Genomic DNA, 564,293 nt, shown 5'->3' with positions numbered 1-564,293 from the left:
TGATACAGTGGAGACAATGTGAAGATTATTTTTTCCACTTTATAGATACAGAAACTGAGGACCAGAAATATTAGAAGTTTTGCCTAAGATCAAAGAAAAGAGAAAAGTTTAATAATCAGCTTTTGCACTTGGAGCTTTTCATTAGGCTTATGAATTTATGTTGTTGGCTAGTCTGTAAGTCGTGTCTGACTCTTTGCAACCCTATGGACTATAGCCTGCCAGGCTCCTCTGTCCATGGGATTTCCCAGGCAAGAACACTAGAGTGGATTGCCATTTCCTTCTCCAGGGTATCTTCCCAACCCAGGTATCAAACCTACATCTCCTGCATTCCAGACAGGTTCTTTACTGCTGAGCCACCTTGGAAACCCTATACATTTATAGCTTAGCATTTTATAATACTATGTATGTCAAAATTTGTGTGATCTTTCAAATATATAACATAGAGTTTTGATGGCCAATAAATATGGACACATGGGGGAAGACAAGACTCTACATATTTTGAAGCAGCAATGGAGTAATTGAAAAATAATTTTATTTTTCATTAAAAATCATTGAAAACTTTTTAATGAAACCAGCATTTGAATAATTCAATAACTGTGTCACATAGACCCTTCTTTTCTCTCCTTTTTTAATGTTTTGTTTGCTTTTAGGGATAAGAAGGTCAGCGCCTGTAAAACGTGCTTGTAAAAAAGGGATTTTTCCTTTTATATAAAAATCAATGTCGGTTAAGGGTTAAACTGAATATGATTATTTATATTGTTTTCGAATGTACTTAAATATGTGATGTGGACTCACCAGACCACAAGGCACACTTTGCCAAGAAGTGTGATGAAAACGCACTCAGCAGAGACAGCCACAAAGCGGGTATGGCCCTTGGAGGTGGAGAACCGCAGGAATGGCAGCCACGACCCTGGAACAAAGCGGAAAGCAGAGGAGTCCTAACTCGTGCTCTAAGCTGACTGCCCAGGGCCAGTGGGATTAGCAGAAGTCAGAGCTTAGAGATCCCCTGATACAGACAGAAAATAAGAAGCCAAATAAGGAGATACTTGCAGGTCATCAAGAAGAAGAGCCATCTTCCATGACTGCTGCTCTCATTCTCCTCTCATATTTAGAGGAGTAACCTGAGACTCAGTGGTGAGAGGAGAAAGTGGTGAGTGCATCTTACATCACTGCCAAGATTTCTGAGCTCTTCCTGCGCTTCTCCCATCTTCTCCAGGGGCAAGTGAGATTGACTTTTCAGCCAACATGTAATGGCTTGGACTTGAAGCTTGGCCATACATCCCCATGATGGGTCTCTTGCTTGGTTTGCAAGGGTCTATCATTGTATTATGAAGAGAGATGTAATGGGCTTAGATCCAGAAATTCTGTTTCTGCCCTTTCCACCTGTAAAATCTGAGACCAGTTCCTTAACTTTACATGGTCTCAGTGTTTTCATCCCTTTCGTGAGGTTAATATAATAGTTTCTACTGTGACACCTTCCCACAGTTTATGAGGATTAAATAAGATGGAGGGTATTGAGGTTTATAAGCCATGAAAGACAACATAGGTGTTAATAAATGCCATCTGTTCCCAACGGGACATGGAATAGGGGTTAGAAGCCCAGGATCTACAACTAAACAAAGTTTCTTCAAATGCTGATTCTCTGGTGACTCAGATGGTAAAGAATCCTCCTGCAATGCAGGAGATCCAGGTTCAATCCCTGGGTCAGGAAGATCCCCTGGAGAAGGGAACGGGCTACCCATTCCAGTATTTCTTGCCTGGAGAATTACATGGACAGAGAAGCCTAGGTACACAAAAACAATTGCCCAAGTGTTCTTTTGAGCTAGTCCTTAATTATCCTTGGGACTTTCTTTATTACAATGGGCAGTAGGAATGAAAAAAAAAATCAAAAGGATATTTTCTTTCCCATGTTTTCTTACTTCTGTATTACCTCTAAGTTTTTTCTGGGAGGATAATGAAACTTGGGGTAGTGGTGATTGTGGGAGAATATGAGGAAAGGGAACAAGATTGCAGAGATCACCAGATTGCTCTAAGTAAAGGTGTGAGCTGTCATCTCAGGATTCTCACCTGAGAATTCCAGGTTTCCACTGGTGAAAGGGGAAGGTAAGATTAGAGTTCCTCAATGTGATAAAATAATCATGATAAAATATATTTCTAGTACAGGGTTAGTACTATGTAAGTAGTCAGTTTCTGGCATTTTCCTTTTTAAAAAAATCTCCAGCTTGGATATTCAGTAATTTTAAGAATGTGTCTTTTGGGAATTCCCTGGTGGTCCAGTGGCTAAGACTCTGAGCTCCCAGTGCAGGGGGCCCAGGTTCGATCCCTGGTCAGGGAGCTAGATCCCACATGCTACAACTAAGACCCAGAGCAGCCAAATAAATTAAAAAAAAAAAAAAAAAAAAAAGAATGTGTCTTTTGGCAAAGTGAGACCCCTTTGCCTTAGATATGTTGAGGTATTCAACATAAGGGCAGGACCTAGTGGAAAAGGTCCCAGGAAATTAGGAGGTGGTTTCCTGGTCTTAGAAACTCTTTTCTAGTCTACCTCAAAGGTTGTTTCTTTAATAAAAATTTTGTGACGTCCTTATGGTTGAGGTCATGACACTATTGGGCACAAAGCAGTGTGCCCAATTTAGTCAGTCTCTCCAAGTGGTGATCAGTCACTTGGTGCCATTATATACAGAGTGATCCACCAGAGTCCTTGGAAACCAACGTTTATGAAAGCAGAATGAACTGTACTGAGCCAAGCTCTGCAGACCACACAGAGAACTGAACTTCGAAGCCTCACCTAATTAGTTGCTCTAATTGGCTTTGCTAACCAGCCAGCTTCACTACAGAGATATTATCTCTGAGAACTGAAAAAAGATTTTAAACACCCTCTTTAATCAAGCTCGTCGTTTCTGGAGAGAGGAAGAGGGGTGAGAAAGTACAGTGACTATCTAGAGTCAGAGATCAGTAGAAGAGGTAGCACCAGAAGTTAGATCTCCTGACTCCTAGCCGCTAATCAATGCCCCTGAATAGTTCCAAGGGATAAAGAATAAATTTTTCTCCATGTAAAACTGAACTTCTTGCCACCAAACTTTCCAGTTCTCTTCTAGACACTCAAGTTCAATAACCCAATGGATAGTGTTTTGTATTCCTTAAATGAAAGGCACTGCAGAGGGTGTTTAAAGTGGCCGAGAGACTGAGCTTGCTGCTCTTGCATGGGGTCAGTCTTTGCTCAGATATCACTTACTAAATGGAATCTCAATGCATGGATTTCAGTTTTGTCCTGTGGCTTCATTTGGTTTATTGTCCCAGCTGTTGGGAGTACATGCTACGGGTCTCTTGCCTCTGTTGCCCCTCTGAAGAGACTTCTGCTGGGTAACGTCAGGGCATGAGTCCTGCAGACAAGGTGTGAGGTCACTGGGAGGCCTGTTGCCTGGTGTGACAGATTTATGGAGAACCCTGAGGAAGGTGAGCAGTGTTATGCAAGTAGAGCAAAGACTGTCAATCTGGAGCACCCAAATCACCTAGAAGGTTGGTTAAAACAGATTTCGGGCCCTACCCTCAATTTTCTGATTCAGTAGGTCTGAACAGGTCTCAAAAAAACTACATTTCTATCCATGTCTTTAGTGATGCTAATAGTATTCATTTGAGGACCACACTGAGATCCATTAGGCTATAGCACAATATGTTGATACACACAGCTGATGTCCAGCCACACACAGCTGATGTCCAGTAACTTGAATGGAATATCAAGAATTCTGGAGGCTTTCTCCGTAATGGGTTCCCTGGGTAAGGACTTCAGTTTTTCCTTTGGGTCAACTTGGGTCTTTAACGATCTGGCTAGCATCTAGGAAGGCATTTGATATTCTGGTTTTAATGTAAACACTTCCCACCTGTCCCAAGTATTTGTATCCCTTTCCAAGAGCCTCAATATTTCTGACATTAGCAGAACCCTAATCTTCCCTCTCCTCCCTTCTTGCTCTCTCCCTCTCTCCTGGCCAGCATCTGTTCTTTTTCACAGCTGTGGCCACTTCATTCTGTCTGCCTCTTTCTCCTCTTGTCTCCAACCTCTCACTGGCCCCTCCCCCCTCTTGGATCAAAATACTCTGTTTTTATTTATTTACTCCACAGCTGTCAGTGTTGTGTCTGGGTCATTGCAGTGCAACTTGCAGGGAAATGTGATCCGTAAAGAGTCCTTAAAACTGCAGATACTTGTAGTCACTAATGTGACCACTCTCAATAACACAGATACCTTCTTTGGTCCCTGGGTCGATCTGAAAATGGCTGGCTTAGGGCTGTGTGTCAGGGTGACCCCAGGAGGAATGAAGCCTAATAGTCCTTGGAATTTACACTAGGCCATTTAAAGGTACTGAACAATTCTGAGTATTTAAGACTTTAGCACTAGAAAAGGGGATGGAATTGTTTAGTGGAAAGAGCTCTAAATTAGGAGTCCAGAAACTAAAGTTCTAATTCTAACTCTGCTTCTAATAAGCTGAGTGAACTTGAACCATGAGCCCTCCCCCCTCTCTCCTTCTCATCCTTAAACTGAAAATATTGGACTTGATAATTTTCAAATTCCCACCCTCAGTAAGTGTAAGTAATAAAAATATGAAGACTCCCTTGAACGTTGGATTTCTATATAGTTGTTCCACATACTGTGTACCGATCCGAGAAAGATGTGGATTTTGAGGCAAGAGACTAGGACAATGAGAGCAATATAATAAATCAACCAATGAGGATTTATTCAGCAAGTAATATGTCTAAAGGAGATTTGAGAGAGGCAACTTGACATGTATTTATTTCACCAGTGGTTGAACAGACACTGAACTGGAATAGATATAGGAAAGGTGAAGTGAAGTGAAGTTGCTCAGTCATGTCCGAATCTTTGTGACCCCATGGACTGTAGCCTATAAGGCTCCTCTGTCCATGGAATTTTCCAGGCAAGAGTACTGGGGTGGGTTGCCATTTCCTTCTCCAGGGGATCTTCCCGATCCAGGGATCGAACCCAGGTCTCCCACATTGCAGGCAGTCGCTTTACCATCCGAGCCCCCAGGGAAGCCCATAGGAAAGGTAATAGATATGAAAGAGAAATCAATGTGATACAGAAAGAAAGTGATCAGATTCTATAAGTCTGCTCTCTTTTATCCTTTATATCCATGTTCTGAGGTAAACCAGCCTGAAGGGTGAAAAGCACAGAATCATGAGACAACAGTGGGGAAATGACCTAATGGATGAAATGAATAATGAATACTGCTTGATAACATTTTTAATTCAGTTGCACTGGTTTCTCACATTAGTAGGTAATCTTTCTGGGAAGTTCTTAATGTCATAGTTTAAAGGAAAAAAACATTTTAGTGTCCAAAGTGCAACCTTGTGTAAATTTATTTTCTCTTATTTAGTGCCATAATACTTTTCTTCTTTTTTACTAAGTGGTGACCACAAAAAAAGATGAAAAATTGAATTAAATAATAATTCATTTTTAAAGCCAGTTACAATAGCATCCTCTTTTCCATTTGATTGATACAATCCGTCTGTGAGATGGGTAGGTAATCACTGTTATTCTCCTTTTTCACATTAGGGTGTGGGCTCAGAGAGGATCATTAACTTTGATCATATGGATAGTAAGTGTAGTAATGCCACCAAAGCACAGACCTTAATTTTCATTAATTAGTTTAAAAGCATTTAATATGTCTTAGCAATAGGGCTAATCTGAGTTTATGAAGATAGGTATGTTTTCTGTCCTCAAATACAGTTCAGTGGGGAAGGTCAAGTGCGTGAAGAAGCAGGTGCAACCACGAGTTCTAGGTACTGTGATGAAAGCCCTAGGTCAAGGAAGTGAAAAAGTTGAAAGCTTCAGGAAAGAAATTCATATGGGCTGGTCTTAATCTCCAGGTTATAAAGGTTCCTGCCTGACAAACACTTAGACTGCATTTTATTATGACTGATTCCTTCACATTAAACAATTTGATATGTAGTGTGCATACTAATAAGAATTTATGTTGAATAAATACCTTCTAGAAATATTGGATCTGATGCCTATTTCTGTAAAACAAATACAATTTATTATTTCCCATAAATTATAAATCAAACATATTTCCATGATGATAACCATCTCAGAGTGTAATTTTGAAAATATTTTGCTGAAGAAGGAGTAAATAAATGACCAGTTCTAGGCATTCTGTGCAATGTTAAGCTATTGGTCTATAGCAGTCAGGTCACCTTTCCATAGGACTTTCATGACATTGCAGAAACTTTTTTAAATGTTATTCTTTAATCGGAGGAAAAGTGCTTTACAACATTGTGTTGGTTTCTGCCATACAACAACGCAATTTAGCCAAGAAATTTTTCAATTTAAGAATTTCCCAGACATTTTGGTCTTTCTCCCATCTTCACTTCATTACCTTTCATTTTATATTTTCCATGTTGGTGAATCTCAGGCTAAAAATTCCTTTGTGAATAGAAGTCGTTTCAATAGGGGGCTTATTTATTTTTTATATTATTCTTCATGTCTTTGTCTCCTTTCAGAACTAAATGTGTATATTTATTACTATAGAGCACTAGGGCATAACCTCACAAAGATTACATACAGTATAGTTGTTTGTAAAATAGATCAATATGCTTAGTTAACATTTCCTCATTAATTTCTTTCAATGAAAGACATGCTTTGAACTTTACATGATGAAAGAATCTTTCACTGAACATATGTGCAAAATTCTTTTAATAAATACTTATTGAGCAGGAACAGTTATGCTGGTTGAACTAGTGGAGCTCTCAGAGGAGCCTTAGGAATGATTTAATTAAATACCTCTATTTTAGAGAAGTTCATTAAATACCAGAACTCACCCAGCAATTCAAGGGCTTTACTGCTGGCTTAGTGGGTAAAGAGTATGCCTGCAGTGCGGGAGAACCATGTTCAATCCCTGGCTTTGGCAGATCCCCTGGAGAAGGAAATGGCGACCCACTCCAATATTCATGCCTGGAGAATTCCATGGACAGAGGAGCCTGGTGGGCTACAGTCCATGGGGTCACAAAGAGTCAGACACAACTGAGTGACTAACACCTTCACCCAGCAATTCAGAGGTAGAGATGGCACTAAAGTATTGCCCTGCTGATTTCCATCCTCAGGGGCTGTTTTCCTATAACTGAGTTAAGGTCAATGGTATTTTCAAGCATGTAATTTTCCCAGGCCTAATCATTTCACCACAACTTAATTTAATCATAGGTTTTTAGAGACTTCTAGTGCATCAGATTTTGTACCAAATTCTGTTGAAGCTTTTTGAGAACTGATCCTTAAAAACTTCAATCAGATATTTGCAGAGTTTCTGAGAAATTAATTGACAGTAGTATGCTATAGTGCAAAGATTTCTGGTTTGTTAAGAAGTAAAGAATCCTACCAAAAATTTTTGGGAAGTCTAAGCCTAAGCAAGTCCCTTGATTTGTCTAGGTCTTCATTTTTCTTTAGTTATGAGACTAGCTTAATGATCACATTTTTCCCTTACTCAAATTTGGCAATTGTATAGATATTCAGGATGATAATTACTAGATGAGTCCCTTTATTTTAAAGGGTATTTCACGTCTCAAAAATTTTGGTATCTCATTTTTAATTGATTTAAGTAACTTTATTTTATATAGAATTCTAGTTTTATTTAACAGACATATATGACATATGTGTGTGTCTGTGTGTATATATATATATATTTATTTATTTATTCATCAATGTATGAGGATTTTGGAATTTTGTTTATCCTAAAGTAACTGTAATATGAAAGAAAATGGCTTCAGAAATGTCACTTTCATGGGAAGCCAGTCTGCTTAAAACTACCTATAAATAGACCATTAACACCTCTATGCTTTCATTTATGAAACTGACAGAAGTTTAGCCTTAGGTAAGTAAAATCAGTTTAGCACACAGAGAGATGAATGTGGTGGCCTGCACCACCATTGGAGAACAGACTAAAAATTCTTAAGTGGCCTGCAGTTGGAATAAATTACTTTGTGAATTCTTTCCATATCCAATTCTCATGATTCTGCAATAACTCTACTTCCTGAATGTAAAAATAGACCGTTAGCAGAACAGGGGAAGGGTGACTCCCTCCCACCCTAGGAAGGAAGGGTCTCTTAGGTGAATAAGCACAAAGCTGACCAGGTCCAGCTCACAGCCAGATTCACCTTTTTTTCAACTCAAGTGAAATACCACTCTGACCTCTTTTTGTAAACCACCTAAATTTTGAGGGCCTGATATGACTGAAAGTACCAAGCTGTAGTGGACACATTCTTGGAAGTGAAAGGTACTCTAAAAATACAGATATCATTGACCTGGCATCAATAGGCTCTTACTCCATCCCTTCCTTCCCCTCCCCCACCCCTGCAATCTATCTTCAGTAAAAGTGCATCCAAATATAAAGGAGATGGGTCGTGTCCCATTCCATGGGATCTTGAAATGTCTGTACTTAAAATGGGATAAAGCTAAAGCTGTGTTTGAAGTGTCCCAAACTAGGGCACCAGGAGCAGCTGGTCTTATTTCCAGCTGGATCTCTTAGCCTGGCAGAGAAGAAGGGCAAAAGTTACCTTGATAAATTCTCAGTTCGAGGCATCTAGAGATTCAGTTGTGGAGATTGCTCAAGGTAAAAAGCTGACACAAAACCTAAAAAAAAAAAAAAAAAAAATCAGAAAACCAGAATCAGAATAATAATAACAAGAATTATTCCCTGGTTTTTAATGGAAAGCATCTATTTAGAGTGTGAATAAAACACACTATAATCTATGATTCAAAATGACAGATTTTTATATCATCCTATAGCTTTGCTGTTTCCAATGTTTGTAGTTGTTCATATTCACGATGAGAAGATAGGTGTTCAAAACTTTTCAGGTAGATTTTGATGACTACATTCAGAAGATGAAATATATTTGTGTAGAGGCATGATCTATAGAACCTGGCTTCAAGTAATGGGGGGTGATTTATAGTTACAGAAAAACTCATCATTTGCATTAGTATTACTACCTCTCATTTATTGAGATTCTATAAAGTCTGTCTTTAAAAATACTACATTGTGAGGCAAGAAAAAAAAGTTGAATTTATTAACTAATACTTTTCTTCCTTAACTCTGGTGCTCCCTTTAGTGCCATGATGTTACTCAGTTGAACTAGGTACATCTAAATTTATTAATTAAGGAAAGAGATGGCGGAGCAACACCCATATTTTTAAATTATATCAGATAATTCAATTCCTAGCCCATGTGGCAATAGTGGTAAATTTGCCTGGCAATGCAGGAGACACAGGTTTGATCCCTGAGTCAGGAAGATACACTGGAGAAGGAAATGACAACCACTCCAGTATCCTTGCCTAGAAAATCCCAGGGAGAGAGGAACCTGGAAGGCCACAGTTCATGGGGTCACAAAGAGATGATCACAACTGAAGTGACTTAGCACACAACACAATTCCAAGTGGGCTTTGTTGAGAGCTTTCTTAGAAGCCTTAAATTAATGTTTTGTACATAAAATTTTCAGTTCAGTTCAGTTCAGTCGCTCAGTCGTGTCAGACTCTTTGAGACCCCATGAATCGCAGCACACCAGGCCTCCCTGTCCATCACCAACTCCCGCAGTTCACTCAAACTCACGTCCATCAAGTCCGTGATGCCATCCAGGCATCTCATCCTCTGTCATCCCCTTTTCCTCCTCCCCTCAATCCCTCCAAGCATCAGAGTCTTTTGCAATGAGTCAATTCTTCTCATGAGGTGGCCAAAGTACTGGAGTTTCAGCTTTAGCATCATTCCTTTCAAAGAAATCCCAGGGCTGATCTCCTTCAGAATGGATTGGTTGGATCTCCTTGCAGTCCAAGGGACTCTCAAGAGTCTTCTCCAACACCACAGTTCAAAAGCATCAATATCAATTCTTCGGCACTCAGCCTTCTTCACAGTCCAACTCTCACATCCATACATGACCACAGGAAAAACCATAGCCTTGACTAGATGGACCTTAGTCGGCAAAGTAATGTCTCTGCTTTTGAATATGCTATCTAGGTTGGTCATAACTTTTCTTCCAAGGAGTAAGCATCTTTTAAGTTTTAAAGGAGTACAATTCTGGCAGAAGAATAGTGCTTGACCTGGGTCTTTGCAGTTTGAGTAGAATTTTGTGACACATGGGGTGGGAAGAATTGGGAAAGATATTTCACAGTGGAAAAAAGCACCAGTGAAGTTTGAAAGAAAGAGAATGTAGAAAATTAACAGGGGGGCGGGGTGGGGGAGTGTGGTGGTGGAAGTTTCTGCCATACCAGTGTACTCAGAGTTATGGCCAGGTTGGAGAGTAGACCAGGGGTTTGGAGCTTGCCATGGAAAAGGGAGTAATTGAGTTAACAGTAAAGGAAACAAACAATGGTATGAGCTTGGTGGACTCAGAGTCTCTTATAATCAAATTTTGGCAGTTAACCAGATCCCTGTTTGGAAAAATACGTTGTCCACATGTTTCAGTAGTGTACCTAAGCATGGGAAAGTGATAGGGAGGAGTTTTATCTGAGTCCTTAAGGAGGTAAATGAAATTGGGTTTAGCTTCACTGGGAATATTAAGTTTAAAATTTGAATTCAACTAGATACCAAATTAGGACTGGGAAGATGCTGGCTCCAAGCCAGAACACAGAAATACAATGGTAAATTAACTTAAAGTGGTTTAAATCATTTTAAAATAAACTCATTTGCCCATAAGATCTTGAGGGCTGTGTAAGGGCCTGAAATAATTCACAAGTTTGCATTTTCACAGTGACAGGAGCAGCTGACAATGTCTACTCTGACTTTCCTCCTGAGGGCTTATTTTAACACAGTCGTATTTTCTCAGCATATAAGGTTTAACTTTTGGTAATGAAAGCTAATAGTCAATTCTAAAAAATGACACTAGGTTTTTCAGGCTCTGGGGCTTTTGTCAGCCTCCATCTGTATCACCTCTGCTTTTATTATATCTGGATGGTACTTAACAAATAACTATTGTCCCAAGGGAATCATTTATGCCATGGAAATAGAAAAATAAATGAAATCTACATGCTTTCTTATGATAGCAACTGATCTTGCAAAAATTCACTCCATGAATTTTTAAATTACTTAAAATAATGTATAAAATAATATGAACTCTGGCTGTGGAGACCAGTGAAAGTGAAAGTGTTAGTTGCTCAATCCTGTCCAACTCTTTGTGACCGTGGACTGTAGCCCACCACTGTACCCCACCAGGCTCCTCTGTCCATGGGATTTTCCAGGCAAGACTACTGGAGGGGGTTGCCATTTCCACCTCCAGGGGATCTTCCTGACCCAAGGATCAAACCTGGATCTCGTGATTGCAGGCAGATTCTTTGCCATCTGAGCCACCAGGGAAGCCAATTGGATTTTAATTATACTTCTACTACTTTCTTGCTCTGGGGCCTTGGCAAACAATTTTTCTGTACTTAGTTCTTCATTTGTAATATGGAGATATTAATAGGAGCTATCTCATAGAGTTGTTTTGAGAGTTAACTGAAGTATCATATGCAAAGAACTTGGAATAATGCTTGACAGAGGGTGGCATCAGAAAAGTGTTATATATAATAAACACAATTTTAATTAATTTATTTATAATCCTTGCCCAGCTCTTCATACCCCAACTACACTGGACTACCTGTTCTTCCCAGTCAAGGCAGGCATGTTCCCATAACTTTCCCATCTCTTTATTTATGCTGGAATCATTCACTTTGATAAAATGAACTTCCCTCACTTCACCTCCTGATGAAATATTCTCATTGTTTAGCTTTGGATATGGTGACATTGCATTTGTGAAGTCTCCTCACACCATGCCCTTTAGTAGCGACCCTTAGCAGAATTCACCACAACCTCTTAGTACTCCCGTAATATTTTTCATGTTATTTCATTCTTACATATTTATCCTCATTACTAAAGTATGAGTTCCCCAAATGTTGCCCTTTGACTTTTTCTTTCCAGAGCCTTAAACAGTGTTCTGTTACAAATAAGCACTGTATGTGTGCTTTAGTTGCGCAGTCATGACCAACTCTTACAATCCCATGGAATGTAGCGTGTCAGGCTCCTCTGCCCGTGGGATTCTCTAGGCAGGAATACTGGAGTGGGTTGTCATTTCCTTCTCCAGGGGATCTTCCTGACCCAGGGGTCAAACTCGGGTCTCCTTCATTGCAGGCAGATTCTTTACTACCTGAGCTATGAGAGAAGCCCGCTGAATGTATAGTCATCAAATTAATTAATTAGATGGCACAGTGCATATTGATAGCAGAAAAAGTAAAACCATCAGAAATCATAAGAATCCAACAAAGATATCACTGGTTTGTTGAACTTTCTAGATGTAAGAATTTAAGTAAATGAATACCACATGTAGGATTACAATGGATTAAAAAGAGGATTTTCAAGAGTGTGTTTTTTTTTTTTAAGTTAATGCCAATTAATTTTTATTCAGTGTGAAAACAATTATGCTGTTCCCCCTACAACCATCAAAACAAAATTTTTGTAAAATTTTGAAGATTTTTTAGCATGATATATTACCATACTTCAAAAGCTTTTCAGTCCACCAGGTTTTATTTCTCTAGTCCTAAATGTTGTAAGTTGTATTTATACACACATTCACATATAAACACACCACCAGTACCACTGCTATCATTCCACTAATCCAGTGCAATCTCTTATGGATCCCCTCAGTTAATTATTAACATTATTTTGCATTGCTGAGCAACATCAAATCCTTTCTTAGCACCTTTGGGGATTCATGAAGTAAAAGTACTTCTAACACTGATGAGTCTGCAAAGTAAAATATGTCATATAAATCAGAAGATAGTACCTAAAATACAAAATGCAAATCAATTGTTTTAGTTAAGTGGAATTAAGAAAGGCACAATGACAATACAACATAATGATAATGATAAAAGCTACAACCCAACAAGAACAGAGGACAATCATAAACTTGCAGTTGCCAAACAATATTGTCTCAAAATACAAAGTTCACAAAATGAATTGGACAAATTCATAATCATTGAAGGCAATTTTCAAAACACATGTTTCAGAAACTGATCTATTGATTGAACAAAGTTTAACACTGAATATGGAAGATTTGAAGACAAAATTAACTAGTTGATCTAAATATCTAAGCAGTTGGTCACAAAGGGAGTTTCACCAACTTTCAAAGAATGAATGTCATGTTCTTGAACTGAAGTGGATCTAAATTAGAATCATCTACAAAAAAGAATGCCCACAATGGTAATACATGTTTGCAAATAAAGAAATACATTCTAAAATAAGTCATAAGTGTATGAGCAAAACATATTCAACTCAAGAAACTGCAAAAGAGGAACTGTGTAAAACTAAAGAAATTTGGAGGAAAGAAATGTAAATGAGAAGAGCCAAAAATGATTTAAAACAAAAAATAAACAGCAAATCAAAGGCTAATTCTTTAAGAAACAATAATTAATTAATTTTAGCTGCGTAAATCTCTATACAAACTACTCAAGAAAAAGAGAAAAGGCAATGGATGTGATAAATGTACTGCCTATTCACTAATTAGTATTACATTTCAATAAGTAATTTTAAATTGTCAATAAATCTGGGCAATAAGAATAGATGACTGTTTTGTAGAAAAATGTTAGTTATAAATTTGAATCAGCAAAAGTAATAAATGCATTAACTGAACGGCAATTATAAAAATTGGGTTTGTCAACTACAAATGGGCACTTACCAAGAGCATTGCCAATGAGGGAACAAGGCCTTTGCCACCTGCCTCTACTGAGACTGAACCCTGGGCTGCTATAGCTGTTGATCTTCAACAACCCCTGAGGGAGTTTAGGGTGGAGTGAGGCACTCTGTGCTCTTAGGGACTCTGGTGGGACAGGTCTTTAGATAGTTGGATGTTTTTAGAAACAGATTTTATTATCTCAATATTTGCATCTCCTCATATCTAGAGAAGCACTGAACCCCTTCATGGTGACATCAGACCCTCAGACTAACAAAAAGCCTTCTGTAAATTGAGTGCTCCATGGTATTGAACTTCCCCTTCACCAAAACCTTATATATTGACTTTCTCTGACTGCCCTTTTGGAGCAGTCTCTCAGAGCTATCTGAGATGCCGCCCCCCGGGCTGCAGTCCTCATTTTGCCCCAAATGAAACTTAACTCACAACTCTCAAGTTGTACATCTTTTTTTAGTTGACAGGTTGATAATCAGATATTATCAGTATTTCCTTAAGAATATACAGAGCTCATGCTTTTAACATTGATTTTTACCAAATCCTTAAAGAATATGTTACATGTGTATTTATATATATATATAATATAATTTTATATACATAAATATATATATTAAAATAGAGACTATATAGCAAAAGCAACTCAATTCATGTTATGAAGTAGATATTACCTTAGTCTCAATACAGTAAGTCCCTTATATACCAAAAATTTCTGATCCAAGAGTGTATTCATAAGCCCAGTTTGTAAGTTCAACAAGTTAGCCTAGGAACTCAATTACACAATTGGCTATATAGTACTGTACTGTAATAGTTTAAAATACTTTTGCACAAATAATATATAAAAATTAAACAAAAAATAAAGAAAACATTTTTAATCTTATAGTACAGTATCTTAAAAAGTATAGTGGTAGCAGCTATATCATTGTGGCTTTTATGCTTGCTTCCAGACCTTCTGGGCTTGAAATAAAGATACTATACTTGAAGGCAATGGCACCCCACTCCAGTACTCCTGCCTGGAAAATCCCATGGGTAGAGGAGCCTGGTGGGCTGCAGTCCATGGGGTCGCGAAGAGTCAGACACGACTGAGCGACTTCACTTTCACTTTTCACTTTTCACTTTCATGCATTGGAGAAGGAAATGGCAACCCACTCCAGTGTTCTTGCCTGGAGAATCCCAGGGATGGGGGAGCCTGGTGGGCTGCCGTCTGTGGGGTCTCACAGAGTCGGACACGATGGAAGCAACTTAGCAGCAGCAACAGCAACTACTGTACTCTATACAGTGCTATACAGTAAAGTATACAAAAGCACAGCCACTGGTAGAGGCTGCATGCATGTGATTCCAGACACGGGAATCAACTTATGTGACTGGACATGTGAACTCAGGCACATCTTTGAAAGTTCGCAACTTGAAGATTTGTATTTAGAAGACTTACTGTAATAGCAAAATGTATATGATATTTTACCATTATAACTGAGCAGGACCCTATGTTGCCTTCCCAGAACAGACTCCCCCATGTCTCCTGCCTGCTTCTTGTTTGTAGATAAACTTTAGCCTCCTAGGCCTCTAAGTTTCAAATAATGAATTTTATCAGAGAATTGAAAAATGCAGAAACAACAGAAAACAATCAAGCAAGACAAAAGAATAATTTAGCCAGTAAACAAAGTCAAGGACCTTTCATTCCTCCTCAAGGGCTATAGGTAATATCCTGAGCCATACCCTTTAAGCTATTTGGCATGCACTGAAACTCCCACGTGGTGAAAGAAGTTAACTATATGCTGCCCACAAGCACATAGACCCCAGACCAGTTGAAACCAGACTGTTGATGATGTCCACTCTCAATTACCTCCCCAATAACCAACAGAAGAATGTCCATGAGTTAATCACATACCCCCAAAATCTCTCCCTCATCCTGCCTTTAAAAACCTTTCCCCGAAATCCATCTAGGAATGCCTTCTAAGCACTAGGTGCCTGAACAAGTTGGGCTTCCTAGATGGCTCAGTGGTAAAGAAGCTGCCTGCAATGCAGGAGACCCAGGCTTGATTCCTGGAACAGGAAGATCCCCTGGAGGAGGACATGGCAATCCACTCCAGTATTCTTTCCTGGGACATCCCATGGACAGAGAAGACTGGCAGGCTACAGTCCATAGGGTCACAAAGAGTCAGACACATCTGAAGCGACTTAGCACGCATGCACGCCTGACTCCTTGCTTGACACCATGTAATAAACATTGCACTTTCCTTGGCCACAGCCTTGTGGCAGTAGATTGGTTTTACTGCACACGGGCCAGTGAACCCAAAATGGTTTGGTAACACGATGTGTTACATACTATTTTAAGAGTGAGTGGTAAGAAAGGAATCCTTCTACACTGCTAGCAGAAAAATAAGATTATACAATATTTTAATAGATAGCTAATAAAGCTGAGTTCAGTTCAGTTCAGTTCAGTCACTCATTCGTGTCTGACTCTTTGCAACCCCGTGAATCACAGCCCGCCAGGCCTCCCTGTCCATCACCATCTCCAGGAGTTCACCCAGACTCACGTCCATTGAGTCTGTGATGCCATCCAGCCATCTCATCCTCGGTCGTCCCCTTCTCCTTCTGTCCCCAATCCCTCCCAGCATCAGAGTTTTTTCCAATGAGTCAACTCTTCTCATGAGGTGGCCAAAGTACTGGAGTTTCAGCTTTAGCATCATTCCCTCCAAAGAAATCCCAGGGTTGATCTCCTTCAGAATGGACTGGTTGGATCTCCTTGCAGCTGAAGATAAACATATTCTTTGACGCCTCAATTTCTCCCCAAGAGATGCTCTCGTATTCATGCCCTGAGAGACACGTATAGGGATATTCACTGAGGTGCTACATTAATAAGGAATTAGAAACAACACAATATTCATGTTCTTAAAAAATGTAGAGTTAATATTTATAAACAAAAATCATGTACATTAATAAGACTGCATCTCAAAAACATAATATGGGATTTGGAAAGTAAAAGTAGAGCAGTCTACAGAGATTTGATAAAACACGAAGTCAAAATAGAGATTCTAAGGAGATAAGGGGTGGGGTTCAAATCAGGAAGGAAATTTTAAGTAGCTAAATTGGATCTCTCTGAAAAAGAAAGAAAATAGAAAACATCTGAAGGAAAATCATAAAGGAGTTGTTCCAGCATCTAACAGAGAAAGCCGATCTAAAAGCTGTAAAAATCCAGGCCAAAATCAGACATTGCTCCAGAAACATTCAATTTTGGATTACAACAGAGCAGTGTCTTCAGGCATCTAAGGAAAGAAACTGTGAAGGATATTCTGCTAGTTGAGATTCATTCACTGTAGTGAGATAAAGGCAGTTATAGGGCGACATCCTCTCACATGAAAAAATCCAGAAAATATAAGTATGCCTGAGTCCTTTTGAAAAACATTTCTTGACAATAATTTCTAGCCAATTAAAGGATGACTAAAAGTACGAAATTTCATTTCATTTTCATTTCAGAAGTGAAAAAGGCATGATTTTTAAAAATAATAAAGGTGACTAATAAGCAGTGACTCCACTTAAAAACAGACAAAATGGCAAACAATTTGCTAATTAGAAGAGAAAGTATATTTTATGAGCATTAGTGGTGTAAAACTAATAGAAACCACAAGCTACGAGGAGGAGTTTGATGTAGTAATTGTCAGAGCTCTCAAATATTTAGTGTTGTAGCCAAAGGATTCACAATCCTGTCTACATTCAAAGTACATAGGTAAAATATAATGACTTCGTCTATTTTTTCATAACTAATTTTTTAAATTTAGAAGCTTTTTACAAAATAATATTTCTTGTAGCAAAGAAAAAATCATCAACTTCAGATTAATTTCACTTTCTATTGCCTCTGCTAAATTTAAGTAAAGCACTTATAATTATTGTTAGCACTTATATCACTACATACTAATTATTATATTAATATGTACTACTAATTATTATATTGTTGCTGTTGTTTAGTTGCTAAGTTGTATCTGACTCTTCTGTGACTCCAGGGATTGTAGCCCATCAGGCTCCTTCTGTCCATGGGATTTTCCAGGCAAGAATACTGGACTGGGTTGCATTTCCCTCTCCAGGGGCTCTTCCTCATCCAGGTATTGAACCTGTGTCTCCTGCATTGGCAAGCAGATTTTTGTTGTTGTTGTTTGTTTGTTTTAATCACTGAGCCACCAGTGAAGACCACTAATTATTACATTAAATAATATACTAATATACTACAAAATTATACTATATTTTTATATTATCACTTGAAATATCATACTTTTTATTTAAAAAAATCTAATTCTCTGTCTGTTTCTTTTGGTCAATAGCTATACACAAAAAATTATTTGAAACGGTTTCATCTAGCGCTATCTGTGGTCATAGGTAATTATTTTATTATCCTGCTTTCCTGAGTAATAAGTAAATTGAAACTTCGCCAGTTTTACAGAAACAATAATATGATTTTTATTAAGAGGTAAACCTAATCACTATCTTTTCTTGACCTACTCAAAAACCTTAATTTCCATCCATTCTCTGCCCATGATTTTCTAACACATATAATAGAAAACAATTCAGATGTTACTTTCAAATATATAATTTTTAATAATAGATAATTATCGATATAGAGATTATAAGTTTATTGATTTCTGTGTTCAAATATATATATATATATATGTGTATATATTCTTTGTAACTCACATCTTCCTCTTGTTTTCAGCTTTTATTTTGTGGAGCACATCAACCAATAATTCTTTTTAGAGAAGTTATGTGATGGTAAACTCTCCAAGTTCTTACATGCTGGAAGTGAATTTATTTTGTTCTTACACTTACATAATAGTTGATTATCAAATTAGAAGATCAAAATAACTTTTTCTTATATTGTAAAGATGTTACTCAATTCTAGTGTCTAAGATGGATAATTTTATTCTTGTTTCTAAAGTAAATTTCTTCTCTCTCAAAGATTTAAAGTTTTTTTTCCCCCCTCCTATTATTCATTTTGATGTTTCTAAATTGTGGACTTGTTTCTTCACCCTGCTTAATGATTGGTAGGCTCTTCAATATAAAGAATTATGTCTTCAGTTCTGGGAATTTATATTAGCCATATATAAAAAATAAAAAAGCCATATAACAATAGCCATGACAGTATTTTTATTAAATTATTACTTCCATTGTCTCTAAGTTTTTTTGAGATGATTATTAAAGTTTGCATATTCTCTTTTTCTCTTAACTTCTTCATGTACTTTATCACTGACATTTCCCCTGTTTTGGGAAGAATTTATCAGATTTATCCCCCCTTATAGCTATTTTACTATTCACTTAGTTTACTGTGAAAGAATTTACTGTGGTTTTAATTTTGGTAATCACATTTCACATTGGTAATATGGTAAACTCTCATTACTCTGAAGATATTAATTATAATTTCAGGGTATCTTTTTGAACTAGGAACTCTGTTTCCTTAAGTGTCATTTCTCATGTTTATTGACATTGGTGACCATCTTTATCCTTCATTATTGGTTTTCCTCAAATATTGACGATTCTGATTTGTTTCTCCCTCTTGGTATTTGTGAATGTTTAATCCTTTAACAATTACTTCTTTATTTCCTTTTGGTTGAGCTGGGTCTTTGCTGCCGCGTGGGCTTTCTCTAGTTGTGGCTACTGGGGCGACTCCTCCTTGTGGTGACCTGGCTTCTCATGCGGTGGCTTCTCTTGCTGTGGGGCATAGGCTCTAGGCGCACGGGTTCCAGTCATTGTGGTGCGCAAGCTCAGTAGCTGTGCTGCGTGGGCTAAGCTGCTCCATGTCAGGTGGAATCCTCTTAGACCGGAAATCAAACCTGTGTCTCCTGCACTGGCACGTGGATTCCTATCTGCTGTTCCACCAAGGAAGTCTAAGAATGTTTAATCTTTTGAGACTATAATTTATGTATTTTCCAGCCTGTCATCAAAATTGTAAAAGAACGAAAAAATGTGCTGTTTGTAAGGTTATACCAATAACTGGCCTTGAAAATATGAAAATTTCCTCTTCTTTTCAAAAGTAATCAACCATTCACGGTCCTACCTTGTGCCTCAGGTTTAAGTGTTCATAGTTACTGATTTTATTAAACAAAAGCACATTTTTCTCTATTGTTTATTTCCTGGGGAGTGAGAGATGTTAAGAGATCTCTTTGCATATTTTCCTGAAGTTTTCCCCCAAAGACTTCCCTTCTTAAGGATCTATTACCTTCAAACTTGGCAAACACACATCCAAAGCCAGCTTTACCTTTTATAGCAGTGCTCCCTTTTAAGTGTGCTGATCTGTGACTTTTCTCAGGAATCAAATCCTCTACGTGTGTGTGTGTGTATGTGTCATATATATACATATGACAAAGATCTAGTATAATTTTAGTTAAATGGATGTGAATCTTCCTTGTTTTCAGCACTGTAACTCATTAACATTGATTCAAAATTCATATATGTTAATAATAGATTCCTAATGCATAATGTCAAGTACTTGATACATAATTATTATTTATAATTTTGCATATAAATACATACATACATTTAGTGATTTTTTTTAATGTAAAAATTAGAAGGAGGTAGATATATGTTCAGATTTGATTCACTTCACTCAGTGTCTTTTTAATTTGGGAACATAATCATTTTCCTCTGTGGGGTCTCCTGGTGCACACAAGGTTTTGTTTGAGCCTTCTGAGTGTCTCTGGCAGGCATGAGGTATGATTCTAACTGCAATCTCACCCCTCCTACCATCTTTCTGGGGGCTTCCTCTTTGCCCTTCGACGTGGGATATCCTTCCTTGGTGGGGTCCAGCATTCTCCTGTCAACAGTTGTGCAGCAGTGAGTTGTAATTTTGGAGTTCTCACAGGAGAAGTTGAGCTCACCTCCTTCTCCTCTGCCATATTGTCCCACAGAGACTGAGCCAGACCTGCCTTTGAGTGTTTGATTGTCTCCTGTGGAGGCACAGGTCAGCAGTGGCCTGACACAGGAGCAGGGGCTCTGGGTGCAGCAGACCTTGGTATGGCATAAGCCCTCTTGGAGGAAGTCTATACCAACCCCATTATAGAGCTGCCAGAACATACAGAGGACTGGGAAAGCAGACTATTGGAGGGTACAAGCAACACCTTGTGCACACCAGGGCCCAGGAGAAAGGAGAAGTGACCTCACAAGAGACTGACCCAGACTTGCCTGTGAGTGTCCAGGAGTCTCCACTGGAGGAACGGGTCGGCCAAGGCCTGCTGCAGGGTCAGGAGCACTGAGTGCGACCTCCTTTTGAAGGAGGTCACACACAGCACCGCCCATCAAGGGAAAATTGGATTGAAGATTTACTGAGCATGGCCCCACCCATCAGAACAAGATCCAGTTTCCCCCTCAGTCAGTCTCTCCCATCAGGAAGCCTCTTATCCTTATCCATCAGAGGGCAGACAGAATGAAAACCACAACTGCAGAAAACTAATCAAACAGATCACATGGACCGCAACCTTGTCTAACTCAATGAGTCTATGAGCCATACCGCGTAGGGCCACCCAAGACCGACAGTCATGGTGGAGAACTCTGACAAAACGTGGTCCACTGGAGAAGGAAATGGCAAACCACTTCAGTTTTCTTGCCTTGAGAACCCCCTGAACAGTATGAACAGGCAAAAAGATAGGACACAGAAAGAGGAACTCCATAGGTCAGTAGGTGCCCAATATGCTACTGGAGAACAGTGGAGAAATAACTCAAGAAAGAACAAAGAGATGGAGCCAAAGCGAAAACAACACCTAGTTGTGGATGTGACTGGTGATGGAAGTAAAGTCTGATGCTATAAAGGACAATATTGCATACAAACCTGGAATGTTGGATCTGTGAATTAAGGTAAATTGGAAGTGGTCAAACAGGAGATGGCAAGAGTGAACATGGACATTTTAGAAATCAGCGAACTAAAATGGACTGGAATGGGTGAATTTAACTCTGATGATCATTATATCTACTACTGGGGGCAAGAATCCCTTAGAAGAAATGGAGTAGCCATCATAGTCAATAAGAGTCCAAAAGGCAGTACTTGGATGCAATCTCAAAATGACAGAATGATCTCTGTTCATTTCCAAGGCAAACCATTCAATATCATAGTAATCCAAGTCTCTGCCCCAACCAGTAATGCTGAAGAAGCTAAAGTTGAACGGTGCTATGAAAACCTACAAGACCTTCTAAAACTAACACCCAAAAGATGTCCTTTTCATTATAGGGGACTGGAATGCAAAAGTAGGAAGTCAAGGGAGTAACAGGCAAATTTGGCCTTGGAGTACTGAATGAAGCAAGGCAAAGGCTAACAGAGATTTTGCCAAGAGAACATGCTGGTCATAGCAAACACCCTCTTCCAACAACACAAGAGAAGACTCTACACATGGACATCACCAGATGGTCAACACTGAAATCAGATTGATTATATTCTTTGCAGCCAAAGACAGAGAAGCTGTATATAGTCAGCAAAAACAAGACCAGGAGCTGACAGTGGCTCAGATCATGAACTCCTTATTGTCAAATTCAGACTGAAATTGAAGAAAGTAGGGAAAACCACTAGACCATTCAGGTATGAGCTAAATCAAATCCCTTATGATTATACAGTGAAAGTGAGAAATGGATTCAATGGATTAGATCTGATAGCCAGGGTGTCTGAAGACCAATGGATGGAGGTTCATGACATTGTATAGGAGGTAGGGATCAAGACCATCCCCAAGAATGTGAATGTGAATGTGAAGTTGCTCAGTCATGTCCAACTCTTTGCGACCCCAGGGACTGCAGCCTACCAGGCTCCTCTGTCCATGGGATTTTCCAGGCAATAGTACTGGAGTGGATTGCCATTTCCTTCTCCAAGGGATCTTCCCAACCCAGGGATCGAACCCAGGTCTCCCACATCGTAGACAGACGCTTTACCGTCTGAGTTACCAGGGAAGTGGAGGTAAAATGGTTGTCTGAGGAGGTGTTACAAACAGCTGAGAAAAGAAGAGAAGCAAAAGGGAAAAAAGAAAAGGAAAGATACAACTATCTGAATGCAGAGTTCCAAAGAATAGCAAGGAGAGATAAGAAAGCCTTCTTCAGTGATCAATGCAAGGAAATAGAGGAAAACAGTAGAATGGTAAAGACTAGAGATCTCTTCAAGAAAATTAGAAATACCAAGAGAACATTCTGTGCAAAGATGATCACAATAAAGGACAGAAATGGAGTGGACCTAACAGAAACAGAAGATATTAAGAAAAGGTGGCAAGAATACACAAAAAAACTATGCAAAAAAGATTTTCATGACCCAGATAATCATGATGGTATGATCACTCACCTAGAGCCAGACATCCTGGGATGCGAAGTCAAGTAGGCCTTACTAAGAATCACTACAAACAAAGCTAGTAGAGGTGATGGAGTTTCAGTTGAGCTATTTCAAATCCTAAAAGATGATGCTGTGAAAATGCTGCACTCAATATGGCAGTAAATTTGAACAACTCAGCAGTGGCCACAGGACTGGAAAAGATCACTTTTCATTCCAATTTCAAAGAAAGGCAGTGCCAAAGAATGTTCAAGGTACCGCACAATTGCACTTATCTCACATGCTAGTAAAGTAATGCTCAAAATTCTCCAAGCCAGGCTTCAACAGTACATGAATGGTGAACTTCCAGATGTTCAAGCTGAATTTAGAAAAGGTAGAGGAACCAAAGATCAAATTACCAGCATCCACTGGATCATTTAAAAAGCAAGAAAGTTCCAGGAAAGCATCTACTTCTGCTTTATTGACTATGTCAAAGCCTTTGACTGTGTGGATCACAATAAACTGTGGAAAATTCTTCAAGAAATGGGAATACCAGACCACTTTACCTGCCTCTTGAGAAACTGTATGCAGGTCAAGAAGCAACACTTACAACTGGACATGGAACAACAGATTGGTTCCAAATCCGGAAAGGAGTACATCAAGGCTGTATATTGTCACCCTGCTTATTTAACTTATATGCAGAGTACATCATGCAAAATGCTGGGCTGGATGAAGCACAAGCAGGAATCAAGATTGCCAGGAGAAATATCAATAACCTCAGGTTCGCAGGTGACACTACCCTTATGGCAGAAAGTGATAAAGAACTAAAGAGTCTCTTGATGAAAGTGAAAGAGGAGAGTGTAAATGTTGGCTTAAAAGTCAACATTCAAAAAGCTAAGATCATGGCATCCAGTCCCATCGCTTCATGGCAAATAGATGGGGGAACAATGGAACCAATGAGAGACTTTATTTTGGAGGGCTCTAAAATCACCACAGATGGTGACTGCAGCCATGAAACTAAAAGACACTTTCTCCTTGGAAGAAGAGCTATGACCAACCTAGACAACATGCTAAAAAACAAAGACATTACTTTGCCAACAAAGACCCATCTAGTCAAAGTTATTTCTAGTAGCCATGTTTGGATATGAGAATTGGACTATAAAGAAAGCTGAGCACCAAAGAATTGATGCTTTTGAACTGTGGTGTTGGAGAAGACTCTTGAGAGTTCCTTGGACTGCAACATGATCCAACCAGTTCATCCTAACGGAAATCAGTCCTGAATATTCATTGGAAGGACTGATGCTGAAGGTGAAAGTCTAATACTTTGGCCACCTGGTGCAAACGAATGACTCATTGGAAAAGACTCTCTTGCTGGGAAAGATTGAGGACAGTAGTAGAAGGGGACGACAGAGGATGAGATGGTTGGATAGCATCACTGACTCTATGGACATAGGTTTGAGTGAGCTCCAGGAGTTGTTGATGGACAGGGTAGCCTGGTGTGCTGCACTCCATGGGGTGGCAGAGTCAGACCCGACCGAGCGACTGAACTGGACTGAATCATTTTCCTGGTTTAAGAAAAAGTTACGCTTAGAAATTTCAGCACAGGTCACACTGTCTGTGTACGTAGATTAAAGGTTTAAAATAATTCTAATGTAAATAAATATCACTAATTAATGTTCTTTTTATTAAAAAAGTAAAGTTCTAAATTGTATCCATCATATTCTTTTTATCCATATTAAGATACTTGATATTAGACTTAAAATTTTTGAAAGTTTAATTTTTAATTTCAGAAAGCTGATGAGCTATTGGCTTTTCATAACATGTATATTAATAAAGATATAAATAAATGAATGTCTTATTATCATATATAGGTTTCACAATTTAAAATATTAAGTTAACTGCAATATATCATATTATTGACCATTTTCTATGGTCAGTTAACTTCACTCTGCATCTGTTTAATGGCAGTGTTGTTAGTGATGTGAGATTATCATGGTTTTATTCCATAGAACTACTAGGTTTGACTGGAATTACTACCTCACAGCTTCTTATATGAGATAGAAAACTCTTTATTGGTTAAATTACTTTTGACTGGCTCTCTGTTATTGCAAATAAAAACACCCTAAGAAGGAAAAAGAATTATTTTTTTAAGTTACTGATAGAAATACAATTTTCCCTTTAGGAAAAAAGTTTTTAAACTTATAAGCTGATACTGTTTTATATAAAAGTTAAATTTTATTTGTAAATATTGTTTGCTTTGTTTTTTGCTGCTGTCTGATGATGGTTAAAATCCGTTTTATCCTGGCTTCCATGATTTTAAGAGCAGTTCCAGAATGGAATTAAATGTTAACCTTCACAAACAATTTAGCCTAGCTCTCAGGCACAATGGTTGAAATGAACTACAGTATTTAGCCCTGGCAATCTATTTTTCAGATTACATAAAAATGAATTGCTATCAGACTCACCATTTGATCCAGGAAGATAAAACTGTTCTGATTGTGAACTTTTAATTATTACATATACTTGCATTGTTCATACTAAGTTGATTCAGTCGTGTCCAGCTCTGTAATTTCATGGACTGTAGCTCCCCAGTCTCCTCTGTCCATGGGATTCTCCAGGCAAGAATACTAGAGTGGTTTGCTATATACTTCTCCAGGGGATCTTCCTGACCCAGGGGTCGAACCCTCATCTTTAAGTCTCCTGTATTGACAAGTGGGTTCTTTTCCTTAAGAAATGGTTTGAAATGTGCCAGAAGTAATATTTAACCTATTGAATTTAGGATCAGAACACCTAGGTTTATGTTTTCATTTGTTGTCTTTGAGACTGCAGGCTTCAGTTTCTTGTCTCCAAAGAGGAGATAGTAATAGTAATAATGACAGCAATTTGTTCCAAGGAAAGGTGAAAATAAACGAGAGTTAAGTATTGTGAGAATTCTCCTTAAATGAGAAATTTATTCTCTGTCTATGGGACTCTCCAGGCAAGAATACTGGAGTATGTTGCCATGTCCTCCTGCAGGGGATCTTCCCAACTCAGGGGTTGAACCCATGTGTCTTATGTCTCTTGTATTGGTCAGTTCTTTACTAGTGCTATCTGGGAAGCCCATAGAAATTCTAAGTGTTCTGAAATACTGCGTGATTGGCCATGTAAAATATTATCTTAAAAAAAAAAAGCAGATGGCTTATTTAATACTCATTCTGAGAAGAGTTCTGTTTACAGCTTTTACTTTGGGGCTTTTTTATTTTGTTATCTGGGATTACCCAAAAGTCATCATTTATTTTTAAGTTCTTAACCTATTGCACGGGTCAAATGTTTCTTGGGGAATCCCACAAGGCCATCTTTACAGAGTCATATCAGCACTGGAATTGGAATCTAGGAAATCTGGGGTCTGTTTACAGCTGTCACATTAACTGTGTGGCTTTAGGCAAATCGCTTTAACCAAACTGATCTGGGGCAAACCCCGAGTTTCATGAATAACAGATGATAATTTGAAAGTGTTCTGTTAACTGCCTCTGGTCCCCTTTGTGAATCTGAACAAACTGAGTTCGCTCTGTGCGCCTCGGTTTTCTCATCCATAGAATAAGTTGAACCGAATCATTTTTGAATTCCTTTTAGTGTTTCTATTAACTCAGTCTATAATTCACACTGAAAGAAGTGGATTTTAATTTTTCAAGGGTTTAAACATTTTTGGGAAATGCTAAAGCCTTAACGTAAATATTTGTTTTTGTCACTGTCCGAGTAGGAAGATAAAACTGGTGAAAGGACAATATCAGGGTCTGCCAATGTGTTTTATTCTATTTTCTCCAACTTGCACCCTTCTCTCTTCCTGGGTATCCAGGACTATGATGACAGGATGCCTGGGGAATACAGACAGAGAGAGGCCGCACAGGCTGACTCTCCCTTCCTCTGTTTTTTGTCTTTAGGAAGCTCAAATTCAATGAAACAAACTCTCCCAAGGATTTGTGTTATGAGCACTAAAAGACTGGCCCAAGTTTAGTTCAGTTCAGTTCAGTTGCTTAGTCGTGTCTGACTCTTTGCAAGGTGCACCACACCAGGCTTCCCTGTCCATCACCAACTCCTGGGGTTTACCCAAACTCGTGTCCATTGAGTCAGTGATGCCATCCAACTATCTCATCCTCTGTCGTCCCCTTTTCCCCCTGCCTTCAATCTTTCCCAGCATCAGGGTCTATTCAAATGAGTCAGCTCTTCGCATCAGGTGGCCAAAATATTGGAGCTTCAGCTTCAACATCAGCCCTTCCAAAGAACACCCAGGACTGATCTCCTTCAGAATGGACTGGTTGGATCTCCTTGCAGTCCAAGGGACTCTCAAGAGTCTTCTCCAACACCATAGTTCAAAAGCATAAATTCTTCTGCACTCAGCTTTCTTCATAGTCCAACTCTCACATCCATACATGGCTACTGGAAAACCATAGCCTTGACTAGATGGAATTCCAGTTGAGCTATTTCAAATCCTGAAAGATGATGCTGTGAAAGTGCTGCACTCAATATGCCAACAAATTTGGAAAACTCAGCAGTGGCCACAGGACTGGAAAAGGTCAGTTTTCATTCCAATCCCAAAGAAAGGCAACGCCAAAGAATGCTCAAACTACTGCACAATTGCACTCATCTCACATGCTAGTAAAGTAATGTTCAAAATTCTCCAAGCCAGGCTTCAGCAATACATGAACTGTGAACTTCCTGATGTCCAAGCTGGTTTTAGAAAAGGCAGAGGAGCCAGAGATCAAATTGCCAACATCTGCTGAATCATGGTAAAAGCAAGAGAGTTCCAGAAAAACATCTATTTCTGCTTTATTGACTATGCCAAAGCCTTTGACTGTGTGGATCACAATAAACTGTGGAAAATTCTGAAAGAGATGGGAATACCAGACCACCTGACCTGCCTCTTGAGAAATCTGTATGCAGGTTAGGAAGCAACAGTTAGAACTGGACATGGAACAACAGACTGGTTCCAAATAGAAAAAGGTGTATGTCAAGGCTGTATATTGTCACCCTGCTTATTTAACTTATATGCAGAGTACATCATGAGAAATGCTGGACTGGAAGAAACACAAGCTGGAATCAACATTGCTGGGAGAAATATCAATAACCTCAGATATGCAGATGACACCACCCTTATGGCCGAAAGTGAAGAGGAGCTAAAAAGCCTCTTGATGAAAGTGAAAGAGGAGAGTGAAAAAGTTGCCTTAAAGCTCAACGTTCAGAAAACAAAGATCATGGCATCTGGTCCCATCACTTTATGGGAAATAGATGGGGAAACAGTAGAAACAGTGTCAGACTTTATTTTTGGGGGCTTCAAAATCACTGCAGATGGTGACTGCAGCCATGAAATTAAAAGATGCTTACTCCTTGGAAGAAAAGTTATGACCAACCTAGATAGCATATTCAAAAGTAGGGACATTACTTTGCCGACTAAGGTCCATCTAGTCAAGGCCATGCTTTTTCCTATGGTCATGTATGGATGTGAGAGTTGGACTGTGAAGAAGGCTAAGCGCTGAAGAATTGATACTTCTGAACTGTGGTGTTGGAGAAGACTCTTGAGAGTCCCTTGGACTGCAAGGAGATCCAACCAGTCCATTCTGAAGGAGATCAAACCTGGGATTTCTTTGGAGGGAATGATGCTGAAGCTGAAACTCCAGTACTTTGGCCACCTCATGAGAAGAGTTGACTCATTGGAAAAGACTCTGGTGCTGGGAGGGATTGGGGGCAGTAGGAGAAGGGGACGACTGGGGATGGGATGGCTGGATGGCATCACGGACTCGATGGACATCAGTCTGAGTGAACTGCAGGAGATGGTGATGGACAGGGAGGCCTGGCGTGCTTCGATTCATGGGGTCGCAGAGTCAGACACAACTGAGCAACTGAACTGAACTGAACTGAACTGAATAGATGGACCTTTGTTGGCAAAGTAATGTCTCTGCTTTTTAATATGCTCTATAGGTTGGTCATAATTTTCCTTCCAAAGAGTAAGCATCTTTTAATTTCATGGCTGCAGTGATTTTGAAGCCCCCAAAAATAAAGTCTGACACTCTGTTTCCACTGTTTCCCCATCTATTTCCCATGAAGTGATGGGACCAGATGCCATGATCTTCGTTTTCTTAATGTTGAGCTTTAATCCAACTTTTTCACTCTCCTTTTTAACCTTCATCATGAGGCTCATTCGTTCTTCTTCACTTTCTGCCATAAGGTGGTGTCATCTGCATATCTGAGGTTATTGATATTTCTCCTGGCAATCTTGTGTCCAGCTTTTGCTTCTTCCAGCCCACTGTTTTTCATGATGTACTCTGCATATAAGTTAAATAAGCAGGGTGACAATATACAGCCTTGATGTACTCATTTTCCTCTTTGGAACCAGTCTGTTGCTCCATGTCCAGTTCTAACTGTTGCTTCCTGACCTGCATACAGGTTTCTCAAGAGGCAGGTCAAGTGGTCTGGTATTCCCATCTCTTTCAGAATTTTCCACAGTTTATTGTGATCCACACAGTCAAAAGCTTTGGCATAGTCAATAAAGCAGAAATAGATGTTTATCTGGAACTCTCTTGGTGGCTCAGAGGGTAAAGTGTCTGCCTGCAACGTGCGAGATCTGGGTTTGATCCCTGGGTTGGCAAGATAACCTGGAAAAGAAAATGGCAACCCACTACAGTACTCTTGCCTGAAAAATTCCATGGATGGAGAAGCCTGGTGAGCTACAGTCCTTGGGGTTGCAAAGAGTCAGACACGATTGAGAGACTTCACTTTCACCTTTCACCTTTTTGGAACTCTTCTGTTTTTTCGATGATCCAGCGGATGTTGGCAATTTGATCTCTGGTTCCTCTATCTTTTCTGAAACCAGCTTGAACATCTGGAAGTTCATGATTCAAGATCATTAGCCAAAGAATTCCTCATCTCTTTATGAGAAAGGTGGGTCTGATCATATACATTTAACTTTCTTCAAAGGATGTACTTGAAAAGAAGAAACTACAAAAGACATACAAGGTTTTAAAATTCCTTAATTTCCTATGGTTTCTAGCACACACACAAAAAAGTGCCATTTACGACACTTCCAAATTTTCAGATGCTTATTTCAGGAGGAAAGAAAAGGTTCTAAAGGACATCAGAGAGGAGAAAACCATGGCCTTTCACATCATGTGCTACCATGGAAGGAAGGGTTTCCTGAAGGACAGGATATCATGGATACTGCAGGATTGAGATATATCCCCAGAAATTTGTTCTGGAAAAGATGCTCTGTTCCACATTTTGAAGGCCCCTAGTGTCCTGTGGTCATTTTATCCCTTTGTGTTCTCACTCCCTGCCCTCCTGGACTCTTAGAGTCTTCACCTTCTGCTTGGGGAAGGTGGGAGTGAGACTTTCCAAGTAATCCAGATTAAAATCCAATTTCTCACACAAAGTTGGTTGTATTTCATACAGCATTATAGGTGCATTATGGGCTTCCTAGGTGGTACAGTGGAAAAGAATCTGCCTGCCAATGCAGGAAATGCAGGTTCAGTCCTTGGTATGGAAGATCCCCTAGAGTAGGGTGCTGCAGTCCACGGGGTTGCAAAGAGCTGGATGTGACTGAGTGACTGAACTGAACTGAACCAACATGCATGCCATGATTCACAAGAGAAATTCAGATCTCAGTTCCAAATTACTACTCAGTCTCTATATTAAGGAACACTTGAAGATAATTTTTTATGCCCTTCCAAGTTGAGGTTAAGAGGTATATGAGAAATGAGGTTCCACTCTAATTGTGTTTTGGTGCTTGATATCACCTGAGTCTTGGGAGAATCAGTTGCTGGTCTCTTGAGCTTCCATTTGCTCAACAACAAAGGCAGATGGAAAATTTCTACAGTGAGTTGATAGTGATGTGCTAAGCATCTTCACAGACACAGGGCACAGACTTGTGGTTCCAAGTATATAGAATGAATAAACAATACAATTCTGTTGTATAGCACAGGGAACTATATTCAATATTCTGTGGTAAACCATAATGGAAAGGAATGTGAAAAAATATATATATTTTTATTGTTCTTCAGTTGCTAAGTTGTATCCAACTCCATGGACTGCAGCATACTAGGCTTCCCTATTTTTCACTGTCTCCCAGAGTTTGCTCAAACTCATTCCCAGTGAGTCAGTGATGCCATCCAACCATCTCATCTTCTGTCACCCTCTTTTCCTCCTGTCCTCAATCTTTTCCAGAATCATGGTCTTTCCCAATGAGTTGGCTCTTCACATTAGGTGGCCAAAGTATTGGAGCTTCAGCTTGAATCTTTCCAGTGAATATTTAGCATTGATTTCCTTTAGGATTGACTGCTTTGATCTCCCTGCTGTCCATAAGTCTTTCAAGGGTCTTCTCCAGCACCACGGTTTGAAAGCATCAATTTTTCAGTGTTCAGTTTTCTTTATGGTCCAACTATCACATCTGTACATGACTAATGGAAAAACTATAGCTTTGACTATACAAACCTTTATCAGCAAAGTGATGTCTCTCCTTTTTAATATGCTTTCTAGTTTTTCAGAGCTTTTCTTCCAAGAAGCAGCTATGTATGTATCACTTTGCTGTGTAGCAGAAATTAACATGATATTGTAAGTCAATTATACTTGAATAAAATAAAAAATAAAGTATCTTCTAAAAATCCTTTTTACAATTTTTATTCTGTACTCTGGCCACATAGAATTATTAATTACTTAGAACAGCCACTCTATCTCAGACCTCTGACATTATGCTCCCTCTGTATCCTTAAAGATTCAGATTAAACATCATTTCAGGGAAACCTTTTTGAGCACCGCATACATGTGCAACACAAACACACACAAGACAGTCCTCCTGGAATTTCCACACATCTGTGCTCACTACCATTACAACATATATCTCACTGTGTCGAATCTGGCTCTTGAACTGCCATCTCTCACTTTTTGAGAACACAGGTCACGCAGTTTGCCTTTGTGTCCCTGAATATCTGCATACCTCCTGGCATGGTAGGAAATACATGACTATCTCTTGGACAAATGAATGAATGCATAAAAAATGATGAGGATGTGTTCCTGCAAAAGCAAATCTCTCTTTTCATTTTTTGTATGGTGAGAGATGACCCTCTAATGCACAGCTCAGCTTACCTAGGCCAAGCCTATCTTAAGTTGAGTGAGTAATTGAGGCTGCTCCCTGTCCCAGAACTCAGCAGCAGAAGCCCTGCAGGGTGAAACCACTCTCCTCCCCTCTCATTCATGCTGACACACCCTTCCTTTGGACTGTATCTCAGCCCCGCAGGCACCAAGTGTTCTGCAGTCTGAGTCAGCCACTTCTGCCCATCCACATGCTTGACTGCTGTCCAAGACTCGGATGAGAAACCACCCAGGTGCTCAGCCTCAGAAGACCAACAAGGTGGTCGGGGCCAACAGAGGCCAAACTAACTGAGTGCAGACGTATAGAGGAAGCAAGCCCTAGCCGAGAATCAGGAAACTTGTTCTAGTTTCTCTACTGATAACCTGTACAACCTTCAGGCTACAATCCCTTCTCTTAGGGCCTAATCTCATCCTTTGGGAAGTAAGCGGGTTAAACCCAATGAGTTCTAAGATCTTGTCTAATTCTCACATTCTAGGATCTGAAATAAAGAGCAGCCTAAGTATTTTCCCTACCTGAGAGAATAATGATTATTTGCTGTAGCAACTCTATCCACAGGGGAAGGGCCAGGAGCTCAAGTTCAGGATCAGTGCTGATTCAAAATGTACATTGGACATGACTTATTGAGTAAACAGCAACAAGTAAACAACACTGTTCCCAAGTCCTCTTGGTGAATAGTGCAAGGGAAGGCACACATACACACATACACACACACACTCATTTTATGCCTATTTTTATTTATATACCTACTAATTATCTGCATACCTACTTATCTATCTATACTGAAAACAGTGAGTTCACATTTTTATCTTCAATTCTAATCTAACACCATACTTCTACTTATCTTTTTCTTTTCCGTATTAGTGACTCCCTTCTCTAACACTTAAGACACTTGGCTCCCATAATACTTAATAGTTCTGCTTACTTGATTAACCCCTCGGATGTTAAAAAATCTTCCTCACTGCTAACATGTTCACCCACCTTCCCCTGTCAGGATTCCAATGTTCCATGTAGATCATCCTTCAAAATATAGACTTCTAGAACTAAATCAGGAGAAGCCAAAGCACAAATTGGCCCTCATTCTATGATACTAGATTCTAAGAAAGTTTAGTTTCACAGCCTCTATATAGTGGTAATCCTGTACTAGAACCAAGCAAGGGCCATGGTCTACTTTGCATCTGCCACTTAAACAAGCAATTCGAGGGACTTGCCTGGTGGTCCAGTGTTTGAGTGCACTCCCAATGAAGGGGGCATGGGTTCGATCAGCCTTAGTTCCTTAGGTCAGGGAACTAAGATCCCAGACGGCGCGCCCCAAAACTCCAGAATCAAACCAACAGCCTAGTCACTTACTGTCCCAACCCACACACTCTGAGTGATAGTACCATGCCTTCTGCACCATCTATCTGCAGAGTCCCCTCCAAGCATTGCATTTGTGGCCTGTAAATAGGCTAGGATCAAGTACTGATTTCTTTGACTAGAGCAATAGGAATAACAGTAATACAAGCAATACTACTACCAAGAGTACTGCCTTTTATTCAGTGTGTAATGTTTCCAAAACTTGAGCCGTATGCTTTATGTGTTGACTCATTTCGTTCTCATAACCACTCTGTTTAGGAAGTATCTTATTATATCCTCCCAATACAAAATACAAAAGAACCCCAATTCAGTGTTTAAACAAAATGTATAAACTGAGAAAGACAATATGACAATTTCAACCCCTCACAGGTGGATAGCATTTAAGCTTATAAAGGCCATTTTGAAACATCTTTCAATTTGGTTTTTGCTGTGATGTAGTGGCTGAGTCATAATTGTTTATGCTTTAAGGAATGGAAACTTGAGGTGAGGTGAGATGATAATTCAGGTCACTTGATTCACAGTCTTGGGCTTCACCAAGAAAACACCTATCTGTGCTGGATTCCTCAGAAGTAAAGAGGGATTAAAGGCCATGGGGTTTCCTGGAAAACTGACCTGAGGTCAGATACATGGTTTGAGGCTGAATTTCTGGAGTTTGGATTGAAATGGTGGATGAGATCAGGGTATGAACAAATGTAGAGATGGACAAAGGACAAGTGGAGGGGAATCATTTTGTTCATGGTATCAGGAACCATGCACAGATAACGCCAACACTGCACAGCCATAGCTATGCTGAACTCATTTTCAGCAGCACAGAGGAAGGTCCCAGAAGGTAGTAAGAAGAGAGGTCATTATGGGCGGAGATATTTTTGTTTCCGCAGGGGCTTTTGGTGCTTATTCAACTTGAAACTTCTAAAATAACTCATTATGTGTGGAATAGCAGATGTTCACATTCAATACATTTGCATGGCCTCATGTTATCTGCTGTTCTATGGCAATTTCTCTTCTTTTCTTTTACCTACTGTCAGGTCATTAGTCAAACAGAGTGAATCATGCATAATGTTTAGAAGGGAATTGTATATATGAATCCTTAGGACAAGGGAAATTGACATCTCAGCTTCTGGGTGGAATTAGACTTGCCAAATAAAGCTGGTGGTGGCCATTCTGTCATTCGGTAAAAGCCAAAGCTTAGAACATTCAGGCTTGCTCTTCTTTTGCGTATGCTTGGTCTCTAAGTGGTGTCTGACTCTGTGACTCCATGGACTGTAACCCACCAGGCTCCTTCTATCCATGTGATTCTCCAAGCAAGAATACTGGAGTGGGTTGCCATTTCCTTCTGCAGGGGATCTTCCCCACCCAGGGATGGAGTCTATGTCTTTTGTATTGCAGGCAGATTCTTTACCTGCTGAGCCATCAGGAAAACCCCAAAAGAAGGATGGATGAAATTCACTTTAAGAAACTAGGGGTTCTATTTAATTTGTGCTTTGGCTTCTCCTGATTTAGTTCTAGAAGTCTATATTTTGAAGGATGATCTACATGGAACATTGGAATCCTGGCAGGGGAAGGTGGGTGAACATGTTAGCAGTGAGGAAGATTTTTTAACATCCGAGGGGTTAATCAAGTAAGCAGAACTATTAAGTATTATGGGAGCCAAGTGTCTTAAGTATTAGAGAAGGGAGTCACTAATACGGAAAAGAAAAAGATAAGTAGAAGTATGGTGTTAGGTTAGAATTGAAGATAAAAATGTGAACTCACTGTTTTCAGTATAGATAGATAAATAGGTACGCAGATAATTAGTAGGTATATAAATAAACATAGGCATAAAATGAGTGTGTGTGTGTGTGTGTGTGTGTGTGTGTGTGTGTGTGTGTGTGTGCCTTCCCTTGCACTATTCACCAAGAGGATTTGGGAACAGTGTTGTTTACTTGTTGTTTACTCAATAAGTCATGTCCAATTCTTTTGTGATCCTATGAACTGTAGCCCACCAGGCTCCACTGTCCAGGGGATTTCCCAGACAGGAATACTCAAGTGGGTTGCCATTTCCTACTCCAGGGGATCTTCCTGACCCAGGGTTCAAACCCCCTTCTTCTGCATTGGCAGGCAGATTCTTTTCCCCTGAACCAACGGGGAAGCCTGGGAGCAGTGGTATCCCTATATGAATGAGCATAATTATCACTTCATTCATGGTGTTCATACATAATTCTCCACTAAAAGAAACCAGGCATCTTTGAAGGAATGGTTATTTCCAGCACTTGGACAAGAAAAGCACATGATGGACTTGGAACATTTTGCAATGGTGAAAAGTAAAGAGATACTTTTAGAATGATAGGTACATGTCGAAAGCACAGAGATGCTAGCTTGACAAGCCCCTCACTGGCCAAATCTGGGTCAATTTAAGCACCCAAATAAATAATAGGGTTGGATTATAAGCATAGAATAAAATAAACATCTATGAATCCAGAAAATATGAATAGTAAGCGGAAATTCTTAAAGTCACGTGAAGTAGAAAATTTAAAACAAGGCAAAATGTGCTAAGGCACCTATGCTAATAAAATCTGTGGTTTTAAACAAAAAGTATCAGCAAATCCTTGAATTCTACTTCAGTTATACCTTAAATATCATAGACTTAACCTCCATTGTATTTAAGTAATATTATATTTGGCTTCCTTGGTGGTAAAGAATCAGCCCGCCAATGCAGAAGACAAGGGTCCAATCCCTGGGTCTAGAAGATCCCTTGGAGGAGGAAATGGAAACCTGCTCCAGTATTCTTGCCTTAGAAATAACATGGAAAGTATCCTGATGGACTACAGCCCATGGGGTGGCAAAAGAGTCAGACACGACTTAGCAACTATGGCTATAAACCCTATCAGCCCCAGCTCCTTAAGGGACCCTCTCCTGCAGCTATATATCATGCCAGGTACTGGCAATTGCTTCTTCCACCTGCCCCTTGATGTAATGCATGTACTTTATTATCCCTGACATTTTTTTCCTAAACATGGTCCATAGTTTTCTAAATTGTTGTTCATTAAGCTTTCTTCAACAACACTGTGTCACCTGCTTTCTACTCAAACTCCAACTCACACGTTATCAAATGACTCCCTCCTATGAAAATTATACTTCCTCTCACCATTGACTCACAAGTTTATAGATCTTAATTTTCTATTACTTTGCTAGATACCTTTTTAATTCTAAATAACAGACTGTAATTTCTACCTATTTATACATTTTAGATATCCATTGACTTCCCAAAGGAAAGATGAATAATTTAGCACCCCTGCAGTTACTAAGAGAGAGGATTTGTCAGACAGCAAGGAGCCGTGCATTCTTAAAATTATTAATAGAAAAATATCGTGTTAAAACTGCCTTTGACTTTAGTCTTTCAATCACTATATCCTCCATTTCAGCCAGAACTTTATCTTCCATTGTATCTAAAAGTCTATTTTTACTTTATATATGATATTTAATATATATAAAATCATTTCCCCACTAATATATAATGTATTAAATCATAATTAGGATATGCAAGTATCTCATGAAAGAGAGTATACAATTTAGAAAACTGGGACCCACCTTTATGCAGATAACCGTATTTCGACATGACCTTTATAGAAACAGGCTTTTTTCATATTGAAATATCTGAACAGCCATTTGTAGAAATCTGATGCCATAGAATCCAACAAGGTATAGCACATGTGTGCTAGACTTGGGCTAGATAATGCACTGGACAGAACTCCGATTCCTTCAAATTCTTTGACTTCAGCTGTTAATTGTCATCAATGAGCTGGGGCACTGACTATTGAAGGAGTGTGTGTTGCAGATGCTCCCTCCACAGGCTCTGCCAGCTCAAATGATGGCAACACCATCCTTCCAGACCCTCTGACTGATCACTTCAAAGTTGTTTTTGATACGTCTCTTTCTCTCACCATTGCATTCAATCCATCAAGGTATTCTGTTAGCTTTTCCTTCACCGTTTATACCAAATGACAGGTGAGTTAGAGTATTGATTTAATGTTATTTTGAGACTGGAGAGACTCACGGAAGTTAATGTTGTAAGACTAAAGTAGCAGGGCATAAATGTATTCTGACAAATTAGAAGATGTAAGCAGAAAAATAATCATCCACACAGATCCCTCCTGCCCTGCAAATCCTATTCTTTAGGGTCACATCAATAACACTTGTTATAATGATGTTTGACTATGCTTTATGTTAGAAAATGTTGATGAAGGCACTTTCTTATTTATAAAAACATCCCCTTTTCTTAACCATAAGATACAACTCTTAGTCTCAGAAACTGAGTCCACGGTGTTTAAATCTGTTTCTGAGTTACACTGTTGGCATTTTTACTTGTTATTTCACTACACTTTTACCAAATACTCATCCTAAGAGTTTTATTTTTGAGTCTGTTTAAATGGATTATAATGGGTGAGGTTTAATTAAAAAAAACTTTATTAAAATAATGTAGCATCAGCTTACGTTAGCTATTATTAAGTTGATCATGACTAGTTTGAGAACATATTTCAGGTTTGTCTATGACAAAGGCAGTTCTCACTGTCCTTCATTTGGTTTGTATGTTTAACTAATACTTTTGTGTCTTTGTGATTTGGCTTGTTTGGATAAAATTCCTTTGTTATTCCTGAATCACTCCTGCATTTGTTTACTTTTATATTTCCAACTTGTTTAAGTAAAGGAGGTAATGAGAAAATTATTCTATCTCCTTTATTTTAGGAATATATTGAAACTCTGTTAAAGCAACCACTTTTCTCTCTCTCTCAGTTGAGCATATGGATAAATAAAAATGAAAAAATATCAAAGAAATAGAATTGTGGGAATTTAATAAAGCAAAAATGGTTTAAAAAAAGTTTTAAAATAATGTATCAGTAGCAGGTAGTTTTGGAAAGCATTGGAGGTAAGAAAAATAGTTTATGAAAATAAGGAATCCATTGACAAAAAAATTCAAGTTATAAATGTCTCTTATATACATGTAAGAGACATATGATATGTCTCTTATAACCTGCGCTTTAATTGGTGGGAGTTGTCTTAAGAGTTATGTAAGGCAATTCACAGTACATCTGATAGCTGATGTGAGGTGTAGTATGAAAGCAGAGAAAAAGTTTGGATTATTTCTAGGTTGGAGGTTTATGTTTCTTAACTCTTAAATTACAAATCGGACAGAGGGGTTAATGTGACCTAGTTTAGATACCTGGATTCTAAGCCTGGCTCTATGAGAACTAGCTCTGCCACCTTGGAAAAGTCATTTCCTCTCTGTAAGACTCAAGTTTTTTTGTGTGGAAACTGGTCCTTTAATCTATCTTATTCTACATCTTTCAACTGAGCAATATTCAGATTGGCTGAACTGTCTGAACTAAAATGTCAGAAAATCCTATTTGTAAATATTTCAATGCTTCTAATTGAATGCTTACTTTTGCAAGTGAATAATAAAGGTTCAGAAGTACTTTAGTTTAGCCTTGCCTTTTAAGGGATATGATAGCCTTCAGAATAGCATGCTATTTTGCTAAAAAAAAGCATAAATGTTTATTTATTTAGACATCTAAGTAGCAGATTTCATCTACAAGTTCATAAGATAATCTAAAACTATAAATATGAAAGTTACAATATATAATCATACTTCAAACCATAGCTATGAATTATTGAACATGTACTATATGCCAAAAATTTGGATACTTCACCTGTAGTTGAATTGTAAGAAGTCTATAGAGCCTAATATTTTCCCCAGTTACAGATAATCCTTAGAGATGCTTAATGGTTGCTGAAGATCAAAAATGCTAATAAATTACAGAATTTATTTATTTCATGTACTAAGTGAAAAAGCTTTTAAGACATGAATTAAAATATGGATTTGACTAATATTAAAGTATATACTCTTTTCCATAAACTAAATTGGTAAGAAAATGAGCTGAAAAATCCCATTTTTCCCCAATAACTTACACTGTCACATTGACCAAAGCATTTCCTTTCTCTGGATCTTGGTTATAATCACCATAAATGGAAGGATTAAACCAAGTGATCTCTATTTGTCTCCATAGTCTTAAAATAACAAATTATAAAGGCACTTCTCTGGACTTGTATACCTTTTTTTCTCTCTCCATGTATGTACAAGTTATTGTGAAATCATATTTTTAAAGCCTCATGATGTGCTTTTTACTCCTAATGTTTCCTTTTGGACTCCTCTTCCATTCATCCAGGTAGGTACTCTTTGTATTGCCTCAAAGAAGAGATGACATAGCAGAAATAAAAGAGAAAACTAGAGTTAGCTCTTGGTTTTTGAGTTTTGAGAGTCTTAAAGTTCACAGTGATGGGTAGAATTTACATGCTTCAAATGAGATTATGAACAAGATGGAGTGTGAGGGAGAAGAGAGATGCTTCCCCTTCTGGAAACTTCAACAGATCCCTTGAGCTGTGGGACAAAAGATGTGGTGAGTGGCTGTGCTGATGTGGTGAGTGGGGACCGGAGTAGGTCCAAATTGACCTTGAGGGGCACAGAGGGTAGCAGCATCAGCAGCTAAAGACCTCTGAATCTCACCCATGCACCTAAGATAGAACCTTTGCTGGCTGGGGCTTAGGAGCCACATGAGAACAGAATCAGAGCCATGACCACTCACTCAATTTTCATTAGAATGAGAAATGGACATTGCCTGGGTTAGGGGATGTAGTTATCTATCTTTCTTTTTGGCATCCAGTGAACACAACAGTAACCAGCAAGATGCCCAACAGAAGTGTTATCCTGCCTGATGCTTTGTTTATTCACGTCTGACTTGCTCCGCGAATGGACTCTATTTTAATGTGCTAGAATATTTATAATGAAATATTACAAACTCTTCCACTGTAGATGGAGACTTAGATTAGGGGAAGTAGAAGGACTGAATGAAGTGTAAGACAAAGTTCCTTTGCTCCTCAACCAAACATTCTTATTTGTATATGGGCAGGACCAAATGCAACCAGCTCTTGGTCTCTTCCACAAATTGATTCAATGATAAAACATTATGTCTGTGTGTGTGTGTTTTCAGAGAATATCCCATGATTCACTATTCCCAAATGGCATTTGTTTATTGTTTGACATCCCAGGAAAGCATGCTGCTGCTGCTAAGTCGCTTCAGTCATGTCCAACTCTGTGTGACCCCATAGACAGCAGCCTACCAGGCTCCCCCATCCCTGGGATTCTCCAGGCAAGAACACTGGAGTGGGTTGCCATTTCCTTCTCCAATGCATGAAAGTAAAAAGTGAAAGTGAAGTCGTTCAGTCGTGTCCGACTATTAGAGACCCCATGTGCTGCAGTCTACCAGGCTCCTCTGTCCATGGGATTTTCCAGGCAAGAGTACTGGAGTGGGGTGTCATTGCCTTCTTCCAGGAAAGCATAAACATATGTAATTCCAAACACTGAGCACAACAAGCACTGAGTAACAAAGAACTTAAAATAGTTATACATACTCCTTCAATGTACTGCTGGTGATGTGTACATATTGCATTGAAAGAACAAGATGAGATCTTTGCAAAAGAGAAAGATCTGTCTTTGGAAACTCTCTGGGATGAGGATATTGACAACTAAAGACATTTAGATGTAAGCTCATGGTACAACCTATTGTCCATGGCATACCTTTTTATCCAAGGTCATAATTCAAAGGGGCCAGTTGAGGGCTAGAACTTTGGCGGTAGCTCAAGTTAACTTTTATGTTCCAACCAAGAAATATTACCATTATGTTCTTGTTGCAGAAACCTGGAAACAAGGGGTCACCAGCTTCATCCAGTTTCCACCTAATTGCTCTATTATTCATCAAACACATTGATTATCTATGTGAGTTGTTTTTCTGTGCGAGAATTGGCAGGGTGCTGTGAGATGCTGAGGTACATAAAACATGGCTGCTCCCCTCAAATTACTCTATCTCTGCCTGGGAGAGAGGGACTCGGAGTCATAAGATGCAAGTATCCAATCCAACCACTAATTTTATGATCTTTTCTTGTGATATTGTATGTTTCTAGCAATTAAATACCTTATCAAATGATAAACAGTGATGAGCTGTTTTATTAAAAATATATTTGTGATGAACTACCATGTACCAATTATATGCTAAGTGCAGAAGATACAGGCAAAATTGAAGACTGGACTCTTAATGAACTCATAGCCTGGTAGCTAAGTAAATTGTTAATAATGTACCATAGACTAGATATGATGCCCAAACAGGAATTCTAAATGTGTTTTGAATAACAGTAGAATTACTAAAATACCTAAAACTTCTTAAAAGGCTATTTTGAATGGACAAAAATAAATCTATGTTTATTTGGAAATGTGATTTCCGGTCTGTTTTGAAAAAAAAAAAAAAAACAGCATAGCAAGATGCAAAAGACTCGGTCCTTGTAATTCTAGGATCTGGCTTCTAGCCCTATTCTTTCTGTATGATTTCAACTCTTATCCACTCTAGGCCTTAGTTTTCTGTGCTGTAAAATTAAGAAGTTTGACAGATTAGTTTCTGACATCTGGGTCAATTCAATGACCACAATTGCATAGAAATCACAGACTTCTTTGATTTCTGTCTGCAAGGTCAATAGTGAAAAAAACCAACCTTGTTGGTCTAAAGTTACAGGACCAGCTGTATTAAGAGCTTCATAAAATGAACTGAGAGATGGAATGCAGAAACCAGAGGGACTTCCCAGGGAGCTGGTGAAAATCCCTTCTTCCCCACAGCCCAGTTCCTAGCTTCCATTTCAGAGATAACAGTTTTAATGAAGAGAAAGCTCCTGAAATGAATCTGTTTGAGAGGCAAATTCTTAAAGATCCAAGACATCATAATTCCTTGACCTGAAGTTGTACTGAATAGATGGATTAGGGTATTTGATGTGAAAGGTGAGACATCCTGAGGTTAGAGTCTCGAGGTGATATCACTGGTTTGGCCCCTTGCTTATGAGACCACAGGCAAGTTCATTGCCAAGATATGGGAGATTTTCTCCTTATTTGGTCTGTGATAGGTACTGGGCAATCACAAGACTTATCACAAACAAAATATGGAGAAAACAAAACAGCTGTTTGTTTGCCTAGTATTTTCCCTTGAATCACATTGAAGGGATGGTACAAATACACAAGGGGCCATTTCTAACAGCTTTCTTATGAGAAATCAAGTCCCAAAATGTGAACTGCCTTTGTCTGGTCTACCTCATTTCTCCAGCTATTGATTTTGAGTTAATCTTGGCAAACTATTATTACTACTTTCTCTTATGAATGTATATTACTAAATCAAAAAGTTGTATTCCTGATATTTTTGGTTCCTTAGTATAAAAAGCCAGTCTTACGAACATTTTACATAGAATAAATAGAAGGGAGATTACTATTTTTATGTATCTTCTCACTGGAGATTATCCTATTAAATGTTTATGAGACTGGCTGATCATTGGTCTGGTTCATTATATCAAAGACTCCTGACTATCCAGTTCTCAGACAGGCCAAAAAAAGCCTGCTGACTATTAGTTCTCTCAACGCAAAGAGAAACACAGGATGAGCTTTGCTCCTCTCACAGACTAACACAGAGACAATCTTTCTAGAATTATCAAAGGACCAATATATTCTCTTTTCATTTCTGTATTTTTTAGCCAAATGTTTTTTCTCATGTGCCACAGGAGACTGCACGATGCAAAGGTTTTAGTCACTAGAGGGAGATGTAATCACAAACTGCCTTTAGCAGGTTGGAGTCCATGGGACAGATGGAAAGGCAAACAAGCCAGGAAATTACTTGGTCCCATATCCTGCCAGAAATCTCGGTGGTAACAGAGCTCCAATGGGTATCTCATGTTAAGCTCACTCTCTGGTATTCTGATGGCTACTTACCAGAAAACAGCTCATCCATCCAAACCTATCAGGACCTCGCTATTGAAAAATTGGCAGTCTTAAAGGACCACAATTTCCATCTGTGTTTAAATAAACACCTGTTACAGTTAGATGTCCTAGGTTGTTGAATCCTGGCCTACTTAATATTATCTTGAAATGTATGTTTTTATGACTATTTATGGACCCTGTAAATACTTTTCTTTTTAAAGAAACAGAGTCTGGAATTCAGAGGGTATAGGAAACAAACGTGATTTACTCCCCTCCCCTCCGTTTACAGATAAAGAGACCGGATCTCACAGGAAATTTGTTCAAAGACACTATCTGGTAGCTACTTACTGGACTAGAATCTAAATCTCCCAACTCCTAATTCAATGTTCACTTTACCACCTTCCTTTCCATATTTCTTGAGTACTTTCTATTTGCTGGGTGCAATTAGTTATGCGAAGATGAGTGAGACCTGTCTCTCACCTAAAGGCGTGTATGATTTAGTGAAGGAGGCAGAGTATAGTAACAATTACTAGAAGACTATGTAAGTTTCTACTGTGGAGGGACACACAAAGTCTATGTAAAAACAAATGAGCTAATTAGTATACATGGTTTGGGTTGCTTGGACACACCGAAAAGAAAATTTTTCATTCAGTTTCAGTCTCTAAACCTTCCATATCTGAGCACTTCAGCATCTACTGCTCTTTTTTGAATTAGTATGCTTTTTTAAATATTAGTAAATGCTGTTCAATGAAAAAAGTATACAGAAATATAGGTCATCTAATTATATAACATATGAGTCCAGAAATGAAATTAAAAGGATGTAGAATAAATGTTAACAGCACTTGGCTTCTTTGGGTTCCTATTATGGATGGGTTTTATTTTTCTGGGCTTTCCAGGTGGCACAGTGGTAAAGAACCCACCTTCAATGAAGGAGACTCTAGAGACACTGGTTTGATCTCTAGGTCAGGAAAATCCGCTTGAGGAGGGCATGACAACCCACTCCAGTATTCTTGCCTGGAGAATTCTATGGACGAAGGAGCCTGGGAGGCTACAATCCAAGGGGTTACAAAGAGTCAAACACAACTGAGCACAGTCGTGCTTTATTTTTTTATCTTTTTATTTATTATTATAGATATAATAGATAAATGTATTTTTAGTATAAAAATAAAATATGAAACTTGAAACACTAAAATATTTAGTAGAACACATAGAAGGTTAGTGATATTGGGATTAGGAAGGACTTCATAAGCAAGTCCCAGAAGGCACAAAGCATAAAAGAAAATATCAATAGTTGTGACATTGAAGGTCAGGAACGGCGGCAGTAAGGAGATACCTCTCGACCAAGGTAAGGAGCAGCTGCTGTGCTTTGCTGGAGCAGCCGTGAAGAGATACCCCACATCCAAGGTAAGAGAAACCCAAGTAAGATGGTAGGTGTTGCAAGAGGGCATCAGAGGGCAGACACACTGAAACCATACTCACAGAAAACTAGTCAATCTAATCACACTAGGACCACAGCTCTGGCTAACTCAATGAAACTAAGACATGCCCGCGGGGCAGGTCTGACAGAAAGTGGTCCACTGGAGAAGGGAATGGCAAGCCACTTCAGTATTCTTGCCTTGAGAACCCCATGAACAGTATGAAAAGGCAAAATGATAGGATACCGAAAGAGGAACTCCCCAGGTCATTAGGTGCCCAGTATGCTACTGGAGATCAGTGGAGAAATAACTCCAGAAAGAATGACGGGATGGAGCCAAAGCAAAAACAATACGCAGTTGTGGATGTGACTGGTGATAGAAGCAAGATCCGATGCTGTAAAGAGCAACATTGCGTAGGAACCTGGAATGTCAGGTCCATGAATCAAGGTAAATTGGAAGTGGTCAAACAAGAGATGGCAAGGGTGAATGTCAACATTCTGGGAATCAGCGAACTAAAATGGACTGGAATGGGTGAATTTAACTCAGATGACCATTATATCTACTACTGTGGGCAGGAATCCCTCAGAAGAAATGGAGGAGCCATCATGGTCAACAAAAGAGTCTGAAATGCAGTACTTGGATGCCATCTCAAAAACGACAGAATGATCTCTGTTCGTCTCCAAGGCAAACCATTCAATATCAGAGTTATCCAAGTCTATGCCCCAACCAGTAACGCTGAAGAAACTGAAGATGAATGGTTTTAATGAAGACCTACAAGACCTTTTAGAAGTAACACCCAAAAAGGATGTCCTTTTCATTATAGGGGACTGGAATGCAAAAGTAGGAAGTCAAGAAACACCTGGAGTAACAGGCAAATTTGGCCTTGGAATGCAGAATGAAGCACGGCAAAGACTAATAGAGTTTTTCGAAGAAAATGCACTGGTCATAGCAAACACCCTCTTCCAACAACACAAGAGAAGACTCTACACGTGGACATCACCAGATGGTCAACACTGAAATCAGATTGATTATATTCTTTGTAGCCAAAGATGGAGAAGCTCTTTACAGTCAACAAAAACAAGACCCGGAGCTGACTGTAGCTCAGATCATGAACTCCTTATTGCCAAATTCAGACTCAAGTTGAAGAAAATAGGGAAAACCGCTAGACCATTCACGTATGACCTAAATCAAATATCTTATGATTATACAGTAAAGTGAGAAATAGATTTAAGGGCCTAGATCTGATAGATAGAGTGCCTCATGAACTATGGAATAAAGTTTGTGACATTGTATAAGAGACAGGGATCAAGACCATCCCCATGGAAAAGAAATGCAAAAAAGCAAAATGGCTGTCTGGGGAGGCCTTACAAATAGCTGTGAAAAGAAGAGAGGCGAAAAGCAAAGGAGAAAAGGAAAGATATAAGCATCTGAATGCAGAGTTCCAAAGACTAGCAAGAAGAGATAAGAAAGCCTTCTTCAGCAATCAATGCAAAGAAATAGAGGAAAACGACAGAATGGGAAAGACTAGAGATCTCTTTAAGAAAATTAGAGATACCAAGGGAACATTTCATGCACAGATGGGCTCAATAAAGGACAGAAATTGTCTGGACCTAACAGAAGCAGAAGATATTAAGAAGAGGTGGCAAGAATACACAGAAGAATTGTACAAAAAGATCTTCACGACCCAGATAATCGTGATGATGTGATCACTAATCTAGAGTCAGACATCCTGGAATGTGAAGTCAAGTGGGCCTTAGAAAGCATCACTATGAACAAAGCTAATGGAGGTGATGAAATTCCAGTTGAGCAGTTTCAAATCCTGAAGGATGATGCTGTGAAAGTGCTGCACTCAATATGCCAGCAAATTTGGAAAATTCAGCAGTGGCCACAGGACTGGAAAAGGTCGGTTTTCATTCCAATTCCAAAGAAATGCAGTGCAAAAGAATGCTCAAACTACCACACAATTGCACTCATCTCCCATGCTAGTAAAGTAATGCTCAAAATTCTCCAAGCCAGGCTTCAGCAGTACGTGAACCGTGAACTCCCTGATGTTCAAGCTGGCTTTAGAAAAGGCAGAGGAGCCAGAGATCAAATTGCCAACATCTGCTGGATCATCGAAAAAGCAAGAGAGTTCCAGAAAAACATCTATTTCTGCTTTATTGACTATGCCAAAGCCTTTGACTATGTGGATCACAATAAACCGTGGAAAATTCTGAAAGAGATGGGAATACCAGACCACCTAACCTGCCTCTTGAGAAATCTGTATGCAGGTCAGGAAACAACAGTTAGAACTGGACATGGAACAACAGACTGGTTCCAAATAGGAAAAGGAGTACGTCAAGGCTGTATATTGTCACCCTGCTTATTTAACTTCTATGCAGAGTACATCATGAGAAACACTGGACTGGAAGAAACACAAGCTGGAATCAAGATTGCCGGGAGAAATATCAATAACCTCAGATATGCAGATGACACCACCCTTATGGCAGAAAATGAAGAGGAGCTAAAAAGCCTCTTGATGAAAGTGAAAGATGAGAGCAAAAAAGTTGGCTTAAAGCTCAACATTCAGAAAACAAAGATCATGGCATCCAGTCCCATCACTTCATGGGAAATAGATGGGAAACAGTAGAAACAGTGTCAGACTTTCTTTTTTTGGGTTCAAAAATCACTGCAGATGGTGACTGCAGCCATGAAATTAAAAGATGCTTACTCCTTGGAAGAAAAGTTATGACCAACCTAGATAGTATATTCAAAAACAGAGACATTATTTTGCTGACTAAGGTCCGTCTAGTCAAGGCTATGGTTTTTCCAGTGGTCATGTATGGATGTGAGAGTTGGACTGTGAAGAAGGCTGAGCGCCGAAGAATTGATGCTTTTGAACTGTGGTGTTGGAGAAGAGTCTTGAGAGTCCCTTGGACTGCAAGGAGATCCAACCAGTCCATTCTGAAGGAGATCCACCTTTGGATTTCTTTGGAAGGAATGATGCTAAAGCTGAAGTTCCAGTACTTTGGCCACCTCATGCGAAGAGTTGACTCATTGGAAAAGACTCTGGTGCTGGGAGGGATTGGGGGCAGGAGGAGAAGGGGACAACCGAGGATGAGATGTCTGGATGGCATCATGGACTGGATGGACGTGAGTTTGAGTGAACTCTGGGAGATGTTGATGGACAGGGAGGCCTGGCGTGCTGCGATTCATGGGGTCGCAAAGAGTTGGACACGACTTAGTGACTGATCTGAACTGAACTGAACATTAAAATTTAAAACTTAAAATTTTTTCATATTTATTTATTTTTAATTGAAGGATTACTGTTTTACAGTACTGTGTTGGTTTCTGCTAAACATCAACATGAATCAGCCATAAGTATATGTATGTCTCCTCCCTCCTGAACCTCCCTCCAACCTCCCTCCCCATCCCACCCCTCTAGTTTATTGCAGAGCCCAGGTCTAAGTTTCCTATGACAGGATGCTGAGAATAAAAGCAAGTCAAAGGTGGAAAGAAAACTCTTGCAACTCAAATAAATGGTAATACATGATGAAAACTCTGTCCAGAATTTATAAAGAGCTTTTAAAGTTAATGAAAAAATGTCAAATAACCAAATAGAAATATGATCATATATTAAATATAGGAATTTTGAAGAAAGAGAAAACAGAGGTCAATAAGTATCTAAAACTCTTCTAGCAACCAGAGAAATGTTCATTAAAATCACAATGAATTTCACAATCATCAGACTAGCAAATTGAAAACTTAGAAAATATCAAAGGCTAATGTGGATGTGGTAGAAGAAAGCTTATATACTGCTCGGGGAGAGCAAATTGGAAAAATCACTATCACCACAAATTGACGATAACAAACATTTGAATGTGCTATATTCTATGACTTAGAAATTCATTTCTAGGCATATTACTTAGAGAAATACTCACATATCCACTTGAAGAAATATGTTCAAGAATAATCGTTATGATAGAATTGAAAGACTGACATCAGGATAACTTAAACATCCATCAATGAAAGCATAGACATACAAACACAGTGGAATTCTAGGCAGCAATCTAAAAAAAATGAGCTTCATCTTCATGTATCAAGATGGATAAATATTAGAAACACAATATTGATGGTAAAAAGACAGTGGGATACGTACAATATGCTAGCATTTACATTTTAATTAATAAAAGATTATTTGCATGTTCTTATGTATGTATTAAGCTTATAATGCATAAGATGGAAAGGACATATATTAACAGAACAGATACGATCTCTGGGGAGAAATAAAAGGAGAACAGAATTTTAGAGAAGTGTAGGATAAATGTCTATCATGAACTTTTGATTCCTCAGCAGTTTTACATCTTTAAAAAAACATTTTGTATTTCTCAAAGAATGACTGTACTTTTTTTTCCAAAACTATGTTTTTGTTTCTTTAAAATTCTGAAGCCAATATGGCAAAATACAACAACATATAAATCTGGTTGGTATTTATGTGTATGCCTGTTAATTATTTTCCATAATTTTGTATATTTTCAATATTTTGCGACACAAATTAAAACATTAACAAATCTAGCACATTGGATAATGACTTTGACAAATTGTAAAATAGTGCATTTATAAATCTTTTGTAATATTGAACATTGGATATTTGATGACATGAAATGATTAATTTAAAAAATCTGGATGATTATTTTGTAACATAGTAAAATGTTACAAAACACAAAATGTTACAAACATATGAAATACTTACAGATGATATTATGCCTAAAATTTTCTTCAAAATTATCTATAAACAGTGAAAATGGGTAGGAGTAGAAATATAAGATTGGCTTTAAGCTGATAATTATTTAAGCTGAAACAAATACACATGGGGGTTCTTTGCAAAGTTTTAAAAAAGAGATAAAGTTATAGGTGAAAAAAAGCAAAAAACTATGTACAGTGCAAAAGCCATACCACACCGATGTCAAGTCCAGACCTAGTCCCTGAAGTCCTTTCTGTATTTGTATCTGTAGAAACGGAGCTGTGTGCTCCTTATACATGCTATCACACTGAACATATTCTGTTGCTTTCTCCCCTCACCAACAATGCTGACAGTACAGTTGTCCTCATATAATTATTAACACTGAATTGAATTCCATATAAGGACATGCCCCATTCTCTTACCGATCTACAGGTTTTAAGTCCAATTTGAAACTTTGTGAACGTCCTGCAACTAACATCCTTTTGTAAATGTTATAGACATTTACCTGTGGCAGATTCATGTTGATGTATGGCAAAACCAATACAAGATTGTAAAGTAATTAACTTCCAATTAAAATAAATAAATTTACATTAAAAATTAAAAAAAGCTTTTTGATTTTTAAAAGTTCTGCAATTGACATATATTTATAATATTTAAAAATTATATGCACATCATGAAAAACAAAATACACAAAGGCTTCCAGTGACAATCACCATCTTACCCTTTAACACTGTCCAGGATATTTCCTTTATTATGCATTAAGTTCACCTGCCGGTTACTTCCAAAACCTTAAATAATGTGCTTACTTATACCTCAATTATTTTTATTTGAAAATATTATATGACATCTCTGGATTCTCTAATTTTGCAAGATGAGAATTTAACATTATTACACGATTTTCATTTTTTCTCAATGTTTAAACTGTTTTTGTATTATTTTTCCTTCTCCTATTGATTATAAAAGTTGGCTTAAAGCTCAACATTCAGAAAACTAAGATCATGGCATCTGGTCCCATCACTTCATGGCAAATAGATGGGGAAACAGTGGAAACAGTGTCAGACTTTATTTTTCTGGGCTTCAAAATCATTGCAGATGGTGATTGCAGCCATGAAATTAAAAGACGCTTACTCTTTGGAAGGAAAGTTATGACCAACCTAGATAGCGTATTGAAAGGCAGAGATATTACTTTGCCAACAAAGGTCCGTCTAGTCAAGGCTATGGTTTTTCCAGTGGCCCTGTATGGATGTTTAAGAGTTGGACTGTGAAGGCTGAGCACCAAAGAATTGATGCTTTTGAACTGTGGTGTTGGAGAAGACTCTTGAGAGTCCCTTGGACTGCAAGGAGATCCAACCAGTCCATCCTAAAGGAGATCAGACCTGGGTGTTCTTTGGAAGGAATAATGTTAAATCTGAAACTCCAGTACTTTGGCCACCTCATGCAAAGAGTTGACTCATTGGAAAAGACCTTGATGCTGGGAGGGATTGGGGGCAGGAGGAGAAGGGGACGACAGAGGATGAGATGGCTGGATGGCATCACCGACTCGATGGACGTGAGTTTGAGTGAACTCTTGGAGTTGGTGATGGACAGGGAGGCCTGGTGTGCTGCGATTCATGGGGTTGCAAAAAGTCGGACACAACTGAGCGACTGAACTGAACTGATTGATTATATTTGTAGCTTTAAATGTAAACTACTTAAGATTTTATAATGTAGTATTTACACCTCTGTTTCTCGTTTCACCAATTGCAGACAGTGCTGCTTAGCTGCTCACTATGAAAAGTGAGGAAATTAGTGTTCTTGTCTTTATTTTTATACGTTCCTTTCTAGCTCTCAATTCCTGCTGGCTGTACCTTTCAAGGTTAACATTTGTATTATGTTAAATAATTGTGAAGTTAAAGATAATGACTTTTGTACTTTGTATATACACTGACTCTAAAAGTTGGCTACAGTAAGCAAATAGCATCATTACCATTCTATAAATCTTGGTCATCTCAAAGCTAAACATGCCAAAGTGTTTTAGGATAAATTTTCCTGTCTAAAAATATAAAACAATGATCCCCTTGTGCTACTTGGTATATAATTTTCTTAGAATCTGTGTTAACTGGATTCACTTTTATATATCCTATCAATTGCTTAAAGTCATGGTCTATTTAATTTATTTTATATTCACATCATTATTCTATATAGCTTTTAAAAAATAGTACCACCTCTTTATTCTTAAGAATCAATAGCATGGCTTCACCTTATCACCACATTTTTCAGGCTCTTGATCACACAGTCAATTACATGGAATTCTCCTTTCTTCCTCTTTATACCCTTGAAATCTTCCCTCGTGGACTCTCTGATGTCCCACTACAATCAGGACTGCTTGTTCTCTATGCTTACTTGCAAAGGTATTGTCCTGGAACTTCATTGTGTTTTTGGATCAGAACCTCTCTTTGCTAGATTTCATATTTTCTTCTTTCTTCAATACATTCCTGTCTTCTTGGACAATTTTATCAATTGACTTCCTTATATAAATGTGTAGGAAACAAATTTTGCTGTTACTACATATCAGAAAATCTATTTTGTAGCAACATGGTACTAACAACTTGTTAGGATAGAGAATTCTCTACTAAAATACTCTCCCCGCACAGCTTTAGAACCTATTTTTCCACTGTTTTCTAGTTTATAATGCTAGATGATGAGATGTCTGGGGCCAGTTTTCTCCTCATTCTTCCATACATTTCTTTCTTTTTCCCTCTATCCACTTTGGGGATTTTAAGATTTTTCTCATATCCTTGATATTCTCAAATTCTGAAGGTATGGGTATTCGGTATCTTATTAAATTTATTCCTACACTGTCTACACTTTGAGCCTTCAAAATATGAAGACTGTTGTCCACTTTTACTTCTGTGAAATATTATTCTGTTATTTCTTTGATAATATGTTCCCACCATTTTTCTATTTTCTCTTTCTGAAACTTCTTTAGTGGTTACCATGCTTCTTGATTGGTTTGCCCAGTCACTTGTATTCTATTTTCTATCTATGTTTCTTTACCTCCACATTCTAAGAATTTCTTCCTTCTAACTATTCTTTAAATACTTTTATAAGTTTTTATTCCTATGAATTTTTAATCTCCAACAAGTCTTTCTGATTTTGTTATTACTGATCTATTTTTTTGCCTTCATTCTTATTTAATGTGTGAACAGTGTGAACTGTCTTCTCAAATCTTTGCTTCTGCTGCTGCTAAGGTGTTTCAGTTGTGTCCAACTCTGTGCAACCCAAGACAGCAGCCCAGCAGGCTCCTCTGTGCCTGGGATTCTCCAGGCAAGAACACTGGAGTGGGTTGCCATTTCCTTCTCCAATGCATGAAAGTGAAAAGTGAAAGTGAAGTCGCTCAGTCGTGTCTGACTCTTAGTGACCCCATGAACAGCAGCCTATCAGGTTCCTCTGTCCATGGGATTTTCCAGGCAAGAGTACTGGAGTGGGTTGCCATTGCCTTCTCTAGCAAATCTCTCTAACAATATAATTACAAATAAAAATTTTATTTCTATTTCCTGTCATTCTTGTGTCTTTGGGGTCAGTTTTTCTTTGTTCATCTTTTGCCCTTTCTGATGGCATTTTCTACAAGACTTGTTGCTACTTTGTTCTGTTCATAGATAAATATGAAGGATTTAATTAGATTTCAACTGGTTATTTGGGTTGATGAACATTCTTCAGTGGATCAACAGGTCTCACCTGATGGGAAACTCTTTTCCACATCATAAAAATTATTTCTGTAAATAAGAAATTCTTAAATGCAATGTGATACCTTGGATTCAGTCTTGGAACAGAACAAAGATATTAGTGTGAAAACTAGTGAAATCCAAATAAAGTCTGAAGTTAAGTGATAGCAATATGTAAATGTAGGTTTCTTGGTTTGAACCAATATGTAAAATGTTAACATTGGAATAAACTGAGTGAGAGGTATAAGAGAACTCTCTATTATATTTTCAGCTTCTCTTTAAATCTAAAATTACTTCAAAATAAAGTTTACTACTCACACACACGGAACTCTATGCCCTCTGTTTCTTTTCTTGGCTCAGGCTATTTTATCAGAATTGTCAAGACTTAAACTGGCTTCCGAGGTGACACTAGTGGTAAAGAAACCACCTGCCAAGGCAAGAGACATAAGAAACATGAGTTTAGATCCATGGATTGGGAAAATCCCCTGGAGGAGGGCATGGCAACCCACTCCAGTATTCTTGCCTAGAAAATCCCATGGACAGAGGAGCCTGGTGGGTTACAGTCCATAGGATCATAAAAAGTAGGACATGACTGAAGTGACTTAGCACACATGCAAACTTCTTTAATATTTATGAAGCATCTACTATGTGTCAGATATGGCAGTAGATACACGGAGGATATGGGGTCGCTAAGAGTTGGGCACGACTGAGAGACTTCACTTTCACTTTTCACTTTCATGCATTGGAGAAGGAAATGGCAACCCACTCCAGTGTTCTTGCCTGGAGAATCCCAGGGACGCAGGAGCCTGGTGGGCTGCCGTCTCTGGGGTTGCACAGAGTCGGGCACGACTGAAGTGACTTAGCAGCAGCAGCACATGGAGGATATAAAGATGCATAAGGTGTTTTAATTTATATTTATGGAAGTCAGATTTAAAGAAAGACATGAATGTCATTTATAATTTTGCATTTATATTTGCCAAGCTGCTAGATAGCATATTCAAATGCAGAGACATTACTTTGCCAACAAAGGTCCATCTAGTCAAGGCTATGGTTTTTCCAGTAGTCATGTATGGATGTGAGAGTTGGACTGTGAAAAAGGCTGAGCACTGAAGAATTGATGCTTTTGAACTGTGGTGTTGGAGAAGACTCTTGAGAGTCCCCTGGACTGCAAGGAGATTCAACCAGTCCATTCTAAAGGGGATCAGTCCTGGGTGTTCTTTGGAAAGAATGATGCTGAAGCTGAAACTCCAATACTTTGGCCACCTCATGCAAAGAGTTGACTCATTGGAAAAGACCCTGATGCTGGGAAGGATTGGGGGCAGGAGGAGAAGGGGACGACAGAGGATGAGATGGCTGGATGGCATCACTGACTCAATGGACATGAGTCTGAGTGAACTCCAGGAGTTGGTAATGGACAGGGAGGCCTGGCATGCTACGATTCATGGGGTCTCAAAGAGTTGGACACGACTGAGCAACTGAACTCAACTGAACTGAAGCTGGTAGCTTTGCCTTTGTAGAATGGAATTTCAAAGGGCCCACTTTCTAGGTAAAGAAGTAAAACATGTTTTATCGTTAAGATTTTAGCTATCTAAGCAGTTTCTTGTTTAGAGTAGATACACATGAAAGATGAAAATAGTGCTCTATTTGTGGAGGTAGGGATAGCCTGTGATTCGGCCTTAGTGCCTAATGCAGTGTCGTACGTATAGTAGGACTTTGAAGGTGTTGAATAAAAGATGAATGTATTCAATAAGTACACAATGCATGCTTACCATGACCTAGGCATCGCTTTTACATTTGAAGAAAACACATGAGTATCAAAGAGGAGAGGTGATTTGTCAAAGGTAAATGTTGAAAGCAAATGGGTGACAAATGTAACAGTACAGAGAATACCTGAGATCCAGAATCAATAAACTTAGGTTAGAAACGGGTTCTGTCACTTACTGTCTGCTGTCTTTGTCATCAGATTTGTCTTGTGCCCAGTGGGATTTATAATATTCACTCTTGCAATGTGTTTGTGGTGTCTTCAGTAGCTTAGTTGTGTCCGACTCTTTGCAACCTCATGGACTGTAGCCCGCTAGGCTCCCCTGTCCATGGGATTTCTCAGGCAAGAATACTGGAGTGGTTCGCCATTTCTTACTCCCAGGGATCTTCCTGACCCAGGCATCGAACACAAGTCTCTTGTGTCTTTACAAACAATATTTTGTGTTTTAACATAACAATATATCTTAAAACATTTTGGGAATAAAGCTGCTAATCAAAGTAGGCATTTTAATATACAAAGATCCAAATTAAAGTAAAACCAGTTTTTATTATTTAGTCCCTTTAAAAAATTTTTGTTCAGAAAAACATCAATAAATACATTTGGAACCTATTTTAAAATATTTTTAACAAACTGGAAGTCGACTTTTGAAGCTTTTTTTAGCACTGTCTGTAATAGTGAGTCTAAAAAATTTCAATTTTATATTTTAAGAAAAGTGTTGACAAATAATGACTTCATTTCAAGGTAAAAGTAGGTTCTGGTTTTTTAATTTTTAAATTGCTATCAAATATGTCATGCATCAGCTTCACAGACATTCTTTTTCATGTCTTAGAGTATGCTCTCCGTTGCTACATCAACCCCCAAGTGTGGTGGCCTTGAACAACTCCCTGGTCATAAAAAGTTGAGAAGCATGGTAACCAGCAGCCTCTTCAAGGTCAGAAGGTTCAATTCTGAAAAAGTCAGTATTCCTTCACTTAATACAAAGACTGTGTGATCTCACATAAAAGCAAAACAAACAAGACAAAAACAGACCTACAGAAACTGAACTTGTGGTTTTCAGAGAGGAGGAGGGTGAGGCTTTGGGTGAAATCAGTGAATGGGATTAAAAGGTACAAACTTTTAGTTATAAAATAAACAAGTCAGAGAGATGTAATGTATTGCACAGAGACTTTAGTCAATCATATTGTAATAATTCTATGTTGAGACAGATGGTTACTAGATTTATGTGGCAGTCATTTTGTAATATATTTGACGACTGAGTCACTAGGAAACCAGCATAGTATTGTACTTGACTATATTTCAATTAAAAAAAATTAAAAACCTAAACTTATATAAATAGTGATCAGTACCAAGGGCTGGAGGTTAGGGAAGAGAGGAAGGAATTGGAGAGATGTTGGTGAAGGTATGTCTGCTTGCTAAGTAACTTAGTCATGTATGACTCTGTACAACCCTATGGATTGTAGCCCATCAGGCATCTCTGTCCATAGGATTCTCCAGGCAAGAATACTGGAGTGGATTGTCATGCCCTCCTTTAGGGGATCTTCCCAACACAGGAATTGAGCCTGTATCTTTTATGTCTCCTGCATTGGCAGGCAGGTTCTTTACCACTAGTAGCACCTGGGAAGCCCCAAGGTGTATAAATTTTCAATTGTAAGATGTGTAAGCTCTGGGAATCTCTGTATAGCATGATAATTATAGTTCATAATATTGAATTATATACTTAAAAGTTACTAAGAGAGTAGATCTGACATGGTTTTCTTTTTAAAATCAAAATATTATGTACACAAAGACTATATATATTATATTTATATGGCTTAAAGAATGCTGGACTGGATGAAGCACAAGCTGGAATCAAGATTGCCAGGAGAAATATCGATGACCTCAGATATGCAGATGACACCACTTGCGGCAGAGAGCAAAGAAGAGCTAAAGAGTCTCTTGATGAAAGTGAAAGAGGAGAGTGAAAAAGTTGGCTTAAAGCTCAACATTCAGAAAACGAAGATCATGGCATCGGGTCCCATTACTTCATGGCAAATAGATGGGGAAAGAGTGGAAACAGTGGCTGACTTTATATTTTTGGGTTCCAAAATCACTACAGATGGTGACTGCATCCATGATATTAAAAGATGCTTGCTCCTTGAAAGAAAAGTTGTGACCAACCTAGACAGCATGTTAAAAGCAGAGACGTTACTTTGCCAACAAAGGTCCGTCTAGTCAAGGCTATAGTTTTTCCTGTAGTCATGTATGGATGTGAGAGTTGGGCTATAAAGAAAGCTGAGTGCCAAAGAATTGATGCTTTTGAACTGTGGTGTTGGAGAAGACTCTTGAGAGTCCCCTGGACTGCAAGGAGATCCAACCAGTCTGTTCTAAAGGAAGTCAGTCCTGAATATTCATTGGAAGGACTGATGCTCAAGATGAAACTCTTTGGCCATCTGATGCGAAGAATTGACTAATTTGAAAAGACCCTGATGCTGGGAAAGATTGAAGGTGGGAGGAGAAGGGGGCAACAGTGGATGAAATGGTTGGATGGCACCACTGACTCCATGGACATGAGTTTGAGTAAACTCCAGGAGTTGGTTGTGGACAGGGAGGCCTGACGTGCCGCAGTCCACAGGGTCACAAAGATTTGGACACAACTGAGTGACTGAAAGAATGATAGCACAGTTTTTGCTCTTAAATCTATTCTATTCCAAATTTGAAATTCCCCAAGTGCTCTTTGTCTTTTTTTTAAATTTTATTTTCTTTTATTTTTTTTAATTTTATTTTTACTTTATTTTACTTTATAATACTGTATTGGTATTGCCATACATTGACATGAATCCACCACGGGTGTATACAAGCTCCCAATCCTGAATCCCCCTCCCAGCTCCCATCCCATATCATCTCTCTGGATCATCCCCATGCACCAGCCCCAAGCATCCTGTATCCTGTATTGAACATAGATTGGCACTTCGTTTCTTACATGGTAGTATACATGTTTCAATGCCATTCTCCTAAATCATCCCACCCTCTCCCTCTCCCTCAGAGTCCAAAAGTCCGTTTTTACATCTTTGTCTCTTTTGCTGTCTCACATACAGGGTCATCATTACCATCTTTCTAAATTCCGTATATATGTGTCAGTATACTGTATTGGTATTTTTCTTTCTGGCTTACTCCACTCTGTATAATCAGCTCCAGTTTCATACAAGCAACTTATGCAGCTCAACTCTAGAAAAATAAACGACCCAATCAAAAAATGGGTCAAAGAACTAAATAGGCATTTCTCCAAAGAAGACATACAGATGGCCAACAAACACATGAAAAGATGCTCAACATCACTCATTATCAGAGAAATGCAAATCAAGGCCACAAAGAGGTACCATTTCACACCAGTCAGAATGGCTGCGATCCAAAAGTCTACAAGCAATAAATGCTGGAGAGGATGTGGAGAAAAGGGAACCCTCTTACACTGTTGGTGGGTATGCAAACTAGTACAGCCACTATGGAAAACAGTGTGGAGATTCCTTAAGAAATTGCAAATAGAGCTGCCTTATGACCCAGCAATCTCACTGCTGGGCATACACACCAAGGAAACCAGAATTGAAAGAGACACATGTACCCCAATGTTCATCGCAGCACTGTTTATAATAGCCAGGACATGGAAACAACCTAGATGTCCATCAGCAGATGAATGGATAAGAAAGCTGTGGTACATATACACAATAGAGTATTACTCAGCCATTAAAAGGATACATTTGAATCAGCTCTTCATCTATTAAGAATCTTGTTCCCCCTCATCCAGAGTTTCCACTATCCTGAACGTTAATTATTCTTTATTCTCTTCTTTTGTAAGTTTCGCCACAGATACATGTGTCCCTAATTATATATTGTTTAGCTTTTTTGATCCTTATATAAATGAAACCCTATTATACATAGTCTTCTGTGGTTTCTTTTTTATTTGACATTATGCTTTTGAAATTCATTGCTACTGATCCATGCAACTGTAGTTCATTCATGTGAGTATATTTGAGTTGCATCTGGTTTGTTTTTTTCTATTGTAAGCAATGCTCCTGTGTGCGTGCTTTCATGTGACTAGTAGGTGCACACATACAGTATTTACCTTTGTTCAAGAATATTTAGGTATAGAAATGCTAGGTCCTAAAATACAAAATCGCATCTTGAAGTATAAAACCTGATCAAACTGCTTTTTAAAAATGGAAGTGAGTGTTACTCAGTTGTGTCTGATGCTTTGTGACCCCATGGACTGTAGCCTGCAGGGCTCCTCTGTCCATGGAATTCTCTAGGCAAGAATACTGGAGTGGGCTGCCATTCCCTTCTACAGGGTATCTTCCCAACCCAGGGATTGAACCTGGGTCTCCTGCATTGCTAACGGTTGCTTTACCATCTGAGCCACCATGGAAGCCTTCTAAAATGAGTGTACCAAAATTCTCCCACCAGCAGTTTGTATGTGTGTATGAGACAATTTCAATTACTTCATATCCTTGAAAGTAGAAGCCATCTTTTTCATTTATATGTCCTGATATCCTAGCATAACACTTGGGCCACGGTGGGTCCAGTGTAATGGTTGTTGGCCAAAAGAATCAATGAAGAGAGATGATGCTTAAGTGAAACCTCAGAAAGAGGACATGGATTCTTCTAGGCTTTGTTATAGAACACATACTCTTTTTTCTCCCAATGGAAAGTGACAGATGACCTTATTGATAAAGAAGGTATTTGTCGGCAAAATTTCTTTTCTTTCTTTTTTTTTTTTTGTATATGGTAAATGCAGAGTTACTTACAGCTTGTACTCTGATTCTTGCTAACATTGTTCCTTCCATTCTTCCTGGCTTGAACAACACTTTTTCTTTTATCATTTTTAGTACTTAAGCAATGAATGTTCATGAGAATTGAATAAGAAACTATAGTTAAAGATAGTTTTTGTACATCTGACATTGCAACATTATGAAATAACCACTGTCAACATTGTGTGGATGCACCATGATCTATTTAATTATTCTAAGGTCATTTTGATGGTGACTTCAAGGCTAAAGGAAGTAGCTTGGGGGAATGTGCTTATTCACATGGAATGCATATGGAATGACACAACTCTGGTTTTAAAAGTAATTCAAAGCAGCAGCATGGACTTCAGAACATCAGAGCAGGGAGAGAATTACAGAACATTTAAATCATTCCATCAATTTCCAGAAGAGTCAAGAATATTAACCTCAATAATAATGGTTACACTTCTTTCCTCTGAAACTTCAGATTATTCCTAAAGTTCTAAAGAAAGGTCAAAGTCTTCAGTTGGGCACGCAAGAACTTAGTATGGTGCTCTTTCCAGTATGCCAGATTCAGTTAATACAATATGTTTGCTACCTACTACATGCTAAGCTCTGTCAGAGTCTTTTTACTCATGTCTAATAAGAACAGTGATGCAGCTGTTTATTGCTACCACCAAAACCCACTTGCTTTTACCAATGAAGAAATTGAGGCTGGACATTCAGCCCTTCTTGCTGAAATCTCAGAATAAATCACCACAGTGCCTGCAGAAGTCAAGTGTTCTGATCCGCAGGACACTACACTGAGATAATTCTATTCTAGGGAGTATCAATCACTTAACACATTCTACTTTCATTGAACCGAGAGCAAGTGTCAGCTAGATTTTCCGCCTAGCATTATCCTTACCCATCAGGCCTGTCTCTCTTCAGTCACTCCCAGGGGGCTTTGATTTCTTACCTTCAACTTGTCTCCAGCCTGACATGTGGCTGTGACACAAGAAGCAAAGAAGGGTGGGGACAGAGGTGGGGAGTGTGGGGGAGGGCTGGGGCAATGAAAAGTGGATGACTGGGTGCTGTTTTTGCTCTGATATTATTGTCTAGTTAAGATCCAAGATGCTATCCCTCTTTTGTTGCTGTGTATTCTTTGCTTTGTAACTCAGAAGTGTTTATCACGACGAGCTGTGAGCAGATGGACTGGAGAGAGGAGAGAAATTTGACCCAAGAAAGATGTCACTTAAACAGCTGAGGCTAGTATTTCACCAGATGTCCAAGCATTTAACCCATTAATGGCTTTATGTAGATCAGTAGCGACGCTTCCACTGGCTGAATTATTAACTATTTTTTCTGCTTAGTTAATGGTATTAAGTATTTGCCTGTTATAAAACATATTTTGTTTTTAATGGCATTTGTACTTAGCATTCTTTTGGATGCATTCATCAATCCAGAGAGATGGTCACGATAAATATCATAACTCTATCATAAGTTTACAAAAAAGGCAATTGAGGCCCAACATGTCCAAAATCGCATGGAAGGAAAAGAAGAGTTAAAGCCACCAAAGGAATTGGGAAGTTGAGAGGGAATCTCTCAGCAAGTACCTGGTCCAAAACCCAGACTCAACAGATGAGGGAACTGAGGTCTAAGGGGTGAGTGATTTGCTGAGGCTACCCTAGTACACGGGGAGCTCATATGGGACTTGAACCCAGGCCTCTTCTTACAGCCCCAGGGTCTCCTTCCCCAATTTTTCAATCCCTGCCTTTACACTGTTCCAACATGCTTTCCTTACTAGCTGGCAAAAAAAAAAAAGCAATTCAATGTGCTGGCTGAAGATGAAGGGAAAAGGGACTGCCATGTTCTGCCTTCAAAAGCCCTACTGATTCTTAATAAGTAAATGGATTACCTAGAAAGATTGAAATCAAACATTCCTAGTAATTTTGAGAATTGCTTAACTTTCTGGGCTTAAAAAAAAAAAAGTTCATCTCTGACTTAATCATTCTGCTAACATTTGGGGGAATGGAAAAAAAAATTATGATTTTAAATTTTCCCTAAAGTAAAAAAGAGAACTGAGAAAATTAGTATGGAATGAATAAAAGAATAATGGATTAATAGTCAAATAACTAGGATCTGAATTTCAGATTTGTGTTCCTCTGAATGTTACTTTGATTCTCTGAGTCTCAATTTTTTTCTTATGGAAAATAAGAATTAATAACAGTCTTATCTACTTCCTGGGATGATGGTGAGAATCTGTGGCTAATCGTTGTGACTGCTGTATGTAAATTTAAAACTATGCTACACTAATATAAAGTAGTGTTAAAAATAGCCTTAATGGCCATCTCTCCTTTGGCATAATGAGAGAGTCAGAAGAGCTTAGCAGCTCAGACAACAGACTAAGGAGTTATATTATCTGGGTAGAAATTACAGTTTTATTATTTACCATCTGTGTGACCTTAGGCAAGTTATTTAAGCTCATCGGTAAAATATGGGTAATAACAGAATATCCCCCCACTGCTTTGCTATGAAGATTAAATGGGTTAATGTAAGTAGAATTCTTAGATTAAAACTTTTTGTATGTTAAGTGCTATATAAGTGGTAGTTAAATAAATAATTTTTAAAATATATTAATTACTTCAAGACAAACGTTATGTTAGGTACAATAGGGGTGTTTTCTTATGGTTTCGCTTTAGCTGTCTTCCTATCTCAATTTCTAGCCACAGGCCATTACTTACATTACATAAATAACATCTGACCATCAGGGAACCTTACATGAATTCCTACCCAAACTCCTTCAGTTCAGTTTAGTTGATCAGTTGTGTCCTACTCTTTTGCGACCCCATGGACTGCAGATCGCCAAGCCTCCCTGTCCATCACCAACTCCTGGAGTTTACTCCAACTCAAGTCCATTGAGTCAGTGATGCCATCCAACTATTTCATCCTCCGTTGTCCCCTTCTTCTCCCACCTTCAATCCTTCCCAGCGTTAGGATCTTTTCAAATGAGTCAGTTCTTTGCATCCGGTGGCCACAGTGTTGGAGTTTCAGCTTCAGCATCAGTCCTTCCAATGAATATTCAGGACTGATTTCCTTTAGGATGGACTGGTTGGATCTCCTTGCAATCAATGGAACTCTCAAGAGTCTTCTCCAACACCACAGTTCAAAAACATAAATTCTCCAGTGCTCAGCTTTCTTTATAGTCCAACCCTTACATCCATACATGACTACAGGAAAAACCATAGCTTTGACTAGACAGATCTTTGTTGGTAAAGTAATGTCTCTGCTTTTTATTATGCTATCTAGGTTGGTCATAACTTTTCTTCCAAGGAGCAAGTGTTGTTTGATTTCATGGCTGCAGTCACGATCTGTAGTGATTTTGGAGCCCAAAAATGTACTCTGTCACTGTTTCTGCTGTTTCCCATCTATTTCCCATGAAGTGATGGGACCTGATGCCATGATCTTAGTTTTCTGAATGTTGAGCTTTAAGCCAACTTTTTCACTCTCCTCTTTCACTTTCATCAAGAGGCTCTTTTGTTCTTCTTTGCTTTCTGCCATAAGGGTGGTGTCATCTACGTATCTAAGGTTATTGATATTTCTCCCAGCAATCTTGATTCTAGCTTGTGCTTCATCCAGCTCGGGATTTCTCATGATGTACTCTGCATATAAGTTAAATAAGCAGGTGATAATATACAGCTTTGATGTACTCCTTTCCAGATTTGGAACCTGTCTGTTCAAATTCTGTCCAGTTCTAATTACTCCTTCTTGACCTGCAACAGATTTCTCAGGAGGCAGGTAAGGTGGTCTGGTATTCCCATCTCTTTCAGAATTTTTCACAGTTTGTTGTGATCCACACAGTCAAAGGCTTTGGCATAGTCAATAAAGCAGAAATAGATGTTTTTCTGGAACTTTCTTCTTTTTCAATGATCCAACAGATGTTGGCAATTTAATCTCTGGTTCCTCTGCCTTTTCTAAAACCAGCTTGAACATCTGGAAGTTCATGGTTCACATACTGTTGAAGCCTGGCTTGGAGAATTCTGAGCATTACTTTGCTAGTGTGTGAGTGCAATTCTGCTATAGTTAGAGCATGCTTTGTCATTTCTTTTTTTAGGGATTGGGATGAAACTGACCTTTTCCAATCTTGTGGCTACTGCTGAGTTTTCCAAATTTGCTGGCATATTGAGTGCAGCACTTTCACAACATTACCTTTCAGGGTTTGAAATAGCCCCACTGGAATTCCATCACCTCCACTAGCTTTGTTCATAATGATGCTTCCTAAGGCCCACTTGAACCAAACTTCTTGAAAAGCTGCAATTAGATGACCTTCGTTAGAGTTCCTGAAGGGGTCAGAGTGGCCGGTCTTCCCAGGTCTACGATAGACCAGATGGCCTTGACAGGGTCTGCTGGATCAAAACACAGAGTCCATAACACTGGGAACACTGCCTAATAATCTCAGCATTGCTATGCTGACTTTCAGGAGCAGGGAGGCTGTACCCTGGGAAGTCTGAATCTCCTTTAGTTTGAGACCCATGGCTTGTCCCCTATAAACCAAGACGCACAACATCTGCTCTGGGCTGAAACCTTATATTGGCATTCTTGATGCACTTGGTAATGTTTATTCTTCTCTGAACTGCTGTCTCCTGACTCTTGGTCTAAGAATTTAGTATGTATTCACTTATTTTTAATGCTTAAACTTATGAGGTAGCCACTATGATACAATTCACTTTACAGATGAAGGAACTGAGGTATAAAGTGTTAGATAACTTGTTTAAGGTGATACACTAGGGAATCTAAGCTTGGAACCTAGAGAATCTGGAATGCTTGGAGTAGCTTAGATTAATTCTACACTCATTTCGATCATTGGAACTTAGCCAGATGTCTCCATCTAAATGCAAAATGTGCTAGGAATTCACTTTCCAGAAACAACCCCACCCTATGGAAAGGGAGCTTGAAAATCAGGTACAGGAACCGGTTTCCCTTTATAAATCCATATTTCTTACTAAATTATTTAGAATTATTTTCCCAAAATATAAATAACTATGAATGAATACTTTTATACATTATTGAAATTTGCTTTTCAAAGAGTTCAAAATGTAACTGTTAGACGTGCCTATTTCACTGCACTGGATAATTTTATGAATTGTCATTAAAATGTTTTTAAGTTGGTGGTTCAAAATTGTATCTCATTTTAGATTGCCTTTTCTGATTACAAGTGAGAGGAACATATTGCCCTGTGTGTGAGCTAACTTTGTTTCCCTTTTTGTTATGTTTATTTTCCCTCCATTTAGTTTAGTGTCTTTTTTGTATTAATTTTGGTAGATCTTTATCAGTATCTGCTTCTGTCAAATTTTCAGAAATGGGTTTTCCAAGGTTATTTTAGTCTTGTTTACTGCTATTCATTTTGTACTTTAACTGTATGAAAATATAAAAACTATTATCTATTTCTCTATGCAAGTTCATAAAATACACTTGTACTTATATTTAACCATGATTTTATTCTGTCTTTACAAATATTTTTAAAGGTTTAACTCTAGAAGTTAAGAATTCACAGTATGAGTAGGAATCTAAATTATTCTTATCCAAATGGCAAACATGTTTCCCAATTCTATGCACTGATTAGTACATTTTCTATGTTTGATTTTCAATGCTTCTCTTTTTTTTCTGTAAGCTATCTTTATCTATAATGTGGTCTACATCTGAATAAATTATTCTGTTTCATTGAAATATACATTCTTTTTTTAAAATTTTACTTTATTTTACTTTACATTATTGTATTGGTTTTGCCATACATCAACATGAATCCACCACGGGTATACACATGTTCCCAATCCTGAACCCCCCTCCCTGAAATATATATTCTTATGCTAATATCACATTATGACTTTATAATATATTCTAATAATGAGTAGGGGTTTTCCCTCTCATATGAATCTAATTATTCATAATTTTTAAAAATCTTGATTTTTTTTTCCTTCTAAATAAACATTAAGGAAAAGTTTGTCCAGATAAAATATAGAGTTTGATTTAACATAAACTATAAATAAATATACAAAATTAAGTATTTACCAAATATTTAGTACTAAACTAGAACTAAGTTCTAGTAGAGTTCTAAGTCCTTAAGGTGGAGGGAATGTGTCACTTGGTGCTTTAAGAATTACCAGGAATTTTTAAGGCAGAATAAGATATGGTCATAAGGAAAGGCTTTAACATTATAAGTTTATAATACAGTAAGACATCAGAAATAATCACAATACAATTAATTAGATAGCATTATTAGATATGGAGCTTCCTAGGTAGCACAGTGGTAAAGAATCCACCAGCAATGCAGGAGCTGCTGGAGACATGGGTTTGATCCCTGGGTTGGGAAGATCCCCTGGAGGAGGAAATGACAACCTCCTCCAGTATTCTTGCCTGGGAAATCCCATGAAGAGAAGAACCTGGTAGGCAATATTCCATGGGATTGCCAAGAGAGGGACACAACTGAGTAATGCAAAATGGCTACTGATGGGTGGAATGGATTTTTAGATAAATATCCAACTTTGAATACAGGAAAAAAGTGCTTTCTGAAGTCTTCAAGTATCATTTATAATAACAGTTAACTATTATTAGTAGTATTATTAGTAACTTTTTTATTAATAATAGTAAAGGAGAAACTGCACTATGATAAACAAATATAAAATGATAGCATTTAAAAATTATTAAAATCTTTCATCTAATTAAATATTGGGTAAAGGAAAAAGCAATTTACTTATTTGTTAATTTTTACTGGAGTACAGTTGCTTTATGAAGCAATTTATTTTTAAAAAAGCCTATGTAACAATACTTGCAATTTAGACAGAAATACAGAGATATACTACGTGCTTGTATGTGTGTGTGTGTGTGTGAAAGTCTTCTAAGTCCTCAGAACATGGCTATATTTTCTCTTTTGCTACAGAATACATTCATGCCTTTCAAGTTAACTTATGTTTCTATTTTCCTTAAAATGAAGAGAAATCTCCATGGTTCTTATGCAGGCAAAAATTTAGTATGATCTGAGTTTAGTTTTTACAGGTCAGTTGACTTCTGAATTAAATAATAATAAAGGAAGTGTATGAATTAAAGAGAATAAAAATATGTATATCTTTTCAGAAAGTTTTTCAGAAACACTTTTTCAGTTTTAATATATGTACATACATACACATTAAATAGATCATATTTTGTAGTAGTGCCCACTAAGCCTTTTTGTAGTTTCAGTATCTTTACAGTGAAACAAAGATATTATAAGACACTTGTGAAGCACTCTGAATGCAAGAATTAAAAGCTTTTATAATTCTCTCTCCCCACCTGAGTCTTTTACCTGACAAGCAACTAACCTGACATTTTTTTAAAGCAACATACCTTATGGAGTTTTCCAAAATACGCTACTTATCATCCAGAGAGAAACAGAGATTTGATTTACATTTGTATTTCATTAGTTACCTAATATTTAATTAAATCATATTAAAAAGAGGAGACTCAGAAAGATATCTGGAAGCAAACATATCTGATCCTTGATAACTCAATTGGAAGTATTCACTGGACTAGTGACCTAGGAGAATAGATCTCAAAGAATGGTCCCTGGACCAGCAGCATCAGCCTCATTTGAAAACGTGTTAGAGATGCAAATAAGAGAGTCCTTCTGAAGACCTACTGTATCAGGAATTTTGAGGTGAGACTCAGGAGTCTGTACCTCATTTGCATTTTTACATTTCTACATACTTATATTTTATTGTTGAACATTATCTTTCTGATTTTTAAAATCTAATAAGCTTATCTTTGTGGGTTTGTATATGGGTAAGTATGTCTCCCAGAGAAGGCAATGGCACCCCACTCCAGTACTCTTGCCTGGAAAATCCCATGGGTGGAGGAGCCTGGTGGGCTGCAGTCCATGGGGTCACTAAGAGTTGGACACGACTGAGAGACTTCACTTTCACTTTTCACTTTCATGCATTGGAGAAGGAAATGGCAACCCACTCCAATGTTGTTTCCTGGAGAATCCCAGGGACACGGGAGCCTGGTGGACGCGGGAGCCATCTCTGGGGTTGCACAGAGTCGGACACAACTGAAGCGACTTTGCAGCAGCAGCAGCAAGTATGTCTCCTGTGGCTCAAATGGTAAAGAATCTGCCTGCAATGCAAGTGACCTGGGCTCAATCTCTGGATGAGAAAGCTCTCCCAAAGAAGGAAATGGCAACCCACTCCAATATTCTTACCTGGAGAATTCCATGGTCAGAGGACCCTGGTGGGTTATAGTCCACAGGGTTGCAAAGAGTCAGACACAAGTGAAGAGACTAACACACATAAAGGTTAAGAACCACTTGGCCTCAAGTTGGCCTGAGTAGTCTAGCAACTGGGAGATTGTTGTGTGGCAGACCGGAAGAAGTCTGTTTTATGTCTCAGGCTAAGTAAAGTCTTCTCACTCTCACTGAAAGTTGGCAGGTCCTCTTTATAGACTGATGCTTGAGACTTAAATGCTATGCACAGGCTTACCAGAATTCCCAACTCTGACCAAACAGTCACAAAATACTTGTTTTCATTCTTAATAAGGGAGGCTTTTCTAGGCCTTCAGGTAAGAGAAAGAACTTTCTTCCAGGGCTCATATTGCAGAAAGAAGAGGATGGGGTTCAAAGGCAGCAATACTAGACATTTTGCTTGCTCTTCCCAGGTTCTACCATGACATGTGGGGTAAAAGGATCAGGCTCCATCCACCCTTACTCTATTTGTCATATTCTCATCTCAAGTGAATAAAGCTTTGCTAGTCTGAAATGGAGACCCCTCTTCCTTTCCTGCTGCTATGCCATTTGAATGTCACCAACAGACAGATCAAAAAAAGCCTCTTACCTATCTGTCTGCTCTGTTTACTGGGTCAGTGCAAACAGCACTGTGCAATGAGGCTTGATGCCCATTTTATTCTGCATGCAGTTTCCTATGTGTGACTGGAATTGCCTGGTTGAAGGCAGTGTTTGCCCAGTTTTCCGTACATTTGAATCACTTGAGAAGTTTTTGAAAAATATTAGCTGGTTCATTCAATCAGAATTTCAGAAGATGGGACCCTATCAAAAGTCTTTACAGAAAGCGTATCAAGTGATGCTATTATCTGGCTTGGGCTGAGAATCATTTATCGAAGAAACTCAGTAAGAAAATTCTATCAGGGTCCTTATGTTGCCAGTTCACAGGTGAGCAAACTGAGCCCCAGAGAAGTTTCATTGCCTTGGGCCACAAGTAAGTGGCAGGATTGGAATTCAAAGTTCCTTGGACTAAAATCTCACGCTTTCTGCAATCCACAATGTTTTATTAACTAGTACATTCACAATCCTGCCAGTTCAGGCAGTCACAAAGATTTCTTGTGGAAAAGTGCTACATGAATACCAAGAATGGAATAGTCAGTGATAAAAATAAAAAGTCCAAAGGAGCACACATTCAACGGAAGGAGATTTTTAAGGCATCCAGGCTTTTAATTTGAAATCCCAAAGATAATGAGAAAGTGTTCTTTTTCCATGAGTTAAGTGTTCCTTAATGGCTCCCCAAATGGAGTAACTTTTAACTAAGAGATAATTAGCAAGTGCATGTTAGTGATCCGATTAATTAATTATCAATTTCCCGAGAATAATCTCTTAGCAAAATGTTGTCCTTGATATCACTAATTTTTGATTCTTTGCAAAACTGAGTACCCAGTATTCCAGCTCAGGAGGAGTTTCCTTTAGTTTTTCTTGTCCTCTTTTCTTAATAGAAACCCTAGTTCCTAAAACAACTCATTACTGAGGCAATTATACCCTCTGTCTCTGTAATCAGGGCCTGATTATCCCAAAATCTGTTCTCTCTCTCCCCCTCCAAAAAGTAAGAAACACAGTAACTCTCTCAAAAGTGTAGTTTTCTCTCTTCTCTCTTCTCCTCTCTCTCTTATAAGAACAGTGTTTCTGAACTTGGAGTATTACACTGGAATGTCTCCAGAAGCTTTTGAAGATATGGGTTCCTTGTCAAAAGGAGGGTTTTTCTTTTCTGGGTGATGAGGACAAGGTTTGCGGGAATGGGTATTCTCAGTTCAATTTGCTCAGTGTTCAGGGAACCACCTTCTTCTTCTGATTAAAACCCTTTGATGACTTCCTATTACCTCCAGGTACCTTTGGCATTAAAGGCTTCTGCTTTGTCTTCTGTCTTCCTCTGCAGCCTAACCTTCTGGCACATTTCTTTTCCTTTTAAAACTCTGTTCCACTTACTGGAAGTGGAAATCTGTACATCTCCTTGTCCAGTATGACTCTCATCTTCAGTCCACGTGATTAACTCCTTTCTGCAAATTCAGTCATTACCTCTCCCTGGAAATTTATTCTGCCTCTTCTAATTCTTCTAATTCTCTTTCAATCCCTACCTCACCCTTGCCCACATACAAAAGACATACATGTATATATATGTGTGTGTGTATGTGTGTGTGTGTGTGTTGCTTTTGTTTACTGGCTAAATCATGTCCATCTCTTTTGTGACCCCATGGACTGTAGCCCGCCAGGCTCCTCTATCCATGGGATTTCCCAGGCAAGAGTACTGGAGTGGGTTTCCATGCCCTCCTCTAGGGTATATTCCCAACCCGGGGGTCGAACTTGTGTTTCTTGCTTGGCAGGCAGATTCTTTACTGAGCCACCTGGGAAGCCCATGAATGTGTGCGTACTGTGTGTGTATTTATATTTGACTTAGAATCTTCTCCGTGTTTTTATAACAGCCTGTACTGTTATATTATTAATATTTTATTTTTCCTCTCTCTCTCAGTCTCTGTAAACTGTGAAAGATGGTATCTTCTTTGTCTACCATTCCTTTCATATAACCCCTTGCCTGATACTAAAGAGGATCTTTAGACTTAGATTCATGTTGCAGAGACATGAAGTATGAATTCCTTAGATGTGTCATGGGTGGTGAGGATACTCTTATCACTCTTTGATTCCTACAGTCCTGTATTCTACCTACTAGAAGCCATGTAATAGCCATTCATCTAGGTGTTCACTACTTCCTGAAGGATATCGATCTAATCTTTCTCTAAATGGATACAATAGAAAGGAAGAAAGACTGAAATTAATAAAATAAACGTATGTAATTAAGAGAGCTTCCCAGGTGGCCCTAGTGGCAAAGAACCCCCCTGCCAATGCACGAGACTTGAGACATGGGTTTGATCCCTGGGTTGGGAAGATCCCCTGAAGAGGGCATGGCAACCCACTCCAGTATTCTTGCCTGGAAGGTCCCATGGAGAGAGGAGCCTGGCAGGCTACAGTCCATGGGTTCTCATAGAGTCAGACATGACTGAAGCAACTTAGCATGCATGTAATTAAGGCAACACTCTCGAAGTCATATAACAGGTAAGATCCAAAAACTAAGCGACAGTAAACTTCAGTCCTCCATCTGTGACAGTGCGGTGTGAGTTCTCCCGATTATATGGCAATCACTATGGCATCAGGTACCTAGGCCCCTTTCATCTTGCTGCTTGCTCTGCTGTAGGTTCTCAGAGTGGTCTCCCTCTGGCAAATAGAGAAAGAGAGGCAGACATGGAAAGAGTACATGTAATTATTTGATGAATAAATCCTGGAAGTAGAAAGCTAAAATTTTCCCTAAGTTCCGTTGACAAAGAGTCAGTCATATGTCCAGCCATATGATATTACAAAAAGAAACTAGGAAATGTAGTCTAAAATGTGGCCAGGGCAATTCTGGCTCTCATCACTTCTGTTCACCATGGTGCCAGAAGTCTCAACTGGTGAAGCAAAAGGCGAGATAAAGAGAGAAAAGTTAAAAGAATTGAAAACAAGCAGTTAGAAAATAAATATGCCATTCACTGTATTATAAAACAATAAATAGGCTGTACCTCAGAATAAAGCTAGCAAAAGATGCACAAGATGAAGAAAACCTAAAACATTTTGAGTGACATGAAGGAAGATATTAGTGAGTGGAAAAAAAATTACATCATGTACTTGAATTTGTTGTTGTTCAGTCGCTCAGTCATGTCTGACTCTTTGCGATCCCATGAACTGCAGCACGCCAGGCTTCCCTGCCCTTCACCATCTCCATACTTGGATTAGGAGAGCCAATATTGTAGCAATGTCAATTTTTTGCAACTGATCTGGTGTTTCAATAGAATACAAACAACATCACAAAAACACTTTCTATAATTTACACAGAAGTAAAATAGATAAGAATATACAGGTGCTCTTGAACAAAAGAGAATAAAGTGGAAGAACTTGTGCTACCAGATACTGAGACTCATCATAAAGTTACAATAATTAACACAATGTTATATTGATACTTGGTTATTCAAATAGACTAATGGAACTGATGTTTTAAGAAGTTTTCACAAAGGAAAAGATAAATTATTATGTAACCATGAAAACAACCAATTCTAAGCTTGTCCAAATAAGCAACAAAAATTTGCCTTAGTGAGCACACTTTTGTAGGCCAACAAATTTGGTATCATTCTTATCATCTGAAAGTCCCCCAGTTTGTGATGTATGTACTCTAACAACCTCTGAGTGCCAATCAGTCAATAACAGTCTTACCTGAGTTAAGCATGCATTTCCAGATTATGTCAATTCTCTTAAATTTCTGAAAGTCCACATTTTCCAAAAACCCCAAATAAGTCAAGTCTGTTCTTTCAGAGATTGTTCTCTGAGAACAAATCTCTCCCTTACTCTAGTAAATAAACAGCACAGCTTTGTCTTTTATGTTGAACTATGATCTCATCATCTCTTGGATGAAGAGTGTAAGGAGTTTAGAAACAAATCTCCACATAAATGGACACTTGATTTATAATGGAGATGGCATCACAGGTAAGTAAAGATTAATGATGTTGAGACAAAGGCTGATCTTTTATTATATAACATGCACAGAATGAATTTCATGTGAATTTAAAAAAAAGTATAGAAGTCAAAGTTTTAAAGCTTTTTTAAAATAGAATGTCTTCTTGACCTCATTAAGATATAAGGTCTGTTAAACCAGTACCCAGAAAGTAGCATCATAAAGGAAAATGTGATGAATTTATATTAAAAATTTGAACTTATATCATTCCAACACTATTAAGAAATGAAAGCCACAGATGTTAGAAGAAAATATTGGTACCAGTGTCTGAAATAAGTACACAGAATATGTAAAGAGCTCCTACAAATAAACTTTAAAAAGCAGACAACTCAATAAAGAAACAGGCAAAATATTTAAACAGGCAGATCACAATAGAATTCATCCAGATAGCCAGAAAGACATACAGAGATCTTTAATTTCATTAGTAATCAGAAATATGCAAATTTAAAAACATGAGGCTGTCTTCTCAATTGTTTAGGAAAAGTTTAAAAGTTTAACAACACCAAATATTTCAAGAAAGTATTAGAATGGACAATATCAGATGGTTTTAGTGGAAGGATTCATTGGTATGGCACTAAAAAAAGATGTTTGCTATAGTAAAATTAAAAATAAACATGTTTTATGATCCAGAAATTCCCCTCTCTGTATATAACCTAGAAAGTATTTTGGAGATGGGTGCTAAGATATCTTTATAAGAATGTAGATGTCCAAATTTTTAGTCTCTGTCCCAAATTAAAACAACTCAAAAGTCAACTAATTTACCTTTACCTGTTTCTGAACTTTATATAAGTGGAATTGTACTCTATGCAATATTTTTTGCCCAACTTCTTTGTCCACTTCTATGTATGGATGGACATACATATGTATATAGTGGCATATTTGTGAAATAGAGTGCTAAGCAATAATGCAAGCCAAAAAAAAAAAAAAAAGGAAGCTTTACATAATAAATTGTGTCACACGGAAATGGACAAAGAAGCTAGGTAAAATAATGCATAGAGTATGATTTCACTTATGTAAATTTCAGAAACAGGCAAAGCTAAACTTGTTGATTAGGGATGCATGTGTAGGGGGTGAAACTATAAAGAAAAGCAGGAAAATGTTTATGAGAAAATTTTAAAGAGTAGTCATCTTTAAGAGTAGCTGGCAGGGAGGGATTGTGCTTGTGAAGAGGTCCCTGTTGGATGCTGTCAATATTTTATTACCAATGTGGGTGGTGATTTGGGTTTGCTTTATTTTTAATTTTTAAATCGTAGTTATAAGTTTTACCTTCTATTCTGAATGTAATGTTATTGTTGTTCAGTTACTAAGTGAGGTCTGACTCTCTGCAACCCCATGAACTGCAGCATGCAGGCTCCTCTGTCCACCACCGTCTCCCAGAGTTTGCTTAAATTCATGTCCATAGAGCTGATGATGCTATCTTACCATCTCATTATCTGCGGCCCCTTTTCCTTTTGGCTTCACTCTTCTGTGTGTATATCATAACAAAAACTAAAACAGAAAAAAGTAATTGGAAATGTATGCCAGGATAGTAGTAGGAACAGAAGTCTCATTTTAGTGGGTAAAGAGGAAATATACTGTGAGTCAGTAGAAGACACTGCTCATAGGCAGCCAGGCCAGCAGAGTACATCTGGATAAGAGTAAACAGATGAACCTGAAGCAAAGCACCTGAAGCAATTTAAAAAAAAAAAACATTCTCTAACATAGTAGCAGTTGGGTAACTTGACTTCAGCTCCTTATGGCAGGAATCATTTCTTATCTCTGCAACTTTGTTCCTGCATCCTTGCATGTGCGGTTTCTGTCATTCCCAGGGTTGAAGTAAGATGGCTGAAATGTTTACAAGGATCATGCTTGACTTCCTCTCTCCTTTTTGATTTATAACCATCCAGGAAGACTTCTCTCATACTGTCCCACACAATGACTTGGCTAGTTCAGCATCACATGCCTATTTGTGAACCCATTTTTACTAAATAGGAATGGGATTAGTTCTTTCTGATTGAAAGCATGTTGGTGAATGTCACCATAACTACTATGGAGAACTGGGGAGGATCTGAGATTTTGCTTACAAGCTATTAACTTCCCACAGTTTATGGGTGCTGGAGCTGACATTAGGTCAGTGAGGTCATCTATTAGAGCAGTGAAGAAGGACAGTTTCTGCCTCACATTCTGTGTGCCAGCCATTTGCACAGGTTTCCTGAGGCCTGCCTCCCAAAGGGCAGAAATGTGCCAGGTGACACCTGCATACAGTTAGGCACATTATAGAAGAGGAATGCTGAGTTTAGGGAACTTGAATATTTTTTAATGACCTACAAGCCTTCCCTTACTCACTTCCGAAGCTCTTCACCACATGAAAATCCTTGAAAATATTCTGGAATAAAGAGTAGTTCATGTTTTGCTTCGAGGAAGTACAGAAATGAGGGAGACATAGACAATTGTCTCCTAACAACTAGTGCAACTTTTCTATCTTGAAACTGTCTATGGGTGGAATGAGGGCAGGCCCTTGGAGACTTGTACCATATTCGACTTGCACATATTTCAGCCAAGTACTAATAATTAGAAGTAACAATTAATCATTAAGATATTTCCTGAGTTCAGGAATGTTTAGGTCAATAACTGTTTCAATCGTTTATGTCTTTTATGTTTTGCTATTTCTACAGTGAGCATTTCCTTTGTGAAAACTTTTTAAAACATCAGTTCCATTAGTCTATTTGAATAACCAAGTATCAATATAACATTGTGTTAATTATTGTAACTTTATGATGAGTCTGAATATCTGGTACCACCAGTTCTTCCACTTTATTCTCTTTTATTCAAGAGCCCCTGTATATTCTTATCTATTTTACTTCTGTGTAAATTATAGAAAGTGTTTTTGTGATGTTGTTTGTATGGTATTGAAACACCAGATCAGTTGCAGAAAATTGACATTGCTACAGTATCGGCTCTCCTAATACAAGTATGGAGATGGTGAAGGACAGGGAAGCCTGGCATGCTGTAGTTCATGGGATCGCAAGGGCAGGTTGGAAATGCTTGATTCAGTGTAGAGGTAGGCTCTTTCTCTCAACAAAGCAAAGGTGTCACTGTTTCAAGAGCAGATGCTTAAAGGAATCTGGAGGAAATCTACAGTCATCAGAATTCAGAAGCCTAGATATTTCCAAAATGCATACTTACAAATTTAAAGTTTAAAAAGAAATGTTAATGCCTTATTGTCCCAAGAGATATCTTGTCCTGAGAGAATACATTTTTTTGAGGAGAAAGCTAAATCTAGAAAGGAATAGTCCAGTGAATTAGAATATATAAATACTCACTGTAGAAATAGCAAAAGATGATTGAAACAGTTATTACATTCAGGACCTAAACATTCCTGAACTCAAGAATATCTTCATGATTAATTGTTACTTCTAATTCTTAGTACTTAGCTGAAATAAGTGCAAGTAGAATATGGTGCAAGTCTCCAAGGGCCCTTGTTCCTCATCTGTAAAATGAAAATGTGGAATAAGTAATTTCCAAGGCCCCAACAGATCTGAACTGATATGGCTATCTTTATTCATTGAAACTTCTCATTTCCAACACTCACACTCTTAGCATTTTAATTCACAATATATATATATATAGCCTCATCTGGCATTTGTGAAACTATAAAAAGTGCAAGCATTTTGAAGGTTCCAACTCTACAATGAGGTAGACATAAGTGGTCACTACAGTTCAATGAAAAAAAAGAGTACCCAGAGGGATCAAGTGAATTGCCTACCGCAAACATATTTTAGACCAAATATACATTTAGTAAGTAGCTGACACAGTTGTCAGAGGTTCTGAGTTTGAATCCTGGGACTTGATACCCTCCTATGTGATTGTTATTAGAGAATCCTCAAATTTCCTTCCTGCATATCAGGAAAACTGTCACCAAGAAAGTCATATCCTGGGTGACCGTGATGGTGTGAGACATTCCAGAGGATGAGAATCCAGGTGATTTCAGGAATGACAATAATTATGAAATTAAGTGGAAACATTTTTTCACTCTGGTTACTCAGTTTCATCAAGGGTTCTGGGGACTTCCCACAGATTGCCTCTTTCCATATGAAAGACTAACTGTAAACGAAATCCAATGAGTAAACTGTATTATTCTTGTGTCTTGTATGATAGCTCTTCTTTAATTGATGATTACCCATGTAAAGTCTATCTCTATTTGAACTTTTCTGCATTAATTTGCTCCTATATGAGGATGTGCAAGGGCTCTCCCTCTCTCTCTCACACACACACACATTATGAGGAAAAGGGAAACTTTCATTTGATTCTTAACTGGAAGAGTCATTAGAGATGATCATATTGAGTTATTATTATTTGTTTGTGTCTGTCTCCCCTACCAGATGTCACAATCCTTGAAGCTGGGATCATGTCATCTATCTCTATAAGATTAACACTCAGCATGTGACTTGGCATTTGGCAGGTTCCAATAAATGGTAATTAAATAACGTAACACAGAAATTATCCAGTCCAGTCTTATTTTTATAGATGAAATGCATGTGACTCAAAAAGATGACAAGTCTAGCTTAGACAACTAATTAGTTGCAAAATCACATACATAATATAACTTTTGACTATTACAGCACACTTTCTAATAGTCCTGGTGGGCACTTTGCTATTTTCAAATTATATGAGAAGTGTTTTCTTTTAAAATGCTATCTCCTATGAGGATGAGGTTAACTGTACACAATCAAATTAAGGTGTGAGAAACACTGGATGCCTTTAGACTGGAACAAAATCACCACTTCATTTAAGATTAGATGCAGTGAGTGGGATGGGGCACGTTGATTATACACTGCTGTTTACCTTACACTGAGTTTGCAAGGAAGCAGCAGCCCCAATATTGCTTTTAAACAGGTACCTAGTACATGACTACATCCAGGAAAAATAAAATCCCTACTCAGCAAAGCTCCTCCTTGACTATAAGAGAAATACACTAGCAGGAAAGATTTAAGTAAAAGAAAAATGTAAGAGAATGCACACTTGAAAATAAAGTGGAAAATAAGTTTGATTTGAATGAAAATCATTGGAGCATATTGAGGAATTGAACAATGCAAATTAGAAATATGACATTGCATTTCAAAAGAACATTTCCTTGCAGATGTTACAACTGAAACTCAGCCTATTTTCTCCATGTCAGATAGTTTGCAGAATCATTAAAAAGAGCTGGATAAAAATCTGTAGGATGAGATTTCAGAATCTATTCTCAAGTCTCTACTGCAGAGCCAGACTATTAAAGAAGCTGCTTCTCCTGCCCTCATCAGGAAGCTGTTTGACAAATAAGGAAGCGCTCACTACACATGTGGATGTAGGACTGCCTCAATCTGAGCTGCTAAATTCGCTACAGTTACTGGTTCTAGAATAGTATCATCATGCTCTGATCAAGAAACCTCATGTGCAAAATTGGAAGCCACCATTGTAACTTCAGGGTCCTCCATTATGCTACCTTTTCTACTATCAAGAAGTCATTTTCTGCTAAGTCAGCAACCCTGAGAGACAGAGTTTGGCACCAGAGCCATGCCCCATTTGCTATAATCCACATTGATCAAATACATGCCCGATATCCCATTTATTTCAGCTCGAATTTCAAGTCTCCTGTGATTACATATGATATGGAACCTGGATCGAACTTGGATCACCAGCTGCAAATGAATTGGACATATTTTGTTTTAGCTTTCTGCTCTCCACAGGAAAGATACAACACATGAGAACAAAATCAGAATAGATATTCTAAACCCAACCTCCATAACTGCATTAGACTTCACTTTTCTCCAATTTAAAACTTTTTTTTTAATACAAAGAATTTGGTCCATCTTTATGCATAGTCCCAAAGTCTAGAACATTCCTACTGTAAATCGGTGCTTAATAAATGTCTATTCAATTTTTTTAAAAAGGAAAATTGTGTTAGACAGACTGGCTTGAAACTCAAGATTTTAAAAGTACTACTCTATACTTTGTGGAAAGTATTCTCACTTCCATCATTAACTCCTTTGATGTACACACACACACACACACACACACACACACACACACACACACACACATGGCCTGTGGAGTAGGCAGGACAGCTATTAACAACCTCCTTTTAAGGAAGAGAAATTTGAAGTTTGGGAAAATTAAAGTATAGTGTTACCTTTTCTTAAGTCACCTTAGTTGTGCTTGACTCTGTGTGACCCCTTGGACTGCAGACTTCCAGGCTCCTCTGTCCATGGGATTCTCCAAGAATAATACTGGAGTGGACTGCTGTGCCTTTCTCCAGGGGATTTTCCTGACCCAGGGATCAAATTTAAGCTCATTTAAAAATAAATGGTTCTGGAATAGCATAGAAACATGTATATTATCAAATGTGAAATATATTGCCAGTCCAGGTTCAATGCATGAGACAGGGTGCTCAGAGCTGGTACACTGGGATGACCCTGAGGGATGGGATGGGGAGGGAGTTGGGAGGGGGTTCAGGATGGGGGACACATGTACACCCATGGCTGATTCATGTCAATGTATGGCAAAAATCACTATAATATTGTAAAGTAATTAGCCTCCAGTTAAAATAAATAAATAAATTAATTAATAATTAAATAATTTAAAAATAAATAAATGGTTCTCTAGGTTGTTTCACTTCAGTTCAGTTGCTCAGTCATGTCCGACTCTTTGTGACTCCATGAATCTCAGCATGCCAGGCCTTCCTGTCTACCACCAACTCCCAGAGTTCACTCAGACTCATGTCCGTGATACCATCCAGCCATCTCATCCTCGGTCGTCCCCTTCTCCTCCTGCCCCCAATCCCTCCCAGCATCAGAGTCTTTTTCCAATGAGTCAACTCTTCACATGAGGTGGCCAAAGTACTGGAGCTTCAGCTTTAGCATCATTCCTTCCAAAGAAATCCCAGGGCTGATCTCCTTCAGAATGGACTGGTTGGATCTCCTTGCAGTCCAAGGGACTCTCAAGAGTCTTCTCCAATACCACAGTTCAAAAGCATCAATTCTTCGGCGCTCAGCCTTCTTCACAGTCCAACTCTCACATCCATACATGACCACAGGAAAAACCATAGCCTTGACTAGACGGACCTTAGCCGGCAAAGTAATGTCTCTGCTTTTGAATATGCTATCTAGGTTGGTCATAACTTTTCTTCCAAGGAGTAAGCATCTTTTAATTTCATGGCTGCAGTCACCATCTGCAGTGATTTTGGAGCCCCCCAAAAAAAGTCTGACGCTGTTTCTAGGATCAAGAATTGCATGTAGTTCTATCACTAACTAGTTTTCTGACTTTGGAGCTGTTTGGTAGTTAGAATAGGGAAAAGGAGTCCAAAATGGCGGTGGCTAAAAGACAAGGAAGGGAAAAGCCCAGGAAAGTAGAACAGAGGAAGGTCAAAGGAAGGTCCAAAGATCAGAGTGAGGTAGAACAGCACTCCTGAATAAGCCCAATTTGCATAGGGCAGGCCCAGGGGCAAGAAAAAAACATAAAAAGAGGAGCCAAAGAGCTCTCTCTCTCCCTCCCCACCCCAACCCCCTCCCAGCATGCATGCTAGCATGCTCCTCCACTCTCTTCTCTTCTTTGAGGATGGATTCTCCTGCTATCTTCTAAATAAAATAGAGCTGTAACACTGATTTGTCTAAGAGCTATGACATGGTTTGCTCAAGACCCGAGAGCTGTGATGTGCTGAGGGCTTTAATGTCCGTCGCTTCAAATCATTGCTGTGACAAGACAAGAACCTAGAAGCATACACTCGCCTGATAGAGCAATTTTCAGATCATACAGTTTTCTTTCCTTATCTGTATAGTGATAGCTAACTGCGATGATTGAAAAAGAAATGCACCGCATACGCCTAATAAATGGTAGATGTCATATCCTCCAGTTATGTCATAAGCATTGTGTGAAGATTTTATCAATAATATTTGCAAGAATCCCTTAGGTTCATCAGAAGAAAGTTGTCATCATTTAATTTTAAAAAATTTTATTGGAGTGTGGTTGATTTACAATGTTGTTTTAGTTTCAGGATTATAGGAAAGTGATTCAGTTGTAGATATATTCTTTTTCAGATTGTTTTTACTATAAATTATTACAACTAGTCATTTTTTCTCAAGCAGCAGTATTATTTGTGATGAAATTCTCACAAGTACTTCCTGTTGTAACAATTGTTTTTATTGAAGATTGGTACCTTGTGGGGGTGGAAATTGTGAAGGTGAAAGGGAAGGATTACTGGTGGCCTAGATGATGAGGCTACATATTTGCATAAGAAAAGCTGAAATCAATTGAAAAGTTAAAGCAAATCCTTAAGAAAGAAAAGTAAAGTTTGTTACAGTAGCAACAGGACTTATTGCTTCCATAATGCAGTTCCACAAAGCAGCTCTATTAGCAAATAAGCAAAGAGGACAATGCGGTCTGCTAACATGTCCTTTATAGTGGTAGGCTGCTCAATATGACCAACTTATGCAGTATAAGGAAATAATGTTCCAAATACCTCCCCTTCCTACTACCCAATCTGGGATAAAAGTCATAGGACACATCCTGATTTCCCCTGGTTTCCCTGCTTGCCAGATATGTGAGTTTAGCCAACTTTACAAATATTTCTGAAAGCATATGCTCATTTGTAAAATAGGGGATAGAACTAGTACTTCAAATTTAGAGGCCAGTTCTGAGAACTGAGTGCAACAAGGTATACAAAAGCAAGCAGTATGACACATGGTGTACAACTATTTCTCCAAAAGTATTTCCTAAAAGTTGTATGGCTATCTGTCCCTGAATTTTAAAGCAATTGCCACATATTTGGATACCATAGATTTTGTTCACTTTTTAATATAAATATAAAAATATGTATTTATAGTCATTTGATTTGTATCAGATATTAATAAAGATGTATTTTTAAAAGAAAATTAGTCATGTTATGTGCTTAGTTACTCAGTCATGTCCAACTTTTTGTGACTGCATGGACTGGAGCCCACCAGGCTTCTCTGTCCGTGGGGATTCTCCAGGCAAGAATACTGGAGTGGATTGCCATGCCCACCTCCCAAGGATCTTCCCAACCCAGGGATCGAACCCAGGGATTGCATTGCAGGTGGACTCTTTATCATCTGAGCCAGCAGGGAAGCTCCTTATGTTAGGGGAAGCACACTGACTGAAGCTGCCCACCCTGGCCAGGTACCATAGTAACCATTTGCATGAGTTGTTTTACGACAGGAGGTCCCGGTAAGGAACACAGGGCTAAAAAGCCACCACCAACCAGAAGAGTGCAGGACAGGTCAAAAGGAGACCCCACAAGTCCGACCACCTCCCAGAATCATCCTCTCTGGCATCCATCTTGGCTGAATAAGGCGTGTACCACCAGGAAGGACTCTGAGTCAGAATGATTGGCTAAGGACAACCCAGAAACTAATCCATGACCATAAAACCCGAGACTTCGAGCAACATGGCAGAGCTGTTCTCCGGGGTTCCCTTACCCTACTGCTCTCGACCCAGGTGCCCTTTCCCGATAAAATCACTTGCTTTGTCAGAACATGTGTCTCCTTGGACAATTCATTTCCGAGTGTTAGACAAGAGTCCAGTTTTGTGCCCTAGAAGGGGTCCCCTTTCCTGCAACACTTACAACAAACTATAAGATGTTATAATAGTCTCTTTATGTATTATATTATTAGTTGATTAATGACTATATGTTTATATATTAAATATATACTAACATTTTGATATCAAAATTATAGATTAAAACTTATTTAAAGTCATAAAACTTTGAAAAAAAGTTTAAATGAATGTTTCAGTACAAATTTAATGAAAATAAATGGAAAATTATGCAAAGATGACTAACGAGCTAAGCCAATTCCTTGGCTTTTAGTAAATGTCATAGAAAGCAGACAATTTACTCCCAGATGCTAGGATTTCTGTTACCTAATTTTGGGAATAATGAATTTCTAAAATAAGGAAAAGACAAATATCTAAGAAGTAAACTATAAAAATGATCAGTGCAATTAAGCTGAATAACTAATCATGGATTATCAAAGACCAAACTTTATTTCATTTGTACAAAACTTTCTGCAGCGGTAGCTGTAGTGTAGGATAAGTGAAATTATTTGGAGCCCTGTGTAATCTAGAGTAACTGACAAACCCTGACTTGGCTTTTTTGTTTCTTTGGGCTTTTTTTGATCTCGATTTTTTGGTTTTTGTTTTTGATTGGTATGTTTTGTTTTATGGGTAAGATAGTGATAGTTATACCAACCATACAAAGTTTTTATTGAGCTTGAAATAATGTGTGTGAATAAAGCTTGTAATCTGTAAAATAGAATACAAAAACAATTGTCTTTCCCTCACTGTAACTTGAATGGTTTCACATGCATGAAGCATCATATCATTAGAATTTGACATGTTTTCTCATTCATTGTAAACACTCACAAAACAAGCATGAAATAAGAACACCAAATGGAGTCCAAGTTCATTATATTGAGTAATGTTATCTCAAGATTCGGCTGGATGGATCACAAGCTGGAATCAAGATTGCCCTGAATAATATCAACAACCTCAGATATGCAAATGATACCATTCTACTGGCAGAAAGAGAAGAGAAACTAAAGGGCCTCTTGGGCCCAGTCCATCCTAAAGAAAACTAGTCCTGCATATTCAAAGGAAGGATTGATGCTGAATCTGAAGCTCCAATACTTTGGCCACCTGATGCGAAGAACTGACTTATTGGAAAAGATCCTCATGCTTGGAAAGATTGAAGGCAGGAGGAGAGGGGGACAACAAAGGGTGAGATGGTTATATAGCATCACTGGCTAGATGCAGATAGTGAAGGACAGGGAAGCCTGGTGTGCTGCAGTTCATGGGGTTGCAGAGTCAGACATGACTTAGCGACTGAATAACAACCTCAAAATCATCCTTGCAACTTCAATTATGTATTCCTTAGCGACTCTACTTGAACTAAATACAAAGAAGGAAAACAATTTCAAAGTCCAATTTTCTCCCACTTCCCTTCCTGAAACCCTCCCTGACCAACCCCACTAGAAACATTATCTTTCTATTCTGAAGATGCTGACACTTCCTGATTATATAGTTCCTTTAATAACTGCTTATTCATCGTTTTATGTGTACATCTCTCATTTACTTAACTAGATTATAAATCTCTGGAGGTCAGTCAAGTGTGTTTGCACCCTCCATAGGGCTTTCCTTGCCCACATTTATTAAATGAAATGAAGTTTGTGACACTAAAGATCTGAGGCTTGTCCCCTTCTCAATTTGAATCAATAGAGTCAAGGCACCAAAACCCAATAACCCTTGTCTTCCTGTAGTGGAGGGCTAATCCTCTTGTATTCTCAAGTCACACAGTGGTAAAGAATCTGTATGCCAATGCTGGAGAGGAGACATAAGAGATGGGTGTTTGATCCCTGGATTGGAAAGATCTTCTGGAGGAGGAAATGGCAACCCACTCCACTATTGTTTCCTGGGAAATTCTGTGGAGAGAGGAACCTGGGGGGCTAGAGTCCATGGGGTTGTAAAGAGTTGTATACAACTGAGCATGCAGGCAACCCTCTTGTCAGTTCACTAGTTGCTAGCCTCCTCAACTAGTTCTTTTTAAATTGCTAAGATTCAGCTCTTCAGCCTAGTCCACCGAATAGAACCCTCTACTCCCCTTTCAGTTATATTCTCTTCTAGTGAGGAAAGATTCTTTTACTGAAAAGGAGATTAAGTTGATCTACATAATAAACAGCCTAAGAAAATGGTATTATACTAGTTGCAAGATTAAGGAAAGTGGCTAAAATTATGTTGAGTGTTGCTCTGGTTTACTTATTTGGGGTTCATCTAAACTCCATACATGGATAAAAGCAAAAAATGAAATACCTTTAATTGTTTTCACCTGCTGAACTCTGCTAGTTGAACTTGACCAATCTTATGTTCTGATCCACATGGGTCTCTGTGTGCTTTAGAACTGTAATTAAAGGGGTGAGTGAAACTGAGGATCAATTAAAGTCTGAGAGTCTCAGGGTAGTTTGTTTAATAAGCAGGAATTTTGGCAACAGTAGTCTGTGGGCTCTAATGAGCCCAAGGAACTGGCAGTTACAGTTTCAGTTCTTTCCTTTTTCACTCTTCCTGAGCTTCCCAAACCTCTCTTGGATATGTTGGCTAAATCTGAGAAAACAGATTCAGTGCCATATCTCACAAAGTGAAAAGAGAATTCACTCTAAGAAAATCAACATGAATACACACAACAGAAGAAAAGATTGTGTACTAAGTATTTATCCTGATGTTGTAGGTGCTAACCAAGAAATAGATCCTAATGTACAACAGAATATAACTACAAATTTTGTTGTAGATTTATAATGTAGTACTATGTGCAATAAGTAATTATGCTGTGTAAGAAAATTTACTAGTATGAAAAAATATTTTAACATATATCTAATTAAAAATTGAAAAAGTGAGTGAAGTCGCTCAGTCGTGCACGACCCTCAGCAACCCCATGGACTGCAGCCTTCCAAGCTCCTCCATCCATGGAATTTTCCAGGCAAGAGTACTGGAGTGGGATGCCATTGCCTTCTCTGAAAAATTCATAAACTGTTTATCAAATGATCCATTAAATGTTTTGTATACAGACATATGTATATATATACACGTGTATATATGTACATATATATATACATAAACAGGCATGTTTATATATATATGCATACATATATATGTATATTTATGATCACATATTGTTGTTTAGTTACTAAGTTATGCCTGACTCTTTGCAACCCCATGTACTATAGCCCTCCAGGCTCCTCTGTCCTTGGGATTTCCCAGGCAAGAATACTGGAGTGGGTTGCCATTTCATTCTCTAGGGAATTTTCCCAACCCAGGGATCAAACCCATGTCTCCTGCTTGGCAGATAGATTCTTTACCACTGAGCCACCTGGGAAGCCCATGGGTACATATGCATGCCTATATAATAAAATATCCAAAATTTCTACAAGCCACACATTACTTTGTGTCTAGGAAAAGAAAAAAAAATATCATAGAAGGGGAGAATGCATTGCATACTTATTTCTAAAGATCTAATGTTGAGAACTCAGTATTGAAGAAAAGTATACCTTAATCAAAATTCCATAGACTCTCTGTTAATATTCAATTTATCCCCACCACCCTCCAAGAGAAAAAACCCTTGCCTAGGGCCAGGAGAAAAAGAAGAGGCCAGAGAGGGGAGGAGGAAGCTGAAGGGTACTCATGTGTCCTGGTAAATGGAATCTGCCTGAGCATGCTGTGCTTAAGCTGCCAAATATCTCTCAAAGAAATATTGAGGAGCTGCTGCAACGGCTGATGAAATCAACCTGACCTGTTCTTTTTGTCTGCCTGCCTCCTCCACCTCCAGTACATTGTGCAAGAGAAAGTTTAAACCATCTTCCCGTCAGGTGGAACGAGAGGATAAGCACCAGGTGGCCATGCTCCTGGTCCTGGGGCTTGGGGAGCAGCTGCTGGGTAGAGGGCCAGGCCCTGCCCGGGGGCACAAGCTGTCCCTGCACTGAGGGCTGGCTGGGCACAGTGCACTCACTTCCTGTGCCAAAGCCAGACTTTTGTGTTTGAGGAACCAGATTCCTATTCTGTGGGGTTGAATGACTATTAGGAATGCAGGGAACAAATTAATTATTTTGCAAAAGGAATTTTACCTGGCAAGTACAAGTCAGAAACTCAGTAGTGACTATAATGAAAGCTGCGACCTGTGGAAGAGCTATGGAATAGAAGAAGGTTACATCAATTCAGTTGACCATGGATTGGGTATTTAATATGGCGAAGCACCTTCTATGTATTATGAGACAAACAGGGACTCTGCCCTGCAGGACTTTTCAGTTTCTGCCTGGGAGACAGACATATAAACAATTCATTGTTGTTGCTGTTAGTGAGTCGCTAAGTCATGTCTGACTCTTTGTGATCCCATGGACTGCAGCACACCAGGCCTCCCTGTCCCTCCCTCTCTCCTGGAGTTTGCCCAAGTTCATGTCCGTTGAATTGGTGATGCTACCCAACCATCTCATCCTCTGCCATCCTCCTCTCTGTTTGCCTTTGATCTTTACCAGCATTGGGGTCTTTTCCAATGAGTCAGCTATTTGCATCAGGTGGCCAAAATATTGTCACTTCAGCTTTAGCATCAGTACTTCCAGTAAGTATTCAGGGTTGATTTCCTTTTGGATTGACTGGTTTGATCTCCTTATCATCCAAGGGACTCTCCAGAATCTTCTCCAGCACCACAGCTCATATGATTTGACAATGGTGAAGGGAGACCCTGCCATGAGTTTTAGGAATCCAGCTGGTCACCTGTTTCTCTAAGATCAATACAACTTAAATATGGACACTTGGTCTTCTGCCTTCTGGTGTAGTAAGGCTGGTAAAAAGAATAATAGTAGATATAGGATACCATAGATCCCTGGAGAAGTGGTCCTAACACTGGTTTAGCAGCTTACTGAAATTTGTGGTTTAGGGTGAGCTACTACTTTGCACTGAATTTCAGTTTTTTCTCCAACTCCATTTGGTTCTCATATTTTCTTTCGGTCCTAAAAATAGCATATCTGTGGAAGTCAGTGAAGTATAGCCATGTTAACACCTGAATCCTCCCAGCTGAAATCACAGAATAAATCATAGGTAAAAGACCATTACGGCCCTTGATTTCTTTCTTCTCTTTCTTGAACCTTATCTCTTTTATTCCTCACTGAAACCCCATTCAAATCTGAGCTGCAGTGAGCTCTTTTCTATGTCATGTTCTCCAACGATGTTCACAAACATGCAGCCTGGAATCATAAAAATGACTCTGGAAGTGTGCTCCCGCAAGTAAACCAGAAAGTCAGAAGTTGGCTTGACAAAGCTGCCTCTCCTTTGACTTTGTATCCAGTTTCTTTCTGCTTGACCATGTGCTATCCATGTTGGTCTGCTTCTAGTCCAGCCCAACTCACTCTTGCTCACCAAGAGTATGCTGGTGAGAAAAGTATAGACCTTGCTTTTGGATTATTGATAGTCTAGCAGAAGAGCAATGACAAGTTCACAAACAACCAAGTAATAAAGCAGAAGAAGATCAGTGCCCTTTCTTTCTAGAAAAAGACAAACCTTTGTGGCGTTGAGAAGATGAACACACATTCAACCCGAATAAGGCATTGATGTGGTGGAAGAGGAGGCATTCAAGGTGCACCTTTGTGGACAGAGTTGTGTTTTAATAAGGATAGTGTGGAGAAATGAGGTAGGGCAAGCTGAATGACTTAACAATGATACAAAGGTATTTATGGGGGAGGCATGCGTGGAGAATGGTATACCATTGACTTAGTGGAATAGCTGATGATGCTGGATTATGGAAGATCTAAGATACCAGTGTTAAAAATATGGTCTCCGTGGTAGGCAATAAAGAGACTGAATGTTTCAGATTGGAAATGTGATGAGATTAGAAATAAACAAACAAAACAAAAGAAACAAAAAACATGCATGGTGGAATAGCTCACAGTACTTAAAAGAATTAAGTAACTCTCTAAGAAAGAAATGATGACAACTAAATATTACAGGGGGGATACTGCAAGGCGAAAATCTGCTGGACTCAGCCAGTGGTTAACAAGAAAAGAAATCAGAGCTTAATGGTAAATTTCTACCGTGTTAACAAGGCAGATGCTGGAAGAGCCAGAGAGGTCAAAGAGGGTGCTACTATGAGGGAATGAAGTAAAGCCATAGTGGGTATCTTGTGCATCAAGGACATGCTGCAGATGTGGGGTAGTTTGGTAAAGTAGGTTGGGAGCTGAAATTCCAGTTCAGATAAGAACACCTGAGTTGGTTACCATCATGGCTCAGTTCAGGTCAATTCAGTAGCTGTTGTGTCCGACTCTTTCCGACCCCATGAGCTGCAGCACACCAGCCCTCCCTGTCCAACACCAACTCCCGGAGTTTACCCAAACTCATGTGCATTGAGTCGGTGATGCCATCCAGCCATCTCATCCTCTGTCGTCCCCTTCTCCTCCTGCCCCCAATCCCTCCCAGCATCAGGGTCTTTTCCAATGAGTCAGCTCTTCCCATGAGGTGGCCAAAGTATTGGAGTTTCAGCCTCAGCATTAGTCCTTCCAATGAACACCCAGGACTGATCTCCTTTAGGATGGACTGGTTGGATCTCCTTGCAGTCCAAGGGACTCACAAGAGTCTTCTCCAACACCACACTTCAAAAGCATCAATTCTTTGGCCCTCAGCCTTCTTCACAGTCCAACTCTCACATCCATACAGGACCACTGGAAAAACCATAGCCTTGACTAGATGGACCTTAGTTGGCAAAGTAATGTCTCTGCTTTTCAATAGGCTATCTAGGTTGGTCATAACTTTCCTTCCAAGGAGTAAGCGTCTTGTAATTTCATGACTGCAATCACCATCTGCAGTGATTTTGTAGCCCAGAAAAATAAAGTCTGACCCTGTTTCCCCATCTATTTCCCATGAAGTGATGGGACCAGATGCCATGATCTTCATTTTCTGAATGCTGAGCTTTAAGCCAACTTTTTCATTCTCCTCTTTCACTTTCATCAAGAGGCTTTTGAGTTCCTCTTCACTTTCTGCCATAAGGGTGGTGTCATCTGCATATCTGAGTTTATTGATATTTCTCCCGGCAGTCTTGATTCCAGCTTGTGCTTCTGCCAGCCCAGCATTTCCCATGATGTACCTGCATATAAGTTAAATAAGCAGGGTGACAATATACAGCCTTGATGTACTCATTTTCTTCTTTGGAAACAGTTTGTTGCTCCATGTCCAGTTCTAACTGTTGCTTCCTGACCTGCATACAGGTTTCTCAAGAGGCAGGTCAGGTGGTCTGGTATTCCCATCTCTTTCAGAATTTTCCACAGTTTATTGTGATCCACACAATCAAAGGCTTTGGCATAGTCAATGAAGCAGAAATAGATATTTTTCTGGAACTCTCTTGCTTTTCCATGATCCAGCGGATGTTGGCAATTTGATCTCTGGTTCCTTGCCTTTTCTAAAACCAGCTTGAACATCTGGAAGTTCATGGTTCACATATTGCTGAAGCCTGGCTTGGAGAATTTTGAGCATTACTTTACTAGCATGGGAGATGACTGTGATTGTGTGGTAGTTTGAGCATTCTTTGGCATTGCCTTTCTTTGGGATAGGAATGAAAACTGACCTTTTCCAGTCCTGTGGCCACTGCTGAGTTTTCCAAATTTGCTGGCTTATTGAGTGCAACACTTTCACAGCATCATCTTTCAGGATTTTAAATAGCTCTACTGGAATCCCATCACCTCCACTAGCTTTGTTCATAGTGATGCTTTCTAAGGCCCACTTGACTTCACATTCCAGGATGTCTGGCTCTAGGTGAGTGATCACACCATCATGATTATCTGGGTCCTGAAGATCTTTTTTGTACAATTCTGTGTATTCTTGCCACCTCTTCCTAATATCTTCTGCTTCTGTTAGGTCCAGACGATTTCTGTCCTTTATTGAGCCCATCTTTGCATGAAATGTTCCCTTGGTATCTCTAATTTTCTTGAAGAGATCTCTAAGTCTTCCCCATTCTGTTGTTTTCCTCTATTTATTTGCATTGATAGCTGAGGAAGGCTTTCTTATCTCTCTTTGCTATTCTTTGGCACTCTGCCTTCAGATACTTATATCTTTCCTTTTCGCTTCTTTTCTTTTCACAGCTATTTGTAAGCTGAGATGGACCGCGCAGAAGCATGGCAGAGAGGGGCTACTGCACGTCCAAGATTAAGGGCTGCGACTGAGAGCGCCAGGCTGCGACGGCGCAGGAGCAGCTGGGAGGAGCTGTCCCACTTCCGAGGTCAGGGGCGGCGGCTAAGAAGATCTACCCCATGTCCAAGGTCAAGGGCAGTGGCCGAGAGGAGCAACCCCACATCCAAGGATGGGCGGCTGTGTGGGTGCAGGAGGGCCAAGAGGAGCTACTCCACATTCAAGGTCAGGAAGGGCCAGCTCGTCCAAGGTAAGGAGCAGCCATGAAGAGATACCCCACATCCAAGGTAAGAGAAACCCAAGTAAGATGGTAGGTGTTGTGAGGGGCATCAGAGGGCAGACACACTGAAACCATATTCACAGAAAACTAGCCAATCTAATCACACGAGGACCACAGCTTTGCCTAACTCAACGAAACTAAGCCATGCCATGTGGGGCAACCTAAGACAGATGGGTCATGGTGGAGAGGTCTGACAGAATGTGCTCCACTGGAGAAGGGAATGGCAAACCACTTCAGTATTTTTGCCTTGAGAACCCCATGAAAAGTGTGAAAAGCCAAAATGATAGGATACTGAAAGAGGAACTCCCCAGGTCGGTAGGTACCCAATATGCTACTGGAGATCAGTGGAGAAATAACTCCAGAAAAAATGAAGGGATGGAGCCAAAACAAAAACAACACCCAGTTGTGATGGAACTGGTGATAGAAGCAAGGTCTGATGCTGTAAAGAGCAATATTGCATAGGAACCTGGAATGTTAGGTCCATGAATCAAGGCAAATTGGAAGTGGTCAAACAGGAGATGGCAAGAGTGAATATCAACATTCTAGGAATCAGCGAACTAAAATGGACTGGAATGGGTGAATTTAACTCTGATGACCATTATATCTACTACTGCAAGCAGGAATCACTTAGAAGAAATGGAATAGCCATCACGGTCAACAAGAGTCCGAAATGTAGTACCTCGATGCAATCTCAAAAACAACAGAATGATCTCTGTTCATTTCCAAGGCAAATCATTCAATATCACAGTAATCCAAGCCTATGCCCCGACCAGTAATGCTGAAGAAGCTGAAGTTGAACGGTTCTATGAAGACTACCAAGACCTTTTAGAACTAACACCCTAAAAAGATGTCCTTTCCATTATAGGGGACTGGAATGCAAAAGTAGGAAGTCAAGAAACACCTGGAGTAACAGGCAAATTTGGCCTTGGAGTATGGAATTAAGCAGGGCAAAGGCTAATATAATTTTACCAAGAGAACCCACTGGTCATAGCAAACACCCTCTTCCAACAACACAAGAGAAGACTCTACACATGGACATCACCAGATGGTCAGCAATGAAATCAGATTGATTATATTCTTTGCAGCCAAAGATGGAGAAGCTCTATACAGTCAGCAATAACAAGACTGGGAGCTGGCTGTGGCTCAGATAATGAACTCCTTACTGCCAAATTCAGACTTAAATTGAACAAAGTAGGGAAAACCACTAGACCATTCAAGTATGACCTACACTAAATCCCTTATGATTATACAGTGGAAGTGAGAAATAGACTTAAGGGACTAGATCTGATAGATAGAGTGCCTAATGAACTATGGATGGAGGTTTGTGACATTGTACAGGAGACAGGGATCAAGACCATCATGGTTAGGCAGTGTTTAAGTCATAAGTGTGTGAGAGAGGTAGTCAGTGAAAATCGAGTAAAGAAGAAAGAGAAGAAATGGCTTCTCCCTGAAACGTCCCTTGAACTCTGGGGGGTGGGTCTGACCAGCACCCATACTAGCACAGATCTGTGGGTTCTTGGACACATTCACACCAATGATTAGTGCGTCCCAAAGCCCCAACTGTTGGTTTGGATCAGAGTGTGACCACAAGAATCTGCTCTCGGCCAGAGTAAACTCCAGAGGCTAGAGGTCAACTTTGCTTCAGAGATGGAGCGGAGTGGAAGACTCCTCAGTTCACCTTGCTGTCTCTTCAATATGGTCAAGTCCCAGTTGTAGAATTGCAAAGTTGAAAGCACGGTTTCATTCATACACATATGAATAATGCATCTATAAGTGCTTTACAAATTATAGGTTATTGTTGTTGCAGATAGTATAAAGAAGAATCATATTAAAATGATAAATTGCTCAGAAAAAATAAATTCTTAGCAATAAGTCTGTTGGGCCCTCATTTGTTAGTTGAGATGACCAAGAGGAGACCAGCTTGCTGACAGAGCCAGTGTAGTGCTCAGATCTCTGGCCTTTCAATCAGGTCTTCTTTCCTTTTTTGGACAAGTGAACTCCTCTCCCCACCCCTGATATTTTGCAATCTATTTAACACAACATCATATTTAGCAGAGAAAGGTGTCATTTTCCCTCTTCATGTTTAATTCTAAGCTTTAAGGCATTTTGCAAAAGTTGCCAGCAAGTTGGAAAATGGTAAAGAGTTGAAGGAACATCAGAAGAACTGAATTTCATTCCATGATCTGGATTGAGAATGTCATATAATAACACCTTTTCTGGGTGCTGTGGGAGATGAGGAGATCCAGGGGGCACTTCACTTCCCTGTCGGGGAGACAGATGTTAGCAAGCAGCTACGGCAGAGCTGGAAGAGCGAACTGCCAGAGAAGAAAAAACTAGCAATATTTTTGGTTCTGTTCACTTCCTGAATGGATAAAATCCTGGAAGCTCTGATGTTTGGCACTTCCTGTTACATGCTATGGGAGGAAAAGGTCAGCTTTAGGCAGACATGGGCATAGTGCCAGGCATTCTAGGGTCATTTATTTGAAAAAAGTGGAACAAACCAATCTTAGACTCCAGGAGCCTCAACAGTAGACTCCAGGAAGTGTCCTCTGACCCACCACACCCAGGACAAGAAGCTATGGGGTTTTTGGATCACTGCCAAACTGTGAGATGAACCCGATAGGCTTCCTAAATAACAGCATGGCCTCAGCCTCCGGCCTGACTTCATGCTATTCCAGTCGTGTGACCTGTCTGCTCCACTGATCTAAGATAACACTTACCAAAGCCTGCCTTGGAATCAAGTTACTTGTGTGTGTGTCTGCTTCTGCCACCAGAGGAGAGAGCGGTGACCAGGCATCACTCAACTGTGTCCCCCAGAGCCTGTGGTCCAGGCCCTGAAGGTCCATAGTGCCCAGTAAGTGTACAGGGTTGGATGGAATTTTGGCAGGCCTCTTCATTTTTCATTGTTAAAAACCTATTGCTCTCCACTGATGCCCTGCAGATAGGTTCATCAGTACCATCTTTCTAGATTCTATATATATGCATTAATATACAACATTTGTTTTTCTCTTTCTGATTTACTTCACTGTGCATAATAGTCTCTAGGTTCATCCATCTCATTAGAACTGACACAAATGCTGACATAGAGAACAGACTTAAGGAATGAAGGGAAGGAGAGGATGGGATGAATGGAGGGAGTAGCATGGAAATATATACATTACCACGTGTGAAGCAGATAGCCAGTGAGAATTGGCTGTATGACTCTGGGAGCTCAGGCTTCCCTGGTGGCTCAGAGGTTAAAGTGCCTGCCTGGAATGCAGGAGACCCAGGTTTGATCCCTGGGTCGGGAAGATCCCCTGGAGAAGGAAATGGCAACCCACTCCAGTACTCTTGCCTGGAGAATCCCATGGAGGGAGGAGCCTGGTAGGCTACAGTCCATGGATTCGCAAAGAGTCGGACACGACTGAGTGACTTCACTTTTCAGGGAGCTCAAACCAGGGCTCTGTGACAATCGAGGAGTGGGATGGCATGGGATGTGGAAGGGAGGTTTAAGAAGGAGGGGCCATATATACACTTATGGCTATTTTGTGTTTATATATATCAGAAACCAGCACAATATAGTAAAGCAACTATCTTTTGATTAAAAATAAATAAATTAAAAAAAAACCAACTTATTGCTCTTCTCATCCCTTTTGAGGAGGAGAAAATACACATTGTGTTGGAAGTCTTGGATAATTTCAGAGACCAGGACTTTAAAAAGAATGCAGTACGAAATTTGCTCCTCGTGGCACTCCATACCACTCCTATCCCCTTCTACTCCTATGTTTCTGAAGGTGGTTAGAGAGATTAATACGTGTTATTATTTTAGTTCTTTTTGTGTGATTCTGTTATTTTGTTAGATAAATTCAAGTGTAAAATCCCTTTGGGTTCAATTTTTTTTTCTTTATCTCTACTGATCCTTGACAAAATAAGATACAAATTAGTCAGATATTGTTCTAAATGTAAAAAGATTTATTTGTTTAAAAAGGAGTGGAGTAGAGACATCTGTGGTGGTCCAGTGGTTAAGACTCTGTGCTTGCAATGCAAGCGGCACAGTTTTGATCCCTGGGTCCGGGAACTAAGATCCCACATACTACATGATGGGCTAAACAGTAAAAAGGTTTTTTAAAAAAGCAGAGAATACTGGAGTTTACAGTACAAGACACTTGCTCCTTGGAAGAAAAGCTGTGAGCAACCTAGACAGCCTATTAAAAAGCAGAGACATTACTTTGCCAACAAAGATCCATCTAAAAATGGCTATGGTTTTTCCAGTAGTCATCTATGGATGTGAGAGTTGGACTGTGAATAAAGCTGAGCACTGAAGAATTGATGTTTTTGAACGGTGGTGTTGGATAAGACTCTTGAGAGTCCCTTGGACTGGAAGATCAAACCAGTCCATCCTAAGGGAAATCAGTCCTGAATATTCATTGGAAGGACTGATGCCTAAACTGAAGCTCCAATACTTTGGCCACCTGATGCAAATAACTGACTCCTTGGAAAAGACCCCAGTGCTTGGAAAGATTGAAGGCAGTAGGAGAAGGGAACAGCAGAGGATGAGATGGTTGGATGGCATCACTGACTCGAAGGACATGAGTTTGAGCAAGCTCTGGGAGTTGGTGATGGACAGGGAAGCCTGGCACGCTGCAGTCCATGGGGTCACAAAGTCAGACAAGACTGAGTGATTGAAATGATACAGTCTATAGAATTACAGTCCCTGGAATTCTCCAGGCCAGAATACTGGAGTGGGTAGCCATTCCCTTCTCCAGGGAATCTTCCCATCCCAGGGATCAAACCCAAGTCTACCATGTTGCAGGTTGATGCTTTACCCGCTGAGCCACTGAGGAAGCCCAAGAATACTGGTGTGGGTAGCCTATCCCTTCTCCAGTGGATCTTTCTGACCCAGGAATCAAATCAGGGTCTCCTATATTGCAGGCAGATTCTTTACCAGCTAAGCTACCAGGGAAACCCAAGAGAAAGAGCACTGCATTATTACTGAATGAGAATAATCATTAATTAACAAGTTCTTACCTTTCACACTCTGGACCGAAAGTCTCTTATGAACATGGAGATATGTGTTGGTTGTTACAACCCTGAAGTGAACTTTGTTAATCTTGATTGACAGATAAGGATGCTAAAAAGTCCTCCAACTAACAGAACCCATAAGAAAATCAGAATTACAATTCAGACTGACCTTCTTTTATACTTCTCTGCTCCTTCCATCCACTGTGAGAAAAGCACTTAAGATCTTTGGGTCTCAGTTTGGCTATAATATGGAATTGATAATACGTCATGACATTGATGAAAAATTAAAATCATATGTATAAAATAGCAACTTTGGAAGCCTGAAAGAGCTAAGCAAATCAAAGAAATTATCACATTATTAAATAGCCAGTGTGGGAACTTCCCTGGTGATCCAGAGGTTAAGAATTTACTTTCCAATGCAGGGAGTGCATGCTCCATCCCTGGTCAGTGAGCTAAGATGCTGCTGCTAAGTTGCTTCAGTCGTGTCTGAATCTATGCGACCCTATAGACAGCAGCCCACCAGGCTCCTCTGTCCCTGGGATTCTCCAGGCAAGAATACTGGAATGGGTTGCCATTTCCTTCTCCAACATCCCACATGCCTTGCAGCTAAAACACCAAAACATACAACTATAGCATGGGAATCCGAGCCTTTTCTCCTTGCACTGCTTGTCATCCATTGATTTTTGATAACATGGTAATATTTAAGATCTATTTTGCAGATAAACCTGTTTTACAATGATGTTAAACTTTTTGTAAAGGAAAACTATACACTTTGTTTGCATGTCATTCAAAATCCGTTGGAAGGTTTTGATTTAAGTGCTTTTGGATAAATATAATGATTGAAAATCAAGTTAATAAACAGGGAGATGTTGAGATTTATCCATATAAAAGCAAGAGTGAAACAAAACAAATTAAATGATGAAAGTTCAAACTGTAAAAATTTTAATTTTGGAATTATGTAATTGTGCTTTAAAATATGTAAACTTGTAGAAAGAATTTCAATAAAACTCCTGATATTTAAATAAATTTGTACTGTTTTAAAATGGAATAAAATAGAGAAAGTCTTTTTTTGTACTATATAAGTTTGGTGAAACTTTCAAATGAATGAAAAAAGAGATGACTTATTTAATGAGCCTTGACTTGTAAAAATATTTATCAAAGAAAGATATTCTAAATAGAGGTAAAACATAGTATAGAAGATATTTGGGCTGAAATACTTATACATTTTTATATAAAATGTATTATAATAGAAGATATCTTCCATTTTACAAACTTTGCACTGTTTATCAAATACTTCAACTGCTATGAAGAGAACATTTTCTCAAGTAAAACTATGCCTATAGAGAAGATTCAGTTGAAAATGACAATTTCAAATTTATTAATTTTAAAATGTAATTTTCAAGAAATATTTGTCAAATGTCTGAACAAATTAAAATAATATCATATTGAAGAATGCATTCTCCAAAAAGCATCGGTGTCAAGGCTTTTAGAAACAAATGTAACTAAGAAAATTAGCAAAGTTTGTGAACACAATATAAAAAATGGTCATTCAGTTGGATTGCTAATTTCAGATAATTAATATGAAAACTTTTTTCCAGCTTTAATGTATATGGATATATGTTATTTAAAATTTTTAGTGAAAAAATATTTCAGTTTTCTTTTGGAATATAAGTTTTGAGTAGTAGGTGCATCACTGTCATATAATATTTTATAGACTGATAAAGATTTTTAAAATGTTTATAATTAATTTTAATTTCCCTTTTTATTCTCAAAATTACTCTGGATAGAACATATTTTGTGATTACTCTAGATATAGCTGAGGAATTTCTCCATATTGCTGCTTCACATACAAGTCAAAGACTAGAGACAAAACACAATTCCATTTTTAAAAGTACAAGGAAGAGACTATAAATATTTTTTTAAAGTACTAAAATGATTGTGCTAGGTAATAGAGATTGTGAATTTGTTTTTCTTCTCTAATTTTCATTTTAAAACTTGACATCGTTATTTTTACAAGGAGTGGTTATGCTAGAGAAAAAGATAAGAGCAGAAAGTGTTTAGAATTTCCTGGAGAAAGAAGGCACTTGGGTCAGGATGGCTTCCTGTGCCAAGAGGACTCTGAGGGCAGCAACAGTAAAGATGTAGGCACCCCATGCCAGCTTCCTCCACGTGCCTCTCCCGCATTTGTCAGAGCATCAGCTGGTCAAGATGTTCTTCTGTCCTTGCCCTCTAGATCCAGCCAAGGTAGTACTGACAAATAAGGTCAGATTTGGGGGCTGAGGTGAGTGAAGCACTTTATATTTATATCCACAGTCACACACTCCTGTGTGTGTTCCGGTGACTTCAGGGGACTTTCCACAGCCACGGGTGTCCTGTGTCTGGTGTGAGGTAACTGCCTGGCCCACTTAGCGAAGGGGTGGGCTCCAGGGCTTATGAACTGAGGTGTAAATGATATCTTTCTCAATAACATTTATCTGTATTCCGTATTATCTGTTCACTATGAAAATAATTCATAGGTAGGATTTTTTGGTAGGGTGTTTTATTTTCCTCTCTCTGTGACTGGTAGGTCCTAAGACTAAGGATGCATAAAATATATGACTTCATGACTTTCAGGGATTTGGCTGGGGCTTTTCCAGGTGATTACTCTGATTAATTTAGCCAGGGGGACTACACATCACACAAATAGAAGAGTGCTTGGCACGAAATCAGTACTAGATAAGGATTGGTTATTGCTTTTGACATTTTATGGAAGAACAAAGCGTCTAGAAGCAAGAGTTTCAGTGGAGACAAGAAGATGCTGAGGAACAGTATGAAAAGCAAGATTTAACAATTTCGGATATACGTCAAGCCCATATTTTGTAGAAGGGACTGGCTGAGACTCTAGGAATAAAATGATAAAGAAAATTCCTGCCCTAAAAGAATTCACAATCAGATGATGACATTTAGCTGAGCTAAATGAGTGTAATGTCTCTCATTTTCCGCAAAATTCTAGCAATACTTGTATGTAGTTTCTGATATGTGTGTTTAAAGCAGCTAAAAAAAAAGAAAATGCTGACCAAAATTTAACCAGTTGAGGGAATGGTGGACATCTTATCAGTTATTCAGAGAATAGCATCTGCCTCGTGGACTCTTTTTTTCTACCTAATATCCTTTAGCACAAAGAAATGGCTTAAATGTAAAAGAAGTACAGTGTGGTTGCTATGGAAGACTGTTAGATTTCCCATCTAGCGGTTTTTTCCTATTTATTTTTTGTTAACAGAATTTGCTTCTGTTGGGCTTTGCAGGAACAATATGCTCAGGAAAGGTGACTCCCAATCTTCAGAAATATTTAAAGGGTTATCTATCACTAGTTTAAGACAATGCTTTTGCCAATAAATTGGTTTGGAGTGGCATGCAACCCTCTTCTGGCTACTAAAAGTAAGGGAAAATTACTTAAAGTGTTGGGAATTCTAAATACTAAAAGTATTGGGAAATTTCAAATGAAGGAGTTTTAGAATGAAAATTAATATGACAAATCCTTTGACATCACCTTGGAAACAATAACTTTTCTGTGGCCTCGAGCTGAATGCTTTATCATTCTAGGTCTCAATTTCCCTATTATATTTATCATTCTTGCCCTGTCTAGTTAATAGGGTTATGGTTAACATCGAAATTAATGAATGTTAACATGATTTCAAATTGTAAATGCCAATATGTACATAATTACTGTTAATTATAAGCATGGCATGCTACAGTTCATGGGGTCACAAAGAGTTGGACATGACTTAGCAAATGAAAAACAACAATAAATTACTTTGAAATCTTTAGATTAAAACAGGTAAACAAATAAGGTGGCACAGTGGTAAACAATCTGCCTGCCAGTCCAGGAGATGCAAGAGATTCAGGTTTAATTCCTGGGTTGGGAAGATCCCCTGGAGTAGGAAATGGCAAACCACTCCAGTATTGTTCAGTATTGCAATATTCTGCAATAAATGTATTTTTTCATATTTCCTTGAATAAATATGAGAACATTTCTCTAGAGAAGTGAAGATTATCTTCTAAGTTGTAGCATATACATGACTCTAAACTTTATTAAATGTTATTAAATTCTTCTCCAAAGCAATTTTGTCAATTTGCAAACTCACTTACACAACACGATAATTCCTTTACACTTTTCTGCTTCACTCTTTGGCATTATGCATGCATGCTGACTCACTTCAGTCATGTCTGATTCTGCAACCCTATGGACTGTAGCCCTCCAGGCTCCTCTGCCATAGAATTCTCTAGGCAAGAATATTGGAGTGGGTTGCCATGCCCTCCTCAGGGGACCTTTCCCACCCAGGGATCGAATCTGTGTCTCCATTGGCAAGCAGGTTCTTTATCACTAGAGCCACTTGGGAAGCCCCTTTGGCATTATGGAATTTGTTAATTTTGTCACTATAATGGTAGGGGAATTCAAAGTTACTGTTTAATTTGCAGTTCTCTTTTTAGAAATCAGAATAGCTGAAAATAGGTACGATGGCAATCAAAAGAATTCATGATAACAGTGATTACATAATTGAGGTTTATTTTTCTCACATAAGAAGTTGCTAGCATCGCTTTTGCAGATCATTAATGTAATCAAGAAGATTAGGCCCAGCCATCTTTCTGTTGCATTATCCTAAGTATGTTGTCTTTTCTTATTCATGCTTATAATACTGTGGTTGCAAGATGATTGCCGTGACATCGCTCCAATGTTTAATAGCAAAGGGGGAGGCAGAGAGATGGCTCATATACTCTCGTGTTGAATCTGTTCCCATTTATCAGCAAAGAAAAGATCCCTAAATCCTCTCTCTAACAGACTTCTTACATAATTTTTGCACAGAACTGTGTGAATTAGCCAACATTGCCATGTTGTTCTTGTAGCTTTCAATATCCTAAAAAGAGGTAAGAATATATCCCTTATATTTTTTTCTTGTCTCAAATTGTCTTAACTTTTCAAGGATCTCTATTCTTTATATGCCTTTTAGAATTAACTTGTCATGTTTAATTTTAAGATTCCTATGAGATTTTTATTAGAACTGCATTTTTTAAATAGAAAATAATAGAGATCTTTCATTTTTTTTTAAAGATATTTACCTTTCTGATACTTTCCATTCTTTTCTGAAGATCTGGACTTCCATCTGATTTAATTTCCTTTTCTCTCAGAGAAATCATCTTTAACATTTCTTACAGTGCCAGAATAATGATAATGTATTTATAGTACAGAATTTATTCACCCTAAAGAAAGCAAGGAAATATTAAGAGAAAATCAAGAACAGATTACCAAGATAGTAGTCTTAAAGACAATTATATCAGTCATTATACTAATGTAAAATGACTAAACATTTCAATTAAAAGGCAGAGATTGTCACAGTGAATTTAAATGTAGGATCCACAACTTGCTGTTTACAACATTATAAAGTTTTAAATTCATCTAGTTAAGGGCTACAGTTAAGTAGCACTAGCTTCAGAAGTACTCCTGCCTGGAAAATCCCATGGATGGAGGAGCCTGGTAGGCTGCAGTCCATGGGGTCGCTGAGGGTCGGACACGACTGAGCAACTTCACTTTCACTTTTCACTTTCATGCATTGGAGAAGGAAATGGCAACCCACTCCAGTGTTCTTGCCTGGATAATCCCAGGGACGGGGGAGCCTGGTGGGCTGCCGTCTATGAGGTCGCACAGAGTTGGACACGACTGAAGCGACTTGGCGGAGCTTCAGAAGTATTAAATCCATTGCATGCATCAACCTGACTGGCTCCTAAGGTGCCCAGACGTTTGGTTAAACATAACATCTGGGTATTTCTGTAAGGGTGTTTATGATGATGCTAGCATTTGAATCTGTAAAATCAGTAAAGCAGATTGCCTTCTCAGTGTGAGATGGCAGAGAGCCTGAATAGAACAAAAGGTAGAAAAAGTGAGAATGTGCCCCCTTTTCTGCTTGACTGATTGAGCTGAGACATAGGTTTTCTCCTACTCTCAGACTAGGACTTACACCATTGTCTCTCCTTGTTCTCAAACCTTCAGACTTGAAATAGCACTCTCTATCATGCTTTGTTTTATTAAACTTCACAGATACTGCATTTTTTAAAACTTGAAGGTTTGTGGCAACTCTGCATCAAGCAAATCTGTGGATGCTAATTGTTTTCAACAGTGTTTGCTCACTTTGTGTCTCTGAGTCACATTTTAATATTCTCACAAGATTTCAAACATTTTCATCATTATATTTGTTATGGTGATCAGCGATCTTACTATGGCTCACTAAAGGCTCAGAGGATGTTTTGCAGTTTTTAGCAATAAAGTATTTTTAATTAAGATATGTTCATGTCTTTATCCATAATGCTACCACACATTTAATAGACTGAACTATAGTATAACCACAACTCATATCCATTGGAACACCAAAATATTTGTGAGATCCACTTTATTGAAGTGGTCTGGAACTGAGCCCATAACATCTCCAAGATATGCCTGTATATATTCATATGCATATATACATATATATTTATACTTTCATTTTCACTTTCATGCATTGGAGAAGGAAATGGCAACCCACTCCAGTGTTCTTGCCTGGAGAATCCCAGGGATGGGGGAGCCTGGTGGGCTGCTGTCTCTGGGGTCGCACAGAATCGGACACGACTGAAGCGACTTAGCAGCAGCAGCAGCAGCACACACATATCTTCTTGGTTCTAGGACTCTTGATCTTAAAAACCTTGACTAATACAATTCCCTTTTGCTATTTTATAGAATTGGAAATTATGTACTATTCTATCACTTCCATTAGTCAAGACCTTTCATTCTAAGCAAAATTTCTTCTTAAAATGTCTCTCTTGGGCACTGTATTTTGTCCCTGGACCAAATTCCAATGTGTGCTTATGTGTGTTTGGATGGGGGTGTTTCCACACAACACCAAGCAGTTCTCAGACACCAGCAGGTGACACCGCTGGTGATTAAGCTCAATCTTCAGCCCCTGTCCCCTCCTTGGAGGTCAGAGGTAGCAATGAAAGTTTCAACTTTTTAATCACACATTTGGTTGTCTTGGCAACCAACTCCCATCCTTAGATGCTTTCTAAAATTCACCTCATTAACATAGCAAAAGACAACTTGATTGCTCCTGTGGGTTTTAGGGGCTTTGTGCCAGAAACTGGGATGAAGACCAGATGTATATTTCTAATTATAAATCACAGCCACTATTCATATTCTGAGGTCCATGCTACATTGTTTATAGCTTGGTATCACCAAAAAGAAGAGATGGTACTCTGGATTTGGTGACTGTTTGCCTGGCCATTGCCAATATTTAGCAAACAGAATTGGCTTTGCCATAGTTACCAGGAAATCAGTGCCTGTGTGTATCCATCTAAGACTGCAGTGTCTATACTTAAGCATGCATATGCCAAACCATGCCTTGGTGTTTGCCATCTGCAGCACTTCCTGGAACAGCCATATTGTGTAAGATCATTTTTAATTATCCCTTACATTTTTTCAAGGAAAAGCCAGAGAATCAAAAGCTCTCTGCCAGAATACTTTTTTTTTTTTAATAAGAATTTAAGAAGAATGAACCCTTGAGCAAGTCACTTCAAGTTAGTTGAAATAGGCCAGTCAGCCTCTATAGAGGATTTTCTAGGCACCACCTCCTAACTATTCCTGGACTGTGTACTGTCAGTAGCCAATCTTCCTATAATTGCTTAAGGATCCCATAAAATTATATCAACTAGTCTTTTTAATAGCCCTCTAAAGTAGATATTTCCCTCATTTTGCTAATGATTAAGCTAACGATAAGAAGGAAATGGCAACCCACTCCAGTACTCTTGCCTAGAAAATCCCATGGACAGAGAAGCCTGGTGCAGGCTACTGTCCATGGGGTTGCAAAGAGTTGGACATGACTGAGTGACTTCACTTTCAAGAAAGGTTAAGTTATTTCTCTTCAGTTATATTGTTTATTGGTTTCTGAGCTCAGGCTTTCCTCTGTTGCACTTGATATACTTATTTTTGTTGTTTAATCGCTCAGTCATGTCTGACTCTTTGGAACCCCGTGGACTGCAGCGTACCAGGCTTCCCTGTCCACCATCTCCTGGAGCTTGCTCAAACTCATGTTCATTGAGTCGATGTTACCACTGAACCATCTCATCCTTTGTTATCCCCTTCTTCTGCCCTCAATCTTTCCCAGCATCAGGGGCTTTTCTAATGAGTCAGCTCTTTGTATCAGGTGGCTAAAGTATGGTTACACACTATTTTGACTCTGACACACTGTTTGAATTTGGTTGAATTATTTCTTCTAGGTAAATTACTGCAACAGCAAACCTAAATATCAGGAATTAACAGAAAAGTGGGGAAATTGAGATGAGAAGAAAGTAATTTTTACAAGGTTATTCAATTAGTAAATGATGGAGTTAAAAGCCACATAAAAGTCTGTTTATTCTCAACCACAACCCACTCCAGTATTCTTGCCTGGAGAATCCCAGGGACAGAGGAGCCTAGTGGGCTGCCATCTATGGGGTGGCACAGAGTCGGACACGGCTGAAGCGACTTAGCAGCAGCAGCAGTGGATACTGTATGGTGAGAGAGAATCATGAAAATAACTCTCTAAGATGATTAGTCCTGAAAATGTGTCAGAAAGGCATTGCATAATTCCACATTCCCTCTTTTTTCCTCTATTTTGGCTGAAATGAGAGGACTTTGAGACCACCGAGACTGGGAGAGGTACAAGATAGAAACATAGGTTCCTGTATGACTACACAGAAGACGCCCAGCCTTGAATTCCTACATAAGGAGAAATAAGCTTGATTTCTTATTTCAGTTTTCTCACTATTTAAATAAGGATGCATGCATGCATGCTCAGTCTTGTTGAACTCCTTGTGACCCCATGCACTGTAGCCCACCAGGCTTCTCTGTCCATTGCCCCTACAAGAGTACTGAAGTGGGTTGCCATTTCCTCCTCCAGGGAAACTCCCTGATCCAGGGATCAAACTCCTGTCTCCTGGTCTCCTGCACTGGCAAGTGGATTCTTTAACACTGTGCTACCTGGGAAGCCCCAAATAAGTATATTATCTAATTGACGGGGCTATTCTAATCAGTGTTAAGAACAATCATTTTAATATTATTAATGAAAAAGTTTAAAATTCTTAATATGTAACTTAAGACTATTCTATCTAACTCTGATACATTTTAATAAATGCATTTTCCAAGACCCTGAGCTTTCAACATATGGGATTATTTGCTAGCCCTGAAACATTTTAATATTTTCTGAGTTTATTTATGGTTGTTTTACTTACTTGAAATGCCTCACTCTTTTTTTCTTTATTTGAAATCATTCCCAAATTGTTAAGGCCCATTTTAGGCACTATCCACTTAATGAAATTTTTCCAAGTGTACTGGTTAGGATTGATATATATTTCTCCAGTGTTTCTATAGCATCTGTTTTTTCACTGTTACCAAAACTCTTATAACATTGCCATATCACTGATGACAGTACTTTTACTATATTTACTTATATTTAACTATTTTTTGAAATAAATATTATTTTAATTCTAGTCATATAATTTTAGCCAGACTTAATCACTCAGTCTTTTCCTGAAGAGCTGAAGACCATGGTGAGTTCTTCAGATTTCTAGTCTGCTATTCCCACTCTGGTTTCTCTCCCAAATGACATGGATGTATGATTGGGGAAAAGTAACTTAAGAAGTCTCATGACTGTTGGAGTGATAAGAACTCAGTGTTATCTTCTATACTCTTGCTGACCTGGTCAGTGAAGTCAGATGGTTTGTGCTGCTCATTGAACTGCCTTAACAAAGTATTACAAATAGGTATGACATAACAAAACTTTATTCTTATCTAGGTCTGGTACCTAGAAGTCTGAAACAAAGGTGTCGGCAGAGTCATGCTCCCTCTGAAACCTGTAGCGGAGAATCCGTCCTCGCTTTGTCCTGGCTTATGTTGCTAGACCCTTGGTGTTCCTTGGCTTGGGACTGCACTGCTCCAGTCTCTGCCTCTGCCATCACATGGGATTCTCTCTGTATGAGGATACCAATCATGGTAAACTAAGACCCACCCTAATGATTGTAACCTTAACTTGAGTAAATCTGCAAAGACCCTTTTTTCAAATAAGACCATATTTACAGATATTGGAGGTTAGGAATTCAATATATCTTTTTAGGGAGAACAAAATTCAACCTGTAGTAGTAATTATTATGAAATACACCCAGAACATTCAAGAGAAAGTTCTGCTATTCAAGAGAAAGGAGTTTTCTAGAGTCTTAACAAAACTGAGGAAAGAGAATTCCTTCCATCTCAGGCCCTTTGAGCCTCCTGCTTCGCCAAGAGAAAAAACAATAAAACATGTTCAACAGGAGTAACAGGCTTTCAGAGAATAGACTGGAAATGTTGTAGCCAGGAAAGGCAGTTGGGGACAAAGGGGAACAAGCTATTCTCCTGGAGAAACATTTGTGAAGGCCACAGTCCCAAGACACAGGCTTACTAAAAGACTGAGATTTTAATCAGAGGATTAAGGAACAGTCCCCCTTCTCACACACTTTATCACCACACCAATAAGGCTTCAGTATAATAACAGTGGATTACAACTTAAAAAGCTACAAGACACAGACTCCCTCTTAAGAGGAATACTTGAAGCCCAAAGTCAAGAGAGGAGACAAAAACAAGGACACTAAAAGAATTTGAATCTTCTGGCACTTACTGTTACAGCAAACATTAAACATAACGCAACTCCTAGCCAGATTAACACAAATCCTTACACTAAAGGCCTATTTATCTCAGTGCCTGTTACCCAATAAACATATCCAGCTTTTAGAGCATGCCGAAAGTAAGAATAAACACATGCTGTAGATACAATCATCTTCAGAGCCATCCTCAGAGTGTAGATACTGGAATTAGTACACAAGAAAAAGAAAATAACCACGATTAATATGTTAGGAGTTCTAAGGAAAAAGTAAACAAAATGCATGGACAGATGGGAAACGTAAGCAGAGAGATGAACACACTGAAGACCAAAGAAATCTCTAGAAATAAAAACCACTGTACCAGAAATGAAGAATGCCTTTTGATGGCTCATCAATAAACTTGAAACTGCTTAGGAATAAGTTAGTTTCAAGACACGCAAACAGAAACCTCCCAAAATTAAATTCAAAGATAAAGAGGAATACAAAAGATAGCAAGAAGAAAGAAAGAGTGAGGGAGGGACAGAAGGCAGGAAGGAAGGATGAAGGAAAGAAAAACAAGCAAGGAAGAAAGAAAATAGCAGAACCACCAGAACAGTGGGACACTGTCTTGAATACCAGGAGGAAAAAAAGAGAGAATAAAAAAGGAAAAAAAAAATGTGAAGTAATAATGACCGTTGGTCTTTAGTAGTGCAGTCATGTCCGACTCTTTGCGACCCCATGGACTACAGCATGCCAGGCTTCCTTGTCCTTCACTATGTCCCGGAGTTTGTGCAAACTCATATCCATTGAGTTGATGCCATCCAATCATCTCATCCTCTGTGGCCCCCTTCTCCTCCTGAGAATTTATCAAAGTGAATGTCAGGCACTCCAAACCACATACATATGCAAGAACTTCAGAGAATGCAGAACAAGATAAATGATGAACAAACAGACGAGCATATGTTCATGTACACCTTTAAACATATCATGTTGAAATTCAGAAAACCAAAGGAAAAAATAAAATCTTGAAAGAAGTCAGAGAAAAAACAAAACCAAAAAAAGGATAAAACTTCATCTATAGAGGAAAAAGGGTAAAATTATAACAGACTTGTCATCAGAAACCAAGCAAGCTAGAAGAAAGTGGCAAGCATGACATTTTTAGCTTTGAAAGGAAAAACAAAACAACTATCCTAGAATTTTATATCTGGAGAAATTATGCCTCAAATTTGAGGGAGAAGTAATGATTTTTCAGACAAAGAAAAATCGAAGCAATTCATTGCCAGCGGAATGTTAAAATGCCTGCAAGGCATGTTAAAATAAATTCTTCAGGTAAAGAGAAAATGATACAGGTCAGAACCACGGATCTACATAGAGACATGAACCAAAGTTCCAAGGCAAATCGCTAATTCTAGAACAGACACATGTGTGCGTGTTCCGTCATGACTTTGTGCAACCCCATGGGCTGTAACTAGCCAGGCTCCTCTGTCCATGGAATTCTCCAGACAATAATACTGGAGCGGGTTGCCTTGCCCCCTCCAGGGGATCTTCCCGACCCAGAGATCAAACCGGAGTCTCCTGTGTCTCCTGCATTGGCAGATGTGTAAATATAAAATAAACCTGGAGCATCTGGCAGTGCCAGGAAGTAAGGAAGTACTCAAAACAAACAAACAAACAAAAAACAGAAAGGAAGAGGCATGTCAGAGGAACAGAGACGCCAACCTGAATGTACTTCTGGTGGACAAACCTGGGATAATTTGAGCAACAAAACAAATAATGCAGTTGTGTGTGTGTTAGTTGCTCAGTTGTGTCCGACTCTTTGCAATCCCATGCACTGTAGCCAGCCAGGCTCCTCTGTCCATGAAATTCTCTGGGAAAGAACGCTGGAGTGGATTGCCATTCCCTTCTCTAGGGGATCTTCCCGACTCAGGGATCAAACCTGGGTCTCCTATATTGTAGGTAGATTCTTTACTGTCTGAGCCACCAGCAAAATCCAAACAATGCCATATGGGATGACTACTGAAAGTATAAAATAGCCTAACTCCATACTGATATGTTTGAATGATTAAATAAATACATGGGAGAGATGAAACACATCTTCTTTATATAAGAATTTCAAATAATATACATAGATAACCTTCTTCCAAAAAATACAGGTTAATTCCCTGCTTCTTGAATGTGGGCTGGACTTAGGAATTTGTTTCTGAATAATAAAATACAGAAAGGAAAATTATAGTAACTTTACAGAGGAGTACTTGGTGGGCTCTAACTTAATGAAGTGATGAAGGTTAACATCACCACCTGTCACTTCCTTCCTGCTGAAAGTGGTGAGAAGCACACTTCACCTCTGTCGTATTAATAATTTTCTTCAAAATCCCAAATCCCTATAATTATGTAAAATTATAATAATAAAAAAGCCATAAGACAAGCACATATTGAGGGACATTCTGCAAAATACCTGACTCTACTTCCTGGGGACCCAAACTGTGAAAAAGGCCCAAACTTGTTGGTTTACATTGCTCTTATTTAGTTGGAGGTCTCCTATAAGGAACGAATATGCCTGAAGTTTTCCATCCTGCCCCACCACAATGCCAGCATCATCTATGGTTACATATCTCCTACCTAAGGTACTTAATTTCTAGGCAAAGTATCTATTAAAGTTAAATATACACATATACTTCAGGGATACACTTAATTCAAATGCATCTGTATGTCCATAAAAGACACATAGTAGAATGTTCATAGGTGTATTATTCGTAATTGTCAGTTACTGAAAACTGAAAATACCTATCAGGAGTAGACTAGATATATACACTCTGGTATAGTCCCAAAATCCCATGGACAGAGGAGCCTGGTAGGCTGCAGTCCATGGGGTCGCTGAGTCAGACACAACTGAGCGACTTCACTTTGACTTTTCACTTTCATGCAGTGGAGAAGGAAATGGCAACCCACTCCAGTGTTCTTGCCTGGAGAATTCCAGGGACAGGGGAGCCTGTGAGCTGCCGTCTATGGGGTCGCGCAGAGTAGCACACGACTGATGTGACTTAGCAGCAGCAGCAGCATAGTCCCACAATAGAATATTCTACTTCAATGAGAAAAAATAGAACAACCAGAAATATGGATGAATCTCACATCAAGATGTTGAGTGAAAGAAGCCAGACACGCGAGGGCATGTGTATTATTTAATATAGCATTTTTCACAGGACAAAGCAAAGAATACTTATCCTTAATATCAGGATGGTAGTTATCCTTGGGTAAGGGGAAAGTAAGTAGAAGAAAGCGCAGTGAGATGTCTGAAATTCTAGCAATATTTTGCTTCTTATTCTGGATGCTGAGTGTTCATTTCATAATAGTCATTAAGTATAGTTATGACACATATACTTATCTGCATGCATGCATAATATATATACCAATGCAATAATATGTTCCATACAATACTCTGGTAATATAGTTCCAAAAGTGTTTCCAAACATAGGATTTTTTGAGCTTCTTGAAACTGATGACACAGAGACCATCATCATCAGTTTAAAGATGAAGAAAATGAGGATTTGAAAATTCAGTTTTAGTTCAATTCAACTAAAATTTTTTAAACCCCTCATGCATGCCAGGAAAAGAGAGCACATTGAATAGTAAGATATAAATAGTCTTTACAGTTTAAAAAAAAAAATGAAAAAATTTACTGTGAGAGCATATGACTATAAAGCATTACAGAATTTTGGAAACTGAAGGGACCCCAGACATCACCACCACGCTCTTTTGTTAGATGAGGGTGTGGCCAAGGGCATGGACTTTATTATGGCCCCAGTTTGGGTTAAACTTCTAGGTCCAACACAATCACTGGGTAACTCTGGGGGCAAGTTACTTACTCTCTTTCTGCCTCAGTTTCTTGAACTGAAATGCAGTGTTAAAAATATCTACCCCAAAGCATGGCTCTGAGGATAAAACTTTGCAAACTGAGAGCACACCTATTGTACCACACAACAACTAGTTGTTCCAAAATAAGTCACTCTCCCTCCCCGCAAGGTGACCTGAGGTGAGCGGCTCAAAGTCCAGCACCCTTTCTAGAAGGCTTTTCTGCTTCTCTAAATACAGACAAACAAGATGGAAAGTGTTAGGTATGCTGAGAGTGTGAGGGACATGCCGCATAAGCCCTGTCCGCTTTCCAGGGAATCGGCCCAGGGAGCTTCTGTGTTTCGTGACCTGTGGCTGTGGGGAATCTCCGGTCCAGCGGGGAGGCAGGGACTCTCCCTGGTGCTGACGGCATGGCTGTGAGAGGACAGATGAATAATCCTTTCTGGGAGGAAAGCAGATACCACAGCCTGGAAAGCACACGTCCGGGGAGGCTGTGTAGGAGAAGGAGCTTAGATGAGCAAAGACCCCCATCCTGGGTGTGTGATGCAAAGCCTGGGGAATGTGGCCAAAGCCAGCCCAGTGGCCATCCTTACCATGCTCTGGAACCCTCTGAGCCCTGGCAGCTGCTACCGTGACTGATGTGTGACACCCTGACCTTTGCTGACACCATCCTTCCTTCTTGTTTTTCATCCCCTGCTGTCCCTGTTTTCCACACAAATGTGGATGGCATATAGGTCTATGGAACTACTTGGGGAAAAATAACCTCAGTCTCCTGGGTACTTGTCCTAGGACTGCAGTTAGCCACTTGTTCAGGAAATTGACAGAAACTACCATTCCAGTAAAATCTGCTTGTTTCTATGCAGGAGTTCCTCCTCTGCACTCCCCCTATGCCTTGAAGGAAGAGCCAGATGCTTCAAAGTCTATTTCCCACCCATGAGGATGCTCCCTTATATTTTATGAATCATATTCATATCTAGTATTTCATTTGCTCCTCACAACAAACTTTTGGGATGACCCCAAGTTACCTTTTCAGTTAAAAATAAAGTAAGATTCGGAGTGGTCTCCTGAATTGCAGGAGAAGGCAATGGCACCCCACTCCAATAATCTTGCCAGGCAAATCCCATGGACGGAGGAGCCTGGTGGACTGCAGTCCATGGGGTCGCTAGGAGTCGGACATGACTGAGCGACTTCACTTTCAGTGTTCACTTTCATGCATTGGAGAAGGAAATGGCAACCCACTCCAGTGTTCTTGCCTGGAGAATCCCAGGGACAGGGGAGCCTGGTGGGCTGCCGTCTATGGGGTTGCACAGAGTCGGACATGACTGAAGCGACTTAGCAGCAGCAGCAGCAGCATACAGCAAAGTAAGCGGCTGTCAAAATTAGAACTTGTGTCTCCTGAAAACCAGCCTGCTGCCTGCCCTGTGCTCCCTCTCAAATCCACAGATATCTCTCCTACTGCATAGCAATCTGTTCTTTCTTGATATGAACTTGTGCCCAAAAGGCTACCAGAAAGAAGAGCTCTCTCCTGTACTCATCATATTCCATGAAAGTGAGTTGAGGAAAAGAAACACATGCCCCAAATGGACCGTATGAAGCTGTTTTAAGAATCAGTTTGAGCATCCTCTCTAGGAAGCTGTATCTGACAGCCGCAATCTGGGACTCCGTTCCTCCCTTCTGTTCTCATAGAGTCCTATGCACACATTTGCCTTGTACTTAAGTTACCTACTTAAGCATTTTTCTCCCTTCCTTACAGATAACATCCTTGAGTTCAAGGACTATGTCTTAATCATCTTTTTATTTTCTGGTACCTGAACATGGTAAACACAAATGTTTGATTGAATACAAAATAATGTAGTCAGTGGTACTGAGAGTCAAAGGATGTCTAAAAGGTAATGTACCTTGACTCTCATTTTTCTGAAGAAGATAAGAGAATGAAGAGGTCAGAAAGAACAAGATGCACGCACAAGTTCACTTTTCCAAATGCTCGTCTGGGCTGCTCAGTCAGTCCTGCATTTCTATTGGGATGCTCATGTTCCCTCTCTTTCCAAATCACCCTGTTTGGTCATATATGAAGATAATTAAGTCTACATTGCTGGAGGTGTCGCCCCCTCTAGGAGTACCTCTGAGCACTTCTTGGAAGTTTTTACATGTTCCAGTTACCCAGACTGTGGCTACCTCCCGCTCTTTGGTTCACCCCCTGCAATCTCACTGTCACTTTTCTGGGCTACTCATCCCCTCCCTTTGCTGATTTCTCTGATCATGAACACGTTCTTTCACTGTTCCCTAAGCATGGGCCATGAGGTGCAAAACATTTAGCAAAGATATGCAGATGGAAAAAGAGAATCGCAAAGCCAAAATCAGAAAACTGGATATAGACAACAAGGATTCCTGGAACCTACCTGCCACATCACATTCAGAAGGAAATACAGATGTAGAGAACAAACGTACGGACACCAAGGGGAAGAAAGGGCAATGAGATGAACTGGGAAATTGGGATTGACATGTATACAGAATTCTATGTACAAAACAGCTAACTAATGAGAACCTACTATATAGCACAGAGAACTCTATTCAATGTTCTATGGTGACCTAAATGAGAAGGAAATTCAAAAAAGAGGGGAAGTATGTATATGTATGGCTGATTCACTTTACTGTACAGTAGAAATTAACACAACATTCTAAAGCAACTACACTCCCCCCTGCCTTTTTTTTTTTTTTTTTAAGAATGGGGCTATGGCTCCTGTGTTTGTCCTCAGCTTCTGTATAGCTTTCCACCACATTGCAAGGGTCTCTACCAGATCTGTTCCCTCAGTATCAGTCCCCTGCCTCCAATTCTGGTCCCTAGTCCTGCAAAGGGAAATCTAAAATGAACTTTAATAAAGAAAGGGAAAAAAAAATCTTCAAGAAGAACTTCTCACTCCCCATCCCCCAACTCCCATGTTTCATTAAGCAAAATCTGCCAAGGCAGGGCTGAGGAATTTACATGTGTGTCTTTTCACCAAAGGCCAAAGAGTAGGTACTTATGTGCGTAATCAAAACTTTCCCAGAAGAGATAATAGTGTACCTCAAAGAAACACTCTTGCTTCTTTACAGAATATCTGCTTTGCTCCAGTTTTCATCAAATATTCAGGTGTCCAGCCCCAGAGCACTTTTCCCAAAACTTAGAAGCTCTCTGACCAGGTTATAGCTAGTCAATGGCAAAGATTTGCAATGTGTGTATTATTAACAATAATTAACATTTATTGAGTGGGTACTATATGCCAGGGACTGTGCTTAGGAGTTTACATGAATTTTTCTTATTTAATCTTCCCCAAATCCTATGAAAAAGGCACAATGATGTGTTCTGGGTGTGGTTTCGGGTGCGGCTGGTTTGGTGCCCAAATCCAAATGGTAATTCATCCCTCCCCTTCTCCAGAGTTCCCAGCCAAAGAGCATATTCATCAAAGAATTAGCAGCCAAGTAGGAAAGAAACTGCTGATATTAAAAATGTCTGGGAAAGTCCACAAAGGAAAGTTCTTATGAAACAGAATTGGAGAACACAGCAGAGGCCTCAGGCTTAGGAGAAGCATACCCAGTGTCTACTCACCCAGCCTTCATCTTGAATAAAGGTAGGAACAAAGTACAAAGTGTGGTTGGCTTCCTACACAGATGCCAGGAGTGGGGAAAAAAGCCTCATGAAATTTGATTTTAAGACATTGCTATTCTGCCAACTATCCTCTTAAATCCTGACCAATGAGATGAGCAATCCTTGCTCCCTAGGAAAATTCCAGTGAGGTCAAACAGAGGACTGTGATGTAAGAGAAACAGTAGAGTTGCCCTCTGTGTGGATCGAGGCAAGTTAGTGAATACGGAGGATAGAGAGCCATCCATGCATCACCTTTTCTTATTTTACAGAGGTTCAAGTGGCTAGAAAGTGGTCTTCAAAGACACATGCTTTGTCTCTATATCCTTCACTTTTCACGACTGCCTATTGGTATCACCTATTGACTCTTACCATCTTCTAATGTATAGAACCTAAAAACTCTTTCTAAGTTCTCCCCATTATTTCTAGGAACCTCCAAGGACTAGCTCTCATTTGTGTTTATGAACCTGACTTGCCTTTATCAGATCACACCTGTCACTGCTTTTCTGCTCTAGCATCACAGAAGATGTTACTCTATTTGAGGCTGCTAACTTCCATTTTTCATGGTTTCTGCAGACCTACTGGGTTTCTCTGGGATCCATCTATACCTCTTCTGGCACTTACACACTACACTTTTCAAGGGGCCCAAGAGGTCTAGAGTCCACTTTCACTAAAAGCATTTTGGTTTCTTTGCAGAAATAGGGACAATTCCCTCCTTACTATTTCTTTGACATGGGCTCTGAGGAAGCACCACAGTATCTCAGCATCTTGGAGAAACCTGTCCTAGAGTTTCTGTTTGCAGAGTTGGACAGTGCCTATAAGATGGTTAGGATGACCACGACTGAGGCAGCGTGCCACTCAGCCACGCCTTCCTATTTTTGTGTTTGATATTTTTAATCAAATGCCCTGATAATTTATTTATTGTGCCAAGACCTCAAGAATTCCAAGGACAAACCCCCTTTAATTCAACATGTCTCTCATTATTTTTTGCTTTATTTTCCCTTATCACTTTTATTTGCTTATTTTTGTCTGCACTGGGTCTTTGTTGCTGCATGTGGCCTTTCTCTAGTTGCGGCGAGTAGGGCTACTCTGCTGTGGTGTGCAAGCTTCTCTTTGCTGCGGCTTCTCTTGTTGCTGAGCACAGGCCTAGGGCATGCGGGCTTCAGTGAGTGCAGCACACAGGCTCAGTAGTTGCAGTCTGAAGACCCTGGAGCACAAGCTTCAGTACTTGCGGTGCATGGGTTCAGTTGCTCCATGGCTTGTGGAGTCTTCCTGGACCCACGTCCCCTGCATTGGCAGACGAATGCTTATCCACTGTGCCACCAGGGAAGTTGAACCTCTCATTATTACTATACAAGAAAGGGGAAAATGAATGTGAAGGGCCCATGTTGTTACTGGCTCTATGAGTGCTACTGACTCTCCTATACGTCACACTTGGGGAGCATGTGAAAGGCAGCCATGGGCAATACTGGTTCTCTTGAATGGTTGCTGAGGATTGGACTTCTGACTTGCCAGAGTCTCTCTTACTGCTCATCACCTTGTCTCTATTACCTGGCTCTGTCCTTATAATGATCTCTTGCTCAGGGTGCCTCACTGTATAGATATACACTTTCTTCAAACACACAATCAACTCTCACCTATGTGGTCACCCATACTTCTGGATTAGAGACTTTTATATCATTCTCTTTGTTGGATGAACTCAATGTCTCCTTCCAGTGTTTGAATGCTCAAGTTTTTAACCATTTTCTGATCCATAAACAAAATTAATAACCCAGATTTCTGGTATATCACATCAGGATGACTTAGAAATGAAAAGAGCTATTTATCAGTAATAAGTTCTTTCAGTCCTCTCTTGCTAAGGACCTACTTGATGGAAGCTTTCACTGTGCAATGGTAGTAGTGAGCCAGGAGATCTGTGTAAGACACAGGACTTCAAAGAGTACTAAGAGAGAAATAGGCACTGAACTCTGTTAAAAATCATGCAAATGGATGCCTTGATATGTACCAGCAACAGGAGTAAACACAATTAAAGCCAATATGATGTAAGGACCATTAAAATGTATAAGAAATTACTTATTCTAGTTGAGATGATCAGGAAGGATCTGGGATATTTTGATTGCTTTTTGACACATGATAACTGGAGAATGATATCATTAAAACAAATGGTATTATTCTTGTAAGGACTGAAGTATTTTCTAGTGGAGACCTGAATTTGGGGTTGAGTTTGAACTGAATGTAGAATTTTTCTAGAAAAAAAATGACTATAAGCATAGACATGCACTCTGGATATAGAGATTGACAACTTAGTTTCTGATATCTAAAATTTCAAACTCCATCTCATAGGCAGTGATAGACTCTTTGAAGGGTTCTGATCATGGGATCCCCTGTGATTAGAAAGTTAAAGAAAGAAAGTGATTTTAAAGAACCTATTGGCAGTGTCAAGAATAAACTGGGAGGAACAAGGAAAGAGGCAAAGAGAGTCATTGAAATTCTCTTTGAATAGCAGCCTCTTCATGCAGAGATGAGGGATAAGCCTTTATAACAAACAACAATCATGTATTGTCTTTTTTATAAAATTCATTTTATCTTATTGCAAAAATTTGGAAAAATGCTGAAGAAAATAAATTTAATCCATAAGTCCCCAATTAAAGGAACACAATAGTTAATATTTTTGCCTATTTACTTATAATCTTTTTGTCTATGTAGTTAAATTTTCCATGGTTGAGACTGTAGTACATACTTAATATGTTCTTAAATTTAATGCAAGCATTTTCCATATATGCTATTTACTGTCTTAATTATCTTTTAGAAAAATAATAGAAAATTGAATAGAAAAATTTGCTTAAGTGATATAACTTAATCATGTTTTTAAAAAGTTGGAAAATATAAAGGCACAGGAAGAAAACAAAAATCATCTATAAAACAATCATTTAAAGAAAAGTAACAATGAGTTTCCTTGAAGCATAAAAATATGTTAAAAATTGGAAAAATGCTGTATAAAATGGTTTAGAAATTTTTGCTTGTGAGGAAAAGCTTAAAAAACACTTAAAAAGATTTGTGTTGTATAATGTGACATCATAGATATATATCACTATTTATTCATACGCAAAAATAGCTGTAATAATTTATTCATTGATTCAGAGTCAAAACGACACTCAAAGGCAGACTATTTCTTACTGCTTTTCTTGCAAATCAAAGAAGGAAGTAACCAAGTATAAAAGATAGTAAGTTAGATAAACACTAATAAAATGAACTTGAAAAAAGTATTAGAAAGGATTAAATAGAGATTAAATCAAATACCAATGGACTGGAAAACAGGAAAACAGTAGACTTAATAATAAATATATTTCATAATATTGCTCTTTGAAACTAGCAAATTTGGTCTTCAGTCTGGGATTCTTCTAGCTCCACTGACACCTGTCTCTGGAGAAGATCCTTAGCCAGGCCTAGTCCCTGGCTTCCCTTATTTCACTCCATATCAGTGACTTTAAAAAATTACTAATAATCCATATATATGTAATTCATTTGATGGATATTAAATATGTTAAGCCTTTGCAAAATTAGGATTTTTTATTTCAACTTAAAAATAACTTTGGCTAAATTAAAATATATCTTAGGAAAGTCAAATTTCAGGTGTGAAAATTACATATCAACATCTCAATAATATACCCTGGAGTTATAGCCCCTTGATGGAGAAGGCAATGGCACCCCACTCCAGTACTCTTGCCTGGAAAATCCAATGGACAGAGGAGCCTGGTAGGCTGCAGTCCGTGGGGTCATAGAGTCGGACACGACTGAGCGACTTCACTTTCACTTTTCACTTTCATACATTGGAGAAGGAAATGGCAACCCCACTCCAGTGTTCTTGCTTGGAGAATCCCAGGGATGGGGGAGCCTGGTGGGCTGCCGTCTATGGGGTCGCACAGAGTCGGACACGACTGAAGTGACTTAGCAGTATAGGCCCTTGAACAAGCTGTAAATCTGGGGCAAAGTCTTAAATTTTCTTCTTAGATTATTCCATGAGGAGCAAAGTAAACAGATGAATAGCCTTTCACAGAGGAGGCAGCTGAAATTGTAGTTTAGTCAAGGTATCATCGACCCCATAGACGGCAGCCCACCAGACTCCTCCGTCCCTGGGATTCTCCAGGCAAGAATACTGGAGTGGGTTGCCATTTCCTTCTCCAGTCATAATATGAATCCAATATAAAGGTCCAATGCCCAACTCCTGTTTTCATATTGTTTCTCTATCACTTATCTCCCCATGCACTTGGGTAAGCTGTTCTCTCTGCACCTGTTTCTTCACCTGTAACATGAAACACTGAGGGTCCTCTGCTTCCAAAAGACTCTGGGAGACAGGAAGAGAAAGAACCATTTTGAAAAACATTTATCAGCCATCACTTTTAATGATTTTTATTATCCATGACATTCATCTTTCCTTCATATCCAGTTATTGTTTTTCTTTTAAATCTTTACAAGACTAGCCTGCTGGAATTTACAAAATTAGATTTCGACAGGACACTGAGAACCAGACTAGTACAAAATCACATTTGGATTCATGAAACAGGTCCACGGGTATGATATGACTTCTTGCCTCTTAATATTTGAGGCTTCATAGTTCTCCACACCCTTACTCAGATCTTCTTTATTGAGATTATACTTTGAGATCAGGAATTTTTCTATGAGAAAAAGGCAGTCATGCCTAAATCTTTCTTAGGTTTAACCGCAAGAAACTCATTTGCTTATTAGTCATTCACTCAGAAAACATAAAAATTTGCTTGATTATCTAGTTCATTTAGTGCCTTGCAAGATACAAAAAAAAAAAAAAAAAAGGTTTCTGCCCTTGGCTTTTATAACTTAAAAATGAGGAACTCAATACAGACCCCAGAAGAAAATAGAGATGCTATTCAGAGAAAGGTTTTGAATGAATTGAAGCTGGACTACTTCTTTGGGAAAGTGATAAGTCAGCTGTAGCTTGAAGGATGGTGACTGGTAGGAGTTTTATGGGATGGGAGAGGGCATTCATGCTTGAAGTCAGGTAGGCCTTGAAAGCCTTGTTCCATCATTCTAGGTGGCTGAGGGCGTTTTAGAGTCACATGAACACTTGTAACATGATACAACCTGTGTTTTAGGGATATTTTGGCCCTCGTGCGAGGGAGAGGGGACAGGAAAGTGATGATGGCTTAGATCCCTCCCTACTAGGGCAGAGAGGAGAGCCTGGAGAGGAGTGATGCTGTAGAGGAGCCTTGGTGTGTTTAACAAATGCTCCCCACAGAGAGTTCTTTCATTAATGCCATCTCAGAGATGTGAAGCTCAGTTTGCTGGCATGGACGTGCCTTTATTTACGTTCTCTGAAACAGCTAGCAGGTTCCATACAAATGATATCTTCTTGGCAAGTTAGATGACTAAGACATTTTCTTCCCTCAGTGAGTAAATAGTCATGTCTGACTAAGTCCGGGTCTGGTTGCCTGACTGCAGAAATGCTTTCCGCAAAAGCCTTAGATGTAGCCATGTGTTTGTATCTTTGTAATTGTCATTGTTGTTGTAATAAAATCAAAATGTGGTGCTCACCCTGGAACACACCCAACCCTCTGCCTAGCTGTTAGTTTGTGTGAGAAAACACCACCACCTATCCCCATGGAAAATCTGGGAGTTTATTTGATTCCCAGATTAGAAGCCAAATAATGTTTGGGCAATTTAGACAAAATGGCTATTTTTAACCATGGTATCAGTAGAACCTTTCAAAACATCATTTACAGGGAAATAGTTGCAGTTTATTTTAGGAGAAATCAGTTTTATCTTGAGGACAGATTCATTAGTTTTGAAGTTGGAGCCTTGCTCTTTTCTGAGTGTTTTTTCGGCGCTAACCTGTAGCTAATACTTTGCAATGTTTAGTGTTTTCTTTGCCATATTTGTGTCTGATATAAATTTAGCAATGAGTATAATAAAGAGAATATAGAAATATTTATTAATGTGTGTATTCCGAACCAAGTTCCAGGAATTAACATGGCTTTTGCCCCCCAGACCTTACATTTCCATAGGAGTCTAAAAAATGCACACAAATATCTCTACTATAATTCCTAATGTTATGTGGGTCTATGAACAGAATACTGGAACACAGAAAAGAGAATGTTTAATTAGAATAATGTAAAAAATATTCAGAGCATATGACATTGTAGATGGGCCTCAGAAATGAGTGGAACAGGTAGAAATGGAGAGAACATTCCAGAATGAAGAAAGAGTATAAAGACGTGAAAGTACAAGGTGTCTTTAGGAAGGCAGCATGGGCAAGTAGGAAGAGCATGCAGATACAGACTTATGTCTGAGTCCTACTCACCCTTCTGAGACCTGAGGTGTCCTTGAGCAAGCTGCCAAATCTCTCTTGAAAACTGAGATATAACCTATCTTGAATACTTTGATAATAGCTTTCTCTGATTAAATAAGAAAATATATGTGAAACACCTGGCATCTTGAGACTATTTGATAAATGTAATATGATGCTATTCCAGAGGAAGACATGTTTCATTGAGGTAGAACATAAGATGTGTGGATGAGGGTCGAGAGGGACCTTAGATTGGAAACATTGGTTTGGACCAAATCAATCAAAGGTGAGGTTAGATTTTATCCTGATGGCAATCAGTAGTCACCTACTTTTGGAAGAGGTCTTGGTCAAGATCAGATTTTTGTCCTATGGAGATCAACCTGGGACAGGGAGAAGAAGAGATTGAGGGAGAATGAAGCTAAGTTTTGATTGGAAGGCTGTGGAAGTGATACAGGTCAGAGAAGCTAGAATTTAAACTTGGCACTGACTGTGTGTTACAAGCAGCAAATGGACTCACAAGAAATGTCATCCACATACAGATGTGAGATTGGAAGGGTTTAGTGACTGCTGAACAGGGAAGTGAAAAATCTCAAAATATCTTTCAGGGAAAATTTGAGAAATGTAGGCAACTTTGTATTTCCTTCTGCAGTAGAACCTAGACATCTGCTTACTTGTCCAGCTGCTTGGGATTGGAAGAAGCTAAATCCACATTGAGAGGAACATGGCTATTTTCTGCCACTAAGTCATTCCTAGGCACGTGGGAGTGTAGAAAGAATTTTATTGTGCCCACTCCTAAACCTTTGGTATTTATTGACAGGTTCTTGACCTATTGAGGGAGGGAGTTGACTCATCGAGTGGATTCCTCTTATTTTACACATCAAGAAACTGAATTCAGAAATGAAAAGTGACCTATCTGAGAATCAGAGGGTATTCAGCAGCAGAGCCTGAACTCAGACTCAGGTTTTTATTCTTAACCCTTCACCTTCTTTTTACTCCTTCGATATAATAAACTGCTGAGAATGCAAGCAGGCATCTCTAATAGCTGAGGGGTGAACATTAGCTTTGTCCATCTCCTTCAACACAGAAACAAATTGCTTAGCTTTTCTTTTGAAGCTAAGTACCAGTTGAGGATCAATCAAGTAGAGCCAAAACATGCTGTAGTTTATGTATAAATTAAAAGGAAAATTTAGTTGATTTATGGAAAGATGCAAAGCTACAGGGGTTTCCCAGGTGGCACTAGTGGTAAAGAATCTACCTGCCAATGCAGGAGATGCAGGAGATGTAGGTTCTGTCCTTAGGTCAGGAAGGTCCCCTGGAGGAGGGCCTGCTAAACTACTCCAGTACTCTTGCCTGGAAAATCCCATGGACAGAGGAGCCTGGCAGGCTATAGTCCATAGCGTCAGAAATTGGACATGACCGAAGCAACTTACTATGCACACATACACACAAAGCTATAAAGGTACATGGCTGGAGTCAAGTTAGTCAAAAATATTTTTTTAGTTTTTTTTCTATTTTTGATAATAAATTCACGGGGACATTTTTACAAAATGAAGAACAGTTTCCAATTAAAATTAGCTCAAGGATTATTCTCCACAAATGGAAAATGTGAATTGCCCCCAATTTAAGGTATATTAGCAACAGAACTATTAGTAAAACACACATTAGCTCATCATTTATCCTTTTCGTTTGGGAACAAAATACTGTATGAACATGATTCTAAATTATTGATACTTATCTTTTAAAAGGCCATTTAACCAAACATTTTGGATGTTAACTATTTTACCTATTTCTTGAACAGTATATTTGGGAACCACTCCAACTGGGTCAGAATTGTCATTATGAATATAGAATTCACCAAATTTTAGATCTTGAAGTGTCTTTAAATAAGATCTACTACTTGTGATCCCTTATGTAATGAACTCTATGTGGTATGGTGATGAGGTCTTCTGGTAGGATAGGTAGAATGCATATCAACTTACTTAAGTCCTCTAGTCCAAAAGTGGAGCTATTTCTTGTATCCTCAGGGAGCTATCGCCACAACAGACAACAGGGGGCTAAGAGTATTTAATGTGGAAAAAAAGTTTAAAGTGGGCCAAATGCAAAGTATAATATAATAAAAAGGAAGAAAGCAATGGACTTAAGAAAAAAGAGATCTGCTTTCTAAAACCAGTTTTGCCACTGCCTCGGGTTAAGTCTGTCTCTCTGGGGTTACTGTTGTTTTTCTTTGTTTGTTTCCTCAATTACCTCATTTGTAACCAGGTGATCACTAGGAATGTCCCTTTCAGATCTGATCCATGATTGTCTAATGCTTCTATTGAGGGTGGGTTCCTTTATACAGAGCTCAGGGTAGGCAGAGTAGCCCAATTTAACTCAAAAATCAAACGTTCAAATTCACTCTCATTTCAACCTGTTTTTATTTTAAAGTGACATTTAGTGAGCACTTACTAAGTGCCAGAGTGTGTGCAAAGCGCATGAAATGTGTTCACTCATTAAATCTTTCAACCCTATGAAGTAGGTTCTTTTCGGTCTTAGCGACTTCTTAGCATCATAGGATATTTTTGTCATGTATCTAATAGGAAATTCAAGCAGGCTTGCTAGTGTTACTGTAAGCAGGATGTGAATCCAAGACAGCCATCTGAAAGCATTACCAGAGCATCTTTCTTGACTAGAGAGAGCTCATTGGCCACACAGGTCCCTGCTCTGACCAATGGTACACACTCCTGTCCAGAGTTAACAGTATCACTAGGTTGGAAACAAGTCTTAGGAAGTTTACATCATCCCTATATTTTTGAAGTTACTAAATGTGAAAAATATCATGACCTCAGTGTTCCCTTGCTGAGCCAGATTCATAGCATTACCACCACCTGCTCTTCCAAAGGTTTCCATTTAATGTGGGTTTAAAAATAAGGGCTCTGAACTCTGCCTTGCTTTCTTTAGAGAAAAGGTGTAAGTCTGGTTGGAGTGTTTAAGAAATTCCAGGATGATGCAGTGGAAAGAACTTGTCTCGGCTCTGCCACATGACCCTGGGCAAGTCAATCGCATGGGCTTTTCCTGTCTCTATCTCTAAAGCACTGGTTGAATAAGGCAATTTGGCTGGAGAAGAAGTAAACGATTAGATTATGTATCAGTTTGTTGATCTTTAACAACCACCAGTTTTAAAATCTTTGAAAACTAAAATGTCCCCTCTTTGTATCTTCCTCAGGTATTCCAACGGTAAAGAACCCACCTGCCAATGCAGGAGACATAGGAGACTCGGGTTCGATCCATGGGTGAGGAAGATCCCCTGGAGGAGAGCATGGCAAATCACTCTAGTATTATTGCCTGGAGAATCCCATGGAGAGGAGCCTGGCAGGCTACGGTCCATAGGATCACAGAGAGACAGAAGTGACTGAAGTGACAGAAGTGACTGAAGTGCCTTAGCACACATGCAAACGTAATGACATATTTCACATTTTTGAACTACTGCTCTAATTGTGATGAATTATAAGGGGCAAGAGTAAAATCAGAAAGGCAAGTCAGAGAAGATAAAATGAGTGCCTCAGGAGAAAATCCAGGAACATGGGAAAGGCAGTAAATCAGAAGGCTTGATGGAAGAGGTGAAATTTGAAAAGGGAAATCTGGTTTGAACGTATCCAGTAACAGACAACCCGTGTTATCTTTTAAGGCAGTCTACTCTATTTGAGACAACTCTATCTCTCAGAAACTGTATGCTACATTCAATCACAGTATACAGTAAGTGCTCTGTAAGTGTCATTGCTCCAGTTTTTGCCCTATAGAATTCATGCATGCATCCTATATACATCCTTTGTGGTCACACATAGTGATTCAAGGACCCTAATTAAAATCCACTGAGTATACAAAGACTGACTGAATATTTCAGTGTCCTTTAATCAGTCTAATTGCATACAACTCCATATTCACTTAGTGAGAGAGCCATTACCCTTCCCCCACAGCCTAATTACCATAGGTTTACAATTTTTGTTTCGCACATGCTAGGGATTGTGTTGTGATTAAATGGTGATGCTGCTTTGTGTATTCATATCTCCTGAGAAGGGTCTGGGCTCTGGTGGCTTTAGCCTGCTAGTTGCTAGAGAAAGAAGAATATCTCTCAAGCTAAACCAAGTGGATTGGCCATAACCATCATTAGTCACAGAGTAACAGAAGACAGCATGTGCTAGGGAAAATGGGACATGGTTCCTGCAATACGGAGGCAGATGGGGTTCTGGAAAGCAAGATACCTAAGGTAAGAGGCCAAGACCCTATAGCTGCAATACAACTGAGCTGGGACAGGAGGTGGAAGTGACTCAGGGCTATAGTTTTCAAGAACCCACTAACTAATAGTATCATCAGATATCCGTACTATGTAAATTAGACTTGTTTGTTTGTTTTTAATTTTTTAGTTTAAATTTATTTATTTTAATTGGAGGCTAATTACTTTACAATATTGTATTGGTTTTGCCATTCATCAACATGAAGCCACCACTGGTGTACATGTGTTCCCCATCCTGAACCTCCCTTCCACCTCCCTCCCCGTACCATCCCTCTGGGTCATCCCAGCGCACCAGCCCCGAGCATCCTGTATCCTGCATCGAATCTGTTTGTTTGTTTGTTTCTTGTCCTTTGTTCTCTTCCAGTTGGCCTTTAGTATTAGTAAAGTGATTTTGAACAATTCTATCTTTTCTCAGCTATTTATCAAGGTACCAAGAGATGGAGTATGCCCTAGAACATTAACAGGAAAGTTCCTCATCACTGAGATGTGGCATTAAGAGGGAAGGCATCAAAAGCAGTCCCTGAGGGCATGGTGAGAGAATCTGGTGGTCCTTCTCTCCATTCTTTTTCAGGAAAAGGTTCTGTTTGGATTCTTACATCTTGTGCTTTGTTTTACATAAGTGAAGACATCTCCCTTGTATCCTCACTATCCTGGTTCCATCTTCTAAACAGATACTCCAATTCAGTTGCTTTCAACAGTGTTGTCCCCAAGCCAGGAGAATCAGCAATATCTAGAGATTAGTAGAAATGCACACTCTTAGACCCTAGCCAGACTTTCTGAAAGTGGCACTCTTGGGAATAGGGCCTGGCGGTTTCTGTTTTACACACACCTCCTGATGATTAAAAAACAAATTAAAGTTCAAAAGTCCCTGCTCAAATTGGTCTTAATATGAGGAATGCAGAAGAGATTCATACTTCTCTGGGATGAAGTAGAGCAAGATTTACTTCACTTAGTACAGTTTTTAGGCCACTCAATTTGCGCCAAATGTCGTTATTTCATCATTTTTTATGGTTTATTCCATAACCTCTTTATCCATTCAGCTGATGGACACTTAAGCTGCTTCCATATCATGGCTATTATAGTAAACAAAAGAAAAGTATGGAGGTTTTCTTAAAAACAAAAACAAAAAACAAACTAAAAATAGAGTTACCATGTAATCCAGCAATTCCACTCCTGGGCAAAAGAAAAAACTAATTCAAAAAGATTCATGCATCCCAATGTTCACAGCATGAGTTGAAATGAAATAAGCTATTATACTGTGAACATTGAGAAAACTTGTGTTTACCAAAGGGTGGAGGAATAAATTGGGAGCATAGGATTAATAGATGTAAACTACCATGTATAATATAAAGAGCACAGGGAAATATATTCAATATCTTGCAATAACTCACAATGGAAAAAATAGAAAAAGATACAGATTTATACATATATGTATAACAGAATCACTTTGCTGTATATCTGGAGCTAACATGATATTATAAATTAGCTATACTCCAATAAAAATAAATTTAAAAATTATGTTTCCAAATGATACATATTGATAAAAAATATACTAAAAGTTATAACAGCAAAATATAACACTGTATATGTTTGTAATGATTCTAGTGTTTTAACCAAATATAACTGGAGATTGCACTAATAAGATGTATGTGTAATAAAATAGAAGAGAATGTACCCACATTGTAAAAGTATTCATCTCAGAGTAATAGTTTAACGGTGAGTTTTTCTTCTTACTTTTTTTCATTGTTGAACAGTTCTTCAATGAAGTAATTTTTTAAACTTCATTATTAAAAAAAAAAATCTCAGATGTGCATATCTTACCAGGCATACCCACACTGGTTTCTTATTGCAATATTAGTATTCAATGGCTAAATAAGGTCAGGAAACCCAACCTCTCTCTCTGTGTTCTTGTGTCTTCAACCTTATCTGGATTCTTAATCCATGAGTGCAAAGTGGTTTATTTACATAAAGAACTCTGTCAGTGTGAAAAACCATTGTTAAATATGATTATTAACTATGAAATTTCTTGTTTCCAGTTACATGTCTTAGCAATATTAAATGATAAAAGGGAGGAAGTTGGAATTTTTTCACCAAATAAATCCTAAATTGCTGTGTTTTTGTATATTTAATCTTAATTTACAACAGTAACAGACAAATCTTTTAGGGATTATCAAGAGCTTCCTTCTCATGATTCCCTAATCAAATCCTTCTCTTTTTCAACATGACTTAGCTAAAGTAAAAGACAATGTTTTGTTTTCATAACTTTTAAGAAACATATGTAAAAACTATTGTCCAATATCAAATAATAAGAATTGGAATGATAATAGTAAGCATTTTATTATCAGGAGAAATGTTAATACCTACAGCCCTACTTCATCTATATACCTACAGTCCTTATTAAAAAGAAAGAGTAAGATTGAATAAGAGAAAGACTACTATGAACTACTGTAAATTTGTTCATTAATTCAAAAAGTACTTATTGAGTGCCCTATTAGTTGAATGCTTCTATGAAGGCCTACAAGACCTTTTGGAAATAACACCCCCAAAAAATGTCCTTTTCATTATAGGGGACTGGAATGCATAAGTAGGAAGTCAAGAAACACCTGGAATAACAGGCAAATTTGGCCTTGGAATATGAAATGAAGCAGGGGAAAGGCTAATAAAGTTTTGCCAAGAGAAGGCACTGCCTCTTCCAACAACACTAGAGAAGACTCTACACATGGACATCACCAGATGGTCAACACTGAAATCAGATTGATTATATTCTTTGCAGCCAAAGAGGGAGACACTCTATACAGTCAGCAAAAACAAGACCAGGAGCTGACTGTGGTTTGGATCATGAACTCCTTATTGCCAAATTCAGACTTAAATTGAAGAAAGTGGGGAAAACCACTAGACCATTCAGGTATGACCTAAATCAAATCCCTTATGATTATATAGTGGAAGTGAGAAATAGATTCAAGGGACTAGATCTGATAAACAGAGTACCTGATGAACTATGGATGATTTGTGACATTGTACAGGAGACAGGGATCAAGACCATCCCCAAGGAAAAGAAATGCAAGAAAGCAAAATGGCTGTCTGAGGAGGTCTTACAAATAGCTGTGAAAAGAAGAAAAGTGAAAAGCAAAGGAGAAAAGGAAAGATATTCCCATTTGAATGCAGAGTTCCAAAGAATAGCAAGGAGAGATAAGAAAGCCTTCTTCAGCGACCAATGCAAAGAAATAGAGGAACCAACAACAGAATGGGAAAGACTAGAGATCTCTTCAAGAAAATCGGAAATACCAAGGGGACATTTCATGCAAAGATGGGCTCAATAAAGGATAGAAGTGGTAGGGACCTAACAGAAGCAGAAGATATTAAGAAGAGGTGGCAAGAATACACAGAAGAACTGTACAAAAAACATTTTCATGACTCAGGTAATCACGATGGTGTGATCACTCACCTAGAGCCAGACATCCTGGAATGTGAAGTCAAGTGGGTCTTAGGAAGCATCACTACGAACAAAGCTAGTGGAGGTGATGGGATTCCAGGTAAGCTATTTCAAATCCTGAAAGATGCTGCTGTGAAAGTGCTGCACTCAATATGCCAGCAAATTTGAAAACTCAGCAGTGGCCACAGGACTGGAAAAGGTCAGTTTTCATTCCAATTCTAAAGAAAGGCAATGCCAAAGAATGCTCAGACTACTGTACAATTGCACTCATCTCATACGCTAGTAAAGCAATGCTCAAAATTCTCTAAGCCAGGCTTCAGCAATATGTGAACCATGAACTTCCTGATGTTCAAGCTGTTTTCAGGAAAGGCAGAAGAACCAGAGATCAAATTGCCAACATCTGCTGGATCATCGAAAAAGCAAGAGAGTTCCAGAAAAACATCTATTTCTGCTTCATTGACTATGCCAAAGCCTTTGACTGTGTGGATCACAATAAACTGTGGAAAATTCTGAAAGAGATGAGAATACCAGACCACCTGACCTGCCTCTTGAGAAACCTGTATGCAGGTTAGGAAGCAACAGTTAGAACTGGACATGGAACAACAGACTGGTTCCAAAGAAGAAAAGGAGTACATCAAGGCTGTATATTGCCACCCTGCTTATTTAATTTATATGCAGATACATCATGAGAAACGCTGGGCTGGCAGAAGCACAAGCTGGAATCAAGATTGCCGGGAGAAATATCAATCACCTCAGATATGCAGATGACACCACCCTTATGGCAGAAAGTGAAGAGGAACTCAAAAGCCTCTTGATGAAAGTGAAAGAGGAGAGTGAACAAGTTGGCTTAAAGCTCAACATTCAGAAAATGAAGCTCATGGCATCTGGTCCCATCACTTCATGGGAAATAGATGAGGAAACAGTAGAAACAGTGTCAGACTTTATTTTTTTGGACCCCCAAATCACTGCAGATGGTGACTGCAGCCATGAAATTAAAAGACACCTACTTCTTGGAAAGAAAGTTATGACCAACCTAGACAGCATATTCAAAAGCAGAGATATTACTTCTCCAACCAAGGTCCCATCTAGTCAAGGCTATGGTTTTCCAGTGGTCATATATGGATGTGAGAGTTAGACTGTGAAGAAAGCTGAGTGCCAAAGAATTGAAGCCATTGAACTGTGGTGCTGGAGAAGAGTCTTGTGAGTCCCTTGAACTGCAAGGAGATCCAACCAGTCTATCCTAAAGGAGATCAGTCCTGGGTGTTCATTGGAAGGACTGATGCTGAGGCTGAAACTCCAGTACTTTGGCCACCTCATGCAAAGAGTTGACTCATTGGAAAAGACCCTGATGCTGGGAGGGATTGGAGGCAGGAGGAGAAGAGGACAACAGAGGATGAGATGGCTGGATGGCATCATTGATTCGATGCACATGAGTTTGGGTGAACTCCGGGAATTGGTGATGGACAGGGAGGCCTGGCGTGCTGCGATTCATGGCGTCACAAAGAGTCGGACATGACTGAGCAACTCAACTGAACTGAATTAAGGGCCAGGTACTGTGCTAAGCATTGCTGTTAAAGTGTATCACGAGGTTTATAGTTAACAGAAGTCATAAAACATTATTGGACATTAATCATTGGAACTCAAATGGAAGTAGAAGAGAAAATTGGATCAGAAGGGAGATGTAGGTAAATAGTTATAAACATTTAGAAGAGAAATATACCTTACCATTGAAATTTGAAATTTTGAGGGGAATTCGGGGTTGGAGAGATGATGAAGGGGAGATATTTCTGAAAGAAGCATAGCCAAGAACTTTGGGGTGGAAAATGATGTTACATACATGGAAAACACAAGTGGTTTTCTTTTACTAGAGAACAGATTCTCCTTTTGCGTGCTGTTTTCAGATTTACCAGTCTAGAACAGTATATAATCTGACCTCAGCACATTGAAACTCGTGATGACTACACTGTTGTTTGTAGTTAAGCCATGTCCAACACTTTTGTGACCCCATGGACTATAGCCTGACAGACTCCTCTGTCCTTGGGATTTCCCAGGCAAGAATATTGGAGTGGGTTGCCATTTCCTTTTCCAGGGGATGTTCCTGACCCAGGAATTGAACCCTTGCGTCCTGCACTGCAGGCAGATTCTTTACCACCAAGTCACCAATGAAGCCCATAGGAGCCTGGAGTAGATCGAACTGGGAGAGAAGAGGGATACAGCTTGGCTGCCCTGAGGGCTGCTTCTGCCCATCCACACATTCTGAGCCCCCAAACCAACCAAAAACAAATAAAAACATTCCACTTGAAATATCCTTTAAAAAATGTATTTTTAAAGTATTCTCTTAAATAGGTCCTAGAGGAATTTCCATGGCCCTTTGCATACTGAAATTTTCAGAAACGTTCTGACTCTTGCTCCCTTTCTTCTAGGTCCACCTTCTTTGAGTGATGAGTCTCCTCCTCACCATGAGAATGAGCAGGAAGTAAAGTTGGCTCCTTCCATTCCTCATCCCCCCTAAACCATCTGGAGCAGGGATTTCACCCCAGGAAACATTCCTATGCTCCTTTGGTGAATAAAAGTATCTGCTTTCTCTAGAAAAAGAGCAGAAAGAGAGGTAGAGAGGGAAATGGGGAGTGAACAAAAGTGCCTCCTGCGATGTGCTGGGGAAAGCCCAAGGGACAGCACTGTGTTACTTATTCAGCCCTCTTATCATGTGGCAGGTGGTGGGGCTAAGACCCAAACTCACCTACATCTTCCTTCAGAACACTTTTTAAAGAGGTAAATGGAAAACCAGAGTTTGAGGGTAGAGAAATTGAGAATTGCTGTGAAGGGAGAAAAAAAAAATTGATGACTGATTTTTCTTTTTAAGTCATTGAATATACTGATTGGTGATCATCTCTGACCTTTCATAGGGTACAGTGGAAGGATAAAAATGAAAGGATAATACAGGAGGCCAGCAAAGGAACTGAGGATCATAATTGTGAGGGCTTTTCCAGGAGTTTCCAAGCCAAGGAGAGGTTGTTTTGGCAGGATAGCAGCTCCAAAGAAAGGTTTGCCACCTCTGATTTCAGATGGGAAAAATGGGTCTCTTTGTGAGCCCAGGGAAGTATTCAGACCCTCCAAAACAGTGTTTTCCAATCTAGGCCATAAGTTAGAATTCTGATGGGATTCAAAAAACACAAACGCCTAACTCTACCCCAGCTTCTCTTGTAAGGCATCAGGGGTTAAGCCTGGCCTTCAATATGTTCTAAAGCTCCCTACATAATTTTAATGTACAGCTAGTATTGAGAACCCTGCCTTAAAGGGGTGGAAGAATCAAAAGAAAATTGAAATAATAATTATGACAGTCAAATATTTATGAGCAAAAGAAAGAGTAATTTTCTGATATTGATCAGAAATTTTACATATACCCCAAATACTTATATAATCCAAAAATATTTGTTTTTATTTTTATTTCAGTAGTATTCCTGATGATAAAAATTATTTAAAAGAGAATGTGACAAGGTAACAGATGTCTTTGGGTGACTGTATATAGGTGAAGTTCTTTTTTATTTTTGTTTCTTTGTTTCTGTGGGTTTTTCAGAAACAGATTTAGAAGGTGCTAATTTTATCAGAAGATATAAATAAGACACAAAGCAAAAATCTACATACTGAATCATTTAACCTACTGTCTATAGAATGTATACCTATAATTACATGATAATTTGACAGAGATGTTCATGTAAGAAAAGATTCTTTAAACATAATAGCAATTCAAACTTTAAAAAATTTCACCACTGACTTCAGATATTATTTGCTTTTCTCAATAAAAAACCGTTCACACAGTCACCAAATGTTATTGCCCACTGAGTATTTTCTGTTCATTGTTTTCATCTACTACAACTCCTGAAGGTTGGTACTTCAATGAGTCCTGTCTAATAAGTGAGTAAACAAAGGCACAGACGGGCTAATTAACATGTCCAAGATCAAGAGAGTACACAACAGCAGAGGTAAGATTGAATCTCTGTTGCTTCACAGTCTAGACAGTATGCTGGACTGCCTGGTGCTGCAGTGCCCCTTGAGTTTCAAAAGTCTCCAGAACTCCCATACATCTGGGAGGTCAGTTATCATATCATTAGGCAGTCTTGCCAACTTAATTTAATGGCCAAGTGGGCACCTAACTGTGCATGTTACCAGGTACTCAGCAGAGCTCCTTATCTGCAAGAATCTTGACAATAACCTCAAATCTATACAATAGTTTATGAATCTTAAACTAATCATGAATTGGATGTTCAATGTAGAGAGTTCCAAGTTATTTTCCACTTAAATAACAATCTCAGGAGGAGGTGGTGATCTGTCTTCATTAGCCCTCACTTTAGTATAATAGCTATTAGTGGCAACAGAGATAAATTTTATAGGTGCTAATTGACCCTTCAGGAAGCCTTTGAAGTTCTCCCACTAGTTGAGGACTTCTTTGAAGTTTTCTTTTAGCTAAAGTGCCAGGTCAAAGACCTGGGGAAAATGTATATTAGAGAAATAAATGCAGATAGCAAACCTTTGCACTGTATGAGTAATTGCAAAACTGTGGTTTAGTAACTGACCAAAACAAACCTGAGCAGAAAAACCTTGACATTAAAGGACTCCCCAAATTGCTCTAACTTTTCTGAGGAGGGACGTAAGATTTTTGTATGTGTTACCACTCTTTCTCATAACCATACCAAGAGAGAAAAAAATAGTCAGCATATTTATAGTGTTCTTGCCTGGAGAATCCCAGGGATGGGGGAGCCTGGTGGGCTGCCGTCTCGGGTCGCACAGTCAGACACGACTGAAGCGACTTAGCAGCAGCAGCAAAGCTTTCACAACTCATCTGATTCACATAAAAACACCATGAGTAAATACGAAGCTTAAGAAGGTAAAGTAATTTGCCGAAGGTTTCTCTGCCGATGAATAGACAGATTGGAAGCCATTTGGGCAAATGGTGCAGGATACCTTTCACTCCACCTTAGCTGCTTCTATTCTTGAGTTGGAAAAGTTGAGTCAGAATTCATCTTAGCAGAGAAGAAACCCTGGTCTAGTCATGGATGTCAAAAGAAGTGAATAATTAAAAACAAGAAAAGTAAAACGTTCAAGAACTTACATTCTAGTTAAGCTCTGCACTGACTAATATCCAATCAAAAGCCAGGCATGAAGTGAACAAAATAAGAGCATATGCGAGAGTCTGTCATTGGACTCAGGAAAGGTTCCAAGTTTGCTTTCTATCCATCGGCTTCCTTCCTCTCTGGTCACTAGCTCTATCATCTAGAAGGTGTTGAATTGGGAAGACGAGAAAAAGCAAAGTCCTCAGGAGGCTGGTACAGTCAACAAGTTACCAAAAAAGCACATCAGACATGAAGACTCTGACAGGGGCTCAGGTGATGGTGGTGACTGGATGTCAAGGATGAGACAGAAAGAGAATTATTAACACAAAGAAACAATCTCGAGGTAGGTTGGCAATGAATTTCCCTTGAGGTAATGCTCTTAAGGTGAACTAAATCAACAACATGGCTAGGGTTGGGACTGATGCCAGAGCTCTGAGCAGGGCAAGTCTGTACCCTGTAGGTAGGGGTAGGGGCTTCAAAAACTGGTGACAGGACAGGTAAATGTCTGAGGGCATTCATTCAGGTAGCCTTCACATTGTGGGATATCTGCAACATGATCCTTCATTAAATTAAAAGTGGGATCCTTTAAAAAATTTCCTTTTAGGTTTCCAAATAGAATCTTACATTTCAATTTCGCATTATTAATTTTTTTTTAATGGGGAACTCCCTGAAGGAAAGAAGTGGGGAAAACTGATATCTACTGAGCTTCCTGTAGCTCAGGATAGTGCTTGGCTACTCCATATCTCACACGGCAGAGCAGAGGCACATGGGCCTCACCTCTAGTGTCAGAAATATGAGGTAGCTAAAGAAATATTATTTTTAATATTAAAGTTATCTGGCCAGATTTCTAAGGATCATAAGATGCTCTTCCCCAGAGTCAAAGGAGCTGCCTTAAGTGGGAGACAGGCATCCTTGGTGAAAAAGGAAACCAAATAGATGGGGAGGATGGGAGAAGAGGCACCAGCTTAGCAGTAGTTACCCTGCCCAAAGTTCCACCTGGCTCTTGAACTTATCATAGGAGAGACTGCATTAAAATCCTGTCCCAGCAGAATCATTGCTGGTCAAAAGTCCCCTAGGCAAAGGGAGAATGGATGGATGATGATACTCTGAAATGGTGTAGCACTGACTTTGTCCATGGGATGGAGAGAGATATGACTTAGTTTCACTGTAACTCCGTCTAAAACCAGAAGACTAGAAAGGGTGACCCTTCACATCCACTGCCACCTGCCTGATTTTATATGCAGAATCCTTGCTCTTTTATCCCTTGGAATATTGGAAAACTTTCAAAGACAAGTAATCTTAGCACATTCTGTGTCTTTTGAGAGCTGTGGATGAAAGGGACACATAAATTTTGGTTATGATTACTTATGTGCAGTAATTTTAGTTGGATTTCCCTGACACACCTTCTCCTTTGTAATTTTTTCTGGGACTATGTTTATGTGTGAGAGTGTGTGTGTGTCTAAGTGGCTTTGACCCTAGGGCTCTCTTTGATTTATAGGCAGCTCTATAAGTTTTGCTGGGCTGGTTTCAGAGCCTGTTTGTTCTGGCATCCCAATAAAGACTTCCTTCCCATGGCAACATCAGCCTACGAAGCAAAGCCTAAGGGGAAATACAGTTTTTGTTGCCAGAATGAGGCAATAGCACTTTTGGGGTGCTATTTTGTTGGGTGGTGTATTATTTCTCAAGCAACCTCTCTAATGGAAAATGAAAAAAACCTAAGCACTGGAATATTACTGCAAGAAGCAGTAATCTCAGTTTTCCTCAAACAAATTGAGTGATCTTGTGCAACTTTATTTAGTTTGGAGGGGGTTTCAATTTGTCCTCTACACAGAGGTAGGACTGTGGGGCATGACCCCTATGAGTAGACCCAAAGTAGGCACACCTCTTTCCAAATAGTCTTCCCTTTTATATTTTAGAGTCAAAGTTGAACTCCAAGGTCAAGTCTGTCCTGTCACTGACTGATGCCCTCCTCTGCTTACTTTCAGAAGAAATCTGTGTTTCTCAGTTACAGCTGCACATCAGAAACCCTTGGGATGCTTTCAAAAACACCAAATTCTAGACTGCACCAGCAATCAGAGATTCTGATTTCCTGGTGTTGTGAGGGCAAGGCTTGGGCAACACATTTTTCACAGGTCTCCAGAGGATTTAGATGTATGGCCAGTGTGCAGGACGTGCAGGACCAACTGATCTGCTTCAGTACTTTTGAGATCCTGAGAGGGGATATAACCTCCTCAGAATCATGCAGCAAATAGGTTGTCTTTTGACCACACATATTGACTCATAGTTCATTAGAATTCCTATATGTAGTTAGTTGTACTGTTCTTGTCTAACTAATTTTCCGGCTCTTCACAGAGCAGATCAGGCAATCTGTAGCAGTTGAGTACTGAAATACAAGGTGCTGACTCCCGTTGAGCTCTGCACCAAACCAGAATTGGCTAATTTGCTATCAAGAATGTGCTTATGGCTGAGGGAGGAGGAAAGATAGAGTTGAAGTAGACTGTCCTGCCACACCCTTCTGCCTGAAGAGCATCTCCTGACAGCATATGTCATCGGCACTAGAAAGGTGACTCCTGGGTATTTTAATCCATTTATGCTTAGTATTGCCTGGTGATAAAAATTCCTTACTGGGCTCTGTACTCCTACCCTTACTTCTTGATGGTTCAGGTAGGTGTGTACATGTCACAAAGTATGAGATGGTGGCATTTTTGTCAGCAAACTGGTTTGTACTGATGCGAACTTTGTATCTAAGGGCTCTCAGCTTATAGGTATGCATTGTATTTTAAACCAAAAACCTAGGCACAGTTTATTTTTTGTTGCTATTTCTATGTGATGTTCACTAAAAAAGAAGAGTCATTTTTGGTAGTGACTTCTACCTTTTCGGTGAATTTTAGTGCCAGACAAAGTATCCAGAGCACAGGAAGGGTGAACCGGAAGTCCCCAAAAGGAGAAGACTCACATTAACACTTGGTTTCTTGTTGCCTCCATGCTTGCTGTTATCTGCTCTTAGCAAATACACAACTTCACAAACAAAGGAGGGGGCTCCCTGGAACTTCTACTGTGGCTGCCATTGTCATGTCTCTCTTTACTCTCATCCTTTATTATTTGTCCAAATAATCTAGATATTTCTAAACATGGAGATATGAGTATTTAGAAAGTTATTCATATTCCTAGCTCACAGTATGGTAGAACTAAAAGCATTCTTAGAGGAATCTCTCCTCTTTCCCTACCCTACAGTCTGCCCCCATTTCACAGATGAAATCATTGAGGCTCATTGCAATTAAATGACTTGCTAAGAGCCATAGAGTAAAATTAAATAGCAAAGCTGAGATGAAATAATAGGATTGAAAATTCCAACTCTACAATTTCTATCCATTTCACCCTTCAAAATTAAATAAATCATAATACAATACTAATTAAATATTAAAGGCAAGAGCTCAAACATGCTTTTATGGATCATCTTATGAGCATAATATGTGTGTGCAAATCCTGTGTGCATAAGCATCCTTGTTTAGCTCTTACCTAGCTATATACTAGAAGCAGCAATTATCTTGATAATCATCAGTCATTGAGAGTATAACACAAAAGAGCAATAAAGCTTGAAGGCATCCAACATCCCTATTCCCAGGAACATGTACACCTAGAAAAGGCAAATAAATTCTCAAGATCACTCACATAAGGAAGGTTTGTGGAATACTATAAGCAATCAATCCTGATTTATTTAGCCTTAATATTTACAGAATTCTATGATAAATATGGTTAATATTGTGAATACCAAGCATAACACAAGAGAAAAAGGGAAAATTTCTAACAAAAGCTAAAGTAATGTGACTTGAGCTTTCTTAGTGACATTAGAAAAAGTTCTCCTCCTCTCTGCTTGTCAGCTCTACTGACTATCAAATAAAGCATTAGAGCAGAGGATCTTGAAGGCTCTACCTTTGTCTGAATGGCCTTCTTTTCTGTGAAACTGGTAAAGACCAGCTAGTTTGATTACTGAATAAGTGAAGGGGGAAATCTCTTCAAGTCATACATCACCTCAGAGGTATTTTTTCCAAGTTGAAAAGAGCTACAGAAGAAGCTAATGAGAAAGAAGAGATTTTAATCCCCCGAGTCCATGAAAATGTGTGGGCTTTCCCTTTTAGCTTCTCTAGATAAAAGATATGCGAGTCTCAAAAGTACAGGGAAGAGAAATAAAGAACAAGAGAAACTATTGAAGTTAAAAAATAATATACATAATATACATATTAAGTGTTTGGTGAATATTCTGTTCTTTAAAAGGAAAGAATTTTAGGAGAGGCCTCTGTGTAAGTAGTGTCTTTGGAGAAAAAGGGTTACATGAACACACAAAGTTCCCAAATAATAAATAACCTGGAGACTATGTTCTTACAAGCTCACCTCACGAAGGGTAATGAGGAAATACCTCCTAATTTTCATACTAGGGTTGACTTGGACCCAGAGCTCTTGAGAAAGGATGATAGGTGTAACCTAGTCTGGTTGACTGGTTCTTCATGGAGTTTTAAATGGCTGCAGGGGAGAAAGGGCAGATGGCAGCAGCCCCACCCATGGTGCCCAAGCTCACTCAGAGTTTCTACTTCCCGTGGAATTTTCTAGAAGGAAGAGTTTCTCCTGTGATCTGCAAAGCAACTTTAAATGTCTAAATGTACCTACCCTGCTGCTGGTGGGAAATGCGCTTATAACATTGAATGTAAATCAGATACCTCTGCCTCAGCTCCTCATCCTTAGGACCAGCCACCCTATCAATTCAAGGAATTGCATTCTGGTTTCCTGACTACTGAGGATAGGAAAAATATCCTATCTCAGGATAGGGCGGTGGGTTCCCCCCGCCCCACCCCAATCTCCAAAGCATGGAAGGGTTTTTGACTTAGGAAGCCAAATCCATCTTCCTAGTGCAGACGGAGGGTAAGTGTAGGTGTTTGCTTTATGTTAGGATGACAAGCGGTGCATACCTTTCTGAGGCGAGGTCTGGGTGTAGTGGGGAGTGTCCCAGAGGAAGTCAATGTTCGCAGCTTTACTTTTTTTTGTGTGTGTGAGCTATTCAGTTTAATTATACCCATGCTGCTAGCTGACTTTTTATTATTACTCTTATTCATTTTAATATCCACTTTTCTTGGCTAAACATAGAGAAAAGATTCATTTATTATTTGAACAGTTTCACATTTATGATGCCCTATGAGTTTGCAAAGCTGGAGACTCCACTTTAAATGTGCTTAATAATACTCAGAAAAGATGAGCTCTAATCCAACTTCTAGCTCAGGGCAGAGGAGCTTTGGAATTGCGCAGAATTGAAAGGCACTTGACTGACATGAGGTGGGGGCAGGGAGGGGGGATAAAACAGGGCAGGAGTGAGGGGCCTGGGGATCAGGAGCAAGATGAGACAAATAAGACTGACAGTGCATATGTCCCTGTTCAGTTTTAAGTTGGTAAGGAGCAGAACAGATTATGCTTGACATCTCGAGAACAGCAGCTGTCAAAACTGTCAGTCAATGGGAGATTGATTCCTCTCAACTACTTGTAGAACCAAGAAGTTAAGAGACAGAAAAGATCTATGAGGCCATGCAACTCACTTCAAGTCCCACAGCATTAGCAAATTTACTTGTTCAAATCAGCATCTGAAGACACGAGGCAAATTTATTATCATTTTCTGTTGATGTAATAGAAAGATGAGGAAGAGCAACATCTATTCATCCTTTCCGTCATTTCACTCATTTGCTCAACAATCTTCCCACCCCTCTCCATCAACAGTGCTGAGTTTGTGCCAGGCCAGGTGCTAGGTTCTGATGATACAAAGTTGCTGCTGCTGCTGCTGCTAAGTCACTTCAGTCATGTCCAACTCTGTGCGACCTCATAGACGGCAGCCCACCAGGCTCCTCCATCCCTGGGATTCTCCAGGCAAGAACACTGGAGTGGGTTTCCATTTCCTTCTCCAATGCATGAAAGTGAAAAGTGAAAGTGAAGTCGCTCAGTCGTGTCTGACTCTTAGCGACCCCATGGACTGTATAGCCCACCAGGCTGCTCCATCCATGGGATTTTCCAGGCAAGAGTACTGGAGTGGGGTGCCATTGCCTTCTCGTGATACAAAGATGTGCTAAATGCTAAACACTGGTCATTCAAAAGCGGTAAAAGTCAATCCCTGCCCTCAAGGAGCTCACCAAATTCTTTGTGGATTGGATAGCAGAGCCAGTGATGCAAATGCACTGTGCTGGGTGCACTCGCTAGAAAGGTGCATGCCAGGTACTGACGTGAAACAGCAAAGAGTGAGGTAGTCAGACCTTATGATATTTAGAGAAGGTGCCCCTTTCCAAAGATAGAGCTGCCAATCTGGATCTTAGAGGAAGAGGAGGAATAAACTTCTTGTTCCTTGTTCCAGCAGGGTCAGAACCTCTCATTACCCTCAAGCCGGGAGACACCGAATAAGCATATCTCACTTTACTATTTCAGAGTTGGAGGCATTTTAGAGAAATAATCCAACTTCATCATAATCATCTGGGAAAATTTAGGAAATGCACATTCCAGAGCTCCCAATTCCAATGCACTTTGTTTCAGTAGATCCAGAGGAGATTTCAAGAATCTGTACTTTTAGGTAGTTCAAGAAGTAATACTGATGTGAGTTCACATTGAAGAATCACTATCAGACAATTATTCTTAAAATGTGTTCCCCACACCAGCAATATCACCATAACCTGGGAATTTGTTAGAAATGAAAATTCTTGGGCTCTATCCAAAACCCATTGTATTAGAAATTTTGAGAGTGAGGTGCAGTAGTCTGTTGTTGAACAAATCTCCCAGATAATTCTGATAAAAGTTACAGATTCAGAACCTCTGAAGTGAGGCAACCAACCAACTCATCAGATGATACTCCCCAGTTCAGTCTCTCAGTCATGTCCGACTATTTGTAACCCCATGGACTGCAGCACGCCAGGCTTCCCTGTCCATCACCAGCTCCCAGAGCTTGCTCAAACTAATGTCCATCAGCGTCATCTATCATGATACTCCTACATGATAGTTAAACAGAGTTTACTAAATGAACTGTGTGTATAGTTATGGACTATGTTAGGAGAACCAACAAGGGATGAAGCAGCCTCAGATTAGCAACATTTAAAGTAGTTACCACCCTATACCTAAAAGGGACACAGGGCAAGAATGATGTCATAGGCATCTGATAAGAGATAGAAGATAAAAAGAGGGTTCATGTAATAAGACCTGCCCTCTCTGATCCTAATGGAAGTAAGGAGGTTATGGTAGGAATGGGATAAATGCACAGTGTGTTCTTTTCTCTCACTTTCCAAATTCTTAGCTGTGTCTTCCACTTTGCAAACCCAGCCTGAATTCAAAGGGCAACTATGCTCAGTCTATAAGTTCTGGGGGCATCAATTTCCTAGGGCACAAAATAAAGCAAATGACTAACAAGAATGAATTAGACATAGGAGCAGAAAATGAAGTGCAACCAGCATATACCAATCTCCTGGATTCTCCTCCCCTACAACTCAACTGCCAGTGTTACCTTTTCAACATTTTAAATCACTTCTACTGTATATCTCTCTCTGGAGTCTGCTTTGTCTACACAAACCTTGGTGATAGGAAACTCACGATTAGTGGAGAAGAATTACAAAGTCTTCCTTCCTATTACTTGTATCCGCTTTTCAATGTTCTTCTACTTGGAAGATCTCCAGTTCATTACCTATTTGAAGATGCCCATCTTATTCCACCAATATCATTGATTCCTTAAATTAAACATCTGCAATTTCTTTTATTGTGCCTCTTCTGACAATGTTTGGAATATCTTCAAGTGTGGTTACCCTGGTCACAGTTGAATTTGTCATGCTTCTCTGATTATAAAGATCTCCCTTGATTTATAGTGGAGCTACATCAGGATAAAGCCACCACAAACTGAACATAAAAGTCAAAAATGCATTTAACCTATATAACATTAGAACTTAGCCTTACCTAACTTAATCACATTTCAAACACTTAGGATAGCCTAAGCTGAAGAAAATCATCTGATACAGAGTCTATTTTATGAAAAGTGAAAAATCAAATGGTTGTAGGGGCACAGAATGATTGTAGGTGTACTGGTTGTTTACCTTTGTGACTGAGTCGCTGAGCTGGAGCTATGGCTCCCCGCCCTTGTCCAGAACAGGGGAGCACATTGTATCACTTACAGTTAATCGTGGGAAGATTGAGATCCAACATTCAAGGGGCGGTTACTGCTCAATGTGTATTGCTTTCAAGCATGGCAAAGTTGAAAAATCGTAAGGCAAATCATGGTTAAATCACAGACCATCTGTACTTGGAAAACTCTTCTTCTTTATTTTTCCCACGGAAATCTACATAGACCAATCTGATTCCATAAGCATTTGCCCATCACTCAGTACATGTCAAGAAATATGCTTAAACAAAGGAAGAGATTTCAAAAGCTCTGACTTCAGGCTCTTCATTGTAAGACCTGCGTATATGAAATGTTTCTAAATTGCATCTCGCTTCTCAGGAACTATGAAAAACCATGATTTGCATTATTTCATGTCTCTCTAACATTCTAGTGAAGTAAAATCAGTAACTAATGTAATATTTTATTTGAGGGTTGCAACTTACAGTTAGATACTGTCTTGCCAAGAGTCATAGTAAATGGGAACATAGCCCTGAGTTCTGGTGCTTCTGTTTTGGCCAGCTGTGGCTCCAAGTTGAACTGCAGAAAGGTTAAGTGAATATCATTTTAAGAAAGAGAGATAGTGCATGTCATTCCCTCACATCTTGATTTCTGTGATTTCTGTAGGATTGTACCTGGATTTCTCTGCCACTAAAATAGAAAAGATTAGCACCTACTTTCTTCATAGAGCTTGAAAACAAACTAATTTGTGTTTTGAAGAGCCCAAACTATCCTTAAAATTACTTGAAAAGATGCAATTCATCATGTCTATAACATGATGGATTCAGAATCTTAAGGCTGGAAGACCTTTAAAGAAGTTTTGATCCAATCATCCTTAAATTTTCTGCATGCATCAGTATCACTTGAAGGGTTTCAAAAACTATGTATCAGGCCTTAATCTCAGCATTTCTGAATCAGTAGGTAAAGGATGAGCCCTGACTTAAGCAGATATAACTGGCCTAAGAACCATACTTTGAGAACCACTGATCTGGTTCGTTCCTGTATTATAATGATGAAATCACTAAAGCCCAGAGTAACAAGGAAAGTTACCTAAGAAGTCACGGCCATAACCAAAACATGAATCTTTCAGTTCAAATTTTTTTTATGTGGATTATTTTTTAAAGTCTTTATTGGATCTGTTACAGTATTGCTTCTGTTTCCTATTTTGGTTTTTTGACAATGAGGCATATGGAATCTTAGGTCCCCCATCAGGGATCGAACTCACACCCCTGAACTGGAAGGTGAAATCTTAAACATTGGAAAGCCAGGGAATTCTCTACTTCTCATTTCAAGTTTTCTTCCATTATAAAACTGCTTCCCTCTTTGGAATGGCCATTTCATTTAGGTTATTCATATCAGTTTTAAGTCATCAGTAGTACCAAGGCACTGCCATCCCCCCCCGCCCCCGCCTCTCCCAAATAGATACGAAATCAATTAAAGACTGCGGTTTTACAAAATGGATTCAAGACAAGCCTCCTGTCTGCCTTTAATCCAGATTCTCAGTCAACAAACCCCTCCTACAAAGAAACCTTGGAACCAATATTCTTTCCCTTTTCTAGCTTTAATAAAGGACTAGTGTGACTTAGTTTACTTCTGTCCGATGGCAGACAAATTGAAAACTGATCGGAAACTTTTCGAAATTCATTTAATCTCCCCCATGTTTCTGTTCTCTCCATCTGTAAAATGAGGTCAGCTGTATTGTACCCCATGTGCAAATCTGTGTGCTGTGAGGTTTAGCGGGTAAGTGACTGCAAAACATGTTGCAGATGGATGTGTTATGGAGGAATGCTTAATATCAAAGTGAGATGTCATTTTCTTTCACTCTGCATCTGTAGTTTGTAAAACAAATGCTTCTAAATTCACAGTATTTTTCTCACATGTACTATTTTTTCCAGAGTGATATTTTCCCAAAGACTCATGCTGACTTAAGCTTCTGGAACCTTGTGGGTGGATCTGCTAAATTAAAGACTTGTATTTAAATTTTCTACATAACACTGGTGGGATGAATGCATCATAGTGCCTGAGGAAAGTAGAAAAGATTTCTAGTCCTGAGGGACATGAGTAGAACTCTGTGGGTCAAAGGTCTGTGAATCTAACCAAATGTGAAGCCATTTCTCTACCAAAGTGTGTAAACAGAAGTATCACTGGTACCCTGGAAAAGCCTCAAGTGTAGTCAACTATAAGGCTAGCTTGTTGGATGATAGAAGGATAAAGAGAGATAGATAGACATAGATGATATAAATATAGATATCAGGCAATATAATAATATCAATTATTTTCAGAAATAATTAAATGCATACAGGATTTAAGTTGTGATGATCCAGATTTCAATTCTGATTGTATTAGTTTGGATGTAATATTCAACATGAATCTGAATTTCACTTTCTTGATGTTTAAAATGGGTTAATAACATCTTTCTTGCCTACTGACAAGCCTGTTATAAGGATCAAATGAGATAATGGAAGTTATTTGTAAACTGCTCTCTATATGAAAGCTATTCATATTATCAATATTCTACTGAACATTGATCTGTTAACCTTTCTCCATTTTCTACATAGAAAACCTGATATTTTATATTTTGAATATCCTATGACCACATGCTGAAACTGTCTTTAAAGGAATAAAGGTGATCGAAACTAAGATGTGGAACTCCAATATGGATATATATCTGTGTGTGTACTTGTTTGTATACATAAATCTGTGTGTATGTTTGTGTATGTATACAGAAATGTTCAGAAGTTATTTGCAGCCCTATAAGTATGTGTGGAGATCTTACCTGGCGATAAAGAGAGGAAAGAATGGCCTGTTCCAGGATGAAATAGATCTGGTAGATATATCTACAGAGATGTTGCCTCTTCTATAACAGAGGCTTCATTTATTCAAATGAAGACCCTTTTACCATTTTCTATAATTTAGGATTTACAAATTGAAAGGTTAACATCTTAAATCATAGAGCATCTTCTGTGAAGGTGCTTTTTAGAATATGCGTCATAGAATATGTGAATTGATTTTTAATTCATTATCTCAAGGCAGCCTCAATCATGAGTACAACCTAGTTCTCATTATGCCTTAACCTACTCTTGAGTTACATCAAATCTATTCTTGGAATTTCACTGTCATCTAGAAACATATATACATACAGAAATATACAGCTTTATATGAAAGCTGAATTACATTTAAACAACCCAAAATGTTTGATGATAGTACTCTCTTAAAGTTGAGAAATTGCTGGTAATCTTGTATGCAATTATTCAGCACACTGTAGCCCTTGCCCTCATATTTAGGAAACAGCAGATATAGACCTGAAGAACAGCAGTGGCACAGTGCGGAACTCCCTTCGTCTGATATATTTTCTTAGACTCAAAGGTGTCAGTTACAATCAGTGGACATGTGTTATCAAGAGAGTTAAATGACCAAAACATACATACGACACCTGGCAAAAAATACAAGTTTGAGGATATTTCTTCTCTCTTTGATAAGTTTGTTTAGAAGCATTCTGCTTACAATTCCTAGATTCTTTTCATTTAGAACAGAGAGGGATAGGGGAGATCAGATGGAAAACAAGTTAATTCATCACACACAGATGGATTGAAGTGGCCTGGTGGTGAACATAAAGCTGCAGAAAAATATTTTGTTTTCTGCTAGGAGGATAGGGATGATAGAGGTTTTGTGTTTTTCTTACTAGCAAGGTTTGGGTGACAAGGAAACAAAAAAAAAAGCACAAGATTTTAACAATGACCCTAGTATTTAAAACTATCAAAGCTTCCAGTGTAAGACTCTCCAGACACAGTGACTGAACAATAAAGAAAAAACATTAATTCTTCCCTATCCAGTGTTCTATTCTTCATTAATAAATAACTATACCTCACACGGAGTTTAGAATTTTATGACACTTATTAAAATCAATTCTTTATATAAATAAGAACTCATAAAATGATTTAACTGAGGTTCCACATACCCAAGGGATATCTCTGGTCATAACTGTCCTCTCCAAAGTGACAATTGTGTACCACAATGGTGACTTAAGAGGGGGAGTGGCATTATTTGCTATGGATCATGAAATCACAAAGTCTTAGAACTACTGCATTAGAGCAGAAAGTCCCAGGGTTTATTCAGAATGTCTACAGTCCTACTCTGATGCTATATTGGTCTCAAAAGGTTTATACTTGGAACTCAGCCTAACATGAAAGAAGTAGAGACAACACCCTGGTCTAAGCTAAGTATACAGTTCTTTATGATCTTACTGAGTCAAGAAATTGACTTTCCTTAACCAACATTTTAGAACAGCAGTACATTTTAGGATAAAAAATCCTTTTGTAAAATAAATCTTCAGAAAAATCCCAATATATAAAAAGGTTAAAATGGGGGTGATGGGTTCTAAAGTGGGACTAGATTCTTCAGAGAAGAACTTCATCAGCCTCTGAGGCTTCACTAGGAGAACATACATATGAAGATACTGGATTATGGATGTAGCTTAAAATTTTGTAAGCAAATAAAGAGACTTTGGAAGCTTCTGAAGATATTCCATGTCCATATCCTCTTGAATTAGTTGCATCCATGTGCGGAGTGAAGGTTAATTTTAAGAAGTGACTTTGAGAAGCTTTCAAGGGTCTTCGGATGACACCTTCATCTGGGGACCTTACACAAGACTTAATAAATCAGTATGATACAAAGCATCTTGATCACCAGGATAATATTTCTCCATTCATCCCCATCAAATGACTTTCTGGTACTGTTTAGTTCTCTCGAGGATCCATTTCTCAGATTCTACACAATGAAAGTTCTCCTCTGTTCTGAGTTGTCTAGTGTGTCCTAGTAGTGAGAGATGAGTTGTCTTAAATCCCAAACCAACTGCCTTTGCCAGCCTCGTGCCTTGCTTCTGCGTGCTAGTTTGCTCAGTCATGTCTGACTCTTTGTGACCCCGTGGACCGTAACGCACCAGGCTCCTCTCTTCACAGGATTTCCCAGGCAAGAATACTGGAATGGGTTGCCATTTCCTCCTCCACGGGATCCTCCTGACCCAGGGATCCAGCGAACTCTAAGCTCTTGTGTCAGCTGCGTTGCAGGTGGGCTCTGCCTGCTGAGTCATCAGGGAAGCCCTTCCTTGCTCCTAGCTCTGCCTTTTTCTCCTTTATCCTCTTTATCAAGCCTTAATTTTTGCTCCCTCATCTCTGGATGCAGAATGCATGTTTTTCTATATCTATTTTGCAAAACAGATACAGAAAATCTCAGAAATCTCTCAATTTTTATGGGTGTTGATTTGACAGTAGTTCAACAACTTACTTTTAAGGTCAATAGCAACACGATACCTTTTATCATAAGCATTGCGTTTGACAGACCTCTTGTCTTCATTAAAGATTAAATCATTCAGCCTTAAGTAACTCCACTGACAATCTTCACCTCCATTTTTGTCTTTCCTGGAGGCCTATACCATTAATAGAAAACACAAAAAGCACCATTTATTAACTAATGTGTTATTAATTAACTTATTAAATACAGTGCTTTCTGATGTTTTTAATCCCTAAGAACAACAATATGTTTCTGCATATGCAGTAAATTTAATGGATTCTCAGATCTACTTTACTGAAAAAAAAAATCTGTCATCTAAAAATTTGGTAAGATGAGATCCCAAGATTTCTGTTCCAGAGGTCTAGGCTAATAATTTTAGAATTTGTTTTTGGTGGAAGCTGCCAAGGCAATGGCACCCCACTCCAGTACTCCTGCCTGGAAAATCCCATGGTCGGAGGGGCCTGGTAGGCTGCAGTCCATGGGGTCGCTGAGGGTCGGACACAACTGAGCGACTTCACTTTCACTTTTCACTTTCATGCATTGGAGAAGGAAATGGCAACCCACTCCAGTATTCTTGCCTGGAGAATCCCAGGGATGGCGGAGCCTGGTGGGCTGCCGTCTATGGGGTCGCACAGAGTCGGACACGACTGAAGCAACTTAGCAGCAGCAGCAGCAGCCATCCTTCCACATCCATTGAATGAGAAGTTCAAACTTGGAGACTGAAAGTTAGTTCCCTGTGATCTTTTTAGTAATCACTAGAGTTATTCATGAATATTCTAGGCACATAGTATAACTGCATTTCTTTATGCTCTTGAAATAAGACATGCCTTTTATGCTAGCTTTGGCCAATGGAATATGATCCTATTGATATATGATATATGTGGTTTCCAGGCAAAAGTCTTTGCACACTGGCACCTGACTCCCATGATCCTTTCTGCTTGTCATGGTAACTGCTGATGTCTGCACAGCAAAGCCTCTGTCAGCTTGCATACCTGAGTCAAAGTGATGTAGAGAGGGTCACCAATAAATCCACAGTGGATCTACATTATGAATGAGAAAACTTTTGCTGCCTAAATCACTGATATTTGGAATTATTTGTAAAGCAGCACAACCTGGATCATTCTAGTTGTATAATCCATCAATGTCATTCACTCTATGACATCAGCATAGTTATGGTAACATAACACAATTTGGTAACACAGCAAGTGTGTTAGCAAATTTGTTAGACTTCTATGCGGTCCAGTTTAGTCAGGACTGGTGTCGAGTGGGTAAAAATGAATGACAGATCCTGTCATTATGAAGAAAGTAGGACGTGTACCAAAAACTATGAAAAAAAAGCAGTGTGTATTCAGGGCCTTAAGGCAGGATGAAAGTGCTAGGAAATTTTGATTCCTTCCTGTCAGAATGTCATGGATGCTTCCAAGAAAATATGAACATGAAGCAAACCTTAAAGGACAGACAAGGGTTTCCCTGGTGGCTCTTACAGTAAAGAATCTGCCTGCAATGCAGAAGACCTAGGTTTGATCCCTGGGTCGAGAAGATCCTCTGGAGAAAGGAATGGCTACTCACTCCAGTATTCTTTCCTGGAGATTTCCATGGACACAGGAACCTGGTGGGCTACAGTCCATGGGGTTGCAAAAACAGACATGACTGAGACTAACACTTTAAAGGATGGACAGAATTTGAATATACAAAGATGATAGTGATGGAGTCCACACAGTAGGATGCAGGATGAACAGTGCCAAAGCAAATCAGTGTAGGGCATGCTCCAGAAGGGTGAATATGATTACCTACCCAGATGAACAAATGTACTACTGACACCTTGGGGTTAGATTCTCAGTTTAGAAGCCAACCTCTCCTTTGGGATAAGGAGGGCTGCTCCTCAAGACAAACCAAGTTCTGCTGGTTTTTTTAAATGACAGAAGCACCATATATATGGATCTGTCTTCTTCTTGCAGCAGGGTGAGACATTATACTCAGTGAGACACAGAGTCAAGACACCTTATTTCAACAAGTGGCTGCATATACTTTTTTTGAAAGAACTGCATCCAAGCTCAGTTAGTTTTCATCAATTTACAGTGTCTAATACAGTATTTTGTTTATCTCTCAACATAAGTTTCTTGGCATTCTCCCTTCCAAAGGCAGAATTAAACACCTTTATTTGCTCTCATTTCTTTCTTTCTGTTACACATTTACCAATAGTCTACTAAGGTCAAGTACTTATGCTTTTTCTATAGAATTCCCCCCTCTCTCTTGTTGCACTTAGCAGTTTCTACTTTGTGTCATGCCTAGGCCAGAGGATAATATTCACATCTTATTCATCTTTGTATTTCCTTGCCATTTACTATCCCTACCCAACACAGGCATTTCCGGTGTGTACTAGATATTTGCTGAATGAATTGTTTTTTCCTCTTGTTTCCTTTGGCTTTTCTTTTTAACTCAATCATGGACACCACCTCTATTGTATCTGCTCAAAGACAGATTTGACCACTTTGACCACAGTGGGCACCCAATCATTAGAGATCTTTCCTTCCCTGTGTTAACCAGGGACTTCAGCCATCTAATTTCAGCTGTGTAAATGAAGAGTCAGATCACAAGACTGCCAGGATATTTGTGGTTAAACCACTCGACCACCTTGGGATTGTGTTAACTCTGTATTATGGTTTGAGGGAGTGTGTGTGGGTTGGGATTGATTTGGTTTAGCCTGCTTTTTTTTTTTTTTCTAAAGAACTGTAACAGGATAGTGTGCTTCACGTTCACTTTGTTAAAATAAAGCTAGCAGCTCTGAGAAATGGTTTTGTTTGCTTTCTACCACTGTTTGATATCAAACTGGTGCCCAAGCAAGGTGAGGAGCCTTGGAGGCATTCTACCTGAGGAGGAGGCATAAAGCATTCTTTTCTGGCATACAGATTGAATGTAATCTGAAGAGTCCTTGAGATAGGCAATAGTGAGGAAATGGGAGGAGGAGTTGATTTCTTTTAGATTTAATGTTTGCCCCAGGATGTGAAGATTTCCTGTTAGAAGCAATTCTGGTAGAAAGAACACAGCAGCCGTGTAATAAATAGGTTTATCTGGAATACAACAGCAGTTAATAGGTTTTGATTCCTCAATAATACCTTTACACTCTTGGGCTCAAATTTATCGACTCAATCTTGTTATGAAACTGGACTCTATCTCCTTTTGTTTTTGACACTGTTTTCTTTTAATAGAGAAATGAGAGGAACTCTGTGTATGCTGTCCTTTAAATGGGAAGCTGCTGATCTACCACTGATGGTACCTTCTGGCAGTGTGAGCAGATGCACATTTAATCATTTCAAAGATTTTTCAATAAGATCAATAAATAATTTATGCATGAAATCTGCCTAGTAGAATAGAGTAAGTTTATGACAAATCCTAGAAGTGTTAAGACTGGAAAAGTTTTGAAGGTTATGGTGTCCAACCCATGGCAAATGAAGAAAAAGACATTCTAGATGGAGAAATTACCTTTCCAAGACAATACAGCTATTCGATGGCAAGTCCAGTCCAGTTCAGTTGCTCAGTCATGTCTGACACTTTGCGACTCTGTGAACTGCAGCACAGCAGGCCTCCCTGTCCATCACCAACTCCCAGAGTTTATTTAAACTCATGCTCTTTGAGTTGGTGATGTCATCTATACCATCAAATCCTCTGTTGTCCCCTTCTCCTCCTGCCTTCAATCTTTCCCAGCATCAGGGTCTCTTCAAATGAGTCAGAACTTCACATCAGGTGGCCAAAGTATCGGAGTTTCAGTTTCAACATCAGTCCTTCCAATGAATTTTCAGGATTGATTTCCTTTAAGATGGACTGGTTGGATCTCCTTGCTGTCCGAGGGACTCTCAAGAGTCTTCTCCAACACCACAGTTCAAAACCACCAATTCTTTGGCGCTCAGCTTTGTTTATAGTCCAACTTTCACATTCATACATGACCACTGGAAAAACCATGGCTTTACTAGATGCACCTGTGTAGGCAAGATAATGTCTCTGTTTTTTAATATGCTATCTCAGTTCAGTTCAGTCGCTCAGTCGTGTCCAACTCTTTGCGACCCCATGAACCCCAGCACTCCAGGCCTCCCTGTCCATCACCAACTCCCAGAGTCCACCAAAACCCATGTCCATCGAGACAGTGATGCCATCCAGCCATCTCATCCTCTGTCGTCCCCTTCTCCTCCGGCCCCCAATCTTTCCCAGCATTAGGGTCTTTTCCAATGGGTCAACTCTTTGCATGAGGTGGCAAAAGTATTGGAGTTTCAGCCTCAGCATCAGTCCTTCCAATGAACACCCAGGACTGATCTCCTTTAGGATGGACTGGTAGGATCTCCTTGCAGTCCAAGGGACTCTCAAGAATCTTCTCCAATACCACAGTTCAAAAGCATCAATTCTTCGGCCCTCAGCCTTCTTCACAGTCCAACTCTCACATCCATACATAACCACTGGAAAAATCATAGCCTTGACTAGATGGGACCTTTGTTGGCAAAGTAATATCTCTGCTTTTTAATATGCTGCCTAGGTTGGTCATAACTTTCCTGCCAAAGAGTAAGCGTCTTTTAATTTCATGGCTGCAGTCACCATCTGGAGCCCAAAAAAATAAAGTCTGACACTGTTTCCACTGTTTCCCCATCTGTTTCCCATGAAGTGATGGGACCAGTTGTCATGATCTTCATTTTCTGAATGTTGAGCTTTAAGCCAACTTTTTCACTCCCACTTTGACTTTCATCAAGAGGCTTTTTAGTTCCTCTTCACTTTCTGCCATAAGGGTGGTGTCATCTGCATATCTGAGGTTACTGATATTTCTCCCGGCAATCTTGATTCCAGCTTGTGCTTCTTCCAGCCCAGCATTTCTCATGATGTATCTGCATAAAAGTTAAATAAGCAGGGTAACAATATACAGCCCCGACATACTCCTTTTCCTATTTGGAACCAATCTGTTGTTCCATGTCCAGTTCTAACTGTTGCTTCCTGACCTGCATACAGATTTCTCAAGAGGCAGGTCAGAGGGTCTGCTATTCCCATTTCTTGAAGAATTTTCCACAGTTTGTTGTAGTCCACACAGTCAAAGTCTTTGGCATAGTCAATAAAGCAGAAATAGATGTTTTTCTGGAAATGTCTTACTTTTTTGATGATTCAACAGATGTTGGCAATTTGATCACTGGTTCTTCTGCCTTTTCTAAAGCCAGCTTGAACATCAGGAAGTTCACAGTTCACATATTGCTGAAGGCTTGGAGAATTTTGAGCATTACTTTACTAGCGAGATGAGTGCAATTGTGAAGTAGTTTGAGCATTCTTTGGAATTGTCTTTCTTTGGGATAGGAATGAAAACTGACCTTTTCCAGTCCTGTGGCCACTGCTGAGTTTTCCAAATTTGCTGGCATATTGTATGCAGCACTTTCACAGCATCATCTTTCAGGATTTGAAATAGCTCTACTGGAATTCCATCACCTCCACTGTCTTTGTTCATAGTGATACTTTCTAAGGCCCACTTGACTTCACATTCCAGGATGTCTGGCTCTAGGTGAGTGATCACACCATCGTGATTATCTGGGTCGTGAAGATCTTTTTTGTACAGTTCTTCTGTGTATTCTTGCCATCTCTTCTTAATATCTTCTGCTTCTGTTAGGTCCCTACCACCTCTATTCTTTATTGAGCCCATCTTTTCATGAAATGTTCCCTTGGTATCTCTAATTTTCTTGAAGAGATCGCTAATCTTTCCCATTTTATTGTTTTCCTCTATTTCTTTGCACTGATCACTGAGGAAGTCTTTCTTATCTCTCCTTGCTATTCTTTTGAACTCTGCATTCAAATAGCTTTCCTTTTCTCTGTTGCTTTTTGCTTCTCTTCTTTTCAGAGCTATTTGTAAGGCCTCCTCAGACAGCCATTTTTCTTTTTTGCATTTCTTTTTCTTGGGGACAGTCTTGATCTCTGTCTCCTGTATAGTGTCACAAACCTCTGTCCATAGTTCATCAGGCACTCTGTCTACCAGATCCAGTCCCTTAAATCTAATTCTCATTTTCACTATATAATCATAAGGGATTTGATTTAGATCATACCTGAATGGTCTAGTGGTTTTCCCTACTTTCTTCAATATAAGTCTGAATTTGGCAACAAGCTGTTCATGATCTGAGCCACAGTCAGTTCCTGGTCTTGTTTTTGCTGACTGTATAGAGCTTCTCCATCTTTGGCTGCAAAGAATATAATCAATCTGATTTTGATGTTGACCATCTGGTGATGTCCATGAGTAGTGTCTTCTCTTGTTTTGTTGGAAGAGGGTGTTTGTTATGACCAGTGCGTTCTCTTGGCAAAACTCTATTAGCCTTTGACCTGCTTCATTCTGTACATCAAGGCCAAATTTTCCTGTTAGTCCAGGTGTTTCTTGACTTCCTACTTTTGCATTCCATTCCCCTATAATGAGAAGGACATCTTTTTGGGGTATCAGTTCTAAAAGGTCTTGTAAGTCTTCATTCAACTTCAGCTTCAGCATTACTGGTTGGGGCATAGACTTGGATAACTGTGATATTGAATGGTTTGCCTTGGAAATGAACAGAAATTATTCTTATTTTTGAGATTGCATCCACATACTGCATTTCAGACTCTTTTGTTGACTATGATGGCTACTCTGTTTCTTCTAAGGCAAATCCAAGAGATATAAACTGAAACTGTGCTCTATTTTCAAATGTGTCAGTGTCAAGATAGTCAAAGACTGGAGGTCTTCAAGTAGATCTTTGTTGAAATAAAGGAAACTGGTGTCAATGTCATGATAGTCAAAGAAAGACCAAAGACCTCTTTGGTTCTATTCCAAAGAGGAAGGGTTCCAGAGTGCAAGAAGTGAAAGAGAAAGGACAACCAAAGGAAATATCTTTGAGCAGATCTTTATTGGAATAAAAGAAATTGTTGGAGCAATTGTGTAGAAGGTGAATGGGGTCTGCAGATTTGATGGTCATAATGATTCAATGTTCATTTCCTCATTTGAATGACTATATTATGATTTATAAGAGAATGTCTTTGTCCAAGTTACATCCTAAAATACTCAGGGATGGAGTGGTCTCATGTAAGCAACATCATTTTTACTGATTCCAGGAAAAAACTTTATACCACTCTTGAAAAAATTTTTGTTTGAAATTAAATTTTAAAATATAATGAAAAGAAAAACTACATAATTTTTAAAGATGCATTCCTGTTTCTTCGAACAGTAAAGAAAGATGTGTCAAAAGACACTCTAGGATTACCCAACATATTGCAGCCCTTTGAATTCCCCTACTTGCAACTGTCTATCAATAGCTGTTAGAGAATCAAAGTGCCTTTCCTTAAGATAATAATCGTGGACTCGGACCTTTCTCCTTTTCTTCCTGTTGACATCTTTCACCCACAGTGGAATAACAGCTCATTAAAATATCCCTTTACATACTACTCTGAGGTAAAAAAGCTATTTTATTACATTGTGCCAATGCTTTTGGTTTTCATCTCTTACGTCTCTTTCAGTTTAGTTTATCCTCTCCTTCCCACCTTGTTCTTAATGCCGTTTCTTTGGCATAAATCCAAGTCAGTTCTCCAGTAGACTGTTCCTCATTCTGCATTTGATACCTGGGTGTTATCACTTAACATTTTCCTTGCTGGTGAAGGCAGGAGTGAAACTATACCCATTAGTTATGTACAAAGTTTACTTAGTAGCTCTAGCCTGGTTTAATAATTCAGTGGCCACATCTACTCTGGTTTTATCTCAGGATAGCTACCTACTGCAATATAATTTGAGGGAAAAGATAAGAATATCTATTCAGGATTCTTTAAATCCCTTAAAATCACTTAAAATTAATGGCTTAGTGGAAAGACAGTGATAACAGCATGATTTTTCAATCTTGTTACTAGAGCAACTAGAAAGCAAAAGCAAAGCAAACAGTTAAAACACAAAAACCTGCGAACAACATTTAAAATTAAATTGGATGACAAAGAAGCTCTACAAATGCCAGAATACTAACCGGTCAAAAATATCAATCTTGAGTGGATAAAGAGAGAAAGACTTTATATAACAGGCGTAAAAAGAGGAAAATCCCCAAATAGACCATGAATATTCACTGTAAATCACAGCGGGCCAATTTGAGAACAGCACTGAAGCTGGGAGGGGTTTATCTGGTCCAATATCAAGTGAGGGCAAGGAGCCTGTCATAAGTAGGATCAGGAAAGGATGGAGCGGTCTAGCCCCTTGTTAAATCATGAGCCAGCCAGGATTCCTTTCCAACAGATCCATATACAGAAGGGAAATGACAATCAAAATTGAGCACGATGGTACAGGAGAGGCAAAAGAATGAGAAGAGGCAGATAAATCTGGGGAGGGAGTTAGAACCAGGAGGTCTCAGAAAGCAAACCAATGACATTTTGGGGTAAGCAGAAGAAAAAAGCAGAAAATCTGACTTATACCAAACATTTTGACAGTTTCACTTTATGCCCAAACAAAATGGGGAGTATTTTTAAGAAACACAAGCTGAGGATTTTATATCTAGCACAACTGACTTTTAAGTAGAAAATGCAAGCAAAGTTATTAACATTTAAGAACATGAGCCTATTCTGAGGAATTGCTACAGAATAAGCTTTTCAAAGTCAAAATGATTAAAGAGATATCATCATAAAGTCTTGGATTAATTATTATATAAATAGTTACTAGGAGAACTGGCTATAAATGAGGCTTAAAAGGGAGAGTATAAAGTAGATAATGGACACATGTTCAGACAGAGTAGATATGGTACAACCATGATACACAGGGAGAAAATAGGCAAGATATTCACCTGTCCTCAGGTATTGTATTGTTTGTGGCGGCATTAGTATTATTCTGAGGTGGTTATATGTGTAATGAATTAAAAGGAAATAAATAATTTCGGGCTATGTTATTTATATTAGCTCCTATGCCACTGAGAACCAGGATTCTCCTTTGAAAGAAAAAAAGATATATAATATAGAAGAGGATAAATAAAACCACTGTAACTGAATTTGAATTACAAGGGTCAGCATGATCTCATGAGGTTATTTACTTTAAATACATGGCATATTTCCTAGTTTTTTTTCAACAAAGAAGCCTAAAATGAAGTAGCATTAAAACTTACTAGTACCTGAGTTGTCATGCTGAAATGCCCTTTTTGACCAAAAGAAACCAGGGAATTTTGGAGAAATGAGTAAGTCCAGGTCTGAGACAAGAAATGTAGAAGATGAGTCTGGAACATTTTATCATAACAAAGAAGCTATGCCATGTGAAAATCAGGGATAGAATTTGGCTTGAATAACTTCAGTCCTCTAAGCATCTTCCATGCACCATATTCAGCCACTCTAGTGCAACAATGAACTTCCTCCATAGAACTTGCCTAGATTACATGCAAATCTTTGTTTAGAGGCTCTTTCAGTCTCTGACCTCTCTGGTTCATAGTTATGGCTAATTTTATGGCAAGGACACCTGTTCCTTGGGATCTAAACTCTAATCCGCTGCAAGCTCCCTGCATATTGGCAGCAGTGATGTCCAGTTCCTATCTACTTGGGATAGATCCAAACAGGTGTCTTAGAGGCAAAAGTCCCCTTATCACATTACAAAATGCTTGTCATGTGGTAATGTCCATTAATGAAATCCTTCTTGAATCTGTGCATGCTTGATGCCAAGATCTCTTTAAATAGGGGGTTTGAAAGCTCATGTTTGTGTCTTGTTTGCTTCATGCATTAATCAGCCAATTAATTAATTTGATAAACTTTACTTAACACCTACCATGAATCAGGCACTGTGCTAGGCTTTAAAGAGAGAACAAAAAGCAAAAACATGTTTGAGTCCTACTCTGATTAGTCGACAATTCTTTCATCCTGACCATCATAAGGAAACTCATAGGATGAGAAGAGTTTATCCCTGATAGGTAGTGCAGGACAAGCTCTATTATGAGTCTCCTGGGAATATAGCTGCAAAATTGGAACCACAGATCAGCAATCATCTCTTTGAGAGAGACAGGAAAATGATTTTTTCCTAAAGAATTGTGACCCACATCCTCTACCCCGGACCTCTCGCCCACACATACTCTAAAGTATGGAGTAAACAACACGGAAGGGAACAAGTTGTATGTCGCACACATTTTTTAAATCCTTTCACTGTGTTTAAAGATACACCAGACAAAATTAATATATTTAGCACAGTGTATGTGTGTCAAATTCCTGTAAATTTGTTATAGTTTGATAGGCATTTAAACAACTGCCATATTAATTCCACATTGATGCCCTTTTTTCCAGCTGGTTCCCTAGTATGTGGTCACTTGGTCTTCTGCTCTTCCAATCACAAAGTCTTCCCAAGGTAAGCCCTCATAGCTTTAATTGTCTATTCAAATCTGATATTTCATGTATCTTAATTTTGTCTCTTAATTTAAAGGTAAGTAAGGACACAAAGGATGAATGTGTCCATGGGGTTGGGCAGATAATAAAACGACAAAAAATATGTTTCTTAGGAAATGCTCAATGCATTAAGGAATATCTTTTGTAAATAATCTTATTTTGGGTCTCTCTATAAAACAAATAATGTGTTAGTCACCCAGTCATGTCTGACTCTTTGCCACCCCATGGATGGTAGTCCACCAGGCTCTTCTATCCATGGAATTCTCCGGGCAAGAATACTAGAGTGGATTGCCATTTCCTCCTCCAGGGATCTTCTTGACCCAGGAATTTAACACTCAACTATTGTGTCTTTTGTGTTGGTAGGTGGTTTCTTTATCAGCTGAGCCACCAGGGAAGCCCATTAAAAGAATAAAGAAATTACAAATATATTTTCATTAGTTGATATTTAATTTCATGCCATGTTTGCTTAAAATTAAGAGCATTAATTTCTTCACACAAATTGTAAGCATAAAATTTATCTTCCAGCGTATCACCCCTCTTAGATTTTGTTAAGCCATGATGTAGACGTTTCACTCACATAAAGGCCTCCTTCCTTCTTTCCTTTGTTTTCTTTCAAGATAAAACAAAGGGTTTGTTTGTTTTCTCTCTTTTTTGCAGACAGCATTAATAGTTTTTTGAAAAATTTAATCTGAGGTCTGTATCTTTTCTTATATTTATCCAGCTCCATATCTTTTCACAAAGATTTGTCTATGTTCTTAAGAAATTGGTGACTGAATGTCTAATTTTTTGTTGTCTCAAGAGATTAAAGAGCATTTTACCATTTTTTTCAAGTCAGACTTTATTTCAATATCTATTATAGTACTTTGTATAATAATAATAAAAAAAGGATCTTCTTTGTTGAATAAGAGGTACAAATATATCAATAAGAGCTTGTAATCTTTTAAAGCCAGTTAAAACAAGGTTATCCTGTTCTGTAGCTGCACTGAATTGAAGACACCATGGCAGCGGGTAGAAAATAAATGAGAACTGAAATATAGTAGATATCTAGTGTTGGACCAACACTCCTAACACTTCTGCAAATGCTTTCAGATATAGTTTCTTTCAAGAGATACAATTATATTTTCTCCTCCTCCACCCCCAGTGTAAGTTTAAGGCTTTGGCTTTGCAGAAAACATTATTACTGCTCTTCAGCTCTCTCCTTTTCCTAACTCTTCCCCTTCCCACTTCTTCCCCTTTTTTCCTCTCTTCTTTCATTCCCTCTTTCTTTCTAACTAAAGCTTACAGAGACATTGAAATTTCTCCTTCAAAAATATGGTATGATATCCCTTACACTGTAATCTAAAAAGAATAATACAAATGAACTTACGTACAAAAGAGGAAGAGCCTCATAGACTTAGAGAACAAACTCATTGCCAGGGAAACAGAGGTGGGGAAGGGCTAGCTAGGGAATTTAGGATGGACATGTACACACTACTGTATTTAAAACACATAAACAACAAGGACCTACTGTATAGCACATGGAACTCTGCTCAATGCTATATGGCAGCCTAGATGGGAGGAGGGTTTGAGGGAGAATGGATACATGTTTATGCATGGCTGAGTTCCTTCCCTAAAACTGTCACAACATTGTTCATCAGTTGTATCCCAATTCAAAATAAAAAGCTTTAAAAATTTTTTAAAATTCTCATTTCTTTATCTTCTTCATTTTTCTTCTCAAAGGTAACTTAAGTACTGTCTAAATTTGGTGTATGTCCTTATACACACTTTTGTACTTTTCTCACTTATATCTGCTTTGAATAATCAGTTCAGTCTCTCAGTCATGTCCGACTCTTTGTGACCTTATGGTCGCATGGCAGGCTTCCCTGTCCATCACCAACTCCTGGAGCTTACTCAAACTCATGTCCATCGAGTCAGTGATGCCATCCAACCAACTCATCCTCTGTCATTCCCCTTCTCCTCCCACCTTCAATTTTTCCCAGCAACAGAGTCTTTTCAAACAAGTCAGTTCTTTGCATCAGGTGGCCAAAGTATTGGAGTTTCAGCATCAGCATCAGTCCTTCCAATGAATATTCAAGATTGATTTCCTTTAGAATGGACTGGTTGGATCTCCTTGCAGTCCATGGGATTCTCAAGAGTCTTCTCCAACACCACAGGTCAAAAGCATCAATTCTTCAGCCCTTAGCTGTCTCTATAGTCCAACTCTCACATCCATACATGACTACTGGAATAACCATAGCTTTGACTAGATGGACCTTTGTTGGTAAAGTAATGTCTCTGCTTTTTAATATGCTTTTGAATAACAGGAAAGTATTACTTTTGTGTCTTTAAAGTTTGCCTAATTGGTGTGACATTTTCTGGGTCTGTTTGCAGCTTGCTCTTTCATTAAACTTTGTGATTGGTTGTGTTTTCAGAGTGGGTGCTTCAGTCATGACCCAAGTTTCTTTCTGAAGTTTCAGGAGGAGAGCACAATACCCAAGCTGAAGGCACGGTGAAATCCTGCTTTCCTTCCCTCAGTTGATGAGTCCAAGACTGGAGTGACCAATTGGAATCAGAAGTTTTAATGTGACTCAGTGCCCCTACAGTGGCAAAGCAGGGAGATGTGGCTTGGGATTTGCTAGCAGCCATGTTTCTAACAAAGTGAAAGGGGCATGTGAACTGCATGAACAGGGCAGCAATCAGAATGAAGCAGAGAGCAAAGATGGAGAGAGGACTGACAGAACTCAAGTCCTTGGTAGCAATCATCTCCGAGGCTGCCTACTTCTACAGGTTATATGGGCAGTACATGTTTCTTTTTTATCCTACTTGATTTGCATTGCTAGTTTCTGAAATTAGCAATCAAGTTTTTTGACTAATAAGCAATATATATTCTTTTTTTATGAGAGAGAGAGACCAGTATTTGTCGAAGGCCTACTATGTGTTGTGTTGTACATTGTATAATGAACTATATGCATTATTTCAATTAATCCTTTATAGCAGTGCTATGCAGTAAATATTATTATTTAAAACTAAGTGATGTGTAACTGAGAAGCTGAAATATAGAGAATTTGCTCAATTCAAATAGCTAATACATGCCAGAGCCAGGATTCACATCCAGGTTTTTCTGACTTTGGAATCTATGCTCTTTTGCTGTTCTCTATTATATTATGCTAACCAGAAGTTAAATCAAAATTAATTGCCAAGTCTCTAAGTAAAGTCATATGATTTAGTGGAAACATGTCATTTGGTCAGGAAACTGAGTTCTAGCTCTCTCTTTTCCTGGCTGTGTGATACTGGACAAATATGACTCTTCTTTGACTATCTTCCTTCGCCTATAGCAGTTTATCTTATGCATAGATGTGTTCTATATCCACCATTTGATTAATATAAACGTTATTTTCCAAGTATGGCATGGATTTCCAGAGAGCTTCCCATAATCCCTAGCTCTTCATCCAGGGTCAAGTATTTTTAGGTCAGTGGTGGAGGGGTGACATTTTTGTCTATAGTTAAAAACAAAAATAAGCTAAATGACCTATTTAAGGATTCAGGACATGGAACAACAGACTGGTTTCAAATAGGAAAAAGAATACATCAAGGCTGTATATTGTCACCCTATTTATTTAACTTATATGCAGAGTACATCATGAGAAATGCTAGGCTGGAGGAAGCACAAGCTGGAATCAAGATTGCCGGGAGAAATATCAATAACCTCAGATATGCAGATGACACCACCCTTACGGCAGAAAGTGAAGAGGAACTAAAGAGCCTCTTGATGAAAGTGAAAGAGGAGAGTGAAAAAGTTGGCTTAAAGCTCAACATTCAGAAAACTAAGATCATGGCATCCAGTCCCATCACTTCATGGCAAATAGATGGGGAAACAGTGGAAACAGTGGCTGACTTTGTTTTTCTGGGCTCCAAAATCACTGCAGATGGTGATTGCAGCCATGAAATTAAAAGATGATTACTCCTTGGAAGGAAAGTTATGACCAACTTAGCATATTAAAAAGCGGAGACATTATTTTAACAACAAAGGTCCGTCTAGTGAAGGTTATCGTTTTTCCAGTGATCATGTATGGATGTGAGAGTTGGACTATAAAAAAAGCTGAGCATTGAAGAATTGATGCTTTTGAAGTGTGGTGTTGGAGAAGACTCTTGAGAGTCCCATGGACTGCAAGGAGATCCTACCAGCCCATCCTAAAGGAGATCAGTCCTGGGTGTTCATTGGAAGCATTGATGTTGAAGCTGAAACTCCAATAGTTTGGCCACCTGATTCGAAGAGCTGACTCATTGGAAAAAACCTTGATACTGGGAAAGATTGAGGGCAGGAGGAAAACGGGATGACGGAGGATGAGATGGTTGGATGGCATCACTGACTCAACAGACATGGGTTTGGGTGGACTCTGGGAGTTGGTGATGGACAGGGAGGCCTGGGCATGCTGTGGTTCATGGGGTCTCAAAGAGTTGGACACAACTGAGCGATTGAACTGAACTGAACTGAATTGAAAGCTTTTGGGGTCAATAGGGTATGATGTATGCTAATGTTCAGCATACATCAAAAGTAATTTGAAATTGCTCCATTATAAAATTGTATGGTATTATTTTGTTCATATTTAATAGATTAAGCAGACTTTCTAATGCATCATGTTAAAAAGCAGAGACATTACTTTGCCAACAAAGGTCCATTTAGTCAAGGCTATGGCTTTTCCAGTGGTCATGTATGGATGTGAGAGTTGGACTGTGAAGAAAGCTGAGCACCAAAGAATTGATGTTTTTGAACTGTGGTGTTGGAGAAGACTCTTGAGAGTCCCTTGGACTGTAAGGAGATCCAACCAGTCCATTCTAAAGGAGATCAGTCCTTGGTGTTCTTTGGAAGGAATGATGCTAAAGCTGAAACTCCAATACTCTGGCCATCTCATCTGAAGAGTTGACTCATTGGAAAAGACTGATGCTGGGAGGGATTGGGGGCAGGTGGAGAAGGGGATGATAGAGGATGAGATGGCTGGATGGCATCACTGACTCGATGGACGTGAGTCTGAGTGAACTCTGGGAGATGGTGATGGACAGGGAGGCCTGGTGTGCCTCAATTCATGGGGTCACAAAGAGTCGGACATGACTGAGCGACTGAACTGAACTGAACTGAATACATTATAACCTCCTTCGGCTGATTCTGAGGCAAAATTTAACTTTCAGGCAAGGTTTGGCCCTATCCAACAGCATAAGAAATAAATCTTAAAGTGTTTTTAACTCTTCAAAAAAAGTCACACTAACAGAAAAGAAAAATATCTTTTCCTAAGTACTGCTGTTTATCTGAGTACTTTGTAGGTGTAGTCAGGTTTTTCACACATCCCACATTCACCTAGAATTGAGTGAATATTAATATTTCTTCTTTATTTCTACTATAAATACTGTGTTATGAGATTTAGGATTGGTTGAGCTTTTATAGTTTCTTTTTAAACCAGTTTGAATATTTTGATCCTGTCAGATTTTCTCCTACTGAAATGATGATGTTGACACATACAAGGCTGTATGAAGAACAAAGGCAGACAGGTAGTTAAATTCAGTCAAAACACTGTCTGGTTATTTATTGTCAAAACTGATGCAATGATTAAACTTTCAAATCTAATTTATCTCCTTTCTCAGATTCATGACAAAAAGCAATTACTAAGTTCTTAAATGCCTTTTCTTTCCACAGGTCAGTCCTGTTCAGTTCAGTAGCTCAGTCATGTCTGACTCTGCGACCCCACAGACCGCAGCATACCAGTCTTCCCTATATATCACCAACTCCTGAAGCTTTCTCAAACTCATGTCCATTAAGTAGGTGATGCCATCCAATCATCTCATACTCTGTTGTCCCCTTCTCCTCCTGCCTTCAATCTTTTCCAGTATCAGGGTTTTTTCCAATGCCACAGTCCTTTGCATCAGGCGGCCAAAGTATTGGAGCTTCAGCTTCAGCATCAGTCTTTTCAATGAATATTCAGGACTGATTACCTTTAGGATTGACTGTTTTGATCCGTTTCAGTTCAAGGGACTCTCAAGAGTCTTCACCAACACCACAGTTCAAAAGCATCAATTCTTCCAGGCTCAGCTTTCTTTATGATCCAACTCTCACATTCATACATGACTACTGGAAAAAATCATAACTTTGACTAGATGGACCTTTGTCAGCAAAGTAATGTTTTTATTTTAATGTGCTATCTAGGTTGGTCATAGCTTTTCTTCCAAGGAGCAAGAGTCTTTTAATTTCATGGCTGTAGTCACTATCTGCAGTGATTTTGGAGCCCAAGAAAAGAAAATCTGTCACTGTTTCCTTTGTTTCCCCATCTATTTGCCATGAATTGATGGGACTGGATGCCATGATCTTAATTTTTTGAATGTTGAGTTTTAAGCCAGTTTTTTTCACTGTGCTCTTTCACTTTCAAGAGGTTCTTTAGTCTCTCTTTACTTTTTGTCATAAGGGTGGTGTTGTCTGCATATCTTTCCACTGGAAAACAATGTTTTAGGTCAGAACTGTTACTGCCTATCCTTTATGTGTAGAAAAATCAACAGAATCTCACACACTAGGACACACCTCTCTTGTCCTTTTAAGACACACAGAAAAATAAACCCATGACATTTTAAATTAAAAGATGTTTTCTTTCATATCTATATGAATTTTCAAAGTTTTTTACTGGAGAATCTTAGGCTACCCCAAATTCTTACTGTTGGCTCAAGGTGCTTACCAATGCAACAGATAAAACATTTCAGCCCCATGAGTTCCTACTGAAATCAAAGGTAGTCATCACTTAGGTCCTTTATAACTTTCTTTTTAATAATGAACTTAACCTGCTTTCACTGATCAAACTCTCTTGAATGTTTTTACAAAAACTTGTACATTCTCCAAGGACCATGTAGTCTAAGCAATAAATGTTTCCCAAATTGTCTTTCAGAAACTTGGAGTCAGCTGTGTCTAGTCTGAAACTAACATAACATTGTAAAGCCACTATACTCCATTAAAAAATAAGAAAAAATTAAAAAATAAAATATACATAAACTTTAACTTATATAAAAGGTTTTCTGTTCAGTGATATACAGCACAATTACTGTCTATGTCCTGGGAACTTGCTAGGACACTGATCTATGAAAACCTCATTCTGACTAATATATATGAGATATATGGTTACTGGCCACCTTAATTAGAGGAAGAGTTGAATAAAATCACAGAGTTATCAAAATATATCTCAGTACATATACATATATTATATATATATGTATAATGATATAGTTTTTAAGAATAAAACAACTAAAGATAAAACCATCAATAAGAATGAATTCCTAAACTGAAGGTTTAGTATAAAAAAGTAACAGAATGATTTATTTATATAAAAGTTTGTAAATAGAATACCATTTATGTAAATTTTAAAGCGCATAGAACAACATTAAAAGACTGATACACATATTTAGTAAAAAAGAGAGTGCAGTTTGAATGGATATATATATACATATACACTAACTTCACTATAGTAGTTTCTTCTGCAGAATAAAGTAAAAAAGGGCTGGCTTAAGAGGATCTATATAATTTCATTTTAAAATGTGAATGAGAAAGAAAGAGAGGTAGATCTGTAACACATTAAATTAAAATCTTAAAATTCATGAATTCTAAACAGGAGCTATATGGGTATTTCTTATATTATACCCCCACTTCTCTGTATGCTTGAAATATTTACCAGTTAAAAATAGAAAGTAAAATAAACTAGCTGCATAATCTCTCTGAAAAAAGAAGGGAGAACAGAAAAGAAAATTAAGGCAGAAAACCAGAGTGGTGATGTAATGAAGCAAGATCCACAACTCCAGAATCTGGAGATGTATGGATGGTGCTGGTAATTGAGAAGTATGTTGAGCCTTAGATTCTTTCTTTATACCTTCGCTTCAGTACTTTGACGGCACTTAAGAGAGGAAGTAAACTCAAGACCTTCAGAAACACGGTTACAAAGATGATAAACATTGTTGGGAAATACGATATAAAGAATTCTAGAATATTTTGGCAACATAAAATCTATGCTAATGACCAAGGACTGGGATCAAAATAAGTTTTTAAACTTAAATATTTAATATATATATATATCAAAAATATCAATAAGAGAAAAATAAAGCAATGCAGCAAGCAATATAAAATTTCCAAAACCAGATGTTTACATATATCAGATCTTGGTATGTGACAGAACTATCTTTGCTTATCAGTAAGAAAATTAGACTCCATTCAATAGATGATAATGAATAAACAAATTGACTATGAGAGAAATAAATAAATGGACTTAGTTTTTCTACCTGAAACCATATACAAAATCCTCTCTAGATTGATTAAAAACTCAAATGTTAATGGTAACACTTTAAAACTTGTTGAAGGAAAGAGTGGAAGATACAAAAATAAGACAAAAGTATACAATATAAAGAAATATTGATATATTTTATGACATAAAAATTAATATATCTGGCTCTTGCCTCTGGTCAAGACAGAATAACAAGAATCTGGATTTCCCGTCCTACTTGAAACAGCAACAACAGAACAGACAAAATACATAAAATGGTAGCAATCAAGACACTAAGCATATGAAATAAAGGACAGTGACCCCTGAGAGATAGGGGAAGTAGATGAGGTGAGCCCTATAATTATCTCAGCTTACGGCTTTGAGAGTTTCCAGGCTACACTGCAATAAAAGGGATCCAAACAGAGCTCAAAGTTCTCCCTGAGTCGAGCAGATGGAACTGGGTCTGATGAAGCCAAGGAAGCTAGAGTTCACAGGGCAGAATGCCAAATAAAAAGAGGGCTGCAGGGGAAGAGAGCTTTGGAGGGGTGCAGATGGTTTCCCCGCAAGCATTCACCAGAGCACTGATTGGTATTTGCAAGTGAGGAAATTTTTTGAAGCCAGGGGTGGAAAACCTCTGAAAGTATTATGAGGGAAAACTAATTACAGCTTATAAGGAGGGAGAGTGTCTGTTCCCAGCAAGCAGAATGAAAATCCTCACAATTCCAAAGGATAGAAGACTGCTAAGAAGGATCTTGTCTCAGTAGTAGAGGAAAATTAACCCTAGACTAAATGCTGCAAAAGTCCCACTGAACACCTTACAAGTTTACTGAAGAAGGTGAAATTGTTTCCCAATAACTTAACTTTATCAGGACAGAGCCAGTGTGCATATTTGTTTAGAATACAAAACTGTCCAGTACCCAACAAGGTAAAATTTACAATAAAAAATTACAGAACAAGCAGAGAAAAACAGTTAATCAAAAGTAAGAGATGACAGAGATGATAGAAATAATATACAAACACACACACAATATTAAAATGGTTGTTACCACTGCATTTCTGAATAGTAGATAGAATAAGCAGATGATCAATAAGGATATGGACTATTGAGTACACTATCAAGCAACTTGACTAAAATTACATTTCTAGAATATTCCACATAGCAACAACATAACACATTCTTTTCAAGTGTGAATAGAGTATTTACCAAGATAGACCATATTCTAGCCAGAAAACAGGATTAATAAATGTAAAGGACTTGGTTCTTATAAAGTATGCTCTCTGATCAGATGGAATTAAATTATAAATCATAAACAAAAAAACACTGGAAAATTCTAAAACTTTGGAAACTAAATAACATATGTCTAAATAACACACTTCTAGTCATTTCTAAAGAGTCAAAGAAGAAATTAATATCAAAATTAGAAAGTATTTCTACCTGAATAAAATGAAATCATGACATATCAAAATGTGCACTAAACTAAACTTGTTAGTGGTGTCTTATAGTACAAATGACTGTACTATTGGAGGAAAAAAGACATCAAATCAATGACTTTAGCATTAACTTTAAGCAACTGGAAAAAGAAGAGCAAATTAAACCCAAAGTAAGAATAAGAAATAAGATAATGAAGATCAGAGCAGAAATCAATGAAACAAAAATCAGAAAAACTACAGAGAAAGTAATGAAACTAAAAATTAATTCTTAAATCAGGACATGTATAAACTTCTAGCTAGACTTATTAGGGAAAAAAAAAAGAAAAAGAAACACTAAGTACCAATATCAGAAATAAGAGAGATAATGTCAATACAGATTTGGCAGATAGGATAACAAGAATGTATTGTGAACCATCTATGCCAATACATTCAACAACTTAGATGAAATGAACAAATTCCTTGACAAATACAAACAACCAAAGCTTACTCAAGGAAAAGTGTATAACCTGAATATATTTCATAACCCCAAAAAGAAATTTATTTATTGAATATTCCATAAAAGATGTTGAATTTCTCATGAAAACCATCCCCTCTAAGTTCCCACATATAAATATACTCTAGGTCCAGATACCATCACTGATAAAGTTTATCAAACATGTAAGAAATAATATATTCAGTTCAGTTCAGTCACTCAGTCATATGTGACTCTTTGTGGCTCCATGAATCGCAGCACCCCAGGCCTCCCTGTCCATCACCATCTCCCGGAGTTCACCCAAACTCATGTGCATCGAGTCGGTGATGCCATCCAGCCATCTCATCCTCTGTCATCCCCTTCTTCTCCTGCCCCCAATCCCTCCCAGCATCAGAGTCTTTTCCAATGAGTCAACTCTTCCAATGAGGTGGCCAAAGTATTGGAGTTTCAGCCTCAACATCAGTCCTTCCTATGAACACCCAGGACTGGTCTCCTTTAGGGTGGACTAGTTGGATCTCCTTGCAGTCCAAGGGACTCTCAAGAGTCTTCTCCAACACCACAGTTCAAAAGCATCAGTTCTTCGGTGCTCAGCCTTCTTTTCACAATCCAACTCTCACATCCATACAGGACCACTGGAAAAACCATAACCTTCACTAGATGGACCTTTGTTGGCAAAGTAACGTCTCTGCTTTTAAATATGCTATCTAGGTTGGTCATAACTTTACTTCCAAGGAGTAGGCTTCTTTTAATTTCATGGCTGCAGTCACCATCTTCAGTGATTTTAGAGCCCAGAAAAATAAAGTCTGACACTGTTTCCACCATTTCTCCAGCTATTTGCCGTGAAGTGATGGGACCAGATGGCAAGATCTTAGTTTTCTGAATGTTGAGCTTTAAGCCAACTTTTTCACTCTCCTCTTTCACTTTCATCAAGAGGCTTTTAGTTCCTCTTCACTTTCTGCCATGATATGAATGTTATAAAAATTCAGAAATTTGCAAAAGGGGAAATATTTCCTAGCATTCAATGGCATTACCATATCAAGGCATTGTCTTGATATCAAAAAGACAAAGACATTACCAGAAAGGAAACAACTGACCAATATCCCCCCAAAAAAACAGATGTGAAAGTTCTAAGCAGTAGTTTGAAATTTAGTTCAATGATGTTTAAGAAATTGCATCATGACCAACTGGGATTTACAGTCCAGAAATGTAAGTAAGACTGGCTTATTATTCATATAGTAATCGCTATAATTCATCATATTAAGTAACTGAAAGAAAGAAAAAATGATTTTCTCAACAGATATAGATAACACAGTTTACAAGAACTAATACTGATTCCAGATTTAAAACATTCAGCATTCTAGAATAGAAGAGAATGTGCTAACAGGCATCTAGGTAAAACCTATAGGTAATATACTTAATTATGAAGGACTGCATGATTTTCTTCTAAGATATGCAACAAGTTCACTGCTCTTATTATTTCTATTCAACATTATATTGAAAATTCTTATCACTGCAATCAGGCAAGAAAAAATAATAGAAGCCATCCAGATATAAAAGAAGTAAAATTGTCTTTAATCACAGAAACTATGGTTATTTAGAACATTTTATGTAAATAACAAAAAACTATTAAAACTAATGCAGGAGTTTAGCAATATTGCATAGTCAATATGGAAATAATCACATGATACATGATCAATATGCAAAAATAAATAAATAAATACCTTAATAATGGCCAAACAAGTTGAAATTTTAAAAATTATGACATCAAGAATATGAAAACTAAAAGATAAACAACAAAAGTCATACAAGACATATACTGAAAAGTGCAAAACCTTGAAAATGCTGAGAGAAATCGAAGAACGCTTAAAAATGTGAAGAGTTATATTATGTTCATGTGTAAGAAGTCTCTCTATAGCATTAAAACATCAGCTCTTTCCAAATTGACATATAATTACAATCAATATCCTAGGGTAATTGTTTTCTGTATAAATTGAAAAATGGATTCTAAAGTTCACATGGAAATGCATAGGACTTACAATAGCCAAAGCAACTGAAAACAAAGATCAAAGTTGGAGGACTAAAGACTATCTGATCTCAAGAATTATCATAGTATAGTTCAGTTCAGTTCATTTCAGTTCAGTCGCTCAGTCGTGTCCGACTCTTTGAGACCCCATGAATCACAGCACGCCAGGCCTCCCTGTCCATCACCATCTCCCGCAGTTCACTCAGACTCCCGTCCATCGAGGCAGTGATGCCATCCAGCCATCTCATCCTCAGCCGTCCCCTTCTTCTCCTGCCCCTAATCCCTCCCAGCATCAGAGTTTTTCCCAATGAGTCAACTCTTCTCATGAGGTGGCCAAAGTACTGGAGTTTCAGCTTTAGCATCATTCCTTCCAAAGAAATCCCAGGGTGGATCTCCTTCAGAATGGACTGGTTGGATCTCCTTGCAGCCCAAGGGACTCTCAAGAGTCTTCTCCAACACCACAGTTCAAAAGCATCAATTCTTCGGCGCTCAGCCTTCTTCACAATCCAACTCTCACATCCATACATGACCACAGGAAAAACCATAGCCTTGACTAGACGGACCTTAGTCGGCAAAGTAATGTCTCTGCTTTTGAATATGCTATCTAGGTTGGTCATAACTTTTCTTCCAAGGAGTAAGCGTCTTTTAATTTCATGGCTAGTTCCACAGCAATTTAGAGGGTGTGGCAATATAATAAAAACAGATAGATTATCAAGCTGCCAGATAGTAAGGTGGTCAGTTAGGACAATAAGCCCAGTAACAATCAAATTTTTATTCACTTACTATGACAGTGCAAGCAAGAGGGACAAGAGATAAGACTTGACTCCCCAGTTATCTATTCTTTCCCGCAGAAGACACTGGCCAAGGGTCAGATGATATGCAGCACAAATGAGAGGAATCATCCCACTGCTAAGGGGCTCTACACAAGAGGCTCCTGCCTTTCTTGCACCTAGAGTGCAGGGTTGGGAGGCAGAAAGGACGAGGAGTGGAAAAGTAATGAGTCAGAATGAGGAAAAGTCCCCCAGCCAAGCCCACCAATCTTCATATCCATCCTCTCATTCGTAGGTCTCAGTGGATGTGCTTAGGAAGAACATCAGCAAAAGCCTTGATGAGAAAGACTCTAACTAGAAGTGCCAGGGCTAGAAATGCAGATATGCATATGGATGGCCCAGAGCAACTGTGTCTTTAACTGCAATCCCCTCCATAGACTACAGTCTAATGTGGAGAATGAAACTTCCCTCATAAGACCTATCAAGCAAAGCCTGTAATTGCCTACAGCAGAGCCCCAAGGATCACACCTAGATTTTTGGCCTGCAGCTGAACTCATAGATCAATGGACTAGAACAGATATTCCGGAAAAAGACCCATAATCAGACAGATAACTATTTTTTGACCAAAGTGCAGAGGTACTTAGTACATACTTAGTACATAGTACACTTACTTAGTATATAGTAAGTGCAATGGCAAAAGGATAGTCTTTATGAGAGAGATTATTGAAATAACCAAATATCCAGCTGCAAAAATGAACTAAGAAAGTGAACCATATACAGAAATTAACTCTCAATGAATCACAGACCGAAATGTTAAGTCTAAGTGATATTTATATATAAGTCAATACATATCTATGTACGCTTAGTTGCTCAGTCTTGTCCAACTCTTCATGACCACATGGACTGACTGTAGCCTGCCAGGTTCCTCTGTTTGTGGGAATTCTCCAGGCAAGAATACTGGAGTGGGTTGCCTGGCCTCCTCCAGGGGTTCTTCCCAACCCAGAGACTGAACCAAGTTCTCCCACATTGTAGGTGAATTCTTTACTGTCTGAGCCACCAGGGAAGCCCATATATCTATATACTGTCTATGTATTAATAAAGATCAAACAAATTAAGTAAAACTTAACCTGATAAGATTTATGGGAGAAAACATAGGAGGAAATATTTGTTGTATTGGGTAAAAGCAAATATTTTTTAGTTATCACAATACAATCTATAAAAGAAAAAAATATCAGAATTAAAAACTCTGTCCCTTGAACAACACAAATAAGAGCAGAAAGACAAGAAACAGATTGCAAGAAAATAATTTCAAATCACATGTCTGTTACAAACTCATGTATAAACCTATACGCTTTTAAAGATAAAAACAACATCAAAAAATCTACAAATAATAAATATAGGGGAAGGTGTAGAGAAAACAGAACACTCTTATACTGCTGGTAGGAGTATAAATTGGTGCAGCCACTCTGGAGAAGAGTATGGAGTTTCCCTAAAAACCTAAAAATAGTTACCATATGACCCAGCAATCCCACTTCTGGGCACATACTAGAAGAAACTCTACTTTGAAAAGACATGTGCACCCCAATGCTCACTGCAGCACTATTTCAACAGTCAGACAAAGAAGCAACATAAGTATCCATCTACAGATTAAAGGACAAAGAAGATGTGCATACATACATGAAAATTACCCAGCCATGAAAATGAATGAAATCATGCCATCTGTAGCAACATGGACAGATTTAGAGATTATCATACTAAATGAAGTAAGTCAGACAAAGACAAATACATGGTATCACTTATATGTGGAATCTAAAAATAAAACAAATGAAGTTATTTACAAATGAGAAATAAACTCACAGATGCAGAAAACAAACTTATGGTTACCAAAAGGGAAATGGGAGGAGGAATAAATTAGGAGCCTGGTATTAACATAGACACACTACTACATATAAAATAGATAATCAATAAAGACTAACTGTATAGCAAAGGGAACTATACTGAACACCTTGCAATAACCTATAATGGAAAAGAATCTTAAGATTATATGAATCATCTTTTATACATCTGAAAATAATACATTATAAATCAACTATACTTCAATAATTTTTTAAAAGTAAAAACTGTACAAAAATAGGCAAAATATTTAACAAATAATTCACCAAAGAAGATATGCAGATAGCAAATAAGCACAGGAAAGGATACTCAATCTTATTAGACATAAGCAAAAGGCAGGTGAAAATGAAAATGTAGTAAAGCTACATACTACATCACCATTACTCAAATTAAAAAATATTGACCATATTAAGTGTTCGAAAACACACAGAAAAACTGGAACTTATGTACACAACTGGTGGAAATATAAAATAAAACCTCTTTGGAAAAGAGTTAAGCTGTTTTTTTAAAGTTAAATAATTAAAGTAGACATCTATAATATAATCCAACCATTCAACTACTTATTCATCTGAGGCATGTAAACATATTTTCATCCTAACACTTGTTATGAAACTTCATGTCAGCTTTTTGTTTTGTCATATCCAAAACTGTAAACGAAAATGTTCATCAAGAGATGAACAGAAATTAAGGCAACTTTCAGTATATCCATAAAATGGAACACTATTCAGAAAAAAAGTTACTGATATATGCATGCAACCAAATGGAATCTCAAAATAATTACGCAAAGGGAAAGAAGTCAGACAAAAAGAGTACATACTATATGATCGCTAAAATGCAAACTTATCTATATTGTCTTAGACCAGATCACTGGCTGTCTAGAAAGGAAACTAAAGGTTGTAGGAGGCAGGACATGAAGAATGTATTACAAAGGAGCATGAAGAAACTTTTGAGACAGATAGAGATGGTCATTATATCAGTCATGGTGTAATGAGTGTATGGTGTATGGTGTAATGTGGAATGCCTGCCTGTGTGCTAAATCGTTTCAGTTGTGTCCAACTCTGCAACCCTATGCAGCCCACCAGGCTCCTCTGTGTGTGGGATTCTTCAGGCAAGAATACTGGAGTGGGCTGCCATGCCATCCTCCAGGGGATCTTCCAGACCCAAGGATGGAACCGTTGTCTCTCATATCTCCTGCACTGGCAGGCAGGTTCTTTACCACTAGTGCCGCCTGGAAAACCCAATGGGTATATAGCATATGTCAAAGCTTAACAAACTATACATTTAAGGCATGTATAGTTTACTGTATGTCAATTAAATTGCCATAATAATTTAAAATAATTTAAATAATTTAAAATTATTAATATATATATTAATGTGTATATATATGTTTATTGCAGATAATTATAAGAGAAGGATCCTGAGCTTCACATGCTTTGAATGGCAAAGAAACCAAGCTAATAACAGATTACTTCGGGAATTCCGTGGGGATGATGACTCAATCTGTAAATCTGATCTTTACCCCCTTACAGGGTCTTGCTCTAGAACATCACTCTCTACTGCAGATCACCTCATGATGTCTCAAAACAAAAAATGTTAGGCAATTATTGCTCACACTTTACCACTTAACCCTAAACTTGGTCAAAGAAATGTCCCTAAATTTTTTTTCATGATGATTAGACTTTTCTGAAGGCTTAAGAACAATTGATATAAATTGTGAAACAAAAAATCTGTAAAATGAATATGTTATCCCTCTCAGGGGAGTGCTGAGCTGGCTTCCACTGGCCCATGAAAGTCAATTGTTAAATGTTCAGCTATTTTACAAACTAGTGGTTAATCACAGATATGATTAAAAATTAAATTATATACTTTAAAATTAAATAATATTTAAAGCAAAGGTAACAAACACAAAAACTCACCAATTCGTAATAAATTTATTACCTGTTCTCTTTCTCCCCAACTCCATAATCAGTGACATCATATTTATAGTTTGAATTTGGTCAGGGTATGAATATTTACACCATGGAAATCAGCAAATACTAAAAAATCAAGGCTTGATTTGTTCTGTTGATAGTTACGAAAATAAAGGAAAATGCAAATAATACCGATTAAATAAAAAATTATTATGTCTGTAGTCATCACATTATGAATAGCACAAAAAATAGTGGAAATCTTAGTCCAGTATCTGAAAGCTGTTATCTGATTCAGCAAGTAAATTTGCCCTGGTTTTTGACAAATGAAAGTTGTAAGAAATGTCTTTTTTGTTTCACTTTTGTCTTAATACATTAACAAAGGCAAAAGTATCAACCAGTATTCATATTAAAATCACATTCATTCATCAGTTGCAAGCATGCGTTGGCTATACAAGAGTTTAGCCAAAATAAATGGAAGTGTTCCATTGTACATTCTGTTACTATTTATAAATTTTGTGCTATGTAAGCAAAAATATTATACCCTTAATATTTATTGTAAACTTAAGTACATGAAAATTTGCTTTCATTTTTCCTCAGAAAGTCAACAGCAAAATATTTAGCAGTATATCACAGGACTCCCTCCACAGTTCATAAAGCAGACCCTATTCAGAGGTTTTCCTTCTGGGCATCTGTCTTGACCCCTTCCAGTCACTAGGTTATAGGTGCCAGTTGACTTTGCTCCAGTGGAAGCTGCCTGTCCATGAAATATGAACCATGAATAAGGATATTTTATTTACACCTCTGTAACTAATCAGTTCTCTGGAGTAGTTTTCTCAAAACAAAGCAATTCTTAACTCTTTAAGTGACAGTTCTTTTCTATTCCTGATGTTTCTGCTTCAAAAGGAATCCTGCCATATAGGTTAGACAACAAAGGCAGAAACTGCATGAATATACACATAAATTTACTACTTTAAAAAAAAAAGCAAAGGGGTTATTATGGGATTATATGAAATCCTGTGTGTGAAACTTTTGAAAATCATAAAGTGCTGTAGAATTGAAAGAATCTTTCATTCAACAAAAAACAACTTTAAAAAAAGTACTGCTTTTGTAGTCTAAAAACATTACTTATAGAGTTAAAAAGCTAATGATAAATTAGGAAAGTAGAAGCAATGAATATTTCAAAGAGTAGTATCTTTAATCTGTAAATAAATTTGCATATCTATAAATAAAAGATGATATTATAGCAGGAAAAAGCAGACAAAAGTCCTGGACAGAATTTCACAAACAAATACAAATTGCCAATAACATACAATAGCAGTCTCATCAGTAATAGCAATTAAATCTAAAGTAAGATATAATACTCACTTTTATATCTGAAGATATTTAAATTATACTCTTGGAGAAGATAGATGATAGGGGAAACAAAGGGACTCTCAAATACTCTTTAATTTTTTTAAATTTTTTATTAATTTATTTTTTTGGCTGTGCTGGGTTTTAGATGAGGCATGAGGGGTCTTTATTTGTATCATGAGAACTCTCAGTTGCTGCATGTGAGATGTAGTTCCTGGGTGATAAGACCTAGGCCCCTGCAATGGGAGTATGGAGTCTTAGCCACTGCACCATCAGGGAAGTTTCAAATACGCTTTTTTATAAATAATTTTACTTACTTAGTTAGTTAGTTTGGGCTGTGCTGGGTCTTCATTGCTGCACAGGCTTTTGTCTAGTTTGCGACAAGCAGGGGCTACTCTCTAGTTGTGGCGTGTGGCCTCGGTGCAGTGGCTTCTGTTTTCGCAGAGCACAGGGCTCTAGGGCAAGTGAGCTTCAGTGGTTGCGGCTGTGGGCTCCGTAGTTGTAGCTCCTCGGCTGCAGAGCAAGGCTCAGTAATGGTGACACTCAGGTTTAGTTGTTCCTTGGCATGTGGGATGTGGGATCTTCTTGGATCAGCAGTCGAACCCATGTCTCCTGCATTGGCAGGTTTCTTTATTTTTGAGTCAACAGGGAAGCCCCCAAATACTCTTGAAGGAAGTAAATTGGTAGACACTTTCCATAGGGCTCTTTGATACTATTTTCCACATCTCTTGATCATGCAGTTCCACTTCTAGTAATTTATACTAAGGTAGTCGTTGTTGACAATGTGGAAAGATATAGCTAAGAGGAGGTTTGTTACAGCTTTGTTTTAATAACTTTATATATAAATACACTACTATAATATTTAATAACTATATTAAATTCAACATATATTCAATATAAACTTTGTTTATAACAGTTTAAATAATTTATAAGCCTAATGATAATGAATTGGTAAACTACTTATTTACATACTGAATACTAAGCAGCTATAAGTATTATGTAAAGAATATAAATAAATAGCTCATGGAGTGACTGATAGTATACCTTTTTTTTATAACTTTGGTGTGAAAAATAGCAAATTTAAAAACTATATGCACCATCATCTCACCTTCAACAGAAATATATATATATATATACATGCATATGCACAGTTGAAGGATACACTAAAGAATATTAATAGAGCTATTATTTCATTTGGCTTTATTTCCTTCTTTTTAGCTTACTTGTGTTTAATTGTTCTGCACTGAGCATGAATTACTTATGCTAAAACCCATCTTTACACTATTTCAGCACTTTATGAGTTTCATAACCAGGTGATTCAAGGACTTAGTGCTCAGAGTCTTTGGAATTGCAGCTGTTTTGCTTAGAGATGCACTTTGAAGCAGCTCAGGACGGTAAGTATGACCTAAGAGGGCACTCCTGGGAGGAGGAGAATTCCTTGTGTTTGCACTTTTTTGGGGCTATACACGTGCTGTGCTTACTTGAGCAGCCCACAGGTGGCTGCTCTCTGGGTGTCTTGGTGTGGAAATGTGAAGAGACTGACTCATTTTACTGAATCATTTTACTAGGGATGTAACTCTGGGTTTGGTAACCCACAGGCATTTTTTTTCTCTGACGGAATACCTTTGGGTAGGCTTTTCTTTCTTTCTTTCTTTTTTTTTTAACATGTTAACAGAGGTTTTTCTAGTCCAAGTGAGAAGTTGTGAATGACAGGGAGGAAGATCACACCCTCTCACTTATATCTGTTTACAAGAATTGGAGCAGCCTGACCTAGGCTTGTGCCCTTCTTGGTGTCTCTGGGCAGAAAGCCTCCGGCTTCTGACTACAAAGTTCAAATTTTGGCTGCAGGACAATGTGCATGCATGCTAAACTGCTTCACTTGTGTCCGACTGTTTGCAACCCTATGGGCTATAGCCTGCCAGGCTCCTCTGTCCATGGGATTCTCCAGGCAAGAATATTGGAATGGGTTGTTATGCTCTCCTTCAGGGGATCTTCCTGACCCAGGAATAGAACCTGGATCTCTCATGTCTCCTGCATGACAGGTGGGTTCTTTACCACTAGAGCCACATGGGAGACCCATGCAGGACAATGGCTTATATTTAAACCATCACTATACTTTTACCTTTAGGATGATCCTAAAGAACCTTCTATATATCTGGCAAGAAAGACCCAAAACAAAGGTTACTTTTGGAAATAAGAGAATGTGGAATTTGATGCCTAAGACATTGGGAAGGTTTCTTTTGCTTCTAATTGTGAAGTCCCCATTTGATAGGCTCTTTGTTCTATACTATGAACAATCTTCCCATCATTTTTTCTAATATATCAACAAAAGCATCATTAGAGCAAGCAACTTAACATTTCAGTTTGACAACTTATACTAAACTGTAAAAATGGCCCAGGACCCATACTAGATTCTGAGAATAGAAAAGTGAATTAGATAACGTCTAGAGGTCAATTCAGGTAACAGAGAGTCCACAAAGGACATTGTGTGAACAAATACAGAGTGATGATAAAGTCTGGAAACATAGGAAAATATGTATAAAAATATACATATAATGTTAAGGACTTCTCCAATATATAAAGCCAATAATGTAATATCATCTGTGTCTCCAGACTTTTAATAGACACTTTATTGAATATAAGTACTGGGGAGACAGTATGGAGTCAGTCCCTAGATTCCAATGAATAATTGATTCTGCCGGGAAGAGACAAGTCATGGAAAAAGACAAAGAGGTCACATTAAATAGGGCTTTGGAAAATGAGTAGATGTTCATAAGAGGAAGGGAATGAGGAAAGGTATTCCATGTAAAGGTAACAGCTCTGGAAGTAGGAACAGACACAGAGGTCACAAGAACTTTCAAGGAAGAGGACATTCAGGGTATTGTTTATTGGGGTTGGGAGGCTAAAGTATTGAAAAGTAACTGGAGAGATCACAGTGCCAGTTTCCTTCCATTAAAGACCCTTTCTCTGGCAGCCAGAGGTGTTCAGAGAGTGGGCTGAGCAGTTAACAGCTTGTATTTATAAAGCATTAAGGGCAGATCAGAGATGTGCCTGCCTGATAAACTGTAGTGGCATCCAATCATACCAGATTCATCGTAAACACTCACAGTGCCTGGCATAGTCCTCTTCAGGGCTGGAGTCTGATTAGAGAATTTCTAGAGCCAACGTTCTTGAGCCTGAGACCTGAAGGCTTAATCCAGTCAAAGACCATGAGGAATATGGCAGTTGAATAGTATCAAAGCCTAAGTACAGAGTGAAAGGTAGAAACTGGTAGAGGAATATCTGAGACTCACCTGGCATCACTTGGAAGCTTGTTAGAAATGCAACTCTACCACATCCCAGGTCTAGTGAATACAAATCTGCATTCAACAAGATTGTCAGGTGACTCTATGCTACCGGTCTGTAGAACACATGTTTTGAGTTTTAAGCAGCAAGGATCTAAACTGCTTCTTCTCTAATGCGGATGTGCACTGAAATCACGGAATTTGAAGAAATACTGATCTCTGGGACATACTATCAGATATTCTGATTTAATAGGTGGGGTTAGAATATCAGGTGTTAGTTGCTCAGTCATGCCCAACTCTTTGAGACGCCATGTACTGCAGCCCACCAGGTTCCTTTGTCCATGAAATTTTCCAGGCAAGGATACTGGAGTGAGTTGCCATTTCCTTCTCCAGGGAATCTTCTCGACCCAGGGATTGAACCCAGGTCTCCTGCACTTCAGGAAGATTCTTTACCAACTGAGCTACAAGGGATGCCCTAGAACATCAAAGGACAGGTATATCGGAGAGGTAATCAGGAAAATTTGTCACCAAGAAACAAGTCCTTGCTGTCAGAACTAAATGGAAATTTGGATTGACTGGATGGGAGTACAGGAGAGGTTAGAGGACTATGAAATAAACATCTAAAATTTGTTCAGAACCTTTAAGTTGTGTTCCCTCTTGATAAGCTTGGGCCAGCATTTCACACAGAATTAACTGCAGACTAACTAAGAGAGTTGGAGAAGAATGGCACCCCACTAGTACTCTTGCCTGGAAAATCCCATGGGCGGAGGAGCCTGGTGGGCTGCAGTCCATGGGGTCGTTGAGGGTCGGACACGACTGAACGACTTCACTTTCGCTTTTCACTTTCATGCATTGGAGAAGGAAACGGCAACCCACTCCAGTGTTCTTGCCTGGAGAATCCCAGGGAAGGAGGAGCCTGGTGGGCTGCCATCGATGGGGTTGCACAGAGTCAGACACGACTGAAGCGACAGCAGCAGCAACTAAGAGAGTACATATTTTGTTTTATTCTGTATTGGGGTATAGAAGATTAACAGCGCTGTGATAGTTTCAGGTGAACTAGGGACTCAGTCATACATATTCATGTATCCATTCTCCCCCCAAACCCCCCTCCCATTCAGGCCACCACAAAACACTGAGAAGAGTTTCACGTGCTATACAGTAGGTCCTTGTTGGTTATACATTTTAAATACAGCAGTGTGAGAGTTCACACTGTACACGCATTTTAAAATGTAGATTTTGGCCACATTGGCCATCTTGAATGATCGTGTTCAGAGGTGAGACCAAGGAATCTGAAAGTAATCCTAATTTTCTATACATGCTTAAGGAGAACCTTATAGGTACTGAACTTTAATAAGTGTTTATGTTGATAGAGTCTTGGCTAACTGTAGAGGGGCAATCTCAATTTAAATATTTCTCCTTGAGAGGGTTCTTGGTATTTATTTGGACAGGATAATTCTTCATTGTGTAGTATTGACCCACACATTGGAAAAAGTTTAGAATCCTTGGCTCTGACTATTAAATGCTAATAACATGCCTTAATCTTTGGGACAATCAAAACACCTTCTCTTACATTTATAAATGGTACCTCTATAAACTGCAAATTGTTTCAGACTCCTAAGTTCCCTGCCAGGATCATGTGAGAGATTGATAAAGTGTATGGAGGATTGCCTGTGTCTAACACTAGACTATGTCAAAGATTGAGTTTGTGCAAATTAAATTATACTTCCTGAAGCTGTGGACACGTGCATGTGGGGGACTGTGGAGTGAAGTGTAAAGAGCTCAATCTGTCATCAGTAGACTTGTGTCTGAGACCCCTCTCTAGCTGTGCACCATCGGGTTACTACCTCTTTTGCCTGGGATTTCCCACTCTATAAAATGGGAATTTAAAAAAAGTTTCAGTTTTTCATGGAACTGTTAGGAAATGATAAATATAAAAACATTTTAGATATCATATACTTTTATTTGGATAAAACAATAATATTATTCTAACTAATTCACTGTTATCTCTGTGACATACAAAGTCTCCACAGTGGGTATCAGCTTATACCTTGACAGCACCACAATACTGTGTGTTTTGGAAGTTCTGCATCTCTGTCTGCCAGCCAACAAGTCCTTTCATGGGTTAAAATATGTGTATCAAGTTGCTCAAATAAAAATAAACTGCAGCTGCAATTTCAAAAGTTGTTTTTGTTTCTAGCTCCTGCATCCTAAAGCCTCTTAGAATTTCCCCCATACACATTCAGGAGCAGGTGGTCAATGGGAAATTCCCATAAGTCCTCTGCATAGCTGTTTTTAGCCTGCCTTCGATAGTGAGTTTCTGCTCTATCAATTTCTTTCTGCTGTCTCTTCCTGTGTATTTCTTTCTTGCTCTCATACACACTGCAAAATCATAATATGCCTTTATGCCAGATATCATCCTTTCCCCCTTTCATATCGGCTCTCCATCTGCTCTTTGCTCCAGAAGTCTGGTACCATGGACCACATAAACATGCCTTCTACTTTGCAGGTGAGTTCAGCCAGTAGCTAGCTCCAGTAAGAAGTCAGAATGGGGAGGAGAGTGAAGTGAGCCTCTTCATTTATCTGGCTCCCACTTTCTGTAAAATGTACTCAGCCTAGCTGTGCCCCTTCACAGATGGTCACCTGCTCTTTTGAAGGCAGCTTCTCTGCAGGTTCTTCCTTTTATAGGTGAATTTCTCCCATCTTGGGATGGGACCCTGCCACGGGCGCTATTCTGTTTCCACACTAACTCTTGTATTTCCCATAAACTCTGCTTAAATATTTGTATTTATTCTTTGTGCCAATAAACCTACTTTGAATTATCCTGTTTTGAGTGGGACATCAATGACCTTTTGGGACCTGTTACTGATATATTGCCTCACCAAAATACTGCTTGGGGACCAAAGTTAGCCATGTCTCTGCCAATCACTTGCCAATGGACTTTCCTGTTAAGGCTTTAGTCTTCTTCACATATAATAAAATTTTGAATTATGAGATCTTGAAGGTGCATCCCCCAGCCTCCAACTAAAGAGTTTACAATAGAATAGAATAAAAGAAATTATTGTGCAGGTGTAAAATTTTCTATGATTATCATTAGCTAGAATTTGCATACCTGTATTCTCTTCGGTGTCATTTCATCAACTGGGACTTGTGGCATCTGTGCAGGTGGAAAAGGAGCTTTGCAATGTTTGAATTATTTTGACACGTTAATGTACGTGAGTTCTGGTGGACAGTGGTTTTATTGTTGTTTGCATATTTGGATATGCTGTGCACATTAAATTTAGAAATGTCTGATTGTTGGCCTATGTTGTCCAAATTTGAATGGTTTCAAAAAGGAAACACAGCTTTCTGTTCTTTTAGATAACGTTCATCGTCGTCCGTCAATCAATCAACTAGCTGTCTTGGAACACTTACTGTCACTCATGCTGATGCCAGCTTCTCAGTTACCATTGTTTTGACTCTTGGGAGGCAAAGAAAAGCACCCCAAGAAAACGAAATGACAAGGAATGCTTGCCCATGGCAGCCTTTCATTTGGAGACAACAGCGACGCTGTCGGCTCCCTTCAAAGCAGTGCTTCTATTTTGTCATGTTACAATTTTTAGTAAACCTCCCTTGAAGGAACTTAAATCAGAAAACTCGTAGCTTGTTGTTGTTGGCTCTCAAGGACCTATTGAGCTGATAAGGTGACCTGTCAAGACTCATTCGAGAATAAAATCCCACTTTCATTTTAGTCATTCCTGGGGAATTCAAATCTAGTTTATGTTGCCCCTTTGTTGTTGTTATTCTATAAAAGGACAATACTTGACATCTTGCAGACTTTTGTTCTTCATTATCTGACTTCCCACTTATCATTCTCTTTGGTTGCAGTGACTTTTGGTAAACAGCAGCATCCAGACATAAAGCTATATTTTCTGATACAAGACAAATATTGCATTTCACTGTACTGTAGATGCATTTCTATCCCCTACAGAGTATTGTATGCTTACAGCATACACTTTTGCTTTTCTCCCCAGTATTCCAGGACTGAAAGAGCACGCACAGCTGCCTGAGTGAGACAGAAGAGAGAGATGTGAAGTCACCTGAAATGGCAGATGTGAGAAAAACTTCTGTCTTCTTGCAAGAGGTGAAGCTCCCCAAGCCAAGAAGTAAGTCAACTTTAAGTCTAATTCAAGCCTCCATTCAATTAAACCATCATCTCTCCACCTCATTCATGTGGGGCCATCTCACATCTTTTTCAGTAACCAAGCTCTATGGACTCTAACTGCACAATGTCATAAATAATCAGAGTTTCTTTCCATATCTGCAGCATTTTCTACTCCCTAGATCTTTATTACCTGGCTCCTTTACTTTACAGTAAACTCAATCTTAAATGGCACCCATGTCTATCCTCACAATGCCATTCAATTTGTCTTCCTGTTGTCACAATGCTCACCAAAGGTCTGCATGAAGGAGAAGCTACTCTGTTTGAAGAATCTGAGTACCGAACATGATAAAGACAACAAAGAAATATTACAGAAGTACTACAAGTTGTCCTAATGATAAATATTTCTGGATAAGATCTAAGGAAGTTCCTCAAAGAAATTTTACACCATATTAGATTATGTTAATGCAGTGCTCTCACTGCACACTCAGCATTTAAGTTAGAATACTGTTTTAGGCTGCTGCTGCTGCTGCTAAGTCACTTCAGTTGTGTCCAACTCTGTGTGACCCCATAGACAGCAGCCCATCAGGCTCCCCCGTCCCCAGGATTCTCCAGGCAAGAACACTGGAGGGCGTTGCCATTTCCTTCTCCAATGCATGAAAGTGTACAGTGAAAGTGAAGTCGCTCAGTCGTGTCCAACTCTTAGTGACCTCATGGACTGCAGCCCACCAGGCTCCTCCACCCATGGGATTTTCCAGGCAAGAATACTGGAGTAGGGTGCCATTGCCTTCTCCATTTATTCTGCTAGGGTTGCTGTATTAACATACCACAAATTAGAAGTGTTAAATAATAGAAATTTATTTTCTTGCAGTTCTAGAGGATGAAAGCTTGAGATCAGTGTGCCACTATGATTGGGGTCTGATGAGAACACACTTTCTGGCTATTAGATAGCTGCTTTCTTTCTGAGTCCTAAAATTACCTTTCCTTGGTGTGTGCCCATGGAGAGAGAGACTGAACTCTCTGATATCTTTTTTTATAAGGGCACTAACTCACTAAAGAGGTATGTACCCTCATGGCTTCATCTACCCCTAATTACCTCCCAAGGGTCACTCTTCAAATACTATCACACTGGTGATTACAGCATAAATGTATGAATTTGAGGAACTGCGGACATTCAGCTCAAAAGAAAATGCTTTGTCTTTTGGAAGAGATATTACTTTAAAATTTTATGGTGTCAAAACTTTCCTGCTATTATGATGGCCTTGCCACCTGTCCTTCCAGGCTGTACATGGCATGGTCATGGCTATGCTCCCTCTCTGGCTGACTACTCTCCAGTCTTTGTGTATGTCACAGTACTTTTCTAGGCTTAACTGTTCTTCATTAGCTGGTACTCAAGGCCTTCACCCTGAAAATGCATACAGTCCCTATTCTTAAGTAGGGAGAGAACTGACATTATTCAATCTTGTCATCTGCCAGCTGAACCCTGGCCTTCAAGAAATGTAATTATAATTCAGGGAACTACAGTTGGAGGTGATTTGAAACTGGGGTTTCTTATCAACTAGTTCTATCAGTTCAGTTCAGTTGCTCAGTCATGTCCGACTCTTTGCGATCCCATGAATCGCAGCACGCCAGGCCTCCCTGTCCATTACCAACTCCCGGAGTTCACTCAAACTCACATCCATCGAGGCAGTGATGCCATCCAGCCATCTCATCCTCTGTCGTCCTCTTCTCCTCCTGCCCCCAGTCCCTCCCAGCGTCAGAGTCTTTTCCAATGAGTCAACTCTTCACATGAGGTTGCCAAAGTACTGGAGTTTCAGCTTCAGCATCAGTCCTTCCAAAGAAATCCCAGGGCTGATCTCCTTCAGAATGGACTGGTTGGATCTCATTGCAGTTCAAGGGACTCTCAAGAGTCTTCTCCAACACCACACTTCAAAAGCATCAGTTCTTTGGTGCTCAGCTTTCTTCACAATCCAACTCTCACATCCATACATGACCACAGGAAAACCATAGCCTTGACTAGATGGACCTTAGTCAGCGAAGTAATGTCTCTGCTTTTGAATATGCTATCTAGGTTGGTCATAACTTTTCTTCCAAGGAGTAAGTGTCTTTTAATTTCATGGCTGCAATCACCATCTGCAATGATTTTGGAGGCCCCAAAATTAAAGTCTGACACTGTTCCACTGTTTCCCCATCTATTTCCCATGAAGTGATGGGACCGGGTGCCATGATCTTCGTTTTCTGAATATTGAGCTTTAAGCCAACTTTTTCACTCTCCTCTTTCACTTTCATCAAGAGGCTTTTTAGTTCCTCTTCACCTTCTGCCATAAGGGTGGTGTCATCTGCATATCTGAGGTTATTGATTTTTCTCCTGGCAATCTTGATTCCAGCTTGTGTTTCTTCCAGTCCAGCGTTTCTCATAATGTACTCTGCATATAAGTTAAATAAGCAGGGTGACAATATACAGCCCTGACGTACTCCTTTTCCTATTTGAACCAGTCTGTTGTTTCATGTCCATTTCTAACTGTTGCTTCCCTGGCCTGCATACAGATTTCTCAAGAGGCAGGTCAGGTGCTCTGATATTCCCATCTCTTCAGAATTTTCCACAGTTTGTTGTGATCCACACAGTCAAGGGCTTTGACATAGTCAATAAAACAGAAATGTTTTTCTGGAACTCTCTTGCTTTTTCCATGATCCAGTGGATGTTGGCAATTTGATCTCTGGTTCCTCTGCCTTTTCTAAAACCAGCTTGAACATCAGGGAGTTCACGGTTCACCTATTCCTGAAGCCTGGCTTGGAGAATTTTGAGCATTACTTTACTAGCATGTGAGATGAGTGCAATTGTGCAGTAGTTTGAGCATTCTTTGGCGTTGCCTTTCTTTGAGATTGAAATGAAAACGGACCTTTTCCAGTCCTGTGGCCACTGCTGAGTTTTCCAAATTTGCTGGCATATTGAGTGAAGCACTTTCACAGAATCATCTCTCAGGATTTGAAATAGCTCAAGCGGAATTCCATCACCTCCACTAGCTTTGTTCATAGTGGTGCTTTCTAAGGCACACTTGACTTCACATTCCAGGATGTCTGGCTCTAGATGAGTGATCACACCATCGTGATTATCTGGGTCATGAAGATCTTTTTGTACAGTTCTTCTGTGTATTCTTGGGCAATTCACAAAGGAATAATTTAAAATATTGATGTTGGAGAGTCAATTGCTTTGATTGATTTTTAGTTTTCTCCTGGAAATTATTTCCCTACTTGTGAAATAATCACAATAATATCTGCCTTACCTACATTAATCTACAAAGTTGTGAGAACAAAATTTAAGTAATATACATTTGTGACCTAAAATGAACAGACTGCTAGTAGTTTCTCAAGGGAAAATGGGTTTATTTGGGATCAATGAAAACTTCACTTCCGGGTTTGCTCTTATGCAAGCCATATGCAAGTCCCCAGTAAAAATGGAGAGGAGAACTCTTTTAAAAAGGGTGAAAAGGAATATAGCAAGGCTTCTCTGTCCATGGAATTCTCCAGGCAAGTGTACTGGAGTAAGTAGTCATTCCCTTTCCCAGGGGATCTTCCTGACTCAGGGATCAACTCCGGGTCTCCCACGTTGCAAGTGGATTGTTTACTGTCTGAGCCACCAAGGAAGCCCCATAGTGACCAGAGAATACCTTGGAGAAATCGAGAGTTCAGACTACAGTGACTTTCCATTGACTGAGCTGTGACAGTCTCTCATTGGCTGAGCTCTTGCCAGACAAGAAGAGGAAGTCTTTCTTCTCCCTGTTGGGCTCTACTATCTTCATAAGGCATGAGGCCTCCCACTTCTGACATCCCAACTCTATTTTAATTGAGGTTTTCCTCATATATTAATTTTTATACATTAAAGTGACATTAATTAAAAAGTCAAGTACAAATGTTGTGACTATTATAAATAAAAATGAAGAGATAAAAGATGTTTATTTCAAAATAATATGCAGTCCCATGTCAGTGAGAAGTAAAAAGTGAAAACTGAAAATTTCCTTTGAGCAGCCAGTATTTAATTTGGGGTCCAAGTACCCCTAGAAGTACCCAAAGAAGTATAAAGGGCACAGAGAATGACCAATGTTTAGTAAATCAATTTCTAAATCCTCAGTATCCACATTTTTTCCCTTTTCCATAAGAAAAGTCCAGGAGCTGAGACCTTCAGGCAGTTAGCCTGTCATCCTGGCCCTTTGTCCCTACCTTTCTCTCACTAACAACAAAAGATAAGGTCTCACCCATCTTTCTATGGTGCATTGCCCCAAGGTGTAAACTAAAACAAAGGAATAATTTAAAATATTAACGTTGGAAAGTCAATTGCTTTGACTGATTTTTAATAACAACTGTTGAAATAGTCAGAAGTAATATTTTGGCACTAAAGTCATCTTTTTAAACTTATACATGTGTTTTATTGCATGAAAGTAGAACTGAGTGATCATATTAGACTTTCAAGGAGAAAAATATATTATAGGAGCATATAACTCTATGAGGGCAATAGAATGATTGAAAGGAGAAAATAGAATTATATATTGTTTCCAAATATTAAGGATGAGCTTGCTAATGCATTCTTTTTAAATGGGTCTGCATATCAAACTACTATTTATATCCTATTGAAATTATTTGTTTTATTTAAGGGTAATGATTTTATTTACAATATCAATACATGCAATGCTTTTTAAAGTATTACATTTGCAAAAAATCCAACTTATGACAAATTTTTTGATGTAAAATTTAAACTGCAAAAGAAGGTAATGTAATTTTTCAAAATTACATTGAGATATGCTTCAAATTTTTGAAGACCAATGCTTTAGTTAGTGGTTTCAAAAGTTTGGTCTCCAGGTTAGCCAACAGCAGCAACTGTGAACTTGTTAGGAATACAAATTCTGGAGTCCCAGGGGACAACAGAGGATGAGATGGTTGGATGGCATCACTGACTCAATGGACATGAGTTTGAGAAAACTCAGGGAGATAGTGAAGGACAGGGAAGCCTGGCATGCTGCAGTTCAAGGGGTCACAAAGAGCTGGACACAATTTAGCAACTGAACAACAACAGTCTCAGACTTACTGAATCAGAAGCTCTGGAGGTGGGGCCCAGCAATCTGCATTTTAGAAGCCCTCCAGGTGATTCTAATGCTGGCTAAATATTGACAAATTTTTTCAAACTCTTGCAGATCTCTTCCCTGGGATATTTGCCATTCTCTTCCCTCGCCTTCCCTTTTCAGTATCTCTTCTCTATGTGTGTGTTAGTCACTTAGTCGTGTCCAACTCTTTGCAACCCCATCACTGTGGCCTACTTGTCACCTCTATCCATGGCATTCTCCAGGAAAGAGTACTGAAGTGGATTGCCATTCTCTTCTCCAGGGAATCTTCCCAACTCAGGCATTGAACCCAAGTCTCCTGCATTGCAGGCAGATTCTTTACTGTTTAAGACACCAGGGATTTTTAGAAACATTTGTGATTTATAAAGTATCTGCCTGGAAAAAACCAGTCATAGCTACAGGCTGAAGTGTGAAGATGAAGTGATAAAGAATCTAGACTCTAAAAGCAAGTAGTTGTAGGTGCAGCCAAGCTGGCAGAATTGGGAGACCCTGAGCTCACCTCCTCCCACAGGCACATCAAATTACAAGTATTTATAAAGCCCTATCAATGAGAATGACCTGAAGACTACCAGAAAAGATTTTTCTACAACTAAAGAGACAAAAAAAGAACCATAACAATATGGGTAAAAGATTCAGGGATGTGGTATAATTAAGACCCATATACCAAGAGGTGACCACAAATGGGAGGATACTCACAATTACAGAAATACTCTCAAAGGAATGGGGAACCTGAGCTGCACATTGAGCTCTCCAAGCTAGGAGTCCTGCAGCCAAAAGATGAGCCCTCAGGAGGTTTGGTTTTGAAGACCAGTGGAGCTTACAAATGGGAGAACTGGAGGATTGTAGAAAACAAAGATTCCAGTCTTAAAAGATATGCACAAAATCTCACAGGCTCCCAGCAAGAAGTGGTCAGAAAGTGTTTGTCACTCAGTTGTGTCTGACTCTTTGTGACCCCATGGACTATAGCTTACCAGGCTCCTCTGTCCATGGAGTTCTCCAGGCAGGGATACTGGAATGGGTTGCCATTTCTTTCTCCAGCGAATCTTCCCAAGCCAGGGATTGAACATGGTTCTCCCGCAGTGCAGGCAGACTCATTACCTGCTGAGCCACCAGGGAAGCCCAGTACAGAGGCAGTAATTTGAAAGGAACCTGAGTCTGACTCATTTATTGATCTTGGAGAGTCTTTTGGAATGGCAGGAGGCAAATGAGACTCCCTCTGGGGACATAGCCATTTTGGGAGCTCATTCTGCTATGAGAACACTGGTGCTGGTAAGCACCACTCTGGAGTCCTTCCTTTAACTTATTAGCACCAGAGGCTTACACAGGCATCAGATCTGGGGCATACTGGCCCCTGGAACTGGCTATTCCAGGAATGGGCTGTGCCTACCAGTGCACCCACTATAACCAGCCCTGTTGCAAGAAAAGGGCCCTCAAAGCACACACAGGTGCTCTGGTGATCAGAAGGGAGGAGTGTGCTGCCTTCTGTACTTAGTCATTAACAATAAAAAAGGAAAAAACTTGCCATTTACAACAATATGGATAGATAGAAGGTATTATGCTAGATGAAATAAATCAGACAGAGAAAGACAAAAACCATGTTGTCACTTATATGTAGAAATCTAAAAGAAATGAAACAAAATGAACAGAGATTCATTGATACAGAGAACAAATAGGTAGTTATCAGAAGTGAGGGGGTTTGGGTGGGCAAAATGGGTAAACTGAAGTTTCAAACCTACAGTTATACAATAAAGTTCCAGAGATGTAACATACGGCACAATGAGTATGGTCACCAATACTGTAGTAACTTTGTATGGGGACGGGTGGTTACTAGACTTATTGTGGGATCATTGTATAATGCTGACGAATGTCAAATCACTAAGTAGAACACCGGAAACTGACATAATATTGTACATCAACTATATTTCTGTTAAAAAAGTAAATAACAAATTACACATATGTAAAATAGGGTGGTTTGGCCGTCCGTTAATTATCATAGCATTGTTGAAAGCTGATTGAAAGATCCAGTGGTTACACATTTGGTTTTTTATATAACGTAACTGGCTAATCATTTTAAATTGTCCCTTTCAGTCATGACAGTGCATTAGCTATTGCCTTGAGCATTTAATCAGAGTTTTAACCATACTCTAAGGCATATGCTAATGTCATAATCAGCTAATTGGATAAATGAGAGGCTATCCTGAAGGATGAGAAAGCTGATTGGGCCTGGGAGAGTAAGGACAAGGCTACGCCTCCTGATACACAGTGTTTCATAGGCGTAACAGTCCTTCATGAGCCATTCTCTCAGGAGGATTTCAATAGTTTCACTGAACTACCTTCACTGATGGCCTCCACTTACTATCCCATAACTTCCAGAACTTCTGCAACAATCCCACTGATTAGAAAAACAACAAAAACAACAACAACAACAACAACTCTGTCTTAAGCACATTTGCATTGCCTTCATTTTCACCAGACACAATTGTCACTGCTATCTATCCTTAACTCTTTCACATTTATTTGTCTGCTACTATGTCCTAGATACTGTACTAAAGTGTTAGCTATATCAATTCGGTTGATACAACAGCACTCTGGATTGTACTTGCATTATGTCCATCTCAGAAATGAGAAATTTGAGGCAGAATAGTTAAATAGCTGGTCCATATTCACACAGGCTAAAATGTTAAGGCTGAAATATATACCTGGACAGGGTAACTTGTATGCTCACTAAATATGTATTTAAGAGACATGAATTAACTTGTATTCATCACTTAATTGCAACCTTACACCATTCTAGAATGTAGATTCTTTCATTACACCCATTTTGCAAATAAGGAAACCAAGTCAAGTCAAAATCAGATCATTTGTGTTTGGCAAAGATGGAGATTGGAATCCATCCGGTTCCCAGCTCTTGCCCTTTGCCACTATGTTCCCTCCGTATATTTGCTGACTCCCATGCCCAGGTATGCCTCATTTAAACGAAAAAGATCAATACATGGCCACCTATATCGTCAACTGTAGGCAATATACATGTGGACAATGTTGAATATGTCAATGGCCACAGCTGAATTTTTCAGACTCCGATTTTTTCAGATTCTGTGATTCAGTGTTTTTCAAACTCTGATTCCTAACATTTCACCAAGAGCCCCCTCCTGGATCCTGACAAAATTTGACTTTTCCTTGACTTCTGTAAGCTAGATTCAGCCTCAGTTTCTAGACTCTAATTTATTTCTTTCTGAGGAAAAGGAAAAGAAAAGAAAGAAAGAAAACAAAGGAAGGAAAGAGGGAAGGTAGGGAGAAGAGGGGGTGGCAAAGAAAGAAGGAGGGAAGAAAGGAAGAATTGTTTTCTTTCCCAAGATTTCTCCCTTCTTGTCCTGGATTATGGGTACCAGTGACATGGAAACTTTGCCCTTCCCTGACATGACATGTGCTTCCACACCTCAGTACCACTATACATACACATCTCAATACCTTCTACCCTCTTCTCCATGATTAAAATCTTCATTATCACTCAGGAATCAGTTCAAGCATTTTACTGGTTATGTTCCCTTTCTACTTAGGAACTCTGTAGCACCTCATTCTCACCTCTGTTATGTCACTGAATCAAGCCTAACTTGAGTCATTTTCTTAAAGTCCTATTCTAGACTATTAATCTATCACAAAGAGGATTATGTGATACAGTTGAGGAAAAAAATAGAATAAATCTGTCTATTAAAGGATTTGGGGACATTTGAAGATGGTTTATTAAGCCTCAGATGAGGAAGTAATTTTACAGCTTTTAATAATTATCTCATTATATTAGTTTCCCAGAAATGCCATAACAAAGTATCAGACTGGGTGTCTTAAGCAACAGAAATGTATTTCCTCACAGCTCTGGAGGTTAGAACTCTAAGATGAAGGTGTTGGTATGGTTGGTTTCCGAGTCCTTTCTTCTTGATTTGTTCAGTTCAGTTCAGTCACTCAGTCATGCCCGATATTTGCTACCCCATAGACTGCAGCACGCCAGCCCTCCCTGTCCATCACCAACTTCCAGAGTTTACCCAAACTCATGTCCATTGACTTGGTGACGCCATCCAACCATCTCATCCTCTGTCGTCCCCTTCTCCTCCTTTTAATCTTTCCCAGCATCAGGGTCTTTTCCAATGAGTCAGCTCTTCCCATGAGGTGGCCAAAGTATTGTATTTTCAGCTTCAACATCAGTCCTTCCAATGAACACTCAGGACTGGTCTCCTTTAGGATGGACTGGTTGGATCTCTTTGCAGTCCAAGGGACTCTCAAGAGTCTTCTCCAGCACCACAGTTCAAAAGCATGAAATCTTTAGCACTTAGCTTTCTTCACAGTCCAACTCTCACATCCATACAGGACCACTGGAAAACCATAGCCTTGACTAGACGGACCTTTGTTGGCAAAGTAATGTCTCTGCTTTTGAATATGCTATCTAGGTTGGTCATAACTTTCCTCCCAAGGAGTAAGCATCTTTTAATTTCATGGCTGCAATCACCATCTGCAGTGATTTTGGAGCCCAGAAAAATAAAGTCTGACACTGTTTCCCCACCTATTTGCATGAAGTGATGGGGCTGGATGCTGATCTTAGTTTTCTGAATGTTGAGCTTTAAGCCAAAATTTTCACTCTCCTCTTCCACTTTCATCAAGAGGCTCTTTAGTTCTTCTTCAGTTCCTGCCATAAGGGTGGTGTCATCTACATATCTGAGGTTACTGATATTTCTCCCGGCAATCTTTATTTCAGCTTGTGCTGAAATCCAGCCCGGCATTTCTCACGATGTATCTGCATAAAAGTTAAATAAGCAGGATGACAATATACACCCTTGATGTACTCCTTTTCCTATTTGGAACCAGTCTGTTGTTCCACGTCCAGTTCTAACTGTTGCTAACTGACCTGCTTACTGATCTATACTAATCTGTATAGATTATGTAAGATGCAGGTCGTGTGGTCTGGTATTCCTATCTCTAAGAATTTGCCGCAGTTTGTTGTAGTCTACCCAGTCAAAGACTTTGACATAGTCAATAAAGCAGAAATAGATGTTTTTCTGGAACTCTCTTGGTGGCTCAGAGGGTAAAGTGTCTGCCTGCAATGCGTGAGACCCAGGTTTGATCCCTGGGTTGAGAAGATAACCTGGAGAAGGAAATGGCAACCCACTCCAGTACTCTTGCCTGGAAAATCCCATGGATGTAGAAGCTTGGTAGGCTACAGTCCTTGGGGTCTCAAAGAGTCAGACATGATTGAGTGACTTCAGTTTTACCTTCACCTTTTTGGAACTCTCTTGTTTTTTCGATGATCCAGTAGATGTTGGCAACTTGTTCTCTGGTTCCTCTGCCTTTTCTAAAACCAGTTAGAATATCTGGAAGTTCATGATTCACATATTGCTGAAGCCTGGCTTGGAGAATTTTGAGGATTACTTTACTAGCGTGTGAGATGAGTACAACTGTGTGGTAGTTGTAACATTCTTTGGTATTGCCTTTCTTAGGGATTGGAATGAAAACTGGCCTTTTCCAGTCCTGTGGCCACTGCTGGCAACACTTTCACAGGTTCATCTTTTAGGATTTGAAACAGCTCAACTGGAATTCCATCACCTCCACTAGCTTTGTTCATAGTGATGCGTCCTAAGGCCCACTTGACTTCACATTCCAGGATGTCTGGCTCTAGGTGAGTGATCACACCATCGTGATTATCTGGGTCATGAATATCTTTTTTGTACAGTTCTTCTGTGTATCCTTGCCACCTCTTCTTAATATCTTCTGCTTCTGTTAGGTACATACCATTTCTGTCCTTTATTGAGCCCATCTTTGCATGAAATGTTCCCTTGGTATCTCTAATTTTTTCGAAGAGATCCCTAGTCTTTCCCATTTAATTGTTTTCCTCTATTTCTTTGCACTGATCTCTGAGGAAGGCTTTCTTATCTCTCCTTGCTATTCTTTGGAACTCTGCATTCAAATAGCTTTCCTTTTCTCTGATGCTTTTCTCTTCTCTTCTTTTCACAGCTATTTGTAAGGCCTCCTCAGACAGCCATTTTGCTTTTTTTCATTTCTTTTTCTTGGGGATGATCTTGATCCCTGTTTCCTGTACAGTGTCACAAACCTCCGTCCATAGTTCATCAGACACTCTGTCTGTCAGATCTAGTCCCTTAAATCTATTTCTCACTTTTACTGTATAATCATAAGGATTTGATTTGGGTCATACCTGAATGGTCTAGTGGTTTTCCCTACTTTCTTCAATATAAGTCTGAATTTGGCAACAAGGAGTTCATGATCTGAGCCACAGTCAGCTCCTGGTCTTGTTTTTGCTGACTGTATAGAGCTTCTCCATCTCTGGCTGCAAAGAATATAATCAATCTGATTTCACTGCTGACCATCTGGTGATGTCCATGTGGAGTCTTCTCTTGTGTTGTTGGAAGATGGTGTTTGCTATGACCAGTGTGTTCTCTTGGCAAAACTCTATCAGCCTTTGCCCTGCTTCATTCTGACTCCATGGCCAAATTTTCCTGTTAGTCCAGGTATTTCTTGACTTCCTACTTTTGCATTCCAGTCCCCTATAATGAGAAGGACATCTTTTTTGGGTGTTAGTTCCAAAAGGTCTTGTATGTCTTAGAACCATTCAACTTCAGCTTCTTCAGCATTACTGGTCAGGGTATAGACTTGGATTACTGTGATATTGAATGGGTTGCCCTGGAAATGAACAGAGATCATTCTGTCGTTTTTGAGATTGCATCCAATTATTGCATTTTGGACTCCTTTGTTGACTATGATAACTACTCCATTTCTTCTAAGGGATTCTTGCAAGGTAGTCGATATACTGGTCATCTGAGTTAAATTCACCCATTCCAGTCCATTTTAGTACGCTGATTCTTAAAATGTTGACATTCACTCTTGCCACCTCTTATTTGACCACTTCCAATTTGCCTTGGTTCATGGACCTAACATTCCAGGTTCCTATGCAATATTGCTCTTTACAGCATTGGACCTTGCTTCCATCACCAGTCACATCAAAAACTGGGTGTTGTTTTCGCCTTGGTTCTGTCTCTTCATTGTCTCTGAAATTTTTTCTCCTCTGTTCTCTGGTAGCATATTGGGCACCGTTTGACCTGGGGAGTTCATCTTTCAGTGTCCTATCTTTTTGTCTATTCATACCGTTCATAGCATGGCTCATGGTTTCATTGAATTAGACACAATGAATGCACACTAGTAAACACACACAGGGACGGGGCTCTGGGTGAAGCAGACTTGGGTATGGCATAAGCCTTCTTGGAGGACGTCACCACCATTCACCCCACCATAAAGCTGCAGAACTTACACAGGACTGGGAAATTGACTCTTGGAGGGCACAAACAGAACCTTATGCACCGGGACCCAGGAGAAAGGAGCAGTGACCCCACAGGAGACAGACCCAGACTTGCCTGTGAGTGTCCAGGAGTCTCCAGTGGAGGTGCGGGTTGGTGTTGGGCCTGCTGCACGATTGAGGGCACTGAGTGTAGGAGTACATGCATGGGATCTTTTGAAGGAGGTCTCATTATCTTCATTATCTCCACCACAGTTTGGCCCCAGGTGAGGAGACTTTACATATAGCTGTGAAAAGAAGAGAGGAGAAAAGCAAAGAAGAAAATGAAAGACATTCCCATTTGAATGCAGAGTTGCAAAGAATAGCAAGGAGAGATAAGAAAGCCTTTCTCAGTGATCAATGCAAAGAAATAGAGGAAAACAATAAAATGGGAAAGACTAGAGATCTCTTTGAAAAAATTAGAGATACCAAGGGAACATTATGCAAAGATGGGCTCAATAAAGGACAGCAATGGTATAGACCTAACAGAAGCAGAAGATATTAAGAAGAGGCATCATGTATACACAGAAGAACTGTACAAAAAAGATATTCAAGACCCAGATAATCACGATGGTGTGATTGCACACCAAGAGCCAGACATCCTGGAATGTGAAGTCAAGTGGGCCTTGGGAAGCATCACTATGAACAAAGCTAGTGGAGGTGATGGAATTCCAGTTGAGCTACTTCAAATCCTGAAAGATGATGCTGTGACAGTGCTGCACTCAATATGCCAGCAAATTTGGAAAAGTCAGCAGTGGCCACAGGACTGGAAAAGGTCAGTTTTCATTCCAATCCCAAAGAAAGACAATGCCAGAGAATGCTCAAACTACCTCACAATTGCACTCATCTCATACGCTAGTAAAGTAATGCTCAAAATTCTCCAAGCCAGGCTTCAGCAATATGTGAACCGTGAACTTCCAGACGTTCTAGCTGGTTTTAGAAAAGGCAGAAGAACCAGTGATCAAATTGCCAGCATCTGCTGAATCATCAAAAAAGTAAGACAGTTCCTGAAAAACATCTATTTCTGCTTTATTGACTATGCCAAAGCCTTTGACTGTGTGGACTACAACAAACTGTGGAAAATACTTCAAGAGATGGGAATAGCAGACCACATGACCTACATCTTAAATAATCTGTATGCAAGTCAGTAAGCAACAGTTAGAACTGGACATGGAAAAACAGGCTGGTTCCAAATAGGTAAAGGAGTACATCAAGGCTATATATTGTTACCCTGCTTATTTAACTTTTATGCAGATACATCATGAGAAATGCCGGGCTGGATTTCAGCACAAGCTGGAATCAAGATTGTTGGGAGAAATATCAATAACCTCAGATATGCAGATGACACCACCCTTATGGCAGAAAGTGAAGAAGAACTAAAGAATCTCTTGATGAAAGTAGAAGAGGAGAGTGAAAAATTTGGCTTAAAGCTTAACATTCGGAAAACTAAGATCATAGCATCTGGTCCCATCACCTCATGCCAAGTAGATGGGGAAACCGTGGAAATAGTGACTGACTTTATTTTTGAGGTGCTCCAGAATCATTGCAGATGGTGATTGCAGCCATGAAATTAAAAGATGCTTACTCCTTGGAAGGAAAGTTATGACCAACCTAAACAGCATATTAAAAAGCAGAGACATTACTTTGCCAACAAAGGTCTGTCTAGTCAAGGCTATGGTTTTTCCAGTGGTCATGTATGGATGTGAGAGTTGGACTGTGAAGAAGGCTGAGTGCCAAAGAATTGATGCATCTGAGCTGTGGTGTTGGAGAAGACTCTTGAGAGTCTCTTGAACTGCAAGGAGATCCAAAGAGTCAGTCTTAAAGGAGATCAGTCCTGGATGTTCATTGGAGGGTCTTATGTTGAAGCTGAAACTCCAATACTTTGGCCACCTGACGTGAAGAGCTGACTCATTTGAAAAGACCCTGATGCTGAGAAAGATTGAGGGCAGGAGGAGAAAGGGACAACAGAGGATGAGATGGCTGGATGGCATCACCGATTTGATGGACATGGGTTTGCGTAGACTCCAGGAGTTGGTAATGAACATGGAGGCCTGGTGTGCTGAGGTTCATGGGGTCACAAAGAGTCTGACACCACTCAGTGACTGAACTGAGCTGAACTGAAATGGCAGGGAGGGAACACAGCTCCACCCATCAACAGAAAATTATATTAAAGATTTACTAAGCATGGCCCTGCCCATCAGAATAAGATCCAGTTCCCCCTCAGTCTTTCCCACCAGGAAGTTTCCATAAGCCTCTTATCCTTCTGTAACAGAGGGCAGACAGATTGAAAAACACAGGTACAGAAAACTAACCAATCTAATCACATGGACTACAGCCTTGTCTAACTTGATTTGCAGATAGCTGTATTTTCTGTTTTCAAATAGTCTTTTCCTCTGTGAATTTCTGTGTTCTAATTTCCTCCTCCTGTACAGACACTAGTCATATCAGATTAGAGATCACTCATATGGCCTTATTTTACCTTAACTACCCACTTAAAGTGTCTGTCTCCAAATACAGTCACATTTTGAGGTAGTGTGCATTGGAATTTTAACATAAAATATCTCCCCATGCATTTTGGGGATATGCAATCAGCCCATAATACGGATGAATTGAAGTACTCATCTCCATATCATAACTTTCCTGAGTCCAATCTTTCAGCGAAATGACTGTGTCAGGGTTCTTCCAATTTTTTTCAACTTATTTTTATAACCAGACCCTTATAATAAATGTTCTCTGTTGAAAATAAGTATAATAAGCATAATGACTCCTTATTTCCTGAATGGGCCCTTGAAAGTGAAAGTGAAGTCACTCAGTCGTGTCCGACTCTTTGCGACCCCATGGACTGTAGCCTATCAGGCTCCTCTGTCCATGGAATTTTCCAGGCAAGAGAGCTGAAGTGGATTGCCGTTTCCTTCTCCAGGGGATCTTCCTGACCCAGGGATCGAACCCGGGTCTCCCTCATCGCAGGCAGACACTTTACCATGGGAGCCATCAGGGAAGCCCTGAATGAGCCCTTGCTGTTGTACATTAGAGACTGCTGCCTGAGCAGGAACCCAGAAACACACACGTGTTGCCATTGCTGTTGCCAGGGCACGAGGCATTTCCAAACACAAGGTAAAATAATCTTTTCTGCCTTCTGCTTTCCAGTTTTCCCCCAATGCCTCCCATTCACAGAACCTAGGCAGCTGTCCGCTGACAAAGCAGTAAGGAAGTGTCAGCTTCTGGTTTCCTGCGTTACAGAAGGGGCAGGGATGGAAAAGGGACAACAATGTGCACATTTATTCTTCGCTAACAAAAAGTTCCATGATTGTAATGATTTTGACAGTATCCTCCCCAACGTTTTCTTAGTTTTAGAACCAAGAGTAATGATTAATATCAATACATTTTTGCTTAATAAGTTATCATCATTTTTATATGAAGAAATTTATTCACTTGTTACCTGGGTAGCAAGTGAAGGAGACAGAATTCAAACTGTTGACATAAAGTTGCATACATTTTTTATTTGCACAGGAGAACTATTGTGATAGCATTCTACCACTGATAAGGTAGAGGGATAGAAAAGAGGACTAAAAATGGCCCTTGAATTAAAGTTGAGAAACTTTGGGTCTAGACTGTACTCTACTTTCTTGACTGTGTGACTGACCTCACTTGACCTTTCTGGATCTTAATCATTGAGTCAACAAATTTCCCTTCCTAAGTGCCTTCTTTCTGTCATATTACATGGGTATGGTAGCATATAGAATAACTCATCTTTTCCAAAAATTCATCAAGCTCTGTTGATTCAAAATGTATTCCATATCTCTCAACGATACTTCATCTCTTCTGCCAGGACACTAGTCTAAGCTACAGTCATCTTCCCTTAGATTATCACAGTAGCTTCTAGCTCATCAGCCTGCTTCTGATCTTAGCTCTTTCTAATAGGCTGCCATAAAGGAGCCAGAGTAGCAGATCATTTATAATGCAGAGTGATCATCATATCTTCAGGCAAAAATAAATCAAAACAAACAAACAAAAAGCCATCTTTAGATTTCCATTCTTTATACGATCTTCAGAGCTTACATGATCTGACCCCAGCCTAACTCACTAACCTTATTTTATACTAATTCTCCCCTCACTCTAACTAGAAATTAACTGACTCATTTTTCTTTTCTTCTCAAAATTTTCTATGCTATCATCCTTTCTACCTCATGGGCTTTTATTCCCAGTCTTTGTCCCACCCTGTTTTACATAACACTCTTCATCTGTAGTACTTCTTTGTCAGTTTATAATTAAATTTTGTAATCATTTGTTTAATGCCTTCTTTTCTACCAGAATGAAAACTCCACAAGAGAAGGAAAAGTATGTTTTGTGCAGAATTAAGTCTCCAGTATACAGCCAGATGCTAGGTAAACATCTCTTGAGTGAATAAATGGTGAGGAAGTTATTGGAGAATTTTAAATAGAAAAGAGGCTTGATCTGATGTATAATCTTTCTAGATAATTACACTAGAATTTTAGTTTCTTCAATGTAAAATGAGGATTAGATGATGTATAAAATCCCAACCATTCTTATATTCTATAATTTTGATTTCTAAATCTGAAGCCAAACATTCATCTTATATTTTATTTATTATGCCCTGCTTATGACATGGGTAAAAAAAAATTGGTATTAGAGCTCATGACAAGCAAGCTAAGGTCTGAATCACTGAACATAGAACTATGGAAAGTGATGAGTGACGTGAATATTATCTTGTTGATTTCCAAAATGGAATCCCATCCTTCTTTGGGATTCTTTTGAATCAAAATGATTGGCAAGCTTAGAGAGACATTTCAAACTCTTCAACAATGCCCTCGAATGTGGGCCCCACATACTTGATTTAGATAACTAGAACATTTTACATTTTTGTTTGATCTCATTAGCCCAGGGACATGCAAAATCCAAGATTAACAGAGATCTGGAGATAAATTTAACTACCTAGATTAGATGATATTTTCAGAGAATATTAGATTTTGAAGTAGAAGATATCCAGCCAAAGTCTATCTTGTAGCTATGCATTTGCTGACTCTGAAAACTTTTTTTTACCACACATCAGACACTGCGCTAGGTGCTGTAAATATGCACATACTACATATGGGGATATAAGGAGAAAATAACTTTTCCAGGGTGACATTTGGTTGATTAGAAGAGTTAAGAACAGAAATTTTGAGACTTAATTTTTGGTCCCTTTTCATGATATAAACTATGGCTCATGGCCCAAATCTGGCCTGCCTCTTTGTTTATAAATAAAGTTTTATGGAACACAGCCTTGTCCATTTGTTTGTATATTGTCTGTAGCTGTGTTTATGCTACAAAGGCAGGGTTGCAACAGAGGCCATACTGTCTATGAAAAGTGTTCACTCTCTGATCCTTTATATAAAATTTGCCAATTCTTGTGCTACAGCACAAAAACTATTCATGGCCTACTTCTAGATTTTCAGGTGATGAGCTTGAAAGTGGTGAGAAGTACTATCTTTCCTTTCTGTACTGAAATTTACATAAAATATTCCTTTTCTTGTTGTCCAACAATGACAAAAACTGATGGAGTTGAATAGGATGTAGAGGTTGGTTGGAACAAGCCTAGGAAATTTAGCAGAGTCCTTCCACAATTCCTTCAGAGTCACTCCACAATTATTCCTTCAAGTTGGAAGAGTTGCTTGCAGTTATTGTATGCTTACATGATTTGAGCTCTGTTTCTGAATTCAACTCAATTTGGATCAGTGTGACAGTAAGAGTTTTGTTTCTGATGTTGTACTGGTAAGAGCATAATCACCTGGGCCTCAGTTGTTGTATTCACACTGAGACTGCCGTCCCTGCAGCTGCCCTCAGCCAAGGACTGAACTCTTCAGGTACACTGAGGCAGGCTCATTCCCAGGTGATGAGGGCTTCTAGACGAGCAACTTTTATTCAAGGAATTCCTGACAGCTTTCCTTATTAGTCATACCTCTACCTTTCTTCTTTTTTTTTCCTTCTAGCTTTATTGAAATATAATTGACAGAATTGTAAGATATTTAAAATGTGCATTCAAATGATTTAACATAGTGCATACATTGTAAAAGAATTCCTCCCATCTAACTAACACACCCATCACTATATATATTTCATGAGAACATACAAGTTCTGCTCTCTTTGCAGATTTCAATGATACAATACAGTGTCATAACCGTAGTCACCATGTTAAACATTAGATCCTCAGACCTACTCAACCTTTTCTCCTTTCTTCCCTCTCTCATTAACTTGAGGTTGAATAGAATTATGCAGAAAAATTCCCTCCAAAGTAAAAGACAAATTGCTGCATGTTATAACCCATACTGCAAAGAAGGAAGCACAGCATATAGTAGACCTCCTTTGGGTTCTGTAGACAAGACCTTATACACTTAAGAATAATACTCTGGCCCATATACCATGTGATATAGAAGCCTGCCAGGCTTAAGTAGGGCCTAGAGCAGAAAAGAGTTCCAGACCACAATAGAATCAGTCCTGCCACTTGGATCAAGTGATCCAGTAGAATCTATGGTAGTGGAACTGTCAATGGTGGGAAAAGATACAGTATGGAGCTCAAGGCAGATTTCAGTTAAAGAATTGCCACACAGTCCCTTTATATTCTGAAGTAATGCTATGTCCTCAGAAATAGAGAATTCTAGACCCTTTGAAGAATATCTCTTGGCATGTTATTGGTCCCTGGTAGAGAAAAATAGCTTAACTACAAGTTACCAATTTATCATGAGTCTAGAACTATCAATTGTGAGTTGGGTTCTCAGACATCCACCAAAATGAAATCAGATGAACCCAGCAATAGTCATTATAAACTGGCATTGAACCTGAGCAGTACTGAGGATATGATAAATTGCATAGTGTATAATCCAACTTTCTCCATCACCCACCACAGTTGTACCAGTGCCCTTCCCCTGGTTTACACTTACGATCTTATGTGTGTGCTAAGTCACTTGCAGTCATGTCTGACTCTGTAGTCCACTAGGCTCCCCTGTCCACAGAATTCTCCAGGCAAGAATACTGAAGTGGGTAGCCATTTCCTTCTCCAGGGGATCTTCCTGATCCAGGGACTGAACCCTGGTCTCCTGCATTGCAGGCAGATTCTTTATCATCTGAACCACCAGGGAAATGGTGATCATATGGGGGATCCTGAATAAGGAGGAAAAAAAAACCCAAGCTTGGTTACAGATGGATGAGCTTCAGTTCAGTTCAGTTCAGTTGCTCAGTCGTGTCCAACTTTTTGCAACCCCATGAATCGCAGCACACCAGGCCTCCATGTCCATCACCAACTCCTGGAGTTCACCCAAACTCATGTGCATTGAGTCATTGATGCCATTCAGCCATCTTATCCTCTGTTGTCCCCTTCTCTTCCTGCCCCAAATCCCTCCCAGCATCAGGCTCTTTTCCAGTGAGTCAGTCATATGCATCAGGTGGCCAAAGTATTGGAGTTTCAGCCACAGCATCAGTCCTTACAATGAACATCTAGGACTAATCTCCTTTAGGATGGACTGGTTGGATCTCCTTGCAGTTCAAGGGACTGTCAAGAGTCTTCTCCAGCACCACAGTTCAAAAACATCAATTCTTCGGCGCTCAGCTTTCTTCACAATCCAACTCTCACATCCATACATAACCACTGGAAAAACCATAGCCTTGACTAGATGGACCTTTATGTGGCTTAACTACAAATGGATGAGCTTAGGTTTTGTATGGATACAAGCAAAAACAGATGGTGCTACATTACAACTACATTCAGTGGTAGCCCAGAGGGTCAGTTGAGAAGAAAAGTCTTCCCAGTGTGTGGAGCTGAGCACGAACCTATTTATACCTTTCATGTGGAAGGAGATGTGACTCATGAGTGAACACACGTAAAGCCCTGGGTAGTGGCCAATGGCCTAGATATCTGGTCAAGAATATTGGAAAAAAAGATCTGGGATATGGATCTAACGGGGTATGGGAGTAGATACACAGAGGTGAACATAAATAATGAACATTTTTACATCACATGTTAAATGTCTACCAGACAGTTTAAAGAAGCAATAAACAACCAAACAGACAAAATAATTTGGCCAATTGAATCCAGGATGCTTTTATGCTTGCCCACATCAGAATGGACACAAAGGGTTCAAGAATGGAGTGGCCAAGGAGGCAGTGATGAAGTTTACTCGAGGTTCCACCAGCACAGACTTCCACTTACCAAAACTGACTTAGCTGCTGCCTCTGCATGTTCAATATTTCAGCAAGAGAGACCAACACTAATCCCTTAATATGGCAATCTTACTCCAGGAGCCCAATTAACTGTTGGTGGCAGGTTGACTATACTGGGCCCCTTCCACACTCATAGGGCGAGCAGTTTGTCTTACAAGGAAATATATCTCTTTCAGGCAAGGATTTACTTTTTCTAAATGTGAAACCTCGGCTAACTCCAAAATGCCTTATACTCTCATGAAGCCATGCACCCTCCATGTAGTAGGTCTTTCCTCGATGCCCCCATGGCTTCTTGGCATACCCCAATTATACAGACAGCATGGTGAAGATATTGACTTTAATGATAATTTATGGCTAATAATTTTTATCTCATTTAATTCTCAGAATAAATCGTTAAAATAAGATACTAACCCCATTTTAGAGCTGAGGAAACAGAGCCTATAAGAGGCTGACCAATTTCCCAAGATCTTTAGCACTGTAGCAGTAATTTGTATTCCAGCAGTCTGACTCCAGTGTCTGTGCACTTAACTTTGGTGGGGATTATCTCTATTGTAATTGCTAATTTGTATATTTTGTACCATATGAGTTTAAGCCCATTGCCACTAGCCAGTACAATGCATCACACATAGTACTCCAAGCAGGTGTATTGAATTTATAAAGAGAGAGGAAAAAAGGGCCTGGACTTGCAGAGTGGCAGTTGATTTCTGGATTTCCTGGGGGACTGAGTAGATAAGGCACAGGACTTGTAAATTTTAACTTCTAATGTCACTGAAGAAACAAACAACAGGTTTCACAGCATTATAGTTACCCCTTTTCCTAGTTCTATGTAATTTTGTCTTCCTGTGATCTATTGCTAAGTGACAAATTACCCGAGACGTAAGTGACTTAAAACAATCACACTTTTATTATATCCCATGATTTTGAGGGTCAGGAATTCTGGAACAGAGTCAACTGGGCAATATTTCTGCTCCACATGGTATTAACTGAGGTCATATGATAGTGTTTAGCTGGCAGATGGTTGGTCTAGAGGCCCTTATACAGCTGTATTCCCATGTCTCATACCTTGGCAGTGACGGCTGGCAGGCTAGGACTACTTAGGACTATTGACAAATGTACCCACATAGGATCGTACCAGCATGGGGACTCCTGGAGAGCTGATTTTCTTCATGGAGAATCAAGGGCTCCCAGAGAAAATATTCCAGGAAGTCTAGTTTCAAGACTTTTAATTACCTAGTTTTACAATTCCCAGAATGTCATTTCTGTAAAATTTATTGGCAAGTAACTAAAGCCAGCCTAGGTTCAAGGAGAGAAGACTTAATCCCCATCTTTCAGGGGAAAAAGTAGCAAATATTTTATGGTCATTTCTAATTAACTACACTTGGTATTATATCTGAAAAACAGTTTTATCTTTTTTTTAAACTTCTTGTCCGCTGGTACTTTCAGGTCTCCCATCAGATAGCTGTTGACTACCCAGTCCACTCCAGTATTCTTGCCTGAAGAATCCCATGGACAGAGGAGCCTGGGAGTCTCCATGGGGTCGAAGAGTTGGACATAACTTAGCGCCTAAACCACCACACCACCACCTGTGTCAAGAGACAACAAAGAAGATCTTCTTCATATAGCCATAAGGTTCAGTGTTCCTTGGGCGAAGTTCCTTAGGAAGAAGCCACCTCTCATCCTTTCCTTTTGGCACCTATTGTGTTCCTACTGGGGCTTCCCACGTGGTGCTAGTGGTAAAGAATCCACCCACCAATGCAGGAGACATAAAAGATGTGAGTTTGATCTGTGGGTCAGGAAGATCTCCTGGAGGAGGATACGATAACCCACTCCAGAATTCTTGCATGGGAAGTCCTATGGACAGAAGAGCCTGGAAGACTATAGTCCATAGGATTGCAAAGAGTCTGACACAAATGAAGTGACTAGCTTGCAGGCACGTGTTCCTACTAGGGACAGAGTGATGTCTAGAAGCAGCTAGGCAAAGTGAAGACTAGAACTGTAAACTTGAGTAAATTGCTTAAATGCTTTGAGCTTCAATATTCTAAATCTGCGAAAAAGGGACAATAATAATACTGAGTTCAAAAGTTCTCGTGAAATTCCAAAAGTATTATTAATGTATGGAACAATATTATAAACTATTTTTAAAGCAGCCTTTATTAATATACCTATTAAATCAAGAAAATAAGACACAACTGAAATCAGATATAACACAATTATATACATATACACACAAAATCTAATATGGGGTTTGGTGGCTGCCTTAAGCCAGCGTAAACCAAAGTCATGTTGTTTCGAAGGAGAGAAAGATTATATCTGGTTGCAACAGTAGGAAAACTATTATTAATATTATTCAGTGGTTCCACTGTCTCAGCTATGCAGAAATCTAATGAGTGATATCATACTAAAGTTCAGAGATGTCAAAAAGTCTCTTTAGCCCAGCCATAACTGGAGTTTTCTGGAATTATGCTGCACTGGGTAAAAATGGTTTAGATTCTGAAAATGCATCTGGAAAATTCAGAGCTGTTATTTGATTTTCTCTGTGTCTTTAATGCTACTAATAAGGCCTATAAAATGATCTGATGAAGAAAGCTAAGGTATGCAAGATTTCATCAGAGCAGGCTGCACCCATGGCCTCTGGAAATTTTCATACTGTGGTTCTGAGTGCTGGATGACTAGCTAGAAATTAAGAGCCCAGCATCTCTGTCATCAACCCAGCTCCACATGGCAAGGGAACATATCCTGCATTAAATACACAATGCTGCAGTCAATTGACTCAGATGTGGTATTTTAACTGGCATTAAATAGAATTATTATTTAATTAAAGCAGAAGCTAATTAATTTTCTGAGTCATTGTTTGTGCAAAAGATGCTATATTCCATTCACAACCAATTTAATTGAACAACATCAAATACTCAATTTGGTGCCTTCAGGAGGTCTATTTTGTGTTTTCTATTTTCTTATCCAAATGGATGTTTTTATTAGGAATAGTTGAAGATAGGCTGTTTAGATTCATAAAATGTCACAGTGGAAAGAGACTTTATAAAACCCCTTAGTTTGGACAGTATATGGACAGGAACACTGACTCCTGGTATGTGAGAAGTAGTTCTCCAGAACCACACACCTAGTTAGAGCTGGGTCAGATCTGGGACCAGTGGCTCCTGGTCCCCATGCCCACTGTACTTCAGAGCAGGAGAGGACCAATGGCATGCCAACATGAGGAGCAACCTCATAGACTATTTTTCCAGAACCAATACTTTATCACTGGGGAAACTGAAGACCAGAGGAAGGGTGGGGGGAGAATAACCATAGTCTCACAGGTAAGCTAGGATGAGACCAATTTACACTCTGTTAATCTGTCCACCTTAACCTGGTCTCTAGAGTCACCAAGAGAGTAGATGATGGCCCTACTGTGGAGAAGAGAGTGGACATGCCCAGAAGAACCATTTTTGTGATTTCTGTACATTGTAAAATACTTTGGAAAGAAATCTTGTAAAATAAAGACTTTGGAACGAAATCTCTTTTTGAGAAAATAACAAAGGTTGGGTCATGTATAAGGCTGACCCATAATCTTCCTTAGACACTAATGCTTGCCTAAGGAAGGCCTTACTTCTTCAGAGGTCAGTTCTTCTGTGAAGACCTCCATGAAGGCTAGGTCCTACAGCCATCCTTCCCTCACTGAGTGTCCCCTTGGCACTTAGGTCGAGTCTCATCTCACCCTGCAATTCTGAACCTACTCATGCATTCCTTACATGCAGTGCTTAGTAATTGGTTTAAAACCTCTCAAAGAAAGGGCCTCAGCTGTCTTCTACTTCTGTCACATCCTCTCAAGTACATGATATGTGAACAGCACTCATCACACTCAGCATAAACTCACTACAAAGATTCCCCAAGGACCTGGGATACAACAGATTAACAAGAGATCTAGATTGTGAAGGTTACTTACTCAGTGTGGAATAGTCAAAGAAGGAGCAAGATTTGAATCCAGATTCTTGCACTTGCTGGTATTCTGAGCCCGAATTTCCTCATCAGAAGATAATCATTGTACTATTTACTTCAAGTGTTGTTGTAAGGATGAAATGAGGCAAATGTATAAGCCATTTGCACAATGCCTGGCAAATAGTAGGTACCGGAGCAATAAATCCTAGTTTCCATGTTGCCTCAGATGTTCCAGGTAAAAGTGCTTTGTAACTTCCCTGTGATTAGAAGGCAAGGGCCTCAACATTCCTGGTGAGATTTTCATTCTTTGCAACTTTGCCAAATATAGTGGACAGGTAGAGAGCCACGCTCAATGCTTCTGTTGTGCCCTGCTCTTTGTCAGAAATGTCCTTATTAATATGCAGTTCACTGACTGTGTTTTAGGAAGAAGTGGCTCCTGAAAAGTTCATGCATTCGTCTCCATTCTACTTTAGGCTGCCAATTTTTCTGACTAAATCAAGACAAGGAAGGAGTGAATGGCAAGCCGCTGTGGAAAGCTCTTGGGCATATTTCTCTCTTTCACACAGAAGAAGGAAGGTCAGTGTGCTCCTGTTAAGGTCAGGGTCAGGGTGGAGCTAGTAGTCTGTTCTGTCAGGAATTCAGCTGGAGTGAAGAAACCCGCCCTTGCCTGAAATTGTTGTCTTCACGCATTTACCCTTAGCAGTGAGTTATTTGTTATACATAACGCCCCACCATGCCCTGAGGAAGGAAGGGCTGCTGCCAAGTCCTCCCTCCAGGAGCACGTGTGTGACTTCTGGACAGCATATCAGGCTAAGATGTGGGCGGCTGGGTGTGCGGTGAAGAGAAGTAGGTGAAATCTGTCAGCAGCTGTTGCATCAAGAGTTTTACAGTTTTCCTATACCCAGACCTTCCAAATTTGGGGTTGCTGAATTGTCTGGGTTTATTTAAATGATCATTCTGCATCTGCAGGTATCCACCTAGGTCTCGGGGGACATCACCACTGCTGTACCAGGGGAAATAGCACTTAGTGAACTTCAGTGACTACCCCAGGAGGAAACGGAAGTCTTCCTCAAAGGGCCTGACTCATGCTTATGCATGCTCAGTCGTGTCCAGCTCTCTGTGACCCCATGGATTATAGCCACTAGATTCCTCTGTTCATGGAATTTTCCAGGCAAAAATACTGGAGTGGGTTGCCATGCCCTTCTCCAAGGGATCTTCCCAACCCAAGGACCCAGGGATTGAGTGTCTCTTGCATCTCCTGAATTCTCAGGTAGGTTCTTTACCACTAGCACCAACAGGGAAGCCCCCTAAAGGCCTGAAGGTGATTTAAAAATCCAGGGTATAGGGGGTGGAGAGTGAACTGTGAGTTGATCTACAGACAAACAAGGGCAAGGCTGGAACAAATAAAGGACTCTTCTGGAGAAAGGTTTAACTCCTCAGACCCAGGCTCTTAGAGCAAGGGAGGGACTTGGCTATTCCCAGGGATAAGACTATGAATCCTGATGTCCCAGAGTGATTCTACCAGAAAGGGTTCCCACAGATGAGACAAGGCTGGATCAGAGTGTTTCCTGGAAGGGTGAGGAAGACCTAGCTGTTCCTCGCCAATCTGATCTAGGGTGATATCTCACCTCTTATCCTACACCCACACAAAGAGGAAGTGTTGAGACTTTCCTAAGGGCAGGAACCAAGAAGGCGCCACTCAAGTAACAAAACAAAGTAGACAAATCATGAGTTTTGGAATAAGGGAGAAAAAAGTTTTGAATCTCAGTTCCTCTCCAGCTGGTAAGTGATTTAGGGCAAGAAATGGCAACCCACTCCAGTATTCTTGCCTGGAGAATCCCATGGACAGAGGAGCCTGGTGGGCTACAGTCCACGGGGTCGCAAAGAGTCGGACACGGCTTCACTTTCACTTTCACTTTCACTTAATCCTTAGCCTACATTTTCTTATCAGTCAAGGGAAGAGATTGTCTACCAGGAGTGTTGATATGAAGATCAAATTTGATCAGAAATGTAAACACACTCTATGAAGCATTGCTAAGGGAAGAGATATTACTCTCTCCTCCTTACTTAGCCAATTTCTTTTCCATGCTTTTTCCGTGTTTATAAATACTGAAAATGACTGAATCAAAGGAAGGCAGGAAGTAGTGATATCTAAGTAACAAGAGATGAAAAGATGTTCCTCCAAGGAAAGCTTAAATTTTCTTTTCTCTGGAACAAAGGAAACATTGGATGAAATTAATAGTGCCACACTTTTTCTCTGTGTTTTGTATGTCCTTTTTCATTTGATTCTTACAAAAACCCTTTTGAGTGAGTGTATCCATTTCCATTTTACAGATGAGGAAACTGAACCTCTAGTTTAGTTACTTACTCAAGGTTTCACAATTAGCAAGTAGAGAATCTTCGCTCTGCTGCCTTAAGCAGTTCACTGTTCCTTTGGGATGACAAAGCAAACATGTATAATTCAGGACTCTAAGAAATTGCAAAGGGAGTGAGAAAAGGAGGAGGGGTAATTTAAGTCTTCCTGGAGGAAATGTGAGGTGGATTTTGAAGAGTATATAAAATTTGGGCCAGTTCAAGAAAATAGGAACACAGTCCAGACCTTGGAAAAAGAGTAGACAGAACTCAGAAATAGTAACATGTAGACAATGTTTAGGGGACTGTATGCTAAATATCTTAATTTCTGAAGGGCATTTCCTAATGATTTACAAAACCCTGAATCTTTTTCCTTGTTCGTTGAGATGGGAAATGTTTCATCACACTTAGAATACTACCTAGGTATTCAAAGATCAGTGGGGAGGTGATTTATTAATACAATCCTTGTTGCCTACATAAACTAAGAGATTGTGTGAAATCCCTACAGAGGCTGCCTTGGTGTGTCTTGGGGAGAAGAGAGAGTCCATCACTTCTGCAATACACATACATTAAAAAAAATTAACTTATTTAATTATTTATATGCATGAGTCATATTTTAAGTTTGAAACCATTGATCTAAGAACAAACCACAGTCTTTTGTAGAAGGAAGAACAAGCTCAGAGAGGGAGAAATAATTTGCTCTTTCTGTTTGGAAACACCCTGCCATAACTGTAGCCTACATTTTTACTTTTTTTTAGGTGACCACACCAGTGTAGTTAAAAAAAAAAAAGTCTAAATCATTCACCTGTGCTTCTGCTAATCATTACTCTCCATTTATGCTTTTTCATTTCTATTATGATCCAAATGCAGAGCAATTTAGTTATCCTTTTTAATTTTTGAAATATTAGATGTGGCTTGTTTTTCTATCTGGCAACTGCTTCTTCCCCTGAATGTGTGATTCTCTATGCGATCCTTTGTTTATCTCTGAGTTTATCCTTAGTAATTGTAGTTTCTCTGTTCTCTTTCTAGTCATCAGTAAGCTTGCAGCAAAACTTTGATTTTAGACAATTAGCAACAAAGAGAGTCAGAGGAGATGGGCAGAGGAGATGGGAGTAAGGAAGGGGAACGTGAATAGAAATGTCTTCCTGCCAAAATAGAGATCTTGCCAACAGCTTCTGCTTCTTGCTGTTTTTGATGAATCCAACTGATTCATCAACTCATTTAAGATATGAGGACATGAGGGTTTCACTTCTCTCCTACTATCTAATTTTCACTCCATCTGCACTAATGACAATAATAATAATGTTGTGACCACCTGGAAATCATTTCACACCCACATAATTATTATCTCCTCTGCAAACCAATTTTGTGAACTCAAGTGTCTTCTTCTGGAGAAAATTTCAAGGATGTGCATTGCAGGGAATTTGCTTGCGTTCTTAAAATATTTTAAGGGCTGTCAAGGGGAAGGATTAAAATGTGACCTTCAAGAGGTAGGATTAAGAATTTTATTGGGTAGAAATTACAGTGATATATATTTCACTTTAACATAGAGAAAATAATTCTACTAGAGTCAATGCTATGTGTAAATGTTGCTGGTTGCCTTCTGAAAAGATAAGCTCCCTATAAAAGAAAGTGCTGAGACAAAAGCTGGGTTTTAGCTCAAAGGTTATGTAGAAGATTTTGCATTAGGAAAAACATTTGATAACATTTCTTACAAGATACTTATCAACCAGATATTCAAGAACTCTGTAGGGGTAGACATACAGGAAAGGAGAGGAAAGAATGTTTTTATATATCTTTATTGTTGCTTAGTTGCTAAGTCACATCTGACTCTTTTGTGACCCCATAGACTGTAGTCCACCAGGCCCCTCTTTCCAAAAGATTTCCCAGGCAAGAATATTCGAGTGGTTTTCCATTTTCCCTCTCCAGGGGTTTTTCCAGAACCAGGGATAAAATCCTGCATTGCTGGCAGATTCTTTACCACTGAGCCACTAAGGAAGCCCTTTACATATCTTCAGTTCAGTTCAATTCAGTCGCTTGGTCGTGTCTGACTCTTTGTGACCCCATGAATCGCAGCACACCAGGCCTCCTTGTCCATCACCAACTCCTGGAGTTCACCCAAACTCATGTGCATCGAGTCAGTGATGCCATCCAGTCATCTCATCCTCTGTCATCCCCTTTTCCTCCTGCCTCAATCCCTCCCAGCATCAAGGTTTTTTCCAATGAGTCAACTCTTCACATGAGGTGGCCAGAGTATTGGAATTTCAGCCTCAGCATCAGTCCTTACAGTGAACACCCAGGACTGATCTTCTTTAGGATGGACTGGTTGGATCTCCTTGCAGTCCAAGGGACTCTCAAGAGTCTTCTCCAACACCACAGTTCAAAAGCATCAATTCTTCGGCGCTCAGCTTTCTTCACAGTCCAAATCTCACATCCATACATGACCACTGGAAAAATCATAGCCTTGACTAGATGGACCTTTAATGGCAAAGTAATGAAATTAAAGACGCTTACTCCTTGGAAGAAAAGTTATGACCAACCTAGATAGCATATTCAAAAGCAGAGACATTACTTTGCTGATTAAGGTCCATCTAGTCAAGGCTATGGTTTTTCCTGTGGTTATGTATGGATGTGAGAGTTGGACTGTGAAGAAGGCTGAGCACTGAAGAATTGATGCTTTTGAACTGTGGTGTTGGAGAAGACTCTTGAGAGTCCCTTGGACTGCAAGGAGATCCAACCAATCCATTCCAAAGGAGATCAGCCCTGGGATTTCTTTGGAGGGAATGATGCTAAAGCTGAAACTCCAGTACTTTGGCCACCTCATGCGAAGAGTTGACTCATTGGAAAAGACTCTGATGCTGGGAGGGATTGGGGGCGGGAGGAGAAGGGGACTACAGAGGATGAGATGGCTGGATGGCATCACCGACTCGATGGATGTGAGTCTGAGTGAACTCCGGGAGTTGGTGATGGACAGGGAGGCCTGGTGTGCTGCGATTCATGGGGTCACAAAGAGTCGGACACGACTGAGTGACTGAACTGAACTGAACTGAAAATAATGTCTGACACTGTTTCCACTGTTTTCCCATCTATTTGCCATGAAGTGATGGGACCAGATGCCATGATCTTAGTTTTCTGAATGTTGAGCTTTAAGCCAACTTTTTCACTCTCCTCTTTCACTTTTGTCAAGAGGCTTTTTAGTTCCTCTTCACTTTCTGCCATAAGGGTGGTGACATCTCCATATCTGAGATTATTGATATTTCTCCCAGCAATCTTGATTCCAGCTTGTGTTTCTTCCAGTCCAGCATTTCTCATGATGTACTCTGCATATATGTTAAATAAGCAGGGTGACAATATACAGCCTTGACGTACTCCTTTTCTTATTTGAAACCAGTCTATTGTTTCATGTCTTAGCATCAGTGAAAATATACTTACTACCTTTGAAAGCCCCTGACTTTCATGGTAACAAAATTCTAAGCTCAAGAACAATCCCAACTGCATCCTCTCTGAAGAGTTACAGGAAAAATGCCCAGTGTTACCATGCCAGGAGGACTATTTCAGTAATACTGAATAATAGACTTCCTCCTTCCGCCTTCCCTGCGGCCTGGAGCTAGTGGAGGGGCAGGAGAACCACACTAGCAGAAAGCTGGCTTTGATAATCTGCAGAACTTAACATTGGTTTGTTTGTTTTTCTACCAACATTTTCCTTCATTCATTATGTGCACGAAGTTATTGGACAAGAGAGATATGCTCAACACAGACACTCGGGGACAAAGGCTGATAGAGGCTATATTTTGATTCATGCTTCCCTGATTGCAGACAGAAAGAAGAAAGAACATGGTGAATCATGTCCTGACACTTTAAACTTCTGTTCAGATTCTGAGATGATAGCAGTGGTGTCTTGCCACTCAGTTTTGTCATCCTCTGCTTTTTTTTTTTTCCCTAAGGGATTATGAAGCATCCCATACAGAATATCTTTTATATTGCAAGAGAAATATTATCAAAGGAATCTGTTTTCTTTTGTGACTCAGACCTATAAAACAGCATCAGCCAAAATTTACATGTTCAATTCTCCCAACTCTAGAAATGAGAAACAGTATATTTTCTCTACACATTTTCAGTTATGAATTTTGAATCCTAGAAAGTTAGATCTGGAAGGATCCTTGGCAGTAAGTGTGGAGACTATGGCTTGGTAAGTGTGGAGATTATGGCTCGGCAAGACTGACTGCAGAGGAGAGTGAGCGCTAGCAGTGGAGATTTTATGACATGGATCATGCTATGCTCTTCCCAGAGCTCATTGTAAAATACCTGTTATCCAAGTTCAGCACTATTGGCAGGTGTGATTACAGAATGCATACTTGTTGTTGTTCTGTCGCTAAGTCATGTCCCACTCTTTTCGACCCTGTGGACAGCAGCACACCAGACTTCTATTGTCCTTAACTATCTTTGGAGTTAGCTCAAACTCATGTCCATTGAGTCAGTGATGCCATCCAACCAGCTCATCCTCTGTTGTCCCCTTCTCCTCCTGCCCTCAATCTTTCCCAGCATCAGGGTCTTCACCAATGAGTCAGCTCTTCGCATCAGATGGCCAAGTACTGGAGCTTAAAGTATTGGAGCTTAAACTGCAGCATCAGTCCTTCCAGTGAAATTCAGGGTTGATGGACTGATCTGACCTCTTTGCTTCCCAAAGGACTCTCAAGAATGCATACTACCTACTGCATAAATGTAAAAAGTAACTGAGATTAGCTGGGCAAGCCACAACTGTAAAGAGCCACCTACAGGACCCGTTTTTCAGTTTTTGGTGGTTTTGGCAAGGAAGGTAAAGTACAAGAGGACATCAGACCCTTGAGTGGGAAGATTACCATTAAATGTGAAACAGAGATCAGAAAATAAAAAACAAAAATGCCAAGGGGAAAGAGCAAGCTAAATAATGCCCCAGAGACACTGGGATCAGGTCTTCTGACTGTGCATGTCAGTGGGAGCTGTGAGCAACAGTATTCTGCCATGTGTACCCATGCAGCCTGATTGGAACATTGTCACTGAGCTGAATGACACATGGTAGCATACTTTGCATGTTTATGAGCTATTGTCGATGCTGCCAACTTGATTATAAAGAAGCTTTGTTCCAAAGGCTTTGTTAATTGAGGCATCACTGTAATGTTACAGATGGCTTATAAAAGATGCTGATGAAATTGAAAAGTATAGAATCAAGATGCCTGGTTCATCACCCACCAAGCTCTCCAAATTCCACAGCTGGAGTCATATAATTCTGTCTGTGAGGTGAGCACTGTCCGAATGTCTGGGGCCAAAATCCATTCACATTTTTTTGTGTATTTATCCATCCATTCATTCAACAAGTATAACCAACTTATGTTAGATACTCAACTGCATCCACCAAATGGCAGGACAGTCTTACACTGGCTTGTAATTAATTTGACCAGATTCCTTTTATGTAAAGGCTTTCCTGGTGGCTCAGACAGTAAAGAATCTGCCTGCAATGTGAGAGATCTGGATTCAACCCCTGGGTCAGGAAGATCTCCTGGAGAAGGGAATGGCAACCCATTCAAGTATTCTTGCCTAGAGAAGTACATGGGCAGAGGACCAGGGCAGGCTACAGCACACTGGGTTGCAAAGAGTTGGACATGACTGAGTGACTAGCACACACACACGTCTATGCAATCTTCCTGATAGTGATGTTTTCATATCTTGATGCCAGTCTACCTACATCCTTGTTTCTAAGGTTTATCAGTTTAGTGTTATACATATATGGTGACATTTCCTCAATGTCTTTAGATATTATGATTAAAAATTAAATATATAATGAAGTAAGTGTGGATTGAAGTTCATTATTTTTATTGTACTGATATTTCTAAAGGTATAAGAAATATGTAACAAAAGAAACAATAGCAAAAATTTATAATATCCTTCAAGTTTTAGTAGCTATTAGGCATTGTCATCTGTTGTCAATGCAAATACATATATATTTATTGTGTTGTTTTGTAATGCCATCACCTTGGCTATTAATGTAGGTTGTAAGGAACTACTTTGGCATTTTAGATAAAGCCTTTATAGATAATCTCACTAAAATATTTAAAAATTTCATATTATGAAAAATTTTATTTTCTCTGTAAGTAGCATAGATGCTCTTTTCTTTTTGATAATGAGATTTATATTGGATAATATTTCTTTTTTTGCCTTGGCTACCTGGAAACAGTTTCAGATGTAACACTGTGATTTTTCATAGAAATGTATTAACTCTTCTGTTTTATATGTTTATTTACTTCATTTTTACTTGGTACTGAATTTTTTGTTGTTGTTTTTATTTAGTAAACAAATTTTACAAATGACTTTTTTTCCCCTAAGTCATCTCAAAAATCTAAAACTGCAAATAAATTAAAATGTATAAAGATTATAAAATAAACATGTTTACATTTTTAAAGTTGTCTAATAAACTTTGGATTTTAGTCAGGATAGAGTAGTTTTCATTAGCTGCACTGTAGAGCAGCTATAGGCAGGTGGCATAGAACTTGAACAGAAAGCAGTAGTCTTACTAGGAAGAAGAGCCAGAGATTGGAGTTCATGGCTATCAAAGCGACAAGGATTTAAGGTGAAAAAGCACAGGGAAGAGGAAACCCTGCAGATGAGCTCCAATGTATAAATTTCACTGGAATGTTGACCAGCTCCAATGCTGGGCCTGTGCAGGACTGGAAATGCAGAAGAAAAAAAATGCCAAAGAAAACAGCAGTTTGAAGACTATAGACATGGTCAGAAATTTGAACAACCATGAAGAGTTGGGAACTCGGAGACTGGGACTCAAACCCCACCAAGAGGGAAGAGCCTTGGTAAATACTCAGGCTTTCAGTTGAGAACCCAGGAAGGAACATGACTAGGAGAAAGCACTAGGCTTGTGCCTTCAAACTATGTATGGACAAAACTGAAGTAGATCTGACCAAAGTCTAAAACTAGTACTAGCAGGACCAAGGTGATGTGTAGATATTCTATCTGTCTGCCTGAGAAAATCTGACTCTTCTTTGGAGAAAAATAACATTATTCAGAAATCTCTAAAATACTTTACTGAAATAGCTGAAATTAAATAAAAATTTACAAAACAAAGTAAAAACAGAATCAAATGACCAAGATCTTAGAGAAAAAAGTAGATAGTTGAAACAAAGCCATAGCATAGTTATCGGATGGGGGCTTATAGCTAGGATTAATATGTAATAAGATAGATGAAATATTTCACCAGTAACTTAAAATTTTTGAAGCGATTGGATGGCAACTGTAGACTTGTAAAATAGTAATATTAAACTAAACTTACAAGTTCAATAGACCAGATTGGTAGCAGATTAGAAGCAAAATACTGGAAGATATTGAACTAAATAACAGACAGTAGAAAATATCCAACTGAAGCACTGAAAGGAGAAAGATGAAAGATACAGTTTTTAAAAAAAAACATAGCAAATGAAATATAGAAGAACTGATGACAGAGGCAAAGGAGAGGACAAGAGAGAAAGAAAGAAACATAAGCAACATTGGAAGAGACATTCTAGCTACTTTTCAAAATAAGCAAGAGGAATGAAACCACAGATTCAATAAGCCCTATGAACCTCAAACCAGATAAAGTCAAAGAAAAATATCTTATTTACATAGAAGGAAGCACAAGGCATATAGTACATAAGCTTATTTCAACACTATGAAGCATTACATAACACCTTGAAACCAAGGATATAAGCCTGGCCATATTGTCATCCTGCTTATTTAACTTAGATGCAGAGTACATCATGAGATGTACTGGAATCAAGATTGCTGGGAGAAATATCAATAACCTCAGATATGCAGATGATACCACCCTTAGGGCAGAAAGTGAAGAGGAACTCAAAAGCCTCTTGATGAAAGTGAAAGTGGAGAGTGAAAAAGTTGGCTTAAAGCTCAACATTCAGAAAATGAAGATCATGGCATCTGGTCCCATCACTTCATGCGAATAGATGGGGAAACAGTGGAATCAGTGTCAGACTTCATTTTTTTAGGCTCCAAAATCACTGCAGATGGTGACTGCAGCCATGAAATTAAAAGACGCTTACTCCTTGGAAGAAAAGTTATGACCAACCTAGATAGCATATTCAAAAGCAGAGACATTGCTTTGCTGACTAAGGTCCGTCTAGTCAAGGCTATGGTTTTTCCTGTGGTCATGTATGGATGTGAGAGTTGGACTGTGAAGAAGGCTGAGCGCCGAAGAATTAATGCTTTTGAACTGTGGTATTGGGGAAGACTCTTGAGAGTCCCTTGGACTGCAAGGAGATCCAACCAGTCCACTCTGAAGGAGATCAACCCTGGGATTTCTTTGGAAGGAATGATGTTAAAGCTGGAGCTCCAGTACTTTGGCCACCTCATGCGAAGAGTTGACTCATTGGAAAAGACTCTGATGCTGAGAGGGATTGGGGGCAGGAGGAGAAGGGGACGACAGAGGATGAGATGGCTGGATGGCATCACCGACTCGATGGATGTGAGTCTGAGTGAACTCTGGGAGGTGGTGATGGACAGGGAGGCCTGGTGTGCTGTGATTCATGGGGTCGAAAAGAGTCGGATATGACTGAGCAACTGAACTGAACGGATTAAAAAAATCTGCAGCGATGCCATCGGTAAACCACCATTTCCTTATGGTTGGCTCTCAATGAGAATTCCAAAATTTGTTGAGGGTGTAGATCCAGCCTGGCCTGTTGTTTGAGGTGTATAAAGTCAAAGGAACCTGAGAAACCATGTGCAGGGGTAAGGCATTCATCTGAATAACCCGGACAGAGGCAGAAATCACACTCATAGAATACCAAAAATCTATGGGATGGACTTGAGACATCTTAGACTGAGTCAACTCTTGGGAGACACCAAATAGGAAGCCGATCTTGGAGAGATTATGCAAGGTTAATAGGCATAACTGCTAAGAATTTGTGTAGGGTACCATGATTTAGACTACAGCAAAGCAGAAACTGGAGAGCTCAAATAGGTTTACACAGTGCCCGGATGTCCTTCTGATTCCCTCCAGCTCCCTGATCCTCTCCCAGCTGTCCAGTCTTCAAATTTGGAACTAACTTCAACATTATGTTCACCTTGTAAGATCTCAGTCTCTCTCTCCTCACCTTTATTTCACTTTTTGCATGCATAATTACCTTCCTGATTGGTTTCTATTTTCCTAGTCTTTGTCCTTGGAATTTGCCTCATGTTTACATTTGACAAATTTCCTGCCGCTACCAGCCACTACACTGCTTCAGCTTCATACCTGTGTCCAACTTGGCCTAAGTATAACCCCCAGGCTTGGATTTCAGACTCTGTGAACTCTCTGGACCCATCAATTTCCATAATTTGCCTGGGCACTGGACTTATACTCTGTGGCCTGATTTCTCAGAGATTCTCTCTGTTCATTTCAACCATCACGCTCATTTTGAAACGGGAGTACTCAGAGAAAATCATGGATGAATAATCCTTCTTTCTGAGGTGGAAGAATATCCAAGGTGAATAATAATGAGAGGCCAAAACAGCAATAGCAAGAGCAGCAGTAACAACAGTAGTAGCAGTAACGTTCAATGAGGCCTGGCAGTTTCTTCCTTATGAGCTGTTTCTAGGGTTGGAGATTAAGGAGTTTACCAAATTCAAGTCATTAATCGGTTCTGTGGTGCTAATCCTTTACAGTTTTGTCAAAGGAGTTTCCATTCTCCAGGGACACAACAAGGCTCCACATCTCAGTTTTCTTAGTAGCTGGTTTTGTCATTGTCTGGGAAAATATTGAACTGTTTACCTAAGTTTGTACTTCCTTTGTTCTTTCTTCTTTTTTGAATGTATTTATTTCCCTCAACAATGAAACTCCTTCACATAATTCGTTCATATAAGCTTCTTGGGACTAGGAAAAAAACCAGGAGTTTTTCCTATTTCACAAACAGGTAAGATCTCATTCCAAAAACATAACTGAGAAATGGTAGCATGTTGAAGAGAAGAAAACAATTCATCTGGAGTCATAAGACCCTATGTTTGAGAATTAAATTTGTCCTTTGTTCTCATATTGGAAGAAATGCTGGGAGAATCCCAATCCTAAAGTTTGATAATACTTGTTTAATTGAATGAATGCAAATAACTTAGCACAGAACTATTGAGGAGGGTGGTGGAACAAGGGAAAATGGGCATGGTTCTTAATTCTAATTCTACCTTTAATTTACGTGACTTTGAATACTGCATGTAAACTCTCTAGGCATCAGTATTTTATCTTGTGAAATGAGAAGGCTGACTGGTTTAAAAGTTAACATGTATTAAAACACTTTCTACATGTCAGATATTATTCTAAGCACTTTCTATTAAAAGTATGTAATTATTTACAATAACCCTAAGAGGAATACATTTATTGCACCCATTTAACAGATAAGGACACCAAATGCATGAATTTTAATCCATTTGCCCAAAGTCTAACAATTCATAAGCAGCAGAGCTGGGCAATTACATATTAGTGTTTAATTTTCCTATCAGATTTTGAGGTCACCACAAGTAAATTTTTTAAGATCAGCACATACATAAATTCAACTGTCCATTAGGAGACATACATACCATCCTGTGCAGCTGTCTCTGCTATATAGAGAACCTAACTGAATCTCTAATCAGTGTAACATGTGTTGGATTTTACTGTTCTGTTTCTATTACTTTGTGATTTGAGCTTTGCACTGGAAATCCTGGGTGAAAAGCTTATGCTTCATTTTCTATCTAGAAAGCTGGTGCTTGTTTTTGGTCCCAGTGTTGATGTTTTAAACCTTCTTCGGTTCAGGTTTCATTTTTAGACTTTCAGGGTATTTTTAGACATTGCTCTTAGATTTGAACTTCAGTCTTGTGAGTAGCTAGAATTTGTGCTTTTGTGAAAGATCAGGAATTTTTGATGAAATTTCTAAATTGTTTTCCTTTAGCACCCTTGGAAAAGCCACATGCACTAATTTACTTTTTTTTTTTCCAGAAATGCCCAGATCTAGCTTCCAAAAATCATTCCCTCACATGCTTCATATGTCTTGTTGGAGTATATTCAGATGTCAAGAACTGCTTGTCTAACTGAAGCCTTCTGCTTTGAGACTGCGATGTATCATCTCCAGCCTTCCTGGGCATCTAAGCTCCTAATTTGCTGGTTGCTTTTAAAATCATAAATACTTTGTAGCCAAAAGATTCATTCAAAAATTCTGAATTTACCGCTGTGAGTAAAAGCCTTCATTCTATCAGATGACTCCCCATTTTCAGAATATTGAAAGAGTCATGTGGGGGAGTCTTGATAAGTAGCTAAGCTTCTTCTCATTCCTGAGTTGTGTTCATACTCACATTATTTAAGTTCAGAGATGAAGATGGCATTGTGATCCAAATTGTGTTATTTTTCTGGGAATTCATAGATCTATTTCCCATAGTCAGTGACAGTCTAGTGGATAATGAATAAACACCTGCTTCCCGGATGGGCAGGGGGAGCTCCGATTTGCAATGTGTGAATTTCGTTCTCACCACCTCAGCTTCAAACTACCAATAGGAGTCACTGAACCTAAGGTTGTAAAGAGTTGCCTACAATTTGCTCTTGTGAGGTGCTGTGCACACCCCTGCTATCCTAATGAGAAGTTAAATACTGCTTTCAAATGATGCATGACAGTAATGACTGTGAAGGAGTGGGAATCAATATCAAAAGATGTGGTTTTAAGCCTTGCTCTGCTATTGACTGACTGTGTCACCTAAAGAATCCTCTAAACTCTCTATCCTCTCCATTGAAAAATGAGAACAAAAACAGCTTTCTTGTAGGGTTATTGGAAGGAGTTTGAGTTGCTTGAAATGATAGCACTGAAGATAAGGAAAATAAAATAACTAATTTAAAATTATTTTTGGTGAGAGAGGAAAGCAGTTGTAGGGAGAAAAAAATATGTTAACTAGGTTTATGTGATCATCTTGCAATTGAATCATTATGTTGTATACCTGAAATTAATACAATGTTGTATCTCAATTATAGCACACTTTTTTAAATGGTTAAATTTTTTTAAAAAAGGAAAACATTTGTGAACAAGAAGTTACACACAACCATGGCACTGGAAGAGTTAACTGGACAGAGTGTATATAATAAAGTAGAAGATAATTAATCATGAGAGGAACAATCTCGGACACTCCAGACCTTCTGAGATGATCAGAGCATCACGAACATTTTCTTGGTTATTCCAGTGTACCGTTGAATGGAGAGTTCACAGGCCAAGAAAAGGAGGGAGGAACTCAGAGCAAGCCTGCCATGAAATCCCTCAGATCTTTTTTACTGGTGGGAGTTGTGAAATGCTTTTTGCATCTATAATTAGAGAATGAAGTGGAACAGATGGCTACAGAGCAATTATAATTAAAGTATAATGCACAGTAAAATCACCTTGTGCAGCCAGTGATGCGTTCATGCCAGAAAATATTAATTCTCTTTGACTGTGCTTTTCAGCCTCTTCTTCGGGCTGCAGGAAATGGCTGTTGCATCATGGCAGTGATTTCACACACCCTTTTTATACCAGAAGTTCCATTGGCAAATTCTGGATTTCCCTGTATTCAATTATATAGCTATAGAGTCTGCTATTTCGTAATGAATACTCTATAGTGGCACACGCTTCTTTTTAAAGCACAAAGCTAATGTGCTGCCTTAGATATAGGTTTCTTAGTTAAGAAATCATTCATATGATTTTCAGCTACACTGTGCATTAGCTATAAAAGATAAACATATGATGCAAAAGAATGGTGTCTCTCTCTTTTTTATTTTCCTGGGGCTCAGTCGCTAGGAATAGAAGAAGCTTGACAACCAGTTATATAGGAGGACAGGCACACTTGCAAATTCCTAAAATTCTGCATGTGCATTTCTGCTCTCTTCTGCATAAGCAATAATGCTGTGGTGGAAGCATCATTGGGCTAGAAGCAGATGGCTGTGATGTTAATCCCAATTGGATTTCTAATTCCTGTGTACTCCTGCCAGTCACTCTCCCTCTCTGAGCCTTTTCTCACCAATATACTGAAGAATTTGGACTGCATATCATTGCTGGCTTTTCAGGTTCCTTCTTTTTTTTTCCCCTGAGTTTACCGTAAGACACATTTCATCTATAGTAAGTAGATGAAAGGGTCTTCCCTGGTGGCTCAGATGGTAAAGAATCTACTTGCAATGCAGGAGGATGGGTTCAATCCTTGAGTCTGGAAGATCCCCAGGAGAAGGGAATGACAACCCACTTCAGAATTCTTGCCTGGAGAATTCCATGGACTGAGGAACCTGGCACCCTACAGTCCACGGAGTGGCAGAGAATCAAATACGACTAACACTTTCCCTTCACTTCACTTTTAAATATACTAATTCTAATTTTGAGAGAGAGAGAAACATGGTAGGCAGGAGGGTTTCTTCCTTTGAGAGTTTATTTTGTTTTGTTTGCCAAAGGAGGTAAGACATTAGTGGCTCAAACTGATTTTTGCTTTTCTTTCGTCAAGAGCCATTGGACACCATGTAAGCAACAGGTAGTCACTTTTGGAGATTTTATTCCACCCTAGTTGTTATTGCCTCCAAGGTAAAAGAAACACTGTTTTGAAGTCTCAAAATTTGTCCCTCTTTTCGCTAACTTATTTAGATATTTCATCTATATATTTTTTCTTTAGATTTAAACCATTTTTTTGCTATTAGACTTACCTTGGAGATACTGTGGGTTTAGTTCCAGGCCACTACCAAAGTTAATGTATACATGAATAACACAAGTATTTCAGATTCACAGTGCATATAGAAGTTATGCTAACACTATACTGTAGTTTATTAAATGTGCAATAGAACTAAATTTAATAAAATAATGTGTCGGCATGCTAAGTCTCTTCAGTTGTGTCTGACCAAAGATCACGTGGCTCCTCTGTTCATGGGATTCTTTAGGCAAGAATACCGGAGTGGGTTGCCATTTCCTCTTTCAGGGGATCTTCCCTACCCAGGGATCGAACCCATGTCCCTTGTGTCTCCTGCATTGGCAGGTGGGCTCTTTACCACCAGTGCCACCTGGAAAGCAACGTCAACTACTCTTTTTGCTAAGAAATTCGAACCATGCATCTGAGTCTTCAGCAAGTTACAATCTTTTTGCTGGTGGATGTCTTACCTCAATGTTGATGGCTGCTGACTGATCAAGTTACTGAAGGTTGGGGTGGCTGTGGCAATTTCTTAAAAAAAAGACAACAATGAAGTTTACTGCATTGATTAACTCTTTTCCATGAGCGATTTCTCTGCAGCATGCAATACTGTTTGATAACATTTTACTTACAGTAGAATTTCTTTCAAAATGGAGTCAGTCCTCTCAAATCCTGCTGCTGCTTGGGACACCTAAGTTGATATAATATTATAAATCCTTTGTTGTCATTTCCACAATCTTCATAGCATCTTCACCAGGAATAATTTCCATCTCAAGGAACACTTTCTTTGCTTATCCATAAGAAACCAATTACTCATCTGTTCAAATTTTATTAAGATATTGTAGAAATTTAGTCACATCTTCAGATTCCACTTTTTTTTTTTCAACTTTTTATTTTATATCGGAGTATAGCCAATTAACTGGAGAAGGAAATGGCAACCCACTCCAGTATTCTTGCCTGGAGTAGCCCATGGACAGAGGAGCCTGGTGAGCTTTAGTCCATGGGGTTGCAAAGAGTCAGACATGACTGAGCAGCTAACACACATGGCCGATTAACAATGTTGTGTTAGCATCAAGTGGACAGTGAAGGGACCCACAGTCTCCACTTCTAATTCTCATTCTCTTGTCATTTCTACTATATCCTGCAGTTACTTTGAGGGGCTTCAAGAAGTCTTGAGCCCCTCAAAGTCATCTGCATGTGTTGGAATCAGTTTCTTTCAAATGTCTATCAGTGTTAATATTTTGACCATTTCTTGTGGGTTACAGATGTCCTTAATGGCATCTAGAATTCTGAATATTTTCCGGAAGGTTTTCAATTGACTGCCCAGATTGATCAGAAGAATCCCTATCTATGACCACTAAAGCCTTACAAAATAAATTTCTTAAGTACTAAGATTTAAAAGATTTTAAAGTCTAAATTACTCCTTGAACCAAGGGTTGCAGAATAGATGCTGTGTTAACTAATGTGAAAATAGTATGAATCTCACTGTCTATCTCCATCAGAACCCTAGGCGCTCCAGATGCGTTTTCAGTGAGCAGCAAGATTTTGAAAGGAATTGGTTTTGGTTTTTTTTTTTGGAGCAGAAGTTCTCAACAGTGGGTTTAAAATATTCAGAAAACCAGGTTGTAAATAGATGTGCTGTCACCAAGGCTTTGTTTTTCCTTTTATAAACACGGGCAGGGTGGATACAGTACAATTCTCAATGGCCCTAGCATTTTCAGAATGGTAAATGAACACTGGATTCAACATCACGTTGCCAGCTGCATTAGCCCCTAACAAGCGAGTCAGTCTGCCCTTTGAAGCTTTGCACCAGGCATTGACTTTTGTTCTCTAGCTACGAAAGTCCTAGATGGCATCTTCTAATAGAAATCTGTTTTGTCTGCATTGAAAAATCTGTTGGTTGGTGTAGCCACCTTCACTAATGATCTCAGCCAGATGGTCTGGATAACTTGAAACTTCTGTATTAGCACTTGCTGCTTTACCTTGCAATTTTGTGTAATGAAGATGATTTTTTTCTTTAAATCTCATCTTCCTCACCTCTCTCAGCCTTCACAGAATTGAAGAGAATTAGGTCCTTGTTCTGGATTAGGCTTTGGCTTAGGAAGTGTTGTGGTTGATTTGATCTTCTATTCATTAAAATACTCTTCAAATCAATAATAAGCCTGTTTCAATTTCTTATCATTCTTGTGTTCACTTGAGAACCTTAATTTCCTTCAAGAACTTTTTCTTTGTATTCCCAACCTGGCTAACTGGTCCAAGAGGACTAGATTTTAGATGATCCTGGCTTTCAACGTCTTTCCTCACTAAGCTTAATCATTTCTAGAGTTTGATTTGAAGTGAGAGATGTGTGACTCTTCATTTGAAATACAGAGGCCACTGTGGGATTATTAATTTGCATAATTTCAATATCATTGTATTACAGGAAATAGAGGCCCAAGAAGAAAGAGAGATGGGGGAATGGACAGTAGATGGAGCAGTCAGAACACACACATTTATCGATTAAGTTCACCATCTTACATGTGTGCCCTGAACAATTACAATAGTAAAGTCAGAGATGGCTGATCACAGATAACCATAACAAATGCAAAGCAATGAAAAAAATGAAATATTGTGAGAATTACCAAAATGTGACACAAAGACACAAGGTGAGCAGGTGCTGTTGAAAAAAACAGTGCCAGTAGACTTGCTCCATGCTGCAAACCTTCAACTGTAAAGTGCAAATAAAGCAAAACACAGCATCACTCACTGTCTCAGGATTTCAGCCCTCTGGAAAAGATGTTCGCCTTTTTATTCTCCCATCAGAAAATCTGAACAAAAAGAAACCAGAGACAAAAGAAACAATAAAAGCCCCTCCTTTTCTTTCTAAGATGAGCCCCAACAGTTAATTTTCCAGCCAAGTCTCTACTGACAATTTATCATAAAATAAATGACCAGCTACTGATTGAATATATTAATATTATATTCTATATTATATTCTATATATCATATTATACAATAATATATTAATTATATTATATTAATATATAATATAATATTAATATTATATGTATATAAATTAATTAATGTATTATATAATATACTGTAATATATAATATAATATATCATATTGATATTATTAATATATTATGTTTATATAGTATTATATTATATATTATCAATATTAAATATTGTATTAATATAAATATGATATATAATATACAATATATTATATAATAATATGTTAATAATATATAATATTAATAAATATAACACAATATGTATATAATGTTAATTAATTAATATGTATATTAGTATATAATATACATATTAATATATTATACTACAATATATTAATATTATATAATTAACATATTATATTATTGTATAATATGATGATATATTATTTTTATTAAAATAATAAATCTGTTTTCCTTAGCAAAGAATGAGTGGAAAAGACAAACTTATTTTACAGTCATAAGGAAGCACTGAGCAAAAGACATAGTCTTTGAAGTGAGAGTCATGCGTCTGGATTTTAGATATGACAATTTACTATGCCATGATCCTGGGCAAGTATTTTCACTTCCCTGAGTTTCATCTTCCTCATCTATAAAAGAGGAAAAAAATGAAACCTAGACTGCAAGGTAAGTGAGAGGTTTAGAACCAGGAAATAGGATGTGTTTGGCAAACAGGCACTCCTTGAATTCTATTATTTACCTCTCATCTAATAGACTTTTTAAAATATGCTTTCACTCTTCTTCACTGCCACCCTCCCACTCAAATTCTTACCCATCTAGCCAAACTGGGGGATTTCTTGGTAAAAATTAAAAAGTAGAATGAGGGCTGGAAATTTCCCACATACATTCAGGTGTGTTAAGGAGAAACCCAGGACTCTGCTGGTTTCCTTTCTTGTCTATTTAGCTGAGGATAACCTCCAGGGAGATGTAAACAAAGTTTTGGTTAAAGTATGGTGAGACAGGATCTCTAGGTTACCAAGAATCCAAATCTTAACCGTGAGTTAGTAACGTTCAAATTTCTTGTAAAGAGATGGGAGGAAAGTTGGGATTGAGTTTGAGAAATGAGGCATTTAACAATATTTTATTATGCTACTTCCTAGACAGAATATGAAACAAAATTGAGAAAACCACATTTACACTTTGTAAAGCTTTTACAGCTTTTACATTAATTATTTTAATTGATCCTCTAAAAATCCTGGGATATAGTTAGATGAGAAGCTTGTTTTACATGATTTGCCTGGGAAGCAAAGAGAATATGCTATTGGAGAAGTGAGCAAAAGTACCTTCCTTAAACACGTGCCTCCAGATATTCTATTTATCTTTCCATTGAACCATGCCAATGACCATGTTGTATTTTCCCCAGTGACTCCCATTCAGTATATCAGAGCTTTCTAGCAGCTTCTTTCTCTTCTAGTGGTATCACTTGTTCTCACTGAGACAACACACAGAATTAAAAACAGCAACAACAACAACAACAAGAACAAAATGACCTCCTGGGGGCTCAGTTTCCTTCAAATAAAATTAAAACAAAGATGACTGCCTAGTCTACTGACATCAAAGCCATGAAGGAAACTCTGGCTAATGTTTAGACCACCTAATGTTAGACCACTGCTCATTACAAGTCAATATACTATAAATATTTCATTGAAATTTGACAGTAATTTTCATATAATTAGTAAACATTTTATCAGAGGTACATTTTTGTCAAAGGTTTCTCACTGTCATTTGGAGAAAACGCAAGTTATCCTTCAAAATATGAAAGCCAGGTACACACTTTGAACTCCCATTGTGGCTAAGTTATTTGTACCTACCTCTGTGCCCTCATAGTAATACCTTTGCCTCAATTAAGAATTTATACTGTATATGTTACAATTTATAACATTGTCTCCCTCCTAAACAGAAAATTCATTGAAGATAGAGCAATATCTGATCTTCCAAAGCCCAGTATGGACCTAATATCAGATCTATAATTTTTTTTTTTCAGGAAAATGAAGAAAAATGAGAAACCCTCAAGTTTCTTTTTCTGATAATGTGATGGTTAAGAAACTGAATACAATCTCACTGAAAACAACTAAGTATCTTAGAAAAAATAACTTAATCTTACATGCATCAGTGAGCTAGAGAGCAAGTAAAATATCCTCCTGATAAAGCAATAAATAAAAGTAGGAACATAGGACTATGATGGGGTACCAAGGATAAATTTTACACTGAGGGTGTTTATTGACCGGTATGAACTTGCACTTCAGTGTTCACAGTTTCAGAGGGCATAAAGAACAGGAGATAAAATATCTATCCAATATAAAGGGTCTACAAGGATACCATCTTGCCATTAACCTGTCGTGCCAGACACCATACACAGTACAAAATGTTGAAGCAAAACTAAACATATATCCCCTCTCACTAGGATGATGTTAGGGGAAATCAACAGACACAAACTTCAGTAAGTGTAAAGAAAGAAAACATCATTACTCATAATTTCTAATCTTAAGCTAATTCTTATACCAGTTTCAGTCTAAATTCATGCTATCTTATTGGTTCCAACATGTGGAGATGAAAACTTAATTGCACATTAACTGATAATTCCCATAGGCAACTGATAGAAGCAAATGGGAATCCTCTCTAGAGAAATTCACCTTCGTTCCAGATCTCAAAACAGTTGTTTTGCCACAAATAAAACTGATTAAACTGAACTGCTCACAGTGAAAACTAACAAAGCACGCAAGGAGACAAGGCACCACGAGTGAGAAGCTATGAAGCAACAGAGCAGATCTAGGACTGATAGCAGTGAAATTTTTAGGCAGAGCCTATAAAATAAGTGTTCAGTTGTGTTAGGCTTCTGAAATGGTGTTCAGTTATAGTATTCACTTTCTTGTATAACTCGAATGGGAAAGCTAGATGTGATGGCTTACTCAGAGAAATAGAAGACATCAAAAGGAATGGAACGTTTTCTCCATGATTGTCTGTGACTGTGACTTCAGTCTTACTAGCACGTTCTGTCTTATATCTCCTTGACTTGCTTGCTCTTAGGAAATGAACTGTAATGTTAAAGAGCAACTGAGGGTGACCTCCAGCCTACTTCCAGTGAGAAACTGAAACCTGTAACCCAACAGCCTGCAAGGAACTGAGTTCAGCAAACAATCATGAATCAACCCTCAAGATAGACCTATAGCCTTTACTGATACCAGGAGTGCAACCTTGTGAGAACCCCTGAAGCAAGGGGCCTCAGCTGGGTTGGACATGGATTCCTGACCCATAGAAAATGGGAACTAATAAATGTGTGTTATTTCAAACTGCTAAGTCTTCAGGCAGTTTGTTATGCAATAGATAATTAACACATGGCTATATTTAAGGAAATGAAAGCAAGCTTGAAAAATATATGTGGGGATAAAAAAGGTAAAGAGGAAGCAAATAATTTTGAAAAAGTACCATATAAATCTTTATAGAGAATAAAAAGTTATACAAAAGATACAACAAAAGCTCAGAAGATGAGCTTTGCAGGAGACTGCAGATGAGAGAATTAAAAAACTGGGGTAAAAGCGTGAATAAAATGCAACATAGAGAGAAAGACATAAGAAATAGCAAAAAGAAGTTAGAAGAAATGTAGACTGGAGTACAGTCAATATTTTAAAACATATTAGCTGATAATTTTTCAGAACTAATGAAAGACATCAACCAAAAGTGTTAAGAAGGTCCTTAGTACAAAAATTGGTGAATCTGTCTAGTCTGTGGTTTAGTAATGTTAATATTTTGAGTCTTAACAAATGTACCACGGTAATGCAAGATGTTAACACATGGGGAAGCTGGGTGGGATGGTACATGGGAACATCTTTACTGTCTTTGCAACTTCTCTGTAATAATCAAAATTATTTCAAAAAAAGTAAACTTAATAAATGTATTTGTGAGAAGGTTTTCATAGTAGCCTAATTTCTTATTACATATAACTTTTCCCAACTGTTCTTATTGCATATAACTTTTCCAACTTTTCTATTTTTATGAAAAATAGAAGAAAAGATAAAATTTTTATGATAGTAAAATTGTTAAGTGGGAGCATATTAAGCCAATAGACATGAAGTAATTTAAACTGATAATTATGACTCTGGTGAGTATGTAAAACTTTCTTCTGTTATAATGTTAAGTTGAAAAGCAGAATATATATATATAATGATAGTGTAAATGTTGTAAGAATATATACATACTTACATATACCTAAAATCTTGCACAGACATAAATTATTATGCTTTTAAACAAAGTCTAGAAGGAAATGTCAAAACACAAAATAGTGGATAATAGGATAATAATGTTTTTCATTTTAGTGTATTTATATAATTTTTAAGATAAGTATAAAATGTTTTCAAATACCACATACAGTCTCTCAAAGCTAATGATTCAAATATTCCATTATTTGGCAGTAAAATTTAATGAAAGTTTACAAACATAACTCAAAACTTCATTTGACTTGAAGAAACAGTGAATTTGGAAGATTTAGTCCTTATGAAAAGAGGGGAAAGCCCTAAATTGCTTAAGATATAAAGATCTCTAATCACAACAGATTCAGAGGTGATGGGTTGATTAACTGCTATAACATGGCTTTTTAAAACAAGACGATTTTGAAACTATCAAATTCCTCTTTCTAATTAAAGCAAAGAAGGAAAAGATGCATACATGTGTGTGCATGTGTTGGGGGAGGTGATGTGGATACTCTTGAAAATCCCTGAAAGGTGTTGGGGAAAGACATTTATTAAGTATAACATCAGTAAGTGAAAAGGGCTTGTAAGAAATTAGAGTGGGAGGCAAAGTCCATTGTAAGACCTTCAGTTCACTAATTCTGATCTTATTAACTCATTTGTCATCAGAGTTCTAGAAATGAGTTTCCTTGTGATTCATTCCTCAGCTCATGGGCCTGAATTCTTAGACATTTCGATAAACCGAAATGTCTAAGGTTATTGAGGGTTACTGAGGCCACATGTCTTTCACAGTCAGACATACAAATTGACAGGCAATGATCAAGGTGTAGACCATGACAGGTTCAAATTTCAGAGTGCAGGTTATTTTATGTAAAAATAATTTTATATGTTTTACTCTCTTGCGATGTTTATTTAGCTTGACTTGGTTCATTTTGTCCTCATTTTCAAACAAATTTAAGGCAGAATGTGGCTTAAATACACTATTAGTTATTTACATAAATCATCCCTGAAGGTATGCATCTTTTTTTTTTTTTTAACTTGAAGTTAGAGCTCTAATCAGAAATGTCATAATCGGTTACCCAAACACTAAGTCCTGATTATTCTGTTTGATGCAGGGTGCATGATGCTTGGGGCTGGTGCACTGGGATGACCCGGAGGGATGGTGTGTGTGGGGAGATGGGAGGGGGATTCGGGATTGGGAACGTGTGTACACCCGTGGCAGATTCATGTTGATGTGTGGCAAAACCAATACAATAATAATTATTATTATTATTTTAATATCTTTTCAAAGAAGCCCACATTCACAGCACTTCAATATTAAAATCAAAAGAGTATATTTTTAAAACTTCACCAACTTCCTCTCTCTAAGGAATATACAGTAGTCTTTCCTCCAATATTTGGAACATCAAGAATGGATTTATTGAGTGGGTACAACTAAATTCAGTCTTAGAATTCAGGGGAAAAATACTGCAGCTTCATATGATGATTCTTTCTCTTTGCCCTTTTTTTCTATCTAGTTGAGGGACTGCCAGACTGATTGTGCCGTTGCATTTCTCTATTTTCTGAATTCATAACCGTTAAATGCAGATTTCTGGTGTAAATGCTCACAAACCATAAATGAGAAATCATTTTAGCATAAACTTTAATTATCTTAAAACTCTCTTTAAAATTCTTTCTGTATTTAAGTGACAGGTGAATTTCATGTAGCATAGAACAAATTTTTGAGTCCAGTTTATCAAAGTGAATGCTTCTCCTTTTTTCTCTTGGAAAACAGTAATATTCAGTGTGTTGACACCATTAACAGAGAGTAAAGAATTGGATTATGCTTTCAACGAAGTGGGTATGTTATTATTTCCCATTGACAGTTTTATGAAGAGCAATCAAGTTGGCTAAACTCAGGGTTGGCAGATGGTCCTGGGGAGTCTGTGTTCTTTGAGAAAGTGTTGCCTTATGGCTGGCACTCCAGGCAACCTTGCTGACTCAACAAAGCTAGGTGGGAACTTATTCCTTTTCTTTTTTACTGCATTCAGCCCCTTGTAAAAAATTTTATGTATAGAGATACATGTACACACAGAAAGTTAATTCTCTTCATGAGTTTGGTTTTCTTTATTTCAATATGGGTCTTTGGGTGAAAGCTCATGTAGAGGAAATTTAATCTACAATTGACTATACTGCTAGGCATACACACCGAGGAAACCAGAATTGAAAGAGACATGTGTACCCCAGTGTTCATCACAGCACTGTTTATAATAGTCAGGACATGGAAGCAACCTAGATGTCCATCAGCAGATGAATGGATAAGAAAGCTGTGGTACATATACACAATGGAGTATTACTCAGCCATTAAAAAGAATACATTTGAATCAGTTCTAATGAGGTGGATGAAACTGGAGCCGATTATACAGAGTGAAGTAAGCCAGAAAGAAAAACACCAATACAATATACTAATGCATATATATGGAATTTAAAAAGATGGTAACGATAACCCCCGTATGAGAGACAGCAAAAGAGACACAGATGTATAGAACAGTCTTTTGGACTCTGTGGGAGAGGGAGAGGGTGGGATGATTTGGGAGAATGGCATTAAAACATGTATAATGTCATATAAGAAATGAATCGCCAGCCTAGGTTCGATGCAGGGTGCATGATGCTTGGGGCTGGTGCACTGGGATGACCCGGAGGGATGGTGTGTGTGGGGAGATGGGAGAGGGATTCGGGATTGAGAACATGTGTACACCCGTGGCAGACTCATGTTGATGTGTGGCAAAACCAATACAATATTATAAAGTAAAATAATAATAATAATAATAAATAAATAAATAAAAAGAAAAAAAAAGAAGTTGGTTTTCAAAAGATAAGATATGGGCAGGGGGGAATGTTGGAGGGGCTATGGCACAGCAGGTAACCTCTTAATATTAAATCTGTACTGATTCTGTTGAACTATAAAATAACATACCACATGTATTTTGGGAACCAAAGTTGGTCAGAATGTCAGACACTATACTGTCAATTCTAAGAGGGAGGCAGTGTCATCCACCTACACAGCTGCTTCCCACTCAAGGATAGACCATGCAACCCGTTTACATGGTTGATGAAAGCCTGTCTTGATTCGGATTGGTATTAATTCACATGACTGCAGTACCTTCCTAATTAATCTTCCCATCTCCCTCTTGTCCCACCTCCAGCTCATTCTTCACAGACAGGAAAGAATAATAATAATAATAGAAATCATTAATTGGATCACATCACAACTCTGTGTGAAACCTTTCAGAACTGTTTACTTCTTAGAACAAGACCCAAATTCCTTTCCTGGCTTGCCATAATTTGGATCCTGAATATCTCACTCTCCTCTTGTGCCATCTCCCTTGTTCACTCTAGTCTGGTTGCATGTGTTCTTTTGATCACTTTATTCCAATCTCTCTCCCACCTCAGAGTCCTACATATGCTATTTTACCTGGCACATTCCTCCTCCGCTTCAACTGATTCACTCCTTGTCGCCCAGGTCTCAGCCTAAATGCCAGTTCTTCAGAGGGACCTTTCCCATCCTTTTAATCTAAAGTAGCTCCATATCACTGCTACTCCCTCTCCCTCCCATTATTCATAATTCAGGGTCTTCACTGGCTTCTTTAATGGTGCTTGTCACATTTACATAATTTTATTGATTTACTTGTTTGCTCTCCTTTCCTGAGTTCTGATGGAAGCTAGCCTGTGATACAAAAATCTTCACACTCTGCGCCCAGTTCTGTCTCTCCAGGCCTTTGCTCTAGACCTCCTTTTCTTCAGTCTTCCTACTCTTTTCTTTCCAGACTTCTAACCAGATAGGCCATTGCTCACTGCCCGGGTATTTTTTTACATCTATTTATTTCATTATTTCAAGTCATTTCTCCTTTCTTAGAAAGTAAATGACCAGGTTTACTTGTCACAATTTCAACCTTTAGGAAGCTTTGTCCTCTCTAATGTCTTCAAATCCAATTTTAAATGTGCTGGAAGCAACCACTTGTCCATTTTTGGCCCTCATTCACTTACCCAGCTCATAAATAACATTTTATTGTGAGGAAGAGGAAAGCAGCCCCTGACAGGAACTGGTTGGGCACCACCAGCCAAACCTTGGTGTTTCTAGAAGCTGGCCTGGAACTTACATCTATGCCTTGCTATCCTCCTATTAAATACTGACATAGTTTTGCAGAGCATCAACATTGGACAAGGGCTTCCCATGACTGTGATGGATCAAGACAAAATAAGACCAGTCTGTAATCACTTATAAACACTGTAAAAAAAGATGCACATGGTTCAAACTACAAAAAATGACCACATAGCCTCTTATCATAGCTGAAATGATTGAGTGTGGCTTCTTTGCCCAAGTACAGCTTTAGCTTCACTTCATTCATCTTGTCTTACAGATAAGCTTTACCAAGATGCCCATTTGTAGAATTGTCTCACTTTCTGATATCTTCCAGTACACAGTAAAGTCCCAACCCTTTGAATGCTCCCCCAAATGGGGTAACATAAACCCAAATTCTATAGTAGGTCCTTTCTAACACTCTCTTACTGAGATGCTCCATAGATTCCCACCATCTAGTCCTACTTTTGCAGCTACAGGACTCTGTCATCTGTGGCTAGAAAGCACTCACAGTCTCTTTCATCTCCTTCAGCTTGTTTCTGGTACAAAGTCAAGGAGGTTAGCTGGTACAACAACTGTAGTTGGCAGGGGTGTCTGAGTCCCCTGCTCATGCTGCTGACCAAGGGTGTGTGTCATGCATGGGCCCAATCTGGGTATACCATTTTCATTTTTGCTTGACCAATTCTGGGCTGACTCAATGATTTAGAAGAATTGAGACAATCCAGCTGATGTGAAGTTATAGATACATGGCCATTTAGTACCCCATAGTCAAGTACTCTGTGACCATCAAGACCTGGTAACGCATCAGGAGCTGTTAGGTTGATACAAAAGTAACTGTGGTTTTGCATTGTTGAACTTTGCCATCCGATATTAGGATGCATTCTTAAATCAATGTAGTTATGTTATGCACCTTTTTAATGCATTTAATGTACATTTCTAGCTTTATGTTTTTTTTCTAAACATTACTTGCTATTAATTTTTTATTTATTTTAGACTATAGAAATGATGTTAGACAAAAGCATATTCAAGCAGTTCTTTTATTCAAGTTCAAAATGGGTTGTATTCAGCCCAGGAACTGCTAACAAAAGTATAGTGCAGAGTTGATTCAAGAAGTTTTGCAAAGGAGACAAGAACCTTGAAGATGAGCAACATAGTGACTTGCCATCAGAAGTTGGCAATGACCAATTGACAGGATCATCACAGCTGATCCCTTTACAATTACAAGTGAAGTTGCTGAGGAACTCAACATTGAACATTTTATGATGGTTCAGCATTTGAAGCAAATTGGAAAGGCGAAAAAGCTCAATAAGTGGATGCCTCATGAGGGGACCAAAAATCCATCATTTTGAAGTGTCATCTTCTTTTCGTCTATGCAGTAACAGTGAATCATTTCTTGATCGTATTATCATGCAATGAAAAAGTAGATTTTATACAACAACCAGCGGTGACCAATTTAGCAGCTGGACTGAGAAGAAGTTCCAAAGCACTTCCCAAAGCCAAATTTGAAATTAAAAAAAAAAAAAAAAAAAGGTCATGATCACTATTTGGTGCTCCACTTCCCATCTGATCCACTACAGCTCTCTGAATCTTGGCAAAACTATTACATCTTAGAAGTATACTCAGCAAATCAGTTAGATGTACCAAAAACTGCAAGGCCTGAAGCCAGCATTGGTCAACAGAAATGGCCCAATATTGCTTCACAACAACCCCTGACTGCACTTTGCCCAACCAACACTTCAAAAGTGGAATGAATTGGGCTACAAACTTTTGCCTCATCTAACATACTCACTCAACCTCTCAATAACTGACTACCACTTCAAGCATCTCCACAACTTTTTGCAGGGAAAATACTTCCACAATCAGCAGGAGGCAAAAATGCTTTCCAAGAGTTTGTCAAATCTCAAAGCAAAGATTTTTACCCTACAGGAGTGAGCAGACTTATTTCTCATTGGCAAAAATGTGTTGATTGCAATGATTCCTATTTTGATTAATAAAGATTTGTTTGAGTCTAGTTGTAACGATATAAAATTCATGGTCCAAAATGGCAATTACTTATGTACCAACCTAAATATTTTACCAAAAGATATATTATTTTATCTAGAACATCAAGGTTTGCATTGTGATTCTCGCACTGGGGCTTGCCATAACCTCTGCACTGCATATTTTTCCAATAGACGCCTGAACTCTTCCACGTTATCCAATATATGGGCCAGATCACTATTCCTACTGATGGGACACATTTCCTCCAAAACCCCAAAAGAGCTATCAGACTTCCATGCTTCCTTCTTTGTGACAGGGAATGTAAGATGCAGCACTTTCTTTTTGGAAGGCCTATTTTGGCAAACTCCTGACCACTAGATCCCTAAAACTTCACTGAAAGTATCAGGATTCTGAATCTTTGTAGGGCTCCTCCCTGTGCCCTGGAGTACATGTAACTTATCAAGTTTTCCAGCAAGGCCATCTCTTGTTTGTCCTGCCTGATCTACACAATGTTATTGATGTAAAGCACCCATGTGATCTTCTGTGGGTTGATCAGGCAGCCCAGATAACTTCATTCTATAATACAACAAATAGCAGAGTCAACATAGCCCTGAGGCAAAACTACAAATGAATATTTTTGTATATCCCATGTAAATGTGACCTGTCTATTATCTTCCTTTTTAATCAGAATGGAGAAGAATGCATTTACCAAATCAATAACTGTGTATCATATACTTAAGAAGTTGTTAATCTCTTTTAGTACAGATATCACCTCTGGCTTAGCATTGCAATCAGGGCTATTACTTAACTGAGCTTTCAGTCATCTAAGTCTGCATATCCCATCTGAGTTCTGCAGGGACCACGTTGATAAATCACAGTTGTGATCAGGATATTCCTTCAACTTCTGTTCCATTCGTTAAGCTATTTATTGAGGTTATTAATTACTATCCTTCCTGGAGTATGATACTTTTTATGTACTCCTGAGGCCAAATGAAGTAGAGGGCAGTTTCAGAGGTTTCTACTTGAACTTTCCCATTCTGATAGTTCTGACTCCACAAGATACATGTTCACTGTGGGTATTATTCTGTCAAGTATATTCATTTCAATCACTTGATGACTGGAAAAGTGGCCACTAGATGTGTCTCCAGATTCATTGATGCATTGGACTCACTTATACAATGGTTTCATTATCAGATGGGATTTGAACCAGAATTCCATTTATTACCTGATTGTGTGAGCTTCCACATCAACAGGTTACCCTGCTTATGACTTAAGGTCTCTGGGTATTAATGTCAGCTCAGATCTCCTTTACCCAGGTCAATAGCTGTAGGCAAGACTGTCTATACAATTTGCAAGGTCCAGTACTAATGAAAATGTGGGGCCACTTGTTTAAAAATTTCAAGAGAGTGATGATATAGTCTTAAACCAAGTTATAAAGCCTTCCAAATAGAACACGCCCTTGTGGCTGGTCCTGGCTCTAGGTCTCTTCAGGGGAGCCTGAAGATATTGTCCTGGTATATGCATGTCGGAGTATTAGATGTTTCTATTTCCCAGGAATCCAACAGCTCTTCAGTCAACGGATTCTAGATGTAAAAATTAACTCAGGTCTCTACAAATCAAGTAAGATTTTGGTCTTACTTTGGTCATGGTCTGACTTTGACCATCTATTGACCATTTCCACAACTCCCTTCAGGCCAATCCCCATTGGCCACACCTCCAACTTTTCTGGTCGTTGTGGTACATATGATCTCCTAGAATCTGACAGTGGAGAACCATCATCTGAACTCTATTACCTGGTGGTGAATGGACATCATTGCTCTGAATATCATTGATCCCACTGAGTTCCCTAATCCCTTCCATCATATGAGAACACAAAGAGAAGTTTGTAACCCAGAAGACAGCCCTTCCATAACCATAATGGGACCCTGATCTCAAACTTCCAGGTTCCAGAATTGTAAGAAATAAATGTATACCATTCATAAGCCATCCAGTCTGTGGTACTTTGTTGTAACCATCTCAACTAAGATAAAAAGTCTACAGAACCAACTACAAGAAGCATCCACTTAATGTCTCCAGTCCACATTTCAGGGTCTCAGGTATTTCCAATCAGCCTTGATCAACCATTTAAATGTCTCTTGAGCTCTGCATTCAGGAAACTACGATGACGGCATCTTGTCCCATCACTTCATGGCAAATAGATGGGGAAACAATGGAAACAGTGACAGACTTTATATTGGGGGATTCCAAAATCACTACAGATGGTGACTGCCACCATGAAATTAAAAGATATTTGCTCCTTGGAAGAAAAGTTATGAACAACCTAGACAACATATTCAAAAGCAGAGACATTACTTTGCCAACAAAGGTCTGTTAAGTCAAAGCTATGGTTTTTCCAGTAGTCATATATGGATGTGAGAGTTGGACTATAAAGAAAGCTGAGTGATGAAGAATTGATGCTTTTGAACTGTGGTGTTGGAGAAGACTCTTGAGCGTCCCATGGACAGCAAAGAGATCCAATCATTTCATTCTAAAGGAAAGCAATCCTGAATATTCATTGGAAAGACTGATGCTAAAGTTGAAACTCCAATACTTGGCCACCTGATGTGAAGAGCTGACTCATGGGAAAAGACCCTGATGCTGGGAAAGATTGAAGGCGGGAGGAAAAGGGGACAACAGAGAATGAGATGGTTGGATGGCATCACTGACTCGATGGACCTGAGCTTGAGCATGCTCTGGGGGTAGGTGATGGACAGGTAAGCCTGGTGTGCTGCAGTCCATGGGGTTGCAAAGGACCCGACTGAGTGACTGAACTGAACTGAACTGTACTCTGTGACTTGATCAGGGTCTCAGTTTTCAGCTTATCTTTGTTTGTTTTTGCAAAGAGGCCCTCACCTCTTTGTAAGCTATCTAAGAGGCAATCTGACTCATACTAAGGCTTTAACTGCCTGTTAAGAGCCCTTCAGCTGAAGCTGAAGCTGAAGCTACAATTCTTTAACCACCTGATGAGAAGAACTGACTCATTGGAAAAGACCCTGATGCTGGGAAAGATTGAAGGCAGGAGGAGAAGGGGACGATAGAGAATGAGATGATTGGATGGAATCATCAACTCAATGGACATGATTTTGAGCAAGATCCAGGAATTGGTGATGGACCAGGAAACCTGGCATGCTCCAGTCCATGTGGTCACAAAGAGTTGGATATGACTGAGTGACTGAACTGACTGAAGAGCCCTTAGTTTCTCAATATCTCTCTGTACCATGTCAGTTCAACCTAACAGTAACCATACAACACACTTCCTTATATGAATTGTTTTCCTTATCTTCCTAACAGCCTGAATCTTAGAATCTGCAAGTCTTCCCCTAAAATGCATATTTTCCCAAGTAAACATTGATGAAATCTATAGCAATTGGGCCTCCATTTTGGAGCAGAAACAATCCCCACTCAACATAATTCTGACGCCATCCTGCTTGCTTGATATGTTGAGTGAGTCAGTTCTAAACACCTAGCTTCTATCTGCATTCTTGAACCATGCTTAGGACCGCTTGCTTCACTCTGTGTTCTGTGAGAAACAGTGCCGGTCCTGGCAAAACAGACCTCAAGATGGAATTGGATGTGCAAAAGATGGACTAGGAAGAGTGTTTTGAGAGGATAAAGATGAGAAAACAGAAGGGGATTATGTCAGAGGGTAATAGATGGGGAAACAGTAGAAACAGTGTCAGACTTTATTTTGGGGGCTCCAAAATCACTGCAGATGGTGACTGCAGCCATGAAATTAAAAGACGCTTACTCCTTGGAAGAAAAGTTATGACCAACCTAGATAGTATATTCAAAAGCAGAGACATTACTTTGCCAACTAAGGTCCGTCTAGTCAAGGCTATGGTTTTTCCAGTAGTCATGTATGGATGTGAGAGTTGGACTGTGAAGAAGGCTGAGCGCCAAACAATTAATGCATTTGAACTGTGGTGTTGGAGAAGACTCTTGAGAGTCCCTTGGACTGCAAGGAGATCCAACCAGTCCATTCTGAAGGAGATCAGCCCTGGGATTTCTTTGGAAGAAATGATGTTAAAGCTGAAGCTCCAGTACTTTGGCCACCTCATGAGAAGAGTTGACTCATTGGAAAAGACTCTGATGCTGGGAGGGATTAGGGGCAGGAGGAGAAAGGGATGACCCAGGATGAGATGGCTGGATGGCATCACGGACTCAATGGACGTAAGTCTGAGTGAGCTCCAGGAGATGGTGATGGACAGGGAGGCCTGGCGTGCTGTGATTCATGGGGTCGCAAAGAATCAGACACGACTGAGTGACTGAACTGAACTGAACTGAATACAAACATTTTCTGAAGAAGAGAAGAAAATAAAAAGAATTCAGCAGAGTTTCATACCAAAGTGAAGTTTTGAGATAGGTTTAGTCAGGTCGATGAGGTACTCTTGAGTCAAAATCACCCATTGAAGGTGTCCTATGTGTTGACAGAATGGTGCTGGTTTTGTAGCCCCACTAGATTCAGTCCTTTGCTGGGAGGAGGCTGGATGTACATTGGCCTCAGTGATGAAGGAATAAGAATGGAAGGGCAGCAGCTGTGACTGTCAGTCAATGATGTGCTCTACATTAGAAGGGCTGAGCTGTGTATTTCCATGACCACCATGATCTGCCTCAAAAATGTCTCACAAAAACCTTTTTCCCCCTCCTAAGCCAATGGTTGGCAATGGACAGAATTCTTTGTGAAACACTAAACCCTGACCTGGTAACCATGGGCCACATTCTTCCACTCTCATCCAACCAACCCATGTGAACTGTTTGAGTTCCATTCAACCTCTAATGTCACACTTCAGGTATATTTCAAATCAGAGCAATCATTTATTTCCCATTTCTTAGCAGAAGTTCTTCACATAGAAACAAATCCATCAGAAAATTGAGACATATTCTTTGGCATCTATTTCTGTTCAATTCAGTCAGTCAGTCATGTCCGACTCTTTGCTATCCCATGAATCGCAGCACGCCAGGTCTCCCTGTCCATCACCAACTCCTGGAGTTCACCCCAACTCATGTGCATCGAGTCAGTGATGTCATCCAGCCATCTTATCCTCTGTCGTCCCCTTCTCCTGCCCTCAATCCCTCCCAGCATCAAGGTCTTTTCCAATGAGTCAACTCTTCACATGAGGTGGCCAAAGTATTGGAGTTTCAGCTTTAGCATCAGTCCTTGCAATGAACACCCAGGACTGATCTCCTTTAGAATGGACTGGTTGGATCTCCTTGCAGTCCAAGGGACTCTCAAGAGTCTTCTCCAACACCACAGTTCAAAAGTATCAATTCTTCGGTGCTCAGCTTTCTTCACAGTCCAACTCTCACACCATACATGACCACAGGAAAAACCATAGCCTTGACTAGATGGACCTTTGTTGGCAAAGTAATGTCTCTGCTTTTGAATGTGCTATCTAGGTTGGTCATAACTTTTCTTCCAAGAAGCAAGCGTCTTTTAATTTCATGGCTGCAGTCACCATCTGCAGTGATTTTTGGAGCCCCCCAAAATAAAGTCTGACACTGTTTCCACTGTTTCCCCATCTATTTCCCATGAGGTGATGGGACCAGATGCCATGATCTTCGTTTTCTGAATGTTGAGCTTTAAGCCAACTTTTTCACTCTCCTCTTTCACTTTCATCAAGAGGCTTTTTAGTTCCTCTTCACTTTCTGCCATAAGGGTGATGTCATCTGCATATCTGAGATTATTGATATTTCTCCCAGCAATCTTGATTCCAGCTTGTGCTTCTTCTAGCCCAGTGTTTCTCATGATGCACTCTGCATATAAGTTAAATAAGCAGGGAATTTTTGTCATCCTCTTATTATGGACACCTTCCAGAGACAAATTCTACATAAAGGTATTTAATGGTCACTTCTCACAAATTTTTATTTCATACATTTAGTATGAAAATGAAACACTTTTAGTGCACAAAATCCAAAAATTACAAAAACGTATTGGAGCAGGAAAATATTTTCTTCACTCTATAATCTCATCTACTCATAAATACTGTTAAGAGTTTATTAACTTCCTTTCCCTTGTTTCACTTTTGTGATAGTGTCCATATAAATTTTCCACATGGTGAGAATACACTGCCTATGTTGTTTTATTTCTTACATTAGCAAGGTTTTTAAATTTACTTTTAAAATAATTTTGCCTTGTTTTTTTTTCCTTATCAGATAGAAAATAAGCAAATTAGAGAATGTTGTCTAATAAATACTCTTTGTAAATAATTATCATGTATATATTAATATACATTTACTGTTGTTGTTCAGTTGCTAAATCATGTCCGACTGTATGTGACCTCATGAAATGCAGCATGTCAGGCTTCCCTGTTCTTTGTTATCTCCCGGAGTTTGCTCAAACCCATGTCTATCGAGTCGGTGATGCCGCCCAACCATCTCATCCTCTGTCATCCCCTTCTCCCCTTGCCTTCAATCTTTCCTAGCATCAGGATATTTTCAGATGAGTCAGATCTTCACATCAGGTTGCCAGAGTATTGGAGCTTCAGCATCAGTCCTTCCAATGAAAATTCAGGGTTTATTTCTTTTAGGATTGACTGGTTTGATCCTTGCTGTCCAAGGAACTCTCAAGAGTCTTCTTCAGCACCATAATTCAAAATATATTATATATGTGCATATTTCAGGTAATATTTTTAAATATACACACATATCTGTGTATTATTATACATATACATATATCTCTTTATAAATGTCATCACTATATCTTGTGACTCTCTCTCTCTTCCCCCTCCACATATTTCTCTTTAGGAATGTATAGGCAGGTCTTACAATCTGAAAAAGAAAGATGATTTTTACTTTGAAAATATATATCTTGCAATCATTATCCTAACAAAAATAGTCACCCAGGCCCATGGGGAAAATTACTTACTCTATTCAAACATGTAGCATAAATGACATGAGGAGGGATTCATATGGTCTAAAGTGCTCAGTGGCTGAGTGGCAGAACAGCATGTTACCTACCCAAAGGGAGCCAGGAGTAGCTGTGCTCTCAGACTGATGTTATTTCTCCAAGGTCATGTTTTAAACTGACTCCTTAGTAACTTGGCACAGAGGTGTCACTGTAAACAAGACCCACTCAAGGGTTGTCCCATGTGGACTCCCCTGTCAGAATTCTCTGAGAATTCACTTCCATCTCACAGAAGCATTTTATCAGTGCATCTACTCCCACATGCTTAAACAGCGTGCACAACCCAGATTTCAAAATAAGCAAAGTTAACATTCTTGACTCCCAGCCCAAATGTGGGTGCTCATCATGAGCTCATGCCTTCCTTTGGGGATTGGCATTTGTGGTACTTGTGTTATCACAGGCTGACTGGCCCAGGAAAAAGACACCAAGAGACATGTGCTTGAGACCATGCGTAGGTCTCTAAGGCATAAAAGTATGCACAATTCATTCTAGATCTTTTTATATTTTGGGGGAGAAGTGTCAAAAGTATAGTGATAATTTCAGAGAAACAGGCTTACCTGAGTTCCAACCACAGTTCCATCACTGTCTGGCTGGATGATTAATGCAGAGTCACTATCTCTTCCTCTGTACAACAGAGGTTATTACCTCTTTTGTGACCCCATGAACTGCAGCCCACCAGGTTCCTCTCATGGGATTTTCCAGAGTCCTGGAGTGGGTTGCCATTTCTTTCTGCAATAACACCTAACTTGTCTAATCCTAGAGGTTTTTTTTTTTTATTATTGATTATCTAGATAGATAAAGGACATAAAATATTTAGTAAATGCAAGTGCTATAAAAATGCTAGGTTTGTAGATGTGCTATTAGGAAAGAAGAGACAGTATTTTAATTATCTTTATTTTCCCAAAGTCTGGCACAATACCAGGCATACCACAGGGCACCTAAGTCATGATATTTTATTGAGCAAATGGACTAATGTCTAGAAATAAGTGAAGCTGGATCCAGTGCAGGCCACTGCCACTGTGGGTTCTGTGATTGTGTGACTGTTTCTCAAGCTTTCTCATGCACACAATGGAGGAAATGACACCACTAATCCTAGCACATCTACATGACATTTGGGAGACTCAGATAAGATAATGTCTGTGAAAGTGTTCTGGAAAATTTAAGCCACAACGCACATGCTTGTTATTTTTAAGCCATTTGCTGGGACTTTTTTCTAAGCAAATGAACTCTAAATTCCTTTTGAACTTTGGGTATAGCTAATTTTCAGAAAAAAACAAAAAACAAAAAACATTATAAATGTCTCTTACTTCCTCTTTTGGGAGCTGTGCTGCGTTGGTAAACAACATATCTCACAAAGGGCTATATACCAGAAAAGCACCCAGTGGTTTAGAAAATCTGCCCCACAGCTTTTGGTAGTCACAAGTTTACACAGATCAGGTCTTTTTTTCTTGGCTCTCACCCACTCCTCCTTCTTCCACAAATGATGGCTTTTGTGACTTCCTGATGATGAGTACTCAAACAATAAGGCACAAATTTGTGACTGTGTATCTGAAGTAAAGTTCGGCCACAGCTCTCTCAGGGCTCAAATCCCAGGAAAGTAAGTAAGAAGGCTACATTCTATCCTCTCCCACCTACACAATGTTTCATGCACTCTAGTAAACATATTGTTATCTCATCAGTTTAATCAGGCACCAGATTTCCTAGTGGGCAAAATTAAACTTTTTGATTATGGTACATATAACATAAAATTTACCAGCATAACCAGGTCTAACTGTACAGTTCAACAGTGTTAGCTGTATTCATATGTGCAATGACTCCTGAACTCTTTCATCTTGCAAAACTGAAACTCTGTACCCATTAAACAATTCTACGTTTCCTCCTCTCAGCCCCTGCATGTGTATTTTTAAATCTTCTTATACATATTTTGTAAGCAAGTCATAAGCAAGTTAGCAAGTAAGAAGGAGGATGAGATGGTTGGATGGCATCACCGACACAATGGACGTCGGTTTGGGTGGACTCTGGGAGTTGGTGATGGACAGGGAAGCCTGGCATGCTGCGATTCATGGGGTCGCAAAGAGTCGGACATGACTGAGCGACTGAACTGAACTGAACTGAAGCTGGTCATCGGCAAATCAGGGACACAGCTCTGCAAGTCTTTTTTTTTTTTTTTTTGGTCTGTGAAGCTTAAGATACAAAAAAGCAAAGAAAATCATTCTCAGTTCTACTGAATCAGTAAGATCCAGTCTGGATCAGTAAGATCCAGTAATCTACTTGCTGCCCACAGCTCCCAGCACACGGAGGAAACCCTCAAGGAATGTGCATGTTGAATCTGTTAATCACATGTCAAATCAATAAGTACACAGAGTCTTGCAAGAGAATTATGCTGAAAACCACTAGAAATCCAGGTCTCATTACAATATCATCCATTGTCCTTTATTTGTAATAAACAATCAAACAAATTCATTAGATTCTGAGTCTAGAAGCTCAAGGTCACTTTATTTTATATATTATCATTTTCCTTTATTCTTTAAACAAATAAAAATGTTATACCTATGATGTGCTATGTATAACAAGAGCCTAAGCTATAATTATTGATAAATAGTTGCATATAAGTACTAGGCTGCTTAGAAGTACACAGACAAATATATACAGAATGTCATGTAAAACATTGTGTGAACAAATATTGTCCTTGGCTTCCTCCTATTTTTCTTACTTTTGGTGTTTATATTGGTTATTGATTTTCTCATTTACCTACATATTTAATTTTTAAACTTTTTGATTACGGTAAAAAACACATAGCCTAAAATTTACCAGCATAACCAGATCTAAGTGTACGGTTCAACAGTGTTAGCTGTATTCATATGCACAATGATTCCTGAACTTTTTCATCTTGCAAAACTGAAACTCTGTACCCATTAAACAACTCTTCGTTTCCTCCTCTCAGCCCCTGCATGTGTATTTTTAAATCTTCTTATACATATTTTGTAAGCAACATCCAATCACTCTGGAACAAAATGATTTTCTGTAGATAGATGTAAATGTAACCTACTAGTTTTTGTTTGTTTTTGGCCATGCTGGGAGGCTTGCACAATTTATTTCTCCAACCAATGACTGAACCTGGAATACAGCAGTTAAAGTGCAGAGTCATAATCACTGGAACTCCCTTAGCCTACAAGGTTATAGTATTGAATCATGGAGTCGCAGGGTTGGACAGAATCTTAACATCAGCCTTGTCTTCTGCAGTCCTAATCTAAGGTTTGACAGATACACTTGCTGTTTGAAGCACTGCCAGGCATTGTGTTCCTACAAACACACACAGTATAAGCATAAATTCTATTTAGTGCAACTGCCATCAAAAGAGACCAAATAATGTATGGAGCATTTAAATTGTATATGCTGAATAACAGATGGGGGAAACCTGCTTTCGAGTTTGATTCCTCTGCATGCAAGTTTGTATGCCTGATAAAAAAGAGGGAAAAGTTTCCACAGAGGGCATTTCCACTCTATTAGGCAACTCCACTAGGCACACATTTTTCATCACTGTTATTGTGGGAGATATTCACACTGTGATTGATCTGTAACCCAACTTTTTAGTGACACTATGTCTAGTGACATAGTCAAGAGGAACACTGTTGGAAGCCATTCATATACAAAGATGAATAGCAATAATTTAACTCTATACAACCGTAACCCAGGCCACACTAATCTTTACTTCTAAACCCAAACTAAAAGTATGCTGTATTCAACCAGCCCATACTTGGATCCTAGAAAGATATGGCCTCTCCATCTGTGCAAAATGAATGGTGATGAAGGGGAAAGTGAAGCAGAAAGAGATGGTAATATTAGAGGATTGTAGCTAAAATAGATCACATTTGTATATTTTACAGAAATATAATGGCCATGTATACATACTACCAAAATAGCTCCTAGGAGTTTAGAGGGCTTCCCAGGTGGCTCAGTGGTAAAGAATCGCTTGCCAATGCAGGAAATGTAGGAGACATGGGTTCAATCCTTGGGTCAAGAAGATTGCCTGGAGGAGGTAATGGTAACCGACTCCAGGATTCTTGCCTGGAGAATCCCACACACATGAGAGCCTGTGGGCTATAGTCCATGGTGTCGCAGAAAGTCAGACATGACTGAGCGTGAGCACGTATGAATGCATGCAGGACCTTAGAAGGGACTGTCTATATAAGTAAGAGGTTTTAACACTCAAACTTTAGGTTCACAGTGAATCTGTTCCTGAGATGAGGCCTGGGGAAAACCCTTTGAAGGACTTTAAAACCCGAACACTTCCTGATATGATGTACAGGATGTACACAGTATCACAGTATCACAGTATCACAGATGTTTCTGCCAAAAGTAGAAAACTCAATCTAATCATGAGAGAACATGAATCAAACCTAAACTGAGATTCAGTCTACAAAATAACTGGCCTGCGCATTTCAAAAATATCTGTCATGCCATAAAGAACAGATTTGCGGTTCCAAGGGAAAGAGGGGACAAGGAGAGGTTGGACTGGGGATTAGCAGATGCAAACTATTGTATATAGGATGGATAAATAACAAAGTCCTACTGTGTCATACAGGGAACTATATTCAATAGCTGGTACTAAGCCATTCTGGAAAAGAATATGAAGAAGAATATATATATATATATATATACACATATATATAATATGTATATAGATATATATGAATCACTTTGCTGTACATCAGAAACACAACACTGTAAATCAACTATACTTCAATTAAAAAACAAGACTGTCATGAAATACAATGACTGAGGAAATGTTCCTGATTAATAAAGGTTAAAGAAATAGAACAACAGAATGCAATGTAAAATCCAGGATTCTCTGTTTGGTATAATAAGCATCATTGGGACAATTGGCAAAGTCTGAATGTAAAGAAGAGAATCATGTTATACCAGTGTTAATTTCCTCATTTCTTTATTGGATTGTGATCATGTCAGAGACTCTCCCATTTTAGGAAATATGCACCAAGACAGTCAGAATCAAGGTGCACCATATCTGCAACTGACAAATGGTTCAGGAAAAAAAAATCTACAAAGTGCCAAATAAGGACTTCCTGTATCTCCTTATTTATCTCTCACTCATGTGGGCATTGAGCAAAGAAGGGGTGGGAGTGAGGAGCCCCCACACAGCTGTTCAGGGATGTCTGGAAAAGAAGCCCACCCACATTGCTCTGAGACACTGGGTGTGACTTGGAGGGTATCAGGTTTGTCTGTTAGGGACACTGCCAACCTCTTCCTTCTCCAATTGCCCTCTGTGTTTCCTTGCATGCCCTCTGAAGAGACAAGTATCCCTTTCCTCAGACTCTTCCCTGAAGCATCTTCTTTCTTCTCAGTAGATTCTGAAACACTAGCGTTCTGCATTTTTCCCCCATTTGATGAATTCCAGTGACCTGCAAGGTGGTGGAGGTCAAATCAAAGGAAGAAGATGGCTAAGCTTGCAAATTACTGGCTTTTTCATTGATATAAAAAGCATTTGATCCTAATCCAGCATGCTTAAACTCTAGGCCCAGCTTAGATGCCCTTCTTCCACTAGATGCCCTACTTCAGCAAATATTATATTCATAGAACATACAGCTGGAAGTGTTGGGAGGATGCCCCCCTCAAAACAAAAACAAAAACAAAAACAGAACCTGTTTCTATTTCTGTGAAACAGAGATTGTGCAGTTGAGCTGAAGGTATATCCAGGAAAGTGTCTCAAAACTAAAAATCATCAAACTCTTCAGTCCCTTTGATGTAGGTGACACTTGATGAATTTGCCACTTATACTAGAAAGTTCTCTCTTGATCCCCATATTATAAAAGAGGGGCAGATCAGGATGACTTGGAGAGGACAAGACCCTGACAAGAAATTTAGCTCCTTCAGCCACACAGCCACAGCCAGCCAGAGCTCTTAGGAATCTGCGAGCTCATCCACTTTAAGCCCCTCCTGGTGGCATCTGTTGTTTTCTGCTGCCCTGAACCTAATGCCCTTTCCTAACTTAATGGACCTTCTTTCTTTCTTTTTTTTTTTTTTTTTTTCAGAAACTCTCTTTGGCCCAGTCTTGGTAGGACTATATCAATCAAGGCATTCAGATTTCTCCTGGCCTAAAGCGACATCTTCCTTCCGAGAATTTGAAGGTAAATGTGTATGTACGTGCTTTTTATTCAGTCTTGTCTGATTCTGTACGATTCCATGGACTGTAGCCTGCCAGGCTTCTCTGTCCGTGGGATTCTCAGGCCAAAATATTGGAGTGGGTTGCCATGCCCTTCTCCAGGGGATCTTCCCGACACAGGGCTCGAACCCCTGTCTCTTGTTTCTTGCACCTCCTACATTGGCAGGCGGGTTCTTTACCACTAGAACTACCTGGGAAGCTCTCTAAGGGAAATGATTCAAGCTTAAGAAAAAGAAGCCTGCTAGGTTTGACTTATTTCTAAGGTGGCACTATGAAACAACTCTATCCATTCCTGTTACTTAGATCCCTGCAGATCTTCTGGTTCTTAGCCCTTTCCCAAACCTTGTTTTTCAACTTTCTCCTTCAATCTGTGAACTTTCATATTTTAACCTGTTTTTATATTCTCAGTTTTATTTAGTGGGAGTTACTTTACATTGTTAGTAACAAAGGAATCCTCATTGGCACATCCTTCCTTTTAAAGAGCAAGAATGTAAGGTCCAGGACTTCCTTCGTGGTCCAATGGTTAAGAATTTGCCTTGCTATGTGGGGAACATGAGTTTGACCCCTGATCAGGGAACTAGGACATCACATGCCTCAGGGCAACTAAACTCTCACGCCACAACTAAAGAGTCCACATGCCACATAGAAAAATTCCGCATGATGCAACGAAGGTCCCGCATGCTACAACTAATACAAGTAGCCAAATAAATAAACAAAAAGAAGAATGTAAAGCCCGAAGAATGTAGGCTACTTGTCTGAAGCCAAGGAGGAAATTGTGACCAGAACCCTGACCAAACCAAGGTTAGTCAGTTTCTTTCTACGTCTTCTGCACCCTCTAGAGCTACAGAAACCTGGGAGAGAATGAGCTAGTCCACATCACTAAGGGACTTAATGGGATGTGTTAGTATTTGCTCTTAAAAAGTCTATTGGACTTCTGCTTCTGGCTGTAATTAGGAATTTGAGACTAGTATTTTTATATTAATAATGAAAATTAGGAACTATCCACATGTTCAACAGCCATAAAGAAAAACCAGTCATAGACATACATAAGAACATGGATATATCTCAAAAGCAACACGTGGAATGAAAGAACCTACCAGACACAAAAGAATACAAGCCGTATGCTTACATTTATGTGACATTCTAGCATCGTGCTATTCAACATGGTAGCCACTAGTCACATGTAGCTATTTCAATACAAGTTGATCAAAAGTAAATAAAAATTAAAATGCAGTTTCTTAGTTGCATTAGCCATATATGGTTAGTGGCAACCATGTCAGACAGAGCAAATGTAGGTATTTCGTTCATCACAGAAAATTCTATTGGATAATGCTATTCTAGAAAACATGCATCTGATACATGCTGACAAAAAAGCAAAACAAGAGAGTGAGTGTTTAGGGTCACTAGTGAGGAAGGATTAATTGCAAGCGGAACTCTTGGGGTAATAGAAATGAGCGGGTCTGGGGAGTAATGAGATATTCTATATGTTGGTTGTGGCGGAGGCTACGTGGATTATAATATGTCAAAATTCCTCAGATGGAACAGTAGAATAAGTGAATTTCATTGTATATAAATTATACCTCAATTAAATTGATTCTAAAAAGTCAAGTGCTTCATGCAAGTTCTTTTTAACCACTTAGATAATAATTAAATGTGTTTTTTCAAGTGTATAAACAAGTTATTTGCCACTAGACCATACTTTGTCATCCCTGGAGATACAGAGATGAATCAGATATCAAACCCACTCTCAAGTTGTTCACCATCCAGTACAGGAAATGGTCTTATGCAAAAGTAGCTCAGATCTAGGAAGGAAATAGCAGGTGCCCTTTCACAAGTTAGAACATCATGATTTAAGTGGGGTAGGGTAGCTTCCTTTTACCTGGAGGGATGAGAAAGGCTTCCTGTTCTTTCACATGTTTGTGAGATGTGGATATACACACGTGGGATTTAAAGGCATTCTGGATGAAGGACAAAACATGCTCCAAGGCAGGGAGGAACAAGAAAAGCATGTCACCCAGTGGATAGAGTACATAATGAGGAGCAGTTAAGATATAATTCACATGAATGTAAATGAGAAAGGTCTGTGTTTTGAATACCTGAGTTTAGCAAAGTACACATTCTTGGTTACTAGCCACTGAAAGGAAAAAAAAAAAATCCTTTTATTTTAGAGAGAGTCCGGGGTTCCAGGTCCTGAATACTACTGTTTCCCTAAGCTCGTTACTTCTCCTCTTCCTACAAATCAAAAATCTTCACCAACAACGTTATTCAAAGATGTAGGACATGGTCAGAAAGGCAACTTCCTTCTCCCAGGCTAAAGAGAAACTTATTCTATTACAATCTCTACCTAATAGACCTAACATGTTGGAAATCTAACTTGCACAGCAAAGAAATAATTTATGCATCTGTATATTAATCTGAGGGCTTTCCTGGGTGGCTCAGTGGTAAAGAATCTCGCTGCAATGCAGGAGACTCAGGTTCAATCCCTGGGTCAGGAAGATACCCTGGAGAATGAAATGGCAACCCACTCCAGTATTCTTGCCTGGAAAATTCCGTGGACAGAAAAGCTTGGTAGGATTCAGTCCATGGGGGTCACAAAAGAGTCAGACATGGCTTAGCAACTAAACAACAACAATGTAGTAACCTGAGCTCCCTGGGTGAAGAGGGAAGTAATACAAATAAAAGTGGCAGTTTGGGTAACTGTAGAATTGTCATGTATTTTCCCCAGGTTCTGGATGGTTGGGGGCCGTTGGTGTGTTGTTGAGTACTGGACAGTCTTCCTTTTGCCTCTGATCAGGACAGCTCTCTGCTTTTATTTTAGCAAAGCAATAGGAGCCAGTATGTTTCATAATTATAAATTATGTATATCAGCTCAGTTCAGTCTCTCAGTTGTGTCCAACTCTTTGTGACCCCATAGACTGTGGCCCGCCAGGCTCCTCTGTCCATGGAGTTTTCCAAGCAAGGATACTGGAATGGGTTGCCATTTCCTTTTCCAGGGGATCTTCCCAACCCAGGGACTGAACCTTGTATCTCCTACACTGGCAGGCGGATTCTTTACTACTGTGCCACCTGGAGTGGGGTAATATATATATGTGTGTGTGTATATATATATATATATATATATATGTATATATGTATATGTGTATACATATATATATCACTATTTAATATCTGTCCCTCTTAACTTAATAAATTTAGGATTTTTAAAAATAACATTGATGTCAGGGCATACATTTTAAATGGTCTTTTTTTTAAAATAAATTAAACTGTAAAAAATTTGAAATGAAAAGCATGTTAAGAATGCTTACAATTAATAATTTATTAATATTTGGGAACCAAGAGCCTCTGCTGGTAATTAAAATATTTGGAAGGGTTATGGCTATTTCCTAGAAGTATATAAAAAGCAGGCCTGAAAACAGCACTGGATCTTTATACTCAAAGTGTGATGCTAAAGCCAGCAGCACCCATCACCTGGGAGCTTGTATGAAATGAAGAGTCTCAGGCCCCATCTGAAACCTACGGAACTAGAATCTGCATTGACAAGATTTCCAGGTGACTCGCAAGTGCTTTAACATTTGAGAAGCACTACACTTGAGATCACTATTTCACCTCCCATTTTATAAATGGGAAAAGCCAGACACAGTGTGGTGGGACTTGGCCATGCTCAAAGGATATTGAATATTTTTAATTTAAGAACTCTGTATATTCTGGTCATCTGTATTTGCTAATAGCAGGGAGTAAAGCCAAACACTTTAACTCCAATTAACAAATCTATAATTAATTAGTAAAATGATCTTCCCTCAAGTTTCCCATTTTGTAGAACAAGCTGTTTAAATTGGCTGGGGCTCAGGCCAGCATATTTGTGAATTTCACAATTCACAGATGTTAGACACTCTCAGGCTAAGTAAGGAAGAGAATGTCAAGTTTTAAATAGCTTCTCCCTTCTATCCTGGCTGCAGCAACAAATAAAATATTTTTATGAAACACATTTTGAACCAAATTTTCTCAAAAGGAAATGTCAAACTGCTCTGAAAAGGACTTTAGATTATCTCACAACTTTGACAACTTCTGATATCACCAGTTTACAGGTGACCTGTGATTAGGGGTGAATGGAGGATGTGAACTTACCTTGTTAGTGACACTTGGACACACTTTTTGTTTTTAGTTTTTTTTTTTTTCCTGTTGAAGTCTATTTTAATTTAGCTTCTGGATCATATTTCATTCAGTTTCCAAATCCACAAAACCATGATTGGTTTTTACAGCCTATATTCAGAAAGGAAGTGAATTATTCTGTATGTAGACTTTTGATATATTGTTTTGGATATATGAACAAGTTAATGGTTTTACTCCAAAGTAGCTCGAGCTAAAAACCAGCCAAAACAATAGACATAAATAAAAAAGTGGAAAGACTGAGAGAGACAGAAAGACCTTAAATGTTTCCAGTAACAGGCAATTTGAAATAATTTTTGTAAGCTTCAAAATAGTCAAAAATTCTACATTATTTTCCATTAATATGCTTTAAGAAAATTATGAGTGTGTGTTTGAGGTAGGATATTTTAAAAATTCAATAAAGGTTTTTTTTGTATTTGTTTTTTAATTTAGGGAAGGCAATACTAAGGAGATGTGAATGGGTATCTCTTTTAGTTGAGACGAAGAGTGAGTTCTAGGTTAAATATAATCAAGGAATTTCCCCCTCTTTGCTATTTGAGATTGTGACCACAACAGGCGGTTGGCTGAAAGGGAGAATGAAGGGGGGGTTGGGGGAGGGCAGAGAGGTGGAGATGAAGAAGAAGAAGAAAAAGAAGAAAAAAAAAAACAACTTCCTAAGCAGCTCTGTGAAATACTTAGTTACAGAAGCAGTCACAGAAGTCCTCAAATTAAATCAGTATGCAGATACGAGGAAGCATTAATTAGTTGGAGCAGGGTGGACATTCATTAGCTCTGCTCTGTTGTGAAAGCCCAGGCTGCTGAAATTAAACTCTGATGCCATTCATGCCAGCATCCAATCACCAGAGAGACCAGAAGTTCAGAGATGACTCCAAATTGCCAACGAGTGTGGCCACTATACATGAAGGACTCTAAAGCCGTAGTAGAAAAGGAAGAACAGCTTTAGAGAGGATGCCCAGCTGGTAAGATTCGACTGTTTCTGGTGTTTTAATCACTTGATGAATCTCATTGGTTCAAATTGAGACATGCTCCGCCTCTTTTCAAATATGTGTGAAGGGGGAAAGTGTCTACACGTCTATGTCTGATAGCATTTGACCCTATTGCTTTAAGCCTCCTGGCTTGATATCTATGTATACACAGGTATATGTGTATATGTTATATACTTTTCTCCACTTATTGATATCAAAGAGAGTTGAAGGAAATGAATTTTGAAACTTCACGGTGTGCCACCCTACAGTACTGTCCCGACCCTTACATCCAGCGGTGAGTTTAAACGTGAGATAAACTTCTGTCGAAACTTAATTGGAGTGCCTTGTGTTTGATGAGTGTTTCTGCTGTATTCAAGAGCAGCCTCTCTTTGTTTATGAGCACAGTGAGATTATTTTGCACTTTCTGTGGACTTCAAGTGCTCTGTGGCATCTCTTCTAGGTTTATTTTTTAGTTCCTATCTGAATGTACAAAGTAACAAAGTTTGAAGACAGTCTTCCCATGATGTCTCAGAAAATTGTCACACCATTTTAAGGTTTTTAAAATCTGTTATTTGCCAGGCTCAGCACTCACCCACCCAAGTAGAAGACATTTCATTGGATAGGGACGTGATAGACTGTGAATGATCTTCAAGTCAAAATAAACACAGAGTAATTTTGATTTATGCAATAAAAAATAGATAAATAGCCATTGTTATACTAAACAGATTGTGGCTTGTCATTTTGGCTCTATAGCATATTTTCTTCTTGATTTGTTTCAAAACAAACATCATCTTTTGACAAATCCGACTTTTAAAACTTATAATTATCCTGAATTTTATTTCTGCTTATTGGAAGAAATGTTTGCCTAGCACTAAGAGGGAATATTAGTGAGTGTGCACAGTGTGTGTGTGTGTGTGTGTGCGTGTTTCAAATTAGAGGCTGCTATTTTTAAACTGGTAAATGAAATCTGAACAGTGTTTTTCCAGTCATAAAGTTATGGGAAATATTCAAGTTGTATGTAGCAGTGTGATGTTGTTAATTTAACAGCATGAGATTTGATGTGGGAATTTCATACTTGATTTTCTGAGACTAATGAGGGAGGTCCTCTGGCTGTTGAAAACGATGTGGTTCCAAAAGAGTTAACTTGTCATTCACCACGAGTGCCTAGGAGAGAATCAGTTTAGCAGCAGAGTAGGTTCTCTGGCCAGGACTCACTGTCCAATTGCCCAGGCAATTAAGGAGGCCATGTGATCTTTCTTCATTAATATGAGTTATTACCATGTAAGCAATAATGTAGACTATGTATTGGGTTGGCCAAAAATTTCGTTCAGGTTTTTCCATACCATCTTACACAAAAATCCAAATGAACTTTTTGGCCAACCCTTTAAACACAACTTCTTTCCCTGTGATATTTCTGGTGGACTGACTGTATGAGAAAGCAGAAGAAGGAAAGAAAGGGAGAAACGTGAATGGAATGGTGGAGAGAGTAAGAGAAGAAAAGAAGAAAGAGGAAAGAGAGAGAAAGCAAGTTTGTTGTTCTCCGGGTTGAAGTTAGAAATGTGTATGGTGATTTGATTTCTGCCTTGCTGTGCATTGCAAACAATCGTAGCAAAAATGAATGGCTCTAGAATTCATGTTCTTATATAAGATTTCGTTGGCATTGTGGAATGAGTGGATAAAGAGAGAAATATTAAAGATTTTCTAGTTTTCAAAATTTTTCCAGCCTCAACATTTTCTACTTCAATAAAATCTTTGAAAGAATATTTCTAAGAGGATAATTCTGGTGAAAAATTAGCTGTATAATGTGTCCCCTGAGGACATCTTTTTTAAAGTGGGTGCTTGGATCTACCTCAGCTCTAGAAGAAACTTTCTTCTATTGACTAGCAATCTGCATGTCAATCATGAAGACCTCTGTCCAGGTGTATTTCTAATGATTGATGAGGGAAGCCTATAAATATGAATACACAAGGAAATTGCTTTTCAGAGTGTCCCACCAACCTGCCCATTGATGGAGCAAATATCATCTCAATTTTTGACAGACTGTAAAATTTAAAATAATAATAGTACTTTAAAAATGTTTTAAATTCTGCTGAATCTCTGAACTATTTAATGGCAAGTGTCACTTTTGGGGAAGGGGGGTTCATGTTGGGCAGCTGTGAGATGGTGGTGCAGAGTGATCAGCGAACATTTTTTTGCCAAATAAATTGTTTTAGGTAAGATTATCTACTTTCCATTTGTCATTAAAACTTAATTGGAAAATAAACTAAAGAAAAATGTTCCTTGCCAACCGTCTACTTACTCTGAGCAAGGCACTGGAAATACGAAAATGAACAAGATATTGCTGTAATGTTTAACTCTACAATACTTACATATTTAATAATGAACATTTTCCTCATATTTTTAACCACTGTCAGATATTTCAAGTTCTGAATTATTATATTTTTCTGTCTAGACTGTTTAGGGAATAAATGAATGAATAGCTAGAATATCACTATAAGAAAGAATCAAACAATATTCTGTTTGATTCCTCAGGAGTGAATATGTCCGAGCTGGTTTTTCTAAGCAGACAATCCTTGTAGTTCTCAGTTTACAAAATCTATTTTAAGTAAGACCAAATTTAATCATTCCATAATCATAGTCATCTACATAGTTAAATTTGTCTTTTTCCTGACCTTGTCTTTAGAAAGAAGTTATAAAAGAGAATTTTCATAAAAGGAAAGAACAGGATTTCTTGTTATTTTTAGCTGTAAGCTACCTTATGCATGAATTTCCTTTTATCAAAGAATACAATAAATGAGAGCTGCTATTATCATTTATTACTGAATGTTAATGCCATTTCCCCAAAAGCCAGTTTCAATATACATTTCAAAGTATGATGGTAATCATTCTCCGTTAAAATTGAGATTTCACCCTCTGCTTTTTTTCTCTTTGCACCTGAACATATTAACATATTATGCATTTGGTTGTGCTCTGATGTGGATGCTAATTTACTGTAGTTTTTACAAAAACTTTTCTGAAAATCAAAGATACAGAAAGATACTGAAACTATCTAAGCCATATACAATAGGAGAAGGTGGACAAATCACAAGTTTTGTCACTTTATTGCTACCTTCATTTTTTAAAAAAACAGATGAAATTGTGGAAATTGATAAACAAGAGCCAAATGGTAAGAAACCAGTTCCTTATAAATTAAAACCATAATCAATGAGTCTGTTTAATTTTTATTTATAAATATTCAAGATGAATCTAAATTTTAGCATTTTAGGAATTAAATTTTGTTAATTGATCATTTGGATGATAATTTAAGCCTTTTTGCATAATTAGTTTTGGAATTGCCGCCTTGTTTTTAACATAGATCTCTTTAACCAAGTAATTCTAAAAAACAGATTGAATTCCTCCAAATGTCATTTTGAAGATTAACTAGTTAAAATGATAAAAGGAATCAAGATTGAATTTTGAAACATTTAGCTGAGGACTAAAATAAGAGAGAGTGAAACATATTACAATTTGAACCACTGGTAAAATGATTTTGAGTTTGTTTCTTTGTTTTTTCAGTCACCATCTACTCAAAGAAGTTTAAACTGTTAAAGTACTGTATGGATGAGTAAGAAGTATTTCCTGTGTAAATTACATATTGATTGTGAATTTTATGCTTTACTGGCTTAAAGGTCAATTTTTTAAACTGTGCTTTCTAAATTCATCCCAAAAGGACAAGAAGGGCTGTGGGTGACAGTGAACGTACAGCGGAGGATCATTTTATTTGTCAAATACAGTCTCATAAAGACAGATGCAGTCAGTTTCGTGTAGAGTGTCTTCAGTTTGCTTCTCCACATCCATCCTACATCCTTTTGCTCTGAATCCCAGGAAGCTGACTTATGAAGACTTCCTTATGAAGCAGTTCCTTTCTCTTCTGTTTTTTCTTGGGTTCAATCAGTGGCTACCTTTAGCAGGAGATCAAAGGACAGGACGGGGATGAATTGGGGGTTTATGTTTACCTGCTTCTCCGTTGGGTTTTCCACTAAAGGTTGCAGGTCTACAGGGGCTCTTAAAACAGGTCTGGGTATCTTGAGTTTGAGTAACTTCTCTCTATTCTCCTTTTCCTTCAAACTTAGGGGTGTAACAATTTTTAGCCACTGCTAAGTCCAAAATGTCATACCATATCTCTTCTCCCTTCATCAATAGTCCCTTTATGAAACTCTCTTAATTTACTCTTTTTTCAGATGCTTTTTCCTTTCAGGATCACATCCAGTAGAAACGTGAAAACTGTGCCCATAGTGTTCTTTATGTACACATGGAGACTTTGAAAATTAATATATCATTTAATAATATAATTTTGATGCCATTTAAGGATGTATCCATCCATTTCAGTGAGCAAACCATTTTTAATACAGCTAATCCATTAATTTTAGCCAGTTCCATAACCACTAAATTTCTCTGTCTGACTGAAAGGAATGAGCCAACATGCTGCAATCTGTATAGCTTTTACATCAGTACTTGAAATGAAGAAAGGCAGAGGGCAGGGAGAATTGATTCATAAAGTAAAATAAAGATACAGTTTATCAACAGGGACTAATGTAGTCACCAATTGTAGTCAAGAAAAATCTGCTTCCAACCCTTATAATTTTCACGAGAATAAATGCCAAAAGACCTTTATGACCCACTGTTGTTAGCCAAGAGTAAAATGTACTATAATTCTGTACACAGCTCCTGAACTGTGAGTGCATTTAAATGGCAGAGAGGCAGGGAAGTGTGTCAGCTGAGGGCACATAGGACTCATCAAAAGTTCTGGGTAATAATCTTAAGGCCACCACTAACTGATCAGGTGACTTTAATGGAAACTACTTAAGCCATCCAAATCAAAATTTCCTAATAAGTTAATCAGGGATAACAACTTGTAGTCTACTGTTCATAGCTAAAACACTGAGAATTAAATAATAACCCACTAAACTCTTAAATTCATCCACTTAGTGTACTGCTAGGTTCTACTGTTGTGTATATAGGGGCTTCCCTGGTGGCTCAACGGTAAAAAAAAAAAAATCTACCTTCTGTGCAGGAGAGGCAGGTTTGATTTCTGGGTCAGGAAGATCCCATCAAGAAGGAAATGGCAACCCATTCCAGTATTCTTGCCGGGAGAATCCCATGGATGGAGGAGACTTGCAGGTTACAGTCTATGGTGTCACAAAAGATTTGGGCATGATTTAGTGACTAAACAACAACTAGTGTGCGTCCAGCACACTGGTGAACTAGAGTTTCCTTCCCAGCAACAACTGTGTCCTCATGGAGGCATACCTAGCTTTCATTTTGCTCTATATGATCTTTAAGCACAACGGTGATTATGAGTCCTGCCCCATGATGTTGATTTGTCTCCATTCTTCTGCTTTAGAATTGAGAAATTTAAAACCTAGAGAGATTAAGGGACTTGCCCAAAATCACATACGAAAATAGTAGCAGAACCAAGCCTAGAATCCAAGTCTCTCCCCCAATCAATGCTTTCGACCACAAAACATACTATTTTATTAGATCCATATAGAACTTTATGAGTAACAAAGTGTTATTCAACACGTTATGTAGCTGATTCAGCAGGACAGATGAGGTAGGCAATATAATGGTCTCCAGCGATAGTCATGTCTTCTTTTTTTATTTTGTATTGAGGTACAGCTGATTAACAGTGTTGTGATACTTTCAGGTGAATAGCAAAGGGACTCAGCCATATATATGCATGTATCCATTCTCCCCCAAACTCCCCTCTCATCCAGGCTGCCATGTAATGTTGAGCAGAGCTTCATGTGCTGCGCAGTAGGTCCTTGCTGGCCTCCCATTTTGAATATAGCAGTGCATGTACATGTCCATCCCAAACTCCCTATCTATCCTTTTCCCCCATCCTTCCCCCTGGAAGGATAAGCTTGTTCTTGAATTCTTTGTGTCTATTTCTGTTTTATAAGTTTATTTGGATTATTTCTTTTTAGAAGATTTAGATTCTTCTTTATTCATTCCTCTGTTGATGGACATTTAGGTTGATTCCATGTCTTGGCTATTTTAAACATTGCTACAATGAACATTGGAATGCAAGTATCTTTTCAGATCATGTTTTTCTCCAGATATATGCCTAGGAGTGGATTGCAGGTCATATGGTAGCTCTATATTTAGGTTTTTTATGGAACTATGTTATATTACACATGATTATATGTTATATTACACAGCAAAGAGATATTAGGTTGCGTATGGAATGAAGGCTGCTAATCAGCTGATCTTAAAATAGGTAGATTATCTTGGACTATCCAAGTGGTACATAATCACGAGACTCCTTAAAAGTGAAAGTTGGAGGTAGAAAGTCAAAGTGATATGAGGTGAGTGAAGATTTAATGGATTTTGTAGATGGAAGGGGATCAGGAGCCAAGGAAGGGTGGCTGTCTCTAGAAACTGGAAAAGGCAAGGAAACAGATTTTCCTTAACAGCCACCACCAGGAGGAACACAGGCCTGCCAACATCTTGATTTCAACCCAGTTGAATCTGTCTCAGGCTTCTAACCTGCAGAATTGTGAGGTAATATATCTGGGTTGGTTTAAGCCACAAGTTTGTGATAGCTTGTTAGAGCTGCAATAGGAAACAAATTCACCAGATAATAAATTTTTATCCTCAAATTGTAGATATGGAACTTAAACCCTTTTTTTTTGGGTTTTGTTTTGATTTGTTTGTTTAACTAAAATATTCCATGAGCTTATCTATTTTTCTGTGGGGTTTTTTTGCATTTTTATTTTTTATTTTTTAAATTTATTTTAATTGGAGGTTAATTACTTTACAATATTGTATTGGTTTTGCCATACATCAACAGGAATCTGCCACAGATATACAGGTATATCTGTGTTCCCCATCCTGAACCCCCCTCCCTCCTCCCTCCCTGTACCATCCCTCTGGGTCATCCCAGTGCACCAGCCCCAAGCATCCAGTATCATGCATCGAACCTGGACTGGTGATTCATTTCATATATGATATCACATGTGTTTCAATGCCATTCTCCCAAATCATCCCACCCTCTCCCTCTCCCACAGAGTCCAAAAGCCTGTTCTATACATCTGTGTCTCTTTTGCTGTCTCACATACAGGGTTATCGTTACCATATTTCTAAATTCCATATATATGCGTTAGTATACTGTATGGTGTTTTTCTTTCTGGCTTACTTCATTTTGTATAATCGGCTCCAGTTTCATCCACCTCATTAGAACTGATTCAAATGAATTTTTTTTCAATGGCTGAATAATACTCCATTGTGTATATGTGCCACAGCTTTCTTATCCATTCATCTGCTGATAGACATCTAGGTTGCTTCCATGTCCTGGCTATTATAAACAGTGCTGTGATGAACATAGGGGTACACGTGTCTCTTTCAGTTCTGGTTTCCTCAGTGTGTATACATAGCAGCGGGATTGCTGGATCATCAGTGCATTTCAGTCGCTCAGTCGTGTCCAACTCTTTGTGAACCCATGAATTGCAGCATGCCAGGCCTCCCTGTCCATCACCAACTCCTGGAGTTCACTCAGACTCACGTCCAACGAGTCAGTGATGCCATCCAGCCATCTCATCCTCTGTCGTCCCCTTCTTCTCCTGCCCCCAATCCCTCCCAACATCAGAGTCTTTTCCAGTGAGTCAACTCTTCTCATGAGGTGGCCAACCTACTGGAGTTTCAGCTTTGACATCATTCCCTCCAAAGAAATCCCAGGGCCCATCTCCTTCAGAATGGACTGGTTGGATCTCCTTGCAGTCCAAGGGACTCTCAAGAGTCTACTCCAACACCACAGTTCAAAAGCATCGATTCTTTGGTGCTCAGCCTTCTTCACAGTCCAACTCTCACATCCATACATGACCATTGGGGAAACCATAGCCTTGACTACATGCACCTTAGTCGGCAAAGTAATGTCTCTGCTTTTGAATATGCTATTTAGGTTGGTCATAACTTTTCTTCCAAGGAGTAAGCATCTTTTAATTTCATGGCCGCAGTCACCATCTGCAGTGATTTTGAAGCCCCCCAAAATAAAGTCTGACACTATTTCCACTGTTTCCCCATCTATTTCCCATGAAGTGATGGGACCAGTTGCCATGATCTTCATTTTCTGAATGTTGAGCTTTAAGCCAACTTTTTCACTCTCCTCTTTCACTTTCATCAAGAGGCTTTTAGTTCCTCTTCACTTTCTGCCATAAGGGTGGTGTCATCTGCATATCTGAGGTTATTGATATTTTTCCCAGCAATCTTGATTCCAGTTTGTGCTTCTTCCAGCCCAGCGTTTCTCATGATGTATTCTACATTTAAGTTAAATAAGCAGGGTGACAATATACAGCCTTGACGCACTCCTTTTCCTATTTGGAACCAGTCTGTTGTTCCATGTCCAGTTCTAACTGTTGCTTCCTGACCTGCATATAGGTTTCTCAAGAGGCAGGTCATAAGGCAGTTCTATGTCCAGTTTTTTAAGGACTCTCCACACTGTTCTCCATAGTGGCTGTACTAGTTTGCATTGCCACCAACAGTGTAAGAGGGTTCCCTTTCTCCACACCCTCTCCAGCATTTATTGTTTGTAGACTTTTGGATAGCAGCCATTCTGACTGGTGTGAAGTGGTACCTCATTGTGGTTTTGATTTGCATTTCTCTAATAATGAGTGATGTTGAGCATCTTTTCATGTGTTTGTTAGCCATCTGTATGTCTTCTTTGGCCCATTTTTTGATTGGGTCGTTTATTTTTCTGGAATTAAGCTGCAGGAGTTGCTTGTATATTTTTGAGATTAGTTGTTTGTCAGTTGCTTCATTTGCTATTATTTTCTCCCATTCAGAAGGCTATCTTTTCAACCTTGCTTATAGTTTCCTTTGTTGTGCAAAAGCTTTTAAGTTTAATTAGGTCCCATTTGTTTATTTTTTCTTTTATTTCCAGTATTCTGGGAGGTGGGTCATAGAGGATCCTGCTGTGATGTATGTCGGAGAGTGTTTTGCCTATGTTCTCCTCTACGAGTTTTATATTTTCTGGTCTTACATTTAGATCTTTAATCCATTTTGAGTTTATTTTTGTGTATGGTGTTAGAAAGTGTTCTAGTTTCATTCTTTTACAAGTGGTTGACCAGTTTTCCCAGCACCACTTGTTAAAGAGATTGTCTTTACTCCATGTTATATTCTTGCTTCCTTTGTCAAAGATAAGGTGTCCGTAGGTGTGTGGATTTATCTCTGGGCTTTCTATTTTGTTCCATTGATCTATATTTCTGTCTTTGTGCCAGTACCATACTGTCTTGATGACTGTGGCTTTGTAGTAGAGCCTGAAGTCAGGCAGGTTGATTCCTCCAGTTCCATTCTTCTTTCTCAAGATTGCTTTGGCTATTCGAGGTTTTTTGTATTTCCATACAAATCTTGAAATTATTTGTTCTAGCTCTGTGGAAAATACCGTTGGTAGCTTGATAGGGATTGCATTGAATCTATTGATTGCTTTGGGTAGTGTACTCATTTTCACTATATTGATTCTTCCGATCCATGAACATGGTATATTTCACCATCTATTAGTGTCCTCTTTGATTTCTTTCACCAGTATTTTATAGTTTTCTATATATAGGTCTTTAGTTTCTTTAGGTAGATCTATTCCTAAGAAATTTATTCTTTTCATTGCAATGGTGAATAGAATTATTTCCTTAATTTCTCTTTCTATTTTCTCATTATTAGTGTATAGGAATGCAAGGTATTTCTGCGTGTTGATTTTATATCCTGCAACTTTACTATATTCATTGATTAGCTCTAGTAATTTTCTGGTGAAGTCTTTAGGCTTTCTATGTAGAGGATCATGTCATCTGCAAACAGTGAGAGTTTTACTCTTCTTTTCCAATTTGGATTCCTTTTATTTCTTTTTCTGCTCTGATTGCTGTGGCCAAAACTTCCAAAAAGTAGTGGTGAAAGTGGGCACCGTGTCTTGTTCCCGACTTTACGGGAAATGCTTTCAATTTTTCACCATTGAGGATAATGTTTGCTGTGGGTTTGTCATATATAGCTTTTATTATGTTGAGGTATGTTCCTTCTATTCCTGCTTTCTGGAGAGTTTTTATCATAAATGGATGTTGAATTTTGTCAAAGGCTTTCCCTGCATCTCTTGAGATACTCATTGGCTTTTACTTTTCAATTTGTTAATGTGATGTATTACATTGATTGATTTGTGCATATTGAAGAATCCTTGCATCCCTGGGAGAAAGCCCACTTGGTCATGGTGTATGATCTTTTTAATGTGTTGTTGGATTATGATTGCTAGAATTTTGTCAAGGATTTTTGCATCTATGTTCATCAGTGATATTGGCCCGTAGTTTTCTTTTTTTGTGGCATCTTTGTCAGGTTTTGGTATTAGAGTGATGGTGGCCTCATAGAATGCGTTTGGAAGTTTACCTTCCTCTGCAATTTTCTGGAAGAGTTTGAGTAGGATAGGTGTTAGCTCTTCTCTAAATTTTTGAATAACCAACAAATCACAGAAGAAATCAAAAAATAAATCAAAATATGCATAGAAACCTATGAAAATGAAAACATAACAATCCAAAATCTGTGGGACACTGTAAAAGCAGTGCTAAGGGGAAAGTTCATAGCAATACAGGCATACCTCAAGAAACAAGAAAAAAGTCAAATAAATAACCTAAGTCTACACCTAAAGCAACTAGAAAAGGAAGAAATGGAGAACCCCAGGGTTAGTAGAAGGAAAGAAATCTTAAACATTAGGGCAGAAATAAATGCAAAAGAGACCATAAATGCATAAATAAATGCAAAAGAGACCATAGCAAAAATCAACAAAGCCTAAAGCTGGTTCTTTGAAAGGATAAATAAAATTGACAAACCATTAGCCAGACTCATAAGAAACAAAGGGAGAAAAATCAAATCCATAAAATTTGAAATGAAAATGGAGAGATCACAACAGACCACACAGAAATACAAAGGATCATAAGAGACTACTATCAGCAACTATATGCCAATAAAATGGACAATGTGGAAGAAATGGACAAATTCTTAGAAAAGTACAACTTTTCAAAACTGAACCAGGAAGAAATAGAAAATCTTAACAGACCCATCACAAGCACGGAAATTGAAACTGTAATCAGAAATCTTCCATCAAACAAAAGCCCAGGTCCAGATGGCTTCACAGCTGAATTTTATCTATTTTTCTTGGTGCTGAGTGGGAAAGATAAACGGTATGAGTAAGATACAATCCTAGACCTCAGGGCTTTAAAGAAGAACTACATGCATCAAAATACTACAGTGAGGTGCAAGAGAGGGTAGAAGGCCCTGGATGTGCAGCCTGAGAATTGCAAGTACAAAGCACCCACCATGAAGGCTGCAAGTTGGAAGAGTGACTTTGGTTAGTAGCATCTGTTGAAAAAAAGTGAAAAGTGAAAGTTAGTCACACAATCGTGTCTGACTCTTTGCTGTCCCATGGACTGTAGCATGCCAGGCTCCTCTGTTCATGGAATTCTCCAGGCAAGAATACTGGAGTGGGTTGCCATTTCCTTCTCCAGGGGATCTTCCTGACTCAAGGATCAAACCTGGGTCTCTTGCATTGCAGGCAGATTCTTTTACCAACTGAGCTACTAGGGAAGCCTCTGTTAAGGTTCCTAAAAAAAGTTTTCAGGGAAATACATTTGACTTTCAGGAAGTAACTGAAACTGACACCCAAATTCATACTCAGGAAAACTCAGTAATACATACATTCACTTCTGATGCTGTTAGGAATTCAGAGAGCTGAGACTCAATAATGTGAGGCTATAACTTGATAAGTCTAGCTGGAGCCTTGGAATTTCATTGTAAACAAAAATAATTTTGGTTCATGTACTTCTCAGACCATTCAGACCACTCTTGGGGGGAAATAGTTGTAGGCCTTCTGTGCTATAAGGTTCCCAGTTAATTTTAGGTTTCCAATTACACTGATGACACCCTCTGAGAAACTGAGCATGAGGGGAAGGAATGCAAAATGCAGCATTTTTATCAAGCACCCCAGAAGATTTGCTTGTATACACACCCAGTTTTGAGAACCACTCTATGCAGGGAGGAGAACTTGGACTGAATATCCCAGTCGAAGCTCATAAAAAGGTACCCAGTGATGTGAACAATGGGAGATGCATGTCTTTCCAAAGAGAGACTTCATGTTCTCACTTTACTTAAAAGCCAAATGGATTGTGAGATTAAAGTGGCAATTTTCAATCTGTTTCAAGTCAAGAGAGCCAAGTTTTTGATTAGCTGTTTGCAGCTCAAATTTGTCCTGACAGGGTTTCTATCTCCTTTAAAGAATTCACCAAGAAATAGTCCTCAAGCAACAAGTGATGGATGGATAAAGCACTATAATTATGATCAAAGTCCAAAGACTCCAGTCTATGTAATTATGCACTTCCCAACCTCTGAAAGTCACTTTGTTCCATTTAAAATAGGATGAGACATGGACATGGGGTGATGTGTACTTTTTTGGTTTTCAAGGTTTGGGAAATGACAGTTATTAACATTTCTGTTTTACCTTAAGCCATAATATTTGGGGAATAATTTAGAGGGAGAGGATTGTCACTCAATTATTATTGTTTGCCTTCCATTCTCCACTTATATCTGTCTCTCTTTTTATTATAAATTAGCCTCTTTGAAGCTCAGAATGAAATCATTAAGCTTAGAAGTCAAATTATAAGGACTCAAAAATCTCCTTGCCACTTTCCAATCTCTTATACCTTTTCTTTTTGTTTCAAATGAGCAAACTTAATATATCAAGTTGAATAGCAAACACCCATTCTCACTTTCCATTAACTCAAGCAGTTCTTTTATAATTGAGGGCAATGCCAGCATCATAATAATAAGACTGATAAAGCATTTTTAGTTGAGAAGTACAAAACTGAAAATTGTTGTGACAATTTAATCAGCTGCATGGTTACCTAGAGTAGATTTTTAATGTAAGGGTTTTGTTGTTGTTTGGCTGTTTGTTTTCTTTTAAGTACAGTGGTATAGATTGAGGTGGTATAGATTTGGATAGAATACATACAAATTCATGGTAGGGGTAATGCTGCGATCAAGACTTTTTTTTCTAAAGTTAAGTATGTTATGTCTTAAGATTCTTAAGATTATTGATTGAATTTAATTTATCCTCCAAACACATTTGACATTTCATCAAGGTGTTCAATTTTTAGAGCTTCTTTAAAACAGTCAAGTCTTAATTATTTTTATTTGAAATTCAGCATTAGCTTTTCTTTTTCCTTTCTGACTCAGGGAACTTCCATTTTTATGATTGAGCTTAGTAGTGTCACTTCTTAACTATGCAATTTTATTCACTGAAACTTTCCATGAGAAAGCTCACTTTCTTCCAAATTTTTCATCACAACCTCCCCTAAATAAAAAGTGCTAATAAGATGTATGTTTCCATTTTATTTTTCATTTAAATCCTCTTATCTCATGCAATGAATGAAACATTTTCTTATAGGATTTTCAAACTAACTTATAAGCAATCTAATGAATTTTTTCAGCATCCCAGTTGATACTTCTAACATGATAAGTCTCTTTGCACCTGAATAAGCTATTTTGTAGAGGTTGATATGGCTTTAATGAATATTTTCAGCTTAGTGAAGAGTTCTCAGTGGATGACTTCTCTTCATGCTAGCACTGGTGTGAAGGTAGGCCATCCTAGGTGTTACATTTGCACTAACACATTTGATAGAACCTTATGTTAAATCATGTCTTCACTGAGTGAAAGTCTTGTCTCTGAAAGCACTACTTGCTCTTCTGTTGTTTGAGGACCCACCTTATCTTTCCACATAAAATGTATATATAATTTTTACATCAAAATATTGAATCATTTCCCCTCCCTAATTTTCCTTTTTTTAATAGATGTTCTATATACCTTCATTTCTTGAGAAGACAGAATATACCTGAGAAAGCTTAAATATCACAAAATACTTTAAAAAAATAGTTTAAACTTTGCTCTGCAAAAGTAAATTTAGGGCAGTTTGTGAGAGATATTATGATAGCCACTATCAAAAAGAAAAACACCCAGTAAAACTGACAAAATATGTAAATTATGGATTTTATAAAAAAACGTTTTTTTTATCTGGTTTGCTAAGCAAATTTGAAGGAGTTTTGTAAATTAGCAAATATTTAAATAAATTGATAAATACTGTTGGTTGGAGTGACAAGGAGGAATCGAAAAAGGGAAATTATAAAGTCATAAAATGTCTAAGCTTATTTGGAATGAAAAAAATATTCATTAATGTTCAGTAAATATTTACTAAACTAATACATAATAAGAAATTTAAAAATTCAAAGTTTTTAAGTACCAGTTTTTACCATAGATCTTTTAGCTTTATCTGAATTAAGACCAGGATAAAGGAAGATCTTTGAAGATAAATGTCAGAGCACCTTAGGTATTCTCAAATGAAACATTCAGATAAAAGTACTTGTGATTTGATATTAATGATATCAAAAATTATCAGACAAATGACGTGTCCTCAACAATATTAGAAGCCAGCAAAACAAATCTAATAAAACAGTTGTTTTCCATATCACCTTCTAGCTCCATAATTTTTATACTTAACATATAATCATAAAATAATTTCAAATTTTATTATATAAATTACATAAGAACTTTCTGTATACAAATATGGACATTTATAAATAGCCAAGAATAGAAGAGAGGTGAAAGGCAAAAGAGAAAAGGAAAGATATATCCATCTGAATGCAGAGTTCCAAAGAATAGCAAGGAGAGATAAGAAAGGCTTCCTAAGTGATACATGCAAAAAATAGAGGAAAATAATAGAATGGGAAAGGCTAGAGATCTCTTCAAGAAAATTAGAGATACCAAGGGAAACGTTTATGCAAAGATGGGCACAATAAAGGACAGAAACAGTATGGACTGAAAGATATTAAGAAGAGGTGGCAAGAATACACAGAAGACTATACAAAAAAGATCTTCATGACCCAGATAACCATGATCGTGTGATCACTCATGTAGAGTCAGACATCCTGGAATGCGAAGTCAAGTGGGCCTTAGGAAGCATCACTATGAACAAAGCTAGTGGAGTTGATGAAATTCCAGCTCACTTATTTCAAATCCTAAAAGATGATGCTGTGAAAGTGCTGCACTCAATATGCCAACAAATTTGTGAAAACTCAACAATGACCACAGGACTGGAAAATGTCAGTTTTCATTTCAGTGGCAAAGAATGTTCAAACTATTGCACAATTGTACTCATCTCACACACTAGCAAAGTAATGCTCAAAATTCTCCAAGCTTAGCTTCAATAGCACATGAACTGAAAACTTTCAGATGTTCAAGCTGGATTTAGAAAAGGCAGAGGAACCAGAGATGAAATTGCTAACATCTGTTGGATTTTAGAAAAAGCAAGAGAATTCCAGAAAACCATCTAATTCTGTTTTATTGAATATGCTATAGCCTTTGACTGTGTGGATCACAACAAACTATGGAAAATTCTTCAAGAGATGGGAATACCAGACCACCTGACCTGCCTCCTGAGAAATCTGTATGCCTGTCAAGAAGCAACAGTTAGAACTGGACATGGAACAACGGACTAGTTCAAAATTGGGAAAGAAATATTTCAAGTCTGTATATTGTCGCCCTGCTTATTTAACTTATATGCAGAGTACATCAAGCGAAATGCCAGGCTGGATGAAGGCCAAGCTGGAATCAAGATTGCAGGGAGAAATATCAATAACCTCAGATATAGAGATGACACCACCTTTATGGCAAAGGGCAAAGAAGAACAAAAGAGCCTCCTGATGGAAGTGAAAGAGGAGAGTGAAAAAGCTGGCTTAAATCTCAACATTCAAAAAACAAAGATCATGGCATTGGTCCCATCACTTCATGGCAAATGGATGGGGAAACAAACAAAGCGGTGAGAGATTTTATTTTCTTGGCCTCCAGAATCACTGCAGATGGTGACTGCTGCCATGAAATTAAAAGACGCTTGCTCCTTGGAAGAAAACCTATGACCAACCTAGACAGCATATTAAAAAGCAGAGACATTACTTTGCTGACAAAGGTCCGTCTAGTCAAAATTATGGTTTTCCAGTTGTTCTGTATGGATGTGAGAGCTGAACCATAAAGAAAGTTGAGTGCTGAAAAACTGATGCTTTTGAACCATTGTGTTGGAGAAGACTCTTGAGTGTCCCTTGGACTGCAAGGAGATCAAACCAGTCCATCCTAAAGGAAGTCAGTCCCAAATATTCATTGGAAGAACTGATATTGAAGCTGAAACTCCAAGACTTTGGCCACCTGAGGTGAAGAGCTGACTCATTGTAAAAGACCCTGATGCTGGAAAGATTGAAGGCAGGAGGAGAAGTGGATGACAGAGGATGAGATGGTTGCATGGCATCACCAACTCGATGGACATGAGTTTGAGTAACTCTGGGAGCTGGTAATGGAAGGGAAGCCTGGCGTGCTGCAGTCCATGGGGTCTGAAAGAGTTGGACACGACTGAGCATTTTGTATTTATCAAATATATAAGTAATGCATAAGAATTATATCATATTAAGGCAAAGCAACAGTAAGAATGGACATGGAACAACAGACTGGTTCCAAATAGGAAAAGGAGTACGTCAAGGCTGTATATTGTCACCCTGCTTATTTAACTTATATGCAGAGTACATCATGAGAAATGCTGGACTGGAAGAAACACAAGCTGGAATCAAGATTGCCAGGAGAAATATCAATAACCTCAGATATGCAGATGACACCACCCTTATGGCAGAAAGTGAAGAGGAACTAAAAAGCCTCTTGATGAAAGTGAAAGAGGAGAGTGAAAAAGTTGGCTTAAAGCTCAACATTCAGAAAATGAAGATCATGGCATCCAGTCCCATCACTTCATGGGAAATAGATGGGGAAACAGTGGAAACAGTGTCAGACTTTATTTTGGGGGGCTTCAAAATCACTGCAGATGGTGATTGCAGCATGAAATTAAAAGACGCTTACTCCTTGGAAGAAAAGTTATGATCAACCTAGATAGCATATTCAAGAGCAGAGACATTACTTTGCCGACTAAGGTCCATGTAGTCAAGGCTATGGTTTTCCAGTAGTCATGTATGGATGTGAGAGTTGGACTGTGAAGAAGGCTGAGCACCGAAGAATCGATGCTTTTGAACTGTGGTGTTGGAGAAGACTCTTGAGAGTCCCTTGGACTGCAAGGAGATCCAACCAGTGCATTCTGAAGGAGATCAGCCCTGGGATTTCTTTGGAAGGAATGATGCTAAAGCTGAAACTCCAGTACTTTTGCCACCTCATGCGAAGAATTGACTCATTGGAAAAGACTCTGGTGCTGGGAGGGATTGGGGGCAGGAGGAGCGGGGGACGACCGAGGGTGAGATGGCTGGATGGCATCACTGACTCGATGGACGCGAGTCTGAGTGAACTCCGGGAGTTGGTGATGGACAGGGAGGCCTGGCGTGCTGCGATTCATGGAGTCACAAAGAGTCGGACACGACTGAGCGACTGAACTGAACTGAAGGCAAATTATTGTAGTACATTTATTTCCTTTATTGGACATTTAGGATGGCTATTATAAATTAAAAATAGTATATAGCCACCTTTTTTACTTATTTTCTTGGGATCATTTAATGAAACAAATATTTAAAGAAAGCAAACTAACACATACTCAATCTATACAAATTACTCTATAATCTTCCAATGTTGGGCTTCCCTGGTGACTCAAACAGTATTACAAATGAAGAACTAAGCACTGAGCAATTCAGTTTGCCGAGGCCTCAGAGCTAGAAAGTAGTAGGAGTGGAATTAAAATCCTATTGGCTTCCCTGGTGGCTCAGATGGTAAAGAATCTCCCTGCAGTGCAAGAGACCCAGTTTGTAGATGAGAGATTGATACTCAGAAAAATAATTAACTTAACCGAGATGACTTAACTAGTATGTGGAAGGAACTCTTTGTATTTTCATTTTTATCTGAGTCAGAATTTGAAACCAGGACTATCTAATCTAAACACTTTGCTGTTTCACCCAGAATATGCTGCCACCTAAGAAGTAAGAGGGTGGGCAAATAAAAGTATATATACTTTTTCAAGTTTTTGGAAAACATTGCTCTTTAAAAGGGTATGTCTATACATTTTTCCAGAGTTCTTGTTTCGATATTATTTTTAAAGTTTGATAATTTAATAGAAGACATGTACTTTAATGAACACTTTTTCATTAACTAGGATAATTATAAAAATTATAATTACAAATTTTCTAAGATTTCAACTTTTAATCCTGTATATTTAGAAAATGAGGATGACAGAAACCACTAAATACCTAATATTTATTGAATGCTTATTATGTACCTGAAACTGTTCTGTTCACTTTGCATATTTAATTTTACACATTTAGTTCTCAAATCACCTTAAGAGGTACTTACTAGTATTATCTATTGTTACCCAAGAGACAGCAGCATAATGTTTAAGAGGCTGGATTTTGTGACCAAAATGCCAATCTTGCCCATCAAATTCTCTGCCAATAGTTAGGTCTCCTAGCGATCTCTGTGTTTGTTCTCTCGTGCATGATGATAGTCTACTATCTGACTGAGTGGCTTTGAGAATTAAATGAGTGAATTTCACAAAGGACTTAAAGGCAACAACTGGCACATAGTAAGTATAGGTGATAGCTTCTATTATCTTTACTCTACAGACGAAGATTTTGAGGCACAGAGAGGCTCTGTAATCTGCCCAGGTTACAATGGCTAGACACTGGTGGAGATAGGTAGGCTCCTGATTTCTGCAGCATTATTTTTCTATAGTCATACTTTAATTCTCAGCAGATTGTTACTGGCTCAGATGGTAAAGAATCTGCCTGCAATGCAGGAGACCCGGGTTTGATCCTTGGATTGGGAAGATCTCCTAGAGAAGGGAATGGACACCCTCTTTAGTATTCTTGCCTGGAAAATTCCATGGACAGGGGAGCCTGGCAGGCTACAGTCCATGGGATTGCAAAGAATCAGACACGACTGAAGTGACTGAGCATGGCTATTTAAATTCTAGAAAAATGGTTTGAATCTAAAGACAGAAAGTATGGGAATTCCCTGGTAGTCCAGTGGTTAGGACTCTGCACTTTGACTGCTGTGGGCCCAGGGTTTAATCCCTGGTGGGTGAACTAAGATCCCACAAGCCTCCTAGCACAACCAATAAATAAATAAATGGAGGAAGTGTTCCAAGGATTATTTTTACCATTAAAACAACCCTGGAAAAATGTTGGAAACAATCTATTCTGCCTCTGGATTTAAATGAGTTTCAACCATCCTAACTAAGACCTCAAAAACAGGGATTCAACTTTGAAAGCCTGGAATTGTGCAGTTTGGAAACTCAAGATCGCGTAACCTCAAAAACTCTCTTTTAATTCCTTTTGTTTTGTTGTTATTTTGAATCTCCACTTTTGCTCCCCCATTGCTGTTAATAACTCACAAACCCCTCATTCCCTAATTCCTGTTATGAAATTTACTGATTTAAACATAATCCTCTTTCATGTACTCTCAACTCTAACCAAAATTAATTCTGCTATTTTCCTGTTTCCACTCTACTAATGTGATATATTTTTCCAGTGTGATATTTTGACCTTGACATTTCTTTCCTTTTACTCCCCACGTAGCTTGTCTTAACTGAAAGCCATTCTTTCCCTGAAAATACCCACATTGCCCGTTGTTCTTCAGTAGAAGCAAAGCCTTTTCATTGCGAAGGCCAAGAGATGGACCTAATATATTTCATGTTCAGCACCACTGTTTTCAGATCAGTGTTTACCCACTATCACTCAGCAATTTCATGTCTTTCGAAACCTCTTCATCAAAGTGGTTTACTGAACCCCATGATAATACACTGACTTTAGGAGCTTCTCTGTAGCTTTGCTCCATTTTCTTCTTTACTTGTGCCAACTCTGGAAACTTCAATACCCTTTTGATGTCCTTCCTATAATGTAGGCTCACATTTCCTTGGCTTCCTCAACTTGAGGAACTCTCATTTCTGTTCCACTCTGGTTACTGACCCATGTAACTGGATCTTGGACTTCCTCATTACCTGAAGTTATTACAGTCCCAAATCATACCACCTCACACTTATATTTCTGCTCAAAATCTATTGTCTCTTCACCTCTCTCACATTCCCAACCTTCACTGAACCTGAACTGTATGTTCACTTTTATAGGCTCCCCTGCAAAAAACCTCTCTCTTCTTCAAAGTTTGTCTCAATTACTGTTTAGTTCATAGTGTCTTTTGTACATATATCCTTACAAGTGTCTGTTCACTTATTAGACCCTCACTGCTCAAAGTGAGGTACCTGGAATATTACAGAATTTGGGGTCCTACATCAGTCCTATTAAATGAAAATTTGCATCTTAATGAGAACTCAAGTGGAGTCATCATGAACACTAACTTTGACAAGCATTGGTCTAGCCAAGTAGTTCTCCATCCATAATCCTGAAAATGGAGCAATGGTAGCACCTGGGAATGTGATAGAAATGCTGATTCTCAGGCCTGTGTGAGCCCTGCTGCTGCTGCTGCTGCTGCTGCTAAGTCATTTCAGTTGTGTCCGACTCTGTGTGACCCCATAGATGGCAGCCCACCAGGCTCCACTGTCCCTGGGATTCTCCAGGCAAGAACACTGGAGTGGGTTTCCATTTTCTTCTCCAATGCATGAAAGTGAAAAGTGAAAGTGAAGTCACTCACTTACAGCTTTACTTGGTAGAGAGAGATCTATCTTTTTAGTTTTATATAACAGTAAACTAAAGCAAAAGCTCTCAATATGCCAGCAAATTTGGAAAACTCAGCAGTGGCCACAGGACTGGAAAAGGTCAGTTTTCATTCCAATCCCAAAGAAAGGCAATGTCAAAGAATGCTCCAACTACTGCACAATTGCACTCATCTCACATGCTAGTAAAGTAATGCTCAAAATTCTCCAAGCCAGGCTTCAGCAATATGTGAACCGTGAACTTCCAGATGTCCAAGCTGGTTTTAGAAAAGGCAGAGGAGCCAGAGATCAAATTGCCAACCTCCACTGGATCATGACCCCATAGATGGCAGCCCACCAGGCTCCGCTGTCCCTGGGATTCTCCAGGCAAGAACACTGGAGTGGGTTGCCATTTTCTTCTCCAATGCATGAAAGTGAAAAGTGAAAGTGAAGTCACTCAGTCGTATCCGACTCCTACTGGAATTGTGGCCCAGCAACCTGTATTTTAACATATTTTTCAGGAGATTATGATGCACACTGAACTTTGAGAACCTACTTATAAAACTTTCAAGGGGAGAGATAGTCTTGCTTACTTTGTATTCCTTGAGTGTATATGATATGTACTTTACAAATGCAAAATAAATGAATGAGTGAATAAAGCTTTTTTAATCATTACAAATAATATTTTATTTTTCTTTTCTGTATGCTTTTCTAAAGGTATTTATATTTACTTAAATAGCTAAGTTCTTATTTATTTCTGAATAAATAGTCAATACCATGTCTAACACTGAGTAGTGGACTTAATAGGTATTTGACAATTGTTTATTTCAGTTGGAATGTTTTTGTTCTACACTTTTATGTTTGTGTTATCTCCCCCCTTCTCCTTATCTATCTTTCCATCACTTGATACATTGTTTCAGATCAAATAAAGGACCAAATAGGAGACAGAAGGCAGGCAGGAACCTGACATATTGGAATTCATATCCATATCAGTTCAGTTCAGTCTCTCAGTCGTGTCTGACTCTTTGCAACCTCGTGAATATAGCAACAGAAATAAATCTTAGGGGGGAAAATTGAAGAAAGTGAGAAAGGCAAATGAATTGGGTTTGAGACTGGAGGTGCTAGCTGGCCACATCCATAGTCTATCCAACTCTTGTGGATAAAATGTATTTGTTTGTCACGCCAAACCATCTGAGTTGGGGTCTGAAAGACCCAGTCCTAAGGGTGGGTCATGATTTTTACTGCCTAAAGAACTCTGTTTGGTCTCAACCAACAAGAACCCTGAAATGAAATTGTCAGGTTGGGTAACTAATACTACTCTTGGCAGCTTCAGCCCAAGGATCCTTTTCATTGAACAGGGACAGACTATAAATAATAGTGTTTGTGTCACATTTTGTCACTTCCAAGAACTCCAGAAGTCTTGACAAATGGACGCCAGTGTGTTCTATGCCAGCTTGCAGGTGGATAGTTTTTAGTACTCAAGGAGGAGGGTCACTGTAACCAGATAGCAACCAAGATGATATGGTTCTTCAGTTCAAGACTTCTGACTAAAAATGAGTGCACTGTCATTCTGGAATTTTTCTTGGTTAGGCACATCCCCAAAATCAAGTCTTTACTGGAGCATTAAAATTTTCTAACATTGTAAATGTGAAAGTGTTAGTCGCTCAGTTGTGTCTGACTTTGTGAACCCACGGACTGTAGCCCTCCAGGTTCCTCTGTCCATGGAATACTCCAGGTAAGAAAGAATATTGGAGTGGGTAGCCATTCCATTTCTCCAGGAAATCTTCCTGACCTAGGAATCGAACCTGGGTCTCCTGTATTTCAGGCAAATTCTTTACCATCTGAGCCACCAGGGAAAACCCTGGTGACACTGTGAACAACTGTGTGGAAAAAATTACTTACTTTTTTGTATGCCTCAGCTCTGTGATAAATGGTTGGCCAAAGTCATTAAACAGGACCCACAGGCTAATTTCAATGACCTCCCTCTTAGAGGGCCCAGCTCAACGGGTCTTCCTTGGTGATTTTTCTAGTCACATACCACAATCCAGAAAGCAGACAGAGAGGATCTATTGATTGTGTTTGCCTAGAAAGTCATTTCAGTCTCTATGTGGTTGTTCTTAGGAAATCGAACACCCCTTTTGCCATTTTCCTGATCCTCCAAGGTAGAGTTGTCTGGTCATTGTGCATGCAGCCCCCTCATAGAAAGGCAAAATCCAAATAATGGGACCTTTTCTTTAAAAAACACCTCTGTCTTTCTGCCTTTTCTCCACCCGCCCCCTTGCTTTAGTAGTTTCTAAGAATAGAAAAGTTTGCACTAAAAACCACAAGTTTCAGAACAACTGAACTAAAGAATAGGTATGAGTTTTAAAGATATTGCCATTTATTTCATTTGCAATGGAAATAGTATTTTGTTTAAAGAAAGTAATACTATGAGATTAACTCCATTTCATAAGAAGCTTACAGATTTCTGCATGAAAAAATTAAATAACCAATTGCAGAGGTTTTTACAGTATTTCTTCAAATATTTATTATAATTACTATTCCAGTGGAACTACATAGTTTCTATAATTTTAAGCAAAATATATTTATAATATCAAGTTTTTGATCAAAACAAAAAAAAAAGAGAAAGGAAAAGGAGGAAGATAATTCTTTCAGTGATAACGTATGTTCACATGTCATGGTCTCTTAATTAATTGCAACCTCAACCTCTTCGCTTCCACATTTCTAAGCCCCAGTTCCTCACTCTACTATTATAAAACACATCACCCTCCAAAGTGCTACTTCATTTACTTATGTTTGTTGTTTCTTACCTGTCTCTCCATAGTGAAAGGTAAGTTCCATGTGGGCAGGATATTTGATGACTTTGTGACCTGATTTACCCCCAAAACCTAGAAAAGAGTCCGGCACATGTGGATGCTTAGTGAATAACTTGTTGATTGAATGAATTATGGAGAAGCAGTTAATAAAATAATCCTTACTCAGGGATGCTTTTCCTGATACTAAGATACAATTTCTTTAAAATGAGTGAAAAAATCTGATGGAAAAAAGGTTTCTTTTACTTTCATCAGGGCTATGAGACTTTAAAAGATTGTGACTCAAAGTTACAGAGCTGGTCAGTGTGATAAGCCTGGATACCTTGTTTGTCCAAATCTCTTTTAATTGTTTGGGGTTTAATTATGCAAAACCCTTTCAAGTGTAGTATTTGAACCACAAAGCTATTATTAGTTGCATTATATAAAGAATCTGAGGGCAAAGACAGGATCAGATTCCTAGAAGCTAAACAAGTAGCCTTTATTATTTCACATTTCTCTTGCAACTTTTGATTTTAAAAATGTACTGAGTACCATCTATGCATCAAGTCCTATTCCAGGCACTAATGAGCAAAAACTCATCCTTACTGTCATGGAACTGATTTCTTTAGTTCACAGATAAGCCCATGATATGTTGAGTAGTGCTGAGTCTCTGCATAAAACTGAGGCAGGATAAGGGGTAAGTAGTGATAATGACAGGTTTGGAGGGAGTGTTACAATAAATAGGATGCCATCTAATAAGTCCTCTCAGACAAAGTGACCTCTGAGTAGAGAGATCTGAAGAAAATAAGGAAGAAATCTGAGGGAGAGAGAATTCCCCCAGATTTCCAAGGATACTGGAGTAGCTGGAACAGAGTGGACAAAATGGGGAGATAAGAGATGAGATCAATTGTTAGGGAGCAGGGCTGCAGAGTGTAGATGTAAAGAAGGGTTGACTTTCTCTCATAAGAATGTTATTGTCTTGTATTTTAAAGGATTACTTTGGCTGTGTGCTACATGGGAAACAGACTGTAGAGACCAGGTCTGCAGCTATTGTTCTGAATGAGATTTGATGATGCTTTATACTAAGGTGATTAAAAAGTGGTAGTATCAATGATACTACTACTTTAGATCAATGATCCAAAGATGGCTAATAGAAGTATTGAAGTTTTTAGAAAAGGGCTTTATTTGGGGCTTGGCTGTTATCCATAGAAGGGCATCTGGTTTCCACAGCATGGCATTGCCTAAGTGAATATATGTCAACTCAAACCTAGCTTTCAAACTTGAAAGCTTAGAGAGTTGATGTTTTAGCACAAGATCATTTCTTGGTTAACACTAGGATTGATGATGAAAATGAGAAAGCCAATGTATCATCTCTTACAGTGGGAAATATGGCTATCTTGAATACTGTTGGCTGATGAGCATATTTTTCTCTTGTAGACATATTGTAAAGAATAGCAAATAGATTCAGGATGTTGCTCGATGAATATGCCATAGAAGAAAATGGAGGTTAGTGGATAATTCGATAGCATGATATATCCATCTCCATACAGTTAACTCCATAAACACACTGAAGGGACCATATAGATACGTGTGTTCTTGGGCCAGAATATACATGTGCCAGGATGGAGCTGAAGATCCAAGAGAACATACCCTCTCTTCTTGCTCCTCAGCCCTGACAGTGAGCAACAGATTCTTTACCCTGCCTCAGTTACACATTTTTCCTTGAGGTATGTTAATATAAACGATTAGATTTCACTCTGTTTTTGTCCTGAGATCATTTTTGTCTTTTTTGTGACTTTGCCAATGAGATCAAGTTTATTTTTGCTTTACTCACAAAAGGCATTTCATGTTATTTCTCAGTTTCTGAGTTGTCCCATTGTATGTCACTATTATAACTACCTTATATAATTCTCCTAAAATTCTTTTCAATAATTATCTGCTAAATGTAGGCCAATTGAATCATAACAAGCATAGATTTCTTTTCAAATCATGGTACCTGCTGGTTGTGGTGGCAGTGATGGTGTTCTTGTTATTAATTGCATGCCTGCTCAGTTGCTAAATCATGTCCAACTCTTTGAGACCTCATAGACTGTAGCCCACCAGGCTCCTCTGTCCTTGGGATTTTCCCAGGCAAGAATGCTAGAGTAGGTTGCTATTTCCTTCTCCAGGGGATCTTTCTGACCTGGGGATCAAACCCACATCTCCTGCATTGGCAGGCGAATTCTTTACCACTGAGCCACCTGGGAAGGCTGTTATAAAATTAAAATAGCCTAATTTCCAAAAGTATCTTTTGAATCTACTTTCACTAGACCTTTTTGGATATATGGTATGATAGCTTTTATGAGCTGTAAATATTAAGCATAAATTCTTGTAATTTTCTTAAAGCTTTTGTCCCAATGTTTCATTTATAAGATGCTTGTCTAGTTGTCTATAAGCTTTATATTTTTAAGGAATTAAATATAAGCACATTCTGAGTCTTTGTTATTTTAATTCCAAAAGAGTATGTTAGAAGCATCTCAAGTCTTTCATGCAGTTCTTTGTGCTTGGGGAAGAAATGGTTGAATATATGCCCACCTTCCCCTAGGGCTGAAGAGATTAAATAATCAAATGATGATTAGATCCTCTATTTATGCATGTTTCTTATTAATGTGAGTGTGTGTTTGTGTGTGTTCAGTGGTGTGTGTACCTGCTCAGTCATGTATGGCTCTTTGCTACCCTGTGGACTGTAACCACCCCCAGGCTCCTTTGTCCATGGAATTTTCCAGGCAAGAGTACTGAAGTGGGTTGCCATTTCCCACTCCAAGGTATCTTCCTGACCCAGTGGTTGAAACTGCATCTCTTGAGTCTCCTGCATTGGCCGGTGGATTCTATATCATGGTGCTACCTGGGAAGTCCACTTGTTATATGTAGAAAATGCTATATATATAATCTCCCATTTATTTGAGACAACTTGGTGCTTATTAGCTAAACCCGGGAAAGCATGAACTCTATTTGCCAGCAATGTGTCTTGAAGTACAAAACCAGTCAAAGTATCCCACTGAACATAAGAAATATTTACTTAAGTAAAAAAATGTTAATGTGAAGGTTTTGACTTTTCAATTTATTATCATTTCAAAGAAACAAATGACAAGAGTTCATTCATGGCAAAGTGAAAATATAGATTATTAAAATGAAAATGTATATGAAAGAAGATGGTATATTTTCTTTCACATGCTATATGACAGGAAAATTACTTATCTTAGAAATAAAGTTTGATTATTTTGTTTACTTGCTTTGATATTAGAACATGAAAGTATCTGAGGTTACTATTTAGAATATTTACTAAAGGGTAAAAACTATTAGGCTTCCTGATGGCTCAGCAGGTAAAGAATCTGCCAGCAATGCAGGAGACTTAGGAGACTGGTTTCAGTCCCCGGGTTGGGAAGATCCCCTGAAAGAGGGCATGGCAACCCACTCCAGTATTTTTGCCCGGAGAATCCCATGGACAGAGGAGCCTGGCATGCTATACAGTCCATAGGGTCACAAAGAGTTAGACACGACTGAAGCAACCGAGCACAGCACAGCATATGTGTGTGTGTGTGTGTGTTATTTTTGAATAAAATAATTTTGCTATTGTTCAGTCACTAAGTCATGTCCAACTCTTTGTCACCTCATGAACTGGAGCACTCCAGGACTCTGTCCTTCAATATCTCCTAGAGATTGCTCAAACTCATGTCCATTGAGTTAACAAGTAATTTTAATAAGTAGTTTTCAGCTGAATCTTTGTGAGAGAGATACATTACCAATGCTTACCTTGCAAGAGACTAGAATTCTCAGATATGCCAATGTTGCAATGGCTTTTTTTCAAAAAATATTTATCTTAAAAAAATCCTAAAAAATGGTCAATAGAATAAGTTGGAAAACTTAGAAATCACAAAGTCCTTTCATATTTGCATTAATGACTTACTTATTTAGAAATTTCATGTACTGAGATTTCAACTCACACTCAGTTCAGTTCAGCTCAGTCGCTCAGTCGTATCCAACTCTTTGCGACCCCATGCACCGCAGCATGCCAGTCCTCCTTGTCCATCACCAACTCCCGGAGTCCACCCAAACCCATGTCCATTGAGTCGATGATGCCATCCAACCATCTCATTCTCTCTCATCCCTTTCTCCTCTTGCCCTCAGTCTTTCCCAGCATCAGGGTCTTTTCCAATGAGTCAGATCTTCGCATCAGGTGGCCAAACTATTGGAGTTTCAGCTTCAACATCAGTCCTTGCAATGAACACCCAGGACTGATCTCCTTTAGGATGGACTGGTTGGATCTCCTTGCAGTCCAAGGGACTCTCAAGAGTCTTCTCCAACGCCACAATTCAAAAGCATCAATTCTTCCATGCTCAGCTTTCTTTATGGTCTAACTCTCACACCATACATGACCACAGGAAAAACCATAGCCTTGACTAGATGGACCCTTGTTGGCAAAGTAATGTCTCTGCTTTTTAAGCATAAAATTTCCCAGGCCCACTCTTTCATGTCCTGTCCTCTTATTTTCCATTATCTCATGCCCTCAACATAATTTTTTGTTCAGCTTGATGAGCTAGAAGGGATCTTAATTGAATTAGTGGAGAGAAGCCAAATTTTTGCTTTTACATTCCACTGAGAACACCTGAATAGAAAGATCATGTGATAGCTCTTGAAATGTAGCTGCCTGCAATGAATTTTATACTGATTTTGAGCAAGAAATCATAATTAGTTAGCAAGAAATTTCATAGTTAACGTTCTTATAGGCTTACAGAATTTGTGGAAGTGAAAGTAATATTGTCGTAATTTTTAAAGCCATCTTTAGTCTCAAAGTCAAAGTGTTAGCTTCTCAGTCATGTCTGACTCTTTGCAACTCCATGGACTATAGCCCACCAGGTTCCTCTGGTCATGGGATTCCCCAGATAAGAATTCTGGAGTGGGTTGCCATTCTCTTCTCCAGGGGATCTTCCTGGCCCAGAGATCGAACCTGGGTCTCCCACATTGCAGGCAGATTCTTTACTTCCTGCCACCAGGGAAACCCATCTTTAGTCTATTGGAACACAATTAAAAGGAAGTTAAGATATCTGCTTCTACAAAATCTTTAAAAATTAGAGAGACTACTGGTTTAATTTACCTCCAATACGCAGGGAGCTCAGAGGATGTAACTTCTCATACAAGACAAAGCTGGACTGAAAACTCAAAATCTTTTAAAAATGGGGTTGCAGAACAAGCAGCCACCATAAAACCTGAAGACATAGGTTCATGTCAGAGAGAGACACAGTAGAGATCTGCTTAGCTGCAGGAAATTTCATAAAGTGGTGGGATCATTTAATTAATTAAGTGATCACTTTAGTTGAGGCAGCGTACACTAGCTTATCAGACTGTTCTGCAGTCTTGGAAGAGACCCATACTTTCCTAGGCTTCTACTTGAACCCAGACTTTTCTGGGCTTCTACCTGGAACCTCACTATGAGGATCTGAGCCCCATTGAAAGGAAAGGGAAGAGAAGCCGTTGTGAAATAGTGTTCTCTATAATCCCATGGACTTGTGGGCTACAGTCCATGAGCCTGGTGGGCTACAGTCCATAGGGTTGCAAAGAGTGGGACATGATTGAAGCAACTTAGCATGCATGCACACAAAGGTAATGCAATGGAATAAAGATAATCTTTCAACAAATGGTGCTAAGATAAACAAACATCCACATGTACAAGAGAAAAAAAAATGTCTGGACACAGACCTTACACCTTTTATAAAAATTAACTCAAAATGCATCATAGACCTAAATGTAAAACTTCAAACTGTGAACTCTCTAGAAAACAACAGGAGAAAATCTAAATGACCTTGGTATGGGAATGAATTATTATGTAGAAGACCAAAGGCATGATTCATTAAATAATTGCTAAGCTGGGCTTCATTAAAATTAAAACTTCCACTCTGTGAAAGACAATGCCCCAAAAGATGAGAAGACATGTCACAGACTGGGAGAAAATATTTGCATAAGACACGTCTGACAAAGGACTGTTATCTAAAATACACCAGTGACTCCTAAAGCTCAGTATTAAAGTGAATAACCTGATTAAAAAGCGGGTAAAAATCCTAAACAGATACCTCACAAAGAAAGACATACAGATGGCAATTAGACATGTATGAAGATGGTCAACATTATATGTTATTGTGGAGCTGAAAATTAAAATGTTGAGATACCACTGCAGCAAACACAACACGAAATACTAGCAAAAATAGGAGGCAGCATGAACTTTCCTTCATTGCTGGTGGAAATACAAAAATGACACAGCCACTCTAGAAGACAGTTTGGCCATTTCTTACAAAACTAAGCATTCTCTTAAAACACGATCCAGCAATTGTGCTCATCTGTATTTTTCCCAAATGGTTGAAAATATATGTGCACACAAAAATCTGCATAGGCATGTTTATAACAGTTTTACATTAGTCTTATTCATAATTGTCAAAAACTGAAAACAACCAAGATGTCCTTCAGTAAGTGAATTGATAAACAGTGTTATATTCAGGCAATGGAATATTATTAAATGCTAAAGAGAAATGAGCTATCAAGATATGGAAAGGCATGGAGGAATTTTAAATGTATATACCAAGTGAAATTTGCCAATCTAAAAGGTGACATAATGTATGATTTCAACTATATAACATTCTGGCAAACACAAAATTGTGAAAATATGATGAGAATCAGTGGTGACCAGGATTTTTGAGGAGGGAGGGTAGAAGAGGCAAAGCACAGAAGATTTTTAGAGAAACGAGAGTATTCTGTATGGTACTATAATGGTGGATACTTATCATTATATATTTGCTCCAACTCATAGAATGTACCCCACCAAAAGCAGACTTCAATATAAACTACGGGCTTGAGTGATAATGTTCCAAGTTAAGTTTATTACTCTGGTTGATGATGAGAGAGACTGTGCATATATGGGAATAGGTGGAAAACTTCTATACTTTCTGCTCAGTTTTGCCCTATACCTGAAACCACTCTAAAAAATAGTCTTAAAAAAAATCAAAAAACCAGTAGAACAAGAATGAAGAATACCTTTTATGGGTTCATCAGTATACTCACCAATAGCCCACAGCCAGGGAAAGAAGCAGTGAACTAGAAGATGTCAAAAGAATCTTCTCAAACTGAAATTCAAGGAGGAAACAAATTTTTTAAAAAATCCAAAAAACAGATCATCCAAGAAATGTGAAATCATGTCAGAACATGTAACATATTTATAATTAGAATACCGGAAAAGAAAACCGAATGGAAAAAAAAAATATTTAAAGCAATAATGGCTGAGAACTTTCTCAAATCAATGGAGCAAAGAATGGCAGATCTCAGAATCTGACAGAACAAGAAGCAGGATAAATGCCAAACACACACGCCATCACCACCACCCCTTAAGAATATCATATTTAAATTGTAGGAAACCAAAGACAAAGAGAAAATCTTGACAGACCCTGAGGGGCAGGGAACATGGAGAGAATCTTCTTTCCTATAGAGAAACAGGACTAACAATTGCCATACACCTCTAAGAAATCATTCAGGCAAGAAGTAGAGTGAAATACTGAAAGTGTTGGCAAAAGCTGCAGACCTAGAATTCTACATCTAGTATCCTTCAAAAGTGAAAGAAAAAGCCTTTTTTCAGACATAACCAGACATATAAAAACTAAAGGAATTCATTGCCATCAGACCTGCCTGCAAGAAATGTTAACTGAAATTCTTAACATAGAAGAAGGGGCTTCCCTCATAGCTCAGCTGATAAAGAATCTGCCTGCAATGCAGGAGACCCTGGTTTGACTCCTGAATCAGGGAGATCCACTGGAGAAGGGATAGGCTACCCACTCCAGTATTCTGGCTTGGTGAATTCCATGGACTACAGTCCATGGGGTCGCAAAGAGCTGGACATGACTGAGTGACCTTAACTTTCACCTTCAACACAGAGAAAAAATAATATAGGTAAGATGCTTAAATGAAAATATTTATTCTACATGAAGAAAAAAGGAGGATTGGGGAATAAATAAATAAAGGTGAAGTAAAATATTTTTCTTACTCTTAATTGGTCTCAGTTCAGTGCAGTTCAGTTCAGTCACTCAGTCGTGTCCGACTCTTTGTGACTCCATGAATCGCAGCCAGGCCTCCCTGTCCATCACCAACTCCCGGAGTTCACTCAGACTCACATCCATCCAGTCAGTGGTGCCATCCAGCCATCTCATCCTCTGTCATCCCCTTCTCCTCCTGCCCCCAATCCCTCCCAACATCAGAGTCTTTTCCAATGAGTCAACTCTTCACATGAGGTGGCCAAAGTACTGGAGTTTCAGCTTTAGCATCATTCCTTCCAAAGAAATCCCAGGGCTGATCTCCTTCAGAATGGACTGGTTGGCTCTCCTTGCAGTCCAAGGGGACTCTCAAGAGTCTTCTCCAACACCGCAGTTCAAAGGCATCAGTTCTTCGGCGCTCAGCCTTCTTCACAGTCCAACTTTCACATCCATACATGACCACTGGAAAAACCATAGCCTCGAGTAGGTAAAGTTGGAATCTAAATTTGACTACCAAGAGAGTTCTGGAATTCATTTTTTTTTCCTGTGTAAAATGAGCATATCTGAGTACATTGAATGATTTTAACCTAATCTGTGGTTTTTATAAGGCCTCTGAAATTGCAGATTGAGCTATTGTAAAATGGACATTTTTCTGGGAAGTCAGTTTATAGTTTTGACCACCTTGTTAGATGTCTGTTACTCATAAAATGACTAAAACTCTCTGACCCCACTGATTTCTATAGATTGAGCATTCATTCTGTGGAAACCTGGAAGATGGTACTCTTTTTTTTCTCAAAATTTTTATGTTTATTTTGTTTTAATTTTTGTTGGAGTATAGTTGATATATTTTCTGCTATACAGCAAAATGAGTCAGTTATATATGTACATATATTCGCTTTTTTTCTGATTCTTTCCCATATAGGTTATAGAGTATTGAGTAGAGTTCCCTGTGCTATACACTAGGTCCTTATTAGTTATCTAGTTTATATATAGTAGTGTATATATGTCAGTCCTAGTCTCCCAATTTATCCTTCCCTCCTTCCCCTCTGGCAACCATAAGTTTATTTATTACATTTGTGACTCTATTTCTACTTTGTAAATGAGTTCATTTATACCCTTTTTTTAAGATACCACGTATAAGTGATATCTTAAGACGTTTGTCTTTTTCCATCTGACTTATTTCACTCAATATGTCTGTGTCTAGCTCCATCCATATTGCTGCAAATAACATTATTTTGTTCTTCTTTTATGACTGAGCAATATTCAGTCATATATATATATAATAAAGTCATATATATATGACTTTATTCATTCCTCTGTGGATGGACATTTAGGTTCTTGACTAATGTTTATAAATATCAGTAGGTACCAAAATGACTTTTGAGGTGCTATTTTAGTTCTTTACAGTAGTGATTATGATTAAAAGTACAGAATAGAATCTGGATGGGCTTCAGAATTTGAAAGCACCCTAGATTTCAGGTCTTTCAAGTTTGGTTTTATCAATGGAGAAACTTAAAATTCAGAAAATGGATTTACAGAAATATCAAAAGATCTCAGAACTTCAACCCTGTTCTTCACAGTTCACAAAGATGAGTGACTGTAGATCTAAAAGGATGTCTGGACCAGTTCTAGGCAAGATGCACTAATTATCTAATTCATAGTTTGAATGTTTCATTTTATTCATTCTTTCATTCATGTATGTATTCAGCAAACAGTAAGTTTTTAATATGGGCCAAGCATTGTGTTAGGTGCTTTGGATACAGAAAAAGTATATTTTAGCTACCATTTCTTGAAAGCCTATTAAGTGATTTAGTTCACTTAATTCTCAAAACATTCTAAAGACCTGACAACATGGAGACTCAGAGACATTACTTGGAAATTCTTGTCCAAGGCTATACAAATAGTAATATTGACCTTACGTTAAACTCAGATATGACACCCCTCTAAGACTGTAGACCTTCACGTTCCCTGCCTCTCTCTCTCGTAAAATCTGCCTTTCACAAACCTAAGAGTTTTGGGAGGAAAAATAAACACATAAGGCAATAATATACATGTCAGCAACAATAAGAGTAATATAATACCTAGTGAAAGTACTTAACATAAATTAAACAAATGGTGTTTTTTTTTTTCAATATTTATTTACTTATTTGGCTTGTTTACTTATTTGTGCCAGGTCTTAGTTGCGGCACACAGGATCTTCCTTGTGGCCATGGCATCTTTTAGTTGAGGCCTGGGGCATGCAAGCTCTTAGTTGGAATTTAGTTCTCTGACCAGGGATCAAACCTGAGCCCCTTGCTTTGGGAGCTCAGAGTCTCAGCCACTGAACCATCAGGTAAGTCCCCACCAAATCACATATTGAGAGCCTATTTCATTACTCACATCCTTTTTGTAAGCTGAAAATAGGAAGTTCAGAAAAGCTATACTCAAAGACATGCAGAAAGTTGTTTTCTTTTTTTAATCACAATGGAAAACTTTAAATCTAGATGAGACCTTCCAGTTTACCTATTATCACTTCCTTATTTTCTGAGAAAAACCTACACCTGCAGTGCAGTAGTCTTGACCAGAACACACAGGAAACAGAGCTAGCTTGAGGAACATTGACTCACAATTTAAGATTTCCGAGTCTGAAGTTTATTCAAGATGTCAGTTTCTTTTTCTTTTGATCTAATATCTGTTAAAAAACACAACAGGACTTTGTTATTTGTGCTTTTTCATTCTGTTTTAGTTTATGAAATATTTTAGTGTTCTTAGGTTATTGCTCAATTTTCTGCCTTGGATAATAAATAATATAAAATTTAATCTACTTTCACAATGAATGCAATATTTCTTTTTGCATAATGTTTAATAAAATCTTTACCCTTTTATATATGTATGTGGTATAGATATATAATTTTAATAAAGGCAGAAATGAGATGACTGATGGGGAGACAGTGGTGTGCTGGAGCTGGCTAATATTTGTTCAGAAGAGCTGGGTATTAAATTTTCAGAAATTTTGTAAATCACTTATTAAATACAGCCGTTGTTCAGAAATAAAGCCAATTAACTGAAGGCAATTAATAATCAAAATTCATTGCTTTTTAATTATTTTACTATTAACTATAATCCATATTCTTTAGCTTTATATTAATTGCATCTGTATAGTAAAACTACTCTTTTTTAAGAATGTGCTACCACCCATCTCTTCTCAGTTCTTCATTCAATGGCATCATTTTTATAGCTTAAAACTGGCCACAGTGAGAGTATTTACACTACGGAAATTGACATATGCTACAAATCAGGGCACCACCCTTATGGCAGAAAGTGAAGAGGAACTAAAAAGCCTCTTGATGAAAGTGACAGAGGAGAGTGAAAAAGTTGGCTTAAAGCTCAACATTCAGAAAACGAAGATCATGGCATCTGGTCCCATCACTTCATGGGAAATAGATGGAGAAACAGTGGAAACAGTGTCAGACTTTATTTTTGGGGGCTCCAAAATCACTGCAGATGTTGACTGCAGCCATGAAATTAAAAGACGCTTATTCCTTGGAAGGAAAGTTATGACCAACTTAGATAGCGTATTCAAAAGCAGGGACATTACTTTGCCAACAAATGTCCGTCTAGTCAAGGCTATGGTTTTTCCTGTGGTCATGTATGGATGTGAGAGTTGGACTGTGAAGAAAGCTGTGCCAAAGAATTGATGCTTTTGAACTGTGGTGTTGGGGAAGACTCTTGAGAGTCCCTTGGACTGCAAGGATATCCAACCAGTCCAATTCTAAAGGAAATCAGTCCTGAGTGTTTCAGTCCTGAGTGTTCTTTGGAAGGAATGATGCTAAAGCTGAAACTCCAATGCTTTGGCCACCTCATGCAAAGAGTTGACTCATTGGAAAACACTCTGATGTTGGGAAGGATTGGGGACAGGAGGAGAAGGGGACGACAGAGGATGAGATGGCTGGATGGCATCACCGACTCCATGGACATGAGTTTGAGTGAACTCTGGGAATTGGTGATGGACAGGGAAACCTGGCATGCTGTGATTCATGGGGTTGCAAAGAGTTGAACATGACTGAGTGACTGAACTGACTGACTGACAAATCAGGGATATATTTTTCCCAGAGATTCAGTTGAGAAACATATACCAGTATGCATTAAGAATAGAGGAATATCACAAATATTGATCAAGTACTGCTAACCACAAAATCAAGCCTACTTTGATATTATAATCTTATGTTTACACCTTTTAAACTGGTTCTAGATCAAATTCTAGCTTCCCTGGTGGCTCAGCAGTAAAGAATCCCTCTTCAGTGCAGGAGATGAGGGTTCGGTCCCTGGGTCAGTAAGATCCCCTGGAAAAGGAAATGACAACCCAGTCCAGTGTTCCTGCCTGGAAAATCCCATGGACAGAGGACCTAGAGGCCATGAGGTTGCAAGAGTCAAACACGACTTAGTGACTAAACCACCATCACTACCATATCAGGTTCCAGTTCTGTATGTTCTTTGAAAACATTCCAAACAGATTGGAGTTGAAGCAACATGAGGATGAAGTAAATATGATACCTACTGTCTGTATATCTTACTTCAAACTATGAGGGAGCATATTTAAGGGCATAAACCAATGTATCGAGAGCAGCAGAGCAGGAAGAAGGGGAAAACTTTAGTTCTTGAAGATGTTATTGACCCACTGAGTTAATTGATCCTAGAATCACACTTTAGCATCTTGCTATGTAAAAAATATATTATTTTAAAGGCAGTGTTAATTGGGTATCTATTACTTGCAACAGAGTGTAACTTAACTAATATACCAGTTACCTACCCTTTTTATGGATAAAAGTCAGCTAATTCCTACAGCTAAGACAGTTAGGAAAGTTCACTTAAGGTCTTATTAGTACTTCTATTTTAAAGGCTTCTCTTTTTTATTTTTAATTTTATGTACAACTTTGACTTAATTATAGCCTCCAGTATATGAAAGGGTTATTTGAATGTAGATCTTTTATGTGAAAAGTAACCATAAAGAAACATTTGAAAGTATGAACACTCTATGTTCATATAATTATGACTACTAATAACTATGGTGAATATCTGAAATACAACTTAATATAAATATAATTTTCCTTAGCAAAGAAAGTGACAGTAGAAACCAGTTATTCCAAGATTTATTAAGCCTTTCTCATCTTTGGAAGTTATTTATAGCTGTAACATATTTATTGAATATATTCTCAGCAAGCATGCATCCAATTATAAACTGATGAGTATCATTTCATTAAATACCATTCTTTCAATTGCTTGGATATTTTAATAATTATAGATACAACCCCTAGTGATCTGATTTTTCACTATCAAAAATGTGACCCTTTAATGGAGAAAGTTCAGTTTGGTTGAATGAAGAAGTAAACACTTTCTTATAACTCCAAACTCCCTGAGAGTATTACACAAAAATCAGACTAGTGTAAAAAGATAGATTACAAGAGGTCATTCTTTGTATGCAGTGGAGACAGAGTATAGTGAAATAAATTTCTCTGATAAATATGATACTTCATATTCTACCAAAAACAATAAAATTGGAAATGTTCAAAGTCAACCTATGAATATTGTAGTGAAGGAAGAAAAGGAGGAAACTAGAGGAAGAGAGAGACATGACTATTAAAAAATGATTTGGAATATGTAAACAGAGTAAAATAATAATAGATGATGCAATATTGGTTAATCTACTATTTGATTTACCCTGTAGGATGTCAAGGATATGGAGGGCAGCTGAAGAGATTCTTTGCAGCTTCTAAGAAGAGAGTGATGTATTATTCTAAAATCAAGCTTATTCTACACAGGCAGTTCTCTATTAACCTAATTTGAGTATAATCCTCTAACTAGCTCCTAGTTCTCCCACATTGCAGGCAGATTCTTTACTGTCTGAGCTACCAGGGAACCCCAAGAATACTGGAGTGGGTAGCCTATCCTTTTTCCAGGGGATCTTTTGACCCAGAAATTGAACCAGGGTCTTCTGCATTGCAGGCAGATTCTTTAAGAGCTGGGAAGCCTCTAACTGGCTCAACATCTATTAAAAGGCAAAAATGTTTCATGTTTTCTTAGTCATATGCATTTGCAAATATGTATATATGGTAAAGTGACAGCAGTAGAGAAACTTATGTTTGTGACCGTATATAACACTTTGACATTGGACAGAACACATGAGAAAACTGTTTCAGATATTGGACAACAAATACTGCAAGCCTGCAATTCTTAAAAGAAGGAAAACTTATGATGTATGTTCCATGACTATCCTGGCTCTCTGCCTGGCAGCAGTTTCCTCAAGTGTAACAGAAGGAGCTGAAGCATCAGCAGATCACAGAGTTCCCACTGAAATTAGAGCAGAAATCAGAGTAGAGTAGCTGCATCCACTGGAATATGTAGGAAAAGGCACCAGGGAGGAGGGAATTGAGCTGAGTGGGGATCCCAGAAATTTAATGGATGCTTCTGTCAAGTCTCTGGCCAAGACCTGAGCTTACCATGCTCAGGAAGAGACAATGGTTAGCTTACAAGGAAGCAAGCACCAAAGAGATGAGGACAAATCAGAGAGACTGAAGGTTGCACACTTTTGGAAGACACTGATGCTCCAAATCCAGTCAGAGTAGGAAAGCCTTGTTCGTATCCTGAGCATTCAGCTGAGACATCAGAAAGACCATGCTATAACAGTATGGATCTTGTCCGAGAGCAGACATCAATAACGTTTTTCTGTAAAGAGCAGGAGAGCAAATATTTTAGTGTCTCTGCTCAATATGGTCTCTATTGCAACTACTTAATGTTGCTTTTGTGGTATAAAAGCTTCTATTGATAACATATAAATGAATGAGTGTGACTGTGTTTCGATATACCTTTATTTACAAAATAACTAGGTTTTGAGCCAGGTTTGACCCACAGGCCATAGTTTGCTGATTTCTGTCTAAGTAAGTCTACTCTAGACTGACATTTCTGAAACTGAGCTTTGATTATCCCAAAGAAAGGAAATGCCAAAGAATGCACAAACTACTACACAATTGCACTCATCCCACACCCTGGTAAGGTAATGCTCAAAATTCTCCAAGCCAGGCTTCAACAGTACATGAACCATTAACTTCCAGATATTCAAGCTGGATTTAGAAAAGGCAGAGGAACCAGAGATCAAATTGCCAACATCCACTGGATCATTGAAAAAGCAAGAGAGTTCCAGAAAAACATCTGTTTCTGCTTTATTGACTTTGCCAAAGCCTTTGACTGTGTGGATCACCACAAACTGTGGAAAATTCTTCAAGATATGGGAATATCAGACCACCTGACCTGCCTCTTGAAAAATCTGTATGCAGGTCAGGAAGCAACAGTTAGAACTGGACATGGAACAACAGACTGGTTCTAAATAGGGTAAGGAGTATGTCAAGGTTGTATATTGTTACCCTGCTTTTTTAATTTATACGCAGAGTACATCATGAGAAATGCTGGGCTGGAGGAAGCACAAGCTGGAATCAAAATTGCTGGCAGAAATATCAATAAGCTCAGATATGCAGATGATGCCACCCTTATGGCAGAAAACAAAGAAGAACTAAAGATTCTCTTGATGAAAGTCAAAGAGAAGAGTGAAAAAGCTGGCTTAAAACTCAAGATTCAGAAAACTAAGATCATAGCATCCAGCCCCATCACTTCATGGCAAATAGATGGGGAAACAATGGAAACAATGAGAGACTGTTTTTGGGGGCTCCGTAATCACTGTAGATGGTGACTGCAGCCATGAAAATAAAAGATACTTGCTCCTTGGAAAAAAACCTATGATCAATCTAGACAACATATTAAAAAGCAGAGACATTACTTTTCCAACAAAGGTCTGTCTAGTCAAACCTATGGTTTTTCCAGTAGTCATGTATGGATGTGAGAGCTGGACTGTAAAGAAAAGTAAAGTAAAGTAAAGTAGCTCAGTCGTGTCCAACTCTTTGCAATTCCATGGACTCTAGCCTACCAGGCTCCTCTGTCCATGGGATTTTCCAGGAGTACTGGAATGGGTTGCCATTTCCTTCTCCAAAGCTGAGCACCAAAGAATTGATGCTTTTGAACTGTAGTGTTGGAGAAGACTCTTGAGAGTCCCTTGGACTGCAAGGAGATCCAACCAGTCAATTGTAAAGGAATTTACTCCTGAATATTCATTGGGAAGACTGATGCTGAAGCTGAAACTCGAATACTTTGACAACCTGTAGAGAAGAACTAACTCACTGGAAAAGCCCCTGATGCTGGGAAAGGTTGAAGACAGGAGGAGAAGGGGATGACAGAGGATGAGATGGTTGGATGGCATCACCAACTCAATGGATATGAGTTTGAGTAAACTCTGGGAGTTGGCAATGGACTGGGAGGCCTGGCATGCTGCAGTCTGTGGGGGTCACAAAGTCAGACATGACTGAGTGACTGAACTGAAGCTTTGATAATATCCACAGAAGATAAAGGACTTAGATGTAAAATCTAACCAAGTTAGAAAAGCTTGAGAAACACTTTTAGGCCTTATACAGATATGTCCTAACAAAGCATAAAATAAATAGAAGCATAAACTTAATACAAGTTTAAGATAAGTAGTCAGTAATTAAGCTGCTTGTTTGAACAAAAATCCATAATCTTAAGGGAAAAATAACAAAATCTGGTATATCTAAATCCTATCACCCAGATTTTTTTAGTATAAAATAACACAATTATAAAACAAGAAGAATGAAGTCAATATAAACAGACTTTGAGATAGCTTTGCGTTTTTATTTAGCAAATAGAAACTTTAAGAGAGATGCTTGAATAATCTCAAGAGCTAAAAGCAAAATATAGTCTTATTAATAGACAGATGAAGAATCTAATCAGAGAAGTAGAAAATAGAAAATCTACAATTAAAATGTATTCAATATAATAACCAAACTTAAAAATCTACCACCTGAGCTTTATAGAAAACTGAATATGGGATAAGAAAGTTTTAATGAGCTTGAAGCAAATAGGGATGATCTAATAGGAAGAAAAAAAGTCTTGAAGAAATGTTAAGAGCACCTCAAGAGTGTATGGAAAAATATCAAGGGGTATTACAAATATTTAATTAAAATCCTAAAGAAAAAAATAGAATGAGTAAAAAAAAATTCAAATAAGTAACAGCTCAAGTTTCGTGAAAAACACTTTCAAATCCTTAAGAAACTCAGAAATGCAAAATAGAAAAAAAAATACAAAGAAAATCATATCTAGAAATATCATAAATACATGTATGAAAGCCAGAATTAAAACTTGAAACACAACAAAGAAAATGAAAAAAATGTGTTTAGTGAACAAACAATACAAATGATGGATGATTTCTCACTAGAAAAAAATGGAAGCCAGAAAATAATGGGAAAACTGTTAGACAGCCTAAGAATTAACAAAACTAACTACAAGTCAAACAAAACTCTGCTAAAGCAGGATTCTATATCCAATGAAAATATCTTAGAAAAACAAAGGTGACATGAAGATATTTTCAGCAAAGCAAAAAAGTAGATTATTTGTTGTTAGCAAGCCTGAACTACCAAAGATTAAATAAACAAATAAAAGTTGAAGAAAATTTTTGAACCAAAGGAAGTTATACCCAGACAGAAACTCTGATATATAGGAAATAATAAAGGGCTCCAGAAATGGCAAATAATTGGGATAAATATATATATATATATACATATATATGTATATATATATACACACACACACACTACAGAGGGATATACTACATACCTACACAGAGAAATCTCTAGTCCAGATAGTATAGTAGTGACTCCAATCAACAGTTAAGCAACACATAATACCAATCTTATATAAATTCTTTCAGAATATAGAGAAGGAAAGAACTTTTCCCAAATCATTGTAAGAAGCCAGCAATATGGTACAAATATTCCAAAAAAAAAAAAGAAAATATCACACCAATCTCTGTCAGGAACATAGATGCAACATCCTAACAAAATATTAACATATCAAATCTCTCAGTGTATAAACAACAACATAAAATGACTAAGTTATTTTACCCTAAGCAACATAAAGTGACTCAGTTATTTTACTAGAAATTCAAGGTTTATCCAAATTTGAAAAATCAATGTTTAATTCACTATCTTATTAGAATAAAAGAAAAAAAATAATGTTATCATCTGAATAGATGCAGAAAAACTATTTGACAGAATATAACGATGTTTTACGGCCATAACTCATAGAACTAGAAAGGAAGAGCTCTTTCCCAATCTGATAAGGTCAGTTCAGTTGCTCAGTCGTGTCCAACTCTTTGTGACCCCATGGACTGCAGTATGCCAGGCTTCCCTGTCCATCACCAATTCCCGGTGCTTGATCAAACTCATGTCCATTGAGTCAGTGATGCCATCCAACCATCTCATCCTCTGTCATCCCCTTCTCCTCCTGCTTTCAGTCTTCCCCAGCATCAGAGTCTTTTCCAATGAGTCAGTTCTTTGCATCAGGTGGCCGAAGTATTGGAGTTTCAGCTTTAGCATCAGTCCTTCCAATGAATGCTACTGCTAAGTCACTTCAGTCGTGTCCAACTCTGTGCGACCCCATAGACAGCAGCCCATCAGGCTCCCCCATCCCTGGGATTCTCCAGGCAAGAACTCTGGAGTGGGTTGCCATTTCCTTCTCCAACGCATGAAAGTGAAAAGTGAAAGTGAAGTCGCTCAGTCGTGTCCAACTCTTAGTGACCCCATGGACTGCAGCCTACCAGGCTCCTCCGTCCATGGGATTTTCCAGGCAAGAGTACTGGAGTGGGGTGCCATTGCCTTCTCCGCTTCCAATGAATATTTAGGACTAATTTCCTTTACGATTGACTGGTTGGATCTCCTTGCAGTCCAAGGGACCCTCAAGAGTCTTCTCCAACACCACAGTTCAAAAGCATCAGTTCTTCGGCATTCAGCTTTCTTTATAGTCCAACTTTTACATCCATACATGACTACTGGAAAAACCATGGCTTTAACTAGATGAACCTTTGTTGGCAAAGTAATGTCTCTGCTTTAATATGGTGTCTATATTGGTCATAGGTTTCCTTCCAACTGTCTCATCCTCTGTCATCCCCATCTACAGTGACTTTGGAGCCCAAAAAATAAAGTTTGTCACTGTTTCCACTGTTTCCCCATCTATTTGCCATGAAGTGATGGAACCAATTGCCATGATCTTAGTTTTCTGAATGTTGAGTTTTAAGCCAACTTTTTCACTTTACTCTTTCACTTTCATCAAGAGACTCGTTAGTTGTTCATTTTCTGCCATAAGGGTGGTGTCATCTGCGTATCTGAGCTTAATGATATTTCTCCTGGCAATCTTGATTCCAGCTTGTGCTTCATGAGCCCAGCATTTCCACACACAATGGAAAAGGTCAGTTTTCATCCCAATCCCAAAGAAAGGCTATGCCAAAGAATGTTTAAACTTGTGGATCACAACAAAGTGTGGAAAATTCTTAAAGAGATGGGAATACCAGACCACCTTGGGTTTGATCCCTCAGTCAGGAAGATTCCCTGGAGAAGGAGATGGGAACCCACTCCAGTACTCTTGCCTAAAAGATCCCATGGACGGAGGAGCCTGGTGTCCATGGGTCGCAAAGAGTCGGACACGACTGAGCGACTTCACTTTCTTTACCTGCCTCCTGAGAAATCTGTATGCAGGTCAAGAAGCAACAGTTAGAACTGGACATGGAACAGACTGGTTCCAGATATGGAAAGGTTGTATATTGTCACCCTGCTTATTTAACTTATATGCAGAGTATACCATGTGAAATGCTGGGCTGGATGAAGAACAAGCTGGAGTCAAGACTGCCGGGAGAAATATCAACAACCTCAGTCTGATAAAGGGCAAATACAAAAAACTTTCAGCTAACATTCCACTTAATGAAACTTTGAATTGTTTCTTCTTAAGTGGCAACAGGAAAGTTTGCTCTTGCCAGTTATATCCAACATTATTCTGGAGGTGCCAGTCAGGGTGCTAAACTCAAACCAACAAATAAAAAATTTACAGTAGCATAAAAATAAAACCACAAAATACTTGGAAATAAATTTAACAAAAGATGGATATGACCTCTGTAGTGAAACATAGATGAAAAAAATTTGATCATATGTATTAGAGTCTGACATTCCTGAGTAAAAAGAAAATCAGTATGATTTTATTATCTACAGCTCTTTCATTCTTGCAATTAACTTAGTTTAAATTCAGTTTTATTACTAAAATTCATTTTTCATGTGAATTGTTAAAAGAATTAGAAATATAATGCATAAAGCAATTAACATAGATCCTGTATAAGAGAGAAACTGAGCAAATGGAAATGATTTTATTGTTATTGTTATGAGTAATAAGATGCACACTGAGATGCTTATGTTTGTTACTTTAGTGATAAAGAAATTATAGGCAAAATTTTGAATAAAGCTAATGATATATAATTGATTTTATGAGTGAGAATTTATTTTCATAATGGTGAGAAAACCAGGCTTCTTTAGCTCTGTATTTGCTGATAAATTCTGAAGACAAGGAAGACGCCATAAAAGAATGAGAGATTCTGTTCCTAAGAAAATGAGAAAGCACGTTTCATGACTTCAAATTGGGATGAAAGAGAGAGAAAGATAAATATCGTATACTAACAGATATATATGGAATCTAGAAAAATGGTACTAAAGAATATATTTTCAGGGCAATGGAGAAACAGACATAGAGAATAGACTTACGGACATGGGGAGAGGGGAGGAGAGGGTGAGATGTATGAGGAGAGTAACATGGAAACTTACATTACCACATGTAAAATAGATAGCCAACAGGAATTCCCTGTATGTCTCAGGAAACTCAAACAGCGGCTCTGTATCAACCTAGAGGGGTGGGATGGGGAGGGAGATGAGAGGGAGGTTCAAAAGGGAGGGGGTATATGTATACTGCAATCAACATGGCTGATTCATGTTGAGATTTGATAGAAAACAACAAAATTTTTTAATTATCCTTTAATTAAAAAGTTAATTAAAAATAATTAGGACCCATTGGATCCTGGATCGCACCAGCTAAATCTGCATGTCTCCAAAATTGCAGCTGCCATTGTTGTTTGGAATGATGATCTCAAGTACTTTCATTCAAATTCTGTCAAAAGAGGAGACTGAGATAAGATTTGAGGACTGGTAATTTATTTGGATAATGATCCCAGAAAGCAAGAAGGAAGAAGCAGAGCACAGAAGCATCAACAGAAAGTGACTTAGCGAAGTTACCCTCTGGGCACTGGGGGCTTGTTACCCCCATGATCTCCAGAGAAACATACAGAATACCTCCAAGAATTTTCTGTTAACAGAACAGAAATCTAGAGTGTTTATTTATTCACAGTCTCCATTAATTGAAGACTATTTAGGGGGCATCAACATTTCTCTGGTGGCTCAGTGATAAAGAATCTGCCTGCAATGCAGGAGAGGTGAGAGATAAGGGTTTGATCCCTGTCAACAAAGATCCTCTGGGGAAGGAAGTGGCAACCACTCCAATATTCTTCCCTGGGAAATTCCATAGACAGAAGATCCTGGCGGGCCACAGTCCATGGGGTCACAAAACAGTGTGACATGGCTTAGCAACTAAAACAACAAGTAAACCACCTTAATACTCTGCTTAGCCAGCCTGTGCTTACACTAGACTGAGCAGAGTCATGGAGCATCAGAGAAGGACTTGAAGGAGAGTGCAAACAGTGACATAAAATGAGTCTAAAATGAGACTCCATTAATGTGTGGGTAAATCTGAACCAGCACAGAACTGCCCTCTGTAGCTGGGATTGAAATCAGCAACGATTGGTAATAATGATGTCAGGTTGAAAAACCCATCTATGATAACAGCCTGAAACACTGGTTAGGTTTTGTTTACTCTACTAATGCTGGGAAGTAGAATTGGTAGATTTTCATCTGGAAAGATTTTCATCAAGGGACAATTATCAAATTAGAATATTTGATTGTTATACTGTACAGAAAAATTACTATGCTCAGAGTTCATTATTCAAAATTATATAAAAACATAAGGAGCTCAAGAATGTATCAGTCAGAAATATTATCTAACTTTATATTCTACTGAAGTGCAGATGGCCAGTGCTATTTGACCCAGGTTACAATAACTTAGATATCAGAAACATTCCCCATAGTCTCAATGTATAAATCTTTCCACTACTCTGCACAGCCTGTATCCATATCACCTTCTGTTTGCCTGAATTGATCTTGACCTGCAAATAGGTTTAAATGCAAGGATTCCATGTACAGCTGTGTCCTTCTTCTCCCTCTCTCCCACCACTGATTTGGATGGGCCATATCAGAGGAAATGAAACAAATTATATCCTGCACCAAAACCGTCCTCTCACTTCCCATCCTAGACTGAGATTCTTTGAGATGAATTTTTTTTATCCGTGAAGTCTCAGTTACTGAATGATACATAGAGTGTATTATAAATGTTATTAATGAGCACTCAGATATACTAGGAATCATGCCAGACAATTCCATATGCTATTTCATTTAAGTTTCACGAAAGTCTTGTCCTTTAGATGCTTTTATCATTTCCATTGTACAGATGAGAAAATTCAGAATCAGCAGTTAATTATTTTGCCAAGTCCGTGTAGCTATTAAATGGTTATGATGCAAGTCTACATTGATCATAATCCTCAGATCTAACTCTTAATGATTATAAATACATTATCTAAAAGAATAATGTAGTGAAAGTTGCTCAGTCATATCTAACTCTTTGTGACCCCATGGACTACACAGTCCATGGAATTCTCCAGGCCAGAATACTGGATTGGTAGCCTTTCCCTTCTCCATGGGATCTTCCCAAAGCAAGACTAAAACCCAGGTCTCCCACATTGCAGGTGGATTCTTTAACAGCTGAGCCACAAGGGAAGCCCAAGAATGCTGGAGTGGGTAGCCTATCCCTTCTCCAGCAGATCTTCCCAACCCAGGAACTGAATCGGGGTCTCCTGCATTGCAGGCGGATTCTTTACCAACAGAGCTATGAGGGAAGCTCAATAATAAAAGAGTAATGTAAGTATCTAGCTTATAGTAGATAACTATGTGCCATGTATTAAGTGCTTTATATGTAACTATTTAAGCTTCCCTTGTGGCTCAGTGGTAAAAAAAAAATCTGCCTGCAATGCAGGAGACATAAGAGACACAAGTCGATGCCTGGGTTGAGAAGATCCTCTGGAGGAGGGCATGGCAACCCACTCCAGTATTCTTACCTGGAGAATCCCTTGGACAGAGGGACCTGGCAAGCTACAGTCCATTGTGTCACAAAGAGTTGGATGCGACTGAAGTGCACACACACTTACCATGCACACACACAGGTGCTTGTCAAATCTCTTCATTTAAACGTAATGACTTCATTAGGTATATGTTACTATTATCTCCATTTCACCGATGAGAAGGCCACAGAACAATTATATAAGTTGCCCAAGGTCTGATGACTACTGAGTAACTGAACTAGAATGAAGCTACATGCATTACCCTTTGCTCTCTTGTAAAGTTTTTCACTTTTGTATGTTGATGACAGTTTTTACCACATGGCTTTCTTTAAAGACAAATCTTTGAAAACTCAGTCACTGAAATATAAGATGCCAGGGCAGCAGGCACAGTAGGAAGCATGAGAAATGCCATTTCTGAAATATGAGGGGCTACATTTCTTCCTTAGCATCTGATAACTCAGTTTCATTCCCTATCGTATTTAGGATATTGAATATCCCGCTATATAGTTGGACAACTTCAGTTCCCAAACACAGCCAAAAATGATGACTTCATCTTCTGTTCTTTCATTGGAACACGGTCTCCTCTTTATACTTGAACATGAAGTCATCACAGTAGCCCGCCAGTCATACCCCCATCTCACTACTTTTGAATTTGTAGAATCTCTGTTTTGCATGACCTGGAATAACAACAGTTCAGCACCTGCTCTCAAAGTGTTAAAGCACTCAATGTTCTCACCAGAAGGAAATCTGCAGAATTCAGACATGTCACCTAGAATGAAAAATAGGTTCAAAGTTTTAGGGACTAACAAGATGTGATTATATCCTAGACATGTGCAATTTCAACAACTGCTAGACAGCAGTTGGTGAAATATCATTCTGACCGCCACATGGGATGTGAGTGGGTGAGAGAGAGCCCACAGAACAATGTGGTCTTCCTCTAGAACTCTGACAATGTCTCTAGACTATATGGCCATATTGCCCAAAAGAAATTCTTTCATTCTCTGTCCTCCATTTAGGAATTCAACATTTATTTGGTACCTTAGATTTGCCAGGTACTTTCCTGGGTGCCAGGAATACAAAGCTGAGAAAAATATATTCTGTCTTCAAAAACCTAACATCCTGTAGAGAAGAGAGAGTGCATCAAACAATCATCTTACACATTATAAATGTGGTGGTGGACGGCTAGACAGGGAGCTTTGAAGGTATTAATACGGACAGAGTGACCAGCTCCATTTTAGGAAGTCAAAATTATGGAAAAAGGGTATTTAATAATGCAGGGACTGCATGTAAGTAAGCATAAAAGTGAGAATAAGGCCATATTTTGACTATTGGGGTGTTTAGTGTATCTAAGGCTGATGGCAAGAAATGGAATAGATTAGGATGAGAGGGAAATATGCCATCTTGTGAGTAAGGCTAGGAAGTTTAGACTTAATCTGGGCATCCATGAAAGTGAAAGTCGTTCAGTCATGTCCGACTCTTTCCGACTGTACAGTCCTTGGAATTCTCCAGGCCAGAATACTGGAGTGGGTACCCGTTCCCTTCTCCAGGAGATCTACCCAACCCAGGGATCGAACCCAGGTCTCCCAGATTGCAGGCGGATTCTTTACCATCTGAGCTACGAGGGAGCCTGTGCATCCTTAGGACATTTACTCTCAGCAAAGGGGAGCATAAAGAAACGAAGAGTAGAAGTAAAAATCAGAAAGTGTTGGTTAATAATGCTGACTGTGAGGAGATGAATGGTAGTATGGGTTAATGCAAGGCTCTCATATCTTCCGTAATAGCTCAGTTGGTAAAGAGTCCACCTGCAATGCAGGAGACCCTGGTTCAATTCCTGGGTTGGGAAGATCTCCTGGAGAAGGGATAGGTTACCCATTCCAGTATTCTCTGGCTTCCCTTGTGGCTCAGGTGGTCAAGAATCCACCTGCAATGTGGGAGACCTGGGTTCGATCCCTGGGTTGGGAAGATCCCCTGGAGAAGGGAAGGGCTATTCACTCCAGCTTTCTGACCTGGAGAATTCCATGTACTGTATAGTTCATGGGGTTGCAAAGAGTTGGATATGACTGAGCAACTTTCACTTTCTCTCATGTCTTACTCTATCATCTTCTGTATCATTTTAACTTTTATGGTGAGAGTGTACTAGTGCATTATGTACATAATGAAGACAATCCAATAAATAAATACAGAGAAAAAAGGAAGCGAATAAAGAACATCATTAAGTATGATGGGTCCTAGGAAAACTAGAAATGAGGAGAGCTGAACAGATTGTGGAGAAAATAAGACTTTCCTTAAAATCTATAAGATTATTTTCAGTATAGCCAAAGATAGGAACCAGTGAATAGATTGTCATACCCCAGAAGAGACCTCAGAAAGGTTAGGAGATTGCTGGTGGGGTGCGGGGGCAGTCAAGGAGGAAAGGGAGCAAAAAGGATGTTTAGGGACTTGGATGGATTCATTCGTAAAAACCAAGCACCAAATGGACTAAAGATGTCTCTTTTTTTTGTCTTTTCTTCCATGTTTTTCCCTCTTTTGTCCCCTGCATGTGTTTCTTCCTCTGGATCACTTTTTTTTTTTTCCACTACACTGTGTGGCATGCGGGATCTTAGTTTCTTGACCAGGAGATGAACCAGTGGCCCATACAGTGGAAGCACAGAGTCTTAACCCTAGACCACCAGGGAAGTCCCGTGGATCATTTTGTTTTGAATAATTTCAGCAGTTGCTTTGTCTTCAGTGCTCTTCTCTCTTCACTTCTCCTGCCTCTGTTCTTCATACCCTCCTCTTCTACACTCCAAGGCCAATCAAAATGAAGCTTTACATAGCCCAGTTCTTTTAGGTCTTTTCCTCTGAGTAACTACAGCACCTTTTTTTGAACTTCTCTTGTGGTGCATGGTCTCCTATTTACTCCATAACAGCATGAAATTGTTATATAATAACAACATGAGACTTATTTCTAGTACTGGTTCATAGTTCATCTTCAGTAAGCTTGTGTTCAGTGGGAGAATAGGACAGAGTAAAGAAGTTAAGAAAGCTCTTGCTCTCTCAACTGCTGTTTCTATGGAATTAGAATTGTTATAGTAATGTCCATCTAATGCATTAGGCTCTTCCCAGTGGTCTTATGTTTACAGAGTTGAAGGATGAATGAGAAGTCATATATTTTTTTAAAAAAACACAACACCTCGAGAAAATGTGAACTGAAAAGAAAAAAAAAAAGATGCTAGATAAAAATCAGATGAAGAGGGAGAAGCAGAAAAGATCCATGAGAGGAACCCTGCTTTGGGATTTGGAAAACCCATATTCTAGCCTTAACCTTGTAGCAGGTAGTGCTGCAGCCTAGTATGTTGCACTTCACCTTTCTGAATCACAGTTTTTTCCCTGTAAAATGAGTTTGACTCTGAAGTCTCTGAACTGTTTGATTTTGTGATTAGAAGGACAGGGTAAGAGGGTGCAACTATGACTACTCCTTCCAGGAGAGGAAATTAAGTCAGGTGAGTTTGGGTGCTTGAAGGTCCAGGTCCAGATCCATCCCAGGTGATGATTTCTAAGTCTGCCCCTTTAATCTATTTCCTTTATGAAACACATAATGTTTTGAAGCTAGTATTTGCAGCTTCTCCCAGCACAGGCTAGGAATGGAAAAGAATGAGTGAGTGAATGAGTGAAAAATGATCTAAGCAAGAGTGTCTGGGAAGGGAACTCTCTCAGAGGCAAGGTGGTAATGCCAAGCAAAGAAACTGCGATGAGATATAGCAGAATGTCTTCAATTATTTGGGACCATAGATAGTCACGTGCTGGCTCTCAAAGAGTGATTAGCATGTGGCATTGATTGTGGCTCCTTCAGAAACAGATTCACGGACTTCTAGACCTAAATAGGATTTTAGAATCCACCTTATTAAAAACAAATAAATAGCACTCAAGAACTAAAAACATTACAAAATTCACTAACTTTGCAGGTAAGGGAGCAAATCACTACTGAAAATTGCACTAACATTATTAAAGATTCAAGAAATCAAGGAATTCAAGATTTTTAAGTAATAGAGAAATTTCCTAGTGATTGGGCTACTGAAAGAGTAGAAATTTACCTTCTGGGTAAGGGAGAAGTAGTATATAGGTCTGTACACAGTTGGTCAAAGTAAGTCTCATTGTTTACTGGTTAGGAAAGAGTCTTCTGTAAGATTTAATAGAGTTTGGAGAAGCAGGATCACTCAAAGTCTGTGATCCCTTACTGGCTCATTGGGTTAGAATAAGTTGTGATGAAACAGAACTGTTTTGATACTTCCTAAACTAAGCCTTTCCAGGTGGCGCTAGTGTTAAAGAACCCACCTTGGAATGCAGGAGATGTAAGAAACATGGGTTTGATCCCTGGGTCAGGAAGATTCCTTGAAAGATGAAACAGCAACCCACTCTTACCTGGAGAATTCCAGGGACAGAGGAGCCTGGCAGGCTACCGTCCATGGGGTCGCAAAGAATCACACAACTGGAAGCAACCTAGTACATATGCACACGAACTAGTGTTCATATAAATGCAAGGCTTTCCTTTTACCCAATCCAACCCCTTAATTTTAGAGATGGGAAAACCAAGACAAGAATTAGGAAAGCATTTGCCAGGTTTGAAGGGGCTCATCTCTGTGTCAGAAATCTCTTTGTCTTTTACCCTGGATGGCAGCCTGTTGCAGAATTTTGATGACCTCTTTATTGGTCATTCTTCACTGATATAATATTTACTTCCTTTGTAAATTAGGAACCTGATTTTTGCTCTGTTTGTATAATTTCAAAGGAATTTGGAATTAAGCATGAAAATGAAATGGGTTACTACAAGACATAGTGAGACTGTCAGTGATCTGTATTGCCCAGGGCACAAGATGGTGGCAGGCCCGCTATAAAGAAACATCAAGCTTCAGATTTGATGGTTGTACTAGATCATCTGTAAGGTGCCTTCAAATTCTAAAACTCTATGTTAGAGGGACTGTGAACATTGTGTTTCCATTATCTCAGTATTTTCTCCTCTACCAGGAGAATGTTAAAAGCAGAAATGGTGTCTTATTTACAATGCTCTGGAATGTAGCAGGCATCCAAAAAATGCCTGGTAAATACAGTGAACATATAAACTGTGAAGCAGACAATCAGATCTCTTTGAAAATATTCATACATCTATCAGTATTAGAGTGTTTTTCTTTATTTTCTTTTCATTTCAAAGAAATTCTCAATGCTGTGTGGTCTGAAAGTTCTAACTTCTTCATTTGTTATAGCTCTGCAATTTTATTAGAGGCAAAGTGAAACAATATATCACATGTCTAAAAATATTATCCAGTGTCTGGTTCTTACAAGAAACTGGAGGTTAGGGGTATTGAGTTTAAGGAAATATTTTCATTTGGGGAGAAATACACTTGTAAAATGTCTTAGAGGCATTGAATACCCTCCCCATGTCACCTGCCCTCTTGCCCCCTGCCATTCTACAGAGATGAGTAACTTGAGGACTAGAAAATGTATATAATTTAACTCAAGTCTCCAGATCTCTAGGTCTTCCAATATTTAGAAATGTTATCAGTAAATGTGAGTACAGGGTGTGATCTTTCCTAAGACAAGAAATATTTATTCCAATCCTTTTGTGCCTGGGGAAAATTCCTTGATTACAAACACTTGGTTGCCTAAGAGGATGGTGTTTACATTCATTTCTGACACTGGAAGTATTGGTTATAACATCCTTATGTCCAGGAAACAACTATTTTGTTTCCTTTTGTTCCAGAAGTTATTTCCTGATCCATTCTCTCCCTACAACCAATTGAGTCCTTATCACTGTGGTCTTTAACAAAATGAAGATATGACTACTGATAGGGCTCAATCCGTAGGGGTTTATGACTCCAAGTTTGGAAAGGGAGCTGATTGAGAAACTGATATCCACAGCTACAGCATCCCCACTTACCTGTCACATCCTATGATTTAGTCAGGGGCAAGTGTGATATCTTGCTATATAGTGATGTCTTGAAAGGTCTGGCAGGTTTTGTTTAAAGCAGGTAAATATAGCTCAAAATACTTATTTAGGGAGATGAAGCTCTTTTCTGCTCCACATTACGTTTCCCAGATTAACAATTTCAAAACATTAGAGGTGAAAGATACCTTCCAGGTCATCATGTATTAATCTCTCTCTCTACAATTGGTAGAGACTAAGCCCCAGAGAGGGAAAATAAACCTCCTAGAATCAAATATCTGTAATGACTCCTAGAGTACCTTCCACCATACTCTGTTGCATCCATCAGTAACATAGAATGACCACTGTGCAAATCTAGTTTCTTATAGGTGGACACACTGAGACACTGAACTACACTTAACTTGTTTAAGGCAATACATATACCTAATGGCAGAGCTCATTCTTAAAATTTCTTGCCTAAAGAAGTTAAGGTTCATTGTTTGGTTTCTGAGCTTTCCATGCATTGCTTGTATATGAAAGTGTGTCAGAACTGTGTGAAAACGTGTGCCTTTTTCTGAGAGCATTGATAGCTTTCATCAAATTTTGAAAGGGTCATAACCCCAGAAAGGATAAGTGTGTCCTAGGTTACCTACTCTTTGTGGCAATTAAGTTTCTCTTTTAATATCTTAAGACCATGCATAGGAGAAGTTTCTATCCTGAATTTTTGGAAAATTCTTTCCAGTAGTTCATCTCTTTGTTAAAGTGATATTTATACTGAATGGTCCATTTGAGATATTATCAGCTACTTTATGGGAAGAAGAATTGAAGAAGATGGTGGATATTGAAAACAGGTAGGGCTGGTTTCTCTTCTAAACTTTAATATATTGTGTCTATATTTTTATCAGGGAAAGCCCTTGAGTTTTTTTTATCTCCAATGTAATGGCCCTTCCTTCTTTTCTTTATTATGTGGCCACTCCCCCCACCACAGTGAGTCACCCAACCAGTTAAATATCTTGCACCTGGAATGAGAGGGCATGGGTTTTAAATTCAGGCTCTGCCACTTGATAGCTCTATGACCTTGGAAAAGTTGTTTTTCTTTTTAGACTTCCAATTTCATGGAGAAACTTTCAGTCAAATGAAATAAAACACTTTCTACTATGTGGGTAAAATCAACTAACTACATATACAGAACCCAGTAAAGACCATGTAGATTAGGTAAAGTACGTATTAACTTAATCTGCCATCCCACTAATGAGGGTCAGGTTATCCATGAGAGCAGGATTCTGGCTCTGCCATAAATTGTGGTTTATCATTGGACCAGTCACTCTCTCCATCCCCCAGCTCAGGACCACTGTTTCCTTATCCAAACAACAGGATCATTTGAAGAAGTAATTTCTCCTTTATTTCTAGCTTTAACATTCTGTGTTCTTTCCAGCTGTCAATGAAGTCGCCTTGGATCTGTGAAAATACTGTTGTTCCGTGATTTGCTGGTAGCTGCACCTTGTATAACTTCCTACAGACACTTTTCTTTGAACTAGTCTTGGGTGATACCCTCACAGCCCCATAACTAAGCTCCTTAAGAAGAAGCTCAGTCCTGGCTCGGATAAGGGGTGTGGGATGAGGAATGAGGCCTTAGGACTATTACTGGCATCCTTAACTGTTCTATTATATTCTTCTTCACCTGTGTCCAGATCGACTCATTGTATTACCCATTTTTTTAAAAATTTAAATTTATTTATTTTTAATTGAAGGATAATTTCTTTACAGAATGGTGTTGGTTTCTGCCAAACATCAACATGAATCAGCCATAGGTATACATATGTCCCCTCCTTCTTAAATCTCCCTCCCACCCCTCTAGGTTGTTATAGAAGCCAGGTTTGAGTTCCCTGAGTCATACAGCAAATTCCCATTGCCTGTCTAATTTCATATGGTAATATAAGCTTCCATGTTACTTTCTCCGTACATCCCACCCTCTCCTTCCTTCCCAACCCCCGTGTCCATATGTCTGCTCTCTATGTCAGTGTCTCTATTGCTGCCCTGCAAATACTTTCATCAGTACCATCTTTCCAGATTCCATATATATGTGTTAGTATACAATATTTGTTTTTCTCTTTCTGAATTATTTCACTCTGTATAATAGGCTCTAGGTTCATCTACCTTGTTAGAACTGACTCAAATGTGTTCCTTTTTATGGTGGAGTAATATTCCATTGTACAAATGTACCACAGCTTCTTTATCCATTAATCTGTCTATGAACATCTAGGTTGCTTCCATGTTCTAACTACTGTAAATAATGCTGCAATAAACATTGGAGTACATTTGTCTTTCTCAGTTTTGGTTTCCTTGAGGTTTATGCCTAGGAGTGAGATTGCTGGGTCATATGGTGGTTTTATTCCTAGTTTTTTAAGGACTCTCCATACAGTCTTTCATAGTGATTATATCAATTTACATTCCCACCAACAGTGCTCAAGAGGGTCCCTTTTCTCCACACTCTCTCCAGCATTTATCATTTGTAGACTTTTTGATGATGGCCATTCTGAGGTATGAGATGATATTTCATTGTAGTTTTGATTTGCCTTTCTCTAATAATGAGCAATGTTGAGCATCTGTTCTTGTGTTTGTTAACCATCTGTATGTCTACTTGGGAGAAATGTCTGTCTAGGTCTTTTTCCCGCTTTTTGATTGGGTTGTTTGTTTTTCTGGTATTGACTTGTATGAGCTGCTTGTTTGGAAATTAATCCCTTGTCAGTTGTTTCATTTGATACACTGCATAGAAAACCCTAAAGATACTATCAGAAAATTACTAGATCTAATCAGTAAATTTAGCAAAGTCATAGGATACAAAATGAATACACAGAAATCACTTGCATTCTTATATGAAAAATCAGAAAGAGAAATTGAGGAATCAATCCCACTCACTACTGCAACAAAAAGAATAAAATATCTAGGAATAAACTTACCTAAGGAGACAAAAGAACTGTGTACAGAAAACTATCATACTGATGAAAGAAATAAAAGATGACATAAACAGATGGAGAGATATTCCATGTTCCTGGGTTAGAAGAATCATATTGTGAAACTGACTATACTACCAAATGCTGTCTAGAGATTCAGCGTGATCCCTATCAAATTACCAATGGCATTTTTCACAGTAGCAGAACCAAAAAAAACAACAACAAAAACACTCAAGTCATATGGAAACACAAAAGACCCCAAATAGCCAAAGAAATCTAAAGAAAGCTTTGGGGGAATCAACCTTCCTCCTGACTTCAGACTATACAACAAGGCTACAGTCATCAAGACAGTATGGTGCTGGCACAAAAACAGAAATATAGACAATGGAACAAGATAGAAAGCCTAGAAATAAACCCATGCACCTATGGGTACCTTATTTTTGACACAGAAGGCAAGAATATACAATGGGGCAAAGACAGCCCCTTCAATAAATGGTGCTGGGAAAACTGGACAGCTGCATGTAAAAAAATGAAATTAGAACATTTCCAAACATCATGCAAAGATAAACTCAAAATGGATTAAAGATCAAACTGTAAGACCAGAAAGTACAAAACTCTTAGAGGAAAACGTAGACAATACACTCTATGACATAAATCACAGCAAGATCCTCTATGACCCACGTTATAGGGTAATGGAAATAAAAATAAAAATAAATGAGTGGGATCTAATTATACTTAAAAGCAAAGGAAATTATAAACAAGGTGGAAAGAAAACCCTCAGAATGGGAGAAAGTAGTAGCAAATGTATTATCCATTTTTACAGACTCCCTCTGTTCATGTAGTTTCTACAAATTACAGAATAATTTCTAGAAGCATAATTAATTCTTCTGTATGATCTTTTGTACGTTCAGCTAGAATTGGAACACACTTACACGTTTGAAGTTTGTTCTGATGTTGTTTCTTTGATAAGACTCTTGAACTCAGTGTGTTATATAATAGAAAACTGACTGGAGTTGACACTATCATGAATTTTTAGTATCTGCTCTATCATGACAAGTAAAATACAAAGCGATTTAAATCATTCACAGTATATCTGTTAATATGCTACTGCTGCTAAGTTGCTTCAGTCGTGTCTGACTCTGCGACCCCATAGACGGCAGCTCACCAGACTTCACCGTCCCTGGGATTCTCCAGGCAAGAACACTGGAGTGGGTTGCCATTTCCTTCTCCAATGCATGAAAGTGAAAAGTCGAAGTGAAGTCGCTCAGTTATGTCCGACTCTTAGCGACCCCATGGACTGCAACCTACCAGGCTCCTCCATCCATGGGATTTTCCAGGCAAGAGTACTGGAATGGGGTGCCATTGCCTTCTCTGATATTTGTTAATATATCCTCTGACATATAAAAAGGTAACTAGCTGTCTGTGGCAACTCAGGGTCCCTCAAACTTCGTGTTCTTGCCATTTGGAGCTCGAAGAATCTGCCTGTAATGCAGGAGACTTGGGTTTAATCTTAGGGTTAAGAAGATCCCCTGGAGAAGGAACTGACAACCCACTCCAGTATTGTTGCCTGGGAAATCCCATGGACAGAGGAACCTGGCAGGCTACAGTCCATGGAGTCACAAGAGTCAGACATGACTCAGTGACTAAACTACCACCAGTTCTTTGTTGTGGGAAGCTCTTCTGTATATTGAAGGATGTTCAGCAGCATCCTTGACCTCATTCTATTATGCCAATAGTATAACTATTCCCCAAACTGTAACAACCAAAAATATTTCCATACATTTCCAAATATTTCCTGGGGGACAAAAATCACCCATGGTTAAGAACCATTGCCTTAAACCATCCCATTTTCTGTTTAAGCTTCAGGGCTCCCATCTGTAAAATGAAAGCAGCCTCCCTCTCAAGGAGTCTGAGATTCCATATCACTGTTCTCCTGGGTCTACAGCTCTAGATGGTCTCCTATTCTGCTGATGTCATCATTTGTGTTTCTATCACCATCACTATATAAACAAGCAATTTTAAATTGAATGGCTAGTAGAAGTATATAACTGCAGAGCTAGAATCATTTAAGATTATCTTGCCCAAGACACTCATGTTTGAGTGTGAAAATTAAGACCAAGGATAGAAATTGAGCTGTACAAGTCAAATTTCTTAATACCAGGACTGGAACACAGATTTCTTACCCTTTATTTCTGCCATAATTCAAATTTTTTACTGTTCTGGATTGTCATCTTTAGAAGCATCTTACCATAAGGGTGTTATTTTTCCCTTTCTTTTATTTGATTGAAAACTACAGCTTGTAATTTGATTCTGAGGTGACTATTTAACTAACTTATAGAGTTCTTGTCTGCATACTAGCATTACTTTTTTTCCAGCTTTATTAAGATATAATTGGCATATAATTGTAAAGGGGCCTGGTAGCTCATCAGTGAAGAATCTTCCAACAGTGCAGGAGACACAGAAAAGGCAATTTCTATACCTGGGTGGGGAAGATCCCCTGGAGAAGGAAATTGCAACCTACTCCAGTATTCTTGCCTGGGAAATCCCATGGACAGAGGAGTGTGGGGGTCTACAGTCCATGGGGTCACAAGAGTCAGACATGACTTAGCAACTAAACAACAATATTGTGCAAGTTCTAGTTGTACAGTATAATGATTTGATGTGTGCATATGTTGTTAAATGATTACTACAGTAAGTTAATATTCATCACCTCCCATAATTAGAAAACAATTTGCCTTATGATGAGGAATTTTGAGATCTACTCCCTGAGCAACTTTCAAATATACCAAACAGTATTGTAAGCTATAATCATCATGTTATACATTATGTCCCTAGAATTTATTTAGCTTATAACTGGATGTTTGTTTCTTTTGACCAACTTCACCCAGTTCCTCACCCCCACTGCTGGCAACTACAAACCTTTTCCCTTTTCTACGCATTTGTTTTTTCAAAGTTGTTTCCTTAGGGACTTGACATTCACTTCAACACATATAAAAGATATTTGAAAGTTTGGACATATCCTTCCTATTTTGTATTGAGGTGGGAAAGAAAGCTGGACATGGCATTTAAATGATTCTAAAACACTTTTTTTTTTTTTAATGCAAACACCAATAGTTAGTTATCCAGTTGTCTGTTGCTTTTTTCCAAGGCAATGATATAAAAAATTCAGAATGACTAAATGTTGGGAAAGTAGGACACAGCTATAACTAATCAATATGGATTTGATCTTTGAGATAAAAAATTAGGATTATTTATATATATGAAAAATTCAAGAGCTTTCAAAAATATAAATTTAGGTATTTGACATAGCTTTATACATAATAGCATTGATTTTTGTTGAAAGTCACCTCTGTTATTATACAGAGAATTTTAATTTCCTTCCTTTACCTAAAAGAAAAAGAGAAAGAGAAATTAACCTTCATATTTAAACTTTTAATGTTAAGTGAGTTAATTAAAGCTTGAGCTATGATACCTTACACAAATGTTTACCAACTGGGATTCTAGCTACTAAAGGAATGTATTTTAAGGCATCCCAGTTTAGACAGTATCTGATTTTAGATACAGAAGAGTTATGTGTGCTGACGCGGTTTGGTGACTAGGGAGCACTTGTCTGATTGCAGTGCTGAGTAGATAAATCCCCTTGTACCTTTCAGGAGACTTAGTGGCTTAATCTACGCGGACATTTGAAGTGTCTGGAGTGAGACCTGATAAAAGGTGGATCAACAGGTTGTGCAGTAACTTGAGGTTAAATGCCTGCCTAGAGGCTCCTAAAGATGGTTCTTTTGATTTTTCTAATTGAGGTTGTTAGCAGCTGTAGGAGCAGCACTGTGCTGAGCGAACACTAGCAAGGTGATTTTCTGACATGTCCCTGTTTTAAGTAATATGGTCTCTATGAAAAAGCGGTGCCATCATCCACAGATTTTGTTTCAAAAAGCATTTATTGAACACCTTACGCTGGGCTGGAGGAAGCACAAGCTGGAATCAAGATTGCTGGGAGAAATATCAATAACCTCAGATACGCAGATGACACCACCCTTATGGCAGAAAGTGAAGAAGAACTAAAGAGCCTCTTGATGAAAGGGAAACAGGAGAGTGAAAAAGTTGGCTTAAAGCTCAACATTCAGAAAACTAAGATCATGGCATGTGATCCCATCACTTCATGGTAAACAGGTGGGGAAATACTGGAAACAGTGGCAGACTTTATTTTTCTGAGTTCCAAAATCACTGCAGGTGATGGTGCATTGCATTGATGGTGACTGCAGCCATGAAATTAAAAGATGCTTACTCCTTGGAAGGAAAGTTATGACTAACCTAGACAGCATATTGAAAAGCAGAGACATTACTTTGCAACAAAGGCCCACCTAGTCAAGGCTATGGTTTTTCCAGTGGTCATGTATGGATGTGAGAGTTGGACTATAAGGAAAGCTGAGCACCAAAGGGTTGATGCTTTTGAACTCTGGTGTTGGAGAAGACTCTCAAGAGTCCTTTGGACTGCAAGGAGATCCAACAAGTCCATCCTAAAGGAAATCAGTCCTGAATATTCATTGGAAGGACTGATGTTGAAGCTGAAACTCCAGTACTTTGGCCACCTCATGTGAAGAGCTGACTCATTTGAAAAGACCCTGATGCTGGGAAAGATTGAGGGCAGGAGGAGAAGGGGACGACAGAGGATGAGACGGTTGGATGGTATCACTGACTCGATGGACAGTCGAGTTTTGGTAGATTCCGGATGTTGGTGATGGACAGGGAGGTCTGGTGTGCTGTGGTTCCTGGGGTCGCAAAGAGTCGGACATGACTGAGTGACTGAACTGAACCCTGGGTCAGGCACATTGCTTGGTGCTCTCTTGCACTGTTTCATTTGTTTCTCACTACAGTGCCGTCACTTAAGCATTATTATTATTCCCAAAATTACAGATAAGAAATGCAAGCCCCATATGAAGACCAATAAATAACATTCTGATGTTCTAGTTCCAAATACAGAAACTCCAGTACAGGGTATCTAGTTAGATAGGTATCACCATTTGGGATCAGATATTCTTGGGAACTATAGTCTGGGCAGTTACAACACAATAACGTATCTTGTGCCCCTTTGATGTGATCAGGGAAACCATCCATTGTCATCTTTCACCTGATGTGCTCTAATGAAAAGAGTTGACACACAGAGAACTTGAAACAGGACCATCTAGTAGCACTGACTTTATCACTTCTTGAAGTTCAGATAGTGAGTTATTTTTACCCCCTAAATCTTCCAGTGGTAATTTTAGGAATGATTATGGTTGTGATGGCACCTGCAAGGTGGTGCAGTGGTAAAAATCCTGCCTGTGAATGCCGGAGATGCAAGAGACGCAGGATTCACCCCTAGGTCAGGAAGATCCCCTGGAGAAGGAAATGGCAACCTACTCCAGTATTCTTGCCTCAAAAATTCCATGGACAGAGGAACCTGGTAGACTATATAGTCCATGAAGTCACAAAGAGTCATATACGACAGAGCTCAATGAAGACCATGGTAATGGTAATAATCAAATTATTCCATTCTAGAAAACTATGAAGGCCTGGGTCATATTAGCACATTCCAAATTTTTTTGACAATTAATATAGCACAGAAGTGATGTTATAAATTTTGGTTAGGTAGATTACCAAGGTCCATCCAAACCAGAAAATCTGTGATTTCTGACTTCATAAAGGGTAGGTAAGAGTGGTTCCCAAGTTTTCTAAAAAGAATAATAGACTTTACAATGATTGCAACTATGTTTACGAGTAAGGGGAGATGAAGTATGGGGTTATTATCTTTCTATGGTTTATGATAAAGTGGATTAAATAAGATTCTAGAGGTCAGTCAACTTTAAAACAACTTGCTCCCTCCCTCCATTAGCTTATTAGCTACTTAGAGTAAGTTATCACTCCAGATTCAGTTCCTTCAGTTGTAAAAAAGATAAAATAAATTGCACCTCTCTTTATACATTTAATGTGAAGACTAAAGGGGCAAATGTATACGAAGTCTTTAGAATCTAGAACAAAGTAGTTCCCAGTAAATATTATTTATTATTGGTGGTAGTATTAGTATTGAACTGTACTTCAGTAAAGCCTTTGTATTACAGGGAGATGACTCTAGTAATTGCTCCTAAAGGGTTATGTGTGTAAAAAGGGAATTACAAATTTGTCTATTTCTGTAAAGATGTGAAGGCTATGAGAATTCCTCTCTTGGCATTTCTAAAAATCATGATAAATGACCGGTGATTCATTTAAAGGATAAAACAGAATTTTAAGTGAGGCAGATCCAACAGGAATGGAAGATCAGGGGAAGTCTAACTGATTATGGAAAATCATCTTTCAGGAAGACATCAATAAGGGTGTATGGGATTTGTAGTAATATAAGGATATGTATAAATTTTAAGCTGAGCAGGTAATGTGGAATAATACAAATCAGTAATTATTTGGATAATGGAGAATAAAAATATTTTAAAATTAAAAAGAATTCACAAGTTCACAAAGCCCAGTGGAAAAATGGCTAGACTTGAGCTTGCCCATAGGAAGCCTCAATCCCTTTTCTGCCATTTACTAGATAATGAAATTGGTTGGCTTGCTCATGGTCTCTTCCTCTTTTGCAAAGCAAGGTTAATACTGCCTGGCATAGTCATGTTCAGTAATATTGGCTGAATGCATTCTTTGAGACAGAACAACCTCTCTTGATTCGATGCTAGGGTTTTTTTGTTTTCGTTTTCTTCTTTTCCCATACAGATCAACACCACATGCAGGATTTACCCTTAATTAGCTGAGTAAGTGGGTAACCTCTTGGGAGGCTTGAAATTCGTAACTGTGATGTATTATTTTATGGAGCATCCCTTATAGTATAGCTTTGGCCAAAGAACTCTCCTCATATTATCCCTGGGGAACCTGTGCTTGAGGATTAGTCCTGCTGAATTGATCTTTGGGGGTTCCTTGGATCTGAAGCTGCATTAATGGTTTGGTTACTAAGCTTCCAAAGGGCTGCTTGTTGTTTTAGTAATTTCCCTGGAAGACTTAAAGGTTTTAACTGAATGTTAAACATCAGACAGAAACTGTAGGGAAGATTTATTGACAATGAATCTCAACTTTCCAAAAGTTCACTTGAAACCAACTTCCTTCTCAATCAAAATGATTCAAATTTGAAACCCTCCAGGGGCCACTCTGGGACTTTAGAGCATTAGGGAGCTTTTTTACTGGCTGTCATAGATTATCTCTCCATTGTTTCTTGACTTATTGAGAATAGATTTCATTGGTAAAGCACCTCTTCCCTAGGGCCTTAAATTCTTTACTCATTCAGAAGATAAGTAGGACTCCAACAATACATTCCGCAAAGCTTTCTCCTTTGCCTGGATCCCAAGGCAACCAGCCCAAGCCATGCCAAGGGTATAAGGAGCAGGGCAGATGCCACATGGAAAGAGCAAAAGGAGACAGATGAGGTTGAGTAGTTGGGGTTGCTATGACTGTTACTCTGTTTTTAACTCAGCACAGAATCAGGATTGAGTAGAGCAAAAAGCACAGACTTTCATTTGAATCTTTGCTCTTTCATTGGAACTGTGATCTTGGGAAACAATAAAGTTCTTTCATGTTCCTTTTTTCTCCTTTGTAAAGTGCACTGAATTATTTCTATCTTAAAGTGTTACTGATATTATTAGAAATAATATATGTATAAAGAATAGTTGGAAATTAACAAATCATTTCATTAACAACAGGTGTTGAGCAGTGACTCAGGCAATGTGTTCCAGGCATCGTTTATGTATTTTCACATTTCAGCCCCTTGAAATCTACAAAGTGGGTATTATTGTCGTTTTCACTTTGCAGATAAGACACACTAGAATCAGTGAGGTTCAGTAACTTTTTCTCCAACCCACTAGTGAGTGGTGCTGCCAGAACTAGAACCAGGCCTGACTCCAAAGCCTATCTCTTCTCCATAAGCCCTTTTCACCACGGCTGTCTCATGAGGCCCAATTCAAAGTTCTGTCTGTATGAAAAGGAAAAGAATAGGCACGTTGCTCCCTGTCTCAGTAGTGTTTGTATGTGATGAGATTCAAAGAAGTGGGAGAGAGCAGGGCTTTTTAAAGCTTTAAATAAAAGTAGTTTTCAAAATCCAGCTCCTTAAATCCTAAGCAGAGAAGAGCCAGGCAGTGCATCAGTGTCCTGTATCTTGTCACACAGTCATCAACGATCCATAGGAATTAAGAGTTCTGCTGCTAGCACTTCTTTCTCAAAAGAAAAATAAGCAAAGGTTCAGAAAGTGTTCGTGACTTATTCTGAGCCAGGTAAGTCAGTTTATGACAGAACAGTTTACACGCTACTTGTAATTTCATCCTGACCTCTAATGGAGGGACCGCAATTAATGAGATAACCTCAAGATCTCTAACAAAAGTTTACTCACTGATAGGAACCTACTAGCTATCACTTACACTTCAGTGTGAATTAAAGTCACTCTGTTGTTACCTGTACTGGAGAACATGTCTCTGGGTTCATATTTGGACAGCCAAGCCACATGTCTTCTTTCTACTTACTAACCAGATTTTACTTATAGCTTAAGCTAGTCCTGTGAGGTAGGCTGGAAAAAAGAAGAGCTACAGCGGGGACAGAAAGGGTGGTCAGGGTTCCAGAGTACATGTCATCTGTGGATGCATATGTGTGGGTTTCTATCCTCCTCTCACTTAAAAGGTTAAGTGATGAGGTCATGTTGACTCATGCTGGTTTTTTTCCAGAATGTTCATCTTCCGGTTCTGTATGTGGCGATATTAAATTAACTTTGAAAACCTCGGTTCCCATGATTTCCCATGTGAAACCACCCACCACTTAGCTTTCCAGATAGCCCAACACCTCCCCACAGTTCAGATGCCAGTTTTAATTGTCCCTTAGAGAGATATCTTGATCAGGTTCAGGTCCCTCTAATGCATATTTTTTGTCTTTTATTCCTTTCTTCTTGTACTTGTCAGAGTTCTATGAGTGTTGCTAGGTCTGATTGATGTCTGTCTCCTCACCAGACCATAATTGTAAGGAGGGACAGGTCTCTTTGGTCCAGAGCTCTAGTTCCTCTGGACCTAGTATGGAATCATTCAATAAATAATTCTCAACTGAATGAGTATTGTGTGTCCTGTTGTATTGTACATAACCTTTGCATTTCTGGCACTATCATTGAATTTTGTTTCCTTGGAATTTATTACAACGTTGGCACTTGGAAAATGCTTAATTTAAAAAAAATTGAAACATTAAAACGTTTTCAAAAAAATTTTTTGAAACATTAAAAAATGTTTTTAAAAACCATTTTGAAAGTAAAATGAATAAAACAGGTTCAAATCCCTCCCCAATGGAAGCTGTATAAGTTTCAATAAATCCATGCAGCTGGAAAAATTCCTTGGAGTGACATTTTCCTTTGGGAGGAAAAATATAAAAATTACGGAACTCTACCATCTCAAATATTTATAAAATGTCATGATTTTTAAATTTACATTTATCCAGCTGTATGACTTTTCTCAAGAATTGTCCACGTTGGCATCAGGGTTTTATATATAAAATGTGGTCATTACAAATGTTATTTTATGATTGACAGTCCAGGTTTTGCTACTCCCAAGCCATCTGGGAAGGTACATAGGAAAGGCTCAAGGGCATGGACTTTGGTATAAAGAATGCATTACGTTCTCAGCTCTGTCACTTTCTGGGTGTGCTCCTCAGGTCAGTTATCTAACCACTCCAAGCTTCAGTTTCCTCATATGTAAAATAGGGATGATAATAATAGCACCACGGGATTGGTGTAAGGGCTAATTAGTACTAAGGGCTAATAATGCACAGTGTCTAACATACAGTAATAAGTTTGGTAAACAAGTTTAAGCTGAAAAAGTAAAGGTATTTAGCTATTTTAGTTTCTCAAAAAATATTCTCCAATAGTAGAATTTTATTACTTTTAAGAATTTGAGATCAGAAAAGAGGAGGCCAGGAATCAAAAAGATATATGTCTCAATATGTATGAAAAATGTCTCCAAATAATCAATATTACATCAAAAATGAATCCTCCATAAAAGGATTCTAGATGGCGATATCCTAATTTGTAATTGTTGTTGTTCAGTCATTCAGTAGTGTCCGACTCTCTGCGACCCCACGGACTGCAGTACGCCAGGCTTCCCTGTCTTTCACCATTTCCCAGGGGCTTGCTCAAACTCTTGTCCACTGAGTTGGTGATGCCATCCAACCACCTCGTCCTCTGTTGTCCCCTTCTCCTCCTGCCTTCTACCTTTCTCAGCATCAGGGTCTTTTCTAATAAGTTGGCTCTTCACATCAGGTGGCCAAAGTATTGGAGTTTCACCTTGTAATAAGAATATCAAAACCACAAGAGTAGTATCATCATTTCTAGGTAATCGGTTTATGAATTTCTGACTATTTCCACTGAAGCAGAGGAGTAACAGAAAAGCACTCCTTGGAAGCAGAAAAACCCCTATGACCAGGGAATAAACTGTGGTTTTGCTCTCACTTAGACCACTGCAACCTAAAACAAAGAAGTATTCCTCTGCAGGGGGTGGGGAGGGGGGTCTCAATTTGATTTTTGAAGAAAAGTGATGGCTACTTGGTCTAAGTTTTTTTATCTTCCTTCCTTTTTACTTCTGATTTTTTTTTCCAAATGAAAATTTACTAGAAAGCAAAGACAACAAACAAATACAAGCTGAACTACTATTATTGATGGGAGTGGAGAAAGAAACAGATGGAAAAGCATTGGATAAGATTATCTCAAAGGCCCTTTGCCCTTTAACATTCTGTAGCCTGTTAACCTAGAAAGTTCCCATCCTTGGCTACACATTAGAATTGCCTGGGGAGTTGTGAAAACTGCTAATGTCCTGACCCAACACCTACAGATTCTGATTTACTGAATCTAGGGTGGAGCCTGTGCAGTGGCATATATATATATATATATATATATATATATATATAGCTTATATGTATCTGTATATATATATATTTAGCTTATATGTACATTTCACAGCTTAAGCAAAAATTATTAATAATTCTCAATTCTCAGACATATCCATTCTGTATAATCTCCCCATATGAATTTAAAGATTAAACACTTAGGTGACTGGCATATTTCAGTGAAACAAATGGAATCATTTTAACATTTGTATACTTTCCTATAGAAGAAATGACTGTCTTGATCTCATAGAAACTTTTGTCATATATATTTTTTATGCATATATATGTGTATGTTTTTCTGTCATATTTATTATAACAAATATATACTTATTTTTATAATAAGAAATAATAAATATATACTTATTTATAAGACAAACATATATTTATGGGCTTTCCCAGTGGCTTAGTGGTAAAGAATCCCCCTGCTAATGCAGGAGACACAGGAGATAGGGTTTCAATCCCTGGGTTGGGAAGATCCCCTGGAAGAGGAAATGGCAACCCATTCCAGTATTCTTGCCTGGGAAATCCCATGGACAGAAGAGCCTGGTGGGCTACAGTCCGTAGGTTCACAGTCACAACTAAGCATATACATGCATGCACATATATTTATATACATTTAATATATTTATACAAATATATATATATACATTTCACTCCAGCATTCTGGTTTTGTTTTTCATTCTTAGCTCACAGTTGGTGTCACCTAACACATATCATTTCCATAGCTGAAGTTTCACTTTAACGCAGAATTGCTTTTCTCACCTGGAGAGATCGTGCCTCCCACCCTCAACTTGAATCAGAACCTCTAGTAGGCCTGGAGAGCATGTAGGGTTCATCAAATCAGATTTAATATAAGATAGGGTATCATATTTGGAAAATGAAAAAAGAACCTATTGCTTTCAAGACTCTGGGTAAAGGAAAATCCTCCTGGGGGGTACATTGGATATTCCAGGTGTGTGAAAGATTTTTTATATGTCAAAAAGTGTAAAGGAACACTGGTTTAGACCTAAAAGGAGATCACTTGCCACTTGAGCTTGTTCATATTAGGGAGAGCATATCAGTTTGCTGTGGATTAACCATGCCCACAGCCCTTTCACAGTAGCACTTCAGGGCCTAGGAGATCTGAAATGAAGGCAAGCTGGGCTAACTTGCAAAACGAAGTCATTAATTCCATATTGCACATTCAGACCCTATGTCTACATGGAATGGACTGCTCTCACCTTGCTCTGAAATGTGCTTTTTAAATAGAGATTTTCTCTATATCGCATTGTGTCATTGTGTATGCTGTGTGTGTGTGTTTGTGTGTGCACAGTGGCTCAGTTGTGTCCAACTCTATGTGACCCCCTGGACTGTATCTCACCAGGTTCTCTGTCCATGGAATTTTCCAGGATAAAATACTGGAGTGGATTGCTATTTCTTACTCCAAGGGATCTTTTTGACCCAGGGATCGAACCCACATCTCTTGAGTCTCCTGCATTAGCAGGCAGATTCTTTACCACTGAGCCTCCTGAGAAGCTGTATCACCTTGTACTATGTCACAATTAACCCCCTAGTATCATCTCCACCTTCCCCCTTTGCATACAAGATGAGAATCACAGACATTATCTTGGCAAGAAAATGGATGTTTGCTGCTGTGACCATAGTCCTTAACTCTGGTTTTTGCCCTGGAGACTCCTCCTATCTTCTGCTTATGGGCCTTTAGCTTCCGTGACATCCGGCCGTACATCTGATCCTGGTGTGCTTCTCATCTACCCAGTACCTATATATCAGATAGAGGATTGCCTAGATCCTACATATCAGCCAGGTGAAAAGTAAAGCTCTCTAAGACCACTTGGAACATAGGTCATCACCAGCTTTGATTAATAGATAAGGGAGGGCCTGAGAAGGGACTTGAAACATTGCCTAAAGCAGTAACAGACCCCTGCTGCTAAGATAGAAACTTTAATAGGCCATCCAAACCCAGGAGGAATAACCCTCCATAAAGTGCATAATTTCTTCTACGTGCAAAAAGATCCTCCAACCACATGTAATGTCTCAATTCATTTTGTTTCCTTATGGTTCCTTGAAAGAACTCTTGCTAGCTCATTTTCATTATATTTTAGCAATATATAATGTGGATGAAGCATTTTACCTTTGCTGATAATTGTCAACATTGATGCAGTTTAGAAATATACTATGATAGTATTTAATAGCACAGGTTTATAATATCAGTTAAAAAGAGAATTTTTTAAAATGCCTCTGTGTTTTATCACTCTCGCAAATTAATCATTTCTATTTTCCTATTCCCTTCTGATATCTAGATTGATGCTTGTATAATTGAATCACTGTAATCACAGCACAGATAAAAATGTATTACTTAAATGTACCACATATGCATTTTTCTGAATTTGCCTCAGAGTAATCATTTTAAGGACTGCATATCAATGTGCTGTGTAGATTTACCAATATATACTAAAAAATAATCTTTTATGTTGATTTTAGGTAAGTTATATATGCTATGCTTAGTCGCTCAGTTGTGTCTGATTCTTTGCAACCCCATGGACTATAGCCCGCCAGGTTCCTCTGTCCTTGGGATTTGCCAGGCAAGAATTCTGGAATGGGTTGCCATTCCTTTCTCCAGGGGATCTTCCTTACCCACAGATTGAACCCGGGTCTCCTACATTGCAGGACAAAGGTCCGTCTAGTCAAAGCTATGGTTTTTCTAGTAGTCACATATGGATGTGACTTGGACTGTAAAGAAAGCTGAGCACCAAAGAATTGATGCTTTTGAACTGTGGTGCTGGAGAAGACCCTTGAGAGTCCCTTGGACTGCAAGGAGATCCAACCAGTCCATCCTAAAGGAAATCAGTCCTGAATATTCATTGGAAGGACTGATGCTGAAACGCCAATACTTTGGCCACCTGATGTGAATAACTCATTTGAAAAGACCCTGATGCTGGGAAAGATTGAAGGCAGGAGGAGAAGTGGATGGCAGAGGATGAGATGGTTGGATGGCATCACCAACTTGATGGACGTGAGTTTGAGTAAACTTCGGCAGTTTGCAACGGACAGGGAGGCCTGGCATGTTGCACTCCATGGGGTCGCAAAGAGTCGGACACAGCTGAGTGACTGAACTGACTGAACTGAGCTATCAGGAGAGCGCATTTTAGATACAGTAGGGTATATATGTCAATGCCAGTCTTCTATTTTATCCCCTCCCATGTTTTCCCCTGGTAACCATAAGTTTGCTTTCTACATCTGTAACTCTATTTCCATTTTGTAGATATACTTTTTGCTATTATGAACAATTCTGTAGTCATCATTTATCTACTTTCATGTATTTTCCTTGTTTTGAAAACTTTTCTTTGGAAATAGCCTCAGATGTAGGTTTGTTATGTCAGAGGGGAAGGATGCATTCATGGTTAGAACATATGCAAACTTTTGCTCTTTTTTATATTTCATAGTAAAACCTTATTAGGCAGAATGCTACTAATTTGAAATTTAGGTTATTACCCTAGAAGATGATTAATCTTTAAAAGACATAAATATGAATATAATATTATATATTCATAATATATACCCATTATATTATATATATATATTTCCTAATACATATCATGATATATATCATATATATTATATGAATATAATATCCTAATACTATAACTACTGTTATAAATTAAAAATCTGAAGTGCAAATCAAAACCATTAGATATTATATCACACCTGTTAGAATGGCCATTATCATAAGATAAGAGGCATCAAGTATTAGTGAGCCTGTGGAGACAAGGGAAGAAACTTCTACACTGTTGGTGGGAAGATAAATTGGTGCAGCCATATGGAGAACAGTATGGACATTCCTCAAAAAATTAAAAATAGAGCTACCTGTGATTCCACAGTTCCTATTCTGTATATCTTTCAAATAAAATGAAGATACTATCTTAAAAAGATACCTCGTTCCCATGGCCATTGCAGTATTATTTAAAATAGTCAAGATACAGAAACAATCTAAGTGTCCACTAGTGGATGGAAAAAGAACACACACACAATGGAATATTACTCAACCATAAAAAAGTATGGGCTCTTGTTATTAGTGACAACATGGATGGACTTTGAGCACAGTACGCTAAGAGAAATAGGCAGAAAAAGACAACTGCTGTGTGATCTAAAGCATGCAAGCAGACAAACATAAAACAGGCTCTCAGATAAATAGAACAGATCTGTGGTTACTAGAAGTGGAGGGTGAGGGTGGACAAAATGAGTGAAGGGAGTCAAAATGTACAAACTCCCTGTTACAAAATAAATAGTTATAAAATAAATTAATAGGTCATGGGTTTGGAATGTATAGCATGGCAACTATAGTTACTAATACTGTACTGTATATTTCAAAGTTGCTGAGAGTAAATCGTAAAAGTTCTCTTCACAAACACAAAAAAATTCTATAACATGTATAGTGATGGATGATTACTAGACCTACTGTGTTGATCATTTTGCAGTATATATTAATATCAAATTATTGTTTTACACCTGAAAATAATTGATGTTTTATGACAATTATCTTTCCATTAAAATTAAATTGAAAAAATCAGTAAAGCAGATTTAAAGCCTGTATTTAAAACTTTCAAAAATTATATTGTACTTATATAAGTAGAAATTCATTGCTAAGTAAAAATGGATCATCACTGTCCTTTAGAGTGCATGCATGCTCACTCCTGTCAAACTCTTTGTGACCCCATAGACTGCAGCCCACCAGGCTCCGCTGTCCATGGGGTTTTCTCAGGAAGATTACTGGAGTGGGTTGCCATTTCCTTCCCCAGGAAATCTTCCCAACTCAGGGATCAAACCCACATCTCCTGCACTGTAGGCAGACTCTTCACCACTGTGCCACTGGGGATGCCAATTAATTCGAGTAGCTTTCCAATATTTTTGATCACTAGAAATAATAAAAATATGTGGCTTAGGTAGCATATGTGCGCTGTGAACACACATACACTTACATAGACACATACTTACCCATACTACATACAGTGGGATCTGATATATTCCATTTGCTCCATTGTGATTTATTCCAGAGTCATCTGTTACATGCCCCCCTACCTTTCCTTAGGGCTTCTTTTATGGCTCAGCTGGTAAAGAATCTGCCTGCAATGTGGGAGACTTGGGTTTGATCTCTGGGTTGGGAAGATCCTCTGGAGAAGGGAAATGCTACCTACTCCAGTATTCTGGTCTAGAGAATTCCATGGACTGTATAGGCCATGGGGTCACAAAGAGTCAGACACAACTAACCAACTTTCACTCACTCACCTTTCCTTAAGCTAGCTGTAGCCTGCTAAATGGGGCTTCCCAGGTGGTGCAAGTGGTAAGGAACTCACCTGCCAATGCAGGACACATAGAGATGCATGTTCCATCCCTGGGTCAGGAAGATCCCCTGAAAGAGGGCATGGCAGTCCACTCCAGTATCTTTTCCTGGAGCATCCCATATACAGAGGAGCCTGGTGGGCTACAGTCCATAGAGTCACAATGAGTCAGACATGGCTGGAGCGACTTAGTGCAGCACAGCCCACTAAATTGATTTCATCTTGATCAGGAGATTAATAAATACTTTTTGGAAGGAGCATTGGTGATTTGCACTATGTAGAACTTAAAAAAATGATTTACTAAGGTTAAATTTAAACATCTATATGTATTGTCTTAGAACTTCGTGTTTGGAACCTACAAATAATCTCTCAGCAGTTATAGCAGTCATGAGAAATATATTCAGTTAAGGAAAACCAATTTTTTATTCTGTGAGCAAAAGTGTAAAAGAAATCACAATTTACCTTTATATTTCCTCTTTTGTTCATTAGCTAGAATCTGATATTTGTTTCTGCCACTTGTACATTTTACATGGAAATCTAAACTCTGACTCATGCCATATAACAACATTCAGTTTGGTTGATTAATTTTTGCTCTGGCCTGACTAAATATAATCTCTGGGGGAAAATGCAAATGGCATATACTTACTAAGATATAGTATGTGAAAGTAGCTAGTAGTGCTTGGCAAAAAAGAGATCTTTAAACATGTTTTCAGACCATAAATGAACAAATTATTAAAGGCCATATATACAAGAATATCTAGAGCAGGCTGGCTAGGGCCATAAAACCTGAAGTTCAGCTGACAGTCGAGATTTAGTCATTGATTTTTTTCATTATCCACTATTTTACTAGGCTAAAATGAATATTGCTTAAACTACTAGATAGTAGCACGACCAAGATAATCGCGATGTTGTGATCACTCACCTAGAGCCAGACATCCTGGAATGTGAAGTCAAGTGGGCCTTAGAAAGCATCACTATGAACAAAGCTAGTGGAGGTGATGGAATTCCAGTGGAGCTATTTCAAATCCTGAAAGACGATGCTGTGAAAGTTCTTCACTCAATATGCCAGCAAATTTGGAAAACTCAGCAGTGGCCACAGGACTGGAAAAGGTCAGTTTTCATTCCACCCTAAAGAAACACAATGGCAAAGAATGCTCAAACTACCGCACAATTGACTCATTTCACACACTAGTAAAGTAATGCTCAAAATTCTCCAAGCCAGGCTTCAGCAATACATGAACCCCAGATGTTCAAGCTGGCTTTAGATAAGGCAGAGGAACCAGAGATCAAATTGCTAACATCCGCTGGATCATCAAAAAAGCAAGAGAGTTCCAGAAAAACATCTATTTCTGCTTTATTGACTATGCCAAAGCCTTTGACTGTGTGGATCACAATAAACTGGAAAATTCTGAAAGAGATGGGAATAGCAGACCACCTGACCTGCCTCTTGAGAAATCTGTATGCAGGTCAGGAAGCAACAGTTAGAACTGGACATGGAACAACAGACTGGTTCCAAATAGGAAAAGGAGTATGTCAAGGCTGTATATTGTCACCCTGCTTATTTAATTTACATGCAGAGTACATCATGAGAAATGCTGGGCTGGCAGAAGCACAAACTGGAATCAAGATTGCCAGGAGAAATATCTATAACCTCAGATATGCAGATGATACCACCCTTATGGCAGAAAGTGAAGAGGAGCTAAAAGCCTCTTGATGAAAGTGAAAGAGGAGAGTGAAAAAGTTGGCTTAAAGCTCAATATTCAGAAAACGAAGATCATGGCATCTGGTCCCATCACTTCATGGGAAATAGATGGGGAAACAGTGTCAGACTTTATTTTGGGGGGCTCCAAAATCACTGCAGATGGTGACTGCAGCCGTGAAATTAAAAGATGCTTACTCCTTGGAAGAAAAGTTATGACCAACCTAGATAGCATATTCAAAGGCAGAGACATACTTTGCCAACTAAGGTCTGTCTAGTCAAGGCTATGGTTTTCCAGTAGTCATGTATGGATGTGAGAGTTGGACTGTGAAGAAAGCTGAGCACGAAAGAATTGATGCTTTTGAACTGTGGTGTTGGAGAAGACTCTTGAGAGTCCCTTGGACTGCAAGGAGATCCAACCAGTCCATTCTAAAGGAAATCAGCCCTGGGGATTCTTTGTAAAGATTGATGCTAAAGCTGAAACTCCGGTACTTTGGCCACCTAATGTGCAGAGTTGTCTCATTGGAAACGACTCTGATGCTGGGAGGGATTGGGGGCAGGAGAAGGGGACGACAGAGGATGAGATGGCTGGATGGCATCACCAACTTGATGGACATGAGTTTGAGTGAACTCCGGGAGATGGTGATGGACAGGGAGGCCTGGCGTGCTGCAACTCATGGGGTCGCAAACAGTCGGACACAACTGAGGGACTGAACTGAACTGAACTGAACTGAGCATAATATGCAAGGGGTAATATTCACTTAAAATATTTAAAAATGCTATTACTACTCATAGAATTTTTACCCACATATTGCTTTATGGCTTAAAGATATGGACATAAAAGTGATTGTGAATCTTTCCATTGTTCAAGAAGTTCTAGAGTGCCAACTATTTTTTTCCTGTGTTCCTACAAAAAGAAGTCATCTCACATATGCAATATGTAAGTTATTGCAGTATGTCTTATTACATTCGCTGATGTAGTTATATGTTCCCATGTAGTTATTTAGTGTTCAGCCCTGTTTTCTTCTTCATGTCATTTTAATCCATGATAACACAGTACATTATTTATCTTGAACATAATTTAGATTTAAAATCCACCTGAAACATAGATTTTTCATGTGATTAAGACAATAATTACTATTAATGTTTGACTTTTATGGAAAACAGAAAGATACAATATTAAATAAACTACTACTTTCCCCTTTTTGGTAGGAGTTAAATTTGTTTTGATAAATTATTATAACATTTTCCTGTTATCAATCTAAATAGACATTTTGTTCCAAAGAGCTAAATTCATGAAATAGTTATAGCTTTGCTTCAGAAGACTTAAGCAAACATCAAGATTATTTCTTTCTAACCTTTCATCATTCTTTTGTCTTAATTTTTTCTTTTTCCATTATAGAGATGAAATATAAAACTGAAGTATAATGTTAAAATTTTGTCTTTATTTAAAAGTAGTCTTTACTTAATATAGCCTTATGTTATTAACTATTAATGGAAAACATAGTGGTGAGAACATGGTTTTTATTGCTGTTCTTGCTTTATTTAAACATTATAGTTGCTTTTTTATTTACAGTGTCTTTAGTAAATATTTCTGTGGATCATTGACCTTGTCTTCAATTTATAACCCAACAGAAGATACTTTGAACAATGTAATAAAGGGAAAGCTACAGTAAAGGATTGCATAACTCTAAGGGATTAGAGTTCTCCTTGAAAGAATTTGGCCATACAACCTAACCTTTATTCTCATTTTCTTTATTCGAGTGATGAGTACCCTTGCTTACACTTTGCAGAAATATTTTGAAAATAAATATATGTCAATAATTGCTTTGAATTCTTGAAATAAAGACACTTTTCATGTCATTTACTTAGTAATAGCAGCAAGAATGTATTTTGTGATACCTAGATATCAAGTACTTACTTAAATCTATTATGTTTGAAAAAGCATCTACTTTTCACTAGAATTACACTGTACTATTAAGTCATGGAATGTGTGTATGTGTTGGGGGTAAGTGATGAAGGAGAAAAGGAAAAGAGAAAACACACTAACTTGTCTCAATAAATATACTTTCTCAGATAAGTCTCCTAACAACCCCACTGGTATATACTATTATCCCCATTTTGTAGAGGCGGAAAATAGAACTCAGTGAGGCCAGATACCTTGCCCACGCCTCCCGAGTGATGAAGTCTTGAACAAGAATTTGAACCTAACTATAAAACTCAGCTCTACAGGGCACCACAAGGTTTCTCAAAGTTCAAATTACTGTGCTGGAAACTTCTGTTTACAGCTAAAATAGGAAAGGGCAGGGCTAATTTAATTAAAAGAAATAATTTATAATATTACCCAAAGCAGTTTCTTTTTTAGCTTCTCTCAATGTTTCCATGACAGTTTTAGCTGAAGATTTTAATCATTTCTTATTTTGTCTTGCTGGTTTGCCCAACTCTAATTCCTGGACTTAACAAAAATATACTTGCTAAACAGGAATGAAAGGGCAGATCTTACACTGCCATTTCTCTGCTTGGTTATTTGTGTAGTTAACATGGTCATTTCAGAGAGGGACTGGAGGTTGATGGAAGGACGGGTGGCTTGACAGGGAAATTCCAGATGACAGGGATTGGCAGATTTCCTGCTGGCCCTTTATTGCCAAACTCCACCTCCTACTCTTCTTGCACAGCTGTGTGCTTCATTAAATAGTGATGTCTACAAATCACAGCAGTGTTAAAATGCAAAGCAGGGGGAATTCCTGGCTGCTGGCTGCTGCCAAGTTCCTCGAGTTTTAACAGCACATTCACCAAACTGTTTCTTCCCCCTCCAAGAACTAAGTTCAATATCAAGAGTGTATTCATCAATGATAGTGCCTCTCTGTTCTCTTGGAGAGTTTGAAATATCTTGTAGGCAACATGGTATGGGGCTTGTGTTGTCAGAGATAAGACTTCTGACATTCATATGGCCATTAGTCATCCTGTTGCATCAGGAACCGTTACCTAATTATTTGAAACAGATTTTCCCATTCACAATTTAGGTATATTGTCAGAAACCTGCGTTATGTGATTTAGGGCCAAGAATCCTGTTTCTGCTGCTCAGGGGAGGGATAAAAGGGATGTGACTTAATTCAACAATGTATGTTAAGAGTTGGGCTTCACTGGTGGCTCAGACAGTAAAGAATCTGCCTGCAGTGCAGGAGACCTGGGTTCAATCCCTGGGTCAGGAAGATCCACTGGAGAAGGGAATGGCAACCCACATACACCAGTATTCTTACCAAGAGAATTCCATGAACAGAGGAGCCTGGTGGGCCACAGCCCATGAGATCACAAAGAGTCAGACATTGCTGAGTGACTAACACACACACACACACACACACACACACACACACACACATTGAGAGTTGATGTATGCAAAGCACTGTGCTGACTGAAGTAGAGGATGACAACATAAATAGAAGAGGTCAACATATACTAGTATGGTTAGTGTGAGGGAAGCTTTGATGAGTGTTATACTAGAGGTGTTAAAAAAGATGAAATGGATATATGGGGGAAATTCCGAATTTTACTTGGATAGATTAGAAATGTTTCAAGTGAGAGGTAACACTGGCTCAAGACTTTAAAGGGCAGATGAAAATGGGGGCACTTCCAATGGAGAAAAAAAAATGAGTAAAAAATGGTACAGAGAATGGAGTTCAGTGGATTATTAGAATGGCTTATTCCCTTGTGTTAAATGGTAGCATTATGTTACTGAATTATAATACAAACAGTATTGTTTATCTAGAAATTAAAAATAATAATGTAGTTGTCTTCATATGGGCATTTTGTCTCCAATCAAATGCATCTCCATCTTATCTTATACCAGCTGGATTCTTGCATTTATGTTATGTGGCTTGCATGTATAGGCATTTGAATCTATGACCCTTGGGGCTAGAATAAAGAATATGAGAGAGACAGGCAGACTTATGGAGCTTCTTTAATGGGAGGTGACTGATAATGGTTGTTGATGGCTGATAATGGTCAAAGAAGAGAGGGTCTGGCAGCCCCTATAAGAAATTAATAGTAGCTGGTAGGCAGAACTTAAGTCTATCTTCCTCTGGGGAGTTTCAGTACCCAACTCAGATAAGAAAAACACAGCAATTCAAGTTAATTGCATTCACTGAGCATATACTTACATGAATAGTACAATAGGCACAGCGTTGGTTCTTGAGATAGAGTAATTCATTGCCCTTGTTTCCAACTGCAAGGAACAGAGACAGATAGACATGTAAGCAACTATTACACAAGATGAAGTTCAGCAAGAACTAGCAGTTTGCCATGGAAGTATGGAGGGAGACAGATTCATTTTGACCAGGGAGAAATAAGAAACATTTATGAAGCATTATATTTGAGGTGAAATATAAAGACTAGCTGGGTTGTTGATTAGTAAACACATTTGGAATGGTATTTTTGATTGAAAAAAGTAGTAGCAGTATTAGTCATTCAGTTATGTCCAACTGTTTGTGACCCCACGGACTGTAGCTCACCAGGCTCCTCTGTCCATGGGATTCTCCAGGCAAGAATACTGGAGTGGGTTGCCATTCCCTTCTCCAGAGGATCTTCCCGACCCATTGATTGAACCCAGATCTCCTGCGTTGCAAGATTCTTTACCATTTGAGCTACAGGGAAGATCCTTGATTGAAAGAAAGAGTAAGCAAATAAAGACACCATAAATGCAAATACTATTTCAAAAATTAAGACTAGGGTATGAATCATGTTTTATTATGAGTTGAGATTAGGGTCAGATCATCAAATGTCTTCAATGTCATTCCTTTAAGTTTGGACTTCAGACTTGATCATTGAAGATAGCTGAGATGTGAAGTGAAACAGGTCTATGAATAAACTCAGGGGTGTTGAGTGGCTGCATTATTGCTGCATCTTACAGCTCTAAGAAAGAGCTAGGCTTGTCTGAAAATTCCCCAAACCACCACAGCATAAGGAAATAGTATTGATAGTATTTAGTATTGGAATTGTTGATTATTTGACTTAAGGGTCAGATATATATTGAGATGCACAAACCTAGCTCTTAATATGGGTTTTATGGCCACTCTTTCTCCAACCCAAGGTGTTTCTCTGGGCTCTCTCTTCTCTTTGATTTATTTTCTCCTAATTCACTGACTGGTAAGTAATAGGCACTCAGTAAGTATTTGCTGAATGAACAGACTTCTAACTTGTTCTAACGAGTGAGGCAGAACCTGGTGATCAGAGCTTGGGTAAACAGTCTGTGCGTGAACAACTGGTTTTGAGCAGAACAGAAGACTAGCTTTTGATTCCTTTCTTTTTCTCCTTGAGTGCCTAGATAAATCACTCATCTCCTGAGGTGAGTCTCATTCATATGAAACCATTAGGGAATAGTCTTAATTGTGCTTTGCCATCAATGAACTGATCCAGTGGCAGATTCAGGAGTCAAGCTTCACATATCCCTGATTTATTTCCTCTTTTGAAAGGATCAGACTTTGAATACTGCCATAAAACAAATAAATATATTTCAAAAAATACTATCTTATAAATAACAAGGTTGAACAGATAATTTACAATTTCCTGTCTAGAATTAATTGGCTGAGACAGTTATTAAATACCTCATATAACAACAGACTGGTTCCAAATTGGGAAAGGACTATGTCAAGGCTGTATATTATCACCCTGCTTACTTAACTTATATTCAGAGTACGTCATGTGAAATGACAGGCTGGATGAAGCACAAGCTGGAATCAAGACTGCCGGGAGAAATATCAATAATCTCAGATATGCAGATGACACCACCCTTATGGCAGAAAGCAAAGAAGAACTAAAGAGCCTCTTGATGAAAGTGAAAGAGGAGAATGGAAAAGTTGGCTTAAAACTCAACATTCAAAAAACAAAGCTCATCACATCTGGTCCCGTCACTTCATGGCAAATAGATGGGGAAACAATGGAAACGGCGAGAGATTTTATTTTGGGGGGTATCCAAAATCACTGCAGATGGTGATTGCAACCATGAAACTAAAAGATGCTTGCTCCTTGGAAGAAAAACTATGCCCAACATAGACAGCATATTAAAAAGCAGAGATATTACTTTGCCGACAAAGGTCCGTCTAGTCAAAGCTGTGGTTTTTCCGGTAGTCATGAATGAATGTGAGAGTTGGACTATAAAGAAAGCTGAGTGCCAAAGAATTGATACTTTTGAACTGTGGTGTTGGAGAAGACTCTTGAGAGTCCCTTGAAGTGCAAGGAGATCCAACCAGTCAATCCTAAAGGAAATCAGTCCTGGATATTCATTGGAAGGACTGATGCTGAAACTGAAACTCCAATACTTGGGCCACCTGATACGAAGAATTGGCTCATTTGAAAAGACCCTGATGCTGGGAAAGATTGAAGGCAGGAAGAGAAGGGGACGACAGAGGACGAGATGGTTGGATGGCATCGCCGACTCACTGGATGTGAGTTTGAGCAAGCTCCAGGAGTTGGTGATGGATAGGTAAGCCTGGCATTTTGTACTCCATGGGGTCACAAAGAGTTGGACGTGACTGAGTGACTGAACTGAACTAAGCTGATTATATTATGTATATTTTACCTCAAAATTTTTTTACCCCTTTTCATAATTGTGAGTAATGCTTTCATAGCATATATAATTGCTTAGTATATTAATAAACAAGTCAATAATAATATAATAGGTACAAGTTACTCTCTAAGCCTTTAGAAAGACATTACAGATCTCTAGTTGGGATGACCCAGAGGGATGGTACAGGGAGTGGGGTGGGAGGGGGGTTCAGGATTGGGAACACGTGTACACCCGTGGCAGATTCATGTTGATGTATGGCAAAACCAATACAATATTGTAAAGTAAAATAAATAAATAAAAAGTTCAAAAAAACAAAAACATTTGATCAAGTGAAATGTTTTGTCCACTATGGAAAGAGTGGGTAAAGCCTAGTCGTCATTCTCTATAAAGTATACTTTTAATAGTTCTCATTGTGCTTGACACATCTGAAATCCAAAAGCAATCTGGGTAAACAACTCTCCAGTTTACATGCTAATGATATATCATTGTTACCTATAGGCACATTAAAGACACCATGTAAGTGGAATTATGCATGCGTATCTGAGAGAGATGTATAACATAGATCCTTTATAAGTTGGGATAAACTTTTAAGTGTTCACTCTTCAAGTTCTGGGTTCATCTTTTTCCTGCCGTGCCCTTGTGAAGGGTGGTCACGTCCCCAGTGTTTTCTCCTAACCCTAGTGCTCTGCTTGTCCTGAAAGCTTTCAGAGATACATGCAAAAAGATTAGGAACTCAGTTCTGGTCCCTTAAAATAGCGTCGGCTCATTGTTTAAGTTGTAGAATATACCAGAGAACAATGTAGATATAGCAACAATCAAAGGATAAGTATAGAAAAAAATCTTGCTTTGGTAGTGGTTTAATAAGGCATATGTTTATGGTCAACTGCCTAGAAATTCTGTACACTTTAATGCTATTTAAGTGACTTGTGTCTTGGAGACCTCTGTTTTAAGACTTTCTCTCTCCTTGATGTATATCACAGTCTTTGGTAGATTACCATTGGTTGAGGATCATCCTTAAACCTTTCCAAAGTAATTTAAAAAATGAGAGGGTACTGGTTTCTTGGGAGAGAATATGAGAGAAAGGGATAAACAAATGCCCAAGATTTCCTTCAGCATGCTTCTCAGAATTAATGAGTCAGTTTTACAGACACACGCACACACACACACACACACACACACACACACTTATATTCACACACCTCTTTATTTATGTAAAAGACATTTTTTTAAGTAAATAAGTAAAGTAAATGTCACTCAGTCATGTCTGACTCTTTGCAACCCCATGGACTGTAGCCTACCAGGTTCCTCTGTCCATGGGATTTTCCAGACAAGAATACTGGAGTGGGTTGCCATTTCCTTCTCCAGGAAATCTTCCCAACCCAGGGATCAAACCCAGGTCTCCTGTGTTGTAGGCAGATGCTTTACCATCTGAGCTACTGGGGAAGTCTGGTATCTAAAAACCAAAACTAAAAAAAATATATATCCAAGAAAAAGTTTTTTGATCTGTGTCCAACAAACTGTTATTATTTTCCATTTGGGCATAAATATATGTTCCAGTTCCTTAAAGTTAGATATGACCATGTGACTTTGTTCTAATCAATACAATATGAGCAGGAGAGTTGCAGGCTACTTTCAGACATCCTAAGGTTACAGTGAAAGTGAATGTGTGAATCACTCAGTCCTGTGCAATTCTTTGCAGCCCCATGGACTGTAGCCCTCCAGGCTCCTCTGTCCATGGCATTCTCCAGGCAAGAATACTGGAGTGAGTTGCCATTCCCTTCTCCAAGGGGTTAAGATCGAACTGGAGTCTTCTGCATTGCAGGCAGATTCTTTACCAACTGAGCCACCAGGAAATGGGATCTTCCTTTGCTTGCTCTCTAACCTTTCCTTCCCCTCTTCTCCCTCTCCTCCCATTATCTCCTCTCTCCTCTCTTCACTTCCAGGCTGGATAGATAAGGCTCAGAGGAAATTTTCTGAGCCATAGGTGATAGGCTGGCCACTAGATGGAAGAATTCAGAATCTCTGTCTAGAAGTAGTAGGAAAGCTGCACCCAGGTGTAGGAAAGAGTCACCCCAAAGGAAATATCCTCCTATGACGGTATAGTGAGAAATAAACTTTGACTATGTCATTTGTTTTGAAATTATGGCATTTATTTTTCACTGTAGTTAGCTTTTACTCTAAAACAAAGATCAGGCAAGGTATGTTCTGGTAAGCTAAAAGATGAAGTTCTCAGGGAAGATACATTTGACCTATCTATGAATGTGTTACTTTAATTCTTCTAGAAAATATGTCTTGATCAACAAAGACCTACTAGTTAAGTCAGCAGACAGTTGTTACAGTTTCCTACTGCCATTTATGGTAAGTGACTTTATACCCTTAATAAGGTCATAAGTACTGAGTCTGACACCATCTCTGTGGTGGTTTGCAGTCCAGCCACCATGGTATATAAATCTGGTGCTAAAAATTAGAACAGTTAGCCATGTGAAGAATTTGGGTTCTGTACCTAAACCACAATGAACCCTAATGCAGAATAGTAAAGATTTATTACTGTATAAGTTTCTATGCAGCAATTTGGTTTGTTTGTTTTTCTTTTGTTAAAAAAATCAAGAGACCATAAAGTTGTCTGAGAAATAACTCAGTGCCTCTGTGAATACTGAGGCTCCTGGGAACTGAATCACGCCCCTCGGTATAACCCCTGTGATTCATCATTCCCAGGGGGATGAGGGTTTAACTTTAGACCACAGTTTACAACAGGGATAATCATTACCTCCCTTTTATTTAGTGCCTTCCAGGTACTGTACTAAACACTTTACTCTTGTAGCAACCTAACACATTATGTGTTTGTATGTCTGTTCTCCAAATAAGAAAACTGAAGTTTAGGAGGCATACGCAACTTGCTCAAGGTCAACCATCTGCATTGTGGCAAAACCAGAATTCCCAAATTCCTGTTCCTACTAGTGTTCCAGACTTCTATTATGGACCTATGGAACTTTAGGTTCTGTATCTTTTTAATTGTATTGGATAGCTCCCTTTTATGTATAATGCTGCCTTTCATGAATATATATTTTGCCACTTTTATTATTGAAGTATAATTGATTTACAATGTTGTGTTAGTTTCAGATGTATAGCAAAGTGATTCAGGTATACATTATTATATGTATTATAAAATATAGGTTATTACAAATCATTGAGCATAGTTCCCTGCACTATATAGACGGTTCTTGTCGGTTAACTATTTTATATATAGTAGTATGTGTATGTTAATCCCAAACGCCTATTTTATCGTCCTATCCTTTTCCCCATTGGTAACATTAAGTTTGTTTTCTGTATCTGCAGGTCTAGTTCCGTTTTGTATATAAGCTCATCTGTATTTTTTTTTAATTCCACATATAAGCGATATGATATGTCTTTCTGACTGACTTCACTTAGTATGTTAATCTCTAGGTTCATTCATGTTGCTGCAAATGGCATTATTTCATCCTTTTAACGGCTGAGTAATATTCCACTGTATATATAACCACATCTTTATCCATTCATCTGTCAATGGAGATTTAGGTTGCTTCCGTGTCTTGTCTATTGTAAAATAGTGCTGCAGTGAACATTTTGTTGTAATGAGTTTACATCCTAAAAGTTTTCTCAAATTATCAGTCACTGGACTTTGGACACATTGTGGAAACAATGTGATCATTTGAACATTTTATGTCCTTCCTCAATTATTTTGAATTTTAATATCTATGGCTGATTTGTGTTGAGGTTTGACAGAAAACAACAAAATTCTGTAAAGCAATTATCTTTCAGTTAAAAAATAAATAAAAAGAAAAGGAAATTTGCAGCCTTAATATCACTAAACACACTGGAGATGCAAGAAATCTATGACTCTTATTGTGACTAGACTGAGTAACATTATGATAACTTGAATTTTGCAGGCGAACCTTTGAAAATGACCCCCCAAAAATAACAGTGATCACATTAACATTCTTTTCCCATTGTGACACTAATCTATTTTTTTTTGCAATTTTTCTTCTGTCCATCTACCTACCATTCCATTTGTTTCCTCCCAGAAAGAGGTGTAAGAATCTCCAAGTATCATTAGCTCTATTTCAAACCATGGATCATAATAACCTCTGAAATATAACTGTACACATGCACCAAATCGACAAATGTGGACATGCACACACAATGTTTTCTGCATTAAAGCTACTTCCATGTTTCAGAATCTGTGAAATTCAATAATTATTACTACTATTCAATAACCTTCCTAACACACAAATACCTACTATTATGTGGGCCAATTATAGATAATCTCATAATAAAGATGCACTAAGTATTATCTTTCACATGGATCAAATCATGTATTCGTTTGAGACAGAGTGTCATTGTAATACTTGTGACAAAGGTAATAACTTTCAAAAATAAATAAATGAATAAAGTTTTTTAAAACAAAGATGCAGGGTTCATAAGTAGAGATAACAGTTTACTGCTTCTAGAAGGATTTGGATGAAATAAGAAATGAAAACAGATACACTGCTTTCATGTAACTGGAACTATAGCATTTTAAACACAAATAAGCTGAATTTAAATTTTCCTAAGCTCAATACACTAACAACAGGCTACTGCTGCTAAGTCGCTTCAGTCGGTTCCGACTCTGTGCGACCCCATAGAAGGCAGCCCACCAGGGATTCTGCCGTCCCTGGGATTCTCCAGGCAAGAACACTGGAGTGGGTTGCCATTTCCTTCTCCAATGCATGAACGTGAAGTCGTTCAGTCGTGTCTGACTTTTTGCGATATCATGGACTGGAGCCTACCAGGCTCCTCTGTCCATGGAATTTTCCAGGCAAGAGTACTGGAGTGGGGTGCCATTGCCTTCTCCAGTCTCTCAGCCATAGATGTGACTGAATGAGAAAAGGAAGATTTCTCAATTGCTAGAATTGAAGAGGATGGTCAAGAAAAAATTAGTGGCAAAGGCAAAACCTGTAGATGCAAAAGGGAAAAACCAGTCCATAGAAAACTGTTTTGATGACTAACGTATACACACTAATATGTATCAAATGGATAAGCAAGGACTAACTTATATACACTAATATGTATAAAATAAACAGGGACTTACTGTGTAGCACAGAAAACTAATTAAATGTCTTATAATAACGCATAGTGGAAAAGAATCAGAAAAATAATACATATATATGTATATATGGCTGAATCACTTTGCTGTACACTAGAAACTAACACAAAATTGTAATTAATTATATTTCAGAAAAATAGTTATTGAAAAAATAAACAAAAGTTTTAAGAATTGGTTTGGTGAGAGTGAGGGGACTTGTACCTAGAGAAACTGTACTCCTCCTGGTAATAATTTTTTTTTTCATTTGTGCTTATCACATAATTTAAAACATATCTGTAGCTTTTTTGGGCTGGAGGCGGGGACTTGGCTTGTTCTGAGTCCTCAGTTTCCTAATCTGTGTGTGCAGCCCCCATCAGGCTCACCTGCCCTCCCTTGGTTACACGCCCATACTTCACGCTCATAGGTGCTCTTTCAAGTCTAATTTATGTGAAATCCTGTTATGTCCTCATATCATTTTTATAAACATTCTGATACACACTCACCCCATCTCCCCTTTATAAGTTGAAGTATTGAGGATTATGCAGTTAAATTTTTATTTTGTAGGTCTGGGTCAGCAAAATTTTCTTGTAAACGGTCAAATAGTAAATATTGGCAGCCTTGCAGGCCCCACAGCCTCTGTCACAACTTCTCAGCTCTGGCAGAGTGGTGTGACATTGTCCATATATTGCATCTAAACAGGGCTCTGCTCCAAAACCTTCATTTACAGAAACAGGCAATGGTAGATTTGTTGATAGTAGTTTATAGACCTCTTTTGTAGATGAGACACTTCCATTTTTCTTAAGTAAAATTTCCTTTGAGAGTCTTTTTCTATGGAATTTCTTTTCTACGGCCTCTTCTTTTCTTACTGTTTTTGAAATCTTTCCTGAAATTTAGATAAATGCCTTTAATATCATTTTCATTTATTTTATTTGTGTCTATGACCAGCCTGGATTTGATCTCTAAGTGGGATGTCATTTAAGAAGCACAAGGTCATCAAGTAAAACTTAAAAGAATTTTTATTCATTTCATTTCTTAAAATTCTCATTTATTCTTTGTCTCTAGAAGGATATTAAAGAAGACACAATCTATAACCTTGAATGGCAAGTTCCCTTCTTCTTTATTCTTCCCACATTTTCACATATTACACTCTATTCATCTTTTTTGCTATCCCGAATCCCCCTACCCCAGCAAGTTGAAACTACAAAGTTTTCATTTTTAACACTGTCTCCTCTGACTCAGAGCACTTTATTTTGCAGATTGATCAAACTACCCATGCTAAATGAGTTAGTTCTTCCTTTTTTTCCTTCTTCCATTCCCAAATTCAGAAGTAAGAACTAGGGCAAAGGAGGAAAATCTAGGCTACTAAAAACCAGGTCAAAATCCATCAACATTTCTGATTTTATTTTTTTTTAATCCAGTCAAATATTACCTGTATGATTTTTATTACCATTATTAGCTTAAGCTTATTGCAATTATTTGTAAAATATACATATTTATACACAGTACCCAGAAAGGGTATCATTGTAGACAGCCTTAGAGGCCATTCTCCCTTCAACTCCTTTATACAGTATCAGTTCAGTTCAGTTCAGTCGCTCAGTTGTGTTCGACTCTTTGTGACCCCATGAATCGCAGCAAGCCAGGCCTCCTTGTCCATCACCAACTCCCAGAGCTCACTCAGACTCACGTCCATTGAGTCCGTGATGCCATCCAGCCATCTCATCCTCAGTTGTCCCCTTCTCCTCCTGCCCGCAATCTCTCCCAGAGTTTTTTCCAATGAGTCAACTCTTCGCATGAGGTGGCCAAAGTACTGGAGCTTCAGCTTTAGCATCATTCCTTCCAAAGAAATCCCAGGGTTGATCTCCTTCAGAATGGACTGGTTGGATCTCTGCAGTTCAAGGGACTCTCAGGAGTCTTCTCCAACACCACAGTTCAAATGCATCAGTTCTTCGGCACTCAGCCTTCTTTACAGTCCAACTCTCACATCCATACATGACTACTGGAAAAACCATAGCCTTGACTAAATGGACCTTAGTCGGCAAAGTAATGTCTCTGCTTTTGAATATACTATCTAGGTTGGTCATAATTTTTCTTCCAAGGAGTAAGCATCTTTTAATTTCATGGCTGTAGTCACCATCTGGAGCCCCCAAAAATAAAGTCTGACACTGTTTCCACTGTTTCCCCATCTATTTCCCATGAAGTGATGGGACCAGATGCCATGATCTTCGTTTTCTGAATGTTGAGCTTTAAGCCAACTTTTTCACTTTCCTCTTTCACTTTCATCAAGAGGCTTTTGAGTTCCTCTTCACTTTCTGCCATAAGGGTGGTGTTATCTGCATATCTGAGGTTATTGATATTTCTCCCGGCAATCTTGATTCCAGCTTGTGTTTCTTCCAGTCCAGCGTTTCTCATGATGCACTCTGCATATAAGTTAAATAGGCAGGGTGACAATATACAGCCTTGACGTACTCCTTTTCCTATTTGGAACCAGTCTGTTGTTCCATGTCCACTTCTAACTGTTGCTTCCTGACCTGCATACAGATTTCTCAAGAGGCAGGTCAGGGGGTCTGGTATTCCCGTCTCTCTCAGAATTTTCCACAGTTGATTGTGTGATCCACACAGTCAAAGGCTTTGGCATAGTCAATAAAGCAGAAATAGATGTTTTTCTGGAACTCTCTTGCTTTTCCATGATCCAGCGGATGTTGGCAATTTGACCTCTGGTTCCTCTGCCTTTTCTAAAACCAGCTTGAACATCAGGGAGTTCACAGTTCACGTATTGCTGAAGCCTGGCTTGGAGAATTTTGAGCATTACTTTACTAGTGTGTGAAATGAGTTAATTGTGCAGTAGTTTGAGCATTCTTTGCCACTGCCTTTCTTTGGGATTGGAATGAACTGACCTTTTCCAGTCCTGTGGCCACTGCTGACTTTTCCAAATTTGCTGGCATATTGAGTGCAGCACTTTCACAGCATCATCTTTCAGGATTTGAAACAGCTCAACTGGAATTCCATCACCTCCACTAAGACTGGAAGAGGTCAGGGAGAGGAAAGGGAGAGACTCCAACTACCACTTCTCTGCTTCATATTCACCATTGCAGCACCTCCTCATGGACTTGGCCCTCTCACACTAAGACAAAGCAAGCAAACGTCAAAGGCTCACCTGGCAAAACCGCCACGCTCTGTAACCACCTTCTAAGCACGTCTGGGCAGCTGCAGGGGGAGAGAAAGGGCCTGTCCATAGACAAGGTTGGTCTTTCCAAGTCACATTCATGAAGGCAGGCTGCCTATAGGAAGTGGGAGGCCCAGAAGCAAAGGAGGTGATTGTTATCAGATGGGGATGCCATCAGAGAGCATAGAGAAGGAAAATTTTTCTGGAGGGGAGGCCTGAACTACAGTTGGGGCAGCAGTGATTCTTTCCATAGTGAGGGAACTTGAGGCACAAAGTCTTTGCAGCCCTGTCATTGACTTGCAGTGGGCAGTCTTCCCCAAGGGTCAGAAATAGCTGTGTTGAAGTCTGGTGTCAGCTGAATGTAGCAAAACTGGGCCTGGTTGTAAAATAGTCAAGGAACAATAGGGTTGGGGCCTTAAAACAGTAGAATAATAAAATAGGAAGGAAGCTGGGTGATTATCTAGTAATCCAATAACCTTCCTTTACATATGGGGGAAAATCAAGACTTGCAAGAAAAAGGGGTTTCCCCCAAACTTACCCAGCCAGTTAGTCTACAGCAACAAAAAGAATATGCATATTACCCTTGAGTGCATTATCCTCTGGATTGCTCTTTATGATTAGAAATGTTAACTTGGAGGAAGATGCAATAGGAGCTTTGGGTTATTCTGTAAAGATGGATGACAAGAAAGCATAGTGAACCATTTTGCTTTAGAGGTTCAGCTAGAACTTTGCTTCATGAAGGAGTTTCTCTGTACCTCCTGTAGGCTGTCCCCTTGTTTGCTTTGCATGTCCAGACTTCCCTCTCTAGGAGTCTGGGTCAGCCAGCAGCCCAGGTGATTATGATTTGCTTATTTTCCCCACTGTTGAATCCCTGGAGCTAGACGCCAATGGTTCTTAACCAATGCCTCCTGTTAGCAGCTCTTGTGGAACTCTTGAATTTTTAAATAGTACTCCTGGCCAGATTCCACTCTTCCGAATTTGGATTTAATTGGTTTGCAGGAGTGCCCATCCATCTATATTTTGAGCCTCTCATGTCTTCTATTGTGTAAACAAGTTTGCGAAATACAAGACTAAAAGAAGATGAAAGATTCACAGGATGAATTAGGCCAGAAGAGGGCCATTGCTCAAGAGTAGAGGAAAAAAGAGCAAGAGGCTAGAGGCCTATTGGGGAGGGTAATGAGGTTCGAATGGACTCAGGTGGAAGCACTCTGCTAGCCTGATTAAGCAAAGGCTTTAGGATTTCGAAGGAAACTGTAAAGACAGATCTACAGGCTCTGGGCTGAAGAATATTTGGTTTCCTCAGCAGAAGGAGTGGCAAAGGACAGATTACTCAGAAGGAAGTTTTTTTGAATTGACAGGTAAAGTAGAGATAATAATGGGACAGTTCTAGAAGTGGGAGTGTTTTACAGTCAGAATTTTTAAGGCCTTGGTCCGTCAGATAACGAGGTCAAAAGCCTCCTGCAGAATGAATAATATAATTTTAGACCCAGAGGATCTTAGAGATCATCAGTGTCAGCCTCCTCACTTCACAGAGGAGGACTGTAAATCCCATAGAGGGTCAGAGACTTGCCCAAGATCACCTATAAGATGAGTTTTTGACCTCTGTCCTGGTAGAGTCCTCACAGTGTAATGGTAAATAGCACAGCCTGCAGAGCCTGCTGCCTCTCTTATCAAGTGTGCATCTTTGGGGGAACTTACTAGTTGTCTGTGTGCCTCAGTTCCCTCATCTCTAAAATGAGGATAATGATAGTCCACTTTATTATGCGTAATTGGGTAGATTATAAGCATTGCTCTCTGTAAAACATTTAGAACAATGCCTAACATGTGATATGTGTTCTACAACAGTAATTATTATTATACCATACTGTTTTACTCAAGTGATAAAAAAAATCCTAGTGAATAAGACTGTCATAATACCCATTTAAGGATTCAGATTTGGAGAAAATGCAGATTTCTCAAGGTGCTCTATTTTTGATAACAACTGCAACGGAATAGATTTCAGGTGAATTGCAGAGCTGTGTGTTTTCATGTGCAGTTTTGTTAAAGTGTAGATTCCTGGACCTCACTCCAGATTATCTGAACTAGAATCTCTTGGAGGTATGGACAGGGACTCTATATTTTCCAAATACAGACCTGTAGAGCAGTGAAGTTTGGCACTTACTTCCATTTTGGGGAAGTGGAATAACCTCCTATAATCAGTATCCGAGGCTTTCCCTCTCCATAAGAGATAGGTACTCTTCTCTTTTCACTGTAACAGATATGGAAATTGAGGCTTAGAGAGGCTGAATAACTTTCCCAAAATGATTGACTTTGTAAATAACAGAATAGAGCCTCTGAGGTCAAATCCTTAAGACCTGTTGAGTTGCCATCTTCCCAGTTACCATGTGATCTTGGGAAAAGCATGACTAGGTTTCAGTTTTCTTATCTGGAAAATGGGATAATATTGGTATTTAGACGATATTATGAAAATTAATATATGCCAAGTATGTTGCAGAGTACCTTGCCCATAGACACAATCAAATATTAACCATTATTTCTGCTCTAGATATTGGCATTGCTATTTTTACTCCAACTTTCCAAAAACTTACTTCAGTAAGTATTGACTTGGCTCCCACCCCACCCTTGTACCAGATACTCTGCTATACTGTGAAGCCACAAAATCTAAAAACTGAAATAAATGATGTTCTTATCTTAAACAACCAACCACTCAATGGAAACTAAATAAAAAACTAGACTCTAACAAAAGATGTGATCCTGATCAGACAGGAACCACAAAGGGCCATAATGGTTCAGCAAAAAACAAAACTCATCTACAAGGATCCCTTAGAAAATATGTCATTCCATGTAGGTACATTTTTTAGATAAACTGTTTAAATAGAATTTTTTCCTGTTTATATTGTAATGTAGATATTTCTGAAAATGAGGCATACATACTCTGCTGTCCTTCTAAACCAAGAACAGGGCTTCCCTCATAGCTCAGTTGGTGAAGAATCTGCTTGCAATGCAGGAGACCTGGGTTTGATTCCTGGGTTGGGAAGGTGCCCTGGAGAAGGAAATGGCAACCCACTCCAGTATTCTTGCCAGGATAATCCCATGGACAGAGGAGCCTGGCAGGCAATAGTCCATGGGGTCATAAGAGTCAGACCAAACCGAGAAGGTATGTGCCATGAAAATGCTTGATGACTCAGAATTACCACTGAAAACCTTATTCACTGGGTTGTATCATTACAGCAAAGTCCTCAGGGGCTTCTGAGGATATACTCACCTCTTTGTTTCCATTCTTGGTTTTATTTTTTTTTTTCTGTCTCTTGTATTGCTACAAAACATCCACTTCCCTCCTTTAGAAATCTTTGTGATTTATCATAAAGAGTGAAGACTTCAGAGTCAATCTGATTTGTATTTGTATACTAACTATGCTAGTTTGCATGAACCAAGGTCATTCATTCATTCATCAGGAATTCTGGTACTTATAGGGATACAAAAACATATTCATGCAATTTTCTGTCTTGGGAGACTATAATGTGGAAGTTTCTTACTCATTCATAACTATAATTTTCTCACATCTCTCAAGTAGAGCTAAGGCATTAACCGACATTGAAATATTAGGAATTTGGGGGAAGTGGTAGGCGAGGGGTACAAAAATACTTACATCAGTATGGCAATGACTTTTTTATTTTCTTAAAAATATTTTTGGTTGTTAATTTATTTGTCTACTCTGGGTCTTTGTTGCGGCATGCAGGGTCTAGTTCCCTGACCAGGGACTGAACGTGGGCCCCTGACATTGGGAGCATGGAGTTTTAGCCACTGGACCACCAGGAAAGTCCCTATAGCTTTTTTCTTAAAAGCAAAAAAAAAATGTCTTTAGATTTCTTTCATGAAAACCAATACTAACGTAGTTCTTTAGTAATGGCAAAGTGGCATAACAAGAACTTTCAGAAAGGAAAGGATATTCTTTGCTTATGAAACCTTATGAAAGGTTTCATAGGAATGAGATATTTTCAGAAAGCAGTGGAAGCCTATATTTCCAGATACTGTAATAGGTTCTGGGGATGTAGAAGCGAACAAAGCAATGGTTGCTCGCAGTGACTTTGTATTCTGATGGAGAACTGTCAGCAGGCCAATAAATATATAATACAGTTGCAGATAAGTGATTGAAAAAAATATATAGAAGTTCATAGAATGATTTTATTGAATGTATTTGTCTAAATTCAATCTAGTGCATTCGTCAATATTAAGAAAATTCCTCTGATTCAATTTCCCCACAGTCCTTCTAGACCTTTATACTCATATGGGACTATCAATAAAACCCCTGTGAAGCCTCATTTATAGAAAGTATAGATGCTGAGAAATAAAGTCCTTTCCAATTTTTTTGTTGTCATTGTTATTGTTGTTCTACAACTCTGTGTTGTAAAGAACTAGGAAATTAATAACATGGTTCTTGACTTCCAGTTCCTTACTTGTTAATTGGGGCAATGCCATTTCAACATTAGTAAATTATAAAAGAATTAACTAAGGAAAGAGTACTTGAAGTTTGCCAAATTGAGGAAATGAACTCAAACAAACAAACAAAAAAGATATTGTCACTGGCTTAACCTATCCAGCAGCTATAACAAAATACCACCAAATGGCTTATCAACAACAGAAATTTATTTCTCACAGTTCTGGGATCTGGTAAGTCCAAGATCAAGGCACCAGCAGGTTCAATGTCTGATGAGGTCTCACTTCCTTGTTCATAGACTGCTAACTTCATCACATAGTGAAAGGGGCAAGAGAACTCTGTGGAACCTCTTTTTAAGGGAACTAATCCCATTCATGAGGACTTTACCATCATTACCTAATTACCTCCCATGACCTCACCTCCAATAAGTTTCAACATACGGATTTTGGGATAAACACAAACATTCAGTCTGTTGCAGCAGCCCTTCTGAACTGAGTTTTCTACTGAATGTTGGTAAATGTAAATAATAAAGCTTGTGGGAAGATAGTGGAATACAAGAGATCATGATCTGAAAAGATTAAACAAGCAAGATGTAGAATGCAGCTAGCTGAATATTTTAGAAAAGAGGGTCTTCTCAAAAGAATAAAGAGAATGATGGGCCAGAGCTGATCAGATTTTGTCTAGGGCACAAAGATGAGTGACTGCAAATTCTGCGTCAGGGAAAAGTGACCTGATAAAAATGCTGTCTGGGAAAGACTGATGATCATATGCAGGTTAGAAGAGAATTCTGACAAGTGAAATGAAGGTAGGAAGAAAGTTCAGTGGGAATTGGTAGTATAAGAAAAGATTTCTATCTACAAATCAGAGAAAACTTACCTTTAAGGCAGCAAATGCCTATGATTAAAAGAAGGGCACAAAATATGCGTCTTAGAAGATTCAGTACTTAAGAGAGGGAAGATCACCTGAGAGTTAAGAACTGGTGAGTTGACATTAGATACACTAACTCTAATGAGAGAATTTGGGGGTTGGGGCATGCTATACAGTAGGTCCTTTTGGCGATTATCTATTTTATATGTAGTAGTGTATGTATGTTAATCCCAAACTCCTAAATTATCTCTCCCACCCTTTCCCCTTATCCATTCAAGCCTGTTTGTCAAAAGTGAAGCTGGAAGATTTGGTTTAACTTTAAGAGAAGGAACAGAGTGGTCATTTTTCAAAATGAAGTTGAAAAGAAAATTTTTCCTTCCAAAAAAAGTTCTTAATGGGCCTGCTTTAGATTATGCAGGTGGCTTCCAGGAAATGAGTTTACCTCAAGTATTTGAATAAATTTACTCCTCCAGGGCTCTTGGACACTGTTGGGTTCAATAAAGAGGCGGTTTACTAAAAGACATCAAGGTGCTCTTCAGCATCCTTAAAATTAAGCATGACAATTAATAATGATAATAGCAGAGTAAACTGAAAGCAGGGGAATGTTTCTGAACTAAAAATACAAAAGAAATTTTGTGATTTGGACTGCTCCTGAGGCCAATCAACACCCAGGGATTGAACCCGCATCTCCTGAATTGATTGGCAGGCAGATTCTTTATCACTGAGCCACCAGGGACGCCCTGAATTAATACAGAGATTTCACCCAAAGGCAAAACATTGGAAGATAGGTAGGAATTACTTCATTCTTCCTGATACCAGCTGATCACTTCCCTTCCTTTCTCTGAAAAATATTTTGCATGTTTATTCACAAATGGAAATCAATACTGGGTTTGCAGAAGAGAGACCCTGGAGATCCTTAAACCTAGACAACTGATTTTTTTTTTTTTTAACAGAATCCTTTCTTCAAATGAAATCTTGCTCAGAGCCCTAACACATGGAAAACAGACAAAAGTCAAACTTCATTGTATTAAGGACAAGTATGTTTCTGGAGATCTACTGATATGGCCATTTCTTTACATATATGAGTACACTGAGGCACCTAGGGTTTCATGAAATAATTTGATAACCACCAATCTATACCACACCCCACACTCATCATTTTAAATAAAGCCCTCTTGATGCTTGAGGCTGTGAGGGAGGAAGCACCCAATTCAATGTTGCAAGCCTGAGACAAAGATGACCTAGAAGAAAGTGAGAGGTGATAGAGGTGTTGATTTGGTCCAAGGATACAGATACAGAATGCAAGATTTGAGCTGAATTGAAATGAGGGATGATTCCAGTTTAATGCAATTATCAATACGTCTGTGTGACACTTTTGCAACTTTAACAAACCTTTCAAATACACTATTTAGGTAGCTTAGTTCAGTAAGTATTGTCTGGATACAAATTATATAGTATTAAATCTAATAGAATCAGTGTATTGATTATGTAAATACAATCATTGCTTGTGTAAACAAAAATGTATAACACATTTTCTATAGGTAAAACTTTCAAGTAAGGCCTTCAACCACTCTGTGAAGGAAGCATAACTGAAAAATGTATAGTACAAAAATAGTAAGTAGCATGGCCATGGCTTCATAGAATGTCAATAGGAAAACAGAGATTTGAACCCAAGTCTGTCTTATTCCAATACCCATGTTCATTCCACTCTAACCTCAAGGAACTATCAAACTGAAAAGTTGAGAGATCTAGGCTTCAGTTCAGTTCAGTCGCTCAGTCGTGTCTGACTCTTTGCGATCCCATGAATCACAGCACGCCAGACCTCCCTGTCCATCACCAACTCCTGGAATTTACCCAAACCTCATGTCCATCGAGTTCGTGATGCCATCCAGCCATCTCATCCTTGGTCGTCCCCTTCTCCTCCTGCCCCCACCCCCTCCCAGCATCAGAGTCTTTTCCAATGAGTCAACTGTTCTCATGAGGTGGCCAAAGTACTGGAGTTTCAGCTTTAGCATCATTCCTTCCAAAGAAATCCCAGGGCTGATCTCCTTCAGAATGGACTGGTTAGATCTCCTTGCAGTCCAAGCGACTCTCAAGCATCTTCTCCAACACCACAGTTTAAAAGCATCAATTCTTCGGTGCTCAGCCTTCTTCACAGTCCAACTCTCACATCCATACATGACCACAGGAAAAACCATAGCCTTGACTAGATGGACCTTAGTCAGCAAAGTAATGTCTCTGCTTTTGAATATGCTATCTAGGTTGGTCATAACTTTTCTTTCAAGGAGGAGGCTTAGTCTTCAATTATTTAAAATTCTTTGTCATATTTGTTACACAAGTAAAAAGCTAGCATTTGCGAGATGCAACAAGAGGCCAAAAATATTTAAAGAAAAATTTTATTTCAAATAAGCAACCAGGAAATCTGCTGTGGGCTGGAGAGCACTGAGGACTGGGCAGGCGTTTGAAAGCCAGCAGAGTAGAGATGATGCTCTTTATGTAACATTCAAGAAAACTGAAGCTCACACAACTGAGGGGCATTTTCAAGGGGATGGAGCTGGTTAGCTGTAACATCAGAGATACAGGGAAGGTCTTTTTAGAAATCAAAGAGAAACTAAAGGGAAAATATGAAACAAAGGAATATCAGAGTAAGCATGAGATAATCCAGAACTTCCATGTAGAAATAGTAAAAGAAGTAGAAATCCTAAGTGACTATGGAGTCAATGATATTTTTTCTCTCTGCTTCAGAGGGGAGTGACAGTGTCTAACTTCCATCTATGCTCCTTTCTTCTTTTTGAGTCAGCCCCATACTGTCTGTTATTTAAGATCTAGGTTATGTTAACCGTCAGTCTCTTAGAAACTATATCTACGTTTCTGCCACCTTTAAGAAAAAGCTTATACTAATTTTCATATTAAATGTCACACTGAACATCACTGAGAATCTTCGTGCTGCTGGGTTTACCTTCTAGTACTCACCTGGCCGTCAGGATACCAACATGGTGTTAAAGTGTTTTGACATTAGGGATGTGCTTGTGGGTCCATGTACAGGATAATCCATATGACAGTTTATTTACATTTTTTAGTTTGAATAATTCATACATTTGTTTACCTCCATTTCTTTCACTGCTTAGGAGTTGTTTTTATTTTCTCCCCTTCCTTCTCCTTCTGTCTTATTTGAAGGAACATAAACATATTCAAAAGTGTCACCTGTGGGTGAAATCTTAACTCTCAGTCAGTATTAGATTGATTAAATTTAACTTCTTTTCTACTGACTAGTTGGGAGTATATAAACCAAGTCTGGATTCTTTCCCCAAAAGAAATTTAAAAAAAAAAAATGAATGTACTCTTTTGATGTAAAGATATTGGATTTTCAGATGCTCTTCTAATTATAGACAGATTTTCTGGATGGGCCCATGAGGAACATGGTAAACTTTCATAGCCACTCTTATTTCCACCTCCATCAGGTTAACTTTCTTACTCATTGTACCTGCTCTGCCTATGTTATTACATCTGTTCTCATGGATTATTTTCACCCTATGATGAGGATTTCTGTTTCTAAACTTCTGGCCTGTTTCTCTCCCATAAGTTTAAGGTTTATTCAACTGTGTGCTACACTTTTAATATATCCCATTGGTACCTCAAACTTAACATGCTAAGATGGAACTCATCATCTCTCCTTTCTTTCCAAGCCAGATATTCCAACTGTATTCATTGGTTTAGTTAATGGAATCATCAACCACTGAGTTCAGTAAGGTTGGAAACTTGGAGTCATCTTTGACTCTACTATTGCTTCTTCTTCCATCAGTAATATAAACAATATCTGATTTAACCTTTTCACTAGTTATTAAAATTGTCCCCACCTTCTCCACCCTCCCTTCTATCATCCTGCTGTCTTATCTGGACTTATACAACAACCTCATAAATAACTTTGTCCATAAACCGATAAGCTATAAATCCTTCCTCCATACAACTTTCAGATTGATCAATGTAAGACATATGCTGTGTCAAACTCATGCTTCAAATCCTTTAATACTGTAGAGATGGTTACATTAACCTACGTATGTGATTTTTTTAAATTGTATAGAAATAAATACACACACATAGATACAAAGGAAAGTACAGTAATATTAGAATTTCTGAATAAGATCATATCAATATCAATATTCTAGTTGTGATATTATATGACAGTTTCGTAAGATGGTACTTCCCATTGGGGAAAATTGGGTAACTGGTACATGGATATGCTCTTTATTTTTTATTATAACTGTATGTGACTATAATTATTTCAAAATATAAAGTTTGCTTAAAAATATCTTACAAAATTCTTCAACACTCACCAGAAGAATTTAAGCTTTTAAAACAACATGTCACAACATGTTGCTTTCCACCTTTATCTCCTGGCATTCCCAGCCCCAAATTTTTACTCTAGGCTAATAGAGTCACATCCTGCTCACTCTATAACTTTAGTCCTTATCTGGCCTGACTAATTTCTTCTCATCATTTAAGGCTTTTTCCTTGATCTATCAGATGTGATGGTGTATGTCATCGTTGTACTTTTACTGTGTTATGCACATTTTATCACATTTATTAGAGATTTCCCCCCTGTTTTAACTTCTTTACCAGGACCTTTTAGTGGGTGAAACAGTCTTATTTACTTTTATTTCCAGTGCCCATTAATTTCCTGACAAATAATAGATGTTCTCTGTATATCTGACTTTAGTAAATGAATGTGCCTCTCTGTAAGCTTGAAAACCATCAACTAATCTTATTATCTTCTGCTATATAACTAGACTTAAAGCATTCTTTTGCAAATTTAAGATGATTGACTATCCTACTATTTCTTTAACTCTTTATTATACTAACAGTAATGATTAAGAGCTTAGCTGAGTTCATCCCGGAGTAAAATTAGTCTACTGATAATCACAATGAATCATATACGTTTAAGGTGAGATATGCAGATTTGGAGACTATATCACCTGAGAAAGCCGATGTTTTCCTTCACATGTATAAGGATCAAGTTTTCTTTCTTTCTTTCTTTTTTTTTTAAAGTAAAAGCAAACCTGAGGACCCTATAACAAAATGAAGCAAATAGAAATATCATTCATTTGTTGTGTATTCAGATGTTTGCTTATCCCTTGGTCTGACATAGAATTCTACACTCCAATTAAAAACCACCCACGTGTACATTAAGAAGTGTAACTGGTGATAAAAAAAAAAAATTTGAATTCAAAAGTTTGAATTTATTGTCCCTGGGCCTGATGCTAAGATGGTAGTTATGAGAGGGGTGATTATGCTGAGGGTAAAATTTAAGATTTCTAAACTCATTTTTATTTTTATTTTCTGATTTTTCTTTTTACTTACTGGAGGCTGAATGGGCAGATAATCAATTAAGACATTTGTGACATGGGCTTAATAATAGGTTAGACTCACTGTCAGGCTTAGTGAGGGAATGTTTATTTTCGTTTTGAAATCTGCAGAATGTAGATTTTGGATAGTGAAGGTGCAGAGTGTAACTTTTCTAGTTAAGAAATAGAGCTTTGATAGAAGACTCGATTGCCTGATTTTAATGGCAAAATGGGATCCTTGCCACTGCCTAAAGAGATACCAGTTGCTTAACTTGCAAAATTTGCTGCGTATACCTGCATGTTTTTGAAACTTCACTCACTCAACTTTTTGATTGACTATGTTTTAATTTTAATATTCTGTCTCATTAATATAGAAACTGTAACCCTAGTTTCATTTTTTATCCTTTTAAGGTTTGTAGAAACCCCAGCCCATTTCTCTTGGAAAGAAAGTTATTACCGATCCACTATGTCCCAGAGCACACAGACAAATGAATTCCTCAGTCCAGAGGTTTTCCAGCACATCTGGGATTTTCTGGAACAGTAAGTATCAAATAAGCAAAAAAAGCTGTTTTACGTGAATTGTTATAAATAGGTAGTGGTAGTACCTATAAGCAGTCGAAGTACTGCTTATGAAGGCATGTTTTTAGAATCACTAAAAATCAGGTGATATTATTGGGAAAAAATTATTCTCTCCAATAGCATCTCTGTGTTCAAAATTCAGCCCAGATTTATTCAGTTTTCAACACCAGAAAATCATTATTGTTCCAAGGTGGTATAATTTTGGAGGATCAGAAGGACTCGCCTACCTAACCCATTTCCCCAATGACTCTCTGATACTCAAATTCATTCCTTTGGGTTAAAGACTCTCATATACTTTTATATTGTAAATAATCTCTGAGAAAGTAAAACACTTTATTTTATTGTTCATTATACCTTGCTAGGAAAAGGATAATTATCTCCTCAAGATTAGGCTGGGGCACCTAAGTAAATTAAGGGAAAGATGAAACAATATCAGAGTATTGGGGACCCATACGATTAGGATACATCTCTGACTCGTTCCTTCTATTCTGTGTTCCACCTAGTGATTCTTTGATGAGGGCAGTGATTTTTACTTTACAGATGGAGCTTAGATTTGGAATGCCAGAGGTTTTATATCTGGTAAGTATTTGAGCCAGAATTCATGATGAGGGTTTCTGACTCCAACCAATGAGCTTTGCCAACTTTAAAGCAAAAAGAGCTCATTGTTACCAACTGAATGAGTGTGTGTTAGTCTCTTTCCACATCTAACACACTTTTGTTTTCCTTTGTGGCAGACCCATCTGTTCAGTTCAGCCCATTGACTTGAACTTTGTGGATGAACCATCAGAAAATGGTGCAACAAACAAGATTGAGATTAGCATGGACTGTATTCGCATGCAGGACTCGGACCTGAGTGACCCCATGTGGGTGAGTGGCATGGGCTTCCCCTTTAAATCTGTGGGCCATGCTATCCACTTCTCTGTTATACCTCTTCCATGTCACATAAAAAAGCAGGTGACTCTGAATGGTCGAGGCCATTGGAAAGAGAGTCATTGTGGTCAGCAGAGAAAGAATTAAGAGCTGTGGGTTCTGAGTCTGCCTCATCTCTGCGTAATGTATATGTTTCCATTGGTGTGGAGAAGGGGATTGGAGTTAATTCCTTGCATTCTTTATCTGAATTGCTCCTCCCAGTGTTTCACAGCTGGTGGAGACAGAACCAAAGTCAAGTCCTGAATTGTATCCAAAGCACTCTCTTCTATGGCAAACTGCCTTTCTTGTAGAATTATCCTTTTTAAATGAAGGAGAATGAAGTAAATTCTACACAAATACACAGATTCAAGTACCTGGTAATAGAGTAAGAGGAAAGAAGCTAGTATCTAAAATAGGCTCTCTATTTTTCTTTTAACTTCACCACTGGGTCACTCATGACCTTAAATCTCAGTTATAAAATGGTAAGAACTTACATATACACACCTCCCTGGCAGCTAAGGAGTATACAGGTTAAGGATAGTAAACCATTTTACTGAGGTACTTAGGTGACCTTTCTTGTATTGGTGCAATCCATTATGCCAACTGGTGTGTTTTCTTTTTTTAAATCATTCATTCATCCCACAAGCCCTACTGCTTTTCCTGTATAAAAGCAAACAAAAATCTGTGGAAAAATAGAAACTAAAAGAACTAGAAAGAGGGTGGGGTGTCATAGAGTGTCTGCTGATGTAATTAAACAGAGCGCCTTATAATGTACCATGCCTTTCTCTTTTGGAGGTGGGGATGATTACCAGGTAACTTCATTTGAAGGAGTGGTACAGATGAAAGATGTTTTGGTATACCCTTGCCTTTCTGATTCAATGTAAGATTTTACTGGAATTCTCACTGTATATTTTTTCATATAGATTGTACTTTTAATATTGGAAGAAGAGGAGGTGGGGGAAAAAGGAGAGAAAATGGCCAAAGATAGAAAGTTGTAATTTTACAAATACACTGATATTTTGTCACCAAATTGATAAATGAAAAATACACTTCTTCATTGGCCCATTCCATCTTAATATGGATTCAGTTCTCAATTATCCTTGAGCTAGTGAAAAGAAACTGCTCAGTAAATCCAAGGTTAAGTAATTCAAAGCTTTGGAATGTATGATAATTAAGCATAAATATTTATAAATATATAAATTCTGATTTAACAGTGATTTAGAAATTAGGATAGTCCCAATTCATTGAATAATATCACCTTTTACACTGATAGGTTTGCCTAGGTTGGTGCTCTGTGTCTTCTTACATTCTCTCCAGGCGGGGATTTTCTGTTTCTCATAAAAGCAAGTCAAAGTTATTTAATTTAAAATGCAGAATGAAGTATTTTCATTTACAGTTCCTGTTATTATTATCTTCTCACATACTGAAGCACATGGATTTTTAATGTACCATGCTGTTTCTCCTTTGCTGTTAGACATTTTCTCCTTGAGAATGTCTCATTTTTTCCTCCTTGTATCTAGCCATTTCCTATCCATCCCTCAACATCAAGCTTGCCTTACCTTCTTTAGGAAAAGATTCCATATCACTGTTCTCTACCAGTCTGAATTAGAGATCATTCTACAGAAGCAATCTAGGTATAATTTTAGTCATAAGACTTATTATATAATATTAATATTATATATTATTTCTTTCTCTATCTCTGAAGGGGACCAGTGTCATATTTTGTTATACACAGTTTTGTTTTGTTTTGTTTTGTTTTTGCCATGTTTTCCCATAGTAGGCCCTCGGGAATTTTTAAAGTCATAATAATGAGACTTGAAAGTTATCTAAAAAGGTAAAATGTTCTCTTTAAGATAGCCCTGTCCAAAAGATTTTTTTTTCAATGACTGTAATGTCCTATATGTCTATTGTTCAACACAGTAGCCATTAGCCATGTGAATCCATTGGGCATGTGAAATATGGCTAGTGCAAACGAGCCATATTTGTAACTTTAGTTAATTGTAACTTTAGTTAATTTAAATTTAAATTGTTTCGTGCAGCTAGTTGGTAGTGTATGGGGTAGCAAAGTTCTAGAATACCACCAATCAGGGAACCATTCTCTGCTTCAACATTCCCAACAGCAAAACTTTCTGTCCTGTTCTTCTCTTGTATTCCTTCCATTTTGATTATAGTAGATCAGTATAAAAAGCTTTGTGCTCCTTTACCTCCATTGTTTCCCCACTTCTGTTTGAAAGTACTCAGATTCGCCATTTGAGTTAGAAAGATTCAGTCATTTAAAGTTTATTTTGGTGCTTTGGGGGCTTCCCTGATGGCTCAGATGATAAAGAATCCTCCTGCAATGCAGGAGACCCTGGTTTGATCCCGGGGTTGGGGAGATCCCCTGGAGAAGGGAATGGCTACCCACTGCAGTATTGCCTGGAGAATTTCATAGACAGAAGGTCCTGGCAGGCTACAGTCTATATAAAGAGTCAGACATAATTGAGCAAATAACACTTTTACTTTTGGTGCTTTTACAAAAGAGCTAAAGGAAACTTTGGAGAAAACCTAGTGGAGTATCTAAGGAAGAATCAGCTAAGTTATACAGTGATCTCCTAAGAGGGTAAGGAGGAAGGAGAGAAAGACAAGAAAATTCATAGATATAATTGCTCTTGTGGCCGTGTCTTATTTAGCTAAGAAGGCACTGCCTTGTTTTTTAGGTTATTATTATTTAAGAAAAGTTTGAAAGGATTATTCATTTGTATTCAAAATTTTTTTCCTGAGCATTGGCTATGAATCTATATGCCTGATATTGATTCTTTTTAATTGATTTTTGTTGATGCTCATTTATGCTGGTGCTCATTGAAACTGAGAGTATTCCATTTGAAGGTGATTTAAATGTACCCCTTAGATGTCTGAGTTACAAATTTTCTTAGGCTTCAATATCAGATGATGGTTAACACATCTAATATTTTATTTAATCCTTTCTGGAACTTCATGAGTTAGAAATTATTATCATTGTTTTGATAGAACCAATAATTAAAAATCAATTAAATTTAATAAATCAAAACAAAAAGTGGTTAAAACCCTTTGCTAGGATGATATGCATAGTCATCAGCAGTGTCAGTATTTTGCCCACATTATTGGATGCAATCTTTTCTTATTCTTTTTCTACGGTATTGCATTTGAGTAGAATCTGGCCTCTGTTTCTTCTTGAGTACCTCTGTTTCTATGAGATTAAGGTTTACCTGTGTGGGAAAGCCTCCACTCTTCCACCAAGAGATAGCCATACAGTAGAGAGTCTCCATACCTTTCTCTTCTCCGGGGAGGCAGGCACAGGACACCACTGCTAACAGGAATAATGAAACAGAGCGCTGCTATCACTCACCAGCAGCTTAGAGCTTGAAATTAAATGTGTCAGATTGAAGGTAACAAGAAATCAGGATATAAGAGCAGAATAGAAACATTTGCAAGGAGCAGGGAATTGAAGTGATTTAGGGAAAACTGGAAAACAAAATGAAATGGAGTTTTGCCAGAATGGGAAACAAATCATTTGGAAACAACGGTGTTGAAAGGAATGTGCAAGTAGAGTGAGATTGAATTTATTACATACGTTTGCTTCTCTGTGGTCTTTCTGTTTTCTCTCCAAAGAACTGAGGCCTTGCTATTAAAGTATAGTTCTGCATGAATCCTGGGTTTTCCCTTGACTTAGGACCATTCCAACATCTTCATAGGCATCCATGTGAGGAGGCCACATGGGTAAGACTAGATAACAATGATAGTCCTTAGCTAAATGAATGACAAAACGGTGGACTAGCTCAGGATGTAATAGTAACTGGTGCTCTGGTTTAGAAAGTAAGAACTGATATCCACTGAGATTCCTTATCCTTCTAAACTGAGAGCCAGTTGCAACTGGTGTGAAGCTCTTTAAGTTCATTACTTGATAGCATATTTTCACTTTTTTGTGTATAGGTTAATAGCTAAATAGTTACAAAACTCTGCACATAAATTGCTTTTCTCTTGCATATAATAAAAAACATTTGGGATCCATGCCAAACATTTTCTCACTATGCAAGAAATATGAATCTGTGAACATGAAATTACTTGTCAGATTATCAAGGACAAAACTCTTGAAATTGAGAATGTCATCACATTTTTATTGATTTTTAAAACTACCTTCATCTTAAAAACTAGTCATGAAGTGGAGTCATAATATTTTGCTCTTATTATGAACAAAGAGAACTTGACTTGCAGAGAATACGTGCCTTCTTCACTAGGATGATTTTAGTGTCACTGAAGAATGAACTACATTGGATTAACAAATGAATTGAATGAGATTTCTCAAAAAAGTGTTATAATTTAGGCTATGCTTCCAAGATCCTTATTAGTTCTTCATTCTCTTGTCTATTGTATTACTTTATATCTCAGCTTTGCCTAATTTATAAACTGTCTAAGCATGCCTGTCATGTCCTTAAGAGGTAGATAATGATATCGACACTTAAAGGTTTTCCTGGAATGATGGATGGGAAACTGTATGACATTTACTTTTGCGTTTCTTTAGTCTTTGTACTTTGAAGAAAACCCTGTTTAGTTGAATTGGGTTTCTCCCTAGGGATGTTTAGAAATTACTATCTAAGACCATGATTTGTTCCAGGGCTTCCCAGGTGACACTAGTGGTAAAGAACAGGCCTGCCAAAATGCAGTGGAAGTAAAGAGATGTGGGTTCAATCCCTGGGTTGGGAAGACCTCCTGGAAGAAGGTACGGCAACCCATTCCAGTGTTCTTGCCTGGAGAATCCCTTAGACAGAGGAGCCTGGCAGGCCCCAGTCCATAGGATCACAAAAGGTTGGACACAACTGAAGTGGCTTATCCTGCACACGTGCATGATTTATTCATCTGGATTCCAAAGACCATATTATACATAGGACTATCCATTTTTGTAAATTGTTATTAGAGCATTCAGTTATAAATGAAGAGTCTTCAGCCCTACATACCACAAACAGATAGTGCTTTTGTGTTTGGAAAGACATAGGCCACAGCAACCTGGAGAAGGGCATGGCAACCCACTCCAGCATTCTTGCCTAAAGAATCCCCATGGACAGAAGAGCTTGGTGGGCTACAGTCCTTGGGGTTGCAAAGAGTCAGACATGCCTGAGCAACTAACCACAGTACAGGCCCCAGCACATAGCATAATACCCTGTATCTTCTGTAACCCAATATTACATCAGATTTCAAATAGATTATATATACTAGACCTAGCCATATATATTTCTTTAGAATTTGCTTTCCTATATATGCTATGTTCTTTGTAATACAGCTGAAAAAATCATGGTCTCTAGCCTTGAGAAGACCAGAATATAGCAGGAAGGCAAGTGTGTACAAAATCACTTTTGAAAAGTACTCAGATATATATGAATATATATTTAAGTTCAGTTCAGTCGCTCAGTTGTGTCCAACTTTTTGCGACCCCATGAATTGCAGCACGCCAGGCCGACCTGTCCATCACCAACTCCCAGAGTTCATCCAAACCCACGTCCATTGAGTTGGTGATGCCATCCAGTCATCACATCCTCTGTTGTCCCCTTCTCCTCCAGCCCCCAATCCCTCCCAGCATCAGAGTCTTTTCCAATGAGTCAATTCTTCGCACCATGTGGCCAAAGTATTGGAGTTTCAGCTTTAGCATCAGTCCTTCCAAAGAACACCTAGGACTGATCTCCTTTAGAATGGACTGGTTGGATCTCCTTGCAGTCCAAGGGACTCTCAAGAGTTTTCCCCAACACCACAGTTCAAAAGCATCAATTCTTCAGCACTCAGCTTTCTTCACAGTCCAACTCTCACATCCATACATGACCACTGGAAAAACCATAGCCTTGACTAGATGGACCTTTGTTGGCAAAGTAATGTCTCTGCTTTTCAATATGCTATCTAGGTTGGTAATAACTTTTCTACCAAGGAGTAAGCAATCAGCATCTGTAGTGATTTTGGAACCCAAAAAAATAGTCTGACACCATTTCCACTGTTTCCCCATCTATTTGCCATGAAGTGATGGGACCGGATGCCATGATATTCGTTTTCTGAATGTTGAGCTTTAAGCCAACTTTTTCACTTTCCTCTTTCACTTTCATCAAGAGGCCTTTTAGTTCCTCTTCACTTTCTGCCATAAGGGTGGTATTATCTGCATATCTGAGGTTATTGATATTTCTCCTGGCAATCTTGATTCCAGCTTGTGCTTCTGCCAGCCCAGCATTTCTCATGATGTACTCTGCATAGAAGTTAAATAAGCAGGGTGACAACATACAGCCTTGACATACTCCTTTTCCTATTTGGAACCAATCTGTTGTTCCATGTCCAGTTCTAACTGTTGCTTCCTGACCTGCATACAGGTTTCTCAAGAGGCAGGTCAGGTGGTCTGGTATTCCCATCTCTTTCAGAATTTTCCACAGTTTATTGTGTGATCCACACAGTCAAAGGCTTTGGCATAGTCAGTAAAGCAGAAACAGATGTTTTTCTGGAACTCTCTTGCTTTTTTGATAATCTAGCAGATGTTGGCAATTTGATCTCTGGTTCCTCTGCCTTTTCTAAAACCAGCTTGAACATCTGGAAGTTCACAGTTCATGTATTGCTGAAGCATGGCATGGAGAATTTTGAGCATTACTTTACTAGCATGTGAGATGAGTGCAGTTGTGCAGTAGTTTGAGCATTCTTTGGCATTGTCTTTCTTTGGGACTGGAATGAGAACTGACCTTTTCCAGTCCTGTGGCCACTGCTGACTTTTCCAAATTTGCTGGCATATTGAGTGAAGCACTTTCACAGCATCATCTTTCAGGATTTGAAATAGCTCAACTGGAATTCCATCACCTCCACTAGCTTTGTTCATAGTGATGCTTTCTAACACCCACTTGACTTCACATTCCAGAATATCTGGCTTTAGGTGAGTGATCACACCACCGTGATTATCTTGGTTGTGAAGCTCTTTTTTGTATAGTTCTTCTGTGTATTCTTGCCACCTCTTCTTAATATCTTCTGCTTCTGTTAGGTCCATACCATTTCTGTCCTTTATCAAGCCCATCTTTGCATGAAATGTTCCTTTGGTATATCTAATTTTCTTGAGAGATCTCTAGTCTTTCCCATTCTGTTGTTTTCCTCTATTTCTTTGCATTGATCACTGAGGAAGCCTTTCTTATGTCTCCTTGCTATTCTTTGGAACTCTGCATTCATATGCTTATATCGTTCATTTTCTCCTTTGCTTTTCCCTTCTCTTCTTTTCACAGCTATTTGTAAGGCCTCCCCAGACAGCCATTTAGCCTTTTTGCATTTCTTTTCCATGGGGATGGTCTTGTTCCTGTCTCATATACAATGTCATGAACCTCAGTCCATAGTTCACCAGGCACTCTATCAGATCTAGTCCCTTAAATCTATTTCTCACTTCCACTGTATAATCATAAGGAATCTGATTTAGGTCATACCTGAATGGCCTAGTGGTTTTCCCTACTTTTTTTAATTTAAGTCTGAATTTGGCAATAAGGAGCTCATGATCTCAGCCACAGTCAGCTCCTGGTCTTGTTTCTGTTGACTGTATAGAGCTTCTTCATCTTTGACTACAAAGAATATAATCAATCTGATTTTGGTGTTGACCATCTGGTGATGTTCATGTGTAGAGTCTTCTCTTGTGTTGTTGGAAGAGGGTGTTTGCTATGACCAGTGCGTTTTCTTGGCAAAATTCTATTAGTCTTTGCCCTGCTTCATTCCCTATTCCAAGACCAAATTTGCCTGTTACTCCAGGTGTTTCTTGACTTCCTACTTTTTCATTCCAGTCCCCTATAATGAAAAGGACAACTTTTTTGGGTGTTAGTTCTAAAAGGTCTTGTAGGTCTTCATAGAACCGTTCAACTTCAGCTTCTTCAGCGTTACTGGTTGGAGTATAGGCTTGGATTACTGTGATATTGAATGGTTTGCCTTGGAAATGAACAGAGATCATTCTGTCGTTTTTGAGACTGCATCCAAGTACTGCATTTTGGACTCTTGTTGATCATGATGGCTACTCCATGTCTTCTAAGGGATTCCTGCCCACAGTAGTAGATACAATGGTCATCTGAGTTAAATTCACCCACTCCAGTCTATTTTGCTTTGCTGATTCCTAGAATTTTGACGTTCACTCTTGCCATCTCCTGTTTGACCACTTCCAATTTGCCTTGATTCATGGACCTAACATTCCAGGTTCCTACGCAATATTGCTCTTTACTGCATCGGAACTTGCTTCAATCACCAGTCACATCCACAGCTGGGTATTGTTTTTGCTTTGGCTCCATCCCTTCATTCTTTCTGGAGTTATTTCTCCACTGATCTCCAGTAGCATATTGGGCACCTACTGACTTGGGGAGTTCCTCTTTCAGTATCCTATCATTTTGCCTTTTTCTACTGTTCATGGGGTTCTCAAGGCAAGAATACTGAAGTGATTTGCCATTCCCTTCTGCAGTGGACCACATTCTGTCAGACCTCTCCACCATGACCTACCCATCTTGGGTGGCCCCACATGGCATGGCTTAATTTCATTGAGTTAGACAAGGCTGTGGTCCGTGTGATCAGATTGGCTAGTTTTCTGTGAGTATGGTTTCAGTGTGTCTGCCCTCTGATGCCCTCTTGCAACACCTACCATCTTACTTGAGTTTCTCCTACCTTGGACGTGGGGTATCTCTTCACAGCTGCTCCAGCAAAGCACAGCCGCTGCCCTTACCTTTGATGAGGGGTGTCTCCTCAGGTCCACCCCTCCTGACCTTGAACATGGAAAAGCTCCTCTCAGCCCTCCTGCACTTGCGCAGCCACTGCTCCTTGGACATGGGGTTGTTCCTCTGGGCCGCCGCCCCTGACCTCGGGTGTGGGGTAGCTCCTCTCGGCCACGTTTCTGCAAAGCCCTGACAGTCCAGTGGGTAGGATTCCACTCTTCCACTGCATGAGGAATGGGGTCAATCCCTGGTCAGGGAACTAAGATCCTACAAGCTGCTTGGCCCAGACCAAAAAAATAAGAGAAAGATGAATCTCCCCTTTTGGCAAAGAGTGTAAGTAGTTCAGAGGTATTTAATAGACATGAAATGTTCGACTTTTCTAGTAATAAAAAAAATGGTGAGTTGAAACAATGAGTTTATTCATCCATTTGATCAGCAAAAATTTAAATGATTGATATCCAGTGCTGGTAAGGTTGTTGGGAAACAGTCTTTTTACTTCTAGTAGAAGTATAAATTTGGATGGCAATTTTCCTATTCTCTTTTACTTAATTTTCAATGTACTTATCCTTTGGTCTGTAAATGCCCTTTGGTCTGTAAATGCCCCTTTTAGGCTATTTTTCTATGAAATGATTTAAAACATGTACATAAGTATATATAAGAACACATACATAAACACACACATAAATGAAAGCTTCATTGCATCATTGTTTGTAATATCCAAAATGGTACAACCAGGTAGAATTCTTTATACTTTAAAATTTTTGGACTGTGCTAGATAGAAACTGCAGTTTAAAGCCCATGAAGATAAGCCCACATTGAAAGATGGTATTACTAGTTAGGATGTGTGGTCATTTTCATCTTGGCAATCCTATTGCTCATGAACCTCAGTGTGATTTTTCTACCTGTGCTTTGTGAGAGGCATCCTTTATATTCTGAGAAAGATTATGTAGAGCTGATGTTATTTCTTATTGTTTGGTGAATTTCCTATTGAAACAATCTGGGCCTGAATGTTTAATTTTGGGGGAGTTCTTTCGTTACAAATTTAGTGTTTTTAGTAGTAATAGGACTATTGAATGATCTATTAGACCTTGGCTAAGTTTTCATAAACCACAGGGGAACTGGTTAAATTCAAAGTTTTTGAATTTATATGTGCAGAATTGTTTGGTGTAGTCCCTTAATACCCTTTCAACATCTGTGGGATCTGTAATATCCTCTTGTTTCATTTCTAATATTGGTAATTTGTGTTCTCTGTTTCTATGTCTTGCTAGCAACTTATCAGTTGTATCAATCTTTCAAAGAACCAGCTCAGCTTTTCGTCTTTTTGGATATTCTCTGTTGTCTTTCTGCTTTTAACTTCATTATTTTTGATCTTATTTTATTTTCTTCTGCTTCTTTGGGTTTATTTTGCTCTTCTTTTTAAGTTGTTTCTATTGAACATTTATATTACTGAATTGAGATCTTTGATCTCTTCTAATGTTTATTTATTTGTCCTTTGTTCTGTTTTTCTTTTTCCGCTACCATTTAGATTATTTGACCTGTTTTTAGTATTTGATTTTAATTGTTCTATTTTGGTCTGGCTCTATCTCTTTGAGTAGTTTTTAGCTATTGCTCTAGAGATTGAATTATTCATAATTTTCACTGTCTATTGAGAATTAACATTTTACCACTTCAAATGGAATGCAGAAAATTTACCATAACATTGATTTCATAACATTTCCCATGATGTTATAGTTTTCATATATATATTACATCTATATATCTTGAATGCTACCTCAGACAGTGGTATAATTTTTACTTTCAACTGTCAAATACATTTTAAAGAACTCAAGAAAATAGTTTGTTTTATTGAACAGGATATTTATCATTGAAATTTTTCTTCCTTTGTACCAAAATTATAGTTCTGATTGGATAGTATCAGAAAAAAATAAAGAATTCCATGCACCCTTTAATTCATCAGAATGATTTTTTTTTTCAAAGAAAAAGAAGTACTTGCATTTTCTAAGCAGAATCATAAACCACATCAGAACTTTCATTTGATGAATTTTTATTGAACAAAAGTTTGTAAACATTCCCTCCATGCCTCCCTCATCATTTCCTCCCTCCAACTTTACACACACACACACACATACACACACAGAAACACACACACACAGAAACACACACACACATACACATTGACTCATATAACTCAATCTGAACAACATCTGCAGTTATTTTCCAACATTATAGAATTGCATGAAAATAATCTTTGATAGGCCAATATTTTTGTCTTCATTTAATAAATTCATTTGTTATACATGTTAAGAACATACTGTGTGAACAAAACATTTTTAAGTAAGTCACTCCAGTCAAGCTGCCAGGGGCTGGGTACATTGCTACATGAGTCACACAAGCATTCTAAATCTTCTTCCTTACACATCTTCTCCTGGCTCAAATGTAGAAAGGCTATACAATACAAACAGCAGTAATTTTCTATGTGTCTGTGTCTCTTAGGTACCAGAGATGCACAGTGTTACCCAACTCTAAGTCTGACACTAATGTCAAGAGCTCACATCAAGCTATTTCCCTTCCATTCTCTTTCTACTTGATCTCCTTCAGACTTCCACAGCAGCCCTCACCACCATCCTCCTAGTGTTCCTCCTACACATCCCCTTGCCCCTTTCCCAGGTTCCTGCCTCTTCCTATTCCCACTCACTTCCCCCTCCCCCCCATTTTCTGGTCTTCTAGAAAACCAGTAGAGTTAAGTGCAGACAGATTTAAACAATGGCTTTTATTTTTCACTTTGATGACTGACTACCTGATATTTAATATAGGGCTTTATAATTTATTACTCACTGTAGATTTATACAGGGGTTTCCCGGGTGGCGCTAGTGGTAAGGAATCTGCCTGCCAGTGCTGGAGGCACAAGAGACAAGGGTTTGATCCCTGGGTTCAGAAGAGCCCCTGGAGGAGGGCATGGCAACCCAGTCCAGTATTCACTGGGGCTTCCCTGGTAGCTCAGCTGCAGTGCAGGGGAGCCTGGTTCCATCCCTAGGTCAGGAAGATTCCCCTGCAGAAGGGATTGGCTACCCAGTCCACCTTTCTTGGGCTTTCCTGGTGGCTCAGGTCGGAGAAGGCAATGGCACCCCACTCCACTACTCTTGCCTGGAAAATCCCATGGATGGAGGAGCCTGGAGGGCTGCAGTCCATGGGGTCACTGAGGGTCAGACACGACTGAGCGACTTCACTTTGACTTTTCACTTTCATGCATTGGAGAAGGAAGTGGCAACCCACTCCAGTGTTCTCGCCTGGAGAATCCCAGGGACGGTGGAGCCTGGTGGGCTGCCATCTCTGGAGTCGCACAGAGTCGGACACAACTGAAGCGACTTAGCAGCAGCAGCAGCAGGTGGTAAAGAATTCACCTGTAATACAGGAGACCTGGGTTCAATCCCTAGGTTGGGAAGATCCCCTGGAGACAGCATAAGATTTGTAATCAGACATACTAAAGTTGGAATTCTGTCTTTACTAATCTTAGCTGTGTGAACTTGAAAATCTCTATGAGCCTCTCCTTCCTGTTTTCTATGGATGGATATAATATTGATCAGCAACTTCAAGAATTATGAGTTTTTTCATTATCTGATTTGTTTTTATTCATAGTTCCTGGCTTATAAATATGTTGCTGCTGTTCAGTCACTAAGTAGTGTCCAACTCTTTGTGACCCCATGGACTGCAGTGCAGCAGGCCCCTCTGTCCTCCACTATTTCCTGGAGTTTGCTCATATTCACGTCTATTGAGTTGGTGATGCTGTCTAGCCATCTTATCCTCTGCTCTCCCTTCTCCTTTTGCCTTCAATCTTTCCCAGTATCAGAGTCTTTTTCAATGAGTCAGAATGATTAATTGACTATAATTGATTGAAGTATAAATATATTATCAATTAAAAATGATTATTTTTGTTGTTACTTGTCCATCTATGCTGATTTTCACAACAACTCTGTAAGACAGGTCCATATGCATTACATTTTATAATAAAGGGCAAATTTAAAGATTACCCTGATCATTAAAGTAATACATTTTTAATTAATTAAAAAGAATTTTACAAGTTAGTATCAGAACTATATAGAATCCCTACCTAAAGACAATAATTGTGAAAATTTTAGGTGTTTTTTTCCAGTTGTTTTCTTAGAAGAAATAGATTTTGCAAGACATATTTGGATCATGCCATATATAAATTTTGTAATCTGCTTCTTTTTCTTTGCTTTCTATAGTTAACATTTATATCTTATCCACTAATCTTCAAAACAACATTAATCACTGTATTTTAAATTATTATATAGGTATATAATGATTTGTTTACCTCTTTTTCTACTCACAGATTTTTAAGAAGAATATTTGCATTCAAAACACTTTTTGTTCTTGCTACTTAGAAGTATAATTTTTGAGTAAAGTATATGCACACCAGTTATAGATAAATATTATCAAATTTCTTTTAATAAATTTTTTTCCCAACTCACACCAAATGTGCAAAACTGTCCATAAAGTGGAAATCAATTTTGATTATACAATCTCTGCTTTAAAAAATTGCAAATATGTCCAAGCACCTAAAGGAATTTCTGTTGTTGTTGCTTAGTCTCTGAGTTGTGTCTGACTCTTTATGAGACCATGGACTATAGTCCACCAGGCTCCTATGTCTGTGGGATTTCCCCAGGTAAGAATGCTGAAGTGGAATACAATTTCCTTCTCCAGCGATCTTCCTGACCCAGGAATCGAACCCACAGTTCCTGCATTGGTAAAAATACTATTTACCACTGAGCCACCAGGGAAGCCCCAGTTGTTTGCAAATCAAGATGAAATAATCCCTCTTTATACATTTTTAAGTACCAATGGATAGTAGTGTTGCCTGTAGATGACTAAGACATATTAGTGAATGGTACATCTATAAGCAGGAAGAGTAGGCCTAATTGGAATGAGAAACATGTAAGGAAAGAGGTGGTAAAAGAGGGATATACAGAGTATATTTATAAACTTTACTTTAGGATTAATGCAGAACATTGGTATGGGCCTATTTTCTCCTCTGCTATCTGGCACGTCTAAACCTTGCTTTTAGTATCCCTAACCCTCTTACTCCTTGCTGCTGCTGCTGCTGCTGCTGCTGCTGCTGCTGCTGCTGCTGCTGCTGCTGCTGCTAAGTTGCTTCAGTCGTGTCTGACTCTGTGCAACCCCATAGACGGCAGCCCACCAGGCTCCCCCATCCCTGGGATTCTCCAGGCAAGAACACTGGAGTGGGTTGCCATTTCCTTTTCCAATGCATGAAAGTGAAAAGTGAAGTCGCCATTAAAAAAATCATCAATCATCAGTTTTCATTCCAATCCCAAAGAAGGATAATGTCAAAGGATGCTCAAACTACTGCATATTTGCACTCATTTCACATGCTGCTGCTGCTGCTAAGTCACTTCAGTCGTGTCCAACTCTGCGTGATCCCATAGGCAGCAGCCCACCAGGCTCCGCTCTCCCTGAGATTCTCCAGGCAAGAACACTGGAGTGGGTTGCCATTTTCTTCTCCAATCCATGAAAGTAAAAAGTGAAAGTGAAGTTGCTCAGTCGTGTCTGACTCTTCGCAACCCCATGGACTACAGCCTACCAGGCTTCTCTGTCCATGGGATTTTCCAGGCAAGAGTACTGGATGGGTTGCCATTGCCTTCTCTGCATTTCACATGCTAGCAAGGTAATGATCAAAATTCTTCAAGCTAGGCTTCAACAATATGTGAACCAAGAACTTCCAGATGTTCAAACTGGAATTAGAAAAGGCAGATGAACCAGAAATCAGATTGCCAGCATCTGTTGGATCATAGAAAAAGCTAGAGAATTCCAGAAAAGCATCTGCTTCATTGACTATGCTAAAGCCTTTGATTGTGTGGATCAGAATAAACTGTGGAAAATTCTTAAAGAGATGGAAATACCAGATCACCTTAGCTGCCTCCTGAGAAATGTGTATGCACATCAAGAAACAATAGTTAGAATCGGACATGGAACAATGGACTGGTTCCAAATTAGGGAAGGAGTATGTCAGGATGGGATATTGTCATCCCGCTTATTTAACTTGCATGCAGAGTATATCATACAAAATGCCGGGCTTGATGAAGCATAAGCTGGAATTGAGGTTGCAGGGAAAAGTAATAATCTCAGATACACAGATGACACCACCCTTATGGCAGAAAGTGAAGAGGAATTAAAGAGCCTTTTGATAAAAATGAAATAGTAGAATGAAAAAGGTGGCTTAAAACTCAACATTCAAAAAACAAAGATCATGACATGTAGTCCCATCACTTCTTGGCAAATAGATGGGGAAACGATGTAAACAGTGGCACACTTTATTTTCTTGGGCTCCAAAATCACTGTGGATGGTGACTGCAGTTATGAAATTAAAAGATGCTTGCTCTTTGGAAGGAAAGGTATGACCAACCTAGACAGCATATTAAAAAGCAGAGGCATTGCTTTGCCAACAAAGGTCCATCTAGTCAAAGCTGTGGTTTTTCCAGTAGTCATGTACAGATGTGAGAGCTGGAAAATAAAAAAGGCTGAGTGCCAAACAATTGATGCCTTTGAACTGCGGTACTAGAGAAGACTTTTGAGTCCCTTGGCAACAAGGAGATCAAATCAGTCAATTCTACAGGAAATCAGAGCTGAATATTCATTGGAAGGACTGATGCTGAAGCTGAAGCTCCAGTACTTTGGCCACCTGATGCAAACTCATTGGAAGACACCCTGATGCTGGGAAAGATTGAAGGCAGGAGGAGAAGGGGATGACAGGGGATGAGATGGTAGGATGGCATCACCAACTCGATGGACATGAGTCTGAGCAAAGTCCAGGATGGAGAAGGACAAGGAAGCCTGGCATGCTGCAGTCTATGGGGTTGCAAAGATTCTGACATGACTGATCAACTGAACAACAGAGCTTTTATGTATTAGTTCTATGAACACAAATGCAACAAACAGGAACATATATTCTGTATTGCAAAAGCACTCTAATTTTTGGAAAATGGGTTTGCAGGTACTCATGTTGCTTATGAGGTGGCTCAATAATCACTGAGTTTAGACTAAATTCATGTGTCCCCTGAAGAGCAGACTGTTTTTCTGTTCTGTTCTTTGTACTGTGTAACCAATCGGAAGGCATTACTTTGTTCAAGAGTGCCAAGCCAGAGACTTTACCTTAAACCCAAGTATGCATTTCAAACCTTGAATAAACAGTCTGCTTAATAAAATAAGGGAAAGGGTTTTCTTTTTCTCTCTTCTCTAGAAACTCACAAACATCACTTGACAGGTGACAACTCCTCCATTACAAAAGGGTCTGTTTGCTTTTTGCTTTGGTGTTTGGGTAAACTGCAGCATGCACTGGCAGAGAATTTATTGCCTAGGGGAAAGTGTTTGTAGTTGCTGTGTTTAATCTGAAAAGAAACCTTTTCCCTGCTCTCCCCTCCCTTGGTTTTGTAGGAGTGAGACCTGGAAATGATAGCCCAGGGGGAAATAGTTCCCCTAACACCTGTCTTTGGTGTAACCTCAGCAATGTTACTTAAGACACTGTGCTCAGTGTGTATGCATTCAAGATGACAAAGTTGAAGAGGGCAGATAAACAAAAAGGGATTTCAGCAGAAACACTGGAACTGATTCTGACCTTGCATCCTCTTAAAAACCAATCAGGTTGAAATCCTAGCATGCTGGCTTAAGGAGAATCTGATTTGTTTGAAACAACACCCATCCTATTAGTCACTTGTCCTGCTTTTGGTCACCAGTTTATTTAATTTAGTTTTAATCTATAAAACTTGAAATAATCTAGTTTATTGAATTTAGGAAGTGTAGACATGATCTAGTCCTAGTCCAGCCTTCTTCTAATGGATAGAAAAGCAAAGATCCAAGTTGATTACTATTGGCTCCTCCAACGTTTCCATTAGAGTTTGTGGGAGAGTCAGGGCTAACTCAGTTTTCTGTTTTTCTAAACCTGCCTCTCCTTCCACTATTGGACATATATTAAGAGCTATAGCTCTGCAGGTATATGACTGCCTGCATTTGAATCCAATTCTGACATTCACTATGGGTGATTTTGGTTAAATCTGGTACGTTTCTGAGCCTCAGTTTCCCCACCTGTGAAATGAAGATGATGCTGTTGGTAACATACCGAAGAAAAGCTATTTAGAGAATTGAGAGAAGACAGTCTTTCAGTCTTACAAAGCAATCGACAAAATACCTTACATTCTATCTGTTTTCATGGGTGGTAGTTTTTGCTGTTACACTCTTGAATGTGATAATTTTGCAACCAGAAATTATTCATTTTAAGTAGAGCAATTACTGATACAGGAAAAAAAATTAATTTGCTTAGATTTGTATTCTTGTATTTCCATAAAAAGAGGGTAATATTTGAAGATAGGCTGGCACTCTGTAAAATCTGTCTAGCCCACCCTTTTCCACTTGAAACTGGATAAAATTTCCTTTAAGTTAAAATCAAATGTTGAAGCATATTTCTTTTAGAAACTGAAGAATTCAAAGAAAACATTTCAGTTTAATTATTACATATTAATATTATTTTAGTTATTTGGCTGCCATTCAGTAATAGCAGTAATCCTAAGACGATAAAATATTCCTTTTGCCAGTCTGCTAATGAAAACTATGCACTTAGATACACCTGGGTTTGAATTGCAGCATGATAATGAAGTCAGAGCTCCTGAGACTCTCAGACATTTTAATTCAGTGGTTCTTAAAGTGTGGTCTCAAGTCAGCAGCATCAACCTTACTTAAGAGCTTATTAAGAAATCCAAATTCCTGGGTTCTACTCTAGATCTATTAAATCAGAAACTAGGAGAGGGAGGGCAATGATCTTTCAATAAGCCTTCCAGTTGATTCTGCTGTTTGAGAAACACTGGTAAAATTCAGTGTTTCAGCAAAAACATATTTTTATGGATGAGGGAATTTGGGTCCGAGTGTAGGTAGAGTGACTTGCCCAAGGGGACACAGTCATAATGATAGAGAAAAAAATGCGTAAGCCAGTTTCTACTGTAAAACAGATATATCTAGCTGTGATTCACCTGTAAACATGTAGAAAGCTCTTCTGGGTTGTATCAGTTGAAAAATAAAGATGGAATGTAATACTTTAGAAGAAGTAATTAAATATATTTCTTAACTGGTTGGCTACACGTCTTTATCAGTAACATGTTATTAAACAAGATTGCACACCTGTTTTTTCAATTGTAAGGACAGTTCATAAGAATCTTTACCTTGGCAAAATGATGAAGTTTGTTAAGCTTATGTTCTTATCAATTCATCAATAATTTACCAATTATTTACTAAGTTCAAGATATTTTGCTCTAGGTGTAGGTTTAATAAAAGAGCTGAAAAAAATGCTGAGTCTATTACTACCTATAACATAGAGTTGGTGGGAGAGACAGATATGAAATTAATGAACTAGATATAAATGATTTGAATGATCATACCTGTTGAGGGATAAATAGAAAAGACTTTGAACACCAGACCAGAGTTTAGTCATCAGCACTGACTGCTGGGCTCTATAACTTCAGGGGCAATATTCACAACACACTCTGTATGAAGGATAACTCTTAGGCATTACGTAGCTAGTGTTCATGCCATCTAGTTAATATTTGGTGGATGACATACTTGAGAAAATCTGGGGAATTAATGAATAGACAAAGAGAATATTCTTATCTCCCAAACCTCCCAGTTTATTTTGGGACAGAAGATACAAACATTTCTATCTATCAAGATAGAAATGGTAAGCACCAGAATATGAATTTCAGCAGGAATTCTAATGATCATTTCTACTTGAGAGCTCAGGAAATATATTGGCTATATGAAAAAGAAGGGAAAGACAGTAAAAATTCTTGGTGAAGAGAACCATTTAAGTTAGTTAGATTAAAGGCTTAATTGTATGAAACATTCAATGTACGAGAATGGGAAATTGTGAAGCTTAGAGAGAATACTTGCCTCACTAGCATAATGCAAATTTTAAATTCCCTGGACCCACAGAACATATGTATCCACTATAACTTTGAGACTCCTTGATGTAAGTGTAGATACAAATTTGGTGAATTGCATCATGGAGGAAAGACAGCTTGATTTGGCCGAAGCCCAACAAGCAAAAGGAATATGGGAATACATAAACAGTAGAGTTGAGGTCACTTTAAGGAAAACTGTAGTATGTTCTAACCTGGTGGCCTTGCTGAAGTGATGGTAGGGTACAGAGTGTGGGTGACTAGAGGATCGGTGACTGGAGGCGTGGAGATGTTGGCACCCATCAGTTCAGTTCAGTCGCTCAGTCATGTCCGACTCTTTGCGACCCCATAAATCGCAGCACGCCCGGCCTCCCTATCTATCACCAACTCCCGGAGTTCACCCAAACCCGTGTCCATTGAGTTGGTGATGCCATCCAACCATCTTATCCTCTGTTGTCCCCTTCTACTCCAGCCCCCAATCCCTCCCAGCATCAGAGTCTTTTCCAATGAGTCAGCTCTTCACATGAGATGGCCAAAGTATTGGAGTTTCAGATTCAGAATCAGTTCTTCCAATGAACACCCACGACTGGTCTCCTTTAGGATGGACTGGTTGGATCTCCTTGCAGTTCAAGGGACTCTCAAGAGTCTTCTCCAACACCACAGTTCAAAAGTATCAATTCTTCGGTGCTCAGCATTCTTCACAGTCCAACTCTCACACCTACACATGACAACTGGAAAAATCATAGCCTTGACTAGATGGACCTTAGTGGGCAGAGTAATATCTCTTGCTTTTGAATATGCTATCTAGGTTGCTCATGACTTTTCTTCCAAGGAGTAAGCATCTTTTAATTTCATGGCTGCAGTCACCATCTGCAGTGATTTTGGAGCCCCCCAAAATAAAGTCTGACACTGTTTCCACTGTTTCCCCATCTATTTCCCATTAAGTGATGGGACCAGGTGCCATGATCTTCATTTTCTGAATGTTGAGCTTTAAGCCAACTTTTTCACTCTCCTCTTTCACTTTCATCAAGAGGCTCTTTAGTTCCTCTTCACTTTCTAGCATAAGGGTAGTGTTATCTGCATATCTGAGGTTATTGATATTTCTCCTGGCAATCTTGATTCCAGCTTGTGCTTCTTCCAGCCCAGCATTTCTCATGATGTACTCTGCATATAAGTTAAATAAGCAGGGTGACAACATACAGTCTTGACGTACTCCTTTTCCTATTTGGAACCAATCTGTTGTTCCATGTCCAGTTCTAACTGTTGCTTCCTGACCTGCATACAGATTTCTCAAGAGGCAGGTCAGGTGGTCTGTATTCCCATCTCTTTCAGAATTTTCCACAGTTTTTTGTGATCCACAAAAAGGCTTTGGCATAGTCAATAAAGCAGAAACAGATGTTTTCCTGTAACTCTCTTGCTTTTTCCATGATCCAGCAGATGTTGGCAATTTGATCTCTGGTTCCTCTGCCTTTTCTAAAACCAGCTTGAACTTCAGGGAGTTCACGGTTGACATATTGCTGAAGCCTTGCTTGGAGAATTTTGAGCATTATTTTACTATCATGAGAGATGAGTGCAATTGTGTGGTAGTTTGAGCATTCTTTGGCATTGCCTTTCTTTGGAATTGGAATAAAAACTGACCTTTTCCAGTCCTGTGGCCACTGCTGACTTTTCCAAATTTGCTGGCCTGTTGAGTGCAACACTTTCACAGCATCATCTTTCAGGATTTGAAACAGCTCAACTGGAATTCCATCACCTCCACTAGCTTTGTTCGTAATGATGCTTTCCAAAGCCCACTTGACTTCACATTCCAGGATGTCTGGCTCTAGATGAGTGATCACACCATCATGATTATCTTGGGCATGACCATCTTTTTTGTACAGTTTTTCTGTGTATTCTTGCCACCTCTTCTTAATATCTTCTGCTTCTGTTAGGTCCATACCATTTCTGCCTTTAATCGAGCCCATCTTTGCATGAAATGTTCCCTTGGTATCTCTAATTTTCCTGAAGAGATCTCTAATCTTGCCCATTCTGTTGTTTTCCTCTATTTCTTTGCATTGACCACTGAAGAAGGCTTTCTTATCTCTGCTTGCTATCCTATGGAACTTTGTATTCAGATGCTTATATCTTTCCTTCTCTCCTTTGCTTTTCACTTCTTTTCTTTTCACAGCTATTTGTAAGGCCTCCTCAGACAGCCATTTTGCTTTTTTCCATTTCTTTTCCATGGGGATCGTCTTGATCCCTGTCTCCTGTACAATGTCATGAACCTTTGTCCATAGTTCATCAGGCACTGTCTATCAGGTCTAGTCCCTTAAATCTATTTCTCACTTCCACTGCATAATCATAAGGGATTTGACTTAGGTCATACTTGAATGGTCTAGTGGTTTTCCCTACTTTCTTCAATTTATGTCTGAATTTGACAATAAGGAGTTCATGATCTGAGCCACAGTCAGCTCCCGGTCTTGTTTTTGCTGGCTGTATGGAGCTTCTCCATCTTTGGCTGCAAAGAGTATAATCAATCTGATTTCGGTTTTGACCATCTGGTGATGTCCATGTGTAGAGTCTTCTCTTGTGTTGTTGGTAGAGGGTGTTTGCTATGGCCAGTGCATTCTCCTGGCAAAACTCTATCCGCCATGCCATGTGCTTATTGTCAAGAGAAGTGAGTGTGTTGGGACTATGATTAAATCTCTATGGATGACTGTTCTTGTCAGATAAGGACCTGCTCACTGTCTACTTTTTCTTCCTCAACATTTATTGAGAATATACCAAGGACCAGCTCTTGGAGTAGGAATAGAGATGAAAATTAAGAGTCCTTTCACTTTATAACCTGTGCTGTGCTGTGCTTAGTCGCTCATTAGCATCCGAATCTTTGCAACCACATGGACTTACCCTGCTAGGCTCCTCTGTCCATGGAGATTCTCCATGCAAGAATACTAGAGTAGGTTGCCATGCCTTCCTCCAGGGGATCTTCCTGGGTTGAACCCATCTTCCCCATTGCAGACAGATTCTTTTACCATCCAAACCACCAGGAAAGGCCACTTTATGACCTAATGAGAGACAGAGCTATACATCCACTAGTTAGAAAATAAGAACCATGATGACAAAATGTTGAAATAGAGATATAAAACAAGGCTGATAAAATCATAGCTGAATTGATTATTTCTAATTAGAAAGATTATGAAACTCTTCATCTGGTAAAAGGTAAAAAGTAAAAAGTGTGTGTGTGTGTTTGTGCTTGTGCACACATGTGAGAGAGAGAGAGAGAGAAAGAGAGAGACAGCTTTGTAGTGTGAGCCTCTCACTTCCTTTGTGGATAAAGGTTAGTTGAGTTGGGTGGCCATCAGAAGTATATTGTCTGCAGTGATGTGAGTTTGCTTTTGGTCTTTTTTGTCTATCCAAGTCATTCTTTGTTTAGGAAAGACATGTAATTCACCTATAGATTAAAAAAAAAAAAAAAAAAAACCAGTTCTTATTTCATTGTGTTTACTTATCATCCTCCCAAGAAGCTGAGAGCCCTAATGGTATTATTCAAGCCATTTCTCACCACACCCTCTTAAGGAGGTAGAAAGAGTGCATGTATTTTGCCATCTCAATTTTGTACCTCCATAGCACAGAGTGGTGAATCAGAAACTAATTTAGAAACCAAACCTACATGATTTGTCTTAGAATTGGTCATGCTTTGTTCTGAAGAATATGACTACTTGCTTCCTTTCAAATTAGAGCTAGATGGCCTTATAAAATATGGTTTTTAAAAATGGCCCTCTCTTTCAGTGGTTGGGTGGAGTACCAAGATGATTTTTCTATAATCTGAACTTTAATGGAGCATTATGGATTTAGTGATGTTACCTTCCCTAGATGAAGGGGATCTGCACAAACCATCTCTGCTATTGAATTAGGTAGATGTAGCCAAAAGGTATTTTATTTGTCTTTGGCAAATTTGCCTGTTTAGAAAAAGAAACAGCTCAGTTGCAATTCATTGATCTGATAGAAGGAAAACTAAGGCGGATATAGAAGAGAGGCAATCTATTTTTGTGAATAATTGATACTGGGAAACAAATATATTCCAGTATGTTGTCCCTTTTTCTTGAGATTTAGGAATTAACACATCACATGTAAAATTAAACTCTTTGGAGATCCTTTGGTGTAGGAAGGAAATTTAGGATTTTAAGTATGAGGCTTTATAAATTTAGTATTCTTATTATATAGAAAGGTACTCAGACTTATAGCAATCATGAGTTTTAGTGATAAAACACTGGTGTGGGAGTCAGGAGTCTTGGCTTCTTGTCCTTATGCTGCTGTCAATAACTGACTTTCTGTTGATGGGAAAATAACTTCCCCTCTCTGGTCTTAGTTTTCTTATGTGTGAAAACATGGAACTGGACAACTGTGTATTCAATTCTCTCATCCACTGTAATAGATAAATCACTAATTCCTTGTTTCTGAATTCAGCTTTGCTAGGACTCCTGTTGTGTCTTAATGTGGGAGCATAGCACAGGCCAGCACATTTTCCAGAACAATTCCTGAAAGGACCTGTGAGCCAATATGTTCTGTTTGAAACTTAGAACAAAACCTGTTCTACATTGTGGTTTGCTGTATATGGAATCTAAAGGCTTTGTGAAAAATCTTTCTTTTATTTTTGCTCTCTAAGGGCAAGGAGGTTGAGGGGATTTGGCAAACATCAAAACACAAAAGCAACACTTTTTATCTGAGAAAATGAATACTTCCTAATCATTGCTTTTTTGTGGAGGCGAGGTAGGCGGTGAGGGATTGCACTCATAAGATTAGTCATAAATGTGAATACTCTCTGGAGCTGGTGAAAGGAGAAGTAACCCACTTTTGTTCCTCTCTCACTCCCTCCAAAGTGTTACTTCTATCTTCCTCACAAGTCCCCAGGCAGTGTTCCTTCCAAACAACTACCGGCCTAACCAGTTCATTGGAATGTCTTTCTGCAGACCAGACCATCTCCTTCATTCAGATTTCTTCTGCAAATGAACCTCTCTAAAACCATAAATCACATTTTAAAAAAAAGTGGTAAATGTTGTCCACAAAATCTCTCCTTTGGTTTTAAACGTGTACAAACCCACTACCTTTGTCACCTGAAAATAGCAAAAGCAAGAGCATTTAGGACAATAGTTGCCTTGCACTTTTTAAAGAAAGATTTTTTTCTTGATTGCATTTATTCTTTGGGGTGACAAGAATTAAGCTCTTTTGATGCAATCTTTCCTCTTTGTCACATGCACATATTGTGATTCTTCATGCTGCAGCCTAGGGGAGATTTTATGGAAATATTAACTCTGTTATCTTTGCTGGCATTTTTATTTTAACAGACAATAAAATGCAAAGCAGCAGTTATAAACTATCAATTCAGTTCAGTTCAATCGATCAGTCAGGTCCAACTCTGCAACCCCATGAACTGCAGCATGCCAGGCCTCCCTGTCCATCACCAACTACTAGAGTTTACTCATGTCCATTGAGTCAGTGATGCCATCCAACCATCTCATCCTCTGTCATCCCCTTCTCCACCTGCCTTCAGTCTTTCCCAGCATCAGGGGCTTTCCAAATGAGTCAGTTCTTCACATCAGGTGGCCAAAGTATGGGAGTTTCAGCTTCAGCATCAGTCCTTCCAATGAATATTCAGAACTGATTTCCTTTAGGATTGACTGGTTTGAGTCCAAGGGACTCTCAAGAGTCTTCTCCACCACCACAGTTCAAAAGCATCAGTTCTTAGCTGTTCAGCTTTCTTTTTAGTCCAACTCTCACATCCATACACGACTACTGGAAAAACCATAGCTTTGACTAGACGGAACTTTGTTGGCAAAGTAACGTCTTTGCTTTTTAATATGCTATCTAGGTTGGTCATAACTTTTCTTCCAAGAAGCAAGCATCTTTTAATAAACTATGCTGCTAAATCACTTCAGTCGTGTCTGACTCTGTGCGACCCCATAGATGGCAGCCCACCAGGCTCCCCCATCCCTGGGATCCTCCAGGCAAGAACACTGGAGTAGGCTGCCATTTCCTTCTCCAATGCATGAAACTGAAAAGTGAAAGTGAAGTTGCTCAGTCGTGTCCAACTCTTCTCGACCCCATGGACTGCAGCCTACCAGGCTCCTCCGCCCATGGGATTTCCCAGGCAAGAGTACTGGAGTGGGGTGCCATTGCCTTCTCCATAATAAACTATGAATGCTCTCCTATAAACTTATAAAAAGTCTTAATCTGTGAGAGGAAATTTAATAATTATTGAGTATGTACTTTAAAACTTTTCTTCTTTGTATAATATTAATAGCATGTTAGGCAATAACCAAGGTATTGGTGATTTAATTTGTTTGTTTGTTTGTTTGTTTGTTTGTTTGTTTGATCTAGCTGCCTATCTAGTCCTACGAAAAAATCTCTAGTGGTAAGGATTCAAATAGCATTTTCTTATTCTGATCATGTAAATTTCCTAACTAAATAGGGATAGTTTGCAAGTTGGATTCATGGGGGAAAAAAAAGTAAAAATATGCCAATCTCTCAATTTTTGTAGTGAAAGTGGGAGTCTATTCACAGTGTCCTAGAGGTTGATTTTTTCCCTGTATCTGATGAAAGTCTAAATGGTGAAGGATAAAATAAGCATTTTCCTTGCTGATTTTGTTTTTTAAGGAATTCTCCAAATCATTTGAGGTTTGGCAAATTTGAAGTGTAGTTTTCATTTCTAATTCCCCTCATGTAACAATGTAGTAAAATTATCCTTATTCATCTAAAAAGTAATTCATGGTTGGAAAACTACAAGTCTCAGTTTTTAACATGTGGAGTATATGGTGCTAAATTGTCTGATAGGCAATAGAAAAAAGACATTATCTTATGAAGAAAGAGACTCTTGGTTCAAATATCCATATCAAGTGTACAGTCTATTCCAAAAAAGCCTGTTGTACAGAGAGGAGAATGCTACCTTAGAAATTTAAATTCTGGTCACAAATTCTATACAATTTAGCTGAGTAATTTGACACATTTCACTAACCGTCTCTAGTTTCAATTGCCTACTTATAAATAGTCTAGATAACTGATATTCAAACCTAGATATCTTGTTGTCTAGATTGAGATATTGAGGGTTTCCTAGAATACCCCCACTGGAGAAGGAAATGGCAACCCACTCCAGTGTTCTTGCCTGGAGAATCCCAGGGATGGCAGAGCCTGGTGGGCTGCCATCTCTGGGGTCTCACAGAGTCGGACACAACTGAAGCGACTTAGCAGCAGCAGCAGAATAACCTACAAAACTGAAATCTCATGCTAACACATAAAACAAATCAAGTAATATTTTATTATTAGAGTTTTATTTCAAGGGCTAAATACTTTGGGCTCTTGATTCAAATATCCTGGTAATATGAGTAACTGAGTCTGAGTAAACTCCGGGAGTTGGTGATGGACAGGGAGGCCTGGCGTGCTGCGATTCATGGGGTCTCAAAGAGTCGGACATGACTGAGCAACTGAACTGAACTGAACTGAACTGAACCCTCCTTAAGCATTCCCTGGTGGCTTAATAAGTAAACAAATCTGCCTGCAATGCAGGAGACCTGGGTTTGATCCCTGGGTCGGGAAGATGCCCTGGAGAAGGAAATGGCAATCCATTCAAATATTCTTGCCTGGAAAAACCCATGGACAGAGGAGCCTGGTGGGCTGCAGTCTGTGGGGTCACAATGGTTGGATTCAACTTAGTGACTAAACCACCACCAGCCTTTAGGGTTTTTGTTGTTATTATTTGTTCTCTTTTACCGTATGGGATTAATATTACTACTGGGAAAACAATGAGATAGTAAATCTAAAGAGATTATCACAATAACATTGCTCAATAAATCTTAGCTTTTTATAATATTTACTTTTTGTTAGTCATGGAACACAAAGGGTTGTTTTAAATAAGCACAAGTTAAGGGGTAGTTTTATATAGAAGTTATAGAGTTTTACCAGCCTCAAGATCCTTTTTTTTCTTTATTGTTGTATAATTCTTTTTTTCAAAATATTGACTCACAATGATTATAATACTTGCAAATTATTATTTTACAAGCTCTGGATTTCATCAAATTGGTCATCAAATTGCTCCACAATCCTGATGAACCTGTCTATGTATGTACGTGTGTATCTGTGTGTGCTTGCTAAGTTGCTTCAGTGATATCCAACTTCTTGTGACCCTATGAACCATAGCCTACCAGGCTGCTCTGTCCATGGGAATGGGTTGCATGCCCTTCTCCAGGGAATCTTCCATACCCAGGGATCGAACCCTCATCTCTAAGTCTCCTACATTGGCAAGTGGGTTCTTTGTCATGGTCGCTACCTAGGAAGCGTCTATCTATCTATATCATTCTCTGAAACTGATTCTATGCAATGATAAAATTGAATAGCAGTATAGAAATTTATTCTAGGAGAAAAGAAAATATAATTTTATTTTAGATATCTATTTGTGTGTTATCTATAGAGTCAGTCCCTTTGAAAACATTGGACATAAAATGATATTATGTATATTTTTACATATGTGTAGTTTTTTTTTTTTGTTCTTGTTGAAATTCTTTCACTTCCATCTGTTTGGATTAGAGATTGTGTGTCCAGTGGATACATTTGCTATGTTTGCTCCTTTCTTGGTTTTCTCCCATTTAGTTTGGATTCATCTGAAGCATAATCATTTGTTTAGAATTAATCCAATAGAGAAAATAATATGATGTCTGGGTAAACAGAAAAAAAGAAAAAAAGGAGGCTTCTCAGGTGGCACAGTTGTAAAGAATCCACCTGCCAATGTGGGTTCAATCCCTGGACTGGAAGGATACCCTAGAGAAGGAAATGGCAACCTACTCCAGTATTCTTGCCTAAGAAATCCCATGGACAGAGGAGCCTGGTGGGCCCCAGTCCCTGTGTGGTAATATGAGTAACTAACCCTCCCTAAGCTTTCCCTGGTGGCTCAATAAATAAACAAATCTGCCTGCAATGCAGGAGGCCTGGGTTCAATCCCTGGGTCAGAAAGAACTCCTGGAGAAGGAAATGGCAATCCAGTCCCTGTGTGGCTAATCCTAACCCTATCCTTAATTTTTATTGACATCAGACATGACTGTGTGACTGAGCACACACATACACCGAGTAAAAATATAATAAATATATACTGTATATAGTTGATGTACCCCCTTCTGGATGCATCAAAAAACCAAATAAATAAATAAATAAATAAAGCTTTTAAAAAGATCATACCCTTCTAGATATTCAAATATACTTTCCTTTCAAATGAGCACCTTGCATAATTCCATTCCTGGACCTTCTCCTCTTCTTCAACTGAAGCTTAGCAGGAGCATAAAAAAATACACCCTTATTTTAATGTTTTTTTTTAATGAATTAGAATCATATTATCCCAATTTGATCACTTATTTTATGCACTAAATTTAGCAGTGCTGAATACTTTTTTTTTTTCATTTTTTTTAAGGCTAGACATTTGTCACCTTGAAAAATTGACACATTCCAAAAATGAGTCACAACTGATACATAAATTACAACAGGTTATTTACCAGGCTCAGAGTTCCAGGAAATCAGTAACCGTTACTATCTTTTTTTGTAAGAAACATTACAAAGCCTGGCACAATTTTGTGTTCAGCAAATGTTTTTGAATGGCTTGGAGATACAGTGGGCCACCTCTATAAATTGCTAGCTCCTTTAGGAAATGGTGCCGCCTGAGTCTTATGAGTGTTCCCAAAGAACTTGATTGGGGATATTATACTAAGTGGCTCTTATTCTGTTAATTTAAAATCAAATCAGTCCTACTTTGTCATTGTCTTGATACAACTTTTAAAAATTAGGTACAAGCCCTCTGACAATATTTGTCCATCCTTTTTGGACATTTGCTATCCCCTTTATGTTTTCTGGGTTTTTTGTTTGTTTGTTTGTTCATCTGGAACATGTAAATATTATTTTAAAATGTTTCCTTGATACCTATTAAGTGCAATATATTTAAGCAGTAGAAGTTTGGGCATTTGGGGCAATTATCTGTAAGTTTTGTGTCTAGAAGGTTTTTTTTTTTTTTTTTTGAAGATCATTTTTCTCTGACTTTATGCAAATTTGAAGAGGCGAATCCAGGTACTTTCTAAAGATTGTTAGGCAGGACAAAACATTTAATGTTGCAAGTTTTCTCTTGAATTAATCAATCACTTCCACTGATGTTCTATGTCTGGGGTTTTAGTATGAATGAATCAAAGCTAATTGCAGCAAGGATTTAGAAAATGATATATATTCATCAAAAGCAAACAAATAAAATATCTTATGCTTGAATAACCTTCTGCAATTTAAAAAAGTTATTTCATATCCATTATCTCTCTTGATCTTCACAACTACATGAGATGTGTACCTCATGCCCTTCTAAGTACATTAACTCTTTGGATTTGGGTGTAATTAAATGTTATTAAAAGGAATTTAACTTCATTAGTGGACAGGTTAGTATGTATGACTAAATAAAAGGCATCCATGATATTTTATACTGTTAAACAACTGAAACTGGCTGTTTTTCTGGAGCTTCAAGTTAAAAAGGAAAGGATCTCAAAGACAAATTTTCTTTAACATTGTTTTAGCCCTGTGTGTGTCTATAGGTGACAGGTCTATCTACAGGTAACTTGTATAAAATTATGTGTTGTATATAATATGTAATATGACCAGGAAAGACATTTTCAGCACTGACCACGTGATTGGTCTTGAAGAAACCATCCCTCTATTACTCATGATTGCCTTGTTTTTAATAATATTGCAAACTCTGTTTTAGACCTCCTAAGTTGACTATTTGGGCATAGTGAATTGTATCAGTGCTACTTAAGAGTGAATAAAGGTTTGTTTGGTTGATTGCTTGTTATCAGAGAGTGAGATCTTGGCTTTCATTCAACTAAATCAGAAAATGTCTGGGGAATGTTTATTAACGTTGATCAACAGGTCAGTTCTCATCAACCGTTCAGTACGTCCATTGATTCCCTTAAAATGTGTTGAACTTTTCTATGGGCAAGACCCTCCTTTAGTGTTTGTATGTCCAACCTAATGGTGTTAGTTGGGATATTATCCTTAAGTAGGATTTGATAGTGTATCAAAAACCTTGTTTGTTGAGTCTAGTGAAGTGATACATTGTGCCTTTGTTTACCTGGCTAATTGTAAGGGTTTGGAAACACTCCTTTGATGTACTAAGAGCAGCTAATGAAGGCAGTTAAATAAACAAACCTTTCTAATGAATCTAGCAGTTCATACAGACATACACTGCTAATTTGCTTCTTGTACCTGGCCCAAAGTTTTATGTATCACTTTCCAAGCAGAACACCTATTTGCATTTAATGAAAATCCAGCTTGTTTTTCCTCATAACCTAACATGATACTTCCCCACTTAGAATGTCAGTGCTGGAACTGGCTTTTGAAATCGTATATTAGTTAATGCATTTTTACCAGTTTAAAAAAAAAAAAACAAACTAAACTAAACCTCAGAGAATTGAAATGACAAGCCCTATATCACACAGCCAGCTGGTGAAGCAGCCAGCCTAGAGTCCAGGTTTACTGACTGTTTCCACTATCATACGGTTCTTTCTTTTAAGTTTTCACTTGTATAGAATATATCTCGAACCTAACTCCACATTTCATGAATCAGTATGTACCAACTCAAGACTATCAAACTATTGGGGGGGATAATATTAAATAGTTGCTCTCACATTGTCAGTTTTGCCTAGCTGCAACTCATCTATACTTGGAGAAAGTTTTGAGACTTCCTCTTAATGTGTTTGGTGTTCACTCAGTGTCAAGTTTAGTGCCCGGACTGGAGAGTCTGATGAAAGGTAGATTGAATTTCTGCCGCATTTTCAGGAACTGTGCTTTAAGGAAGCCACCCCCAGTCCCCAGGTAATGCAGTCCTGCAGCCGTGGTGGTATTATGAATTCTTCTTGCACGAGTCTGCTGCTTCTGGAGGGCTAAGCAAGGGATCAGATCCTCCCTTTGTAGTGAGACAGGCTGCCAGAGAAGTGATTGATATTGCAGACAGAAGTAGGACTTCAAGGAAGGAATAAGCAGATAAGTGGGCATAATAAGTAGATAATACTACTACTTTGCACTCAGTGTCTTTTATCTGAGCATCTGAAGGCAGCTGTATCCTCAAACATCAAGGCCCGTCAGTGTAAAGAGAGATTGGGGGCTTTCCTTTTACTCAGTGGGCATCTCCACAATCAATAAATCAGTGAAACGATTTTCAAAGAAAGACCAGTGGTGATTTTTTTTTTTCTTTTTCTTTCTCTGAGAAGTTAACTCACCAGGATATGAAGCAATCGCTCTAAATGTTATCTTGATCTTAGGGCAGTGTTCTGTATGCACTTTCCCCTACAATGCTTGGAAAAAAGAAACTTTTACTGTACCGACTAGGACATTTGCTGTATTTTTTAATCCCTTCCAATCACATCAGACTATTCTCCCTTTTGAGTCTCATTCTTGCATTTATTTTACTCCTGAAATATTTCCCTTGTAAATCTTATTTTAGGTCATAGTCGTTAGGCAGTAAATCTTTTAGACAGCTTCAGGCCATTGTATCTCCAAGAAGCCATTGTGATGGGAAGCTGTGTTTAATAAGGTGAATGAACTCAGAGATCTCTTTGCATATGCCTTCATTAATTTTGTACACATCTTGTTAATTCAGACAAAGAAGGTGAGCTGCTAAGCCAAAATTGTTTCCTTTTAGCAGATCATGACTCAAAAATCAGAAGTCAGTCCTTAGAAAAGTTGGAGAATAATACTGGCTGTCACATGTGTTTGTAGGTTAGGTAACTTCATTCCTTATTAAAGACAAGAATAAATTTCTAGAGATTAAACTATCACGCATATATACTAAGTGACACTGAACATATTGTGGAATCATCTTCTCCATCTTATTTTCTTTTTTTTCTGTTTTGTTTGCCAGTTGACTGTGTTGTATGGAAAGGAGATTTTTATTCGTATTGTTTTTCTTCAATTATAGAAATCTCAGGGTTGTACTCTTGCCTGGAAAAATGGACGGAGGAGCCTGATGAGCTGCAGTCCATGGGGTCGCTAAGAGTCAGACACGACTGAACGACTTCACTTTCATGCATTGGAGAAGGAAATGGCAACCCACTCCAGTGTTCTTGCCTGGAGGATCCCAGGGATGGGGGAGCCTGGTGGGCTGCCATCTATGGGGTCGCACAGAGTCGGACACATCTGAAACGACTTAGCAGCAGCAGCAGCAGCAGGGTTGTAAGGGGTGCTTCCCAGGTGGCTCAGTGGTGAAGAAGCTGTCTGCCAATACAGGAGGCACAGTAGATATAGGTTTGACCCCTGGATCAGGAAGATCCCCTGGAGGAGGAAATGGCCACCCACTCCAGTATTCTTACCTAGAGAATCCCAGGGACAAAGGAGCCTAGTGGGCTGTAGTCCATGGGGTCTCAAAAGAGTTGGGCATGACTGAGCAACTAAACATCCACAAAGTAACTGGCCTAATTTTAGGAGGAAAGGAAGACATCCATTCATCCTGTCTGTGTCCCCTGAAGATCAGAAAAATGTCACTGGATGTGGAAAGGAAAAAACTCACTTTAATTCATGGCTAGATAGTAATGTGTTATCTAAAGACACATTTGCTTTCTTTTAACAAACAGCATTCCCTTTAAAACAAATTTCATACTTAGCAAAATATAAAAAAAAAAATAGCTATGTATACTCAGCAGTGCCTCTGCAGACATCTTTCACTGCAGCCAGATTCTACTGTGAGCTGATGGGAGTGTGATCAGAGACCCCACAGATGATTGCATGTATCACTTACTTGGCAATCTCAGTCTACTATTCATCGTTCTCATCTCTTTTCTCTTTCCCTCTCACCTTAAAGTTTTTAAAACATACTGTCTCACTTGACAACCCTCACTGTTACCTTATAAGAGGTGATGGAGGTGGCAGTATCCCCATTAATAAATATGAAAATGGAGTTTCAGGTGTTCGCTAAGACCACAGATCAGATGTAGCAAGTAGCAGGACCAGGACTTTAAGGCAGGCCTTTTGACTTTTAGTAGCTGCTCTCCCAGGCAAGTGCAAATGCTTTTCAGTATAACATTGGATACAATTGACTTTCCTTATCTGCATCTTTGGGTTCAACCAACCAAGGATTCAACTCATCAGGAGTCAAAAATATTCATTAAAAAAAATTCCATAAAGTTCCCAAAAGCAAAACTTGGATTTGCATGCCAGCAACTATTTTATAATATTTATATTATATTAGCTACTATAGGTAATCTAGAGCTGATTTAATGTATATGGAAGGAGGTGTGTAGGTTGTAGGGCTTCCCATGTGGCAGTAGTGGTAAAGAATCCACCTGCCAGTGCAGGTAGATGTAAGTGATTCTGGTTCAGTATCTGAATGGTTCTGGAAGATCCCCTGGAGGAGGGCAAGGCAACCCACTCCAGTATTCTTGCCTGGAGAATTCCATGAACAGAGGAGCCTGGTGGGCTACAGTCCAAGAGGTCTGCACAAAGTGGGACACAATTGAAGTGACTTGGCACTCATCCACGCATGTAGGTTATATGCAAATAGCTTGCCATTATACATAAGGGACTTAAGCATCTGGGGTTTTGGTATCCATGAGGGGTTCTGGAATCAATCTCCTGAAGATTCCAAGGGAGGACTACATAGCACATCAAACTATTAATATGAAAAATTATATAAATGTTAGTAGATACTGTCATTAAATATATCCCCAAGACCCATGTCCTCAAATGGCTATTTTGGGTGCAATTCTTTCTACAGAAAAGAAATAGACTTAAAAACTGTGTATAAATAAGTCATTTGACATGAGCTGAATTCACTTTCTTTAGCTTAATAGGTAGATTAGCTTTTTATAACTCCAAACTATTCTCCCCCAAGTCAGTCTTACTTCCTTTTTTTTTTTTTTTTTTTTTTTTTTTGTTGCTGTTGCTGTTTTTCAACCCAAACCCAGAGGGTGCTGCTCCTTTTGCTAGATTCCAAGCTCTGTCCTTGCAGTGTAAAGTGAAAACTGCCTTCTACACAGCTACTTAGATTCTAATTCACTTTTTCTCTCTCCTTGTTTCCACTTAGTTTTGTCCTTCCGTTTTCTTTTCTTCCAAACTTTCCTGAGGTAACTTTCAATACACATGGGTATCCATTATATTTCTTTGAGTATCTAAAGCATCAGTTTTCACAGATATCTAATTTTCCCTTCCTCAATTCATATCTGTTTTACATTTTAGAAGGCTCAAACTTAAAACTGAAAAACTTTTCACCAGAGAATCAGAGCTTAATGGAGATCAAAGTTTACTAATATCATAATGTGGTTATTAGAAAATCCGTTATAGTGACCAAAACTTAACAGATTTCAAAGTAGAACTTGAAGTTGCTAAATTGGGTCCATAAGATGCAATTCTGGTACCCTTATACATGCAAGCCATGGCAACATATATAAACATGTATTTCTCTTAGTTAAATGTAACGGATAATGCAGTTCTTTCAGATAAGGATGCAGTACTGTAAGAATGAGGAGAACCACTTCCTAATCACACAATGATTGCAAACTTTGGGGGTACTTATTTTCCATCTTTGGGTTTTATGTTGTCTGTCTCTAAAATGAAAAGTTTTGGCTATATGATCTCTACAGCTTTTCAATGATGTAATATGCTTTTCGTTCTGTTTTTACCATCACTTAGAATGACTGCCCCTATGGCCATCAGTACAAGTCAGGCGTTCTCTTTTATCCCTTATCTTCTTTAGGATACTACATTTCCCTCCAGAGAAACTGACAGGGTTCTTTATTCTTTCCTTGGTCTTCTTGCTGTGACACAAGAAGAGAAATTATATCTACTAATAGTCCTAGGGAAAAATGGGAAATGGAATTATGAGCAAATTCTTAATTGCTTGCTCACCACAGAGGTCCATAGTCTTAAAGAAGAATAGTGATCAACAAAGGGGTCCTTATGTTTGAGTCCCTAAACCATCTTGAGAACAAACTCAAATATCCCTTCTAGGCCAGCCCCAGATGGATTAGAGTCCTCCAAGCCTGTGGCTCTGTCAAAGGGCTGGTTTTACTTTACAGTTCTAAATGTAAGTGTTAAGCCTCAGATAAGCAGAAGACTGAACTCTCTAATTAGGCTTGCAGGTCAGTCTTTAAAGAAGTAAGAGGGCGGCATCCAGTAGTCTCCAACAGCATTCTGTGCATTGTTTGCTGAAGGTCAGAGGGCAAATGCTGTTGTGACAGTTAGGTGAACTTGGCAGGCACCTTTCTCTGGAGGGGGTGAGAGAAGGAAGCTTAGCTGATGTTGATCTTTCGTGATAGCAGTGGCAGAAGACAGTCCCTCAATTAGTAGAAACTTTTTGATATCCTTTCAATTCACATGAAGATTTTCCATTTTTAATCCAAGGAGTTAAGGAGGTAGAGTCATAGGAAATAAGAGAGGATCTGTCCAGACCAATGACTCAGCAGTAAAGAGTCTGCCTGCAATGCAGGAGACAAAACAGACGCGGGTTCAATCCTTGGGTCTGGAAGATTTCCTGGAGGAGGAAATGGCAACACACTCCAGTACTCTTGCCTGTAGAATCCCATGGACAGAGAAGTCTGGTCGGCTACAGTCCAAAGGGTCACAAAAAGTCAGATGCAACTGAGTGACTGAGCACACAGCACAGCCTAGACCTTTGCCTTCAGGGTAGTTTATTTTGTTTGTTTGTACGTTTTTTTATTGCTGTTGTTACTTTTAAAGCAAAATTTATTGAACTATATTTGTGTTTAAAAAGGCATCTATGTATGTGAATGATATATATATGAAATATATATGATGATGATATATATATTTATAATATTATGATATATATATATACACACACACAACTCTGTAATCATTCTTTTTTTAATTTAAAAGCCAAATTTATTAAACTATAATTTCAGGGACATTTTTAATCATAAATCCTAAAGGCTTAGTTCCCTTGAGTATAAGCAAAATAGAAATAACTTGAATCTACCACAATCTTATTCCAACCTATCTCTCTTACTCCACCTTCCATCTCCCATATCCAGCCCCCTCACCTACCTCATTTTATTCCTTTGAATCCATAATTTCATGTCTTTGTCTTTTGACCCATGCTATTGTTTTTATTCAGGAATGTCTTCTTTCTCTTTCTCCCAAATCCTTCTCAGCCTTAAAGACTCAACATAGACTCTTCTCATGAAAAATTAATCACTCCTCCTGTGTTTACATAGAACTTCTACTTGTAACTTATACTTGCTATTTATTTTCATCCTGATAATGTAAATATATATATATATATATATATATTTTTTTTTTACATATGTCTCTTTCACTGGATCAGGAAGTCTGAGGACAGATAGTCTTATTCTTCTTTGAGTCTTATTGTAAGACCCTATACAATAAAGGATTCAATTAATGTTAGAAGTGATAAGTGCATATGTGCAGGTGTGTGTGTGTGTGTGTGTGTGTGTGTGTGTGTGAAAGAAGTAATATGTTTGCCAAATGATGATCTCAGATATCCCTTACAAATGATGATCTCAGGTATTCCTTACAATCCCTTAACAGCATTAGTGTACCCCAAATAGATCTGTTATTTCCCTGTAAGATAATATCAAATCAACTAGATCACCTACGTAGGCAGGGAGAAGTCAAAGTGAAATTAACCTTTTCCCAGTGAGGTATACCAACATGCATGTTTGACCTCTTCCTCTCTGGACTAAGTGGTGACCAAAGAGAGAGGTGATCTGATAGTTGAAGCCCATGCATGAGTTTTAGTTTACGTAGGTGAAACTTAGGCAGGAGGACAAGGGGATGACAGAAGATGAGATGGTTGGATGGCATCACCGACTTGATGGACATGAGTTTGAGCAAGCTCCAGGAGTTGGTGATGGACAGGGAAGCCTGGCATGTGGCAGTCCATGGGGTCGCAAAGAGTCCGACATGAAGGTACTGAACTGACTGACTGAAGTAGTTTTCTAACTACTGACCATGGCTAAAATATTTGATGATTGCTGAATAAAAATTGTAAGAATATGGACTATTTGAGGAATGCATTGGGAGGAAAGAAGCTGTATATTATCTTTTAAAGAGTTGCTCAGTTTGAAGTATCAATATCCTGGTTGGGTCATAATCTTACAGATTTAGGACACACCACTTTTACTGTCATTGACTCAAGCTGTTTGACACTATTTCTTAAACTCCTTACCTTGCAGAGAATACATCTGAATTATAAAACCTCATGCAGAAAAAGGAATAATTTTAAAAGAGAGCATAAGATGTTGATTAAGATAGGAATAGTGTATACCCATTTCATTCATGGAGCAAATGACTTACAAGTAATGACTCACTTTGGGGGCAGCTGCCCCCATCTGCTCCATAAAGCTTGTGTGTGTGTGTGTGTGTGTGTGTGTGTGTGTGTGTGTGTCTGTGTGTGTCTGTGTGTCTGTGTCTGTGTGTGTGTATGTGTATTCAGATTACATATAATGAAATCTGACTTTGGTACTTGTTTTTCCCTGTAACTTGAATATAACATGTGCACTGGATTTCATTTGAAGAAATGATGTCTTTATTATTAGGAAGCCATAATACTGAATTTCCCTTTACTTTTAAGCAACATGTAGCTGAATCCTAAAGTCATTATTAGTCGCTGTTGGAAATTACCTAGAGTTTTTGGATGCAGCTCTCCTTTTGAGTCTTGCTTTTTTTTTTTTTTAATCTCTTTGAGACAACAGTTTCAGAATTGTCCAGTTAATGATCGATGCAGATAATGTTTTCTTACAAAATCAAACCGGTGGCCTCCAAGACCAGAAGATCTGGCTTAACCACTCAGGTCATAGAAACACACCTACTCAGTTGCACCACTTTTTAATCGAGCTGTGAATCAGGCTTGGGAAGCTGGAATTAAGTCCGTTCATTGTGTCTGTAACAGTAAGAAGCATAGGAGATCAACATGAAGGGGGAAAAGCTGCTAAAGGAGAAAGAAATCTTTGGGAGTCATTTGTAGCAACATCGCCATTCATTTTTCCTGCCTAGCATGCAAACAAATTGATTTTCTCTGAGGCTGAATTCATCCCCATCGTTAAGGCATGTGTGTGACAGGGTAATCTCTTCTGTGACAGGCAACTTGTATGGCACAAGACCATATGAAGCCTTAAGCATAGTTTATATGTGAATCTGAATACAGCATTTAACCTCTCTGTAACCTGATTGCCTTATCTAAGGAGTGGGAGTAATAAGAACAAGCCTGCTTTGCAGATGTGTCTGATGGATCAAACCAGAATAGCCATCTGATAAACAGAATTTGAGTGCCTATTATCCATACTTCCAAAGGTGTAGGAAGTGCAAAACTAAATAGGCATCACCCTTGTCCTCATATTTTAGTGTGGGACTCGTGAAAGCAGAATTAAAAAGAAATGAGATGAGATCTATAATCATATAGGTATCCATAAAATTGGAGAAAAAGAGGCAAAAGTAACTGGCTGCTTAGAAAAGACAAAAATGATCCAAGAGTGCTTCAAGCACCATGCTGAGTGTGTAGCAGATACTCAAGTGTTGAGTAAAATAGAAGAAACACCTAATATGGGCATTGAAGAATACACTTGAATTTACCTGTCTGAGAGAATGGAAGAACCAGACTATACAAAACCGCAGCATTGGGAAATATAAGATCTATTTGCTTTTAAACTTCAATGTATAATTCACATCCTAAAGGCTCTTGTTATAAAGCCCCCAAACTTCTGCATTCTTCTTTGTCCATTCATAAGACATTTTTAAAATAAAGATAGTCCTGTAGACTTTAAATCTAGAACTGGTCCATACTGCCACATTGTCATGTATATACTGTTGATGTTGGATTTGGTTTTCCTTTTCAATAAACAGTCCCCAGGGTTTACCTCCAAACTTTACTTATGAGGCTTCTAATTCCACGTAAGCTTTACTTTTGTCTGTACTCAGAGATCCTGGAACAAACATTACACCAGGAAGCCACTTACTTTTATGTCGTCATTATTATTATTATTTTTTTGGACCAAGGCTTGCTGTACTCCATGCTTAGAGTAAGCGATACTTTTACTCCCGTGGCCTGTAGCCACAGACTGAAGATTATCGCAGCCTGGTGACAGCTGTGTCTGAGACAACAAGCAGTACATGCTGCTTTCCCAGTTCTGGAAAAAAAAAAGAATACCACAGTTTGTCAGTCCTAAATTACTTTGACCTTTCTGCTGGAGGTAGTAGGGACATCAGTTATGCTGGTCTAGTTAGGGCCTCGGTCTTTCTTTTTTCCTGATAATTTTGACTTATATTTCAAATGTAGTGTTCCTTGTTTATGTGGCATTTTTCTACCCCCCCCAAAATGATCACAATAGTTACATGGTAGCAATATAGTTAGTGTCCCTTAAAAGTATATGAAAACTATAAGAGTGTGGCTTTATTTCTGGTCTCTATCCTGTTCTATTGATCTATATGTCTGTTTTTATGCCAGTACCATACAGTTTTGATTACTACAGCTTTGTAGTTTAGTCTGAAGTCAGCAAAAACATTATTCCTCTAGTTCTTTTCTTTTTTCTCAGGATTGTTTTGGATACTTGGGGTCTTTTGTGTTGCCATATGAATTTAAAATTGTTTTCCCTACTTCTGGGGAAAATACCATTGCTATTTTGATAGGGATTACATTGACAGATGAATGGATAAGGAGGATGTGATACACACACACACACACACACACACACACACACAGTGGAATATTACTTAGTCAAAAATATAAAGATCTTGCCATTTGCAACAACATGGTGGACTTGGCATTATAGTAAGATAAGTCAGAGCAAGACAAATACTGCATGTAGAATCTAAAAACTACAACAAACTAGTGAATAAAACAAAAAAGAAGCAGACTCACAAACGACAGAGAACAAACTAAAGGCTACCAGTGGGTAGGAAGAGAGGGGCAGTTAGGAGTTAGGGGGAAAACGGGATTATTACGGGATATATGAAGTCATGTGTATGAAACTCTTGAAAATTGTAAAGCACTTTAGAATTTAAAGAATCTTTAATTCTACTAAAAAAGTGTATGGAGAATCTGAGACTTTTGGGCTGAGACAGGACTTTAGAAATCTCACAGGAATTGGCCAGCCCTTTGTGGTACTTGTAGGAGGTAGAGAAACAGCGAGGCTAGATAACTACTTCAAGATCACATTGTGCATTACAGGGACAGAAAGTAGAACTTTTAAAAAGGCATATATATGTATACAGTTCAGTTCAGTCGCTCAGTCGTGTCCGACTATTTGCAACCCCATGAATCGCAGCACGCCAGGCCCCCCTGTTCATCACCATCTCCCGGAGTTCACTCAGACTCATGTCCAGCGAGTTCGTGATGCCATCCAGCCATCTCATCCTTGGTCGTCCCCTTCTCCTCCTGCCCCCAATCCCTCTCAGCATCAGAGTCTTTTCCAATGAATCAACTCTTCGCATGAGGTGGCCAAAGTACTGGAGCTTCAGCCTTAGCATCATTCCTTCCAAAGAAATCCCAGGGTTGATCTCCTTCAGAATGGACTGGTTGGATCTCTGCAGTTCAAGGGACTCTCAAGAGTCTTCTCCAACACCACAGTTCAAACACATCAATTCTTCGGCACTCAGCCTTCTTCACAGTCCAACTCTCACATCCATACATGACCACAGGAAAATCCATAGCCTTGACTAGACGGACCTTAGTTGGCAAAGCAATGTCTCTGTTTTTGAATATACTATCTAGGTTGGTCATAACTTTTCTTCCAAGGAGTAAGCATCTTTTAGTTTCGTGGCTGCAATCACCATCTGTAGTGATTTTGGAGCCCCCAAAATAAAAGTCTGACACTGTTTCTATTGTCTCCCCATCTATTTCCCATGGAGTGATGGGACCGGATGCCATGATCTTCGTTTTCTGAATATTGAGCTTTAAGCCAACTTTTTCACTCTCCTCTTTCACTTTCATCAAGAGGCTTTTTAGCTCCTCTTCACTTTCTGCCATAAGGGTGATGTCATCTGCATATCTGAGGTTATTGATATTTCTCCCGGCAATCTTGATTCCAGCTTGTATTTCTTCCAGTCCAGCGTTTCTCATGATGTACTCTGCATAGAAGTTAAATAAGCAGGGTGACAATATACAGCCTTGATGTACTCCTTTTCCTATTTGGAACCAGTCTATTGTTCCATGTCCAGTACTAACTGTTGCTTCCTGACCTGCATACAGATTTCTCAAGAGGCAGGTCAGGTGGTCTGGTATTCCCATCTCTTAAAGAATTTTCCACAGTTGATTGTGATCCACACAGTCAAAGGCTTTGGCATAGTCAATAAAGCATAAATAGATGTTTTTCTGGAACTCTCTTGCTTTTTCCATGATCCAGCAGATGTTGGCAATTTGATCTCTGGTTCCTCTGCCTTTTCTAAAACCAGCTTGAACATCAGGGAGTTCACAGTTCACGTATTGCTGAAGCCTGGCTTGGAGAATTTTGAGCATTACTTTACTAGCATGTGAGATGAGTGCAATTGTGTGGTAGTTTGAGCATTCTTTTGCATTGCCTTTCTTTGGGATTGGAATGAAAACTGACCTTTTCCAGTCCTGTGGCCACTGCTGAGTTTTCCAAATTTGCTGGCGTATTGAGTGGAGCACTTTCACAGCATCATCTTTCAGGATTTGAAATAGCTCAACTGGAATTCCATCACCTCCACTAGCTTTGTTCATAGTGATGCTTTCTAAGGCCCACTTGACTTCATGTTCCAAGATGTCTGGCTCTAGATTAGTGATCACATCATCATGATTATCTCGGTCGTGAAGATCTTTTTTGTACAGTTCTTCCGTACACACACACCATATTTATGTATACCAGTTTCTCGTACATAGGATCTAGATGTAGTGCAAGCATGAATAGTACAGCAGAGAGGATGAGTGAAAACAGAGCTCCAAGGATGGCTTAATTAAATTCCCATGGTCCCTGATACAGAGGTACTGTGCACCTCAGGTGTGTGTATGGGATGGGGTGAGATTCACAGATGGAATCATTGAAGTCTTCCCAAAGTAACAAGCCAGTGACTTCATTTTGTTGCCTGGTACTGTACTGTGTTTAACCAGGGGAGACATTTCCTATAACTAAAGATGAGTGCAGATCGGTGAATTGAAACCAGAAAAAGACATTAGAACTCGCTTTTTCTGAGAGTCTGAATTAAAAGAGACAAAATATGATTATTTTCCTGGGGTTCATCCAGGACTCCAAAGTTAACACACCCCCTTTTTATTTTGCCTGGGATTTTTTTTCCCCCTAAAAGGGTGGAAAGGATTTACGTAAGAAAGAAAGCTGAGTTGCCTCAAAATACAGCCTCCAGGAAGAATAAGATATCCCCTGCCCAACCTATATTCCTGCTGAGGAGAGAAAAAAAAAATGAGGAACTAAAAGTGAAGCCTAAAGTCTCCAGCTTGATAGTGAGACTGAAAGCTTGGTTGAAATCAACTAGTCTATGAAATCAACTGCTTTCACCATCTCTTTAGAAAGGAAATAACACAAGCAAAAGATTTGAGATATAAAGTCGATGGCAAAGTTGTGTGTCTCCATCAGTAGTGAAATTCAGACTGTGATTAAACAGAAAACATGAACACCAAGGAGACTAGAATCACAGTAGTATAGGATACACATATATAATAAATCTACGTCTAATTAACAGGTTGAAAAACTTCACGATGGATAGAAGAATGTCCTGCTTCAAGTAATATAATTTACTGGCAGAGCCAGAACTTAATCCAAAGTCTCTGACTCTTGGGACAATATCCTTTTATGCAGGATCCTAAAAGATATGATGGATTGGTTTCCCTATGGTTTATCAGGTAGGGTAAATTACTTAAAAGCTGGTATCATATTGAAATATATTCCAGTATGAAAAAAAAAGAATGGCGATGTATTATGCAATTAGCTTGAGTATTTGTTGATTATTCACCAGTTAATTAAAATAACAAACAAACAAATGAACTCAAAATTGCAGTGGAGATGTGGACCACAGGTTTGCTGCTGTTGATTCCAGCATTTTTTCCATTCTTCCAAGTTGGCATTGACTGTATTGTCTTCACTTATTTCAGCAACAGCCATTTGGAGGGAGTGGCAATAAGTAGAAAAGAAAGGAATAAAATATAATTTTAATCAGATTATCCCTTGAAATACTAGAAAATCTAGTGCTTAAAAAGCAAGAACTTTTAGCAGGTATTTAGTAGCATGTCCAGAACTACAGATGTGAATAAGTAAAAGGAGAAAAGAAAGGAAAGTAGAAACTGTTGCTTTGTCCTAGCAGACGTCTTGAGACCCCATGGACTGCAGCCTACCAGGCTCCTCTGTTCATAATTCTCTATGCAAGACTACTGTAGTGGGTTGCCATTCCCTCTCCAGAGGATCTTCCCAATCCAGCGATCAAACTCAGGTTTCCTGCATTGCAGGCAGATTCTTTACCATCTGAGCCACCAGGGAAGTCAAGTCCAAAAGGATAGAAGGGTACTGAAACCCATTTAGAACTATGATAAGCTAATCACTGCTCTAGGGTTAGTTAGGAAGTTAAATGTTATAATATAGGATGGTATTTTGATTTTATAGATAAAGATTCAAAGAAAATAGGTAAACACAGCAGTATTCAAACACAAGTTGGTATGATTCAAATAGTTGCATTTTTCAAAGGAGACCAACTAATGGATGGAGATTAGTTATGCTCATTTTAATAAATCATGTATAACAATAGTAGGAGGAAGTTAATTTTGTTTGTGCTTTTTTACTCCAAAATATTAAAAATATTTAAAACATTTGTAGCTGCTTAGTTGTTGTGGCAGGGTAAGCTCTTTTCTATGTTGATGATCTAAACAGAAATTGGTATAGTATCTAGAAATCAATTTAGTAGTATCTACTGGGCTTTAAAATATTTAAATATCTCTTAACCAAATAATACAGAATAATAACTTTTAATAATTAGAATAATAACTTCTAATAATATATTTTAATTAATAGCATAATAAATGTTTGCTTTAAAAATATGTGTGTGTATGTGCTCTCAGTCATGTCCCACTGTGTAACCCCGTGGACTGTAGCCTAGCCGGCTCCTCTGTCCATCGAATTTTCCAGGCAAGAAGATTGCAGTGGGTTGCTATTTCCTCCTCTAGGGGAACTTCCAGACCCAGGGATTGAACCCACATCTCTTGTGCCTCCTGTATTGGCAGGTGGATTCTTTACTACTGTGCCACCTGGGAAATAGAGTTAATGAAAAACAGAAGCAGATTAAATACCCCATTAATGGGAGATGGCTAAATTAATTCAATAAGACTATATGGCAATGAAAAAATATAGGGTTTAATTAAGATACCTGAGTTATGACCTGAGTATGCAATCATATTAACAGGTGAATTTTAAAAATAATTATGTGCCTATATTTATATAGACACACATATACAGTTTTAGGAGCTCCCCAGGTGGAACTAGTGGTTAAGAACCTGCCTGCCAATGCGAGAGACATAAGAGACGAGGGTTTGATCCCTAGGTTGGAAAGATCCCCTGGAGGAGGCATGGCAACACACTCCAGTATTCTTACCTGGAGCATTCCATGGACAGAGGAGCCTGGCGGGCTACTCTCCAGAGGGTCACAAAGAATTGGACATGACTGAAGTGATTTAGGATGCACACACATACATTTTTAGTAAAATATACCTTTAATATGTACTATCATATGTTTAGTTTGTAAAGCACACAGAGTTACATGGAAAAGAAAATACCAAAATTTTGACAGTGGTTATCTCTAGGTTCTGGGATAAATGTCTAATAATTCATTTTTATGTAATAAAGTAATCAAAGTTTCTATTTCAATACATGTAATACTAAAAAGCAAAGAAGCTTGAAAAATATACGACAAATATGTCAAAGGGCTAATATCTTTATTGATAAAGAATGTTACTACAATGAGGTAGAGATTAGAGGGGAAAGCAAAGGACATTAATAGATCATGTAAAGAAGAAATGCATAGGGCTAATAAACATATTGAAATGCATTTAATTTTTCTCACAACCAAGGGGATTCATATTAAAGTAAGAAAATATTTTTTTCATTTATAAAGTTGGAAAAGATGACTCTAATACTGTGGTTCTTAACCTCATACAAATACAATTTGATTCAGCCCTTTGGAAAATAACTTGATTCTATACATATCACTTTCACTTTTATGCATTGGAGAAGGAAATGGCAACCCACTCCAGTGTTCTTGCCTGGAGAATCCCAGGGATGGGGGAGTCTGGTGGGCTGCAGTCTATGGAGTCGCACAGAGTCGGACAGGACTGAAGCAACTTAGCAGCAGCAGCAACATGGGAAAAAGCTTACAATATGAAGATAACATTTATGTGTGTGTGTGTATATATATATATATATAATCTAATTTTGCAGACAGAATATATACATACACGTAAGAAAAAGACAAAGGAAACTTCTAACAGTAATTATGATAACTTTTTATTTTTGTTTTTCAGTTTTGGGCTCAAAATATCACACTATTTTTATAATCTAAAATTTTAAAATGCAAATTAAAGATTATATTAAGATGATCTTATCATTTTGCACATGGTGTTTTAGTCGCTAAGTTGTGTCTGACTCTTGTCACCCCATGGACTGTACCTTGCCAGGCTCCTCTGTCCATGGGATTCTCCAGGCAAGAATAATGGAGTGGGTTGCCATTTCCTTCTCCAGAGGATCTTCCCAACCCAGGAACCAAACCCTGGTCTCCTGAATTGCAGGCAGATTCTTTACCAACGGAGCTACAAGGGAAGCCATATTCTTTTGCATATGGATACCTATTTCCTTGGACTGTTTTGAATCCCTTCAGATCTTGATTTCCCCATTTAGTATTTCTTTATATATCAGTGTCTTCAGGGCTTACCTCATAAGCCAGTCAGTAAAGAGTCTGCCTGCAATGCAGGAGACCCAGGCTTGATTCTTGGGTTGAGAGCATCCCCTGGAGAAGGAAATGGCAACCTACTCCAATATTCTTGCCTGGAGAATCCCATGGAGAGAGGAGCCTGGCAGGCTACAGTCCAGGGGTTACAAGAGTCAGACAGGACTTAGTGACTAAACCACCACTACCACTGTCTTCATCTTCCTCTGTAAGAGAAAAATAATAACAGTATATACATCATAAGTTTTTATGAACATTAATTGAATTTTGATATATATATAAAGTGCTCTGAAAAATACCTGACCCACAAAATATACAAAGAGAGAGAAACTAAATGTTGTCTACCATTTTACCTTCTACTTGAAGGTTTACAAAAATAAAGAAATAAATCTATAAGATATAGGACAGAGTTTATTTTCTCCTCTGTGCCTATAAGTGTTGCTTATCTTTCAGAGTCTCACTAGTGACTCTAAACTGGAGGTGACCTTTTAGCTTAGTTTGGAATTTAGCTTTAGCCTTCAGAGAAAACTGATTTGGTAAATTGATTTAGTGCTTTCAGTAGCTTCTCCAAGGCTCATTCTTACCTGTCTGGAGTAAGCAAGGAAGGAAATCACTTAACTGGGGAAAGGTTAGAGCTGTGAAAGTTAGTGTGTCCTGCTGATCATCCTTTGACTTTATGGTGGCTGGTATTAAAATGATTTCATTGATTTTGTTCTGGAGCAGCTTGGAAAGTCCCAACATTTCTTAGCTTTCATTCATGCTCTATAAAATCCCAATATTTTTTGACTGTTGTAGATTTATCATGCTGACAATTTTGCTTCTTGACAAATAATTATTGAAGTTTTGGGGAACAGTCCTTGAGTTGAAAGCATCATTTTTCTCTCTCTCCTATTGTAATTAGGTGCTATGCATTGATTCCTATAGGAAAGGCATTCATGTCATAATAAATACTTTGGGTAAATAATCCCTTTTCAACTTTCTAGTTTTTTTTCTAGAGTTAAATCATTTGATTGAACTTATATTCATCAAGGTTTTAGACACTAAATGTGATATGATGAACTGAAATGTACTCTGACCTCAAATGTTCATAGCTTCATAGAGGAGTTGACAAGTGTACAATTTTTGCATTGTAAACTATATATTCACATAAAATAAGAAAAGATTTAACTTCAACTAGGAAATTGGAGAACTCAATTTCATTTAAGGAATTTGAAAGTGTTTTCATTTACCGGTAAATGGGACGAAGGCATTCCAAACTGAGGGACCAGGTTGAGCAGAGGGGCAAAATGTTCAGCTGGGGCCAGCATGTAGCAAGTAGAGTGGAATATAGGAATATGAAGCTGAGAGGGCAGCTTGAAATCAACCTGTGAAGAAGGATTTTGAGTGCCTATGAAAACAGCTTATTCCATTGGCAATGATGCATCCTGAGGAATAACACAATCATAGTTGTTCTTTAGGAAAGATAAAAATGATGGCGAGAGCCCTCTGTAGGGAGGAGAGAATGTGGAGACATTGATAGATATGGTTAAATTTTTGATTAAACCATAGAGGGTTGATACATTTCTAGTCAAGCACATGTTCTTTCTTGGAATTTCAACTGCTAATATAAAAGCAAGTCACCAGTCTCTTTTTTCCATAACTAACTACCTAATCCTACCAGATACAATGAAGCCTCTTCTAACTTTTAAGTTATGTTTTCTCAATTCAATAGACCTAAAGTCTTCATGAGGGGAACTCACTAAAACTTTTATCTCCATTTTTATGACTGCATGAAACCTAAATATTTCCTTATTTTCTTTACCTACCTCAAATCATAGGGGGCAGACATAGATCTGAGAGACTAAATTGCTTCCATTTTTTACTTTCTAGAACTTTATAGAGACCATGTTGTTCCCTACCCAACCTTACATAATGTGGATTAAGAAATTCAACTAGTATTTTATGTGTTCAGTTCAGTTCAGTCACTCAGTCGTGTCCGACTATTTGCAGTCGCATGAATTGCAGCACGCCAGGCCTCCCTATCCATCACCATCTCCCGGAGTTCACTCAAACTCACGTCCATTGAGTTGGTGATGCCATCCAGCCATCTCATCCTCTGTGTTCTCCTTCTCCTCCTGTCCCCAATCTCTCCCAGCATCAGAGTCTTTTCCAATGAGTCAACTCTTCGCGTGAGGTGGCCAAAGTACTAGAGTTTCAGCTTTAGCATCTTTCCTTCCAAAGAACACCCAGGACTGATTTCCTTTAGAATGGACTGGTTGGATCTCTTTGCAGTCCAAGGGACTCTCAAGAGTCTTCTCCAACACCACAGTTCAAAAGCATCAATTCTTTGGTGCTTAGCTTTCTTCACAGTCCAACTCTCACATCCCTACCTGACTACTGGAAAAACCATAGCCTTGACTAGATGGACCTTTGTTGGCAAAGTAATCTCTCTGCTTTGGAATATGTTATCTAGGTTGGTCATAACTTTCCTTCCAAGGAGTAAGCATCTTTTAATTTCATGGCTGCAATCACCATCTGCGGTGATTTTAAAGCCCAAAAAATAAAGTCTGACACTGTTTCCACTGTTTCCCCATCTATTTCCCATGAAGTGATGGAACCAGATGCCATGATCTTAGTTTTCTGAATGTTGAGCTTTAAGCCAACTTTTTCACTCTCCTCTTTCACTTTCATCAAAAGGCTTTTTAGTTCCTCTTCACTTTCTGTCATTTTTATGTGTACCAAGCATTTATGTACTTGCCTAACTTTCTCACTTAGAGGTGTAAATGGAGCCATTGACATTTGGTATGATATAAAGATTGCATGTCAAATTAGAGACAAAAATTATTCAATAAAATGATGAAATAAGTTATATATTTGGGGGAGGAGTGAATATTCACTTATTTCTCATAATACAAATTCAATAAAAATTCTAGAGCATTAAATGACTTGAATATGAAAAATTAAAAGCCCCATAATAATATGAAACTATAATATGGCCAAAGGATTTTATAATGTTGGACTGGCAAAGACCTTTCAAACTCTCTTTGAAAAGTAACAAATCATAACAGAAAAATGATGAACTTAGTTATGGAAAATAGAAATCTTCTACACCAAAGAACAAATCATAAATCCATATATGAGTTTGAAACACCAGAAACACATACAGCCAGGCACATAGCAGAAAATTATTTGTTGCAATTATTATAAGGTTAATATTTTTACATATAAAGAGTTCTTACATGAGTATCTGTAAAGAAGGATATTCAACAAAAATGTAACACACTTCTTTCAAGAAAGCGTGTGTGTTAATCGTACATCTTGAATGACTTCTGCTCCCAATGTACTAGATTTACAGCAGTGACAATTTCATTCAAGAGATAGTGCTGAGCCCTGAGTCTGAGGCCATGAATCTGTGAAGAATTTGAGGGAACTGCTGAGAATGAGAAATTATGACCTGTAAGTAAAGTTAAATAAAGTTGTTCTGACTCCTGAAGACTTAGGAAACCTACTTAAAATCTTTGAGTTTATTTATTTATCTGCACAATGTTGATAATAATACTTACCTACATCACTAGGTTATTAGGAAAATTAATACACATTAATAAACCTTTGGGGTCAAAGGTAAACATTGCTGCATGGTGAATACAGAAAGTGGTTGCTTCTCTGTAACCTTCTGCTTAAATAAATGCATGATGTTTACATCAAGTATTCACACTAATTCTGAAATCAAATGTAATCAGAGGTACTTTCATTCACTCTTTTAAGGAAATGTGTGTGCTAAGTTCAAATTTAAATGAATTGGTAGCTACTATGAAGTGTGTTAATTGGTCAGTCATGTCTGACTCTGCAACCCCATGGTCTGTAGCTCACCAGGCTCCTCAGTCCATGGAATTCTCCAGGCAAGAATACTGGAGTGGGTAGCCATGGCCTTCTCCAGGGGATATTCCTGACCCAGGGATTGAACCCGCATCGTCTGCATTGCAGGCAGGTTATTTACCATCTGAGCCACCAAGGAAGCCCAGGAGCTATTATACCCTAAAGCAAAAACCATGAATTTTCCCCTCAATACATTGTGGCTTTTTCTTTATGTCATTTAAGCATCTTAGTATCTGTGCAACTCATCTGCTTCATTGTACAGTTTGAAGATGAGCAAACTGAGGTACAAATACCCCAGTAAAATATGAGAAATGTGAATAATCCTTTAAATCACTTCCACAAATTCTGGACAAAAACTCTTATCTTTATAATGGTTTTTAGAAATCATTTAGTTCTGCCTCTCATTTCACAAATGAGGAACGTGAATCCAGAGTGGTTAAGTAACCTGCCCCAAGGGCACAGAGTTGGAAGTGGTTCTTGTATATCATACTTACTCCTTTAACCCCTCGTCCAGTGCTCCTTCCCCTCCAGTACCCAAAACACACACGTAGCCTTAGCAGATTTATTGTATCTTATATGTAAAATATACATGTTTTAGATTTGGTCGATACCTTAGATAGAGATCATAGTCTAACCGGCATACGCTGAAGGCTAAGGTGGCAGAGAGAAGGAATTTGATCTTTTTCATCCATCAAATACTGCTGGGAAGCTTTTGACTTTGCGCAAGATGAAATTTGTTTACATTTGGTTGAATATCATCAGCATCTGATAATGTGAACCCTGGATTTAGGGGTTCAAATGCTTACACTACCCTATTCATGTAAAAAATCCAATAATGACTTTCTGGGCAGTTGTGCTAATGCATTTACTCCAGATTAATTTCCAATCTTGCCTCATTCAGAACTTCCTACTAGGGTATAAAGATCTGGGATCAGATCAAGAACTCTGTTTTTAAAAAGCACCCTGGATAATTCTCAGGATCATCCAAGTTTTTGAACCACTGGAATAGAGCACAGTTTTCAGGAAACAACTATCTGCTTTCTACTACTGACCTGGAAGCTGTCAGTGGGTATATAATTTAAATACATAGTATAAATAATGAATTGCATTTTACAAATCATTTCTTTCTTTTTTTTTTTTTCTTTTGGTTTTTGTTTTTGTCTTGTAGCCAATGCTTCTTTGGTTAATTACAGATAGTAAGAGATAACCTTCCCAGTATTTCAGTGAAGAGATCAACATTTTGTCTGATATAAATTTATAGAATTAGTGTTGTCATATCCTTGCACAGTTGAAATAAAATGGTATTACTGAAAATTTTTTGCAAAAAGTGAAACATCTTACCAATAACTTAGGGACTTAAGATAAATATCACCTCATGGTCATATTATCCTTACGTGCATGCATTTTATGGAGGCAAAAAGTGAAGTAAAGGGGAGGCAACTCCAAGGTCACGAATGCATTTGCACAGGGTATTTTAAAGGTTTATATGCTAATCTATTCTGGTTTCTAGTTTTCTTCTAATCTCCTTCTAAATTTTGGAAGTAATCTAAATATTCACTTATAGATATCTTGTCCAGTTGTAACTTTTAGGCAGGAAAGAGGTAATTTGGATTCCCGAGTGTGAGGTGAGAAGTGATGTTTAGATATAAGTAACTAAATTATACTCCACAGCAATGAGCATATGTTAGTGGATCCCACAGTAGCCATCAGGATGCATTTCATCTTTACTGAATCCATAGCAAGCAAAACCTAATTCTACATGAATGTTGTGTATTTAAGTAAATATATTTTTAAAGCAAAATCTGACTTGTCTTTCAGACCTGAAGATTTATTCTTATTAATAGTAGTTAATTATGTTTATAAAATTACTATCTTTGAGCATTAATACAACTAGGTATGGTAGAGAAAATAAATATTCAAATAGATAAGCTATCATACTGATTCTATATTTCAAGAAATAATGGTAGAAAAAAAGCATTTTTTAAGGGCTTTAAAAAAAAAAAAAAGGGCACTTTTCCCGGCTTCTCTATTTCCTGTACATAACATGGATGTTTGTCTGTTTTTACAAGTTAACGGGGCCAATGATTTAAATTGTTATTGAAACATGCTTTGAACAATCAAGTGGTGTATGTTGGCATAGATTCATTTGAAACCACTGATATTTCTCTAGGGAGAAGTGGGAAATCCTTCACCTATCAGGCAGTGGATTTTTAAATTTTTATATTAAGTATACATATGCGTTGATTTGGGTAGTTTCCCCAAATTTCTAACTGTGTAATCATTCTTGAAAATCCACATCTAGGTTTTAAAACCCAAAACAAAAAAACAACTTCTGAAAGCTTTTTCCTGAAGCTTTACTTTTCATTGCAAAGTGTAAAATAACTTTCTGAAGTGCCTTCTTTAAGTCCTGGTGGTGGTACGATCTGTGGTTTGTTTGGGGAGATTTTGTTTTCAGGAAAGAGTGTGTTTTCTTATGAAAGAGACAAGGGAAAGTTTTACCTGTCTCTCTCCAGTGTTCTTTTTTTCTCTCTCTCTTTCCTTTTCTTTTAAAGATTGGTGATAAGGAATTCTAACTACTTAATGAGATGGGAGAGGCCTCACTCCATTGGAGTGGAGGAGTCCAGGTGGAAGTTGATGGATTGGACAGGTAAAGAGAAGAGTCCCGCCCCCTCATGCCTATAGTTGGGTATATATGAGGGAACCTAAAATTATGTACAGAGAGAGAAAGAGAGAGAAGGACTTGAGTTCTGTTATCTTCCTAGTAGATTTCTACTGTAAGGGTCTCAGAGGGGGTGGGGGGGTTGGCAAAATCCTGGAGCCAGAAGAGAGGACAGCGGCATTGATCAATCTTACAGCTAACATGTTGTACCTGGAAAACAATGCCCAGACTCAATTTAGTGAGGTAAGGCTTTTAGATTTTAGCACTCCATTTAGAGATGCTATTTTTATTTCTCTTTTTAAAATAAAAGCTTACATATTTGTGGTTCTTGGTCACCCAATGTAATGTTTTTGCAAACTGTGTATAGGAATCTCTTTTTTCTTGGTTAATGTTTTCTGTGGTGACTGTAAGAGTGTTTTTAAAATAAAAGATGAAACAGTAGGAGAAAAGGGAGAAGAAAAATTTCTGGGGAGATGTTATGTATTTGAAGAAGCTCAATATTCAGGAATTTAGAAAATCACTCTGTATGAGAACAGACTGAGAGAGCAGATCATATTCTGCCAGACTCACTGAAATGACTCCTCTGTTGGGTTTTCACTTACCAGTAAGACAAATTTGTTGATTGTGTCTCAACTCAGTTAAGTTCTCAGTTTTATCTCCAGACTTCATCCTAAAAGCAAATTAAGTGTTTTTTTCTTTTTTTTTTAAAGTAATCAGTTGAGGGTTTTTTTTGTTGTTTTTTTTTTTTAAGCCATCTCTGTTTTGAAGTCTGTCAATCCAGAGACCCACCTAAATCCTGAGGGGACTTCATTCATGTCCCTATTGTCTGGTGATTTGACTTCAACTTTCACAGTATAATCAGTTATTATGGAGTGATGCATTATTAAATATTTATGTATGCATACATGTAAATGTATACTATAGCACATAGGATTTTATTTAAGGAATTAATGTTTGCCGCCCTGATCTGTCTTCAACACTTTTGTCTCAGGGATTTAAATCTCTGAATTAAAAAAATCCTGAAGAGACTATAAGGCTTTGAGGAAGTTTCCTAAGGTTGAGGGAGGTCTAACAACAATATTAGTTTACATTCCTCAGAATAGGGCAGCTGTGTTGACACTAATCAGACTGGGGAGGGGGGGAGTGCAGTGTGAAGAGAGTGAGTTCAGTGTTTTGGATAAAAATGCTTGCAGGTGAATGCTTAGAAAAGTAGACTGGAGTATTCAAATAGAGCTCCTTAAAAATCAGAACAAAATGCATAGTACTCTGGGCAGAAGGCACAAGGGAAGCCTCCACACTGGGCAACAAAGCCGGGCCAGTGCTTTCATATTGACCATGCTATTGTCTAGACACCTGAACTGTGTAAATATAGCAGGGGAAATATCGAGTTATCTAAAGAAGGAAAAGGAAGTGCCTATTTTCCTTTAAAACATTCAAGTAGGCTTGCTTGTCCTCGGTGGAGAAACTTGAGTTTCTTGTTTTGCTTTAATATTGAAAGTCAGCTTAAAATGTTACTAAGCAATTACAAAAAATGGAAGTAACACTTATGATTATCTTGTTTCTATTTGATCCAATGTTGTCCTGTTTTGATCATTAAAAAAAAAAAAAGGAAAAGATCTGTCAGTCATATCATATCTGACTTTGTGTTCGTGAAAAATTTGGCGCGCATTTATAATCAGGTTAGGATTCCTGTGTGTGTAAATAAAAAAGGTTAGAAACAAAAGTTGACTTTGAAGTATCTCTAAGAAAAGTATAAAGTTGATGTGAAGTGGAAAGAACTGATTATTTCTCATGAAAGAAAAAAAAAAACTGCATGAACACTGTGTTGAGAACGTATTTGTACGAATGACTGCCTTTTATGGAGGTAAAGGAGTCATGCTGTATGTGAGAGTATGGCGTCCTCACGGTGAAAGAAAATACCTTTACACGAGTCTGCATTTTTCAAAACTTTAGGGGATGTGTGGTCAGATGCTGAAGAGGCAGCAACTGTCTGTTTTCTTTTGAAATGCTGCTAATATACACAGAAGTTAGCGATGAAAAAAATATGGCGGCATTTCTCTACTGTCCTGAGTCTTTTCCTGTATTTTGTCATGATTTTTATATCCTTCCGCTAGTATGTATAATATGTGTTATCTCCATGGCTTCATTTCCGTTCTATTGCTTAAGAACAGCTTTCTTTTCTGCATAGGGTTGAATAACTAGCCCTTTGTAGAAATGCAGTTCTACAAGGAGGTATACGAAACGCCTGGGACCACATGGCCCTGAGAACTTAGACATTTCATTCCAAATTTATAACGTCTCAGCATTCACCTTCTGATAACATTCATGAATAACCGTCAATACAGAATCAGCCATTTATGATTATCATATAAGAATTGTTTTTAAATTGTTAGATTAAGGCTAAAAAGGCATGCCACTTCCCGTGAGAGTGAAAATTATTTGAAAATCGCAACCCTTTCTCTGACTTCAAATAATGTTTCCATTTAATTTGCCAGCAACTTCCGTGGATTGGTAACTCAAAAACAATATAAGCAAGCTGTTCCTCCTCTTTCCTCTAACTTTCCAGTTCTTTGCCCTCAAGCAGAGAGGAATTTAGGGAAGCTGTTATTGAACAGGAAAGGGTCCGGAAGGGAGGGGAAAGCAAGTTGGATACAACAGGCTTGGCTTAAGGTTCCACCCTTGGGTTACAATGAAGAGGCCTCGAGCAAGTACCTTTCCAGTGCGCCAGGATGGAATGACACAGCCTCCAGAACTGGTCTAAAGCTTGGAGAGCAAGGCATTAAAGAAAGGAAATTCTTCACAGATTAAGTTGGAGTTCCATTTTCTTACCAAAAAACCTGGGTCCAGTGTCTGTAAGTGTGTGTGAGAGAGAGACAAAGACACAGAGAGAGACTTTGAAAACTTTCAAACTCCTCCTAGAAAGATGGTATTTTATTTAAAAATCCCTATCTGGGCTTGTTTATGAAGACGAAAATGTACTTTGGTGAATGAGTTACAACATTCAAGACTTCAAGGCTCGTATATTGAATCACCTCATTTTACAAATCGAGGTTAATGACTTTTCTTTCTGAGAGAGCTATAGCTGTGAAAATGATTTCCTTTTACTTAACCTTTTTTTCTTTGATACTAAAAAGGAGAGAGTACACTCTAAAAAGGACTATTCTGATTCATGGTAACTGCTCCAAAAAGTTTCCAGAAAGAACTGGTATGTAAATCTAGTTGAGAGTAGGAAGAAAAGTGCTGAAGCAGCAGTATGAACCTTCAATGACCTGAATAAGTTCAGGTCATTGCCAATTAATGGACCTCTGGGTGCATATTGGCAAGGAAAATAGTCTTTCCTGTCCCAATACCATTTCCAAAGACTGAAGCAGATTTTTGCCTATGGGAGTGGTTTTTATTTTTGAAGTGAATACATGAATTCTTTTTAACTTTCCAGTGTTGTACCTCTGCAATTTTTAGCACCACAGGTAAAATCACAGAGGTAAGAAGCAGAAGCTGCAGACTTAATTCAGGTGTCAGGCTGGTTGCCGTTCCTCACTCCATGTTGTGGTCTTAGATTGCACTACTTGTTTTACAATTGGTTGCCCTCAAGCCCAGAGGGGACTGGGAGAGAGAGATCACAGATTGTAGATCGTATTTTCCTTCACTGCTATTGGAAAAATGAGTAGTGATAATAAATCACTTATTCTTTACCTTGATAAGGTAAAAGCATGTTTGGTTTGGTTTGTTTCCTAGAAGAGCAATGATCCTCAATAGGGGGTGTGGAGAGACAGTAGGAAATATCAATGAATGGATGGTTAACTGAAACAATCAAAAAAATATTGGTTGCTCTTTCATCATACAATATATATTTTCTGAATACAAAGTTTGCTGAAATTTGTTTAGAAAATAAGCACATATAGAATTTAGATTCTATATTCTTCATGTTAAGGGAATATGTATTTGAGGTCATGAGACTTTATGTTGATCAAGGAAAGACATAGGCCAGACAGTTGAGAATTCTGTTACCATAAATGTACCCAACCTTTCTTTGAGGAGCACATAATTGCTTTGGTAAGGATCTGTGCTGGTGAGTTAGAGGCAGATGGGTAAAAATCCTTCCTTTATAGTAATAGTGGGAAATTAAACTTTTCCCATATCGAGTTTTAAACGTTACTACTTCAAACATTAATTGTTTTATATCAGTAAGTAAGGAAGAGTGAACACAGACACCCAAAAGACATCAGTGAAAAATAACTTGGTTATTTCCATAAAAGTCTTACTGTTTTGAAAATGGAAGTTTTTCCAAATCTCAGTGAACTCAGAATTGTCTTTTGACTATATGACGAGCAAAAAATCAGATGGCTGGTACAGTCTTATTGTCCAGGGCCAATTTAGGGAAGGAGTTGCCTATGAAGGATATCCAGTAGGGTAGCAGATTTTAGTTCTGGAAAAGAATGGATTGAAATGTCAAGGTGAAACAGTTGATCTAAGAGTTAAGCTATAATTCTTATTCCGGATCTTCTCTTCAGGACACAGTTTGGAGGCACAAGAAAATAGGGGCCTGTGGCTTATTAAGGTGTTATCTCTATCAACATTTGGTAATTTTTACTTACACTTTTTAATAAAGTTGAAATGTGTCAATATTCATGAGGAGTGGTATTGAAGAGGAGAAACTGAAGTTATGAAAAGGATTACTGACTTACTCTGTGTAAATAAATATTTACTGAGCATCAGTTACATATAAGATGGTATATAGGATATAAAAATGAATATGAAACAGTTCCTACACTGATAAGTAACAGTTCATAGGGAGAATTAAAATATACAGTTATGATTAATATAGGAGAGACCTTGAGTGTCACATGTGAAGTGTGAGCAAGATAATATGAAGTATCAAAGAGAGAGAGAGTACTCTGAAGCAAGACGACCTTGCGAGTCTATGTATATGTGTGTGTGATGCAGGTTCACTTGGAAGGATGAGTAGAGAACTTTCTAAAGTTTTAGAAATGAAAGAGGGAAGGATGATTTCAGGTGCAGAAACAAGCATCAGCAGAGACACAGAAGCAGGTGCATACTGGGGTCCTCAAATGTCAGATAGTTTTGATGGAACTGAAAGTATGAAATAATTAGAAAATAAAGATAGAAATATAAGATAGAGTGGCTCATGGAGTGTCCTAACACATTTAATATAGTGGCTATGATAAGCCGTGGAAGAATTTTAAACAGAGGAATGGTATAATTAGGGCTGTATTAGAGTGCTCTTGGGGGCGATATAGGGCTTTGTTGAAGGCTGCCTAGAAAGATAAAAATGCATTTCTCTGAATTGCACATCGGGTGCTTGATTTTTCAAGGATATACACTGCCTCTCTGGAACCTTTGGAACAGTAGAAATGAATTGTTTCTAAAGTCTCATGCAACTTGTGTTTCTCTACCCATAGCTCTCTTTCATAGCTATGGTTCCTGCCATAGATAAGTCGGGAACTAGTGGTCTTGGTATGTCCCTATTTACTCCTGCTATTCAAATGCACTTATCAATAGCATCCCTTTTACTTTCCAAAAGTGTTCCTCTTGGAGGATAAAGTATATGGTCATCCTATAAATAAAGACCCACTGTTTATTTTGTTGGGTTTCCCTTGTGTCTCATCTGGTAAAGAATCCAACTGCAATGCAGGAGACCTGGGTTTGATTCCTGGGTTGGGAAGACCACCTGGAGAAGGGAAAGGCTATCCACTCCAATATTCTGACCTAGAGAATTCCATGGACTGTATACTCCATGGGGTCACAAAGAGTCGGACATGACTGAGTGACTTTCACACACACACCATTTATTTTATTATTCCCCCCTCCCTACCCCCTGCCCCCCCCCAAAAAAAAACAGTGGTATATATTTGTCTCTAAACTAAATACAGTAGCTTTGATATCCCAGCCACAGATCAATTAAATTGTTTCCCTTAGGAAAAGAAGCATTTTCTTACAACCCAACTTACTGAGAATTAGTTAAGTATAGTCCTGGTGCTTGTGCTAGGCACCAAAAGGAGAGCAGTTATAGCCCTTGGCTTATGAGAAGTCACAATCCTAGTGTGTACATAAAGTATTGATTCATAGGTGACTCTGGTTTAAAGCAGAATGTCGTAAGAGACACCAAGGTTTCTCAAAGACAGTGAAGTGGGTCAATCTGTTCTTGACAAGGGTAATATTTCACATAGTTTGAGAACTAGAATTAAGCCACAGGGGGAAGACAGAAGATCATTCTAGGTAGAAGGTAGAAGATTAATAAAAGTACAAAGAACAACTGCATAGGACCAAATGAAAGAGCATGCTATATTGACTTGAAAAGAGAATGTTGATTCAAAACTGACCTGTGTTTAATCTGTATGTCAAAATGGAACACTTGTATAAGAAATAGCAAAAAAAAAAAAAAAAAAGGATGACAAGGGCTTTTATCTCACTAAGAGCTAGAACCCATGCATATTCTGAAAGCATGGGCCATGATCAGAATTTGAGATCCAAACTTTGTCTACATGCTCTAGGAGTGACAGATGTCATCCTGCAAGGAGGAAGAAAAACTAGTCCAAATGATTGCTTGATTTGGGTGAAGTTGTTTCCTGTTCCCATTCCTTAGACCACTATAGAGATAGATAAGGTTTCTAACCCTTATAGGGAGTTGGTAATTGCATTCTTAAATTAATCAAAACTAGGAACAAACTCTAGACTGATTTTCTATGTTAATTAGGGTCAACATTATTTGTTAAATAGTCATTTTAGAATGAGAAAACTCTTCTCTCTGGTCACTGCTCTAAAAGAAGATAGAGATCATGGAGCTAAATGTGACACAATATCCCAAGTATGACTTTTGTTCAAGGTGAGAATCCCAATTGGGAAATAATAGAGCAGAAGCAAATATGAATATATCTTTTAAGAAACAACACCCTAGTTTAACCAAAAACAATTACAATAATAAAATCAAGCTCTTGGTATTACAAACTTAAAAAACATGGAAATAAAATTTTCAAATTTCACTTTGGACAAGGATATACATTTTTATTTAAGATCTGAACAGAAATATTGGGGCAGATGTCTTTCTTTCTGTTCATATCATCTCCTTCCACAATCTCCTGCATCATTTCCATCTCACTCAAGATGAAAACCTAGGCAATTAAAGAGATGATGGTGGGGTAGGCAAGGGCAGGTACTTGGGGGAGGAAACTCAGTGACTTGATTAAAGGACAAAGAGAGTCGCTGAGAGGGTGACTGAGGCTCTATGATAAATGGGGGGATGGCCAAGCTTGTATCTCATTCCTTTCTTGTCCTTACAAACCTAATCCTCTACTGATGTAAAGTGAATTTTGAAAATATTTGATGTTGAAATGTGGTTTGTTCTGCCTTTACCTCTGCAAACATTAGGGGAAACAGTGAAGTTCCACATATGACCATGTTGCTATACAACCTCCTTTGCAGAAAACAGTAGTTACCTGAAGTGTCTGTAAAAATCTTTTCAGAAACAGTACTTTAAATTTCCCCATATTTGTTTTGTTTTGTTTTTTTTTGGTCTGATATATAGCACCCCTATCCCCTACTCAACGCATTCCTTTCCATTTTCTGCCTCGCCCCAAAAACCTAGTTCTTAATTCCAAATTTATTTCATGTTTGAAATAATGACTAACTTTATTCAGTTTCAGTCTCTTTTCAAAGACAAAGGAAAACTAAGCTGTTCTGTAAATTTTGAGATAGCTTTCCCAGATAATATTTACCTGTCAATTTAAAATTCAGTTGCTGGAGTTAAGATAAAGCACATGGTGCTTCTAGGTAAGGGAATAACTAGCAACAATAAAACATTTTTGGAATGTCAGTGGATATGTGCAAAGTATAAACTGATATGCAAAAATGGTGATATGAATTGCATCTTGTCCGTGTTTCTTATATGGGACTAAAAAAAAATTTTTTTTTTTTTTCATATAAAAGCTGAAAGAGGGAATTTTGAGTCAAGCTGTGCTGTTTTGCCAGGGGCGGAAATTTATGAAACACTCTCGTCAGCATTTCTGGAAACACTACAAAAGAAATAGTTCTACTTTCTTATTGCTGCTAAAGCCACTAATAGGTGCAGTTTAGTATAATACCCCTATGAGCATTACCACCCCCAAAGTGAGCTTGCCTTGGAAAGAACTCTGTACAGGCATTTTCTTTTTCCTTTTAAGCTTGCGCAAAACACCCAAAGGGGCCATTTCCAATCCAGGCAGTGATCTTTCTCAAGTTCATTCTTTCTCAGATCACAGAGACAATGGGGAATATGCCCTGTTTACTCAAATCAGTCTGGATTAGTGTCACTTTATTGATGGAGTTAGAATTAAAAGGAAAACCATTACCCTCTCAAAGGGCAACATCAGATGTTTTGGGAATGGCTTGATTACTTTTAAATAGACCATGTGAGACTGTCACCAGGCTAAAGTTGAGGACTCCACAAGATCTACACAGAGAGAAATGGTCACACTGGATAAAGTACAAAGCCTATAATAAGCCTTAGGCTTGGCAAATTACTTGAGTGGATAATCCCAAAGCACTTGGAAGCCTGAAAATCAGAATAGTGAAAATTCAGAAAAATTAATTTTGCTGCCTTCTTTTATATTCCAACTCCACCTTCCAAATATTTATCTTCAGGTCAGATCCTTTCCAGGTTTTAAAACCTTGCTGGGGGTACTGCTTCATCCTTAAAAATGTCTCAGGTTTCATTGGCTGCCCTCCCAGAATCACCTAGACTTCCTCTGAACTCTGTGCTTCTTTGTTCCACCCTGATTGCTTCTCCAAGTCTATAGATTGCAAACTCTTGGAGGGTAAGAGGGTGTGTGGTATTTATCTCTACATCCTCCCTGGGGTCACCAAATAATGTTTCTGAATGCATTGGAGGCATGTATCTGTTGCCACTGCTCGGAGGGCTCTCTTCAGATAAAAATAAGGTGTATTATAAATACTTACAGAAATGGCTGTTTATAACTGTGCCAAGAGCAAGGCAACTGCATACATTGTACAAGCCTGGTCTCCACCTGAAGGTTCTGAATCATATGGCTTTCTCTAACATCTTATAAGTCTTTTTTTTTTTTTTTAATGAATCCAGCTATTTATTTCCTTATACTTCAAGTGGCAAAGTTTTTGAAAGAAAGAGAAGTTTCCTTAGTAAGGAATGGTTTGCTCTCTAACAGAAGTGAACAATGTAAGGTGTACTGCTTTCACTTAATTGATTACCCTGGAGGACAGAGAATGTGTTTGATTTTTCTACAAAACAGAACGTATTAGATCTTTATCTTGCTTTGCAGTCACTTTGTAAATGTGTTTGCTTGCTTCCACACTGTTCCCTTCATTCATTTTGTCCCCTGATGTCTCTCCATCATCACCAAGGATGTGAGTGGTTTGCTCTGGATGAATAAACTTGATGATTTGCAAACACTTTCACATTTTATATTCTATGGTGTTATTACTAAAGGATGCTTGAGAAAACTTTAAGTAATTTTGTTCTTAAATGTGGTGCCTCAGTTTTTTTTTTTGTTGTTGTTGTTCAAATAAAACATTAATGAACTGTTGTAATTATTAAACTGATTGATTGATTGTTACTTTCATAGGGGAGTAAATAGAATGAAATGAATAGATTAGTGTCTTTTCAAAAATGTAGCAATCAGCAAAGAACCTGACAAGCAAAAGCAGATTAGAACTTGGAAACAGTGTTTCTGATTTGAACATATATAGAACAGTAAAAGATCCCCTAGAGAAGGAAATGGCAACCCACTCCAGTACTCTTGCCTGGAGAATCCCATGGATGGAGGAGCCTGGTGGGCTACAGTCCACAGGGTCACAAAGAGTCAGACACGACTGAGTGACTTCACTTCACTTCAGAATAGTAAAATGGAGGGGTATGGTCCTTATTTCATGCTTTAGTTTTCCAATTGCACCTAGAGGATAATGTTTCAACCTGGTGTGTGTGTGTGTGTGTGTGTGTGTGTGTGTGTGTGTGTGTGTGTTGTTGCTGCTGCTGCTGCTGTCGCTTCAGTCGTGTCCGACTCTGTGCGGCAGCCCACCAGGCTCCCCCGTCCCTAGGATTCTCCAGGCAAGAACACTGGAGTGGGTTGCCATTTCCTTCTCCAATGCATGAAATGAAAAGTGAAAGTGAAGTCGCTCAATTGTGTCCGACGTTGGGGGGTGTTAAAAGTCTGGAAAATGAAGTCATGAATTGAGACCATTTGCAAGAAATGGTTTATAAGTCTGATAAACTACTATCTCAGTTCCTCAAAACACCCAACACATTTGTAAGCCTTTAATTATGGCATTATTCTAAACTGAATTCTAGCTAACTGGGCAGAAAGTCATGGAAATTAGAGATGGAAGGACCAATTCTGTGGCGTCTCTACCAGAAACTAACATCTTACTTGAAGCTTGTGTCTGGGTGGTTTCTCCATCCATAGGAAGTAAATCATTATATTACCACAAAGATTTAGATTCTTATTGCTGACCTAGATGCTTGAGAAATAATATCTAGACCATCAGGTAAGAATTACCACCTTGGCACAAAAATGTGTATGCATTTGTTTCAAGGAAGTAGAAGTCATTAATAAACTTCCCAGATAGGTGTGAGCTACCAAGTATTACTCATGGCCTTGTGAGTGACAGGACTGGCTATTCTGCTACTAGTTCCCATAAAAGCTAAAGTTAAAACCTCAATTCCCACCTAGCAGAACAAATCAAAACACAAACTTAAGGTCATTGAGATTATTTGGAGATTCACTGTAACATTCAAGGTCAATGGTATGTAAAGAGGTGACTGATTTGGAGCCATTTACTTTAACACAAAAAAGCAATCCTTAATTAGGCTACAATTGGGTTAGAATAGAATATACTTTCTGAAAGTGATTTTCATTTTGAAATTTTTTGCATTTCTTAAATATTTCCTGTGCATCTCCTATGTCTCAGCCATGGTTCCAGATGAGACTCTGCACTCAACAAACCAGGTATTATCTCTTATAAGTTATTGTCTAGCCGAGTAGACCAGCATTAAAAGTATTATATAGTAATTAATTTCAATTATAATTATATGATGTAAAGGGGAAAGTTACTGTGCCATGACAATGTGAAACAAATACTTACCTGAGCACTCCAGAGAGGCTTCAACTTGGACATGACGTTGAAGCTGAAAGACCAGTTGTGAAGCAGCCTGCAGCTATAAAAGGCTTGAAGACTGAAGGAGTTTGCTTTTGAAAACTGAAGGAATGCCATTCTTTAGTGAGCAAAAAGGAGGGTCTCAGATAGTGTGGTGTAAGGCACTTAGAGATTGGAGGCCTTGGGCTCTAGATTAGAAACCTGTTCAAGATGTTCAAGCATGAGAGTGACATGGTCAGATCTTCAGGGAATTTCCAGTGATAGGCAAGATGCTGGGTCTCCAAACGAATAGTTAAGGTTTTATATCCTGTTGTTAATGAGTGGAAAGCATTTTCTTTAGATATGAAATAAGTATGCTTTCATTGAATGTAACTCTTAGATAAAGATTCCAGGCAGAAATCTGAGTGATTCCAAGTTAAGGATACTTAAGAAAGTGGGTAAATCTCAAGCCAGATGTTCTGGTTTCAAATCTGAGTTCTGTCACTTACTACCATGAGCACTTACTCTTGTGGAGCTTCAGTTTCCTCATCTATAAAATCTGCATGAAACGTGAGATAATAATTCCAATAGCTCCTGAGAATTAAATGAGTAAATATATGCAAAGCACTTAAACACTATAAGGACCAGAGTAAGACTCAGAAAGAATTTAGTACTAGCAGTAGTTGTAGTCAATAGTAATATAATACCTAAGATTCTTTTCACAGAGGACTAAAGTCAGGATACCATACAGGGTTCAGATCATTTTAATCTTGATGGGCACCATTATTTTATTGAAATCAATTTCATATCATGGTGAGCAAAACTATCACCTGTGATAAAACATTAATCACATTTAATCACCTGTTTTTAAGTCATAATTTCTGAAATAGTTTACACACATTGCCAAAGTTATTTTTAAATATTTTAAACTCACTTTGCTAAGTTACTTCAGTCATGTCCAACTCTGTGTGACCCCATAGATTTCAGCCCACCAGGCTCCCTCATCCCTGGGATTCTCCAGGCAAGAATACTGGAGTGGGTTGCCATTTCCTTCTCCAATGCATGAAAGTGAAAAGTCAAAGTGAAGTCACTCAGTCATGTCCAACTCTTAGCGACCTCATGTACTGCAGCCTACCAGGCTCCTCCGTCCATGGGATTTTCCAGCAAGAGTACTGGAATGGGGTGCCACTGCCTTCTTTGTAAACTCAGTTTAAAAACCAGCAAAACATTATTGATGAGCTTCTAAAGTTACCATGGTTTGTTTTCCCTATAGGTGGTATAACCTTCACTAAAGATCTTCATTGCTATGTACTTTCTTTTCTTAGCATTACCATGTCTACTTAAAAAATTATTGACATGGATTATCACAGATTGAAAATTTCCTCAAACACATTTTTGATCTGATTTTAGTTAATAACGCCTGGTTCACTTTAAAGAAACTAAAACTCTGTATACTTTTCCATATTATCTGGATCAAGAATTATTGAATATTAAAGTTATACTTTCTGCTAAGCCTAATACTTCTTTGGCATGTAATGGTGATCTCAGTTTCTTTTAGAATTGAGGATGCTCATGATAATAGTTTTATTTGTCATTATTACTAAAAGGGAGTACTTAATGAAATAATAGAATTTAAAGTTTATTTTTCCTTAATTGAGCTCTACACAGCGTAATTTAGCTGTATTTGGATTGAATTTTAGCTTCACTACATTACACACTTCCTGGCTTTTCAAGTACTATGGCTAATATTTGTTGACACTGTTGTCTACTGGATTAGCCAACTTTGTATTTTTTTGTCTCACCTGCCCTTGTCAGTCTTGGCTGGAGCTTTTAGGGAAATCTCTCATAAGTTATGGAATCTGAGTTATGGACCTCAAAGGAATCTTGACACTTTGTATTATAAAACAAAACATTCTGATAACTCTTTGCAGTCTTTCTAGGTTTATGTATTTAAAACCTTTATTTTTACATTTTGTTTGTTATAAGGTATGAGTATATTTTACCTCTAAACACTTACTTTCTAGGGCCATTTGGAAGAGGAAAGAAATGAAATATATTCTCTACTTAACAAAACCTAGTTTTGAGAAAAATGTGATGCTCAGTACATTCTTAAGGTGGAAAGATAGTGCCTTAATTTGACATTAAAATACAAATATCTTCTTGACAATTGGAGCACTTTCAATCAATTGTGTTTAATTCTAGCATGAAACAAACCATCATTCTTTGAGGTGAGGCAGGTGGTAGAAAACAAAAAAATGACAAGTATTTCTCCCTCAGGCAGTGCTTGTTGAAAAGTCACTATCTTGCCAATATGTGGGGATAAAAATGTAGTACTGTCTGCTACAGCATAATCGAATGAATGCTTTGCAAAGCCAGGGTCATAAAGAAAACTGTTTTCTTTTCCCAGGAGAGTTTTTAGAATGTTCAAAAGCACCTCCATGAAGCCTGAGGTGAAAGGTTATATTAGCTGAAGAAGCTATATATGCTGCCTGAAACAATTTGGATTTGTAGGCTTGCTCTGGCAAATCTATATAAAGAAAGAAGAAAAAAAACACACACACAAAAAAATGAAAACCAGTCGTCTCTTTTTTTGAAAGCAATCTTTTGGCATTATATTTAAATAGTATTGTAGATGAGAATAGTCAGCCCTAGAAGAATGCTAGAATGGTTCACCCTTATGTCTGATCCTCAGGTTCAATCTCCTCAATTTTATTTAGATTTTACTTTATAGGAAACTACTGTCCAGGTTGGTTTAAGCACCTTATGAAAGTGTTAGTTACTCAGTAGTATGTGACTCTTTGTGACCCCATGGATTGTAGCCTGCCAGGCTCCTGTGTCCATGGAATTTTCCAGGCAAGAATACTATAGTGGGTAGCCATTCCCTTCTCCAGGGAATCTTCCTGACCCAGGGATCGAACCCAGGTCTCCCTTATTGCAGGCAAATTTTTTACTGTCTGAGCCACCACCTTGCTCAGGGGTAAATGGCACATTAGTGGCAGTTGTGACTTTGACCCCATGTCACCAAGTCTAAGTTCAGAGTTCTTCCATATTACTAGGATCCATTTAGGAGAAAAAGGAGTGCAGAAGAATGTTCAGTTCCCTGGTCATCTCTAACAGTCAAGAACTATACTTTCTTTCAAATGAAATGTAGGCAAGTTATTGTTTCCTGTGACAAAGGTCCATTTGAATTGAAGCAAATAAGTTGACTATATGTTGCCAAAGTTACCTCTCCTATGGCCTGACATGGCACTTATTCCCATTTTTTTTATTAATCACTTGCCATTTAGTATGGACTGTTGTTGTCATCTTGCCATAAAGTAGCTATTACAGATAGTAATATCTATGAAAAGCAGGACAGAGAACTTATAAAATTTCTCTTACACAGATAAATTGAAGGAGATTTTTAGAAATGGGATATGATGCACCAGTCATGTGACTTGATTAGACTTCTTTTTGATATTAAATTATTTTATAGAAGAGTAATTACAAAGTCAACTTTAAATAAGTGTAAACCCAAGCATTCAATATTAAATTTTATTTACAGTGATATATACTGCTATATATTACTACTGAGCTGATGAGAAGAAATTTCAGGCTCACAATATATTTAGAATATAAGATCATCAAACAATGCAATCCAGGAAATAAAAATGAAGTGAAACTAAAGGGATTGCCTTTACAGAACACTTTTAAAATGATGACAAGTCAGGAGAAATATCTCATCTTTATTGTTATTTTAATTCTAATCATCCAAACTGAAGAAATAAATCAGAGTCCATAGATGACTATGAGAATCCAAAATAACTTACAGAAGAGATTTAAAAAAAAAAATGAGGAAACACTCTTTCCATATTTGGGAATGGCAGCTTTACTTGCTCTTTCCTACTGGTGAGAGCAGGCAGTTTGAGATTCAGCCTCTGGGTGTCCCTACACTTGCCATACCAGCTTCATGTTCTAGAACACCTCCAAGGTGTTCTGTAATTAACCAGACTATTGAGCTTTCTGTCATCAGGGTGTGTTTTATCCTCTCTGAGGGCAGATCAGCTAGCTTGCGATGAAACTGAATACACTAAAGCTACAGATGCTGGTAATTTTCTAGAGTCCACGCAGTATCTTCACTTTCAAAGTTATTTTTATAGGAATTAAAGCATCTCTTTGAGTTTAAAAAAAATCCATTGTTTTACTTTACCAGGTTTATAATAGATATCAAATTATGTTCATTTTCATCTTTTATATTTTTTGGAAAGAAGATCATATCCTGTTTCAGACATGGGCTTCCCTGGTGACTCGGAGATAAGGAATTCACCTGCCAATGATGGAGACTCAGGAGATGTGGGTTCGATCCCTGGATAGGAAAGATCCCCTGGAAGAGGAAATGGCATCCCACTCCAGTATTCTTGCCCAGAAATCCCATGGACAAGGGAGCCTGGTGGGCTACAGTCCATGGGATCAGACACAACTGAGTGACAAAAATTTTGTGGAAAGAAGTTTGTCTCTTCTTCCAGACATGATACAGTAGATACATAACATTGTTCATTCATTCACTGAGTGTCTATTAAGTATGTTAAGGTTATTCCCACATCAATATACCTTGTGGTTAGAAAGGGACAATCTACTTCCTAGTACATTCCAAATGTACTAACTTTGTTACATAACAAACACATGGGACAAGGAGACCCCACAGAGTTCCTTCAGGGCACATTTTGTTATTCATATGAGTGTTTGATACTACTTTGCTGCTGCTGCCATCGTAAATTGGCATCTCATTAGCATCCCAGCATAACACAAATCTCTCCCATCTTTTATGAAATTACAAACGATAAACAAAGGGTCCAGGTACTGTTTCCTTCACCCTGCCAGCTTCACTTGGTGGAAAATATGAAATAAATATTATTCACGTTAACCTGGCACAGAGTAACTTCATAGGCTCCAAAATGTGTAGTCATGAAAGGGCCCTGTGCTTTGTTTAATGCTCTGCTGTCATGATTTTGAAACTCTTAATAATTTATGAACAATAGGCCCTGAGTGTTCATTTTGCAATGGGCCGTATGAATTTCTGCTGGTTCTGCCTACCTAACACTTGTTCGTGGCTATATTGGTCTGCCCTCTGCCTCTAATTGTACTTTACCAACATGTCCACTCTCTTCAAATCAAAGAAATAAGCAAATAAGAGCCCTTTGTTTTTGTTAACTAAATGCTTTTTAAATTAACTTCCAAAGTACTATTTCCTATGGCAAGTTTATGACATAAATTTTTAGTAAAGCCATGAAAAGTCTCTAAGAAAATTTCCTTTTTTTTCCCCCCCAAGAAAATTTCTAATCATACTGTTCTTACTTTGGTGGGTTTGTTGTATGTGTTTCAGACTAGTTAATACAAAGATGATATTGGTTTTACACTCTTTTTTTAAAAAAAAAGACAAATGAGTATACTATTTAGCTTTTGTTTCTTTAAAGTAAAATTTGAGGAAAGCTTAAACTGAAATATGTTTTTCCATTTTTATATTAAATAGTTAGCAGCTCTTTGCTCAAACCTGAGAAATCTAGCTCTATACTATATAAATTGACGAGTCAGGATTGGAAGCAAATCCTATTGTTGTGAAGTAAAATATTTCACCCAAACTGTATGGGATTAAAAATTATGGCAGGTAAAAGCACAGCCATCACCTGTTAATGACTTGCAATACATTTTCTGCTTCTTTAGTGCCACCCAATACGTTCAGTCTCACCGCTGTCCCAGAAAGGTCTTCTTTGTACCTCTGAGGTAAATGGAGTTTCCATCTCTCTTAAGTCCTTCAAGCAACACTGAGTGTTTACTCACTGGCTTTTAAAGCTGGGTCCCAAACTTTTCTCTTTATATTTATTGGAAAAAAAAATTCAAAGGGCCATGTTCCTTTGTTCTTCTCCAAGCCCACAATTAGCTGAAGTTCCATTCTGTGTAGCTAGGAGGAGGAGGACAGGATTGACCTAACAGGCTTTTTTACTGCCTGTGAGAAAGTGCTCAGTGAATTTCTTTGTCCCTTTTGTCAGGGCCGACTGCCTCCCTAATTGTACTGCTTGAGGGAAGCACGTGCCTCTGGGAGCATTATCTGATTCCTACAGGACGCTCAGGAGTGCTTTGTATACTGACCCCTCACTTGAACACAAATAATAATTTCTTTTCAATCCCCTTCCCAGATCATTCCCCCAGGCTTGGACACCTAAGAGCTTTAATTCAGCCAGGGTTGTGGACACCTTCATCAGGGCCTCAGGTTTTAGTATTTTTCTCTCACAGCTGTCTCACCTGCAGTCTGCCTCACCTGTCAAGGGGGAAAGGTGAAGAAGGAGGTGAGGAGGGAGCTGTGGAAGTCAGAGGAGAGCAGAGGCGAGACGAACAGCTGCTCTTGTCAGCAGGGGGATAAGTGTAAAGAGATTAATAGTTATCTGAAGAGCAAATGGGGACATGGCATTCGGCAGGGGAATGCGAATGTATAAATGTAATGGAATGGGCATGCGACTGTTAACATTTAGACAGATGCTCTCTGGACTGAATGGAATGGCAGAGTCCTTCTCCTCCCCATCTGAAATACTTAAAGTTTAGTAAAATAACTTCCTTACACTTAAGTTGAATTGTTTTCAAGCATCAATTTCTTTACAAGTTTGTGTTCTCTTTAATTTGACTTTTCCTGCAACTCTTGGTTATATTTCACTTGAAGAGCCAAACTCCTCATTTTCTTTATAAAACGTGTACCAACAGGACTGCCTTCTCTTTGCTTCTGATTTGTTTTCCTATCACTGAATTGAAGAAACAATGAGGATTCCCTGTGTCAGAAGTTTTCACAAAGGGAAAATAGCACACAAGCTGGTGGCTGCTTCTACAAATGTGTTCAGTTTAACTCGGGAATGACTTGAATTATCTGATCAGTCTGACAGGTGTGATGGTGTAGACTCAGAATCAGATTTTGGTTTCAAAATAACTACTCTTGGCTTATTAGCCAATGTTTGAGCAATTCACTTCCCCTTTCTGATAGTAATACAGTAAAGATTATTTTTGTCAATGAAATGGAAGTTAAATCATTACTTCAGTAAACATCTTATTGAATTATCTACTCAGTGCTGATTTTCCTAGAAGAAATAAAATTTCTGGCAGAGAAACTGTATGAACTAATGTACTTCTGAATTACAAAATACAGAATTTTAACCATAACTGGATGATATTTCTCTTACACATGTTCTGCTTTAGAAAATAAACTACTACAAAGAAAATGAAAGAACAGATGGAAAATTAGGCTGTTTGGATGGTATCATGTTACTTTTTAAAATATATAGCTGCCTTTCTAGCCTGGATAGGAGGGGAGTTTGGAGGAGAAGGGATACTTGAATATGTGTGGCTGAGTCGCTTCACTGTTAACTTGAAACAATCACACACTCTTAATTGCCTATACCTCAATACAAAATAAAAAGTTAAAAATAAATAAATTGCACATGTGGTCTCTCCTTTCAAATAATTTACACTAATTCCTAAAAGTTATTGTTTTGAGTGAATAAATATACATGCCATATAACTTAAGGTAAATCTGATGAGGTTTTTAAATTGCCGATACATATGACAAAGCTTAAAAATCACAATTTTGCATATTCGTGAATAAAGAGATTTACTTAAGTATTTTTAGAAAAAAATAAAATACATAGTTGCTTCTTTCTCACATTGCTACTCCTTCCCCTCCAGTTTTCATGAACCCAGTTTTGGGGGGCAAGTTGGTACCCTGAGACAGAATTTAGAATAAAACGTGAAGAAAATCTGGAGGACAACCATTTTGCTCAGTAGACAAGTTGACTTTAAATCTTCTCTAGAGGACGTGTATCTAGTGGTCTTTTTCATCCTTACTACCAAGACAGAAGAAGAAAAAAATAGCAGGTGGTATTCATTTGTTTTAAGAAATTCATAAGCAGCTACTGAACAGTGATGTTTTTTGCCCAGTTTGCAAATAAGCACATTATCTACTTTCAGATGCTCTTGGGGAGACTCAGTTTTCAAAGGCTACCCATGAAGCTGTGTGATCTGTGCAGGTCTTCACAAAACATACCCACATGCCTAGCGCTTCTCTTGGTGTTTTGAACTATGCATCACTAATTAGTCATTTTCCTTTGAGTGTAAAGTGCAGCAAATCTGAGGCTGATCTCTGTGGAAGGCATGCACCAAAAGATGCCTTTTGAGAAGCAACAATCTGCAGCTTAAATGGCTAACATGGGGGTTTCTGGGTGTCCTGCAGCCACAATACACGAACCTGGGGCTCCTGAACAGCATGGACCAGCAGATCCAGAACGGCTCCTCGTCCACTAGCCCCTACAACACAGACCACGCGCAGAACAGCGTCACGGCGCCCTCGCCTTACGCACAGCCCAGCTCCACCTTCGACGCCCTCTCACCGTCACCCGCCATCCCCTCCAACACCGACTACCCAGGCCCACACAGCTTCGATGTGTCCTTCCAGCAGTCAAGCACCGCCAAGTCTGCAACATGGACGGTAAGAGTATGGGTGCCCCTGTGCCCTTGAACCTGACCCCCCCAGGTATGTGGCATTTCTCTGTCACCCCCCAAGGCTCTCCTCCATCAAAGCTTTCCTCCCTCAAATCTTAGAACTCCATATTGAATGGTGGAAATGTTCTCCCTGTCCTCTAAAGATATTTTGGTTTGGAATATTCCACACTGAACCAGAAAGAGAAAAAGTACCATTTACTAGGAACAGACCTGATCTGGAAACCAAAGGCCTGTGTTCCGGTAATTCTAGCTGATGTGTTCTTGCCTGCCTCACCTTTTGTGTGAACTTTTTTGGAAATATGTAAAGCATTACATGGATGGGAAATGTAATCCTAGGATATATGTGTTTGCAGTCTGCGGAATGTAGGCTAGTTCCTATTTATTAAGGAAAGCCTAAATTTGTTCATACATGTAAGTTCTCTTAACATGACTCATGCTTTATTGATACACATTTATTTATTGCATTTAGAAGCATGTACCCCCCCCCCCCCCCGCCAAAAAAAAGCCTCAAGAACTACACATCAGAAGCCTGAAATAGGTTCAAAGAGATTCTGATTAAAAATGTTGGAAAAAACATAACTTTGCTAAAAAAGAAAAGGAAACATTGATAATTGGGATGACCCAGAGAGATGACATGGGGAGAGAGGTGGGAGGGGGGTTCAGGATTGGGAACTCATGTACACCCATGGTGGATTCATGTCAATGTATGGCAAAACCAATACAGTATTGTAAAGTAAAAAAAAAAAAAAAATCCTACCTACTGACGGAAATATTTATAAAAGAGATTTGGCAGCCTAAGAAAAAATTATAAAGCTGTAAGAATGTTTATTCTATTTTAGAGTTGATTTGATAATTTATTATAACATGAATAAAGCTCAACTATAAGGGAGGAGACCTATAAGTCTGGTTTTAAATGGTTGATCAAAGAATGCCCAAGACCAAAGTGGCACACATTTGTCAAAGAAGTTAACTTTTGCCTGGATTATAAAAATCTTTCACATGGCATCCTCTTGTGGAGAAGTAGCTTTCAAATTGTTTTAACAGATTATTTCCTGTTTGGCAAATAGTTTTGTTTGGAAAGCGTTTCTTCTTTGTATGCCACAGTATTGAGGCTTTACTCCAGTAGTACAGAGTTTATAAACCAATCTGCATTAATAACACTAAATTCCAGCATAATTTCACTTACATTCCCCCATCTTGACCTCACTTCTTTGTGAACTCAGTGGGGTATTTTTCACAACTCCCACTTTACTAAGGAAAACTGAAAGAAAGTGGGGTTTCAGTGACATCCCTAAAGTCACAGAGGCTTTTGTATAGCTGGTCCTATTTCGGATTCTGTCACCGCCACCTCATCTACTCCCTCCCCTGCCCCCCAGATTATGTGCTTGCTTTCTTTTTCTACAGTTTCACATCAGGATGTTCCAAACTTGTCTAAGAATTTATAACAGTGCTTTTCTTTCATGGTTTGAGAAGTTGTTCTGTCATAGCTCCTATTTCAACCATAACAGAAGTATTAGCTTAAAACTGGATCTCTCTTCAGGGTGTGATTTTTCAGTCAGTTGTCATACTGTTTAGTCTCTTTTATATTAATATTCATGAAGGTGGACACTCCAGGTGAATAAACTTAAGTCCATAGGCCTTAAGGATAGATTGGTTGATTGATCTAAGTAATATTTTGCCACTAGAACAGCCATTTTATAAATGGAGCCCTGATATGTTTCCGAATAGGGGTCACTAAGTGGATGTTTACAATCACTGATCTTCAAAGCTTACTATTGCTCATCTAGCATGCTCATGCAGAGCTCCACTCTAGTAGGAGTGAGTGCATCTGAGCGATGATGGGCATATTTGATGCCACTAAATGAAGAATCACTGCCCTTCCAAAGTAGCTTAGGCTGGGTGGAGCATGGGGATGGGGCATGGAGTGGGGATGGAGCGTGATGCAACTACAATGTTAAATTAATCTTTCTTCCTCATTTTTCCCTCCCGCCTTCTCATACAGAAATCTTAAGGCTTTTTTTTTTCTTTCAGTTTTAGCACAGTTCTGAACCATCTTCCATCAAAGCCCCTCTCTCAGAAAAGCACAGTGTCTCAATAAAAAAGGTTAGGCGTGTTTACATAAGCAGAGGGTTAAACAGCAAAGAAAATGTTTTATAGAGTACATGGTAAAAGTTCATTACATGTGGCAGCAGTGGTATCAGAACCCTACAAAAGGGGTAGGCACTGTGGTGAAAGAGCATCTCTTGGGAGCCAGAGAACCTGGATTCTCACCGTGATCATCCTCATGACCTTAGCCAAGTCACTTCATCTTTCTAGAATTCAGTCTGTGCCTCTGAAGAGGGTGCATATGGTGAAAAGTACTCCCTTTCCTTAGGTGAGATAGTATTCATCATCAACATAGAAAGGTTTTAGAAGAACTTAGGTTCTTTTTCTTAAAAAAAAAAAAAAAAAAAAGAATCATTTATTTGCTTGTGCCTAGTCAGACAAATAACTAGGCACGTGACGTGTGGGATCTAGTTCCCTGACCCGAGTTCAAACTGAAAGTCCCCTGCACTGGGAGCACAGTCTTAGCCATTGGATCACCAGGGAAGTTCCAAAAGAACTTGGCTTCTAATCAAGTTTTTGCCTGCCATTAATAAGTGACCTTGTGGCTCAGATGGTAAAGCTTCTGCCTACAATGCGGAAGACCCGGGTTCGATCCCTGGGTCGGGAAGTTCCCCTAGAGAAGGAAATCGCAACCCACTCCAGTATTCTTGCCTAGAAAATTCCATGGACGGAGGAGCCCAGTTGGCTACAGTCCATGGGCTCGCAAAGAGTTGGACATGACTGAGCAACTTCACTTCACTTCATTTCAATAAGTGACCTTGGTTAAGCTGGTTTGCCTTTCTAAGATTTATGTTCAGTTGTCTGCAGTCTATGTTGTACGTATTACAGAATAAAATTGAATTAGATGTCTATTCCACCTACTAATATAGCACTTGGCACTTACATTTGTATTAGTGTTCTTTCTTGTTCACAGTTAGATTTCTTTTAGGCCCAGCTACACTTCTTCTAAATCCAGCTCATTTAAACTCTTGTTTGAGTAACTGCTGAGATCACCTAAAAACATGTAATTCTTAGCCATGGACACCAGTATCTTATACATTAGGAGCATCTAAATCTTTGAGCCAAATTGTATATCCTCACACTGATGTACATTTTAAAGTGTTCTCTCATACATTTGTCTCAGGTGGAACCTCAGAACCAAGGCTGTTATCCCCAGTTTTAGAAGTGAGGAAACTTCAAGAAGTATAGGTTACTTGGTTCATCACCAGCCCAGGAGATAGAGGAACCCAGGCTGGCTTCTCTCCCAGTTCAAGTATTTCTACCATCCTATTTGGGATTCCCTTGTCGCTTAGTTGGTAAAGAATCTGCCTGGAGTACAGGAGACCCAGGTTTGATCCCTGGGTCAGGAAGATCCCCTGGAGAGGAAAATGGCAACCCACTCTAGTATACTTGCCTGGAAAATCTCATGGACACAGGAGCCTGGTAGGCTGCAGTCCATGGGGTGGCAGAGTCAGGCACAACTGAGTGACCACTTACTTACTTACTTACCATCTTATTTAGACTGCCTTTCTCTTTACTGACAGAATCAGGGACGTACAAGCACTAGCAGGCCCTGTGTAGTATGGAGTGAAACCACCTAACAAAGGACATTTTTTTATGCCACATTATATACAACATCTATTTCTTAGGCATCTGCTCATTTTAAAGCAGTCTTTCAAAATAAAACACCAAACTTTAAAAACTGCCCACAAACTGGAAGCAGCAGAAGCAGCTGTCATTAGGAAGGGTCACACTTACCACATCGTTGTCTGGTAATTCTTTAATAAAAATCTTGTTTCTACCATTTTTTCACTTTTCATCCTTTTGTGTTGTTTTCTCTTATAATTTCTGGCTTTACTCAGACTCACTGCCAAAATATAATTAATATTTTTAAAGTATATATGCATATTTCTTTTGCTTTTTCTGTTCCCAATAATGAATATGAGTGTGTTTCCAATTCCATGAAAATGTGGTTTCTATTTTAAAATTTTTCCAGTGAAATAAAGTGAAGAACAATGACATTTTCCATATTCTCTCTTCCACACACACACACACACACACACACACACACACACACACACACACTCACACGTAGTCACACCCAAACCAACATGGAATTTAGGACTTAATTTCAAACTTTCTTATTTCTACAATGTAATTACTACTTTCTGATAGAGGCCTACCATTTAATATAATGAAGTGCTGGTCTAGCGTTATAGCTAAGACTCATCAGTCATAGGCCACTTGTCAGTATGGTAATTTGGAAATAGAAAGAAACTTATGTGCAGAATTCAACCCTGAAATTTACTAGCAGCATTTAGGACCTGCTCAAAGAGTTCAATTTCTTTAAACCTGACTGTACCACCGGCAAATGGGGATGCTCATACCTTCCTTCTATTTTCTTTATCGTGAGGATTATGTGGCATGTGTAAAGGCACTGGCTAGTTATAGACACAAATGCATTTACTGAGTCTGAACTTGAATCTCTTTGCTTCATGAGTTTATTAATTTTATTGAGGGTTCACTTGGGCCATAAGTAGTAATTTGAGAGAATTCAAAGAAAACTATCTTCTATTTTTTTTATTTTTCCTAGTGCTTTTGGGCTGTTAACATGCATACTGCAGCCCCATGGGACTGTGATATTATCCACCAATCAAATACATAACTAAATGGCATAGGGTGGTATCAGTCTCTCCCATATGCTGGCTGCTATGCTGCAGGCTGGCCATGCAACCTTCCTGTCTGTCCAAGCAGATGCAGGCTTTCCTTGCCTTCACTGAGAAAGACCTTTTCCAGTTTTAAGAACCTGGTGAATTCCAGTGTTTATTTCTCATTTATGGGGATGTGTTGTTGGTTGTTTTTTTTTTTTTTAATTCTCTGTTTTTAGTAAAGAATATCTGGGTTTTTTGTGCCAAAAGTATTGGAGGCAACCTACACGCTCAGCAGTGGGGAACTGGCTATGCTATAAATTATGTCATATTCACTTGACAAAATACTCCCTGGTCATTGAAATGAATCTGGAATGCTTTTGGAGTTGAGAGTAAGGAAAAGATGAGTTTTCTATGGCACCTACTAGAGCTTTGAGAGGACTGCTACGTACATCACTTCTGGGAGTAAAATGCTTTCTTTTGCTGGACTCCAAGGACAAGACTTTTTTGTGTGAATATCAATCTGTCTTGACCTGTATTCATCTTGAGAGCTATTTTTTCTCACAACCCATGACACACAGTATTATCTGCATGCAAATACTGGGAAAATCCTCAGATTAGTGTTTTTCTGTTATACTCAGTCTGAGATAATGGCTCTGGCCTTTGGACATACATCCCTTTTGCTCTGGTGACTTTTTCCTTCCATAGATATGAAGGTCTCATAGAACAGGCACCTTGACCTAGTGCTCAGAGTCATATTCAGCATACAGCAGACCCCTTAATAAATTTAAAAAAAGAAACTTTATTTTCTCCCCATGGCCAAAGGAAATGACTATGTTCTGAACAGCGTCCCTTCATTCTGACCTTGATTGTTCACTGTTCATGAATTCGATGCCTTTTCTTCCACCCATGGTTTAGACGGCCCTCTTCTTTGACTTTCCTAATCATGCCAGCCTCATGTTGTGTTCAGAGCTTTGAAGAATATAACTTGAGCAAGTGGAGAGATTAGGGAGGTGACATTTGAAAGGGGAACATCCAGTTCCCCAAGAGAGTTTCATTGATCCCAGCCTATCGGTCTCGCAAGCTTGCTCCCCTTGGCTCCTCCACAGGCGAGCTGAGATGCATGCCTGTGGCCCATCCTGCCTGTCATCGGGTTACCTGTAATGTAAGACTTCCAGAAGAAGGCTGCCAGCTCTGCAGAAATCTAATGCAAGCCAGCCCATTGCATGGCCTTCTGGAATCTTGGGGCTCTTAAGACTAGCCCATCAAAGGACATGATGTACAGACAAACTTTTCCATGATGAATATGATTTATCAGCTTCCTTGTCGAAAGGAAACACTTCTCTCATCAATGCTTGAGCCTTAACGGGGGCTCTTCTTAACCGAGTAGCTGTCAGATTTCATTGCTGAGGAACAGAAGTCAGTAGACTTGGCTCCTGCCAGTGGTACATTTGTTAATCACAAGTTATTTTCACTTCTTGCCAGGGCTGTCCTATAAATCTCCAGAGATACATAAAGGAGTGTCATTTTATGCCCCTCCCATAATAAAGAAAATAATAACATTGAGTATTGTTGCCTGTTATCCAAGCTATTTCTTAGTTCACAGAGTATTAAGGAAGAATATCCTAAATAAAGGGCTTAGAGATTCTTGGGGATGGTTCATGTTACTTACTTAACTCCAGGTTTTGCACTTTAAAGTGAATTTCCATTGTAAGCCCTTGTGTAGGGGTGTTGTCTCCAGGTCCAGAGCAGAATAACTTAGTCAGCAAGTTTGCCCTAACTTATTTAAATTAACTCTAGGTTAATGTATTCATGATAAGCCAGTTTCACCTCATGTGATGTTTAGGGCCTTGGCATGTTATGCTTGAGTGATTTCCTGAATGCACTGTAGAGATTCTCTTTAAAGGGAAAATTTTGATATTTATTTATTAAGTCTAATATTACAAGAACTGACCAATGATTAAAAAGAAGCATTAAATTGAAATAAAACTTGCCTTTATTTTTCTACTACAAAAAGAATAGCAGTAGCTCCCCCCCCCTTTTTTTTTCCTTTTTATCCCTTGTCCTGCTCTTCTTCCTGCTCCTCCATGCTTCCTTTCCTCCCCACCTTCCTTTTCTTCCTCCTCCTCCTCCTTCATTTATGTCATCATTCATAGTAGTAGGTTTGGTAATCAGCCACTTGATCTTTTGTTTTTTCACTATAGCTTTGATTTCCTGGAAGGGTGGATTATTATGAGGAAGATTGTGATAGAAATAAATTACCATAGAAATTTCCATCAAGAACAGGGATCAGGTCATAAGGATAATTTTTCTAAAAAAAAAAATTCATTTTGACTAATAAGCTAACTTGGAGGTGGAAAACTCAGATATTTGGGAGACTAGAGAGTAGCCTAAACAAGTCAAATGGTAAGGATGGGCTTCGTGTCAAAGTGAGCTTGCATACCTTGTCCATAAGGGCATTTGCTTTGCGACTCCAACATGGTGTCATGGGGGAAGGTAAACCTGAAGTTAAAAGATGGAATTTTTCAAGAGCATGTAGAAACCTTGATTCTCATGTGATATCTCCATATCTTTAAAAGATAGCATTCATTAAAAAAAAAAAAAGTTGTGAAAACCACAGACCAAACGAAACAGTAGTCCGACTGAAGACCATCTTTGCAATGTATGTAGCAGTGACAAGAGACAATTACTTAAAGTGTAAATGAAAAAACTGGAAACTAGAGCAAGCATCAAAGGGAAAAGTTACTAGTGAATGCATTCTGTTCAGAAATAATAATTCTCTATTCTTTACAAAAGTCATAGATTAATCACTGCCTTGCAATTAACTAAGCAGTGCATTGTCAAAGTGGATCTTTCCTCAGTTTGTTTTCTTACAGTAAGTGACCTTGCTACCTTCACATTCCTATCAAATTTTGTTTTACAAAAATATAACAATATGCAGCATTGGATCCTTGGTGTAAAGAAAGACTCATATTTGCTTTGTTTTAATCCTTAGAGAGTTTATGGGACTCTATAACTTAACTCTCTAAAATCGGCCAAAGCTGCATTCAAAGAAGTGTAATGAGATTGAAAGGGCTTCAAATCAGTTTTCTCAGTTCACTAACTGATGACTGATTTGTAATTAACACATAGAGAGTGTGCCAGGACAAAAATTACTGGGAAATTGAGATATAGTCAGATAATGATGTCATAGTATTCTTTAATGGCTCAAGAAAAATGCAATATATCATTCAAATGGACAGAAATATCCTCAAGTCAGCCCTGAAGGATGAGTGCCATGTATTGCGCTTGGTGTCTTCCCATATGTGAGCTTTACACCTTCTTCTGTTTGCATTCCCTGATATTAACCATTTCCATAGAGTGATCAAGTCTTGTAACAGTCTCCACCCTCTCTGGTGGAGAAGGGCAGATGTATTTTTCTCATGAAAGGTATTTAGCTGTCAGCTGTCTTTTCATGAGTAAAAGCAACTGCATGTGGAATAAACCCTCATGGTTTTATATCAACAGCAATTTGTATATCTGTAAGGTCACTGGAGCAAGGAGATGTGAAATGACATAACTTTCTCCCCAACAGCTTCTAATTTTTTTGAGATTATAAGTTTATTGCAGAACAGAAAGAGGAATCTTAGACTCTTTGAAGCCCTGCAGATCTTTTGTAGACATGCAGTGGTTTTTGGAGCAAGGGGTCCTGTAATTAGGCACACAGGGGCCTCAAGGGACTGATCTTAACTGCCCTCTCTCTCTCTGGTTTTTAATAAAGATTATGACCCTGTCATCAGGCTCCCCTCAGCTGAAATTTAAAGGAAACTGGGAGTAGCCAGAGACCGTAGAACCTAATTTACTGTGAGGTAGATTAGAGAGGGAATCTCACTTTACAAATAGAATCAGCCTTCTCATTTGAGTTTGAATCTAATAATGAAGGCTCATGATTTCTTAGTGTAAATAACAAAACTGTAATTTGTCGCCTTGTCATTGTATTAGAAGGGTCTGAAGATTTGGAATGTAACTTCTAATTGTTTTATGTAGAAGTAATTCTGCATTGTCAAATACGTCAAACAGGTGTTTTTTTGTGGGTTACTCACTGAGTTTGCAATTTTGGTTTTACTCTTTATGCTGTTTTACCAGTATCATCTGGACTAAATATTGTGGAAAATAGAATGAATAATATGAAGACACCATTTAAAAAGACTTTTTGTTTTTCCTTGGAGTAGTTTCGAAGTTGTATTACATAGAAAGAATAATAATTGCTTAACATAAGAATCCTCATTTGAATTTGAGATGTCATTTGACAGACTCCTGAAGAGTGTGGTTCATTGAGTAGAACACAGAACTCAGAAGGACAAGAGTGGGCACTGACAAGCTGTGTGATCATGGGGCAAGTGACTCTGCCTCTGCTCATCTGTGAATGCATATTGTAACATTTACTTGCTAGGATTGCTGGGAGGCTTAATTAAAGTTTACTAAGTGCTTTGGGAACCTGAGAAATGAAGCTCAGAAGACACAATACGTTATTATCTGCATTTTTGTTTTTAGATTTATCTGTGTGAATAGTACATATCCATGCTTGTAATTCAGGCAGTTTTTTGAGGTTTTCTATTTATAAACAGAGCTGAAATGAAGCAATATAGGTCTACAAGTCCCTAGAAATAAATGTAGGATGAATATATATGTTTGCATAAGTGTTATTTTTTTTCTAATGTAAAATAACTTCTTCTTAAAGCCTATTTAATTAGATCTTATAATTGTTAATCAGATGCTATTTTTCTAAAGAGTCTCAGTACTTTATTGGTAATATTTCTGCAAACTAGTAACAGAGTTTATTTATTTTTTTAAGTGTTTATGGGTATTATTAATTTATACATTTTTGGCTGAAGTGGGTCTTCGTGGCAGCATGGGCTTTGCTCTCATGGTGGGAGGCGGGACTCCTCTCTGGTGGGGGCCAGCCTCTAGCTGTGGTGTCTGGGCTTCTCACTGCAGAGGCTTCTCTGTTGCAGAGCGCTGGCTCTAGGGCACGTGGGCTGCAGTACTTGCAGCACATGGGCTCCGTAGTTGTGGCTCACAGCCTTAGCTGCGCCATGGCATGTGGAGTCTTCCTGACCCAGACACTGAACCTGTGTCTCATGCATTGGCAGACAGATTCTTTACCACTGAGCCATCAGGGAAGCTCCAGTAACAGAGTTTTAAATTGTGATCATTTTAACTGCAGTCCATCAGGTCACAAAGTTGGATATGACTTAGCAACTGAACAACAACAGCAACATTTTTACTAGATCCTTAGGAAAAAACTTTACTCTTTTTCTTAAAAATGCAAAAAGAAATACACATATTTATTTAAATACAAACATTTCACTCTTGCTGAGTAACAAAGGAGTTAATTTGCAAAAATTGTAATTTGGCTTCAAAGATATTCCTTCCTTCTCTCTCCCCCTTTACTTTCTTGTTCCTTCTACTTTGTGTTTTAATTTGAGATTTTCATATTTATGAATTGAGAGTCCTAACTTTAAATGGTATAAATTGCCTCTCTTTTTGTTTTACGACTCTGTATTCTTGGAAAAGCAAATTTCATTTTCCTGTAAGAGCAACTTTATAATTATGGATTACATTTCTGACAAAAGAATTGTCATCAAGTAAGTCATAGATACGATTAACTGTATGTCATAAAAGCAAAATCCTATAAGCTATGATAATTGTTTAAAATAGCAAAATGATTGTCATAGGTCTATAAAATTTGCTTAAGTATCTTGTATGCCTTGATATATCTATATCGTTTACTTATAAAATCCTAACAATTACTTTTATAAACTTGACTTATCTAAAACTGATATGCTGTGGAACAGACATTTAAATTATCATGTGACAGAGCAAAATTTTGGTGCATTTGATATATGACTTGAGAAGCTTACACTTCTCAAAATAGGAGAATTAGAATGAATAATTACAAAATGTGTTCCCTTTGTTAATAATTATATTCAAGATATTTCTGTAGTATAAGACCATTATTTATTTTAAGACATTGAATTCATTTTAATTTTTATGAGTTGTTTAAAATATTAAATATATTGTTATGGATTTTGCTTATGAGAAAAAGAAAAAGAATGGAAAAGAAAAACTGGATTCTTTTGAATTTGAAAATAGAGTTTTGCTGTGTTTCTACTATCCCTGCCTGCCACTGAACTGTCCAGAATGAAGTGGTTTTGAGAGGAATAACTGTCCCCCAAAGCAGCTGGTCATGAGAACGGTGGGATGCTAATAGAGAGTTTGGTTCCTTTACCTTGGTGATTGATAGTGGAGGTCTTTGAGGACACAATTTGTGTATTAGACCCAGGATTTGGTGTTTTTTAAGCAACCACTTTAACCACTATCTATTCAAGTTTATCACCTACCCTCACTTAGTGGGGAAGGCCTTTGGAAAATGGTTTTTAGTTTGTCATTTAATAAAACAGATTGACCAATTCATAAAGTAAATAGTATTTTCACAATAGAAATCGGGAATAACTTTTTATGTACTTCTACAGTTAGAGTGGATGCACAGGAAATATATCCTGTTACGATAATTAATAATTCCTTTTTTTAAAAAACTCATCCACATAGATACATAACCTCTTTTTCCTTTGCTTATTCTCATGCCTAGAATGCATTGAAGTTTTGTGTGTAAAAATAGGTGCACACTTTTAAAATGCTTTAGTCTAACAGCTCTGAGTTTTGGAAGACGCTTGGTAAATAGCTATTTTAATTAATCTTTCAAAGGGAGATTATCAACCTCTAAGAATTACCATGGATAACTCATTCCTTAGGCTTATATCGTTCTCTCATAATATTCACTGGTAATGGATTAGATTTTATGTTTATCTTCAAAGACTACAGTTTACACTTTTGAATATAATTGTAACAAAGGCATAGCTTGCAAATGTTTATATTTAATATTTTGGCAATCATCATATAATTTAACACATAGTAACTCATTCATAAACTTTTTGCTGTAGAAGTTGGAATGACAAGTGATGAGGAACTTGAGATTGAGGGAAAAGAAGATGTCTCATTCAGCAGCAGAACTAGAAGGAAATATAGAGTTTTTCCTGTCTAGTTTCCTACTCATGAAGCAATTAAATATAATATATAGTTTTTTGTGTAAGTTTCTATAATGTATTCATATTTCAGAATTGATTTCTTGCCTTGAAAATGCCACAGTTTTCAGCTATAATGCCTTTCTTTGCATAAACATTTTAGACATAGCTGTTAAAAAGTGTAAGAGTTATGCTAGGATTAGTCTTTTTATTAAGTTTTCATAAAGTCTTCTCTCAACCTTCACTCAAGTATAATTATCCTCTTTAGATAATTTAGTATTAGGAGTGGGAATAGGGAGAGGATATTCAAAAAGAAGAACAATACAGGGAGGAAGTAGAATGATTTGTCAGTGAGTGGATCCTTATTTAAAGGAAAATGTGTATGCTTCGAATTTGTGTGTTTGATGTTTTCTAAGACAGTTTTGTAGCCCTGAGAGTGTGTTTTCATGACATGGACTTCTACTTTGAGGAAAAGAGCCAAACCATTTCAAACGAATTGTTCAAATTTAGTCTAAAATCTTCACTTCATTCATTTCTGCACTTGATAGCCTGTTGGATGTTTTTGCTTTGACATATAAGAAAATCTCTCTTATTTCCTTTAGTATTTTTTTAAGAGCTAACTAATCTATTTTAGAAAAGGGGAGGAAAGGGGACTTACTTTCTTTTACCTAGCAACTCTTAATCCTTTTCACATTTACTTCAAAATGTACAAAGTATACTAAATGTACAAAATGTACTAGGTGGTCTTAGTCAGTAAATATATGGTAAGTAAATATGATTCTATATGCTTTGAAATTTCCAGGAAAGAAAATCTCTGTAATTATCTGCTTGTGTTTTAGTAAAATAAAATTAAGCAATAAAACTTTAAGGCTGTTTTTCCATGATAGTAATGATGGTTTTATTTTGATAGATGTGGGTTTTAACTCTAGTTGGTGCCATAATGTAATTGAAACCATATCTTTGTGTTGAAGCATTTTTAAATATTGTATATTCTTTCTACCTTTCACAAGTATTCTTTTATTACAGTTACTTTGAATCTATGTTTTCCTTCCTGCTAACTCAGAGCACAGCCTAGATTCACAGAGTTTAGGATTGATTCTGACATTCATACTGTTTGCCTTTGAGGAGCCTAGTGGGTTTCTGTATATATAAACAAATGACCAGGGCTACTTGAATCTTTTGTCAGTGGTCTCAGTTAAGGGTCACTGATGCTTAGCATATGGAGAATGCTTTAAGACAAGTTAATTAGCAAGGGAGAAATTAGCATGGATATTTTATGCCTGGGTACCGCGGATACTGTTATGTGAACAGTGAGAAAGGTTATATCCTTCTGAGAGACTTGCTCACAAGCATTCCCAAACTAACAGATTTTTCTTTTTTTAACTGGATTGAAAATTCATTTTGAAGTTGTTGCTTGGGCCTATGGTCGTGGGGCATAGATCAGCTCCTAATGTATTGCTTTCTTAATTTGTTTGACTTCAGGATTGAGACTCCAGAAACTGAAACTATTAATAATGTTTGAAACATTTAAGCAGAAGAGGGAATTGTCTTTTTCCATAAATTCCTGTTTTAAAATGAAAATATTCTTTCAATGGCTAAATTACAATGAGATATGATATAAATATTTTATAATATATAAAATGTAAAATGTCTGAGATGCTTACAGTGTGTCTGTTTTAGTTACCTTGCAAGCCTGAAAGTTACAGATATTGTGACCCATGTTAGCGCTCAGCCATCCAGCACAGCTTTGCCTTTTTCTGAAAGCAGGGACTGTGGTTCTTTTACTAAAGAACAAGCCAAAGTGCCTAAGGAGGCAGAGTGGTAAGTGGAAAGAATTCAGGCTTTGTAGTCAGATAGACCTGGTGTTGAATTCCACCTCTCTCTATCTTTGTGGCCTTAGGCAAGACACTGTCTCCAGGGCAGTTTCTTCAACCCTAAAATGGGGAGAAATGGATCTTGAGGTAGCAAGGTTATTGGTAGGTTTAGATGTAACAAATGTAGAGTGCATAACAGTGCCTGGTAAATGGTGATTTTTATTAGATTAGGTCTTGAATTTAGGATTAGAATTTGGGTACATCAGGAACTGCGGTAGGGAATCCGATCTGTGGAGTACCTCTAGCGTCTGACACATTCCACCACATGGTGGAGGTGATGCGTTAGCACAGCCCTTAAAGCATTTACCCCAGTTAGGAGCAGGGAAAAGGCTATCTGCCTGGGGCTTCTTGAGACTATAATCTGAAGGGTTCCATAGGAAAAACAGAATTTGTTCATTTTTTGTAAAACATTTTAATTTTGCATTTTAATACAAATATACATTTAAATATATTTATCTCCCTCATTTAAAAAAGCATCTTTAAAATTAGAGTTCCAGGAAGATGAGTAATATTTATCCTGTGGTTTTGAATGACACTCAGGCACATGGCCATGTATATTTCTGATGTACAAATACCTTAACCATGTAAGAGGCACGATTTTGAGATAATTGATTTGCTCTGGGAGAGTGGTAGAGAGCACTTTAGTTATTTTTATAGCTTCAGCCCACAAAGAACAGGGACTCATGCTCTAAATGGTGATTGTGTTGAGCAGTGAGCAGAGCTCCTTTTTTTTTTTTTTTTTGCCTAACTTTTCTGAAACCAGGACATACTAGATTTGTCAGGATGGCCCCAGAGGGCACAATTACCACAGATGGGAGAGAGTCACCAGGTAGCAGATTCCAGCTCAGAGGGAAGAATGGTCAGGGTTCTGCTGGGCTGGAATGCACCACCTCCAGTGGTAGTGAGCGCACAGCCCCTGGAGTGATTCAAGATAGAAATGAGAGCCTGACTTGAGTTTTAGGTGAGAGAATGAATCAAGTGGTCTCTGAAGTTCCCTTTGAATTAAAAAGAAAAAAGTCTATGCATCCAGAAAAGAAGCCTTTGTTGCTGGAAAGAAAGAAGAAGATAGCAAATGACCAGGCAGATGGTTCAGTGGGAAAGAGAGCAGACTTTCCAGCGAGGCAGTGGAGCAGCCTAGCTAAGAACACAGAGGCCAGCCTGCCTTGCTCGCCTGGAGACAGGACTCTGCTATTCTGCCTGAAGCTGTGGTCGTGGATAGGAAGCAGCCGCTCGAGAGGTAGGATGGGGCCAGCCTATGTGGGTGAAGGTATTTAGACTATATCCCACGGGCAGTGGGACTGACGCTGAATACTTTTGGAGCACAGGAATTATCATGCTCGGAACTGTAGATAAAACCCATTAATCCGGCATTGTATGGGAGTTAGTTGGAGGGGGCCAGAGAAAGGAAGCAATCTGGAAAATGCCACAGTAGTGCAGAAACTAGATGGGGGGCTCGTTGACTCAGTGATATGGAGCACTGACGTGGGAAGGACAAAACTGAGAGGGCAAGAGGCAGCTGTGGAAGTCACTGCTTCCAGAGGCCACATAAGAAGGCAGGAAGGAGGAATGGAGAGCCAAGGAAGGGACTGAAGTGATGGACTGTCTTACTAGAGGAGAGCTAAACAGTTAGTAAAGTCTGCCATGTTCTAGCTGCACCCTCTGTTGGTCGCTTAACCTCCCTGGTGCCTCAGTGCTCTTATCCATCACGCTGAGGTCCTGCAGTCCTGTCTGACTCTTTGTGACCTCATGGATTGTGGCCTGCCAGGGCCCTCTGTCCATGGGATTATCCCAGGCAAGAATACTGGAGTGGGTTGCCTCTTCCTCCTCTAGGGCATCTTTCCCCCCCAGGAATCAAACTGAGCCACCTGGGAAACCCTTGTTTTTATCCATAAAATGAGGGGAATGACACCTACACTCCAAATTTGGTTGTGAGCATCCAGTGAGATAATGAGGTGAAAGTGGTTTGTAAACTCAGAAGTCTGTCCTCGTGCAAACTGCTCCTGCTGCATTGGGGTTGAGGCGGGAGAAAAGGCTTGCAGCTTCCTGTTTTGCAAAATTAAATTTTGTGTCTTTTCACTCTGAGCTCTAAGCTAAAGGTACTGGGTGAATGAGGTGATTCTTATACAGCCTATTTCAAAACTTCCTAGATGTTCTCTCTCACCCCCAGTAACAAATGCTGAAAGCCTATTAGCTGCTCAACACTTGACCCTTCTGCCTTTCCTCTCTCCCTGTGGAGGAGGAACCCAGGGGATCTGTAGACTAGAACCCACATGCTTTTCCTGGACTGATTGGGAGGGCTGCTTGCAGGAGATAAGGACCTTTCTGTAAGGCTCTTCTAACAATTGTCTTCTATTAGGGTGGCTGCTGTCACACAGACAGCACTGCCCACTTCTCCCAGGGCCTGATAACAGACACAGTAACATCCGTGCCTAGGTCATAAGTCATTGCTTCCAGGGACTCATTTCCCCCTTGAAGCACCTGTGTGGGGAGAGGCCCCTGTCTGTCAGAATTCTCATGGCTGAATCACGGCCATGAGCTAATGTCTCCAGCTTTGTGAGTCAGTGCTGGCCCAGCCTCAGTGTTGTAGGTAAGAAAAGTGAAGACACAGGTTAGCCTCCCCTCCTGTCATTAGCTTGCACAGGGCAAAAGCAGACCGAGTCATCATCAGAAAGCGGTGTTTTGGAAATCATGTTTGGTTCTTGTTCTGTGTGAGAATGTCACATTAGTGTATGAGTTTCTTTAAGTGTTAGCAATAATATTTTTACAAATCCTGTGACTTTTTTTGGGTGTGCTTTGTGTTGCTTCAGGCAAAGTAGGTGAAAAGATGTGCTTGGGAGATGAATGTTCTTGTAATAGGCAAGACGTAGCTTGCAGGGAAGCATCTGTAACCAACCCGTTCCGCATACGAGAGGGCCAAGACTTGTTTGTGTTTTATTGCCTGTTCAAACACGCCTAATTCTAAAAAGATTTATTAACTTTTAGAGGATTCCTCTAAAAATGTTATTCCTTCATATAACAAGTATATGTGTTGATAGCCTGGTGGTTAAAATAGGTACCCTCGTGGTATGTGGGCAGTGCTAACATAGAGCTAAGAGTTACAAAACTAGTTGTCAAAAATGAAGCAGATGTAAAAATATTAGGAGTATCATTAATAATTCATAAATCTACCTATTAATCCCAGAAGCACAAAGAAATGATGGTTTCAGTTTTTTGAATGTTCATGGTAGAGATTTTATGCAAAGGATCGTGAGTGAGAAACCTGGATATTTGCTCACAAGTACTCAGAGATATTGTCCAAAACTTAAACAAAGAGAAAATAACAGGGAGAAGAAATCAGTGATGGGGAGGGGAATAAACTTTAATACTATCACTATCAATTAAACAACAGGATTTTTAATTGTCTCTATCCCTCTCTGTCCTTTGTCTTTATCATATATAGATCATGTATATACATGTATAATTATATATAGAGAATTACATTAAAAAATAGCTTATGGGGTCATGAGAAGCCTGCTTGTTTTGTTGCTTTAGTAGCCATTATGTATGTACCTACTTAAATCTCTGTTCTTCAAGAAGCAGTCAGGTTTTACGGCAGCAACCTCCTTCTTGACACACCTACTGGGAAGAAGGCTGGGGGTGCATGCTGTCATTTATAACAAATATTCAGAGCCCACGGAAGAGCTGTTCTCCCCACTACTTCTGCAGCCCCTCCTGTTTTCCCTTCTCTTGTCCCTTCTTCTTTTTTCACTCTGTCAAAGGCATGAGCTACAGAGGTGAAAAGAGCAAAAAAGGTAAGAAAAGGAAATGTAAGAAAAATAGGAAGGAATTTGTCCAAATTAAAAATAGTGCTTCTTTTTAATATTAATAAAACAAATCCTCTGAACTTCTAAAAGGGAATTTAGTGTAATGACAGTTTTCTTCCTCATGAATCGAAATATTTTCAGACTTTCTGAGGTTTTTGTAAATATTGTGTGTGGCAAAGACATGCATGGTTCTTTGTCTTGGAAAAATCAGAAGCATTTTGTCACTCAAAGTGAACCTGGGTTGATTATATTTGATTAGTTTCTTAGAGAAGGCATTGTTTCACATTCAAAAGCTTAATTTGTGTTTTGTTAAAATTTCTTTGTTGAAATGTTTAAAATTTTAGCTTCTCTAAACCTTCAGAATTACCACCCACCCAAACTGGGATGAGCAAGTATACACTTATCATGGCTGTCATAAAATTTCTCCATTTGGTGCTTTATATGTTTCGTATCGACTGCCCTGATGGCTCAGATGGTGAAGCGTCTGTCTACAATGCAGGAGACCCGGGTTCGACCCCTGGGTCGGGAAGATTCCCCTGGAGAAGGAAATGTTTTGTATCAAATGCCTATGTACACGTGCCCCCCACTGCCTTTGTTGAAGCTAAGTTGATGACCCCTATCTTTAAGTTGCAGTTGTTACAATTCACTGAAACACATCTTTAGTTTCCAAGTGCATTTCTTGAGCACAGAAGGTACACTTTTGAGAAAACAGACAAAACTCTACTATTTATGAGTAAGCAAGGGAACAGACTCATCTGAGACTCTATTTTCTCTTCTTTAAGGTGTGAATGATCTCCCTTGCAGGTTATTGAGAGTGCAGCGTGGGAGCCCTCAGTCCAGTGCTGGTCACTGAGCAGTCCCTTCCTAAATCATGCTAGTTACTTTTAGAGTTGATGCTGTAGGCTAATCCTGTTCATTGGTGAGTTAGCCCTTCTTCAGAAAGCTCACAGTCTATCATGGCAAACTGATAAACCTTGCTGTAATTCAGTGTGACAGGTGCTATAATCTGTCTGGAATGTCCCCCTATCCACCACCCTTCTTGTCTGCCAGGCTGACTACTACTCAGCCTTTAAAACTCACTGAAAGCCTTAATTGTAGGTGAAGTCTTTCCCTTGCCATGTGTCTTTCCTGCCCCCGACAAATGCTAAGGAGTTCCTTTTCTTATGTTCATTACACTTTTGTACATATATTCAGAATCATAGTGCAGAGCATGTCTGTCTCTCCATTACCGTGTGAACTCAGAGGTAGTGGCTTTGTCTTTTCATCTCTGTATCTTAGTGCTGGCGCATATAATGGGTTATATAATATAATGGGTCTCAACAAATATTTGTCAGATGATATCCTTGTCTGAACAAAGTGTGATGCAGCAGAGAAAACAAACTGATTCATTCAACTTCACAGAGGACTTCACATTTAAAGTTGACTCTCTAAAGATGAGCAGGGTCTTGCAATGGGGAAAAAGAGAGAGGACATTTAGGTAGAGGATTCAGGTAAGTGAAGGCATGGAGACAACTTTGTTGGGGAAGTCTCGAAGTAGGAAAGGGTCTGGCATACCTGGACCATGCCATGTTTGGAGGAATTAGAGAGGAGCAGAAAATGAAGCTGGAGGGAAGTTAAGAAAACCAGATACAGAGGCCGCTGAATCCTCCTAAGGAGTTTGTCTCCAGCTGTATAGGCACTGAGGAAACACAGAAGGACTTTAATGGGGAGGTGACTTCATATGCCAATTCAAGAAGATAACTGACAGTGGGGTGGAGGTGAGAAGACTAAAGGCAGGCAGGCTGATTGGGAGATTATTATGGTAATTCAGATGAAATAAGGCAAGAGGAAACGAAGGTGAGTGTGGAGTTGGGAGTGGAATTTCAGTGTGTATTTCAGAGACAGAAACCCACTTTCCATAACTGGGGTTGTTTTGACTCCTAAAATTGTAGAATTTCCTCCACAATGGTTTTTAGAGCTGCTTCTTATCAAGACTGTGGTAATAAACATGTCAAAGCATCTATATTTCAAATATTTGGGGGAATTTTGGGTGTTATGCTTTTATTTTTTTGTATTCATCTTGGCTATTTAACCTATTGATTTGTGCGGGGGGGCTTCCCAGATGGCCCAATAGTAAAGAGTCTGCCTGCCAAGGCAGAAAGTGCAAGAGAGGTGACTTCAATCCCTAGGTCAGAAAGATCCCCTGGGGGAGGAATACGGCAGACCACTCCAGTATTTTTGCCTGTAAAATACCATGGACAGAGGAGCCTGGCAGGCTACAGTCCAATGGTTTTGCAAACTAAGCATATGACTGAGCACAGAAAGAGTTGTGCATAAGAGGACACGCATGTCTATAGTTGACCAAATCAAGAAACACCTTCTGCCCCTTCTGGTTCTGTCTTGCATGGAAAGAGTCTGGGAGGAAGTTTTATCAGTTGAAGAAGGATATGCTCTGGCCAGGGAGCCAGTGATTGGCTTGATGGCTTTGGCCAGGTCTTTTTGCTGCTTTGGGTATCAGTTTCCTTATCTATGAAAAAAACAAAACATAATGAAATATTTAATCTTTCTTCCTATTTCTTATCCTAAATATAAGAATGAACATTTTTGGCTGTTTACTGGGTAAAAATATGTAACACTCTGTGTGTGCATGTGTGCACGTGTGTGTGTGTGCGCGTGCACATGTGCCCAATTGCTTCATCATGTCCACCTCTATGAGGTTCCATGGACTGTAGCCCACCAGACTACACTGTCAATGGGATTTTCCTGGCAACAATACCAGAGTGGGTTGCCATTTCCTCCTCCCAGGATCTTCCTGACCCAGAGATCAATTGAACCCACATCCCTTGCGTCTCCTGCATTGGCAGGTGGATTCTTTACCACTCTGTCCCCTGAGAATAATATATCTAACGTTCACATATATATGTCAGTAGCTCACAGGAAATGCAAGCATCTTTCGCTTGAGTTTGGGGTATAATGAAGAAGAAAAAGGAGCATGTTATGAAAAAAAGGCAATGCTATTTTACGAAATCAATAACTGGAAAAATGTACGTGTGCTTTTAACCTATGGTTGTCCTTCAGTTCAGTTCAGTGAGTTGAATTATAAAATCTCGATTCCTTTTTGCTGAGTGTTAGAGATAAATTTGTTACAAAGGATATTTACTGTTTTTTAAAAACTGCTTTCCTTTTTACTGATGCCCAAAGAAAATTTCAACATTTTCTTGACAGATACTATATTTCTAAACCTAGCTATAGGAATTGGACCAAAAGGGAAGACTTTGTAAATCACCTGCCTAGAAATTGAAGCATCTGCAAAGAGGAATCAGGAAATAAATTCAATGTTTCTTCCTGCTTTAGTGCCTAGAATATACTGTTTCTGAAAAGTACACTGCAGAGAGTACTCTAACTGGTACTTAAGTATAATATGATTAAGAGTTTTAAGCATTTGGATCTGAAAGCTAGATCCAAGCAAACAAGTTAGAATCTGTCTGTTTTTAGAGAGTCTGCTTCCCCTTCTCCTTCGCTTAATTATTTGACCCAGATATTAAGGAAGGGAGTGGAAGACTTAGAGAGGAGTGCATATATTAAAATTTTATCTAGATAGTGTTTGAAACAACTTCTTTGAAAATTAGTTCCTTACCCTTCTTAACTAAATTGAATGTCAGTGATCTCTATACTTTTCTGACAGTTTTCTTCAAATAGTAGCCCTTTTAATCCTTTCATTAGCAAATCAAAATGTAGCCTTAAATTTTTTTTAGCCAGAATAAACTTTTTTGGGGGTATATTTGTACTTCTTTAAACAGGCACATTGCACTGGTATATAATAATCTTTCTTTATACAATTTGGGAAGTACTGATACTGATAACATATTAGCTACACTGTCAGTCTTTATTTTCTTGGACTTTGGAAAGAATGGCCAGTGCCCATTTACTGGGATTAGAATAGGAAGGGGGAGGAGGGTTTTGGTAGGAAATCATGAAACTATTGTTAACTTGAAAACAGTTCAGCATATCTGGAGTTCAAGTTTAGACAGAGACTCTTATAAGTAAATAAAGCTAAACATTCACAAATTGTGGTTAAGAGCTACACTTTTATCAGTCTATCATAGTTCCTGATACAAAGGGTAGATAATTCATGGGTTTGAAAAACAAAATAACATTTTTTAATCTACCTTTCAATTGGATTTATTGTGACCCCCATTTTCATGGTAAAGGTTAAGAGTAAAGTTCATTTTATCAAATTAAAAAAAATTCTGAAAACCACCTGGAAGGTCAATATGAACCTTCATTTTATTGGAGTGCAAAACTTCTAGTTTAGTGACAGGAGCTGAACTCATTAACATCTTTTCTTTCCTAATATTTTATCACAGACTTCAGTGATATATGTATTAATCTCAAATATATTTTTCATTTGCCTGTTTTGTATATGTGTCATTTCCCTTCCCAAAGCATGCAAGATTTTTTTACTTTTGTTATACTTAACCACTTGAGTGAAAGATAAATATGAATTCTTCATCTAGAATCCAATCTTTCAGCTGAGAAGACAACTGATGATCTATAATCATAATTGTAAGTGTACTTACAGTTATAGTAAAAAAAACAAATTAATATGGGCATTAAGAAAAAATAAAGTACTTTTCTGGGCATCGAAGGAATAAGAGCAAATGTTCTATAAACATTAGTGGAATAAGGAATTAATGTGTAAAAGTGGAGTGAGCATCACTTAAAAGATCTGGAGCAATTGAGACACAGAATAATATAGGACTCTGTAAGGTTTAAACCACTGTGTAAAATTGTTCTCTTATATTACTAGGGAAATGGGGCAGGGAAAGAAAAACCAAAGTTCCTATGCCAGCTTTTTCTGGATGAGATAGTCCTGACGTGCTAACTCAGAGGAACAGCCTGGCCTTCTGTTGTCTGCGTGGTTTCTCTTTCCAACACCAGTGCTGCCAGCTTCCCCTGAAATGAAAACTGATAGGAGTTCAGAGTCTAGTGAGGTGAGAACAGGCTCTAGCTCTGACGACAGCAACAAAAATCCTTGTAATTTTGACGTAGATAATAGTTATTTATCTGGTTGAGGTCTCTTGGCTCCTGAGTTCTTCCTGCGCCTATGAAATATTTCCACATGGATTAACTAGTTAGCTTTATTATTAGTTTTCCACCCAGTTGATTGGCTTAAGTATCAATCTGTTGCAGAGGGTAGTTTAAGTAGGCAGAAAATTTTGCCATTCTCTTTGAAGATGTTTCTTACATGGTCTTTGTAAGTCTTGGTTTTATGTATACATTTGCAATGTGCAGATTATTTTAACTTCCACAATGTGAGCTTCACAACAGCACTCCATGGTTAGGGCATTATCCTCATCTTCCAGCGTGGGAGGAGGATACAGAAGCTCACAGGGAAGGTGAAGAGTCTGAGTCTCTAGATACTAGGTTGTGGAGTTAGGACTCTGCTTTCTGGTCAAGTGCTCATGTTACAAGAGCAGTGCAAGCCCATTCCACTTTTGCACTGTTTGAGCCTCCTCCCTCCTCCTCATGGTATTCCTCTGTTACAGGAACACTATAATTAAAGAAGCGGACATTTGGCTGATAAGTAGTAATTTTTAATTTACAATCCATAGGGCTTGCATTTTATTTTTTGGCTTGGAGCTTGGGGTGCATTAAAGCTATCACGTTCTCGTTAGGAGAAATGAAATCTTCAGACCATGTGATCATTCTAATTTCTTTTTCTCAGTAGGTTTTACTAAGTGATTGGTGAATGAAAACCATGTAAGTTAGCTTTGTATTCCCTGTATAGGGCGTGATGGGCTACAATATCCTTTTTTTTTTTTTTTAAAGGAGTCTCACCAAAGTGAGACTCTCCTGTCCTCCTAGAGACAGGAGAGATGGCGCTATCTTCCTTAAAAAATAAAATAAAATAATTGCCGCACTACCTGGCATGTAGTTCTTAGTTCTTCAACCAGGGATCGGACCCCCTCCCCCCTGCATCCACCCCTGCATTGACTGCAAGTAGTCTTAACCATTGGACTGTCAGGGAAGTCCTTATAGTGTTCTTATAATCAACCCCAGGGACTGGCAGATGGACAGCTATTAGAGCTAATTTCCTGACTTCAAGGAGTTTGCTCAAGACCAACTGTTCTGAGTAGATGGCTCAGGTGCAATACTGTGTACAACTCAGACACAGTAACTAGAACTGGAGACTACTTACCAGCGAACACCAAAAGTTACAGTAATGACCTAGCAAAGGAGGGTAAAATAAAAACCCGTTTGCTTCTTCACTCCTTTTTAAATGAAACATAATGTTTGAAGGCCTGGCGTGCTGCGATTCATGGGGTCACAAAGGGTCAGACACGACTGAGCGACTGAACTGAATTGAACTGAATGTTTGACTTAAAATTTTACCCCTCATCATAGAGTCAGTTATGCTTGTTCCCCTGAACATGATGTTGCGGTGTCAGGAGTTAGCAACTGGTGACCAGTTCCAAAATGCAGATAGTGGAGATGAATCGCTAGGTACCATTTATTGAGCATCAGGTCACGAGCTCCACAAGGCACTTAATATTATAACAACTGATTCATATAAGAATTCTGCAAGGTAGGTGAGTAATATTCACATTTTATAGATGCAGAGGTATGTATCTTTCTAGGCCTGATATCATCTAGCCAAAAATAGCAAAGCAATGCTATCAATCCAGGAGTGAATGACCCTTGAATGAAGGGTCCTTCCTGTTATTATCTTGGTTTTCACGATTTCATGGCTGTTACTATTTTATAGCTGTCATTTTTGCCTACCCCAATTTAAACACTTCGAATGAGATAAAGAGAGCAAGACAGACTAGATCTTTCCTGATTCCCTATTGATAACCAGTCAATGAAATTAGTTTTGCTAAAGCCTTCTACTGCTGGTTCCTTTATTTTGTGCCCATCTCCCTGCCCCTGGGGTAGGGGAATAATACGAACTTCCACTCAGTGTAAATCCTAGATCATTATTTAATTTTCTCTCCACTCCCTGTGCTACCTAAAACCAGCAAAATATGTGGGAGAAAGCAGAAGTAGTGACAGTGATGGCACCAAGAAGAAAGCAGGGTGAATGAACAGGAGCAAATGAGAACTTCAGACTGGTATGCAAATGAGTTCATATCTAAGTATAAAGAAAACATTGTGCCTTTGGCTCGAAAACTACCTTCCCAATTGGTGAGCGTGTTTAGGGTTATGTAAGTGCAGTGTCTTCACAAGTAGCCCAACACCTCTCACCCAAAGAATGCAAAGTGCTCTGCAAGCAGTAGAACTCATAATATCCCTGTGATCTCGGGATATTTTTTAATGCCCTGCTTTATAGACTGGGAAGTCAATTCAAGGTCTACTGATACGTCCACATAGACAAAATAGATCTAGGACTAAACTGTAACTCTAACTTCCTGTTTCCTTAGATAGAAACCAATTTGAAGGATTAATCTGACCTTAAATATAGCAATTTTTCTCTTAATTTTTTTTCTTTTAAGAAGGAAAACACAAACCGCATTGTAGATATATTTGCATGAAGACATTTGTTTAAAATAATAGTAACTGTTTCCCTAAAGAGAAAAAAGGAAATAAAAGAGTTAGGTCTCTGCTCCACTGGGTTTTGAAACCAGATCAGTTTTAGCAATTAGGAAAGGATGATTCTTTTGCACTCTACCATTTGTCTTCATATGAAAAATCCATGAATTCAAGTGGAAAATATTTTATTTTGAAAGATGCATGGGAAATAAAGAATCATCCTGAAGAAGTTTTGTTCAGAATGTACAGATATATTAATTGCAGGTAGAAGGAAGAAAACAAGTGGTATGTGTGTGTGCATGTGTGTATGTGTATTGCAGATAAAACAGATTTTGAAGGTTAGGAGACATGACGATACTTGTAAGGAATGAGGGAGACAAGACCGGAGGCGCCGGGAAGCTTGACTACTGTGGAGTGCTCAGTTGAGACTTGTTCTTGCCCATGGCCTGCAGCGTTTATGTAGAAATTGGGGACGCTTTTACTGGTTCCAAAGCCTTACCTGATCAGACCTGCCCAGGTTTGAGTTTGGGAAAAAAAGTGTTTGAAGTAAACAGGAAAATTACTCACCTTAATGATGTGTTTTACTGGCACTGACAGTGCTTTGATAGTCTGACATTTTTTTTTTTTTTTTAAGTTTTGGAGAGGAGAGACTTGATGAGAATTTATCCACATTCTATTTCGAAAACATAGGTTCTTATGCTTACCCACTTGATACTAGGAGGTGAAGGCAGTAGGTTTTGTGCCTTTCAGATTTATGGGATTGCTCCTGCTCCTCTTGGTCTAAATCAGGAATTTTCCATTAGAGATTTCTGCTGAAAAGCAACAAGAGTAAAATACCTTTCATTCTGTGTATGTTCTGTGCATGTCTCTCTCTGACTGTTCTGCTGCTGCTGCTGCTGCAGAACAGATCCTTCCTAGCAATTGGGAAGTAGGTTCCTGAATTTGTAGGTTGCTTTTATTGATGTTAGTGATTAAGATCATAATCTAACTAGTTTGATGAGAGTGTTTGGTACACTAAACAGAGCAAGCACATCGTTTCTCCCCTCTCCGTCCCTGCCCCATTGGAACATAATTCCTAAATATCTGCTTAGAATGGGACATTCTTTTTTTAAAAAAAAAAAATGTTTATCTTGATATTTTGTTCAAATATAATAATTAGATATTGATTTCTTAAAAGTTTTTCCCTTTTTCTTTTTGCTAACCTTGTTAAAGTTTACATAGTTTTCAACTTTGAGAGCTGAATCATGCAGCAAGATTAAAATATTTTAATGTTAATTGGGCTAGAGATGGGTGGTCTGGTCCCATGAAAGGGGTACTGTGAGAAAGAAACCTGGAGTTCTTAATCTGATATGTCCCTCATTTGCTGTGACCTTAGTGCAGTCCAGTCTTGTACCCAGATTGGGATCCCGCATGTAGAGTTATAGGATTTGCAGGTTAAATTCCATTGAGCTTTACTTTCTCAGATTCTGAAAAGCTTAGGAAGCTAAACTATATGTCACAGTGAATACGGATACGGATAAATGGTTAAATTTGGTAAACTTCAACTCCTGATGCAAACAGGTTAAAAGAGGGAAGAATTAATTGTAGGTTATGAAAGCCTTTAAAACAAATGATCTTTGTCAGCTCTCTTCCCTTAGTCCTCTGATTGGGAATCATTGAGCATTTTTGGGGGGTAGGGGCTGGATCTGAGTCCCAACTGGAGATGAATCAGGTGGCTAGAAAGATAAAATGAGTGGAAATACTGTGTGTGCATATACCAACTGCCTGATATCTCAGATATAGTGAGCATAATGAAAGCACTGCAGTACATTCTTACTGCTTGCTTAGTCCCCATTCTGTTAGCAGCTGTTTGCTTGCAAGCTGAGCAAATCGGTTCAAACCATTCCAAGATACTTATAAAAGTGAGTTAAGGGAGATTTGGCTTAATAATCAGATGTTACTGTCAGCAGATATATCTTTAAAGGAAGTACTCAGAATGCACATTTCTTTGATTGATTGGATAGTGGTTTATTTCCATGAGTACTTGCTGTTTTCAAGAGGTTTCACCCTTGATACTATTCACATTCTGCATTTAGGAAAATGTCCATTTTGGAAGAAGAGATTTTTTTTTTTTTAATTTGGTTCATCTGAGGAGATAGATATACATGTGCAACTAAAATGTCAGGAATTACTCTCTGAAGAGTAGATTTTCTGATTTCAGTTGTCACATAATATGAAACTTAATTGCCCAGAGTGTTAGAGGTTTGCAAGAGTCATCAGCATTTATTAAGGGCAACTTCATTTAGGGGAGATGGATTTGTTTAGAAAATACCTTTTAGCACTGGGAAGTATTAGGTTGGACAAACCAAAAGGGCTTGCCCTGTGACATGCAGAAATAATGCTATAACTTAACCAATGAATGCCTCTATCTCTCATCTCACGCCCCCAGAGTCTTTAAGTCAGTGCCGTCTTGCTGATAACTGTTTTGGCCATGTGTCTCATCCCTATTCTCAGTGGTTCCATACTGTAGGAAGCACACAGACCTCTGGTTCATCTAGCGCACTTGGCCCCAACTCTGTTCCCCTCTAGCTTCCTCCTCTTCAGGGTCAGACAGAGGGTTCTTTCCAACACATGGATCAAGAATGGTAGGTGGCCTATTGTCAGTGACTTCACACTGACCTCTAAGCATGACGTGCTTTGATCAAAGTGTTCCTTTCGGGCTCAGTCTCCCACTAATAACAATAATCCCTTTCTGTTTATAATTTTTTTTTTTGTTTTTCAGCACACATGCCCATATATATTATCACATTTAATCCTTATAACAAACCTGTCAAGATAGCAAATACTATCCTCACTTCTCAGATAGAGTTATGTAACTTTTCTTGAGAATACACACTAAATTGGTACGCAGGAGTGCAAGCCTTCTGTGTCTGTGAGGATTGTGTTCTTTGTGTAAGCTAGGATTACAAATCTATGCTCTGACCCACAGTCGGGCATCAGAAGATGATTTTTGTTTTGTTTTTCAACCCCCATACCTGATCTCCTGCTGTTCCCTCTGTCCAAGATATTCCTCTGTTTCTTCCCTCTTTCTTGCCTGTCATAATCTCCTTGATGCTGAAGCAAGATTGGCAAAATTTTAATAACTGTGGAAGATAGGTATGGGGTTCAGTAAATACAAAGTTTCAATAATAGAAATTTAAGAAAACTTCTATAGATTACTCCCAGTTAGGGTTGCCAGATTTAACAACAACAACAACAAAATAAATCCAAGAAGTTCAGTTAAATATGAGTTTCAGATAAACACATTTTTTTTTTTACCTTAAGTATACTCCATGCCATATTTGTGATATACTTATATTAAAAAATGATTTATTGGTTTTGAAATTAAGTTTAACTGTGTGTGCTGAATTGTATCTGGCAATCCTATTCTCAGCTCAAACAACAACTCTTTAAGCAAAAATGAAATTTTCATCCCTCTTCCTATGCTGAATTCAGCATTAATGAGGTGATAAATGTTTACATATGAGTTTTTATTTTGTTTTAAGTGTTTGGCCATACTGCATGGGATGCAGGATCATAGTTCCCCAGGGATTGAACTCACGTCCCCTACCTTGGAAGTGCAGTTTTATGCACTGGGCTACCAGAGGTCTCATGAGTTTAACTACAAGCTAAGCTTTCACACTGTCCTCCACAACTTCTTGGGCCTCTTTCTTCCCTCCTTTCCTCTCTGTCTCCTCATTTCCTCCCTCCATGGTCCCCTCCTTGCCTGTCTGGCATTCTTCCTTCTCTTCTCCTTCTCAGAGTGTCATATCTGTTTCCCTCCTGGTAACATTTTAGATTTGTTGATGATGGGAGCGTCTCTTAACAGGTTTGTTTAATTATTTTTCTTGTTATTTCTAAAATATTTTAATAGATACACTCTGTAAATCCAAGGTGTAACTAAGACAGGTTGCACTCTTTTCCCCATTGGGGCTAATTAGAATATTAAGTGTATGAAGAATGCAGAAAAAGGGAGCAAGATGAAGCATGTTTCCATCTTCAACAAATGAACTCTAAAACAAATAGAAGTAACATTATGATAAGCTGTTAAGAGGTGTTGTAAGTAGAGGTAAACGTTTGTTTAAATCTCTTCCCTACTCACCACTTCCTATCCCCGCCCCTAGCAAACAAGACACATAGGTATCCATGGCCTTCACAGTCCCTAATTACCCACTATGGAAATAAACATCTCAAAATTATTTTAGTTCTTATGGATTTGTTTAAAAAGGTGGAGGAGAGCCAGAGTTCTAAGGCTTGGATTAAAGGTGTTGAACAGCAAATCTGATCTAATTTATTCAGTTACACCTTTCCTTTCTGGCAGTATCTTAACAATACTCCTGGGATTTCAGTATTTCAGCATGCTGACTTTCTGTGTTTATGTGAAATAAAGAAACTCAGCAGTTTACCTCTAAGATGGTGTAGCCTTGAATGAAATTCATTTCATTGTTGTCCACTTGGAAACTTAAGGAGAGCGGTAGTTGAAGGAACCCTTAAGTCTTTTAAACTTTCTCAAATGCATTGTAGCATACTTAAAAAAGTGTAATGACAACACAGTAAATCGAAGGAGCTCAGCAAACATGGCCTCTGTTTATAGTTTGAAATCTATTTGCTACTCATTTCCCTCATTTTTAAATCCTATTATATTCACACCTGGGCATCCAGTTCTCTGAGGTGAAAGGAATGAAGGATATAAAATAGCAGAGTAACAATGATTTTCAGCAATTAGTGTGGGACCTCTTTCATGGAGTGATTTAAAACCCTTTGCTGATCACAAGACAGTAGGATTACAGTTTAAATACTGTAGGTGGAAGTACAAGAAGTGAAACTGCTTCTCCTCCCCAGAATAAATAAGAAAACATGATGCTTTATTAGGAACCTCAGAAATAAAAAGAAGAATCAGTTTTATTGATGTCAGTTATTGTGATAAAACCAGCCTTCCAATTTTTTCTTTCCATCTTTCTTTTTTTTGTTTCCTGATTCACCCCAAAACATATTTTCCCATATGTTAGCTAGGACTTGAGTCAAAGATTAATCTTTAGAAGTTTCTTTTGAAAATCCTCTGTGTCACTTAAATAATTGTGCTGGTCACTGGTCACACAGTAAAGCTACACAGTGGAAATAAGTGCTAAAACTTAACACAGTGATATGTTGAGAGCTCCTGTTCATCAAGCATTTATCTGGAACTCAGAACTGGGCTGTAGATACTGCAGGCTTAGAACTGGGCTGTAGATACGACAGGTTTCCCCCCTTTTAGCCCTCATGACAAACTTATGATGAGCGGTGGCATTATCTTCCATCTTAGAGATGAGGAGCTTGAATCTTGGAGGGCTGCATCATGTGGGTGCCACGACAGGGGTTTGCAGGGGGTGAGACTGTTGCTTCCCTAGCACCCTTTGCTTTCATTGTGCAGGTTAGGAGCCAGAGGTAGCCATCAAGGGGCATGGAATTGGACCTGGCCCTGCCATTTGGAAGTTCTGAAAGATCGGCAACTTATTTAATCTTTCTGAGTCTTGATTCATTTATCTGGCAGATGAGGGTAATAATATCTACTAAGTTATTGTCAATACGTATTAGCTCATTTTTTAATAGGTGTCGAATATGATCCTCTTCTTGCAGCTGTATCAGGATATTTAAGCATTCGAGATGGTGAATGGTGTGGTTCGTTGAAAGGTACAGATCTTTAAATTTTTCTTTTCTCTGAAGTAATCCTCAAAATAGTGAATGTCTAGTAATAATTCAGTCTACTAACTGAAACTTGAGATTGGAAGCTGTTCATTTGTTTTAGGAATTTGTTGACTTGTTTCTTTTTTCCTCTCTATAGAAAAAACTGTTGAACTCTTGATATTCTAAAAACAGTTTAACTCTATGTGTGTGTGTGAGAGAGAGAGAGAAAGAGAAATGGGGGAGGTATGTACCCAGAGAGTTTAGAGGGTATTTATTGCAATGTTCATCAGCCTACATCCTTGTTAGGTGAAAAAAAAAATTCAAGTCCTCTCAGTAACCTGTGATTTTTGAAGTCAGAAATCTTTGGCATTTTTGTTTCATTATATATCTTAATTTTATATTCTGTTTGTGCCAGCTGTATTTATATGTATATTGTTTTTTCCCAAGTGGTAAATTTCTGGAGGATAGGGACTTGGCCCCATCCTTGCATGTAATATGGTGACATGAACAGAGTACAGGCTCTGTAAATGCACAGGGAGGCATTATTCAGTCCACCATCTGATGTGTGTACATGTACAATATCTGCTCTGGATTTGACATTAAAACCTAGACTAGAGGCTGGACCCTGTCTTCTATCTTTTTTTTGTTGCTGTTGTGAGCAGACTAGTTTACCTACTTGAACCTCTGATTCTTCATCAACAGAAAGGGGATAAAGATGATTTTCTTATACAATTAGAATTAAATGAATAGCATGTATGAAAATATTCTATAAACTCTGACAGACTCCACAAATGAATGAGTGATGGTGAGATGTATAGAAATCAGTAGATGCTGTTACCTTCCATTGGTCTGGGCATATTCTCCCATCTCTTCTCTTAAGACTGGTCCCTCTAGCCATTCAGTGAAAAGAGTCTCTCACAGATCCAAACACATTAAAATGATTGGCATAGAGGGTTCACTTTTAGGGTTTATTTGCAAGTGAAAGTCCAAAATAAGTAATGAATCTAACGAAAGAGAACAGATATGATTGGTGTCATCTTGCAAAAGGTGCCTGAGCCATTCAGTAGGTTTAGGGCTTAAAGTGTTTCTAGCAGTCAACAGGTTCTAAATGTGTTTCTGCTCACTAGAAAGACACAACCTTCAGCATGACCAAAGGTTTAGTAACCGTGTACTGGGAGTCATTTTAAAAGAGAACCAGAACATGTGTGTGGAAGTGTAGACAATAACCTTCAACTCTAGCATCCAGGGGTAGAAGAAGGGTAGCACCAGGGAGGGACTCCTGCTTGTTTCAGATCCACAGTATGAGACAGTGTCCTAACCAGGGAGTAGGACACATTCCTGGTGGGCCGTGGCCTGAGGTCTGCACAGGACTGATCCCTTAGTGACCCAAGGCTGCCTTGTTGATATGCTGAGGTGGGAGCTGAGAGAGGAGCAGGGCATCAGGTTGGGGTCCTGAGGGGAGAGGGAGTACAGATGTAGAAGCCCAGGGCTTTGCTGGCTGTTAGGAACAATGAGTCACCCTGAGGGAGACGGAAGACACTTTCTGTCCGTTAAGGGTAAGTGCCTGCTGAAACCCAGAGCTGTGCCCTGGAGTGTGGAATGGTCAGTCAGGAATGCCACTGTGGCATTGAAGGGAAGCTGGTGGTTGGCTTTATCATTTCTTGCCTACTGTGTGTGTGTGCACACGCCGAGGAGGCCCTCTGATGACCCTGCATCACAGATTCTTCTAAGAGATATAGAAATGGTTAATAGTGAAAAAAATCATGGGGTTTGAAGGAAGTTGGGAGTCACAGAATCTAATCTGTCCCATTGCTGACTTCTGGTGTGACCTTTCTTCTGAGTCTGTTCTCTCAACTGTCTGTTACAGAATGAAACGAGGTTTGTCCAGTGGAGTGAGGGGTAGGAATTCTCTGTCCACCATGGTTGCTGCTAGAAAAATTTTCAGTCCACAGATAATTATGTCTTCTTGTATCACTGGGGAGCATCCAGATTTTTTTTTTTAATTTATTTAATTTATTTTTTTATCTCAGTTTTATTTATTTCTTTTACTTTACAATATTGTATTGGTTTTGCCATACATTGACATGAATCTGCCATGGGTGTACATGTGTTCCCCATCCTGAACCCCCCTCCCACCACCCTCCCCATCCCATCCCTCTGGGTCATTCCAGTGCACCAGCTCCGAGCACCCTGTATCATGCATTGAACCTGGACTGGCGATCCATTTCATGTATGATAATTTACATGTTTCAGTGCCATTCTCCCAAATCATCCCACCCTCTCCCTCTCCTAGAGTCCAAAAGCCTGTTCTATACATCCGTGCCTCTTTTGCTGTCTCACATACAGGGTTATCGTTACCATATTTCTAAATTCCATACATATGCATTAGTATACTGTATTGGTGTTTTTCTTTCAGGCTTACTTCACTCTGTATAATAGGCTCCCATTTCATCCACCTCATTAGAACTGATTCAAATGTATTCTTTTTAATGGCTGAGTAATATTCCATTGTGTATATGTACCACAGCTTTCTTATCCATTCATCTGCTGATGGACATCTAGGTTGTTTCCATGTCCTGGCTATTATAAACAGTGCTGCAATGAACATTGGGGTACATGTGTCTCTTTCAATTCTGGTTTCCTTGGTGTGTATGCCCAGCAGTGGGATTGCTGGGTCACATGGCAGTTCTATTTCCAGTTTTTTAAGGAATGTCCACACTGTTCTCCATAGTGGCTATCCTGGTTTGCATTCCCACCAACAGTGTAAGAGGGTTCCCTTTTCTCCACACACTCTCCAACATTTATTACTTGTAGACTTGGATAGCAGCCATTCTGACTGGCATGAAATGGTACCTCATTGTGGTTTTGATTTGCATTTCTCTGATAATGAATGATGTTGAGCATCTTTTCATATGTTTGTTAGCCATCTGTATGTCTTCTTTGGAGAAATGTCTGTTTAGTTCTTTGGCCCACTCTTTGATTGGGTCATTTATTTTTCTGAAATTGAGCTGCAGGAGTTGCTTGTATATTTTTGAGATTAATTCTTTGTCCGTTGCTTTGTTTGCTATTATTTTTTTCCCCTTCTGAAGGCTGTCTTTTCACCTTGCTTATAGTTTCATTTATTGTGCAGAAGCTTTTAAGTTTAATTAGGTCCCATTTGTTTATTTTTCCTTTTATTTCCAGTATTCTGGGAGGTGGGTCATAGAGGATCCTGCTGTGGTTTATGTCGGAGAGAGTTTTGCCTATGTTTTCCTCTAGGAGTTTTATAGTTTCTGGTCTTACATTTAGATCTTTAAACCATTTTGAGTTTATTTTTGTGTATGGTGTTAGAAAGTGTTCTAGTTTCATTCTTTTACAAATGGTTGACCAGTTTTCCAAGCACCACTTGTTAAAGAGATTGTCTTTTCTCCATCATATATTCTTGCCTCCTTTGTCGAAGATAAGGTGTCCATAGGTGTGTGGATTTATCTCTGGGCTTTCCATTTTGTTCCATTGATCTATATTTCTGCCTTTGTGCCAGTACCATACTGTCTTGATGACTGTGGCTTTGTAGAAGAGCCTGAAGTCAGGCAGGTTGATTCCTCCAGTTCCATTCTTTTAAGATTGCTTTGGCTATTACAGGCTTTTTGTATTTCCATTGGAGGATAATTGCTTTATAATATTGTGATGGTTTTTGTTGTACATCATTATGAATCGACCATAGGTATACATGTGTCCCCTTCATCCTGAACCCCCTTTCCCACCTCCCTCCCCACCCCATCCCTCCTGATTTGGGTGCCCTGCGTCTTATATCAAACTCATGTTGGTTATCTGGTTACATACAGTAATGTATGTTTCAGTGCTGTTCTCTCAAATCATCCCACCCTCTCCTCCCACTGAGTCTGAAAGTCTCTTCTTTACGTCTGTGTCTCCTTCGCTGTCCTGCATGTAGGATCATCGATACCATCTTTCTAGAGTCCGTATATATGTGTTAGTATGCAGTATTTGTCTTTCGGTTTCTGACTTACTTCTCAGGTTTGTTTTATTGAGGGACACAGAGTAGGACAGGAAGTCATGAGGTTTGTCTGCAGGTATTTAATCAGCACTGAGATGAGGACGAAATGCCTGAAGTTCATCCTCAGTTATGTCATTTATTGAATTGTCACTTTAAGTATTTCAGCCCCAGTTTCTACACAGATGAAAAAGGAGAGTGTTCTTACTACAGGAGTCTTCTCATGTGTGCTGTGCTTCAAGAAACACTGAAGGTCAGCTCGCATTTATTGAGCCCCTGCTGTATACCAGTCACTCTGACAAACACTTTCCCGTGTCTGCTTTGTGAAGGTCTCTGTGAGTGGCATTCGTAGTCAGGCAGGGTTGGCAGGAGCGGGCACTGACCAGAGACACTAAGTGAAAGGTGAGTTTACCCTCCTGGGGAGATCAAGTTGCAGAATTACCAGTCAGGACTGTCAAATCTCTTTCAACTGGCTTTCCAAATTCATCCTCTCAGGCAGCTAGGATGAGGCTGGTAGGATCCACCCCCACCCCTTTCCAAGGTCTGTGCTAACATGCTGCCCTCGGGCAGGGAAGCTGCAACTGCCTCTGGGCCAGGCTGGTGCCCAGGGCCCCAGGGCTGGCCACAGAGCAGCCTGTGGTCTCCCAGAGAGGTCCCAGGGCACATTCCTCTCTGCCAAGACGCTGCTGCTTTGTGGTTCAGTCTGAGTGTCCGCCCCCCCAACCCCCACCTGCCGGGCCCCGTGGGCTTCCGGCTGGTCTTCACGGTAAGCGGGTAGCAGACAGCCCACCTGCTTGATGTCAACATCTGTGGGCGCGGCTGGGAGGAATGTGCCGCTCCCAGCCTCAGCGCAGGTAATTAATCCCCACAACTGACAGGTGGCAACAGGCGGCCCTTTGGCTGGGGCCATCAAGAGAAGTGCTTGGAGGAAGGATTTTTTTCTTTTTTTCTTAAACTATTAAGAGTACAATTCGTACATGTCTGGCAGCTAGACGACTGTGGCAGGAAGGGAGACAGGGAGGAGAAGTGAATACCCTGCCAGACAGCTCTGGGGCCTATTTGGAGATGTCCTCCTACCTGGATAGGAGAGATCCTATAGGATGTGGTGGCCTGGCTCCTGTATGCAAGCTTACTTTTCAGATTTCCCTTCCTTTGAAGTAGATGTCATCTGAAGTGGAATGCCTTCATTGCTAATGAAGAAGTTGGAGCCCGAGAGGGGAAATGATTTGCCTAAGATGGTGCACGAAATCATTATGCAGGTGAAATATGAAAGCCCTGCCCTCTTGACTTCCTGACCACAGTTCTCTGGGCAGTATTTCCTGCCCCTTTATATGGGTGCAGAAATGGGATGATAAAGTTGGGATCTAGTCACAGGAGAGTAATTAGTTGGCTCTTGAATGATATTTCAGTTTTACACCTCATCTTTTAAAGTTGGTTTTTCAAGGAATCACCCCCAACCCACCCATAAACAATATACCAGCATTCACTACCTTTTTTCTTTTTGGTGTTCTAGTATACCATCCATGATAGCCATCATAGACAATCAGCCTGATATTTGCTTAAAGTATATTTATTTCACTAAAATGTTTGAATTGACCATTTTTGATTATTAAACTTTCTTTTTAAATTCTCTCTTCCTAGATGTGAAGTTTATAAAGTTTCACAAGTGAATTTATTTATAGAGAACAGATTGGGAATATCGCATATAATTAAATCATACAATTATATAGGATATAGTTCAGTTCAGTTGAGTTCAGTTATGGATCTCCTTGCAGTCCAAGGGACTCTCAAGAGTCTTCTCCAATACCACACTTCAAAAGCATCAATTCTTTGGCACTTAGCTTTCTTTATAGTCCAACTCTCACATCCATACATGACCACTGGAAAAACCATAGCCTTGACTAGACAGACATTACTTTGCCAGCAAAGTAATGTCTCTGCTTTTTAATATGCTGTCTATGTTGGTCATAACTTTCCTTCCAAGGAGTAAGCGTCTTTTAATTTCATGGCTGCAGTCACCATCTGCAGTGATTTTGGAGCCAAAAAACATAAAGTCTGACACTGTTTCCACTGTTTCCCCATCTATTTCCCATGAAGTGATGGGACTGGATGCCATGATCTTAGTTTTCTGAATGTTGAGCTTTAAGCCAACTTTTTCACTCTCCTCTTTCACTTTCATCAAGAGAATCTTTAGTTCTTCTTCAGTTTCTGCCATAAGGGTGGTGTCATCTGCATATCTGAGGTTATTGATATTTCTCCCAGCAGTCTTGATTCCATTTTGTGCTTCCTCCAGCCTAGCATTTCTCATGATGTACTCTCTGCATATAAGTTAAATAATCAGGGTGACAATATACAACTTGATGTAATCCTTTTCCTATTTGGAACCAGTCTGATGTTCTATGTCCAGTCCTAACTGTTGCTTCCTGACCTGCATACAGGTTTCTCAAGAGGCAGGTCAGGTGGTCTGGTATTCCCATCTCTTTCAGAATTTTCCACAGTTGATTGTGATCCACACAGTCAGAGGCTTTGGAATTGTCAATAAAGCAGAAATAGATGCTTTTATGGAGCTCTCTTTCTTTTCTGATGATCCAGCAGATGTTGGCAATTTGATCTCTGGTTTCTCTGCCTTTTCTAAATCCAGCTTGAACATCTGGAAGTTCACGGTTCACTTATTGCTGAAGCATGGCTTGGAGAATTTTGAGAATTACTTTACTAGCATGTGGGATGAGTGCAATTGTGCGCTAGTTTGAGCATTCTTTGGCATTGCCTTTCTTTGAAATTGGAATGAAAACTGACCTTTTCCAGTCCTGTGGCCCCTGCTGAGTTTTCCAAGTTTGCTGACATATTGAGTGCAACACTTTCACAGCATCATCTTTTAGGATTTGAAATAACTCAACTGGAATTCTGTCACCTCCACTAGCTTTGTTCTTAGCGATGCTTCCTAAGGCCCACTTGACTTCACATTCCAGGATGTCTGGCTCAAGATGAGTGATCACACCATCGTGATTATCTTGGTCATGAAGATCTTTTTTGTACAGTTCTTCTGTGTATTCTTGCCACCTCTTCTTAGTATCTTCTGCTTCTGTCAGGTCCATACCATTTCTGTCCTTTATTGAGCCCATCTTTGCATGAAATGTTCCCTTGGTATCTCTAATTTTCTTGAAGAGATCTCTAGTCTTTCTCATTCTATTGTTTTCCTCTGTTTCTTTGCACTGATCTCTGAGAAAGGCTTTCTTATCTCTCTTTGCTATTCTTTGGAACTCTGTATTCAAATAGGTATTTCTTTCTTTTCTCCTTTGCTTTTCACTTCTCTTCTTTTCACAGCTATTTGTAAGGCCTCCTCAGATAGCCATTTTGCTTTTTTGCATTTCTGGTTATTCAGTATATTTCAAGCAGCTTATATGAAGTTGTGTCTTGCTCTTTCAAGCTAAGACTGTTTTTGCATTTTAGTGATTTGGTTATTTATTATTAATTTTCCAAAACTTCTTGATCAAAAAAAAAATTTTGACCTTCATTTTTTTTTCATTTTCAAGTATCTCTGTCTCCCCTTTATTAATCTTTCCCCTGCCAAAACAGTTGCCAGACATTAAACTTTGTGTTTCTGTGCATACCTTGATTTGTATGATTTTCTTTCCTATCTATTCCAGTTTTTTATTTCATCACCCTCTAACCCTTATAAAATGTCCTTTTAAATTTGGCATTTCCCAAGAATATACTTAAGAAAAGAAAAAATTTTTAAATCACTGATTATTTTCAGATTGCTCTGTCTAAATTAAGGCAGTAGTTACTGAATGTGGATGAATGGAGTTGTGACAGCTTTTGAGCTTGCCCCCTTTATTTCTTGTCAAATAATTTCAGTTATTTAAGGTAGTAAAGACCCTACATTTTGCCTCTAAAGTATTCTTTGAACTCTCTGAAAAAAAAGAACTGTAAATTAGGAGTATTTCCTGTTAGTGAATGGTGGTTGTCTTTCAGATTACTTTTAGATTTACTTGTAAATCTCATTATATTTGTTTTAGTTTTAATCAACCCAAATTCATGTAGAAGGCCAAAAATGTTTTGATGTTTTAAGCATAAGCATAGATTTTACTCTCTTTTTTTACTTCCAGCCATCATCAGATTAGGTACCTTGCCCTAAGTCTTAATAGACCTCAACTGCCTCTGGTTTTCCATTCCCTGGTAGCTCAGCTGGTAAAGAATCCACCTGCAACATGGGAGACCTGGGTTTGATCCCTGGGTTGGGAAGATCCCCTGGAGAAGGGAAAGGCTACCCACTCCAGTATTCTGGCCTGAAGAATTCCGTAGACTGTATAGTTGATGGGGTCACAAAGAGTTGGATACAACTGAGTGGCTGTCACTTGATATGCTAAGATTAATTCCATGGGCTAATGGGCAGTATATCTTTCCTTTTCTCCTTTGCCTTTAGTTTCTCTTCTTTTCTCAGCTATTTGTAAGGCCTACTCAGACAAGCATTTTGCCTTTTAACATTTCTTTTTCTTGGAGATGGTCTTGATCACTGCCTCCTGTACAATGTCATGAATCTCTGTCCATAGTTCTTCAGGTGCTCTGTCTATCAGATCTAATCCCTTGGATCTATTTGTCACTTCCACTGTATAATTGTAAGGGATTTGATTTAGGTCATACCTGAATGGTCTAGTGGTTTTCCCTACTTTCTTCAATTTAAGTCTGAATTTTACAATAAGGAGTTCATGATCTGAAATAAGGAGTTCATTCAGGAAAATGAAGAAATAAGAAAAATGAAATAAGCAGTTCATTCAGAAAAATGAAGAAATAAGAAAAATGAAATGAGCAGTTCATTCAGAAAATAAGGAGTTCATTCAGAAAACTAAAATCATGGCATCTGTTCCCATCATTTCATGGCAAATAGATAGGGAAGCAATGGAAACAGTGAGATACTTTATTTTGGGGGCTCCAAAATCACTGCAGATGGTGACTGCCTCCATGAAATTAAAAGATGCTGTTCTTTATAAGAAAAGCTATGACCAACCTAGACGGCATATTAAAAAGAATAGACATTATTTTGCCAACAAAGGTCCATCTAGTCAAAGCTATGGTTTTTCTAGTAATCATGTATGGATGTGAGAGTTGGACTATAATGAAAGCCGAGCACTGAAGAACTGATGTTTTTGAACTGTGGCTTTGTAGAAGACTCTTGAGAGTCCCTTGGACTGCAAGGAGATCCAACCAGTCAATCCTAAAGATCAGTCCTGAATACTCATTGGAAGGACTGACACTGAAGCTGAAACTCCAATACTTTGGCCACCTGATGCAAAAAACTGACTCATTGGAAAAGACCCTGATGCTGGGAAAGATTGAAGGCAGGAGGAGAAGGAAATGACAAAAGATGAGATGGTTGGATGGCATCACTGACTCGATGGACATGAGTTTGAGCAAGTTCTAGGAGTTGGTGATGGACAGGGAAGCCTTGCATGCTGCAGTCCATGGGGTCCCAAAGAGTCGGACATGACTGAGTGACTGAACTGAATGGCTAGTAGGTCATATTTTGCTTAGTATTACATTAGAAAAAGTTTCAACCATGTCCTTTTAGAATGAAGTGAAAGTGAAAGTTACTCAGTCATGTCTGACTCTTTGCTACCCTGTAGACTGTATAGTTCATGGAATTCTCTAGGGGATCCCCTAGAAGGGATCCCCTTCTCCAGGGGATCTTCCCAACCCAGGGATTGAACCCAGGTTTCCCACATTGCAGGTGGATTCTTCACCAGCTGAGCCACAAGGGAAGCCCATGAGAGCATGCCAGATGTGGATTTTCTGAAAGCTGACGATGCAGCAGCAGGGTGGCATTGACGTTACCCTACTTAATTGCGTCCCTTGATGATAGATTGAGTGGGAAGGTGGATTATATAATTATTGATTTGTTTATTCTATCCGTATTCTTGGACAGTGACAAGTCAAGGCAGACTTGCAATTGGGATTTTCATATAGTATGGCATTTTTTCCAGAACAGGTTGAAAGAGTAACGTTGTTTTCTTGTTTTGTTTGATGGAGTGTGAGGGAAGGGACTTCATTGCACCTTTAGGAAAGAGAGCGGTTAAAAAATCACGCAGGTGTGTGTTGATATTAGCTGGCATCTTTACACATTATAATACTGAATTACCAGCCTGGCAGCGAACAGTGTGTAATATAGTATTTCGACTGAGGCAGGTGGTGATGATGGGTCGTAGTTACTGGAATGCTTTCCTCCCCTCTTCTCCTTGCAACATATTATTAGTAAAGGAGCTGAATTTACCCTTGTTTTCCAAAATCCCCTGGAGTTATTTCATTTAAACATGATATTTGGCTTTGAGCAGCTCATTCCTTAATACAGCAAACCTCTTCCCCTTCCTTCCAAAACAAAACTTAGGAAAGGTTGCTTGTGTGTTTTGTTAGGGATATTTTATAGCTGGAAAGAGCTGAATTTCTGTGTTTGTTTGGAGGCACCTCTGTTCCATACCACTATAGAAGTAGTTTGTTCCTATGGATATTCAAGACTGTTTAAGAGGAAATTTGGTTGAGGCCCACCCCAAAACTTGGCCCTTCATACTTGCTTGTAGACTAGTACTTCCAAGAAATAAATACAGTCTTGAATGTGCGTACATACACGTAAGTATGTGCTTTGACTCCTGCTGCTGCTGCTAAGTCGCTTCAGACGTGTCCGACTCTGTGCGACCCCATAGATAGAAGCCCACCAGGCTCCCCCGTCTCCGGGATTCTCCAGGCAAGAATACTGGAGTGGGTACTCTTTGTGTATTTCTGATCAGAAATCAGAAAGATTATCCTGTGTTTTCTATACTACTTTTAAAGAGTTACTTTAACAAGTGTGATCCTGATAACCGGTGTCTGTAACAGATTTGTACCAGATCATAGAATATTCAAAATAGAAGGAATATATAGACACATTATAGATCCTCTAACAGAGCTTCCTCATTTTCTCCCTATGGATGCGTGGCTCAGGATTCAAGGAGATCCTATGAGTTGCCTGAAATCCCTCAGTGAGTGAGTGTTAGAAGTCCACGATTTCTTTGGAGATCAGATACTTCCATCTTTGGAAGAAAATTCTTTCACATGTGCTTTCTTCTCTTTTTTCTGTTCATCAAGATATTTCATCAAATAATTTCATTTCAAAATTTGCATAATGTAAAAAGCCACAAGTTCACTGCAGTCTTACCTGTGTTCAAAGATTACTACAGTTTACTGCTGACTTATCAAATCTAGGATCTGATGGAGATTAGATCTCAAAAAACCTGGTGGGCATTTCATGCTCAAGATTTCATTCTGACAATATAGTTACAAATTAAGAGAAAATATCTCAATTTCTAGAGAAGCATATTTTACTAAACTAGAAAGGATGTGATCTTGGGTCAACAAAACACCACAAAATATTGTAATCATGTAAATTGGTGATCATATTTTTTTTATATGACCTCTGTGCTTTCTGCTTGTTTTTCCAGTCATTTTGTATTTATGGAAATTTGCTGTGCTACCAGATGGCCCCATGCAGTGATGACCAACTGCATGGTACATGGGGAGGAACGTTGGTCTGAATGCCAGGGTGGTCCTTATTGCTGCTTAGTTTTCAGCAAGCCTCATTTCCTCACTGGAATCACTTCTTCTTGGGCTCCTCCTCCACAACTCAAGTGGCTAAAGCAAATGATCTCTAAGCTTTTCCTAATCTAAGCTTTTCTATTTCTAAGGAAATCTGAGTTTATTCTTACATTGCCTAGATTTAGTTGTGCAGCCATTAGAAATCATTGTCCCAGGGAGCCCTCTTGACCTTCTAGACTAAGTAGAGCACCATGTTTTACCCTATGTGATTCTGCCTTTTTTATAGAACATATATCACAGTTTTCAAAATGATTTAATGCTGCCTTTAAACCAACTCCTTTAGGGTAAGGAATACTTGTCCTTAAGTCCCTGGGACCTAGGACAGAGTCTGGCGTGAAGCAGGTGCTTAGTAAATATCTGTTGAATTACTGAACTGATTTTACCTCTCTAAGCATAAATTTTATATCTAAAAATCAAGAGGAAAAGGAAGTTTAGACAAAATGTGCTATAATGTTTCTTCTGGGTTCTAATATCTTATTACTATATTCTGTGTCTTCTAAAATCATAAGTCTGCAGTGATTTTATAATCTGGTGCTGTAAAAGGAAAATTTTAATTAGGAAATAATTCAAGCATATAAAAAACAGTAAATTAGATACCCAGTAACTTCCAAAATGTTAGAAATATTTCCTTATTGCTTCAAATCTTATCTTTAAATAAATAAAATGAAGCAAAGATCTCCCTCCATTTTATTCTAGTCCCTTCCTTCTTTCCAGTGATTAAGATGAAGGAAATATATCTGTATGTAAGACTATAAATAAATCTAGAAAACATGAGAAATAGAAATACCTGACTACTGATATTAAATTTTGAGCAGTCTAGTGCAGTTAAATATTACACAACGCTCAGTCATGTCCAACTCTTTGTGATGCCATAGAGCCTGCCAGGCTCCTCTGACCATGGGATTCTTGAGGCAAGAACACTGGAGTCGGTTGCCATTTCTTTCTCCAGGGTATCTTTCTGACCCAGGGATCAAACCTGGGTCTCCTGAATTGCAGGCACATTCTTTACCATCTGAGCCATCAGGGAAGCCCAAGTAAATATTCAGTTCAGTTCAGTTCAGTCGCTCAGTCGTGTCCGACTCTTTGAGACCCCATGAATCGCAGCACGCCAGGCCTCCCTGTCCATCACCAGCTCCCGGAGTTCACTCAGACTCTGGTCCATCAAGTCAGTGATGCCATCCAGCCATCTCATCCTGGGTCATCCCCTTCTCCTCCTGCCCCCAATCCCTCCCAGCATCAGAGTCTTTTCCAATGAATCAGCTCTTCGCATGAGGTGGCCAAAGTACTGGAGTTTCAGCTTTAGCATCATTCCTTCCAAAGAAATCCCAGGGTTGATCTCCTTCAGAATGGACTGGTTGGATCTCCTTGCAGTCCAAGAGACTCTCAAGAGTCTTCTCCAACACCACAGTTCAAAAGCATCAATTCTTCAGTGCTCAGCCTTCTTCACAGTCCAACTCTCACATCCATACATGACTACTGGAAAACCATAGCCTTGACTAGACGGACCTTAGTCGGCAAAGTAATGTCTCTGCTTTTGAATATGCTGTCTATGTTGGTCATAACTTTTCTTCCAAGGAGTAAGCATCTTTTAATTTCATGGCTGCAGTCACCATTTTCAGTGATTTTGGAGCCCCCAAAAATAAAGTCTGACACTGTTTCCACTGTTTCCCCATCTATTTCCCATGAAGTGATGGGACCGGATGCCATGATCTTAGTTTTCTGAATGTTGAGCTTTAAGCCAACTTTTTCGCTCTCCTCTTTCACTTTCATCAAGAGGCTTTTAGCTCCTCTTCACTTTCTGCCATAAGGGTGGTGTCATCTGCATATCTGAAGTTATTGATATTTCTCCCAGCAATCTTGATTCCAGCTTGTGTTTCTTCCAGTCCAGCATTTCTCATGATGTACTCTGCATATAAGTTAAATAAGCAGAGTGACAGTATACAGCCTTGATGTACTCCTTTTCCTATTTGGAACCTGTCTGTTGTTCCATGTCCAGTTCTAACTGCTGCTTCCTGACCTGCATATAGGTTTCTCAAGAGGCAGGTCAAGTAAATATTAAGGACATGTAAAATTTTATATGTGCTTATGGATATATACATGTATATTTTACAAATATATGGAAACAAATTTTAAAAATCTAGTTTTTAAGCAAATGAATTTAGTAACTTGAATCCAGTTTAGAACCTAGAGATTACTAGCAGATAAATATGAACTGTATGATTCATTGAAAATGGTTAATCTTCAAACTTTAGTAGACTTTATCTGGTAACAATCATTTCCTGACCAGGTTGAAAAATGTTTTCATGATGTTCCCCAAATTACTTAAGCTACATTAAGGTCTTCATGCATCTTAGAAATAGGCTACAGTAATAATCATAATACATGCCTTTTATGTAGGTCTTTTCAGTTGATGAAGTCTTCTCAAAGCCATGAATTTATCTTCCACTCTAAGAGATGTATATTACTTGTTATAACTTTTTTTCTATTTTGTGTTTGTGAGAGGTGAAGTAATTACATAAAGACTTGGAGAATATATAGAAGAGGCAGAGTTTGACTCTTGTATTTTTACCCCTCATCCAGTAAATGTTGCTTCTCATTGTTGGTTTTAGATCAAATTCCTTTTCCAAAGCTCTTGGCTTTAAGAATTAAGCCCTGTCCTCTTCCACAATAAAACTGGCCTGTCAATTCCAGTGTTAACTCATGGTATTTTATTTTCTTTGTCCAAAATTAAAACAGATTATTTTTTCTTTTCTTGATCTGTTGACAAGTCCAATGACTAAACCATGTCTCATTTTCTTCCTAAATATGAGGAGCCTTCCTGAATATTGGGAGAGTTAATGAGCTCTCATTCATTCTGCTTTGATTTTAGAAAAGAGATAAGAAAATGACATTATTTTTACAAGCATCTTTTTCTAATGAATAATTGCTTTTGGCCTATTTTGGTATTCCTGTGCATATCTTTCATGATGAAAACTAGAATACTGAATTTTAGTAATTTCAAAACATTTCTGCCATCTCTCCACCTTTTCCTTCATTTGTACTGCTCTAGCTTAGTCCCTCCTCATTTCCTGCCTGAATGGGTCCTGATAGGTATCCCTTCTTCCTACTTTGCCCCAGTCTCTTCCTCCTGCCAAATTTGTTTTACTTACTACATAGAAACTCATCAGGTCTTTCCCCTGCTTTGCAGTCCTCAGTGACTGTGCTTTGCCTGCTTGCTGGTAGAGTCTACCCGTTTCTTCAGAAACCCAAGGCTCCTCTGAATCTAGTAGGTGCTTCCCTCGCTCAGCCTCTCCTCCTCCTTCCCCTAGCCTATCTCTTTTTCAACCCTATTCACATCTCTTTTGCTTGTACTGATGATTTTCTCTCATGGTGACCCTGCTCTCTGCCTCTTGGCTCTTCCATCCTCCTGTCTTTGGGTGCACCATCCAGTGGGTGAATACCCTGTCTTTTTAAGACCTAGTTTGAATATCACCACCTCCATGAAAGCTTTCTTCTCTACTTTATTGGAATACATTTACTTTTCTCCTTCTCTCTTATTCCAACCAATCCACCAGTGAATCTGGTTAAAATATATCTGGAAACCAAGTGCTTCTCACCAACTCCCTGCTGGTCTAAGCTACTCTCATATTTTTCTTGAGTTGTTTGCAGTGCCTTCCTTGCTGGTCTCTCTGCTTCCGTCTTTGGTCAACAGAGTTTCTTCTTCACTTTACAGTCAGAATCTTATTAAAGTACAGATCAGATCATGTCACCACCTCAGACCTTCATGGTGGCCTCCTGTCTCACATCAGAGAAAACTGCAGTCCTTACTCTGGCCAAAAACCTTGGACTATCTGGGCCTCAACCTCTCTAATTTCTGATCACACCCACTGTCACTGTAGCCTTGCTCTCTAGTGACACTGGCCTTCAAGACAGACATACTCACCCCTGGACCTTAGCACTTGCTGTCTCCAGCAGTTGGAACATAATCTCCCTAGAGCATACCTGGCTCACTCCCATGCTTCCTTTAGATCGTTCTTTAAGTACCAGCTTACCAAAGTATCCTTCTCTGATAACTCTAGATAAAATAATATCCTCCTCACATAGCAGTCTCTAACTCCTGGCTCTTGACTCTGTCTCCTTTAAATTTACCTTGATTTTCTTTTCTTGATTGCACTTGTTACTCACCATCTGGCAGAGTATTCACTTGTTTATCCTAGAATGTTAGTACCTTTAGAGCTTTACCTTAGTTTTTGTTCACTTCTGAGTTTCCAGACCTACAACAGAGTCTTGAATATAGTACTTGCTCAATAAACATAAATGTTATTAATTTGTAGTTAATTGCTCTATCCTCTGTAACCCCATGACACTTTGCAAACCTGTAGCATTGTTTGTGTGTCACTCTGCTTCTAAACTGTTAGCAACTTGAGGGAAAAGACTGACTAATTTTTTCTTTTAACTTATTTTAAAACATAAGGACTGTCCTACACAGTTGAGGATATTTAAGTTCCTGCATTTGAGGGTTTTTAAAATCTCATTTCTCTCTGTTTCTAGTACAGAATAGAGTGCCTGGCATGCTCAGGTAAATGTTTGTTTGGTAATTATTGAATGATGTGCAAATGGGGAGATAAATAGATCTCATTTCTAGTTTGCAGTGGCAACTGCTTAGCAGATTCTAATGTAGTCAGTGTTTTATTTTCCACTAAAATTTTGCGAATTCCAGAAAAATGCCTAACTGAATTAGACACTCAAGTTACTGACAGACCCCTGTAGCAAATTTATTACTTAAAAGGTATAGAACTGAATTGAGAAATGTCAAAAGATGTCAATAGTAGTTCTGATAGCTTGCTATAATATATTCATGGAAGGCAATAGAACCTAATTAGGGGCCTATATTAATAAATAAGCATAAAGGGATTGATTTTAAGGAACCAAAGAAAGCAAATAAACAACTGAAAAAAAATTAAAGTTTGCTTCAGTACAAAGTATTAAAACATAAGCACCATAAAGTTGGAGAAGCAAATAATAAACCTGGAACAGCAGGCTCTCATAAAAAGATGACTGGATAAGGTAAAAGGGGAGATAGATGAGATAAGAAAGGTTATTTGAAATGCAGTAAAAGAATTTCAACTTTTTGTAGTGGAATAAATCAAAGTTAACTCTACAAAATCATACTAATGGTAGAGAAAACAAATTTGAGAAGCTTTCCCAGAATGTAAACAAGATGACAACAGTTAGTGTTCAAGTATGTAAAATGTATCATGGATAGAAAAGGATAGCCAAAGCAAGACTCTCATGTATCTAGAAAGTAATAAGACCAGAAAGAACAAGAATACAAGCAAAAAAAAAAAAAAATTACTGAGTTGAGTTCAAGCAGGTAAGTTAAAAGCTTACCAATTTCCAAATTATTTCAAGAAGTAAAAAAGGACACATAGAAGCATTTTTACTTAAAAACAACAACAAAATAAAGAAGAAAAAAAAATCCTGTAATAACTAGGGAGAATAAGCAGTTGGCTTAATTTAAAGAAAGAAAATTCAAATTGACTTCAGACTTCTACAACACTAAGATAAACATTGACTCAATTATCCAGTTTTGAGAGATTCAGTTAAAATTAATTTATGTACTAGAGATTTATATGCTAAAATCACTATCTTCAATGATATTTTTACACTGGAGTAAAATTTACACTAAGAAGGCATGCTTAAATAAATCATCAGTTCAGTTCAGTTCAGTCACTCAGTCATGTTTGACTCTTTGCGACCCCATGAATCACAGCACGCCAGGCCTCCCTGTCCATCACCAACTCCCGGAGTTCACTCAGACTCTGGTCCATCGAGTCAGTGATACCATCCAGCCATCTCATCCTCTGTTGTCTCCTTCTCCTCCTGCCCCCAATCCTTCTCAGCATCAGAGTCTTTTCCAGTGAGTCAACTCTTTGCATGAGGTGGCCAAAGTACTGAAGTTTCAGCTTTAGCATCAGTCCTTCCAAAGAAATCCCAGGACTGATCTCCTTCAGAATGGACTGGTTGGATCTCCTTGCAGTCCAAGGGACTCTCAAGAGTCTTCTCCAACAACACAGTTCAAAAGCATCAATTCTTTGGTGCTCAGCCTTCTTCACAGTCCAACTCTCACATCTATACTTGACCACTGGGAAAACCATAGCCTTGACTAGGCGGACCTTAGTCGGCAAAGTAATGTCTCTGCTTTTGAATATGCTATCTAGGTTGGTCATAACTTTTCTTCTAAGGAGTAAGCATCTTTTAATTTCATGGCTGCAGTCACCATCTGCAGTGATTTTTGGAGCCCCAAAAAATAAAGTCTGGTGTATATCCTTTTTAATACTATAAACATAACCACATAAAATTATATTTTTAAATCAGAAAACACTCATCATATGTTCTAATTGTTGCTTCTCGACCTGTATACAGGTTTCTCAGGAGAGAGGTAAGATGGTCTGATATTCTTATCTCTTTAAGAGTTTTCCACAGTTTGTTATGATCCACATAGTCAAAGGCGTTTGTGTAGTCAATGAAACAGAGGTAAATGTTTTTCTTAAATTCCCTTGCTTTCTCTTTGATCCAGCAAAGTTTGGCAATTTGATCTCTGGTTCCTCTGCCTTTTCTAAACCCAGCTTGGACATCTGGAAGTTCTTGGTTAACAATGCGGAAGCCTGGTGTGTGGAATTTTGAGCATAACCTTACTAGCATAGGTGATGAGTGTAATTTTCCAGTGGGTTGAACCATTCTTTACTACTGCATTTCTTGGGAATTGGGATGAGGATTGACCTTTCCTAGTCCTGATGCCGGAAAAGATTGAAGACAGAAGGAGAAGAGGTTGACAGAGGATGGGATGGCTGGATGGCATCACCAGTATAATGGACATGAACTGGGGCAAACTCCAGGAGATGGTGAAGGACAGGGAGGCCTGGTGTGCTGCAGTCCATGGGGTCACGAAGAGTCAAACACAAGTGGTGACCGGACAACAGCAACATGATATGTTAATTAAAAAAAGATACCAAACTTTTTATGATATCCCCCAGTTTGTATGTGTGTGTGCATGTGTATGAAGAAATCTAAAATGCGGTGTGTCTGGGTAGGGGGAATATGTCATATATTCTCTTTTTTCAATAATTTTTATCTGTACCTGTTTTTATAACTAAGAGCATAGACGTATCAATTTTTTTAAAAAAGAGAAGTTGGGTACGTTTTTAATCCCCATACTGCTTCTAATAGGGACTGCATTTTGGAGAGAGATATTTTGTATCTTCAAACATAAAGTTTGGAGTGTTTAATATCTACCCAAAAGCTGCTGAAAATTCAATGCAGTGGACTTGGATCACCAAAGAAATTCTTAAGCTATAGTGGATTCTTTTTTCCAGGAATAAACTCAACGGGGTTCTTGATTTGATAGCTATAAGTAGGAAAACCTAGCTAGAGATACATATAATACATACACATATAATCTTGGAACAGCAGTGAAAAAAAAATTGTTTAGAATGGTAAAAAAATGTACAAAGGGTAAATAAGTTCAAACCATCAATAGAAATGGAATGCATGCAATGAACCAAAAGCCCAGAGAAAGAATTGTTTTTCTCAAGAATGTATATGTAGTCCCTTATAATATATTGGATATAAAGAAGAATAGAACCCAACCCTCCCATAAGAAATGTCTCATTTATTCCTCGGTGTTAAAAATTAGATACATCAAAGGTTGTCAAATATATCTAAAAGAGTGCTTAAAGTGAACTTCATAGAATTAAAAGCTTATATTAGGAAACTATGAAAGTCTAAAAGCAGTCATCTTAAAGCAAAGTTTCAAATTTAAAGAAGAAAAAGAAAGTAATAGAAAATTGAACCATAATTTAATTCATGAAGTTAGAAAAGAAAAAAAATTAAAATTTGTGCATATTAGAAAAGAAGAAACTGGCTTTACTTGCAGTTGACATGATCATCTATGTAGAAAATTATATCTACAAAAAACTACTAGAACTAACACAGTCATTTTATTTAGAAATGGAAAATAGTTAGAAATTAAACATTTAAAATATGACTTACAGTTTAAAATTGTTGTAAATAATATTTACAATATACAGTTAGAAATGAAAACTTTTAAAATATTATTTACAACAATTAAAAACTATTTTTTATAGCAATTTAAAAAGTACTGAAGAAGCAATGAAACAAACCTGTGGAAGATTTGCTTACTGAAGACTATTACTGAGAAGAATTAAAGATGTTCTAATTAAATGGAGATATGTACCACATTCATGGATTAGAAGGCACAGTGTTTTTAAGATATCAGTTCTCTTCAAGATGACCTATATATTGAACACAATTTCATCTAAAATTCCACCAGACACTTTTGTGGGAATTGACAAATTTCTGGTAAATATTATATGGAAATTCAAAGTACCTAGAATAACTAAGCAATTTTGAAAAAGAAGAACAAAATTGGGAGACTCAGACTGCCTGATTTTAAGACTTGCTATAGCGTAATCCTAGACAGCATATTAAAAAGCAGAGACACTACTTTACCAACAAAGGTCTGTCTAGTCAAAGCTTTGGTTTTTCCAGTAGTCATGTGTGGATGTGAGACAAAGAATTGATGACTTTAAACTGTGTTGTTAGAGAAGACTCTTAATAGTCCCTTGGACAGCAGAGAGATCCAACCGGTCCATCCTAGAGGACGTTAGTCCTGGAAGGACTGATGCTGAAGCTGAAACTTCAATATTCTGGCTACCTGATGTGAAGAACCAACTCATTTGAAAAGACCTTGATGCTGGGAATGATTGAAGATGGGAGGAAAAGGGGATGACAGAGGATGAGATGGTTGGATGACATCACCAACACAATAGACATGACTTTGAGTAAATTCCAGGAATTGGTGATGGATGGGGAAACCTGATGTTCTATAGTCCGTGGCGTCACAAAGAGTCGGACGTGACTGAGCGACTGAACTGAACTGATAGAGTAATCCAGACAGTGTTATAGTAATACTATTGAATACTATGAATACTAGATCAATAGAGAAGAAGGCACTGTCCAAATAAAGGTTTGAGTGCATTCAGTTAGTTAATTTTCAAAAAAAGTTACTAACGCAATTTAGAAGGAAAATATAATCTTTTCAACAAATGGTGCTAGAACAATTGAATACCCATTAAAAAGAAGAGGAAGAAGAGGGGGAGAAAGAAGAGGCTGAAAGTGGATATAGAACTAAATGCAAGAGTTATGATTATAAATCTGTAGGAAATCATGGAAAATTCTTCTCACATTGGATTAGACCAGATTCTTTTAGGACACAAAATGCATGAGTATTAAAGGCAAAATATTGATAATTTCCTAAAATTAGCTGTTTTGGAAAATCAGAGAGAGTAAGGTACAAAAGGTAAGAGGGAACCTGGAGAAAATATATTTTAAAAACTTACAGGATAGAAGGACCTGTATCTAGAATATATAAAGAACTCTTGTAGTCAAAAAGGAACACACACAACTCATTTTTAAAAAATGAAAAATTTAAAAGTATAAACAATTTGAGCAGAAGCTTCAGAAACAAATGGAAAATCTGTCTGTAAAATACAAAATGAATATAAATATATATTTTAAACTTTTTATACACAGTATAAATATAAATGAAATTTATATGTGTATATGAATAGATACTCAGGATCATTAAACATCAGGGGGATGTTAATTTAAGTCACAATGAAAACCAATACATACCTACGAGGATGGCATTGAAATTGACAATACCAAGTGCTGGCAAAGGTCAGTTTTCATTCCAGTCCCAAAAAAGGCAACGCCAAAGAATGCTCAAACTACCGCACAATTGCACTCATCTCGAGCAACTTCACTTTCACTTTTCACTTTCATGCATTGGAGAAGGAAATGGCAACCCACTCCAGTGTGCATGCCTGGAGAATCCCAGGGACAGTGGAGCCGGGTGGGCTGCCGTCTATGGGGTTGCACAGAGTCGGACACGACTGAAGCGACTTAGCAGCAGCAGCAGCACATATTAGCAAAGTAATGCTCAAAATTTCCAAGCTAGGCTTCAATAGGATGTGAACTGAGAAATTCCAGATGTTCAAGCTGGATTCAGAAAAGGCAGAAGAACCAGAGATCAAATTGCCAATATCTGTTGGATCATAGAAAAAGCAAGAAAATTCCAGGAAAACATCTGCTTCATTGACTACTCTAAAGCCTTGACTGTATGGATCACAACAAACTGTGGAAAATTCTTAAAGAGATGGGAATACCAGACCACCTTACCTGCCTCTTGAGAAATCTGTATGCAGGTCAAGAAGCAACAATTAGAACCAGACATGGAACAACGAACTGGTTCAAGATTGGGAAAGAAGTACGTCAAAGCTGTATATTGTCACCCTGCTTATTTAACTTATATGCAGATTACATCATGCAAAATGTCGGGCTGGATATTCCTTAATATAAATAACCTCAGATATTCAGATGACACCACCCTTATGCCTGAAAGCGAAGAGAAACTAAAGAGCCTCTTGATGAACGTGAAAGAGGAGAGTGAAAAAGCTGGTTTAAGACTCAGCATTCAAAAAAACAAAAATCATGGCATCCTGTCCCACCAATTCATGGCAATTAGATGGGGAAACAGTGGAAACAGTGACAGACTTTACTTTCTTGGGCTCCAAAATCACTGTGGATGGTGACTGCCACCATGAAATGAAAAGACGCTTGCTCCTTGGAAGAAAAGCTGTGACCAACCTAGACAGCATATTAAAAAGCACAGACATTACTTTGCTGACAAAGATCCATCTAGTCAAAGCTATGGTTTTTCCAGTAGTCATGTATAGATGTGAGAGTTGGACCATAAAGAGAGCTGAATGCCAAAGACTTGATGCTTTTGAACTGTGGTGTTGGAGAAGACTCTTGAGAGTCCCTTGGACTGCAAGGAGATCCAACCAGTCCATCCTAAAGGAAATCAGTCCTGAATATTCGTTGGAAGGACTGATGCTGAAGTTGAAGCTCCAATACTTTGGTCACCTGATGCAAATATCCAACTCCCTGGAAAAGACCCTGATTCTGGGAAAGATTGAAGGCAGGAGGAGAAGGGGATGAAAAAGGATGAGATTGTTGGATGGCATCACCAACTTGCTGGACATGAGTTTGAGCAAGCTCCAGGATTTGGTGATGGACAGGGAACCCTTATGTATACAGTCCATGGGATTGCAAAGAGTTGGACACGATTGAGTGAGTGAACCGAACTGAAGTGCTGTCAAGGATATGAAACCCTTTTACACTGCTAGTGATAATGTAAAATACCACAGCCTCCTTTTAAAACAGCTTGGCAGTTTCTTATGAAGTTAGGCATACACTTAACCAGCACTCACACTTATAGTACTTAATCAAAATAATGTAAACATGTCTTAAGATATGTATGTGAAAGTGAAGTCACTCAGTTGTGTCCGACTCTTTGCCACCCCGTGGACTGTAGCCTCCCAGGCTCCTCCATCCATGTAATTTTCCAGGCAAGAATACTGGAGTGGATTGCCATTTCCTTTCCAGGAGATCTTCCCTGACCCAAGGTTTGAACCCAGGTCTCCCTCAATGTAGGTAGATGTTTTACTGTCTGAGCCACCAGGGAAGTCCAAGATGTGTATGTAAATGCTCATAATGCAATTGGTCGCTCCATATCCATGGGAGACTGGTCCTAGGATCCCAGATGAATACCAAAATCCACAGAAGCAAAACTCACAGATGCTCAAGTCCCTTAATGATCATCTGTTATTTCCATTTAACCTACATACATCCTCTTTTGTACTTTAAATCATCCCTAGATTACTTATAATGCTTCCTACAGTGTGAATGCTATGTAAATAGTTGCTTGCATGGCAAATCCAAATTTTGGTTTGGGGAACTTATTGGAAAATCTGCTCCTCCCCCGCCTATATTTTCAGTCCTTGCTTGATTGAATCCATGGATATGGAAGCCACAAATGTGGAAAACAACTGGAATTTTATTTATCGTTAATAAAAAACTAGAAATAATTGGTGACTTGATAGACAATGGAATTCCACTAAATAATAAAATGGAATGCAAATACACGCAAAAACATAAATGAATCTTAGAAGCATTATGCTAATCTAAGCACCTGATTGTACAGTATTATTCTATTTCTAAAAATTCTAGAAAGGCAAAAGTATAATGAGAGAATGCAGGTGGATGAATGCCTGAGAAATGGTTGGGGAGAGGAATGACTGAAAAGGGGAATCAGATAATTTTAATGAGAGCTGGAGGTTGAAGGAAGGTTAGGCAGGAGTAAGAGTGTATGTATCTTATTCATGATAGTGGTTACACTGGAGTGTACATTTGTCAAAAGTCATCAACATGTACACTTAAAAGTGAATGTATTTTCTAGTATTTTAGGGGACTTCCCTGGTGGCTCAGACGGTAATGAATCTGCCTGAAGTGAGAGACCCAGGTTCCATCCCTAGGTCAGGAAGATTCCCTGGAGAAGGGAAGGGCTACCCACTCCACTATTCTTGCCTGGAGAATTTCATGGACAGAGAAGCCTGATGGGCTACAATCTGTGGGGTCACAAAGAGTCTTGACTGAGCAACTTTCACTTTTTCACATAGTATATTAGACTTCAAAGCTGATTAAAGCAAAACAAAACATACATGCCCAAAAGAAGAAATTGATCTTTAGATGTACACAATCTCAAGTCAATGTTTGGGAGCATTTTAGGGGCAGATTTTAGAAGTCCCAGAGAGGAAGAGAGAGATTAAAAGAAGCCAGATGTATTCCAATTTGTGATCTCTGCTGACTTGAATCACCAGGGTATTTAAAATTGTGGCGTAAGTCAGATTCCCACTTTTGGTGATCTTGCAGAAGTGTGGAAAATCGGTAAATATGAGAGTAGCTATTTGGTGGGGGAAGTGGACAAATCTAAGGAATTATGAAAACACTATAGGCCAGAGACACTGAATTTAGTATTGGAAAAATATTAAACACCATTACAAAACCAATTTGCAAGCCATGAAGGACACTGAGTAGAAGCAGCTTGGCTTTGTCAAGAAGCAACCACATGAGACTAGCTTCAGCCCCTCTGATACTAAACTACAGGTCTGGGAAGTTTAACTGGAAGCAACAGTTGGAATGTATCCTAGTCAGACATTTAGATATAGTCGGTAGTAAAACTCATCACAAAAATTGGAAAATATGGTTTATAACCTAGATGCATCTCTATCTGAAGAGTGATATCAAAATTGTCCCAGTGCAATATGGAAAACAGGGGAAATATGCTTGAATTGTGCATGATGAGTGTATGGTGTGTTTGCATGGGTAGAAAAGGGGGATGGAAAGTGTGTGTTTGGAGGATGAGGAGAGGGAATGTAAGATTAAGCCAGAATGTAAAGGACCTTAAACCACAACTGAGCAACTTCACTTTCACGCATTGGAGAGGGAAATGGCAACCCACTCCAGTGTTCTTGCCTGGAGAATCCCAGGGACGGGGGAGCCTGGTGGGCTGCTATCTGTGGGGTCGCACAGGGTTGGACACGACTGAAGCGACTTAGCAGCAGCAGCAGCAGCAGCAACAAACCATGTGAAACAACAGGACCTCACTCATGAGTTCCTCCCAGTCACAATAGAAGTACTGACAGACAGCTGGTCCTAAACTGCAGGTCACCTTCCTCCTGCACCAGGGTAATTTCACTTCTATCACTTGGTGCTTCTCCCAGCACTAAAAGGAGCAAACATTATTATGTGTTTGTGTGCCAAGTCGCTTCAGTTGTCTCTGACTCTATGACTCCATGGTCTGTAGCCTGCCAGGCTCCTCTGCCCATAGAATTCTTCAGACAAGAAGACTGGAGTGGGTTGCCATGCCCTTGTCCAGGGGATCTTCCCAGCGCAGAGGGTGAACCCATGTCTCTTTGTCTCCTATATTGGCAGGTGAGTTCTTTACCGTGAGCGCCACCTGGGAAGCCCATTCTACTGAGAAATAAATAAAGAGGAATTATTGCTGTTAAGTAGATCACTTTCAAGCTCCATTTTAATGTTAGAGAAAATGTATACCTCTTAAGCTGATTCAGAAAATAGCCACATGGTTGAGAATTATGAAAAAATAAAAGTACAAATATATGCAGTGTTGAGCCAAGAGAATGAGAGATGAGGACCTACTGTTCCAGGTCTCAGGATGATTCTTATATTCTGATTGTTAACCAGCTCTTCCCTGTGACCTCAGGCAAGTCCTCCCCCTGCCTTTTTCTTATCTGTAAAGTGTGGATAATAATACTGATCCATTATCTGTTTTCTGAAATTCAGAGAACTCTGAAAAACAGAAGTTGCTTTGGTTTTGTTGTAATTTCATAAATTTGTGGCAAACTCACATGCTGGTGAAACTTGGCCTGAACATTAAGGGTTTATGTTCATTTTCCACTTATTGTGAATATTCATGAATTCTGAAGAGATATTAAGCTTTGATTATAGTGAAAGAAAAAATTGAAAGTGTTAGTCGCTCAGTTATACCTCTTTGAGACCCCGTGAGCCACAGAGGAAGCCCATTAAATCCTGCTGGAAGTATTTATAACACATGCTGGTAGCTCAGACGGTAAAGAATCTGCCTGCAATGCGTGAGACACAGGTTCAGTCCCTGGGTCAGGAAGATCCCAGGAGAAGGGAACGGCAATCCACTTCAGTATTCTTGACTGGAGAATTCTGTGGACAGAGGATCCTGGGAGGCTATAGTCCATGGTGTTGCAAAGAGTTGGACAGGACTGAGCAACTAACATTTTCACTTTCATATGAACTCTACTCCATTTCTAAAATCTAAGCAGTTCTGGATTCTGAAACATCTGGCCTCAGTGGTTTCAGATAAGAGACTGTAGATCTGTAATACCTTCCTGTTAGGTTTCTGTGAAGATTTAAGTTTTTTATACCAGATCTCAAAAAAAATGGTGAAGTTATTATTGCATATAGATTACTGAAACTCAGAAATTAGATTCCCCACTACATCTCTGAGAATGAGTGAAGTGTTAACACTTGATGATGCCTATGATTATTCTTAGTACTTTTACATTTTAGTCTGTCAGGTGTGATTTATAGTATATCAGTTATTAAAATGGAATGTTCCTCTTAACTGTCCTACTCTGAACACTTATCCTTCTTTTTTTATAATCTTTACATACCTGGATGGGTGCCTTATTTGCCTTCAGGTGTTAGCTGGCAAACTTATTTTGGAGTCATCTTTCCTAAGGTACATTTTATGAAACTCATGTTTAGATTATATATCTCCTAACTTAAACACAAACAGATAGGCTTATTTACTGAGAGTTGTCAATAAAAGAAAATTCATAATATGTTATAAGACAGTGTCTTTGTTTGTAAAGTCATTGGTTAAAAAACACTTGAGCAAATATATCCATCTAGATTTCATTGTGTTTCCCAAGTAGAATTTTATTTTTGTGGTTGATTTTTGGCATGCTTCCTATTTCTTCAAGCTATGTAAAACCCTTTTGCTGTGCTTAATCCTTGACCTGTGGGCATGGAGAAATGATTATGCAATACACATCTAGTATTGGGAAATTCATAACTGAAAATTTCATATACTGAAATGCTTGGGAGAAAAAGATTATTTAAATAAATATTATATTTCAAAAGGAAGAAATAAAGCAGTTATTTTTAAGTGTGCTTTTCCATGGGACATTTGCTTCTATTCAGAGTTGGGTTGGAGCATAGCAGTAATGAATCCCTTTGCTCCCCACTGTCTTTTCCCTGGAAAAATATTGTTGCCAATTTAGATTTGTAACCTGTGTGTGTGTGTCTGTTTACCTTTGTTTGGGTGTTACTAGGTGCCCTGCTCTTGGCCAGCAGTTCCATTGACCAAGTGGTTTCACTCAACCTCAGAATGAGGAGGAATGCTGTGATGAGACTTTGACACACAGGGTGATCGCTTAAGGTTTAAGATAATATAAGGATTAGAATGGAGACTTTCTAAAAGGAAACAAGGATGAACCTTTATTTTCAAGGTCTCATGCTCTCTCTACCCTATTTTCTAATTCTACAACCAACCAACCAACCACTGAACTTCCTTTCCAAGCAGAAGGAAGTATAGGGAGGAAAATTTCAGTCCCTTGTGAATGAAAAGATCATCTTTATTGCTGCCATGTCTTACTGTGTTGTAATAGGGCAGTCCTTTCATGAGAACATAGGACCAAATGACCCCTTTCAGATCCCTCATTCTTTTGGACTATGACCTTACAAGATAAGTGCAGTTGTTTGAGGGAACTTTTGCAGTTTTGTAGTTGGTTGACCTTAAATGTAATATCTGCACTATCTACCAGATATTCTGTCTGAAAACATTTTTTTCCCTTACCCTAATTTTTATGAGTCTCTCTAGAGTATTTTAAGGGTAGGATTAATTATAGTCTGCTTAATATCACTCAACACGTGAGAATACTGTTTTTCCGTCTAGTTTTCAGTACTCTATAAACCTGTTCATGGTGTTAATCATTGAGATATTTCTGAGAATCAGTTTCTTCATCCTGAAGAGATGATAACTATAAATAATGACACAAATGTGTTTTGATAAATGGTTTCAACCAGTGGTGAACATGATGCTGATAACTTGGTCTCCGTGCACCGGTGCCAGATCAAATCTCAGAGACAGAATTTGGGGTGAAGTAGAAAAGGATAGCTTTATTTCTTTACTGGTCATAAGGGGACAGAGTGTGTGTGATCCTGCCCTCAAACACAGTGACCCAACCTGGGAGTATTTGGTAAGGAGCTTTACAGCAGTGGTTCCAGAGTGAGGTTGATGATAAGATTAGAGTGTGTGCAGGACCAGCCTCTTTCAATCTGATTTCCAGTAATCTCCTGATGCCTTTCTCTGGTGCCTTTAATATGGCCTCAGGTGTTCTCTGGAGTGAAGAATGCTAAATCCATTCCATTGGGGTTTTTGGTTCTAATAAGAGCTTAAAGATTTTGTTCTGTGTGTCCCTTGAGGGGGAACCAGGAACCTGCCCTAAGGCTGCACTGTGGTTTCTTGGCTATTCTTCCCTTGTCTTTGTATCCTCTCCCTTCCCTGATTACCAGAATGTTGAATCTGTCCTCTGGGGCTCTGGGAAGGACAGAGGCTGGAGTCTGCTCCTTACAAACAAGGAATGGGGGACACAGGCTTCCATATCCAGGAGCCCCATAGGGTCCTGCTTAGTTTCAAACAGGCAGCTCTAAAGGAACATGTTTACAGAAAAGTGAAGTTAAAGTGAGTGAAGTTGCTCAGTCGTGTCCGACTCTACGACCCCATGGACTGTAGCCTACCAGGCTCCTCCCTCCATGGGATTCTCCAGGCAAGAGTGTGGAGTGGGTTGCCATTTCCTTCTCCAGGGGATCTTCCTGACCCAGGGATCGAACCTGGGTCTCCAGCATTCCAGGCAGATGCTTTAACCTCTGAGCCACCAGGGAAGCGTGTATATATATTTCCTCGTTCTGATTTTGAATATAACAAAATCTCCTGTTGTTTCCATTCTTTTTTCCACCATGGACCATCTCTAAGCAGTATTCCACTGAACTGAAGAAGCTGTACTGCCAAATTGCAAAGACATGCCCCATCCAGATCAAGGTTATGACTCCACCACCTCAGGGTGCTGTCATCCGGGCCATGCCTGTCTACAAGAAGGCCGAACATGTCACTGAAGTGGTAAAAAGGTGCCCCAACCATGAGCTGAGTCGTGAATTCAACGAGGGTAAGGAGAATGGGGATCTGTAGCTGTTCAACTAAGCTTGAAATAGAGCTCCTGTGGAGAGTTTTGTCTGGGATCCACCTATCAGTTTCCAACCTCTGCAATCTGATGGCAGCTTAGTCTACCTTTTTGGCTAACAAGACTGTCTGAGAATGATGTTGAATAAATTTCAGGCTTTCACAATAATTAAACTGCTCATTTTAATATTGGTAATCACTGGATGACCTGGACTTGCCTCTCTTCTCCCTGTTTCTTCCTTCCTTCTGTTGAGAGAGTGAGTAATTTCCTGGATTCTGTTTTGTGGCAACAAAGATTTGAAATGGCAGACCAATGTTACAGCTCACTTACAGCTCAGAGTTTTATTCAGCAAACAAAGGATAGTATACCCTGGAGGCATGAGGGTGGGCCGATCCCAAAAGAGAGGCCTCAATCCATCTTGGGTCTCTCTTTTTGTACTTTTTGTCTCCTCTCCCTATGCAAATTAGGGCTAGGTATGTTTCACCTGAGGTTCTCACTCCCACTCCAGGCTGCAGATTTTCTTTTGTTCTGTTATTGTGGGCTTTTCCCTTTGTCTTTTAGCCACCACCATTTTGGGCTGCTTTTTGCTTTTGTACCTAACACTTCCCTTTTTTTTTAATGAGAGGATTTAAGAAGAACAGTGTGCCCTCTGATCTGTTGGTCCCCTACTAAGGGCTTGAAGACCTCTCTCAGGGTGATTGTCAAGGGTTGACCAATTAGGGTCTAGAAGGGTAAGAGAAAGGAGCATACAAAGTGAGAAATATTTAAAAAAAAAAAAAAAAGAAGAAGAAGAAGAGGAAAATCGGGAATAAGAAAAATAAATGAAGACAAATAACAGATAAGAAGAGTAAATGGACGATCTAGAACATGAGCTTGGAGGGGAAGCAGTAAAGAGCAGGTTATCTTGGGGCCGCCTTCAAGTGCTATATCCATACATAAGTTAGGTCCCAGGTTCTGAGCCTCAGATTCAGTAATAGTTTTACAGAAGTGGTCATTATTTCCAAGGGTCCTTTTACATTTACTATTCTAAAGTTTATGAAGAGAGGCTAAGTCAAGAACACAAAATAGTTGAAAGAAAGGACAAGAGAAAGTGTAAAGATTCATCAAAGAGCAATGAGGAGACAGGAGGATTGGGAGTTAGAATACCTTTTATAGAAATTATGTGAAAAATAGAAAGATTGGTAGGTTACCCAGAGTATGTGTATATAGATAATATAATAGGTGGTAATGAAGAAGTAATGGAGAAAGATAGTAGATAGAAATTTCAAAAAGGAAAAAAAGTTAAAATCTCTCCACCTTAACACAGCTAATTTTTACATATTAATTTTTAGTCCTTGTCTATATGACCTCATTATCCATACCTCTGCATCTTACCTTTCACTTAATGATATGCTGTAGAAGTTATTCTCTATAGCTAGGCTTTCTTATCAGTTTCCATAACTGCTCTTGATCCATCAAGATGACATAACCATTTTTTGTTGTTGTTTGCTTTTTCTTATTTTTTAGCACAATAGTTATTTAAAATTTTTGCCATAATATATGATATTTCAGGCAGCAGAGAGCATCTTGATATACGAAGCCTTTTACTTTGAGTATCAGTTACTGTAGAATGAGACTATCAGACCAAAGGTTAAAAAACATCTTTATAGCATTAACTCTTGGAGCAGCGTCTTTATTTTTGAGTTCTACCAGGTATCACATTTTGTGAAACTTTGTTTATGTTCCTTTCAAAACTTGCTTCCCTTTTCTACCCTCTAACCTGGGACGATTGCAGTACAACAAATAAAGTTAGTTTCCCATCTTTATGACCAAAGTAAAATTGTGACTGCATCATGAAAAATAGAATCGGCAAAGTGAAAGTTATATCGTTGCCATCCATAGCTTCTTAGTGTTTTAAATGGTCAATTTAGGAGCAATGTTTTCTGTCATGCAGGTATATTTTTTAAATTAACTTGTTCCTTTTTCTTCCATTTTTCAGAGAAGCTGGAAAAATGCCCTGTATGGATCAGCTTAGAGATGTAGTTATAGAGTCCTTTACAACTTGACTTGTTTACCTTGAGCCCAGAAACATGGGACTGTTCCTTTATATATAGATGACCATTCCTGACCTTTTTGTGGCTATAAAGGTTGTGATACCTTCATGTGTAAGATCTCTGGCAACAGGGTCTAGTCTTCTTTTCAAGGATGTATATTTCCTCTATTATACAAACTATTTTTTTGACCACCAGTGTTCTGTCCATAGTTTCATTTTGTTATATTTGTTTTGAGGTTGAAGAGCTAATTTTTTTTTTTTTCCATTCTGCAGGACAGATTGCCCCTCCCAGTCATTTGATTCGAGTAGAAGGTAACAGCCATGCCCAGTACGTAGAAGACCCCATCACAGGAAGACAAAGTGTGCTGGTACCTTATGAGCCACCTCAGGTAAGCAGATAAGGACTGGGCAGACTTGAGAGAGTATTACTTTTAGTAATAGGAGATGTTTCAAGCATGTAATTCTATCTTAGTTATAAAATAGGTAACTTTTTTTGTATTTATTATCTCCCTTCTCTTCACCAGGCACTTCTCCTACCCTCTTCAAAACTGCTAAATTTGTACCAAATTTGTTATTGGTAACATGGCTCTGTTGCCCATGTTCTCATCTTAAAGGCAGAAAATAATTGAATCTACAGTTGAGTTTATACACAGCATTATTATCCAGAGATCTTAACTGGAAATTCAGCTGGTAGTGGATGTACATGAGTATTGGATGCAAGTTTTCCCTCATAGCTCAGTCGGTAAAGAATCTGCCTGCAATGCAGGAGACCCAGGTTCGATTCCTGAGTTGGGAAGATTTCCTGGAGAAGGAAATGGCAATCCACTCCAGTAATCCACTCCAGTATTCTTGCCTGGAAAATCCCATGGACAGAGGAGCCTGGTGGGCTACAGTACATGGGGTCGCAAGAGTAGGACACGACTTAGCGACTAAACCACCACCACCATTTTTACACTACCCTGAAAATGGGAGACCCTAAGAGGGATCTCATAGTTGAGGTTCGAATGTACAGGATGGCCGATTAGAAAAGCAGCAAGAGACAGCAGAGAGAACACTGGAGTGGTGAGACCAGAGCCCCTCGATGTGCTGACTCTTTCTTGTAGACTTCTAGCTTATAACTCTGTGTCTCTAAGCTTCAGATTGCTTCACCCATAAATTCATTTTCTAGACTAGATTATTTAATTCTGAATTCCAGAGTGTTCGTTATAGAAGTATACATTCACATGTATGTTGTACTGTGTTATCCATATCATAAAAATATCCCTGGAGCATTACTGCTATAGTTAGTAATTTTTTCATCTCTAACTTTTCATATATGTTATGAACCCTGTTTGAATTAAGTGATATGAATCAGCTTGCAAGTGAATAGGGTCAACGATGGTTATTTTTAAAAACCCTTTCATACTGTGCAGAGGGTCCACTATTGCAAATACTAGCTTTAAGCTTCCTAAGAGCCAAGGCAAAGAAGAATCTACCATGGGTTTTATAGTTTTTTAGAAGAAAGCATATCGCTTGATCAGAAATGGAATTGTTTAAGTGAGAACTAAGAAGGAAGAACTAAGAAGAAAGAACATTAGTTCAAGTCATTGTTAACACCGACTCTCTTCCTCCCTGTGTCCAGGTTGGCACTGAATTCACGACAGTCTTGTACAATTTCATGTGTAACAGCAGTTGTGTTGGAGGGATGAACCGACGTCCAATTTTAATCATTGTTACTCTGGAAACCAGAGAGTAAGTGGCATTTGCAGAACTGTCATTCTGTAGAAACTCTGGGCAGAGGGCAAAGTGAAACTGTGTTTGTTTTATCATTACCTTTGCATGTACAACAGAGAGCTACCCTAGATTTTGTCCTTTGTGTTGTAAATCCTTGCTGCAAACACTTACATAAAAGATCTAAGAAAGTGGAGACAGAACTGGGTGGGTAAAGGTAGCAGAGGAAAAAAAAAAGAGTTGGGAAGGTGTTCAAGTCACTTCATACCTGAATTCTTGACATTTGACTGGAATAGTTTCTGATTAGACAGTGTTTGTTTTCATGTGGGCCGCGAGGCATTTAACAGTTTCTTTGAATAAGTCTGAGCTGCCTAAGGGGATTTTATCTGGAGACATCCACTGGCTTAATTCAAGTTTCCTTCAAAATATGTAGCTAAATACAGCTGTTCAGCTAATGGCTTGGAGGTTCTTTGCAGAACAAATGGATGCTATTTACTAATATTGCTCATGGCCTGTAAGCACTTTTGTGTTCTGCCAAATGCTTTGGGGCCCATCCTCAAAGCAGCCGTGAGTTGGTGGTGGAGCTGGTGCACTGGTGGTGGCCAGCAGGGGGCTTTTCAAATTCCTTTCATTTAACCCTTTCTTCTCCTCTTTAATTCCTAGTGGGCAAGTCCTGGGCCGCCGCTGCTTTGAGGCCCGGATCTGTGCTTGCCCAGGGAGAGACAGGAAGGCAGATGAAGACAGCATCAGAAAGCAGCAGGTCTCGGACAGCACAAAGAATGGTGATGGTACGAAGCGCCGTAAGTAGCTGTAGTGGCCCAATGGGGTAGGGCTAAGCCTCCTCCAGATGCAGTGCCTGATGGGTGATGTTTGAGAAGCTGCAGAATAAGACCCAAGGGCTTTAGAGAGACGTTTATGACCTTAAGCTGCAGCTCTTGATGAAATGGATTCTGGGTGTGCACTATAGCTTTTCAAAAGCAGATTATCATGGAAGATTACCCAGCAATCCTCCAGACATGACTCCCAGACCAGTAGCATCAGCGTCATCTGGAAGCTGGGTAGAAATGCAAACTCTTGGTTTGCAGTCTTGCTGATCAGAAGTACTGGTTGTGAGGCCCAGGGATCCATGTTTTATAAGCCCTGTAGGTGCCTCTGTTGCCAGCAGAAGTTTGAGAACCAGTACCTTAGCCTGTTTATATCCATTTATCTTTCTGTTATTGAAGGTGAGGGTTGAAAATGCCACCTGCCACCTCCTGAGTCTGGGGGAATAGTGAGACTTAAGAGTGTACTTCATAAAGCACAGTCTGGGGAATATGCAGCTGTGGGTTTCACTGAACCTTGACATGTAGGACCCACTCAGGGCTTTAGTTACATCATTTATAGTGAAGCCGATGATTTAGATCAGTTGGTTTCACATTTGTTTTTTAAGCAATAAAAGCTTTTTAAAAATGAAGTATTTCAAGGAGCTCAAAATAGCTGAAAGCAGAACTTTTCTAGTTGAAGGGGTGGGAGTCAGGAGTGGGCTGTGGTTTCATGCTTCACTCATACCACCCTTGCATGTCAGGTACTCACCCCCAGAGGTCTCATTCTTCAGGTCACAGAGTTTGAAAACCATTGATCCACCCAAGCTACTAAAGCGTGAAATTTAATTCTAGAAGATGGCTTGCATAAACCTGCTATCACTATAGCAAGTATTTTTAAATATATCACATGGTGAATTATATCATGAAAAATATTTTCATCTTATTACTGATTAGTATGCAGAAGAAATAAAAATGGTATTGAATTTTACAGAACAATTTGTTATAACAACTAAACTTTATCCTCTTTGGGCTGTTCAGTGTGATTTGCTGTTCCAGTTTTTTTCTCCCTGGTTATTCCTCAAACAATCGTATATATAGTACTTAGTTTATATATACATTATAAATAGTGTATGTACTATCAATAATTATATCTCCACCCTAATTCTCGAGTCTGTCTGGTGGCCTAGCTCCATATGCTTCCCTGAGCACCTCATTTACCTACCAATCAATAACTTTCAGTAAGAACAATTATCTGCACTCTAGTAGGAGAATGATCTCTATATTCTGGTTCCTGGGTATAGTTTCTAAATTTTGGAAACCTTTAGGGATATATAAAATTAATTCCTTGATTTTACCAAAGAGAAAACTGAGGTCCCAGAGACTGCTTGTCAGAGGCTATGTGATATTTGTACTAACATGAGAGGGGGGAACTCACAAGGTTGAATGCACAGACAAGACAACTCCTACAGCCTGCATTTACCTCCTTGGAAGATAAATGATCTGAAAAATAAAACACAATTCCAATTTATCTTTCTGTGCTGAGCAGCTGTTCACAGACACACTCCAGTAAAACACAGGGATTCCTGCAGCACTGCTTAAGCCAGAGGCCGTTTCCCAGCCTCCCTACACCCACCTCCCGTTTTTCTCTCCCTGTTTTGCCTCACCTTCCCCCCACCCACTCTCATTATTGTTAGGTTTACACCTAATATAAAAATAATGATCACTGATTGAATGGCTGCTTAGAACTGGAAATTCTAATCTCTATCAGTGTCAATGTCTGTCTGTGCTACTGTCTGTCAGTGCTACTGTCTGTTTAATCAATGTATTATTGCTTCAGAAATGTTCCCAGGATGAAACTTGCACTTTTCCTCCACCAGCTTTCCGTCAGAACACACATGGCATCCAGATGACATCCATCAAGAAACGAAGATCCCCAGATGATGAACTGTTATACTTACCAGTGAGTCTCCCTTGGGCACTCGTGATTGCTTCATTATCACCTGCTTTGAATGAGCTGTTCCTCTGTGGTCATCTTTTGATTATCTGTGAATGAGAATGTGAAGAGGGTGATAGAGGCAAGAGAGATAAAACAGAAAACCTACTTGCTTTTTGCAAAATTAGGAAATTATTCATCCCCTCTAAAGTTCTGGGACAGATTAATAATGTGGGCTCTTCCTCTTACTACTCACCCAGTTGGAACTATACTACTAATAGAGTTCTTTTTATGCAAGTCTTTAAAATTAATTTGTCCTTCATTACTGAAGAGTGATAAGATGATCCTAGACAGTCTGGTCATACCAATTTAGGACTAAAATTTTGTCAGAAGGCATTCATAAAGTTGATAAACTATTATAGAGTATTGCCTGTGATTTCTTTTAAGGAATGCTATTTAAAAAAAAAAAAAAAAAGCAAAGCTAGGCAGAATCCTCAACTATATGAGAATGGCCAGAGATTCGGCCCAAATGTTGTGTAGGAGTATTGTTCATTCCTACAAGAAATATAAGCCCTCTCAAGGTCACCAAGGTGTCCGTTTTTAGATTATAGTTACAGTTCATTTAGTTCTTCTCACCTTAGGTCTTTGCCATCTAGAGTGGCAGCAAAGCTTTGGTAACCACTATGGCTCTTGATGGCATCTACACTGACTTGAGATACAGACAAGCTGGGCCAGGAGATTTGGCTGGGATTGAGATTAAGCCACAGGTTTGGGTGTGCCATGCTCACTAGCCCTTCCTTCTTGAGGCCCTAAAGGTCAGTCAGGTCAGGGAATTAGACTGCTTGCTGGCAGAACAGTCAGACAGTGAGTTAGCTGAGATTCTCAATGTCTTGTTTCTCAGGCCACATATGGAAACTGGTATGTGAACTCTTAAGTTAAACATTTTCCTGCTATACTAGATATTCTGAAGGCTCTAATGTGTCTTCAGCTGATGAGATAGAGACCACATTGAAGAGCTGTTTCTTTAATGAAATTTCAGTTTGTACTATTGGAAGAAATACCCTATAAACAGTTACATCTTATTTTTAGTGAAGAATTCGCCAGACTGAAATGTGTGAAGAAAAAGAAAAAAAAAAAAAAAGACCTCTTCATTTAGCATGAATTTAGTTGGTATTTGCTAAATGGCAGAAATGCTAGACTCTGACCCTTAGAGATCATTATGGTACAATTCTTACCTTACACCACCTTGTCTTCTAGTGAGGAAAGAGGTATAATAATGAAATCAACACTGCAGTAATGTTAAGGGTGACACTGGGAGCTCATGGGAAGAATGGAAGACTTGGCCTAAAAGGTTGAGGTCAGGAAAATCTTCTCAAAGAATATGATGCCAGAGCTGGGATAAGTAGGAATTAACCCAATAAAAGATAGGGAAAATCTTTCCATTTCTGAATTCTGGCAGGGAGGGGACAGGCGACGTGCCAGCGTGCACAGAGTAACAGACACGCACTCTCACGTCAGGCAAGCGCTCCTTGTTCTCCACTCACCTTTCTCTAGTCCTGGTTCTGCTCAGACCTCTTAAAGTTTTTAAGAGACTCTCTTAAAGAGGGAAGCACATTTTACCCGTGTTGAAAGCTTGTGTCTTTCCAGATTTAATTACAGTTAAAGCTAGTTATCTGTGGTAGTTATGCTTTATAAAGTCTGCATGACCAAATACTGAATGATTGCTCCTATGAGAAATACAGGATTAGATTCCTGTGAGCTTCTGATCACATTTTTAGCAACTGATCAATGCATTACCTTGTTTCATGTGTGTTTCTTATGTAATATATGCTGTTGATTCATTACTGAAGGAGGAAATGGCAACCCATGCCAGTGTTCTTGCTGGGAAAATCCCATAGACAGAGGAGCCTAGTGGGCCACAGTTTGTGGGGTTGCAAAGAGTTGGACACAGCTGAGCATGCCTGCACGTATGCACGCTGATTCATTAACATTGAATGCACAGTCCATACCACTACAGCTCATGGCTGGACTAAGCTTATCTAACATGAATTTTCTCCATAAGGCACATTATGGTGTATTTGCATTTAGGAGCACTAGAGAGCACTGAAGCTGCCTTTGGGAACTATTTTAAACCAAAAAATGTACCTCCAAAAAGTACAGAAAAGTAGAAAATTTGGCCCTAAATAGGCTATGAGAAGGACACTTATTTCCAACATAAGAGTTGAAACAAGAGTTGGAACATCACCTTCTTCACCCTCAGTTGGGAACATGCACATTGGGACACTCAACTTTTCATCATTATGCCCCTGTCTGGGAAGTATTGATTTTCGTGTTATAAATGGATGCTAGCAAGTAGGTGAATTCGTCCAAACAGAATCCACAAATAAAGAGGACTGACTGTACTTCTGATGGTTCTACAGTTCTCCATTTTTTGTCCCTTTCCTTCTGCTCTTTTATGTAGGTAAGGGGCCGTGAGACTTATGAGATGCTGCTGAAGATCAAAGAATCCCTGGAACTCATGCAGTACCTTCCTCAGCACACGATTGAAACCTACAGGCAGCAGCAGCAACAGCAGCACCAGCATTTACTTCAGAAACAGTGAGTGTGTCCCTGTGTCATTTTAGCAGATGTGATTAAGATGACTGTGTATTCAGATTGGCCACAGGATGGTTGTTGGCTGATGTAAAAGGTGAGGTTATGAGACAGCAGAAATTGGTAGGTTCACATGAGCCGGTCTGGGGACTCCTTTTTCTGCTTCAGCAATCTTCTATGTTTCTTACAACCCTCCCTTTGACAAGTTACATCTATATTCTGAAGTTGAATTGAAACCATTTCAAGTGAATTCTGAAAAGAGACTCACACTAATAGAATTAGTTTTCTTCTCTATGCCCCTGATCCATACACAGCTATCAATAGTAGAATTTTGAATACACCCTCTATTCTAGTAATAATGTGTCTGTTTAAAGTCACATAGTTTTTCCTTATCCCAATATCTTATCTTGTCCCTCGGCTGGGATGCGCACAATCCACTTTTGGGAAAATCATTATAGACTAGGGACAGCACATAGGTTTCACTATAAGTGACATCTTTGAGTGCTGTGTTGAGTATTCAGAGTCCTAGTGCCTGGTCATTAGGGAAAATCTGGATGCATTAGGGCAAAATAGAGCCACATCGCCAGTGTTTTAACATCCTCATGCTAGGTCTTCCAACAATACATGTTAACATCAGTGAGGCCAGATTTTGCAACCATTTTAGAATATACATGCAACCTATTTATATGTTCATTTTACCTTGAATCTTTGATCTTTGATGATGGTGTTCTTTATACCTAACCAGAACAGACTAGCTCTTATGAAAGGAAGGGAAATTGGTGAATCAGAACTCTGTTTTATACTTTCCCTTCTGTGGTTAAGAATAATCACTTGTGAGCTGAAAATCTATTGTGTCCTTACCGAAAGTATTGCCAGGGTCTCCGTTGCTGCTGCTGCTGCTAAGTCACTTCAGTCATGTCCGACTCTGTGCAACCCCATAGACGGCAGCCCACCAGGCTCCCCCGTCCCTGAGATTCTCCAGGCAAGAACACTGGAGTGGGTTGCCATTTTCTTCTCCAATGCATGAAAGTGAAAAGTGAAGTGAAGTCACTCAGTCGTGTCCGACTCTTAGTGACCCCATGGACTCTAGCCCACCAGGCTCTTCTGTCCATGGGATTTTCTCCATAGATCAGTGTAAAATGTAGACATTTTATACTTCAGGCAAAAAGAAATGAAGCCAAAACTATCTTGCCTATGACAAAGATTGTCTTTTACATTAGGAACACAAATGAACAATAAATAATGGATCTTTTCTCATTTATTATTAACTACTCTAGAGAAATACCTATGAAAAGTGTAATAAAAAGGTATTATTTTTCTTTTTTAAATCAAAATAAATGCAGTTGAGGAGGTTGGACTGCATCTCTGATACTCAGGAGGTGTTCTCTGAGCCTGTACCTACTGACTATGGGATATGGAGTGGGCAGCAGAGGAACAAAAAACAAGCATACTCTCTCTTTAAAGGACTTCAGGCTCTTTGACAATTTAAGACTTTTTTTGCCTGAAAGGGATCTCGCCATTCACTTCTAGCATGGAAGTTTTGCAAATCAGAATTACAAGGTTTTATAGTAAGGCTGACTGGAAAGTTGAATCTGGAGGTTCCTTGGGGATACAGAGTACTCCAGAGGAGAATTAGAATTCAAGGTTCCAGAATTTCCATTGTCACTCCTTATATAATATTTAGGATATCAGATAGAAATATATATTAATATATTTAAGTGCAAAACTGATTTAGTTCTTATAAACTCATACAAGGATCAAAGAAACAGATTTGTAATATCCCTTTACAGACCCATAGCGGATAGATGCCTTCTCCAAGATACTTATATCATGCTATTCAGACAGACTCCCAGATCGTTTTCAGTTCACCCTGGAAATGTTTGACTTAGCTAAAATAATGTCAGAAGAGTTACTCAATGCTGAACTAGTTGCTCCATGATTTCCTGTCTTTTTTTCAGTTAAAGAGAAAAGTTCTGTCAGTTTTAAATAGTGTGGTTTGTAGATTCTGACCTTCTACCACACAGTTTGGCAAACATTTTCTTTTTTTTTTTTTTTCCTGTAAAGCACCAGTAGCAAATATCTTAGGCTTTCTGATCCATATATATGGTCTCTTGCAGCTCCCCTGTTCAGAAACACAGACGCAACAACAGACAATATATAGACAAATGAGAGTAGCTGTTACAGTAAAGTTTTATTTTATGGACACTGGAATTTGAATTTCATATAATTTTCATTTGTCATGAAACATTTTTCTTTTGAATTTTTTCCACCTTGTAAAAATGTAGAAAGCATTCTTAGTTTATGGACCAGATTTAGCCTATTCACTATAGTTTTCCAGTCCTCTTTCTAGATAAAAGAGTGGATCCTTCATGACTTTTTTACATTCATATTTTTTTAATAACAGTATTTGGAAGCTAATCTGTATATCCTAAAGTAGAGAAGTACTAAAAGATTTTCAGAAGTCTTTTAGGGTGACATTTCAGAACAAAACAATAGCAGCCTTTATCAGAGCCCTCTCTCCTCTTTCTTGTGGCTGAAGAAGTTTGACATGCCCATCTAGATACACAGTATGGTTCCTCATCAGCCAAGACCAGAATAGTTGACATGACACGTGTAACAAGCTTTTTACTGAGAATCTGCTATGTGAAAGCATTAGAAACAGAGATGAGACAGATGTGTTTCCTGCCCTCCCATAGTTTACAATTTGGTAGTGACTTACCAGAACACTATTTGAATCTTAAATAGCCTCTGGAAGTTTGTTTTCAGCATCATGTAAGTTTATAGGACATTTGAAACAGTTTGTCTACATCACACAATAGAAAGAATAGTTTTGTGTCATAGTTTTATAGATTTTATGAGCCAAGACAATCTACTTCAGTCAGTTGAGGGCACGTGCATTCATTTACATGGGATCCATGAGGATACATAGTTCTGTGTCTCTAGATAGAGAGTTATTCAGAGCTTATAACTTCTTTGGCCTAACTGGCTGACATGACTCTAAAGGGAAATTATTTTATTATAATTCATATTTCATCAAACCATCTGTTTCATCAAAGAAGAAACTACATCTTAAAATTGTTATTTTAAGAAGCTCAAAAGAGTTTAGAGACATATTTTCACTTTTTGCATGTGTCGTCACAGATGAATAGTGGGCAATTAGTAGCCCTGTAGTTCCCTGTGGTATCCGTTTGTATGTACCATTGCATGCTTTTGACTGCTTGTTTCCACAGTGTATAAGAGCTAACTTTAGCTGTGATAACTTGTGCATGGAAATATAACAGACTGAAAAATGCAATCTTTGGAAAATATAGACATTTGGTCTAATTATGTCTTTGTTACATTATATATACCTGGATTTCCCTCCATTGTTTGATACACATCTATATAAATTCTCCAGTTACTGTAGTCTTCAGCTGAGTTTTTTTCAGCTCTTATATTTTTATGAAGATCTCCAAGAAAAAGCACAAATAATTAGACAAGCAAAAATAGAAATCTAATTCCCTGGCAATCATTTGAAAATAATACATCAGCTTAGAAAATGCCTATGATAGCCTGTGAATTCTTTGCAAAAATTTAGTACCAATATTATGCTGGTGAGGAATCAATCTTATACTTTTCTTTATAGTGGAGGGAAAATCAGTGGGAAGGGAATATATTTTGTACAAGGTAGTAATGAAATATTTTCAGTTTTAATTGCTTCTCTGAGTGTCCCAGTATATGTTTCTCTCTGTTTGCTTTTCATTTATGCATGGTTTTCCTTTTTCAAAAATTCCTTCACAATTACCTTCATGATCATAGGCTTTCTGGAGGATAAATCTTCATTGAATTTTTGTGGCTCTAACTGTTATAAGTAGGTTTTATACAATGTATAAAGAAATTTTATTTTAGTTGATTGGAATAAACATAAGGAGTTATGTTCATAGAAGCCAAAATCTAGTAAGAGGACAAGTTGGACCCATTCTTGCCACTAGATTCCTTACCATCATATTTTCAAGGGACATTAACTCTTAAGACAGTTTTTTAGAAGCCACTTGGAACCTTCTTAGCAATTCTTTTGACTTGTGTACTTTAGAGCGATACTATCTCTTTTTCATTATTTTTTCCTTCTGTAATTTACTCTCCTTCTTGGCTTTCATCCTGATCTGAAGCCAGCATTACTTTGTTAAAATTTTACTTAGCCTAACACTGGAGAATTATTTTTGAGTTTCTACAGGGTGGATTTTTACTTTAATTTTAATACAAATATGGACATTCTGAGGAGCTCTTAATGTTTCCTTCTCCTGTAGGATCAGATCACTTTCTGATAGCAGCTCACTGGTCAGATAGGTCATAGAATATCAGAGCAGAACAGGAGCTGCAAGACCTTAGTTCTAGCCTCTTTGTACCATAGCTGGGAAAACTGAGGCCCAGTTAACTAGCCCTGTGAGTTCATAGCTAGTTCATAGCAAAGCCAAGATCAGAATCAGATCTGAAGGATATAGCTCTTTACAATGATTTGGTCTGCTTCATTAGTTAAGAAAGTTATAAAAATAAAACCAAGTGAAAGTTGCTCAGTCATGTCCAACTCTTTGTGACCTATTGACCCATGAAACATATAGTCCATGGAATTCTCCAGACCAGAATACTGGAGTGGATAGCCTTTCCCTTCTCCAGGGGGATCTTCCCAACCCAGGGATCGAACCCAGGTCTCCTGCATTGCAGGTGGATTCTTTACAGCTGAGCCACTAGGGAAGCCTAGTAAAACCAAAGTAAGCACTTACTCCCACTTTTCTGTCTCTGTATCAAGTGGTTGCTATTTACCTTTGTGGTTTCATTGTAAAGTCCTATCTCTTTAGGCTTATCTAGCTATGGTTTTCTTCAAGAATGTTGATCATTTTGCTTCAAATTCATGTATCTGTGAGAGAAGCAAGTAATATTTTCAGAATTATCACTGTGGGAGAAAGCAGAAAACAGAAGTCTTTCTCACTGAGAGATAATACCGTATTTCTAAGTTTGACTTAGAAATCTTCCATCTTTCGCATTTCCAGATTATTTGATTGAAATTGCTAGTTTCATAGATTTTTTTTGAAAAGGTTAATATGTAGTTCAGCCTCACAGGTCATGGCAGTACACAAGCATTTATAGTTTACTCAGTTAGTTTTGAACTCCATGGAGATGTTGGAAAGTTGTCAGGAGAGAGAGTTACTAGCTCTGAGTTGGTAATGATGAAAAATATCCTCAGATTAATTAAATTCAGATAGATTGAGTCACTTTTCTAAGTTCTTATGTCTCACTGCAGAACTTAGCTCAGTTTTAGGTCTCAGTGGGTACCCCTCTGGTCCAGACACTTTTATCATAACTGAAAGATGATTTCTGCATGTTGTCTCATTCAACCCTTTGTCCAAAAGAAGCCCCAAGATGTAGTATCCACACAAAAAGTCAAAGCCATTGTTCTTTAGTTGGTAATAAATTACTTCCCTACTATTAAGAAGTTGTATTCTGGCATCTTCTTTAAGATGATCCCAATTCTTGCTGGTGAGAGGATTTACTAAATCTCAGTCCTGACTAAGGGAAAATGGCTTTGTTCCTTTGCAAGGAATAACCACATGTGACTCAAAAGCCATCAGGGCAGCAATTCCCTAACACTTTGTGAGGTTGCACAACCGTTAGCAAAATAAAAGGATTTGTTCCTGGCATCCTTGAGCATAATTGATTTCTTCATTATGCAAAAGTTGCTTTCATGAGTTTGATATGTGCATTTCTAGGCCAAGTTTGTGACTGAAAGGATTAAGATACTTATCCATTGCAATCTGGGCACATACAAAATGCTCATTAATAGTTCTTTACAAAGGCAGGATGATGCAGCCCCCAGACTGATAAGATCATATTTCTTCATACTTCACAGGTAGGCAAGACAGGAACAGTAATGAGGCATTATAATTGGGCAGATGACATTTCACAAAAGATTGAAGTTACTTCTTGTCTCTGCATTCCTTTTTGCAATTAATTGCGTCCAGTATGCCAAATGCTATACTAAGCATCGTGACCTACCTTGTCTCAGTAGTCCTCAACTGAATCACTTGTGGAACTTCTTAAAACTATATATATATATATATATATATATATATATATGCTTGCGTTCCAACCTGGTCTCAGAAAGGATCTGGAAAAAAATGCCTTAAAAAAAAATTTCCACAAGTGATTCTCACAGTTCTGGATAACTACCACTACGTTTTCTCCTTTCTTCTTCAAAATCTTGAAATGTCATCTCTGAGTGATTTTAAAGGTAAAGAAAAAGGAATAAAAATAGCCTTGTGACATTCTGTTCTGACTGTGCTATGATCATGAAGGTAGAAGGAAGTGTTTCTGCATTCAATGGATTTGAATATGTGAAGTCCTAAGCCTTCATCTTTTCTTTTCTCTGGTTCCTCTCTGCAGTCTCCTTTCAGCCTGCTTCAGGAATGAGCTTGTGGAGCCGCGGAGAGAAACCCCGAGACAATCTGACGCCTTCTTTAGACATTCCAGTCCCCCAAATCGATCAGTGTACCCATAGAGTCCCATCTCTGTATTTTGAGCGTGTGTGTTTATTGTGTTTCTGTGTGTGTGTGAGAGAGTGTGTGTGTGTATGTGGTTGTGTGTGTGCGCATGTATGTGTGTATCCAGCCCTCGTAACCAGGACTTGAAGACGCTTTGGCTCAGAGACCCAACTGCTCAAAGGCACACAGCCATTAGTGAGAAAATCTCTGAAGGGACTCAAAACTGTACGAGAAAGGACGTTTTCTGCAGATTTTGTATCCTTAGATCTAGCATGGGTCTGTCAGGAACCTCTGTGTTTGTCTGTGAGCTTTTGTGTTGTTTCTCAGGAGGGAGGAGCTCAGGTTGGGACGAGGGGCATTACAATGTTTATTGGAACCCTTTTCTGTTACCTTCTGTTGTTTCTGAAACTCATGAAGAAGCTTTTGAGCAGGTCTCAAACTTAGATGTCTTTTTAAGAAAAGGAGAAAAAAAGTTGTTATTGTCTGTGGGTGGCTGAGAGACTCAGTCAGGCCCTTTTAATGCTGGTCATGCAATGATACTGCAAATAGTAACAAGCTAAGGTGTCAAATGTACTGCTGGGCAGAGAGGTGATAACTACCACGATCACCACTGTAGGGGATGATTCTTTTCTTCTTCTTGAGAACTTACATCATCAGTATCCTCCCCTCATATGTAATAGAAAGTTCATTAATGCTGTGTCAGACCCTGCACTAACAACCCATGTCAGCATCTGATGTGATAGTCTTGTCTTCCTTGCTCCTGGAAACCCTGGAGACCTACCCCTCCAAATTGGTGTTTGGACCCCAAGGAAAGTAAACCTCTTTTGTCATTTTAACTACCCTGGTGATATTCTTCCAGGCAGCCATATATCATTCTTCAGTGCCCAAAGTGGAATTCAAAATCCTAACATCAAATCTATGATTAACATCTCTGGAGTTCCTGTCCCTCAGTCTGACCCTAAAGTCACCCATATCACTAATATTGTTCAAACTGTCTTGTCAAGGACACTTAGGTTTTGTCTAAGTGATGTCCAAGTAAACACATGTTAAAGTCAACCCTCCTGGCCCAAGTATTAGAGTTGACGACTTTACTTTTTTTGGTTCAGTGAGTTTAGAGGATCTATATATTTCCATTTTAAAATCATATTTAAAAATAATAATATAAAGACTTAAAAAATCTTCTCCCCACACCAGGTCACCAGCTCTTTATTCTGTGTCACCACAGCAATGATTTCTTGTTATTGAGGCTGTTGCTTTATGGATGTGTGATTTTAATTTTCAATAAACTTTTGCATCTTGGTTTATCTTGAAGTTTTTCTTTTCTGTCTCTTTTGCTTTTTTAAAAATCTCTTAAATGCTAGAATATTTTCATTTAAGTGCTTGAAGTACCATGTGTAAGTCGAAAGAGCAAGCAGAATAGGTCATTTGGGTTCTATCTACACTATTGTCAGTAGTTGCTGTTTTTATTTAAGATACTCTGTATCAAGGTCATCAATCCTAAAAACAAATTTCAATGCCAACACTAACTTGAAAATATGTTTTAGCCCTGTGCATGTTACATTTCATCATAAAGAGCTAGACCCTTATAGTATCATTTGGTTACATCTCTGAACAAGTCTAAGGTTATATCTTCAGCTGCCAAGTTCTTTAGAAGAAATTTAAGTGAAATTCCAATTTATTAAATATTTTGGCTTCTGTGACAAAGGCCATAGAAAATATCCAGAAATCTGTAGTGGAACCTGTTGTCCAATGCTTTAAAAAAAAAATTACATTTTCTGATCTTTGAGTAACTCTTTTTTAAAACTTAAAAAACTATTTTTATAAATAAAAATAGTATAGTTGCTTAGAAAAGCACTTAAGAAAAAACTTGTTTATGTTTGAGATAAAAGTAGAATAGTGAAATCAATTATCTTGTTACACTGGCACAGGTTTCACTTTCCTTTTAAGGAATTCACAAATTCCTTAAAGGATGAGTAAATGTGTTTAGTTTTTTAACATTTGCACTTTCTTTCAGACTTTTTGTTCTGAAATTCAATTTTTATGGAAGTTTTTAATGGGTTTGTAGTAATGTTTATATACATGCATATATGTGAGCTGATGGAACATATTTTATAATTACAGTTGATCTAGCTGGAGAAGAAACACTGTCTTTTGTCTTTAGAAGCAAAATTCCCCAGATAGGGAGAAAAGTTACACGTGGGATGGTACTGGGCAGAATTTCCAAGAGGAACCATTCCTATTCTCATGTTCCATGTTTTTCCACCCACCGCCCCCCTCTTTTTTTTTTTTGACCCCTCTCATACCTGTGGTGTTTCCAGGATCTGAGACTGCACTCCAGCAATGGTTTGGTAAGACAGCTTCACCCTGATACATTGCCAGATTCCACTAGAGAGTTATCTTTTCTTTAGCAATGGAAGATTGAAGGACACAGAAGGAATCCTTTGGTGGAATTCTAGGCATCTCCAGCAAAACAGTGAAGACTTTGAATTTGTGTCTTCTTAAGAATCTTAACTCTCTGCCACATAGATACTCTCTAGACTCCGAATCTGGAAACCGGATTTAAATCCTGGATGATCCTAAAGCTCTCTTGTGGTTCTGAGATATGGGATTTTATTCCTAGAAATGTACACAGAAACCTATGTTATCAGCATGAAGAACTAGAACTTGATTTTACCAGGACTTCTACTCAAAACTAGAAATACATGGAACATACCTTTTCTAATTTTTGTATGTTGGGTTCCTGAAAAAACCTAAAGTGCCTCTGGAGAAAATGACCTGAGGCTTACACCTTGTTATTTTTCTGGGGTTTCTAAATTCCTACTTTTTCCATTTAGTCTGTGTGTATTGTGTGTGCACATTTTCTTTTTTGAGTGGGGACAGAAACCATAACAGCACAGGTTATGTTGTCTCTGAACACTTTTTCCATCTCTTAATATGCCCCAGCAATATTTAGGATTGTCTGCTTAAACAATATGACATTATATTTGTAAAGGAAAAAAAAATTGTTCTTCAAGGCCTTTAAATTGGTTATGATTTTTTTTCAGCTTTGCTCCCTTTTCTAGAGCACATAGAGATGTTCAGAATATTTTCTACATCAGACATACAAGCTTATAATAAACAGATGACCACAACCTTTCTCCTTGTAGTTTTAACACTCACTTCAGCATTAAAGGAGATGCATTCAAAGTTTCTGCACTTTTCAGACTCTCTTATTCTTATTCATCTCTTCACCCTAATTTCTAGATTTGTCCAGCTAAGAGTCCTTGCCACTTCTTCCTATTCTTAAACTGACACCTCTTATCCCCTTGACTATACACTAAAGTATTAAACATTTGGAGCTGGAGGGAAGAGCAAAAGGCAGCAATGTCTCTTAAGCACCTACAATTTATAGGACAATATCCAGGACTCTTACATAATCTGATTTAATCTCCATAGCAAGTCTTCTGGAGTGAGTGTAATACCTGTTCTACAGATTAAGAAATTGAGACTGGAGAGACTTGTATAAAACCCAAAATCCCTTAACTGATTTGGGTCAGATCTAAAATATTAACCCAGATGTTTTGATTGGCTCCAAAATTCATGTTCCTTCTTTGTTCATCTATGACTTGTGACCTACCTTCCTCAAAAATAGTTTAGGTGACTTAAAATGAACTAATAAAATTATAGAAAAATAAAGACCACAAAGGGAACAGGAGAAGGGAATTGTAATAGGATGTGGAAGAAGGCATTCACTATAATTAAGGGTCCAGGGAACATTCAGAGCTTTTAAATACACTTTCACTTTCCTAGTGGTGGACATTCATGCTTCAAGGAACGTTTCCATTAGTTCTTGCTGTAATTGTGACTGATTGGGGAGGGTAGGAGGGATAAGTAGACATTTCTTTAGGTTACAGAGGACCAGTCTGCCTCTGGAGTCTGGGCAGCCCGGCATCTTTGTTACTTGTGGTGGATAAAGATAAAGGAAGAAGCGCCTAGTGAAGTTTCTCTTGGTCATCCTACTCTGAGCTTTCTTGGACTTCAGTATGGACTTAACAGATGTTCCTAGGTATATTCAAACGTGTTGACTCATGCAAGGCTTCTGCACAGGGGTAGAGTGGACCTGGGGATAGCTAGGACTCCCTTTACTCTGTCCTTTGTTCCATGCTCTATCTCAGCCTCCTATGTTTCCCTCACTACTTTACCTACTTCTTGATTATATAACCTATTGCACTTACTTTTGGGAAGGTGCCGCAAAATGAAATGAAATGCTTTGGACTAAGAGAAGAGCCCTCTCAGCTCATCATTTAGAGCCGTGTGTGACTTGGGTCCATTTTTCTTAAAGTATTATATTTACCCATCTGTACAACAGGCATTATCATTTCTGCCCATCGCTACCCTGCCATCCCATGTCCATGTGAGACTCATTCAGAAAATGGATAAAGGAGAGCTTGGTAATGTGAAGAATCTTAGAATTGGGAGAGTTTATTATATAAACACTTGTTTATTCAACAAGGATCTAAACTTGTTTTCTTGAGGAGGGCTAAAGTGAGAAATCAGTACCCTCCCGCTTTAAGGCAGCAGTTGTAAAATACAGCTGAATTGTCAATTGCATGTTAATTGTTGTGTTCATTTATGCAAATATAGCCTATTATTTGAATTCCTCTAGCCAAGGCTCATTCAGTGATACGGATGGAGGCTTCTATGTTTTGTGTAATTATGGAGGATGCAGAGTGGCAGCTTTGAAGTCCAAGCCTAGCACTTCTGTAGCACTCAGGTGTTAGAGCCACTTGTTATTTTTTCAGACATTATTATACCGTGCTTGTTTGGAACTTGGATTCATGTACAGAGCCTTCTAAATCTGATATACACACAAACAAAACTTGATTATGCAAGTTTGTATGGCTCCAACAGGGAGGAGACAAATAGGAACAAAATAATACATCTTATTTGAAAAGTGTCATAGGGGAGGTTTTCCCCTTTTACATGCTCAACCCAATCTTCATTTTATGGGCACAGATTACTCACTGTAAATGTCTGATAGTGTCTGATAGTGTGTACAATTCTTGCTCATCTTATCTTGTTCAGTTATCGCCATTGCTCTACAAGGTTGGTTGGATTATAATCACCATATATCCTCTATTCTATGAGCTTCTCAAAGATGAGATAATTTCTTATGAGTTTCCCCATGTCTAGCATCTAACTCATGCAGTAAGTATATATATATATTTAGTTTACATACATTTTAGTTTTCTGGTGAGGGGTGTTTACTGGCTTGCACAGAGACCTATAGCTTTCTAATATATGCTGAAGGAAGACTCAAGTCTTGAATTTCTGACTCTATATCCCCTAATTCTGGTAGAAATCACTAGTTTAAAGTCAGGAATGGCAGCTGAATAGGGAATATCATATATAATATAATACATAGTGCCATGTACATTCTCAGTGGCTGCAGTCCTGTCTGACTGTTTGTGACACCATGGACCATAGCCCACCAGGCTCCTCTGTCCATGGGATTTTCCCAGCAAGAATACTAGAGGGGGTTGCCATGCCCACCACCAGAGGATCTTCCTGACCCAGAGATTGAACCCCTGTCTTCTGCATCTCCTGCACTGCAGGCAGGTTCTTTACCACTGTGCCCAGGGAAGCCATAATACATAGTAGGACAAACCAGTTCTAGTTAGTTTGCAAATCGAAGTCATGCTGAATGGAAAACTGTGCTTCTTCTTCCCTTTGTAAGAGACACAGATTTGATCTCTCAGTGGGGAAGATCCCCTGGAGTAGGAAATGGCAACCCACTCCAGTGTTCTTGACTGAAAAATTCTGTGGACAGAGGAACCTGGCAGGCTACAGTTTATGGGGTCATAAAGAGTCGAACACAACTGAGTACCTGCACGCACACACACACACACACACACATGCCCCAGAGACTTGTGGAAGCTTAACAGAACAGTTGTTTGGACTCTCAGATTCCCTCTGTGCAGAGAGGCCGTTGGTATTCTGATGGGCTCCCTCATGGCCCAGGAACAGCTAAGCTGAGAAGGCATGTTTCCATGTTGAGGCCTCTGCATGATGGCTGCCAAATGCCCTGTTTGATTGGCTTTATGGATACTTTCTACATATCCCAAATTGCCAAGCTCCAGCTATAGGCGCAACACCTCGGCCACAATTTGAGCTCACCATCTCCATGTCTTTCATAAGCCTTTGGGTCTTCACTCAGTTCTTTTCCCTTTTTGATTTTCACCTTGAGAGGGATGGAGAAAACAAAAGGGGGAAAAGAAGATGCAATGATTTCCCCTCTCACAAAGGAGATGCTTTAGGAAGATACTCATCTCTGTCCTGTAGTCACATAGGAAACATATGATATGATGATAGCTTTGTGATCCCTGCCAAAGCAGGAGAGGTTCTCAGATGGAAACACAAATAAGTTCCTGTCATTGCGCTGGAGGAATATTTTTACACCTGTATAGTTAGGGCCATGTTTTAATCTGAGACCTGTTGGAAATGACCGGTCCCCACTCCTCAGCATCCTGTGCTTACCATACTTCCATGTTTGTGTTCCCAGGACCTCGATGCAGTCTCAGTCTTCCTACGGTAACAGCTCCCCACCTCTGAACAAAATGAACAGCATGAACAAGCTGCCTTCCGTGAGCCAGCTTATCAACCCTCAGCAGCGCAACGCCCTCACTCCCACCACCATTCCTGATGGCATGGGAGCCAACAGTAAGAACATCTCCCTTGAGCTGCAGCTGGAGGACCAGCAGGGCTAGTGTAGTGGAAGACTCTGCTCTGGGATCAGGGAAGCTTGCTCTGAAGCTGTATGGGAGGCACAAAGAGACAGGACAGATCGAAGCTGAGTGGCTTAAATTTCTCTTGGGCAAAGTTGTCTCACTTTTAAGATCTGTGACTCATTGCAAAGCACATTGGTAGAGATGGAGAAGGCTGTTCCTTTAGTAGGGATAAGGATATCTGTAGAAAGAACAGTCTGCTTCCTGCCAACCTGGATGGGGACCCACCTTCTACAATCTTTGAGATTATTGGTAGGAAACCTGGCCAACTTGTTGGAAGCAGCATAGTGCGGTGGACTTAAAATCTAGAGAAAACAGATTGTAGTCTGGACTCCATTGCAGTATTAGCTGTGTAACTCTGGACAAGTCACCTCTCTGATCTAATGCTCAATTTTCATTCATAAAATTATCATTCTGCACACTTAACAGTTTATCAGTCTGTGACTCCACACTTTTGGTCTTCTCAACTCGTCCCCTTCATCCCATACACAGTTATTAAAGAATCAACATAGGGAAAGGAGCCTCCCTTTTATTTACTCACACACAGATTCCTCATATCAACTAAGTATAACTATAAGAGAAAATGTGTGAATTGAGCCTGGAAATGGATGATGATCAGTACATAGGTTTGCTGTGAATATAATTAGCTTGTCCACTAGAACTTAATCTAGCAGAGTGGATATCCAAACTTGAAAGAAAAAAAAAAAAGATAGCAAACACACAGTGAGATGGTAAAAATACAGAAGGGTTACAAAGCCTAAATACATCCCATGTGTCTTGTAATCACCCTCATAAAGCAGTGCCTCAGTCTTATCCTAGAAATCCTCATGTTTTTTATCAATCCTTCAAATTTGCGTTTCACTGTTGCCTTGTAGAGACTGGGTTTTCTTTTTTTTTAACTTTTATTTAATATTGGAGTATAGCTGATTAACAGTGTCTTGACAGTTTCAAGGTATACAGCAAAGGGACTCAGCTACACATATACATGTACCCATTCTCCTCCAAACTCTGCTCCCATCCAGGCAGGGAGGCTCGGATTGTGACTCTCTCTGGTTCTGATAGTACCTGTTCAGACTGTATTGACATCAGAGGTATATGAGGTTTGGTTCCTTGGTGTGGCAATGCAGACATTAGAGCCAGACCACTCTCTGACTAGTGACAAATACATCCTAGGACTAAACCTGACCCCTCAATAGGTCTACTACTTTGGCAATAAAAGGAGAAGGAACCATTTATTATTTTTTTTTTTTTGCTTTCTCTCTGATGAGATCTTAGAGTCCTCAACTTTGTTTTGAGATGACAAAATAGGGATAGTGGTAATGATCCTTCACATTTGTGTAACAGTTTGTGTCCTTTTTTCCTTATTTATGCTTAATTTTCCTCTGATGGCATCAGGAAAGTCAGAGGGGAACTGATGAGATGTTCTTGGCCTGTGCTCACTAGCTGACTAGCTGGTGGTAGAGGCCTTTCCCCTTTGGTAAACTATAATTCACTAAAATAGAAGCAAATTACCTTCATCTTTTTGTGGACATGTTATTGTGCTTTATATTCTTTTATACCTAAAAACAAAATCTGTTTCATAATTATTATTGGTATTGAGCTTTTCTTCTCTATAAGTGAGTGAAACCAGTCCAAGTTGGTGTTGTTCCCAAACATAATCCTGAAATGGACCAGAAAAAAAAGAGCTAGGGTCTTTCATTGCCTCCTTCCTTCTGAGACATTTGGTTCCCTACAAATACTGCAGTGAATTCTCTCATTCCCAAACCAGTAGCCAAAGGGCCCTTCTCATTCATGAATTTGTTCATTTGTTCAGATAATTTAAGTTTCTGGGCATCTGCTCTATGCCAGGCACTGTGCTTGGGTCTCCGGAGAACCAGACATGTATCAGGTCTAATCTCCATGCTTAAAGAGATTAGCCTAGTGAAGGAGGCAGAAATATAACTCAGGAAGGCAAATACAAGGAGAATGGTATTAACATCAGGAGCAGCAAGTATTAGAAGGAGACAGAGCAGTAGAAGTAGAAAACAAAATGGGAAGAGATTGTTCCAAGAGCATGTACCATGGTCACGAAGTATGTCATTAGTTTGGAGTTTGGTAACTCTTCTGTTCAGTGAGATGCAGGGTGCTTAGAGGGGTGTAGTAAGAGATAAGACTGGAAAGGAAGGCTGGTAGAGTAGGCCCTTGGTAACGTTAAACCAGGTGAGATGGACCACTGGGATGCTGGTATGTGATAACAGCAGTAACCCTCTCTGTTCCTCCTGCTTCTGTTCAGTTCCTATGATGGGCACCCACATGCCAATGGCTGGAGACATGAATGGACTCAGCCCTACCCAAGCCCTCCCTCCCCCACTCTCCATGCCATCCACCTCCCACTGCACCCCCCCACCTCCGTACCCCACAGATTGCAGCCTTGTCAGGTGAGTCCACAGCATGTCCCCTGGGGGCCTGTCCTAAGCATCTCTGGGTGGTGGAGGGTGGACACTGTCAAAGTGAATAGCATAGTTGGAAAGAAAGAAGCAACCCTGTGGTTCAAGTTCAGTTATCTGTAATCTATGGAGTCACCAGTAGTATTTAATCAAAGTAACCATAATAATCAACATGGGAAAAAGTGAAAATGTGAGTTTATAGGCGTATAAGCGTCCATGCCTGTTTTCTCCATCTTCACTTACTCCCTTACTCCTCCATCATATTTTTACAGTCAGTGTGACCTTTAAATTGGTGCTCAGGGCTGGGGTTCCCAAAAGGGCAGTCAACTTGCTATCTTGCTCCCTTTCCTGCTCTCTAGGCCTCATAGCTCTCAACCACCATGGGATCACTATTTTGAAGCTGAATGTCCATCAAAAAGTTTGAATGCTAGCAAAAATGACAGGGACTCTCAAGAAGCCAGTGGCCTCTTCTGCTTTGTCATATGAGAAACAGGGACATTCCAGGAAAGGGAGCTCAGATAGCTAGAAGAAAGAAAGCCATGAAGCCTAGAAGTTTGTTTCCAGCAGAGGCAAGTGTAGGTGTCCACATCTCATGCCTGTCACCTGGCATCTGCTCGTGCTTCATGTGCAGAAGGACTTTCTCACTTGGCTGCTGGAATAATAGGTGTTGGTGCCCACATGATTGATCCAGCAGCATTAGCAGTGTCGGTCAGAAAGACGGCCAAGTGCATGTCTCATCCCATCCAGTATTTGGCTCTGTGATGATTGTGGTACTGATCTGAGACCAGGAAAGAAAAGAAGGGGATCTGTATTCTGAAGAGGACATAAATCAGAGAGCATTGATGACTTCACAGTATAGTGGCCCACAATTTTTCCTTAGCCACATAAACCATTCTCAGAAACCTCAGATACAGACAATCAAAGTGGAGACGCTATTTTTGAAGTAAAGAGCCAGGAGGCAAGAGGACTGGAAACCTGAGCACTGGACTCCTTCCTTTCACCCTCTGCAATGGCTCCTAAGGCACTGACATGCAACCCCTGGAACTCCACTCATCCATCATTTGAAAAATCTCTGCTCTGCAGGAATCCTTGAACAGTTGACTTTAATCTCTGTAGATCTAAATTAAAGTTCATGTCACTGCTGCTGCTGCTGCTGCTGCTGCTAAGTCGCTTCAGTCGTGTCCGACTCTGTGCGACCCCATAGACGGCAGCCCACCAGGCTCCCCCATCCCTGGGATTCTCCAGGCGAGAACACTGGAGTGGGGTGCCATTTCCTTCTCTAACGCATGAAGGTGAAAGGTGAAAGTGAAGTCGCTCAGTCGTGTCCGACTCTTAGCGACCCCATGGACTGTAGCCCACCAAGCTCCTCCATCCATGGGATTTTCCAGGCAAGAGTACTGGAGTGGGGTGCCATTGCCTTCTAATCACCCCCAAACCTCCAATCCAAAGCCCCACATATACTTTATATACCCCTAGTCTCTTCTGTAGGGCATCCCAGGGAAAAATGTTGGGTTTTCCTTTATCTTGCCAATGCAGTTGGGGTGAACTTTCTTTTTCTGTTTCCTCCTTCCTCTTCCCTCCTCCCTCTGCAGTTTCTTAGCAAGGTTGGGCTGTTCATCATGTCTGGACTATTTCACGACCCAGGGGCTGACCACCATCTATCAGATTGAGCATTACTCCATGGATGTAAGTAACTGTTAGACTTTTCTCTTGAGTTTTATTTCTTAATCTCCTCCCTCTGGTGACATCCACCTTGTAATTGAATTCCCTGTTTCTCAATCCTCAATTTTGATGAAACCCATAACCATATTAGAAAGATCCCCAGACCTCCACCTCTACATTTGAGAAGCTCAGGACTCAGCCATCCTCAGCTTGTCTGATCAGTCAGCAGTCTTCTATTACATGCATACTATGTGCAGAGTAGGAAAAAGATCTGATTCCCACCTTCAAGGAATATATGATCTCTGAAGACTTCAGAGGACTTTCTGGAAGTTCTCATTAATTGGTGTAAGATCCCAGGGAGGATAGCAAGAAGGTAGTGATGTCATTCTCACTTTAAAACATGGGGGGACAACAGTATAGTCATTTGTCTGGATTAGTTGATGTCAGAACCAGGAATAGAACCCTGAGGTGTAAGCTTCTGGCCTTTCACCCTATTAATTGAACTTTTCTGCCTTTCCTTAAAATAGGACATGATAGGGGATTGAGCTGTGTCTCTCAATAAGAACCATATGTTTGTTCATGATCAAATCTACCAGAATAGGGTCCAGGCATCCCTGACCCCTGGGAAAGATCACTGGTTATGGGTTCAAGTCCCAGCCGTGCTTTTTAGTGGTGATAAGAACATGGTGTAATCACTTTGCTTCTCTGGGTCTCAGTTAATCAAATTGGGTTCAAAATCACTGCCTTCTGTCTTTGATAGCCTTTAGAGCAACCTGGATGGGAGGGAACTTATTCTTGCTTCTACAGTACCTCTTGAACTACTGCTCACGTGGGAGGGAGCTCATTTCATTCTGGTTTACAGCAATCTGGTTTTTCTCCCAGGCTACGCTATATGCTGCTCTGTTTGGGGTTCACTGTCCTCCCTTCTAGCTTCCAGAGGGCCCTTTGGGCTGGTGGAAGAAGAGATTCTCTGCCTCTGCTGCTGCTTCTGTAGTTGAGACCTCTTTTTGCCCCCCTCCTTGAGCACCGATGCCAGAGACAGCCCATGCAGTGTAAGAACACCCCTGCCCTATGGTAATGAGCATATGCTGTACTGCCCCTATGCCTGCCCTTCTTCACCCCTCAACCACCCCTGGCTGCTGCTCCCTAATGGAAGAAATTGCAAGTAAAAGACACATAGAAAGCTTTAGGAATACGTTCCAATAGGTTTCTGAGAACTTCACAATGATGTCCATCCATTGAAGGCAGTTTGACACAAGTCATTGTGTTGCACTATGTTTGAGAACCTTACATGATGGAACAGGAACTTTGTCCCTTCCTTGTATTTTTAGTTTTGTCTTCCACTTCTCCCCAGTGGGGACTGTGTCAGGATGCCTGTTTGGTTTTTAGGATCTGCCGATGCTCTCCACAAGTCCATCTCTGCTGGTGTTAGCTAGGTCCTGAGCCAGGCTCTGGGCTACAGCTATCCCGCCCATCAGGATAAGTTCAGATCTATCCAGAGAGTAATGCAGTTCAATGGAGCCTAGTTTTCAGAGAGTTTGGGATTTATTTGGAGTTTCAGAAGCATACAGAGGTATGCTGACTTATCTATTTGTGGAGTAACTTCTTTATAATATATTCTCCTGCTAGAATAGGAAATTAGAGTACTCATCCTGCTCATTTCCAAATTAAGAAATATTGGGAGGCTATCTAATTTCTGCATCCTCACTTCAGCTTCTTGTTCATCACTGGAAATAGACACTTACTTTTCATCTTGTCTCTCAACACCAGTCTTAGTTATTTCACATACTTCCCTGGAAAGAATATGGTTAAATTTCAGTGTTTTTATAAGTGTTCCCTCTAAGATGCAAGAATGGGTTAATCATGATATAACATAGTAATAATACAGATGACTGAGATTTACATAGTATGCTTTATAATGTGCAATATACTTTCACATCCACATTAGCATATGAGTCCACATTATATGTTGACCTAAAAAGGAATTGTATCCCATTTTGTTAATGAGGAAACTGAGGCCAGTAGGAAATAAATGACTTGAGGGAGGTCTAGAGCTAGCTAGTCAGTGACAGAATAAGAGCTTCTGCCAAGGTCTTCTGATGCCAAGCACAATGTTCTTTCTACCTACCATGCTGCTCCATAAAAAAATGCCAGCCATCACTAAAACAGGCTAATGAAGAGCTAATGCAGATAAACAGAGATGCTACCACAGTTAGTTAAGATCAATCATCTTTGTAATGCCTTCTGCCCCCATCCATAGAACATGGACACATACTGTGTGTTTTGATACCATGATTGATCCAAACACCAAAAGACCTTTTGACCATTAGGACAGTTACAGGTTCAGAGGCTGTCCTGAGTTCCCAGTTCATTCACTTAATTGTATAATTTTAGATTTATTGACGTCTCTGATCTTCAGCTTTTCCGTCTATAAAATAGGCATAATAATACCAACCACAAATCTTAGCATTAAATAGGAAGATGAATAAAAAATGATTAATTGGATGCCTGGCATGTTGAAAGTATTTAGTATCTGTAATTTTTTTCCCTATCTCCTCATATGAGAAATGGTAGCATTCTATTAATATCTTTCTTCTAGTGATTAGAGCCAGGTAGATTTGAGAGTTGCCAGATTCCTTTACCTGATGTCTTTGGGGATTTTTGTTCTGTGATCTAAATATTACCTCTATTTTACCAATGAGGAAATGGAGACCAACAGAGCATAAATAAAATACTCTACAAGAAGAGATGACACCTCAAGGCTATATCTCTGTGCTTCGTTACATATATCTTGAAGCTTCATAAAGAGCTGATTTTATTGTCGAATTTAGAGTTCAATAAATGCAGGTCAATTAAAGCCAAGCATTGGGGAGCCAAATGGTGTGTACTGAATGTTAATTTTTCTCTTTGTCCTAATTCTCCTGGATTCACTTCCCTATTGCACAGGATTTGGCAAGTCTAAAAATCCCTGAGCAATTCCGACATGCCATCTGGAAAGGCATCCTGGACCACCGGCAGCTCCACGACTTCTCCTCCCCGCCCCACCTCCTGCGGACCCCAAGTGGTGCCTCCACAGTCAGCGTAGGCTCCAGTGAGACCCGGGGTGAGCGTGTCATTGACGCTGTGCGCTTCACCCTCCGCCAGACCATCTCCTTCCCACCCCGAGACGAGTGGAATGATTTCAACTTTGACATGGATGCTCGTCGCAACAAGCAACAACGTATCAAAGAAGAGGGGGAGTGAGCTGAGCAGTTGTGGTGCCCTCTTCCCAGTTTCCCATCTGCCTACCCCCTATTCCCCCACCCCCACAACAAGGCACTCTTGCTTGTCCAGCCAAGCATTCTCCTTAGCTCCTCTCCTTCCTCTTTTCGGTCTGGTTCCTTAAGGGAAGGAGAAATAAGAGGCTACGTTTTACCTAATGTCTGACCTAGTGCCTGATTCTGTTTTCTGGCTTTAAGCCTTCAGCTCCCTTGTTTGCAGGACCGAAATTGTCATGGCTATGCAGAAGTGAGCAAAAAAGCAGTGGGTGTCTCCTTAAGCGGCAGAGAGCTCTCATTGACTTTTATAAAGCATTTTCACCCTTATAGTCTAAGACTATGCATATAAATATATAAATATACAGTATGTATTTTTGGGTGGGGGCATTGAGTATTGCTTAAAATGTAATTTAAAGGAAAAAAATGGAGTTGCACTTATCACCTTTTTTTTTCTTTCTAATTTACTTGTTTTGGATGGCTTATCTATGGGCCTTCTCTCAAAGTCAGCCATGAATGGTAGTAGGTATCTAGATCTTGATAGTGTATGTGAGTGACAATGACATGTAGGTGCCTTCAGTTCTTTTGATGCTAAACACATGTTACATCCAACCTTTGGTTTGATCTATTTGTTATTATGTGGGTGAGACTGGATACCTATGTACACGATTCTCTACGTTGGTGTATTTTATGTTACTGATATCTCTGCTACTGATGGTGGTTGCCTTCGGGGTGATATAGCTCAATTACAAGAAAAAGTCCATGTTTACACTCTCACTCACCAGAAGAAAAGCAATATCCTCCCTTGCTCTTGGTTGGGATTGGGGAATGTGAATAACGGCCAAAATCCTTAAAAAGTCATTGCAGCCAGTTCAGTAGCAACTGACACCATGTGTCCTGGTATATCAGCAATCTCCTCATATTTACTTAACTCTCAGTATTTATTGGCAAAGCATTAGCTGCCAGTACAAAAGCTTGGAAACTAAATTTCACAACTAGATTGATTAACTCAATTACATATTTGCTACCCTTGCTTAAGGTTAGCAAATTAAGGTTGATTTGATTGGGATGAATGCACCTGTCTAGTTCTTGCAATAAACCTTTAATATGTATTAAGAATATCCAGGAAAAACAGGAATCTTACAGAGATATTGCATCTCTGCTAAACAGTAAGAGATCTCAGTAAACCATGAATTGAAGCACTTGGAAGACTCTTTGAAACATAAATAGTATTATTTGGTAAATGTTTCCTCTAGTGACCCTCACATTCTATAAAATTCTGCTTATAAAGGCTTGTTGATCTTTTTGTCTTCAGGGTTTAAAATAGGGGTATTGATTTGGAAAATGTAAAATTATGAGATCAGTTTTACTGTAGCATTAGTTGTATCACTGCATCACTAATCTTTTTGAATACTATTAGTTTTACTTAGATTGAAAGTCACTGTGAGAACCCAACTTCCCGTCCATCTCTCTTCTGGACTGTGCACATGCATAAAAATATCCCAGCAGATCAGAGGGCAAGCTTACCATTGGAGATGTTGCTTGAACCACATAAGCTGAGACTTGTCTTCAGATTCAAAAATAAAAGTGTAAATGGAGATATTCCTGTACATCTTTTAGAAACATACTTCATAGCAGATACTTTTTTTTTCAAACCACAAAACCAAGTATTTTGTATATATTGCTAATGAGCTCTTTTAAAAGCCTGCTGTGCCTTTTGGTAAAGGGCTATCATTGCACATAAGCATCCAATTTTATTTTAAAGTGCAAAAGGGCTAATGTGGCTCAAAAATATATGAGTTTCACCTGAAAAGTGTATATATATTTTGTGTGTGAAATTGCATACATTGTGTTTTATTATCTTTCTCTTCTTGGGATAGTGGGTTTTCCAGAACCATCGTTGAGATTTTTTTTTATTATTATTATTGTTTTTGTATTTTCATGGAAACACCATTTAGTGAAACTACAATGTCAAATTAAAAAAAAAATGCCATTACTGTAAGATGGGGGGAAGGGAAAGTTGTTTTTTTATTATTTTTTTTAATTTTGTATGTTAAAGAGAGTGAGTCCTTGATTTCAAAGTTTTATTGTGCATAAATGATAATAAGCACTGCTAATATGTGGAACAAGCATGCAGGTTTGAAAGCCTATTGATGGGAAGAATGAAAGCCATGCCTTTGCAATGCTAGAAGGACAAATGGCTTCCTGGACTGTCCTGAGTGTTTGAATAAACATAGGACATCTGAGCTATCTCAGCACTATTCGGGTAGCACTAAGGACTCAAATTCCTGTACTGTATGTACATCATGGGTTTGGCATGAGCCAAAGCGAGGCACAACTACTGGCCTCTCACATCCTGGTTGCAACTTAATGTTTTTTGAGTGTATGAGTAATTAGCGTAAGGGGAGAAAGAATATTAAGGACAGACAAGGGGGCATGGGCTTAATGGAGTTCTAATGTGGCCTCATTACAATACATTACAGTTGGCTGAAGAATGGATACATTTTTGTTTGACATTGATTAGAAATGGAAATGGAAGATAGAACTTTCTTCATTAAATCCATTTACCTTTTGTTTTCTTGATATTCCCCTAAAATACAGTATGTGGGGTGTTGAATGTTTAAGGGTTACATTTTTTTATTATTTTTATAATTGTGAAAATTAAGTCAACGCCAAATGTTTTATATGCTTTCTTAATGTTTTTGAAAGTTGGTTTTTTTTTTCCTTATAGATGTGATGCTTTTTTTTTTTTTTTTTTTTAAGTTTCAGTTGCTTGTCTTTTGGAATTTGGGGCAATGGGCTTTGGATGACCCAGAGGCAAATCCACAAGCCACTTAATGTTTGCCAGGACATGCAATAAAATTAAAAAAATAAATAAAATTTGCATTGAGAAATGGTGTTGATGTATGCATCTGTCTGTCTGCCTGCCTGTCTGGCCTTTGGCCTTATTTTTATTGAGGTAGAGGAAAAGATGCCAAGGATCCCCAAGAAACATTAGAGAGATTCAAATATTAACAGTTAACAAAAAAAAATCATTATTTTCTTATTTTAGCCAGTCTAAAAACCGGGAGGTGGCTCATGTGGTAAAGAGTCTGCCTGCAATGCAGGAGACCTGGGTTCAATCCCTGAGTCAGGAAGATCCCTTGGAGAAGGGAATGGCAACCCACTCCAGCATTCTTGCCTAGAGAATCCCATGGACAGAGAAGCCTGGTGGGCTATAGGAGTTACAGAGTCTGATACAACTGAGTGATTCACACTACACTACTACACTTATATACCTGCTTTGGCACATAAGACACTCACAGATGTAATATGTTATTTGACTGAGGTCAGAATGAGTTTGCTTTGGAACAAGGACTGAAAAGTGAAAGTGAAGTCGCTCAGTCATGTCCAAATCTTTGCGACCCCATGGACTGTAGCCTACCAGGCTCCTCCCACCATGGGATTCTCCAGGCAAGAGTACTGGAGAGGGTTGCCATTTCCTTCTCTAGGAACAAGGACTAGACTTCAGATATTCCTAATGTCTAATTTAGTGACTTCCATGGTGCTCAGCAAGGACTTCCTCAGGACTGCAGGCTTAGATGCAGATGGCCCTGACTGTATGTGGGAACAGCATTGCAGTTGGTGGGCTCTGGTCTGGGCATGTTCCCCTTTAAATTGTTAAATATCACCTTTCAGAAACAACTTTCAGCATAACATATATAATATACAATATTTATATATATTGTTCCCGTGGTGGCTCAGATGGTAAAGAATCCACCTGCAAAGTGGGAGACCTGTGTTCAGTCCCTGGGTTGGGAAGATCCCTTGGAGGAGGGCATGGCAATCCACTCCAGTATTCTTGCCTGGAGAATCCCTATGGACAGAAGAGCCTGGTGGGCTACAGTCCATGGGGTCGCAAAGATGTCTGAGCTACTAAGCGCTGTGTTTTTTCTATTTATAGATGTAATCACATTATGAATAGATGCATTCTTATAGGTAAGGCTGTTTCAGCTTAAATTAGGGGTACTGAAAGACTCCAATTCTTATTTCTTGAAATTTAAATGTTAGATCCCCTAAAATGACAGGGTTAAGATAATGGGCTGCCAGAAAAAGAAGAAATAGCAGTGAAAATGGTTAATCCTTAATATACTATTAAGGCACTTTGGACTCAGTTGTCATTTATCTCTTTGAGCAGTTCTAACCATTTGTATGGATTGGTATTCATGATTTTATTCTCTTTTAGAGGTCTTCTGAAATGCATAGAAAAAATTTAAGACTTTTTTAAAAGAAGTTTTAGGTTCATAGCAAAATTGAGAGCAAAGTACAGAGATCCCCTTGGACTCCACAGATTGATGATTTATCAACCTCCCTCACCAGAGTACTACACCTGTTACAACTGAGAAAATGACATTGGTACATCATTATCACCCAAAGTCTGTAGTTTACATTAGAGTTCACTTTTGTGTAGTAGTCTATGATGACGTGTCCCCTGTTATGATATAATACGTAGCTTCACTGCCCTAAAAGTCCTCTGTGTTTCACCTATTCATCTCTCCCTCCCCAAAACTCAAAATAGAAACTTTTACTGTCCATAAAATTTTTAAAAATTGTCTCCATAATTTTGCCTTTTTAAGAACGTCATGTAGCTAGAATCACTTCAGTATATAGTCTTTTCCCGGTGGACTTCTTTCACTTAGTAATACACATACATTTAAATTTCCTCCGTGTCTTTATGACTTATAGTCTGGACATACTACTTCATTTGTTCACTTCCTGTTGAAAGACATCTTGTTTGCTTCCAAATGTTGACAAATACGTACGAAGCTGCTATGGACACCTGAGTGCAAGTTTTCACGTGGACATAAGTTTTCAACTCCTTTGGGAAAATACCAAAGAGTGTGATTGCTGAATTGTATGATAAGCATACGTTTAATTTGATAAGAAACTGTCCAGTTGTATTCCAAAGTGCTGTACCTTCCATCAGCAATGAATGACAGTTCCTGTTTTTCCATATCCTCACCAACATTTGGTGTTATAAGTGTCCTGAATTTTGGCAATTCTAAAAGGTATATAGTGGTATCTCAGTGTTTTAATTCACATGTCCTTAATGACCTAAGTGGAGCATCTTTTCATACATTTATTTTTCACTTCTCTGTTGTGAGATGTCTGTTAAGGTGTTTGGCTAATTTTTTCATCAGTCTGTTTATTCTTTTAACTTTGAACTCTTAAGAATTCTGAAACTACTTTTTTCAAAAAGAATAAACTGTGTTTAGTGTAATTATTGAAGGGCTTGTCACACCCTTTCATAAATTTCCAGTGCAGTATGGAATATTAGTTATTTTTTCCATATTTGATACACTGTACTTTTTATCATTCTAGAAATTACTTTATCCTAACATCAATTCAATGATCGAAAACGCAATGACTTCAGTTTTTAAAAAGGAAAAATGGTGGAATTGTCCAACATGATGCTGTCTAATATGGTATCTAATAGACACATAAAACTACTGAGTACTTAAAATGTGGCTATCCAAAACTGAGAAGTGCTATAAATGCAGACGGCATATTAGATCTCAGAGACTTAGACTAAAAAGTAAAGAATATAAAATAGTTCACTGATCATTTTGATATAGATATGTGTTAAAAGATGCTACAGCTTATAAAGTCTACCACTAAAATTAATTTTACCTCTCTTTATATTGTATGTGCCTACTAGAAAACTTACATTTATATAATTATCCAGTTTTCTTGGGCTTCCCAGGTGGTGTAGTGGTAAAGAATGTTTGCCAGTTCAGGAGATGCAAGAGACAAGGTTTCGATCCCTGGGTCGGGAAGATTCCTTGGAGTAAGAAATGGCAACCCCCTTCAATATTCTTGCCTAGAAAATTTATGGACAGAGGAGCCTGGCGGGCCATGGGGTCACAGAGTTAGACACAATTGAGTTACTGAGCATGCATACACCAATTTTCTTACTGTATCACTCAAACCTGTTGCATCATCTTTCAAGAACGTAGAATAATGAGAGACATTGATCTTTGTAGTCTTCCTGTAGTTTTTTTATAAGAATTCAAAACTTTAAAAAATTTTCTCCCCATAATGTCAAAGAGATTAAAATTGAAAGTAAGATGTTTCAAAATTATTTAATCAGAAGATGACTAGAAAGAGACAATGCCACTTTGAATTTTAATGATGATAGTGAAATGAATTGTTAAATCTCAGATTGAGTCTTTGTGTGATGAGATCATAGATAAAGTTTCTCATACAAAAGACACAATAGTTGAGCAATATGGTTCTAAGGATGGAAAAGGATATGGTACTCTTACATAGTTAATTGTTAAACAGGTGAATTTCATTATGTAAATTTGGGGAACAAGACCCTTACCATTCTATTTTCCTGTAAGGACATGTGACAGTATTTAGCTCTAATGACTATTGTAACTAAAATTTACCCAATTTGCTTCACAAGTGAACACATACTAAAGGTAGGTATGTATCAAAGGTAAATTGGAAGACTAGATACTGTAGAAATTTAGCTCGTTGGACTGATCATTCAAATTGGTATTTATAAATGTGAAAATAAAAATATTTTGGAGCAAAGAATATGGGAATCCTCTCTTCAACAAAATAATAAGCCATCAAATGTTATAATTTTTTTTAAGTATTGCAAATGATGCAAAAACAAGATGAACAATCTCTGATAAGTAATGATAGGATGCATTAAAGATGTGGAGCTTTCCAAGTGTTTCAGTGGTAAAGAAGTCTCCTGTTAATACAGGAGAGGCATGTTTAATCCCTGGGTCAGAAAGATCCCCCTGGAGGAGGAAATGGCTACCCATTCCCGTATTCTTTCTTGGAGAACCCCATGGACAGGGGAGCCTGGAGGGCTACAGTCGATAGTTTCACAGAGTCAGACACGACTGAGCACGCACACATCAGAGATGTATTTGAAATCAGTATATATAGTATGGTTATGTCCCAGGTTGCAATGATAGTTCATGAGCAGTTAATTGCATTCAGAGGATATTTCTCATTTTGTGTATCAGTTCAGTTCAATTCAGTTGCTCAGTTGTGTCTAACTCTTCACGACCTCATGAACTGCAGCACGCCCAGCCTCCCTCTCCATTACCAACTACCAGAGTTCACTGAAACTCACGTCCATCGAGTCGGTGATGCCATCCAGCCATCTCATCCACTGTCATCCCCTTCTCCTCCTGGCCCCAATCCCTCCCAGCATCAGAGTCTTTTCCAATGAGTCAACTGTTCGCATGAGGTGGCCAAAGTACTGGAGTTTCAGCTTTAGCATCATTCCCTCCAAAGAACACCCAGGACTGATCTCCTTCAGAATGGACTGGTTGAATCTCTTTGCAGTCCAAGGGACTCTCAAGAGTCTTCTCCAACACCACAGTTCAAAAGCATCAATTCTTCGGCGCTCAGCTTTCTTCACAGTCGAGCTCTCACATCCATACATGACTACTGGAAAAACTATAGCCTTGACTAGTGCATATATAACCTCAAAAATCATAAAACCAAAGAACAAAATTTTAGATTTACTATATTTAAATTCTTATTAGTATTTCTGATGGTATTTTCCCTTCTGTACTCTTCTGTATTATATAACATTAATAAAATATTTTTAAAAGAAACTAGATGCAGATAACAATGGATATTGACTTTTTCCCTGTTACACTGTTATTAGAATAACTTAACAACACAGAACACCAAAGACTTACTGTTGATCAAACATGCTTGAATTATCTAAAATTTGCATAGAACTTCTGAGTTCCAGGGACTTTGTTTCTGTGTTTTCGTGTATCATTGAAAGTTTCTAGAAAGTAACCCAAGGATTCTAGTTGATATGCAAGACACTGCTGGTAGCAGAATAAAAGTGTGAAATGAAGAGTTGTACGTGTGTGGCGAGATATACCTTGGAGCCTTCCTGACTCAGGAGACAGACACCCACAGACTAGCAGGAGACAGTATTCAGTCTCCTTTCAACAATTCTCTTTTCACATTCCACAGTTCTCTTATGAGGTAAACTGAACGCAGGATACTTCCAGCCTTGAGTATAGATTTCCTAACAGCTTCTTTGTAACTATGAAGGCCTTAGTGTTTATTATTCATTTATTATTTTTCTGAACACAACACTTGTTTTTCCCCCAGTGCTTCAGGCTTATTCCTAAAAATGGTTATGCAGACAAATACATTTTCAGGAAAATACAGAGAAGCGGAGTGGAAAGACCACTAGACTGAAATCTGCTGACTGTGGGCCCAGTGCTTAATTTTCTGCACCTCAGTATCAGCATCTTAAAATGAGGAGTGTGATCCTCTAACTTATTCATATTTTAGTGACTCTGTTAATACTGATCTGATTGCTTCCCTGGTGGCTTAGCAGTAAAGAATCTTCCTGCCAATGCAGGAGATACAATTTCAATCCCTGAATCAGAAAGATCCCTTGGAGAAGGCAATGGCTACTCACTCCAGTATTCTTGCCTAGGAAATCCCATGGACAGAGGAGCCTGACAAGCTCCTCTGATGAGGTTGCAAAAAAGTCAGACATACTGACTGAACAACAATACAGGTGTGAGGTTGTAGCTATAAGACAAATTACAATCTGAAAGCTCAAAAAATGTTATATATATATTTAATTAACTACTTTTATCCAAAAATATATATATATATTTATAATATAAATATAAAAATATATATTTTTTCAGATAAAAGTAGTTAAAGTTGTGCTTTTAGGGTCATTGTTGGGTGTGTGCTTGAAATTTATGAGATTTGTAACTCCTCACACTAATCCTGAATCTATGTGCCAAGTGGGTGGCAAGTACTGGCAGGTAAATTTCTCTTGTAATTCTGATCGAAATTCTAAGCTTAAGACCTTGGAGGTACAGCATTTAGTAATTTAAGTAAAAGTTAGAATGCTATTGCTTTTTTTGATCAGTCGTATCTCTGACTTTTTACTACCCCATGGACTGCAGGCTACCAGGCTCCTCTGTCTATGGGTTGTTGTTGTTGTTTTTTTTTTTTTCCAGGCAAGAATACTGCAGTGGGTTGCCATTTCCTTCTCCATGGGATCTTCCTGGACCAGGGATCAAACCCATGTCTCTTGTGCCTCCTGCATTGCAGGCAGATTCTTTACCTCTGAGCCACTTGGGAAGCCCAAATGTTAGATACAGAGTCAAATTTAGATGGGAAGAAATTTCTAGCAAAAAGAACTTGACTTAGAGAACAACATATAGTAAATGAAGAATTTTATGGCACTTTAATTCATCTGACATTTGTTCCATAATTTGGGGAGCACCACAATTTTATCTGTAAAAGAAGGTATGATGATTTTGAATAATGGTTTTATATTCCTAAACTCTAGGCACTATCTTCCACAAGTTGGTCATTCTGCCCTACCATTTTTTAGCTCAGTTTGCACTAGTTGTATCCAATTTTTCATCAACCTACCAATACCTTCCTAATACTACTCTGCTCCATTAATGAGTGAAAAATAGAAGAAGCACTTGTAAGCCCTCACAATATCTAGGGTGCAGAAACACTGAAATTTAAAATGAGACTAAAAGCAGAAGAACACGAAGATCAACCCATTGTCACATTCTGGGCATTGAAATGAAAAGAAATTCTGTTGTGTCATTCCACAGGGCCTCCTGCCAAATGCATTTTAGATATGTCCAGAATGTTTGATCTCAAGAGTTCTAGAATTACAGTGGCATCAAACTGTATTATATTTGGTATATTCTAACAAATCTTGGTACTCATAAATATCCAACAGGTTATAAAAGAATGTTTTAGGAAATTCGCTTTTGTGAATCTCAACTCAGGCATGAAAGGCCAAGCTCTAGGAAAAATATTTCTAATGCATAGTGTTCAAAATGATTATTGGGCCACTAGGAGGTGTGTGGGTGTTTGGATGCGTGGGCACCTTTTTTTTTTTTTTTTTTTGCTACTTTTAAGATATGGGCATTTCAATGTCCTTTTCACTTGCCTTTTGCTTTTTTTTTTTTTGGAACATTCCCATTTCCCTGCCTGTTCCCTTCTCTTTTTTTTCTACTGGAGATCCCCACATCGTATTCCATTCTCCACTCAAACTTGATGTCCTAGGTAAGTGGTAATTCCCTCTATGACGGAAAGGGCACCAGGGTTGTTTGCATATAGTCAGGAGTTCTAAGTCATTTTTTGAAGGTAGTGGCCTGCTACTTCATAGACTGCTGATACCTTCAAGAGTCACATGCAGGGCATGAAGTCATGTCTAATGGTAGTCTCACCCAGACTCAGCAGAAGGCATCGTACTATCCCATGGCTGGCTGGCATTCAGTCAGGATCTGGCAATCAATGGGTGTTCTGTCTTCTCAGATACTGCCCTTCTTCTTCCCTCTTATAATATCCTATTCATGAGAACAGAACATAGCTTGGCTGCCTCTCCCCTCCATCTTTCATCTTCTCAGCCTCATTGCTTCTTGTCCTGGAGTACAATCCCACAGTCTTTCCTCATCATTGCAGCCTCTGTAACACTTTGACCTCTCTTGATGAGGGAAGCAGGAGTGGTGAATATCTGCCTCTCTCCCATGATTGTAATACATCCTTTCCTTCCCTGAGGACAAAAGCTCCCCCGTCTCTTGGCTGAAAGATCATTTTCTTATGAACCCCACTAATTATTTCTGTGGTGCTCTTGTGAAATACCAGGTTCTCCTCCTCATGTTGAATGGGTCAGTGGATTCACAGGGAGAAAACAGAAGTGGTAAATTTTGTTAAGGTGTGAGAATCTGATGAAGCCGGCTGAGCTCAGCAAAATCTGCCACAGAGGTGGCACGTAGGCTTGGTGCTATGAAAGTTTCCTTTGTGCTTCCCATTTAAAGGGCTGCTCAGCTTCCCTTCATTCTTTCTGGTCTGCGCTAGGCACTGTGGGAAATTCATGGTTGAGAAAGACACAGCACTATGTTCTTAGAACTGGAGACCAAAAGGGACTTAAGAATGATCACGCTAAATTTTTCATTGTATGGAGCAAGAAACTGAAGTCCAGGCAGGAAATAGGACTATCCAGGATCTCACAGCAGGGCTGCATTCAACTAGCCAATAGCAAGGAAGAACCAGTAGGTCCCAACCTTCCCTTCCCACTTTCAGTGCCACACAGCCCAACGTCTGTCTACTTTGAAGAGGTCTCTTTTCCATACCACAACAAAGCCCTTATTCTTTTTTTTTTTTTAATTTTATTGGAGTATAATTTACTTTACAGGCTTCCCTTGTGGTTCAGCTGGTAAAGAATCTACCTGCACTGTGGGAGACCCGAGTTTGATCCCTGGATTGGGAAGATCCCCTGGAGAAGGGAAAGGCTACCCGCTGCAGTATTCTGGCCTGGAGAATTCCATGGACTATACAGTCCATGGGGTTGCAAAGAGTCAGACACGACTAAGCAACTTTCACTTTCATAGTTGCCTTACAGTGTTGTGTTAGTTTCTTCTGTAGAGCAGAGTGAATCGGCTGTATGTCCACATATATCCCCGTTTTCTTGGATTTCCTCCCCATCTAGGTCACCACAGAGCATCAGGTAGAGTCCCCTGTTCTATACAGTAGGTTCTCATTAGCCATCCACTTTATACATGGTGTGCATATAAGTCAATCCCAATCACCCAATTCATTCTACCCCCGCTTTACCCACTTGGGGTCTGTACATTTCTTCTCTATGTCTGTGTCTCTATTCCTGCTTTGCAAATAGGTTCATCTGTACAATTTTTCTAGATTTCACCTATTCTTTCATTACTTTCTCAATGGCATGTGGCAATTAATATTTTGGGTGCTATTGGCAAGTAGATCTTTCCCTCGTTTTCTACTTGCTTTACTATTTCCCCACCCCTATGCTTTTGTTTGACCATAAACTCTCCTGACCTAAAGTACTCTCTGAAATTCATAGAAAAGGGGTATTAGAACCAGTTATGACTTTTGCGTTCTCAGTGCTATGAAAATCAGGTCTTGCCTCTGCCACTTGGTTGGATCTTTTGCTTTATTATTTTTTTTAACTTGTTTTTAAATGCAAAACCACATTGTGGTTCTTGGGTTAAGAATGAATATCTCTGCTCACACAGATTGTCTTTTCTAAGGAAAATAAAATGTAGCTTGTTCCATTCCCTATCAAAAATTCCTTTGCAGAAACCTAGGTTCTCCTTGACTCAAAAAAGACAATAATTGCTTTGAGCCTAGCACCTCTTAGAGCTACAAGTACAAGTTTCCTTCCAAGCTGGACAATCTCCAGATGCCCAAAAATGCCTGGGCCTGTTGATTTTGAATAGCATCTCCCACACAATCAGGAAATTAGTGTTCTGCACTGAAGAGTGTGTGTGGGAAATATGTGCTGAATGGATTGATGAATGAGAATTAAGCTCCACAGTGAAAGTGAAAGTTACTCAGTTGTGTCCAACATTTTGCGACCCCATGCACTATATAGTCCATGGAATTCTCCAGGCCACAATACTAGAGTGGGTAGCCATTCCCTTCTCCAGGAGATCTTCCCAACCAAGGGATCAAACCCAGGCTTCCTGCATTGCAGATGGATTCTTTACTAGATGAGCCACCAGGGAAGCCCAAGAATACTGGAGTGGGTCACCCATCCCTTCTCCAGCGGATCTCTGACCCCTGTATTCTCATCTTGACTTTACCATTCATCAGCTGGTGACCTTGGAAAAATTATTTAATTTTTCTGCTTGGTTTGCCTCATGCTAAAACGGGGTAGTTGTGGCCCTTCAGTACTCTGTTGTGACACTGAGATGACTTAATGCCTGCCAAGTATTTTTTAAAAGCCCACGTATGGTGAATGATTTCTAACTATACATTTTATTTTATATTTTCTTTGAGAAAACACCTATAGCTCATTCATAGGTGAGACCTGAGCACCTACTAGGTTAAAGCTCCTAGTTTGAATTTCTAAGTTTGGCAGAAGGACTTTCTCTGCCTTCACATTCATGTGGAAATATCCTCCACATTTCACATTCAGAGGCCTCAGGAAAGCCCAGTCTGGGTTGATAAAGAGATAACAGAGATAGAAATGGAAGAAGATATACTACAGCAAGCGGTGGCCACACAGACAGGAGAGCCCAAAACCTGAGTTCCCATCACTCCTCTGCTGTGAATTCACAGGAATCCTTGGACTAGACATGGCAGTCTCAGTCATTCCCATCTCTAGAAGGTCAAAAGCTCTAAGTTCTCTTCCATCGTTAGTATTCTAGACACACATAGGTAACCATGAGGTAACCCGCTATTTTCGAAAGGCAGTGAAGACTTGGCTACATCCTGACATTACCTAACTAAAATTCAGAGGACATAAAAATTAATGCTGTTTAGGGAAAGTCCGTAGGAGGTGCTAATGGGAATTACTGGGTTAAAAGCAAAGATTTGTGCAACAGCTATAAGTATTTTCCATGACAATAACCCCTCATACCACACCTTTCCCAGCTGAGACACTCTCTTCTAGTCTTTCAGGAAATAGAGAAGACAAGGTCAACACAAGGGGAAAATGTGGCTATAAAAGTGTCCTAGATTATTCATCTACACAAAGAAATACTACCAAAAGAAACAAAGCTAAAGAAAATCTGATAAAAAGCCTTATGATTTGGACTGATTGCATAAGTAAACATTAAATCTTTCCATTTTTCATACATACTAATACACAAAGTTCTCTAAGAAATTTCCTATAAATGATCTCTTTTGAATTCCATAATCCTGTGAAATAGGCAGAGTGAGTAGTATTATCAGCTATAGTCTACGACTGAGCAAGCTGAGCCTCTGAGAAGTTGTGCGCATGCCCAAGTTCACAAAGCCAGTTAGTGGTAGAATCAAGGGTCACACCAAGTCTTTACATTCTAGTTCAAACCTCTTTTCCATATCTCCAAATAAGCAAATAATTTTTCAGTAGGTCATTCCTCTTGGGATTAACTCCTACACATCCAGGAAGCTGAAGCCTGTGGCCTTGTGCTGGGCAATTTCAGAATTTATCACCCCAAGATTACATTCAGTGCATTCAGTTGAAGGGATAATCCTTCAATTGCTGGCCATTGCCAACAGAATGAAGCTCATGTACAGTCTGTCACTGGTTTAATTTTTAATGTTATCCAGCCAACTTTGAATATTCAACTACCTCTGCTGAAATGTAATCTTCACTAGGCAGGGTTCTTTGTGTGGTTCCCTGATGAATCCGAATATAGTCGTCACAAAATAACTTTGTAGAATTAACCGTCCTTGAAATCTTCATGCTTCTGTGCTTTCCTATGCTATTCTCTCCATCAGAATGTCTTCACCTCTCCTTTTCCCATCTCAACTTATATCTTTAGGGCTAGCTATCAAGTCAGAGAAGGCAATGGCATCCCCACACCAGTACTCTTGCCTGGAAAATCCCATGGATGGAGGAGCCTGGTGAGTTGTAGTCCATGGGGTCGCTAAGAGTCAGACACGACTGAGCGACTTCACTTTCACGTTTCACTTTCCTGCATTGGAGAAGGAAATGGCAGCCCACTCCAGTGTTCTTGACTGGAGAATCCCAGGGACGGAGGAGCCTGGTGGGCTGCCGTCTATGGGGTCGCACAGAATCGGACACGACTGAAGCGACTTAGCAGCAGCAGCAGCAGCAACTATCAAGTATTAAATCAAACTCATGCCTCCCAAGTGTCCTTGGTTACCCATCATGGAAACAACTCCATAGAATTTAGTGGTATTTCTGCTTCCATGATACAGCATGGAGATCTTCTGCTGCTCAGTTTGAGTTTTTTCATTTTGGGATTTTTTTTTCTTTTTTCTTTTGGTTGTTTCTAAATTATAAAACAGCATTTTAATTGTTATGCAAAACATAAAACTTCTCTTACATTCTGGGAGAAAAAAAAATGGAAAAGAAAAAAGAAAACAAAGTAGAGTATGTTCCATATACACTACCAATCTGTCAAAAGTACCTTTTGAGAAATCCAGGTACTTCTTGACACAAGAATGATCATTCTTGCCTTAGAACCCTAAATATTAATTTTTCAGATAGGCATCAGTTCTGGTCAGTGTGTACCTTCTGAGCGGTCTGTGCCTGTTCTATGGGTTGTTAAATAGTTTGAATATGCCCTCTTCTTTTAGCTATGCTACCACAGTGTGAATTGTGGTTTTTGTTGTTGTTGTTTGATGATCCTGTATCTCTAGAGGGCTTCCCCGGTGGCTCAGATGGTAAAGCGTCTATCCGCAATGCAGGAGAACAGGGTTCGATCCCTGGGTTGGGAAGATCCCCTGGAGAAGGAAATGGCAACCCCCTCCAGTATTCTTGCCTGGAGAATCCCATGGACAGAGGACCCTAATAGGCTACAGTCCATGGGGTCACAAAGAGTCGGACACGACTGAGCGACTTCACTGAAACTTCATCCTGCACTGTGGCCATTTAATATTTAACTTTCTATCCCAACTCCTAAATCAAGTGTTTAAAGCATCGAAAGTGTTTAATAAAACTTGATAGATTATTTTTTAAGTTATAAACTTGTGCAAGCAAGAAAATAAGGTAGTATGTTTTTCTCTTAATGGCTTTCAATTCAATGAAGTAAAATGATGAGAAGATATTATATGGTATATTTAAAATGTATCTTCATATGCATATGTAATTTTTTTCTTAAAGATTTCCTTTTCAATAGCACTATATGGGTGTCATCTGTGTTTCAGCTTCTCTCCGTTATAGGAGGGAAAGAGCTGTGACAATGGAGGGACTCAATTTCTAGCTGGGAAACAACACCTGGATTAGGAGTTTAAACTGCTCTTTCCATCTTCACCTGAATCTCCTCCTGAACTCTGAAGCTCCACTAATATCTACTCCAGCTTCTCCTTGATTGACCATTGAGGGAAATTTGTCTCTCACTTGTCTTGTTAGAGACACATTTCCTATTAAAGAAAAAAAGATATTTTGTGTCAACAAAGAATGCTTTAAGCTCTACAATGTGTACAGAGGATTTTTAGTATACATGAACTTGTACTTTTAAAAATATAGTCTCTAAGACGGTTTGACTTAATGGGTTTTTGACTTTATGATGGTGTGAAAATGATATACATTCAGTAGAAACCATACTTCAAAATTTGAATTGTGATCTTATCCCCAGGCTAGTGACATGTGGTTCAATACTCTCTCCTGATTCTGGGCAAGAGCAATGAATCACAGCTCTCAATCAGCCATGAGATTATATACATACAACAATTATATTCCCACACAATCATCCTTTGTTTCACTTCCAATTCAATGTTCAGCAAATTACAAGACATTCAGCACTTTATTGTGACTTCCCAGGTGGTGCAGTGGTAAAGAATCAGCCTACCAATGCAGGAGACACAAGAGACGCAGGTTCATTCCCTCGGTCTGGAAAATCCCCTGAAGTAAGAAATGGCAATCCACTCCAGCATTCTTGCCTGGAAAATTTCATGGACAGAGGAGACTGGTGGACTACAGTCTATGGGATTGCAAAGAGTTGGACACAAATGAGCATACACACAACACTTTATTATAAAATAGGGTATGTGTTAGGTAATTTTACCCCACTTAGGCTCATACAAGTTTTCTGAGCATGGTTAAGGTAAGCAAAGCTAAGCTATGATGTTAGGCTGAGTAAGCATATTAAATGAATTTTCAGCTTATGCAATTTTCAACTCATGATGGGTTTATCAAGAGATAACTAAGTTGTAAGTCAAGGAATATCTGTATAGCCAGGTTTAAAAAATAATGTGATACACATCCATGCTATTTAAACCCCAAGAAACTATGACTGTTAGCATTTTTTCATATTTATTACAATGCTATATGTATATACGTGTGTGTGTGTGTATATCAAGCATTCCAACAAAGTTAAAGTCTCCTTTATTTCCCATCGTAAATCTTATATATATTTCTTTGTCACTTCCCCCATTACCATGGGCTAGAAACAATCTGTATCAAATTTAGATCCAATCCATTTTTATGTCATTTTCTATAGTACAGATATGTATATTTTACAGAGGCACATCATAATCACAAGAATGGTCATATCTGCTGCTACCACTTATTAGAGTCTATTTTTACATCCCTCATCTTCCCTGGTGGCTCAGAGGTTAAAGCGTCTGCCTCCAATACGGGAGACCCGGGTTTGATCCCTAGGTCAGGAAGATCCCCTGGAGAAGGAAATGGTAACCCACTCCAGTATTCTTGCCTGGAGAATCCCATGAACAGAGAAGCCTGGTAAGCTACAGTCCACAGGGTCGCAAAGAGTCGGACACGACTGAGCGACTTCACTTACTCACTTACCTACTTACTTACTTACATCCAGTTTCTCTACATTTGTAAAGTCCTGTAAGGTCAGTGATAAGGTATTGCCGTGTTAATAGATGGAAAAGACAGAGCTTTGGATACTTGAAACAACTTGACCAAGACTATGCAGAGAATAAGGAGGACCAAGAATCGAAACACTGTTTTTTCATTCTGAAGTCTCTGTTCTTTTCTCTGTATCTTGCTGGCCCTTCTAAAATGATGGAATAAGATATGTACTAATGCTGTTGAACTTGGAAGTCAATATCACTTAAATGTCTTTCAGGGTCCATGAGATACCTTTAGAAGCAGGATAAATGTGAGTAAGACCTGGCCTTTACCCTTTAGGTGCTCATATTCTAGAACTTGGAGAGAAAATAGTGGAAGATGCAGAGGGAAAAACAAATGGTCTATGACACTTTTCTGAGTGATATTTTGATAGGAACTACTTGGGGGAATCCAGCACAAGGAGAAATGCTTTCGATGAGAGAGATCTAAGGCAATGACAGAAAAGAAGCAGCTTTTTTACTATATTGTGTGATAAACATCGTAAGTCATTAGGGAATGATAATTCAGGAAGCCAGTTGCCAGGTGGCTTCATTAGCCTGGGAAACTGAAGGGGAACCTATAGAGTCATTTGTATATGACAAGGAAAAAGAGGTCACTACATCTTCTTTGGGGCTTTTTTGCCTGAAATGATGACAGAATTTCTTAAAAAGTCTACCTTCTTGGTGCTTTACAGCTTAAACTTTAGAAAACTGCTAGTAGGGGTTAGCCACCCTTCAGGACATTCAGACAATTTCTCAGTCTCCCTGGGAATAACTTGCAGTTTTAATACTTTCCAGGATACGGGTTGAGGAGTAGGAATGCTCTACTGCCTTGGGGGTCAGTGCCCTAGGGAAAGCGCGTTGCCCAGTCTTCTATGCTGAGGCTGATTGATACAGGAATCATTCAATGTCCATAGAAACACTCGATACTACTGAGAGAATGACAAAATCATACGGCACCAACAATAATGAGCTGATTGGGTCTTCCTCATTCTGTAGATGAGGATACTGTTGCCCAGGTAATTTAAGTTAGTCTCTTAAGGTCACACGGCCAGCCAGTGATCATCTGGAGTGATTTCCTAGATGCTTCTCCGTGGCCAAACCAATACTTTTTCCATCGTGCTCATGCTCGGTTGCTCAGTTGTGCCCAGCTCTTTGCAATCTCATGGACTATCACCCACCAGGCTCCTCTGTCCATGGGATTTACCAGGCAACAGCACTGGAGTGGGTTGCCATTTCCTCCTTCAGGGGATCTTCCCTACCCAAGGATCAAAACCATGTTGCTTGTATCTCCTGCATTGGCAGGCAGTTTCTTTACCACCAAGCCACCTTGGAAGCCCACTCCATCGCTCCATGGTGAAAACATTTCTAATTACTTTCCTGATTTTCCTGTGCAAAGCAGGCTTCAGTTTTACTTGGGCTAAGCAAGGTCCTGAGAGTGAAAATTACCTCCTAGGATATTAAGTGAGGGCAATCTGCCCTCACCGCTCAGGTCTTAGGTAGTGAAGAGGCAAATCTGTTCTTCTCTGAACCTCCCTATTGTTGGGGACTCCACCTGGGCCTCAGGGAAAAGGCCTAACCCAGTTATCTGACAAAGTTAGCTTATGCCACCACGCCATAGACTGCTGTTCCTAGAAGATTTTTATGCAGAGACAGAGATGACACATGAGAAGGTAACTTCTGTGTGCCTGATTAGAGAGACAGTCCCATCAGAGCTAGAAAATACCTGCCTTCTTCAAAGGTGAAGTATTCACGCTGCTTCAGTGCAGCCAAAGGTCTACCTTGAAAGGAGACCAGGAAAGCTTTTTTGCAGCAAAGTTAATCCCACTGAAATCTTCTTCAATTAAAGCAAGCTCTAGGGGCCGAGAAATAGACAAGTGAATTAAGCCTTAATGACTCAGCTCCTCTTTCCTCCCTGCCCTTGTCTACCAGCCAGGAATGTGGGGAGGAAATGAGTTAGGTCAAATCCATGCTTGAGCTCTATAAAGCAAAGATCTATCCACGCCCAAGGTGATTTTATTTAAAAATGATATTTCTTTACAGTAAGTCTTCCTTAGCCCTTGGCTCCAGTAAGTAGGAATTTCACATCTACAAATCTGAGAAGAATATGAATGGAGAGGAAGGCATGGCTGCCCATCAAAAGCCAATTGAGGTGTGGCTAAAGTAGTGGCTTTTACACTAAAAGGAGCTGGATGATTCACTGTCTCAAGGTAAACTCTCCACCATTAGACCCAGAAACAAAAATTCATAATGCACAAGTGATTTATTGACAAAATGCTCCAACAGAAAATAGAGAGTCAAGGAAACAGGACAGGGATGAAGAGACTGCCAACCAGGCAAGGGTACCATGTCAGGCAAAGTACTGGACTGAGCAGCTTAAGCTTGAACTTGAACTCTTGAATGTCAAGTTGCCTCAAAGATGACCCAACCTGAGGCCAGATAGCTTGAGTTTCATAATCCTGTACCTATCATCCAGAGAAGGCAATGTCACCCCACTCCAGTACTCTTGCCTGGAAAATCCCATGAACGGAGGAGGATCCTGGTGGGCTGCAGTCCATGGAGTCGCTAAGAGTCGGACACGACTAAATGACTTCACTTTCACTTTTCACTTTCCTGCATTGGAGAAGGAAATGGCAACCCACTCTAGTGTTCTTGCCTGGAGAATCCCAGGGACGGGGGAGCCTGGTGGACTGCCGTCTATGGGGTCACACAGAGTTGGACACGACTGAAGCGACTTAGCAGCAGCAGCAGCAGTACCTATCATTGCTGGTAAAGGGCTCTTCAAGGACTATATAAACTCCTAAGCCTCCAATTATCTGTGATTTCCAATAAAGAGCTCCTGTAACTCAGAAACAGTTCTCCAAACACAGCCACAATTTCAGGCTGTTGGGACTGAAATATACCAAAGGTTAGGACATATATTTAAGGAGAAAAAAAAAAATTTAATCTGAAAATGAAGAAAAAAGAAGAAAATATCATCCTAAAGGTATGCCTTCATGCAATGATATCCTACCAACTGTGCATGTGTGATCAGTCACTCAATCATATCTAATTCTTTGCAACCCCACAGACTGTAGCATACCAGGCTCCTATGTCCATGACAATTTTAGGCAGGAATATTGGACTGGGTTTCTATTTCCTCCTCCAGGGGATATTCCCCACCCAGGGATGAACTCGTGTCTTCTGCATCTCCTTCATTGACAGGAAGCTTCTTTACCACTGAGTCACCAAGGAGGCCCATCCTACTAGCTACATATCCTCCCAAATCTTCTTTTAATTGGGAGATCTGTGTTCAAGAGAATCACATTAATTTACTAATTTGTAGGCATTGTGCTAATGCATTTTATGGTACCATAGTGATTACCACATATAATATATGGTCCCCACAGTATTCTTGCCTGGAAAATCCCATGGACAGAGGAGCCTGGTGAGCTACAGTCCATGGAGTTTCAAAGAGTCAGACACTACTGAGCAACTAACAGTTTTCACTTTCACTTATAGCAAGACCATTGGCACTTAGCAGTCCCAGATTTAAATCTTGATTTGTTTGCTTTACTAGCTAAGAAATTTTATGAAAGTTACTTCACATCTGTGTGACTCAGGGAAGGGGTTGTGAAGAATAAATGAACTAACCAAGTACAACCTTTAACAAGCTAGTCATGGCCAAGTGAAGTCGCTCAGTCGTGCCTGACTCTTTACGACCCCATGGACAGTAGCCTGCACCAAGCTTCTCCATCCATGGGATTTTCTAGACAAGAGTACTGGAGTGGGTTGCCATTTCCTTCTCCAGGGAATCTTCCCGACCCAGGGGTCAAACCCAGGTCTCCCGCATTGTAGGCAGACGCTTTACTATCTGAGCCACCAGGGAAGTCCCACAGATAAAAATCTCAAGAAATACAGGTTATTAGCCATGATGACAATAGCAATAATAAACTTCTCTTCCTTTATTTATTCATTTACACAATAAATATTTCTCAAGTACCTAGGAGATACCATAGCCACTTACAGGCCAAGAATTACAAAGTTGCTAGACAAAGACCATGACCTTATGAACTTACATTCTGATAAGAGAAACAGATAATATGTACACAGATAAGTAACTGATGCAATATCAGTTACTGATCAAGGCAACAAAGAAAATGGAAGCAAGGCACAAAATAAACAAGAGTTGTGGGGTGTGAGATGGAGATTATCTTTACATGTGATGCTCAAGGACTACTGTCTGGGAAGGATAGTTGACTAGAGACCTGAATGTGTTAAAGAGATGAGACATGGAAAGATCCGAGAAGCAGAGTTCTGGGAAGAGGTCATAGCAAGAACACAAGTCCTAGAGGGGAATGTACTTGGCATACTGAAGAAATAAGAAAAGTCCTTTGTGGCTACTGTAGAATGAAACAGGCCAAGAGTACTAAGAAATCAAGTCAGAGACAGTGGCTAGATCCTGTAGAGCCAAGAAACCCTTGGCAAAGAGGGGGACTTTAATTAGACTGTGATAGGAAATCTCAGAGTCACAAACACTGACATAGATGTTGGCAAATACCATTTATATCACTTTCCCTGTCTCCCAAAGAGCACAAGAGCATCTATGCACACAATCCCAAAGCTCAATGAGCAAATTAATCTCTAACAGCAAACATGAGCTATTCATGGGGTCGCAAAGAGTCGGACACGACTGAGCGACTGAACTGAACTGATATTGTCTTTCGGCCACTAGCAGTAATGATTTACAAAATTTACAAAGAAAATCTCCATAATTAATCTTTAACACAAAGATACAGATGCACCATCAGAGTATCTTTAATATTTAGTTCCTCATCTTTTGCTGATTTTGAGTTTGTATCTTTAGCTTTTCTGCCTTTTTGGAGTACAGTCTCTCACATCAAAATAACTTTTAGGTTGATCTATGTACCAACCTTGCCTGGCTTGCTGGAAGCAAAGTCACACACTGTTAGAAATTATTATTTTTTTTTATATTTCCTGTTTCACAGGAAGTTCTTCCATTCACATACCTCCGGTGGCTCCTCACTGACTACAGATGGAAGTTTGGTTCTGAGCTGAGAGCTCCACTCCTTCTCTTCCTAAACCACACAGACCTCTCCAACATGCCTTAGCTAACCATATTCTTACACAAGGAAATCACCTGCATTGCTACAGTTTCTCTCCATTGTCTCCCAAAAACAGTGTGCACAGCTTTACTGCCTCATCATTGTTTATTTATTTGCCTAAGTGTTATGCTTCTGTCAAGGTCAAGTCTTAGTCTCATTTTTGTGTGGGTCTTCCCTCATAGCTAAACTTTCACTGATCAATCACTCCTTGTAACTACTTCATTAGCTGTACTTCTCCTTCTATTTTGAATATATCTTGGATTATTACTGACCTTCTGAAGAACACATTTATCTCTACAGGCCACGTGTGACCTCATTCAAGGTGAAAAACCACTTCTTACATGTCTTTGTACTCCTGGCACTCTGCCCATCATACTTGACTTTCCATCAGACTCATCCTTGTTCAGTCCTACTAGGTTCACACATCTGTCTACCCTCTAGCACACCTACGTTTGTACTTTTTCTGTTTCTCCTGAAATGCATAAGAAATCGATCTATTTTTATTTTTATGAAATCTTAATTTCTACTTCAAGCTCCCTTTTTGCATTGTGGAAGCAGTCTCAGTCCACTTAGGCTTTTCCATTTCTTTGTCTGATATTTAGCTTGTGTTTGGGGGGCCTCAAGTCTATTCAGCCATCTGTCCACTAAGATAGCCATGGAGAATCCCATGTCTGAATTTGGTACTTAGATGGAGTATGATTTCTGAAAGGTTGCTTTCTCCTATGCCAATCCCCATGCCAGGCCTGAGCTCTCTCCTTGCCTGTTTTAGAAGGATGGTAATTTCTTTGAAGCTGTTCAGGGCTCCACCAGCCTAGATTCACAGAGAATCCACTGTGAAGTCTTGCTACTTTCTCAGGGCTCTGTTCCTACAGTAGGAAGCATGATTCCCCCATCTCTCTCCTGTCCACCAATGCAGATCTTCTCATCATTAGATATGATGGTCAAGGGACACCTCTGGGGGAAGAACAACTGAAGAGAAAGTTGAATGAGTTGGAGTGAATCATGAAAAGATATGAGAAGCAGTGTTCTGGGAAGAGGCCATAGTAAGAACAAAGGCCCTGGATGAGAATATACCCTTCCTCTCTGAGTGAGGGAAAACTTCTTTGATCTGGAGGAAGCCAAGTCACATATGCTTTCCAACATTTTGTCTCTTCCTTAAATCCTTAAGTTACCTTTAAGTATGTATAACCCAAATCCAGGAAAACATTAGCAAATCATTTTCTAATTCTACCTGGAATCTTCTCCATCTTAAGGCAGTAAACTAGAAAAACTCTGTTTTGATTAGACAGGTACGTGTGCATATAGATAAATTGCCAGGAAAAATAATCATGGGTATAAAATAATATCTTATCATAATTATTTTAGTAACTAGCATAAACTTCTTCTTTTCCACATAATTCATCAACTTGGGAGACATTTTAGATTCTTTTCCATCTCCATTAGTCTTACTGTATGTGAAATCACCACCAAAGACAACTCCTTGCCCTAAAATTAGATCCAGTGATAACCAGACCCAGAAGATTCTGCTTGACAAAACATAGAATAGATAGACAAATGAAAAAATTCAAAGTAGATGAGAATAAAGTGTGTACAAGGAAAAGATAATGTGTTCTTGATGTTCAGATAAAGGAGAAATCAATTCTACCTTATTCTCTCTTGTCTTCCCTAAACTTCACCCAACTGTCTACATGTACTAGACTTACAGTGGAACTACATAAACTAGGTATCATAAAAAAAATAATAATCAAGGTGTAGATCAATGATAATTTTCTTTATTTTCTTAAAATAGGAATTTGATGTTGTTTGTAATAAAGAACATTTAATCTTTCCCAAACACGTAGTGATACACAGCTTCCAATGTTGTAACCTTTACTCTAGATACCATATTCTTGCATATTTGTGACAATAACTGTAGATAACTGTGAAATGTGTTTGTTCTAACAAAACTAGCATATGATGACAACTTCCCAACAGAAAGAAATACAGGGTCTTTGGTAAAAGACAGCATTTTATAATTTACACGGTTGCCATAAAGGCTAGGGACCACTTTAGTCCTAAGTATCAAATATATAATTTGATCCTCAATGTTTTTTTTTTTTTTTTAAAAACCACCGAAGATCTTGATTTCATTCATACCAGCAGGCTTTAGGAATATACCAAGGACCATCATTTGGTTAAAAAAAAGGGCGATAATAGCTAGGACCCCAGACCTTTTATCTCCTTTCATAATCATGTTAATGTATGCAAAACACGATAGTAGGGACCCACCTAGAAGGAACCAAAGTATGATTATAGAAGTGCATTAGACTTAGTCACCACCCTCAGGAAGTTCACAATTGAATTTATGAAATAATGCAAAGATCAATAGAGTACAGTGTGATGAGAGACATAACAAGTACAAAGGGTTGAGGAAGCACCAAGAAAGAGATAACTAACTCTGCCTTAGGGGGTAGGAGAAAATTTCAATGAGGAAATCACATTTGACCTGAATATTGCAGAATTAGTGGGGACTTGCCAGACAGAAAAGGGAGGGGATACTTCCCAGAAAAAGGAAATTGCACATACCTGTTTCAGGAAAGTGAATGATTTGGCTACAAAATATTAACTGAGGCTGGACCTTGGGTTGCTAGGGGTGTGGAGAAGAGTGATGAAAGACAAATTTGGCAAGGCTGATTGAGGGATGGGAAGATCAGAGAGGGCCCTGTCTGCCAGAGCTTTGAATTTTATAAGAATATGAAACAGAGAATTGCAGCCCTATAAAGGAGAAATGCCAGAAGCTGCTGGGAAAACTGAGGTACTTTAAAAGCTGAGCTTTAGAAATTTTTCTCTGATAGCACTTTGGAGATGGACTGAAGGAAAACAAGGGACTAGTCCAAGCAGGAAAAAACAAACCTAACTTCAGAAATTTAGAAAACTCTGCTATGCAGGCCATGATGGAAAAGCCCTAATTGTCTTACAAATAAGAATCTGACTGACTTGTTCTGTCCGCAGCATCAAGCAGCTGATGGTACTAGTTCCCTGTATGCCATTTATTCCTGAGGCCCACAGTAGAGCACAGGCGTTCATTTACAATCCTTTTATGACTGGCTATCACAGAATTTTTTTTTTTTCAGAGCATTTTTCTCGTTTGGAATTATTCTTTCACATGTGATTATTTGACAACTGTCTGATGATTCCCCAATAGATTCCCCGATAGATTCTCTGAAAGATCAGGAATTGTGCCCACATGTTGCTCATCACTGTCTCTGCAGGCTAGTAGAAAACTTGGCAAATAGTAGATGCCTAATAAATGTTTATTGAAAGAATGTTGACTGAAATATTCAGAAAGAATTGATATGATGGTATTCTGCATGAGAAATGTTCAATTCAGTTCTTTTTGTTTTTCAAAATGGCAAGCAAAATATTCAATCTATAATTTAATTATTGTATAACTGATTTTTGATCATTTATGTTAAATTTTCTCTCCAACACTACATGGGAACAGTAATCCTGTAAGCTAAGTTCTAGATCTGCAATTCACGAGAAATGGGAACCAAATTTGATCTAATTATTTTATTTTATGGACATTATATTTCCAAAATAATATAATACCAACTGCTTTGCCCAGATTTAATAGTTGGTATTTCCATTTCATTCTTTCTTTCTTTCTTTTTTTCTCTTTTATTTTTCTCTTTTTTAAGACTTTTTTAACCTTAGGCAAACAATTTTTCAATCATGACTATACATTTGATGAGGTTCTATTAAGAAACTCCAGCATGTCCTACTTCTTACAGGCATACACATAAAAAGACAGTCAAAGCACTTCATTAAAGGCAGAAAGATTAAAACAAAGCATTACACAACAAAACCACCCACATTCAGTTTTGCAAGTCTAACAGTCAGCCTGAATCATCACCCTAGAGCAGCCTGCATTCCGGTTCCAACCCAAGGCTTTAGCTTACCATTCAAGACCCGAGAAAATAAAATATTAGTATTGGTGACCAAAAAGGCAGATGTGCTTCTCTTTCCTTGGTAACTCTTAGCCCTGGAGGCAGCAACTGTTTCTTGTTTTTTACTTAGTAAACACAACTCTTGGGAGGTAATTAAAGAACCAGCAGAAATCTTAAGATCACCAAAGAATAACAATTAGTCCTCATTCTAGCAACAGAATCTCTGGCTTAAGAACCTCAGAGTTGAGTTTTTGAATCAGCCTTACCCATTCCTGGCTCACTCCCGTAACAATATCCTTCATGTTATTCATCCCATCCTTAACCCTATTTTTCTCTTCTGCAGTTGTATTCATTGCTTAGCCTGAAGTAATGACCTTCTCCTGCTAGTCCTGGTCCTTCTTCAAGTGCCCACTCAAATGCCACCCTCACCTTCTCCGTTAGCATTTTAAGAAAACTGTACTATTCCTTTGCTGGCATTCTTACAGTACATAGCTTATGCATTATTGCATAATATTTCTACTCTCTACTTTTCTCATCACCTTGGTTGTCTGTTATTTTCCTGTTATTAGGTTGCAACCCCCTTGAAGTCAGTAAATGTGGAATTCATGCCTATAGGCTTACTTGGAGCCCAATTTGTACCTCAAGTAGTCTAGACAGGTGATAATAAATCATGAGTGGATGGATTCTAAAAAGTATATGAGAATCTTTACAATAATAGATATAGATACAATAATAGATATAGATACAATAAGACAAGTTACAAACAGAAGAAATATTTGTTATAGGAACAAGAAATAAAAATATAAAGCAAGGTCAATAGAGTTATTGAAGCTGAACATTAAAATTCTTGGCAACTGATGAAAAAAGAGAGCTAAAGTACATCAACTGGATAAGAAGTAAGTGGAAACTGAAACTAGGCCAGTTCTCACAAAGCTTGAAAATGAGTCTCAAATGATCTCAATTTCTTATAGAATAGAGATGGTAAGCCTTTTTTTCTGTGATCTAAAGGAAAATAAAATACCGTTCAGAGGAAGAAAAAGAATACAGACATGCAATAACTTTTATATATAATGCCAAACATTCAATACAAATAACCAGTTAAGTCAAGAATAAGCTAAAATGGTGACGAGGAAAAACAAATAAACAAATGAAAAATAGCCCAACAGGTGAAAAACATACAAGAAAAAGAATATTTTCTGAAAGTGACATAGAAATTAATCCATCATTTCAAAAAGCTCTATGGAAAGCCACCCTTAGATATATCAGGGGAAAAATACCACCTTCCCCCCCCAAAAAAAGGAAAAAGGAAATTTAAAAAGCATAGAGGAAAACAGACATATTCAAGGAAGTAAAACTGATAAGATAACCTTTCAAAGAAAACCTTTTTTCAGTTTATTGTTCATTTTTTTAAGTTGCTTTACAGTTTTGTGTTAGGTTTCTGCCTTACAACATTGTGAATCAGCCATAAGTACACACATGTCCCCTCTCTTTGGAATCTCCCTCCCACCACTCCAATCCCACCGTCAGGGTAGTCACAGGGCCCCACGCTGAGCTCCTTGTGCTACACAGCTGCTTCCCACTAGCTAGCTATTTTGCACGTGGTAGTGTGCATATGCCAGTGCTGCCCTCCAAATTCATCTCACACGTCTTCTCCCATCGTGTCCACAAGTCCGTTCTCTATATCTGTGTCTCTATTCCTGCCCTGCAAATAAGTTCATCAGTATCATTTTTCTAGATTCCACATATATGCATTAATATACTATATTTGTTTTTCTTTTTCTGATTTACTTCACTCTGTATAACAGCTTCTAGTTTTACCCACCTCACTTCAGTTAACTCAAACTCGTTCTTTTTTATGGCTGAGTAATATTACAATCCCAAAGAATGCTCAAACTACCACAATTGCACTCATCTCACATGCTAGTAAAGTGATGCTCAAAATTCTCCAAGCCAGACTTCAGCAATACGTGAACCATGACCTTCCAAATGTTCAAGCTGGTTTTAGAAAAGGCAGAGGAACCAGAGATCAAATTGCCAACATCTACTGGATTATCAAAAAATCAAGAGTTCCAAAAACACATCTATTTCTGCTTTATTGACTATGCCAAAGCCTTTGACTGTGTAGATCACAATAAACTGTGGAAAACTCTGAAAGAGATGGGAATACCAGACCACCTGACCTGCCTCTTGAGAAACCTATATGCAGGCCAGCAAGCAACAGTTCAAACTGGACATGGAACACCAGACTGGTTCCAAAGAGGAAAAGGAGTATGTCAAGGCTGTATATTGTCACCCTGCTTATTTAACTTCTATGCAGAGTACATCATGAGAAATGTTGGGCTGGCAGAAACACAAGCTGGAATCAAGATTGCCGGGAGAAATATCAAGAACCTCAGATATGCAGATGACACCACCCTTATGGCAGAAAGTGAAGAGGAACTCAAAAGCCTCTTGATGAAAGTGAAAGAGGAGAATGAAAAAGTTGGCTTCAAGCTCAACATTCAGAAAATGAAGATCATGGCATCTGGTCCCATCACTTCATGGGAAATAGATGGGGAAACAGTGGAAACAGTGTCAGACTTTATTTTTTTGGGCTCCAAAATCACTTCAGATGGTGATTGCAGTCATGAAGTTAAATGGCACTTACTCCTTGGAAGGAAATTTTTGACCAAACTAAATAGTATATTGAAAAGCAGAGATATTACTTTGCCAACAAAGGTCCATCTAGTCAAGGCTATGGTTTTTCCAGTGATCCTGCATGGATGTGAGAGTTGGACTGAAGAAAGCTGAGTGCCGAAGAATTGATGCTTTTAAACTGTGGAGTTAAAGACTCTTGAGAGTCCCTTGGACTTCAAGGAGATTCAACCAGTCCATCCTAAAGGAGACCAGTCCTGGGTGTTCATTGGAAGGACTGATGCTGAGGCTGAAACTCCAATACTTTGGCCACTTCATGCGAAGAGTTGACCCATTGGAAAAGACCCTAAGGCTGGGAGGGATTGGGGGCAGGAGGAGAAGGGGATGACAGAGGATGAGATGGCTGGATGGCATCACTGACTTGATGGACATGAGTTTGGGTGAACTCTGGGGGTTGGTGATGGACAGGGAGGCCTGGTGTGCTGTGATTCATGGGGTTGCAAAGAGTCAGACATGACTGAGGGACTGAACTGAACTGAATATTCCACTGTGTATATCCACCACAGCTTCTTTGTGCATTCGTCTGCTGATGAACATCTAGGTTGCTTCCATGTCATGGCCACTATGGAATTGTGTGACATCCCAAAGCACCACCGCAGATGCAGACGCCATGAACAGTGTAGAGAAGACATGCATGGACTTGAAGTGCCAATATGACCAGCGCTTCCCTCAAGGGTAGACAGCTCCAGGGACCCAGGCACTGACCTCTTCAAGATACCAGAAGTGTTTTCAGAAAGCAATACAGGCAAAAGAGATTCCTATTGAAGGACTGGAGTTCATGGGCCATTGCAAAGAAAAATGATAGCTCTTCTGGACCTTGACAGTCACCTTGAAAATGGACTCCTCAAATCAGGAAATTGAGGACCCTTGATTTTATCAATTAAAGCTGTGAAGATAGCATCAATTTCATGGATTGAGGAGGGTGGACTTTCCTTGCCTCCTTCTTGACCATTACTCTTTGCATTGAAAATTTTGGCTTTGGTATCACAGCAGGAACCCAGCGTGCTAGACAATGGGGTTATTTTGGATTGTGGCTACAATACTTGATCTGGGGTCAATTTTAATTTTATCTTGTATCTAAGTGCTGAAGAGCTTGTTGGGATGACCAAGGTTGCCTGAGTTCTGCTATGAAGGACATTACATATCCTGTACTGGAGTTATTGTTCATGTAAGCAGCTGGTTAGGATCTCTCTTTTCTCTCAGGGAGTGAATGCTTTGCAAGGTGTTCCCAGCACAACAGTTCCGATAAATGCTTGGGAGCAGAGTTTTATTTTTATATAGTAACTTAACTGTTAAGATTGCTGGTAAACTGGGTTAGCCAAAAGAAAGACAACTTTTAACAGTTCCCTACCTTAACAAGAGGTGTCAGATCTCATGCTAAGACGTGAAAGCTTCAAGAACACTGTAATGAACATCATTTCAGAGCTCATGGTGTAGTTCAGGGATTAAGGTCCTCAGAATGGCTATGGAAGAAGATCGTAAATTACCAGCTTTTAATTAAGTCAATGAGTTAAGTCAACTTGCGTATCACAAAAATGCCAAAATGCTGCATTTGGTTAAATGGAGGAAGAAAAGAGTTTGCTTCATTTGCCTTGCTTACCCACACTGCCTTGTAATGCCTGTAATCACCAAAATGGAATAAATTGTAACATTTAGTTTCTATCATTATTTGCCCCTGGAACCCAACACTTTATGGAACAACTGTTACCCTGTAATCCCACACATCCCATGTCTACTCTGGGGGAAGTTTTATGTAATTTATAATTTTATAAATTTTAATTTATAAAAGTGAAGATTTATCTAAGCTAGGTAGTATGGTAGAGCAAATGGAAACTTCACTGAAGTTTCTAAAATTTCCACAGTAAGCCACTTCTTAAAATGTTTATATAATGGTACTCCAAAAATGTCAGGATCAGATCAGCACTTATACACTGTATCTTGAGTGATGAGGTGCAGTTTTTTAAATGCGCCCATACAGTATGAAACTTGTTTTACATAAGGCCTAGATTCTATTACCTCTTCTCCATTTTACCAATAAATAACTTCTTTTTTTAATGTGGCCAGTCCTTAGTGTCATTGCCATACATTCTGCATTTCTATTTTGACAGGTTAAGATCCATTATACAAAAGATATTTGGAACCCAGCTGAGGTAGAGCAGGCAAAAAGCTGGAGTTAAGTATATCTGTTCTGAAATAAGCCTGGCCACGAGACATTCAAAATCTTGTAGCATTTTGAATCTCACCACAAAACTATCTGGTTGAGCCTTGAGAATAAAACAAATTTCAATGTAATTGTTAGTGAGGGAATAACTTTTTCTGATTGTTTCTCATGCAGTCTTGACTTTATTCTGCCCATGAAATGACTTCAAGTAAGTATCTCAGCTACTTCAAAGGCTTTAAATTTTGAAGAGGAAATCTTAATTGATCTTTAAGGGTGATTTTGTAATTATTACTGTTCTTACTCCTAATTTTTATAGCTACAAGAAGTTTTCAATCCCAGAAACAGATAAGGCCAGTACTATAGGCTAAAAATAAAAGGAAATTATGAAAACCATAAGAAAATGATACTGAAAAATAATGAAGAATTAAACTCACAATCTAAAATTATATGACAAGTGAAAATATCTTTCAAAAGTAAGCATTAAATAGAGATACTGTCAAATAAATAGTGAGAGAATTCATTGGCAGCAGACATACACTAAACAATATACTAAAGGGTATCCTGGGCTCCCCAGGTGGCGCTAGTGGTAAAGAGCCCAGCCGCCAATGCAGAAGACAGGCAAGAGACACGCTGGATCCCTGGGAAGGGAAGATCTTCTGGAGGAGGGTATGGCAACCCACTCCAGTACTCTTGCCTGGAGAATCCCATGGTCAGAGGAGCCTGGAAAGCTGTCCTCTATAGGGTCGCAAAGAGCTGTACATGACTGAAGAGACTGAGCACACACATCCTTTGAATATAAGGAAAATGATCCTAAACAGAAGTGCAAGAAGGAAATTATCTTATAGAAATGTAAATAGGAAAAAGTAAGTCACTGGAAAGTAGGAAAAAAGAAATGAATATTCATGATGTAAGCAATACTGGTAATATAATGTGGGGTCTAAAATATATGTATATGCTTTGCTGGTGGCTCAGACAATAAAGCATCTGCCTGCACTGTGGGAAACCTGGGCTCAATCCCTGGGCTGGGAAGATTCCCTGGAGGAAGAAATGGCAACCCACTCCAGTATTCTTGCCTGAAAAGTCCTATAATCAGAGGAGCCTGGTAGGCTACAGTCCATGGGATAGCAAAGAGTCAGACATGACTGAGCGACTTCTCTTTCTAAAATATGTGTATAATTAAAACACTCAACAGTAACGGCAAAAAGGACTGAATAGAGAAAATGGAATTTAATTGTCCTTAATTCCTTACTCTTTCTGAGAGATGGACAAATTGTTAGTTTACAGTAGACACTAATGATTCAAGGACTCATGTTGTAATCTCTAAAAGAAAAGAAAAATGACTGGCAACTATTAAGCTAATAAGTGGGATAATGAAATAATAACTGAAAAAAATGATTAAATGAAAAGAAGACAACAAAACAGAAAAAAGAAGAACAGATAGGGCAAATCGAAAATGATAGAAAGGTAGTAGGTTTAAACTTAAAAATATCAGTGATAAATTTCTATAAACAGACTACATATTTCAGATTTGATGAAAATAAAAATGCACATTTAATCTGTGAGTCACATCATAAACATAAACATGTAGAGAAGTTAAAAATAAAGGAGTTGAAAAGATATTATTAAATACTAACCAAAAATAGCATATTGAAAAGCAGAGACATTACTTTGCCAACGAAGGTCCATCTAGTCAAGGCTGTGGTTTTTCCAGTGGTCTTGTATGGACATGAGAGTTGGACTATGAAGAAAGCTGAGTGCAGAAGAATTGATGCTTTTGAACTGTGGTGTTGGAGAAGACTCTTGAGAGTCCCTTGGACTGCAAGGAGATCCAACCAGTCCATTCTAAGGAGATCAGCTCTGGGTGTACTTTGGAAGGAATGATACTAAAGCTGAAACTCCAATACTTTGGCCACCTCATGAGAAGAGTTGACTCATTGGAAAAGACTCTGATGCTGGGAGGGATTGGGGGCAGGAGGAGAAGGGGATGACAGAGGATGAGATGGCTGGATGGCATCATGGACTCAATGGACGTGAGTCTGAGTGAACTCCAGGAGTTGGTGACGGACAGGGAGGCCTGGTGTGCTGCGATTCATGGGGTCACAAAGAGTCAGACACGACTGAGCAACTGAACTGAATTGAACTGAACCAAAAATATTATCAAATATTAACCAAATATTAGCTGATGTTATTCTATTAACTTCATGCAAGCAGACTTCAAGGCAAAAAGAGTATATATTTATTAGAAATAATAAATAAAAATTATAACAATTATAACTCTATTTGTACCTAATAACACAGTCTCAATATATAGAGTAAAATGTGGCATAACTACAGTCAATAGTTGAGAAATTTAGAATTTTTTCTAAATAACTGATAGGAAAAGCAGACAAAAGTCAGTCACATAGAGATAATTTGAACTATATAGTTAGCAAACTTGATCTTAATTTTCAAAGTATTAAATAATACAGAGTATGTTTATTGGAAAAATACAGCATAGTATACTTACAAAAATAATGTAAAACTCTCAAATGTTTGCATATTAACCAATATATTGATACTTCTAAAATAACCAGTGGGTCAATGAATAAATTACAGTGTAAACTACAAAATATTTTGAATGGCATACAGAAAAATATAACATATGAAAACTAGTATATGCAGCTAAAACTGAGCTAAAAGAAAAACTTTTAATTTTATAGGCATGTACTAGAAAAAAAGACTATATATTATGATATAAGTTTTCAAATGAATAATATGAAAATAACATAACTGAACATAATACTAGGTAAACTTGTAAAAATAACATTAAGGTAAATACAAAGAGAACAGAAAGAAGAGTACAAATTAACAAATAAACCCCCAAAATACAATAGAAAATATTAAAAAGCTGAAAAAATTAATGAAATGTTAAGCATTATAGCAGATTGATCAAGAAAACTTTCAACTGACCAATTATGGTGAAAATAGGGCATCATTATCGATACAGATATTAGGTAATAAGAAAATGTTAAAAAATATTTTTTACCAACAAATTAGCAAATTAAATGAAATGAGAAAATTCATGAGATTATAATTTACTAAAACAGAGACAAACATGAGGAAATCTCAATATAATTTTGTAATTTTAAAACATCTCACTAGAAATTTTTCCAGGTGCAAATGGCTTGAGAAGTAAAATTTCTCAAACATTTGTAAAAGGAAAAATATTATATAAAGAACAAATGAAGGCAAAGTAAAATATTTTTCTTTTTCTTAATTGATCTAAAAGATAACTGTTTGCTGAACATATAATAACAGCAATGTACTGGATAATTATAGCACATAGATAAGTAAAACAAGTGATGACAATGCCATCAGAAATGGAAGAGAGGAGCTAATAATCTTCTCTTATAAAGTATCTGTTTTATAGGTAAGTGGCATAGTCTTATTTAGGTGGTGGACTTTGATGAACTTGGAATGGATACTGTAAACACTAGAGCAATCATTAAGTAATTTAGTATAACAGACTTGCTAAGAGAGGAGATAAATGTGATCATATAAAATAATTAACCAGAAAAAGTTTTAATTAAACTAAGTCAAAAAAAGAGGGGAAAAAAGAAAAAAGATCAATCCAACTATATTAATAATTACTTTAAATGTGAATGGTCTGAACACATTGAAGAAGATAAAATGTCAGAGTGAATAAAAGCAAAGAGGACACAGCAGTATGTTGTTTTGAAGCTAATTTTAAATATGAAGACTCAATAGGTTGTTAGGTGAAGATATACCATGCTACCTATAATCAAATGTAAGCTAGAGTAGTTTTATTAATTTCATACAAAACAGCCTTTAAAACAAAGGAGAAGAAAGAAGACTAAGATCGACAGAACAGAAGAGCGGTCACAAATAGGCCACAACTGTCAAACGTACAGAACCAGTTCCACAGTGAAAGAGCAGCTTTTTGATAAATGGTACTGGATGTCCATATGTGAAAAAAAAAGGTAAGGAAAATAAAAAGTAACCTAGATAAAACTTACACCTTTCACAAAAGTTAAGTTGAAATGAAACATAGATCAAAATGTAAAATGCAAAACTATAAAACTTTTAGAAAAAGAATAGAAGAAAATCCACTTGATGGATTTTTAGATACAATACCACATACACAATCCATAAGTAAAATTTCAAAAGTGATCAATTGGGCTTTATTAATATTAAAATCTTCTCTTTTGAAGATGTTAGGAGAGTGAAATACAAACCACATATTTGCATACAATGCTTGCAGAACACTTAACTGATAAAGGGCTTATTCCAAAACGTGCAAAGATCTCTTAAAAATAAACAATAAGAAAACAAACAAGCCAATAGAAATGAGCAAAAGATCTGAACAGACACCTCTCCAAAGAAGAGATATAGATGGCAAATAATCATATGAAAAGATGCACAACATAATTTGTGATTAGAGAATTTCAAATTAGAACAATGAAATATTACCACACATCCATTAAGTAGGCTAAACATTAAAAATAAAAACAGACAATATCAGGCTTTGTCTGATACTGTAGCATCAACTGCTGCTACAAATGCAAAGAAACTGAGGCTTTCATTTAGTGCTGGTAGAAGTGCAAAATAGAATATCAGTGTTGGAAGACAGTTTGTTAAATTCTTATCAGGCTAAACTTAGTCTTAAAATATGATCCAGAAATTGCACTCCTAGACTTATTCTTACTTTATTTGAAGGGTTATAACTATACCAAAATCTGCTCAGAGATATTTATAGCAGATATATTCATATTCATTCATCCTGAAGTCAATGAAGATGTTCTTCAATAGGTGAAAAGATAAATTGTGATATATCCATATAATTGAATACTATTCAATGGTAAAAGTAAATAGCCTATTGAATCATAAAAAAACATCTAAGAACATTAAATGTTGATTGCTATGTGAAGCTAGTCTGAAAAGGCTACATACTATATCATTCCAATTAAATGACATTCTGAAAAAGAAAAAAACTATAGAAAGAATAAAAGTATCAGTGTTTGTAAGGGGCTTAAGGAGAGGAGGAGATGGATGAATAGCTGACATATGGTGATTTTTAGGTCAGTTAAACTAGACTGTATGATACTGTGTAGATAACATAATATCACATGTTCATCAAAACTCAAAGAACTTTACAGCACATAACATGACCTTTAAGGTGTGTTAAAAAAAAAATTTAGGAAGTTGAAGGATCCCAGGAAAGAGTGCAGACTGTGACAAGAGAATGTAACTGTATTACAAATATATAAAACAATATCCCTAAAGGGTTTAGGGGAAAAGGTGCTGGATGAACGTTGAAAATTAGTTTGATTATGTAAAACAAAAAGCAAAAGGAATTGCACATCAGCATTATACTCTAGTTAATAAAGTTGTTTTTAACGAAAGTTAGAGTTAACAGTTTCTATACTGTTATACGTATCCTGCATGCTGGATGGTTGAAGCTGGATTTCTCACTGTTGGCCTGAGAGTTTACAAATAAGCAGGTTACAGAGACTAGAATTATCAATATTTTAATGAATTTTATTTGGAGACATTAATATGAACTTGTTTAGCCTAACATAAATATAGATGGTTACAAATAGAACTATTTATACATATTATATATTCATTGGTTCGTATATTCCCTTGGTCTTTCAACTAATGACATGTACAACTTTCTAGAAAGACACAGATTATTGAAACCAACAGAAAAGAAATAGAAAATATAAATAGCCTGATAGCTATTAGAGAAATTGAAACTGTAATTTGAAAGTTTCATCCATGTAAGACCCTAGTTTTTATGGCTTTACTGTTAAGTCCTACACAAACTTTTCTATAAAATAGGAGGAAATACTTGCCTACTCATTTTAAGAAATCAGCTTTACACTAATACCAAAGCCAGACTAAAACATTACAAAGAAAAAAGAGAGAGAAGAATCTGAAAGACCAGTCTTCTTCAGAAATATAGATGCAAAAATACTATTAAAAATATTAGCAACTTGAGCCAAACAATATATAAAAACCACACCAAAGGGAGTTTTGCTCAGAAATGCAAGATGGAAGATTAGACATTGAATCAATCAAATTAATAATATAAAATGAATGAGAAAAGATTGTCATTAAAGAGATACAGAGAGAGCATTGACAATACCATTCATGACAAAAATTCTCCTCAAATTAAAAATCGAAGACACTTTCTTTAACTTGATGAAGGGCAATTTCCAACAGAAATAGAAAGTAGCTTCATACTTAATGGTAAAAAGAGAAACTGACAAAACTGCACTAGTTATGAAAGAGGATTTGAAGAAAACAAGAAAACTTTTTTGTTTTGATTCCTGCTTGTGAATTGACACAATTAACTTTTGTTGCAGGTAAGGTTAAATGAGCACTTTATTCACTTCAATGGGAATGTAAATTGGGCAGACTCCAGCAGTTGGTGATGGATAGGGAGGCCTGGCGTGCTATGGTTCATGGGGTCACAAAGAGTCAGACACGACTGAGCGACTGAAATGAACTGAACTGAACTGAAATTGGTGTAAATTCAGGAAACCAACTCCACAACATGTTCAAGGAGCTTTAAAATGATCATATCCTGTGACCTAGAATTTTCAGTTCCTGAAATCTACTAGAGAATCTTATCAAACATGCAGGTAAATATTTATGTGTAAGAAAGTTCACTGAATAATTTTTTTCCCCATAGAACCATATATTGAACTTGAAAATGATGGTAATTAAGATTCCTTAATTAACTCTTGGGCTTCCCTGGTGGCTATGTGATAAAGAATCTGTCTGCAATGCAGGAGACTTGGATTGGATTCCTGGGTCAGGAAGATCCCCTGGAGAAGGAAATGGCAACCCACTCCATTTTCTTTCCTGGAGAATCCCGTGGAGAGAGGAGCCTGGTGGATTACAGTCTATGGGTTACAAAAGATTTGGACACAACTTGGATGGATGAGCAACTAATCAACAACTTTTAGAGCACACAGTTTGCCTCCAAATCTATTTTGGAGTGTAGTTGCTCCCTCCTTTTTTCACAGAGAGAAAGGAAAGGCACTCAACTATTCTGCAACCTGTCTTTAAACTGACAAAGAAAGGAGCTCCTCACGAATGACAAGACTGGTCTAGGGAGATTCACGGCTCCGTTGGAAGTCAAACAGAAACAAACATACAAACAAGCAAACAAAAGCTAAGCTCCTGAGTTTCAGGAGGATAATCTTCTATGAAACTTCCATTTTGGAGGAGCTTGATCCAAGTTTCAGTTCTGTAGAGCATTGACATAACAAGTGCTAGCCAGAAGTTAAGCTCTAGGTTCAAACCGTTAGACTTTTTCTGTTTAAGATTAAGGTTCTTTTCTCTCTGTGGGCTCTTGGGATCATTCCACTCCTCTTGACTCTATTCTAGGCACAATATCAGTAGAGTGGCTTACATTCTCAGCTAATGCTTTTCTTTCCATCATCTCAGGCTGTTTGCAGATATGCATAATCTATTAACTAAAAATAACTTATAATTCTAGAACACCAAGCAGTGTATCCTAATTTTTTCACACACACACACTCATTTTGCAGCATTACTTGTTTAATGTGAAATATAGATTCAGTGGACCCAAAGAAGACCTCCTGAAGAGTGAGGATTTTTTTTGAGATCTCACCCTAAATGATGGACATGAATTTGAGCAAACTCCAGGAGACAGTGTGGGATAGAGGAGCCTGGCATGCTACAATCCATGGGGTCAGAATGAATCAAACACGACTTGGCAACTGAACAGAAAAAAGAACCACCACCCTAAATGAACAATAAACACTAGCAATCAAAATAGTCATTAAGGAGAGATAGGTCAAACAAATTGTGACATGACTATGTAATATTTTTCATCCAAAAGTTATATTAACAAGCCTAGACTGAAAAAAAATTTCACCATTGTTTATAGTAAGTACTCAGAAGAATCAGTTTGTATTTCATATATTTGATAATATTGGCATAATACTATATACATAATTTACATGCTGTCTTTTTCCCATTTATCACCATGAACATGCCTATAAACATTTTTTGAAAACATGATTTTTAAGCAACTATATAATATTTCATTATACATTAGTAAACAAACTGTGACTGACTATAATAAAAGACATATTTCTGGTCTCAAGATAAAAATATGAATGCTATTTTCCTCAGATTTATTTCATTGTACCATTTTGTCCCATGATATATATTATCAAAAAAATTTTCTCTCAAGATTTACACATGTATTTCTATCAAAAAAATAAAGTGGCCCACTCAGAGTGCTTAGTTGCTTGAGCTGTGTCTGACTCTTTTAAATCCTATGAACTGTAGCCCTCCAGGCTCCTCTGTCCATGGGATTTTCCAGGCAAGAAGACTGGAATGGGTTGCCATACCCTTCTCTAGGAGATCTACCATACTCAGGGGTCAAATTGTGTCTCTTAAGTCTCCTGCATGGCAGGTGGGTTCTTTACCACTAGTGCCACCTGAGAAGGCCCACTCAGAAGCTACTCTTCACTTCTCTAAGGCCACCAAAGGAGCCTCTACTGGGTCTACTGTGAAATGATTATATGTACAGAGAATTAATTCATTACAATGCCTTTTTATACTGAGTATATCATCTGAAATTTATAATAACCTTGTTATGTTGGCATGGCATGCATGAATGTCATTTTAGACATGAAAATACTGAGATCAGAGAAGTTAAGTGACTTACCCAAAGTCACATGGACAATTAATAATGAACAGTGGCTCAGTTTCTCTGAAAATATAAATTCAATCAGTCCGCCTTTCACTACATCATATAGTCTTCTGTGATATTGTTCCATAATAAGCAGAAAACCCCAAGAATGGTTTTGTATAAGAAGCATAGGGAATCTCTTCACTATATATAACCAGTGTGAGTGAGCAAGCTAAGTTACTTCTGACTGTTTGTAACCCTATGGACTGTAGACTACCAGGCTCTTCTGTCCATGGGGCCACTCCAGGCAAGAATATGGGAGTGGGTTGCCATGCCCTCCTCCAGCTGATCTTCTCAAACCAGGAATCAAACCCATGTCTCTTATATCTCCTGCATTAGCAAGCAGGTTCTTTACCACTAGCACCACCTGGGAAGCCCCATATATAACCAACACCTGTACATAAACATAAAGTTTTACGTTGGCTTTGCTGCCATTCTGGTCTTTACCAGATGTGCCTGTCTGACTCACAGACATACTGAAATTCAAAGAGGAACGTTTCTAATGTCTCAACTACCAGATTTTGAGCAATACTCTAGATTCTTTCTTTGCAACAGAATTGGTAGAAAGGTTAAATATTGTTAAATCTTACTCTAAATCCCAGTACAAGAGATTAGGAGATTGATAGTGGGGTAAAGGGTGGCACTGTTTGAAATTTACCCTTTTCAATGGTTCTCTAACTTCAGTGGACATGAAGATCACCTTGTTATTGTCGTTTATTTGTTAAGTCATATTTGACTCTTCTGTGACACCAAGGATTTTAGCCAGCCAGTTTCCTCTGTCCATGGAGTTTCCTAGGCAAGAATACTGGAGTGAGTTGCCATTTCCTTCTCCAGGGGATCTCCCTGACCCAGGGATTGAACATGAATCTCTTACATCTCCACATTGCAGGCAAATTCTTTACTGCTGAGCCATTGGGCAAGCCACACATCACCTTAGAGCTTTAAAATGTAGAATTCATACAATCTCTGTCTGACCATTTCAGATTCTCTTAGATTTGGGATTAGATTGCATTTTAATAAGATTTCTAAGCGGGTTTAATGAAGATACACATTAGAAACAGTTCTCTGCAGCCCTGTAGATTGTTTTTTTTTTTTCTTTTAAATGAGGAATGTTTGACAGTGAAAGTATTCAGAATCCATGTATTCCTCTACAAGGATTAGCTTTCATATAATAATGACTTTTTAAGCATGAACACCTCTGCCTAACTTTTGTTCCTTGTTTACCTCAAAGAGAACTTTAACTGTTAAGTAGGTGTCAGATTAGAATTAGGACATTGGCTGCTAACTAGCTGTGTGATCTTGATACCATCAATAAAATGAAGAGAATAATCCATGTGGACCAGTGCACACAGTGGGTTGGCAATGAAATGGAGGATAAAAGTGAGAAAACTTTGACAACTAATTTTCACAATAAAACAGTATTTATTAGATTAGTTGTCAAACTCTGTTTCATAATAGAACCCGAGGAATCTCTTAAAATTTCTGATAAACAGGCATTTGTAATTTTTTATATCTTCAGGGAATTTCAAAGGGCAGCCAAGTTCAAGAATGGTGGATTAGACCAAACTTTGCATCTTTGCTTTCTGGAAGAGTTCAATCTTATTAGAAATTAATGAGTATTGATAAATCACTGCTATAAAGTCCATTCATTGGATTCCCTGGGATCAACTCCACTCTCACCATAAATCAGCAATGGTTTATGATGGGCAAGAGCACAGCTGCCAAGCAGGCCATTTTCTTACTGTCCTTCAACGTAGCTTTAGGTACCGACAGGCATGGATTAAGGAAATTGGCAACCAAGTCAGGGGAGTCTCAGGAAAACAGCTGCCATGGTATACATGGCCACAGGCAAAAGATCAACCTTTCATTTCTGGGAATGCTTAGTCACAAACCACATGTCATCCATCTTCCCAACCACTGAGTTCTGTTTCCCTCTGGGTGAAGCTGAATCACTGATTTAGAATGATGACAGCAAAAGAAGATGGTGGAAAGAAGAGATGTTACCAACCCAGGGATGAGCACAGCTTATCTCACTTAATTTATTCAATGTACATGCCTCTGGGTACAATTACTTTAGAAAACCATTAAATTATTCAGGCATCAGTCTAGATAAGGTCCTTTACCTCATAAAAGATTAATTTAGGCTTAAAGGAGGCAATGTTTTCTTTCTGACAGAAATCAACACATAATCCCCAACGTTATTAGGAAGAAGCACCATGTGACTAAAGAAGTGTGTTGAGCCAAAATGACCTAACAGGGGAATGTATTTATCACTTTCAGCCTTCTGATACTTTCAAAGACATTTGGTTCTATAGCATTGGTCCAAGTTCCTACATATATACCTGTACCAGAGCATCAATCTTACAGTTCACTTCCCTCATCACTCTGGCAGCTTGGAATTGTCTCCAATACCACTCTACTACTACTGTCATTAATTGTCATTGCAACATCACAAAATGGCAGCTTTCTTTCTTATACTCTCTTAAAATGTAATTTCATACCAGAAATGTGAAACGCTGTATTTGAGTGTAACCTTTGTTGCTGTTGTTTAGTTGCTAAGTTGTGTCTGACTCTTTTGCCTTCCCAGGCTCCTCTTCCCATGGGATTTCCCAGGCAAGAATACTGGACTGGGGTGCCATTTCCTTCTCCAGGGGATCGTCCTGATCCAGGGATCGAACCCAGGTCTCCTGCTTGGCAGGCAGGTTCTTTACCACTGAGCCACCAGGGAAGCCTTTGAGTGCAGCTTTAATTTAACTAAATGACTATTAGTAGTTCACATAGTCATTCTGAGTCTTACTTTTCTCATCTGTTAAATGGAGTTAGGAATTTTGATTCAGCAAGTTGTTGGGAATTTTTAATGTCGCTTTGAAAAGACTTTCTAAAGTATAACATTTTTATAAGTAAAATCATTATTATCATTCTTTAGAAATCCAGCATGCCTAAGGAGCTTCTCTTTTCATTTAGAATATTATCCTCTTATCTCCTAAAGAGGTCCAGTGTGTCAGGACCTGAAACAGAATGCCTCCTTATGTTTGGAACTCTATGCCCCTCTTTTGTGCAAGGCAAGACTTGTATGATGTGGTATGAGAGCCTTGGATAATGTCAGAAGATCTGTGGTTTGTTCTCAGCCTTGCTATTAGTAATTTAAGTTCTCCAAACTCATAATTCTCATTTCTCTGGGGAAATAAGGACTAAAAGATTTCTCTGGAAAGCTTGTCTTGGGGTTCACATGGGAAAATATATGCAAACATGCTCATAAATAATTTTTAAACTATGCAAACATGAGACTCTGATGCCAGGTAATGATTCTGAAACATTCTGATTCTGGCTAAAATCCTCAAGACAAATCTCTGGGATAATAATTTCAACTATTTGAATACAGGTGACTATAATATCGATGTTTTAGGATCCAGATATGGGATTGCATACAGTCAAAGTCAATGACCTTTGAGTCATTTCAAGCCCACTTTCATGCAGATTCAGAAGAACAGCTTCTACTGCACTAAAGGTCTGGGTTTCTACTTCCCCTCTTGCTTCCCAGACACACTCATCATTTTCCGTCTTCCCTATTAATCTTTTCTTCTCTGACATTAATTTTGTTTGTTCCCTAAAAGTAATTTTTAACACAAAGTTTTGTCTTTAATCCTTTTTTCTTCTCCTTCCATGTGTTTTTAAAATTATCCAGTTTCACAGTTGTGATTAACATGCATTTGTTAGGACTGTAATATCAACCAGCCCTTGTGCTTTACACAAGTATTAACAACTTCTAAACATATACCTTTAGTTCTTTTATTTCCACCCCACAATTCGGATTCCTTATAGACATCTCCTAAAATTCACATCAACACTGAAAAATAAAATAATAATATAAAACAACCTCCATGGTGCCTAAACCCAAATCTTCTATTCAAACTTCTTTCACCTTCTTTTCTATTACTCCTCTATTTTCCAGGTTGTAAATTCATCTTTAAGCAATTGCCAAATTTTTACAATGTCAGATCCATCTTATTTTTCAGATCTATTTTCTCCTCTTCATTCTGCCCTGAAGAAAACTTCATTCATGTCTATACTATTTCTCCCCCAAATTGCTGCAGAAGCGTATCCTCAGATCTCTCTGGTTCTAGAATCCTTCCATCCTATTCATTCTGTTCTGCTATCAGAGCACCATTCTTAAAGTTTGTCTCTGATAAATGTGTTTCATCCATTTCAAATCACATTCTCCTCTCATCCATCTCCAACCCCCTACTCATCATCTCCTCACCTTGAATTCTACTCCTTACCTCTGAAAAATAAATCTTGCACTTGGCCTTGAATAAGATTCAATTTAATTGTTGTCTTCTTCAGGATTCCTTCTAGATTCCTCTTTGCTAAAATAATCTTAGTCTCATTAAACTCTCAAGGGCTAACAAATTTTAGGCTTTTATGATTATATTCTGAGCTCTCAAGATCATGCCTTATGCAGCTCTGATCCCCTTTTACATTTTTAATTGTCACATAATATTAACTGAGTGATATTTAATTCAGTGGACATTGCAATGATGGATCATCTCATCTGTAGAATTAAAACCATCTTTCTGAGTGACTTTTGATTTAAAAATATTCCCAGCATACAGGGAAATTTTCAACATATTTTTCTTGTTGCCATTTATTTTATATTTTACCCAGAAGCCACATCCAATGACTTATCATTGCTTCATGGATTCCATGATATAAAATGATATCTACATAAGACAGTCATTTCAGTCAGAAAAATGCAACCCCCTTATCCAACAAAAATACCATATATAATAACTTTTGGTGGTTGGGAGTGATTTTTATTTATACATGAATATTTCCAAAGGAGAAATTTGTACCTTACAATTTATAAGGTAAATTGTAAAAAACATTTCATTTTTCTTTTACATTTCTTGTTGCAGTTTTCCAAGTAAACTTACTGCTCTTCACTTTGCTAGCTCTTTAAAAAAATTATTAAGTTTTATTTTTTTGAGAAGTTTTAGGTTTAGACAAAAATCCTCATGTACCTCTTCACTCCTCATCCCTGTTATAAACATCTTACTTTAATGTAGTACATATGTTAGAATGGATGAGCCTCTGTGCTGAGCCGTTCAGTCCTGTTCAACTTTTAGTGACCCCATGGACTCTAGCCTACCAGGCTCCTCTGTCGGTAGAATTTTCCAGGTAAGCATGCTGGAGTAGGTTGCCATTTCCTATTCCAACTGATGAGCCTATATTGCATTGCTGCTGCTAAGTTGCTTCAGTCGTGTCTGACTCTGTGCGACCCCATAGACAGCAGCCCACCAGGCTCCCCCGTCCCTGGGATTCCCCAGGCAAGAGTACTGGAGTGGGTTGCCATTTCCTTCTCCACTATATTGCATTATTATTAATTAACTAGTTAATAACTAGTTAGAGTTTATACTATAGTTTACTCTTTGTGTTGTAAATTCTGTGGGATTTTGCAGTTTATAATGATATGTAGCCACCAGCACAGCATCACACAGAATATGGTTTCTTTGTTTAAAAATTCCCTGGGCTCCATTTATTCATCCACTACTCCTACCTACAAATCCTTGGTGACCACCAATCTTTTAACTATCTTCATAATTTTATCTTTTCCAGAATGTCACATAGCTAGAATAATGCAGCCTTTTTATATTGGCTTCTTTCCCCTTAGCAAGTGTGCTTAAAGTTCTTCCAGGTCTTTTCATGGCCTGATAGCTTATTTTCTTTCAGTACTGAATAATATTCCATTGTCTGAACATACCATGGTTTATTTACTCATTCACCTACTGAAAGTGATCTTAGCTACCTCCAACTTTTAGCAATTGTTAATGAAACTACCATAAACATTTCTGTGCAAGGATCTGTGTGAATGTCAGTTTTCAACTCATTTGAGTAAATGTAAGTGAGTGTGACTGCTGGTTCATATGGTTAAAGCAAGTTTAGTTTTTTTAAGATTGCCAAATTATCTTCCAAAGTGGCTGTATTATTTTGCATTCCCAACAACAATGAATGAGTGATCCCGTTGTTCTATATCCTTATCAGCATTAGTATCATCAATGTCTCATAATTTAGCCTTTCTAATAGGTATGTAGTGGTAACGTTTTAAGTTATATTAATGATTCCCTAATGACATATAATGTTTAGCATCTTTTCATATGTTTATGCATCATCTATGAGGTGACTGTTCATATGTCTTACCTTAATGTGGTACATATGTTAGAATGAATGGATGAGCCTATGTGCTGAGTTGTCCAGTCCTGTTTGACTTTTAGCAACCCCGTGAACTCTAGCCCATACTGAATATCACTGTTCATATTTTTTTTTTAGTTGAAGACGTTAGTTTTCCTACTGTTTAGTTTGAAAAGTTCTTTGTTTATTTTGAATGTTAGGCATTTATCAAATATGTCTTTTGCAAATATTTTCTCCAATCCTGTGGTTTATAAATTAATTTTCATGGAAAGTGTCTTTTGCTGAACAGTTTTTAATTTTGATGAAGTCCACTTTTTCAAATTTTTCTTTCATGAATGTACTTTTAATGGTATTTATCTAAAAAGCTATTGCCAAAACTGGGCTTCCCTGCTGGTCCAATGGTTAAGAACCTACCTGCTAATGCAGGAGACACGGGTTTGATCCTTGATCCAGGAAGATCCTATATGCTGTGGAGCAACTAAGCCTGTATGCCATAACTACTGAGCCTGTGCTCTGGAGCCAGTAAGCTGCAACTACTGAGCCCTCAGGCCTCAATTACTGAAGCTCACGTGCCCTAAAGCCTGCAACAAGAGAAGTCACCTCAATGAGAAGCCCACACACCAAAACTAAAGAGTAGCCGCCAGTTGTTGCAACTAGAGAAAGCCCGTGTGCAGCAAAAAGATGTAACACAGTCAAAAATAAAATGAGCAAATAAATAAAAATTTTAAAAAGTTTATTGCCAAAACCAAGGTAACCTAGACTTTCTCCTGTGTTATCTCACAGGAGTTTTGTAGTTTGCATCTTACATTTAGGTCTATGGTCTCTGCCAAATTAATTTTTGTGAAAGGTATGAAATCTGTGTTTAGATTATTATAATAGTTGTATGTGGTTATACAGCTGTTCCAGCACCACTTTTTAGAAAGGCTTTCACATTGTATTGCCTTTTCTCTTTCCTCATAGATTTATTGACTGTATTGATGTGCGTCCATTTCTGGACTTGTTATTCTGTTTCATATCACACTGTCTGTAGCTTTGCAATAAATCTTGAAGTCAAGTAGTGTTTCTCTTCCAACTTTGTTCATCTTCAATATTATGCTAGTTATTCTGGGTCTTCTGTCTTTCTATATAAACTTTAGAATTGATTTGTCAATATCCACAAAATAACTTGTTGGGATTTTAATTGGAATTGCATTGAATCTATAGATCAATTTGGAAAGAACTTACATCCTGACAAATTTGAGTCTCCCTGGTCATGTATATACAATATCTCTCCATTTCTATATATTATTCATTTCTTTCCTTTCATTAGAGTGTGGTATTTTCCATATATATATATACTCACACACACACATATATATACATTTTATATATGCATATATAAAATATATATGTATAAATATAAAATAGTATATATGTATAATATAAAACATAGATCTAGAAGTTTTATATATATATATATATGTTACATGTAAATATGTACAAGCAGACATCCTTGTCTTATTCCAATCTTAGCAGGAAAATGTCTATTTTCTCATCGTTACATATGTTATTTCTATGTGTTTTGTAGATGTTCTTGATGAAGCTGAAGAAGTCCCCCTTCTATCCTTATTTTGCTGAGAATTTTCATCGAGAATGGACACTGGATTTTGTCAAATGTGTTTATTATATTTATTGATATAATCGTATAATTTTTTCTCCTTTAGACCATTGAGGTAATGGATTACACTAATTAATGTTTTGAATGTTGAACCTGTCTACCTAGAATAAATTCCACTTTGTCATGGTGTATGCTTTTCATTAAACATTGTCAGATTTGATTTGTTAATATTTTCTTGAGGATTTTGCATCTTTGTTCTTAAATGGTACCTACCTTTTGATACACGAATTTGAAAGTGTAGTTGTAATAATAGCATGAAAGTGTTTCAAGTAATTTGCAATTCATTGTGGATATATTTATCCACTAGCCTGTGACCAACTCAGGAGCACTAATTGTCACATTAATTTTTGTATTATCTTAGAGTGCAGCAAAATGTATGACATGAAACAATGGATTAAGAAATGTATATTTATTCAACTGATCAACTGAGTGATTAACAATGTGAAAATTAAGAAAGAACATTTAGATCCCACTCTGTGCCTGGAATTGAATTAATGGGGACACAAAGGTGAATAAATCTGGATTCTG

At 38.6% G+C, this 564,293-nt stretch overlaps 1 protein-coding gene and 2 non-coding genes across 16 annotated transcripts; 2 read left to right on the top strand and 1 right to left on the bottom strand.

Annotated features, from left to right (window-relative positions):
• Positions 1–93,607: 93,607 nt before the first annotated feature.
• TRNAS-GGA (transfer RNA serine (anticodon GGA)) lies at positions 93,608–93,679 on the top strand. Its single transcript has one exon. It is a non-coding gene; the product is annotated as a tRNA-Ser (tRNA).
• A 160,331-nt stretch (positions 93,680–254,010) lies between these two features.
• On the top strand, positions 254,011–518,877 carry TP63 (tumor protein p63). Of its 14 annotated transcripts, none has more exons than XM_060419332.1 (14): positions 254,011–254,111; positions 353,512–353,640; positions 354,414–354,546; positions 426,037–426,291; positions 486,091–486,277; positions 488,598–488,713; positions 489,946–490,055; positions 490,698–490,822; positions 492,715–492,797; positions 495,232–495,368; positions 508,419–508,576; positions 510,914–511,058; positions 512,660–512,753; positions 515,676–518,877. In XM_060419332.1, the coding sequence occupies exons 1-14, from the start codon at positions 254,101–254,103 to the stop codon at positions 515,970–515,972; spliced, it is 1,980 nt and encodes a 659-aa protein (XP_060275315.1). In that variant the 5' UTR covers positions 254,011–254,100; the 3' UTR covers positions 515,973–518,877. The 14 variants fall into 14 exon arrangements, with proteins under 14 accessions (XP_060275315.1, XP_060275311.1, XP_060275343.1 ...); XM_060419328.1 differs by having other exon boundaries at positions 490,698–490,834; XM_027957355.3 differs by lacking the exon at positions 254,011–254,111 and adding an exon at positions 254,221–254,412.
• Positions 485,924–485,996, bottom strand: TRNAS-GGA (transfer RNA serine (anticodon GGA)). The gene has a single exon. It is a non-coding gene; the product is annotated as a tRNA-Ser (tRNA).
• Positions 518,878–564,293: the final 45,416 nt, after the last annotated feature.

This window comes from Ovis aries, chromosome 1 (assembly GCF_016772045.2).
Source record: "Ovis aries strain OAR_USU_Benz2616 breed Rambouillet chromosome 1, ARS-UI_Ramb_v3.0, whole genome shotgun sequence".
Taxonomy (NCBI): domain Eukaryota; kingdom Metazoa; phylum Chordata; class Mammalia; order Artiodactyla; family Bovidae; genus Ovis; species Ovis aries.
Note: the sequence above shows the minus strand (reverse complement) of the source record. Positions and strands in the feature narration are given on the sequence as shown.

Excerpts from the sequence above, each read along its gene's own strand:
- TP63 (XM_004003041.6), top strand. The coding sequence starts at position 254,351 with ATGAATTTTGAAACTTCACGGTGTGCCACCCTACAGTACTGTCCCGAC. Across the intron at positions 488,714-489,945 it reads TACCTTATGAGCCACCTCAG|GTTGGCACTGAATTCACGAC; the intron begins GTAAGCAGATAA and ends CCCTGTGTCCAG. Across the intron at positions 492,798-495,231 it reads ATGAACTGTTATACTTACCA|GTAAGGGGCCGTGAGACTTA; the intron begins GTGAGTCTCCCT and ends TCTTTTATGTAG.